The sequence below is a fragment of the Theropithecus gelada genome, chromosome 1, assembly GCF_003255815.1.
Source record: "Theropithecus gelada isolate Dixy chromosome 1, Tgel_1.0, whole genome shotgun sequence".
NCBI classification, from domain to species: Eukaryota; Metazoa; Chordata; class Mammalia; order Primates; family Cercopithecidae; genus Theropithecus; species Theropithecus gelada.
In genome coordinates this window covers 45,472,627-46,049,342 of record NC_037668.1, presented here as the reverse complement: position 1 = coordinate 46,049,342, position 576,716 = coordinate 45,472,627, and the positions used below count along the sequence as shown (strand labels likewise).

Here is a 576,716-nt window from a genome sequence, read left to right as displayed (position 1 = left end):
TTGAGTTTATCTATTTTTTCTTTGGTTGCTTGTGATTTAGGTGTCATATTTAAGAAACCATTTCTTTCTTTCTTTTTTTTTTTGTTTTGAGACAGATTCTCACTCTGTCGCCCAGCCTGGAGTGCATTGGTGTAATCTCCGCTCACTGCAAGCTCTGCCTCCCGGGTTCATGCCATTCTCCTGCCTCAGCCTCCCAAGTAACTGGGACTACAGGTACCCACCATCACGCCTGGCTAATTTTTTGTGCTTTCAGTAGAGACAGGGTTTCACCGTGTTAGCCAGGATGGTTTTACTCTCCTGACCTCGTGATCCGCCCGTCTTGGCCTCCCAAAGTGCTGGGAATATAGGTGTGAGCCACCGTGCCCGGCCAAGAAACCATTTCTTAATCCAAGGTGGGAAAGATTCACGCCTTTGTTTTTGTATGAGAATTTTATAGTTTTAGTCTTACATTTAAGTTTTTGATTCATTTTGTGTGAATGTTTGTGTATAACATGAGGCAGGATTCATTCTTTCGCGTGTGATATTGTCATCTTTTGAAACTTCTCTGTTCAATTTTCACCATCTCCTTAAGATTCCAGTAATGTGTTCAGGGTCCTTAGAGGGTATGAGCCCTTGACTGACCAATTTGCTCCTTAATCCAGTTCTAGGTCCCAAACTGGGAGAAAATTGGTTTCATCCACTCTATTTGGTGGCTCTACTTAGGGCTTGAAAAACAATGGGAGGACTGGCACAGGTGAAACTTGGTGTTTTAGAGGGAGTGTCCATAGATTGATCATGGTAAAGTGCCTAAATTTGTTTGGACTTATAACCTAACAGAAGAGGCTGCAAGGACCTGCGAAATATAGCCCATGGGCCAAATCTGGCCCTCTGCCTGCTTTGTAAATAAAGGTTTATAGAAACACAACACCCGTTCACTTACATATTGTCCATGCTTGCCTAAGTGCTAGAAGGACAGAGTTAAGCAATTGTGAGAGACAGCATATAGCCTTCAAAGCCTAGAATGTTGACTATCTGGCCCTTTAGAGAAAAACTTAGTTGAACCAAATATAAATATTTGTTCTATTCAAACTTAGAGAAAATGGACATGTAGCAGGCGCTGTTGGTGCCACATCCAGATCCCTGGCTTCCTTTTTATGGTAGATTGCCCATCCCCCAGGTCCTGTGCAAATTGCTACCTTCTTAGGAGGAATGTCCTGGAATGATTGAAGCCATCACTTCCGTAGCTGGCTGGAGTCAGGCAGTGTGCGGCAGAACTCTCTGTGGGATCAGGCAGAAGCTAGACTTCATGTTTTTTTTTTGAGATGGAGTCTCGCTCTGTCTCCCAGGCTGGAATGCAGTGATGGGATCTCAGCTCACTGGAAGCTCCACCTCCTGAGTTCATGCCATTCTCCTACCTCAGCCTCCTGAATAGCTGGGAATACAGACACCCGCCACCATGCCCGGCTAATATTTTTGTATTTTTAGTAGAGACAGGGTTTCACCGTGTTAGCCAGGATGGTCTCGCTCTCCTGACCTAGTGATCCGGCCGCCTCAGTCTCTGAAAGTGCTGGGATTACAGGCGTGAGCCACCGCGACCGGCCTAGACGTCATCTTTAACCATGTTCCTATGTGGCTCTTTTTTCCCCTACAGAACAAAGCTATACAGAATCTAGCTTAAAGGGGTGAACGCTGGCCAGATCTGAAACAATTTGAACCTCAACATAAATCATGTTAAAGGAGATTATAATCCTTGAATAAAAGAGAAGTGCATGAGTCTCCATGGATATACATAGATAAATAGATAATGGGGGGAGGAGAAAGGTATTACTGTAGAAGGCCAACTAATAAGTGTAGAAGGAATGATAAAATTAGAAAATCACCATTTGGCAACCATCACATTAATAACTAATTTCTGCCAAGAAATATCAATGGCTACTAAAACCATTGGGTGAAAGTTTGATGAGGCACAGGTTACTTACATAGTCTCAAAATACCTCACCATAAAATACGTATTAATTATATAGGGAAAAAGAGTAACTTTACATGCAGAAAGCTGGCAGATGCTGCCTCAATCAAGTGATCAATGCCACCAGTAATGGGACACATCAAAATTGCATGTCACCTGACAGGATGCAATGAGAAGAACACAGCAGCACTTTTGTGATAAGTCCTGCCAAAATGCAAAACTTGAATCTAATTATGGAGGAACATTAGGCAAACCCAAATGGAGGGATGTTCTACAAAATATCTGGCTGGAAATCATTGAAAGTGTCAAGGTCATGAAAGTCAGTGGAGTTTCTCCAGATTGAAGGAGACTGAAATGACTTCCGGTGATGTGTGCAATGTAGGACCCTGATTGGATTAGTTTGCTACAAAGGACATTATTGAGATAGTTGGGGTTGGCAGGTTGCGTGGTTGTAACATATCAATATTAATTTCCAGATTTTGATGGTTGTATTGTGGTTATGTGGGAGAATGTCCTTATTTGCAGGGAATAAATAAATACTAAAGAATTTGAGAGCGTTGAAGCATCCTGTCACCAATCTGCTCATAGAGAAAAAAGTTCAGAAGAAAAGGTTTTGGGACTATTCTTGCCACTCTCCTGTAAACTTGAAATTACTTCAAAAGAAAAAGAGAAAAGAAAACAGCCATTATCTCATGGCTTATCCCTTCTGCCTCACCCCTGAGAAAAATAATTCCAGTGGAGAGAAACATTAGCAGTTGCACACCACTGAAACTGGCACCTCTCTTCCCTACACTTTCTGCAGGGACCCCACGCTGTGTACAATCCCTCGGTCTTAACACCTTTGACTCCACCTGAGGACTTTCTCTGGGTGCCCATGTGCAGCAGGAAGAAGCATCAGGGAATTCCTGCCTCCTGCCCTCTTGCCCAAGAACGTCTCTCAAACAGTGACTGATGGGAGCCGGTGATTAAATACCCCAATCCCCTCTCTTCTCCAGTGGGATAACTTAGGTATGCTTTACACTGGCTCCCTAACTTCCCCAACAGGATTGAGTCTCATGCACACCCTTTACTGATTTTTTTTCCATGCCTTGTTTTACTTCACACTCCACTCTCCATGTTTCTTGGAATTGAAATGGGAGAGTTCCCTGACCTACCTCGCAGGATGTGCGGCAGGGGTGAGGCTTGTCTGTTCAAGCACATGCACAAACCCCTTATGGGAAGGAGAGCACGCAGACAGGCAGGTGCAGGAACCAGAGCGAGTGCTTTTGGGCTGTGGCCCCAGGTTAGCATCTAGGGATGGATGCCTGTTAATTTTGAAGCCCTAGTGGGTAGTCTACAGGGGTCTTTTAGCTCTGTCATCCACAGGTGGCTTAAGTGTTAACCAGCTCAGTGCCCTCTTGCTACCTGGGTCCTTGTCCAGCGACCAGGAAGAATCAAGTCACATGTGGACTTGAATGATGGTGAATGTGGGGATTTTATTGGGTGATGGAGGTGGCTCTCAGCCAGATGGATGGGGACCTAGAAAGGGTATGAAGTGGGAAGATCTTCCCATGGAGTTTGGCCATCTTATGATCAATTTCCTCTCTGACTGTCCCCAGTCAAACTTCTCTCAATGTTCAGATCCCTTCTCTTTTCTCCTTCTCTTCTGTGTCACTCTTCTGTTCCTTTGCTCTTCTGTTCATCTGCTTGTCTGCTTGTGGAACCTGGGGTTTGGGGATTATATGGGTACAGGGTAGGGGGACATGGCAGGCCAAAAGGCAACATTTGGGCACTAAATTTCTATTCCCATTCAGGGCTGTGGGTTTTCAAGCTTGAGGTTGGGGCCTTTGCCAGGGAACTGCCCTCTTTTACACAGTATTTCCTTGCCTCCTGCCTTCTGCCTCTATCAGAATCACCTCCTTCATGAACTATTTTGCACTCAAATCCTTTTCTCAGAGTCTGTTCTCGGGAACCCCAATTGAAGACTCTATCTATTGTGTCCCTGTTTTATTGTCTTCATAGCATTTCTCACTATCCAAAATGTTCTTCTTCATTTATTTATTTGTTCTGTGCTTGAAACAGGATCTGAAGCTGGCTGGGTGCTCAGTGAGTATTAGTGAAATGAATGAAGGAGAGAAGAGTGTTTTCCCATCTGGATTCCCGGAGGCATTGCTTCAAGGTCCCACCCCCTAGTCAAGGGAGAAACTAAGCTGGGGGACTCTGTCTCTGGGCCAGACCCCCTCAACCCAGTAAAACTCTGGGCTATATATGTTGTAGTCCTACTTGAAATGGAAGGAGATCAGAATATGCCACTCCAAGGCTGGACATGGTGGTTCACGCCTATAGTTCCAGCATTTTGGGAGGCTGAGGACTATAGGAGGATTGCTTGAGGCCAAGAGTTGGAGACCAGCCTGGGCAATATAGCAAGACCCTGTCTCTACAAAACATTAAAATTAGCCAGGCATGGCAGTACATGTCTGTAGTCCCAGCTACTTGGAAGGCTGAGGCAAGAGGATCACTTGAGCCCAGGAATTGGAAGCTGCAGTGAGCCATGATTTCACTGAACCCTGGGCAACAGAGTGAGACCCCATGTCTACCAAAAAAAAAAAAAGGATATGCCACTCCCAAACCTGTCACTTTGGCCTAAGAATTATTTGAGCTGAAGATAACTGAGAATCAACAGATGAAGGAAGAGTTCTCTGGCCTCCCCTCATCTGCCTAAAAGCAGGACATAAATTTCTCTTTGAGTAATGGGTTCCCTCACACCCTGTTGCAGGAGAGAGGAGGACTCTTACCATCAAAGACTGGGAGTTGACACCCAGATGAGTTTGCTGTAAACAGACTTCACTCAAATAGCCTTTATCTTCCGTTAGTTCCCCCATGTATTTTCTAGTTACTTCCCATAACTTCTTATCCCTTGAACCCCAACCTTTTTTCCTCTCTTAAAAGAGTATATAAGTCCCTGAGTCTAACCACTTCTTTGAGTTTCAATTCTCTGTGAACTCCTGGGTACATGAATATTAATAAAAATGGTATCATTCCTCTTGTGAGTCTGTTTTGTTACTTTAATTTGTAGGCTTCCAGTCACTGAACCAAAGAGGGTAGAGGGAAAGTTTTTCCTCTGCAGCAGAATATAAACAAGCAAAGAAAATTTTTTTTAAAAGCTTAAAACCACAAAGCAAATGCACCCAGATTCTTTGTCAGAAGACACTTGAAATTTAGAGGAGTTTGGCTCCCTGTTGCCCAGCTAGTTGGTAGCAGAGCCCAGGTAATATGGTTTAGCTGTGTCCCCACCCAAATCTCAACTTGAATTGTATCTCCCAGAATTCTCACGTGTTGTGGGAGGGACCCAGGGGGAGGCAACTGAATCATGGGGACGTGTCTTTCCTGTGCTATTCTCATGATAGTGAATAACTCTCTTGAGATCTGATGGGTTTATCAGGGGTTTCTGCTTTTCTTTCCTTCTCATTTTCTCTTGCTGCTGCCATGTAAGAAGTGCCTTTCACCTCCCGCTATGAATCTGAGGCCTCCCCAGCCATGTGGAACTGTAAGTCCAATTAAACCTCTTTTTCTTTCCAGTCTTGGGTACGTCTTTATCAGCAGCATGAAAACCGACTAATACATCAGGTTCAAGGCGACGCTCTTCTCATTCCACGAATACAGCATTGGCTAAATCAGTCAGCAGGATGCCTGGTCCTCCCCAGCCGCAGCTAAGCCTAGAGTCTATCTCCTCATTTGATCAAATTTGGGGGAAGGCCATAGTGAATGTAGCTCCCATTTATGGACATAAACTTACTCATTAACTCCTCAGAGTAACCCTATGAGATAGGCATTACCCCTACTTTGTAGATGCCAAAATTAAGGCCTAGTGAGAATTAATGAAAATTACCCAAATATCTGAAGATAGGGGACTGCTTTCGGTGAATTGCCACATTATTCCTTTCAAGAACATGTGGTGATACAAACTAACTGTTGGCAAAGTGTTGCCAAGCACTGGTCCTGCTGGATCCCCGTTAACTGGAGAAATAAGGCTTATCTGCAATTAGCTCATTCATTGTGTGCAAATGGCACTAATTGCTTGAAAACAGTGTGTTCTCTTAAGTAGGTTAAACATTCCCTTCTGAAATATTGTTTATACTATTAATTTGAGCAACAAACTCTACTTTCTTTCTTTTGTTTTTTTGAGACAGAGTCTCACTCTGTCGCCCAGGCGGGAATTCGGCTCACTGCAACCTCCGCCTCCCAGGTTCAAGTGATTCTCCTGCCTCAGGCTTCCCAGTAGCGACTACAGGCACACGCCACCACATCCAGCTAATTTTTTATTTTTAGTAGAGACAGAGTTTCACTATGTTGGCCAGGCTGCTCTCGAACTCCTGACCTCAGGTGATCCACCCACCTCGGCCACCCAAAGTGCTGGGATTACAGGCATGAGCCACCACGCCCAGCCCAAACTCTGTTTTTATGGAGCAAGACAAACTCCAGCCAGGCCAGGCTGGGAGAAGGATTACAAATTGTTACTCATTTGAGATAGGACATGGAGGTGTTGACAAGTGCTTGCCAACCTCACTAATGAGAACCTATAGAACCGAGGGCCAGCCAGATTCAGCATCACCTGAATTATTAAGCATTTGTTGAGAGATGAAAATGGCTTCTTTTCTACCACCCGGAGAAACTCAAAAACTTTTTGCCAACGAAGTCTTGCCAACTGGAGGTCCTGCTGGGCCTACTTTAATGAACAGATAAGACTCCATTTTAATTAGCACACTAATTGTTTCCATGCAAATGAATGTGGGGAAATATCTTACAAACAGTTTATTTCCTTAAGTGGGTTACCATGGTGCCCCCTGTAGCCCTGTGTAGGGGGCTCCGTTGCACAGCCAAATGTTTTGTTCATTGAACAGCACAAATCCAGCTTGTCAAGCATCTCCTGAGCACAGCCCCTGTGCTGGGCTCTGTGCAAGAGTTCGGGATGGTGGAATAAACCACACCCAGACTCTATCTTCTAGGAGCCCAATGTAGAGGTCAAAGGTGAGAGTTGCTAAACTCTGTAGGGTAGAGCTCCTGGTTGTAAGCAACAGAAATAAATTCAGGATCATTGATACAAAACAAATGTATTGGAGGTGTTAGGGGCAGAGGCAGGCCAGGCAGCAGGAGCCATCTGGTAGGTATGCTGCCACTACTCGGACTCAGCTTTGCCTGCCCCTGTGTCCTTGTGGCATCAAGGCCATTGCCTCTTGCCTGGATGACCTCTGTATTCTTCTCGCTAGTATCCCGACTTCCCCTCTGGCCAGCCCCCAATACATTCTCTCCATGGCAGCCAGAGGACACATTTAAAACTGAAACTAGACAATGCCACTGAAGGAAACCAAAATATTTCTCTCCAACATAGGATTTATGGGTCTTTGTTAAAATACTATTTAGGCACAACTCCTAAGCCACTGCCTTAAGAGAGAAATACTTTTGAACTGAAGCCACATGATGGGTACAGGATGCATTAATAAACTTCAGTTTGTTTTTCTTTCGTTAATCTGACTTTTGTTTTCAGCAGAGTATCTCATCTAGGGGCCTAACAAGATAAAGAAAAAAAAAAAATGTGTTTTCTTCCCTAGACCACTAGTGTGTGCCAAAACCTCTGAAGACCCAGTGTCCGGAGTTTGGTTTTCAATATCCTTCTCTAAAACAAACCACTGCTCCCTGGAGAAATGTCTGGTTCTAAGACTGGGTAGGAAATACACAAGATTAGTTTGGAACATCTTGTACTGTCAAGAGTAAGAAAATACTAAAAAGAAATCAGTGAGGGTGTACCAAAAGGACAGAGGTGTCAACTGAAAGAGCTCCTCATGGCCCAAACTGGGATAATCTGATTAAGGAAATAAGGTAGTATTGCACTACAACTCAAAGTATAAAGGAAATATCTATGAGTCTGTACTGATATAAATAGATGATTGAATAAGTAAATAAATAACGAAGAATAGATGAATCTGCCACACAGAAGAGTTACAAATGATTTATGTAAATACTCCCTGCATCAAGGAGGCAGATGACACTCCACCCCGTAAGTTGTGGGTTGTAAACAGTGACTTCCTTCTCTAGGGTAGAGTATGGAAAGGGAAAAAAAAGAATAGCTTTACAGCAGAGAAATGTGACAAACACCACTTCAGCCAGGAGATCAAGGTCCACATCAACAGTAATAAGTTGTGTTAGTAGTAGGCACTCTTAATATCATATGAGGAGAAGGGCACTTTACCTCTGTGGTTTTCCTCCTAAAACCCATAAACCCAGTTAAGAAGCCCACAACTCCATGAGAAAAAATCAGCCAAAACCACATTGAAAAGACAGTCTACAAAACACTTGACCAATAGTCCTGAAACTATCAAGAACACCAAAACCTAGGAAGCTCTGAAAAACTGAGGTAGGAAATGAGATTTAACTCTAGAGGTGGGGCCTGGACACTGGACTAAATTGAGGACTAGCTAAAACAGGTCAGGATGGAAGCAGCTTTCTGTAAGACATGCCCTTCAGTGTGCCTTGTCAGTCTACCATGGTTATGGCAATCCCTGCCCCCATTTCCATGGCAACAACCTAACAACCTGGAAGTTGCCACCCTTTTCTTTGAAATGTCTGCATAAACCACCCCATTTTCTTTTCTTTTTTTTTTTTTTTTTTTTTTTGAGACGGAGTCTTGCTCTGTCGCCCAGGCTGGAGTGCAGTGGCACGATCTCAGCTCACTGCAAGCTCCGCCTCCTGGGTTCACACCATTCTCCTGCCTCAGCCTCCTGAGCAGCTGGGACTACAGGTGCCCGCCACCAGGCCCAGCTAAGTTTTTGTATTTTTTTAGTAGAGATGGGGTTTCACTGCATTAGCCAGGGTGGTCTCGATCTCCTGACCTTGTGATCCACCCACCTTGGCCCTCCAAAGTGCTGGGATTACAGGTGTGAGCCACTGTGCCTGGCCCTGATTTTCTTTTTTGAGGTGGAGTCTTGTTATATCGCCCAGGCTGGAGTGCAATGGCATGATCTTGGCTCACTGTAACCTCTGCCTCCCGGGTTCAAGCTATCCTCCCTTCTCAGCCTCCCAGTAGCTGGGATTACAGGCATGCCCAGCTAATTTTTGCATTTTTAGTAGAGATGGGGTTTTGCCATGTTGTCCAGGCTGGTCTGGAACTCCTGACCTCAAGTAATCCACTCACCTCAGCTGGGATTATAGGCATGAGCCACTGTGCCCTGCCAAACCACCCCATAATTTGCAAATAATTAAAAGTGGGTATAAATATGAGCACAGAACTGCTTCTGAGCTGCTACTGTGAGTGCACTGCCTATGAGGTAGCCCTGCTCTGCAAAGAGCATTCCCTCTGCTGCTTCTGTGCACTGCTGCTTCAATTAAAGTTGCTGTTTATCACTGTCAGTTTGCCCTTGAATTCTTTCCTGGGTGGAGCCAAGAACCCTACCAGGATAAGCCCCAATTTTGGGGTTTGCCTGCCCTGTATCAAAACCATCACTACCAAGAAAAGCCTAAGAAGACATGACAACTAAAAGTAATGCAGTGTCTTGGATGGAACACTGGAGCACAGAGGACATCAGATAAAAGGCAAATCTGAATCAAGTATGGACCTTAGTTAATCGTAATGTGTCAATGCTGGCTTCTTAGCTGTGACAAGTGAACCATGTTAATGTAACATGCTAACAATAGGGCAGTGGTCCCCAACCTTTTTGGCACCAGGGCCCGGTTTCGTGGAGGACAATTTTTTCATGAACTGGGGTGGCAGGGGATGGTTTCAGGATGAAACTGTTTCACCTCAGATCACCAGGCATTAGATTCCCATAAGGAGCATGCAACTCAGATCCCTCCAATGCACAGTTCACGATAGGGTTCACGCTCCTGTGAGAATCCAGTGCTGCTACTGATCTGACAAGAGACAGAGCTCAGGAAGTAATGCTCACTCACCCACTGCTTACCTCTTGCTGTGTGGTCCAGTTCCTAACAGGCCATGAACCAGTACCAGAACTCTAATAGGGGTTGAGGACCCCTGCAACAGGGGAAACTGGGTGTCAGGTATGTGGGATGTATTATCCTTGAAACTTTCCTGTACATTTAAAACTATTGCAAAATATGACATTTATTGTAAAAATTAAGTAAACAAAATGTGTTGAAGGCTTCTCAGTGGACTAGGAATAAAATTCATCCTTCTTATCTTGGCTGACAACACCTGTGTAACCTGGTCTCCTATCCCCTCTCTGGCCACATTGTCCTTCACCTGGGCTAGGACACAGGGCCTTTGCTCTTGGTGTTCCCTCCCCTAGAGTGCTCTTCCTCTTATGCATCTCTCTGTCTCTCATCTTCCCTCCCTCCCTTTACCCCACCCCACACTTCATCCCTCTTGTCCAAGCCCTCCTCACTGTTCACATCCCAGCTGATATGCCACCTGTTTGGGGAAGACACCTTGAGAACTATCTTAAGTGTGCCCCTGCTGTCACTCTCCACCCTAGCATTACATTTGATTCCTGAACTGAATCTGTGCCAATCTCCCATCATTTTCCGTAATTGTTCACCTGTTTATTTTTCAGCATTCCCTAGCACAATGGGCTCAGCCATCCACAACAGTTCCCCTGGCACCTTGCAAGTAGTACCAGTTTAATGAACATCTGATGGATGAAGGGTGGAACCCATGCCAGTTAATTTGACAGGCAGATGTGCTAGCCTTGTCACTCCCTTTGTGGAGCTTGTTGCCTTTGGAAACCTTCCCTGATGCCCACCTTGCATCCAAGCCTTGGTCTTCCAATCCTCCATACTCCCATTCATCCCTGTGGTTAACAGCAACTTGATGCTTCTTAAGTACAGTCCCTGTCCTGGGTGTCAAACAACCTTCAAGCGATTCTTACTCCGTGATCACAGCTACTCAGTTCTAGGTACCCCAAAGTGCCTGTCATTGCATAATTAGGACCCACAATGAAACAAAGTCATCCCCATATTTTTTTTTTTTTGAGACAGAGTCTCGCTCTGTCACCCAGGCTGGAGTGCAGTGGCGCGATCTCGGCTCACTGCAAGCTCCACCTCCCAGGTTTATGCCATGCTCCTGCCTCAGCCTCCCGAGTAGCTGGGACTACAGATACCTGCCACCAAGCCCAGCTAATTTTTTTTTATATTTTTAGTAGAGACAGGGTTTTACCATGTTAGCCAGGATGGTCTCGATCTCCTGACCTCGTGATCCACCCACCTCAACCTCCCAAAGTGCTGGGATTACAGGCATGAGCCACCACGCCCGGCCAGTCATCCCCATATTTTATACCTCTATCATTTTCAATCTATATTTTTGTCACAGCACCAAAAGTAATTCATGTAGCGAGAGGATGGAGGGAGTACCTGGAGAACAGAACAGAAAGGGTGATTTTCCTTTTGTCTTTCCCCATGGCAATGAGGAGGGAGCGCTGGTGACTTAGAGAAGAAAGCTATCCATCATGTCCTCTGGAGAGGGAGGACTTTCTTGCCCTGGAGCATCCCATTGAGCTGGGTGCTGTGTTGTTTGCGGAACTTTCCAGAATGAATGAAAGCAAGTCTGTCTTTGTGCTTAAGGCACATTTCCAGTTTTCTGTGCTGACTGAGCAAAGAACTTCCTCATCCTGGTGAAGGATGCTTTGCAAAGTTAAAGACAACTTTTACTTAAGGAGGGAGCCGGGGACAGAGGGATATCCTTTAATGCGTGCAGAGTTTCAGCCTGGGATGATGAAAAAGGAGATGGATAATGACAATGGTTGCATGACCACGTGGAAGTCCTTCTTGCCACTGAAGTGTACACTTAAAAACGGCAAAATGGTAAATTTTATGTGATGTATAAGATCCCATTTTTTTATTTTTAAAAATATGGGTAATAAACTGGAAATAAAGAAGTCAAAACAATAACAAATTATTTCTGAGAGGAAGTGATTTCTACTGTCTTCTTGGGCTTCTCTAGATTTTTCCAACTGCATATTCTACAATAAATGTTTGTGTATCTTTTATAATCACATATAACACAAATAGATGCACTGTTGTGAATGCACTTAATGCCACTGAACGGCATGCTTTGAAAGTGGTTACAATGGTATGTTTTGTGTTATATATATTATACCACAATAAAAAATATGTTTTTTAAAAAGACAATTTGTACTAAAACATTACTTGCTTGGGATTTTTGAGGTTGATATTGTCCTAATTTGTCACCAGCTTCCACCATCCACCCCACTGCATCAACCAGGGGAGAGACACCAAATTTAGGAACTGAAAGGAAGTGGTCAAAAGGTACCGGATATGGGTTTAAATGTTTCTGGGTACAATTGAAGAAGCTAAACACTTGACCTCAGGGTGTGGGTGGTGCCCGACACTGGCTCCCTCAAATCTGATTCTATAACAGGAGTTTTTGTTTTGTTTTTAAAAGAATTCGCTCAGAATGTATTCTGATTCAAATTGAGGCCAGGTTAAAGCTGACCCTCATTTTATCTACAAAGTGAAGATTGCTGAATGTGATCGTATAAACATGATTGCAGGAGAAAGAACCAAAAGTCTTTAGAGGATAAACTGTTTTCAAGAACACAAAGAAACCACATCACTTTGACACTCATTGCAAATAAGATACATTATATCTGTATGGTGGTTTTAACCTTCTAAAGTATATTCATGGTTTTTATTTATTGTACTACCAAGCAAGTCATGTGGAAGTGGCTTTTCTTTTAAGATAAAAGATGCCAGAGCCCATCTGAATGCTGCTTGGAATCATCCAGGAACTAGTGGACGATTGTTGGTGCCAGTGTAGGGCTGTCTGTGGTGTGAAGCCCTCAAGAAATAGAGCGGGGCAGGTTGGAGGGGAAAGATGGGTGCAGCTCCTCTATGGTCTCATAAAGGGAGGAGGAGTAGGTAGGAGCACCAGCCAGGAAGACTGGAGTGACGTTATTAAAGGGATATTATCAAGGTAGGTACTGCCAGTGGAAACTGAGGCTTAGTCCCACTAGGAAATCTGGGAGAGAGTGCAGAACAGGAACCTAGGAGTTATCTTACCCCAGGGTTGAGGGAGCTGGGGTATTTACACACCAACTCCTGTCAGTAATTGGTTCAGGGATCCTCTAGGTAGCAACAATCCCCAGGTAATGGCAGCAGAGCACCTTTCAGCAGCGGGGAGGCTCTTGGGGGCAGAGTGCAGGTGCTCTGTCCCAAGATAGTTGGCTGATAGAGTGGCTGTGCTCAATAGGTGTCAGTGATTGTTTTTTAAGGAGCTGATCTCTTGATCTTTTTGTAAAGATCCTCCTCTGAGGTGGCTCAGAGCTTTCCCCCTGCAGACACTGGTTCCTGGGTCATGGAGAAGACCTAGCTGAGGGCTAGCACAAAGCCCCATGGCCAGGCAGGCACCCAGAGGGTCCCCAGTGCCCTAGTCTGGCTAGACCAGAGCCAGGGCCTTATGGCTGAATAAGGAAGAACCGAGGATTTGGAGTCAGGCAGACCTGGGTGGTGGGGGGTAGGGTGGGTCTCCCAGCTCTTCTGTCTTATAGGCGTAGGACCCTGCAAATGAGATTTCGCTTTCTTGAACTCTAGTTTCCTCAACTGCAAAGTGATAATATATCACAGGATTGTTGTGTCACTTACCTATTGTGGTGTTGCAAACCATTCCAAAATTGACTGGCTTAAAACCACAGCTATCTATTTCTCTCATGAGCCTGTGGATTGGCAACTGGGGCTGGGTTCAGCCAGGTGGTTCTTCTGCCAGGCTTGGTTGGGTTCTTTCAGGTATCTGTGGTTGGTCAGTTGGTGGTCAGTGGCCTCACTCACTAGTTGGGGATTTGGCTAGCTGTTGACTGGAGTAACTGGGGTAACTGGTCCATGGGTCTCTCATCATCGTACAGCCTAGGCTGGGCTTGTTCACCTGGCTGCAGTCTTGTGATTTCTAAGAGCCATGAGACAGCACATCCAATGCCCTAGCAATTTTCAAGCCTCTGCTTATGTCAAATTTGTTACTGCCCCATGGCGGCCAAAGCAAGTCATGACCAGATTCAAGATGTAGAGAAATTGATGGGAAAGGGAGAAATTGGCCTGAGACGATATAAGTAAAGCTCCTATTAGCCTTGTGAGTGTTTTATAAATGTATTGACAATGATTACATGCCTCTCTTCCAGTTTTTTTAAGCAATAAAAAGGTAGGTGTTTTAATTACTAATAATCATTAAATCAATTGGTATTAATTTTTGTGCAGGGTCCCGTCTCTATTTCCTCCTCTAGTCAGGAAGATAATCGCTCTATCAGACAGTGATGTAGTGAGGGAAGAGTGAGGGAATGACAGTAAAGTATTTGCACAGAGCCTGGTGAGAGGGACTCTGTTTATTATGGTATAAAATTTACGTCTCCTCCCTGCACACAAAAAGGCAACGCAAATTTGATCGCTTTTTCATTTTCAGTTTTTTTGACTCACATCTCACTTTTCAAAAAACTCTAGGCTCAGAGCTGTTTGTGGAGACTTTCCTCCAGGCTATCCTTTCTTCTCGCTCCCTAAAGGTACCTCCTCCCTTTATGTTTCATCCTCCACCTTCTGCCTCAGCCAAGGGGCTGCTCCTGGCTGAAGCCACAGCTTCAGGGGGATCTAAAAGGCACCTTAGGGCCACAAGACCCTTTCCAGTAAGGATTACAAAGATGGGAAGTGCTGGCTGCCTCTCTCTGTGGCCTTTAAGTATTTGCAGTTCAGACACAGCCCAGCATACTCCCAGTTCCCCCAAGTGGTGATTCCTCCCAATCTGTGAAAGAAGGGAGCCCCCTCCATTTTGCACCTTCTCAGGGTTCCCAGGGGCCTCTGAGCAGCTTCTGAAGCTCTGTAGCCCCGACTGACACCCCCTGGAAATTGCTTAATGCTTCCAGCCTGAGGAAACTCAAATCAGCCAGTCAGTCAATCCTGAACTACCCTGGAAGAGCAGAGGAGAGGCTCACAATCTCAAAACCTGGATGGTCTAAAATATGAGTAACTTTTCTGTTAAGCATCCCCTGCCCCAGACCTTCTGAGACACGAAGAGGCTGCTGCAGCTTAATTCTCCACCTTCCTCCTCCAGGGCCAGGACAAAAGAGAGCAGGAGCTGGTGGGGGAGGTAAAAGAAAACCTCCTCTGAGCCGGCTTAGGGCAGCCCCGCTGCAGGAGACGACTGTTCTTCCAAGACCTACTTTAACAAATGTTTAGTTTTATTTTACTTTTATTTTTATGTATTTTTTGAGACAGGGTCTCACTCTGCCACCCAGGCTCGAGTGCAGTGGCATGATCTCAGCTCAAGGCAACCTCTGCTTCCCAGGCTCAAGTGATCCTCCCACTTCAGCCTCCCAAGAAGTTGGGACCACAGACACACACCATCACGCCTGGCTAATTTTTGTATCTTTTGTAGAGATGGGATTTTGCCACATTGCCTGGGCTGGTCTTCAACTCCTGGGCTCAAGCAATCCTCCTACCTGGGCCTCCTAAAGTGCTGGGATTATAGGCATGGACTGCAAGTAGTACAAGATGTACTTTAGAGCAGTTCCTGGGCCGGGAGCTTTCCCTGTATTATTTTGTTAGTTCTCACAATATCCTCTTGCGGCTGGCAGTGGCAAACCCATTTTATAGATGCAGGTATTGAGGATCAGAGAATTTAAGAAAATGTCCTTCAAGTTCAAAGTTCAAAGATGGAGCACAGTTGATTGGTGTGGGTGGAGACAGGGTTGGAGGCAAGCCTGATGCTGGGTCCTGGCCTCCACTGCCTCAGAGGAGTGGAGAGAGTATAGCATGCAAGGCAGTAAGCCTGGATTCAAGCACTCTTTTTTTTTTTTTAGACAGAGTCTCACTTTGTCACCCAAGCTGGAGTGCAGTAGCTCGACCTTGGTTCACAACAACCTCTGCCTCCCGGGTTCAAGTGATTCTCTTGCCTCGGTCTCTTGAGTAGCTGGGATTACAGGTGTGTACCACCACGCCCAACTAATTTTTGTATTTTTAGTAGAGACAGGATTTCACCATATTGGTCAGGCTGGTCTTGAACTCCTGACCCCGAGTGATGCTCCTACCTCAATTCCCAAAGTGTTGGGATTACAGACATAAGCCACTCTGCCTGGCCTTGGATTCAAACACTTTTAACGAAAAGGGAAGGTCTTTGGATTTTGCCATGAAGGCAAATTTCGTTAAACTCTTTGAGCCTCAGCTTTCTCACCCGTAAAATAGGGTTGTTGTGAGGATCAGTGACGAGATGCATATAAAAGCATGCAGAGGAGAGCAGAGGCCCAGTGAACGTGGTGCCGCTGGATGGCCCCTCCAGCCAGCCTTGCCTCTTTCCCCATGCGCTTCCAAGGACAGCTCTGTCCTATAGTCACAGAGGGGACAGACCCCAGCCCTAGGCAAATGCTGTGGCTTCTATGGTTGTTTCAACAACTCTACTATTGCAAATGGGACCTAGACTGGCATTCTCTTGTAAATATTGATGAAGGCCCCAGATAGGGAGGAATAAGAAAACAAAGGACATTTTATTTATGATAGAAAGAGAACCCAACAGAAAACAAAAATCTACAGGCAGGCCCAACAGGAGGGGAGATGTTTAAATAAACCTTGGTGCATTCACTCCATGGAATATTGTGCAACTATTGAAACGATGTTTACCCAGGATTTGTAATAACACGGGAAAATGCTTATTATAAAATGCTAAGTGAAAAAAGGAAGAAACTGAATTGTATATTTAGCATAATCACACCTAGGCAAAAATCAAGCCAAACAAAAACTTGGCACAGAAGAAAAAGACCAGAGGGACACACAGCACAGTAGGGGGTGTCTTTGAGTGGCAAAATTGGGGAGATTTTTAATACCTTTCTCTATTGTTTTTTTTTTTTTTCTGTAATGGGCATGGTTGGTTTAAAGTGGAAAGCGACCCAAATTTAATTTTTTTTTTTTGTTTTTCTGTAGAAGAAAGAATTCCTATTGGAAAAGCAAGAAGCCGAGTGACACAGATGTCACTCTGAGGCTAAGGGCAGGAAGCCAACAGACCCCAGGTTATTAAGTAAAGTCAAGTAGAAATCTGAGACTCTGGCCCCATGAAGTCATCTCAGCTGCACACCTGAGTATAGGGTCTGCAACATTTTGGTAAGGACGCTGGCTTTCGCTCCTATATGTTGTAAATGTAGGTGTAATTGAGATTTTTTCCCTTACACCAAAGGCTAAACCAGAATAGCTGGGCCCCTGTCCTTCTTCCTACCCCAAGATGGTGCTCCTTGGAAGCAGCCGTGCTCTCCCTGGTGGGCACAGCAAAGTCCTTCTGGCAGCAAGGCCACCGTTCTCATTCCCAGAGCCAGTCCTGGTCTATGCATCTCCCAGATTTCCATTCAGATCCCTGTTCAAATGTCATTATAAGGGAGGCCTGATTACATGATTTAAAAGCGCAACCCCTTTCCTCCGGCACTCATCATCCCATGTCCCTGCCTTGGTTTTCTCCTTAGTGTATATGCAGCCTAGGTACTAGGTTCAATGTATTTCTTTTTAAAAGTGTCCATTTTCCTTTGCTAGAATGTGAGCTCCATTAAGGCAGGGATCTGCTGCATCTCCAGCACCTAGAACACTGCCCAGCCCAAATATTCTGTAAATGTTTATTTCAGGAGTGAAAGAACATATCCTGACCATTTTTTTTTTTTTTTGGTGTGTGTACATATTTAGTTTTATTGTAACAAAGCAACTTGTATACTTTTAATGTTTAAAACTGAGCATCATCTTTCCTTTCCAGTGAAACAAAAAGAAAACTTAAAAATAAACAGGAACAAAATTACAATAGAGAATGTCAAGTCCAAATAAGATGCTACAGGTTCTGCTGATGCTCCCATTGAGTGGCAGGACTCAAGCCATCATTAGGAGAATTTATTTTTAAAGTGTCATCTTAAACTGCAAGGACCATTGTGCCCTCAGGGGGTCTTTCCAAGGTCTTGAGCTACCTTGTTCCACCCTGATGGCCCCGACCACATTCTTCCTGAAGCCCAGCTCTACAGCCCCAGGCCAGCACGTCCGCTCTAATCCACAGGTAGTGACAGCCTGGGACACTGTGTTGCAACACTTATGAAGCCATTGTGAGGGCTTGCCAGGAGAAGATATGATGACTGATGAATGATTTTGCCAATGGAACCAAAAGAGAGGTGGATCAGATGGACTGTGTACTGCTCTTCCCAGCCCAGGCCCAAATCTCAGCTCCCCCTCTTATTACGAAGACCACACCCACCATGGGTTGGGGCCTGGAACACATTTGTCCGTCTTATCCCTGGAATTACTCCCCTAGTCTCTAACACAGGTATGCAATGGGCTTCGGAATGTTTTTCCAGAGTGGTCCTTGTTCCTCCTGGGCTTGGAACCTTTCCAGAACTTTACCTAGCTTGGGTGTTGCCTCGTCCTCTGCCTGGCCCTTCACTAGGGGTTGAAGGTTAGATCTGGGTCCACCTTCCCCCAGCTCCTATGTAGGGTTCTCCTCTCAAGCAAGTCCTTCCCCCAGTCCAGCAGCACAATGCTAGTGCCTCCTTTGAGTCTTGTCACTGAAGCCATTCTCCCCCAGCCCACAGGTCCCTTGGAGGTTCATGGCTAGTGTTGACACTGAGCTTGAATGTGACCTTGCCTGTGGACGGGGGTCACTCTCGCCAGAAGGCAGCCATGGCCCCAGCTGACTTTCCCTTCCTGGTCTCTGATTTAGGAATAAACTCAGCTGCTTCATCTTTCAAGGCCCAGGCCAGGGAAGTGGGGCAGGGGCGTGGGCAATGGCACCCTGTGGCCTCTGAGCTGCCATTGGCAGAGCCTGGTGCCCGAGCCCAGACTAGGGATGGTGGCCTTTGGTGGTCCAGTGCAAGCTCTCCTCTTATGTCCATGCCAACCTCTTTTTCATCTTTTGTTCCAGTCCTGCTTCTTCCAACAAGACCCACGGCCTGGACCCCAACAGCATCAGTGGACACAGGCTCTAGTTGGCAACACCTGGGAAACTGGGAGGAGCTTTCTCTTGGGGGCTCTCATTTATCCCCAGGGCAGATAGGGACATGAATTGTCCTCATTTTCAAGACAAGGACACTGAGGTCCAAAGCATCCTTATTTTCTTCCTTGTCAGGCTCTGCTCTGGTGTACCTCCCATCTCCCCTGGCTTCTGGCTGGGACCAAGAGCATCACTGCCTTCCCATCTTTCACTGTCTCCCTCAGAGGTGGAAAAAGGGCTGTGGCAATACACTGGGTCAGGCTCTCTCCCTTCCCTCCTGGAAGGACAGGTGCCTTCCTGAGGCTGGGGGTCTCCTTCATTCAGAGTTTATCAAACCCGATGTGAAAGGAGATCCAGTCTCTGGATGCTTCACTAGAATCTTCTAGTTCCTCGACTTGGTCATGGACCTGAAAATGTGAATGAGGCAAACCAGGTGACCGCACCTGGCACAAGGAGGGCAATTATGCTGTCCCTCTGAAGTGCTGACTGGTGGTGGCTGCCCCAGCTTCCAGACTGGAAGATGGCTACAGATCTGGGAATGAGTGCAATGGTCAGTTAACATGGGCAAGGCCGAGGAGCAGGGTGGCGCTGGGATCACATAGTTTCTTCCCTTTGCTGAGACCTCCGTGTATCCTTAGCAGACCTTCACCAGAAGATAGCTTGGTACAATGGGTGCTTCTCTTTCTTCCAATAAGGAGAAAAGGAAGATGGGCTTTGGTACATTTTCTGGCAAGCAAGAATCTCCTAGGCTGGCCCCAGCTTCAGCTGTTCTACTTTTCAAACCACCACTCCCTCTGGCCAGGCTCCCTGGGGCTCCCTGGGCTCCTTCCTAGTCCTGTCCAAGTCACCTGCCTCCATCTTTCCCACCTGTGTGTCCCCGTGCTTCTGGGAACTGTGGAGGTGGGGCCCAGTGGCTGATGTTTACCAACGGGCACTGATGACTCAGAGAGCCAACCCCTCTCCAGGGCAACCAGGGAGGGGCTGCTGGGGTCAACTGGCTCCTAGAATTGTGATTGCAATAAGGCTATGCCCCCTACGCTTTGGTGGGGTCCTGGTGTATCCCCCCAAGAATTCAGAGTTGAAGCGAGGGCAGTCATCCCTGAAGACATGAATGCCTTCTGCCTTGAAACACAAGCTCCTGGTCTTCTTTTCTGCAGTGAGGCCTCTGCAGCCCAGGAAGGGTAAGACTCATCTGAGATCCCTCTCTCCCCAGCCAGGGGAGGAGAAAGGACTGGAATTCACCTCTTGATGGCCACATTCCTGGGTTGCCTGATTGCCTAGAAATGGCCTACAGAGACGGCTGGCGGTGGAGCCCTGTGGCCCCCAGCTTTGCATGAGGAGCTCAGTTGAGGGACTGCTAGACCCTGGTCTGAGGCAAATCGGGGGTGGGCAAGGTCAGGACAGTGGGGAGGAGGGTGCCCTGCGGGGCCGGGAAGCTCTGTAGCTCCTTGGGCACAAACCTGGGTGAGACAGAGTCTGCTAGGAAGCAGAGGGTGCTCCGGCGTCCCACGCAGTAGATGAGGTTGTCCACCACCGTGCACTGGAAGGCATCCGGGTAAGGTGTCCGGTACGTGGCACACTCGTACCAGAGCCGGGTGCTGGCGCTGCAGCGGTACACGGCGATACCCAAGCTGCGGTTGAGGTCAAAGCGGTAGAGAAAGCCATTGACCGCCACCATCTCGGCCGTGCGGTCCTTGCTGCCCCCGGTGGGGCAGGCCCACCATCGCTGCTCCTGCGCCGAGAAGCGGAGCAGCAGGAAGCGCAGCGAGCCGCCGGTGACGAAGATCTCCTTGGCACACGCCGTGGCCGTGTGCGCCAGGGCGAACGTGTCACTGGGGAGCGGCGGGACAAAGTCCCAGCGGTCCAGGCGGGGGTCATAACGCTCCACCGAGTTCAGACACTCTCCGCCGATGGCGTACAGGTGCCCGTCCAGGGCCACCAACCGGCAGTGCGGCCGGGCCTGGTTCAGCGGGCACACCTCGCTCCAGATCCCCGTAAGCGGGTTGTAGCAGAAGACGCGGCTGGAGGGCTGGTGCCCGGGGCCCTGGCAGCCGGACACCACGAAGAGATAATTGAAAAGATTGCAGATGGCACAGCCCCGGGACACGGCCTCGGGGGGCAGGCGAGCCAGCGGTCGCCAGACATCCTGCTCATCGTCATAGCAACAGAGGCCGCCCGAGTCTTCCTTGGGGCACACGTCAGCCACCACCAGGTACTGGCGGCCCTGGAGCCGGCGCTGCAAGATCAGCTCGCGCTCTGCCCCGCTCAGGCACCCGTAGATGTCCGGGCTGCGCAGCACCTGGAGGTAGTTTTCGCTCATCACCTTGTAGGCCGCCTCCTTCAGGGCCTCCAGGTTGTGCCTCTTGGCCAAGGTCAGCACCTCATAGCAATTGCCCAGATCCAGGCGGACCTGTGGGGCTGAAGCAGGGGTGAGCGGTACATGGAAGAAATTAGTCCCGGCCACCAGGTGCACATGGGGCTCCCGGCTGCTTCTGTCTGAGTCCGGCAGGGCGCCCGGGTCTGGGCAGGGTGGAGCGGGGAGCCGGAAGCCATCTGGCTGCAGCTGCAACTCTGGGTTCTCCGCTATCTGCAGGAGGCTCTCCTTCCGGCTAAAACCTCGGTTGGAGGGCGACGGCCCTGGCTGTGGGGAGGCGGCTCTTCCGGCTGCACCCTTTGTGTCACCGGCTTGGCCTCCCGAGGCTGCCCCTGTTCCCAGGGACCCTGGCGGTGGCCTAGGAGATGGAACCTCAGTCAGGGCTGCTGTCCTGGGAGCCAGCCTGCCCTGGAAGATGGCCTGAGACGTAGATTCCACGTAGTAATCGTACACCTTGCCTTTGAGCCTGGGCTCAACCCCCTCCACCTTCTGTATGAAATTCTCCTCCATTCGCACCCGGGCTATGGACGAGAAGGTATAGGAGGCGTTGGGGGCTCCCTCCTGCTGATGAAGGGTCAGGCCAACATCGGAGGCAGCCTGGAGAGCCCCAGGCTCTTCTCTGCTGACCCCTATCACACGGGTGAAGACCCAGCTCTGGTTCATGTCTCTGCTGCCTTGCAAGGGAGCCACGTGGTGACAGTGGGGAGGTTCCAGTTGCCCCAGCCCTGGAGGCTCAGGGCGTTTGCCGTCCTGCCATGGAGCAGGCTCACCACCGGCACAGGTGCCGTCGGCTGCTGCAATGAGTCCAGCTGGGGTGCTGTGCGGTTCACTGCCCAAGCGGGGGAGATGGGGAGGGTCAGGGTTACCGCCAACAGCTGTTCTGGCTTCCTGGCCGCGGCAGCTAGGAGGCCCCTGCTCAGAGTCCGAGCCCTGCCCGCCCAGCTCCTCACCTGAGCCTTTTCTCTGGGGCTTCCTGTCTGTGGAAGTGGCCCCCGTGACCAGGACACAGGGGCCTCTTGGATTCTCCCAGCTGCAGCCCTGTGGTGCTTCAGACCCCTTGCTGCTCCTCCGGCGTCTTGGCCCCCTCTGCAGAGCCCCGGGAGAAGCCTCCTGTGCAGCAGGCTGCCCTGAGCCCTCTGCTTCCTCCTTGGCTTCCGCCTGGGCATTCCCACCCCGCCTCTGGGCTGGGGCAGGCCTTGACTTGTACAGCCTGTAGGCCACAGTCACCAGGAGTAGGGCAGCAGCCGACAGCACCACCTTGCCCGTCAGCTGCATGTCCAAATGCCAGTCCTGGGCCTCTGCTCCTCTGGGGAACATGCTTCTCCAGCCAACCTGGGGCTGAGGAATGCCAAGAATCTGATTAATAATTGCCCAGTAGGGACCAGTTCCTGGGTCCTGCGGAGCGGAGGGGAGGGAGTTCTGAGCTGGCTTTGGCTGGCCAGCCGAGGAGAGGAGTCAGAGCAAAGGTGACTTTGAGCTGCAGAGGGTGGCTGCTGGGGGCCCAGAGCTGGCAGATGCCAGTGGCTGGCCTCCTTTGATGCTTCCCTGGTGGCGGGGGTGGGGGGCCTGCCCAGGGGCTGAGCTTGTGATCAGCCAGCTGAGCCAGCTCTGTGGCCAGCAGCTAGGGGATGTTAAGAGTATCCAGTGGGCATACAAAGAAGGAGGAAGCTCTTAACCAAACAGTCACCCGATGCCAGGAAATGCGCGGGGTTGGTTATTCTTTACGAGTGTGCTTTATTTTCTCTTTTGCAAATCCACTGGGCTCGCAGGCTTGGGTGTGTTGACTCATGGGCAGGTGGAGCCCCAGTAGGCGTGGATGGGGTCATTCTTGTGAGGTCTGCTGGTCCTCGCAGTGGGGTCAGCTTTATGCTGGCCAAGCAGGGGACAGGAACGTGGCGATGGAGTCTGGAGCCAGGGCATGCAGCCAAGCCACCTGACCCAGCCCTTGAGTGCCTCTGCCCTCCTTCCCTGCCTGACAAGTTTATTAAGAGAAAACAGCCTTTCTGAGAACAGTGGGGAAAGATGTTGCATTAGTGCTCAGATCAGGGTTAGATGTGGACGCATCTTCTCTTTTAAAACCAGACAATCTCCTATGGTGAAAGACTGAGGGAAGACTCACATCTCCCAGAGCCCCCTCACCATCTTCCTTCCCCCATCACCGGTGCTGTGGGTCCTGGACCCAGACTACCTGGCTCTGCTACTTACCAACTATATGACCTTAGGCAAGAGATCTCACCACTCTTTGCTTCATCTGAAAAAGGAGGATGACAGCATATGTACCTCATCAGGTTGTGGTGAGAACTAAATGGGCTACTAGAAATAAACCCTGGGGCAGAGCCCCCCATCATGAAAGCTTACTAAATATGAACTATTCTCCCCTTCTCCCTCCTCTTCCTCTTTCTTATCATTGGCACCAACATCGCTAGTATCAAGTGTCATCAGAGGACCTTCCAAAGCACAGAACTAATTCTACCGTTTTCCTCATCAAGGTCCTCAAAGAGTCCCCAAGGTCCTGTGCAGGGGTCTCAAACTCTTGCTGCCTATGGGGGCTGGGCAGGTAAAGTGAACAAGTGAGGACTCCTGTCCGCCCCACCCCAGCCAATGGTATCAGGCCAGGTGGCACAGCATTGCCTCATCCTCCCACTGTTTCAGGGAAGCTTAGAATCCTGGTAGTGACATCATCACTCTCAATTTTAAAATGTTGGCATCTGATTCAAAAATGAAACTGAAAGCCACTCTGTGGGCCACAGGAAGCACACACATGGAAGGAATTTGGCTTTGAAGGCTGTGACTCTAGGAGACAATCCTGACTCCCTATGCCAATGTTCACAACCCTCGATGTACCAGCTTCGGTTTACTCTTCTAAATTCATCTCCTGATCACTGCCTAGCAAACCGGGCTTAGGGTGACTTCTTGGCAGGGAAGGCTGGTGGACATCCCTCTGTCCCATCAGAGTTGGGTGAAAGGCTGTGTCTCGATCTTCTTTCCTGGTGCCTTCATCCATCCAAGATCACCTTTTCTTCCTTTGGGTTTCATGTTCTCTGATACTCCTCTTTTAGGCTTGGCCACAGCTGCCTTATCATAAAGTGCATTGTGTGCAAGATTTGGTCTCCTGCTGCATTCCAAGTCCTTGAGGACAGGCTGTAGCTGGCTCAGCTGTGGACCCTAAACCTATGTGGGGCTCTGCATGATTTGGGACAGTAGCCAGCAGGGATTGTCTTTACACTGAGTGGATTGGGGTGGACACTCAGGATGAAGCTCATTTCATCTCATCTCATGCTCACAGCTGCTTTGGGGAGAGACATGATTGTTATCCCCATTTGACAGCAGAGGTAACTGGACCTCCAAGATTATGTCAACTGGCTTGTAAATGGGGACTCAAAGCCTTGTTTGCAGAGTCCAGAGTTTTACAGACCTGACTTCATCTAGCAGATGTGACCTCTTAGGAAGTCAGGTGTCCTCAGCCTGTCCCACTGGTGACTGTCAAGAGGGGTCCCCTGAATTCCCTTTCTTTCCATCCTGGTCAAAAGAGTGCCTATCAATGCAATGTGCACAAGGATCAGGAGGGGTGCTTGTTAGAGATGCAGTTTTCCTCCCTCCCTCCCTCCCTCCCTCCCTCCTTCCTTCCTTCCTTCCTTCTTACCTTCCTTCCCTCCTTTTTAACTTACTCTCTCTCTCTCCCTTTCTCCCTTTCTTTCTTTTTCTCTTTCTTTTCAGAGACAGAGTGTCACCCAGACTGGAGTGCAATGGCACCATCTTGGCTTACTGCAACCTCTGCCTCTAGGGTTCAAATGATTCTCCTGCCTCAGCCTCCCGTGTAGGTGGGGATTACAGGCATGCACTACCACTTCCAGCTAATTTTTGTATTTTTAGTAGAGACGGGATTTTACCATGTTCACCAGGCTGTTTTTGTTGTTGTTGTTTGTTTGTTTTGTTTTTTTTTTGTGTGTGTGTTTTTTTTTTTTTTTTTTTTTAGACAAAGTCTCACGCTGTCGCCTAGGCTAGAGTGCAGTGGCACGATCTTGGCTTGTTGTAGCTTCTGCCTCCCAGTTCAAGCAATTTTCCTGTCTCAGCCTCCCGAGTAGCTGGGACTACAGGTGCATACCAACACACCTGGCTAATTTTTGTATTTTCAGCAGAGATGGGGTTTCACCATGTTAGTTAGGCTGGTTTCGAACTCCTGACCTCAGGTTATCCACCCGCCTTGGCGTCCCAAAGTGCTGGGATTACAGACGTCAGCCACCACGCCAAGCCAGGGATGCAAATTTCTAAGCTCTACCTTCTAGATGTCCTGATTCAGTGGGCTGGGTGGGTCCCAGGAAACCTCCATTTTTAACAATCATCTCGGAAGCTTTCAGTGAGTCTAGGAATTAAAAATAAGTTAGCTTTTCTACTTGTCTGCTGAAAATTCCTGTTCATTCTTGGGTGGTGGGTGAGCAATTCCTTTCAAGTTACATAATCAGTTCCTCTTGGTTACATACTCAAGGTGGGTAACAGAATGGGAATGAAGTCCTGGGTGCTTTGTATAAGTAAAATTATTTAATTTTCCCAGTAATCTGGAGAGGTAGTTATTATCATTGCCCCCATTTTACAGATCAGGAAATTGAGGCTAAGAGAGACAATGCCAATGGACTGAGAGTGACAAATCCTGATTTATAATGTTTCTTGCTGCACAGCCCATTGTCTTCATCTAGAACCTAGAGAATGAGGTATGTGGGGCAATACAAATGATTTTTCCAGGGGTGAAAAATGCTTTGTTGAGGCTGATGAGGGGCCAGGCTACCATTCCATTGGTAGGGGTGTGAAGCTCATCCCATCTCATGCTCACAGCCCGTTTGGGGAGAGACATGATTGTTATCCCCATCTGACAGCAAGGGTAACTGGACCTCCAAGATTATGTCAACTGGCTTGTAAATGGGGCCTCAAAACCTTGTTTGCAGAGTCCAGAGTTTTACAGGCCTGACTTCATCTAGCAGATGTGACCTCTTAGGAAGTCAGGTGTCCTCAGCCTGTCCCACTGGTGGCTGTCATATGTCATATGTCTTCACCCTTGGAGAAGGGGAGACATATGAAATGCCCCCTTGGTGAGATGTGACCTCGCATTTTCCTCTCAGATGCCACCAAGTTAGAAGGGTCTCAGCCCCTCTGACTGCTGCTTCCCACCTGATAAATGCTCGGTTGTTTCCCAGAGCCCTCTCTCTGTGGCTTCAGCTTAAACTCTTCAAGTCAAACAATCAGCATTTCCATTTGAAAAGCTCCTAGGCACTGGATGTGCCCGAACCAGCCTTGGGGTGTGGGGAGGTAGGAGGACCACTGGGAGCAGAAGACAGTCCAAGCCGCAGGGGAACTTAGTATGTCCCTGGTCCAGAAGACAGGGCATAAGCCTGAGATACGATCAAGCTACCATACATCACAAAGGAGAGATGAATGAGGTGGTTTATCAGAATAGAGGTCAAGAAAAAGGATTCCAGAAAGAAGTGTTTGGAATTGGGTATTGATAAAGAAAGGAAGAGGCACAGACTGATTGATTTATTGATTCAAAAAACATTTACAAGATGCCTACCATGTACCAGGCCATGTGTTGGGATGTCATAGGTTAAGGAGACCGCCTTGGCTCCTGTGCCCATGAAGACTGTGGTCTAGGAGACACCAGGCAGGGAGATGATGGGGGTGCGGATGCTGGTTTGGGGAAGCTTCCATGGGAGTTTGGAACAGGAGTCCCCGCACCAGGCTAGGATGAGACGGTGTGGAGATGGCATTTGATGTGTTGGGAATGGCGGAAATAGCACGGGGAAATGTGAGAACAACAAAGCCTGGAGACCTCCAGGTTGGAGCTTGGGGCTGGGTGCCGGGTGAGGGGCGGGGCCAGATGTCCCCGATTTGATCCCTGGCTTGGCACTTCCTGCGACCTTCCCTTGTTTGAGGGCAGAAGTAATGCCTGTGAAACAGCTGAGCATAGAAGATGCCTTCATTAAATGAGGCTTCCTGCTGTCTGCCCTGCATTCTAGTTCTCGGTGAACACAGCCATCTGACAGTGTGTAAAAATGTAGGTTGCATTATTATTCAGGTCTGGTGAGGCCCACAGATCAGGAGGTGACTGCCACTGAAAGGTGGTTTTTTTACTCACTGGTCCCAAGAGAAGGGGGCACACGGCACCAGGCAGGACCACGTTGGGAAGCACTGGGTCAATCAAGGCAAGAAGGAGTGAGGCAGAAGCGTGGGTGAGTGAGGCTTTATGATGGTTTTTGCAGGAAGGAGAGACAGAGGCAGGGTAAGCAGGATTCAGATTGGCTAGTTGGAATAATTTCAGCAGGCTCAGGGCTGGCTGTCTTTAGTTGTCTGGTACCTGGGCCTGGGGTGATTAGAGGTGGGGAATACTGGACCAGAGTGTGAAAGACCTTGGGAATCTGATGAAGGAGGTGGTTGGGGGAGATGGGCTCTGGATTGGTTGGTTTGCATGTGAGAGATACACACTCAGGTAAGCCACTTGCTATTTCTAGGAACTAGCTCACCCTGGGAGGGGCAGTCTCTCCTGGTCAGAGAGGCCCTAGATGTGAAACATGAAGGATATAGAAAATAGGAAAATAGGCTGGGTGTGGTGGCTCATGCCTGTAATCCGAGTACTTTGGGATACTGAAGTGGGAGGATCCCTTGAGCCCAGGAATTCAAGACCAGCCTGTGCAACAGAGTGAGACCCCATCTCTATAAAAACATTTAAAAAATTAGCCGAGCACAGTGGCATATGCCTGTAGTCCCAGCTACTTGGGAGGCTGAGGCGGGAGGATCGCTTGAGCCCAGGAGGTCAAGGCTGCAGTAAGCCTTGAATGCACCATCACACTTTTGCCTGGGCAACAGAGCAAGACCTTGTCTCAAAAAAAAAAAAAAAAAGAGAGAGAGAGAGAGAGAGAGAGATGAAAATATAGATAATACAGAGAGACCGAAGAACAGACAAGAACAGGAACTTTGTGACCCCTGACAGGCAGGCGTCTTCCCTGCAGGGCAGCTGGGAGGTGAGCTTTTGTCTCTACCCTGAGGCCTCATTCCATCGGGCAGGTGAACGTGACGCTCCCGCTAGTTGACTTCAAACTCCATAAATTACAGCTTTTTTTTTTTTTTTTTTTTTTAAGTCCCTGTTTGGAAAAAGTGAAATGAACAAATAAAGACAGGAGCGAAATTAAAAGATAATTGGAAGTCTATATTGGGCTTCTGTGAATGTGCGTGCCTGCCGCCAATCTGGTCTCTCTGCGCGGGCAGGATAAATTGAGAACTCCTCAGTTGGCTCAGGGGGTGGATAAAACAGTCAGAGACAAATGCGTGCCATGCAAATAAAGAGGCCCATCTCTGTGTGATTAGCTTTGTGTTCCATCGTGCCAGTCCCCTCGCCAGTCAGCTTGTTCTAAGGGGCTGTGTTTTCCAAGGTGAGGTCAGACTCTAGGTAGGTGTGTCAGGTAAGGCCTTGAGTGGAGGGCAAGAGGCTGAGAGGACATGGGTGTGAGCACCTGCGGAGAGGAGAGGTAGGTCCTGAGGGGTGAAGATGTCAGAGAGAGAGGTGTGTGGCCTTTTACACAGATATACACACATGCACCCATGTACACGTGTACACAAGTACAAGTACCTATCCACACCCACACGTATACCCACATATCTCACCTTTTGAGTCCAGGAGGGTTCAGTGATAACTGAATTCTGGTTTGACCAATGGGGAGACTGAGGCTGAGAGAGAGAGAGACAGAGACAGAGAGAGAGAGAGAGAGACAGAGAGAGAGAGACAGAGAGAGAGAGAGAGAGACAGAGAGAGAGAGAGAGAGAGACAGAGAGAGACACAGAGTCCAGTCTAGCTGTGACTAGAATACAGGGCACCTGGCTGGGTCTGGGTGTTGGAGGAGGAGGTAAAAGATTAATTCCTACTCATCCAAAAGGTGCTCAGTAAGTATGTGGTATAGACCTTGTTTTTTTTTTTTTTTTTTTTGAGACAGAGTCTTGCTCTGTTGCCCAGGATGAAGTGCAGTTGCGTGATCTGTGCTCATTGCAACTTCCACCTCCCGGGTTCAAGTGATTCTCCTGCCTCAGCCTCCCAAGTAGCTGCGATTACAGGCAGGTGCCACCACACTCAGCAATTCTTTGTATTTTTAGTAGAGTTGGGGTTCCATCATGTTGGCCAGGCTGGTCTTGAACTCTTGGCCTCAGGTGATCCACCCGTCTTGGCCTCCCAAAGTGCTGGGATTAGGTGTAGTCTTTATCACTCACACAGGGGGCCTCTCTTGATGAACTCTCCTGGACATGTCTTGGGGTTTGTTCATATCCCAGTGCTACAGCCCCAGCTAGGGTGTGGTGCACCATCCATACTGGTTGTTAAAATGCTGAAAAGTTTCCATTCCAGTTGGTAAATAGGCACTGCCCCAACCCCAGCAGCCTGGCTGGCACTCCCCCAGGACCCCTTCAGACCTCCCCACTACTTATGAACTAGAAGCCAATGCTTGGCATCGCCAGGGTCCTCCAAACCCTGCCTTATTCAGTTAGGTCAGTCCCATGCATTACATGGTGGTGAATGTATTGAATAGCTCTCCGCCTCTGCCTCCCCCAGGCCCCTGTTTTGTTCTGTCTAGGGAGATGCTGGTGCAGGAGTAGCTACTCTGATAATGTTAACTCAGTCGGGATTCTGAGGCTGCAAAGGTGAGGCCAAACAGGTACAGCAGTGGACCGTCCATGAGGAATACCGCCTGCTGAGACTGGATAGCAGCTCATTCCAGGGGATCTCATCACGCCATCCATTCATACAACCTCAACAAATAGCTGTCACGGTTATTAAGGGCACAGCACTTGACCAGACACTTTGATTCTGCCATCCTGTGTGGCTATCATCCCCATCTTACAGAAGAGGACACTGAGGCTTCCTGGAGGCAAGGTGACCTCCTCGCCCAAGCTCGCAGCCTGTGAATGGCATGCTGGGGGTGCTCACACAGTTTTCTCTTTGACCTTGGAACCTACTTCCATCCAGCTTGCCCTGCTGCCTGCTGCCGAAGTTCACCTCCTTGGAACCCAAGGGAGAACCAGTGTTGTTCCCCAGAGAGACACGTTACTCTTGCTCCTTTATGTTCTGGATAAGCAGAAACCAGGGGCAGGTGGTGTCAGGATTTTGGAGGGGGAGAGGCATACTGCAGCTGCCAGGAAGGGCGTCTGGCCTAGAAATGGAGTTTCAAAGATTTGGGAGTGCCAAGGGCATGAAGAAATGTCCTACTTACAATTGCCACCACACAGATCATTAGGAAATGGAATAATAGCATGAGCTTCGTGCCTGTGAATTTGATGGGGAAATTGAATGTGAAACGATTCGTGGGTGCTGTTTGAGATGGCAGAATGCATCCTGATTTTTTTTTCTCCTGGGGTGGAAGGAGTTGCAGAGCAAAGGGAGCATCCTGAGGTTTGAACATGTGGGAATGACCTTCTGTCTCCCTGCATACCGAGACAGACTTTCACAGAGCGCTCAGAGCCAATAGTAATAGTAACATAAATATGAATAATAATAATTACTAATTACTAATATTAGTAAATGCGGGCCAGTATTTACTAATAGCAAATTAGTATTACTAAATTGTTTTAGTATTATTCTTCTCTCTCCTCCTTTGCAATACCCCAATATTAGTATTCACTAATACTAATAGTAACTAATAAATACTGGCCAGTATTTACTAATAATTAACTTGTTATTTAGTAATTAGTGATAGTAAATTAGTACTAGTAATTAGTAATACTAACTTACTATTTGTAAATACGGGCCAGTATTTACTAATTACTAATACTATTTACTACTAATTACTAATTTACTAATTACTAATTTACTACTTACTAATTACTATTTACTAGTTAGTATTTACTAATTTACTAATTACTATTTACTGATATTTACTAATCGTAAATGCTGGCCAGTATTTACTAAGAGCTAAGGCTGCAGACATCATCTCCTTTAATCTTCACAGCAGCCCTGCAAGATTGATAAGATGTACCCATTCTACAGATGAGGAAATTGAGGCTCAGTCTCTTGTTCAGAGTCAAGTGTGTGGACCCCAAATCCATTCTTTGGAAATCCTTGCTACTCAAAAAAGTGTCACTGGCCAGGCATGGTGGCTCACGCCTGTAATCCCAGCACTTTGGGAGGCCGAGGCGGGCAGATCACTTGAGGTCAGGAGTTTGAGACCAGCCTGGCCAACATACTGAAACCTCATCTCTACTAATACAAAAATTAGCTGAACATAGTGGCCTATGCCTGTAATCCCAGCTGCTCAGGAGGCTGTGGCAGGAGAATCGCTTGAACCTGGGAGGCGGAGGTTGCAGTGAGCTGAGATTGTGCCATTGCATTCCAGCCTGGGTGACACAGCGAGACTTTGTCTCAAAAAAAAAAAAGAAAAGAAAAGAAAAAAAAAGAAAAAGAAAAAAGAAGCATCACTTAGGAGCCGGTTAGCATGCAGGGTCTTGATACCCGCCCCAGCCTCAAAAGGTCAGAATCTTTACATGCATCCCATTCCCGGTGATTCTTGGGCATGTTACAGTTTGTGAGATGCTGTCAGTGCCTGGATCAGCACCCCATTCACCCACAGTCCCAAAGATCAATCAATTGTATGACCTTGAACATCATCAAGAGCAGGTTTTCTCTCACCCTGGGTCAGAGAGAGGTCAGACCTTTGTCACTGACCTCTTAACTTTTGAGCTTCTGGATCAAACCTAACAGATGTCACTACTGATTATGAAAAAAAAAACTTCTCTGTGCCTCAGTTTCCTTATCTGTCAAGTAGGCAAAATGCCATCCGTCTCATTGAGTTATGGTCAGCAAACATGCTAGGATGCCCAGGAGGGCACCTGGTGCCTAGCAGGGATTTGGTAAGTGTTTACAGGATGGATTGAGAGGTCATAATAGACCCCACTGTTGTTGAGTGCTGATGAATGTGCCTTGCTGTTAGCTAAGGGCTTCTTCAGGTGCATTTTCTCTCGTTTAAGTGGATGTTCACAACCACCAAGCAGATACAGTTATCCTTGTTTTATAAGGAAGAAACCCAGGCACAGAGGACAGGATAAGTTACTTGCCTGAAGTTGCAGTTAGGAAACAGCTGACCTGGGATTCAAACCAGGAGCCTTCAGATCCAAGGACCTTGCTCCCAGCCGGGCTGTCTTCCCAGGGCATCCTTTGCAATACTCCTGACAGTCGCCAGCCCTGCTTGTGCCCCTAAAGCAGCAGGAATCTCCCTGGATCCAGTTGCCCATGGAGCCCCTTCCTCATAGCACATTACTCCTCTACACTCCTGCTGGCCTTTCCTGCAAACCTGATTCCCAAGCTGCCACTTACTGGCTCTGGGATGGCCACTGGCTCCCCTGGTCTCTCCAATCAAATCTGAATGCCTTGGCCCATTCTCCGAGGTCCCCTCGATGCCCCAGCCTCATTTGTCACTGTTTCCAAACACCCGTTCTGCTCCAGCCAAGCTCATCCATTTACTGTCCCCTCGTCCCTGCTGTAACATGGGCCATTTCACCCACTCTCATGGAGCTCTTCCCTGAATCTCTGCCATTCAGGTCACTTTTGCAAAACCCCAGATCAAAACTGGGCCTTGTCTACAGGGGCTCAAGCTGGGGCAAGGGCTCTTCACTTATGCCGGGTCCCAGGCTCCTCTGAGGATCTACTGGAAATGATGGACCCTGCTGAAAAGATGCACATTCAGGTAATATTTCTCATGCGAACGATGGAAGGCCCCAGGCCTTTGGGGTCCTGGTTCAAAACCCCTGAGCCAAAGGAGGGAACACACTGGGAAGCATGTGTTGGATCTGCTGTGGGTGAGAAATTGGTCACCATGACTGGCATGCTTTGAAGTGGGTGCTTTGGGTTTACTCCATGCAGAAAAAAAAAGTGGGTGGGTTGTCTGGCCAAATGTGTTTAGAAAACATTGCTCTGCAATCTGCAAGCCTCGATTTCTTTATCTGTAAAATGGGCCCAATAAGACTTACTTTGATCTAAGCTGTAGTGATGATGGAATGACTTAAGGTGCAGTGAGGACCACACTGTCCTTTAGGCCCCTGTGTCCTGTGCTCTTTTCAAGAGGCCCCCAACAGGGAGAGAAGCAGAGACCCTCTACTCTCTACCCTCAGTGGGGAGGGGGCCCCAGATGGGCTGAGAGCCTGGCTGAGTGTGGCTGCGGCTCCCAGCTCTCTGCCCAAGCCAGCAGAGAGAGGCTGTGGGAGGGCGTAAGAGTGGGCATTGCTGGGTAAGGAGCCCCGGCAGGCAGCCCTCAGAACTGATCTGACTCTTGCCTCTCCCAGAGACTCCAGGGCTGGTGCTGGCTCCAGAGAGGCAGGGCAGGTTTGTGTTCCACAGCCCTGAGTCTCTAAATGGAGCTAACACAGCACAGCCAGGGGCCTTGCAGACCCATTAGAGCTGCGCTGGCCGATTGCAAATCAATGCTCCGAAAAGAGACAGCCACCCAGGTGCAAAAGGTGGTGAGAGCTGCCCCAGCCAGGGCTGGAGAGAGCTGGAGGAGGGAGGGGAGGCTGCAGGGTGAGATAGCCAGGTAAGCGTGGGCCCAGGACTGGAGGGCAGCACCCAGCATTCACACGACCTCTGTTAGGGGTCAGATTCCTTAGAGCCTGGGCCTGGGGATGAAGAAACACATGGAGAACTAGCAGCTTTGTTGAGCATTTACTATGTGAGGGGCACTCAGTTAGGAACGCCATGTTCCTTGTCATTTCATCTTTATAACAAATCTGTGGTGGAGACAGGCTATGTGTTCACTAAGCCCTGGTTGAGTTTCCTTTTCTTGGGCACCCAATAAAACTATATTATCCAGTCTCCCCTGAAATTGCAAGGGTGGCATGTGGTTAAATTACTGCCTAGGAAGGGCAAGCAGAAGGGCCCAGCAGCTTCTGAATCCAGGAAGTAAAGAACCAGTGTGTTGCCTCCTCCTCTCTCTCCCTGCCATGGTGATCTTGGAGGCCACATGTCCCAGATGGACCAGGGCCACGCAGTTCACCAGCAATTGTGACAATAAACTGGTATTGGGTTAAGCCACTGAGATTTCAGGGTTTGTTGGTTGCAGAAGCTAGTGTTCATTTCCTGGACTAATATACATTCCACTGGGTAGAAGTGATAGTTCCCACTTTGCAGATGGGAACACTGAGGTTCCAAGAGGCTCAAACTCACCCAACTGTCAGGCTGAGCCTCAGATCTGCAGTGGAACCCTCCCCTCTGCCTTATCAGGCCCACTCCCAGCCCTCCAGAAACTCACAGTCTAGCTGGGGGGACAACATCAGAGCAAATCATAATGAGCCATGACGGATGGCGCTGTGGAAACAAGGAGGAAAGAACTAGGGCTTTGGGGGAAGGATCTTAGAGCTGAGTTGAGGAACTTGGCCAGGAGACAAGGTGGGGAAAAGGCAGTGGAAGCAGAGTCCACCGGGTGCAAGGGCACTGGGGCTGGCGACCACAATGCATAGGTCTACAGGCAGGCAGAGCGCCAAGCACTAGAAAGGGAATGAGGTGGTAAAGTGGCCAGAAATTTCCAGTGGGATGGAACAACACGGAGATTCAGTGAATTGTAGGGTTTAAGACAAGAAAGATGGAGATAAGAATCCGGGAAGGACTTCCTTTGATTGGAACATTCCAGATAATGCCAGTTCAGTCACTCCCCTCATCAGCAGTCACCAAGAACCAGGAGGAAGTGACAGAGTGAACAGTTCTGGTTTGGAAAGAGAGGAGCTTAAGCTGTGTGTTTCATTGTCTGTGTCCCCCAGGTGTAACCCCATTATTTTGTCCCTCCATCTTGCAGGAGCGTGATTCTTTTCTGTGGTGTGTATTCCGAGTTCTGATTTCCCCGGTTCCATCATGCAAGATCATGCCCGAGCTCTGCACTCTGGCTCTGGGCACTGTGCTGGAAGGAGGCAGGGCTGTTTTTCACATGGTTTTAGTCACATCTGTCTAGCTGGCAATGGGTGAAGGCTGCTTATTTTATTCTCCACCTTCGGAGGTGCCATGTTTCCATTTCCATCACTGATATGCTTGGATGTTCTGTCCCCTCCAAATCTCATGTTGAAATGTGACCTCCAGTGTTGCAAGGGGGCCTAGTGGGAGGTGTTTGAATCACAGGGGTTGATCGCTCGTGAATGGCTTGGTGTTAATGGGTGAGTTCTTTTTCTATTCGTTCACTAGAGATCTGATTGTGTAAAAAAGAGCCTGGCACCTCCTACCTCTCTCTTTGCTCTGTCTCTCGCCACGTGATACACCTGCACCCATTTCACCTTCTGCCATGATTGGAAGCTTCCTGAGGCCTCACCAGAAGCTGAGCAGATGCTGGTGCCATGCTTGTACACCCTGCAGAACTGTGAACCAAAAAAACCTCTTTTCGTTATGAATTACTCAGCCTCAGGTATTCCTTTGCAGCAACACAAAACGGACTAACACACTACTGCCTGAGACCCTAGAGGAGAGGTGAAGCACAAGTGTTTCAGGGCAGAGCCTGGGCTTCCACTCTTTCTGGGCAGCTGGCTTGCTTTTCCAGTAATCAGAGCTTCTCAGAGCTGAGATAGGCCTTGGAGAGTCCTGGTCCAACTTTCTCACATTAAAGGTGGGACAACAGAGGTGACTTACCCCACAGTCAGCATAAAGGGGACTGAAGGCGGGGCATGGTGGCTCATGTCTGTAATCCCAGCACTTTGGGAGGTGGAGGTGGGTGGATCACCTGAGGTCAGGAGTTCGAGACCAGCCTGACAAATATGGTGAAACCCCAGCTCTACTAAAAATATGAAAATTAGCCAGGCATGGTGGCATGCATCTGTAATCCCAGCTACTCGGGAGGTTGAGGCAGGAGGATTGCTTGAACCTGGGAAGCGGAGGTTGAAGTGAGCTGAGATCATGCCACTGCACTCCAGCTTGGGCAACAGAGCGAGACTCCATCTCTAAATAAATAGGACTGAAAAGTCAGCTTCAGGCTCCTGCTCTCTGCAAACTGTCCTCACTCCCCCATGTGCTTGTAGGCTGGAGCCTCTCCTCGGCTGCGACCCCAAGCCGAAAGTAAACTGATGATTTGGGAGGCCCCAGTGCTGTTTCACAAAGGAGAAACTGAGGCCCAATTGGAAAGTGACCTTGTCCAAGTTCCTCAGCTTGGAGGTGGCAGAGCTGGGATTTGAAGCAGGTCTGTCTGACTCCAGAGCCCACATGCTGTCCACTGAGCCCTGCTGCCACCCAGTAGGGAACTCAAGATGGTTCTGAAACCACAGTCCTCATCTCTGGGTAGCATCTGTGATGATGGGAGAGAACCTTTCTTACCTTGCAAGGTTGTTGGCTGGGAAGACACCCTGAGACAAAGGCAGAGCTCCTGGACCCAGCTGCAGTGAGATTCCTGCATCATTCCCTTCTCAGTGGCTGCCCTCCGCAGAGGAGGGAGGTGACAGGCGTGAGGGCAGGCAGTGTGTGTGACAGGGTCTGGCTTCCACTTGGTGTCCAATAAACATTTGTTGAGTAAATAAATGGATAAATGAGAATAGACTGAGAGACGCTTTAAAAATTGCCTTGTCAACAAGAGCAAATAAATGCAGTACAGAAAGAGATTCCTTCGTTTAATTTCCGAGAGGCTACAAGCTGGTGTCATCAGGGCCAAGATCCATCAGGGAGGGCTGGAAGGTGGAGGGGACAGAGGGGGTGCTGGGGCTACATCTGGAGGGAGGGGACATGGCTTTGCAGAGAGATTCCTGAGGACGGAATCTCTGGATTTCTGGAAGGGAGGACAGCTCCAGCAAAGGCTCTGAGGTAGGAATGAGCAGCTGCATTTGCTGGAAGGTAAGTGATGTGGCTGGAGTAGGGGCTGTCCATTGGAGTGGAGCTGGCTGCAGTCTCTGAGCTGAGCAATCCACTCTTTATTTTAAAAAATATTATTTTTTTAAGTTCTGGGGGACATGTGCAGGATGTGCAGGTTTGCTGCACAGGTAAACGTGTGTCATAGTGGTTTGCTGCACCTATCAACCCATCACCTAGGTATCAAGCCCAGCAGGCATTAGCTCTTTTCCCTGGGACACAGGGAGGGGAACAACATTCTTTCTTAAAGCTGTTCTCAGGGCTACAGGGTCACGTGGGTTGTGTTGAGTTAGATGTCAGATAAGGCTTAGAAATAAAAAGAAAAGAAAAACTGTTCTTAGGATAGCTGAGTGATTTGAAGACTTGAAATCTCCAAAAACAAAGTGAACAATCATTTCCTTCAAAACTCAGGGGACCCAGGGTTTGGGTCCTGGCACTGTCATGAAATCAGTGTTTTTGGATGAGTGAGTCCTGTTCTCTGGGTCTCAGTTTCCCCATCTGTAAAATGGGTAGGGAATTGGAAATTTCTCTCCCGTGATGCAAGATCCTGAACGTGTGTTCCACCAGTGGGAAGCTGCAGAGGACAGTGGGTGGAGACCTAAGATTCTGTCGCCTTGAGGCCCCATCGAGGCCTTCTCTGTGGTGCTGGAGGCCATGTGGGGGTTCTCTAGTCAGTGTCCCATCCCGTGCTTCCCCTCTGGCCTTGGCTTCTGCTCCTACACCATTCCTCTAAGAGGCTGTGCTATTCCTTTCCTAGGCCATCGGTTCCTCTTGATCTTCTGGAGACAGTTCAAGCATCGGCTACTTCATGTCCTGTAACTAATCACTATTAATTCTAACAATGAAAATTGTCATTAACATTTATTTCACCTTCACTATGTGCCATGCACTGTGCTAAGCACCTCATTTAATGCTCAACAACCCTGAGAGGTATTGTTATTATTATTACTATTATTTAGAAACAGGGTCTCACTCTATTACCCATACTGCAGTGGTGGTATGATCATGGCTCACTGCAGACTAGAACTCCTGGGCTCAAACAATCCTCCTGCCTTATCCTCTGAGTAACTGGGACCACAGGTGTGCACTACGATGCCTGGCTTTTTTTCTTTCTTCCCTTCTTTCTTCCCTTCTTTTTTCTTTCTTTTCCTTCCTTCCTTCCTTCCTTCCTTCCTTCCTTCCTTCCTTCCTTCCTTCCTTCCTTCCTTTCTTTCTTTCTTTCTTTCTTTCTTTCTTTCTTTCTTTCTTTCTTTCTTTCTTTCTTTCTTTCTCTCTCTCTCTCTTTCTTTCCTTTCTTTCCTTTCTTTCCTTTTCTTTCTTTCTTTCTTTCTTTCTTTCCTTCTTTCTTTCTTTCTTTCTTTCTTTCTTTCTTTCTCTCTCTCTCCTTCCTTCCTTCTTTCCTTCCTTCCTTCCTTCTTTCCTTCCTTCTTTCTTTCTACTTTTTTTTTTTTTTTTTTGTAAAAATGAGGTCTCACTGTGTTGCTCAGGCTGATCTCGAACTCTTGGCCTCAAGCGATCCTCCCACCTTAGCCTCCCAAAATGCTGGGCTTACAGGCATGAGCCACTGTGCCTGGACAAGTAGATATTACTACTCCTAGGTGGGAAAAATGAGGCTCAGAGGGGCTAAATGACATACAGTAAAAACCAGAAGTACCTAGGGGAGGGCCACCACTCCTCTGCCGTGCAAGGCCTGAACCTCAGGCTCTGCCCAGTAACCCTTCACCCAGCCTGGGCACCCAGCCACTGCCTCTCCCCATGGCAGGGTTAAAGTCAAGGCTGGAAGGTGACCCCAAGTAGCCCCAGAGCAGTCTTCTGGAACTGGCTTTTCTTGCTCCAGATCTGAATCTAAGGCAGCCACTGTGCCAAGTCTGGACAGGGAGGACGTGGAAACTGCTCTTCCAGAACCTTCCAGTCACAAAATCTTCTGCCTCCGTCGGCTGGTGAAGTAAAAGGGAGGCTGGTCTGATATCTGTGATCGGCTGCACAGAACACCTGCGTGGGCAAGGGTGCGGCAGAGCCAGAAGCAGCAGAGGATTGGGATTTGGGAGAACTGGGCTGGGCCCTGACTTTCCTTTTACCTGCTGAGTGGCTTTGGCTTATGCCATTGCCGTACCAGCCTCAGTTTCCCCTGTAAAATGAGTGCACTAGGTAGATCCTAAATAGCTCAGGTGTAGAGAACAGTCAACACAGCTGTTACCAAAGTTAATATTGACACTGCACGCATATGACAGGGAGAAGGGTGTGTGTGTGTGTGTGTGTGTGTGTGTGTGTGTGTGTGTGTGCAGAGCAGCGGGGAGGAGCTGAGGGCAGGGAAAAGTGCTAGATGGACAATTAGGAGACCAGGTCCTGGTCCTGGCTACAGTATTGACTCGCTGTGTGTCCCTAAGAGTGCAGTTTGCCATCTCTGAGCACTTAGATCCTCATCTGTAAAATAAGGGACTTGGGCCAAATGACCTCCAGTGTCCCCACGACTGAGTCTGATTCTGCCAAGAGTTGTTTTGTTGCTGAAGATTAGCAGGTGGCTGGTGAGGTGAGCTCTGTCCTAGTGGCGGAGGCCCTGGGAATGGCCCTAGCTCTGCCTCTTGCTGGCCTGGGCCAGTTACATTGCCTCTTCCCAGGGCCAACATTGACCACAGCGGGCACATGATTGGGGGCTGAGGCACTTTTAGGGGCCAATGAAATGTCTTAATTTCTTTTCCAAATCAGAAACTAAAAAATAATATAATCCAACCTAGATTATATTTGTTTATACCACTGTAAGAAAATAGAATTTCTTTTTATGAATCAAGGCAAAAGTGCTCAGAGATTCTGAGCACTTTTTATTTTTATTTATTTATTTTTGTATTTATGTATGTATTTATTTATTTTTAATGGATCAAGGCAAAAGTGCTCAGAGCCCCTGAAAATCACACATGGTCTGGTGTAATATCCCCGACCTGCCAGGGTGGTTGGGAGGAGGAAGTGAGAAGGCTGTGTGAAGGTCCCTGGGACACAGGAGGTGTCCCTAGAATAGTCACTGGATTTGGGGTGAGGGGTGAGGTAGCAGAGTAACGACCCTGCAAAGATGTTCACGTCTTAATGCCCGGAAACTACACTGTGTCCACCTACACAGAAAAGGGGAATGAAGGCTTCAGGTGGGAAACAGGTTTCTGATTGACCTTAAAACAGGGAGGCTGTCCTGGGTTGTTTGGCGGGGCTCAGTGTGATCACAGGAGTGCTTAAAAGTGGAAGGAGGGGCAGGAGAGTCTGTCCGAGTAATGAGATGTGAGACGGACTCAGCCGGCCATTGCTGGCTCTGAAGACAGAGGATGGGGCCAGGATCCCAGGGATGCCGGCAGCCACAACAAACTGGAAAAAATGGCAGAAAATGGGTTCTCCCTACAAGCCTCTAGAATGGAACCCAGCCCTACTGGCACTTTGATTTTAGCCCAGTGAGAGCCACGTCAGACGTCCGATTTCCAGAACTAACTGTAAGAGAGTGTTGTTTTGAGTCACCAAGCCCACGGTAGTGTGGAGCAGTAGCAATCAGAAGCTCACACGGGGGTGTTGAGCAAAAGTGACTGGGCAGGAACTTGGGCCCAGCTGAGGCCCCAGACTCTGTCACTGCTCCCTTGCGTGGCACCCTATCTGGGGAGGAGCTTGCCTCTGGGCCTGGCACAGGAAAGTGGAAGTGTCCCGTGGAGCCTGAGGGTCAATGGCGGTGCAGAAGAAGCTGCTCGCACTTTGTTTCTCCTAGCTTACTCTACCGCTTTGTCCCAGGCTCACGTTTCTTTTCTTTCTTTTTTTATTTTACTTTAAATTCTGGGATACATGTGCACAACGTGCAGGTTTGTTACACAGGTATACATATGCCATGTTGGTTTGCTGCACCCATCAACTTATCATTTACATTAGGTATTTTTCCTAATGCTATCCCTCCCCCAGCCCCCTACCCCCCAACAGACCCCGGGGTGTGATGTTCTCCACCCTGTGTCCATGTGTTCTCATTGTTCGACTCCCATTTCTGAGTGAGAGCATGAGGTGTTTGGTTTTCTGTTCTTGTGATAGTTTGCTTAGAATGATGGCTTCCAGCTTCATCCATGTACCTGCAAAGGACATGAACTCATCTTTTTTATGGCTGCATAGTATTCCATGGTGTGTATGTGCCACATTTTCTTAATCCAATCTATCATTGATGGACATCTGGGTTGGTTCCAAGTCTTTGCTATTGTGAATAGTGCTGCAATAAACATACGTGTGCATGTGTCTTTATAGCAGCATGATTTATAATCCTTTGGGTGTATACTCAGTAATGGGATTGCTGGGTCAAATGCTGTTTCTAGTTGTAGATCCTTGAGGAATCGCCACACTGTCTTCCACAATGGCTGAACTAATTTACACCCCACCAACAGTGTAAAAGTGTTCCTATTTATCCACATCCTCTCCAGCATCTGTTATTTCCTGACTTTTTAATTATTGCCATTCTGACTGGTGTGAGATGGTATCTCATTGTGGTTTGGATTTGCATTTCTCTAATGACCAGTGATGATGAGCATTTTTTCATGTCTGTTGGCTGCATAAATGTCATCTTTTGAGAAGTGTCTGTTCATATCCTTTGATGGGGTTGTTTGTTTTTTCTTGTAAATTTGTTTGAGTTCTTTGTAGATTCTGGATATTAGCCCTTTGTCAGATGGCTAGATTGCAAAAATTTTCTCCCATTCTGTAGGATGCCAAGCTCATATTTCTAGGAAGCAGAGACTCAACTTGGTGATCCCAATTCCTGAATCCTGTTTCCATAATCGCTCTCCAAGTTCTGGTCCCCTCTCACCCCACATCATTCAGCAGAAAACATAGATTCCCCCGAAGCCGCTTAGACTCTGAAAACCTGGCCTGCAGGGCCTTGTCCCTGAACACCTGGGCCTGTGAATCATCCGGGCATGGATGCTCTGGTGAACTTTCCCGGCCTCGGCACCTCCACAAGGACAGAACGTGAGCTGCTGCTTGGGTGTCCCAGAAGGGCCACGTTCCCTGGGAATCCTTCCCTGCCTTTCGGCCAGCTCCAAATCACCACCCAAGAGCAAGCTGCTCCCGCTGCACACTTCAGGAATTTGCTTATCGCCACAAACAAAGGCAGGCTCTGGTGCCAGCAGCCGGGAGGCCACTGGAGTCTCAACCTGAGAAACATCCGAGACATGTGTTGTTCTGCAGGGCCGCTCCTGGGGTGGGATGCTCCTGGTTGGCAGGGACTCTCCTCGCTGCTCTGAACAGAGCATGACCTGCAGAGAGAGAAGAGGAAGAACAACACTAGTGTCTTCCAGCTCCTCTCAAATCTCTAGGCCATTCAGGATGGCAACACTCAGACCCGCAGCAGCCCCTCAAGTTGGGAGAATTCTTCTCTCATTCATTGATAAATTGCTAGACATTCCTGTGCCTCTGTTTTCTCCTTTGTAGAATGGGACTAAGAACAGTACCTGCCTCCTGAGAATTCTCTGTGTTAATACCTTAAAAGTGTGCCTGATCCTGCGTAGTGCTCAGAAGGGTTAGCCAGTAACATTGTTCATTCATTCATCTCTTGCATCTTACACATGCTCTGAGAACCCGTGGTGCCAGGCCTCCAGGTTGGGGGTGTAGAAATGAATATGACATGACTCCTGCTCTCAGGGGGCCCATGGTTTAGCAGGAAATAAGCTACACTACTGTTTTGTAGGGCGCAACCAGTAATACAAACATGCCATGGGGTGCAAAGGACAGAGCCCAAAATCTGCCCAGGAGGAGAGGATTGAAGAGGACTTGCTTATCCACGGCCTTGAAGGATGTGAAGAGGTTTCCAGCAGATGGAGAAAGCAGAAGGGAATTCTAGGAAGAGTGAACAGAATGAACAAGGTAGAGACATAAACATACCTGGGTACTAGGGAAATGGCCGGTCACACGTATGTGTGAGTGGGCACAGGCTGGTAAATGTGCCAGAAAGACAGGTTAGTTTCCACTCAGTGGGCACATTGATGACTTCCCTTGCAAGACACTTCGTGGAGCACTGGGGACACAGAGATAAAGACAGTCTTTGCTCTTGGAAATCACAAATGTAGCAGAGAGATTCATTCATTCATTCATTCCATAAATATGCATTGCACATCACATGCTGGGCACCAGGGATGCTGTGGCAAAATGGGTTTCAGTCCAGCCTGCATGGAGCTCACAGTCTGGGGTAGACAGACCTTCGTGGGATATTAACACACTTGAGGGAAGTGTCCTGAGGGGGAGTTTTTTGATGTCATGACAGAGAGGAAGGAAGGAAGGAGGCTGTTGGTGCAGTGGATTAGTGTTTTGTCTCTGAGGCCAGATGACCCGAGATCAAATTCTGGCTCTGCCACTTTCTAAGTTTGTGCCACTGGGCACATTGGCCTGATTACTTAAATTTCATGAGGCATCAATTTCCTAGATTGGATTCCTTTAGAAAGCAAAGAGTTTACAGGGAAATGCCTTTTGGATCAAGCTGTCAGGGGAGTGAAGGACGTATAACTGGACAGAAGGAGGCGTTGAACTATGACTCTGCCTTAACAGAAGCCTCAGCCTGCCTCCCAGAGGGCCATGACGGTAGGGTGGCCCTGCAGCCTTATCCCAAACTGAAGCAGTGCTCCTGATCGGACTGGTCATTAGAGATGGGCTTCCTGGAGGAAAGGATGTAGCCTTTAGGGTAGGATCTTTCCAAGCTGAAGAGAAGCCTGGGGAGAGACTCAGCTGTGAGCTAGCAACATTGCTGACAGCTGAAGGGATGGGCGTCTTGGCCCTGAAGGGGGTTATCTAACTTTGACGGGGGAGGGTGGGAGCGTGAAACACCACAGCCTCCACTACAGTCAGCAATAATCGCGTCTATCTCATTAGGATTGTCGTGAGGAATTCACAAGTGAACACATGGAAGATGTATATATTTAGCACCAAACACCAAGTGCAAGTCAGAGCTTAACAAATATCTGTCATTTTTATAAATGAGATATCTTATTCTCAGACAGAGAGCTTCCCACTTAGAGGGATGTGCAAAGGCCCTGCTGTAGGAGTATAACTTCTGCAGAAAGGAGAGCCAGAGTGGCTGGAGAAGAGAAAGAAAGAGTGAGTGTGGAAAAAGCTGAGGACAGAAGGCAAACCAAAGTTTAAGTAGGTCATGAAAAGCCCTGAAGTAGAATGATGAATAAAGGGAGACATGAACACACACGCTGTGTGGTTTGTACAGAGGCAGAGAGGGGTTCTGTCAGGATCAGTCTCAGAAAAAGAGTTCATCAGCATAATAGTACTATCATTCAACACTTAATATATGTGCCAGGCAGCAACCCAAGCACTTAATCACCACTAGAATCTCTTGTGCTGCGTATTCTTAAGATCGTCAGTCTAACAGATGAAGAAATGGAAACGTGTGGAATTAAGATGAAGAAACATGGAATTAAGGTTTTTGCCCAGTGACACAAAGCTGGTAAGGAGTCAGGCTGGGATTTGAACCCAGGCAGTCTTGATCTAGGGCCCTTGCTCTAAACTACCAGGATATGCAATCCCTGAAGCGAAGGAGGACTTCTAGGCAGAAAGGAGACTTTCAGGCAAAGCAGGTATCTGGGGAAGATTCACTGAACTCCGAGCTGCTTTTATTGTACATCTCCAGTGTGCAAGGCACCATGCCATGTAATGTGCCCTAGGAGGGCCCCCCGATCCCCAAGGCCCCATCAGAAAGGTCGGGGAATGCCACAGCCTCCTTCTGCATAGGAATGCTGATAGGACCAAGAGCTGCAGGCTAAACCGACGGCTCGGAGAGAATCTCCCGCTGTGCAAAAAGCAGTTCTGGATGTCTGTGCGCCACTAATGGAAAAGTATACTGTTCCTTTGAAGATGATAGAGTTGTGGCTATTTTAGCCTGACAGGCTGAACCCCCTGCTGGGCTCCTAGTGTGAGAGGAAGAACCAGCAGAGGAAAGAGGCCAGGGTACGTGTGCGAGTGCGTATGCCTGTGTGCACATGTCCAGGCAGGGGCTGGAGAAACATTGCAAGACTTGACCCAGAGTCATCAGCAACACAGTAATTCAATCAATGCCTCAACACCTGCTCAACCTCATGGGGGACATGGGTTGCACTGAGCTTGGCTTTCCCTGCAACACTCCACACTTCCTCCTGACTCAGGAACATTGGAGCCACTGTTTCCTCTGCTGTGGAATGCTCTTCCCCCAGAATCGTGCATGGCTCCCCTCTTCACTTCACTTGGGTTTTTGCTCATCTGTCTACTCTGAGGAATCTTCCCTGACCACCTATAGCAGAGACAGTTGATATCCTTAAATATCTTCTCCCTCTTAGTTCTAGGTGACAGAACCCCTGAGTTTTAGCTGGATGACTGGCTGGGCACCAGAATAAAGAGTATATTTCTCAGTCTCCCTTGCAGTGAGATGTAGTCATGTGACTAAGTGCTGGCCAATAGCATATGAGGGCAAGGCATGTGCGCAACTTCCAGGCACTTCCAGAAGGGAGAGTGTGTGCCTCTCCTCCTGGCTTCCTCCCTCTTGCGTTGTGCGGTGTGGATGAAGTGGCATGGAGGTGGACTGAGCTCTAGGGGAGTCAGAACCACACTCTAGAAGGAACCAGGGTGCCTGAGTAACCTTGAGAAGTGGAGCCGTCAAGCCAGTCCTGGTGATAAGTGAGAAAGAAGAAACTTCTATTTCGTGTAAGCCCTTGTTGTTCTGGACCATTGTTACATTCAGACAAACCTGTATTCTAACTAATATATTCTAACCACCTTATCCAAGGGGGCTCCATGCCACTCCTGGCCACACTCCATCCCCTCATCTTGCTTTATTTTGTACTTATCACTTCCTGATGTAATATCATACATTTACTTTGTTGTTTGTGTATTGTCTTGTTTCCCTTTCTAGGATGTAAGCTCTATGAGGGCAGGGGCTTGACTGTTTGCCTTGTTCCCTCAGTCTACCCAACTCCAGCAGTCATGCCCAGCACAACACGGGGCTCAATACCTACTTGCTGAGTAAATAAAAGATGAGGACCTGCTGTGTGCCTGATGCTTTATTTGCATGATCGCAATCGATGTACACCACGGTCCTTCAAGAGACTGTTATTATCATTACTCTGTAAGCAGAGAAGACAGAAACAGCAGAGATGGCAGAAGTCACAGCCAGGGAGTGAGTAGCCATGCTGTCCCTTTCTTGGCAAGTCCTTAAGGTACTTGTTGGAAACCCCAGACCCTGAAAGTGGCAAAACTAAGATTTATGCTTGGATCTGTTTTCCCACCAAATAAGCTCCTCTTGTCTTCTCCCAAAAGCAATTATGATAATGTGGCTTGAGGAGAAATATGCTCTTATGACTCAACAACACAAAGACAAATAACTCAATTAAAAATGGGCAAAAAGGGATCGGGTGTGGTGGCTTATACCTGTAATCCCAGCACTTTGGGAGGCCGAGGAAAGAGGATCGTTTGAGCCCAGGAGTTTGAGACCAGCCTGGGCAACATGGACAGACCCTGATCTACAAAAAATACAACAATTAGCCGGGCATAGGGATTTACACCCATAGTCCCAGCAACTCGGGAGGCCAAGGTGGGAGGATCACTTGAGTCTGGAAGGTCGAGGCTGCAGTGACCTCTAATCATGCCACTGCCCTCCAGCCTTAGCAACAGAGTGAGACCCTACCTCAAAAAACAAAAATTGGCAAAAAATTATAATAGATATTTCACCACAGAAGATACTCAAATGGTCAATAAACACATGAAAAAATGCTCAACATCATTAGTCATGACAGAAAGTCAAATTAAGACCACAATGAAATACTCTTCACATCCATTAGAATGACTATAATAAAACAAAAAGACCATCCCAAGTATTGGTGAGGACGAGGAGGGGTTGGAACCCTCACACATTGCTGATGGGAATGGACCGTGGTGCAGCCACTTTGGAAATAGTTTGTTTCTTAAAAGTTAAGCATAATTTCATATTACACAGCAATTGTAATCTTCGGGTTCCAGCCATAGGAAATGAAAACTTGACTGGGTGCAGTGGCTCACACCTGTAATCCCAGCACTTTGGGAGGCTGAGGCGGGCGGATCACCTGAGGTCGGGAGTTCGAGACCAGCCTGACCAACATGGAGAAACCCCATCTCTACTAAAAATACAAAATTAGCTGGGCGTGCTGGGCGCCTGTAATCCCAGCTACTCGGGAGGCTGAGGCAGGAGAACCACTTTAACCTGGGAGGTGAAGGGTGCGGTGAGCTGAGATCCCTCCATTGCACTCCAGCCTGGGCAACAAGAACAAAACTCCATCTCAAAGAAAAAGAAAAAAAGAAAGAAATGAAAACTTAAGCTTACTCAAAGATTTGTATGTGACCATTCACAGCAGCATCAATATTTTAATAGCCCCAAAGTGGCAACAACCCAAGTGTCCAATATTTAAGTGAGAAAAAAAACCCAGATACAAAAGGCTCTATGCTATTTCCGTTTTTATATGAAAAGTCAAAAAAAAAAAAAAAAAAACAGGCAAATTTATTGAGCAGAAAGTAGATTAGTGCTTGCCTGGGGCTGGGAGTGGGAACAGACAGTGACTGCTAATAGGCACAAGGTTTCTTTTTAGGTTGATGGAAATCATCTAAAATTAGATTGTAGTGATTGCTAAACCTCTGTAAACTTTACTAAAAAGTCATTGAATTGTACACTTACACAAATTTTATGGTACGCCAGTTATGCCTCAATAAAGTTGTTAAAAAATAGATATACTTTTAGACCATAGCATGTCTTCAAAGGGAAATAATTAAGAAATTTTTGGAGACAGCTTCTAACCCTCTGACAGGGTGGTGACAGAGAAAGTGTGGAAAAGGCCAATCTGACTGGGCATGGTGGCTCACACCTGTAATGTGGCTTCCGGCACTTTGGGAGGTCGAGGTGGGAGGATCACTGAAACCGAGGAGTTTGAGGCCAGCCTGGGCAACATAGTGAGACCCCATCGCTACCCAAAACAAAATTCAGCTGGGCTTGGTGTTGTGCACCTGTAGTCCCAGCTACTCAGGAGACCAAGGGGAAAGGATCACTTGAGACCAAGAGGTTGAGGCGCAGTGAGCTATGATGGCACACTGCAGTCCAGCCTGGGTGACAGAGCCAGGCTGTGTCTCAAAATAAAGAAATAAATGTAAAACAGAAGCCCAATCTTTGGGCCACAGCCAGGGACTGAGTTGCCACTCGGTCACTTGTTTGGTAAGTCAATTAAGTTCTCTTGGCCTCAGTTTCTTCATTTGTAAAATGGCGATAATAACGTCTACCTCCTAGAGTACTTTTGGGAATTAAAAAGGGGTAATAAAAAGGTTTAGCAGGATGCCTAGTACAGAGATTATACGCCTGTGCATGCTACTTCCTTCTAAGGGAGTCACAACTAAGCCTAACCTCATTGATGAGACTTTATCTCTGGGGGCAAGTGGGATTAATTAATTCAGCAAACATCTCTTGAGCAAGTGCCCTGCCTTGGGTGGAATATGAAGATGAACAAGACTCAGTCTGTGCCCTCAAGGAGCCCAGCATCCAGAGGGGTGACAGTCATTTGCAAGGCAGTTACACTACTAAGAAGGATACAGAATAGGGTTGGGGAGAGGGTTCCAGCCAGTCTGGAAGGAGAGTGGTGAGGCTAGGAGGGCTTCTAGAAGAGGAGTTGCTTGTGTGCTTGGAGGGCACACAGGAGGGAGGTAGGCATCCCAGGTTATGGCAACAGCTTGCACCAGCCCAGCTCAGCCCACTTTACCTCTCAGAGCATGTGATGAAGGAGTGGGAAGAGAATCTCAGACCCTTGGGTTGGAAGGAACCTGTCAAGGCCATCTTGCCTAATCACTCTGCTTACCAAGGTCTGGACTTCAAAGGCTTTCAGCAAAGGAAGAAGCTGCTCTTTTACTCAAGGTCCCTTTGAAGAGGAATCTGTCGACAGCAATACTTCGTGACTTGCACAGAGAGTTGCAGACAAGTTTCAGGAGATCCGGAGTCGTGGGGGAATTACTCGGACTGCATGGACCAATCTCAGTTGGGGGGAAGTAGAGACGGATAAGGGATTCTGAGTTTGTAAGTCAGTTCTTTCCCGTTGATCTTGGGCAAGAGGCTTTGGCAGCAGTTCCCAGTGTCCCGACCTGGGTAGTGGTCAGCCACCCACCCCAGAATGCCCACTGGATGTAGAGAAGAAAAAGAATTGGCATCTACTGGGCCCCTGCTATGGGCTTCTACTTTGTGTCAAAGATTTTTGCTAGGGACTTTATATGAATTATCCATGAGGTGAGAATTTTCATCCCCATTTGACCCGGGAGCATCCTGGCGCTCAGAATTGAAGTGACTTGCACAAGGTCACAGAGCTAGAAAGGAGTAGGACAGGACTCAAGTTCAGCTCTGCTCTCCCCAAAGTGCTTGCTGCTTCTCATTCTATGCAACACCCTGCTTGCCCCAATCATACCCAACACCTAACAGCCAGATCTCTGACATACTGGTGCAACTGGTACCTATGGGAATTCCATATTCACATTATTATAAAAAGAGATCTTTCTCATTATAATCTATCATATTTTAAATGATATTAAAATACAAAAAAATTGAAATTGCAACAAAAATAAACATAAAATTAAATGCAATATGTAAAGAAAAGGATAATGCTCATTGGTAGACCCATACTGTATTATGGAGTATATCTTTCTAGACTTTTTCCTAGGCCAGGAACTCTGTTTTTCATAGTTGATACCATTTTGTATACACCATATTGTGTCCTATTTTTTCCTTCTCAAATTGTATCATAAACATTTCCTTTGCTACTTCAAGTTTCTTGTAAACATTTGGCAACACAATCTTCATTAATCTGAATGAGTTGATTTAACTGAGCTCCTGTACTTGAGGATTTAACTCATTTCCTTCCCCCCCCAACCCACCAACAGTATAGCATTTGAAACACCTCCTGGCAGGTGAAGGTGGATGTGGCAGCTCCCTCTGGGTTTGTAGTGGCATATACCAACACATCTGGCCCTCACACCAAATGTCTATTTGTCAGGGGAAGGGAGGGTCCAAAAGAGAGCCAAGCACCTGCCTGGAGATTCTTGTGCACTTTCCGGTTCAGTTCCCTTGACAATCTGGGAGATGGGCACGGTTCTCATTTCACAGTGGGGGAAACCAAAGCTCAGGAGGTCAGTGAGCCAGGTCACAGGCTTAGTGCTGAGCAGAGCCACGGTTCTGATTGAGATGAGCCTGAATCTCGGGTCATGCTCCCCTCTCTGCCCCACACTGCTCCCTCATGGGTGTGACTGGAAGACCACAGGTCTATCCAATGCAATGACTGTTGTTGTCTCCCCTCAAATGGTCACATACAAATTCTGCTGGTTTGCAGGGGGCATTTGACTAGAAAACTCAGCGGCCAAGAGCAGTGGTTCCCAAGCCTTTTGACTGATGAGATGCAAATTCCTGAGGGAAAAATATTTCCACGTGTCTTTGCACCTGTTTTTACACTCTTTCCATTTGTACCCTCACAGAGACTGTTGCTATTCTAGGGCTAACCTTGAACTCACTCTAATGCCTGTGCTTGTTTTTTTTGTTTTTGTTTTTTTTGTTTTTTTTTTTTTTTAAACAAAGCGAATAATTTGCATTTTTTGGTATCCTATCTTTAGTTGATATCCAATAGCTTGGGGAACCCTCCTGGTGTGTCATAGCACCCAGACTGAGAACCACTGGCCAAGAATAGAGGTGAGAACCAGAAATGAATTTATAAAAGATCTTGGGGCTGCCAAAAGTAGCCCTTGAAAATCCCTACACTAAAGCTCCTGCATTTGGATAATAGGAGATGCCCTTAGACTCCATATCTGTTAAATAAGCACAATATCTGCTGCTGAATATTGCTGTGAGTTAAGCATGAGAATAGGCAATATTTGCAGATTAAAAAGCACTGTAATAAAGAAGAATTATGTTCAGCAGATCTGATTCTTCTCTCCTTCCTGTGCATACAGATGACTACATCTCCCAGACCCCTTTGCAGTCATGTAGGGTCATATGACTAGTTCTAGCCAATGGTATGCAAGCAGCTATAATATGTGCCACTTCCAGACCAAGGCATTTAAAAGCATATGTGAGTTCTTCACACTCTTCCTCACCTGTCTATGAAGACTCTAGAAGTTGGGATAACAGCATCACTCAGGGTCCCTCTACCCGTCTGGGACCGTGAGTGGCTCTGGGACAGAGCCACCTGCCAACCTGCAGCAGACATATAACATCAGAGAAAAATAAAACTTTATTGTCTTGAGTCCCTGAGATTTCTGGGTTGATCTGTCCCTAGGCTATTCCTGATCAATACACATTCCTAGCACAGGGCCTGGTCCATGGCAGAGGCTTATGCTTTTTCCTTGTCCCCTCCCTCAGTGGCTCAGAGAAGTGTAAGTCACATGCCAATGTAGAAAGGGTAGGTAATGTGGAGAGAACTTCACTGACCAGGAAAGTTCCTTTTTCTCTAAGAAGGAGCTTTCTGAAAAGGCCAAGGACTGTATATTCTCAAGTTCTTTTTGTTTTACCTTTTTTTTTTTTTTTAATTTATTTTAAATTCTGGGATACATGTGCAGAATGTGCAGGTTTGCTACATAGGTATACCTGTCCCATGGTGGTTTGCTGTACCTATCAACCTGTCATCTAGGTTTTAAGCCTCGAATGCATTAGGTATTTGTCCTAATGCTCTCCCTCCCCTTGCCTCCCACTCCCCGACAGGCTCCAGTGTGTGATGTTCCCCTCCTTGTGTCCATGTGTTCTCATTGTTCAACTCCCACTTATGAATGAGAACATGTGGTGTTCAGTTTTATGTTCCTGTGTGTGTTTGCTGAGAATGATGGCTTCCAGCTTCATCCATGTCCCTGCAAAGGACATGAACTCATTCTTTTTACAGCTGCATAGTATTCCATGGTGTATATGTGCCACATTTTCTTTACCCAGTTTATCATTGATGGGCATTTGGGTTGGTTCCAAGTCTTTGCTATTGTAAATAGTGCTGGAATTAAAATATGTGTGCATTTGTTTTTATGGTAAAATGATTTATAATCCTTTGAGTATGTACCCAGTAATGGGGTTGCTGGGTCAAATGGTATTTCTGGTTCTAGATCCTTGAGGAATTGCCAGACTGTCTTCCACAATGGTTGAACTAATTTACACTCTCACCAACAATGTAAAAGTGTTCCTATTTCTCCACAACCTTGCCAGCATCTGTTGTTTCCTGACTTTTTAATAATCGCCATTCTGACTGGTGTGAGATGGTATCTCATTGCGGTTTCGATTTGCATTTCTCTAATGATCATTGATGATTTTTTTTCACGTTTGTTGGTCGCATAAATGTCTTATTTTGAGAAGTGTCTGTTCATATCCTTCGCCCACTTTTTGATGGGCTTGTTTCTTTTTGTAAATTTGTTTAAGTTCCTTGTAGATTCTGGATATTAGACCTTTGTCAGATGGGTAGCTTGCAAAAATTTTCTCCCATTCTGTAGGTTACCTGTTCACTCTGATGATCGTTTCTTTTGCTGTGCAGAAACTCTATAGTTTAATTAGATCCCATTTGTCCATTTTGGCTTTTGTTGCAATTGCTTTTGATGTTTTAGTCATGAAATCTTTGCCCATGTCTACATCCTGAATGGTATTGCCTAGGTTTTCTTCTAGGGTTTTTATGGTTTTGGATTTTACATTTAAGTCTTTAATCTATCTTGAGTTAATTTTTGTATAAGGTGTAAGGAAGGGGTCCCGTTTCTGTTTTCTGCATATGGCTAGCCAGTTTTCCCAGCACCATCTATTAAATAGGGAATCCTTTCCCCATTGCTTGTTTTTGTCAGGTTTGCATTCCCAAGTTCTGAGTTGAACAAGAAGAAAGTGCTCTTGGTTGATAATAACAGATCATTTTAACAAAGCATCCTGAGAGAGTTCTGGGGAGGTGATTGTCTAAATCGTCCTCTCAGAAATACGCTTTCCTAACTTCTCTTGTTGAGACTCAAGGGGACTCTTTGATGATTCAGCCCACTGCCAGCAGACGGTACTCTCCCCAAGATCTATACAGAATTGAAAACTTCGAGTCCTAGATTGTCAATGCTGAATGTTGGCTTAGAGATTATTCCTACAGATGAGAAAACAAGCCTGTGATGGTTCAATTTTATGTGTCAGCTTGGCCAGGTTACACTGCTCAGTTGTCTGGTCAAACACTAGTCTAGATATTGCTGTGAAGGTGTTTTGTAGATGTGATAAACATCTGCAGCCAGTTGACTTTAAGTACAGATTACCCTCAGTAATGGGGTAATTGTAGGTGGCTCTCATTCAATCAGTTAAAACCATGTGTGAATTCTTCAAACTCTCTCTGACCTGTTCACAAAGACTCTAGAAGTTGAGATAACAGCATCCTTCAGAGTCCCTCTACCCATCTGGGTTCCTGAGTGACTCAGGGACAGAGCCACCTGCCAATCTGCAGCAGACATACAACATCAGAGAGGAATGAAACTTCATTGTCTTGAGTCTTTGAATTTCTGGGTCTTAAGAACCAAAACCAAAGTTTCCTGGGAAAGAAGTAATTTTGGCTGGGCACGGTGGCTCATGCCTATAATCCCAGCACTTTGGAAGGCCAACATGGGCAGATCGCTTGAGGTCGGGAGTTTAAGATCAGCCTGGCCAACATGGTGAAACCCCGTCTCTACTAAAAATACAAAAATTAGCCAGGCATGGTGGCACACATCTGTAATCCCAGCTACTTGGGAGGCTGGCTGAGGCAGAAGAATTGTTTGAACCTGGGAGGCAGAGGTTGCAGTGAGCCAAGATCACATCAATGCACTCCAGCCTGAGCAACAGAACAAGACTCCATCTCAAAAAAAAAAAAAAAAAAAAAAAAAAAAAAAAAAAGAAGAAGAAGAAGAATTCTGCCTCAAGACTCAGACTGTAACGTGGAAATCCTGCCTGAGTTTTCAGCCTGCCCTAAAAATTTCAGACTTGCCAGCCCCTACAACTGCCTGAACCAATTCCTTAAAATCCATCTCTCTCATTTTCTCTATATATGAAATGTTCTGTTTCTCTGGAGAACCCTCAGAGGAAAACGTCAGGAAACAACAGAACCTTGACTGATACAGAGATCCTCTCTCATGCTAATCTAATTAGTAGAGGCTGCCTTGAAGGCTGTGTTCAGAAGGACTCTGAGGCCACATTTAGACTCAATGAATCCGAGTAACATGAATGCAAGTTCTTTTAAAGCAGAGAACTTCTTTATCTTGTAAATTACTGTATTTCCAGTACCTAGGACACCACCTGCTACATAGGCCATACTCTGTGATGATAAAAGTTGCTGGATGAATAAATGACCCTTTAGCGTGCCTGCCCTGGACACAGTCATGGAAGAAGCATGGCATTGCTAACTGATTGCACAGATGAGAAAACTGAGGCCCCGAGAAGACTTTTCACTCAAGGTTATGCAGTTAATTAACTGGCATAATGTTACAACACATCTTTTGACTTTCTTGTCCTGAACTCTCCGTTTTCTTGTTTGACAAGGGATTTGAAGAGGAACAAAGTTATCAGGAAACAAGAATCATCTTCTGGAAAAAGAGGTTTTGACCCTTATTTGTCAAGAATGACTTTGAAGAGAGACTTCTAGGGCTCCTGTGGAGACAGAATTTACTCCTCACGCCTCTGTGCACTAAACCCATACCACCAGGAGGCCCTCCCCAGCTGCTCTCTGCAGCACAGCCTTGTGCCTCAATCTGCTGTCGGCTCCTCATGAGAAGGGCATTGCAGAGGGGCAGCCAGGGCTGCCCCCACGGAAGGACCTGATGCCCACGTCTCTTGAACACCCCTAGCTTAGCTTAGGACTGGAGGCAGGGGTCACGCAAGTCTAACCAACCGTTCAGGGAGTGTTGGTTGCCTCAGTTGGGGCTTTCTAGGTTTCACTGATAGGGAGGGGATAGGTGATTGTCAGGGGAGCCTGATAGTGCCCAGGGCATGGCACACAGTAGGGCTCCAATGAAGGCTTGTCAAAGTACTGAAGGAATGTCCAAGGCAGATGGAGATAGGGATAAAGCAAGGGCTGAGATACCCATGCCTGTCTATAGTTGGATGGTTTCTCCTTCTTGTTAAGGTCTGGGTCATCAGGATTATGGGGGTCATCATTGGGGTCACTGTGTGCATTCTGTCCTTCCCTGGCTGGCCTAAGCAGCCTCTGGCTGTTTTCATTTCCAAAAGACAGGGCTGGATTCCTTAGGAGCAGATGGGTCCTGTCCATCTCTCCATCCCTGCATCCCCACTGCACTGTGGGCCTGTGGATATGGCTGTATCTCACCGTGGTTCAGGACTCGGCACAGGTTTGAATCCTGGCTCTGGAGGACCTGAGGCTGCTCACTAAGTGTTCTAAGTCTTCGTGTCTGCATTCATAGAAAGAGGATAGAATAATAACCCTTGTGTTGTTAAGTTGTTGAAACGTTCAGTGAGCTAATCTACTCAAAACTCTGTGAATGGGGCCTGGTGTTAAGTAAGCGCTCAGCTAACATCATCTGCTATCATGGTGGTAGGTGACTAAGATGGCATCCCCAGGTGACTCCATATTCAATGCCATTGTCTACACTTCCCCACAGGCACCTGATCAGGTAACATGCGAGGCATTAGCATTCATGTTTCAGACAGCACTGAGACTCTGAGAGGTTACATGGTGTGTTCCAGGTGAGCTGCTTGACAGGGGATGAGCTTTTGCCTCCAAACCCACTCCCTCTACCCAGAAAGGGGATGTTCCCAGTGGCTGGGAGGATGACAGGGTGGAGGTGTGTCTGGGAGCTTCCTCTCCTCTCAGGAGTGCAGGGAATTCTGTCATAGATCAGGATTCTGAGAACTTTCCCCAAGTAAATGAGAAGTGATTTTTGACTTCTTTTTTTTCTGAGAAAAACATTAATTTTTCCACCCTGGGAAACGCTGGTGTAGTGTATGTGCATGTGCGTACCTTGCACACACGTGTGTGCATGTGTGTATGTGCATGTGTGTGTGCGTATCTATGCACACATGTGTGTATGTGTGTGTGTGCGTGCATATGTGTATGTGTGTGCATGCACGTGTGTGTGTGTGTGTGCGTGTGTGTGTGTGTGTGCAAGTGTTGGGGGTGGTGAAGAGGGGCTGCCCTTTGTTTCTTTGGAGGCTGGGCTGCTGTGTAACCAGAGGGCCTCCCATGGCAGACAGTGAGGCAGAGGCCTGGCTGACCTGCTGACCACCGTTGGCTTCTTCAGAGTCTGTATCTGGGGTCGCTGCACCCCAGGTCCTTGGATTCCAGCAGGCCTGGCTCCTTGCACTGACCAGCTTCAAATCTCTGATTGCTTTCCTTGCAATCATTAGGTGCATCCTGGGGTCCCCCAACCCCCACCATAAACACACACACACACACACACACACACACAGTGTGTGCATAGGGCAGGCAAACTCATTTCAATATTAGCCGAAGTAAAAGAGGATTAGGAAGTTAAATCTATAGTAGGGGAAAAATAAGTTTAACTGAATGCACTTCAAAGCCAAATAGAAATGACTGCTGGATCCTCGGTTGGTTTTGGATTATCTTTGCCTGGTTTCCCATCTGCCTGTGTGGATTATCTATATCTGTGAATAGTGCACATGGTTTCAGGAGGGACTGGAATGGTGGGGCTATGGAGCCCAGGTTTTGCTTCCATGCCAGGGTAGGGCCTGGCCCTGGTGGGGAGGGTCAGCCCCTATTGGCAGCCAAAATGTGTCTGATGGATTTGGGCAGCGGGAGGGAAATCAGGGTCCTTTGATGAAACACCAGGTGCAGCATCAGAGGGGACTGATTGGGAGGGAGAGGCGTCTCTTCTGAAAGGCAGGCTGGGGAGAAGAGAAAGCACTAATCACGCCTTGAATGCTAAACTCTGGGCTGGTGTTCACCAGGGGGCAGGGAGGGAAAGGAGTTCTCAGGGAAGATGAAAACCCTTGTCATCACTGTTGAGAAACTACTGGTGGCCCAATGACTCAGGTGTACAGAGACTTATTGCTGCTTTGGTTGTTCATTGATTTTCTTACCCATAAGTGTCTATTTATTTGTGACAATGTGGCAGGCAATGTGTTAGGCACCTAGAACATAAGAGTAAACCAGACAGACACTGTCATCTCTGCTTCCAGGGATGAGTAAAGGGTTACTTTGGTGTGACAAGTGATAGCCTCTTGCGCTACACAAGATGTGTGTGAGCACAGAGCAGGGCAAATAACTTTGACTTGGGAAAGACATTCAGAGAGGGCTTCCTGGAGGAAGTGATGTGTAAACTCAGACCTAAAGGATGAGATGGATAATAATCATCATAATAGCAAACTTTTCATAAACACTTGACTATATGTCGAACAGGGTTCTAAGCATGTTACATGCATTTTCTCATTTAATTTTCACAACAATTCTATTATTAATTCTGCTTCTCAGATAAGAAAACTGAAGCAGGGGGAGGTGACTTGCAGGGTCACAAGCTAAGAAGTGAGGGATAATGATGAAGAGGTGAGCACTGGGGAGAGAAAGAAGAGAAGCAGGGATTTAGTGTATCAAGCGGAGGGAATGGCCAGCCCTTGCAAAATCATGGAGGTGAGAGAGAGGGAGCTGGGCTAGAACACTAGGTGCGAGGAGGAGTGTGGTGAGTAGGGAGGCTGTGGTGGATCCCAGTGGGTTCTACCTTGCATGGTGGCAGTCTCAGGGAGGTAGGGAATGTGGAGTTTACTCCCAGAGACGAATCCCACCCTGGGGGGGTTGTGGCTTAGGAATGCAGAGGCGGGAGCACCCTCAAGACTGGGTTGACTGTGGATGTTCCCTGGACCTGGGGACCAAGACCAGAACTTCAGGGCTGGGGAGGACTTAAAAAAACACCTGGGAGGATGAGGTGGAATCTTAATCCCACCCCCACCGGACCCCTTTAGTGATTCAGCATCACTGGGAACCCAGACGCGACCATTCCCCAGTAGGGGCAGGCTGATCCAAGCAGGCTTGGAGAGCTTAGAACCTGGCCACTGAAAGCCCTGGAGTTGGAGAGGTCTGAGTTCAAATCTAGATCTCCTTGCAGAAGAACTCTGAGCTTGGGCACTCTATTAGTTCATTCTCGCACTGCTATAAAGAAATACCTGAGACTGGGTAATCTATAAAAAAAGAGGCTTGGCAGGGCGTGGTGGCTCACGCCTGTAATCCCAGCACTTTGGAAGGCGGAGGCAGGTGGATCACAAGGTCAGAAGATAGAGACCATCCTGGCTAACATGGTGAAACCCCGTCTCTACTGAAAATACAAAATACAAAAAAATTAGCCGGGCACAGTGGTGGGCGCCTGTGGTCCCAGCTACTCGGGAGGCTGAGGCAGGAGAATGGCGTGAACCCAGGAGGGGGGAGCTTGCAGTGAGCCAAGATCGCGCCACTGCACTCTAGCCTGGGAGACAGAGCAAGACTCTGTCTCAAAAAAAAAAAAAAAAAAAAGAGGCTCGGGAAAAATTTCAATCATGGTGGAAGGGGAGGGGAAAGCCAACACGTCTTACATGGCTGGAGCAGAAGGAAGAAAGTTGCAGGGGAGGGGCGGGGGGTGCTCCACACTTTTAAACAACCAGATCTTGTGAGAAGTCTGTCATGGGGGCAGGGAGTGCTCCACACTTTTAAACAACCAGATCTTGTGAGAAGTCTATCATGAGGACAGCACCAAAGGTGGAAATCCACCCCCATGATCCAAGCACCTCCCACCAGGCCCCACCCCCAACGTTGGGGATTACAGTTCCACGTGAGGTTTAAATGGGGACAGAGATCCAAACCATGTCAGGCGTATAATCCAAACTTTCTGGGCAGGGGTTCCCTCATCTGTAAAATGGGGATAATAACGCTGTAGGGCACCTTCCCAACACTCACTCCCCATTCCTTCTTCCTAAGGGGACTCCTGTCTTGTTCAAGCATTCACCCCTCCCTGATGAAGCCATTTACATACATGGGAAGCAGGATCTCTCCCCAGGGCTAAGGTGGGTGATCCTAGTTAGAGTCCTCAAGCGTGGTCATGATTGCCAGTGATTGGCTAGGAGTCCAGACTTAAGCCAATCGGTGTATGGCATTCCAAGTGGTGGCCAATCGTCTTGTCTGGGGCAGGTGGTGGTGGTAGGGTCGTCTTCTCTTCCACTGGATGGGAACAGTGAAGCCTCTTGCTTCAGTTGCTCCTGGTGGCCGACATGTGCTTAAGAGAGCTCCCAGTCTGAGGATAAATCCAACACTTGGAGAAAGGCAGAGCTGAGATAATCACAAAGAAATTGAGCCAGAGCCCTGGTCATACTGCACTCAGAACCCATCTGACCTCTTGGACTCCTGTTATGGGGAATAAAAAAAAGTCCTCATTGCTTAAGCCAGGCTGAGTCCCAGTTTCTGTTACTGCAGGCAAACTGATGCAAATGTATTTTTAGTGGATTGTTGATTTGTGTGTTCATGTATTTAGTCAATAAGTATTTAAGCGATTACTGGCCAGACAACATACCAGGGCACTGGAGAGGCAGGATCAGGTGAGGAAGGGACTGTCACATGGACTTGATTCTCTAGTTGGGGAGACAGGTGGTAAATGAGCGACGAAACAAAACAAAAGCCATCAATGGCAGGGACTACGGAAACTGGGATGATATACACGGGAACGAGAGGGCACCATGGCAGAGGCATACTTGGCATCAGAGGAAATCATCAGACCCGGGTCTCGGAGCAGGCAGCGTTGGAAAGGAGGCTTGAATGGGAAGGAACTGGAAGGATATGGATCATGGAGAGCCTTGTAGCTCACTGTGGGGTGGGGGTTGGATTTTATTCATTTTATTCTGGGGACATGGGAGGCTACTGCAATGTTTTTTTTTATTATTGTTATTATTATTTTATTTTTTTATTTCGAGATAGGATCTTGCTCTGTCACCCAGGCTGGAGTGCAGTGGTGTGATCCTGGCTCACTGAAACCTCCGCCTCCCGGGTTAAGCGATTCTCTTGCCTCAGCCTCCTGAGTAGTTGAGATTACAGACATGCACCGTTGCACCTGGCTCATTTTTGTATTTTTAGTAAAGATGGGGTTTCACCGTGTTGGTCAGGCTCATCTCGAACTCCTGGGCTCAAGGGATCTGCACACCTCAGCCTCCCAAAGTGCTGTGCTGGGATTCCAGGTATGAGCCCACAGCGCCTGGCCTGTTGCAGTTTTAAACAGAGGAATGGCGTGCTCTGGTTTGCATTTGTATGCAATCACCATGGCTGCTGTGTGTACAATGGACTTCACCTGTGGGGAATAGCAAAGGCAGAAACGTTAGGGAAGCTGGAGCCTAGGAGAGCCAGAGTGACACCTTTTTAAAATCAACTCCATCTTAAAACTAGCGAGGCACATTCTTGACCAGTCACAACTCAGAGTCATAAAATGTTTCTAGTTGAGGAAACAGCCTAAAGATACCTACAAAGACACACTCCCTCAACGGCAGAAAGTCCACACATCCTAACAGCCATAACAACATATTCCTTCAAGATAATTGTAGTTATGCTTTGATGTACTCACACAGTGTAATGTCAAGGATAGTTTTCTTTAAATCAATAGATAATACATTTTGTCATGCTGTCTGCTTACCGTCACGTAGGCACAGCTTAGCGTAGTCTTTACATAGACAAGACTCCTATATAAGAAAAGTTTACACCAAAGACATTGTGTTCCTCTGCTGGCTTTTGGAGGATGCTCTACTCTATAACAAAGCAGCTTTCAATAAACTATCTCTTCTCACTGCACTCTGCTACCCACCTAGAATTTTTTTTCAGCACGAGGTGCAAGAACCCTCTCTTGGAATCTGAATCAAGCCCCTTTTTCCGATAACAGAGAGACCAGTGAGGAGGCTGTTGCAGTGACAGAGGCTGCTGGAGTATGACTCTCATAGTAGCAGCAGAGAAGGCAATAGGTGGACACAAAATTAGAGTATATTTGGAGGCACAAGCGCCAGGTGTCCTGATATATCACATGTAGGATGTGAGGAAAGGGATGAATTAAGCTCCTTGGGGTTTTGGCTTGAGCAGCTGGGTGATGACGTTGCCCTGTATGGAAGTGGGTAACCAGCAGTAGGAGATGGGCTGTTGTAAAGACACGAAGAGGGTACCTTTGAGTGACAAGCAGAAATGATTAACCTCTGCTTGTTTTCAATCTGTCGGAGAATTCTGCCTGTACCTGTTAAAGTCTTTTAAAGCTCAATGTAACTTTTTGAGACAGGGTCTTACTCTGTTCCCCAGGGTGGAATGCAGTGGTGTGATCATGGCTCATTGCAACCTTGACCTCCTGGGCTCATGAGATCCTCCCACCTCAGCCCCTGGAGTAGCTGGGACTTCAGGCATGCACCACTACACCAGGCTAATTTTTTAATTTTTACTTTTAGTGGAGGTGAAGTCTTGCCAGGTTCCCCAGACTGGTCTTGAGCTCCTCCTGGCCTGAAGTGATCTTCCTGCCTCAGCCTCCCAAAGTGCTGGGATTAAGCACTGGATTCAGGCATGCATGACCACACCCGGCCTAAACTACCTTTGAGGCAGGCTCTGCAGTGGCCAGACTGATTTCTTGTACTTCTTTGCTGTGGAATGGGAGGGAAAAGGTTCAGCCATTTAGGAGAAGGGGCATTAGGAGGCATGGGGAGAAGAGAGATCCCAGAAGTCTTCAGGAGGTGATGATGGTAAAGAAAAAGGAATAGCTGTTGTGATCTAGGAATCCTGTTGATGGAAATACACATGGGAACTTCAGATATGTTGAAATTTCTTTTTGATTGCTGGACTGTGTTCCTTAGCCATAATGTTGCCTTGAGACCGGAACATGGGGGCTGCCATTGTACTAGGGTTACACACATAAGCCAGCAACAAAGGGTAACTATTATTATTAGGAACTCTTCCCAACAATGAAGTGGGAAAAAGCATGGAGCAAATGCCCTTGGGATTCGCACTTCCATTCTTAGTGGTAGGTAGAGTTCTGGGCTGACAGCTTGGAGGGAGGGTCCCTCTTTTGTTGTAGCTCCCTGACCCCCAACTGCTCCCTGGGCCCTGGAAATATTAGACTGCCTCCCTGCAACAAACACACACACACACACACACAGAGATGCACACACGCACACCAAGCCAACCTTAGCTTTCTTTGTTTAGTAGAAGATTGTTCCCAGGAGGCCCTCTCTTCCTCTGTAGGTTAGTTAAATGAGGTCCCCAGACTTATACCAGGGGTAGGATTGGGAGAGAAAGGTAGCCTTGGCATGAGTGTTTGGTGGGCAGGACAGGGGTTAGGGTGAGGCAGACGAGTCACCTAGGGTCTAAAATTTAAGCACACACATATCTGCTCCCAAGTGCTCAAACCTGCGAATGAGTGGCTTCTGACACTGCACCCCCAGTATTCTGCTTGCTGCATCCTAGTACCAACCCTGCTAACAGGAGAAGAGAGATGCAATAAAATAGCTTATACTATGGCTCCATTTGTTTCTTTCTGCCAGACCTGGGAGAAAACATACATCTCTCAGAACTTTGGTCCTTTTGCCTGCAAAATGAGGGTGCTGATGCTTGCCTCACAGGGTGCTGGTCATAGGTACTAACCAATGTTGGTTCCTTCTTCCCTTCTCAGGGGTCCCAGGCAGCAATGGAGGTTGGAATTATTTTCCTATTTTACACATAGGGAAACTGAGGTACAGAGAGGTTAAACAACTGGCCCAGGGGAGCGCAGCCTGGAAATGGCATAGTGGGGCCTTGAACCCACACTCTCAGCAACCATGGTGCAAAATCTCTCACTGAAGCAAATATAAGAAGAGCAGAGTCTGAGGGGCTGTGCTAGGTAGAAGGGGACTTTGCAGGCCATAGAGAGAGGGGACTCCTAGATAGAGATTTATGATGTCATAGGTGTCCCCCTGACTAGGCCACCCTTCCCCAAGGCAGGCTGGGATGTGTCTCACTATCACTCAGATATGATGAAGCCAACAGACCAGGAGATGCCTGTCATTGAGAAGACAGTTTGTTACTCACAAGTCCCAGGAGAAGGGGGCATGCCACACTGTGCAGGGCCACACAGGAGGCACAGGGTCAGCCAGGAGGCAGAAGGGGTGAGGGAAAAGTAAGGGTGAAAGCCTCTATTGTGGTTTTCCCAGGAAGGAATGGGCAAGGCAGAGTAAACAGGCTAAGCTGGTTTAGGACTGGCTAATTTGAATAATTGCAGCAGGCTCTGAGGTGTATGAACTGCCCTTAGTTGCCTGTTACCTGGGGTGATTAGGGCAGGGGTGACCAATGTGGGCTCTATAAAGGAGATAGTTGGGCTCAGTACATTTATGTTTACTGACTAACAGCTATTGAGTATTTACTTATGTGTCAATTACACGCATTTTTTTAAAGCCATCATTTACTGAGTACTATGTAGAAGGCAGTGTTCTATCCATGGAGGTACCATTACTATCTCTGTTTAAGAGGTGGACTTGTTGCTTTGCATATGAAAGGTACACTCATCTCTAGGAATTAGCTGGCCTTGGGAAGGGTGGTCTTTCCCCAGCTGGGCAAGACCCTTAAGATGTCAAACCATCAAGAATACAGAAAATAAGAACATACGGTAGTTAATACATGTTTCTGCGCTGGGAAGTGCTTACTTGTCTAGAGCGTTTGAGGAAGAAAGATGAAAACATTTGTGCTCTGGGAACACCTGTTAAATAAGCCGCCCTGCAGCTTCACAAGTATTAATTAGATTGAGTGCTACCAGGAGGTGGGGTAAGGGGAGCAATCAGCCTTGCAGAGAAAACTGGGGAAACAGAGGCACAAAGAGGCTCTGAGCCTGGTGTTTCTGATCCGTTGCAGCTTTGCTGACAGAGAGACCCTGGCTGCCAGTTTATGGTTCCTGGACCTCAGATTCAGTACAGCCTAGAGGGCATGATTCTGTAGTCTGGAGTCAGATAACCTGGGTTTGATTTTTATGTCTGCCTCTTATTAGTTTGATAACCTTGAGCAAGTTAATAAACCTCTCTGTGCCTCAGTTTCCTCATCTATAAAATGGGGATGATAGTATGGATCTCATAGGCAGTTGTAATAATCGCCTAAGTTAATTCATCTAAGGCACTTTATGGGTATGTAGGATATAAAGCCCATCATAGACACAGGCATTCTGGTGGTTTTCATTATTAGCTGTGCCAATGGCAGTAAACTGAATAGATATCCACAGTTGTACCACTCGACAAGGGTTCTGGTCAGCATTAGGTTTGGTAATGCATGCTGCAGAGCCTGCAGCCGGGTACAGAATGGGCACGCAATGCCTGTTAGAGTGCCCGTCATGCTTACACTCTACCGTTATTGTTGCTGTTGCCATTATGACAAGAGGCCCTGTCCCTTCCTCAGTTGTCCATAATGCTGGTGATTATGGGGTGCTCGCCGCTTCCCTCTAAAAAACGAGATGGAAGTAGAGCATTAGGTGGATGCTGTATTTCCACCACAGATGATGCCCTTGCCTTTCCCATGGCAGGAATAACAGCAGCAGCAGTGCCCACCACCCCTGGCCCTGCTGCCCTACCCCCTACCCCACCCCAAGGAGGGAGAGAGAAAGGCAGGCAAGAGTTGCGAAGGGTGGGGACAAGAAAGCTTGCCTAGGGCCAGACCTGCATGCACGCCCCTCAGGCTGTGAGACCCCGGCCTCTGCACCTCACCTTTCTCTTCTCTGTTCCCTTTCCTTCTCTTTTCCTTTTAATTTTCTGTCCTTTAATTCATTTTTAGTTTATTTGTTTGCAAAGTTTATATATTTTCAATTTTAAAAAAATCCAAAGATGCAGAAGAGCATGAGAAAGAGAAACTATTCCCTGGAGTCCCATCACCCAGAAACAAGTAACCACCATTCCAGACCTTCACACACACATACAAACACACCTTTGCACATGCGCGTGCACACACACACACACACACATACACACACACTTTTACACAAATTGCATCAAATTAAACTCTGCTTGGCCATTTACTTCTTTTATTCATTGACAGTCGCAGAGAACCTTGGGTATCAATGAATGTAGACACGCGTCACTTTTTGACCACTGTACAGGACTTTTTGGCTGTACCCTCATGTAGTTCATCCAGCATGGGTGGGTGGACAGGAGGCTGTTCCCATTTTTTTTTTTTTCTACTATAAATCATACTCTTTAGTATTTCACACCTACTGCTTTGCCTACTGGTTTGGGATTGATCCTTAGGAGCAGAAGTCTTAGGTCAATTTGGCACATTCATTCATTCAACAAGATGTATTGAATAGTTTACACGACAAGCACGATCCTAGGCACAAGGGTCACAGCCATGAGGAAAGCAGTCCCAAGTGCCAGGAGGTAACAGACAACAAACAGTGCAAATTGCATATAACAGAATTTTGATATAAATGGGCAAATTTGTTCTCTAGAAACATGGTGCCAATTTACATGTCTACCAACAGCGAAAGAGGATGCCACTCCCCTTTGAGCTCTTTCCAAAGCTGTACAATGTTAATTTTCCCATCAATCTGATGGCTAAAAGGTAAGATATTATTGCTAACTTTGTTTACTGACTAACAGCTAATGGAAGATTTACTGATGTGTCAATTACATGCAATTTTTAAAGTCATCCTTTGTTGAGTTTTATGTAGAAGGCAGTGCTCTATCCATGGAAGTACTATTATTATCTCTGTTTAATAGGTGGGGAAACCCGGGTACAAAGGGTTAAACACATGGATCAAGATTGCACAGCCAAATGGTGCTGTGAACAGGGATTTGAGCCCAGGGTTCTCTGTCTCGAAGTTTAAAGACTAAACCACTTCGACTGGGCACAATGGCTCACGTCTGTAATTCTAACACTTTGGGAGGCCGAGGCAGGCAGATCACAAGGTCGGGAGTTTGAGACCAGCCTGGCCCATATGGTGAAACGCTGTCTCTACTAAAAATACAAAAATTAGCCGGGCATCTGTAGTCCCAGCTACTTGGGAGGCTGAGGCAGGAGAATCGCTTGAACCCAGGAGGCAGAGGTTGCAGTGAGCCGAGATCGCACCACTGCACTCCAGTCTGGGTGACAGAGTGAGACTCCATCTCAAAAAAAAAAAAAAAAAAAGAAAAGACTAAACCACTTCATAAAGCACCTTTCGCCACCCTGCACTGACTACACAGGATTTACGCCATTTCATATGTTGATTGGGCATTTCTAGTCCTTCTTTGGCCAATTGCCTATGTATGCCCCTTATTTTCCTATTAACACAGAATCTCCCAGGGAACTCCATGCTCTCCTCAGTAAATGGGGATCAGAATGTCCACCTCACTGGGGAATGGTGGGGATTTCAGGGAGATGATGGGGAAAACACCCTGCCCTGTGCCTGGCATATAGAAGCCTCAACAAATGTTCTTTAAAAAAACAGTATGGGAGTCCAGGCATGATGGCTCATGCCTGTAATCCCAGCACTATGAGAAGCCGAGATGGGAGGCTCACTTGAGTTTGGGAGTTTGGGACCACCCTGGGCAACTAGCAAGATCTCATCTCTACTAAAAATAATAATAATAAAAAGCATTAGCTGGTCATAGTGATGCATACCTGTAGTCCCAGCTACTCAGACGGCTGAGGCAGGAGAATTGCTTGAGTCCAGGAGATGGAAGCTGCATGAGTCATGATTGTGCCACTGCACTCCAGTCTGGGCAACAGAGTGAGACCCTGTCTCAAAAAAAAAAAAAAAAAAAAAAAAAGAACAGTGCACCAAACAGACCTGTAAACAACAGTCTTTGCCAACAGAAGGGATTATCATTAAGCAAGTGGAGAGAAAGGATTGGGAGTTTTTCCTGGGGGGGGTGTGGTGAACTCAGTGGGCTGTAACTGGACTAGGTTGTTGTGGAGGAGGGGGCTCAGGAGGGCTGGAACTGGGGTGGCCAGTCTAGGTATGCGTCAAGCTCCCAAAGAGTAAAGGCAGCTGAAGTGGACTCTGGGGAAAGGTCCCAATGTCCAGGACTCAGGAATCAGGGTGGCATCAAGGCCGTGGCACTTCTGCATCCACAAATGCAGAAGACATGGAAATGGAGATTCCGCTGCTCTAGGGATGGGAACCACAATCTCTCTATGGTGGGCTTGGGATGGGACAAGAGCTGAGTGCAGTCACAGCTTCGTCACGGCAGGCTGTCCTAGTCGCCAGGAAGACAACAATAAACTGACAAGCAGGGTGCTCACCTTCCAGTGGCCTGAAGCAAGACTCAGGGGAGGGGAGACACCAGAGGTTGGGAGACCTGCCAGAGAAGGTAAGGGCCCGGATAATTGGACAGCGAGGATGGAGAGAAGAGGTTGGAAGGAGAGGATTTTAAGGGTGTAGAATCAACCAGAATTGTGATGGAGAAGGAGAGAAAGAGGACACCTGAGTTCCTGGCTTGGGCACCTGTGGAAAGGGAGAGTAGATGCTAGGGACAGAGGGGACAGAGCATTGGGGAAGAATCCGAGGTTCTCCTGTGGGTGGAGAACCCACAGGACCTTGGCTTAGGAAGAGGCCCCTGGCATAACTCTGGGATGCTGCTGTTATTGACTGGGTGGAGGGGTGCCGTTATCCCTGAGATGGGACATGGGAGAGGTTGGTCAGGTACGAGGTAGGAGGAGTTCCAATTTTGGACATTTGAACATTCATGCCTTTGGGAACATTCAGGTAAAGATGTCATCTTTCGAAAGCCACTGCCTTCCTGGAATACTGGGGCCTCTTTAACCCAAAACTGGGAGCTTCTGGGAACTCTTAATTTAAAAAAAAATTTTTTTTTTTGAGACGGGGTCTCACTCTGTCTCTCAGGCTGTAGTGCAGTGGCACCATCTCGGCTCACTGTGGCCTCCACCTCCTGGGTTCAAGCAATTCCCCCACCTCAGCCTCCTGAGTAGCTGGGATTACAGGGGTGTACCACCACACCTGGCTAATTTTTGCATTTTTAGTAGAGACAGGGTTTCATTATATTGGACAGGCTGGTCTTGAACTCCTGACCTCAGGTGATCCACCTGCCTCGGCCTCCCAAAGTGCTGGGATTACAGGCATGAGCCACCATGCCCGGTCGAACTCTTGATATTAATCAGAGCTTCTGAAATTACCAGAAAGGGCAGGGAGCTTCCAGGAATGGGAGAGGGGGACAAAAACGGCCCAAGTGAGAAGTGGGAGCATTGCCAGACTGTCTACACTTCCCCTGTTTGTAGTGGAGAACTCCAGAACTGTCAGGCGATGTGTCCTGGACCCCTTTTTTAAGGCAGAAGAATCCTTTCTACCTGGGAAATAAGGTGTTGAGGGCTGGGTGGAGGAGAAGCTGAGACTGGCACAGCCTGCGGAGGAGGAGGGTTTACGGGGAGTAAATCTGAAAAGCGTGCTGAGAGAGTGGGTTATGAGGGAGGTGGATGGGAGAGGGAAAGGGATGCTAATAAGGTTGGGGACTACATTTTTGAGTCACGTTGAGAGACTTTGGTAAAGAATGTAATTACTTTTAATTATCTCTGGCTGCCGAAGAGGGTTTTTGGAGTCAACATAGGTTCTGCGATTAGGCCACAAAAGTATTATGAATAATGACAGGGCTGTAGTAATTATAACCACTATCATTTATTGAGGGCTTTTAAGCCCATGGATTCTGGGACCAGACCTGGGCTTGATGTCATCTTTATCACTTGTGGTGCAGCAGCTTCCTCAACCAGGAAATGGAGATGACAATAACACTGTTCTGATTATCCACTGCTGTGTAGAAAACCACCCCAAAACTTTGTGGTATAGAACAGCCCCCATTTTATCATGCTAATGATTCTTCAGGATGCAAATTTGGATAGGGCATGGTGGGGATGGCTTGTCTCTGCTCTGTGTAGTCTGCAGTTTCACCTGGGGGACTGTGGACAGAAGCACCTTACGTAGGGCCTCCCCATGTAGCTTGAGCTTCCTCGCAGCATGGTGGCCTCACAGTAGTGAGACTTCTCATGTGGAAACTCAGGGCCCCAAAAGCCAGTGCTCCCATAAACAAGGCAGAAACTGCTTTGCCTTTGCTTGTCCAGCTTTGAAAGTCAAATGACATCACTTTTCACTGTATTCAACTAGTTATAGGCCTGCCCAGACTCAAGGGAAAATTACAGAGACCATATCTCCCAGTGGACTGAAGGACAAAGAACTTGCAGTCATGTTTTATTTATTTATTTAGAGACAGCTTCTTGCTCTGTTGCCCAGACTGGAGTGCAATCATGACTCACTGCAGCCTCAATCTCCTCCTGGGCTCAAGTGATCCCCCTGCCTCAGCCTCCCAAAGTGCTAGGACTGCAGGTTTGAGCCACTGTGCCTGGACTGCAGTCATGTTTTATAACAGCTGCAGGTACTCACTTGTAGAGCTGTTGTGAAAGTTAAATTAGTTAATGTATGGAAAGCACTGAGAGCAGCACCTGGCATCTAATAATTGCTCACTAAAAGCCAGTCATTATTACTATTTCATCGCTGTTGTTATTGTTAGCTAATCTTATTCTACATGAAGGATATCAGTTTGAGGTCAAGTGGCAGGCTGGGAATCTGAGCGTGTGATTCTCTGCTGTCCTGCTTCCCTTAGCATAAAGGTCTCAGTGCCCAATGATTCCTTTTCAGATCTCTCCTCAGTTTGTAGCAAACCTCCACCCTTGGTGTCTTTTCTCCCTCCCTCCTTTTGCCTCCTCTCCCCAGCCCTGAGGCAAAGATGCTCAGGATACCATCTCTGGCTAATGCACTCAGTTCCAGGAGCACCCTTGGACCTGTAATATTGTCACTGCTAATTCACTGAAACTCAGCCATTATTAGGAACTCCTCAAGCAGGTGGATGGCACTACTCCAATTCCAGCAAATGAAACTTACTCCTCACTGGCTGCTCTGGGAGGTGGATCTCAGTCGTTCTCCTCCAGCCTTTTTTGCCTCAGGAAGGATGGAGCAGATGGAGCACTCAGATCTGGGCCTGAGCCTGCTGTTAAGGTCTGGGCAGCATTGGTTCCCACCTTGACCCTCCCAGCCTGAGCATCAGAGTTCCTGACTAGCCAAAATTGGGTACCATACGTGTGCTTGTTACTCAGTTGCATGGGAGACGAGGTGGCCGCCAGGTGATGGTGGCCTGCACTTTAGCCTCTGAGTCTCAGCTCTGCAGCTTATAAGCTGGGTGACCCTGAGTAGGTTCTTTTTTTCTTTTTTTATTTTATTTTTTGACAGAGTTTCACTCTGTTGCCCAGGCTAGAGTGCAGTGGTGCAATCTCGGCTCACTGCAACGTCTGCCTCCTGGATTCAAGCAATTCTCTCATACCTCAGCCTCTGGAGTAGCTGGGATTACAGGTGTCCACCACCACACCTGGCTAATTTTTGTATTTTTAGTAGAGATGGGGTTTCATCATGTTGGCCAGGTTGGTCTCAAACTCCTGACCTCAAGTGATATGCCCATCTCAGCCTTCCAAAGTGCTGGGATTACAGGCATGAGCCACTGTGCCTGTATTCTTAACCCCCCTGTATTAGTCCGTTTTCACTCTGCTGATAAAGACATACCTGAGACTGGGAAGAAAAAGAAGTTTAATTGGACTTATAGTTCCATGTGGCGGGGAAGGCCTTAGAATCATGGTGGGAGGCGAAAGGCACTTCTTACAGGGCAGCGACAAGAGAAAATGAGGAAGAAGCAAAAATGGAAACCCCTGATAAAACCATCAGATCATGTAAGACTTAATCACCACCAAGAGAACAGTATGGGGGAAACCGCCACTATGATTCAATTATCTCCCACTGGGCCCCTCCCACAACACGTGGGAATTATGGGAGTACAATTCAAGATGAGATTTGGGTGGGGACACAGAGCCAAACCATATCACCCACCCCCCAAGACTCAGTTTCCCCAGGGGGCGAACAATGACTGGCCGGGGGTCTTGCTAAAAATGCAGTTTCCTGGTTCCCACCTTGTATAATCTGGATGGAAAAGAATTGGCCTTCTGTTGTCCTGAGGATGGGTCCCAAGAGGATTCAGAAGCTGTCAGTGAGGGAGGGAGGCAAATTCTCAGCACCCTAAGCCTCGGGCCTCATCTGTGTGCCTGGGGTGTCTGTGTAACAACACATGTGAAGGGGTTGTTGTGGAACTCCTGAGAAAAACATCCAGAAGTTCATAGCCCAGTGTCTGGCACAGAGTCACCCGTGAGCTGCTCTACACATATTGGCCACATCCATTGTTCTTGTATGCGGTAACCTGGGTGCTATAACCAGAGGCGAGTTCAAGGAAGGAAAGGAACTTTCTGGTGGGTGAGAGCACAGAGGGAGGAGGAGTAGGAATCTAGAATCTCACCCCCAAAATGATGAGTCTGGGGAAGGACTGGAAACCCAGAGGGCAGGAGTCCATGGGAAGACGGCACATCTTTTGTAAATCTCGGTTCAGTTCATTTGAGAACTTGAATATTCACAGTTGGTTGGCTTTCAAAGTAGGTTCCCTGCTCCCATTTGTGCAGTGCCATGGCTGACCTCAGTGTGTGTTTGATCCTCTTATATCTCAGGTTGGACGAATTCCTCTACAGAATCCCCACGCCTCCAGGCTGGCCCCAAGGCCTGGCCAAGGCTTGTGCTGCCTTCCCCCACTGCAGTGGGGAGGAGTGGTGAAGAGCATGCCGTTGATGGCCTCACTGTGAACCACATCTGTACCACTTCTTAAGCTGTGTGACTCTGGGCAAGTTACCACACTTTTCTGAGTTTCCTGGTGATAAAATGAAGATAATCATTCCTAGCCTGCCCAGCTCCTCAGGCTGCTATAAGCTCCCATCAAACAATGAATGCAAACTTGTTTAGCAAACTGTCCAGACCCTTAGGATGAGGTGGTAAGTGGCAGGGACTCACTGAGCAGATCAGCAAGGCGAGAAGGCTCGTAGCTGCGGTGACTCAGAAAGCTGACAGTGAGCAGAGCAGCCGCTGCCTCTTCCTCCTGCAGTTCCTTTTCCTGCTGGCTTTGTCCTGATAAGCACCAGCCCCATGGAAGCCCTGATAATGGGGTTGGGTTGCCCTAACAGCAGAGCACTTTGCTTAAAAGCAGGGGTCTAGAGCCAGACTCCCTGGGTTAGAGACCTAGCTCTGCTACTTGCTAACTGTGTGACTTGGGGCAAGTTACTGACTTTTTCTGTGCGTCAGTATTTTTATCTGTTAAAAAAGGGGTCATACATCTCATCTCATGGGGTTCCTGAATGTTTGGCTAGGTCGTGCATGTAGAGCACTTTGTACAGGCTCTGGGATCTAGCAGCTGCTATGAAATGCCAGCTCTTATTATTTCTCAAGTCCTCTTTCCCCCATGGGAGATAATGCATGTGTGGGTGAACTTACCTTGCTCAGCACCCGGTGGATGCAGGCCCTGCTAGTGGGCGACCCAGAGGTGAGAATACCCTGGTCCCACGCTCAAGAGGAAGCTGAGAGAGGTGCGTGAATAATGGCCATAGCTGGAAACCAATATATGTCCAAGTTGAAGTAGAAAAACAAAGCCTTGGCTGGATGCAGTGGCTCCCCTCTGTCATCTCAGCACTTTGGGAGGCTGAGGCAGATGAATGGTTTGAGCCCAGGAGTTGGAGACCAGCCTGGGCAACATCGCGAGACATCATCTCTCAAAGAGCAACAAAAAATAATAATACAAAAACTAGCCTGGTGTGGTGGTGTGTGCCTGTAATCTCAGCTACTCAGGAGGCTGAGGTGGGAGGATCACTTGGGCCTGGGAGGAGGAGGTTGCAGTGAGCCATGGTCACACCACTGCATTCCAGCCTGGGTGACAGAGCAAGACTCTATCTCAAAAAACAAAACAAAACAAAACAAAACAGGCTGGGTGCGGTTGCTCACACCTGTAATTCCAGCACTTTGGGAGTCTGAGGTGGGTGGATCATGAGGTCAGGAGTTTGAGACCAGCCTGACCAACATGGTGAAACCCTGTCTCTACTAAAAATACAAAAAGTAGCCAGGCAGACACCTGTAATCCTGTAATCCCAGCTACTCGGGAGGCTGAGGCATGAGAATCCCCTGAACCTGGGAGGCGGAGGTTGTAGTGAGCTGAGATCGCACCACTGCACTCCAGCCTGGGCGAAAGAGCGAGACTCCATCTCAAAACAAACAAACAAACAAACAAACAAACAAAGTCTAGATCACTGAATTGTATACTTAGAACAGATGAAATTTTACGATATGTAGATTATAGCTCAATAGATCTCTTAAAGTAAAGTCAAACCCCTAAAACAAAGACTCTGGTGGCCTTTCAGCATAGTGAGCACTTGTTATGGCCAAGGAAGCGGTTGATCACAGCAGGCTCTTGGGAAGAGGTGGTGTAGGGGTGACAGGAAAACTTCCCCTTCATCCTCTGAAAGTTCACTGAAAATCAACTGACAACAGACAAATTCGTAGAAGTGGCACACACAGTTATTAATGTGCACAGAGGAGAATCACAGGGTGATCCCCACCACTCAATGTGGTACAAAGGGTTACACACTCTTCTTCAAGGGAAAGGAAGATGGAAAAGTGTAGGTGATTTTAGGGAGACAGTAAATGATTTTTAGGGGAATTCAATGGCTTGAAGAACATATGATGGCCTGGGACAAAGTTTGTTGGGCCCACAGAACAGACAATGGTTTACAACAAATGTCTGTCCAGTGGTGTTCACAGGCTTCAGTCTTTCTTTCTGTGATATGAGTTCTGTTCGTGAAACTCAGTGACGGTACCAGAGATAATTGTTTTCTCCTTTGGTGGATCAAACTTTAGGCAGAAAAGGGAACTTCAGAGAAAAAATTTATCCTGTGCTTTGAAGGAGACAGAGAATCAAGAGACAGGAGAGAAGGAAACGTCAGAGAGACCTTGAGGCTGCTTCTCCAGTTCAGCACATCAACGTGCCATATTTTGAGGTTTTGGTTTCTAAGCCCCAACATTCCCCTGTCTGAAACTTCCCTAGAAGTTTTACACACTAAAAGCTGAGTCTGTGGCTGTGGAGAGAAAAATCACGTTAAGAGTTGAGTATGCAAAGGCTCCCATTTCTGGGAACTGGCCAGTCCTGTTTCATTTCAGGAGCTGGTGCTGCAGACAGAATCTCAGAAAGAAAACAGAGGTTAATGTTTGGAACAATCTAAAAGCCAGTTTCCTTAGATCCTGGAGGGCAGTCAGTTGAGGTTTCTCGATGTTAGATTAGGAGCATCTTCAGTTAAAGTGGAAGTAGGCAGTGGCAATCTGATATATATTTTTTATCTGTAGTTTGTATGTCACAAGTTGTTTATATATGAGCTTCAGCTTGCAGGGCCTCAGGAAAAAAGGTAATAGCAATTTCATTGAGTCCGAGTCACGAAATGGAAGACAAATTTGGAAACATCAGTTTGGAGACTTGTAGACAGGAAAAACTTCAGGATTCAGTCCAAATTGTAGGCAAATAATACAAACTCAAAAAAAAAAAAAATAGTCAGGGTTGGAATCTAATAACAGGTGTACTATAGTTTTCTTCTGAAACATAATTTTTCTCTCTTCAGTTTCTATTTCTACCAAAGATAAATTATAGAAGGACCAATTTATTTGCACAATAAGTTTTAGTCTTATTATGTTTGGACTGATTATTTCCATAAAGTGTGGTAAGAATAGTGGTTGGCCATATAGAACCTTAAATAGGCTCTGTTTAAGTTGGGTTTGTTGGAACTTTTGCATAACGAATCTCAGATTAGACTTTTAGAAGTCTCTTGAGAGAAAGCCAAGCCAAAAATTTGCCACCAGACTGTGGCTGTAATACCTGTATGAACTGAGCAAATTCCTCTCTTCTTGAGTTCCCCAAATATCTTGAGGTTCTTGGGTCTGTCAAAAAGTGACATTTTATATTTATCACAAGGACAGGAATCCTGTAAGGGAACTGTGTAGGCAAGATATACGCCGATATTTTTCCAAGCCTACTGGCTTTACAAAGTCAACCTCAATCCCTCAAAGCGGTCTGATCATATTTGAAAATAAGACATTCAGTCAAAACTTTAGTAAGACAACCAGTGTTTCCAACATGTCCTGTTACATAAGACGATAGATTCTTATTGAATTTATGTAGATAACTATATTGCCGTAAAATAAGGATATTTATAATTCCTGAATTCTGGAGAAATCAGGGAGAGAGGAAGGCGAATGTTTCCATTTTGCTCACAAAAGTATATTTTATGCAATTGCTATATGCTATAAATAGCTCAAAAGAAAAAAAGAATTTCTTGACTCTAGGAAACAAACACAAAAGATCAGCAATATTTCAAACCAAAGCCATAAGAATGATTTTAATTCTCTATCAGTTCAGTCCAATGTAATTAATCCTAGTACTGTTTGATCTTGAATTAGGAATCTTCATGAACTCATCAGGTTTTGTTTTTCTTTTTACTACAGTTCTGGAAGTTTTTATCTAGTCCAATAGTACAATCTCCAAAGTTATTGGCAACCTGTATTCAAGAGTACTTGTCAGAGTCCTTTCCATGAATTTCCTTGAAGACACAACACTTTAGGATCTGCCAAGCGCTTTTAGAAAATAAAGCATCAAAATAAAGCAATTTACTGCATATGTTAAGATATATCACAAATGTCATGCAATTTTAGAACACATATTAAACCCATTTATGCCTAGTGTTCCATTATTGGAACACTAAGCACGTGGGTTATTTATATCATACTGCTCAAGGTCATCACCAAGGTCTGATTGCAAAAATTCAAAAAATTGCAACTCAGGCATAAATGGGTTAATAACATATCCATGAAAGTAGAACTCAAAAAAAGTTAAACACCATTTCTTATTTGACAGTGCTTCTGGTGCGATTTTAACATACCAAATAAGCCTAGTATTTTTCTTTTGGACTTCCAGCGACTCTATATAGAATACCCAAATTAGTTTGGGGTCAAAAAGTCTAAATTTTAGGATTTAAGATTTGATTTGGGGAAGCATGTTAAATATCAAGGATTTAACACACTTGATACCAAAATAAGAAAAGCTTAAAACACTTGATCAAAACAGGATCATAGGTCACTGCAGAAAAAAATTCATTTATTTAGCCAAGTGATAATTTGAATATTTCAAAAAGCAAAATATGTTGCTCTTTGATAGAGAGGAGACTCAGTTTTCCAAACAATCAAAACACCTAATAAAGACATTATGACACCAACAGAATCTGTCGCTCTCTCTCTCCCTCTTTGTATTTTTTGCAGTTTATTCAAAGGGTGAACAAAAATCTTTTACCACTTAGTAATACTATATGAAAATCTTGTTCAAAAGAGAAAATCAGGCTGGGCACAGTGGCTCATGCCTGTAATCCCAACACTTTGGGAGGCTGAGGCAGGAGGGTTGCTTGAGGCCAGAAGTTTGAGACCAGCCTGGGCAACACAGTGAGACCTTGTCTCTACAAAAAATTTTAAAAATTAGCCAAGCATGGTGGCTCATGTCTGTAGTTCTAGGTACTTGAGAGGCTGAGGCAGGAGGATTAATTGAGCCCAGGGGGTCAAAACTGCAGTGAGCTCTAATTGTGCCACTATACTCCAGTCTGGATGACAGAGTGAGCTCCTGTTTCTAAAAAGAGAGAGGCAGAGAGAGAATCAAATTCTGCCCTCATATCAATGTATTATTAATACTAAAGCTAATTTAAAAAAAACCTTATTAATACATCTATCCAATCTCAATCAGCATTGACCACCCAAGATTTCTATAAACTTTTAATAAACTCTTAATAAACTCCTACAATTTTTCTCTCTTTTTCTTTTCCAAACATTTCATATCCATTCAGTTTTATCTATCATTTAAAAAATTCCTTCAATTTAAAACAACATGTAAATAACCTCTAAACTAGGCATAATTACTCTCCCTTTAATAAAAACCACATTCTCATGTTTTTATAATCCTTTTTAAAAATGAAAAACACATTCTACTTTTATTATATACTTTACATATAGAATTGCTGCTCTTACAGCAATTAGTTTTAATTATATGTATCAATTACAATGTTAACTCTTAGTAACTCTAATTTTTAGTGAAACACCAAGGGAGTAAGCATTTTGAGTTGTTATATACCAGACACAGAGTCTAGGACAGAGGACAGAGCTGTGAGGACAATGTCTAAGGGATCAGATACTTCAAGGCATGACCAAGAGGCACAGCTAGGGCAGACAGGATGAGGTCCAGGCTGTGAGGACACACATATGTCCCCAGTCCTCACCATGGCCACTTGTGTAGACCCCAGGATCCAACGGGTCAAAATCAAAGCATAAGCTCATAAACAAAGCAAACAAATACAAAAATATCATAGAAGTCACAGTTATATGACCCTAAAACATCCCGTAAAGACAGTATAAATTGGTCTGACCAGTACACCCAGGCAAAAATGTCTTAAATTCTAAAAACATTATATTTTATTTTACCAACAATTTTAAAACTAGTGTTATTCATGCAAGATAGCTAACATCATATGAATTTGAAAAGCATTTGGGCTTACTAATTTATAAGTATTCATTTATTTATAAGTCAATTTGGTACCAGGTAGACAATATACAAATACAGACATGTACAAATAAAATACAGAGAGGCACAAAGTTATGGTAGCATTGATTTTAAATTTTCAGTCGTGAGTCAGGTAAAACTCACTGGCTAGACAGTTGGGTGAAATGGTGACTCTGTAAATGGAATAAGTTAATCCATTTTACATGGTGGAAGCCCTTACTAAGTTTTAGAGAGAACTGGTAGAAAATTTATATCTCAAAGCAGAGAGAGAATTAAAGCTATTTCAAGATAGAAACTGGGTTTGTTATTTAGAGGAAGATTAAAAATGGATGCCAAGGGAACACAAAATCATAAGAATGCCTCATACAATTTTTTTTTTTTTTTTTTTTTTTTTTTGAGAGAGAGGATCTTGCTCTGTCACCCAGGCTGGCATGCAGAGGTGCAATCATGGCCCCCAGCAGCCTTGACCTTTCAGGCTCAAGTGATCCTCCTGCCCCAGCCTCCCAAGTAGCTGGGACTACAGGCATATACTACATGCCAGCCTAAGTTTTTCTTATTTTTCGTACAGACAGGGTCTTATTGTGTTGCCCAGGCTGGTCTTGAACTTCTGGGCTCAAGTGATCCTCCCACCTTGGCCTTCCAAAGTGCTGGGATTACAGATGTGAGCCACCATGCCAGAGCATCATAGGATTTTATAAGAAGACCAATTTCATTTGGATAGGTAGCTTCTCACTTAGTCTCTGTTTTCCAACTGGACCATGGAGCTCAGAGTGGAGCTCATCAACAAATAGAACCAACAAAGCATTTGAGATTTGCAGTTGCTAATATTTAAATATATGAAAAGTAGGTGCAGCTGGAAAGCAGATCATTTAAATCATTAAAAATCAGGGATCTCACTTTTACAATGAGTCTCAGGTCCCCCAGAAAGAGGAATCAGGCTGCTCAATGCTTCCACAGTGCACTTGCTGCAAAGACATTTTCCTGAGGCTGGTGGGTGACCCAATCTGTGTGTTCCTGTAGTCTCTGTGTGTTCAAACTGTGCCCTTCTTATCTAAATGTGCAAAGAATGCAAGTAGCCCTCTGTAGTAATAACCATCCATTGCAACTGCAGTCAGTCACTTCCAAAACTGCATCCCTGACAGGTGACTTTCTGGCCACTGTACACCCAAAGACTGTTTTCTTGTACAGTACAAAGTAATCCCTTTATTTCCCCAAAGCCAAAGAGATCAGATAACTAGCAAATGAGAGTGGAGCTTTAGACTGGAGAGGAAACTGCCCTTAAATCTTGAGACTACGCAAGGACGGCAGAAGACCCCAAGAAGGGGGTGTGGGGTCTTGTCTTCCTTTTTCTGTGTTCCTCAAGGGGTCTCAGGGACACTAGAAATCACCTCTAGCTTTCTTTATGAGCTATTAAAGATGGCAAAGAGGAAGGCGAAGTAGAAGTAAATGAGACAATTCTTAGAGGAGCCAATTTGAAGAGATTTTAAGCTTCCTAAAATGCCAATGAAGTTGACATTTTTCTCAGCAAAAGTTATGCCAGCAAGAAAAGGAGCAAACAGGAGGGACCAAATATATTAAAAAGTGGTTTCAATCAACTAAAAAGCTTCCCAGCAATAGGATCCAGAGAAAAAAAAGTAAGGCCTTAAAAAAAAAAATAGTAGCCTGAATATCAGCTTTTAATTAAGCTGACTTCTGACTATAGGGTTCTTTAAAAGAGTTTTTAAAAATTTATTATCAGATTTCAGCCAGGACACCCAATACTCTTGGCTTTTGAACTTTTTTTTCTTTTTTCTTTTAAAAAAAATGCCTTACCAAGTGACTTACCAAACCAATAAGCCTTAACCAAGGTTAAGACTTGACCAAGGATGCACTGGGCATCTACAAAGAGGTACAAATCAGTCTTCATAAGATCCAGAACCACCCCCAAAGATAGCTCAAAGAAAGGCAAGTTTCACTAGACACAAACGGGCTCCAATCCATGTTTCTGTCCTCCATATTCTCTAGGGCCTCAGTTTCTCAGCTGACCATCTACACACAAAGGTCCAAATGGGCCCATATGCCCTACAGATGGGAGATGGGAAATCAAAAATTGTCCGTGGAAGGAAAAAGGATCAATAACAAATGAGTACCCCCAAAAGTCAAAAGTTATATAAATAATTTCCAATGGTGTACTTATTCCAATAGTGACTCAATTCAATAAACCTCTTCATGGAAATCCCAGGAAGTAATTTTCCAGGTTTAGAATAAGTTTCCACCATATAAGTAAGTGGTGTTCTTGGTGTAAGTCAAAAGGTATCTGAGACAGGTCTTAGTCAATTTAGAAATTTATTTTGTCAAGATTAAGCACATGCCTGTGATGCAGCCTCAGGAGGTCCTGACAACACATGCCCAAGGTGATCAGGCTACATCATGGTTTCATACATTTTAGGGAGACATAAGACATCAGTCAATACATGTAAGATTGGTTTGGTCCAGAAATGTGGGATAACTCCAAGCAGGGGAGTCCGGGTCGTAGGTGGAATCAAAGATTTTCTGATTGGCAATTTGTTGAAAGAGTTTATCTAAAGACCTGGACTCAATAGAAGGAAGGGTTTGGGTTACAATAAGGGGTTGTGGAGACCAAGGCTCTTATTACGCAGATGAAGCCTCTAGGTAGCAGGCGTCAGAGAGAATAGTAAATATTTCTTATCAGGCTTAAAGAGTCTATTTTGTCAGTACTGAGGTCTCTGTTTTAACATGAATGCTAGTCAGCTGTGCCTGACTTCCAAAGTGGGGAATGTATGATGAGGCATTTCTGACCACCCATTCCCATCATGGCCTGAACTAGTGTTTCTGGTTTACTTTATTTATTTATTGTTTTATTTAGAAATGGGATCTCACTCTGTCACCCAGGCTGGAGTGCAACAGCATGATCTCAGCTCACTGCAACCTCCGCCTCCCGGTTCAAGACATTCTCCTGCCTCAGCCTCCCAAGTAACTGGGACTATGGGCATGCACCACAACACTCAGTTAATTTTTGTATTTTTAGTAGAGACAGAGTTTAACCACGTTGGCCAGGCTGGTCTTCAACTCCTGACCTCAAGTAATCCACCTGCTTCGGCCTCCCAAAGTGCTGGGATTACAGGCATGAGCCACTGTGCCTGGCCTCAGGTTTACTTTAGAATGCCCTTGGCCAAGAGGAGGGGTCTATTCAGTTGGTAGGGGAGCTTAGAATCTTATTTTTGGTTTACAGTGGAGAGGGCATAGAAGAGGAAGTCCCCATGATCTCCAAAAATTCACTCCAAGGTTAGGCTAAGATAGCAAAAGACTCTTGCCACAGATGGTTGAGGATGGTGTTTGTGTGTATGGTGTCCCCAGAACCCCACAAATAGGTGGGGTCTACCAGTCACAGACCTGTTAATCTATGACACCAAGCAGGCCCTCCTGGGATTGGGCTTCCCCAGGGCTAACCAGACAACAGAAGCAAAAGACAACAAAAGCCCTTTATGGATGGGACTTTTTAGTAAGACAAACTCCCCTGAGAGCTTGACACCTTTGGAACAAAAAACGTGCTGCTCAACATCATATGTGTCTCAGGTTCCCAGCCATTTTCAGACTGGCCACCAGATGTGACCCGAAAATCATGCCCACTGGAGAGCAGAGACCGAGAGAGAGTGCTCCAGCTTGGTCACAAGTCAAGCTCTCAAGGACATCAAACAAGACAAGAAGGAATCTTATCCTGTTTTATTTTGGGAACCCACAGCAAAATTTGTCTTAACTGCTGGTCTGATCAAAACCATGAAACTGACCAGTCTATATGGCTATTACTGGAAAGGGGTTCGGATCTAGACTTCAAGAGAGGGTTCAAGAAAGAATTTGGGGCAAGTCCATAGAGTAAAATAAAAGCAAGTTTACTAAGAAACTAAAAGAATAAAAGAATGGCTATTCCATAGGCAGAACAGCAGTGTGGACTGCTCAGCTGAGTATGATTTTATGCTAAATGAGGGGAGGATTATTCATGAGTTTCCAGGAATGCGGCAGAGATTTCCTGGAACTGAGGGTCCCTCTCTTTTTTTCAGAATGTGTAAGGTAACTTCCTGGCATTGTCATGGCATTTGTAAACTGTCATGGCGCTGGTGGGAGTGTCAGTGCCATGACAGTACATATTAATGTATTATAATTAACATATCACCCACCAGCGCCATGACAATACATATTAATGTATTATAATTGGAATATCGTGAGCGGTGAGGACAATCAGAGGTCACTTTCATAGCCATCTTGGCTTTAGCCGGCTTCTTTACCGCATCCTGTTTTATCAGCAAAGTCTTTGTGACCGGTATCTTGTGCCGACCTTCTATCTCATCCTGTGTCTAAGAACATCTAAGCTTCTGGGAATGCAGCCCAGTAGGTCTCAGACTTATTTTAACCACCCCCTATTCAAGATGGAGTCACTCTGGTTCAAACACCCCTGATTGGGCCAGCTGGAACAACAGGCCTATAGATGTTTCAGGCCTGTGTTCTACCCTATGGTACCCTCTTTATAACAGAACAACACAGAAAGACAGAGACAGGGAAAAAGACTATTTCTGGGAGGAAAGTTCTCAAACAATGTGAATGTTAATATCAAAAAGTACACCAGAGTCACTATACTCAGGACTCATCACACGAATCCTTTTTTTCCCATTAATCAAGATTTTTGAGAAGAAACAGGAATAAATTGTGATTTTTACCATTTGCTTAAACAGGTTCCACACAGAAAGAGTCTGGAAGCCTGGCTGGTAAGAATTTCTTTCCTTTCTGCTGACTTTTCAGGTCCTGGGTTCCTTCACGGCGGCTTTGAACAGACAGGCTTTGGTGACCCTGCTCACAGCGCCAAAACTGTAGTTTTCCCTCACCCTCTGGAGGTTCACTGAAAATAAACTGGCAAAAGGCAGATACATAGAAGGAAAGGCATATGCATTTTTTTGGTACACATGGGGAAGAATTGCAGAGTGGTTACCCCACCACGCAATGGGGTACAGAGGGTTATATGCTCTTTTTCTTAGGTGAAAGGGTGATGGGAAATTGTGGATGATTTTTAGGGGGATAGTAAATGATTGTGAGGGAATTCGGTAGGCATGGAGAACATACAATGGCCTGGGACAAAGTCTGTGGGACCCGCAGAGCAGACAATGGTTTGTGACACATCTCTCCAGGTGGGTTGGTAGAATTCAGTCTTTCTTCCCCGCAATATGAGTTCTGTTAATGAAAACTCAGGAAAGGGACTAGAGGTTACTGTTTTCTTCTTTGGCAGGTCCAGACTTTCAGCAGAAAAGGGAACTTCAGAGAAAAACTTCCCCCTGTGCTTTGGGAGAGATGGAAGATTGAGAGCCAGGAGGGAAAGGTCAGAGAGACCTTGAGGCTTCTTCAGTTCAGTGCATCAAAGCATCATATTTTGGGGTCAGCTGGTCACAGTGGCTCGCACCTATAATCCCAGCACTTTGGGAGGCTGAGTGGGAGGGGGCGGCGGATCACCTGAGGTCAGGGGTTTGAGACCAGACTGGCCAACATGGTGAAACCCTGTCTCTACTAAAAATACAAAAATTAGTTGTGGTGCATGCCTGTAGTCCCAGTTACTTGGGAGGCTGAGGCAGGAGAATTGCTTGAACCTGGGCAGCAGAGGTTGCAGTGAGCTGAGATCGCACCACTGCACTCCAGCCTAAGCGATAGAGTGAGACTGTGTCTCAAAAAAAAAAAAAAAAAAAAATACAAAATTAGCCAGGTGTGGTGGCACACACCTGTAATACCTGCTACTCAGGAGGCTGAGGCATGAGAATCCCTTGAATTCAGGAGGCAGAGCCTGTAGCGAGCAGAGATCATGCCTTTGCACTCCTGCCTGGGCAACAGAGCAAAACTCCCTCTCAAAAAAAAAGCATCATATTTTGGGGTATCAGTTTCTGAACCCCAACAGTGGCATTTGAACTGGACTGAAAAGAATGGTGAGAATTTGGACGCCAAATATTGAAACTGCCTTTGCAAAGTTGTGGCAGTGACAGAAATCTGACATGGCTGACTCCATTGTGCTTCTATCCTCACTGTCTTTGCTCATTACTGGGCACTGGCCAACCTAACTTTGGGAGAAATTTAGTTTATAGTTTAAATGATAATAGCCTTTCCCCCAAACTAAACCGTTCTTGTAAGACGAATGAAAGACCACCAAATTAAGAGGATGAGAGAGGCTTGGATTCTAAATAATTACTAGTCATTATTCCGGAGGTCATGAGATTTGCAACTTTCCCAAATAATCTTGCAGATAACATCATTATTGTAGGACCTGAAATTGGCCTTTTGAGATGTCTTTCCAGGTTTTTGCATTCCTGATGATGATGGCTCCACCCGGAGCCCCCACCCAGGAACCGACTCAGCAAAAGAGAACAGATTCAATTCTCTGATTTCATCTCCAACCCAATCACTCAGCATGCCCCCTACCCTAGGTCCCTGCTCACCAAACAATCTATGAAAAACTCCTAACTTCTGAGCCTTCAGGGTGACTGAGTTGAGTAATAACTCCATCTCCCATGTGGCGTGGCCAGCCTTGTGTCAATTACACCCTCTCTTTACTGCAATGCCAGGGTCGTGGTGAATGGACTTTGTTTGGGTAGCCGGCAGGAAGAACCTGCTGGGCGGTTACAATATGATGGGGGCTGGGCTTGGACAATGGGCCCCGTGGGAAAATCCAGGATGATATCCATCTCTGCTGCTCTCAAGCAGGGTGACTGTGGCAAGTGGCTTGCATCTCTAAGCCCCAATTCTTCTCACCTGTAAAATAAAAAGAGCCAAGGAATGCGTTCAGAATAGCCCTACGGAACACCTGACGCAAAGCAAAGCTGGTAGCTTTTCAGATGCAGGGTAAGCAGTACCGGGGGCCTATGTGGAAAGTCTTTTATTCAGTCAACAAACTTTCATGGAGCCCTTGGTGTGTGTCCAGGCGCCTCAGCTCATGGAGTTTACACTGTAATGGGCACTCACCTATGGGGTCCAAATGGAGATGTCCAGGCAGCTTGGATTGGCTGGAACTCGGGGACGCATGGATGGAGTAAAGGGGAATAATATGGGACATAAATTGGGGTTTGTAGCAGAGGGGCTTAAAAGCCTCAATAGGTTGTTTTGATTTCTCTCCATATACACTGGGGAAGCAGTGAAGGGTGTAGGCTAGTGGGAGATTTGTCATTAGCTCAAGGTGGACTCCTTTCCCTTATCGCTTTGAGGGAAGTTGCAAAAATGACAACAGTGAGGGCATTATGACATTGAAAGAGATCTGATCTACCCAGCCTCCATCTTGCTTTTAACCTCCAGCTGCCCTTAATCACTCCTGGGCTTACACTTAGCTAACTCTGGGAGACATTTAGTTTATAGTTCAAATGATAATAGCTCTTCCCCCCAAATCAACTGCCTTTGTAAGGTTAATGAAAGGCCGACAGATTAGGAGAATGAGAGGAGCCTGAATTCTGCTAAGGTGTAGACATAAATGATTACCAGCCATGATTCCGGAGGTCACACGATTTGCAGCTCTTCCAATTACTCCTGCAAATAACATCACTGTTGTAGAACCTAAGATTGACCTTTGGAGATGCCTTTTCAGTTTTGTTTTTTTTTTTTTTTTTTAGAAAGACTTCCACTCTGTCACTCAGGCTGGAGTACAGTGGCGTAATTTCGGCTCACTGCAACCTCTGCCTCCCAGGTTTAAGTCATTCTCCTACCTCAGCCTCCCAAGTAGCTGGGACTACAGGTGTGCACCTCCACACCTGGCTAATTTTTGTACTTTTAATAGAGATGGGGTTTCACTGTATTGGCCAAGCTGGTCTTGAACTCCTGACCTCAAGTGATCCACCTGCCTCGGCCTCTCAAAGTGCTGGGATTACAGGTGTGAGCCACCATGCCTGCCCCCAGGGTTTTGCATTTCTGGCAGTGATGGCTCCACCTGGACCACCAGCTGGTCCTGTGGTTCCACCCAGAAGCAGACCATTCCCACACCCCTGTGATCGCCTCCTGAACCAATCAGCAGCACTCAGTCCCTGTCCTGCCAACCAACTCTTGAAAAACCCTAGCGTCTGAATTTTCAGGTAGGCTGATTTGAGTAATAATAAAACTCCATTCTCCTGTTCAGCCAGCTCTGCATGAATTAAAGTATTTCTTTATTGCAATTCCCCTGTTTTGATAAATCAGGTCTATCTGGGCAGCAAGCAAAATGAACCCATTGAATGGTTACACCTTCCTCCCTCACTCCCTTCCTTCCTTTCTTCTTCCATCAACTATTCCTGTGCTGGCTCTAGGGTTACCAAACACAGGCTGTCTTCATGACACTCGCTTAACATGATGGAGGCAGATGCTAATCAAATAATCCCACAAAGAAACGTGAAATATGGGAAATTGCAGTTCCAATTAGCAATAAAAGGAGAGGGGCCTGGTGCAATGGGAATTAATAAGAGAAGGGATCTCACCTCCCTCACTGGCTCAGGGAAAACTTCCAGCAAACACAACAACTGGTTAAGATCTGAAGGATGAGCTGAGGAGCAAAGAAGGCTGGGAAAGGATTGCAGGTGGAGGGCACGGCACGGGCAAAGGTCCTGTGGCTGGGAGGTGCATGGTGAATATGAGGCTCTAGAAGGTGGTGCTGGGGCTCTGGACACACCACCCCAAAATGTGACTGTAGGAGACCAGAATATGCCACCCCCAAATATACCTCTTTGGCATAATAATTATTTTGAACTGGCTATTTTGAAAAACTGCAGACACAGAAGTAACTCAAAAGTTGCCCTTTTATGAGAGAAATTTACATCTGTAAAGAAAATCTCCAGTAGTGATAGTCTCTTCCTGACTGCACCAGGGGGAAAAAGCTGACTTAATCACTAGAAACTCTTAAATGATGAAGAAAGCAACGAATTCCATCTGCATAACAAATCTGGCCTTTGTTTAATGTGTTCTTCCTGGTCATCTCAACAGGGCCTTTTCCCAACAGTCTTTTTTTTCCTTCATTTCAGAAAAATGATGGTATTTAAGCCTGAAGTTTAAGCTCTTTCTTCAACATCTTCTCTAGGGAATGACTCATTTCTCTGAGTTTTCTCCCATGTACAGGGAGGTAATCCATGCTAATAAACTTCTATTTGTTTTTCTCTTGTTAATCTGTCTTTTGTTACAGGGAGTCCCAGTTAACAACTATGAAAGGTAGAGAGAAGCCTTTTTCCTCCTCATAATGGAGTGCATGGTGGGAGGTAAGGTTGGAGGAGTCAGACAATCCATGCTCTTCGAGGCCTCTGTAGGGCAGAAGAGACACCTTTTCCTACCTGCAAACCAAAAATTAAATTCTAAGACCCCCCAGTCATCTAAAGGGACCCACTTCTCGGCCAAGGGCATCCCAAAGTTAACCTGAAAAACTACTTCATGCCGTGATGGAAAGGGGGAGCGAGACATGCTTCGTTATACCACTCTCCCTTTTGAAATTCAGGAAAAGCCAACCAGCATTAACATCAACACAGACCTAAGTCTGAAAAGAAACATTTGCAATTTGTTCTCTTGGAAGCCTGCTACCTGGAGGCTCTGCATGATACAACCTTGGTCTCTACAATCCCTTATTGTAACCCAGACATTCCTTCCTATTGATGATAATTCTTTTAACTGATTGCCAGTCAGAATTTTTGTTTGTTTGTTTTTATTTTTTTGTTTGTTTGTTTGTTTTGAGATGGAGTTTCACTCTTGTCGCCCAGGCTGGAGTACAGTGGCATGTTCTCAGCTCACTGCAACCTCCACCTCTCAGGTTCAAGAGATTCTCCTGCCTCAGCCTCCTGAGTAGCTGGGATTACAGATGCCTGTCCCCATGCCCGGCTAATTTTTTTGTATTTTTAGCAGAGATGGGGTTTCACCATGTTGGCCAGGCAGGTCTCGAACTTCTGACCTCAGGTGATCTGCCCACCTCGGCCTCCCAAAGTGCTGGGATTACAGGCGTGAGCCACCGTGCCTGGCCCAGAAAATTTTTAAATCTGCATGTGACCTGGAGGCCCATACCCACCCTGGTTTTGATGGGTCTCCACCCATCCAGATCAAACCAACGTAAATACTAGGTGTGTTGATTGATGTCTTGTGTCTCCCTAAAATGTATAAAAGCCAACCGTACCCTGACCACCTTGGGCACATGTCATCAGGACTTCCCGCAGCTCTGTCATGGGTACATCCTTAATCTTGGCAAAATTAAATTTGTAACTTGATTGAGACCTGTCTCATATACTTTTGGGTTTACATACCCATCGCTAGGTTCATGGTTGAGGCCTCTATAACTAAAGAGAGATTAACAAGAGAAAAGCATACAAATGTATTTAATATGTTTTACCTGAAATAAAGACCCAAAGAAATGGTAAGCCTATGTATTTAAAAAGTGAATGGTTGTAGAGAAGTATAATTTGATTAAAAAAAAAAAAGTATGATCTAATGGTAATAAACTGGGAGGAACTTAGCAAGGCCTGTTTTTTGTTTTTGTTTTTGTTTTTGTTTTTTTTTTCTTTTGAGACAGAATCTCGCTCTGTCACCAGGCTGGAGTGCAGTGGTGTGATCTCCACTCACTGCAATCTCTGCCTCTCAGGTTCAAGCCATTCTCCTGCCTCAGACTCCCGAGTAGCTGGGATTACAGGCACGCACCACCACATCCAGCTAATTTTTGTATTTTTAGTAGAGAAGGGGTTTTACCTTGTTGGCCAGGATGGTCTCGATTTCCTGACCTTGTGGTCTTCCCACCTTGGCCTCCCAAGGTGTTAGGATTATAGGCATGAGCCACCACGCCCGGGCAAACAAGGCCTGTTTATTCAGATTCTTCTCCCTGTCCCAGTGTCTATGGAGATAAACATGTTCCTTTCCTCTGGACACAGGGAAGCCCCCTCTTGAATGAAGGTCTTTCTATTTGTTTTTTTGAGACAGGGTCTTGCTCTGTCACCCAGGTTGGAGTGCAGCGGTGCTGTTACTGGAAAAGGTTCCTGATCCAGACCCCAAGAGAGGGATTTTGGGTCTTGCCTAAGAAAGAATTCGGGGTGAGTCCACAGAGTAAAGTGAACAGAAGTTTGTTAGGAAAGTAAAGAAACAAAAGAATGGCTACTCCATAGACAGAGCAGCTCTGAGGGCTGCTAACTGGCTATTTGTATGGTTATTTCTTGATCATACGCTAAACAAGAGGTGGATTATTCTTGAGTTTTCCAGGAAAGGGGTGGGCAATTTCCCGGAACTGAGGGTTCCTCTCCTTTTTAGACTATCTGGGGTGACTTCCGGACACTGCCATGGCATTTGTAAACTGTCATGGCACTGGTGGGAGTGTCCTATAGCATGCTAATACATTTTAATTCGTGTACAATGAGCAGTAAGGAGGACCTGAGGTCACTTTTGTCCCCATCTTGGTTTTGATGGACTTTGGCTGGCTTCTTTACTGCATCCTGTCTTATCCGCAGGGTGTTTAATGACCTGTATCTTCTGATAACAGCCCTGCGGACCTCCTGGCTTGTTCTGTGACTTAGAATGCCTAACTTCCTGGGAATGCAGTGCGGCAGGTCTCAGCCTTATTTTACCTATTCAAGATGGGGTCGCTCTGGTTCGAATGTCTCTGACAGTGCAACCTGGACCTCCTGGTCTCAAGCAGTCCTCCTACCTCAACCTCCTGAGTAGCTGGGACTATAGGTGCATCCTACTGTGCCTGGCTAATTAAAAAAAAATTTTTTTTTTGTAGACATGGATCTCACTATGTTGCCTAGCCTGGTTTTGAGCTCCTGGCCTCAAGCAATCCTCCTACCTCAGTCTCCTAAAGTGCTAAAACTACAGGCTTGAGCCACTGCACCTGGCCTTGAATGAAGGTCTTATGAACAGCTTTAGGGGAAGGTCAGAGGGTCCTTCCCAGGTGGTATGGCCCACTTCAGGGAAGAATGACCTTTCTACTTCTGCCATTTTCCCCAGTGTCTAGATGCCATAGTTCGGGGTAGCATGTCCTGAACCCCATCACCATGTTTGGGGTTTTGCTTTTATCTGAGAGCAACAGGAAGTTCTGGAAGGACTGAAGTGGGAGGGTGTCACCATCAGAGGTATGTTTGTGGAGGTCAGTAATGCTGTGGGGCGGCAGAGTGGAGGGGCAAGAGTGAAAGCAGGATGTTTTAGCTCGGGATCATTAAAAAGCTGAAATGAGACAGGGACTTGGGTGCAGGTGGCTCATTTGGGAACAATCTCTGGGAGTAGGATTGAGGAACCATGGATTTCTGGGATGCTGTACCAGGCAACAGGGACTCCATTCTGCTAGGACCTTCTGAGAAGCAACACCCTAATGGGGGGCCAAATGTTATCCATCAGTCCTGCCTTCACTGGTGGAGGATTTCCCCCCGGAGTGTTCATTTGTGGGCTGTGCATGAGCACAGGCCCCCCCACCTCAAACATCGGAGGAATCTTAGGAAGAAAGAGAAGACAAATACGGCACACATGTGAGACCAGACCACATCAGAATGCAGTGAATCAAATCCCACAGGGAGCTGTCCCGTGGGATGCAATCAGAGGAGAAACCAAGAGGGTGAGAGGAGAAGGAGGAAGTGTCTGACACCTGTGAGGCCACTGTAGTCATCCAGGTGAGAGGAAGGTGGTGTGGTCTAGGGCAGTGGCATGGGAAACAGGGGAAGTGGATGGATCCCTGAAATGGTTAAGAGTTAAATTGACAGGTCTTGGTGATGGATTTTGTTAAGGGTGGTGCTCTTCATTAAGAAAGAGAATCTTGAAGGAGAACCAGGCACAAGGGTAGGGAATGTGGGAGGTATTTGGGAGTTCAGGGTCACACTTGATGGTCTGGAGGTGCCTTTGAAACATCCCAGAGAAGGAGTTGAGCAGGAGCTGCATACACTATATGGATGGGGAGCTTCAGGGAGAGGTCCAGGCTGGAGCCATAAAAGTGTGAGTCATCGGAGTCTGGGTGGAAATGAAGCCATAGGTGAACATGAGATCACCTGGAAAGGGAACAGGGTGGGAGGAGCCTCCAAAGAGGGCAGCGCGTCAGGCAGGCCTCCCCGACGGCCACCTGCAGTCCCCTCCTTCCTCAAACCTCCCCTACAAGTGCCCACCTCACGGCAGGGAGTGACATTGTGGCACTAGTGATTCTAATTGAATATAATTGTCTTCTCCAAGTTGCGCTAAAACCTTTTCAAAGTCCCCTGAAATTAGGGAACATTGATAACACCACTCCTTGGGGTTTTAATCTGTGTCCTCCCTGAGAACGGTGATTAATTTTTTACAAGCTAATCATATCTCTTAGGCAGGCTGTCAGCAGAGGGCCCGTCATCTCTCATCAATAATGAAGCGATCCCAGCGCCTGCTTCTCCCCGCAGCCTCCTGCATAATTCACCAGGAGGGCTTCAAACAAAGAAGCTGAGGGGGCCAGGTCCTCTTAATCGGTGTCCTTCGTAATTAACCACAGGGGCTGGGAGGGGTGGGGAGGGGTGGGGAGGGGTGGGAAGGAAAGGCAGGGGATATAAAAACTGATTGATGAGCTCACATCTGGCTCCCCTTTTTAACATGCTCTCACCTGCCTCTGCCATCTGTCAGTCATCTCCACCCAGCCTGCCCCCTTCCTCTGGCTAACTCATTTGTACCCCTCTCCCTCTGCTCCCTGCCCTTCACCGTCCCCTCATCTCTTCCTTTCCGGGACACTACTTCATAGGCTCTTTTGGCCAGATTCTGCCCTCTGGCCATGCACCATGATGTCACAAGGCAGAGGAGGAGCTATGGCCTTCATTTGACAGATGAGTAAACTGAGGCTCAAAGAGGGGAAGTGACTTGCTCAAGGTCACAGAGCCAGTCAGTGACAGTCAGAACTAGACCTACAGTTTCGTGTCTCCCAGACCTGTGCTCCTTCCCCCCACATCTCAGACCAAGTGAGAGACAGGCCACCCCATTCCTGCCCCAATAGTATGCCTACCCTCCGACACTGAAGAGGAAGCTGCTGTTCTCTTCCTTATCAACCTCAGCCCAGGCCTCTTCCTGGGAACCCTGCTGCCCCATGTACAGAGCTGGCCCAGACTTCTGTCACCCCTTGTGAATATGTTTCTGAGGCCAAACATTGGAAACAAACAGTGGCCAGAGGTCATGAGCTGGGAGGAAGTGAAGGGAGACAGAAACAGAAGGCGGCTTCCCTCTCTCCTCTTTAACACCGTTGCACAGGCCTGCTTCCACTTGTTGACTGGGCAGATTCCAGCAACAAGGGAAAGTCCTGGTGCCTGAAATCCCCACCCTGTGAGCATGGTTTCCCTCATCTAACCCTCAAGCAAATGTCCTGGGAGGGTCAGGAGCTAAGATGAAATCCAGAGAAGCGAGACCAGCTGGAAGGAGTACTCTGAGTCTGTTGGAACCGAACTCTCGATTCCCTCCTGGGCAGGGGTCGCCGCGAAGGATCACCGNTGTTGGAACCGAACTCTCGATTCCCTCCTGGGCAGGGGTCGCCGCGAAGGATCACCGACACGAGGTTCACAGCAGAGAGTTATTTATTGCTAGCGCGCTAGGGTCCCAAGCTCTAAGTTGGCCCTGGGACCCCGACTGCTTGTTACAGGCTGTTTATATAGGCAAACACAAGTTCAAACACAGCTTATGGCGCGAAATTCAAACAAAGCTTAAGGCGTAAAATGATTGGGTCTAGCTATAGCCTGAGCAAGGGGTCTTGGTTTAATTGGTTAGAGCAGGACCTTATGAGGTTCTTTCCTGGAGTTGTTGATTCCGGGAACTTTGAGGCAGGGTGAGACCCCTGGAATTGGCAGGGTGGGACCTCATGAGGTTGTTTCCCGGAATTGGCAGGGTGGGACCCTATCAGGGTGGGACCCTATCGAGGCAGGGTGGGACCCTATCGAGGCAGGGTGGGACCCTATCTAGGGCCACCTGGTGCTAACTTTTTAGGTTTTGTGAGGCCTAGTTTCAAGTCCAGTGCTCTTTTCTGCCATCACTGTCCAGGGAAGAAAGACCCCACCCTTGGGAGGAATCCCTCTCTGTATGCATGGCTCAGGCAACTGGGCAGGTCCCAGGAGCTCCCTAGGCCTCTATGGGTGAGTCCCAAATCTGGTTCTCTGGCCTGACCTTGTGCCAATGCAATGGCTGGGTCTGCTCCCTGGGCTCCTAACTCAACCCATCAAAAACGCCACCCATTTCCCTCCCAGCTTCCCACACACTTGTTCCTTTGTCTTATTTCTGAGTCACTGCTAAGGTAAGCTATCATCACATTACAGTGTACCCAGGACAAGGGGGTTTCCAGGGACAGGCACTCTGTTTTAAAATCAGGACTGTTCCAAGCAAGCCAGGATAGTTGGCCACCCTAGTGTCCCCTTTCTTCTGAGCACCCGGACTGAAAATTTCACCATCAGAGAGAGACAGTGCTGGAGGAGGGAGGAGAGGAGCTTCCTCCTGTATCTGCAGCCTGGCTGTACCTCCCCAGGGTTAGGTGACCTTGGGTATGGCCCCTAACACTTCCACTGTTGACTCACCTGAAACATATGTAATAATAATGTTGGAAACAAGTGCTTGGTGTAGCCAAAAGAAATCCACACTTAGAAAATTTCTCAGCAAGGCACCTTTACTTCTGCAGAAGGGTGCTGCTTGCATTGGTTATAATCACAAGAGCACACCGAACAAAGTAGAGAAGCAGTTTTTAACCCTAATGCAGTTTCTGTTTCTGTGTCCTTCCCTGATTGGCTGGGGTTGGACTGCACAATCTAAGTTGATCCTGACTGGCTAAGACTTAAACTTTCCAAATAGGGTAAATGTGCGATTTGCGACGGCAGAAGGGCAAAGGAGAAACGGTTAGGCTTAACTGAAGAAGGGGTAGGATTGTTTATCACTTATGATCAGAAAATTGAGTCTTTGAAGAGGAACTTAGTTGTCCTAACATAATAAAAACCAACTTTGCAAGAGGGTTCTGAGGAGCGAGTAAGATCAGGTGTGAAACTGACTCAGTACAGCACTCTGGCACATGGTAAATGTTCAGTAAAAGGCCATTCTCATGACAGTCGTCCCTGGCACCCTCTTCCTCCTCACTCACTACATTCAGTGCATGGCCAAAATCTGCCAAACCTATTAGGGCTTCCATCACCTGTAAAATATGGTTTCTATTTCCCAGGTTGGAATTTGAGCTGTGGCGGCCCAGGCCTAGCCCTAGCCAAGCCTTGCAGCCTCCCTACCCCTTCGGTAAGGCCCCCAGGCTCAGCCTGGAAGGACAGTTCCCTGACTCTGCTTCCCACTCTTCAGCTGTTCCTCTCCTGACTCTCTTATTCCCATTTTAGGTCCAGAAACAGAAGCTCAGGGAGGTCAAGTCATTCACCAAAGGTCACACAGGAACTTACGGGAAGAGCTTGGAGAGATAGTTAGGAGGATGGATTTGGGAGTCAAATCTTGACTCTGGTACCTTCTCCATAAGTGACCTCTACATCCTATTCATCTTCTCAAGTCTCAATTTTTCCTTTTAAAAACGGGGATCCCAAAACCCGCTTCCTAGGGTCTTGGGAGGATGAAATGGTACTTTCTCTGCCTATGTCTCTGCCTCTGACATAGTAGGTGCTTGATAAAGGACCTGGTTATTATTCTCTTAATTTGAGTAGTAGGTTCTTTTCTGCTTTCTGCTTTGACTATTTCCTGAGCCCCTACCAATTTCAGTCAGTGAATATGTCCAGGCCCTTTGTTTGGAGGTCCCAGGGGCAAGGGTGCGCCACTCAAAACAGAGCCTGGCCTTCCTAGGGCTACAGAGCCAGGCAGAGTGGAGACTGAGTGTCCTGACTCCAGGATTTCCCTGCGGCATGTGTGACCTTGATGAGGATATGCTGACTTGGGCCAGAGGTCAACATCTGCACCCCAGCCCAGGACAGAAAGGGCAACTGCAGATGAAGGAAGGCAGGACTTTGACTCAGCATCCATTGCAGCAGGCCTGGCCCCGTCCTCTCCTGGCTTGGCTCCATCAGGTGCCCGCAGCACCCCTCGGATTAACTGCAAGCCAGAAGTGACCCAACCGGCAGGAGTGAAGGCGGAGGCAAGGGGAGACAGTGCCTTTAATGCTGTTCAGATCCCTGGTTCCGGGCGAAAATGCTGCATTTGCATTTAAATGGAGGTTTGGAAGTCTGTAAATCTCCATTTCCCAACCGCGGAGGCCTAATGGCTGTTTAATTGTGTTTAGATGAACCCCCCGGAGCACTTGGGGTTGGTGCATCTTAAATCCATGCAGCAGAGACAAAGATCAAATGAGGGGCGTTCAGGCAGAGGAGTCACCCCTCCTTGCCAAGCCACATTTTCTGGGGATGCAGGACAGTTTGGTGTTCCCAAGGGCCTGGGTAGCTCCCTGTCCCCTTCCAGGGAGGCTTCTGGGATTGCTCAGAAGTAGTTTTCACCTGAAACTCCCCAAGCCTTCCTATTATACTGCAAAGAAGAGAAATGGTGACCTGTTGTAGCCAGTGGCTGAGATGTGGCTTGAGAGAGACCTGGATTCGAATCCTGACCTGTCCCTGATTAGCTATGTGGCCTTGGGCAGGTCACTCAACTGTTTTGGAGTCCAGATTTTTATCTATAAACTGAGAAGAGTATTTCCAAATCATGTATGTAAAGTACCTGGCACACAGTAGGGGCTTTTTAAGCAGTAGTCAATGTAATTCCCAATTACCCTTAAATGGAGAGGGATGGTCTTTGGGGGGCTGCTCTATAGTTGTGATTCTCAGACTTTCACATCAGTTACTGGGGAGCTTGTTTAAAATGTTGTCTGCATTTGTTCTGATTCAAACCTTAGGCATTTTAGGAAATAGAGCTTTAGGGCTTGATAAGAGGTAATAACATGCATTTGGCCAGGACAGCATCCTTTAAGTACCTGCCTTGCCACGGGTGCATTGTGGCAGCAGGTGCGTTGACTTGTCCTGCTGTTTATACATGAATTCAGGTGGCCCCTTGTCGGGGGCTGCATTCTATGTGCTCCTCCAAATAATACCTGATGTTTCCAGAGACCTTGACTCTGTATAAAGCCCTGCACCATTAATATGACCCTGTCACATCCATTATCTAGTGCGATCCTTACAAGAACCTCATGAAATCTATGCCATTGTCCCCTCTTGTGCAGGAAGAAACAGGATCTGAAGGGAAAGAGGCTTTCTTGAGGTCACCTGCTGGGGAGCAGAGCTCGAACCCCGGCAGGTTTACCCCAGGTCCGGGGCTGTTTCCTGTGCCCTCTGCTGCCTCATGCAAGAGCAAAGTGAGAAGGTGCTCTCAGGATGTCTGGATGTGAAACATGCCCTCTGCTCCAATGCTTTGTGTCCCTTTCTTCCAATTATGAGGAGCAAGCAGAGATTTTCATCTTCTGATCATTTCTACCTTTGCAGGTCATTGCTCCTGGGGCTCCTCTGAAAGCTGGGGCTGCAGGTGGGAGGGGAGGTGGGAGGCGTGGCCTAAGGGTGCTCAGCCTCAGTTCAGTCCCTGAACCTCCTCTAGAGCCTTCCCGGGGCTGTGTCAGCCCTGGACATTCCTGGTCTGTTTACTGTGTGCGTCAGGAGTGAGGTGCATTCCTCTGTCACCTGGCTGAATCCCAGGCCTTAGGACGGGGCACCTGACCTTCCCAAGGTGGCATTTCAAGCCTTTCTTTGTTCCCTGAAATTTTAGGCTGGGCCTACCAGGGACAACCAGGTCAGCCTGGGGCAGCAGAAAGTCTCCAATTTCTTAACAGCTTTTCAAATGCTTCCCAGAGGAAGCAGCAAGGTCTGGGCGCTGGGGCTTGTGAACATCTGGCCACCAGCCCTCCTGCCCCGTCCTGCCCTCGCCTGCCCAGGAGGGGCTGGGGCATGATGCTGGAGATGGGCTGAGGTCTGAGTGAAGCTGAGCTTTCATCAACCCCTCCCTCCGCCCCCATCCCCACACCCCTCAGAAGTCGTTCTCTGTAAACACTCCTAGAATGCTTTGTCCTCAGACCTTTGCCTGGGCCTGGAATGTGCTCCCACTCTGATTTTCTGGTCCAGAACAAGCCCACCTTGTTTGAAGAAGCCTTTCCTGTCAAAACTTATTTCTTGGCCAGGTGTGGTGGTTCACACTTGTGATCCCAACACTTTGGGAGACTGGGGTGGGAGGATTGCTTGAGTCTAGGAGTTTAAGACCAGCCTGGACAACATAGGGAGACTCTGTCTCTACAAAAAAATTTAAAAATTAGCTTTGCATGATAGTGTGCACCTGTAGTCCCAGCTACTCAGAAGGTCGAGGTGGGAGGATACTTGAGCCCGGGATGTTGAGGCTGCAGTGAGCCTTGATCACGCCACTGCACTCCAGCCTGGGTGACAGAGTGAGAACTGTCTCAAAAAAAAAAAAAAATTATTTCCTTTTCCTGTGACTTCATAGTTTTATTTGTACCTGTCTCTGCCACTCTCACCTGTGACATGGTCAGGTCCGATCAGGTGATTGTTTTACGGAGCCTGCGGGAGGGGAGGGAAGGCTAGGCTGGTAGGATCCAGAATGCCCACCCTCACTTCAAGCAGAACAGCTCCACTTCTTTCTGCTCTAAATTTGGGGGTGTGGCCTCAGTTTTTCTTTAAATCTGAGTTTTGGGAACTGTGTGATCTCCCAAGTTCCTTCCACTGGAAGGATCAGAGCTCCCAGAGGCAGTGGGATTCGGGGTAACCGGGGACTGACCAGCCTCCCTGGGCAGCCCCTGGTGTACAGAGGGGATTTGGAAATGTTTGCTGAGTTGAACTGACTAGGTTCTGTTGTGTCAGAAATTATGCAGTCCCCAGGAATGGCAGAACCAACCTGGAGGGGCTGACAGCTGAAGCTTTCCAAAATATGAAAGCGCCGGTCCTCTCCCGCCTCCTCCGGGGTGGGGCTGGGGCTCTGCCCGCAGACAGAGCAGCAGGAAGCCACACACGGGAGGACAGGGCAGCAAGAGGCTTGTGGACCTCGGCGTCTGGCAAACTAGGGTTTGAATCCTGGCTCTTCCACCTACAAATGCAGATAATGTAGGCAAGTTCTTGTTGCCCCGTGCCTCGGCTTCCTGATCTGTAAAAAGGAAATTGTAACGGCGTGAGCAGTCAGGGAGATGAGACATATAGAGGACTTAGCACGGGGTGTGGCTCCTGGTAAGGACTCAGTACATGTCAGCTGTTGTTGGGCTTGTTCTTGCCACCGTGTGGTTGGAGTCCCAGTGACTGAAGTTGCAGGAAGGAGCAGTGAGCCCTCCCCAATCACTGCCATTGCTTTAGTTCTCACATACACACTTCCTGAAGGGTTTGTCCCTGGAATGTGGGCCTCGGGGATTTCTGTGGGCAGAGGAGGTTTCCAAGGTCGGATGGGTCTGGGAAAGGCTGGGCTCGGCAGAGCTAAGCAGGTTTCTTTTTTTTTTTTTTTTTTTTTTTTGAGACGGAGTCTCGCTCTGTCGCCCAGGCTGGAGTGCAGTGGCCGGATCTCAGCTCACTGCAAGCTCCGCCTCCCGGGTTCACGCCATTCTCCTGCCTCAGCCTCCGGAGTAGCTGGGACCACAGGCGCCCGCCACCTCGCCCGGCTAGTTTTTTTTTGTATTTTTTAGTAGAGACGGGGTTTCACCGTGTTAGCCAGGATGGTCTCGATCTCCTGACCTTGTGATCCGCCCGTCTCGGCCTCCCAAAGTGCTGGGATTACAGGCTTGAGCCACCGCGCCCGGCAGCAGGTTTCTTTACTACATGGTTTCTCAGAAACCTGATGCGACTTCCAGAAGAGACACAACTGTGCAGTTCTTCCCAGACACCCCTAGCCACAGAACCTGCTTGTTCCAGAAGCATCTTGTCAAACCAGATGCTGCTTTGAGGAAGGCTGGTGCTGTGGGTTAGGGGAGGTCTCAGGTTGGCGGTGAAGGCCCCTTGTGATGTGTGATGTGGTTCCTGCCGACCTTCTCACCACAGTGGCCATGTCCTTCACGATGTGCCCCCAAACTCCAGCCACCGCAGGCTGTATGGCTGCCCTGGAACGTGCTAGCTGCTGCCTCAGCTGTGGACTTTCTCTGTGCTGCTTTACCATCTCCTTCCCCTCTTGCCTAGTGAAGCCCTATTCATCCTTTACATCTCATCTCAAACCTGGCCTCCTCTGCAAAGTCTGTTTCAACCTCTGTGTGCAGAGTTACATACTGCCTATGTTCCCATCCCACCTTGTTCACCTATTCAAACCCTTACCACTACAATATCTCATGTATGCTCCTCCTTCATCATTAAATAATGAATTTCTCAATGGCAGGGGCCTTATCTCATCTCTAGTCTGGCCTGTAGGCCTGGAGGTTGCCCAGAATAAGTGCCCGATAAACAGGAGTTGTTACTTGGACATGTGTAGTAGTATTCAGGGACATTGTCTAGCTTAGTAGTTAAAGGCATAGTCATTGGCATCAGAAAAACCTGGGTTTGAATCCCAGCCTTATTCCTTATTGATTGCATGAAGCAAATGACACAGAGCAAGGGCTCAGCAAATGGGGGTTTGTTGAATAAATAGTCCCTCAGGCTCTGGGTAGACAAAAGAACACTTTCGCCTGTGTCTTCAGCCAGTTCCCATCTGTAAAATGGAGTGATAATAGTGTCATAAGGTTGTTGTGACCTATTTTTTTTTTTTCTTTTGAGATGGAGTTTCACTCTTGTTGCCCAGGCTGGAGTGCAATGGCACAATCTCGGCTCACCATAACCTCCCCGTCCCGGGTTCAAGCGATTCTCCTGCCTCAGCCTCCCAAGTAGCTGGGATTACAGGCATGTACCACCACACCCGGTTAATTTTTGTATTTTTAGTAGAGACAGAGTTTCTCCATGTTGGTCAGGCTGGCCTTGAACTCCCGACCTCAGGTGATCCGCCTGCCTTGGCCTCCCAAAGTGCTGGGATTACAGGTGTGAGCCACTGCGCTTGGCCGGTTGTTGTGACAATTAAACAATTAATTTGTGTAGAGTGCTTAGCCCAAGGCAGTAAGCTCTCAGTAAATGCTGGATAGTATTATTATCATTGTTATTGAAGATCCAGGTGAGAACTTTGGCACCCAACTGCCCCCTCACTCCGACAACAACCCTGGTGGTATAGAGTGTCCTGCCCTTGACCTGATGGACCAGTGCTTTCCCCCGGACAATACCTCCATGCCCCCAGCACCTCCTTCCTTCACCTGCCTTCTCCTTTTCCCAGGTCAGAGTCTGCTGCTCCCAGCCTGGTGCTCCTCTCTGTCAGCTCAGTTCAGCAGCCCTGACACAGCTGATTGGAAATTTGTTTTATTTCTGAGCCTACCTCCCCTCTCTCCCCTACAAAAAAGCAATTAAACTTGTGTTTACCAGAGTGGGTGGCTGTAATCTGCTGTTTGCCCATCTTATCCTGTCGAGCTGCCCCACGTCCTGCCTGCTTTGCTTAGGCTGGGGTGGGAGATTTGCACAATCAGTAATAATAGAACTCAGAAAAGTGGTGGGGTTGGGGGGAGTTGGTTTTATGCCAGCAAATTGTGAAAACAGCTCTGGGGACCCAGACTGACCTAGGAGAGCTGATGGGCTGTTTGTGGTGGTGGTGGGGGGGGGGGCGACTTCCCTAACTTAGAGGTGCTCCTACAGGGTCTTAGCCTCCTGTTACTATTGGATGTGGCAGGTCTCCAACTCTGACCCAGCCGAATCCATCCCTGGAGGCCTGGCCAGTCTCAGAGAGGCCAGAGGTACCTGCTGATCATGCTCCTTTCTGCATGCAGCCTTCAGTGGCTCCCCAGAGCCCCAGCTGCCACCTTATCCTGTCCTCTCTCCTCTGTTCCTACATGGGGCCAGTATGGCAGAATTGAACACATGCTTGGGATTTCAACTCCTAGCTATGCTAGGGCCCCTGTTTAGGTTTCCCCAAAGTGGATCTTGAGAAAGGACTTGGGTACAGGTAGTTAATCTGGGAGGGGATTCCAGGAAGCACAGTGAGGGAGTAGGAAGAGTGAACCAGGGAAGAGAGAAAAGTTTTTAAAATGTGCTAGTGAGTGGATCACAGCTGTGGGCAACTGGGCTCAAGTCCTTTGTTGTCTCTCTGAGACCCTGAGTGGAACACACCTTAGAGTTGTCCCCCTGAGGGCTGAGGAAGCTGGTGGACTTATGCGCTGGATAGATGGCTCATTAATGGCCTCCCTGTGGTCCATACCCTTGTGGAGGCTTCTCCCACATTTATTCTGGGTGGGGCCGCGTAACTTGCTTTAGCCATTGGAACATCAGCAAACAAGACACCAGCAGAAGATTGATGAACACTTAGAATTAGGGCTGGCCCTCTGGGACTGCTGCTGCTACCACATAAGAAGCCTGGGCTGTTCTGCCAGAGAGGCCATACAGAGGGGACTGAGGCACCCCAGCTCACAGCTGACCCTGCACAATAGAAATGGGAATGAAGTCATATGGGACCATCCAGTCCAGGAAAGGCACCAGATTACACCTGCATTGGTGGCTCCAGGTGAGATGAGCAGGAAAACCTCCCAGCTGGGCACAGTCTAATTGCAGAGTTATCAGCAAATATATGATTGCTGTGCTAAGCCGTGAAGTTTGGTGTTTATTACACAGCAACAGATAACTGATACACTCAACAATTCCTATCCTTTACTGTTGTGGGTTGTTCTGGGGGTGTTAACTCCCAGGTGCTTCTGGCTGGTCCTGCTGCACTTGGATTTGTATGTTCAGAGAAACCCTTCAATCAGGGAGATATCCTATTTTGAGGCAGGACTTCATCTCAGGGTATGAGAACTGTTTATCAGAGCCTTAGGTGACTTCCGGGTGGGCTGAGTTTTTGGGACAGAGCACCAATAGCACCTGCTACAGTCACCTGGCTCTGAGAATAATCAGAGAAGGCTTCACCATGGAAGATACTCCTTCTAACAACTAAGCTTCAGGAATACAGACACCTGGATTGCCACCATCTAGAACAGTGCCTCAGTGTGCCATAAATAATCATTGGATGTAAGAATGGATGAAGTATAAATTGACTTGAAGCTAAAGGATTTGTAGGAATTAACCAGGTGGACAGGGGCAGCCAGAGATCCCTGGGCAGAAAGATCAGCAACAGGCCCCTGTGCCCATGCCCATGTGACTGGAGTCCAGAGGGGAAGGAGAGTGCAGTGGAAGGCGAGACTTGGGACAGGTAGGACCTTAGAGACCCCCAATACGGCTCCCCACAGCAAATGGAGAGCCAAGGAAGGGTTGAGTTAGAGGAGGAGGCTTTGTCTGGTTTGCTTTAGGAAAGACCGCTCTGGCTGCTTTGTAGAGAAAGGTCTGGAGGAGCAGAGGCAGAAGGCAGAAGGCAGGGGAGAAAGGCATCTCACAGTTCACACAAAGCACAGACTTGTGTTGGTGTGGAGATGGACAGACATAGGTGGATCCAAGAGATACTGAGGAGGTGAAGCCAGCAGGCCTTGATCAAGGAGCCCAACAAGGGCTCGCTCTGACCTTCCAACCCCACCTTTGCTCCTGTCTCCTTCCTGATTCATCCGCCGGCAGCATCTTCACTGGGAAGCCTTCCCCCCAGGCCACACTGGGGGTTCCTCCTCTGCATCTCCAGGATGCCTTTTTCTTCAATTATGGCACATCACACAAGGAGGTCAGCTTTTAATAGTGCTGGGCTCATAGTAACCACACCATAAGTATTGTCCTCCCTTCCTTCCTTCCTCCCTTCCCCTCACGTCCTCTCTTTCCTCTCCATTTCCTTCTTTCCTTTTGCATTCACTAAACCTGGTATCAGGTACCCTGAAATATGAAACCACCCTACATAGCAAAGAGGTGGTGTGGAGAAGGAGCAAAGAACGTGGCATTTGGGTTCAAAGGGATCTCAGTTCAAACCCAGCTCAGCCACTTATTAGCGATTATTAGTGTGACTTGCTGTCTTGCTGAACTCCACTTTACTTACCTGTGAAATGGTGCTCATGCCTTACAGGATTGGCATAAGGAAAGGCAGGATTGTAAGTATGCAGCACATGTGTCCTCAGCAAAGGAGGCTGTCTTTGTGCTTAACCCCAGATCCGAGGGCTGAGACCCACTTGATGGGACAGGGAGGAAGGGCGCTTCTGTCTCTCTTTACTCCTCGTAAAATGCACAGCCTGGCTTTCTGAGGTTATTAAATGAGGAGCTGGAGTGATTAGACTGTTCTCCGAGGCCTGGCTTACGTCCCATTTTCATTTGTGAAGCCAGTTAGGAGGAGGCAATCTTTTTATTTTTTTCTTTTAAATTAAATTGGCAAAGTTCTGCGGGAATCTTTGAAATGTTCAGAGTGGTGGCTTTTTAAAATAAAAGGAAAGATAAAGGAAGCCATCCCAGTCCTTGGGTCACACAGGGATTGTGTGGCCCCAAACATTGTTTGAAATGACAACCGTCAGCAGATATCCAGGGACGTGCTTTGTTGTAGAGAGAGAATCCTAGGGTTTGTTATAAGGGGTTTTGCCCCACTGAGCCCTCTCAGGAGAGCACTTCCAAGGAGCTCAGTGCATTTTATAGCCATTAGAGTTTCACTTGTCAAATCAGAGATGTAATAAAACCGGTCTCCGATGCTTCACAGAGAACACGTGTGAGGACGTTTTGATAAAGTTAAAAGTGTTCTACAAATGTAAGGTATTATTAGCAGTGGCCGCCATGCCCTGAGAGGGGAGGTGATTTTCCCAAGGTCACAGAGAAAGTGAGTAGAGGAACCAGAAAAATAAGTGGAACCTCTTCTTTATCCCAAGGGTCGAGACCTTGTCTCGTTTTACTCAAGTTGTCTCCACAGCACCGATAACAGGACCCAGCGAACAGCAAGGACACCATGAATACGGTTCTTCGAACAAATGAATGAATGAGTGAATGATGCTCTAAAAGTCCTGGGAGGCTGAAGGACCCTCAAAACTCATCTGTACAGGGTCTTCTCATCCCATAACGGGCCTGGACTGGCCTTTGTCTTGCTTTTTCAGCTCTCCGGGTATCTGTGCCCTTGGCCGTGTGATTTTGCATTGCCTCCCACTAGTAGGCAGAGAACATTTCTCACCCTCTGACTGTGAACCTGGCCATGTGTCTGGCTTTGGCCAATAAAACAAAGTGAGGCAGTGAGCCTAATTCTGAGCATAGGACTGGAGACGCCTTGCATGGTTCCGCTGGCCCTCTGCCGTAGTTGCTGGAGAATGTGCCCGAGCTAGCCAGCTGAAAGCAGAATGAGAAACAGTGGAGCACAGCTGCCCTGGTCCAGCTGCCCAAGAGGAGTCCAGCCCCGGAGCAGAGCTCCCCAGCCAACCTGCAGATGAGGGAGCTCAATAAATGCTTTCCGAAGGCTGGGCGCGGTAGCTCACACCTGTAATCCCAGCAGTTTGGGAGGTCAAAGCGGGCGGATTGCTTGAGCCCAGGAATTTGAGATCAATTTTGGCAACATGATGAAACCCTGTCTTTACAAAAAATACAAAAATTAGTAGGGCACGCTGGTGCACGCCTGTAGTCCCAACTACTTGGGATGCTGAGGTGAGAGGATCGCTTGAGCCCAGGACGTCAAGGCTGTAGTGAGCCACGTTAGTGCCGTTGCACTGCAGCCCAGGTAACAAAGCAAGGCCCTGTCTCAAAAAACAAAACAAAACAAAACAAAACAAAAATGCTTTTTGTTGTATATCACTGAGGTTTGGGGTAATAGAGGCCATAGTTCACTGTACATCACCCAATCCTCCAAGGCTTCCCTAGCCTGGTTCAGTCTTTACCTCTCCTTGGAAGCTTTCCCTGACTTCTTTAACCTGCTTACATGCATTAATGCATTAGTTCATTCATCCATTCACTAAATGCCTGCTCAATATTGAGCCCAATGTTAGAAGTTACAGAAAATACTGTACTTACAGAGCACATCCCTCTCTGTCACTTTGTTAAGCACATTGCTTCCATGACATCATTAGGCTTACTGCAGTCCCCTGAGGATCTCCAGTTGAGCGAGGGACGTGCATGCCAACCAATGCCGTGGCTGCCATTGTGCTTGTTAATGTTTCTAATCTATTAGCCACCATTTACAGGATATTTACTGCAACAAGCACTTTGTATACATCGCTTCCTGCAAACTTCACAGTCATTCTCAGGGAATATTTTATACTCATGTTACAGCTGAAGACCCTGAAACTCAGAGAAGTTAATTTATGTGGCCAAGGCCAGACAGTAAGACAGTGGAGGAGCAGGGATCCACCCTCAAGTCTGCCAGGTGCCTGAACCTGTGCTTTTGCTTCCAAGAAGGATGTGGTAGTGTGGTATGCCCAGGGGTGGGGTTGTGGGTGTCAGTGCAAGTGTGATGGGCTCTGTCTCACTGGTCCTGAAAGGTGCTTGGTTCAGAGCCTGGCAGGGAAGGGAAGGCCCTGAGGTGGGAACTCTGCAAATGTGAAGTCCTGGAAGTGTGAGATGAAGTGCCTGGCAGGGGCTGGGGACTGGAGCAGGGGGTAGTCCCAGGCACCAATGGGAAGAGCCACCTGCGTCAAAGTTACCTGAGGAGCTTCTTATACAGGCGGGTTTCTGGGCCCTTCGCTAGGGCTGTAGAGTCAGGATCACTTGGGGGCAGACACTAGGTACCTTTATTTATTTTTTTTACTTTTGAGACAAGTTCTTGCTCTGTCGTCCAGGGTGGAGTGCAGTGGTACGATCATGACTCACTGCAGACTCCACCTCCCGGGCTCAAGTGATCCTCCCACTTCAGCCTCCCAAGTAGCTAGAACTACAAGTACAACACCACACCTGGCTATGTTGTTTTTTCTTTTTTTTTGGTAGAGACAGGGTCTTGCTGTGTTTCCCAGCTGGTCTCAAACTCCTGAGCTCAAGCGATCCTCCCACCTCAGCCTCCTGATGTGCTAGGATTACAGGCGTGAGCTACCATGCCTGGCCTCTAGTGCTTACTAAGACTTCTGGGTAAATCTCATGCTCCTTAAAAGCAAATCCTCTCATGAGGCTGGAAGCCTTCCCACCCTCCTGTGTAAGCCCTGCAGCCCCTCCCTCTCCCTCACATCTGCCCTCTCATGGCTCCTGGTCAATGTTCCCAGTGCGGCCCAGTTGCTCACTGATTGTGTCCTTTGAGTATCTTTTCTGTAGTCAGACTGTGGGTCCTTGAGAGCAGCTTGGGAGAGTCGTGCTTTTTTTTTTTTTTTTTTTTTTTTTTTGCAGTCCCATGGTACTTGTACCCAGGGTGAGTGGCCAGCCAGATTTGTCAATTGATTGCAGTACTCATGGAGTTAGAAAAGTCCTGGAAGATCCTGCTGAGAGGCTCAAGAGTCTGCATAAGCACCATCATCATCATAAAATAATACTGTAATGGAGCACATCACTCTCTGTCACTTCGTTAAGCACATTGCATCCATGACATCATCTCATCCTGCCAGCAACACTACGAGGTGAATTTCCCTGTCTATAAAATGGGGATGATGAATGAGGCTCCACGAAGGTGAGTCACCTGTCAAGTCTCAGACAGAGCCAGGAAACCCAAGACCTAGGAGGTGAGATGTTCCGAGAAGCCTTCGAGGCCAGGTGCAAGCAGCCCTGAAATAGCCCTGGCAGGGTCAGTGGATGGCAGAGGGGACCCTTAGGACCAGAGGCCTGGGTTGAGATTCTACCCCTGCCATGAAGCAACCATGGGATCTTGAGAAGCCCTTCCCTGATCCCTGCTTTGGTTCTTGAACTTGGGGTAAGGAAATTGATGATCTTGTCTTCCACGTTAATGGAAACTGCAAGGTCATGCCCTTGCTAAGTGCAGGAGTGATGCTCGCTGTCCCCGGGAGCACCAGCAGCCAGAAAAGAGGGGGTCTACATTCTCAGTCCCTCTGCTGGGCTGAGACAGTACTCTCCCGGTCCTCCCATGTTCCTGGTTTGACCAGCTCCATGCTTGGGGACACTCACTGTCCCTGGAACACCAACAGCCAGAAAAGAGGGGAGTCTATATTTTCAGTCCCTCTGATGGACTGGGGTGGTACTCCCCTGATCCTCCCATGTCCCTGGTTTGACCAGCTCTGTGCTTGGGAAGAAAGTCAGGTGGGACAGCTCCTGCTGTATCCCCTGTGCCACGAGTACCCAGCCAGGGCGTCCATCTGGTGCACCTACCTGGCAGAGTGACTGGCTCAGCACTGGTGGCCACAGTACAGACCCTTATGGAATGTTTGATTGCATGGAGGTACCACAGTGAAAACCATTTGAAAAAGACTGGGAGCTAAGGCTTATGGGGGATGGGCACTCACCTTTGTGATGTCTGTAACCTCTGGGTGGGCCACACAGACCAGATAGGAGTCATCCCGGGCTTTCATTATAAAACTCGAGGCCAGGGCAGGTTGTATCATCGATTAGTTGACATTGTCAACTTCTCTTTTTGCTGAGCTCCTTTGCAAGCATTGACCCAGCTTATCTCTCAGAGTAATCACCTTTGCTTCTGGGCTGCTCCTGGGGAGCCAGGCTGCAGGTTTCCTGCCTTCCCTGGCTTGATCCTCAGGCCAAGGCTGGAATGCAAGATGCCCGGTTCTCCCTCCCGTCATAAGAGGTGGTGGGGGCTTATTACAATGACAGCCTCCCCAGACTCCATAGCCTCCCTTTTGGTTTTATCTTTCCCCTTAGAATGATGTGTTTGCTAATATGTAACATAACTTAGTTGTTTTGTTTATTGCCTACCTCTGTTACTAGAGTGTCAGTTTCATAGACTTGGGGACTTCCGTCTGTTTTGCTCCTGGCCGCATCTCAAGTCCAGGGCAGTGCCTGGCATACAGCAGGTGCTCACGAAATATTCACTGAATTAATCAATGAATCAATGTAGTCCTGAAAAAAAAAGTGTAGGTGCTGGTGCCCGGCAGCCTAAAACATGCTGAGCCAATGACATGGGCTCGCAAAGCCGGAGAACTGGGAGGAAGTTGACTGTGTGTGAGGTCAAACTACTCTCCAGTGTGGATGCAAAGCTGGCAGTGATACAGCTGTCATTTCTATCAGCTGCCATCAGCACCTTGAGAATAATGTCCACTTTGCCGAGGACAACCTTTGTTCTTAAAGCCCATATGAAATCTCACCTTGTCCCCACCTCCAGCCTGTGCACTGCGTGGGGGTCTGCTGCTGCCTGCTGCATTGAGAGGCTTGGAGAGGAAGAGCCAGCTCACACCCTGATTTCCTTCTCATCAGTCCCTGTTTCCTTGGCAGCCAATTAGCCCTCCTTTCCCCAACTCTGTCTGAGCCTCTTCATCTGGCAGCTTCCAGGGTGATTAGGGACTGCCTGATGGAGTGGGACAAGGACACTGAGGCTGCTGCATTAATAGCTTCAGGGCTGGGCTCTGGGCTCTTATCCAAAGAGGAACCAAGTGGAAAGGTGGTGACACAGTGCCGCTGAGACCCTCCAAAGTGCCCATTCCCCTGCTCCACGGTCTTGCACAGATGACACAGGGAAGTTTTCAGAGAAGAAACTTCCCTGGAAACCCATTCCTCATTGAAATGTCCATCGCAGAACCAGCTAGCCATGCTTCTCAAAGAGAGGCCCACAGATGCCTGGTCTCAGGACCACCCAGAGTGTGTGCAAATATGCAGATTCCTGGACTTCCTCACTTGACCTACTGGATCAGAATTCAGAGGGTGGGTATCTTAGTCCATTCTGGCTGTGATAACAAAAATACCATAAACTGGGTGACTTAAAAAGAGCAGAGCTTTATTGCTCACAATTCTGGAGGCTGGAAAGTCCAAGATCAAGATGCTGGTGTCTGGTGAGAGCTTGCTCTTTGGTTCATAGATCATGTCTTTTTGGAGCTTCTTCACATAGTGGGAAGAATGGGCTAACTAGCTCTCTGGGGTCTCTTTTATAAGAATATTAATCCCATTCATCCTGGTCACCTCCCAAAGGCCCTACCTTCTAACACTATCACATTGGGGATTAGGTTTTAATGTATTAATTTCTGGGAGACACAAACACTTTGGCAGTGGAAGCAGAGGACCCAAAATCGGCACTGTAATATCTCCCTGGGTCAGGAGTCCCCCAAACCAACCCCAGGTTTGACAATTAATTAAGAGGACTCACAGGTCTCAGCATAGTTGTACTCACAGGTAATATTTATTACAGAGAAACGATAGAGAGCAAAATCAGCAAAAGGAAAAGGCAACAGGGTGAAGTCCAGAGGAAACCAGGTGCAAGCTTTCAGGGTCCTCTCCCCGTGGAGTCACACAGGACTCACTTAATTCCTCCAGCAATGAGCTATGACAACATGGGTGAGGTGCTGTCTACCAGGGTAATGCATTAGACTCAGTGCCCAGGATGTCTCCTGGGGGCTGGTTATACAGGCACTTTCTGCCTGGCACGTACCCAGATTCCAGACTTTCAGAAGGAAAGAGGAGTTCAGCCTAAGCCACATTGTACACACCATTTACACATTGTGAGCCACTCTTACCAGGGTGCTGAGAGCCCTCCTGAAACCCGAGTTCCCAGGTGCCAGACACGGGCCCACTTTGCAAGCAGGCCTTTGAAGGACAGCAGTCTCAGGCCAGCTCTGCTCACTCTCCTCTGCACCGCTCTGCTCACTCTCCTCTGCACCACCTGCTTCCTTTCAAGGCGATTCTTACGTACTTTATAGTTCGAGACTTACTCACTGGTCTGGTGGATGAAGCTGGCTCAGTCAACTCAACCTCTGGTTACTGTATGACTCATGATAAGTGACTAGATCACTCTGGACCTGACTTCACAATTTGCAGCAGTGAAAGCATGCTCCCCTCCAAGGAGGTTAAGTCAAGTCTCAGGTAGCCTCTTCCTTTACTAATGGAAAAGGAGGAAGCCCCTCTCTGAAGGAGTCCTGCCATGCACAGGGCAGAAGTTGTATTTGGCAGGGATGTCATGAAGGAAAAGGAGGGAAGTAGCCAGGAGAAACAGCTCCTCAGATTTATGAGAACTGGTGCTCTGGACCCCAAATTGCCCCATTAGTGCTTGCTTCTAGGGGTCTCTGCATCAGGGCCCAGACTTCCCTCAGCACAGCTTGTTCACCAGGGGTGGAGTGTTGGGACACTGAGCTGAGCCAGGCCCAGACTCTGCCCTCAAGGGAACGCTGGCCAGAGATGAGGAACCCCACCAGGTAGGAAATCTCTGCTCTGCCATCCATGAAACATGAAACCTGCGACCTTGGGCAAATCATGTCTCCTGGTTGAGGCTCAGTGGCCTCATTTTAAAAATGGGGCTCTATTGCCTAAGGTTTAGAGAAAGATTGGAAAGATGAAAAACGCTAATGAACAATTTTGAAAGAGCTTTGCAAATATTACAGACATGTTATAAAATGATGTATCTCTGTTGGTTCCTCCTTCCAAGAATGGTACAGATTGTGGATATTGCCTCTTTCCCACTATGGAACCCCTGGAAGTCTTCTATGAGCAAATTCCCTCCCACCTGACCTGAGATCTGGGCAGATATCTTAGTCTTTTTGTGTTGCTATACAGGAATACTTGAGGCTGGGTATTTTAAAGAAAAGAGGCTTATTTGGCTCCTGGTTCTGCAGGGTGTACAGAAGCATCTGCTTCTGGTGAGTGTCTCAGGCTGCTTCCACTCCTGGCAGAAGGTGAAGGGGAGTGGCGTGTGCAGAGATCACCTGGCAGGACAGGAAGCAAGAGAGAAGGGAGGGAGGTGCCAGGCTCTTTGTAACAAACAGCTCTCATGGGAAGTAACAGAGTGAGGACTCACTCACCCCTGACCCGGAAGGAGATTCATGAGGGATCTGCCCCCATGACCCAAACACTGCCCATTAGGCCCTACCTCCAACACTGGAAATCACGTTTCACTACGAGGTTTGGAAGGGATAAATATCAAAACCATAGCAGCAGAAGAAAGAAGACATGATGGAGATTTAGGGCCGGCTCTGTCACTAATTCCCCTGCTGACCTGGCAAGTTCCTCTCTCCCTCTGGGTCTCAGTTTTCTCTGTTTATAAAATGGAAACAGCAGTTACTCCTGCCTATCATTTTACCACCACTTCAGATTCTTTATTTTTCCATCTTGTTCCAGAGCCACCACTAAGATACATCTGTGCTGAAGGCCTTGGATCCGCATTTCTCTGAAGAACATTCCAGAAAAGAGTGGAAAGCATTGCTTTAGGTGGGCCCCTCTTGGAGACTCAGGAGACATGCTGGTATAGTAAAGGCTCTGAGAAGTCCTGCCACAAGGAGATTTTCTCACATTTGTTTGCTCATGGATGTCCTTTGGGCAGAACACCCGTCAGCATCCTACAGTCTCTGCTCGGCCATCCATGATGAACGGTCTGCCTACAGAACGGTCTGTGGCTTTCTTTTGGTGGCTGTCGAGCTAGGAGGACCCAGATAAGATGAGTCCCAGTTATATTCACCAAATACAGATCCACGGATGTCCTCAGGTTGATGGCTGCGTCTTTGCCCCAGCCTCAGTCCATTAGAAAGTGATCTTTGCGGCTGGAACGACTGACATTAGCTCCAGTTCCTCCAGCTGTTCTTTCATTCCCGGATGCCTGAAAATCCCTGAAAGTGCTGCTTGAGCCAAAATTCAGGAGACATGATAAACCAGGTTAATTTTAGGGCCCATGACAATAAGCAGGCGTCCTCTCAGTGGGTTGGTTGGATAAATGAGTTAATTTTGTCCAAGCTGCAAACATCTGGGGGACTTTGGTGCTGAGGGTGCGCATATCTGTTTGGGGGTAGGGGAAATAGGTCCTGCATACAACTGCGCCAGGGGGTTTGTGGAGACCCGAGGAAGGACAGCTGCGTACTCAGCACTGCAATTAATGGTGCTAAAATGGTCCGATGGTCGATTCCAGTGAGGGAGCTTGGCAGGTGGGCTTGGTATTCTTTAGAAAACCCCACGTCAGCAGCTTTGCTGGTGGGAGTCGGGGGTGACTGGGGACCTTGGTGCCTTATCCTGAGGCTGGGCAAGGCAGTCTAGGGCGGTGGAGGGTGGGACAGAGGGGAAAGTGTTTTTCAGAGTGATCCCAGCAAGGGCGGGGACAAGAATGGGGCTTTTAGGCAGACCATATAGGTCATTGGGGGGAACCTCGGCTGTGCTCTGAACAGGCTGTGTGATGTTGGGGAGTTCCTTTGGCCTCTCTGAGACTCAGTTTCCTCATCTGCAAATGGAGGCAATAATCTCTCTCTCTCTCTCTCTTTGTGAATAATGAATGGGATAACTTGGGCTAAGTGCCTAGAAATGTCTGGCACATAATATGTGCTCTGTGGATACCAATTCTCCCTCATTTCTTTGGATAAGTTCAGAGACTGGCAGAGAGGTGTTTTTTGTTTTGTTTTGTTTTGTTTTAAACTTTTAATTGAAGTGTAACATACACATAGAAAAGTGCATAAAGCTGTTTTGTTTGTTTTTTAACTTACAATTTATTTCAACTCTTCTGGGGCTGGGAATGTTACAAAACCTTAAGCCAATAAAATGTCCTGTTTTTATTCTTTTTTTTGTGTGTAGCATTTTTTAAAAAGTTATTTTGAAATAATGTAAGACTCACAAGTTGCAAAAATCATAGAGAGTTCCCGTGAACACTTTACCCAGCTTTTCCCAATGGCATCTTAGCCTCAGAACATTGTCAAAACCAGGAAATTGATGCTGGTACTTTAGTATTCACTAAGCAAAAAAGTCTGCGAGTCTTAAGTGAGCTCAGCGGATTTTCACAACCTGAACACAACCCCATAATCAGTCACCAGAATGAGAAGGAACATCGCCAGCACCCCAGGATGCTCTTGTAATCCCTCCAGGCTCCTCTGCTCCCAGGGTGACCATGGTGGGCTCTGTGTGCCTGGAACCATGGCAGCATGAGTTTCTTTCTGACTGGCTTCTTCTGCCCTCCCTCCAGCCAGACCACTGCATCCACATGTGTGTAGTTGCAGCTTATTCAGCTTGTTCATTGACGCTGCTGATGGGCAGAGAGTTTTATAGGGGCACAGGGCACAGCTGCCCTGGTCCCCAGCTGCCCTACTTTTGGGGAGCCAGAGGAACTGGCCTTAGAGTCTCTAAGTCTCAGGGGCATTACTATGGATGGAGTTGTGTCTCTCAAAATACATATGTGGATGTCCTAACTCTATTTTAAAAAAATATTTCTTTAAAATAAACATGGGGTCTCGCTCTATTGCCCAGGTTGGTCTCCAACTTACAGCCTCAAGCAATCCACCCGCTTCAGCCTCCCAAAGTGGAGGGATTGCAGGTGGGAGCCACTGCACCTTGCCTGACATCCTAACTTTCAGGACCTCAGAATGTGACCATATTTGTTTCAGGAAGGTGTGGAGGGGGCAGGGTCAGGAGGATCAAGGGTCATGTTGACCATGTGGCCACTGGCCACAGGGGACATAGGAGAGAAGAATGCAGGAGACAGTGGCTTCCTTTGGGCTGAATGCCTCAGGGCATGGAGAGAAATCCCAGCAAGAGTTCTGGGTGTGGGATTTAAAACTGGGAGTCATTTGCATTTGGAGGTAACTGGAGTCCTGTGGGTAGGTGAGATTGCTCAGGCTGCACCTCCTAACCCCAAATTTGTATGTTGGAATCCTAACCCCCAGGACCTCAGAATGTGACTGTCTGGGGAAAGGGTCTTTACAGAGGTAATTCAGTAAAATGAGGTCACCAGGGTGAGCCTTACACCAACGTGCCTGGTGTTCTCATGAGAGAGGGGATTAAGACTCAGACACTTGCAGAGGGAAGGCCACGGGAGGACACTGGATGAAGACAGCAGCCATAAGCCAAGGACAGGGGCCTCTGAAGGAACACACCCTGCCAAATCCCTGGTCTTGGACTTCCAGCCTCCAGAACTCTGAGAAATTACACACTGTTGTCTACACCCCACAGTGTATGGTACTTTGTTATAGAAGCCCTAGCAAACTAGTATGTGTCTACTTCTTGGTTGCCATCTCTGTATTTGGTAACCCCTAAGTCACCAGGGTGGTACCCACAGATGATGGGGACACAGGGACTGCCTCTCCCGAGAACATCGCCTTCCTTCTGCCCTCAGGCTTTGTACAAACTGAGCGCAGTGAGGTTTTAAGTGGTTGGTTTAGTGGAAGTTTCAGCTCAGCACAGAGGCTGAAGGAGAGGGAGCTGCTCGACGTTCCCTGGTCCCCACTGGGCCGAGCAGAGGAGGGAGGGTCCCCTCGAGTGGGTCTCTGGTTTCCTCCCCTCCCTGTCATGCTCCATCCTTTGTCCTTTCTTTACACCTACTCCCTCCTGGACTGGGCCCTCACTATCAGGCCCCATCATTCTCCTCTGAGCCAAAGTTCTCTAGCACCCAGAAGAAAGATTCATCACTGACTTTCCATGTGGCCCTGCCGGGTAGCCGCACCTCTCTGGGTTTCCCCTTCCTCCTGCAAGATTGGAGCTGGGAGTGGAAATCTGCTGAGCCATGGAAGAGAATATGGAGGGTCTCTGGGGCCATGGGAATGACCATCCGTGAGGTAGCTCTGTGAGTGTGGCATGTGCAGAATGGGACAGAAAAGCTCTGCAGAAGGACTCCCTTGTGTCTCTCACCCCCTGGGCAGCAGCAAGCAGAAGGTGAAGGGGGCCTCAACGGTAGGGTTGAAGCCCAGAGGCTTCAAGGAGGAGGTAACGTGGTAGCACAGTGGGTCCCAGGTCTGCTGAGCTTGCGTGCATGCTTTGTGAGGTATGGAGGGGGTGGTAAGGGGAACCTGAATGGAGGTGGGAGGAAGCCTAGAAGAGACAGACAGCATAGGGGTGGGGAGAGAGGAAATGTGGCTGAAACAGGTCATTTGCTGGGATGTTAATTAGAAATAAGGCTGGTGTTGATAGACAGGAAGGTGGCATGTGTGATCAGGGAGTGGGACTTTGTCCCCTCCTCTGCACATGATCACAATAGCTTGCTTTTCATCTCTTTCACATATGGCATCTCCTGATATACGAATCAGCTGCTGCTGTGTAACAAATCATCTGAAAACTCAGTGTCATTCAACAACAAGCGCTTATATCTCATGCATGGTCCCCTCGGCTTCAGCTGACCCTGGTTGGGCTTGGCTCCATGCTGAAGGTTGGGCCCTGGACTGCTGCCGGTGTCCCTCTTCCTCTTTGGGCTTGGCTCCTGAAGGCATGTTCCCATTGACAGCAGATACACAGGTGAGGAAGCCCAGGCTCCCACTGGGCCCACGCACATTGCATTGGCTACAGCAAATCACATGTCCATGTCCGGCATCACTGGAGTGAGGAAAGGAGGTACACACAATGGTGGAGATAATTACGCTTGGCTTACAGGATGGCGGGGAGAAAGTGAATGTTTCCTGGCCAGTAAACTCATCTATTCACCCAGTGAGCTTTTTCACAAAAGGATTTATTTTCTCTGAAAAAACAAAAATCACCGGTTGGCATGATTGCATTTCACAGTCTCCTTGGAGCATCACCTCAGGACTCCAGCCTATACCTTGAATGTTCGCTAATGACCCTGTAGCTGCCATCCACCAGCAGCCTCGCCATGGTCTCCCTAACTCTCTCACTGTGCCCCCTGCTGGCAGAGAACATTGGCAAGACCTGGTCTCTGGACCTGGACCACAGACCTCGTCCACACCGGCAAATTATCACAAGACAGAGCTTAAAAAAAAGGAAAAAGTCACCTAAGTTCCAATGCTGATTCTGCCACTTCATGACCGGGAGCAAGTTCCTTAACCTCTTTAAGCCTCAGGTTCAATGCGCATAAAATGGGCCTAATCCTAGTACTTTTTCCTTGGAATTTTTGTGAGGTTGAGAATATGAAAATAAAACCCTTAGCCCATTGTAAGAGCTAAGTAACTGTTTGCTGTTATTATGCCAGGCGCTTTTCCAGAGATGAGGATATAGCAGTTATACGCTTGCAGAAGCACCCCCATACCCGTAAGCCCAGGGAAGGATATATTCTGTGATGCTAGCATTCAACCACCAAGCTGACTGGCTCCCAGGGGCTGCCAAAACCACCCTCATCCTCTTAGGCCAGAGCACTGACCCCAGAGCACCTTGGCTGGCTTAGCCACATGTCAAAGAAACCTTTCCATGGATGATGGCCACTCATCCGAAGGCAGAACCTCGAACGTCATGTCCACGCCTGGAGCTGCCCCTTTCTGTGAGCATGGGCCATCTGGTCTCAGCTTAGGAGGAGAAAAGCTGCCCATAGGTTGCCTGGCACCCACCTGGGCACTGTGGGCAACGTGGCCGGCATGCTGAAGTGGGCAGCGAGTCCACATGCCCGGCCCGTCGCAGCTCAAACCTGCTGGCGCACTGCAGTAAAACCGCCTTTGACTTAATATATGCTAATTAGATTTTAATGGGATTCAGATTTCCAACAGTAGTGCAGTGTTAGCCAGGGTAAGTTATAATCATATCTAATTGGTAATTCTAACATAACAAATTTCTTGGATAAATTATTCTTAGTTAATAGTCCCCCAGGAACAACCTCAACACGCGGGCGCCCACACGCATACACACACACACACACACACACACACACAAAATCACACACATATATATTTTAGGGGAAAAGAACAAGGTGGAAGTAGGTTCATAGCAAGGCAAAGTTATTATTTAAAACCTGGGCACTTCGGAAACTAAACCAGAGCCCCAGACTAAAGCCCTTAAAGCTGTTAGAACCCAGAGCAGGGTGCAGAAAGCTGGAGCCTGGTCATGGCCGTGCGTGTGGCACGGTCAGGGCTGTGTCTTGGAGGGTGGGCTGCCTTCTCTGGTAGAAGGTTCCCCTCTCCAGGAGGTGGCAGCAGGAGGGGCCACCAGGCTCAGAACTCAACCCCTACTTGGGACACGGTCCCTCTCCCTGGGGGAGGCCTGCTGTGGTTACTGTAGCCCCTCCCTCCCTGTCTGGGTTGCCCTGGAATTCTTCCCTTTCATACTCCCTTTCCACACTCCAAAAGACACAAAGAGGGACCCACTGGCTACATTACTATTTTCTTTACTGGGCAGACAGCAGAGTGTAATTCCAGAAAAAGGGGTGGGGGTCAGCCAGCCTGGCATCCTGCCCTTGTTTTGCCACTAAGTCTGGGCAACCCTGGGTATAACCCAGGTACAATCCCAGGTAAGATTCTCAGGGCCTCTGTTTTCCCAGCTGTAATGTGGGTTGAGACTCACCAGGCCTTTCTGCTTTAGGTGGAAAGAAGAGGCCTCCTCTCTGGTATTGGGGTGAAGGTGTGGACCCTACATAGTAGACAGATGGTCAGGGAATATACAAGCGGGCCTGCCCTGGGCATCCACGGAGAAGGTTCTCTCCTTTTTCTGTCGAGTCGCTCTCTGTCCTCCTAAAGCTGCCATTGGCCATAGGAGAGTATGGCTCTCTGCCTGCCCTCCTTCCTTGCTGGCAGGAGCTTAAGGCTTGACTCCCCAGAGGGTCGGTGGTGAGGTGGCTGTGTGCAGAGAGCATTATTAGTTGAAGGCAGGAAAGTGGGAGATGTGCTTAAAAAGGATGGGATTCTCACCTGTGCTCCCCACTTACCAGTTGTGTAATTCTAGGCATGTCCTTTATTCCCCTTGGGGTCACTTCTTGTTTCATTTATTGCGTACAGTAATAGCTTCTTACATGGTTGTTGGGTGGACCCAGGGAAACAACCTTGCGAAGAATCTGAGTTAGTACATGTGAGTTTCTCTCTCCTTTGTTCTTTTCCTTTTCCTCCATTCCCTTCCCTTTATAATGGGATGATCTGAGGGCACAGAATGACTTTGGGGGAAGAGCAGCCAGCCCCACGAGGTCCTTTTTGTCTAGTATTAAAGATGGAGATTACTGTTAGCACCTGGTGCCAAGTGCGTAATAATGACGGGGAACAATTGTTGAGCACATAGTATATGCAGACACGTTTCTAAGTATTTTATATGCACTCTCCCATCAGCTCTCATAACAGCCTTAATGGGCATGGTGGGCATGATTGTGAGCCTCATTATTTACATAGATGGGTCACGTGAGCACAGAGAGGTTATGTAAGTGGCCTGAAGTCACAAAGCCAGTCGACTGCTAACCAAGGATTTGAACCCAGGGGGATTTGGCTCTATAGTTCAGCTCTTTAAACACTGCATGATGCTGCCTCTTGAACTGACCAGCTAAAGATCATTAGAATATTTAGAAGAACCATCTGCCTTCAGGGAGTTTCCAGGGAGAAAGGAGGAAAGGGAACCAACATTTACTGAGTCCCTGGCCTACACCTGACCCTGTGCTGGGCTTCTCACCTCTGGAGGCAAAATTACCTGGTGCATTAAGCCTAGGTGCAGATCCCAGCTCCAGGACTTACTTTCTGTGTGATCAGGGGCAAGTTACAAAACCTTTCTGAGCCTCTGTTTCTTTATTTGTAAAATAGAGATAATGCTTCCTCTATTGAAAGGTTATTATAAACATCAAACAAGATGATTCATGCAAAGTGCTTAGCACAGTGCCTGACACATAAAGAATATCTGGTAAATGATGAATTCCTAAATTTATAAACATTGTTACTTATGTAAATTCTTACATGTGTGTAAATATCCCCATTTCGTAGTGGGAAAACTGAGTTCCAAAAGGTTAAGCAACTTGCCCAAGATCCCACAATGGGAATGTGGCAAAGTTGCAGTTTGACCCCCAAAGTCTTTCAAAGTCCTGGGTCTCACTGTTTCTGGGTCGATTTGAGAGCTGTCCTCTGTGGCTCTGCAGCTGCACTGCCACGGAGCTCCAGCAGACGCCTCCTACCCGCCCACCACCTTTCAGCCCTGACTGCCTCTTCATTAAATGAAGACCATTCCCGGATGGGTGAAGTCAGCTGCCTGCACTGGGAGAGGAAGCTCTAAGAGCATCCCCAGGGCTTGGCTTGGGGTCACCTCCAGGGTCAGGAGTGGATCCGTTGGGGCTTTGAGCACTGGGCTTGCTGGATGGTCTCTGTCTTCATTTCTCTTCCTGCACAGCAGTTCTGTTCAGGCTGCTGTAACAAAATACCATAAATTGAGTGACAGCAGAAATCTATTTCTCACGGTTTTGGAGGCTGGAAAGTCCAAAGTCAAGGCAATGGCAGATTGAGTGTCTGGTGAGGGTCCACTTCCTAGAGGTCTTTTCAATGTAACCTCACATGGTAGAAGCGGCAAAGAACCTCTCTGGGACCTCTTTCATAAGAGCACTAATCCCATTCGTGAAAGCTCTGCCTCCATGATCTAACCATCTCCCAAGGGTCCCGCCTCCTAATCCCATCACCTCAAGGATTAGAATTTCAACAGGAATTTCAGACCATGGTGCCAGTCTTTGGGCAGTGCCAGCCGTATCCCTCTACCCCCAGATCTTTCTCTGTCTTACCTTGGGATTTCAAAGGGGGCAATGGGTGCCCTGGAAGACTAAAAGGCTCAGTCTAGCAGATTCTATCCCTGCCCCACCTCCATCCTCAAAGCCCACCAAGGGTCTCCTGCAATTTACCATGCCATGGCTTTCTACTAGGGACTTTCTCTGGTTGTTTGGTTGCAGGTAGTGGATTTAATGCTCCAGCAATTGGCGACAGTGATTCCAGCTTCTTTGCTCCTTAGTGGGGCCAATCTGAGATGCATGCAAATGCAGAATCTCAGGGTCCCTTGGGATAAAGCCCCAGTTGCCCAGGTCAGGCACACCCTGTATGAGCTTTCTTCCTTTCCTTACCCCATTTGCCTGTGTCACTGTGCTTCCTGGATCCCCTCCCAAATGAACCATTTGCATTCAAGTCCCTATCTCAGGGTCTACCTTAGGAGGAACCCTAATTAAGACCCTCAGCCACTTCGAGCACCAGGTCATGTGTGTTTGGTGTGGCGGAAAAGAGTGTGAGTTCTTTGTCCAGGCAGATGGGAGGCTCTGATCGTAGCACTGTGCCTGTAAGCTGTGTGGTCTTAAGCAAATGACTCCCCTTTGGGAGCCCTCACTTGCTCACCTATAGGGTGGGGAGCATCTGTTCTTATAGGCAGTTAGGCGAAGTGCCTGGCCAATGGTTGGTCCTTAATGAATATGAATTCTTGTTCTCAAGGCAGATGATCCTAAATTGTCATACCTCTTGAGCTCCTGGCCTGCTGGACAGTGACATAGAATGTACCTTCTTCCCCTCGAGCTTAGTTTGTCCATAATCCAACTAATCACCACCATCCCCTGTGTTCTCGTTCCTGGTTCTTTTTTTTTTTTTTTTTTTTTTGAGACAGAGTCTGGCTCTGTCACCCAGGCTGGAGTGCAGTGGCACGATCTTGGCTCACTGCAACCTCCACCTCTCTGGTTCAAGCGATTCTCCTGTCTCAGCCTCCTGAGTAGATGGGACTACAGGAGCCCACCACCATGCCTGCATGCCTGCTAATTTTTATATTTTTAGTAGAGACAGGGTTTTACCATGTTGGCCAGGCTGGTCTTGAAATCCTGACCTCAAGTGATCCACCCACCTCGGCCTCCCAAAGTGCTGGGATTACAGGCGTGGGCCACTGGCCTGGTTCTGTTCCTGGTTCTTTATCCCATCACTCCGACTATGCAGGCCCAGGGCCTCGGGCTTCTTGTCACCCCCACTACCACACAACTTCCATTCGCAGAGGGCTGGGAGCTTGCCTCTGAAGCTGCCTTCCTCCAGCCCCATTATCTGGCAGCCCTGCTCTCTGGAATCCATCCTGACACATATGGGCCATCTGTGCCTGGGAGAGTCACTTAGCCTCTCTGAGCTTTACCCCCTCGTTTGAAGAGTGGGGAGCAGGGTCGTTCTGCAGGATAAAGCACCCAGCACAGCGTGTGGCAGACAGGTCAGGGCAGGTGCACCCTAGGGCCCTCCCTGTCCGGCCATGACTGACCTTGATAGCGTCTCTCACCCTAACTACCTAAGTAAGCTTCTAACTGGGCTCCCTGGGCCAGGAGCAGACTTCTCCAACTTGACTGGGCACACAGATGGCCTGGGCCCTTTTGAAAAAGCAGATTATGTTTCAGCAGGTCCAGGGTGGGGCCTAAGATCCTGCATTTCTATCAAGCTCCCAGGGATGCGGCCGCTGCTGGTCCTGGGACTGTGCACGGAGTAGGGAGGATCTGGAACTCTCTTGTTCCACTTTGCTTCCAAGCATCTTCTGTGACTCTGAGGCTTTCACCCGCTGCTCCCTATTGCATGATATCGATGACAATAGCTGACACCTACTGAACACTTACCATGTGCCAGGCACTGTTCTAAGGATGTTCCACATCTTCATGTATTTAATTCTCCGAAGTGAATGCCATGGACCTCGGCATCTCCATTTTACAGAAGAGGAAGTAGAGGCGTGGAGAAGTTAGTAAAGTGCCGAAGTCATGGAAATAGTGAATGACAGAGCTGACAGTGATTTCAGACACAGGCTGGGTCCCCATGCTTGATGGCTCTGCCATGCACTTCTTAAAGCAGAAGCCCAATCCCCTAAGCCTAGGCTTTAAAGGATTTAAGGAAGGGCTTTTCCTGTGGTTAGGAAAGGATGGTCCCTGGAGGAGGTCAGATTTGGGGAGTTGGAGGGGAGAAGCAGTTTAGAGAAAGATTCCTCCGAGGACATTTTGTCTGTAGCTCTGGGAACTCCAGGCCCAATGGAGTAAGAGGCAGGAAGGTATGGGGGCCTGGGTTAGGGACTACAAGGGCCCCTCAAGAGCTGGCAGCTGCTGGGATAGGATGGGAGGAAAGAGGGGGAAGAGCAGGGACGACGCAGAGGAAGCGGCTGTGGAAGCTCGCCCCCAAGGTCAGGTGCAGCTGGCGGCCAGGGTTCTACTGTGCCTGCTGACATTTAGGCCTGCTGCCCCATTTGAAAAAATGCATGCATTTTGCACATCTATTTCCTTCCACCCATCACTCAGGACTGTCATTCCCTGGAGGAGGCCAAGGGCGTAATCACTGACGCAACAGCTTAAATGCTTTTTGGAAAACTTCCCCGCTCTGGCCTGGTCTGCAGCTCCACCTCCCCGGCTGGGCTCCAGGGCCAGTCTCTTTTTCTTTACCGTCTCTCTGTGTCTCAGCTTCCAGGCTTGCTCTGCCAGTCCTCTCTCTCTCTGTCTTTTCCTCTCCTTTTCTCTCTGTTTCTCTCTGCACTCTGTCTTTCTCTGCCTCTGTCTCTGTATGTCTCTCTCTGTGTGTTTCTCTTTCTCTGTCCCTCTCTCCCTGCATGTCCTCTGTACGCTGTCCCCCTCTATCTCTGTGTCTCTGTACTCTGTCTCTCTCTGTCTTTGTATGTCCTCTGTCTCTCTCTGTCACTCTGTCTCTAGGTACCTGTCTCTGTGTGCCTCTCTGTGTGTGTCTCTGTCTCTGTGCCTATCTCTTTATGTCCTCTGTACTCTGTCCCCCTCTGTCTCTTTGTGCCTCTGTCTCTGTGTCTCTGTGTGTCCCTGTTTGTCTCTGTGTGTCTCTGTGTGTGTGTGTGTCTCTGTCTCTGTCCCTCTCTCTTTACGTCCTCTGTCCCCCTCTGTCTCTGTCTATCTCTGCCTCATTTCTGTTCACTTCCTACTTCTCCAATTCTCTCTTTGCCTCATTCATTGCTGATCTTTGCCTCTTTCTGCTCTCTTTCAGCACCCCTCCCCCAAGTGACTCCCTTTCTCTGCCCCTTCCACCCCGTCTCCACATACTTGGAGGAGCCTCCCATCTCCGTGGATCTCTGAGCCTCCCGCTGCTGGCTGCCCACTCTTCTCCTCTCTCCCTCTGCTCCCTGGCCTCTCCCCACCTCCCCTTTCTCAGCTCCCCTCCCACTCCCTTTCCTTGTCTTTCCAGGCTCCTCCTTCCCCTCCTCTCCCTCTGATTTTCCTTCTCCCTGCCTCTTGCTTTCATTTTCACAGGCACTGCAGTGCTTCTGGGGGGAGTCAGCCCCTGACCCTGGCCCACCCTGATCCCTGCCTCTGCCCCAGAAATGTGCAAGTCCACGTTTAGGGGTCTTTCTGGGGCTACTGGCTCCCGTCAGCAGGAGTAGAGCCCAGGGGGCCTTGTTTTTGTTTTCTCAGCTCTGTGTACACTTGTGCATTTAATAAAACCTACAGCTTTTCTGAGGTCAGGACAGTACATCTAAAAACCCTGCGTCACTGTCTTGTGAGGGCAGCCAGTGCCTCTTGGATGGGAGCCACAATTCACTGCCCTGCGTCTCCCTGCAGACAAGGTAACCATGGCCCAAGATGAAGCTGGCTGCTGGGTCACCTGTCAGGGATGGGGCCTCCAGATCCTCTCCTGCTTGGCCAAGAGCCCTGGCAGGGTATAAGCAAGAGGGATAAAGGTCTCCAGTCTGCAGAGGTGACAAGGCCAGTGGAGCATGTGACTTCCCTTGGGTTGGGGGCTGTTGGGCCCCAGAGGCACAGTTCCCCAGTGCTATGGAGAAGACGGCGACCTCAGACTCTGGTTCTCTCACAGGCTCCTGGCCAAACGGACCACCATAGAGTCAGCGCCAGCCCTCCTCCCTGGAAGTGGCAGCAACAGGCTGAGGGGCGTGGCTTCCCCGCCTTCCTGAGTCCAGAGTGATGGGGAGGACCCCAGATGTTCACATTTGAAGAGCCCAGGCCAGAGAAAGGATGGGCCTGTCTTAGAACCACCACACACAAGAATGCTAAGTAGCAGCTGTGGGCACTTCTTGCTGATGAGCCCAACTCTGAGAGTTGATTGCCCAGGAGGTGGGGGCTGATTCCTGGGATAATGTAGTAGGTGTTGGTGACAGTGGCCCCCTTGAGACCCAGCAGGTGTCTCTGCATCTACCTGGCCAGCTAGGAACACCTGCAGCCAGCAGGGATCAGTGGGCACCTTGGGCCATCCCAAGGGTGACCAGCCCAGGGGGCCTCTGCACAGTCAGAGTATCCCTGGGGGAATCTGCAGATGATGGGTGGTGACCAGGACTCATGATTGGGAAGAGCCATGAGCTAAGGTGGAGTTTCCAAGGGATCGGGAACTTGGTGCTCTGGCCAGGCCCAGCAACCATGTGTTTGGCCAGTCTACCTTTTTAAAGATGAGGTCTGCTCAGGTGACAATGCAAACCTAACCAGAACTTGGGGCCCTACTCTGCTGGTGGCAGAGTTGACTTTGATGCTCCTTCTTGTCCTTCAAGGCCTAGCTGCAATGTCAGCACTTCCTGGAAGCCTCCCCTGATGTCCTCGGGCAGAACAGTCTTTCACCCTTTCTGTGCCCATATTGCATCCTCTTCATACTTTTATTCTGATATTTATCACATGGAATTGCAGTGCTTTCTCCCCCAGGTGGGTCATTACTGGTGGATGGGAGCTCTTTAAGGGCAAGGCCTGGCCTGCTTGTCTTTGTGCTTCTCCTGCCTGGCATAGAACCTAACTCGGGTGATGCTAAGGGTTTGTCCAATGACTGAATGAGCATGTAGATGAATAAATGAGCATCCATCTCCCCTTTCGGGCTGGGCTCTGTTTTGCCCATCGCCCTCCCCCTACTTCTCAATTTCAGGTTGAATAAGCCACCATCTCAGCCTGCTCAGGGCTCAAAGTCCTCAAATTCAAAGCCCAAAGCAGGCAGCCGCCCCACCCCTGTAGCCCTAAGCCTCCCAGCTGGCTCTCTTCGGGCGTGTCCCTTGCCACTTTGCGCGGTTCATCCACTTGCTGCTGAGATATTAATGCACCTCAGGGGTCAGTGGAGCCCAGCGCCCATGCTGTGAATGGAGCAAGGCAATTCCAATTTCATGCCTACATGGGCTTCCCTCTGTTAAGACAAAGAGCAGGAACACATCTTTCTTTTTTAAAAAATTTCCTCCAGAAAACAGGCAAAGGTATTGTGCAGCAGAGGCTTATGTAGAATTGCTAGCAGTCAGTGAGGGGGAAGGTGGTTCCCATGAGACAAAGCAGGGCTTTGGGGAAGAAGGAAGTAGAAGGAGGAGGCAGGGGGTACTCTGTGGTTGTTGCCTGCTGATCAGGCCTGGGTGTTTATACACTGATGAGAGCTGAGAGCTTTCAGCAACTGAAATCATCTACTTCTGTCTTGCTATCAGCTTGCAAAATGTAGGCATACAAATATTTATTGAATAAAATCATTTGTTATATTTTTGTTATAATGTGTTTATATATGTGTGGGTATATGTGTGTGTATGTGTATTTTTTTTCTTTTTTTCTTTTTTTTTTTTTTTGAGGCAGGGTCTCACTCTGTTACCCAGGCTGGAGTGCAGTAGTGTGGTCATGATTCACTGTAGCCTCAACTTCCTGGGCTCAAGGAATCCTCCTACCTCAGTCTCCCAAGTAGGTGGGACTACAAGCGCATGCCGCCATGCCTGGCTAATTTTTGTATTCTTTTTGTAGAAACAGGGTCCCACCATGTTGCCCAGGCTGGTCTTGAATTCCTGAGCTCAAGCAATCTGCCTGTCTTGGCCTCCCAAAGTGCTAGGATTACAAGCATGACCCACCGTGCCCTGTCATGTTATTTTTAAAAGAGAAATTGCTGCTAGGAGGCACTTGGGCTTCCTAGCTTAAATAAGAGTACACAATATGGTGCATGGGGAACCAAGATTCCTGAACATCTATTTTAGAATATAGGGTCATTGCAGATTGCAAAAAATGGCTCTAATTCTGCCTCCTTCCTTGTATTTGCACACTACGAATGTATGAACTTTTCAGCTCCTCCCATTAAAATGTGAAATCTATTTCTCTACCCGTGGAATCTGAGCCTACTTTATGATTGCATAAGCCAACAAAAATGTAGCAGAAGTGCCAGTGTGCAGGTTCCCTTAGACCACCAGAGGCCTGTGTGCTTTGGCTCTCTCTCTCTCGCTCCTCTGCTTCACTGGGTTATCTTGCTGGGGGATGAGAGACTCCATGGAGCAAAACTGAGTTGTCCCAGCCAAGGCCACTCTAGGCTGGCTGGCCACCAGCTGACCTCTAGTTGACTGAGGATGCAAGAATGAGCCTAGCTGGATCAGCCAAACCTGGCCCACATCAGCAGCCATCACCTAAAGAGACATAATAAACAGCTGTTATTTTAAGCCACTACATGTTGGGGATGTTTGTTACACAGCATTATTGTGGCAGTAGATAACTGACCCAAGAGTCATAAGACAGTGTTCCTATTTCATCTGCAGCTTTCATCACATTACTTGACTCTCAGTGATGAGTAAATATATGTTGAGTGAATGAATGTGCTTTCGGAATCACTGACCTAACTACTTATCTTTTCCCAACATGTACACTAAATCGTCCTAATGCTAAGCCTTTGCTCATGCTGTTCTCCTGTCTAGAATATTCTCCTCTGTTTTCTGCCTGGTGAATTTCTATGTTTCCTTCAAAGTTCTGTTCTCTCTGGCCTCCTCTGACTCATCCATCTCACACTGATGCTTCAGCATCCTGGGCAGGTCCTGGTGCCAAGCGTACATCACAGTTTGACTTCCATTGTTTAGCTGGGTAAATGCTTTCCCATCCTGGGACTGTGAGCTCCTTCCTTGCGTCTAGCACAGTGCTTGGCTCATAGTAGGTCCTTGGGAGGTACTGATTCATTCATTCATCATTCATTCACTCACTCAATAATTAGTTATTGAGCCACGTGCCAGGTTCTGGTCTAAGTGTGAGGATACAGCAGTGCACAATATAGACATGATCCCTGTGCTCATGGGACTGACGTTCTGGCTCAAGGTAGGGGAAGACGCCAATAAATAAACAAGTAAGTAGAAAAAGCATAGAGTAATAATGCATGCCTTGCAGAGAATTAAATCGAGGGTGGCACCATGGAGAGGGGTGTGGTGGTCAGGTAGGTCTCTCTGAGGCAGTGGGAGTCAAGCTGCCATCCAAATGGCATGGAGAAGCTAGCCCTACAAAGGAGAAGATAATTCCAGGTGGAAGGAACAAGTAGAGGAAAGGTTCTCAAGCAGGAGTGGACTTGAAGAATTCAATGAATGAAAAGATGAGTGTGAATGAAGCAACAGGAGAAAGGGAGTGGGGATGAGATATGTTAGAGGGTCAGGCAGAGCAGGGCACATCCTGGTCAACCTGTAAAGGGCTCAGATTTGTTTTCTGTGCAATGGGAAGCCAGGGTTCTGAGAAGGAGGGCGCTGTGGCATGACAGATTTAAAAGGATTCCGCTGGCTGCTATGGGGGGGACTGGACTGGGGGTGGGGGAGGAAATCTGAAGATGGATTTCTTCAGATTGGAGGCTGATGCAGTTTTCCAGACAAAAGGAAGCTTTGTCTAGGTAGGCAGTGGGGAAAGAGAAAAGGGGGTAAATTCCGGATGAGTTTTGAGAGGAAAGCCAACAATCTATTGGGTTGGATGTGGAAGAATGAGAGAAAGAGATGAATGAAAGATAACAGTAAAATGTTTGACCCAAGCAACCGGGTTGATGGTACTATTTCTAGAGAAGAGGAATGCTAGGGAAGGAGCATGTTTTGGTAGGGAAAAGCAAAAATTGGATTTTGGCCACATGAAGTTGGAAATGCATATTTAATGTCCAATGAGGTAGGGGAACCACATTATGAAGTTGGACATCTGAGTCTGGAATTCCTAGGAAAAGTTAGGGAGTCAGAAATTTGAAAGTCAATGTGGAAATTGATTGAAATGGTCATCCAGGACCTGACTTGACCAGGGCCAGATGGGCTGTGAAGACCACAGGGAGATAGAGCCAATGCTTAGTTCTCAGCTTGGTGTGTCTGGCACCTGGAGTTTTTGTAAGGATGGCCCTGATTCCTTATGACATCTGCACTGTCTGAGAGAGGCACAGATGACTCAGTGATGTCTCTGCTGGTTGGAAAGGGAGGAGAAGCACAGGGCTTCTCCTGTGCTTCATGTGGCAGAAGTGATGAGAGCTATTCCTGGTGATGGAGCCTCCTCCCAGTCCTCCCTCCTCTGGCCACTCTGCCCTAGGCAGAATTCATTCATTTCCATGGGATGAAATAAATGATGAATAATTTCCATTCATTTCATTTCATGGAAATGAATCATTAAATGGGTCCCAGCTTCTCTGTGGCAGATGCAATGCTCTGGGATCACCATTCTATTTCCTTCTCCAGGGTACATAGGAAAACTGCATTTCCCAGCTTCCTTTGCAATCAGATTGGGCCATGTGACTACTCCTGGCCAATGGAGTATGGACAGGGGTGATTTATGTTCTATTAGGCCTGGGTCTTATCACATCCTGTGTGATCATACTAGTTGCCCAACTCCTGCTGTAACAAATTGCCACAAACCTAAGTTTAAAAGAATATGGCAAATTTATTATCTTACAGTTTTGGAGTCAGAAGTCTGAAATGAGTCTCATGGGGCTAAATGTGTTGGCAGGGCCAGTTCCTTCTGGAAACTCAAAGGGTAGAATCTGTTTGCTTGCCCTGTTTGGCTTCTAGAGCCTGCCTGAATTCCTTGGCTTGTGGCCTCTTCCTTGCGTGACTCCTATATCTTGCTTCTGCCATCACATCTCCTTCTACTGCCTTTTACGTTCTTGCCTCTCTCTTATAAGGACGTTGTGATTACATTGAGCCCACCTGGATAATCCAGGCTGATATTTGCATCTCAAGATGCTTAACTTGATCACATCGGCAAAATCCCTTTTGCCATGGAAGGTAACATATTCACAGGTTCTAGGGATTAGGATATGGACATCTTTGGTGAGAGGGCATTATTCTGCCTACCACAGTGACACTCCAGCCTTCTCTTATCCTCCCCTGGGGATTTTGGAGGCTGTATGTTCCAGGTGATGTAGCTACAAGATGCAACAGGGCTGCTCAACCTGCTTGGGCTTCTCATGAGCCCAAAATAAATCTTTATTATTGTGTTAGGCTGTTCTTGCGTTGCTATAAAGAAATTCCTGATACTGGGTAATTTATAAAGAAAAGAGGCTTAATTGTCTCATGGTTCTGCAGTCTGTATAGGAAGCATGGTGCCAGCATCTGCTCAGCTTCTGGGGAGGCCTCAGGGAGGTTTTGCTTGTGGCAAGAAGGAAAACAGGAGCAGTCATGTCACATGACAAAAGCAGGAACAAGAGAGAGAGTCAGTTGGGAGTGGGGAGGTGCTACACACTTTTAAACAACCGGATCTCACGAGCACTCACTCACTCATCACCAAGGGGATGGCACTAAGCCATTCATGAGGGATCTGCCCACATGATCCTAACACTGCCCACCAGACCACACTTCCAACACTGGGGATTGCATTTCACCATGAGATTTGATGGGGACACAGGTCCAAACCACATCAATTGTATTAAGGCAGTAAGACTCTGGGCTCAATATGTTACTGCAGCAGGGCCTATCCTATCCAGACTGCTCACAATCTTCCATGGGCTCTTCTTGGTGAATGCCAAGTCTTGACCATGGCTCAGAGGGGCCAGCCCCACCCCTCTCCAAAGATTCTTGGCCCTTCTCTCTGAGTTAATAGCTGAATGTCCTGACGAGTTTGTAGTGGTTGAGTAGAAAGTTCTGAGAAACCTCTACCACTGACATACATGTGACCTTCACTGATGTCAGCCTTGACCATGTGACTTGCTTTGGCTAAAGGAGTGTTCATGGGCATGACACAGGCAGAGGCCTTAAACGTGCTTGAATGGTTTGAGTTTCTTCTTGAGCTTTGGTGATGTACCATAAGAGGATCAAATGTCAGGTAGTCACTTCCCCTTTAGTGTGGGCCCCAGAAAAACACCCATGACACCAACCAACCCATGGAGGAGGCCTGAACCCAACCCACAGCTTGGAATCCAGCCCAGTTGACCTGCTGTCTGAAGCAGAACTGCCCAGCTGAGCCCAGATTAGATCAGCTGAACCACTTCAACCTGAACATGAACATAGTTACAAATGCTTCTTGTTGCATGCCATTGAGGTTTGGGTTGGTTTGTTATGCAGCATTATTGTGGCAACAGCTGACTATTACACTTAGCCCGGAGGAATTTGGATTTCTCAAGTCTCTGGCCACATTTCACACCTGGATGCTAGGACTTGAGTGAGATAGTGAGCCCCATGTCCCCTGTTCATCTGGGAAGAGCATGCCTTCCATCTCCCTTGCCATCCCCCTCTCCGTGCCTGTCCCAATACTGAATGCCAGGAGGAGGGGCCCGGTTGCTGCTACTGAGCAGATAAAGAATGCAGAGCCACAAACCGAGGTGGGGAAAATTGTTCTGTTTGTTTTAATTAAACCGACTGAAGAAGCCAAGACACAGACGGAGAGAGAGACTAAGAACAAGACTGGAAATAGTTTAGAAAAGAAATGAAAACCGGTCGCGGAGATGTCAGTGCCCAATGGAGTGGCCTGGGTGGGTGCCTTCACGTCAGCTCCAGAATCACTGTCAGGGCGAGCACCAAGGTGAGCCGGGCGCCAGTGGGGCCAATGGAACCTGTGCCGGGAGACAGGAAAAGGGTCAGAGCCTGCAGACCCAACCCTGTTCCAGAACAGCAGAACCTCCAGGTCCCCAGCAAAGATGCTGGATTTCAGCATCAGGACAAACTGGGTTTGAAGACCAGCTCTGCCACCTGGCTACCTAACTGTCCATGATCCCCTCCCCTACCCCTAGGCTTGCTGGGCTGTGGTCAGACTTCCTAGAAGCCATGAAGATGGTGCAGTGAGGACCAACAGTGGGAGTCTCCATTGTGAACTGTGAGATTGGCTCCATGTAGGGAGGGGGTGTGGCAGGCCTGGGAGCAGTGTCTGGGCCCCTTGGGGTGGTGCTAAGGCTAGAGCAGGTTGGGGGGTGGGGGCAGCCCAGGGAGGACAGTATAAAGGGCCTGCACTGAGACATCCGTCGATGCTCCCAACCACCCTATGGAGTGGTTCAGAGTCTCAGAACGCAGCCCCACGGTCGACGTTGGACACACCCTTCTGAGGTCAGAGCAGCCGGGCTCTGAGCTAAGAGAGCTAGAGATGCCATGGACAGTGAGACCGAGCTCTGAGCTAAGAGGGCCAGAGATGCCATGGATGGTGAGATGGGGCACAGTTGGCCCCAGAAATCTCAGCTGGCTGCTTTGGCAGGCTGAGTCCCCCTTTATTGCCTCAATCCCTACCTCTGCCCACTTTGGACTCTGACTCTGCCCTACTAGAGGGCAATGATGTGCCTGAGGGGTCAGAGAGTGGCAAGGGTATGCACATGGGAAGTGTGGGGAACCAGAGCTTTCTGGTGCCTCAAAAGCCACTCTCTTTCAAGCAAAAAATCCTGAGGGTGGAGACTTACCACTGGAGTCCTCCGTTCCTCTTGGGATATTTGGGTTTTCTGTTGGAAAGAAACAGAAAGAGAACCAAAGAGTGGATGGCATTCAGAGCTCAGGGAAGGAGTGGCCCTTTACCCAGCACCTGCTGTGAGGTATCACATGCAGTGTCTCAGTGCAGCCACACAACCTCCAGGGGAGCTGGATAGTATCAGCCCCCTTTTGCAGATGGAGGAAGTGAGAGAGGTTAAGCAGTTTGCCTAAGGTTCTTTCTGAGTCCGAAGCTTATTTATAGTTGTAACCACCGAACGACCCTGCCTCCCAGTGGGGCCCCCTCCCAGGGCAAATTTAGGGGATTTGGGCCCCTGTTGCTTCCTCCTCCTGGGGATACCTCCCAGCCAGGACTCGTCCCTGTGGTTGTTCTCCCAGTCCCCAGCTGAGCGCGCCATACCAAACACGATGAGCCGGGTGTGCGTGTCAGTGGAGCCCAGTGGGTTCTGGGCAGTGCAGCGATACATAGAGCCGTTGAGCTCAGCAGGAACCCGCTCCAGCACCAGCTCCTTCCCGTCGAACTCAGCACTGCCGTCCAGGAGGCGGCTCCCAACCCGCGTCCAGGTGAACATGGGCTCCGGGAAGACTTCGTTCTGTTGGCCAGAGCAGGGGAGAGTTGGGTCACAGGAGGGCCCATTCTGCCAGAGCAGCAAGGGGTCATGGGCATGCCCGGCCAGGGCTGGCACAGCATTCTCATCTGATGGGTTGGGAATGGCTGCCCTGAACTCCAGGAGGAGAGGGAGTCTGAGACTGAAGAGAATGTCTCGTTGAAGAGCTAGGTTTACTCTGAGTTCTAGATGGAGAAGTGAAACGTGTATGTACCTCTTTGCCATTCCCCATGTGAACCGATTCTCCCAATTACACATTGGGAAACTGAAACCCACTGGATGTGGCTGGGGATCGAGGGAAGGGTGTTAGAGAGGACCGCCAGGAATGCTGGTGCTGGATCGATGCCTCTACCTCCCCCCCACCACCCTCCCAGATGCTCAGAGAGAGGCTGACCTGAAACCCATGGACCAGAATCCTCACTGTGTCCCCGACCCGGGCTCTGCTGGGCGTCATCACAATTTTGGGTCCTTTCGGGGCAACTTTAGGGAGAGAAAGGCCAGGTCAGAGAGAGTAAGGAAAGGAGGGACAGGGTACATGGAAGAGAAAGTTCTAGTCTAGCGATCAACATCCTTGGGATCAGCTGCTTCTGTTAGAAGCTCAGTGTGCTCATTCATTCATTCATTCACACCTGCATTCATTCAGACATATTCCCTAAGCCCATGCAATGAATCAGATGCCCTCTAGGACCTAGGGAGTCAATGGTCTATATAGGACACAATTCCTGCCCTTGGGTGGTTCACACATCAGTAGGGGAGAAAGACAAACAACCGAGAAGTACAAGCCAGCACCATGAGGGACAAGATCAGAGAGGCCCAGTGGACGGCGGGGTCAGGGAGGGAAACTTACCTGGGGCAGGTGCTACTAGGCTGCTGATGGGGAGCAGCCTGTGCCAGCAGCCAGACTTGAGGTATCCCCAACTCCCACCCACGCTACCCCCTTGGGAGGTGCATTTCTGGTGTCATCTTGTCCAGTTGAGTTAACTGGGTCTCAGAGAGTCATGAAGTGATTTGAAAAAGGTCACACCTTGATGAGAGCCAAGATCAAGGTGCGGGTCTCCTCCTCCTGATTCAGTGCTGTTTCTAACAGGTTAATCTTCCCAGTGGGATTTTTCTAGAACCTCTGGGTAGGGATGGACACAGTGTGGGAAGACGACCTCCTTCCTTGTGCCCAGCCTCACTGCCTCTCTTCCTCACTTCCTTGTATCACCTCTTATTCAGTCCCTTTATATCGCTGAACTTGAAAGCCAAGATGCCCAAGGGCAGGGCTATCCTCTGAACAATGCCTGAGAATATCAGGGATGGAGGAGATACTTGGAATCATTGGGTCTGTTCCCTTCATTTCAGCTGAGAAACAGAGCTCAATGGATAATGTAGAGGCTTATCCAAGGTCACTCACAGAACCAATTACCCATGTTTCCTGACCTTCTCGCCAGCACTCTTTTCCCCAGATTCATTCATTCACTCACTCACTCAACAATAATTAGGGAGCCAGCCATTTGGAGCAGAGCAGAGGATATGGTGGTGAACAAGACCCAGTGCCTGCTGACACGGAGCTCCCACTTCAGTAGGGGTGAGAGTTCGTAAGCAAACAAGCACATATGCAAAACAGGATGAGAGTGACCGTGCTTCATGCAGATCACTAGACCCAGGGGAGGGGGCTCAGAGTTGGTGGGTAACATCTTCAGATAGTGGTCAGGGTGCCTCTTCCAAGGAGGTGACATTTAAGCTGAGCTGTGAACCCCGTGAGGCATATTCCAGGCACAGGGAACAGCCAGGGCATGGGACAGAGGCAGGTCAGGGAGGGAAGGGTGTTGGGAGACAGATCCCATAGAGTTTCCAGGGCCGGAGGAAGGGGTGAGGGTTTTGTTTGGTACTCTATGCTTTGTGCTACTCTGTGTAAACATCTTCTAAGGGTGGAAAAGGTTTGTCCTGAGGCCCTGGGGCTGCCCTGGGATCACCCCCACCTTTCCTTGCTGGTCCCCAGACCTCCCTTTCTGACTCAAAGCTCTCAGAACAGAAATCAGAGCAGTTGGCAGATGTGGGTGGTCTCCCAGGCACTGCCAACTTCATTCTCTGAGAATGAAATCAAAGGATTATTAATTAAACCATGAGCAAGACATCTGAAATGCCACATGGGTCTAGGGAAGCATCCATGGGAAGAGCAGGGCTTGCACCACGGGATGGGGGAATCGCTGGGAAGGGAAGGGCTGGTTCTGCAGCTGCATCTGTCAGTCAGTCAGGTGGAAGGGCCACTGGCCTGGGAGACCTGCGAGCTGTGTTCTCATCTGTTCTGTGTGCCCTTGGATGAGTGGCTCCCCCTCGCTTTCCCAAGTGCCCCATGGGAACAATGATACCCCTTGCCTAACACGCGGGGCCATTAGGAACATCAGGCGGTGGCAGGTTTGATGGCTAACATTTGTTTAGCGCGTCCTAAGAGCCAGGACCTATGAAGTGCCATATGCATAATCTCATTTAGCCTTCCAGCCTTTGAGATTGTCTCCATAAGGAAATGAAGGCTCAGGGAGCCCAAGTAAGTTTTTGGGTTTTAAAATGAACTCTCAAGTGCTGTAGACGTCGATTTGCAGATGGGAAACCAGGTCTAGGGCAGTCTGACCCTGGGTAATCTTGGCGGCTCTAAGTGCAGCTAGGGTGGCATTGTTGGCTGCAGCCAGGAGAGGGCGCGGAAGGGCATCCCGGTCCTGGAGAAGGCTGGAGCCGTGGAGGACCCGGCAGACACCTTTCCTTTCTAGGTTAGATTTCTCACTGCCCTGCTTTCTAAAGGGCCTGCCTTACTCCTTCAGGCCTGGGCCTGGGCCTGCTGGTTCTAAGGGAAGAGGGAACTAACCTTCTCAGGTGTCAAGCATGCGCTAGACTCCATTTTAGGACGGTCACACCATTCTGGTATTTATGAGGCAAGTTACCCCAAAATCCATTGTGCAGGTCACAGAACCGGCCCTCCAGGGGGGCAGTGACTTATCCAAGGTCACACTATAGGAAGTATCAGTTACAAGACGTGATGGCACATAGGGCTTCAGAGGGAGGCTCAGAGCCCAGGGGCAGAGGTGAGGCAGAGATGGGTGCCTTCTTCCACCCAGGGCACCCTGGCTCCTGGGCTCCTGTGTGCATCTGATCCTGAGGGGCTCAGAGGGTGGGCAGAGGAGGGGTCTGGTCCTCCCTCGTTGCTTTCAAGCTCTATCCTGGCAGCTGCCACCAGACAAGAGCCTTTGCAGCAGATGGTCCCTGACTCCCTCCTTCACTGCTGCGTTAAGATGTTGCTTCCGGAAGCCAAGCCAGCTGCTGTCAGCCTCCCCACTCCTTCCACCCTCAGGCTCCTGACACTCAGAGCCTGGCCCATTAGCAGCTCCAGACAGTCGAAATCTGGCCCCACTTGCCTGCTTCTGACCACAGTGGCTGAGAGTGCCCGAAAGGAATGCTCTTAGTCTCTGGACTTTTCTGCCTGTCAACCCCTGGACATAGAGAAAGAGTAGGAGTCCAGAGACCCAGAATTGATGCCTAGCCCTCTACTTTCTGGCTGCATGACTTGGATGAGTCATTTCAACTTGTTGGGCCTCAGTTTTCTAACCCGCAAATGGGGAGAACAGGCTACCACCTTGCTTGAGGAAACACTCTGAAAATGACAATGGAGGAGGGAGATAAGACTGCAGTGTGAAATGTAAAGTGATGTCTATCTGCTCAGGGAATGAAAAAGATCCTGGACATATAAGTTGCCTTCTTTACCTCTCCTGAGCATCCTGATGCAAGGATAGTACTATGGAATCTCAAGGAAAAGCTCCTCTAGCTTTCCCCCAGGAATTCTGGGTGTTTTCTAAGACAATCACTCACCCATTCACCCAGTCATCCATCCATCCATCCATCCATCCATCCATCCATCCATCCATCCATCCATCCATCCATCCAAATATCCATCCATCCAAACATCCATCTATTCATCCATCCCTCCAAACATCTATCCAAACATCCATTCATCCATCCATCCAAACATTCATCCATCTAAACACTCATCCATCCATCCATCCATCCACCCATCAAACATCCATCCATCCATCCATCCTTCCATCCATCCAAACATCCATCCAAATATCCATCCATCCATCAAAACATCCATCCATCCATCCATCCATCCATCCATCCATCCATCCATCCTTCCATCCATCCAGGCATTCATTTTATTCATTCATCTATTCAAACATCCACCAATCCATCCACACACCTACCTATAAACCTACCAATTTGCTTACCCATCCATTTATTCTTTTGCTCTATCCATCTAATTCTTTACCGTACACCTAATTTGTGGTGGTCACTATCGAGGGTCACTGTTGGGGACACCATGATGAATAATAACAGTAGCTTATATTTCCTGAATATTTGCTCTGCCTGTCACTATAAGCACTTTGTATGCACTGCCTTACTTAATCTTCTCAACAACCTAGAAAAGCATTAATTAATTAATTAATTGTTAAACAGTTGTTTATTAAGAACTATGTTAGGGGTTGTTCTGAGCCCTGTACTCTGTGAACTAGGTAGATAAAGACTCTGCCCATGTGCCATTTAAATTCTAGTGGGTGACGGGAATGCCCAGAGTTTGACTGGGATGGTGGTTACACCGGCATTCACATTTATTTACATTTGTTAAATTGTGCACTGAAGGACCTGAATTTCCCAGTAGGTAAATTTTATTACAGTTAAAACATATATGAAGAATGAATTTTTTAAGCCAGTTCACCTGACTGCCATTACATCTAAAACCAAATCTCAATTCCTAGCTTGTGGGCGATTCAGACAATAAGCAAATATAGAATATACTTGCAGGTGGAAAAGAGTTATGTAAGAAAACAAAGCAAGAGACGGGGTTGAAGGAACCAGGAGGAAGAGGCTGCTTTAGATAGAGTGTTCAAGGAAGGACCCTTTGAGTAGAGGCCTCGAGCAGAGGCCTCCTTCCAGTCAATTTCCATTCTTCATAGGTCAACACTGTTCCCGTTTCTATCAATGGAGATTTATTTTTTTGTTCTAGAATTTCATATAAATGGACTCACACAATGAGTACTCTGTCATCTGACTTCTTTTGATCGACAGTTTTGTTTTTTTTTTTTTTTAGACAGAGTCTCACTCTATTGCCTAGGCTGGAGTGCAGTGGCATGATCTTGGCTCACTGCAACCTCTGCCTCCCAGGTTCAAGGCATTCTCCTGCCTTAGCCTCCCAAGTAGTTGGGCCTACAGGCATGAGCTGCCATATCCAGCTAATTTTTGTATTTTCAGTAGAGCCAAGGTTTCACCATGTTGGCCAGGCTGGTCTCAAACTCCTGGCTTGAAGTGATCCACCTGCCTCAGCCTCCCAAAGTTCTGAGATTGCAGGTGTGAACCACGATGCCCAGGCTGATCAACATGTTTTTGAGCTCCATCCATGCTAATGCAGGTATCATGAGTTCATTTGTATTTATAAAAAGTATTTTGTTATATGAAGATACTACAAGTTTGTGTATTCATTTTTCTAATTATGGACATTTAGATTATTTACAGTTCTGTCGTTGTTGCTGTTGTCATGAATAAAGCTTCTGTGGACATATGTTTTCATTTCTCTCAGGTAAATACCTAGGAGTGAAATTGTTGGGTCATAAGAGCAGAAATATTTTTATCTTTGTAAGAAACTGCCAGGTTTTCAAAGTAGTAGTACCATTTTATACTCCAACCAGCAAAGCATGAGAATTCTGATTGTTCTGCATTCTTGTCAACATCTGGTATTGTCAGTTTTTTAAATTTTAGCCAGTCTAATGGATGTGAAATGGTATCTCATTGAGGTTAGAAACTTCATTTCTTTAGTAACTAATAATGTAGTGTACGTTTTTACATGTTTATTAGCCATTTGTATATTTTCTTTTTTAAAAAATTGGGTTGTCTTACATTATTGATTTGTCATAGTTCTTTATATATTCTGGTTACAAATCTCTGTCAGATATATGTATTGAGAGTATTTTCTCTTATTCTATAGTTTGCCTTTCATTTTTCTCAAGGATGTCTTTGTAAGAGCAGAAGATTTAATTTTTGATTAAATCTAATTTACCAATTTTCAATTTATCATTTAGTTTTTATTTAGTTTTTTTGTGACCACTTTAAGAAATCCTTGCTACACCAATATCACAAAGTCTATGTTTTGTTTTAGAGGCTTCATGATGCTGACTTTTATGGTTAAATCTATGATTCATTTCAAATTAATTTTTGTGTGTGTGCGAGGTAGGGGTCCAGGTTCAATTTTTCCTTATGCCTATTCATTTGTTTCAGGGTCATTTGTTAAGAGAACTTCTCTTTCCTGATTGAATGGCCTTGGGGGTCTTTGGCAAAAATCAATGAACTCTATGTATGTGGGTCTATTTCTGGACTCTATCCTGTTTTATCAAACTGTTTGTCTACCACAGGAAGGTTTTGGGTGGGTGTCATGATCTGATTTATATTTTAAGTAGATCAATCGGAGTGGGAAATAGGATAGTGCAAAAGTAGAAGCAGAACTGCTTGTAGTTTGAAGGCTACTCTAATAACCCAGGCTTGAACTGATGCTGCTTGGGTTGGGTATTCGGAGAGGACACCGTGAGGAGTGGCAGATTTGGGATATATTCTGAAGTCGAGCTGCCAGGGCTTAATGACGGTTTGCATGTGGGATAGAGGAAAGACTGGAAAAGGTGGGTGGCTGCAAGGTGTCTGGTTTGATCAATGGGAAGAACATGGTTGCCATTTAGTGAGATGGGTGCCAGGACGCTCAGGCATCTCTGGTCTAGATCACAATAAAGGTACAAATCTGGTGAGACAAGAACTCAGGAGAGGCACAAACAGCTCGAAGGGTTGGGGGAGGGTCAGAGAAGTCTTCCTGGAGGGGTGGCATTTGAGCTGGGGAGGGCATCCCTGCGAGGGAAGAGCAGGAGTGAAGGTTCTTTGCAGGGAGACACGCCCCACCCTTGTTGGCCTGATCTTCAAAATCCTTGTTGAATGATTGGATTTTGTGCTCTGAGGTCATCTCATCCATCTCACTGTCTCACCCAGAGTGCAGGGTGCCCTGATGGTGCAAGGTGCATACACTCACGGCCCTTTGGCTCATGGCACTCTCTACTGGTCACACCCCCTGGCTCAGTGACACCTCACCACAACCCTGACAGGTGGGCTATAGAGCACAGTGGTTAAGAACGTGGGTTCTGGGGCCAGACAACCTTGACTGGCTGACCTAAGAAAGGTTACTCTAAGCCTGAGTCCCTCACCTCAGGCTTGATGGGAATAATATGATAGCATCTCTCAGCGGGTTCACTGCAGGCTTAAAGGAGACCTGATGAGGAAAGCATCTTGCAGAGAGCCTGGATCTGAGCAGGTGCTCAAAATATTTGTGCAGTTACTATTCTCCCCCTTCATCAGGTCAGAAAACTGAGACTCAGAGACGTTAAGAAGTCTGAGTTCTCACTCAGCAGTCGAGGGAGACTAGGAAGTCAGCCCAGGTGTCTCTTTACTCACCCACCCAATTAGGGCCCTTCATCTTGGTGGCCCTGCTGTGTCCCCCATGCCCCAAATCCCCCGGTGTGCACAGACCTGCCTGTCCAGGCCCACTGCTTATGAGTGAGCCCTTCTTTCCCTTGCTCTGATGATGGCGAGCGGGGGTGCCCACAGAAGCAACTCCAGTTAAGGGAGGGCCTGGGATCCAGGACAGAGCAGGCAAGCGCTTTAATGTGGTTTGGGGTGCTGTCGGTAAGGGTCACACAGGCCAGCAGGGGCACACCGCCTCCCATCACTAGGAGATGTCAGCTACAAGCTCACTTTTCACCAGCTGCCTTGAAGTCTGTATCTGGCCTTTCATCTTTCTCGTCCTTATTCTTGGTGGGGTAGGGCAAGGGTGCCGCCCTGCTGGAAACTGGAGCTTCCACAAGAGGGGCTGGAGGGGTCTTTCATAAAAGAAGCCACCAGGTGAAGGGTGGAGGCTGCTCTGTTGGGGGACGAAGAGGCCATGGAAGGATGGAGGATCCAGAGAGAGGGGTGAAGGGCTGGCAAGGTGGGAGGACCAAGAGAGGGGTTGGAGCAGACCCTGGATTGAGAAGACCTCAGCACCTAGCACAGGACCTGGCCTTAAGTGATGCTTGTAATATCTTCGTTTTTTCTTTTTTTCTTTTTTTTTTTTTTTTTTGAGACGAAGTGATTCTCCTGTCTCAGCCTCCTGAGTAGCTGGGATTATAGGTAAGCACCACCATGCCCGGCTAATTTTCGTATTATTTTTTTTTAGTAGAGATGGGGTTTCACCATGTTAGTCAGTCTAGTCTTGAACTCCTGACCTCGTGATCCATCTGCCTCAGTCTCCCAAAGTGTTAGGATTACAGGCGTGAGCCACTGTGCCTGGCCCAGTGCCTAGGTCAAAAATGGAACTGGCCCCAGTGATATCTTTATGGAATGATGAACAAAGAGTACCCAGGAGGTGGGCACCTGTGACAGAGGGATGCCGTGAGGAGGCAGAGTGAAAGGCTTAGAGCAGCCTCTGGAGCCTTTGAATTCTCCCCCACTCACCTTGGGTATCTTAAACTCCCTGAGCCTCAGCTTCCTCCTCTGTGATATGGGATAATAATAGTGCCTACCTCACTGGGTTAATATAAGAGAAGCCACAGTCTGTGGCATATAGTAGCTGCTCAGTAGATGTTAGCCTTTATTGTTAGTTTCTGTATGGGCAGGTGGCCTGTGAAAATCAAAGGGCTGGTGGGTGTGGTGGCTCACGCCTGTAATCCCAGCACTTCGGGAGGCTGAGGCAGGTGGATTACCTGAGGTTAGGAGTTTGACACCAGCCTGGCCAATATGGTGAAAACCCATCTCTATTAAAAATACAAAAAAAAATTATCTGGATGTGGTGGTGGGCACCTGTAATCCCAGCTACTTGAGAGACCGAGGCGGGAGAATCACTTGAACTTGGGAAGCTGAGGTTGCAGTGAGCCAAGATCACCCACTGCATTCCAGCCTGGGTGCGACAGAGCTAGACTCTGTCAAAAAAAATAAAAATAAAAAAATAAATAAAAATAAAGAGAGAGAGAGAGAGAGAAAATCAAAGGGCCATTATAATGGGTCTTCAGGGAACCAGTCCCATAACCAGCCAAGACAAGCAGTCCTGGAGCTGTTGAGTTCAGTGGTTGGCATGGTAGTGAGTGAAGAAGGCACCAATAAACCTGGCTTGAAATTTCAACGCTGCTATATACAAAGTTAACGACTTGGCAAGGGACTCTACCAACTTGAGCCTCAGTTTTGCTCATCTGCAAAATGGGACTACATGGCCAACTTGTGCTTATGAGGATTGGATGAGAATCCTTGCAGATGTTCCTAGCACATAGTACATACTGTCTGTACAAGAAATCCTTTTCTTTGGTATTTGATACTGAGGAGATGTTGGGTTTTCTGGTGGTCCAGCTAAAACAGAAGCCCTCTGGAACACCTGACACAAGCTGCAGTCCCAGTGCTCGTCAGTCACCATTCTCAGTCCTTGGTGATGAGTGGCCTGGGTTAGTGGCTGTGGACTGAGCCAGGCAGCCTCTGAACACTACAGGAGTTTTGGAGTACAAGCCCAGGCATCTCGGGCTTAGGGAGGAGCTGCTGGGGGCTGCGGATCAAGGTTCAAAGGACATAGGTGAAAGGACAAGTACAGGTCATCGTGCCCATCCCCTGCCCTCACCCACCCAGTCCATACAAACAACCAGAGTCTTGTCTATTTCCAGCAGTGAAGATTCCACATCTCCCCCTTCCCTGCCCTGAGTCAGCGGGGAGGAGAAGTATAAGGGGAAGGGAGTGAGTTCTTTGTGCTTTGGGGATCCCTGGGTTGGTGCTCTGTGGGGAGAGGAGCAGATCATGGACAGGGATTGGGCTCTTGGGCTGAGCTAGCTCTGGGCACCCAGTGTCCTCTTTGCCTGCCTCCCACATACCCACAGATGACAGGGTTTTCATTGTACTTAAAAGTGTAAGCCAGAGCGATACCTTCCATGTCCTATGTGTTCCTGACCCCAACCTGCCAAAGCTTCCTATGATTTTCAGAATTCCAAAACCTGATCCAGCAAGCCTGCAACCTCCCAGGTTCACAACCCTTAGGCAGAAACTGTCCTCTGAGCTCACTGGGCTCATATGCAACCCAGAAAATCTCCCTGTCACCTCCCTTGTTCCCACCTGTGATATAGAAAACTTCCCTGAGCAGGCCGTGACCTCGAGGTTCCTCTCCTTGACCCGACAAATGTCCCCTCATCTCTTGTGCTCCTGAGGCTGACTGGAAAAATCTTGGCCTCCCCTGGTCTTCACACTGACCTTCTATGCTTCTGACTTGACTCAGCAACCCTTCCTGAAGAAACCCGACTCTTGTGTATTCTTTATCTACCCAGCAAACTTCCTGGTTCCATTTTTGACCTAGAAAACCTCCCCTGTTTTTAACACCAATCCAGCAGATTTTTCTGACTTTCCATCTTTTTTATCCAGGCTGTGCAAACTCCCTGACCTCTTATGTTGCTGACCCAGCCCAGCAACTCCCTTGCTCTTCCCCAACTTCTCGTGTTCCTGACCCAACCCAGCAAATCTCCTCAGTCTCTTGTTTCTGATCCTTCCAGAAGACCTCCCAGACTGCTCAAGTTCCTGACCGAATCCTAATTGAAAAGTGCTTTAAATGGTTTGTAATTTATATCAAATTAAACTGGCTTTGAAGCAATTCCTCTGACCTCCCCTGATCTCCTGTGTCCCTGACCCTGTCTAGCAAACTCCTCTAACCTCTCATGTTCTTGGCTCAACCCAGCAAACTACCTTGGCCTGTGGGTACCTCCCCACACATGACCAAGGATCTTCTCCAATCCAGCTCAGCAAACCCCGCTAAGAACCCTAACTCTACCCTTTGCGCTCCAGTTTGCTCCATTTCCAGTTTGCTCCATCGCTTCTCCCTCTCCATAGGTGTCCACAGCCCAGGAACCCTATTCCAAGGCTCTCACCACACCCAGGTCTGCAAGGGCTCTACAGAAGGGCCCCCACCAAGCCTTACCCAGCGTGACCTCTGCCTGCATGGGCATCGACAGTGCTGGGTGCTTGACCTCGCAGCTGAAGAGGGCCTCGTTGTCAATCTGTGGGTTGAGGGTCCAGGTGAGCAGGGCGCGTACTTCCACAGTGCCGTCGCTGCTCGGGGTGCGGCTGTGGCGCAGGAAGTAGGTGGGCTCGGTGCTGTGGACCCAGCGGGGGAACTCACGGCTCACGACCGTCTCTGGTATGTTCTCTGTGGTTGGCTGGAGGAGGATGTTGGGATCTGGGGTCAGGCCATGGGAGGGGCGCTCCGTGTAGGGTCGCCCACCCCGGTTCTCGGCATCCAGGAGGGACAGTGACTTCTGCATCTTGGTGTCATCCAGGTCACGGTGCAGAAGGCTGCGGAAGGGCCTGCTGTCGTGGAGGGGGCCGGAGCTTGCAGCTGATGGCTCTGATAGGGGTACTGCGTCGATTGGTTCCCCATCTCGTTTGAAATAAACCTGCCATTGCAAGGAGGGTGTGGAAAAAGATTTTGTGCTACTAACTTCAACCTCCCAGTGGGCTCTCCGATGAACTGGGCACAGGATGCCAGTTCTTCCAGAGCATAGCAGTCTAGACAGTCACCCACACCCCACTCCTTTCCCTCCAACACCGCCAAGAACTATGAGCCAGTGTGGTATAATAGGAACACATGCAGGCCCTTGGGGCAGAGGCTTAGCCCAATCCCATCATTTACCAACTGGTGAGGTTTTTGAGCCTCAGTTTCCTCACTTGTCAAGAGAAGAATAAGACACCTGCTTCATGGGGCTGTTGGATGTGTCAGTGGAACCACGTGGGAAATGGGGACCTTGGCCTACACCATGGCGGCCACCTGGGGTCCAAGGGCACCACTCGGGGAGGGCATGGGGATGAGGGAAAAATGGAAGGCACCAGAGATTGAGAAGTTGGGAGAGGACGAGGAAAGAAAGAGTCTGTGTGCGTGTGTATTTTGGAGATGGAAGGCAGAAAACAGGTGCATGTGTGGGAGGAAGCTAGGTGTGGGGAGGAGGTGAGAGCAAACATCTCCTCGCTTTCTCTGCTAATGGGAGCTCAAGTTTTGCGAGGCGGCATTTAATTTAATTTGCTGTCTTTTTATTTTGGTACATGTACCCAGAGGCCTGTGGGGATTAGATGTATTTTTAATAAATCAGATAAATATATTGATAGGGGGCCAGGAGAGGGAAAAGTAGGATGCAGCTCTCTGGGACACAGGTAGGGGAGCGAAAGGAAAGTGTGCAGGGGGAGGGGCTGCAGGGGGGTGAAGGAGGTGGGAGGGGATGGGGGGTATGAAATGTGGGATTTTTGTCAGAGTTTGTAACGTCAATGAAGAGTCTCTTACGCACATGATAGCCTGCGTTGGGTTTTTTTTTCCCCCCATTTATTTTCTTCTTTTCCTTTTTCTTTTTGAAAAGTGCTTTAAATGCAGGTTTGTAATTTATATCAAAAGAATTTCTTTAAAGTTCTGATGTCTCAGGCAAACATAAGATGCCTGGGATTTGGGGAGATGAGGTTCTTTTGCATGTTTATATCTGAATATTTTATTGCCATGTCGCAAATGTCAGGGCAGGCAGACAGGATGGGTAGGAGGGGGGTCTTCCTACAGCCCCTGGACTGTGAAAAGCCTTTCTTTGTGCCTTTCAGGAAAGGACTTTCTGTTTGTGAGAAAAAAACAGCTTTCCTGATTTTAGGGAGACTGGACCTCTTTAGGGCCTCCAAAGGAGAAAATCTGGGGTCATGTCCTGCTTTCAGCAACTGGCTTTGAAGCTACCTTTTTTGGTCCACTTCCTAGGGACTGAGGCTTGTCTCTGTTCCCCTGCCCACCACCCCACCTGTGTCTCTACACCCCTGCCCACTGCCCCACCTGTGTCTCTACTCCTCTGCCCACAATCCTACCTGTGTCTCTGCACCCCGGCCCACTGCCCCACCTGTGTCTCTGCACCCCTGCCCACTGCACCACCTGTGTCTCTACTTCTCTGCCCACAATCCTACCTGTGTCTCTGCACCCCTGCCCACTGCCCCACCTGTGTCTCTGCACCCCTGCCCACTGCACCACCTGTGTCTCTGTGCCTCTGCCCACTGTCCCACCTGTGTCTCTGCACCCCTGCCCACTGCACCACCTGTGTCTCTGTGCCCCTGCCAACTGCCCCACCTGTGTCTCTGCGCCCCTGCCCACTGCCCCACCTGTGTCTCTGTGCCCCTGCCCACTGCCCCACCTGTGTCTCTGTGCCCCTGCCCACTGCCCCACCTGTGTCTCTGTGCCCCTGCCCACTGCCCCACCTGTGTCTCTGTGCCCCTGCCCACTGCCCCACCTGTGTCTCTGTGCCCCTGCCCACTGCCCCACCTGTGTCTCTGTGCCCCTGCCCACTGCCCCACCTGTGTCTCTGTGCCCCTGCCCACTGCCCCACCTGTGTCTCTGTGCCCCTGCCCACTGCCCCACCTGTGTCTCTGTGCCCCTGCCCACTGCCCCACCTGTGCCTCTGCACCTCTGCCAACTGCACCACCTGTGTCTCTACTCCCCTGCCCACCACCCCACCTGTGTCCCTGTGCCCCTGCCCACTGCCCCACCTGTGTCTCTGTGCCCCTGCCCACTGCCCCACCTGTGCCTCTGCACCTCTGCCAACTGCACCACCCGTGTCTCTACTCCCCTGCCCACTGCCCCACCTGTGCCTCTGTGCCCCTGCCCACTGCTCCACCTGTGTCTCTACTCCCCTGCCCACCACCCCACCTGTGTCTCTGCATCCCTGTGCCCCTGCCTGCTGCCTCACCTGTGTCTCTGTGCACCTGCTTACTGCCCTGTCCTGGGCCTCTACATACCCATTTACCACCCTGCCCCAGTTCCCAAGGCAGGGCTGGCCTAGATTCCCAAGGCCACACCATTGGACCATGCCTGGGAGACAGTTGGGTCTGGAATGAGGGGAACCATTTGGCTCCCGTCTTGAACTGTAACCCTACATACCCATTGCTCTAGCTCCACACCTTGCTAAATCCTAGTACTGTATGAAACTCATAGGATCAAGACACAAAGTATTACAAAATGTCAAAAACGAAAGGGTACGTAGCTTGAAGGTTCTCCAAACAGGCTTCATGGAACCCTACGGGTTCTAAAGTGGTGCTTCAGGTGTCAATGAGAGTGACTTGGCCTCTCTTCACTTTTAAATGTCATACATATGAGGTTTCCCTGTATACCATTTAGACCAAAAGGGTCCTTGTGCTTCTAAAAAAGCTGAAAAATGAATATTGTCCAGCCCCCTCAACTTCGTTGCAGAAACAGAGGCAGAGGTGGGGAGGGGGGATTTCCTGCTCACCATTGGTTCGGTGAGTACAGCATGGCTGGGACCCCAGCTCTCCAGACGCTGCACCTCCTACCCTAACCCCTTCAAGAGGTCATGAAAAATCTCATGAACTGCACTGACAAATATCTAAGAAACTACGCTGGGTCTAATAAGTTGGTCAAAAAGGAATTTCCTCTCTCTTCCCTCCCTTCCTTCTCTCCTTTCCTTCTCTCCCTTCCATCCTCTCCCTCCTTCTTTCAGATGGGATTCCTGATGATCACATGGGCTTCTGGGAAGGCCAGTGAACCTGGAGCTAGAGACACGGACCTGAGACCCAGCTCTGTCGGGAGTGCCATGGTGACTTGGGACAAGCCCCTTTCCCTCTCGGGGCCCCCTTTCATTTGTCTCCGTTGGACTCAATAACTGAGGTTGACATGCTGGATCCTGGGCTCCCTAGAAGGCCACTCCTGCTGTGAAGTTCTAGGACTCTGCCTCCAGGAGGAGTGGGGGTTCTCAGCATGGGGAGATGGGGAGCAACAGGGGCACATGGATGCCTGGGCCGATCCGATGGGTAAATGGGATCGGACAAAGGCAGATGGGGACAGAGTCAGCCCTGGCCAACCACTCCCTCTCCAGGCACAGTGGAGACACCTACAGCTGGACCAGCCCCGAAGCAGGGTGGTTCGGCAGATGGGAAGGAGCTGGGCACTCCAGAGGTACTCACCATGGGTGCTGGTTTTCCTCCAGACACGATGCAGACTAGCGTGAAGTTCTGGGCTTGGTAGCGGCTGAAGGGGGCTGGTGTGTCAGCGGCCACCACTTCAATGGAGGTGGGAGGAGCTGCCCCAAAAGGAAGCACAGGAAGACAAAGACTCAACTGGGAGATTCAGGAAGAGTTCACTGACCACCTAAGATGGCCCAGGTCCATGTTGGGTGCCGGGGTAGGGGAGGGCAGGTGTTGTCGAACTCCAGGGGGTGCCATTGGCATCCATTACAGTGAGGAAGATGTCCTTGCTGGGAATATAGACAAGAGCCCTGTCCTCCTGGAGCTTGCAGCTTAGTGCAGAAGACAGACAGGAATCAAGAGATGGCACAGATCAAAGTGTGAAGTGCATCTGATCCCCAGAGGAATCACGGTGTGTTGAGGGGACTCTGCCCGAGCCTGGGAGTTCCGGGCAGACGCTGCTGAAGCAGCCACATTGCTGCTGTGATCTGAGGTCACAAGAGTGGGTGGGAGATAGCATGGCAGGTAGAAGGAGCTTTGAGTTTTAACACCTTGAGTTTTAACAAACCCTGAGATTCCCAGCCTCTAAAGTAGCTGGGACCACAGGTGTGTGCCACTATGCCTGGCTTATTTTTGTGCCAGGGCCTGGCAGTAGGTTGGCCAGGAGAGAGCGGGGCAGGCCAGGGGGAATGTGGTGCCCAGCGGGGCTGGGCATATGGGCAGGGCACAGAGCATGTGGCATGCTGTCAGGGGGATTATGACTTGAACTGGCATGCTGAAACAGGTTGTGACATTTTCGGGATTTCTGTGAACCAGCAGTTAACCGTTTGTAACTTGTCACAGTGAGTATTTTCACATCACAAAAAACAGCAACTGCTACACTTTGGGGCTTTTTCCCTCCTTCTTCTGCCCTAGCCCCCAGAGGGCTGATTTATCTTTAAAGCATGGGTTACAGGTTTTTCTTCTTTATTCTGAGAGCAATGGGGAGCCACTGAAAGTTTTCAGTGAGAGCAGTGACATCGTCTGGCTTGCATTTGGAAGAGACTGAAAACAGAGCGGGAATTTCAGCTGGGGAAGATGGTACCATACACTCGGATGGGGGCATCTGGACAGGTATTTGTGGCCAGGAGTCTTTCCTTCCTTCCTTTCTGGAAGTTGGCTTGTTTTTGTTGGCCACCCCTCCCACCCACTGAACCTCTCTTCTCTCCTCACCCACTGCCCCTGGCTGGTTTGTCAAAACCCTTGCTCCAGACACTACGGAGCATCGCAAGGGGTAGGGGCTGGGCCATCAGGCACACTTGGGTCCGAATCCCAGCTCAGTCACTACCACCTCCACGTGCTTAGGCAGGTCACCAAAACTGTGAGCCTCAGTCCTCCAGTTTGCTAAATGGGAATAACATTAATACTTAGCCGACATTTTTGCAGGACAAAACCAGCTAATGCATATGAAAGGCTTAGCATATGGTAGGAATTTGCTATTATTGTGATTTCTGATATTATTTCCCTAACCACTTCATAATCAGCAGGACAGGAGCCAGAATCTTAGAGCCTCGCTTGGGAAAATCCGTCAATTCTGACTTACCCAGCCTTGGGCCATGCACAGGGAGGGAAGCAGAGAAAATAAAGAGGTGTGGGCCTTTCCTTCCTGCAGGGGGTTTTCACTCCAGTTAAGTTTAATTAAATTCGACAAACATTTCCTGACACCTACTAGGTGCCGGGAATGATGCCAGGTGCTGCCAGGAGGTGCCCAATGATGAAACAGGTAAAGCATTGCAAAGTTCACAGTCAGTTGGGGGCAACAGACACACGGGCAACTCTATTTCAAGGCCTAGTGAAATGAAATCAGGTATGAGTCATTCATTCATTCAGGGAGCCAACTCATGCTGTCGGCAAGAGAAGCAGAGCACACAGAAGACAATGGGAGAACAATAGATGGAGAATTGTAATTAAGCGTAACATCGCATAAAACAGATGGTAAGCGGGATAGGAATTCCGAGAAGGGAGAAATACACCAGAACACGTCAATTACCTAGAAATTGCAGATACTGCAGTCTAACTTTTCCAACACTCGACCGAAAACCTGGATCCCACACAAGAACCCACAATGGCTAACACTTAGGAATCGGGACCCGTTCTGAGTTCTTAACGTGTGTGCATTATTTCCGTCTTCACCATCAGTCTACGAGCTGGGTTTATTTATTCCCATTTTACAGATGGGGAAACTTAAGAGGTGAAGCAACTTGCTCAGGCTCACAGTGCCAGTATGAGGAAGAGCCAGGATTTGAACTCAGACCGTCTGACTCCAGAGCCCAGCCTTTGACATGAAGCTGAGCCACCTCAACCTTTGGGAAGAAAAAGTGAGCTTGTATCTATTGGTGCCTTTAGATGTAAGTACACATTTGAACCACCAGGAACATTCACCTACCTTCCATGGATGCCTTATAATCCAATTCCATCAGGAACGGATGCTGTGGGTGGCTCCAGTTACTCAGTTACCCTAAAGATCAGTGACCTCTGCAGTTAGAGCTTAGCATAAAACTCTGGCGTGGCTGGTGATGGCAGGTGAGTAGGTATCAGGATACCCTCCAAGAATCCTAGAGGCTCAGAACCAGGCAGGTGGTTCCTTTAAAATCACTCATTCATTCTTTCTTACCTTCACTGAGCCAACAGAGCTCAGACACCTAGAACCTTCCTGAGAGGAGAGTATTGCTTGCCTGCCTGCCTGCCTGCCTGCCTGCCTTCCTTCCTTCCTTCCTTCCTTCCTTCCTTCCTTCCTTCCTTCCTTTCTTTCTTTCTTTCCTTCTTTCTCTTTCTTTCTTCTCTCTTTCTTTCCTTCTTTCTTCCCTCCTTCCCTCCCTCTCTTTTGTTTCTTTCTTTCTCTTTCTTTCTTTCTCTTTCTTTATTTCTGTCTTTTCTTTCTTTCTCTTTCTTTTCTTTCCCTTTCCTTCCTTCCTTCCTTTCTTTCTTTCTCTTTCTCTTTCCTTCTTTCTTTCTTTCTCTTTCTCTCTTCTTCCCTCCCTCCCTCTCTCTCTCTTTTTTCTTTTTCTCTCCCCTTCCTTCCTTCCTTCCTTCCTTCCTTCCTTCCTTCCTTCCTTCCTTCCTTCCTTCCTTTCTTTCTTTCCTTCTTTCTCTTTCTTTCTTCTCTCTTTCTTTCCTTCTTTCTTCCCTCCTTCCCTCCCTCTCTTTTGTTTCTTTCTTTCTCTTTCTTTCTTTCTCTTTCTTTATTTCTGTCTTTTCTTTCTTTCTCTTTCTTTTCTTTCCCTTTCCTTCCTTCCTTCCTTTCTTTCTTTCTCTTTCTCTTTCCTTCTTTCTTTCTTTCTCTTTCTCTCTTCTTCCCTCCCTCCCTCTCTCTCTCTTTTTTCTTTTTCTCTCCCCTTCCTTCCTTCCTTCCTTCCTTCCTTCCTTCCTTCCTTCCTTCCTTCCTTCCTTCCTTCTTTCTTTCTTCTTGGCAGGGTCTCACCCTGTTACCCAGGCTGGAGTGAAGTGGCACAATCATGGCTCACAGCAGCCTTGACCTCCTGGGCTCAAGTGATCAATTGTCCTGCCTCAGCCTCTCAAGTAGCTGGGACCCCAGGTGTGTGCCACCACTCTTGTTTTTTTGTTTTGTTTGTTTGTTTGTTTTTAGCTTTTTTTTTTTTTTTAATGTTTTGTAGAGCTAGGGTCTTGTTATGTTGTCCAAGCTGGTCTTGAATTCCTGGCCTCAAGTGATCCTCCCAATTTAGCCTCCCAAAGTGTTAGGATTACAGGTGTAAGCCACTGTGCCTGGCTTCTGAGAGGTTTGCTTTGAAGAGTAAATGTGATGGCATGTGTAAGTTACCTGCAAGGCAAGGTAGCAATTTTAATTATTTGTAAGACTACAAATAAGGGAGGTAGTATAGGACAATGGCTAAGGAGGTGGGCTCTAGATCAGACTAGCCAAATTTCAAAGATCAGCTGTACCACTTATTGGCTGTGTGACCTTGGGCAAGTTACTTAACCTCTCTGAGCCTGGTTTCCTGATCTGAAAAACTGAATTATAAGGTATTTGTGAAGATTCAGTAATGTAGTGCCTGCAAAGTGTTTTGAAAGTGCACCCAATTACATATTAGCTGTGCTTATTGTCAATGTGATTTACTAGCATTCTTGTTTGAGCCTCCTTGCTAAGGACTGGAGGAATAAAACATGGTCGTACCTTTGGGGCATTCACAGTTTAGTGAGGAGATCAGAAAATGCCCTAGATTCAGGCTGTCCCATGGAGTAGCCACTCACACATGCAGCAGGGGAGCACCTGAAATGTGGTTTGTTCAGGTTCACATGTGCTATAAGTGTAAAACTGAAGTCTTCGTTTTTAAGAAGAGTGTAAGATATATTGTAAGTGTAACATGTTGACATGATAATATTTTGGATATATTGGGTTTAATAAATATATTACTAGAATTAATTTCACCTTTTCCTTTTTAAACTTATCTTAATGTGGTTATTAGAAAACTTACAGTGACATGTGTAGTTTACATTATGTTTCTCTTGAACAACTCTGGTCTAGACTTTCCATTTTATAAGTAAGCAAACTGAGATCAGAGAGAGACACAGGTTTGGCTACAATCATACCCTAAGTCAGTGGCAGAGCCTGGAATGGCCCCTCGCCTTCCAAATCCTGGCTAGGGTTCTTTGCACAGCATGGTGCTTACACTCCCCACCCCCACAAGCATTCATACACACACACAGGAGATCTGCACCTGAGTCACGCGCACCACCCACACAGACCCTGATTGGAGCTGTGTTCCCATCCCTCGTTATATTTCTGAGCAGGTGTTAGCAATATGTATAGTTAATCAAGCTCGTAAGACAATAACAGATTTCAGTTGTATGGACGATGACATAGCAGAGCTGTTAATATCAGTGTGGACACCTCAGGCTTCCCACACCCTCCCCATCAATATACTCCCCAATCAGTGAGTCCTAGGAAAATGTCACTCTGCATCTCACCTCCTGTCTCTTGGTGGATGGCTCTGAGTGTCGGCAGTCAGGGAGCCATCTCCATCCAGGAGTCCCTGGCTCCTGACAGATGCTTCACCCTGCATGTCACTATTAGCATCTCCCTCTTCTTTTCTCTTTCCCTTCTCTTGACCAAGTACGGCATTCCTACCCACATAGCCCAATAAAAGCCAGTTTCAGAGCCTCAGAGTTTACAGCCTTCCTTCACTTAGGCTTCCCCTATTACACTCCTATTCCCACCCTACTCCCCCTCTTCACCTCCTCCTCCACCTCATCCCCATCCCCATCCCCACCTCATCCCCCATCTCCATTCCCATCCCCACCCCCACCTCATTCCCCATCTCCGTTCCCATCCCCATCACCCTTCCTACCCTCATCCTCATCCCCATCCCTTTCCCCATTTCATCCCCATCCCCATCCCCATCTCCATCTTCATCTCCTTCCTTATCTTTATCCCCATTTCCACCCTCATCCTCACTCCACCTTCATCTCCAACTCCATCTCCTTCCTCATCTTTATCACCATTCCAAACCCGTCTTCATCTCCATTCCCATATCTGTCCCCATCCCCAACCTCATTCCCATCTCCATCTCCTCCCTCATCTTTTTCCCCATCGTCATCTTAATCTCCTGCCCCATCTCAATCTCAATCTCCTTCTCTATTCTTATCTTTACCCTATGCCCATCTCCATCTGTGTCTCTATCTCCATCCCATCCCCATCCACATCCCTTTCCCCATCCTCATCTCCATTCCCATTTCTATCCCCACCTCCACTCCCTCTCCATTCTCATCTCTGTCTCTATCCTCACATTCAGCTCCATTTCCATCCCTCCCCATCCTCAATCGCCATCCCCTATTCTCTCCTCATTTCTGTCTCCATCTCATGACCAACTTCAACTCCATCTTCTCCCCCATCTCTATCCCCACCTCCATTCCTATCACCACTTCTATTCCTGTCCCCACACTTATCTCTACCACATCTCTATCCCCATCTCCAACTCAATTCTCCTTTCTGTTTCCATCCCATCCCCAACCCCAATGCCGTCTCCATCCTCATCGCCATTCCCATCCCTGTTACAGTCTCTGGCCAACCAAGATCAAAAGCCAGCAGCTTTTAATGTGCCCTATGCCTGGGATAGATCCCATGCCCCAGGACGTGTTCAATCAAAGGTGGAAGATCAGCTGTGAACACAGATATCAACTCTACATGACTTCCTGGACAAGAATAATCCCAAGTAGAAAGTCAGGTAACAGAATGAGCAGTGTAAGGTGAGGCCACCTGCCTGTGTTTTACTGTATTCACACGAGATCCAGGCGGCAAAGACTCATCAATGAAGACCCCTGGCTCACCAATCTCCCTCCCACTCTTCTGTTATCACCTTTAGACGGCGATGTCCAGTGCTCCCACCATCAGTGCCTCATTTTTGTGGCCTTTGAGGCTGTGTTTTCTGAAATGCCTGTGACAGTGCAATGCTCTCTGGGGTGTGTGTGGGGGGGTGGGAGAGTAAACACACCCATCACACTCATCAGCATCATTCATCTGAAATGACCCTTCTAAGGCGAAGAGACACCACGCAGGCATATTTTGCTTGGGGAAGAATAAGCAGTAGTCGTAGTTGTAGTAGTAATAGTAAGAATCTAGGCCAGGTGTAGGGGCTCACGCCCATAATCCCAGGACTTTGGGAGGCCAAGGCAAGCGGATCACCTGTGGTCGGGAGTTCAAGACCAGCCTGGCCAATATGGAGAAACCGTGTCTCTACTAAAAATACGCAATTAGCCGAGTATGGTGGTGCATGCTTGTAATCCCAGCTACTCAGGGGGCTGAGGCAGGAGAATCACTTGAACCTGGAAGGCGGAGGTTGCGGTGAGCCGAGATTGCGCCATTGCACTGCAGCCTAGGCAACAAGAGCGAAACTCCATCCACAAAAAAAAAAAATCTTGACATGGGCAGAGCTTCATAATTTACAAACCACTTCCAGACACATTATTCCATTTGTGTAACACCAGACCTGGGCAGTAGGAAAGGCCGACCCTATTCTATAAGTCCACTATGATGATCAACAAAGGGCACCACCATAAAACTCCGTGGAATCCACTGACCCCTGCCCCCACCCCCAACCAAACCAGTTGACTTTCTAGTTTATTTTTTTACTTTGCCTTAAGAGGAGAGAATTGCTGCTAGAAGTTTCCATGAATAATTTTTTCTAGCATCGGGAAAGAGAAAGTGGCTTCCCATCTGACACAGCTGCATGTCACAGCCAACCTCCATCACTCCTGTTCCATGGCCACCAAGGGAGGCAGGAGTTGAAGTTATTTTAGACTCAACAGTTAACATCGACACAGGGAGGTAATGGTCGGATGATCGGTTTTATGAAATTAACTCTGAAATATTGCCTGTCTTTATCTTGAAAGCAGAACTTTATTTCGGTCATCATAACTCACTTTGGAGACAATGTGGCAGCTCCTCTTGGCTCTGTAAATCATCCCGTGGCCTTTGAAATTTGGGAACACAAACCTGATCTGATATAAATCCCAGAATTATTGGAGAGGGAAATCCGCCCCACGCCTGTGTCAAACTGTGAGTACTAGAGTTAAATTCTCTTCCATGAGGTTCACTCCCACTTCTCTCAGGGTGCTGACTCTAATACAGTCAGACCAAGGTTCTAGCCCAGGCTCTGCTCCCAACATCCCGTAGAACTTTGGGCAAATCAGTTGATGCCTCTGGTCGTCAGTCTTCCCATCTATCAAATGAGTTCAATAAGACATACCCTGCCAGCCTCTTAGCTTCCAGGGTTTTTGAGAGGAGAAGCAAATGGAAAAATAACCATAAACCTTCTGTAAGGATAGCAAAGTGCTGAGCAAACAGGAAAGCTTTAATTATATTACCTCTCCAATGGCCCACGCCCCTCTCTTGGCTGAGAACAATGTATAGGGGAATTTCTTTCCCTCCCAGGAGTAACCATTGTCTTGAGGAAGGGAAAATCTCTCCAGCTCCTCGGGTACCACTCTGCGAAGGTGCTTAGCACACTCTGGCTCCCAGTGTCATTCATCACGGGGTGGTAATCAATTAGGTTTGGGGGAGGGATTGGGGAGGGGAGAGACAAGTTCAGAATTATATTGTTTGCAAAAAAATCCATTCTTTCCTCTCAGCATGCCTGCTCTATTGACTGCCTTCCTTTTCAATCAGCTCTTAGTCATTACACCATATTTCACAAAAGAAGAAAATCACCTTCTTAATATAAAAGTGTCCGTGAATATAAATGTTCCCTATTTTAATTTCTTTCTTTTTTTTTCTTTTGGTTCCACACATCTTAGTTTCTTCCCCATCATCTCCACTAGTCTCTTTCTCTGCTCCTTCAAGAATCTGCTCAAAAGAGCACCTCCTCTGGGAAGCCCTCCCTGCTTCAGCAATGCTGAGTTGCCTGTGGTTCCCTCTTCACTTTACTCATCTCCTCTGTGCCCTGCACACACTGGTCCTTCTGCTGCTTAACTCCACCTCATCCTTTAAGGCTGGCCTCAGATGGTGCCTCCTCCAGGCAGCCTTCCTGGGTTTTTCCAGACAGGGTTAGAGCCTGTCCTCTGGGTGCCTGGAGCACCCTGTGCTTGTCATACTCCTTACTGCTTGTTATTCTGTTCTGGGTCAATGTCTGTCTCCCCACTAGAGTGCGTGTTCCCTGGAAGTTGGAGCTTTGTCTTTCTTCCACCTAGCCTCAGAACTAGTGTCGCCCAGCCACGCAATAGGGGTTCAATTTCAATGTCTGTTTGTTTTCTTCATTTCTCCCGGCACAGGAAAGCACATAGACCGTCTGTGGAAGAAAATTCCAGAAGACCCTGCAGTGCTGTGGACCTTGCTCCCTTCTTCAACCTTACACCTTGACCAATACCCTCCCATCGTCATGCTCCAAACACACTGAGATATTTTTCTCTTTGGATCTATGAACACGCTTAGCTCTTTCTAGCCACAGGGACTTTGCATCTGCAGCTTCCCCTGCCTGAAGTCCTTCACTCAGCTTTTTAGCCTGGCTGAGCCCTTTCAGGACTTTCAAGAAGTCTCAGCTCAAATGTCACCCCTCAATCTAAGCTAAGTTCTCTTTTGTTTTGGGCCCCAGCAGTTTGTATATTTTCTTCATAGAGCACCTCACAGTGTATAATTATTTCACATATTGGTTCACACACTTCTCTTTTCCTCCAACACCCTCACTAGAATGTAAGCACCATGAGGGCAGGGAAGTCTTCTTACCTATTGCTGCACCCAAGAGCCTGGCACACCAGGATTTGCTCAATAAATATTTTCCAAGTGACTGAGTGAATAGATTGGGGGGAAGGGCCCAGGCATCCTCCCCTCCAATCCCTGCCCAAGTTGGAAAGGCTGAAATAAATCTCCAGCCCCACCCTAAGCCCTTCTCTCCCAGCAGAGACCCAAAGAGACAGATCCCACTAGTGGGAGGGAGTCCCTGGCAAGAAAAAGAGAGAGGGAAAAAAAGTGCAACTCTGTGGTTTATGGGAAAATTAAATATTGAACTGAGGAGTAACAGCAGCCAAGGAACAACAACAACAACAACAACAAAAAGCCCCTGAATGGAACCGCCATCAGTGACAGGAGAGATAAACGTGGCGTCTGTGCTTATATGGGCTGCAATAGACCCTTTTATGTGGCAGCTGCAGAGCTGAATCTAACCCCACCCCCTAACTTGAAAGCGGCCATGGGAGCTCCTGTGCTTGGCGCAGTGGTGAGGGGTGGAGGGCCCAGGGTCCAGGTCACTGCCAGAATCTGAGATGGGGGCCATTCTGGGTGGAGTGGGTTCATGAAGGATCCCAGTAGCTGCGGGCATCATCCACCCACACCGCCTCCGCTCTGCAGGGAGGTGCCTGGAAGCACCCGCTCACCTGTCTTGCCCCTCCCCTGCCAGCTGTTGTGCTTTCGCAGTAGTAGAAGATAAAATTAACAGCCCCAGCTGGAGGCTCTGGCTGGCTGCTCTGGGTGAACAAGGAGGGTGCTGCAGACGGGGAAGGCAGCCTTCTAGGCAGTGAATCAGTGAAGCTGGGCAGAGCAGACCCAACTGAGGCTATTGCTGGTGGAGAAATAAAATGCCACACACCTGTAAAGAAAGGGGTGTTGGGCAGCCCAGGCCACAGGTTTTGTGTTGGATCTAGATTTGTATTCTAGCACTATTTTCAAGACTAGTCCTTTAACCTGGTGGTTCTCCAAGTGTGTTCCCTGGACCACCAGCATCCGAATCATCTGGGAACTCACTAGAAATGCAAATCCTTGATCCCCATTCCAGACCTGCTCAACCTGGGACGGGGTGAGTTTTAACAAGTTCTGAGATTCTAATGCAAGTTCAAGTATGTGGACCGCTGCTTTAATCTATGCAAGCTTCAGTTAGTGCATCTCTAAGTGAGGGTCATAAATGAGGGTCTAAATGAGGGTCACTGCACTTGATGGTGCAATTATGTGAACTAAGGGCTTGGTTCATAGTAGGTGCTCAGTAAACAGGAGTGAAGATGGTTACTGATAGAAAAAGAAAGGCTTGGGGGAACTGGAGAACCTTAGCCAGGCTACCCCAGGCCTCAGCAGAGGGGCGCAGGGGAGAACCCTCTGGAGCCTCCCTGGCCCTATACACTGATTGGGTCAAAGGACTTCAAATCTCCAAAGCTCCACTCCCCACAACCGGTGCAACTGTCTACTCATGCCTTGATTGGCTGCTTGTCAATGTCTCCAGTTTTCTGATTGGCGCCCTAGGCCTCTAGGCCCATGCAGACCCTCTCTGCACCTGGAGTTTTGCTGGCTGGAAGCAACCTGCCCTGCAGCCTGTGGGTGGCCACTGCCTGTGCCTGCCTCCGCTCGGTAGTTTATGTGGCAATAGAGAGAATGTGTTTAAGCCCCATGACAGGTGCCGTGTCTAGAGAGATGAAATCTATGGGGTGTAACATGAATCTGTTTTAAATAGCAGCAAAGCTAGCCAATTTGGGGAATGTTTTCAATATATCCGAGAGGTGAGTATTACACACATGGGCAATTTCACCATGTACCATACTTGCAACTTTATGAGAGAAGCCTCTGGAAGCCCACGGAAGCTTGGGGAGGTAGGTAGGGAGGCACATTCAAGAACTGGCCAGTGGCAGAGCACCAGCTCCTTATGAGCTGTTGTTCGTCCTCCCCGCAGAGAGCAGTAGGCTGGGCTTGGAGGCTGTGGGTAGACCCCTCTTCATCTTCCCCCAGCGTCCAAAACCTCTGTCCCTTCCAGGAAAACTGTGTCGCTTCAAACACCAGCCTTGGCTTTCTGAGGCTTAGAACAGAGCTTAACCCTGGCCTTGAAGGCCTAAGGCCTGGGAAACCTGGCTCCGAGGTCACAGCCCTTCTGCTTAGAAGCGGTGTGTCCTCGAGTCCATTGATGACTTCCTGCCCACCCTACCCACCACCCCCCGCCCCCATAGAATGAAGATGGCACGGGTGGCTGTCTCATGCGAGGGTGCTTGTGGGGAATGAAGTACTGTCACTTAGCGAGCAGAAGAGCAATTCTAGTTGTTACGGCTTTTTTAGTTTATTATTGTGTCTGGGGAAAAGGTGTCAACCAAGAGTCAGGGGGCTGAAGATTCTGTCTCAGCTTCGCCGTGGACTTTCTCCATGACTTGGCCATCATTTTCCCCTTCCTGGGTCTCGGTTTCCTCATCCAGACAGTTAGAGGTGCAGAGCACGGTGTCGAAGGGCCCACCTGTCCTCTAAATTTGGCAGTGGTAAGAAGGCCTCATGGTTTCCACAGCTCAGTGCTCTGAGCCACTCCCAGCCTCTGGACCACCCGCAGCACCACTGGGCCACTCCTGCCGATCTCCCTGCCCCTACCTCCCACCGCACTCACGGCCTGGCTCCGAGCCTTCCTTCAAGCAGGAGATTTCCCGGGGGGGCAGTGTGGCCGCCGTCTTTCCTGTCCTTTCAGCATTTTAGGATTGATTTTGTGAGTCAGAGAGCAAGTAAATCATTCTTGCCGCTTGCTCCTCAGAAAGCAATTTCCAGGGGAGATGAGGAGTTGTAGAGAAGGGCGATTTTTGGGAGGGGGATGCATTTTTTTCTCTGTGACATTGTACTCTGCAAATTTCCAAACCTACCAAAAAGTTCAAGTAATTGTACAATGAACATTCATGCACCCATCACTCAGGTTCTGCAATAAACATTGAACTCCATTTGCTTGATTGAATATCTCTTGGATTACATCTTTGTAAAGAGCAGGGTGAGGCAGATCGAGCCCTCATTCACAAAGGAACTCAACTTCTGACCAGAGTGGCAGGACTTGAGAGTGACGGTGTCTCAGAGACCCAGCGCCTGAGGCCTCTTCCTCTGGCCTTGCCATGACCCAGGTGTTGGGACCTGGAATGCACTTTTGTTCCCTAGGAAATACTCTCTCCACACTCACTCCTGCTCCCCACACACAGGCTGCTGCAGGGAGCGTCCCCTGGCCCATCTGGCTCTTCAGGCATCCTGGCTACGGGCTCCCCATATCTGGTGGATGGATGGCACTGGATTCAGGGTCTCTCCTTCCCTCTCTGCCTGTAGCCAAGTCAAGTGGACAGTGGGTGAGCAGGGCCCGTGACAGCCTGGAGGAGAGATGGCCCTTTCCTCACCACTTCCTGCTTCCTCAGGACTGGACACAGCAGTAGACCTTCCATGGGCTCAGGGACAGGGCTGACGATTGTATCATGGTTCTGACACCTACCAGCTGGGTGACCTTGGCAAGTCACTTATTCCTGCTGCACCTCAGTTTCCTCATGTGATTTGTTATTTTTTTAATTTAGTTTAGGTTTTTTTTTTTTTTTTTTGGTAGAGATGGGGTCTCCCTATGTTGTCCAAGCTGGTCTTGAACTTCTGGGCTCAAGAGATCATCCCATATCAGCCTTCCAAAGTGCTAGGATTATAGGAATGAGCCACAGTGTGCTTGGCTACAGTTTCCTCATCAGTGAAATGGGGTCATCATAAGATCTACTTTCTAGGGTTCTTGTGAGCACTACATAAAGTATGTAGACCCACACCTGACACCTGCCAAGTGATGAATAAAATGTCAGCTGTGGTTAGTGCTGTTGTGGTGAGGGCAGTTGTGGTGATTGCTATTGTGGTGATTGTTGTGGTGAGTGCTGTTGTATTGAGTGCTGTTGTGATTGTTGTGATTGCTGTTGTGGTGAGTGCTGCTGTGGTGATTGTTGTGGTGAGTGCTGTTGTGATGATTGTTGTGGTGATTGTTTTTGTGGTGATTGTTGTGGTGATTGCTGTTGCAGTGATTGTTGTGGTGATTGCTGTTGTGGTGATTGTTGTGGTGAGTGCTGTTGTATTGAATGCTGTTGTGATTGCTGTTGTGGTGAGTGCTGTTGTGATTGTTGTTGTGGTGAGTGCTGTTGTGGTGAGTGTTGTTGTGGTGAGTGTTGTTGTGGTGATTGCTGTTGTGGTGAGTGCTGTTGTGGTGATTGTTGTTGTGGTGAGTGCTGTTGTGGTGATTGCTGTTGTGGTGATTGCTGCGGTGATTGCTGTTGTGGTGAGTGCTGTTGTGGTGATTGTTGTGGTGATTGCTGCTGTGGTGATTGTTGTTGTGGTGAGTGCTGTTGTGGTGAGTGCTGTTGTGGTGATTGCTGTTGTGATTGTTGTGGTGAGTGCTGTTGTGGTGATTGTTGTGGTGAGTGCTGTTGTGGTGATTGTTGTGGTGAGTGTTGTGGTGAGTGCTATTGTGGTGATTGTTGTGGTGATTGTTTTTGTGGTGAGTGTTGTTGTGGTGATTGTTGTTGTGGTGAGTGTTGTGGTGGTGATTGCTGCTGTGGTGATTGTTGTGAGTGTTGTTGTGATGATTGTTGTGGTGATTGTTGTGAGTGTTGTTGTGGTGATTGTTGTGGTGATTGCTGTTGTGGTGATTGTTGTTGTGGTGAGTTTTGTTGTGGTGAGTGCTATTGTGGTGACTGTTGTGATTGTTTTTGTGGTGAGTGTTGTTGTGGTGATTGTTGTTGTAGTGAGTGCTGTTGTGGTGATTGTTATGATGATTGCTGTTGTGGTGATTGTTGTTGTGGTGAGTGCTGTTGTGGTAATTGCTGTTGTGGTGATTGCTGTTGTGATGCATGCTGTTGTGATGATATGTTACTCCCTGCTCCTTCTCATGCCTTGGGTTCCTGCCATGCAGGGGTCTCCCCTCTTGCCATGCTTTTCTGCCCCTGATTGTTGCCTACAGAGCTCCTTCTGCCTGCAGCACCTCCTGTCCTATCTCTCCACCCGTCTGCTAGACCCAGCTCCATGCCACCTCCTCCATGAAGCCTTCTTGATGCCCTCCTCTGGAGGAGACTCCCTCCTGGGAACGTCCTCATCTCTTAGCTTGCACCTTAGTCCTCCCCCATCATCCCTATTTTTCTTCTGCTGGAATTCTGGAAACCTGTGCCCTTTTCTCTCTCACCCATCATTCATGGACTCCTTGAGGGCCAACTGGACCTTATGTCCCAGAGCAGAGAGGACAAGCTCTGGCTTCAGAGAGAGAGGCTTGGACGCTCCATTTGGCCACTCCCTAAGCCATGCGGTCTTGGGCAAGTTGCTTCTTCTCTCTGAGCCTCGGTTTCCTCTTCTGTAAAATGGGAATAACAAGAATGACCACCTCAGTAGCTGTTGTGAGAATTAAACCAAAGAAAGCTCTTAAAGAACTTAGTAGAATGCCTGGCATTCAGTGAGCACTCAATCAGTGCTAGTTTTTGTTATGAAAATTATTGTGATTATCGCTCCTAGGGAGTGAGTGAAGTCTTCCGCCTCAGAGTTGGTGGTTTTCAAGCCCAGATTGCCTGACTTGGGAGCTTCTCTACAGCACATGAGCTTCTCATATGCAGATGGAGAAACTGAGTCCAGGGATTCACTGCAAGTTGGCAGCAGAGTCAGGGCTGCTGAGTTTCAGGCCAAGCCAAATTGCAGTGTGATCTTGGCCTCAGTCTCCCCTTCTGTACCTGAGGCGGTGGGATCACGTCTCTCTCCCTAAGAGTGCCTGTGGGCAGCATTCCCACAGGGGCAGCTATGGCCTCCTCACGCTATGATCCCTGCTCTCCCAGCTCCTGATACAGCTCTGTTAACACCTGTAACTTCCACTTCCTGCCTGCCCCTTAAATCACTGGGCCCGAGGCACTGCAGTTTCAACAGCCACATATCACTAGTAATTAAGGGGCCTTTTCCAGGGAGGGGAAGTTTACCTTCTGCTGGAGCCACTAAATCCAGCTCCCAGGGGTGGAGAGGAGAAAGCATCCTACTGACCTCACACTTGTCAAGGTTTAATGATGCACCTGCAGGCCTGCTCTGGCGGGGCCTGGGAGGCTGATGCCGATCTGACTCTGGAACAAGAGGGGAGCCCTGGTATGTGCGACACAGAAGATCCAGGGAGTTGGTGAGGGCACCAGGGGGCTTCAGACACCTGCCTAGATAATTCCAGAAGCAGAAGAATCTCTTCAGTTGGCTCAGGAGGGCTCAATGGGCCATCTCATGAGAGGCTATAGAGAAGCTCCCAAGCCAGGCAATCCGGGTTTGAAAACAAATTCTGTCACTGACTCACTGTGTGACCTTGGGCAAGTTACTTAACCTCTCTGGGCCTCAATGTCTTCATTTATTAAAATAAAAATAATAGAAGTATACATCTCCTAAGGATTGTGAGGATTAAATGAATTTATATATTTAAGTGCCTGGAGCAACATTTGGTACCTTTTAACTGAGAACTTCATTGCTATTAGATTGTATCCTTGCTGCCCTATATCAAAATGAATTTATAATTTGTATAGCTACCTGAAGGGAGGTGGGACTCTCTCAGTGTTCCCCCCACGGCAGGTGCATAGTAGGTGCTCACAAATATTGCTTGAATCAAAGGATTTTTAAGTGTGAGAAATGAATGAGCAAGTGGTCTGTTTCTGTCCTAGGCTCCAAGTTCCCTTGGAGAGGGGCTGATGACAAGCTGCTAGCTCTATTCCCCAGGGACAAGATGCACCAAAAACTGCTTGACTGGGTTGTCTGATTCATCCAGTCACAATAATGGGTCAGAGGTTTCAAAGGCCTCGCTTCCCTCCCCAGCTCAGGGCCTCAGGTCCCCACGGAAGAAGAGTGGCAATCAGAGAATATTCAGATTCAAACTCTAGCCTTCCTTTTATTAGCAGACTCAGTTTTCTTCTCTGTAAAATGGGGATACAGATCCCCACCCCACTGACTTCCAAGACTTTTGGGAGGCCCTTGATCCAGAGATCCATATGGCTACCACATTGTCCCACACTCAGAGATGTGGCTGTCTCTCTGTTTTCCTGGCAGCTTCATGGAGTGGGAAAGTCAAGGGCTCTGGTCCCAGAAGACCTGAGCTCTGATCTCAGTGCCACTCACTGCTGTGGGACAGTGGGCATGTCTCCTGACCTCTGTAGGCGCTCATACTGAGGCACCACAGGCTCCGCCCTGCAGGCTGTAGGGGGATTAGAGGGACAGCTGATGGAAAGAGTTGGGCCTGTTCCTCAGTGAGGGTGGGCTATGGTCAAGGGCATTTCTTTGCAGAACTGTGTTCAGAGAGGGAGGGAGGGAGGGTTCTAGAAGCCTGTCCAGGAAGCAGTCAGCAGGCTTGGACCTTTGGGGCTGAGGCTGGGAAATGACCGTCCTTGCTAGATGACCCAGTTAGCTTCAAAATGCTCCTCCGAGCCCCAAACCCATCTGTCTGTCCCCTCTCTAAACTGGCACTCAGCCGGTGACCTCAGCTGGCTGGGAGGCCCGTGGCAGGCAGGCGAGCAGCATGGGTGTCCTTCCTCCAGCTCCCTGACCAGGTCCAGGCACTCAAGACGACAGTGGCCAGTCTCTGAACACTCTCACGTCCAGCTCAAGGGCCCCTGACCACTCCCACCTCAGTCCTGTGGGCCGCATCCCCCACTCCAGCCAGCTTGTGGTAGCTCAGCCCAGCCAGCTGTCTCAGGCCCCCTACTTCTCATTCTGCTGCCCTCCTCAGAAGCTCCGGCTGGCAGGGAGGAATCCTGTAGAGGTCCGCACGCCCTAGCCTCTCCACCCCAGCAGCCCATTTTCTGCAGTTGCTGGCTGCTGAGTGAGATCACATGGTTGCATTGGAACCTTCTCAGAGGACCATCTCCATCCGTTGCCAGGTCCACCGTGTCTCCACATCTGTTCCCATCTTTCCAATTGGTCCCCATGTCCTGTGGCTTCTGCTTGGAAAGGCTACTCCTATGTCCAACCACTGCATTTATCGTCCTGAGTTGGCTCCTATTGTCTCTGTTCTGACTTCCTGCCCTGCCCTAACAATGATGCCAGCATCTCGGCCAAGCACTTTCTGTATGCCTGAAGGTGCCATCTTATTCATTCCTTGAGACAGCCTGTGGGGTAAAAAGCATGATTACCCCCAGTTTCCAAAGAAGGAAACTGAGGCTTGGAAAGAAAAAGTCACAGCAAGATGGTGGAGGAGGTGTGATTGGACTCCGGGCTGCTGGCTGCATCCTCTTTCCTGACCACCTTTGCCAGCATCCAGGGTGGGAGGCCAGAGATGTCACTGCCTGGCTTTGAGAGCTCCCACAGGGCCATTGTCACTTCTCACAGTTCTGACCCTACCCTCAGCCCCACTGACACTTATAGGGTGAGGGCTGGAGCCACACGGGTAGGAAATAAGAACAGCTTTCCTCCCCCAGAACACTCACTGTGAGCTAGTGACACAGCCCCTTACTTGTCTGTTACATTTCATGTCCCAACAGGTGCTACTGTAACCCCTATTCAGCAAAAAGGGACACCGAGGTCTAGGGAGATAAAATAAACTTCCAAAGGCTACATTCCAGTGAGAGGTAGGGGAGCATAGTGGCTGGGTCCCTGGGCGCGGAAGGCAGCCTGCCTGGGTTTGAATTCTAGTTCTGTGTCCTTGGGCACATTTTATAAACCCTTAGTTTTCACACTTGTAAAATGGATAAAGTAATAACAGAATTGACCTTAGAAAACTGTTATAAATGATATAGCAGGTGTTAAGCAGAACGGTGCCTGGTATATAGTAAATGTTCAATAAACATTAACCATAGCCTGGCATGGTGGCTCACGCCTGTAATCCCAGCATCTTGGGAGGCCCAAGTAGGTGGATCGTCTGAGGTCAGGAGTTTAAGATCAGCCTGGCCAACATGGAGAAACACTGTCTCTACTAAAAATACAAAAATTAGCTGGGCGTGGTAGTGCGCGCCTATAATCCTGGCTGCTCCGATGAGGCACAAGGATGACTTGAACTCAGGAGGTGGAGGTTGCAGTGAGCTAAGACTGCACCACTGCACTCCAGCCTGGGTGACAGAGTGAGACTCTGTCTCAAATAAATAAATAAACAAACAAGCAAACATTAACCACTTTTATTACTATCAGTTGCAGAACCTGGTAGAAAAGTCATGTCTGAATCCAAAACACACACCCTTAGCCATTCCTCAACTCTCTAAGGAAGTAAACTACATTTATGGTCAAGCTGATTTACTAGAGAGATCATTCTCAAATGGGGAATTATCTGGCCTCCACCTTGTCTAGTTTGGAGGGGCTGGGCGTCTGCATGTCACTCACCCAGAGTGGTAAGAAGGGGTGCAGGCAGGGGGAGAGGTCTTGGGGATGGGCTTGTCTAGCCTTTTGCCTGGGGGTAAGAGTAGCCCAGGCCTGGTCCTCAGACCCCGCGGGTTTCTGGGGTAAGAGGTGGAAGCTCGTGTTCATACCTTCTCCCCCTCAGTGCTCTGGGAATTCTCTGCAGCTCTGGCCTGGATCCCAGCCAGCCCATGCCTCCCTCCACAGCCTCCTCGCTTCCCCTGTGGAGCAGCAGCCTGGCTCCCTGGAGTCTGTGGCCACAGTAATCGCCTGGGGCCAGTTAATGTAATTAGCCCAAGTCTGGCTGGTGGTTCATCCACTCAGGCTCTAAGACAGAGGAAGGAGCTGATCATTTTCCACCCAGCAGGCATCCTGGGAAAAGAGGTAGCTGAGGCTCTGAATCTTGCCTTTCTGGGGATTTCCCAGGGATCTCAGACTGGCAGCCTCCCTCCACTGACCTACCTGCCCCTTGGACCACCATACACACCATTGTGCGGTGGCTCTGCTTGGAAGAAGCCTCACTTCCCCTACAGCTGTCCTGTGCACAGACAGCCTTCTTGAAAGGGAATTCTGCAAACCAAACTCTCCTTTCCCATTGCTGTCCCCCAGAGAAGCACAGTGGTGTTACTTCTGTTTTGCTCAGGCCTGCAGGAGATCAGCAGGCCTCTGAGAGGGGTGAGGTCTGCGCTCAGCCCTCAGATCTCCCTAGCTCACTTGGAGGTATAGAGGATTCTTCTTCCCAAGTCAAAAGAGGTTCTTCCAGCCTGGCCAGCAGAATGAGACCCTGTGTCTACAAAAATTTTTAAAAATTAGCCAGGTATGATGGCACACACCTATAGTCCCAGCTACTGGGGAGGCTGAGGCAGGAAGATTGCTTGAGCCTGGGAAGCTGAGGCTGCAGTGAGCCATGGTTGCACCACTGCACTCCAGCCTGGGTGACAGAGTGAAAAAAAAAAAAGAGAGAGAGAAGTTCTTGACACTCTGATTATTGGTCCTGGAAATTTGCTGCTTTTTCCAGAGGGGAGTGCCAGGCTGGGATTCCAGAGAATCACGTTCAAGAATCTGGTCTTAGAAAGCAAGAATCCAGCTCTCCAGAAATCCAAGGTTCTGGCCAGGCCTCCTGGAAGTAGATTCAGACTTCATCACCCCCAGGACCTTCTGTACTCTCTTTTCCTCTGGGAACCCTCACTAGTCCCAGGGTAAGTTTCTTTTAAGGGGAAACTTCAAGAAACTAAACAGGAGAATTTCCTGTGAAACTCATTGCCTAAAGTCACATAGCTGGAGAGTAAGAGCCAGGCTGGAGGTGGCAGATGGTTAGAAAAGCACCAGACGTGCACAGAGATAGACATATAGAGCAGTGAAACAGAATGGAGAGTCTAGAAATAAACTTGCACTTTTACAGTCAATTGATTTTCGACAAGGATGCCAAGATAATTCAATGGGGATAGAATAGTGTGTTCAACAAATGGGGCTGGGACAACCAGACATCCACATGCAAATGATGAAGTTGGACCCCTCCCTCACACCATACATAAAAATAAACTTGAAATGCATTATAAACCTAAAAGTAAGAGCTAAAACTATACAAACTCCTAGAAGAAAAATACAGGAGTAAGTTGTGACACTGAGTTAGGCAAAATCTCCTTAAATATGACACAGAAAGCACAAGTGACAAAAGGAAAAATAGATAAACTGGATTTCATTGACATTAAAACATTTTGTCCTTCACAGGACACCATGAAGAAAGTGAAAAGACAATCTACACAATGGGAGAAAAATGTGCAAATGATATACCTGATAAGGGACTTACATGTAGGTCAGATAGAGAACTCTTACAATTCAATCATAAAAAGACAAATAAGGCCATTGAAAATTGCCAAAGGCTCTGAATAGATATTTCTCCAAAGAAGATGTCCAAATGGCCAAGAAGCACAGGAAAGGACGTACAGTGTCATTGGCCCTGAGGGAAATGCCAATCAAAGCCACAAAGAGGTATCACTCCACATCCACTAGGATGGCTATATTTAAAAAGATAGATAGTAACAAGTGTTGACAAAGATGTGGAGATGGGACTCATATGCAGCTGGTGGGAATATAACACAGTGCAGCCACTGTGGAAAGCTGTCTGGAAAGTTCCTCAGAAGTTTAAATGCAGAGTCATTGTTTGACTCAGCAGTTCAACTCTGAGGATACACACCCAAGAGAACTGAAACTATATGTTCACACAAACACTTGTACATGAATGTTTATAGCAGTGTTGTTCATAATAGCCAAAACGGGGAAACAACCCAGATTTCCATCCACTGATGAATGTGTAAACAAAACATGATCTGTCCGTACAATGGAACATTATTCAGCATTGAAAAGGAATGAAGTACTGGTACCTGCTACAATACAGATGAACCTCGAAGACATTATGTAAAGCAAAAGAAACTAGCCACAAAAGACCACATATTGTATAATCTCATCATATTAAATACCCAGAACCAGCAAATCTATAGAGACAGAAAGGGTGTTTGTGGCTGAGGAGAGGATGGACAATGTTGGGTGGTGCGTAATTGCTGATGTGTACAGGGTTTCTTTAGAGAACAATGAAAATGTTTTAAAATTGATTGTGGTGGTAGAGGCATAACTCTATGAATATGCTAAAACCACTGCCTTGTACACTTTAAATGAGTGAATTGTATGTTATATGAATTATATCTCAATAAAACCACTTTTTTAGAAAAAACAAAGGGCCGGGCGTGGTGGCTTATGCCTGTAATCCCAGCACTTTGGGAGACTGAGGCGGGAGGATCACTTGAGGTCAGGAGTTCAAAACCAGCCTGGCCAACATGGAGAAACCTCATCTCGACTAAAACTAGAAAAATTAGCCAGGCATGGTGGTGTATGACTGTAATCCCAGCTACTTGGGAGGCTGAGGCAGGAGAATCTCTTGAGCCCGGGAGTCAGAGGCTGCAATGAGCTGAGATTGTGCCACTGCACTCCAGCCTGGGGGACAGAGCAAGACTCTGTTTCAAAACAAAACAATACAAAACAAAACAAAACAGAACAAACAAACAAAACACAAGGAAAAACACACCAGGCACACTTAATAAAAATCAGTAGAACATACTGAAAAAAGACAAACCAACCAGAAACATCATGTAAAGTTCATTAACATCTGCTCTTTGGGGTGGAAGCTGTGTTTCCTGGCTCCAGACTTGCAAAGCATATAGTGTGGTTTGGTGCCACTCTGGCCTCAGGTTCCAAAAGTCTACTTCATCTGCCAACCTCACTTGGAAGCTTCCAGAAGAGAGACAGGGATCCCGAAGTAGAACATTTTATTAATGTGTATCAATACTTTATGAGTCTGGGCTTCCTATTCATTGGTAAACTCCTAGAGGAGCAGAGAAGTTAACATGCAGGATGGCTATATACCCCTGCCCTGCCACACGCTGGCTGGGTGGTGTAGGGAAGTGACATCACCTCTCAGTTTCTTCACCTGCTAAAGAGAAAGTGATAGTACTCACCTTGCAGAGCTTCTGTGAGTGTTCAGTGAGTTAACACAACAAGAGTTTAGCACAGCACCTGCATATTAGTCAGTGTCCAACGAAGGGTGACCCATTGGGTTGGGAGCAGAGAGTATCAGCTTCAGAGTCAGACAGGGAATCCTGGTGTGCTACATCCCGACTCAGTTACTGCTGTGGGTTGAATTATGCCCCTGAAGATGATGTGTTGAAGTTCTGACCCGCAGTCCATATAAATGTAACCTTATTTGGAAATAGGGTCCTTGCAATTGTGCTAAAGGTAAGATGAGGTCACACTGGATTAGGGTGAGTCCTAATTCAATGACTGATGTCCTTATAAGGAGAAAATCTGTTGAGGTGGGCACAGTGGCTCATTGCCTGGAGCACTTTGGGAAGCCAAGGTGGGTGGATTGCTCGAACTCAGGCATTTGAGGCCACCCTGGGCAACAGAGCAAGACTCTGTCTCACACAAAAAAAAAAGAGAGAGAAGAAGAAGGAGAATGAGGGGGAGGAGAAGAAGGAGGAGGAGGAGGAGAAGAAGAAGAAGGAGGAGGAGGAGGAGAAGGAAAGAAGAAGAAGAAGAAGAAGAAGAAGAAGAAGAAGAAGAAGAAGAAGAAGAAGAAGNAAGAAGAAGAAGAAGAAGAAGAAGAAGAAGAAGAAGAAGAAGAAGAAGAAGAAGAAGAAGAAGAAGAAGAAGAAGAAGAAGAAGAGGAGGAGGAGGAGGAGGAGGAGGAGGAGGAGGAGGAAGAGGAAGAAGAAGAAGAAGAGGAGGAGGAGAATGGAGGGGAGGGGGAGGGGGAGGAGGACGAAAGAAGAAAGAAGGATTAGGAGAAGGAGAAGAAGCAGAAGCAGGAGCAGGCGCAGGAGCAGAAGCAGAAGCAGAAGCAGCAGCAGAAACAAATCTTAACACAGGAACAGGAACACAGAGCCGGAGAAAGAAGGCCATATGATGAGAGAGGCAGAGATCAGCATCGATAAGCCAGGGAACTCCAAGGATCGCCAGCAACACCAGAGGCAAGGGGAGGGACAAGGACGGATTTTTCCCTTGCATGGGGAGCATGGCCCTACTGACACCTTGATTTTAGGCTTCTGGGACTAGCACTGTGAGACAATACATTGCTGTGGTTTTAAGCCACCCAGTTTGCAGTCATTTGCTATGGGCAGCCCCCAAAACTAGTTTTCTCCTCTGTACCACAAGCAAGGACCTTGTCTTGTTGTCAGTGTATCCACATCACCTAGAATTGTGCTTGGCACCTGGGGGATGCTTAGTAAGTCATTGAATCACTGGCATGAATGAATGAATTCCCTATAGTTCACCTCTTTTGAATGTTACCTTCTCAGAGGGGCCACACTGACCTAGAACAGCCCCATCCCTGATGGGTTGTTCCTGACATTGTTTTACCACCCACTGACATCCTATTTGTCTCCCCATCTCTTCACTTGCTCATCTTCTGCCTCCCCTACTGCACTGTCTGTGAGGGCCAGTTTTTTTTTTGTTGTTTTTTTTGTTTTTTGTTTTTTGTTTTTTGCCCTTCTTGTTCATTGCAAACTCCAGTGCACACAACAGTGCCTGCAATGTACTAGGTGCTCAATAAATATATGTTAAATGAATGAACACACAAATGAATAAATGAAAATTAGAATGTCCATGCACGTGGGCATCCAAGTCACCTTATAACATATTTGAACAAAAAAGACGTTCTGATATCCTCTGTTACCAGAAAGGAAATTCAATACTAGACTGTCCATGTCAAAAGTAGACACTAATTGGGATTTGGACCCAGGTCTGCTGGAATCCAACTTCAGTGCTCCTTTCAAAGGGTTTGAGAAGTGGGGGAGGTGCTGGATAGTAGTGGATGAGAGAACCAAAAATGGGGATGGGGACAGGAATGGAGGCAAGGACACAGACATTCTGTCTTCCTCCTAGACTCCTACTATCCCGAAAGGCAAACAGCCCCACCCATCCATCGGAATTCGTTGTTGCTGTTTGGTTTTATTGGTTTGGTTTGGTTTCATTTTTTGAGACAAGGTCTCACTGTTGCCCAGGCTAGAGCGCAGTGGCATGATCTCAGCTCACTGCAGCCTTTACCTCCCAGGCTCAAGTAATCCTCCCACCTCAGCCTCCTGAGTAGCCGAGACTACAAGTACATGCCACCACAGCCCGGCTAATTTTTTGTAGAAATGGGATTTCCCCATGTTGCCCAGGCTGGGCTAGAACTCCTAGGCTCAAGAGATCCACCCACCTCAGCCTCCCTAAGGTACTGGGATTACAGATGTGAGCCGCCATGCTAGGACCATCGGAGTTTTTGAGCAACCTAGTTAGGGCTCAGTCTTAAGGAAGTCCCCACCCTCTGCACTCTGTCCCCACTCCAGTGCTTGTTTGAGGTTTGTGTGACTCATGGTCAAAGGGAGGGAAATTTCCTTTGGGAGTTAAGGCTGCTGTGTAAGTACCTGCTTTGGGCTCAGGGAGACCTGGTGGGATGCCCCACTCCTGCCCATCCTGCTCTGTCACTCACGTAGACGTGCCCCTTAAACTCTCGGAGCCTCTGCTCCATCATCCCTAAAATAGAGATGACCAGGGTCACATCCAAGGGCTTTTGCGAGGGATTAACTCTAGGCTGAACCCTGAGCTCAATGCTGGCATGCAGAGGGTGGTTTTGCTTTTTAGCTTTGGGTTGAAAGGGCCCCACTCGGTGGCAGAGAAACCCTGCCCCTTGGCATTCCAGAGGAGCCAGAAGTGCAGTCTTTTAACTTTGGTGAGGATGGGGGTGGGGTGCCTGGCTCTCACAACATTTAATTGATTGTAACAGCGCACCTTCAACACGCTCCCTCCTCCTAACCTGCACCCCCAGAAGAACCTTCAAAATCCTTCCATGACTGTGTATAATGCGTTCCTGGGGCCCAGCACGCAACTTTCAAATTGGCTTACAATTTATCTGCAGCTCGGATAAAAACATTTTAATGACTGTGTGCAGCATACACCCTTGGTGTCACCCACGGGGCTCCCAAATGTCTTTCCCCACCACATAGTGGGATGTTATAGGCGTGAAATTACAGCTGCACTCACGTTTTCATCTGCACCCGGAGGCCTCTGGAAACGGCCGCGTTAGAATGTGCTGAATGTGGACGTGTGATGGCAGACTGGGATGCTGGGCTGTCTGGCGGAACTACTCTGCTTTGAGGCAGGTGGGCCCTGGGCCATCCCCAGCTCCTCGGCTCTCCTTCTCCCCACTGTCCTGGGAGCTTCCTTCCCATCGACCTCCAAATCAGGGAGGGGCTGTCTTGCCTCAATTTGGCTGCAGCGGCCCTTGGGGTCCCATGTGGCACAAAAGAGACCCCAGCGTTCAGTGACCTCCGCTCACTTGAAGGGAGGGGCTTTGTGTGTGAACACGATACCACAGATGAACCAAAGCAATGAGTCGGTTTTAATTTTTGAAATCTGCCCTGAAACATATTTGAAGGAGGCGTTCACAGAGATTGGTCTAATTGTGCCTGGTTTGTATCTGACCTGACTACTATTTGTTGTAAGGGATACTGTTGCTTGATCATCCAGAATGTGCCAAGCCTCAGGCCCAGAACATTCTGTTCTATAGATTATCTCATTTAACCTTCCAACCTCGGCCAAGTCCCATGCCCCTCTGAGCCAGGTCTGTGCAATGGGCTCACTGTGGTGCCTTCCTCCCAGGCCCACGTGGTCGATGGGTTACAGGAGATGCTGTATGAGAAACACTCAGCCACGCGGCCTCCCCCAGTCCTCCTCTCACCATTCAGGACCTTGGTGAGCTACAGAAGCCACGCTGCTCTGGCACAAAGATCACCCCCACCCTATAAGGCCTGGAGCAAATACCTTCTCTTCCCTGGGCCTCAGTCTCTTCCTCTGTGAGTTAGGGATGATTGTAAACCCCATGCTCCGATCTACAGTGAGGATTGGGTGATGTCCTCAATGTGAAAGCCCTCTGAAAGTGCTCAAATCGGGCAAGTGTGAGGCATTGCTGTCATCATGACAGTTGGGAAATATCCTGACTCCTTCCATAGGTGAGTGGTGCCAGGACACGCAGACCTTTGGGGAAGAAGCCCAGAGAAGGTGAGTAAGCAGAGACCCCTGTCCCTGCCGCTCCCAGAGACACTCCCTGGCTTCCAGGCCACTGCGGTGCATGAAGCTGTGTTCCCAGAACAGTCATTCCTCAGACTAGTGCAGGGCTCTTCGGAGCTGTGAATGGGGGGCTTCTCTCTGCTGGGGCCAAAACCAGGGGCAAGAGGGAGGCAGCCACGGCTGTGCCCAGGAGCGGACAAACCAGAGACAGTGATAATAAAAACAACACATTCCAAGTAACTGAGCTCTTCAATGATATTCTTGATGGGTTAGGTGTTCTGCAAACTTCATCTACTTTAAGCCTCACAGCCACCCTAGGAGGAAAGCATCCCCATCCCTATTTTACAGATGGGGAAATTGAGGCCCACAGAGGAAAATGGGCCTAAGTTCACAGAGCAGAGCTGAGATTGGGACCTAAACTAGTATGTCCTTAACTTGTATGCTAAGAAATCGGGCGGGGGGGATCCTCCTGTGTTTGGGGTGAGGTGAGAAGTGGGAGGAGGGAGGAAAAATACATTTGCATACGGGTAAGACTATAGGCATAGTTGTAGATATGTATAATATCGAATAACCATCAATATATAGATACACACAGAACTAGTATTTTGGGAAATACTTAGAGATTTAGATCAGTGGTCCTCAAAGTGTGGCCCCTGGACCAACAGCAGCAGCATCCCCTGGGAACTTGTGAGAAATGCATATTCTTAGGCCCCACCCCAGCCCAGCTGAGTCAGAAGCTGTGGGGTGGGACCCAGCCATCTGTATTTAACAAGCTCTCCAGCCAGTTCTGCTGCATGCTCAAGTTTAAGAAGTGCTGGTTTAGATCATGAGACTTGGACTTAGAAAGCTGTTAGAACCCAACAAGTCACTTCTCCCCGCTAAGCCTCGGTCTCCTCATAGAACGGGGATCATAAAGTCCTTCAGTTCACAGGGCTGTCATGAGGATTCTAAAAGGTAACACACGTGAAGCCAGAAGCTCACACGCTGTCAGGCACATGCACGTGTCCAAGGAGGGACGGGAGACGTGTCAGCTACCATATCAATTCCCATGAGCATAGCGAGCCAAGGTGGATCTGCTCCACTGGGGGACAGCTGGGCTGGGAAGACCAACGGCAAGCACAGTGAGCTCTGAGCAGTGGCTAGCAGAGGATGGGCTGTGATGGGTGGGTGCGATGCCAGGGAAAAAGCTGCCAGGGAAGCCCTGAATTTCCAGGGGTCACCCTTACCCTGCATCTGAAAGTGCCAGGGTGGAAGGTAGGGGTTGCATCACTAGCTTTGCCCCTGCCCGGCCCCTCCTGGAAGACTCAGCTGCCTGCAGAGTCCATGGAGCCCCATCAGACCGCTCGGTAAGTGGAACTACAGCAGCTGCTCCCTCCTTCCCAGTGCTCTGGTCTCTGGTGACTGCTGCCTCCCACAGGGAGTGTCCCTGATCCCCAGGCAGTGACACAGAAGGAGAGGAAAAGTCTCAGGCACTGAGCCTGCCAGGAGCACACTCCCTTGCTCAGCAGAGACCATCAGGCCAGTTGTGCAACCTGAGTCAGTCCCATGAGATCGCTCTGTGCCTCAGTTTCCTCACTTAGTGGATGGAGTAAGAGACTCACAAGTGTCAGAGCTGGGAGGGAGCATAGGATTATCTGTCAACTCTCTGATGATACATGATATGCTTTGGCTGTGTCCCAACTCAAATCTCGTCTTGTATTGTAGCTCCCACCATTCTCCTGTGTTGTAGGAGGGACCCAGTGGGAGATAACTGAATCATAGGGGTCGGTCTTTCCTGTGCTATTTCTCATGATAGTGAATCAGTCTCACAAGATCTCATGGTTACATAAATTTCCCTGCACAAGCTCTCTTCTCTTGTCTGCTGCCATGTGAGACGTGCCTTTCATCTTCCTCCATGATTGTGAGACCTCCCCAGCCATGTGGAACTGTGAGTTCATTAAACCTCTTTCTTTTGCAAATTGCCCAGTCTTGGATATGTCTTTATCAGCAACGTGAAAATGGACTAATACAGTACAGATGGGAGAAATCAAGGCCACAGAGGGAGAATAACCTGCTCAGAGTTCTTTGGTAAAGTAATGGGAAGTGTGGGCCTCATGGAGGGATGGATTTTGAGGACTCTGGCCTTGCTTGAAGGCACCTTAGAGTGAGGCCTTAGCACAGCATCTTCACTGCCTCCAGCAGTGTGACAGAGCTGGCCCTGGAGTCAAGATGCGTGAGTCCCAGCGCACCACTGAGCTGCCTGATATCATAGGAGGAGTTTGTGAACTTGGCTGTGTGACTTTAGGCAAGTTGCTTGCTTTCTCTGTGATCCATTTCTGCATCTGCAAAATGGAGTTAATGCGAGCATGTACCCTCGGGTTGGTTGTGAGGACTAAACGATGTAACACATGTAAAGCCCTCAGCCCAATAGCTGCAGAGGGGCCTTCCCTGAGTCCCCTCCCTATGCTAGCAGCCACCCACCTGCAGTCACTCTTTATTCCTTTACTCTGCTTTATTTTCTTCCAGCATGTTGCACGCTCTTTTCAATTCATCTATGCGTGTGTTTTATGCTTGTCTCCTGCAAAATCTCTGTAGATAAGTATTTGTCCTATAAAAAGTTTGGGTCCACCTCGTAAGTAGGTGCTTGATACATTGTGATGCATAAATGGTTGATTAAGTACATGTCTCTCATCAGACTGGAAGTTCCTTGATGGTGCAAACTGAGTTATGTCCCTCCTAGGTTCCCTGGTGTGGCCAACCCAGAGCCAGGCACCCAAACGCTGCTAGTTCCTCTATCAGAGGAGCTGACTGGTGCATGAGTAACTGCGAGAGAGGGGCTTTTCCTGGCAACGCCACCTCCTGCCTCGTGGCTCCATTGGGAAGCCAGAACCACCACTGGCGCGCTGCAGGAATCAATGTCCCTCTGGAGGTCTGGCCTTTGGGGGTTTTCAATTTCCCCAGAAGCAGCGGCTTTCAGCGGGGCCTTTATGCTTTCATTGATTGCCTGTGTACCACAGCTTTGTTTCCCTGATAAATATTATTTGATAAGAAAACTGGAGAACACAGAGTCTAGAGTCAAGGCCAAGTCCCCAGCATCCTTGCAATAGAGCCAGAATCCAAAGGTGTGTATCTGACAAGAACATTAGAGCCGGTGGGGGCTTCTGAGAATGCGCAGAGCAGCATTCTTGCTTTACACATGGGGAAATTGAGTCTGGGACTGGGATAGACTTACCCAAGGACCCAGCCAGCTGGAGATAGACACCAGTATTGTTACCTCCATTTTACAGGTGCATAAATGGAGACAAGAGGAGACGGTGAGAACCCAGGAGCTCTGAATCCCAGCCCTGAGCGCTTCCTAATTCGTCTCCAGATCCTATGCCATCTCCATTAAGGCCTCAGGAAGTGCAGGGGGAACTTTTGACTGAGGGGCAGAATGGTTCCCCCTGCAGCAGCTGTGCATCTTGGCTGAGGTGCTGTCCTTCACTCCCTGGGGAGGGTCCTGTTGGGGTACCTGTGCTGCAAGAAGGGGACCTCCTGAGGGGAGGCCCATGGTGGGCAAGACCTCACGGGTCACACCTTGGCTCAGCCTGGTCTGGTTGACCCTCCACGACAAGGGCAGGAGAGGGAAGACACCAGCACAACGGAACTTCTGGTAGATGGCCCCCAGGATGGCTGCTGTGTGCACGCACACACACACTCAAACACACTCATCCTCCTCACTGAGACGCTGGGTCCAGTGGCCTTGCACTCACCCATGACGTTGAGGAAGATGTTGCCCGATGCCAGGACCACCTTCTCCCTGGTGGCACGGTCGTAGATGCCCACATGGCACTCATAGGGACCGTTGTCTGAGATCCGGACCTCGGGCAGCCTAGGGGAGGCAGAAGACAGGGTGAGGGCCCATCATTGTGGGGCAGGGTAAGGCAGTGCTCAAGGAAACTCATCCTGATGCCCACTGGTGCAGCCTCCACTAACAAACACATGCCTGTGTGCTGGGCTGGGAGGAGGGGAGCATTTATGGAACACCGACTGTATGCAGGCCCTGTACTCAGCCTTTCAGACAGTGAAGGTGTGGACTGTGTTCAGCCAAGTCCAATCTGTGCTCAGTGGGTCCTGGAGCAGTTGTTTAGCCTGTCGGCTTCCATGAGCCTGGGATGCTGCCCACTTCCAGGGAGCCGTGAGGATGGCATAGGTCAATAGATGTGGGCATTTAGTGTATCACTGCATGAGTATGGGCTCAAAACTGTCACTGGAGGCATCAGCTCCCTCTTTCCTCATGACGGCCTCCACACAGGGTCCATATTTCCATTTCATAAGCAAGGAAACTGAGGCTCGGGACGGAAGTCAATTGCCCCCAACCCTGTATACAGATAAGAACCAGTATGGAAATCTGAATTTCTCTCTCCACGCCGCCATGCTGCCACTTCATGCCCAGTCCTGAGATCATGGAAGAGAAAGACAATAAAATTCAGGTCCACAGGAGCCCCCATCCCAGCGGATAAGGAGGTAGGGAAGCTGATCTGGGTTCCACACTCACATGGAAAAGCATGAGCTTATCTGAGCTCAGATTGGGGAGCAGCCAATCCCACCCCTGAGGTGATGGGAGGGTGTCTCAGAGGAGGTGATCCTGAGGATGGGAGAGACCCCCTCAAACCTGCTTTCAGACTTTTCTCCTAGAAGTCCAGAGGGTAGACATTCTAGGCTTTGCTGCCCTTTCCATTATCTGTTGCAATTACTCAACTCTGTCCTTGCTGCACAAAAGCAGCTACAGATGGTGTGTAAACAAATTGGTGCAACTGTGCTCCAATAAAACTTTACTTATGATCATTTTAATTTGGATTTCATATAATTTTCATTTGCCATACAATATCCTTCTTCTTTTCTTTTCTGCAACCATTTCAAAGTATGAAAAGCATTCTCAGTTCACAAGTTGTGAAAAAATAGGCAATGGGCTAGATTTGGCCTGCAGGCTGTAGTTGGACAGCTCCTGTTCTAGATCTTTCTATAGCATCTACAGGGTCAGACCATGTGAAAATGAGTTGGTATGTTCTCTCTCCCCATGGAAAACGCCAGCAGGGAGGCTCTTTCCTCCCTTCTGTATTGAAAAGAGCCTTGACATGGAGTCAAAGAGAACCAGGTTCCAATTCTGCTCCTACTGTTTGTAAATCATGGGACTTTGGATAAGTCAGTCCATCTCCCCTCTCCATTTTCTTTCCTAAACAGTGGAGGTGCTACTTCCTGTGACTGCAGTAAAGATTAAATGCAATGATGTCACTGCAGGACTTCTGTAAGCAGGAACGTTGCACCCAAATGGACAGAGAGGCCATTCTGTATTGTTCCTCAGTCCTTCGAAGCTCTGTGAGGAGAGGGAATTCCTGGCAAGTGGAATCTGGACACTTGGATGGGAAGGAGCCTTGGCCTGAAGTTGCAGAGGCTATGTCATTGCTGCATTGGGGAAATATGTCTGTCTTCATGCGAGTTCCAGCCTATTCTGGCTACAACTTAGCGGGACTGGGGTATCTGTTTAAGTCTTAGAAGTTCCCAAGTCATAGCAGGAAACCACGGGAAGGGATCCATACCCACAGCCCTACCCCACTAACCTGCCTGACAAGGACCCCACTGGGGACAGGAAAGAGCAGTAGTTGGTTAGCGCTCAGGCTCTTGGGCGTGTGACCCTGCTCTGCCACCCCTGAGAAGGGAGGTTCTTTCAATCCAGTTCTTCATCCTCCCTTCTGCCTCCTGGACACACTTTTCACTTTGCTCTTCCACCTGTTTCTGCAAAGCAATGTAACCTCAGCTTCACTCTTTTCTTCTGTCCTTTTAGCTACCTGCTTCATCTTTGTCTTCTGGCTCCTTTTCCCCTGTGACTCACTGTCCCCCAACACCTGGGCTGCCAGCCTCTTTTTCCATCACTGTCGTCTTACTGAGCTGAACCAGCCCATCCCTCCCACTACCCAGCACACATTAGCATAAACAAACACCTTCATTTACATAGAACACACAGAGGTTGACATCTGGTCTACCGACTGTCAAGGAAGGACGTAAAGAATGGGGACTTTGTTGAGAAGACGCTGTCTCCCTCCACTCCCTGATCTCAGAAGAAAGAGCACAGTGACATGGGAACAGCAGGGGACCAGTCTCCCCTCCGGGAATGATTTTCTTTGTTTGTAACTCAGCTAGACTGAAAAAATAGCCTCTTTACCGGGCACCATTACTGAGTGACAGTCACCTGGAGTGACATACTTTAGATTAAAAAAAAAAACAAATGGAGACTCAGAGAGAGATGGCATGACTTACCCAAGGCCCCATGGCTTACAAACAGTAGGAGCAGAATTTGCACTTGGTGACACTCATAGGTGTTGGTTATAGAGACAACCTGCTTAAATGACTTTTGTAGGTGACAGAAGTGCAGGTGGCAGGTTCAGGTGACAGCTCTGCAAAGAAACAAGCTCCGGAGACATGTGTAGCTGGCAGCTCCCCAGATGAGGTAATAAGATAATAATAACATGGTTGACACCCAGGCAGATACGTGCAAGTAACCGCCACCTAGGTGATGGCTGCAGAAGATGTGTTTATAGTGTCATGTTTAGGCAACTGCCACCCTGATGACATGCTCAGGTGATAGTAACGTAAGCAATATGCTTGGGTGACACATGTAGGTGACACCTCACAGGTGGTATAGAAGACAGCTCAGGGTACACCTGGATTGCTGCTTTATGAAAAAGGCAGCTTCTCACTGAGGACTATGTGTACAGCACCAGATGCTGCTTCTCCCATCGACTGAAGGAGCAAGCCCAGGTTCCCTAGTTCCTCCAATGTCCAGACCTGTCCTCCACCATTAGCCCAAGGCACATTCTTGGGCACCCTCCTTGACATCTCCCATTTCCACACCCTCCAAATACAGACAGTGACCAAGTCCTGGGTGTTCTACTCTTAATAGATCCTGAACCATTCACTTCCCTCCATCTCCACAGTCAGCATCTCTTCTCACAGGGAATATGGAGGCAGAGGGTTTACTGGGCTTTCTGTCCCTGGTAATCTCCCTCTTGATCCATTCTCCAGATAGAATCCAGATCTTTTCCAATGCAAATGAGATGAATGGTACTCCTCTACCTAAGTCCCATCAAAGGCTCTCCCTGCTTTTATGACAGACATTATACGAAAAAGATACTTGCACACGCATGCTTATAGCAGCACAATTTGCAATTGCAAAAATATGGAACCAGCTCAAATCCCCATTAATCAATGAGTGGATAAAAAAACTGTGGTATATATCTATACTATGGAATACTATTCAGCCATAAAAAGGAACAAAATCATGGCATTCACAGCAACCTGGATGGAATTAGAGACCCCTATTCTAAGGGAAGTACCACAATAATGGAAAACCAAACATTGTATGTTCTCACTCATAAGTGGGAGCTAAGCTAGGAGGATGCAAAGGCATAAGAATGATACAATAAACTTTGGGGATTTGGGGGAAAAGGTGGAAGGTGGGTGAGGGATACGAGACTACAAATTGGGTAAAGGGCGTACTGCTCGGGTGATGAGTGCACCCAGATCTGACAAATCACCAGTAAAGAACTTACTCATGTAAACAAACACCACTTGTTCCCCCAAAACCTATGGAAATAAAATAAAATAAAATGGAGAATAGAAAAAATCTTCTAAATAGAAATAAAACTGTAAATTTAAAAATATGAGACAGCAATATCAATTCAATAAAAACATTTTAAAAGGTAGTAACATTTGCCAAAACCTATCACATGCACAACACCAAAAGTGAACCCTAACGTGAACTATGGATTTGGGGTGATAATGGCATATCCATGTAGGTTTGTTGATGGTAACAAATGTGCCACTGAAATGGAGGAAGTCAGTGGTGGCAGAGGTTGTCCGTGTGTGGGACAGGGGCAGGTGGGAACTTTCTGTACTTTCTGCTCAGTTTTGCTGTGAACCTAAAGCTGCTCTAAAAAATAAAGCTATCAATAAAAATGGCAAAAAGAGAGATAAGAATCGTCATCTTTGCCAATAGGACCCAGCACACTTTGCTCCTTCTACATCTCCAGCCATGCCTCCCACCTTCCCTTATCCACACCCCTGCCCCTTCCTCCAGCCATGTCTCACACTTTCCCTTCTCCCACGCCCCTGCCCCTTCCTCCAGCTACAGTGGTATTCTTTCCATTCCTCCCGTGAGCCAAGTTATTTTCTAAAAAAAAATAAAATTTGTATTTTGGATAAGTTTAGAATTACAGAAGATTTGCAAAGATAACAGAGATCGCTGTATACCCCTCATCTGGTTTCCCCTGTTACCACCTGACATGGCCAGGATCCCCGCCCCCCACCTCCAACCAAGGCAGATTCTAGTTCTCATTGGCAGATCCAACAGCTGCCAGGTCACAGCTTTGATTTGGACCAATCCACCTCTTCTCAGCACCTCATCTAAAATTTTGCCTTTTCTGTTGTCTTTCTAAAGTGGATTAAGTGGCCCAGAGACTCCCTTTCCCCAGAATTGAGTGGCATTGATCTGCATGATGAATAGAAGGCTTTCCACAGATAGCAGGGACCCGAGGGGGGTGAGGGTGAGGAGGCCTGCCCTCATCAGCAATGGGCTGCAATCAATAAACTATTAATAACTGCAAAGGTTTCTGGAGAGATCAGTGTAATGCAGTTTAGTGGCTGGAGTTTACCAACACTGATGGCGTCTCTGAAGGGTGAGTAATTGTGTTTTTGAAAAGTCAGGCACAGAGAGAGCGGATGCTGCATGCCCCCTGGCCTGCATGCCTTCACTAGGTAAGGCCATGCAAGGGCTGGGCACTGCAGCTTCTGCTGAATCTGGGGCCAGGGCTGTAGGCCATCCACATTCAACAGAAGTATGCCATGCCCTAAGCTGAGGCTTGGATTGGGAATGGGTACAGGGATGCTGGAGATTTTGGTCCCTGCCTCCATGCTTTTACCTATAATGTTAAGCTCTATAGGATCTACATTCAGATGCCACCTCCACCAGGCAGGCTACCTTGACTGCCCAGCCCTCTGAAGACATAATTCATCTCCACCACTTCAGGGCTGCATCTGTTTCTGGGAGCACACACCTGTCCATGTCATGCTGTAGTATAACTTGTTTGTTTTCCCTCCCAAGCAAGGAGGGAAGGTCACTTGGTAGGTGCTCAAGGAGTATCGCCTATATGAATGACGTCAGTGGAAACAGGCTGCACCAGGAGTCAAGAGCCGTGGGCTCTAGTCTTGGTTCTGCACCTGACTAGCATGTGATGTTGGATGAGGTCCTTTGGTTTCTTTGAGCTTCGGTTTCTCCATCTGATACATGGGTGCTATGACACCTGCCTTGTGGGATTACAGCCACTGGGGAGGTGCCAATATGTGTAAAGAGTTACGGTAGGAGGCACTGCACTGAGCATTTTACCCTCTCTAACTGAATTTTTGCTACATAGAGTGAGTAGGTGGCATGATTTGAATTCAGGCCAGATGGAGGCTGGAGCCCATGAGTGCTCTCCCCCACTGCCTCCAGATCTTCCTTTATCAGCAAATTGATTTGAGCTTACTGGTCTCCGAATTTGCCTCCATCGCTCTTGAGTGTGTTTCTATTCTGAGGCTTCCCACCTCTCCAGGTAATGAGAGCCATATGTTTCCTCCCTGCTGGGAGAAACAGGATGGCCTTTTATTTTCCTAAATTTCCTGCTCCAAGCTTCTGGCGGGGCCCTTAATGCTGATGACTGAGGTTTGCTGAGCAAGTCCTGTGCACATTCTCCACGCCCTACACGAGTTTACAGCCTCTGCTTAGCCTTCTTTTCCTGGCTTCGTCTTTCCACTGGGAAGAGTCCTAGATTTTCATAGAACGAAGACACTGGAGGGGAGGGTGGAGCTGTGAGGACACAGCAAATGAGTTTGATTTGCTTTTCCTGTGCTATTGAAGAACCAAGTGATCCAATATTTGACTTTTGCTGAGAACTGAAGCCTGAATGAATGAACACATACCAGTGCACTTACAACAGGGCCTGGCATGCTGGGGGTGCTTGTCATATTCTTCTCCTTACACTGTGAATTGATGAAAATTTTAAAACAAATTGTCAAGCACCCACCATGTACTATGCACTGCTTGTGGTGTTGAGTATATACTGGGGAACAAGACAGACAAAACGATACAGGCAGTCCCCGACTCACAATGGTTCAACTTATGATTTTTCGACTTTACGACAGCGTGAAAGCCATACGCACTCAGTAGAAACCAGCCGTACGACCGTTCCACTGTTCAATTTCAGTATGGTATTTAAAACATTCCATGAGATACTCAAGTCTTCATTATAAAATGGGCTTTGTGTTGGATTACTTTGCCCAAGTGTAGGCTAATGAAAGTGTTTTCAACATTTAAGCTAGGTTAGGCACTAAGCCATGATATTCTGTAGATCAGGTGTTTTAAGTGCATTTTTGACCTAAGATATTTTGAACTTATGATGGACTTATTGGGACGTAATCCCATCGTAAGTCCAGGAACGTCTGTACTTTTAAATGACAACACTGTAAAGATGCCTTTTCTCTGGAATCTGCCTCCTGTCTACATCTGTCTCCTTCTTAAAGGGAGGAGGCTGGATGTTAATTAACCTGTCCCAGGATCAAGGTCATTAAAACAAACATCAATCTCATCCTGTCGAGTCTCAGGGGTTTTGCAATGTGTTAGGTGAGTTTACCCTGATGTTAAAGGTCTCCTGGGATCCTTGCCTTTGTTTGTTTCAATTTTATTAATTGCTTTATTGAGGTGTAATTGACAAACCATAAATTGTACCTACTCAACATTTCCACAGTTGATAAGTTTTGACATATTGAAACCATTGCTACAATCAAGATAATGAACATACTCATCTCTCCTAAAAGGCTCCTTGTGCCCTTTTATAATCTATGCCCCTCATCCTCAGGCAGCCATTGATCCTCTTTCTGTCACTATAAATCTTGATTCCTAGGATTTTATATAAATGAATCACAAAGTGTGTACGATGTTTTGCTTGTTTTCTTCCACTCCTCGTCATTATTTTGAGATTCATTCATGTTGTTGCCTTTACCAATTGTTGCTTCCTTTTCCCTACTGGTCAGCATCGCATTTCATGACTATACACCATTTGCTTACCCATCCTTCTGTTGATGGACACCTAGATAGCTCTCTCTTCATTAAAATGGAGCCTCAAAGGCCTGACAGCTACCTGGATCGTCTCTGTTAGCCCAGGGAGAGGTGCTGTGTGTGCAAGTGAGGACATAGCACGGTTGGTCCTACAACTTTATAAGACACTGCCCAACTGTATTCTAAAGTGACTGCATGACGGCTTCTTGGTTTTTCTTGGTTTTTGCCCACACTGCTCAGTGCCTTCTTCTAGAAGCAGCTCACTCCATGTTGTCCCTCGTGCCCCCCTGCCAACCTATTCCTACTTTCTAAGTGTTGCTGTCAATTTGCAGTGAGCTTCAAATAACAAGTCCTGTTGGAACTGTGTGTGGAACATGGATAAAAAGGATTGGAGAAGAAGAATGGGGAGCTACAGGATTTCTCTATGAGAAAAGGGTGCATGACATTTGCCTGGGTGCCCCTGATCCTCTTTTCTTTTAGTCTTCCCCCAAATTAGAGGATGTTGTGGCACAGGTGGCTCATCGATGTTTCCTTGCCTCCACCCCACTGTCTCTGCTTGGCCCAGAACCTCTCCATTTTTGTCTTCATTCTTGCCACCATCTTCCTGCCTGAGGCCCCCACCCTGCTGTCAGAGTGACCTTATGACGGTGAAGATCTGGCCTGTCCTTTCCCAACATAAAACCTTCCTGCGGCTTCCATCGACTGGAGGGGCAAGCCCAAATTCAGTCTGACTGCAAACTCAGATATGGCCCAGACCCAGAAAGGAGGAAGGGAAGGACAGATGGAGGGAGGAACGTGGTGTGTGGCTTTGCATCTCTTGCCAAAATTCAGCAACCGAAGAAGAAGACTCTTCAGGACCAAACTTTCTTAATCTACCCAATTTAAAAAGCATTTTGTAATTCAAACGTCTTCATTTATATACCCAGTATCTCATTCTGGGCTAACAGAAAAGATTCAGGTAGTGATGGGTCCTTTGAGGCTGTGCTTTAATGAAGAGATGAGAGAGGCTTTTCATTTGTATAACCATTGTTTGCATGGAAACCAAGCTTCTAAAGGACTGGGGACAGAGTCGTTCCTGCAAGTAGGTTAAACACACCCCCTGCAATCTTATGAGCCAAGTGCCTGCCTGGGCTCTGCCCTCCCTCATTCCTGCTGGAAAGATCCCAAGTGTGAAGTAATGAAGTTTTACTGTTTCTGTGCCTGCCACGCATCCCTGATGGGCTGCTTCTTTTCTGAGACCCGGGCCTTGTTTCTCACTCCTTCCAACACCTGCTCACTCTCCAAGTTCAGGGTCATGTCCTGTGATACGGGGGCAACATTTGCAGAATGCTTGCTCCACCTGGATAGAGCCGTGAGGCAGAGCTAATAAAACTGGCCATAAAGTGTCTGGCCACTTTGGGTACTAGAGGGATGTTTGCTAATAAGACACATGGAAAGGGTTTGCTACTCCCTGGAAATAAAAGGGGGGTGCGGGCGGGGAAGAGGTCTCTGCCCTTCCCCCCACCTCCTCACACCTGTGTAATCTGCACAACTGGCTGGGAGCTGTGGGTGGCTCAGGTCAGTTAGCTTGGCCCGGTGGCCCAGGTGTGCACCTGCTCAGCCAGCCCTGGCTGCTGCCTATCCCCGGCTGCCCTCACAGCATCTTGCTTTTCCATCACAGTCCCTGGGTGAGGAAACATACCTCCCAGGACTGGGGAATAGATTGGCTACTGGGGGTAGCATTTGTGGTAGCTGGCAGACCTGGGAAGACAGATGGAGACAGGCAGGAAAGGGCCTCCCTAGACCTTATGGTGGGGTGGGATCCCCTACAGAAGACCCCAGGGGGATGCTGGGATGTACAAAAATCCCCTGAGGATCTAGTTCCAATGCAGATTCTGGTGAGCCTACAGTTGGAGTCTCAGTGAATCAAAAATAGCTGGTGCACTTTTCACCAAACAATGCTGGGGAGTTGTGGTCTAATTTTTCCCCCAGCCACATAGGAAAGAGGCATGGTAGAATCGTTCTGGGGCCCTGAGAATTTCTAACCAGCCCCCAGGTGCTGCTCCGCTGGTCAGAGAAGCCCGCTCGAAGACTCAGGGCCTCAGTCCTCCCTCCCCATCAGTCCATCCATCTGTTTACCCTTGCCCTGCCCCGCCACAGACACACTGGGTGTTCTCCTTCCATTGGCTTCACCAAACCCCAAATACCAGAGCCCAGTGCTTGGATGTTTTTGACAGAGTGCAGCTGCCTAATGAATATCGTTGAATGGAAATTACTTGAGGACAGGGGTTCTTTCAAACACCAGGGACTGCCAGAAAGCTGGCCATACACAGACATGGCCCCTGCACTAACCAAATGCTGAGCCTCGCTCTGCTCTCCCAACCCCTGCTCTGTACCTGCTTCCCATCCTCCAGCTTCTGAAAGAGATGACGATGCACTCTCCGTCTTTCCCTGCCTGGTGGAGGTGGGTCTACACTCGAGCTCAGCCCAGAAAGTGGGACCTAGACTCCAGAACTAGCTCAAGAGCACGTTGTCTCATCCTCCCTGGTGTGAACTTGACTAAGGACACCTTAACAATGGCGTCAATATATTCCTGGGGACCTGCCTGTGAAGGTGAAGTTTCAACTCCAAGGATACCGATGACAGAACAATCCGAAATCCAGAAATGACCCCCTCCCCTCCTTTTGGCCAAGCCCTGGGTTTTCTCCTCCATCAGGCCCTTTCCAGGGACACAGTAGGGACACACTTCCTCCGGAAGGTGTGGGGCCACTGGATAGCACCAAGCAGAGAGCAGGGGGACACAGGAGACCTTCACTTGAGCTAAGGGACCTGTCTTGTGAGCACAGAATGTACGTGAAGCTCTGTTCCTTTAATAGCTCTCCCAGAAAAGCCTGGTCTTAACCAGGGTGACCAGCTGGTCCTGGGTTGTCCAGTCAAGAAAACTAAAGACAGTGATTTATGCAAGGCCAGGCAGCAATCAGCAACAGATCTGGGAAGGAGAGGCCAGGCCACCTGGGCCAAGTGATCCGTCAAAGGTTCTGGGAAATGGGGGCTCATGACCGCCCCCTGCAGGCGGTTGGAGCCTTGGCGATCCGGCGATCTTGTTACAAAGCTGATGCATCCAGAGGCTCAGTGATCCACAGCCGTGGCTGCTGTGAGCCAAAAGTCTCAATGAGTCAAAGCATCTCAATGAAACAGAAATACCTGGTGCTCTTTTCACCACACAACGCGGGAGAACTTGGGTCCAACTTCTCCCTCAGCCAAATAGGGAAAAGACGTGGCAGAATCATTCCATGGGGCTGGGAGCCCACTGCCTGGGGTCTCCGGCCTCCTTTCAGCCATTCCTCTGGCTGGGGAGCCAGTCAGGAGCCCAGCCATTCTCAATGTGGTGGGCTTCCCTGAGAACACTCAGCACAGATGGGAGGCCTCCCAGGTTGTATAACCTGGGAGTGGGGAGTGGGGGAGTGGGACCCGGAGGGAGAGGAAGGGATGGGGCAGTACTGGGCAGGGGGACTGGAGCCTCCGGAAAAGCCCCACTATCTAAGAGCTGAGTCCCTCGACACTGAGAATTTTATGACCTTCCTCCTTGTGTGTTTTCGCCCTTTCCAAGGCTGCCTGAACTATTTTTCTTCAGGGCCTTTAAAAAGCCATTGGTATGATTTTCACCTCCCCCCAACCTGAAAACTGTTTCTGTCATACAATTGCTCAGTGGGTACAAAATATCTGTGGCATCTATTGGAATGCAGGGCTGGCTAGGAGGGGTACCAGAGAAAGGAGGCACAGAGGGGAGAATTTCCAGAATACTCCAGCCAATGCCCTTTCCACCCTGCCCCCAGCTCCCTCCCTAAGCCCTCCCCTCACCCTCTCCAGGCAGCCTGGGATCCGCCTCAGGCTCCTTGGCCATTTCCTCCTGCTGACCATGAAGGGTGAGGACGAGGGGACAGCTCTTGGCTCACACTGGGCCACGTTTGAGCCACATCTTTCTCGGTTCTATCTGCACACTGCAAGGGGACCTTTGGGGCTGGACGGGTGGAGCTCACCACACTCCACTCTGCCTCCCAGGACTGTGTGACCTCAAGCAGGTCATCGGCTCTCAGCTTCAGCTCCTGCACCTCAAGTCCTTTGTCCTGAAGCCCTGGGTGGTGAAGCTGGGACAGGACAAGGTCACCATGGAAAGCTCCTTTACTCCTGACCAGAGGAGTGCCCCAGACTTGCCAGTCATGATTTACCAGTGGGCAAACTGGCAGGGACCTATTTCCAATGTGAGAAAGCGCCTCTGAGAAATCAGGTTTTATTTTCCAATGATGAATTCCCCAAGAAAAACCAGAGAGAGCTTAGCTTGGCATCCCAGATCACCCAAGCCCAGGAAGTCAGTGACAGGCCCTTGGGTGGTGACAGATTTGGGGTCACTGGCCCCGACCGCTCTTTCCCGCCCTGGCTAGCCACTGTTGTTCACCTTGGGCCCTGAACCTGCTTCCCTGTTCCCAACCTCCATCTTTCGCTGGCTGACCCCTTCCCTTGACTTCCTGGCCCATTGCTTCCTGCTCCCCTTCACCCATTCCGACACCTCCCGCTCTTCTCCACCGGCTTCCTCTCCAGATCTCTTTTCCAGACGCTGGCTGCTGCCATGGAAACCACTTCCTCCTCCAGGTCCTGATTGATCCACTTAGCCCCTCACCAGTCAGCCTGTTGGACTCAGGCTCTGGGTTCAGGGGTGGGCAGGGGCGGGAGGGCCCAGGGTTCTGAGTGCTTTTCCCAGCTTCACCTGATGCCATCTCAGGACCGGCAGGCAGGGGGCATGGAGCACATGCTCTTCAGAAGAAGACTCCGTGTGGTGGGGAACCAGGAAGCAGGTGGTTGGTCAAAGGGAAATGAGACCAAAGAAGCTGGGCAGTGAGCGAACTTGGAAGGCTGGGCTCGTGGCTGAGCTCACCGCCTCCTTCCTCTCCCTCGTGATTGCTTTATTTAACAGGAATCTCTGTCTCTGCCTCTGCCTCCCTACTTGGCGGTGGGTGAGAGCTGGCATCAGGAAGGCCCCAAGCCTGTTGGAACCAAGCCTGCCTCCAGCAGAAGAGGGAAGACGGGCGTGGACGGTGGCTGCCTCTGGGTTTCCCGGTTTTCCTCAACGTGTTGTTGCTATGATCTTTTTCCGTAAACACGGCTATGCCCCTACTGTGTGCAAGGTCAGGGTCAGGTTCCTTGCCCTTGAGATTCCAGGAGCCGATGCAGGTCTCATTCATCTGTGAACCGGTGAGAGGTTCACTGAGCACCTCCTGTGTGCGAGACCCTGTGCGAGGCACTGAAAACTGATCTCATTCAACTCTCAGGGAAAGCCCTTTGCAATAAGAACAATAATAGCTGATGCCTCTCTAGACTTTCCCATGGGCCAGAACCGCCCAGCTTTAACATGCTGTAGTTGAGTGATCTGGGACAAGTTATTTAATGCCTCAGTTTCCCCATCTGTAAAACTCAATTTTACAACAATCCTATGAAGTAGGTGTTATTATTGTCACCCAGACCTCACAGATGAGGAAACTGAGTCACAGGGATGTTGTTTATAACTTGTTGGCTGAGGTTACTCAATCAGAGAATGTCAAAGCTGGGCCCTGAACCCTGCAGCCAGGCTCCAGAGCTGACACCTGCCAGGGTCTACATGTTTGTGTCCTCCTCAAATTCAGATATTGAAACCTAATTACCAATGGAATTGTATTAGAAGGAGGGGCCTTTGAGAGGTGATTAGGGTGGCATGAGCACCCCCACAAAAGAGGCCCCAGAGAGCTGCCTGGTCTCTTCCACCATGGGAGGACACAGCCACTTTCTGGCTCATGGGGTGAGAAGGCTCCATGTGCCAAGTAGCAGGCCCCCAGCCAACTGGGAATCTGCCTTGACCTTGGGCTTCCCGGTCTCCAGAGCTGTGAGAAATGAATGTTTGTTGTTCATAAACCACCTGGTTTATGGTATTTTGTTATAGCTTTCCAAATGGATGAAGACAGTACCCTTAACTCACATGCTGGTTGCTGTTTGAGGTGCGTGTAGCACACAGAGAGGCCCAGGCTTCTGCAGGGTCACACCATCAGTCAGTGGCAGAACAGAAACAAACTCTTTCAGGCTGGAGAGAGAGTCATAAAGGGCAGGCAGAGTGAGTGGGGGCTCTGGGGTCATCGAGGCATTAGACTGTGGCTCTAGAGCAACATGGGGGCCTGGCTCTGCTTCTGGTGACCAAGGGCAGACCCTTTTGTCTGCAGGGACCATGTTTTCCCTGGAAGAAAACTCCAGCAAGGATGTATCACATGGGTCTCTCCAATATGGGGCCAGAGCCCCCGACGCCAAACTCTTCCACCACAGTTTGACAAAATGATCAGAAAAGAGGTTCAAAGACATGGTCCTTGACCCCTAGAAAAGCAGGTAGCTTGCCAGAACACTGCAATTCAGAGAGAAAGCTCTGAGCTGACTTGGCCTACCCGCGTGGATGTCAATCAGCCCAGTTTCCTGCAGGGAGAGAGGGTCCAGGTGAAATATCCTCAAAGCCTGAGATGGACACAGCAGTCAACCTGCATTGTATCATTTAGTACCTACAACCACCCATTGAGATCAGAATGATGAACCTCGTTGAACAGATTAGGAAACTGAGGCCCAGGGAGGCCAAGCAATTTGTCTGAGGTCACGCAGCTAATTCCTGGAGGAACCGGGCAGGAACTCAAGTCCAGGGGTCCATCAACAAGATAAAATATTTGAGAGTGGCTGGAGATCTCTCTCTCTCTCTGTGTCTTTTGGGATGGCCCAGGGGCAGCTTCAGAGCAGGACTGATGACTCCAGTTGGGCAAAGCAAACCTGAACATTCCCTGCGAAGCTGCAGTTAGGCCTGGGGCCCCCACAGGAGGCCTTTCCCAACCAGGTCAGCTGATGGATGACCCGAGGCCGAACCTGACTCCCGCCGCTTCATCAAAGTGGAGCTAAAAACAGCTTTGCTTTGGCAGTGGAAAATTGAAACTCCGAGCTTCCTCTTAAGGCTCTTAAACAGGTCAGCCCACCAAAAGCCCAATCCTTCAATCTGGGTTCTCTTAAAAAGTAGGGCAGGCCAATTATGTTTGACTGTCCTGCGCTACGTGGTGCTGAAGGCGGGGAAGGTCAGGCCAGGGTGCCCAGGGCTGCCAGCAGATGGGAGACAGAGGAGCCAGCCAGCTTCTCCCATCAGCCTCTTTGTTAAAACAAAATTAAAATGCCTGGACTCCTGCTGGCACCAAGATCCCATCCAAGGTAATAGGTATTTATCTTGGCGTGTTTGGCTCTGGGCTCGGTGCCATGGGGAGATGGAAACTAGAAGATACCTTGATTCCTGTTCTGTCTCTCACACTTAGCACAGTACCCAGCACTGAGAAGGCAATAGCTGTCCGGTCATTCATGCATCCAACATATTGTTACTGAGCACCTACTATGTACCAGGGTCTATCCTAGGTGCTAGGGGTACAGCTGTGAACAATAGAAATGAAAACCATTGTCTTCATAGAACTTGTATTTTAGTTGAGGGACACAGACGGTGAACAAAGTAACATTTGAAAAATATAGCAGGTCGGCGATTACAGGTGTATTTAGAAAAATAGAGATAGGACAGGGATAGGGAGTGCTGGGAGTGGAGGGAGCGCTTATATTTAAAATTTGAAATCGCTGGGAGGTCAGGGAGGCTTCACTGACAAGCAAAGTCCTGACACAGGGGAGCCACGTGACATCTGGGGTAGAATAGATGAAACAAATGCACAATCGCTGAGCTTATATGAAGTACCACAAACTCTCCTAGGCATATTTACGCTCGTCATCTCCTAGTGAATTCCTTGGAACAACTTAATGAGACGAACAACAGTACATAAATTTTTAATGAAGTAGCAGAAGCTCAGTGCCAAAGTCAAAGACAAAGTTTCATCTTCACAGGGTTACAACCTGTGTAAAGAAGTTGAACAATTCAGCAGCTATGCTTCTTTTCATAGTAATAGTTACTATGATAGTTTGCTGGACACATGGTTGCCCAAAATAGAAACTACACTTCCCAGCTACCATTGCAGCAAGTGGCCACGTGACTAAGTTCTGGCCAGTGGGATGTAAGTAGATGTGTTACATGCAAATTCCTAAAGGGTTCTTATGGGTGTGTGTGGGGGGGTGTCCTTCTTCTCTTCCTGCTCCCTCCTGGCTGGAATGTGGATGTAATGGCTGGAGCTGGTGCAACCTTCTTAAACTTTGAGTTGACCTTCAGAGTGGAAACCATGCACAGTGGAGCATCAAGAGGGAAGGAGCTTGAGTCCCTGACACCATGGAGCACCCTCTGTCCTTTAGACAGGCTACCTGGGACTCTTAGGAGAAAGAAAAATAAACTCTTATCTAGTTTAAGACACACTCACTTTGGGTTTTTGTTGCATGGAGCCAAAAGTAGTTCTCACTGATATCATTTCAGACAATAGAAAGTGGTGTGGACGGTCGGGGAAGGAAGGGGTCATTCCCTGGTTTAAATCCAGCCATTATTTAGGGTGGCTGTTTACTACAATTTGGGAATAACTGGTATAAAAACCACATTTTCAGCATTTTAAAGCAAAGCCAAACATATAGATTTGTATGTAAAATCTCCTGGTTTTCAATAATTTGTCATTGATTTAGTTAAAAGCATAGTTTTAATTAAAAATTTTCAATGTTGGTCAAATAGAACATGTTTACAGGCTAGTTCTGGGGTGTGAGTCCCTGGTTTGTAAGCAAGGTCTGGTGAGGAAAGGGCCCCACAGGAGAGAGTGTGCAAGTCAGCGAGTGTTAGAGCTGGGGCTGTCAGGACCTCAGGGTTGATCCTGCCATGGAAGACATGGGGTGGCATCCACCTGAATGGGCAAGTGCCCAGTGGATTCAAATTCATGGAGTGAGCCCCTTGGATTCTCACCAAGGTCTAAGCAGAAACAGTCCCATTTTGCCAAACACACACACACACACACACACACACACACACACACACGCACATGCATGCACTCTATCAGTGGAGACAAGGCCTGCAGAAGTGAGCAGTGGCTTAGCAAGCTGGTACATTTTTATGGACACATCACAATCAACAAAAACCCTCACTATCTGTCTCTTCTGCCAATTGCCAACAACGTAAGGAGAGGTGGGTTTTGGTGGTAGTGAGGGCAAGGTGAGAATAAGAAAAGAAGTAACTGTCCACCCACCTGCGAGTTTGGGAGGGAGGGCCAGGGGTTCTTCCTCATTCCCACAGCTGCATCATTTAGCAGTTACACTGGTTCAGGAAATGCCAATGGTTGGCCCACAATCCTGGTTTGGGAAGAGCCATCTATAGTCAACATGACTACCTGCTGGCTTCTAGGAAGGTCTTTCATTTTGCAGGTAACCTTTCCCATGCATTCTTCAGCCCCCACTGCTAGGGCCTGCATGAATAGCGTAGATGACAAAGACGGTGGGGCAGGGACTCTAGAGCCTAGTTGCCCAGCTTTGAATCCTGACTCGCTGAGTGACCGGGAGTAAGTTACTCTACCACTCTGTGTCTCCATCTCCTCACCTTACAATTTGGGGTAATGAGAGTACTTTTCTCATGGGTTGTTGAGAGGATTAAATGAGATAATATACAGAAGGCAATTAGGACAGTGCCTGCCCCGAATTTAGCATGTGTGTGTTTGTATTGTCATCATGCCATGCATTGGCATTGGTATTCATGCTTTCTTCCAATCACTCAGTTCTCTTCTGCTGTACCCAGGGGTTTCCTGGGTATGAATGTGGATTCATGCTCATAGAGTGAGTGGGAGAAAAGAACAGGACCAGGAGGTCCCAGGAACGTGGAGACATCAGGTGCACCAGAGAGAAGGTGCATAGATGCTCCTCTTGACAAACACTCAAGACCAAGCCTCAAGAATCCACATTTTCAAATGATTCCTGGAAGTGCAAAGTTTTGTCTTGGCTCTCAGGTGTGGCTCCTATGGAGAGGAGTGTGGTTTAGTAGCCAGGAGCACAGGCGGTGGCATCTGACGGACTTGGGGTCAAATCTCAGCTCTGCCACTTGAAAACACCATGACCTTGGGTGGGTTGCTTAACCTTTCTGTGCAATGTCTCCTAATCTGTAAAATTCAGTACTGTGATGCCTGCCTCACAGGGCTGTGGTGAGGAGTGAGGTGATAGTATGGGAAAACATGGAATGTTCTTTTTTAGCCATAGATCTGGAGTAGAGGAACCACCACTGGTCCTGGAAAAATTAACATGAACAACACTAATTACCATTTACTGAGAAGGCTCTGGTTCTAAGTACTTGATCCATGCTATCTCTAGCCCTGCCCAAAGCCTAGAGGGGCAGGCACAGGTCAGTGAGAAACCTGGGGCACAGTAAAATTATGTGGGTCCCCCAAGGTCACACAAACAGGGAGTGTTAGAGAGAGATGTCGATCAATTCTGCAAAATAAAACAAAGGGTGGACTCTGTCCTTGAGGTTAGCTCCATGACCCCCTCTGTCTGCTTGCAGCCCCAGCATTGAGAACATTGCCAGACATGGATTGGTGTTCAATGTTTATTTGTTGAGTAATAATAGATAACACACAGCACTTAGTATGTACCAAGCACTTTACACATATTAGCTCATTATGCCCCTTGCAACCATATGCTGCCTATGAGGTAGTATGACTATATTATGTACTATATTCTCATCTTCATTTTACAGTTGAGGAAACTGAGGCACAGAGAGGTCTAGTAAGATGCCCGAAGTTACACAAAAAGAATGGAGATCTCACTATCAATCCAAGAGGCAAAATCAAATCAGGGTCTTATCCGGGAGGAATTGGCATCCCAGAGACAGACTACGGCTGGGACCTAGGGACACGGGTTGCATTAGGGACTTGCTATGAAATGGAGGGGCAGGGGCTTGCACATAAGACAGTAGGAGAATTGTTCACACCGGAGTTCAAGGTTGGAGAGAGGATGATACAAAGGAGAGTCCATGCAGAGCCCTGAGAAGGCATAGGACCCTCTGAGTCCACAAGCAAGGGTTAGGAAGGGGCAGGGTAGCTGTGGTTTCTGGAAGGCCCTGAGGACCGCTCCCTTAACAGCAGGGAGACTTCCATTCTCCAATAATCAGTTCAGAAACTCATTCCCTCTGGCCTGGGCAGCGGTCAGATTCATGCTGGGAAGGAGGGGACAGGATGACAGCTCTGCTCTGACAAGGCCCAAGGTCTCTGGGGCACCTGACCGCCACCGCTCTGCATCATCGTCTGGCAGAGCCCAGGCCCTGTGAATGGCATGGGCCAAGGACCTCAGTTGGCCTCTATGATGCCTCTGCTTGGGGTTGGCTCTGGGTCTCGGTTTCCCATCAGGGTCTTTGCCTTCCAGAAAGTGAGCTTGAGAGGCAAGCGGGAACACCTGCACTGGAGCATGGCTGGGGCATTGTGTTTCCAACCTAATGAACACCAAATGACTTTTCTATGTCAGGCATATGCTGGAGGCTTCTACACAGCATCTCAATAAACCTTCAGCACCTCTGTCCAACCATCCATCCATCCATCCACTCACTTCTCATCTCTCCAGCTATCCATCCACTCACCCACCATCTACCCATCTAGCCATCTATCCGTCAACACCTATCCACCACCCATCCATCCATTCACTCACTTCTCATCTTTCCAGCTATTTGTTCACCCACTTACCATCTACCCATCTAGCCATCTATCCATCCACACCTATCCACCATCCACCCATCCACCGTCTACCCATCCATCATCTATCCATCCTCCATCCCTCTACCTATCCACCCATCCATCCTACCATCTACCAATCCATCATCCACTTACAATCCGTCCATCCACCATCTACCCATACACCCATTCATCCATCCATCCATTCATCCACCCACCCATCCCACAATTCTACATTGAGTGTCTAGCATGTACCACTCAATGGCACATGGGGTAATTACTAGGAAGATAGCAGTGAACAAGATGAGCATGATTCCTGCCCTCATAGAGCTGACTTTCTAGTGTTACAGGCAGGGATGGAACTAACCACTTAAATATGTGTTTGTTTAATAGTGTGAGGAGTTCCCAGAGGCATCTGGGGTGCTGATAGACCTGAGAACAGAAAGATCTGACTAAGCTGTACCAGAAAGTTAGGAAAAGTTGACCTAGGAAGGGACATGAAAGCAGAGGTCAGGAGGAGGAGCAAAACCATCAGCTTGCTGTTGCATCATCTGCATGTGGCCAAATGAGACCTGCCCTGGAGAGCATGGATGGGCTGTGGAAATGCTCTCCACTGCTGAGATCCTCTCCTATCCCCACCCCATCGCCACACTTTCCTCCCTTCACTTCAGCCACAGATCTCTGGACGCACTGCCTGGCCCTTGCCCCTGCTCTCCCCTCTGCCTGGGATACTGTCCTCTTGTCATCCCCCACTCATGCACCAATCATGATCTCCAATGAACTTCCCAAACCCCTTTCCCTCCTACGCCTCCATCAGCTGGGCCAGGAAGATACCTGTGGCCTCCTGGGGCCCCCAGCAAGTGTCCCCATCATGGTACCTGCTGCTGAGTATGGACATCATCTGCCCATCCAGCTCTTCCCCTCTCCCTCCCTCGAACCTGGCTTGAGCCCCTCCCACCGCTCAAGAAATAAATGTGTCTCATGGCAGCTTGAACTCCCAGCTGGCCACTGGTGCAAGTTCTCTGAGAGCTCGGATAGCACAGTGGTGAAGACGAAGGCTTTGGCACGAGACCTCCCTGGCTGTGTCCCAGCTCCACTGCAAGTCACTCTGTGTGGTCTCAGGCAAGTCGCTTGCCTTCTCTGATCCCTGGCTCCCTCACCTGCAAAGCAAGGATCATGAGAGGGCACTCCTTGCAGGCTTATTATGAGGTTTAAATGAGCTCCTGTAGAGGCCGTAGCAAGGGGCCTGGCCCACAATACCAGTCAAACCCACTCAATTAATGTAGCACCATTATTATTATTAATTAGGCATGAATCATCTTTATCCATAAGAGACCCACTAACCTCAGGGGAGTGAGTCAAATCTCTTAAGCTGGAATCATGGTAAGAAAGGGGTAGCTAGGCTGGGTTGGAGAATGAGTTCTGAGACAGACTAGATATTTTCTTTGTTAAAAAAAAAATCAGTGGGCTGTGCTTATGAGGAAGGCAGATGCATGAGAATAGGTTTATCAAGGTGGTTTCAGTTCCACTGTAATTTAAAATAAATAAGTCAATTTAATGTTTATAGAGTGAGTTATGCCTTATTAGGGACACGGTGAGCTGAGAAACTTGGCCAAGGTGAAATTTGAGAAATTGGCCCCGGTCGTGAGAGTAATTACAGCAATGCTTCAGTGTGCAGCCTTGCCCAATGATATTTTCATTCTGTCTAATTTATTAGTTTATTAGCTTTATGGTGGATATACAAAGTTATATCACAACACGGGCCTAATTTGATCAGAGCCAAATTTTCATGTCTTCCCGAGACGGCAGTAATAAAGGAAAAGACCCCTGCTTCAAAACTGTTTCCAAGTTTTCCAGAAAGATTCAGGGCAGAGTTCCAGGGCTCTGGGTCCCAGCACTGCAAATCTGAAAGGTAAGAGAGCACAGTGGCCGAGAGTGCAGGCCAGTTCTAAATACTGGCTCCTCTGCTTTCTAAGTATGTGGCCTCAGGCAAGCACTTGGCATGTCTAGGCCTCGGTTTTCTCATCTGAAAAATGGGAGCAATATTAATCCTTATCTAGGTGGTGATGGAGAGCCCTGTGTAGCCAGAGGCAGAATTGCTCACTACTGTCTCCCTGGAGCCCAGCACCATGTCTGGCTCAGAGCAGGTATTCAGAAAACATTCACTGAATGAATGTGGCAGAGGCTAAAGTCCACATTGGGTGCTTAGCACATAGTCATCACCAGCCCCCTATCCTGCATACCTGGTGCCAGTTCTAAGAGCTTTATTAACTCATATAAGCCTCACGAGCACTCTGCAAGGTAGCTACAATTATCATCATCTCCATTTTAGAGATGGGGAAACCACCTCTACAGGCACGGAGAGATGAGTGACTTGCCTAGGGTTCCACAGCCAGGAAGTGGCAGAACCGGGATTCAGAGGCTAGGAGCCTGGCTCCAGGTGGCTGACCCATCTCTCTCTTGTCTGAAATGTTCCTTATGTTTTAGCTTTATTATCCATAGCAGAGACCCAGTTCCATGAGTGGTTCCCTGGGAGGGACCCACCTGAGGCGGGGCAAGGGCAAGTTCTCTCATTTGAAGCCCGAGACTTCCCTGAGCTTCTTCCCCTCCCTCATCTTCCACCCAGAGGTCCTCCCTGTCCCTCTGCTGGGGCTCTGTCCTCACCGGTCCTGCATGGTACCTGCGGGTCTGCTCAGTCCAACAAATGTTCGGGGCCAGGATCAGCCCTGGACGGTGGGGGCACAGGGATGAGTAACACGGGGCTCTTGCCCTTCAGGAGCTCAGGCCACATTCCTGCGTGCCAGACCCTGAAGAGGGAACTGGAGACACAGAAAGAAAGAAGAGGGTCCATGCTGCAACAAGGTCGCTGTCCAACAGAGGAGGCAAACTTGGACACGGTGAATGATTGTCACAGTGATAACCACAGCTGTAGTAAGTAATGCACCCTCCTGCCTCAAAGATGCCCACGTTCAAATCCCTGGAACCTGTCGATGTTTCCTTAGTGGCAGAAGGGGCTTTGCAGGTGTGATTAAGGATTTTGAGATGGGGAAGATTATCTTGGATTATCCACGTGGATCTAATATAATTACACATGTCCTTATTGGAGGGAGACAGGAGAGTCGGAGTTGGAGGGGATGTGATGATGGCAGCGGAGGCCAGAGCGATACCATTGCTGAAAGAGGCCACAAGCCAAGGTATGCGGGTGGGCTCCAGAAGCTGCAAAGGTAAGGAAGCAGACTGTCCCTGGAGCCTCCAGAAGGAGCTTAGCCCAATCAACACTTGGATTTTAGCCCAGAGACTCATTTCGAATTTGCGACATCGAGAACTGTAAGATACTAAATTTGTGTTATTTTAAACCACCAAGTTGGTGGCGATTTGCGACAGAAGCAATAAAAAGCTAACACAACAGTTAACACTGACCGAGTTCCTACTGGGATAAAACCTAACTGAGCACAACCTGTCTCAGTGAATCTCCTGACAATTACCGCTGCTCCCGCAAGTAGATGCTATTTTTGTTTTCATTTTGCAGATTCATTTAATTCATTCATTCAACAGATATGTATTGACTGCCTCAGGCAACCTTCCAGGTGCTCAAGATGGAGCTGTGATCAGGAGATAAGAGGAAACTTGATTTCTAGTGCGAGAGGGAGACAAGAGATGGGCAAACAAATGAGGATGCCCTGCCCACCCCTAGGCAGAGATACAAGCTACAGAGAAGCAGAAGGAAGGTGAACCTGGTGATGGGGTGACATTTTGGAGAAGATGGTCAGGGAAGGCCTCTCTGGGGAGGTGACACCTGAGCAGAGACCCAGAGAGACCAGAGGAGGGAGCTAATATTGTTTGGCTGTGTCCTCACACAGATTTCATCTTGAATTGTGGTTCCTGTAATTCCCATGTGTTGTGGGAGGGGACTGGTGGGAGATAATTGAATCATGGAGGCGATTTTTCCCATACTGTTCTCGTGGCAGAGAATAAGTCTCACAAGATTTGATGTTTTTATAAGGGGAAACCTCTTTCACTTGGTTCTCATTCTCTCTTGCCTGCCGCCATGTAAGATGTGCCTTTTGCCTTCCGTCATTATTGTGAGGCCTCCCCAGCCATGTGGAACTGTGAGTCTATTAAATCTCTTTTTCTTTATAAATTACCCAGTCTCGGGGACATCTTTATTAGCAGCGTGAGAACAGACTAATACAGGAGCCAGGTGGTCCCTGGGCTTCCTCCTGGAACAATCCAGGTAAAGAAATGGATGACAGAGAGGTGAAGACACTTGTTCACGTGGATTCAAAGACCAGCTCCGCCACTCCAGAGGCTGCAGTCTTCCCTGACACAGAATGACAGTGGAGTCTGTCCAGAATGACCAAAGTGCAGAGATGAAGCAGAGGGAGGGCCCGCTGAACTTGGCCAGGGCAGATGTGCTGGGGGAGGTTCCTGGGGACAGGGATTAGTCTTATGGATGGGGAGGGGTTTGCCAGGCAGAGGTAGTGGGTGCTGCTCCTGCAAAGTCTGGATGGGGAGAGGCATGGTGAACACTTTCAGAAATAGGGAGTCATCCTTGCAGCTGGGTCAAGAGCGGGGACACACAGGATGTGGGGCACCTGGAGCACTCATATCCTGCTGGCAGGGATGGGAATGTGTACACGTGCTTTGAAACTGGTAGGCGGTGTTGTGGGATGCATTGCACTCCCCCTTCCCGAAAGATCTGTTGAATCCTAACCCCTGAGACCTGTGGATGTAACCTGATTTGGAAATAGGGTCTTTTCAGATGTAATCAAGTTAAGATAAAGTCAGGCTGGGGTTGGGTGGGCCCTAATCCAGTGACTGTGTCTTTCTAAGAAGGAAATCTGGACAGAGAGACAGACACACAGCGGGAGAATGCCGTGTGATCATGGAGGTGGAGTTTGGGGTGATGCGTCTACAAGCCAACGAATGCCAAGGACTGCTGGCAACCACCAGAAGTGAGGAGAGGCAGGCATGACTTTTCCCTGGAGCGTTCAGAGGCAGTGTGGCCATGCCAACACCTTGATTTCAGACTTCTAGCCTTGAGAACTGTGAGAGAATACAGTTCTGTTGTTTTAAGCCTCCCAGTCTGTGGCATTTTGTTACAGCAGCCTTGGCAAACAAGCACAGGCAGCATCTCTGAAAGATGAACATTTGCCTTCCCTGCACCCCACATGTCTTCTCCCAGGGATACATCCAAGAAAAAGGAATGCTTATGTTCAAAGCAGTTTTACTTGTCATGGCTCAAAAACTGGAAGCAACAGCTCCACTGCCCCTCCACAGGAGAATAGTCAAATAAACTAATAAGGTCTGTGCAGTGGAGTACTACATAACAATGAAAAAGAACAAACCACTGCTACGAGCAACCACATAGAGAAATCTCCCCGACATTCTAATAGTCTAAGTTAGACTTAAGGAAAAACTAGTCTAAGTTCCTACAAAAGTCAGAATAGCACCTCCCTCTTGGTGGATCAGGAAACTTCGTGAGGTGCTGAGAATGTTTATCTTGACCTGGGCAGCTGTGTGTGCATGGATACCAACTCCTTTATAAAGCCCTTAACTGTGTGTATGTTATACTTTAACGTAAAATGAAAAGAAATTGGTAGCCATTCCACAGTGGAGAGCCTTGAAGGCCTCACCAAGGCATCTGTTGGTTCTGTCGGCCTTCATGAGGCTGGGGATGGTCGGGTGTTGAGCAGAGGAGGAGGCACATGCAGCCACAGGCAGGACTGGGGACCTTTAGTGGTGTGTAAAGGGAGCTTATGACAAGTCCAGAGCCCCCTTGGCCCATTAGCAGCTAAAGCAGCTGGCAGGGCCTCCATGCACACCCCAGGGCCTCGTCGGCTGGCATCACAGCCTGGGTAGGTGGTGGAGAAACAGAGCGGGAGAGCTAATGGTGTGGAGACTCAGTTCAGACTCTCTCCCTCCCCTGCCAGCCTCTCTTAATCAGTCCACTCTGCCGGTCCTGCTCCGTTTCCAGCAGCTCCAGCCCTCCCAGGGCACCCTGGTATTTCCTCCATCAGACCGCAGCTCCTCCCTGCTGACTGCTGCCTCCCGCACTGGCAGAGGGCAGAGGGCAGAGGCAAAAGGAGGCCGGCCCTCAGCAGCGGCTAGAGGCGGTGGAGAGAAGGGTCACCCAGGCTGCAGAGGACTGAGCTCCCTGTCATGGAAAGTGCGGTGCAGGGGCTCAGAGAGGCCAACTGATCTGCCCGAGGTCCCACACTATGAAAGGGGCAAATGTGGGGATCCTCTGAAATGAACTGACAGGCCAACGGGGAAAGGAGGGGGTGTGGTCTACTGGGGAAGGCTTGGTACCCTAACCTGGCTGCCTGGGTTCAAATCCTGGCTCGGACCCTTGCCAGGTGCCTAACCTGGGGGAAGGCATTGAACGTTTTGGTGCCTCAGGTTTCCCATCTGTGAAACGGGGCTGACAGTGCCATCCCCTCCGTGGCTGAGTTCTCACAGGTAAGTGCACTTGGCTTGGCACACAGTAAGCCCTAGACCCGAGAGTGTGTTATTATTAGCAAACGGTGGCATCATTGCCCCTAGGGTGGCTACAGAGATGAACTACGCCTTTATATTTCATTTCATTTCCCTAAGGGCAATGGCAGTGACATTTCCACTTGGAAGCCCTTCGAGGGCATCAGGCCCACAGACAAACTCCCTGCAGCTACCTCCTCCTCTTTCTCAGTGGCTCTGCTCGGGGGAAGCTGGGGGTGGAGTGTGGGGGTATGCAGTGAGGGGCTCTCACCCAGCTGGTAGAGCTCTGAGGCAGAGCTGCAGTCCCTCCTTGGAGGTAGCAATACAAATATGGGGACCTGGTGCCACCAGGTGCCAAGTGGCCCCCACTTCCCAGCAGCTCCAGGCTGCACCTGTGAGTGCCCTGGCCTGGGCTTGCCAAGCCCTGCTGCCCTGATCTAGCCTGATGCCCACCTTAAAATCCAGGGTCTCTTCTGCAGGCTGCATGGGTCCTGGGCATGGACTCAGGCTCTGCCGGGCCCACAGGTCTCACAGGTCAGCAAGGCCATCTCCCTGCCTTCCCACCGCACTCAGGTCAAGCCAGAAAAGGGGGCTCCTGCTCCATATCTGAGTCTCCTGGGGGAGGTAGGAAGTGGGGAAAGCCCAGGCATGGAACACACATGCCCTTGACTCCCACAGCCCATCCCGGGGCTCTGCACACTGTACTATAACTGTCTCCTTACATGTCTGTCTGGGCATCAGTTTTTTAATCTTTAAAAATGGGACATGGGGCACGAGCTGCCTCAAGGAATGTTGTGGGGCTCAAAGAGAGAATCCATGTAAAATATTTAAACTGTACAGGTGCTCTGCAAGCAGAAATTCTTCTTGTGTGTGTGGAGGGGGTCTGGTTTTTTCTATGACCCAATCATCCCACTGCACTTGGCCTCTGGTGCATCAGAGGTGCTCACCATGTGTTTGCTGAATGAAGAAATGAACAGGATGTCCAGTAATGTCTCCAGCCCAGAAGGTGGATAGGGCAGGGGCTGCACTTAGGAAGGCTGGCCAGGGAGAGGAGCCATGTCCCAAGAAGCAGAGGGAGAGGCCAGATCCCTCGTTAATTCTTCTGTTCCCTCCTCACCTCTTTGTGCTGAGCTCTGTGGGATCTTGGGTGAGCATCTGGCAGTGAGGAGGGAGATGTGGACATGGCCTCTCCCTCTAGGAGCCACAGACTAGTAGGAGGAAGGGAACCTTCGCCAAACCGTGGAAGAGAGAGGCTCATGAGGTCACCCAAGGGAGCAGGGTGTTCCTTTAGGGGCCGTTGAGAGGGTCATCTTTGATGCGACAACCTTCTCTCCTTAAGATCACGATTGCATTCTATAATGTGACATTTGTTCCATTCAGGAGAATAAATGTGTAAGTTCTGAAGCACAGCACGAGCAAGGGCCTGGGGTCGAGCCCTCCTTTACTTCATGTACTGTGCGTGAGATGCTGGCTTAGGCACCCTGAAGATGAGAACTGCTACGGCCCTCACCTCAGCTTGGGGGTCAGAGTTGTGATTCCTTTTACCAATGAAGAAGCTGAAGCTCTGAGTCCTGCCCAGCGTCACCACTGATAGCTCCTGGCAGAGGCTGACCACAGCTGCCTGTCTGCCTGCACGTGGCCAAGGGTGATGGGGATTGTGCATCTCCTTTTCCCAAGCCTGCTGGAGCACTCATAGGGCAGTGGTGGACAGCCTGTGCCCTGTTGCTGAGTTTTCACCCAGAAGGCAGGTTTGAGTCCCGGCTTAGCTGCTTGCCTGCTGTGTGAGCTTGGGCAAGTCACTTAACCTCTCTGAGCTCCATCTTTTCATCTACAAATAGAGATCATAACAGGACCAGCTTTGTTGTAACATTGTGAGGATAGATGAGTCGATGCAAGTGAAGTGCTTAGAGCAGGGCAGGGCACACGTTAAGAACTTGATAAACATTACTGTGAGCACTGTTATTATTAGTCCTCAGATCTCAGGGCTCTTGTTATATCATCACTCTCATGGGGGAAGCAGAGGTCCAGGGAAGTTAAATGAAAGTGTTCGAAAGCCCCTGACAGGGTTGGGGAGGAGGAGGGAGAGTTATGACTGGACTTAGTCCCACGGTCCCCACAAAATACTCAACATGCCCAGGAACATTAACCAAGCAGGGGGAAAAAAACAAGACGTGGCCAAACAAATGCCCTGTCAAGGAAGGAAATATGTCATCAATTAACTGAGCCTCCCCAAACCTCTCCAAATAATAACTGGGAGTGTCAGCACAGCTCACAAAGAAATGCCATTGAGAGGGCAGGCCACTCCCCCGAGAATCCAAATGCCAATACGCAGAACCAATCGGCTGATTGGGTTCCTGGCAGGTTGCAGGTTCCCAGCCCCAGTCCTGGCTGTGCCTGGAGCCCGGTCACCCTGGGGCCTGGTCTATTGCCTGTTTCCCTCAATCGTGCACCAAGGAAGGGGCTGATAAGTGAAGCTGAGGGGGCTTCCCGTCATCCAGCACCCCCTCCCTTTTGTGCATTGGACAAAAAGGAAACTGAAGCTCAGATACATTGTGTGATTGGCCAACTCACCCTATTGCTCTGTCACAGGATCAGGACTATAACTCAGGCCTCTCTGCCCAATGCCGGCTGATGGCCCAACAGCCAGGCCCTCTGACCAGGAATTCGCTTATCGTATAAGAAATCTGCACTGGCCCCTGGCTAGGGAGGGGCTGCCTGGTGCCATTCTGAGGAGGGGCAGGGGGACCAAGTTTTCATCCTCAGGGTGCTTGATATGAGAGGGAAAAAGGAAAATGTATATTCAGATAAATAAATGAATCTTACTGGGTAGCAATCAATGCTTTGAAAAACAAGCAAACAAATTGGATCAATGAGTTAAGAATGATGGGGCATGGGGGTGGAAACTTCTGGGTGGAGGTGAGGCAGTCAGGGAAAGCATCTCTGCAGAGGTGACATTTTATCGGACACGGCAGAGAAGAAGCATGAGTAAATGTCCTGAGGTAAGAACAAGCTTGGCGAGAAGGCCAAGGTGTCCGGAAGCTGATGTTTAGGAAGCTGGAGAGGGAGAGGGTAGGAGATGAGGCTGGCCAGGTGGATGGAGCCAAGCATACAGGGTCTCCTAGGTCTGATGGGAGACTGGGTTCTATCCCAAGTGAGTGGGAAGCCCATGGAGGGCTTCAAGCAGCAGGTGTCATGATCTGATTTCACTTTAGAAAGCTCACTCTGGCTGCTGGGTGGGTGTAGAAAAACCCAGGTGGCAAGAAGCCATGATGCACAGAGAAAGGACCTAAGTTGTGAGCTGGAAAGAAAACGATAGCTGTTAGGTGGACACAAGGAAGGCTGGCCCCTGGCTTAGCTCCATCGCTATTGGAATATGTGACCTCAAGCAAGTAATTCAATGTCTCCGATCCTCTTCTTCCTTTTTGTAAAATGAGGAAGGCTTCCCTGCCCTGCAACTTTGTGCAATGCTGCTTCATTATCTCAGTTGAAGTCTGTTATTTGCAAATAGAGGTGATAGTACCTATTTTGTACAAATGGCCCAATGGCCCACCAACTTTTATCTCTGTCATTTCTATCAATGGCAAGTTTTAGAATACTTCTTTTCCTTGACTAAGATTTAGGTCTGCAACAACCTGATGATTCATCTGAAAGCTCATCCATCCATCCATCATCCATGCATGCGTGCATCCATCCATAATCCATCCATCCATCCATCCATCCCTCCATCCATCCACCCACCCATTCATCATCCATCCATCATCCATCTATCCATCATCCATCCATCCATTTCCCATCCATGCATCCATCCATCCATCTATCCATTCATCCATCCACCCATCCACCATCCATGCATCCATCTATCGTCCATCCATCCATCCATCCATTATCCATCCATCCATCCATCCATCCATCTATCCATCCATCCATCCCTCCATCCATCCATCCCCTTCCCTGTCTCTTATTGAGTGCTTACTGTGACCTCAAGAGTGACCTCAGGCAAGTCTCTTAACCACTCATCTTCTGCCCTCTCTCAGCCTTACTTTCCCAGGAACTTCAGGCTCACCAGACCTTGCCAATCACCCTCAATCCCACCTAACCATCACTCCCTGAAACACGATTATCTTCCAAGGCAAAGATTCTCCCAGAACCGGGAATTTTATTAGACTGCAATAATATATTAAAGAGGGTTTGAAGCACCCGGAGCAAATTCTAATGTGAAGAAATACCACAGCAACAAATACTTTATTCTGAACTGTTTACTAAATTAGGTCTTTCCCGGACATTTTTAGCCTTCAATTTTTTTAAATACCAGCAATAAAGCACTTGCATAATTAGTAATAAAGCTGACAGCCTGGTTACTGATTTTTTACTTAGAAGGAAAAGGATAGTGTGTGTGTGTGTGTGTGTGTGTGTGTGTGTGTGTGTGTGTGTGTGTAGATAATTTCCAACAGCTCTGGTTTCCTGACTGCAGACATAGAAATGATTTGCCATATCAGCAATTCTGCCCAGCAGGCTGCAGGTCAGGAGAAAGCTGCATTGAGCACTATGGAATGGAAACAGTTCTCCTTTAGGAGTCAGAAGTTGACTTTTGATTCTGCGGCTGGCTTGCTGTGTGACCTTACGGAAGTCATCCACAGTCTCTGGGCCTTGGTTTCTCAGGTGGAGAATGAGAGGATTGGCCTGGGTGATGTCTGAAGACTGCCAGCAGATCTGTCCCGAGTCTGGAGGGGATGGTGGCTTTAAGTGGCATCTGTGTGTTGGTGGCTCCCATATTTGTATCTGTGGTCACAACTTCTCCCCCGCCCTGTGTTTCCACCAACCTACTTGCAGTCTGTGCTCAGGCGTCTAACAGATATGTCTAACCTGATCCAAACAGAACTCGTGAGTTCTGTCCTACACCCTCAGCCTGAGCTAGTCTTCATCAGTCTCCTCTTCTCAGGAAGGAGCCCCTCTCCTCCCAAATGCAATGGCTATGGCCCTAGGGGCCACCTTTAACTTCTCTCTCACTTTCTGGTGTCCCCCTTCCAGCCCATCAGCAAGTGCTGCCAGGTCTGCTTCCTAATTCATCCCCATCCCTTCTCTCCGCCTCTGCCTGTCCAGCTCCATCACATCCCACCCCGATCTCCCTGCTTCATCATTTAGCAGCATAAAACTCAAACCGAGGTCAATTTCAGTGACTCTTCATCACTCAGAATACAATTCAGATTCTCTCTAATGACCAAGGATGTTCTATAACAGTGGTCCTCAAACTCACCTGCAGATTGGATGATCTGATACATGGATGCCTGTGTCCCTCACCCTTGCTGAGGTTCTGATTTCAAGGGCTAGGGGTTTGGCCTGGGCACTGGGAGGTTTCTGGCTCCCCTGAGTGGGCCATAGAGCAGCAGCATCAGCCTTATCTAGGAGGACATTGGAAATGCAGACCCTGGGGCCCTGTCCCAGCCCCACTGAGAATCTGCATTTTAATAGTCAAGTTCCACAAGACTGCTCCATGAGGCCTGGCCTCATCTGCATTCTTTGCAGGGCTCACCAACTCCGTCAGACCCTCTGGACATTTTTACGTTCTTTGTTGACATATTGAGCTTGCTCCTGTCTCAGGTCCTTGCTTTCCCTCTGCCAGAATGCTCATTCCCTGGCCTTTGAGTGGCTGCGTCATCTCGCTCGCCATCCAGGAAGTAGAGAAAGAGCCCCCCGCCATATCTGACCTCTTCCTTGCAGAGCCCCACCGCCTCCCCACCTCTCTCTGTGTTGCTAGCATAGCCCTGGGAATGTCAGCTCCATGGGGACAGAGAACTTACCTGTCCTGCACATCTCTGTCTCCCGATGTCTACAGTTAACAAACAAACACTTTTAAAAGGACAAATGAATAACTAAGGCAAGCCCTTACTTGAGGTGCTTGAAACATGTCAAGGTGCATTCGACATCGGAACTAACTCCCCACCACTCCGCCCGGGGTGCTTCCTGGCACTGGGCTGCAATTACTGACGGTTGACTCTGGGTGAAGATGCTGTCTCTGGAAGGCCCCTGATCCAGGCAAGCCATTACCCAGAGGTGGCAGCAGGTGACCCCATTGCCCCCACCCCATTCCATTAGCATAGGACTCAGCCTCCTCAGCTGGGGAGGCTGCCGGGGGAGGATAATTCTGCCTTGAGGGGGAGCTCTCTCAGATCTTGGGCAAGTTGCTTCTCTTCTCTGGGCTGCATCTGAGCCCCCTAAATAGGATCTGAGTTCTACACTGCACAGGATGGTTGCTAGGGTTTAATCAAACAATGGATGGGGAAGAGTTTTGCTGAAGTCATAATTCCATATTTGGATAACCTGTCAGCACATTAATTTAACAAGCCTTCCCGGAGACCCTGTGCTCAGCACTGAGAACCTAGAGATGAAGAAGGGAGGTGTCCCTAGCCTTGAGAGACAAGACCCATCCTTGGTGACTGGGGACCCCAGGCAAGAGCCCCCCAACCCCAACCCCCCGACCCTTAAGTTGCAATACCCTAGTGCATCACCAGAGGGCAGCAGACAGCTTTGCAAGTGCTTCCCTCCCTGGGGAGCTAGGCTGGGGACAGAAGTGTGTGTTCTGGGAGTTCCAGTGGCCTCCTTGTGGGTCTGAGGTCAAACAGAGAGTGGGGGAAGGTGGGTAGAGGACTCAGTGGCAGCTGTGAATGCAACAGGGGTCATCTCAGTTCCCTGCCTCAAATCTCTTCACTAACCCAAGACCCAACCAAGGAGAAATACCCCTGACCCTCCTTCTAAATTGGAAATGGGAGCCTCCTTGAAGCTCCAGGGGCCTCTGGGGCATGAAGATCTGGAGTCTGTGTGCAGGGGAGATTTGGGGACCACAGAGGGACTCCTAGCCAAGAGACGCACGAATGCATGGGAAGAGAGGGAATGAAAGCACCGTGCATGCCTCTGTGCACAGGATGGCAGGAAGAGGGCACCCCAATAGAAAGTGGGCTATTGGAAAGGGGAGAGAGAAAGGAAAGAAGAATATAACTCTAAAAATGAAAATCAAAGACTGAAAGTCAAGGAACAAGAGGAGAAGAGTGTCCACCTTCAGTGACAGGAGGTGGAGAGAGTTAGGGAGGTGGTGCCGGTCCTCTGTGGAGCTTGCACCTGTGCAGGAGGGAGGAGCCATGGACAGGAATCAGCCCAGCCCTGCCCTGCCTGGGCTGCTCATGGCCTTCGTGGGGACAGCAGATGTGCGAGTGGACAGGTGGGAGCCAGCAGGAGAATGCTAAAGTGGAAAGTATGGGGCACTCCCTGGGTGCAGCAGGCAGGATCGATTCTGCCGCTGGGGAGGGGGTCAGGGAGGGCTGCTGCATCAAGCGGAGCATTGGAGCTGAGCCTGGAGCACCACTGGGCTTTGAAAAGGCAGAGAAGGCCAGGCAGCCCCTGGAGAAGGAGAGAAGAAGTGGGAACCTGAGGGGTCAATGCCGGGATGGGGGAGGCAGGGAGAAGGTGGCAGGGGCAGGGGAAGATGGGGAGCAGGGGAGTGTGCCCAGCTTAATGGGGACTGAGGCAGAGCATCCGAAGCACATTAAGTTAAACAGATTTCTCCACTAGTCAATGGAATTGATGCTACCAGCCAAGACAGCAGAGAAGATGCAGGGCACTGATTTCCCAGGTCCCTCTCCCAGAGCCAAGAGTGGGCATCACTTGCTCTCCCTGGCTGTGGCATCCAGGGTCCTGGGACTGCCAGGCTGTGGCTCTTTTTAAGGTGATGACTGATGCTGGCAACTTCCCACTTGGAGAGTCCAAGCATCCCGGGTAGATCCTCTGTACACATACATGTGTGTAGGGGTGGAGAGATAAGGTCATGTGCCAGTCTCCCTTACTAAGTGACCTGGCACGGGGTGGGCATCAATTACTGTTTGTTGGGGCTGGGCACAGTGGCTCATGCCTGTAATCCCAGCGCTTTGGAGGCCAAGGCAGGTGCATCACTTGAGGTCAGGAGTTCAAGATCAGCTTGACCAACATGGTGAAACCCCATCTCTGCTAAAAATACAAAAAATTAGCCAGGGGTGGTGGTGGGTGCCTATAATCCCAGCTACTTGGGAGGCTGAGGCAGGAGAATCTCTTAAACCTGGGAGGGAAAGGTTGCAGTGAGCCAAGATCACGCCAGTGCACTCCAGCCTGGGCGACAGAGCAAGACTCTGACAAAAAAAAAAAAAAAATACTGTTTGTTGGATGACCTGCTCTCCATGCTCCATGGCCCAGGGGCCTAATGAGTGGACCTGGCTCCAGTGGTCCATGGAGTGCCACAGCTTGGGCGTTACCCAGGCTTCCCCCTGCACAAGCTGTGTGACCCTGGACAAGTGACCATACCTCTCTGTTCTTCCATGTCCGCATCTGAATAACAGAATTCAACGAGTCTGAGATCTGTGCTCCACAGATTGAACCAGATGACAGGTTGGGAAAGAGTTTTGCTGACTGTTTGTTGGAAATGATAATTCCACATTGGAATACAACCCATCAGCCCATTGATTCGACAGATCTTTACGGAGGCCCTGGGCATCTATCCCAGGAGCTGGGCTGAGCACGGAGGACCCAGAGATGAAGCAGGGAGGGTCCCAGTCAGAGAGATGAGAACCAGGGAGGAAGGCTGGGAGCAGATTCCTGCAGTCTGGGCAGAGCGTTGCTCTGGGACCTGACAAAGGGGGGGGTGCCTTTCCTAATTAGAGCTCTGGAGGTGGGAGGCCTGGGATTGGGTCCAGTGGAACTTCTAGCTGGAAAGCATGGGCACGCTGTATCTCTGGGGAGAGTGCCATGGCCCGGGAGCTATAGAAAGAGCATCTTGCTCCTGGCCTTCCCTTTGGCCTGCAAGCGAGGCCTCACTTCCTGAGGAGTTTAGCCCAGGGCCTGGCCAATGAGCGCACCGCACATGCCAGCTGTTATTGCTCCGCTAATGACTGGCAGCCCAGGCATGGGGGCAGCCCCAGTTCCGGGGTTGGCTGGTGCCTGTGAGGTCACTCAGGCCTCAGGGAATAGACTCTGAGGTCACTGACTGGCCTGGCTATTTCATCATCTTCAATTAAAAGTGGTCTGGCTGTAGGGGCGTTAGAATAACCACCTGTTGGTGGATGGGGGCCACCAACAATTAGAATTATCTATGCCTTGGTGCCTGCCATTGAATTCTTTGACCCCAGTGTGCACATCGGAGCAGGAGGATGGGATTGTGTGAAGCGAGCTTTCCAAATCGCACTGCCCATATCTTAACCTGGAAGACTTTTTAGCAAATGAATTCCAGATTCCCCAGGTCTTGCTCTGGGCTTGAATCAAATTCTATCTTGGTGGAGCCCAGGAATTGGTATTTTAAAGCAGCTTCCAAGGTGATCCTGATGCAGGTGGTCAGTGAGCTGGCCTGTGGTGTAGACACCACCAGTGGGTGACTTGTTGCTCCGTTGACATGTAATTTTATATGTATTTATTATTTTGGAGAAGAAGTCTCACTATGTTGCCCAGTCTGGTTTTGAACTCCTGAGCTCAAGTGATCCTCCCATCTCAGCCTCCCAAAGTGCTGAGATTACAGGCATGAGCCACTGGCCAGCTGATGTGTAATTTCAGGCTGCTGAAGGCTGCTGAGCACACCCCTAGTGGCTGGGAGGAGACCCGCAACCCTGTCTTCTAAAATCATCCCTGGTTTGGAGATGGGGACCAGGTTCCCACTTGGGGTTGAAAACCAGGGGCTTTCAAGTCTAATACTAAGAAGCATAATCTGTTAAGAACAATAAAATAAACAATGCCAGTCTCTCTCATTCACACTCCTGGATGAACTCTGGGTGGGAGAGAGAGGAATGGGTTTCCAGCAGGCCACTCTTTCTCATTCACACTCCTGGATGAATTCTGGGTGGGAGTGAGAAGAATGGGTTTCCAGCAGGTCAGGAATTGAGGATATTCTTGGAGAGTTAGTTTCATAAGGGCAGGGCCTGTGTTTGTTGTTGCTCAGTGCCTGGCACAAGCCCAGCATGCAGTACGTAGGCAACATGTGTTTGCTGAGTGGTCAAAGGAGTCAATAAATGAATGACCACTTCATGTGGCAAGCAGCACCTGTTAGGTATGTTTTAGAGAGAAAAGACGTTTGGTTCGCGAAAATATACAGAGGGAGAAGGGAGCTGGAGAATTCAGACTTTGAAACCGACAACGGTCGGATGGCACGTTTCTTTGTATCAACTGTAAAAAAAGAGTTTGGTCTCCACGGGAATAGATTGTAGAAGCATCATTTAACTTTTCAAAGGGAAACAAACCCCTCTGCTCTTTGAACCAGACAGTTAATGTGCCTATTTAAAAATCAATCCCTTATTTTTTTTCGTTTGAACGGATTCCAGGTGGCTTCTGCTTAGAAACTGTTGTCTGCCCGTGGAGTGGTCTTGCCACTCCTTGGGCCGTTTCCTCTTGCCGTATCTTTGCACACACGGGACCCTCCAACCAGATAATCAGCACCCAGCTCCTCTTTGTCTAAAACCCACCGACGCCTCTAGAACCACTTCAAATGCCAGCATCACCCTGATTTCCCCAGTCTCTGCATCTCTGATTCATCATTGGGTTATATCTGAATCTTCTCTATGACAGCTATCACTTTATTACTCGAATTGTTCGCTATTTATCTCTGTGTTTTATCTCCCCTTTCTCTCTTTTCATTCCACAAATATTTATTGTTCCTTTCTAAATGCCAAGTAGGTCCTGGGGTTACTGAGATGAAGAAGATGTAGCCGAGCCTTGGAGGAGCTTATAGGCCAACAGGCGTCAACGGAGGGGAACAGGCTTTAAGCTCCAAAGAGGCAGGGGCTGATTTTAGCCACCTTCGTGCACCGTAGCTCTGTGCCTCAAACCAGCGAACGCTCACTGTGCACTGTTGAGTGTGTGTGTGAACCGATGCACCTCAGAGTAATAAAGCAAGTGGCATTTCTTCCAGCGCCCTGCATTCTCAGCCTCTTTGTTCCATTTACTCCAGCTCTCCCGCGTCTCCCTCCTGATAAACATGCATCAAAAGGTGCAGCCCAGCACTGGCTTTCTCTACATGGCCTCCAGCCCCCCGCCCCCCACCCCGCCCGGCTGTTCCCCACCGCCTGTGGCTTTGGGGGATGACGCTTGTTCCTGAAGCCTCAGGATGCTTCAGGAAATGGAAGACACGGCATGTGTGTGGGCGGAGTGGTTGAAGCCTCGTTGTGATTCACCCGGACCTCCACGGAGGTCACAGCTTCACTCTGGGATGGCCATATTCCATGGGGAGGAGGTTCAGGACACACTACCTCAAATATGGCGCCTTGGTATATTGAATATTTTATACCTGGAGGTCAGATTCCAGGCTCCTCTGTGGACAGCTTTGTCTTCCTTCCCTGGCACCTCCAACCAAGCCTCTCTACCCAGGAACTAAGGTGAGCTTGACAAACCACATATCACAGCATGCCACAACCTTCAGTGGCTTCCAGTGCATGGAGAATGAACGTGAGCTGACCTCCCCGTTCCCTGTGCTCTGGCAGCAATGGCCCTCTGGCAGCTTCCAGATCACACCAAGCTCTTTCTCACCCCAGGACCTTTGCACTTGCCATGTCATCTACCTGGAGTGCCCTCCCAAGCCCCAACCTTGCCTGGCTGGCTTCTTATACTACATATCTCTGCTCGGATATCTCTAGATTCCTGGAGATACATTCCAGGTATCGCCTATGAGAAGCTGTGCAATGCCCTCACCCCATTATTGTCACTGCTCTCTATCACATTGCAGTCGGCCTTCCATATCCATGGGTTCAGAATCTGCGGATCCAACCAACCGTGGACCAAAAACATTCAGAGAGAAAAATAATAAGGCAACGATATAAATAATACAAATAAAAATATAGTATAACAGTGATTTACCTAGCATTTACATGATAGTAAGTATTATAAGTAATCTAGAGATGCTTTAAAGGATCTAGGCAGATGTGCGTAGGTGATGTGCAAATACTGTGCCATTTTATATGTGGGACTTGAGAATCCTAGGATTGTGCTATCTGCTTGGGCATGTCCTGGAACCAATCCCCCCACAGATCCCGGGGGACAGTTGTACTTTATTCCCTTCACCACACTCATCACACATTGTAACTATTTTTCCTTGTTATTTTAAAGGCATTTTTGTAGTGTGTCTCTCCTCACCCACTAGATCAGAAACCTTCCGAGAGCAGGTCTGATTACGTCTTGTTCACCACTCTATCTCCATCATCATCCCTAATATACGGCAACTACTCAATTCCTTTGTGATGAATGAATGATGTGAGTGTTAGGGGAAGGAACAGGGGACTGGATGTTCCTTTCCTAAGGTGGCTCGTTCATCTGCCAGCAGCAGCAAGTGTTGCAATGAAAGCACTCCACCACCATGTTCACCACGAACTCATTCACTACCCCGTGGTAGATATTTACAAATCATCTACCACGTGCCCAGGGTTAGGGTGCTGTACTGGGGGTTGGGGAGAGGATGGTGGTGAAAACATCAGACCTAGTCCCTGTCCTCACGGGGCTTCCAGTCTAGTGGGGGGCGGGGGTGGTGCAGACTCTGAAGACACAGCACCAGGCTGTGAGCTTGAGCAGTTAGGGTTGACTTCCTAGAGGAAGCAACATTTAAGCTGAACTTGAAAGGACAAGTAGGACCTTGTTGGCAAAGAGAGTTGGCCAAGGTGTTGGAGGGACCTGCAATGGCAGATCAGGGGCAGGAGTACACTGAGCCCCTCGAGTCTAGATTTCCTGCACCAGTGAATTAAGGCCAGTGAAATCTGTCTGGTGCTCCTCATCGCTTCCTGAGCAGATCAAGTGGGACAAGGGCCTCAGGGTGCTTCCGGAAATGGAAGACACAGTATTTGTGTGGACAGAGTGGTTGAAGCCTCGCTATGATTCACCCGGACCTCCAAGGAGGTCACAGCTGGCCTCTTTGATGGCCGCATTCCATGGGGAGGGGGTTCAGGACACGCCACCTCAAATATGGCACCTTGGTATATTGAATATTTTAAGCAGATGGAATTTGAGAAATGGCAGGCGCAGGAAGGACTCTGACCTTTCCCTGAAGCGGGTCACAAGACCTTCACGTGAGAGGTTCCCTCTCTGTACCTGGAGGAAGGAAGCATCTTCACTTCCGAGGGATCTGAACAAACCACCCTGCTGAGTGTTCCCAGCTTACTGCCCTTAGCTCAGACCCTTCTATCTGAGGTAGGACTCCCCATCCTTCATCCAACGCAGCAAAAAACACTCAGCTCGAACCACTTCTGTGGGTCTTCATTTCCTTATAAAATCTCCCGTGTCGCCTAAAATGTATACGAACTAGACCTGTATCCTTTTGTCTTGTGAATTTGTCTTTTGCTACAGGGGCCCCTGCCAAGAACCTAGAAGGGTGGAATGAAGAGTAGACCTTGAAACAAGGATTTGGGAGCAAGGGGTTTATGTGAGAAGGGGTCCCAGGAAGCTGGTAGAATGAGCTAGAAGGGAAGGAAGCCAACACGGGTGCATTCTCAAGATTATTCTAGGGGGCACTGAGAAACTCCAAGAGATTAGACAGCATTCTTCTCAGAGTGTCTCAATGTCCCTCCTTCTTTTTTTTTTTTTTTTTTTTTTTTGAGACGGAGTCTCGCTGTGCTCCCAGGCTGGAGTGCAGTGGCATGATCTCGGCTCACTGCAAGCTCCGCCTCCCGGGTTCACGCCATTCTCCTGCCTCAGCCTCCCAAGTAGCTGAGACTACAGGCGCCCGCCACCACGCCCGGCTAGTTTTTTGTATTTTTAGTAGAGACGGGGTTTCACCATGTTAGCCAGGATAGTCTCGATCTCCTGACCTCGTGATCCACCCGCCTCGGTCTCCCAAAGTGCTGGGATTACAGGCTTGAGCCACCGCGCCCGGCCAATGTCCCTCCTTCTTATCCCATTTTCTGATTTTACCCATTAGGAAACACCCCCAAGGGGCCAAGGAGCATACCCAGAACTGCCCACTCATATTGCACATTTCATTATGCACCCGCTGTGTGCCAGGCCCTGGGCTGAGAGCTGGGTATGCGAGGTGAAGAAGGAGCAGGTACTTTGTCCTGAGCATGCATCTGAACCGTCCCCCTAGAGGGATGAGGAGGCTGGGTATGCATCCAATAAACAGTCATTGGTCAAGGCTGCTCCCGGGTGGTGTCAACTCCCCAGCACTTCTCACCTGCCTCATGTGCAGGCTGAGTGGGCTCCAGTGACCTGAGAAAGCCCTGGGTAAGCGTCAAGGATGCTGGCACTGCCAGGAAGAACGAGGGGTAAGAGGATGTGGGCATGGTGGAATAACCGTTGGCCGCATCTGCCTCCTCCCTTTCACAGAGGGCTCCTTCCTGCCCTCAGGTCTCCACCCAAGTGCCACCTTCCTCGGAGGCCCTGCCTGACCCCCATCTAAATGGCACCCAGCATCTCATTCCTTCTCGGCACTGCACCCCACCTGCCCCTTCATTGCATGCCCACAGTTTAGAATCACTTCTTTGCAGAATGTGGAATGATGTATTCATCTACATTTTGCCGTGTCTCCCCCACTAGATTGCAAAGCCGTGCTTTTCTCATTCCCCCCTGTATCCCTGGGCACCTTCCACCAAGCCAGGGTCCTAGTAGGTGCTCAACTAAATAGCCTTGGAGGGAATACATTCTTGTCAATTCCAACCTGGGAGTTCTGGGCTCTGGGGCTAAGACCTAGAAAGGCATTTGATAGATGGGCCTCTGGGATGCTCAGAGAGGCAATGATCTGTCCAAGGTCATACAACTGGGGATACACACCTGCACCCCTGGGGGCAGAAGTCCTGATGATCCACCCGGCTTCCATCCCTCCAGGGTCCCCTCAGTGGGACAAAAAGCACCAGGAGCCCCTGGGGCTTCTCTAGGCTACCCGGGAAATTGCTGTCAGCCAATTCTTGGTAATCTTCTCAGCCTCATTCTCTCCCCACTTTCCCCAGCAGAAGAGGAACTGGCTCAGACAGCTGCAGAGCTGGGACTCTCTCTTGTTGAGATGCATTAATTTGTAAATATCTTCATTTGTATGTAAATGCGGAGTCCCGCACCCGCCCCCAGCCCTGACGGGGCTCTGCAGCCTAGAAAGGCAGTGGCCCCCAGCATGGCTGGCTGGGAGGGCCCGACAATCCTCCGTGATCCTCTTAGGCTCCAGAGGGTCTGCTCCTTCCTTCCCTCGCCCTTGGTAATCAACAAACAGGACGGCTCAGCTCCCTGGGGTGCTCTCTGCTTGGGAGATCACCCCTGTCACCAAGGTTCAGGGAGAAGGTGGGGGAGACTGGTGCCCATGTAGGAAAGGAAAGAGCACTGGCTCCTAAGATCAGGCTTAAGTCAGTGCCACTGTGTGACCTCAGGCAAGTCTCATTCCCTCTCTGGGCCTCAGCTTCCACAACTGAAAAACAAGGGATCTGGTCAAGTTCATGTCATTCCAGAGGGAGACTGTTGGGCCTGGCTGAACTTCGACCTCTTCCGTAGTAAGAACAGGGCTAGAGAAAATGATTAATAATAGTAACACCTGTCTGCATTCATGGGGTTGTTTGTGCAGATCAAAACAGAAAGGGTGCATAAAAGGAGGCTTTAAGAGATTTGTAAAAAGGTGAGTTTTTTTATTTGTTTGTTTGTTTTATGATGGGAGAAGGAGAGCTTGTTCTAGGCAATGGCAGCAAACATGTACCACTTAGAGACCGGACTCCAGCACTTCACCTGAATGCACCCGTTAGCTCCTCACAAGCTGCAGCTAGCCTCTTAGTGCTGTCATGTTCCTTTGGAGGTCAGGAAACTCAATTGTGGGGTTACCAGCCCCAGATTTAACTAATGCCAGGAGGTGGAAGAGGCAGGATTTGAACTCAGGCTGTTGGAAGTAAATTTCACTGAAATTCCACAGCAATTGTACAAAGCCAGTCATGTCAAGCCTGCTTCACAGGCAAAGAACCGGAAGCAGAGAGAGAGAGGTTAAGGCTCTCGTCCCCGGTCATTCAGTAGGCAGAGACTGAGCTGGGATTTGCATCTGGGTCTTCTGGTAGCAGGGCTTGCCCTTGAGGCTCCAGGGAGCAGGAGAGGGTGGGGCTCAAGAATATTCTAGATGGTCCCTGGATTTCTTTCTTAGCTAGAAATCAGAACCAAGGAGTCCTAGAGGCCATGCTGGTGGCAGTAGGTGGCCTGGTGAGGAAGGAATTCTCAGAGACACGGTGACCGGCAGGGGTGGGCTGGGTGGCATTAGGTTTCTGGGAATCGTGGAGATTATTTGGGAGTTCACTTACTACAAAACCATCTGTGGTTTCCAGAATAGCTATTTTCTCCAAAATGAGTTTTTATCTCCTTTTTCATCTTGATCGTAACTGGCTTGTTTCAGGTGTGCTTTAATATTTTAAGGAACCATAATTTCTTTTTGGAAGCAGGTTCAGGAGAAGTCACAACTAGATGGTTGAAGGAGTTTGTGCGACTGTTCACACACCTCTTCACACACCTTCACGTCCACATTGTCAGCATGGTCCTGGCACAGAGCTCGGAGAGGAGGAGGACCAGCCAGGCTGCCTGGGGAGCACACTCACCTTCCCATTTTCACAAAAGCAGGCAGAGGAGGATGCCTGGGCCAGGTTCTCGGTGCAGGGCTGGACTCACCCTTTACAATCTTCTCGTCCCATTTTCTAATTTTACCCAATAGAAAATAGGCCTGAAGGGCCGAGGAGTGTAGCCTGAGCTGTCCACTCATTTTGCAAATTTCATTATACACCCACTGTGTGCCAGGCCCTGGGCTGAGAGTTGGGGATGCAAAGTGAAGGAGGAGCATGTCCCTTGTCCTCCTGGAGCTCACGGTCACAGAGAGACCCACAGCCCATGCTGGAGAGTAGGGCCTCCTCTTCCTCCAGGCTCAGAGTCTAAAGACAGCACAGCACCAGGCACCAGCTGGGACATCCACATAGCATGGTGCCACAGTGCACGTCATGTGGGCTTGCTGGCTGCAGTCCCCCTCAGGGTGCCCAATGCAGCACTGTCCCCCTCCAGCTTTGGAGCAGACCACTACTTTCAGGCTGGGCACCTGGCAAAGCATTTGGCGGTGTGGTGTGGAAGAGTGTGTATGTGCGAAGCTGTGCACTCTTCCTGAATGCAGTGAGATTCCCTCTGAGGAGGGGTGGGGACTGGGGCAGTTGCAGCCAACCAGCTTTGGGGGATCGGTTCAGCTGAGGTGAGGGGTCCCATGGGTGGAATTGCTTGAGTGGGGTTCTGAAGGCTGATGAGGAGTTTACCAGATGACCAAAGGGAGAAAGGCCCTTTGAGAAGAGGGACCAGCGTGTGTTAAGTGTCAAAGGAATAAAACAGGACTAGGATCTTGTGGGGAGTTTGTGGGAAGGAGGTGGAGCCACACACATAGGAAATAGCAGGCTGTAGAAGGAGATGAAGTCGGCTTGATTCTGCCGCCCCACCTTCTGGAAAAGAGGGATGGAGTAGGAAAATCAAGCATCTCTGACTTGAGCACTGCTTCCCCCACTCTGCTGCTTTTGACCTGGGAGTCCAGTTGCTTGGGGTCATTCTCTCTTAAGCTTGGGCCCTTATGGCCTTGGAACCCACAAGAAACAGTAGAACATGTTGTATGAGCTTCCAAGCCAGGCAGAACTGCCTCACCGCCCAGCGGTCTCATTGCTGCCTGTGTGACTTTAGGCCCATTGCTCACCCTCTTTGGGCCTCAGTATCTCAACTGGAAATAAATGGAGTTTGGAAAACCACCTTCCAGGACTGTTGGAGGAGCTGGCAGAGGAGCTGGCCTGGCCCTCTCCTGCCTCTTCCCTCCAGGGAATGTCCCTCCAGGGAATGAGTCCCACTTCCACAAGGGGAGCCCCCGGTTCTGCCTTCCAAGCCCAAGAGCACCAAGCGATTGATGTGAAAGGGCTGGAGAACTGCCCTCTGCTCCACTCTGCATCCCTCCTCCCTTCCCCCGCTGTCCCCCCGCCACCACAGGCCCTCACCTCACAGTTGACTGGTACACCAGGTCCTCTCGCTTGCGGTAGTTCTCCATGTGTGAGTAGTTGGTGGAGAACATGGCGTCAAAGGTAAAGATCTTCTGCTTGATGGTGCCGCCATCCGTCACCTGCCACAGAGCACAGAGATAGCCACCTGTGAGTGCTCAGCCAGCCCTGGTCACCCCTTTCCCCAGGACACTGAGAAGATGCAGGCAGGAAGCTCAGAAGAAGGACAGCCCCATCCTGAGAATAAGGTAATCACCGAGGGCTTCCTGGAAGCAGTGATGTTTAAGTTGCCTCCTGAAGGAAGAGTAGGAGCCAGCCTGGCAACAGGTGGGAGTTTTCCAGGCAGAGGAAACAGCAAAGGCCCTGCGGCAGAAAAGAGCAGTGTGTGCTCAGGGGAAGCTTGCTGCCTTCGCAGCACCTGGAGCAGAAAGGAAGTGGGATGAGAAGAGGCTGTGAAGAAAAATGTGGACCAGGTCATGAAGAGTCTCCACCGCAAAGGAGCTCAGCTTCTCCTGAAGGCAGTGGTCCCCGGGGCCAGGCTTAGATTTGATTTACAAGCTCCACTGGCTACAGATTGAGGACGAATCGAAAGGGGCAAGACTAGAGGCAGGGAGCCTGGGAGGAGGTCAGGAATCCAACATCTTGGCATGGGTGATGCAGAAGGGGACAGCGTGGGGCAGTTGCCCTCCTCTTGGGCTGGGCCAGGAGGGAGGACATGAAGTCCCCATTTCACCTAAAAATGCGGAAGTGGGAGAAGGCAGAGAGGTGGTGATGAAGCCAGCGCTGGAAGCCTAAGGCTGCCGGGCTCTCCCGCTGTTCACGGCTGATGGAAAGCGAACCCAAGCGTCCCGTGCCCTCAGCTGCCGCCCGCCCGCCTCCCCACATCTGCGCTGCCTCCAGCTAATGAAAGTGTTACTCCACAAAGCAGCAAGGTATGTGTTGTCACTGTTTCAATTATTTATCTGTTTACTCGGCTGCAGTTTTCCGCTTGTCTCAGCAACTCTATTATAGACTGGGAGCTTGCAGCCTCTCGCAGCTCAGCTGGGCTCCACGCTAACAGCCTGCAATGTGGAGGCCTCATGCCTGGGCCTCGAGAAGTGGAATTAGCTCCCTGCGGCTCTGCGTGGTGGAGGCAGCGGGGAGGGGGGCTGGGAGAGGGGTAGCTAGGGACGGGTGTCTCCAAGGGGCTGGGCTGGGGGGATGCTGAAAGCAGCTTCCCCAGGCAAAAAGATGAGGATTGGAGTGTGAATCTGTCCCCCTGTCCCCTGCCTGGGAGTACTGGCCCTGGACACAGCTGGGCTCCTCTCAGCACATAGGTACCCAAGCTGACTTGGACCACATCTCTCTGGCCTAGGTGGTGTTGCTACTGGTTTAGGAGAGACTCCATGCATCTGGCCAGCATTGGTTGAGCACCAGCTGTGTGCAGACACAGGCTACATCTGTACCAGTCACTTTCCGTAGACTGCAAGCTTTGTAAAGAGTAAGGTGGCCTCTGTGAGGACCGGGGATGGTTAGAACCATGAGAAGGCCTTCTGAGGCTCTGGAACCCTGAGAGGAAGCGGCAGTGAGACTTCCCAGGGCCACGGCTTCTCCTTACCCCTCCATAATCCCACACCCCTCCTGTCTCTGTCGGGACTTAGCGACATGCACAAGTGTCACTTTCTTCCCTTCTGAGGGCGTGGCGCTTTCTGACCATGTGCAGAGGGGAGACAGAGGACCACTTCCTCTCACCTGGCCGCTTCTGCACCACAGGCCCAGCTTCTGAACTGGAACCATGAGAGTGGAGGAAGATGAGGAGGAAGGGGACAGGAGGATTCTCCTCTCCTCTTGGGATCCACGTTTGCACTCACCCCAAGAAAGATGCCCACCCCTAACCAACCACAGCTTGATTCTGCGTCCACTGTCATCACCCAGAAAAATGTCCCTGAGCTGACTGTGTCCGGCTCCGCATGGGGTGGAGAAGAGAGTTGGCTGCACTTGGGATTAGAGCTTCCATCTCCCCACCTCCCGATGTCCCAGCCCGGGGTGGGGGCCAAGACCCTCCAGGGGCTCCTCGTTCTCCATGCACCCCCTTCCCATCCCCACCTCTCCCGTTTGACTTCTATAGAGCCACCAAAGTACCTTTAAGGCAGGGTATTTTCACGTGGGGGGGTGATTTTGCTCACCAGGGGACATATGGCAAGCTCAGGAGACATTTTTGGTTGTCACGACTGGGGAGGAGAGGTGTGGTTTGGTACTCTTGTGTAGCCGGTAGAGGCTAGGAAGCTGCTGATGATCTCACAATATCCAGGACCGCCCCCTGCCCACCTCCCAAGAATTATCTGGCCCCCAAATGTCAAGAGTGCCCAGGTGGAGAAACCCGGCTTTAAGCCCATCGCATTGTGTGGCCGTACCAGGTCCCTGGGAACAGAGCTGAATAGACAAGAATGTTCCCATGTTGCAGGTAAAGAAACTGAGGCTTGGAGAGACAAAATGAGTCAGCTGAGGCCCCACACTAGGTTCCTGACAAGTGTCTGGCTTCCAGACCAGAGTTCACATCCCATCGCACCAGGCTGGAAGAGGCTGAGAGTGAGCTGAATGCCTCTCAACGTTCCTTTCCACCCCTGGTGGCCGGGCTCATTAGGAGAAAGGATGTCAGAATCTCAGTGGAGGTGTGAGGATTTTTCCTCCCAAAGTCATACAGCGGAAGGCATCCTGCCCGTTTAACTGGCAGCCCGTCTTCTGGCCTCGCCTCTCTTCAGGTACTGCTTTTTTATCTCCTCCTAAAATGCGGCAGCCCTTATCGTCCCAATCTCAAATTTCACTCCATTTTTTTTATTACACAAAAGAGAAAAAAAATCTGTCAGTAAAACTGTCTCCTCAAATTTATTCGCCGAGACTGAGGGTTTTATTACTAGGAAAATACACCCGCACCCCACACGTCCACACACACACCCACACACCCCAGATAAAGCGCTGAAGAATTATCCGAGTCGTAAATCGCTGTTTCAGGCCGAGGGACAGGGGAGTTTCAAGGACGAGCCTAGTTTTCCTTTGGTTTTATTTACATCTGTTTCTCTGGGGCTGTGTCTGGCGCCTCACTGTCAGCCGGAGGAGTAAATAACTGCTTCTGTGAAACCTGCTTCAGGCAGCTGGAGACAAGTGCTTATCTCCGCTGCAGCATGAGGGATCTGGAGGGCAGGCCCCACTGTACCCCTCTGTGGTACACACTCCCTCCTCCCTCAGCCTCCCGGAAGGTAAAGGAAATGGGAGACTCAGACACGCTCAGGTCCCGGGCCAGCGGGCGAGCAGCTATTTGCAAGGATGTTATTCTGTGGTTCTTGGTGGTTAGAGGGCCCAAGAAAGAGGCCAGGTGGGAGTGGGGGATTAGTACATGCTGTGGACAGAAGGTGTGGTGGGTGTGCTGGAAGATACCTCGCCTTTAATTCTAGAAACATTTCTCCACACCTGAGACATACAAGGGCAGTTGCAGCCTCACGGCAGAGAAGGAAATACATTTCAGACATGGTCGCAGTCCATTATGACCTTATTCACAAGAGGTACACAGTCCACAATTAGCTGAGGTTCCAGAGTCAGTAAGATAATGGCTGCAGCAGCAACAGGAATTACCAAGTGTTATCCAATGATGTTCTGTTGCTTCTGAAGGAGCTAAGGATCCCCTTGGAGGGAGGGGTGATCATGGAAGGCTTCCTGGAGGAAGTAGGCTCTTTTCAGGGAGTGCTCGGTCCTAGGCTGGCTCTTTCTGCCTATGGGAGGCTTTGGAGCATGACGCAAGGCTGATTTCCTCCATCCCCAGTTGAATGTTTGATTTTGGTTCCTGATTTTGTGCTCTTGAAGAAGTCATTTCACCTCCCCTGCTCTCAGTGTCCTCATCTGTGAAATGGGGATAAGGCAACATTCCTCCCTGTGAGGATTACATGAACCTAGTAGAGTCCCTGGTGGGTGGGAAGTGCTCACTCATGGGGTATTTTCACGAGCACTCACGCTTTTCTGGACCATCTCTTTTTCTGTGTCCCTCCCCACCCTCCAGACCTCTTTCTGTCTGTGGGGCTGGAGAGCAAACTGTCTCTTGCTAAAATTCAGTAAATGAAAGAAGGGAGCCCACACCCAGATAGGGAGGCAGGTGGGAGGTGCCAGAAGGCTGGCTTGTGTCTATAAGGAGTGGGGTGCAGAGAGCAGGGACCAAGAATTTGTTAGTAGTCATCATAGCAGCTTCAAAACAGAGTGCAGGGATGCCCTGAGTGAGTACCTGGAGGCAGGCAGGTCTCATGGGCTCTGAGAGGCTCCCATGGTGCCAGTGGGCAGGGACCACCAGGTCAGGGCAGACCAACAACCGCAGAGCTGACAGGGCAGACAAGGTAGGCCAAGCCCTGAGGATGTGTGGGTTTGCCTGGCCCCAGAGCGAGAGGCACTTCTGAAATGAATCATTTCATTCACTCCATATTCAACAGATTTTGTTGAACAAACAAACAGGTCCTTGAATATGAGCTACTCCTAGAACATAAACTCTATGAGGATGGGTGTTTTTGTTTTTGTTTTTGTTTTGGTTTGAGATGGAGTCTTGCTTTGTCGCCCAGGCTGGAGTATAGTGGCACAATCTTGGCTCACTGCAGGCTCCATCTCCCAGGTTCACGCCATTCTCCTGCCTCAGCCTCCCAAGTAGTTGGGACTACAGGCACCTGCCACCACACCTGGCTAATTTTTTTTGTATTTTTAGTAGGAATGGGGTTTCACCGTGTTAGCCAGGATAGTCATGATCTCCTGACCTCGTGATCCGCCCACCTCGGCCTCCCAAAGTGCTGGTATTATAGGCGTGAGCCACTGTGCCTGGCCGAATATGGGGTCTTTATCTGTCCTGTTCATTGCTTTGTTTCCAGAGTTTAGCAAATGGCACTTGCTCAATAAATATCTGCTGAAGGAATCAATGAGTGAATGAATGAGTTGAGACCTTACCATGTGCCAGGCACTGGGAATACCATGAAGAAAAGGGAAAAGGCCCTTGCTGCTCTGCGATAGACTGGCCCCGGGACAGCCTGCTGTGCCTGGATCCTGATCTGTCTGGGACTCCCTGGTAAGAGTAGTCTGGCCCAGGTGGGACAGTGGCCTCAGACCACCCCCAATGTGAGGCTCCAAAAGGAACCAGCAGGGTTTCTCTTTCTTAAAGCTCCCAGCATTAATTGTATTCTGTGCAGGAAAGCATCCTAACCCTGCAAAGGGTACACCTGGACCAAACAGAAGAAGCTGTGCATGTAGTTATGCAAAAGAATCTGCATCCTAATCAGTGCCTACACAGGCTGAGTGTCCCCCAGCCCTCCCTTCCATTGTTCCTTGGAATCTCAGGACTGTAAGCTCCAGGAGCCATGTGTCCCAGAGCCTAGCACAGTGCCCGGCATATGAAGGGTTGCTGAATAAGTGAACTATACCAAGAGACGTGTGTCATCATCCGCATTTGCAGACAGAGGAACCACAGCCAAGAAAAAGGCAAGTGAACTGCCCAAGGTCACACAGGTGTTATACTTGTAATAGTAAACAGCAGAGCTGACCGGTCAGCATGGATTAGTCCCAAAGAAGAGAGCAGAAGACCTACTGTGAGGCTGGGGATATGGAAAATGTGCAGAGGCTTTTGGGGTCACACTGCTCTGGATTCAGACCCCAGCTATGCCACTCAGTTGATTGCTGGGTGATGTCGGACAGTTCTGTGTGCCTCTGTTTCCTCATCTGCAAAATGGGAAGGATGATGCCTCCCTGTAAGGCACGTGTGTGAGATTTCAGCGCATAAGAGTGAACACACAGAGAGCCCGGGGGATTGCTTGGCATGTGGTAGTAGTAACGTGATGGAAATAATAATAGCTGGCATGCATTTGCGCCTACCCTGTGCCAGATATTGCTTGCAAACATCAACTCATGTCATCGTAACAGAAAAGTACTCCATCATATTAGCTATTATGTATTTTCTCTTAAGTCCAAAGTAGGGAGGTTGGTCAGGGTAGGTGGACTGCAATGATGGCAGCAGACCGTAACATAGGTTCTTAAGAACAGGTGTCTCTGTTCTCACCCATCCTGAGAGCATCTCAGCCAGGAATTCCCCAAATGACCAGCTACACTGTGTAGAAGTTTCTGAGAGGCAGAGAGCTAGGTTCTAAGTCCCAAAGGTTGTCTCTGCATTGTTCCTCTCTCTGGGACTCAGTTTCCCTAAATGTTCCATGAGGAAACTGAGGACTCTTGGCTACCCTGAATGCCCACAGTGTTCTGATTCTAGAAGAGTCAGCCTACAGACCACAGTTTCTCATGCTCCAGAGCTGCCAGACCCCACCTCTGGGCCCCGGCTGCTCCCTGACCCCAACCAGCAAATCTGGCTGCAGCCAAGCCAGGTTGCTTTACAAGTACAGTCATCAAAACGTGGCTGGTGGACTTAGTCCAACCAGCAGTGTGAAAGTCCACCTACCGGCCTGGCTCTTTAATTTGAAAAACAAATAAGTCTCCAACTTCGGCTGCCTCACTCATGTCCCTGGGTGCCGTCATCCGAAAAAGAAAAAAAAAGAAAGGGGGAAAATATCGCCTCCCCCCACCTTCCCAACCTCCTTCTCTATGTGTTCCACAAAACCAATTACAGGTTGGAAATAGCTGTAATAAACTTGATATCCCACTTATGGGCCAATCCCGCCATGGCTGGAAAGTGTAATAGTGGCAGAGAGTGAAAACTGCTGGTGTATTTTGCTGGAGCTGTTTAAATTGCCTGCCTACATTATCCCAACTCCTCTCCAGCCGGGAAGGAATTTGCTCTCCTGGAAATGGAGCAGCTGAGGTCTCCGTGTCCAGGCAGCGTCAGAGTGTTTGCAAGGAGGGTTTTAATGAACTGTTTAGATAGAGAGGAGCGGATGGCGCCTGGGATCTTGTGTCAGCCCAGCACAGCTTCCAATCCCAGCCTGGGCAAGAGGTGCTCCCTCGCTGTAAACAGCCTGAGGCGATACCTACCTTTCATGGTAGTATGGGGAAAAGGGCCTTAAGTTAGATAATGCAAGAGATGGATGAGGGCTAGAAGGAGACTCAGTTCTACTGTGGGTGCTTCCCTCCCTGGCTCTGGGTTCTCAGAAAAGTCACTGATTGTTTCGAAGCCTCAGTTTCCTCATCTGTAAAGTGAAAGATGTTAATCAAACTCACGCCCCAGAGTTGTAAGAAATACTAAAAGAAACAAACATATGTAAAAGCATCTTGTAAAATGCAAAGGCAAGTGGACATTGCTGTTAGTGTGAATGTATTGCTCAGCTTCTAGACTGTGGGAGGTGATGAGCAAATCTAGAAACTTCTGCCATGCAACTATCACGTGGGAGTCCCTTGCTCATCTCACTTGATCCCAGGAGCCTAGCACGGGAGCTGGCACGTAGCACATGCTCAATGTGCATTTGTGGGATGAACCAATGAGTCAGTGAAGGAAGGAACAGACTCCCTGTTCACTTAAGCAGATCTGCCGCCATCCCAGCCACTCAGAAAGTATGCCTAGAAAACTCCCTGCAAGACTGGGCACAAAGATGGCACTAGACCAAGTCAACCTCAGGTTAGAGCTTGAGTCCACTGGTGCCTTTGTGAGTTTGTCTATTGCTTGAGGTCCTTTCAGGAGCTGTGCTTGGTGCTGGGAGTATGGCTGTAAACAAAGCAGATGAGGACAGTGAGAAAACTTACTCATCCCTCTTAAATTTCTGAAACATGTGCTTTCCAACTCCTCCAGGGAAGCCTGAAGCCTAGGATGGGACTTCATTTTGTTCAATGTTGCATCCCCGATTATAGAACAGGGTCTGGTACTTAGAACACCCTTGTTCAACATTTTTTTAATAGAAATGAAATTCTTTTTTTTTTTTATGCAAAACTCATGGCCAGAGAAGGGATGCCCTTTGCGCTGATTCCCAGTTAGGAGGTGGTGAAGTGGAGAGCTTTGAACCTGGGTCTGATTCCAAAGCCCAGACAGGAAGTGGCTCAGGTAGTAGAGTTGGATTTAGTTTTGGGCAGGGGGACAAGAAAGGGAGTAGGTATTCTAGGGAGAGGACAACCAGGGCAGGGGTGTTGAGGGAAGAGGTGAGGAGAATGAAGGCGGAGAGGAAGCCGGGGAGAATGACGCAGCCGCCTGGCCGCCTGCTGTGTAGGGGGAGGGGCACAGGGTTCTTGCCTTTCTTGTTGCCATAACGACCCTGGACCACTCTTCCCCTAAACCTCCCTGCCCACCTGTTCTCCACCCTGAAATGGCTCTTGCAGTTCCTAGGCCTGGGAGCTGGGCCAGAGAAGCAGCCTCGTAGAGGGTAGGGCAGGCTGTGTCCTCCCCAAGGGGGCCTGGGGGAAGAGGATGCCAGACTCCCAAGGACAAGAAGAGGCAGAAAATCCTCAAGTCAGGTGCCACCCACCTCTCTGGGCAGCCCCTGCTCTCCCTTGTGGGCCCCGGTTTCTGGCAGGGCTGGGCTCAAGGTAATTGGCTTCCCCTGGTGTGTGTGGGAGATCCGGTTTTGACAGAGACAGCTGGTGTCATAAATTGCCTGTCTCATCTGGTTACCGTGTGATGGCAGACAGCAGCTCAGAGATGGGCCTGGGGGCTGGGGGAGAGTGGCAGGGAGGAGAGCGGCTGCAGCTTCTTTGTGGGCCCCACACCCCACATGTGGGCAGATGCTCCTGCAAGTGTGAGGCAGTGTGTGCCACTGCTGTGAGCTGGGGCCCCAGCCCCCGTGGGTGAGCCTGCTGTGAACGAGGAAGCCTGTGTTCAATGGGGTATGGGCGTGCAGACGTGCGTCAGTAGAGATGACTGTACAAATAGGTGTGTTTCCAGGCTGCATACGAGGCTGCACGTATGTGTGCAAGGCAAAGTAATAATGAGAATGTTCATGCGTAGTTCTAGATGTCTGCACAGGGAAGACCAGGAGGTCTTACAGGGAGTGTAAGAGAGTGTGTGCAGGCATCTTCAGGGCTGCGTGTCTGTTTGTGGACTCAGGTGTCCTGCGTGCACAATGCCTGCACCCACAGCTGTAAGTGCAGTTATATACCCTGCTCCTTACTCCGGGAAAGGGTGTGTGTTTGTGTGTATGTGTAAGGGGATGAGTTTCTGGCAAATGTCAGGTCGTATCTACCAGGGCGGGGGATGTCATGCCAACTCTGCTCCCTTGCCATGTCCCATGCCCAGACAGGCTCCTACCAGTCGAACACAAAGCCCATAGTCATGACCCAACCACCTGAGCCCCCCAAACTCTATCAGACACACGCATGGAAGCTCTGAGACCTCCTTCTCCACCTCCTGTGCAGCACCCTGCTACCCCTTCATGCTTTAGGGACTAGCAGATAGGAAGCAGGGGAAATAGAAAGGGCCTCAGATAGATGCCAGACACTCAAACTTCAGTGCACAGTGGGATCACCTGGGCCAGAGTCGGGGTAGGATTTGAATATGTCAGTTTCCTCGGAAGCCCATCCTGGAGGTTCAAATTCAGTGAGTCCTGAGTGCAGTCTTATTCTGCATTTTCAGCAAGCTTCATCGGGTCATTTGGATACAGGGGTCAGGAACCACAGCCGGAGACACTGTCCTGAGCCCCTAGGACCACTCCTCACCAGGGCCTCTTTACAGCGTTCCCAGGGGGCCATCAACTGCTGGACCCTTGGTGCCCTAGGAGGTCATTCAGAGTAGAAGCGCCCTTGACTGTCCCATTTAAGGCTCTCACCTTACAGAAGGCAAAGCCAAGGCCCAAAGAGGGGAGGGGCATGCCCAGGCTCACAGAGGGAGGCGGCAGCAGGGCTGGGAGCCAGGCGCTGAGCTCTGAAGCACATCCTCTTCCCACCACACCCCCAAATTCAGATGCTTGGAATCCAGACCCTAAAAGCCCAGGTTCACCACTGAGTGCTGAACAGCTGCAGCACCTGAAACATTCAGGTTCCTCCTTCAGACCAGGTGATCACATCCAGCTCCTTGCTGCCTCCTCCCTGCCTCCCGACAAGTATGCTCTTGGAAAATCCCAGCGTTGGAGACAGGGTTCAGGGTCACACGGCTCACCCCTAAAGAGAGGGGCTCGGGGGCTCTTTCCCAGCTTAACAAATACCCTCCCCTCTTGTATTCTGGAAGGAGTGGGCTGAGGAGGAAGGAGGAGGGACTTATTCAGCCACCTGTGTCTCCATGACAGCCACTCTTTTTTTTTTTTTTAGATGGAGTCTCACTCCGTTGCCGAGGCTGGAGTGCAGTGGCACTGTGTCAGTTCACTGCAACCTCCGTCTCCTGAGTTCAAGGAATTCTCCTGTCTCAGCCTCCCGAGTAGCTGGGATTACAGGTGCCCACCACCACGCCTGGCTAGTTTTTATTTATTTTTTTAGTAGAGACGGGGTTTCACTATGTTGGCCAGGCTGGTTTCGAACTCCTAACCTTAGGAGATCCACCCACCTTAGCCTCCCAAAATGTTGGCGTGAGCCACTGCACCCAGCCGAAAGCCACTCTTCACTATGCACCCTCAGTGTGCATTCCTGTAACCCGAGTGACCTCAGCTTCTCATTCATTCACTCACCTGTTCATTCATTCATTCACTCACCAGTTCATTCATTCATTCATTCATTCATTCATTCACTCACCTGTTCGTTCATTCATTCATTCATTCATTCATTTGTTCATTCATAAACACCTCCTGCGGGCCAGGCCTGTGGACAGAGGGGTCATCAGGGAGTCCACAGAATGGGTGAGGTGGAGGTTGGGGTCGGGAGAGAAACATTAGCAGCAGGTGCTCGGGACATGGAGTGGAAACGGCGCTGGCGTGGGGGCTGAGGAGCTCTGCCAGGGAGGGTCCAGGGCAGGCCCTGCCCAGAAGGGGACCCTGAGCCCTGCTTTGGAGGATGAAGCAGAGTCTTTGGGGCAGACAGGAGGAGAGCATGGGGGCCCCCAGGCATCAACAAGAAGGCAAGGCTTGGCCAGAGAGTGAGGGGAATTCAGGACAAGTTCTGGGGGTGCTGTGTGGAAGGGCCTAGTGTGGGAGGGTCATGGCTCACACGTGTGGAGTCTGGGTTTGGTAGTGGTTAGGCTCCGGAGTCAGACCTCTGAGTTCAAGTCAATTTGAGGTCTCCTATCTCCCTGTCTCAGTCTCCTTACCTGTAAAGTGAGGATAGCAGTAGCACCACCTTCTAGGGTGGAAGATGAATCAGGTTCTTCCCTATAAAGTGCTTAGGAGATGTCTTTCACTTGGGAGGCCAAGGCGGGTGGATCACCTGAGGTCAGGAGTTCGAGACCAGCCTGACCAACATGGCGAAACCCCGTCTCTACTAAAAAAAAAAATACACAAAATTAGCTGGGCATGGTGGTGGGCACCTGTAATACCAGCTACTCGGGAGGCTGAGGCAGGAGAATTGTTTGAACGAACCTGGGAGGTGGAGGTTGCAGTGAGCCGAGATCGTGCCACTGCACTCCAGCCTGGGCGACAGAGGGAGACTCTGTCAAAACAAAAAAAAAGGAGGTGTCATTCACATATTACACACGCTGTAACTGAGTGCTGTTAGCTGTAAAATGCTAATAATAATGCATATTATTATTGCTATTATTTTATTGGAGGGAAATGGGGAACAATTGAAGGCTTCAAACAGGATTGTGACCAGCTCCACTGGTATCAGAGAAATCCCCCTGGCTGCGGTGTGAATAGTAGAACTGGTGGCAACTGGGAAGAGGCATTGGGTTAGAGAGAAGAGACCACTTTTCCAGCCCTTCTTTCAGGGCTGCAAACTTGATTTTTGGATCCCACCAGTCAACAGGGCAGGTGCTAGGGGCGGGAGCTTGGCAGAGTCCTATCTGATCCCAGTATCTGTATACCTGTGTGCGAGGCTCTGGCCCACTTCCCCTGCCTGTGACACCCCTTACAATCTCCCCCCAGTCCCCTGCCTGTGACACCCCCTACAATCTCTCCCCTAGTCATGCTCAGCACTCAGTCCCCGTGTTACCTCCCTGGGCTGCTGGTCAGTGGGCACACCTGTGTAGACAGGTTGTGTTCAGCAAGGGCTCATCACGGGACAGATGCCCAGCTTATACCAGTCTGGCTGACCAATGCAGTCAGAAGGGGCTGCCAGTCCTCGGGGAGGGACCTGACTGTGCCAATCTGCCCGGCCCACCCCACTCAGCAGGCGCCGTGCACAATTGGGCCTGTGTCAGCATGATCGGCCGCCGGCAGACCCGTGGCAGATCAGCGGCCTGCGCCAGCCTGCCCACCTGCTAAACGAGGGGCGGGTGCACCGGCAAACATTGCTAGGTTGGCATATCCTGTCTGCTGTAATTAACACATGGCATCAGGGCAGCCCAGCCCAGTGAAGCCTGTCTGTCCATCTGCCGGCTGTTCCTGGGAATCAGCACTTTACCACGAGCCCCAGCAGCCAGTTGGAGAGGAAGAGCACTGAGCTGGGAGCCAGGAGACCTGGGCCCATCTCTGCTCAGCCACTCACTGGTAGTGGATGCTGGGAAGTTTGCATTCCCTCTCTGGGCCTTGGCTCCCCCATCCGTTAAATGGGATGGGGATGGCTGATCTCTATGTTCTCTTCCTGCTGTTCTATGGGGGTGGCGTTGGCAATAGGCAAATTCTGGGTGGCAGAATTCTGCACTTGAGGGGTTACGCTAGAGTTTAGGTGGGCCCTACTCGTTGCTTCCTTCATTCCACAAAGAGTTACTGTGTCCCTACTATGTGCCAGGGATATTGCCATGAATAAGACAATGTCCCTCTTCTCCTCGAATCCACATTCTACTGTCAGGAGACAGATACCTTAAATTAAGGAAGATGGAAGAGATGTATCAGTTAGAGAGAACTACCATGCAGACACTAACATAGGGTGATGGCTAGAAGAGATGGGTGACCAGAGGAGGGCAGCCTCAGAAGGTCACATGTAAGCTGACATCCTAATGAGGAGGCGGGGCCCTGCTTGCTTAGAAGAATCAAGTTACTTCCTGCCAGTTTCCCATGGGCTCCTCTTTATTCACTGCTTCTTGTTTGATCCCAGGGACCCCTGTCTGGATAGTGCTGTCTGCATTTTATAGATGAGGCTCAGAGATAAGCCCCAGCTTAGTTCTACAGCCTCATGTTTTCTTCCCCCAACATTTGATTATGAACATTTCCCAACATGCAGGAAAGTGTGAAAAACTTTAAGGCAAACACCCGTATACCTATTACCTGGCTTCCACAATTAAAATGTGAACATGGGTTGGGCGCGGTGGCTCATGCCTGTAATCTCAGCACTTTCGGAGGCTGAGGCAGGCAGATTGCTTGAGCGAAGGAGTTTGAGATCAGCCTGACCAACATGGTGAAACCCTGTCTCTGCTAAAAATACAAACATTAGTCAGGTGTGGTGGGGGCGCCTGTAATCCCAGCTACGCAGGAGGCTGAGGCACGAGAATTGCTTGCACCTGGGAGGCAGAGGTTACAGTGAGCTGAGATCGTGCCACTGCACTCCAGCCTGGGCGACAGAGCGAGACTCTGTCTCAAAATAAAATAAATAAATAAATAAATAAATGCAACCATGTTTGCTTTATCATATCTTCCCCTACCCTCCATTCATCCCTCTCGATGCAGACACACAGCCTCATTTATTTGATGACTTCCAAAGTGAGCTGCAGACACCCGTACAGTTTACACCTAAACCCTCTATTTAGAGTTCAATATTTATTTACAATTCCTTTCCTTTTGAGGTCAAATTTACATATAATGAATTGCACACATCTCAAGAGTACCTCTCAGTGTTCTTTTTGAGTGTTGGCAAATGCATGCACCAGTGTAAGCTGAGCCCGTCTCAGGATGCAGAACACTACTGTCACTCCAGAAAAATTCTCTCCGCTCCTTCCCAGCCAAACCTCACCCAAGAGATGATCATTATTCTGATCTGTTTCTCACATTTTATCCTGTTCTAGAATTTCTTATCAACGAATTATACGGTACGTAGTTTCCAATGAAGGCTCTTTTCTCCCAGCGTCATGTTTTTGAGCTCCGCCCCTGCTGTGTGTGTACCATGGTTTATTCCTTTTAATCACTGAGTAGTATGCCATATCAAGGAGACACCACGTTTGTTTAGCTGTTCTCTTGTTAAAAGGCACCTGGACAGTTTCCAGTTGGGCTCTGCTATGCTTCAAGCTGCTAAGAACATTCTTACATAAGTTTCCTTTTTAAAAAAAAAAAATCACATGTTTTCATTTCTCTTGCTACTACTTTGTTTGACAAAGCGTCAGTTCAATCCAACAAGGCTTCCCTGAGCACCTACTATGTGTCAGCCCCTGTGCTAGACACAGAGGTGAGTGAGTCTCAGCTAGGGCGGGGGAGTTTGGCCTCCAAAGGCCCCACGCAGGCACAGAGCATCAGAGTGGACAGGAGGGCCTGCCAGGACCAAGTGCTCTGTGCCTGGCACTGTATTTCATCCTTGCAACAGCCCCACGGGATTCACGTTGTGGCCCCAATCTTCAAAGGAGGCAACCGAGGCCAGAGTGATGGAGTGATCTGCCCAAGACAAGCAGCAGGAGCTGGGCCTCAAATTTGGGGTGACCCCAGCCTTTGTCCTGCATGATGCAGGGGTGACATCTTTTCTTGGTTCTGCACAATGCAGAAGCAACAGCCCAGGGAGGCCAGGCGATCTATTCAAGGCCACCGGGCAGTAGGGTGACAAGAACATGGGTCCCTGGGTCTCTCAGTCCCGGCTCTTTCCCCAACACCGTCTTGGAGACTTCAAAAAAGGTCTACACATTTGTTGAACCAGCATTTATTTACAGAAATCGGACTGGGAGAGCTGAGTTATATGAAAGTCCTGATAATTTGTATGTATGAGTGTCGTTTTGTGTGACCCATCCGACTTGTGCCTTGTACCTGCTAATCCAGGACCACCAAGTGATGGCCCCGGGAGCCAAGTTGTGAGCCCCTGGCAGGCTGTGGGAAGGCTGGGACCAGTGTTGAGACAGGGAGTCTATGCAGGTCCAAGTCATCTAATTAAAAACAGAAACCCCAGTGTAGATCAAATTAACACAATCTGCAGGATAGATTTGGCCCCAGACAATGGCTTGTGCCCCCAGCTCTCAGCAAATGAAGAAGGTGATGATAATGAGAGGAAGGAATGTGTGGATGAAAGATGGCACATATTCTTTGAGATTCCTGCATTGAGAGATGGTGGGTTGGCGGGGGGCTGGGGTGGTCTATGATCTCTCCCTTTGAAACTAGATCTGTTTGGAGACTGTTTTGACCAGTGGAATTGGCGGACATCACAGACGTGTGTCAATTTCCAAGCCCAAGCCTTAGGGGCTGGAAGCTTTCATTCAGGGCTCTGGGAACAAGCACATCTTGAGCTGCTGCTTAAGACATCTGAGTGTGGCGTTAGAGAGATCACCTGGAGAAGGAGGGGGACCTTGCTAAGCCAGCCTTCTAGCCATGCCTGCAGGTGGGTAAAGCTGCCTTGACCCCTGCAGACCTGATCAGCCACCCACTGAATACTATCAAGTAATCCCAGTGGACAACAGGGGAAGCATTAGAATTGCTCAGCCAGAGCAGTGGTCAACTTCTTGCCAAGGAGGAGCCCTGTTCAGCACCCACCTGTGCAACAGGAAGTGTGGATGCAACTTCCATCTGACTGTTGCAAGGCTCTATTTGACTGAAGCCATTTGGGTTGGGGGAAGAATGTTGTGTCAGGTAGGGTCCAGCAGGAAACAGATGTTCCATGAAAAGATCATAAATAAGGAGACCTTAATTCCAAGATGATTTACAAAGATACGGGCAGGGCTGAGGAATTCCAATGAGGCATGAGGCAGCACTGGGGCAGGGACCAGTGGGGACTGAAGTACTCTTAGGAGAAAAGGGAAGGGGGCAAAGGAGTGGGGGGTCTCCCTGAATCCAAGAGAGCAGCAGCTGAAGAAGAATTCCACCCAATAGCTTGGGTGGAGGGACCCAGGGTTCCCACTGGGAGGAGCTGGGGAATATTTGGCCACATTTCTATCTGGCTTCCTGTCTCCTGCAGGTGTCTCCCATTGGCCAAACCCAACTGGAAGTTAGCAGACATGGAAACCACCCATACAGGTCATCCTCGGGCACAGAGAAGGATGGAGAAGGCAGGAGCAGGTCTAGATGGAGGGTCTAGGGAAGATGTGCAATGGAAGGACAGATGACACAGACTTTAGTCCAAGAATCTAAGGGGTTGGGGTTGAGCAGACACCAAGCATGGGAGGTTTCCATGAGCCCTTGTTCTCATTTTGCTGTCCCATAGTTGGGTGAAGTGAGATCCCTTTCCCCACTGCTCCCCCATCAGACAGTTCCAGGTGAGCATGGGAAGAACAGCATTGTCAGAGAGAAGGTCCCATTAAACTGCCATGTGTCTTCTTATGGCTGCCACATGTCTGATCACCAAGACACTCCTGGTGGGAAAGGGAGCTGGGCCCACCTCTGCTTCTCATCACAGCCAGGCTCCATGAATGGGACGGGAGAGTTGAGACGGGAAGGCCAGTTCTCCATCCCCTTGGCTTGGGGAGTAGATCAGAGCTGGTCTTTCTGGAGGTTTGGTTAGGGGATTGGAGACGCCAAGCCCCAGCTTAGATCCCTGGGTCAGGACTGCGTCTCAGATCTACTCCCAGTGTGGTTTCCCAGGGAAGAGCATGAGCGCAGCTTCTAACTCTGCCCAGAGCCTGCAAGAGCTGCACAAAGACCTGTGTCTACAAGCGCAGTTGGTTTAAGACTCTACTGCTGAAATTTGAAATTTGTAATCGGTTTTTAAAAAGAGGCCCCTGTTTTCATTCTGCATTGGGCCACACAATTTGGGTAGGTAGCCACTATTTTTTTTTTTTTTTAAAGACAGAATCTCACTCTATAACCCAGGCTGGAGTGCAGTGGTGCGATTTTGGCTTACTGCAACCTCTGACTCCCAGGCTTAAGCGATTCTCCTGCCTTAGCCTCCCCAGTAGCTGGGATTACAGGTGCATGCCAAGACATCCAGCTAATTTTTATATTTTTAGTAGAGATGGGGTTTCACTGTGTTGGCCAGACTGGTCTTGAACTCCTGACCTCAAGTGATCCACCCACCTCGGCCTACCAAAGTGCTGGGATTACAAGTGTGAGTCACCATGCCCAGTCATTTGGTGGCCAGTTCTAATTCCAAGCAAGGAAGAGATCTCTAGGCCTTTCCTTGGCCTGACTCCTTTGTCTAGATCAGTGGACAGCAAACTTTCTCTTTAAGAGGCCAGATAGTGAATATTTTAGGATTTGCAGACTACACAGCGTCTGTCACAATTAATCAACTCTGCTCTTATAGTATGAAAACAGCCCCAGACAATCCAGAAATGAATGGACATGACTGCATTCCAGTAAAACTTTATTTATAAAAACAGATGGTGGACCAGATTTGGCCAATGGTCCAAATCTGGCAACCCCTGGACTAGATTATAAGCCCCTCTTTTCCTCATCTACCTGTCTGATTCTGGCTCATTCTTTGTGACTCAGGTCAACAACTTTTCCTAATCTCTCCAGGAAGAGTTCAGTTTCTCCTCTTCTGCCCAACCTGACTGAAACCTGCACATATTTACTTATTGAGCCCAAGCTAAGAGACTAGCTTTGTGATAGGCACAAGGGCCAGAGTGTTGAGCAAGAAGGTGTGGTTATAACCTTCATAAGCTTTTGTCGTAGATACCTGATAGTAGCTGGCTATAAACTGCGGAAGGATAGGGGCTGGAACCATTTTGCCCAACACTGTGTATCTCCAGTCCTAGTATAATGGGGTAAAAAAACAAGTTAGCCAGTACCCAAACGCACTGCCATACATTACAATTCTTTCCTTCTAATTGGACCGTGTGAGCCCCTGACTCATCTTTGACTTGGTAGGTGTCTTTACCAGAGAGGCTGGGTGATTTTCCATGAGACATAAAGCAGCAGACTAGTGGCGAAGCTGGAATTCAAACTCCCAGGCCAGGTGCATTTCAGCCACACCCAGGAGTTAGACTTAGGCAGTGGGGTCCTAATAGAGTCTGAGACGTAGCACGGGCAGCTCCTATCTCAGGTCCCAGTGAGAGCTGTGAGCATGTTTTCCCTCCCACCTCATCTGCAGGAGGCCTGGTTTATTTCCTTTGGGAGAGAGGAAGTTTAAGAGTCTAGTGTTGGTTTCCATTATAAGGAAACTGTCCAATAAAAAAATCACCCAGTATATTTTTAAAAAAAAAACTTTGCCTGGCTTTAACCAAACACTTGATGTTATTACAACAACAACAACAAAATCCCATTTGCTTTTCATTAGAGATCTGGTTGTGTTGTGTTTTGTTATCCCCAAACAGCAAGGACTTTATGGGCAGAGTGGTTAAAAAAAAAGTAAAGAAAGACAAAAAGAAAGAAAGAAAAGGAAAGAACAAAAGGAAAGAAAAGAAAAAGGCTGGGTGTGGTGGCTAATGCCTGTAATCCCAGCACTTTGGGAGGCTGAGGTGGGTGGATCACTTGAGGTCAGGAGTTCAAGACCAGCCTGGCCAACATGGTGAAACCCCGTCTCTGCTAAAAATGCAAAAATTAGCCAGGCGTGGTGGCATGTGCCTGTAATCCCAGCTACTGGGGAGGCTGAGGCATGAGAACTGCTTGAACCTGGGAGGTGGAGGTTGCAGTGAGGTGAGATCATGCCACTGCACTACAGCCTGGGCAACAGAGCAAGACTCCATCTCAAAAAAAAAAAAAAGAAAAAAAAAAAGAAGAAGAAGAAAGAAAAAGGCAGGATTTGGAGTCAGACAATCTTGCATCTAAATTTCAGCTCTACCACTGATTCACTGAGTGACTTAACCCATTCATTTAACTTCTGGAGGCCTCAGCCTGCTTGTCAGTAAAATGGGAATATGATGCCTCCTTCCCAAGGTTGTGGCAAGAATGAAGTGATAACGTAGTCAGTAGTTATCACTCTGTGCCATGCCCCTTTATAAGAGACAGGGACCCTGCTCTCAGAGAGTATACATTGTACTAAGAGACCAAATTACAAAATCTAAAGAGAAAGATGGTTTTGGGTGGTGATTATTGCTATGAAGCCAAAAACGCACAGGGGATGAGGGGCAAGAAAAAGATCTGGGGATTATGTTAAGAGCCAGAGAAGGCTTCTCTAAAGCCTGAATGATAAGAATGGGCCAGCCTTGGCCAAGCAGAGGTCAGAGCAACTGCAAAGGCCCTGGGATGGAATAAAGCTTGTTTTGTTGAGGGAAGAGAAAGGTGGTTGGTATGGCAGAAGTGGAGTAAGCAAGGTAGAGAGCCCTGGGCTCTCAGTTAAGAGAGCTATCTGGGATCAGATCATATAAGGTCTTAAAGGCTGGTGCAAGGAGGGTAAATATTCATCTCACTGCAATGGGAAGATATTGCAAGGTCTTGAGCAGGGGAGTAAACTGACCTGATTCATGTGTTTAAAAGATCCATCTGACTTCTAGTGAAGAAGGGATTGGAGGGCCCAGTGGGGGCAAAGAGACCTGGTCAATAATGGAGAAAGACACCAGCTCCCACCTGAGTATAAAGTGAACAGAGGCTGGACCCCTTGTCCATTCCTTTTGTGGTTTTATTGTCTCCTCCCACATGTCTCTGTCATCTGAGAGATCTCAATGCATGTTAAAGGCCAAATGGGGAAAATTCTGGGGGAGGGGCCTTTAAAATTAAGTGCATCTTTGAATTAAAATGCCTCTTTTGTCCGGTGGGAGAGACTGTGAGAGGCTTGAGAAGCCCCCTCTCCACTGCCCCAGGGCAGCCAGGCCCCTGGCAAGAGCTGAGGGGACACACTCAACCTACTAAGAGATCCAGTTTCTTCCAAGCCACTCATTCCAAAGCTGGAAAATGGAAGAAGGGGCTGTCACAGTCACATGGGTGATGGATCTGCAGCATCAACATAATGATGTGGAGAGCAGCGATGGCAACAGTGGAGGTGCGACCGTTTCCTCAGAACTCACCTAAGGCCATGTGGTAAGTGCCATGTGTGCACCTGCTCACTGGATCCTCGCAACTGCCTTAGGAAGTAGAGCTCTTATTCCCACCACATAGATGAAACCAAAGCCTGGAGGGGTGAAGTGCCTGGCCCAAGGTCATGTAACCAGGAGGTGGCAGAGTGGGTGATATGGCCTGGCTGTGTCCCCCCCACCCCCGCCCCACCCCCAATCTCATCTTGAATTGTAGCTCTCATAATTCTCACGTGTTGTGGGAGGGACCTGGTGAGAGGTAATTGAATCATGGGGGCGGTTTCCCCCATACTGTTCTAGTGTTAGTGAGTAAGTCTCACGAGAGATGATGGTTTTATAAGGGGAAACCCCTTTCACTTGGTTCTCATTCTCTCTTGTCTGCTGCCGTGGAAGACGTGCCTTTCACCTTCTGCCATGATTGTAAGGCCATGATTGTGAGGTCTCCCCAACCACGTGGAACTGTGAGTCCATTAAACCTCTTTTTCTTTATAAATTACCCAGTCTCAGGTATGTCTTTATTGGCAGCATGAAAATGAACTAATACAGTGGGCTTGGAACTCAGGCTATGACCATTGCCACACTGCCCTGACTCTCAATGACACCCTGTTTGTCCATCACTAGCCACACCCCATCCCTAGCCTCTCAAGGTGCTGTCCTCTATGCCAGCTACTCACCCATGGTCTTAGGGCTTCCTATACAGAATCTCCTTGACACCCTTCCACAGCCCTGAGGGGTTTGGCTTTGGCTGAGGCCGCACAGCTGAGAAGTGGCACAGGTGGGTTTGAGTCCAAGACTGAGTCTGGCCCATCCACCCTGTTGCCCCTTCTAGAGACAGGACCAGCCACTGATGCTCCTGGTTGATCTTTCCTGCCTCCCTGGGGTGCCCAGGGGAGGGAGGGCAAGAGGAATCATGGAAACAGCCCTTGTACCTTGGGTAGGCTATCAGATGGAGGAGGAAAGATTTTCAGATTTTCAGACATAGATTTTTCTGTGCAGGGTGATCACTAGGCCAAGTTTGCTTGCGATTGAGAGGGTTACCAGGATGCAGGACTTTCAGACTTAAAATCTGGATAGGTTTAGACAAACCACACTGAGTGGAGGCCTGGGATGTGGGGCTTTCTGTGTTAAAACTGGGAAACATCCAGGCAAGTCAAAATGAGCTGATCACCTTAATTCTACATCACCCACGAAGCAGAGACAGCATTAACGGGTTGAAGTTATGGGATGACAGATACCATCAGTGTCAATAGAGTACTTTGTAACTGTCAGAGGCACTCAGAGATGGAATGGTGTATCTACGGTGGGTGGTGAGCTCCCCATCACCAGAGGCATGTAAGCAGCAGTGAGACAATGCTTCATAGAGAACCATGAACACCCATCCTCTGCCCATAGCCCTGTGAGCAGCTGTCTCTCTGTGCTTGCCTGAGCTATTAGGACACCTTCTCATAACATTTTAGCTTCTCTTGGGCCTGCTGTCCAAAGTCAATGCCATCCCTGCTTTCTTCCATGCCTCAGTGGCCCACTAAGTGAAGCCTGAAAATTACTTGCACGGTCAGGTAAATATTACAGCAGTCAAAGGTGCGGCATCAGTGGGGAGAATGATGTGTAATTTGCAGAAATGCTACCAGTGCGTCAAATCACACATTCAGCTGTCTCGTAGGGAGGAGAGTGAGTGACAGCCTCAATGGCACCAGTTTGGGTAGTTTTCTTTTTCTTTTTGAATCTCTGATGGACACTGATGTGAAGGAGGCTGAAGAACCCCCCCTCCACTGGTGGGATCTGCACGAAGGGCAGGAAGCCCATTGTCACGGAGCCCGGTCGTTTTCAAGGCAGCTGACATGGTCACCTCCATGGCCTTGGTCAGAAATCTGGTCTCTAGTTAACGGTGGGCTCTGAGTACACAAGAAGAGTCCCGCTGCAGGTGCTCTGCACAGGGAAGGAAGCCGCATGTATTGGACACCTCTCACCCAGGTGCCAGCTTGGTGCTCATGTGCCCTCTCCCTGAGTTCTGACACCAAGGGCTCCCTCTTGCATGAGGCTGCCCTGGAGAGGCATGAAGCAGGACCAGATGCCGAGTGTTGGCAGAACCTTGCAGGGCATAAGTCATCCAGGTCCGCCCCCATCCGCTGCCCATTCTCCCTCCCCAGAATATCTGGGGCTTGGGAAGGAAACCATTATAAGGGACGGAGCCAAGAGAGTGGGAAGAAAATCTCAGAATTGTTCTCTCCCTTGTGTAAACTGAGGTCTTCAAAGGAGCTGTTTCCCTGCGCTTTGGAGAGTGAGTGGACGGCAGGCAGGGTTGGGGTCTCTTCATTTTGCTTCCCTGCAAGACCGGTAGTTCAACCACAAGAAATGCTGTGAATGCAGAGTGGGGAGTAAAACAGCTAGTGTAAAGTCAGCCAGTGTAAGTGCTAAGATGTCACCTGGCTCTGCCTCGGGGCCTGGGGTCCTTGAGGAAGGGAGATAGCATGAGGGTGAAGGGCGGTGGTTGGTGCAGAGTCCTTAGCAGGTTATCTCCAGGAGGCATATGGCAGGAACTGAGAGAACTGTAAGGTTCCAGTTTCTAACATGCTGGAAAAGCCTCTGAGTTTATGTCTGAGGGACACTGAGGCCCAGAGAGGGAAAGAGACTTGCCTAAGGTCACACAGTAAATTCCATTTCCTAACTCAGTGGCTGCCCTTGCCTTCCTGGAAGACTCTGCTCTTTCTCAGTGGACCCTGCAGGGAAAGAAAGGTCCGAATCACCATTAGAGAGCAAGGAAGGGCTCACCTTGCTGCTGGAGGGAGGAGGGAGATGCGCTTCAGACTGGGGGTATCTAGCACCCACCCGCCAGGAGCCACTGGTCTGGTGCACATGTATACTTATTGCTCTTGAGGAATCATCAGACTGATGGTGGAGACACAGCTCTGACTCTTATTTAGCTCCCAGACAGAGCTCTGCAGCAGGAGGTGCAGACTCTGGACTTTAGGGAGTTTCTGGGCCAAGAAGAGACCTTCTGTTCAGTCCCACTTGTTGGCTGAGGGGAGCCCACAGTAAGCTTTTCCTTGTAAACGTATCATTCATTCAAAGATGTTTGTCCTCCTCCTCCTCCTCCTCCTCCTCCAAGAAGTCCTCCCCAAGCAGTTGCATCCATCACAATGACACAGGATCAAGGCTCTCTGAATCCTTCTGCATCCACTAAGAAAGAACAGTCACCCTAAAGCCTCAGGCAAGTGCCCAAATGGCCCCTCGGGGCATCACACTTGTCCCAGGCCTGCCCCAGTTGGATCACCCCAAGTCTCATAAGCATCAGCAGCCTCCCTCACTTGCAGATGCTGTGGGGTCCTATCAGAGGCTGCAGCCACCCCAATCCCCAGTGAGCCTCTGTCTGCAAAGCTGCTGCAGCCTCACTTCCTCCTTCAACAGCAGCTCCTCTCACGCCCCATGTGACATGGTTGTTTACAGCTCACTTGCTCCTGGACTAAAAGGTTTGGATGAGGAGCTGAGGACATCAAGAACCAGCTCAGGAACAACATTGCTCTGGATTGTTATAGGCACAGGATTTACTATACAACATTCCTGGGAGCTGTCATGAGAGTGAGGTGGGCCTGTCCGATACGTGTTTCAACTTGTAGAATCTGCTGAGGACAGGATGAGGGGATTCCTGCTTTTGGTGTCACATGTGGGACGTAAGACTGCCTTCCATCTGGATAAGCCTGTGGGACAGCTCTCAACCCTTGCCCCAAATCTGGAGCCCTTCAGGAGGGAGACCAACTACGTGTGTGATTCCTTCCACCCTTCCATCTCTTTCTGGATCTGCAGAGGAATGAATTGGCTTTTTGTTTTGCAAGTTCTGACAAATAATTTCCCCCACTCCCAAGGCACATTGGTGATCACCTTAGGGCTGGAGGAGAGACGAGACAAACCACGGCTGCAGGTTCCACCGCGCACCTGAGTTGGGGTTGGGTGTCTTTCCAGACATATCACAGGGAAGCTTGGTGACCTGTCTTTGGGACCCATCTTGGCTTCAGCTTCATTTCCTGGGACCCAGGAGTCCCTGACACCCCCAGCCACAGCCCAAAGGCACTTACAGCAACTGGGAATCTTTTACCAAACACCAAAGGAGAAAACCTCTGAACTGACAGCGCAGGCTACCTTGGGTAAGAAACTGTTGAGGGGGCCGGGCGCGGTGGCTCAAGCCTGTAATCCCAGCACTTTGGGAGGCCGAGACGGGTGGATCACGAGGTCAGAAGATCGAGACCATCCTGGCGAACACGGTGAAACCCTGTCTCTACTAAAAAATACAAAAAACTAGCCGGGTGAGATGGCGGGCGCCTGTAGTCCCAGTTACTTGGGAGGCTGAGGCAGGAGAATGGCGTAAACCCGGGAGGCGGAGCTTGCAGTGAGCTGAGATCCGGCCACTGCACTCCAGCCCGGGCGACAGAGCGAGACTCCGTCTCAAAAAAAAAAAAAAAAAAAAAAAACTGTTGAGGGGCCAGGCGCGGTGGCTCACGCCTGTAATCCCAGCACTTTGGGAGGCCGAGACGGATGGATCACGAGGTCAGGAGATCGAGACCAGCCTGGCTAACCCGGTGAAACCCCGTCTCTACTAAAAAATACAAAAAACTAGCCGGGCGAGGTGGCGGGCACCTGTAGTCCCAGCTACTCGGGAGGCTGAGGCAGGCGAATGGCGTGAACCCGGGAGGCGGAGCTTGCAGTGAGCTGAGATCCGGCCACTGCATCCCAGCCTGGGCGACAGAGTGAGACTCCATCTCAAAAAAAAAAAAAAAAAAAAAAAAAAGAAACTGTTGAGGAGTATTTCAGCATGTCCAGAAAGAGCCCTGCCCTGTGGGTCAGCAGTCCCATGTCCCAGAGCTGGCTCTGCTACTCACTGGCTGGAGGACTAATGCTGCTCATTCTGACTTCCCTAAGTTCTGTTTTCCCATCCGTAAAATGATCAGTTGAGGCCAGGCACGGTGGTTCAAGTCTGTAATCCCAGCACTTTGGGAGGCCGAGACGGGCGGATCACAAGGTCAGGAGATCGAGACCATCCTGGCTAACATGGTGAAACCCCGTCTCTACTAAAAAACATACAAAAAACTAGCCGGGCATGGCAGTTCCAGCTACTCGGGAGGCTGAGGCAGGAGAATGGTGTAAACCCGGGAGGCAGAGCTTGCAGTGAGCTGGGATCTGGCCACTGCACTCCAGGCTGGGCGACAGAGCAAGACTCCATCTCAAAAAAAAAAAAAAAAAAAAAAAAGATCAGTCGAAGTAGATTAAAACAAAGAGGTTGGGTAATATTGCTCCGTGTGGTTGAAAACAGGATTTGTAGAGAGGCCAAGTCATCCATTCCTGCATTCTGCATGCATTGATTAAGCATCTGTTATGTGCCAGGCACAGTTCTGGGCACTGGGGACACAGCAGCAGCAAATAAAACAGACAAAGATCCCTGCCTTAGTGGTGCTCTCATTCTAGATAGAGTAGGGATTGGCAAACATTTTCTGTAAAGAGCCGGACAGTAACTATTTTAAGTTTTACTGGCCAAATGTTCTAGGTTGCCACTTCTCAGCCTGTTATTGTAGACAATACCTGAGCGAATGAGCATGGCTGTGTTCAAACAGAATCTTATTTACGAAACAGGTGGTGGGCCAGAGTTGGCCTGCAGGCTGCAGTTCCATCTCTCCTAGAGGCCCGTTCTGGAAGACAGAGGCTGCAGAATGAGCTCCTCCAACTCTGATGGTGGACCCAGGCGTGGTGCAAGGAATGCAGCCTCCACCTGGGGCCCATGATCTGAGAGCTCAGTGTCTGGGAAAGTCCCAGGTCCAGCCGCAGAGCTACCCTCTCCTCCCCTTTCCTCCATCCTCCCCTTTTTCCAAGCTTCTCAAAGGGGCCTGAGGCCTTTCTCCAAACCTCTTTCCACTCTCCCTCTGAGCCTAGAAATGTCCTTTTCCATAGTGGCTACTGTGGAGAATCTAGAATATTCCTAGAGAGTAGACCTAAGTGGGAGGCCAGGGCAGGGTAGAGAAGAGTCTCCACCAACGGCCAAGGAACTGGAAAATGAGCTCCCCACATCCTGTTTTCCCGAGCACCCTAATCCTCACCTTCTAATCCTCGTCCAGCTGAGAGCTGCTTCTGCTTCCTTAACTGTGGCCAAAACTCACCACCTCCAAAATGCCCACCCAGATTGACTCTCCTGAATAAGTTCTTCCTGTATCTCCCCAAATCAGCTGGTCCTCAGTGCACAATGACATTTATTTTCTGCTTATATCCGTGTCCTGCCTCACCCATTAGACAATCCATTCCCATTAGAGTGAGGTCAGTGCTTACCCTGTCCTACTGGGAGCTCTCTGAGCCTGAGTTACATACATACAGCTTTCCACAGCCAGGGGCCATGGGCTCTCCAAGGGCAGAGACCTAGTCTCCTCCATCATGCTGGCCTCTTCTGGAGGTCAAGTGTCGTCTCCCTTATTAGTCCTGGAAGTTTGTGAAAGCAGAGAGTGTTGACCCCATTAGCTGGGTCTCCCTTTCAGTTTGATTGGGAGCTCACAGCGGTGGAATCCAGGGTCATGAGACTGACAGGTGGTCCCTCTTGTCTCCCAGGAGGACACAGGTGCACACTGTGGCTGTGAAGGCCCCTGTGTCACATAGTGAATTGCAAAATGGTTCCCATTTTCACCCCTTCTTGGGTCCACACTCAGGGTTTCTCACTAAAAAGCAGCATCTGTTTCTCTGCTCCTTGGACCTGGGCTGGCCATGTGATATGCTCTGGCCAACAGGGAGGCCACAGTGCATGAGTGACAATGCATGGCCTCTGGAGGCCCAGCAAATTTCCACTTATGTCCTTGGGCCACTCCCATGAGTACATGCTGGGCCAGCCCACTGGAGGATGGGAGACACATGGGACAGAGTTGGTCACTCCTGCTGTCCCAGCAAGGACAGCCTGGGTCAGCCAATGGTCAGGTACCCTCAGACATAGGAGTGTGCACAGTTACCTGGCTCATCCACCCAAATGTGAGCAAAACAGTGCCTATTGTTGTACACCACTGAGGCTCTATGTCCATGTATTACACAGCATTTGCATGGTAATAGATCACAGATACACATATGGTCAAGAATGTGGGCTCTTGAATCCAACTGCCTGTGATCAGCTCCTGGCTCTGCCATATACTGGCTGTGTGGCCTGGAATAAGTTACCTAGCCTCTCTGACCCTCAGTCTCCTCTCCCATAAAGTGAGAATAATAACAGAAGCCACCTCCTAGGGTGTTGTAAAGATTAAATGAGATAGTTCATGTAAGGTACTCAACGCAGAGCCTGAAGTATAGAAAGTGATCCATCAATATTATTCATAATAATATTGCTATTCCAGAGCCTGCAGGGTAAACTTCTGGGGCATTCCCACTTCATCTGCACAGTCTGATAGAAAAGAACCCCTTGCCCCTGTCTCCTGGCTTCATCATGCCTGCACTAAATCCCTAAAAGCCTCTCCCTCAGTGGGCACCTCCAAGCTCTTAATCTCTATGACTCAGGAGGAAAACCTGCTGGAGAAAATGCCAATGGAAGGCCCAGGTGCTGGGACAGAGCCCATTGGCTGCACTTCGTCCGCTCCTCAGGCTGCGAGCTTAAGGAAAGAGCAGGCTTGCCTGGGAAACGCATGCTTTCTGTTTTGAGATCCCGGCTGTGTGGCTCTGGTGCCAAAAATTGGCATGAAGAGCAGAGAATTCAGCCAGCAGCACCACATGGGGGAAGGCAAGCATGTGGACATCAGGCAGGGAGGACGTTGTCCCTTCTAGTGGCCTGATGGGCGCAGGCCTTGGCCTGGAAACCGGACTGGTGTAGGGGCAGGTGGGCAGTGCGATAGGATGGAGACTGAGCACTCCAAGAAAGGGGCTCCCCAAGGGTGCAGGGATGCTGGTGTGTGTGTGTGTGTGTGTGTGTGTGCGCGCACGCGCGCAGGTGTACCCAGGTGGATGGGTTTGAGATGGATTTATGCACAGGGGTGAATGAAGAGGCAGCTGCATGAACAACAATTTTCCAAGAATGAAAGCTTGCAGGAGGAACGCCCAGAGGACACTCAGAGGTGAGAATCTTTGCCTGACATTAATACTAGTCCAACAACCACCATCCCGTGTCCTTGAAGCCAGATGTGTCCCAGAGCTCAGGCTGAACCCTACCTCTGAAAGGTGATATGGGGCATGTACAATATATCACACAACACAACTGGGGTCCAAAGAATCACTATATAATCACCCACATTAATATTTCTGCAGTGATGCATTTGGATGGTGATACTAAGGGAGAAGAACAAATACCATAAATATCCTCCCATCGAAACTGGGCTGGGTTTTGCCACCAAGTCAGTTCAAGTCAGTTCAGATCAGGTTCAGTTTTCTCATCCAATGAATTGGAAAAAATAAAATAAAATAAATCTTTCATTTATCAGAGTTTTTTGGATTTCTGGGTTGCAGGGAAGGGGTTGCAGGCTTGTGAAAAGAGCCAGAATTGTGACATCATGCTCATAACCACTGTAATAGCTGCCATTTGTGGGGTGGTGCCATGTGGTGGCCCTGAGCCTAAGCTGGTTGGAATATTCACCATGGCCCTGCCAAGCAGGCCCTGTCTTCTTCACTTGGTAGAGAAGGGAAAGGTAGGGTTGTCAAGGTTACGGGAGCCATCTAAGTCACCACACTGATAAGAGGAGACAGAGCATAGAGGAAGTAAATTGTCCTCAGAGAATCATCTGGAACAAAGTGCCTAGAAGGACAGAGGCTTAGGTCAAACTCAATGATTCCTTCAGCTACGTTTGCACCAAGAGGTCTGGGGGCGGACATAGCTCCTGTATGTTCTGTAGGTATGTTAAGGAAATAACAAGGCCTTAAGAACTCTAACCCCTTTGCTTAGGAGCTGTCTGCCCTCATGTCCTCCTGCAATGAGATCCTAGCATAATAATCCCTGCTCTGGGCTCCCTCTGTCCATGTGTTCTCTCCCCATTTCACCACTGGAAAAACTAAGGCTCAGTGTGCTATGACTTGTCTCAAGGCACAGGCTATCTTGGTGAGACCAGAATCATGGTGTTCAAATGTCATTAATAATGAGTAATTATTAAACATGAGTTGGGGACTTACTCTATGCCAGGAGTTGTTCTATATGCCTCTGATGTATTATCTCATTTAATTTAAGGGGTAGGGGCTGGGCAGGAAGCAAGCATGCTAAAAGTGGTTCATAAATGTGTGGTTTCTTGCTGCTGGTCTTAACGGGATTCTTGTGAAATGACAAATGATGAGAGAGGGGAAAATAGGACCATCCCCTCCTACGGAAGGAGGGGACTTCAGGCTCCTGGGAATTTAAGATAATGAGCAAGGAAAACAATCACTTTATTTAAATGAGTTGAAGAACTATTTGGCTTCTCTCTGTAAGAGAAAGCAGTTAAGGGGTTTTATTTTATTTTTGGCCCTAATAATATTACAATCTCCAGGCTGGTTATTATCTGTCACTTTCCAGGGAAGATTGAAAAGAAAATAGTTTTATCCCAGACAATTGTAAACTGTTCCTTTTGATGAGCTGTTGCTTCCACTTAGATATTAAATGCACCAGCATCAGGTGACCTGGCCCGGCTGGGTGGCTTTGTTTAACTGGTTACAGAAGAGAAGGAAGACGAGAAAATTTTCTTGTTTTTAGACAGGAGTTTTCAAAATGCAATATGTGTGAGAGTCACAGGGGATGAGCATGCAGTGAAAGATGAAAATTTCTGGGTTTTGCAGGAAGAGTGTTTGACTCTGCAGGGCCCCAGCGGGACCGGGAATCTGCACTCTTCGCAAGCGCTCTGGGTGATGCTGCCATATCTTCTGAGAAGGTTGCTCTAGGTTCTCCCTAAACCTGCTTGGCTGGAGAAGTGTTTGGTTCTGAGAGACCTCTCCAAAATTAAGATCCGGAAGCTGTCAACAAAAAGGACCCCAGAGATAATCGAATAGATTCACATCGCAAATAAAATCTGGAGTCCCAAGATCCGACAGCGAGTGAGAGGCAGACATGAACCTGAAACTCAGACGTGCATTTGCCCGGTCCAAAACTGGACCCATCACACTGCAATGGTGCTGAGCGGGTGCCTAGTAGAGGTGGGGGTGGGACTGGAAGACCCCCACACTCTTTCTTCTCTTTGCTCAGACTCACCTCACTGTCATTTCACAAACAGTGATGCAAGTAGGTTGAGAAAGCCAAACAGGCAGAAAGAGTCCTTCCCGAAACTGGCTGTGAGTGACATGCTACATCCAAATCCCCAGTGCTATTACAAACTAGAAGAACTCAGTGTGATGTGGTTAACTCTCTGAGCTGTTGTTCTTTTATTTCCCCAAGCGGCCCTCCGTATTTTTCACCGTCGACCTCCTCTTCTCTGCACGACCTTCCACTTCCACCACCCGAAATTCTTGATTTTGTCTTGAAGATGCCAATCGCCCCATCCTGCAGATGTCCTAGAATGCTTCCTTTTATGCCATCCTACAGATACACAAGGGAGGGAGGGAAAAGAAAGGGCTGGGAGCTACCCTGGGAGGGGGAGGGGGAGGTGGTCGATGCATTCCATTCCCACAGCATTCAGTGTGCAGTTGCAGTTGCCGATCACCCCTGGAAATGCAGACTTTCCTCACCAGCCCCTTGGGAAACATGCCAGGTTGCAGGCAGCCCTGTGAGGCCGGGTGTTTAGTAAAGCTTGCCTCTGGATGGCTGCAGATGGAAAGGAATTAGTTCTTAGCACCCGGGAAGAATCTCTCTCAATTTATTATTTACTTATCAAGGCAACGAGGATCCAAGCAGACATGGACTCATGCAGGGCTTGTGCCAGCCTGCAACCTCCAGCTCTCTCCAGGAACCAGATCTCTCTCATCCCAATTCTGGAACAGCGCTGCTACAGATGCAATAAACAATTATGGTGCATCTACTATGTGCTGGGCACTCGCACCAGATTAATCTCATTACATCTCCGTAATGACACCAATGTTGGAATTATTATCCCCATTTTTTCAGTGAGGAAACTGAGGCTTTGAGAGATTATAGACTTTACCTAAATCCCACAAATTATAGATGACAGGGCCAGGATTCAGAGCCGGACCCTCTGAGCTTGCAGCAGATGCCACGGTGTTCATCCCATCCCTCCTCACATGTCTACTTGCTGCCATCCACTGCACCCTCTGCCTCAGGTGCTTTATCTGGCTGCCAGAATCTCCAGAGTTCATACCCCCAGAAGCAGCCCCTCAACAAGGACAGACGGGGAGTGGGTGGATAAATGCTCCAGCTTCCCCATCCCTTTGTGGGCTGGGAGTTAACCCAGAGGTGTAGTCTACACTGCTATTCAAAGTACAGTCCCCGATTTGGCAGCATCAGTAGCACCTGGGAGTTTGTTATATGCAAATTATTAGCCCCGCCCCAGACCTGCTGAATCAGAATCTCTGGAGGTGGGGCTCTGGAAGCTTTTAGAAACCTCTTCAGGTGATTCTTACACACATTGGAGATTTAGCAACTCCATTCTACTCCACCTCCCAGAGCTCCCTGGTGAAGCTGAGCCTCATGCCCCACCTGCCCAATGGTACAACTTCACTGGCTTTCTTCCCTTTGCTGGTTCACGTCCACATGCCCCTGATAATACTTCCTGACATCACCTCCAAAATAAATGATTTGTACTCAAATCCTTGCCTGAGGGGTGCGGGGGGTCGGGGGGGCTTCAGGGGAAACCCTGCCTGGGACAGACCCAAGTCCCTCCACTTCCTCTGCCATCTTCAAGGCTAAGGCGGGGAAACATTCTGGATGCTGACGGTGAGGGTGAGTTCTGAGAGGTACCAGGTCCTTCTGTTCTGGCCCAGAAGGCCAAGACCTAAGACCCCTGACTGGCTTTTCTTCTCTTTCTCCTCTTCCATCTTCTTGCATGACATTTCTGCAAAACATTTTTTAGGCCAGCCAGTGTGTTAAGGGCTTCCCATGCATCCTCTCATTTAGTTGCTGCAAGCATCCTCCTGAAGCAGGTGCAGCCAGAGCTGCTTGGCCTGGCTGAAGTGGGAGGAGGAACAGCGAGCTGTGTTGGCCTGGGGTCCCCAGCTGGGTGCTCCAGCAGTCCCAGGCTCCATTTGAATCAGAATACAAGAGATAGGACCTCAAGGCAAAGCAATGCCCCCGCATCTTTTCACGTAGGCTCCATCTGCTGCTCCCTCACTCTGCATACCTCCCCTTAGGTAGGTGGCCCCCATCACCTCCACGTGGACAAGGCCCCCACTAGCCAAGAACAGGATGGATTCCTATGGCAACTGAACAAAAGTTCCAAATGAAGTAGGAGGTAGGACTTGACTCCAGAGGCAGGGCTTGGATGCTGGACCAAACTGAGGACTAGCTAAAACAGGGACTGGATGGAAGGAACTTTCCGTAAGACATGCCCACCAATGTACCATGTCAGTTTACCATTGCCATGCCAACACTCAGAAGTTACTGCCTCCTTCCACAGCAACGACCTGATAACCCAGAAGTCACTACCCTTTTTCTAGAAATGGCCACATAATTCACACCTTAATTTGCATGTAATGAAAAGTGGGTCTAAATAGGAGTGTGCAACTGCCTCTGAGTTATGACTCTGGGTGCACTGCCTGTGGGGTAGCCCTGCTCTGCAAGGAGCAATCCCTCAGCTGCTGCTGGGCACTGCTGCTTCAATACAAGTCGCTGTCTAACACGATCGGCTTACCTCTGAATTATTCCTGGTGAAGCCAAGAACCCTCCAGGGCTAAGGTCCAATTTTGGGGCTCCCCCACCCTGCAGCACAAGGATAAGGCAAAGCTCTCCTGCCACCATCTCCAGGCCTCTTGCTTCTTGGCTGGCCTTGGCCTCTGGACCGGCCTGCCCCTTCCCTCAACAGACATTGGGCTTTTACTCTTCTCAGACCATGCTCAATGTCCCTCCTGTCTGCCCCTCTCCATATCTTCACTCATCCTCTGTGTGCTTCTCCCACAGTGAGGAGGAAAGGAAGCCAACATTTGTTAAGAATCTTCCAAGTGCCAAGCACCATGCTAGTCTTTACTGAAATCTACCACCTCTCCAAACTGATGAGGTGGTCTTTCTTGTACCCATTCAAGAAGGGAGAAAGCTGAGACTCAGAGAGATGAGGGGACATGACTAATGCCACACATCCAGCAAGTTATAGAGCTGGAGTTTTAACCCAGGTTTGTCTGTCACCACACACACATCTCCAGAACACCATTGTGCCCCTACTGTCCAAGAACTCATGCTCCTTTCTATCATGAGCCCTTCACTTGAGTTCCCAAGCCCACCTTTGCCTACACATGCTGGGGCCTCATTTCTTCATTGACTTTCCATCACTGCACCTACAAGCTCTCTCCACCCACTGGCTCCTTCTCTGCAGCCTACACACGTGTGTACAACTCCTCATCCTATATGTGCACACACACACACTCACACATGCTTTCTCCTTGTGCCTCATCCCTCACACTTTTGTCTCTCTCTTCTTTATATAAAATGTAAGGAGAAAAGTCTCCGTGAAGAGGCAAGAGTGAAGACTAGAATGCAAGAGGTTCTGGGGAGGTAAAGAATGGAAGAAAGGCGTTTATAGGTGGACTTCCTTCCAACAGGAGCTTCATGGGGGCCAAACCCAGTGACCTTTTTCAGACCTCTTCTTTATCCTCTGCAGTTAAAATGAATGACCTTGATTTGTTCCATGATTCTGGGACAGGGTGGAGTACTAGCCTGTACTGAGCACCTACTGTCCACTATGAGTTCATGGTGACTTTCTTTCTAGTCCTGACCATTGTGAGATGGGTATGGATCTCCTCATTTTACAGATGGAAAAATTGAGACTTAGAGTGGCCCCATTCAGCACTAGAAAAATGCCCAAAGGGAGAATCAAGATGCAAACACAAGCTGGCCTGGCCCCAAAGTTCCAGCTAAGATTTCTCTCATAAACTGGCATCAGCCATGTGGCCCAACCTCAAGGGGATGTGGCAGGCACCCAACCTAAGAGTAATCTTTCTCCTTTTACTCTTTTATTTATTTACCTAAAGGCCCAGTGGCCAAATCCACTTACTTTCTTTCAATGCATGTTCGTGTTTTGCCTGCTTTCAAAAGGGCCCCAGCAGAGGCCAAGGGGAGAGGGAGGGAAAAAGGGGCTGCACTTGGCCTCTTGCCTGGTTCTGTCCACCATGAAACTCAGATGAGCACCAAAACCTGGTTACTCTTTCAGATCCAGTTGCAGAAAGCATGTCTGGAAACTGGATTTGGGGGAAGAGGAGAGATGAGCACTTTTGCACACTTACTAGTTGCTAAGCCTTGTATCAGAAACTCAGCTTTGCTGTGCATTCTGTTCTCACAAGATCACATGGAAGGAAGTATCTTCCCATTTTATGGATGAGGAAACTGAGTCTCAATAAAGTGAAGCAAACAGCTCACGGTTACACAGCTGGAAAATGCAAGGACCAGACTTTGAATGCAAGTCTAAGCTCTTCACTGTATCATGCCTCCACCCTATGGAAGAATTCTCTCCTTAAACATTCTTACATAGGGGAAGAGGAAATTTCACACACGAGGAAGCTGAAGCTTAGACATGCCCAAGCTCAAACAGTGTACTTATGACAAAAATAAAGACTAAAACCCAGGTTTCCTGACTCCCAATCCAGTCCTCCTTCTACCATCCTGCCTGGCTTTGCTAAAAGCACCAACTGCCAAGGTCAAGGTTGCTGAAGCCCCAAAGGCTACAGGGTCCACCTTACCATTGGTGGTTACTGAGTCCCTTCTCTTGCCTCTGGGACTTTCTGCTCCTTAATCAGTCTAGACAGAGAAGAGAAGAGAAGTAGGCAGGGTGGTAGAGAGAAGTCCCTTTAATCCCCAAACACCCCCTAGAAGAGATCTTGGAGAGAGCAACAAAACCCAATGCAAAGAAGGGGACCCCTTTCCCTCTCCCATCTCTTCTGTCTTTGCTCGTGTGTCCTTGGTGGTTCACCTTAAGCAGGCAAAAAACTTGGGGAGCGTCAGGGAGCGCGATTGTCCTAAAGGAACTGAAGAAGCCAACAGAGGCTGCTACTTCCTGCCCAGTGGTGCCTGGGTTTACAGAGGCTGCTACCTCCTGCACAGTGGTGCCTGGGTTTCTCAGGAGGGTCTGACAGGATGATTTACAAATGGTATAAATATAACTCAGCAGCCAGCAGCCCTGCCTCAGCTTAACGAAGAGCATCACTCACTTTTAAGCGAGTGGGAGACTGCAGCAGGGGCCCCTCACCCTCACCCACAGGGCCCTCAGAAGACTTCAGCTGAAGGGTTCATGAGGAGGAGGGAGAAGTTTCCCATGTCCTCTACCCTTTGTCCAGTACTGGACAGAGAGAAGAGGCCTTAAGGAAAAGGATGCCTTCGTCTTGACTATTCTTCCAGCCCCCTTTTTGTAGATGTCTGTGCTCTGGGCTCAATCGCTCCAGGTTGTAGTGTCTGAACCTGATGCACAGTAGGCATGCGGTAAAAATTCACTGTACCCAAGCCTTTCTGTGGCTGTAGCTCGGTGCCTCTGCCACACAGTGGGTAGCTGCTAAGTGTTTGTAGGCCAGAATTGAGCTCAGTGCATTAGGCATCCTAGAAACTCTAATCAGCAGCTCCAGTTTCCACTCCAGCCATGACTTGACCTATGGTCTCTCTGAGCCTCTGTAGCCTCCACTGTAACGTGGGGAAAATGCCTATCCAGTAGTCTATAGTTTTGGATGGGGAAAAAATTAGATGACAGGTGGAAATATGTTTTATATATATAAAGCATAATGTATTGCCATTATAAGGGACTTTCATATGCATTCTCTTCACTATTAATATCAAGAAGTCTTTCCATAGGTCTGACTTCCATTCTGCCTGCTGTAGTTTAGTAAAATAAAGATCTGTGTATTCCAGGAGACATAGGCTAGTGCAGTCAACACTGGAATGAAACTCCTGGTCAAAAGGAATGTGGAGATGAAAACAAAGCATGTGTTTTCTTTAAAAAATAATTTCCCTCACTTTCAATGGCTGTTCAGAATAAAGAGTATAATTTGCTTGACTGCCCTGGCCCACCAGCTTATCACGGAGGCCCTAGCAACTCTGAGAGGGAAGGATTATGCAAATAGAAAATCAGCTTTCAAGAAAGTGGGCTAATCCAATATTACCAAGAGGGCTGGGTTTGAGAGGAAAAGAGGAGGAAACTGAGATGGGTGAGCTACGTAGAGAGTCAGACAGTTCCCGGAATGATGTGGAGCAAAGAAGTTGGCTAGAGAGGGTCCGCCTGCCAGCAACTGGGCCAGGGTTTTAGTAAAGGAGTCCTGGTCTCCATGTCCCTGGTACTAAAAGATGGAGGAAGAGGGGATTAGGCTAGTGGATGGAAAAGTCTTTATTAAATTATTTGCGGCTGGAATGTCTCCTCCCCTGTCTCAGAAATATGGCCAGATGCTGAGAGGCAAATGTGGTACCAGGGGGTAACAGCAGCAGCTCAAAGCCTTCCCAGTGAACCTCCACAAACCAGCAGGCTCCGATCCACAGGGCAGGGCAGATCGTGGATTCAGAAGGTCAGACCAAGGCCTTTCCCTCCCCCGTGGGAAACATCCAGGAGAAGCGCACAGGGCACTGCCGGGGTGTTTTCTGAGTGAGGCTGCCCCTTGCTGAAACACGGAAGCTATCAGCACCATGGACAGCTCTCAGAGCTAGCCCTGGGAGCCGGCTCCCTGGGTAACCTGAAACCAAACGTTGGGGAACCAGCTGGACGCTTTCTTTGGGAAACTGGAAGCCTATTGTACCCTAAGCCCTTGTGGCTCCAGCAGTGAAAGTAGACAATTAAACAGGCAGTTAGAATTCCCTTTAATAAATGCTGTAATTTAGGAATCACAGGGAACCATTGCAGTGCAGTGGCGTCTCAGTGCAGAAGCATCTCACCCAGACTTGGCAGTTGAGAAAAGATTTCCAGGCTAAAGCGGAATTAGGAATTACCCTAGTCAGAGGGCAGGGTATGTTCCAGGAAGGGAAACAGCAGGCAAAGGCCCAGAGGTCAGGGAGGGCATGCCTTATTTGATGAATAGAAAGAAGTCCCATTGCATGGCTAGACCATCAGGTGGGAGGGTTGGGGCTGATGAAGGACAGGGTGCAGGGTGGGCAGGGGCCAGATCCTGTAATGCCTTTTAGGACGTGGAACAGAGCTGCACTCCATCCTGAGGCCAATGGCAAGTTGCTGCAGGGCTTTATGCCATGAAATGACACCATCAGATGTGCATCTTGAAAGTTCCCTCTAGCTACAGTGTGGAGAATGGACTGGGACTGCACAAGCCTGCACCCCTGGGCAAGTGGGGAGGTGACAGTCATTCAGACTAAGATCATGGTAGACTGGAACAGCATGCAGGACCTCAGGAGGGAGGGGAGGAGCAGGCATATTGGAGAGAGATTTAGGAAGTGGAATTGACAAGACTTGGAGCAAGATGACCTGGGTATGGGGAAATAGTAGGGAGGGGGGTTGAGGATGACTCTCAATGTGTGTGAGCAGGTGTAAGATGCAGAGAGGAAGAGAGGAACACAGGGTATAATTGAGAGGGAGTTGTAGGGAAAGAAAGAGGGAATGATTTAGAACAGAGATGAACAGAGCCAAATAAATGAGAGTGAGGAATGTGGGAGAAAGGGAGGGTCATGAGAAGTGAGGGAACGAGGAAGTTAGGGGCATGATGGCAGAATCAGGAGAAGGGATTTGAGTCTTTATTTTGTCATCTGTGTGTCCTATGAGGATGTGTCCATGTCTGTCCCAATCACAGCATTGCAACAGGCAGAGGACATATGACTTTTGCACAAGACCATGAGCAATATTGGGTTTCACAAAAACCATCCTGCTTGGATGAGAGAAAGCCCCCACAAGCCCAGCAGGGGCATCAAGGTGGGTGAGTACTGAGCAGGTACCCAGGGGAGTGCAGAGTGGAGTTGGGCTTTAGATTGCCATGCTCTTGAGGCAGGCTTAGACCCTCCTCCAAGCCTCAGTTTCTCACTCTGTAATCCAGGTGCTGGGACACTTCTTCATGCATGTCCCTACAGAGGAAGGGGTTGGAGACTGGAAGACCAGATCTGGGCAGGGCCAACCCTGTCACTTTCGCTGGGGTCAGTGTATTTCACCTTGTGGTTTCAGAGCACCTATCCCTTGACAAAGCCTGAAGGCAGATGGGCTGTGTGAACTAAGTCCTTCATTCTCCAGATAGTCCCAGCCCACAGTGCTGAGGGCCCAGTGTAAGAAGGACAAGGTCACCGATTCAAAATAAGTGCTGGCTGGCTGACTGGCTGGCTGGCTAGCTGGATGGATGGATGAATGGATGGATGGATGGATGGATGGACGGATGGATGAATGGAAGAATGAGCAAACAACTGAATGATCACCACACTCTTATAGGTTCTAGGCATTGACAAAGTTTCTGGAAGATTCCAGAAGTGGGACAGAGCCACCAGACACTTGACTTGGACAGCCTATGTCCAGGAGTGGCACAGGTAACAGCCTATTTAGTGGTTGATGAGAAATTTCAAGTCCATCAGCCACAACCTGAGAAGGCCACCTGACAGATAGATACCCCTTTGGGAGCAATGACTTTCAATGGCACCTACTAGACTAGAAAGGATGAAGACAGTTGATAAAAGGGACTGGGGCGCAGGGACCAGTTCAGGCAGGAGGTCAAGATCCAGTGAATGAGTGGGTAGAACTAAATAAGTTTAGGGTTAGGTTACGGTTAGGACTATGTTTTTGAATCTAACTCTAGGGTTAGGGTTAAAGATGTCTAGATCCAATGAATGTGTGGATGGAGCTAGGTAAGGTTAGGGTTAGGGCTAGGGTTAGGTTTTTGAGCCATTCACTGTATTCAGACAGAGGTCTAGATCCAGTGAATGGCTCAAAAAGCGGGAAATGGGGGCCTCTGGACTTCTAGGAATGGGGGCCTCTGGACAAACTCTCTCCACTTCACACCCGCCTGAGCCCTCCCCACCTCATCTCTCACTTCTCAGCCTGGAGTTAAGAGCGGAAGCACTGGAATCATCTGCCTGGGCCTAGTTCAGGCTCCAGCACTTACTACAAGCAGGAACTGGGTAGAAGCACCTAAGTCTTAGCTTCTACATCTACAAAATGGTGATAATAATAGAGCCCGTGTTCCAGGGCGGTTTGAAAGATTAGAGATCATGTCTAAAATGCTTAGTGCAGTTCCCGAGACAACGAAGGTGTCCAATCGGCACTGAGGATTAGTCCTCCAGCCTCGCCTTTGCTGCTGCAGAATCTCCCGCCTGAGAAGCCCCTGCTTTCTTTCCACGTTCCCCTGACTTGATCCACCTTTCAAAGCCCAGCTTAAAATCTGCTGTTTCAGAAAGGCTTCTTTGAGTAACCTCACTCCATTATCTCATTTCTCTCCTTTGGCTTCTCTTTGGAGCCTTCTAGCAAGCAGGCGCCCAGTGACTGTGCAGGGTTGTCCCTGGCAGAGGAAGCAGAGAAGGGGTGTCCCAGAGGCTTCATTGCCTCCTCTTCCAGATAAAATGCTACCTCCCCCCGTCCCTCTTCTTCCAGATAAAATGCTGGTAATAAAGTCATGTTGAACTGGCCTGGCCCTTTAATTGGTGCTTTGGCAAAGGACAGATTCCCTGCCAAGCATTAAAAGGTTTTAAAATTCTCTTTATTGAGCTACTTCTGAAAGCCATGCTGTATCCCAGGGACTGGCAGGATCCAACCTGGGGGTTCCCTGGGCAGGACCAAGGAGCAACGAAGGGGTCCATGCAGCTTCTGCGAGGCTGACAGGCTGTGGCCAGAATCCTGGGACCTGGCCCAGTCCTCATTGGTGTGCATTGGTTCCCCTGCTCCCAGTGAAACAACAGAAGCTCATTTAAGGACATTAGGGTGCCAGGAAACAGTGCAGCCCATCAGATGACTCAGGAAAGTTTGGGTTTACTGAGGACCTCCTGGCCCTCTGGGCAAGGTGCCAAGGATGCATAGTGTATCTTACAGCAGAGAAACACGAGGCTGGGTAGACCCTGCACATTGGATGGAGATGCTGGGAAAGGCAGCCTGCTTTTCCCAGCAGGCTGAAGGGACACATTCATTCATTATGGTAGAGTGAGTTCCTAAGCTTGTCCCAATTCCAGAAGAGCTTTCACAAGGTGACACAGGGACAGCACCCAGGGTGCTGCTTGTGAGGAGGAAGGCGAGGAGAGGAGGCTCAGCATTTCTTCCAATTAATTACTTTCAGGGTTGAGGATCTTCTCGGTCTCAAGCTGTAAGTTAAAGGTTTGTTACCTACACTGTCTCATTCAGCCCTCATAACAACCTGGCGAGGCTGGCATCATTAGCTTTCTTTTCTAAAAGGGAAATCTAAAGTTCAGAGAGGTTAAGTAGCTAACTCAAGATGTAACAGTGAGGAGATAGCAGAGGTGGAATTGAACCCATGATCTTTGTACCCCCAGCCCCTGTATATTGTTTCTCGGGAACAAGGAGAAGGAAAAAGAGCAGCAGACAGATTTGGGTGGGCAAGACCAAGTCCTCTCTGATTCCCTTCCTCCTCCTCCACTCAAATCTTAACCTATGTGACCGGGAGAGAAACTCTACCCCAGGCTTCCCCAGCTGTTTGTACTCTTGGACTTGCTGGGGGAGAAAAAATCCAGAAATCACTTGACTTCATAGAGAGGCATATAGACCTGGGCCCTGGCCCTGGCCCCTGCTTAGATGTCAACCGCCTTTGTGACTGGAGCAAGGCCACAGCCACCTCTGAGGCACTCATTCTTTCTGCCTGGTAAAATGCAGAAGGAAAACTTGAGCATCTCTAAAAGCCATTACTACATTCCAAGGTTTTATGACCATGTCTTTAAAAAAGCCTTGGTCAGGCCAGTCGCGGTGGCTCATGCCTGTAATCCCAGCACTTTGGGAGGCCGAGGTGGGCAGATCATGAGATCAGGAGATCGAGACCATCCTGGATAACACAGTGAAACTCTGTCTGTACTAAAAATACAAAAAATTAGCCAGGCATGGTGGCGGGCGCCTGTAGTCCCAGCTACTTGGGAGGCTGAGGCAGGAGAATGGCCTGAACCCAGAAAGTGGAGCTTGCAGTAAGCCGAGATTGTGCCACTGCACTCCAGCCTGGGTGACAGAGCAAGACTCCATCTCAGAAAAAAAAAAAAAAAANAAAAAAAAAAAAAAAAAAAAAAAAAAAAAAAAAAAAAAAAGCCTTGGTTAGCAAGTGTTCCAGCCTATTGACCTTATGAAATCAGAGAAAAACCATTTGGCAAATATGACTTCATCCTGTAAAGAAAGATTAAGGTGTTTTAATTATAAGGAATATTAAAATAAGAACTATTGTGTAGCAGGGGCCTACTGCTTAGGCATAGTACCAAGTGTTGTATGAATGTTACATGTGTCCATTTCTCTGCATCCTCATTGCCACTTCTCACACACAGGCCACCATAATCTCTCAACAGGAAGACTAGGAGAGCCTCTTAGCCCTTCATCAGGAAGATTGGGAGAGCCTCCATATACACACTTCTGTCCTTAGCAGAAACAGTGCTGTATGATCCCCAAATCTTGTTTCATTATCCTCTTCCTGAGCATCCAGTAAAACTACACTTTCTCAGCCTCCCTCACAGTTGCATCCATATGGTTGGATGCAATGAGTGGAAATGACCTAAGCCACCTCCAGACTGGCCCATAAGAGCAATCCACATGACTCTCTTGGTTTTGTGCCCCCTTTGGATGGTAACTGTGCATATTGAGAGGGTGGATCTACAAGACAAAATGAGCCTGGATCCCTGAGTCACTTCATGGAAGAGCGTAGCTCTGGAGACTTGCCAGACTCACATCCAACTTTCTGTGAACAAGAAATAAACCTTTGTTGCATCAAACCATTGAGAATAAAGATTATTTTGTTAGTGGGGCACAATGTAGGCTCTCCTGACTAGCACACTCCCCTACAGTCCAGTCTCTGCACGACAGCTAGAGAATTTTTTTTGAAACCTAAGTTAGATCATGTCATTCTCCACCTAAGACTCTCTGCTAAGTCCTATTATGCTAAGAATAAAATCTACAAAGCCCAGTGTGAGATAGCCCTGTCACCTCCCTGACTTACGTTTCCCTTTCCCTTGGCTCTGTATGTTCCAAGCACACAGCCTAATCCCTTGACAGTGTGATCACGCTCATCCCATCCACAGATACCCTCTCTGCCTGGCATGCTCTTCCCTCAGATCTTTGCTTGGCTTACTCCTTGTCATATAGAGCTCAGCTTCAATGTCACTTCCCCAGAGGCTTCTTTTCTGGCCTGCTGATCTAAGAACTCCCAGTTACTCTCTATCACATCACCTGAAATTATCTACACCACACTTATCACTGTCTGATGTTTTCTTGCTAATTAATTAATTAATGGTCTGTATCCTTATGTCACTAAAGCAGAGATCTTGTTTGTCTTATTCACCATTATATCCTGGTGCCTAGAATAGTTCCTGGCACGTAGGCACTTTATAAATGCTTGTAGACTGGGAACATTAACTTTATGGCTCTTTGAGGTTGGAGTTACTATCCCCATTGAGCACAAGAGGAAACTGAGGTCCAGAGAGGTTCAAACCAGTAAATGGCAGAGCTGAGATTTCAAACTGGCTTTAACTACATGGCAATCCTCTTTCTAGTTTATAATTTTCGCCATATAATATCTGAAGGTATTTTAATTACATGTCTCTTTATGAGACAGCACAAAGAAGAGAGGGAGAGACAGCAATGGGCGATGGGTGGGTGGCCAGGTGCGTGTTAGACACACCGCACAGTGAACAGATGGCTGAGTGAAAACATGGAGGCTGCTTCACCAGATGCAGAAGGTGAGGGAGAGGGAAAGGTGGTGTGGGCAGGGGCAGCGGTATGTGCAAAAGCACGTACTCTGTTTTTAGTAATTTCTCTTTATTCAGCCCTTGGCTTCAGGGGTTCCCAGTCTGATGAGGGAGATGCAGTCATTTGCTCCTGAAGGAACTCCCAAACTGATGCTGAAGACACAGCCCTGACATCTGAGAGCATCATAAGAACATTTACAAAGCAATACACATGCGAATTCCCTGGGGTCTCTGCAAAGCCTGTACAAATTGAGCTAAGAGAGAGCAGCAGAGGGAGGGAGGGAGGGAGGGTAGTGGGGAGGGAGGAGGGAGGGGAGGAGAAAGAGAGAGACAGAGACACAGAGACCATGTTGGGCACTGGGGCCCCATCTGCCTCCTCCGTGTCCACACCTCTCTCCCCAGGGAAAGGAGGGGAGCAGCCTGCCTCATAGCAGAGCCAGCAGCAGAGTCAGATCCTGCCAATGCCTCCCCTGGCAACAGGAAATGAGGCTGAGGACACACAAAGGGAAGGTGGTCCGGAGCCAGGGCCTAGGGTGCAGTTTCTGACTGTTGCCAGCACCCGCGCCAGTGGGTTTCCCATCCACAACTGTGGGTCAGTAGGGGAAAGGGAGGCAAAACCTAGCATCTAGAATCAGAGCAACTGTTGGCAGGTGTTATTTGAAAAACTGAAACTTCTCTTGCTACATGGCTCTGGGCCATTCCTCTGGCCCCAGCCAGAGAGATTTATAGGCACAGCGGGGTGAGAGACACCACGGGGGCAAAACTGGGTTTGGGCTTCATTCAGGGCGGCCATCTAACTGTGCCGGCTGAGCTCTCCAAGCCCAGAGAGGACGCCCCCAATGCCCACACTGCTTTTACACGTACAGCTGCCCTGCCCACACCACCTTTCCCTCTCCCTCACCTTCTGCATCTGGTGAAGCAGCCTCCATGTTCTCACTCAACCATCTGTTCACTGTGCGGTGTGTCTAGCAGGCACCAGGCCACCCACCCATTGCCCATGATCCACCCCCAACTGCCTATCCCCTAACTTGGGCTGCCATTGCTGTCACCTGGATGGCTGCAGCTGCCCTCAACCTGGAGCCCCTGCCCTGTCCTTACACCTCCCACCCTCCCCTAATCCTAGTTCAAGGACCTCACAGCTAGCGAGCAGATGAGACCATGCTGCTCCTCTGCTTAAGAAGGGTGGCCCCCCTTGTTCTCCGGGTAAGGTTCAAGCATCTCACCAAGGTGAATACCTGATCTGGGTCCTGCCTGCCTCTCTGGCTGCTATCCATTCCTTTCCTCCTCCCTGTCTGGCCTCCAACTGCATGATCCAGTTTAATGTGGGTGAGTGTGTCACTCTTTCTCTCATTTTAGAAGGCCTGCACAGGCTCCCAGCGAGGTTCTGCTCATTCTTCAAACCTTAGCGTATACTTTTCTTCCCCTGCCAAACTAACCTTGACCACTCGAGTCTGGCTTGGGGGGGGGTCCATTCTATGTACCCCTCCATCACTTATCAAACAGTTCAGGCCTACTCCCTCTGCATCCCCACAGGATGTAAGCTCCTTGGGTGCAGAGAGAACTTGCCTAACTCGTTCAACACTATATTTAGTCTTAGCACTAAATACTGTATTTAGCAGTTAGCACAGGGCCTGACACCCCTGTAGGGGCCTGGTAACTATTTGCTAAGTAAAGGAATGGCATGGGAATGTTGGAGGAATGAAGGATTTTCACCCAGAGTACCTTGCACTGGAGAACTCGCCGTGTGGAATTGTCAGATATTATCTTATCAATATCTGCCTCCTAAGCACCACGGCAGGCACGAAATGAACACATTGAATGAATCTCTCAAGGCCCCAAGAAGGAGACTGTCTGTCTGCTTGGGTAGCATTTTCCCAGCTCCTACCCTCTGACCTTCTAGAAAGCCACAACAGCAAGCCGCCCTGTTCTAATGGAAAATCCCAGCATTCTTTTTCTGCAAAGGCAATCTATCAATCACGCCACAGAATTTCACCAGCTCACAGAAATCAACCTCCAACAGGTTGCCCAAAGCCCCCGCTATGCTGTGCAAAGTTTTGAGATGTACAGAGGGGTTAATTCTGGCAGCTCGAAATGAGTTGCAGTGTCTCCCTTCAGAGTCCAGTTAGCTAGCATTGGCCAGGCTTCCGCTATGTACACAGCCTCTTGTGGGGAGTGCTGAAGAAACAAAAGGGAAGGAGAGGCAGAGGCTCAGCTTAGGGGAACATTTATAATCCCCAAAACCTGATTGCATCTCCTTTGGTGGTGTTAAGTGCACATTTCTCTCCAGCACTAGAGGAAAAATCCTCATTGCAGTGTAGACGCTTCTATCCTTGCCAGTGTAGATTCTTTAATCCCTGGGCTTTTTTACTGGATTGTTCACACCTATAGCTAATGGCTTTATTTGCCTGGGCAGACTGTGTGTCGGGGGGGCTGGAGTTTGGAGGAGGAATTAACATTTTGAAGAAGGTACTAAATGAGAGTGTAGACGAAGAAGTCAAATCACCAGAGTTTGAATCCCACTTCAAATCCTGTGGGATCTTGAGCAAACGATTGCCTTTCTGTGCCTCTGTCTCCTCGTCTATAAAATGGGGACAATGACAGTACCTACCCATAGGGTTGCCATGGGGATTAAAGAAGCCGATACATGTGAAGTGCTTAGACAGCGTTTGGTCTGTAGTCAGTGCTCAATAAACAGTAGCTTGTTATTGGCATTGATATGATCTGCCAGCCCTTGCCAAAATGATGTCATTTTCTCCCCGCAATATCCCATCCAGAAGTGTTACTTCCCTCGTTTTGCAGATAAGGGAATAGAGGCTTTGACAGGCCAGCGACCTGCCACCTCTGAGGATGGGCTGCTTCCTGGCCCGTGGTTCCTGCTGGGCACTCCCCTGCCACGTTCATCTCTGATGCTTTGAGTGTAAGAGCCCCAGAAGCTCACACTCAAAGGATGGCGCCCTCATTCCCTGCCATCACCCAGGGCAACAAAGACAGGTGGTGGATGAGGCTGGCGGCAGGTCCCAGGGCAATGAGGGAGTTGATGTCCCATGGGAGGAAGGGGATGTACCTGCTCCTTCAGCCCCAGCACTGGTCAGACACCCAGTTTTACCTCCAGAAGCCTGACAGAGCTGGCCCCATCCTGCGGTCATCAAGGCTGGCAGCCTCTGTGAAGTGGAAGAATCGCATCCCCTGACCATCTCAAGGGAAGAAGAAAATGGGTAGACCAACACTCTGGAGTTAGAAGGACTGGGTTCAAATTCCAGCTCTGCTGAGATCGTGCCACTGCACTCCAGCCTGGGTGACAGAACAAGACTCCGTCTCAAAAAAAAAAAAAAAAAAAATTCCAGCTCTGCAACTTTTGGGAATTCACATCACGTCTCTGTGCCTCAGTTTTCTTGTCTATACAATGGAGCTACTCGTAGTTCCTCCTTCCAGTGATACATGGAGAGCTCTTAGCTTAGTGCCTGGCTCGGCATGAATAATCAAGAAAGATTTGCTCTCTTCTCCCTGAGTCCGAAGCAGCTTCCAAACTCAGACATGTTGAGCTTCACAGAATCTGCCAAGAGCTTGGGGCAGGGTGCAGAGCCTGAAGACTTCCCGGGATCCTGGGAGGCTCCCAAGCCTGTCATTGGTGTGGACAGGGCAACTCTTTGGTGCCACCAGGGTATGCTAGACAGGTTGCCACAAACCACACTGCAATTGTGTGAATTAATAAAAGACGTCTCAAGCATGGAGTTTGGAGATTACAGCACATACTGAGCTAGTTCCCTCTGCCTTCTCAGTCAGGCACCCTGTGTAGGGTGTAACTCCAGGGACTCCACAGCAAGACACCAGCTGCCATCTTTGCAGGAAGCCAGAGGGGACACGACCACAGAAATAATTGCAGAGTACGAGCCTGGAGGCTGGAGTCCTAAGTTCCACACGGATAATTAAGCTGACTTGCGTTAGGTGAAGGGAGATTACAAGATACACGCTCATAGGGGTGTCAGATGCTGGGAAGAGTCAGTGCAGTGATGAGACGGAGTAATTAGCTCAAAAACCAAGAGCAAATCTATAGGCAGGAGAATGTGGGACCTAAGGCAGCAAGAGGCATGCCAGGCAGTGAGGGGGGCCTGCTGGGCACTGAGATGCCATCAGCATCTTAGTGACGTTCACCCAGGAAGCAGGAGGGCCTCATTCACAGACTCGGGGAGAGCCTGGGAGGGCAGCATGCTGCTGTGTCATCTCATGCCCCCCAGAGCCGGGATGCTGCTCAACAGAAACAAACTATAACTGGGACTTTCACTCCTGTTTAATACCAGCAAGTCCCAGATGCAGGAACAAAAAGAAGGGCAGAGAGCTGGACCGTTCAAGGTCAGGTTGCAGGGTAACGGCATCTATCTTCACCTCCAGGCCAGAAATGACTGCTGCATTCCCAAGTTTTGGTTTCCCCTTCCGGGTCAAGGTTAATTACCCCTGCCCCTTGAAGGGGAGAGTCATCAGTCAGGAGGCAGCCCGACCTGAGGGTTAATGTGTTTGAATTCTGATCTGTGTAAGTGGTTTGGGACCTCCTGGGATTCATTCCCTCACAAGGCCCCTGCTGTCAATATTCCAGCTGAGGAGGGTACTCCAACCACCCCACCCCGCCAAGCAGCAGCAACAGCAGCAGAGGAAGCAGATCCTAGCTCAGTGCCTGGCACATAGTAGGCACTCCACACATGCTTGCTCGTTGCTTAATGCAATAGATCTGAAAATACAGGGAAGAAGGAAACAAAAATATCAGCTGGGGAGACTGGATGCCTAGACAATTCAGAGAAAGCACCACATGCTTATTAAAGAGAAAAAAAATGAATTCATCTAATTTGTAGGATGCGAGATAAAGCCACAAAAAATCAATTGCATTCTTACATCCCAGAGACCCACAGAAAATCCAATGAAAAAGATCCCATTTATAATAATAAAAAATAAATACTTGAGAGTTATTTTAATTTGGTACACAAGCTATTTGTTTAAAGAAATTATAAAAACCCAATGGAGGCTCAATATTAGGAAAAACATCAACATAATTCATTACATTAGTAAATTAAAGGAGAAAAACCATATGATTATTTCAATAGATTTTTAAGAAGCATTTAATTAATTTTTCTTTATAAAAATTCTAGGTGAAATTGGAATAGAAGCAACCTTTCTATTCATAACACAACAGAATATTTATCAGAAACCAGCAGGAAGTATCATATGCAATGTTAAAATTATAAATCCATTCCTATGAAAACTAGGAATAAGACAGGGAAACCTTTTTTTACAAGCATTCTGGAAATTTTAGACAATGGAATAAGGCAATAAATTATAATAAGTTCAATAAGTATAACCCCACCAATATTTATAAAGCATCAGGCACTGTCCTAAGCTCATTACATGAGATGAGGAAACTGGAGCACAGAGAGGTTAAGTAACTTGATCAAAGTCACACAGCTTCTAAGTGGCAATGCTGGAATTTGAATCCAAGTGATCTGGTTCCAGGATATACATTTTTATACCTTAAAAATGCTGTCTCTCAGGCATTGAAAGAGAAGAGAAATATTATTATTATTTGCAGATAATATTTTCACATAAAAATGCAAAAGATCAAAATAAAAAAATCTATTAGCACTGATAAGTGCCATTAAGATGTCTGCATAGAAGATCAATGTACAATTACCAGTTTCCTTTATTCCACTAGGGCAGTGGCCTCTGTGGCAGCATCCAGCATCAGGCCTGAGACACGGTGGGCTCTCAATAACTGTTTGCTGAAAGATGAAGCAACAGGCTCTACGTGCGGCACAGTTTGGAAAGGCCACATAGGTCGGCAATGCAGCTGGACTTCTTCAAGGGATCCATTGTTCTGGTATTGAGTCCACTCCTGGGTGACTGGGTTGCCTTTCCTTCACGTGCTTTTGGACACAGAGAAAGGACCATCCAGCATCACCTGCAACAGCTCCTTAAACTGTGATTCCTGTCCTGCCCATCTCAGCCTAACAGCTGGGTAGGATCAAGGCCCATGGTCCATGGTGGAAAGGGAGAAGGAGGTGAATTCCAAAGTCAGCCCTCTTTTCATCTGGCAGACTAGGGCTCCGTCCCTCTTTCCTACCACAGCCCAGAGTGGTAGCTTAAGTAACTTCCCGACTGGGGGCAATGCATGGAGCGCTGCCCTTGAATCTGTCCTGTAGTCTGTGTGCACAGAGAACTAGAGCACCATCCTGAGAACTGACGTTTGCAAAGCGCTTCCAGAATGCTGCTTTGGCAAGTGTCATTTATTGTCCAAATCAGGCACTTTTGAAGCTGAACAAGGGTTGCTCTTAACAGTCACCCTCAGATAACTAGTGCCATCTGGACTGTTCCAGGCACACTTCGCTGCATGGTTGCTGTCACGGCCCTCCCACGAGGTCAGTGCTGTTATCGCCATCCCATTTTACAGACACAGTTATGGAGAGTGGGAGAGGTGACAGAGGAAGAGGTGGAGGCAGGAGATGGTCTTGGATCTTTCTGTCTCTAGAGGCACCTTGGCAAAGCAGCGTCTTCACTGCTGGTCCATATGCTCACTCCTCAGGGTTCATGCTGCTCATCTTTGAAATCCCAGCAGCACCCAACACAGGGGCTGCACATCGGGGATCTGGAGGTGTGGGCTGACTCCTGTTTACAGAACCCAAATGAGATGGTGTGGTGGGAGGTAGTGGAGTGGGCGAGGCCAGAAAGGGGCAGCGCCAGACCGGGTGGTGCCTCCTGGGTTTCATTGTTGAGTATCAGGCAAAGCTGAGGAACGATAAGACTGTTCTGATTTCAAAAGGTTACTCTGGCTGCTTGGTGAACACTGGATTTGGCGGCTGAGGGGACAAGAGTGGAAGCAGGGAGTGTGATCAGGAGGGTGCTGACTTGGATAGAGGGTTCAGCTGGTGTGGAGGCCCAGGAATGGGGAAAAGGTAGTGGGTTCAGGGCTTGTCTTTTAGAATGGATCCGATGGAAGAGGTGCCGGGAGTGGGCAGGGGCAAGGAACGGGAGGTGGCAGGAGAGACTCCCTAGATTTTTCACGTCGGAAATTGGTGGATGGTGATGCCATTTGCTGAGGTGGAGAAGACTAAGGGAGGGGTAGGTTTAGGGGAGAAATGCAGAGCTTTGCTTTGGCCATGTTAACTCTGAGATGCTCATCAGACACCTCTAGGGAGGGGTCCAGAGCTTCCTAAAATCGTTTGATGATGCTTTCACGTTTAAAATTTCTTGACTGTTTCCCTTGGATATAGCTCAAGCTCCATTGCAGGGCACCCCAGACTTGGCATAGATCCCTGATTGCTCTCAGCCTCCTCCTCCTGCCTCCCCTCTTCCTGCCCCTTCACTGAGTGCCTGATGGGAGTCAGATGGGCACCCCTCAGGCCTTTGCACCTGCTCTCGCCTCTACTTGCCATGCCCGCTGTCCTCTCCTCACTCCTGAATAGCTCCAGACCAGGGTGCAGGTCACATGACACCTGTCCCCTCCAGCAGAGTGTGAGCCAGGGATGGCATGTCTATGCTGCAGCCAAGGCCTTGCCAAGGTTTTCTGAAAGGTGCTAGTTCTCCACCTGGAAGGATGAAGGGATGAATAAATAAACTGGAGACTTCTCTGAATTAGAACCTGCGATTTCAGACAGGCTTCACTTCTCTGTCTCCAAAGAACGGGCCTTGCATGACTTGATATTCATAGAATAAACAGGGTTGAAGGGGAATGTTTAAAGCATGTAAGGAAATAAACAGCCTTCTTACACCCTCAATTATTTTAGAAGCACCTGCTCCCATATAATTAATGTGCCAATTGAAATGACTATTATAGCCATTACAGCAGGTCCCCCAAGAACCAGTACTTGACAATACTTGTTTAGACTCATTTGAGTTACTCCACCACTTTGCAAAAATAATAAAATAATAATAATACAACTTCGTTTCTTGAAGAATGGTATCCAATTCAGAAGCCATCCCTCTTATTAATGGGATTCCTGAGGTCTGTGTGCCATGCCTGGAAGCAGCCTTGGCCATGGACAGTTTTGCTGCACATTTTCCACCATTCACCAAAAGAGAGTCCAGCTTGGGAGGGGCACACAGGGAGGCAGCGTGGGAGAGAAGGGTCCCTTCCTTACACCTGTCTGCTCCGCTGTGCTGAGAATAGGTGAACCGTGCTGCCTGTGTCATCTTGGAGTAGGTGAACCGTGCTGCCTGTGTCATCTCTGCGGGGTGGAAACTGTTTTCCCTCAAGTCCTCATTTGGTGTTGACAGCCTCTGTCTGTGTGGATCTGTGCCGCTGCACTTCTGCAGACAGGTGGCTCCGGCAGGGTGATGATGAGGACAGCCAGAAGCAACCAGGTCCAGAGGCTCCTCTGCCCCACAGGCCATCTCCATCTCTCCCCCACAGAGGAGGCCACAGAGCTTCCCAAAGGGGGATCCAGGCCACCCCATCAGCTTGGAGTGAGAAGGTTGGGCTGCTTTAAGGGGAGTCAGACAAACCCCTTGCACCTTACCATCTGCAAGACTTGGGGCCAGTTAGTTAACTTCTCTGAGCCTCAACGTCCCCAACCCTAAGCTGGACAATTGTACCAGCATCTTGTGATTCCTGTGTGGATTCAGTGAGGTGATTTCTGTAACGTACCTAGCGCAGCGCCTGACCTGTGCTACGGTGGTGGCATTCATGATGATATGAGGAAGAGATGGGAGGAAGACTTGTCTTACCTGCCACAGGCTCCCCAAGCCAGAGGGATACAGTGCATTCGAGGGTCCAGTCCTCATGCTGCCCATCACTCGGGGGAAAATCCCTCCCACCCCTAACAGGGTATTTACGGCCTTCAATGGGACCTAACAGGAAGAGCTGAGCTTTGGAGTCAGAGAGTTGGGGTTTGAAGTTTGACTCAACCACTGTCTAGCAGCATGACTTTGAGCAAGTTGCTTAACCTCACCTAACCTCAGTCTCCCTGACTCTAATCCTTCCACTTCCTTCTCTCAAGGCTCTCTGAGGTCTCTGATATCCCCAGAATCTTCACTTAGGGTGCACACTGGTAGAGGAGCCTCCAGGGGCAGGCAGAGTCCAGACAATGCAGGGTCCTCTATGGCAACACTACGGATATTGGTCCGTATCCTAAGAACCATGGAGAGGCTTCACTGATGTGTTTAAAGCGGGGTAGCACGGACAGAGATGCTTTGTATAAGGCCATAAGTTGTGGAGTGGACTTCTGGAAGTTACAAAATTCCTTTGCATCCTCCCCCTCCTCTCAGCTCCCAGGTGTCCCCTGGCCTCACCTTTGAATGTTCACTCAAGGGTGGGGCGCTTTCTCTGGACATTTACAGCCACATGTGTCTGCTTCCCAGAACACTCACATAACCCCACTCCTGGGGAATCTGGAACTTTCTGATGCCTGGTTTCCGCAGAATTCCCAAACTCAATCCTAACTATGCAGGTTGGCTGGATGCTCTGCTCCTACCCCTTGTCATGATGTCATGGCTGCGCAGCTGAGCTTGAGGCAGAACAGAATTCAGAGCTGAACCAAATAGGGTCAATAGTTCTGGGTGCACTGGGCCCAGGATTACTTCCTATTGCAGTTTTGACAGGTGGCCATGCCATTTGCTTAGGCATCTCCAGGGTTAGGAAGTCCACCAGTCCTTAAGACAGCCCATCCATGGTTGAAAAGCTCCAGTTGTGGGAAAAGTATTTACCTCATGAACTACAAGTTTACCTCTGTGACCCTCAAGGCCACATAAGATATCCATCCACCCACCCATCCATCCACCCACCCCATCCATCCATCCATCCATCCATCCATCCATCCATCCATCCATCCATCCATCCATCCATCCATCCATTCATCCACCCACTCACCCATCAATTCATCCATCCATCCATTCATCCATCCATCTATCCATGCATCCATCCACCCATCCATCTATCCATCCATCCATCCATCCATCCATCCATCCATCCATTCATTCACCCACTCACCCATCAATTCATCCATCCATCCATCCACCCATCCATCCATCCATCCATCTATCCATCTATCCATCCACCCATCCATCTATCCATCCATCCATCCATCCATCCATCCATCCATCCATCCATCCATCCTCTAAGCTATGTGCTCAGCATCATGCTAGATACTCAGGAGAGAAAGACAAACAGACACCTGGTCCCTGCCAGCAAAGGGTTTGCATTCTGGGAGAGAGACATGCAACTATTACAGTTCATCTCCCATTATGAGCTCTCAGCTAGCAGACACCTGTCTTTCTCTGTCAGGGCAGTGACCACAATTTGAAAGAGGCATTCATTTGACTATCTTTCATGTAATACCTGTTTTCCTCCCACCTAACTACAAGCTCCATAAAAAACAGGGCTACATTGTTTTACTTATTTGTTTTGGGTTCCTTTGTTTTTGTTTTTGAGACAGAGACAGGATCTCATTCTGTCCTCCAGGCTGGAGTGCAGCGGTGCAATCACAGTTCACGGCAGCTTTGACCTCCTGAGCTCAATCTATCTCCCACCTCAGCCTCTTGAGTAGCTGGGACTACCGGTGTGAGCACCACCATACCTGGCTAATTTTTTTGTGTTTTTATAGAGATGGGGTTTTGTCATGTTGCCCAGGGCGTTCTTGAACTTCTGGGGTCAAGCGATCTATCCTTCTCAGCCTCCCAAAGTGCTGGGATTACAGGCATGAGCCACAGCCTGTGTGTGCCCAGCCCATTGTTCTTATTCTGTGCTCTATTCCCAAGGCTTGGCACTAGTTGGTACTCAAGAAATATCTGCTGCAAAAATGAACACGAGTCCAGTGTGTTGAGTCATATGGTCACGTGCTTAGTATTTTGAGAGTGTTATGAGAAGCTAACTCAGTCTGGGTCATGGCAGTTGAATGCGGAAGACTGAAAGGGGAAAAAAGGATGGGGAAAGGCCTCTGGTGGCAGGAAGCGGGGCGGGGGGCAACATTGAAGCTGGGTCTTGGAGGGCAAATGGGAGTTGACCAGATGGAGGGGAGAAGGGCATTGCAGGCAGAGGCAGCACATATGCACCAGCTCGGAGGTGGGAAAGAGCGTTGGCACATTCTGAGAACTGCAAATCAGCCATATGATTCGAGTGGTGGGCCCATTTGGGAACATGGTAGGAAGCAAGGCTGAAGAAATCAGTCAACAGAGATTGAATCAAGAAGGACTTTGTATCCTGGGCCAATGACCTTGAACTTGGTCCTTCAGGTGATGAGAAGCTCTTGTGAAATGTGGGGCAGGGAGGGGCGGTCATGGTAAGATCAGATATGTGTTTTAGAAAAGCACACGACTGTGCCTGTCTGCAACGGGAAGACTGCCTGCCCTGTGGGAGCTCACACCCAACAACGAAAAGGTGGGGAGAGGAGGGAGAGAAAGGATTTAGGAGGGAGGGTGAGCCTGAGCTGGTTTTCTGGGAAACATCCCTCATTTCAGTCATGTTCTTTTTTTTCACTGGTGTGCTGGAGCGGAAGTTCACCTTTAATCCTTTTCTGACAAGTTAAGTCAGCCCCTTGTCATTTAAACCCAACAGGGCATAGGAAAGCCAGGAGAATCTGCTGGAAATTACACTTTGGGCTTAATATAGCTTCTGGATTCCATGTGCTCGGAGGCCCCGAAGTAGCTCAGGCCAGGACTCTCACCCCCTGAGAAAGCATTGTCCAAGCCTCACCTGGGGGGTGCCCTGACCTGGGAGGCACCCACCTCTTCCATTAGCCCAGAGTCTTATGGGGAAAGGATAGCGGAGTGAGGAGGTGACTGCAAGGTGGGAGAGAGGCTGCACATTCCTTAGAGACCATCTCACTGCACGCTTTTATTTTACCTGTGAAGATCCTGGAGCTCAGAGAGGGGTTGTGGTTTCTTCAAGGTCACACAGCAGGATGCTGTGCCCCAGGCCCTTGCTCTTTTCTCTTCTTGGTAAGTGAGGACACACTCTCCAGAGTAAGCTGAGCCACCAGTGTGTTATTCTTAGATATGCTATGTCTTTCTCAGCCATCCAATGTGGGAGCCCATCACTGGTGGACTCTGCATGTGGTCCAATGAAACATGTTATTTGGTTGTCCACTTCAACTGTTGGCACCTCCTCTCAACAGTTGGGAAGCCAAGAGCTCTTATCAACCCCACGTGGAGCAGTGAAGTGGTCTCAGTGCCATTATCAGAAACCTGATCTTAATCCCCAAGAGAAGATGGATTTGTTTGGTCAAAAACCCCTCCCCCACCAAGCCAGGGAGAGCAGTGATGCGTGGCCAAAGCCAGCTTTCCCCCACCACCCTGCTTCTTATCTCCTCTTCCCGTCCAAGGGCATCTGTGCACAAATCCAGGATGACTGAGCTGTGGTGTCTGGACAGATCTCAATCACCCGGCAGCTCTTCTTGCCTGAGGTTGACTACAGCACCTCTCACCCCCCATCTCCCACTGTAGTCCTTGGAAGCTCATGGATCACTCATGGGCCATCTGACACAACCTCGTAGCTACAGGGTCTGGTAGAGCCATCCTAAATATGGACCTTGATGACCCAAGAGTGGAGATAATGAGATGCCCTACACATTTCACACTCAACGAACACCTGCACACCTGCTGTTGCAGTACCTGGGTTTTTCAGTTGAGGCATGGGGGTGTCACAGAGTCCTTTGAAAATATTCATCCCCTTTCTCCTACAAAAACACACACAACATATTAAGCATACTTTCTGGGATTTTAAGCACCCTCAGAAGCCCATCCACATATTTCCTAGGGATCCTGAGGCCCCCACATTGAATCCCTGGCCCAGAGATCATTCATAAATGAATGGCTAGAACAGGGTCTTTCTTTCAAATACCAAACACATTGTTTAATTACACTGGAGTCCCCTAAACTCTCTGGGAAGCCACTTTCACATTTTCGAGGAGGAGCGCAAGGCTGCTACCAGTTCCAGATTGAAAGGCTAAAGACAAGGGACTTGTAATTTTATGAATGACACATCAGAGAAGCAGAAAAATGAAACTCTGCAAGAGATGCAAAGATGGATAACTAAGCTACCAGGTGTTGTCTCTCTAATCGAAATATGTACAAAATGCTGAGAGAACACAGCAGGTGATGTCTTAATTCTGCTTTGGTGAGAGGGGTCAGAAGGCTTCACAGAGGAGAGAATGAGTAAGATTTGTCCAGGCAGAAAAGACAGGATGAAGTAATATATGTGAAGCCTATTTCCCCTGCGCCACGGGGGATGGAAGCAGCTCGTCTGTGGGGCTTTTCATCTGTTTTGCACAAATCTTAGTGAGATCCTTAGGGAAAGTGCCATCAAGCCCACTGGCCAGATGATGAAACAGAACTTAACAACTTAATGATAGGCAACTGGACGGGAAGCGCTCCCCTCGAGGGAAGTAGGGCCACCTGTCCTTTATACCTTCAGCCCTGTGTACCATGCCTAGGAAGTTGTGGGAATAGTTGTCGTCCAAGGCCACTGAGTTAATTAAATGGTAGAGCAGGATCTTTCTTTCAAATACCAAATGCTTTGTTTAATTACACTAGAATCCCCTGAACTCTCTGGGCAGCCACTTTCACATTCTCAAGGAGGAGAGCAAGGCTGCCACCAGTTCCAGATTGAAAGGCTAAGGATGGTAGGAAAAGACAATGGGCTTGTAATTTTATGAATGACCTGCGAATAGGAGTGGATTCAATAGGAGGAACTGTGTCTTTATGTTACTTGCAAAGGTTTGTTCAGAAGTTCAAGGTCAAATCTCTTTACTAGACAAAATCTCAAGGTCGTGTTACTGCTGATCTCAAAGCACCCCTCAACCCACTCTAGCTAGGCTTTAGCCCCCAGTACCTCCAAAGAACTGCCCTTGCCCATGCCCCCATTGGGCTCCATATGCTACCAAGTTCATGGTCATTTCTCTGCTCTCAAATCACTCATTGGAGTGTGAGACACAGCTAGCTGACAGCTGACTATTCTATTTCTTAAGCCACTTTCTTCTCTTGGAATCCAGGACACCCCACTCTCCTCACTGTCTTCACATCTTGCTGGCTGTTCCTCCTCCTTCTCAGCCTCTCTGTTGGTCTCCTTTTCTGTCTCTAAATATTGGAGTGCCCAAGGATCTAGCACTGGGCACCATCTATTCTCTGACAGTGCCAAGTATAAGTCTCCAGGCTTCATCTCTCCCCAAAATTCCAGGTTTGTGGCCTCAACAGCAGCTGCAGCAGCTCCATCTCGATGTCTTGGAGGCACTCCCAGCTTAACATGGCCAACAGAGAGTGCCTGACGCCTGTCCCTGTGTATTAGTCTGTTCTTACACTGCTAATAAAGACAAACCTGGGACTGAGTAATTTATAAAGGAGAGTTTAATGAACTCATAGTTCCACATGGCTGAGGAGGCCTCACAGTCATGGTGGAAGGCGAATGAGGATCAAAGTCACATCTTACATGGTGGCAGGCAAGAGGAACTTGTGCAGGGGAACCCCTATTTATAAAACCATCAGATCTCATGAGGCTTATTCACTACCAGGAGAACAGTATGGGGGAAGCTGCCCCCATGATTCAATTATCTCCACCTGGCCACACCCTTGATGCATGGGAATTATTACAATTCAAGGTGAGATTTGGGTGGGGACATAGCCAAACCATATCACCCTGCAACCTGCTTCTCCTGTCCTGTCCTCCCTGTCCCATTAAATAGCACTGCTCCTGCAAAACCAGCTGAAACCCCAAAGCAGGGAGTCATCCTGAATCCCCCCTTCTCTCATCCCTTCCACATGTTAGCAAGCCCTTTAGCTTCTACCTGCAAATCATAAGCAGAACACTTTTCCCTCCCATCATCTCCACTACCACCATCCTGGTACTCAATCAAACCACTGTTGCCTCTTGCCTGAACTGTTCTAACCTCCAAGTGATCCCTCTGCTGCCAGTCTCTCACCTCCTCTGCAATCCATTCTCCACCCAGAAGTGACCTTTTTAATGAAGTAAACCAGATCCTGTAACTTCTTTGCTTAAAATCCTCAATGCTTCCTGGTGCCCTTAGAATAACTCCAGATTCAGCTCCTTAGAACACAGGGCCCGGTATGAACGGTCCCAGGCCATTTTTCCAACATCACCCTCTATTCACTTTGTTCCAGTCACATGCACTTTCTGTTATTTGAACATACAAAGCTTTTTCCCACAGAACTGTCTTGCATTTGTTTCCCCCCTGCCTGGATTGTTCTGCCTTCTTCCCTTGGCATGGTAGGTCTCCTGTTGCCTTTGCGATCTCAGCTTAAATGCCTTTTCCTAACTACACAATCCCTTTCTATCCCACCACTCGATTTTAATTATATGCACTGCGCTTATCATTAGCTGGTATCTTTCTTATTTGTTTATCTTTTTAACTCCTCCCCCATGGTAAACTGTGTGAGCACAGGATCTTGTCTTCTTCCTTGGCGAAATCCCAGTGCCTAGAACCATCCTGGTTTCATAAATATGTGTTGAATTAATGTTGAATGAGTGCATGGAACAGCTCCCTCTATCAGAGTTTCACAAACACCATGACATGCTCCCTGGCTGGGTTGAGTGCATCACTGTCATCTGGGGAGCTCGTTAAAAGTACAAATGCCCTGAGGCTCCAGTCCTGGAAATTCGGATTCAATAACTGTAGAATGAGTCTCAGGCAACAGTATATTTTTAGTGGCCTCTGAAAAGTCTAATGAGCTGTCAGAGTGAGGGACCCCTGCCGGTTTCCAATAGAACTTGCAATAAATACCAAGAATCAGGGCAGCAATGATTGTGATTCACACTCTGGCCTCTAGAGGGAGCTGAAGGTTTCTCCCATCACCCCATCCCCAGGAGGAAGAGCACAATATGATGAGTCTGGATGGTTACAACTTAACAGCTGTGGTTAGGGGTGGAGTTTTCCTTGGGGATGCATTAAAGGATTGTGATAAGGTTTGGCTGTGCCCCTACCCAAATCTCATCTTGAATTGTGGTTCCCATAATCCCCATGTGTCGAGAAAGGGACTCGGTGGGAGGCGATTGGATCATGGCGATGGTTTTCCCCATGCTATTCTCATGATAGTGAGTTCTCACGAGATATGATGGTTTTATAAACACCTGGCATTTCCCCTGCTGGCACTTCTCCTCCCTGCCACCATGTGAAGAAGGACGGCTTTGCTTCCCCTTCCACCATGATTGTAAGTTGCCTGAGGCCTCCCTGGCCCTGCAGAATTGTGAGTTAATTAAACCTCTTTCCTTTGTAAATTACCCAGTATTAGGCAGTTCTTTATAGCAGCATGAGAATGGATGAATACAGATTACAATGGAATTAGATGTGGGAACTTTTTCTTATTTCCTCTTTATGTGTTATTGCATTTGTTCTAAAATCAGCTGTCCTTTGGTAGGCCCTCTCTGGCTGACTTATCTTCCTTCCTATGTGACTGGTATAAGATTGAGCACTGCATACACCTCATCAGGGAGAACCTGGCTCTTTGGAAGGCCGGGGGTTGGGGAAGGAAGGCCTAGACAAGACAGGTTGGGTTGGTTCAACCCTGGCTTTTGTCTTCCTCACTCACATCCTCTTCCAGATCTTATATCTGTAAGATGTGAATTCAAGATCAGAATGTGGGGTCAGAGAAGTAACAAGGAGCAGCCAGGTTGAGTGGCTGCCAAGCAAGAAGGTCCAAAGGGGTTGTCTAGTCCCATCCTCTGGGACCTTGGTGCTGGTCTCTCTTGGTCACCCGAGAGTGTACCTACCTTCTTGCCCTTATGATATGGTTGGACTGTATTGTCTCCTTAGGATCATCATTTTCAGTTTTGCTTCAAATAATGAAACATTGTCAAGGGTTGGGACTGAGAGAGAGCCAATGATAGTAAAGCCATTCTGAAATAACTCCCTGCTTCAGGGAGAGCTAAAATCCATTGAAATGGCTGAACTGTGTTAAGCCACTGGGTTTCCAAGAATTGAAACCCAGTGAGTTCAATAGCATAACCATTTAAAATGTTGTCTCTGCCCATATCCCTTGGGAATGCAGGTGGTAGGATGGAATTCAAGGAATTTAACCCTGGTGATCCTCCCCAAAATTACCTTCCCCTCTTATTCTATAATTTCCTTTTCTAGATCCTGTAAGCTATCAAGAGACATGAAATGACAATAGCTATCATTGAATAGGTGCCACAGTGAGCTAAACACCAGGCTCTTTTGGTTGCAGACATTATCTCATTTAAGCTTACAAAATACATGTTTTCATGCCCAATTTCAGGTGAAGTTTCTAAAAGGCTGAAAGGTTAGGTCACCACCCAAGGTCAAACACTAGAACTCACACACAGGTATTCTGATGCCCAAGTCCTCTCTTCCTACCTCAGCCTTCCCAGCCTCTAGTCTCAATTCTTTTTCAAATGGTCCCAAGCGACCACAAGTCCTCATTGTAGAGGCATCCAGCAGAACCCAGAGGGGACGATCACCCTGGCCAGGTTGCATCATCTGCACCACAAAACACACACCCAGGTACACATCTTCCCACATGGTGAAAATGGTGAGATAAGGGGGTACTGAAAGCAGGGATGTTATCATTGTTTGTAGATCTCCTTCTCTCTCTATCTGGCTCTCTTTTCTGTGGCCTTGTAACCTGGGCCCAGAGCAACTCCCGGGAACAAATTGTAAAAGAAGGAGAGAAAACAAAGGAGGGATGATAAAAACTGCTGTAAAAGGTTAAACTCCCATGGCTCTCTGTGGCTGTTTAATGGAGTTCCATGATATAAACAGACCTTCGGCTTTGCCTGCTGGGCAGGTGGCCTCCAACTAAATGAGTTTAGACAGTGTTTCCTAATAAGAAATGTTCCTTTTTCCTTCATACTTAACAAAGCCCCCTGAGTATCCAAAGACCCACACTCCTCACCCCCTGACCAACAGATACTATCAACATTACACAAATGCCCACATGAGACAGAAGTGGGCTACATAGCATGGTCTGTCAACAGGTGCACATTATAGCTCTAAGATTTGTTAATCTAGCAAATGTTCACTGAGGTGACTCTGCTCTAGGTGCCAAGAATACAGCAGGAAAAAAGACATAGTCTTCGCTCTTCAGACGATCACGGTCCAGGGGCAGGTATTTTGACATGATGAGGTAAGCACTAAAGATCCACAAAGAGGATTCATGGAGGAGGGTGTGCCTACAGCTTTCTGGAGAGGTCAGGGAAGGCAACATGACCTGAGACACAGTCTCTTCGAATGGCCTCAGTTTCTTCATCTGGAAAATAGAATTAATCATAGTACCTACCTTGCAGTGAAAACATGAAAATGAAATGTCATCATGTATGTAAAGCACTTGATCTAGTGCTCACACATTGTAAAGGCTCAATGTCCGCCACTCAAATTAGTATAAGCAGCATTAATAAATGAGTCCCCAGTTAGAGATGTAAATAGGAATTATTAAGTAAAGAACGTTATTTGTCATTCATTTTCTCGAACCAAGAGCTGACTTAAGTGCTAGGGTAGATTAGTTATTAGGTGACAGCCTCCTACTGGTGAAGTATGGAATTGCACCCCTACTCTATTAACAAAAAAAGAAAAAAAAAAGCTCTCTGGAGCTTATCTACATGAGCTGTGAAGATGAAGCCTGGACACTCAAATCTGGGAGATGAACCCATGTAACAGTGGAGAAAGCAGAGGGAGATGGAGAAAAGCATCCTCAAGTTGAACAGGGCTTTAATAGACAACTACGATACCCAGCACCTCAGAGGACTGATGACTCTCTTGACATCTGTATGTTTTCAAAGAAGTGATTTGAGCATGATGACCATCTCCCTCTTTTCACCCTCCCTCACCACACACGCGTGCACACACACACACACGCACAATCTAATGATGTCGGGTTACCAAATGAGATTCATCTTACTAAAAATCATTTCAGGGCAAGTTTGCCTGGAAAACTGATTCAATGAGCATTCACTGCTATTCTCTTGTCAGGTGAGCACAGTGTATTCCAGAAGCTGCAGAAGAAAATCTCAGAGCTCTAGAGTAGGCTGTCCAGTGGAACTTCCTGCAGTGATAGAAATGTGCTATACTTCATTTGTCCAATATGGAGACCACCAGTTATAGGTGGCTAGTGAGCACTTGAAATGTGGCTAGTCTGACTGAGGAAATGAATTTTAAAATTAATTTGATTTAATTTAAAGGTTAACATCCACGTGTGACTGGTGGCTACCATATTGGACAATCCAGACCCAGGGGCTATGATTACACATACTTTCTTGAGTTTATTCTCATAGTTTTGGCATCTTGTTCTACAAATGGTCTGAGCTCCTCCCCACTTGGCCAGACCATGGGGGTAAAGTGCCCAAGGGTCAGGCTCTTGCCACTTCCTCCCAATTTCCTTCCCCTCCCTTGAGGGGTCCACAAGCAAGACCATCCCAAATACCCAGCCAGAGGTCTTGTTAGCTCCAAGGTTAGGTGATCCCTATGGCTTCAGACAATTTCATCAGCTGCCCTGATTTACCCAAAGAATCCAATGCATTCATGATGTTTCCTAACAGCTCAGGATGATCCCTTTGCTAAGATAATGTATTTAGGACCAGAGGGGAGGCTGCTGGGCTTGACACTTGTTTTGGGCCATTTTGTGCCTACTGTGCTAAGCAGGCAGTGGCGGCCTCATCACAATGCCCTGCTTCTTCCTTCTAACGGGGTAGGAGACACAGTCCTGACTGGGCCTGTGTAATCTATTCATTTCCTTCCAAGCCGGGCTCTGTAAGCTCATTCACGGAGGATGGAGAAAGGAAGCTGGGACGGGAAGCAAACACACGTACAGAAAACAAACAGCACTGGGCAGCTCCCTGCTTGGAGGAGGGGAGCAGACTGTGGGGAGAGGGAGATGGGGAAGGAAGCCGCAGTGGGGAGTTCATCTGGCAGGCGAGGAAGGGGTCAGAGGAGGGTCTGGCTGGAGAAGGAGACTGAAGCTCCTGTTGCTCCTCCTCCCATTCCCTCTGGAAGCCCTGCCCTGACCTTGACTCCTGGAGCTCCCATCTTGGTAGGCTCTTATGTCTCTCCCTTCAGCTGCCTCTTTGGGAAGAGAGACAATCACTAGGGAAAGCTGGAGTAGCAGCAGGCAAAAACTGGCCACACAGAGTCCTCCCCTGGAATTTCCTTCCGTCCTCTGCCCCCATCCTTCCCATCATAGGCAGGGCACGTGGGCTCCCCGGGACCTGAGGACAGTAACCAGTCAGCTGAGCCACCACCTCCGTCCAGCTACAGAATTACAAGGGCCCAGGCATTTGGCTCTAGTGGGTGATTTGCATGTGATTTGCATACATCTGCATACCCATCCTCCAGAGGCCCTCAGTCAAAGGATGTGAAATGAAATAAAATAAATTAATTAGTGCAGCCTACCATGGCCCGATATGCAGGGCCTGACACTGGTAAGAGATGCCACTGATTCTTAAAACAATCAGTGGCATCAAGGTTAGGCAGTAAGAGTTGGGGAGAGAGGAGAGTCTCCCTACTAGGGGATGGAGAAGAAAATGAAGAGTCTGTCCAGCCCAGGACACGGATCCTCCTGCCCCAGTCCTGCTCACCATCTTCAAGAGCATCAAGTCAAGCCACGGGGAAACCTGCTTCTGGCTTCTACACCTGAGCCCAGCCTGGCACTAGCATTGCCCATAACTCCAGCAGGAGTCTCTTCGGGGAGATTTTCGCCACTGTGACTATGGTAACATTCGATTTCAAACCGGAGGGAGGGCAGTTGCTTCAAGAGCTTGGAAGGCAATGAGGTGCCCACTGCTATTTTCCCATCTCCAAGCTTCCTTCCATTTCGCTCCATTAACTGTTTCCACTGGGTCTCCATATTTCTATCTGTCTTTCACCACCCCTCCCTCTGATCCCATCTATTGGATGGCTGAGGGAGAGATGTGGTCCCATCGTCAGCAGTGAGCTGGAGTTAATTTATCCCTGTCCTTCTGCCAGGTGCTAATGAGATGCTCGCAGCCTGTGTCAGCCAAGCAGTTCCCATATCCTGTAAATACGTCTCTTAGTGATTCAGTTCATGGCACTATTTAACATATGCCTTGACTTTCTCTAGGCCCACTGATCTATCTAGGATGGTGCCCTTCCCTAAGGCTGGGACCTTTTAGGGTGCTGGATGTCAGATTCACACCTGTGAGGCCCAGGCTACCTGGAGAGCTTGGGTGGAGGGCACTAGAATTAACTCTAAGCAGGAGAGACTGCAATGCTGAAATAGAGAACCATGATTTTTGATTAGAAGGAGTGCAGATCACAGCCAACAAAATAGCCACAACAAGCAAACCATGAATCAGAGACCAAAAATGCAAAGCAGAGCAGCCAAGACAGGCTGGTTCAAAGCTCACCTGGACCAGGAGCAAGGAGACTGAAGAGAGCTGTTCTGAGTCAAGACCATGAACAGCACGCATGCCCCAGGGATTCCTCTAACACCGAGTTTCCATGCTTTGTGTGTAGATGTGGTGACAGCTCCAAGGAGCAGAGGAGCCAGCTCTAGATCTCGAATCACAGTTTGGTGCCCACCCCCTACCTTCCTTGCCCTCTCTTCCACGCTCCATCACTCCCTCTAGAACTGTGCTACCCATTAGTTTCATTTGAAGAAAGGACAACAAAGATTAGGAAAGCATGGCTTCTGATCAGGGGTTTGCAAACTGTAGCCCATGAACCAAGTCACCCTATATTTAGCCTGTTTTGTACAGCCGGCGAGCTAAGAACCATTTTTACCTTTTATAATCATTGAAAAAAATAATAAAAAGAAGAAGAAATTATGACACATGAACCTTATACAAAATTCAGACTTTGGTGCCCATGAGTAAAGTTTCATTGACACACAGCCGTGCCCTTTCATTTACACACTGTCTGTGGCTGTTTGGTGCCAAACCAACAGAGTTGAGTAACTGTGACCAAGACTGAATGTCTGGCAGACAGGAGAATATTTACAATCTCAGTCTTCACCAAAATATGTTACCAACCCCGTTTAGATGATGGAAGAGGAGTTCTTCCCCAGGATGGTGGTGCTTCTATCTGTGCACACTCGAGCATGGCATTGCAAGAAAAGCATCAGTGCCCACTGGATCTTCTCAGCCCAGCCCCAATTCCTTTGTGGCAAAGGGATAGAAGACTGGGATGCCCCATCCAGACACAAGAAGAGTTCACTCAGTGGTTGAAAAGGTCACCTGTGCTCAAGACTGCAAGCTATTCTTCCTGGTGCCAACATCTGGACCCTGGGCAGGTGGGTACCTGCTCATCTGTAATCAATTCCCTTCTCAGATGGTGCCAGACACCAGGATTAGTCCTATATGCAGTCAGATTAGGTGGCAGACTATCTCAGTGATTTGATTTTGCAAAAGGCAAGAAGCCTTCCTGTTTTTCTCTCTCCCTTGCCAAAAACATTATCCAAAGCCTCATGCTCAAAATCCCACCATCAGACATCACTTCGTGATTACACTGCGCCCAGGGCCCAGGGTGTTCTCAGTAACTTCTGCTTTGCCTAATGGAGTTTCCCGAGAGTAGGGGCATAATAGGAGCACAAAGGAGGTGGAAACCAGATCAATCCTGAGGGTAGAAGGGAGGGCTAGTCCCCGTGGAGGGTGTCAGCAGAGGACAGGGACCCAGCAGAGGCCCAGGACAGCTCAGGACTGGGTCGGGGTGAGGACATAGCCACGCCAATGAGGGTGTCCAGAGGGCTCTGAGGACCCTCCCATCAGTCCTGGCTATGGGCATGGAGGGGGCAGTGGTGGTGACTTACCCGGTACCACACGATCTCCCGCATGCGCCCATCTGTCTTGAAGTTACACTTCAAGGTCACGGCATCTCCAGCCACCACAGGCGGGAGAGGCTCAATGTTGACTGTCAGGTAGCCTACAGAAGAGAGGAGAAAGGGATGGTAAGGGCACGAGCTGATCGGGGGGCTGGGCTGATGAGGGCAGGGCCAGGGAGAGAGCAGACAGAAGAGGGAACCTTGGGGTCTATAGTTGCACAACTTTGAGGGATGCTGTTCACACTGTGGTCTCTGTGAATGGTGACTGCAGGGCTGAATGGAGCTGATCACCCTCTTCTTCCCTCTCTTTAACATCTCCCGTTAGGCTGCCTCCCTGGCTCCAGTGGATCCCTCCAAACCAAAAACACTTCTGCTTGGGACACATTTTCCCCTGAAGGTAGGACCTGCTGGTACCTCCAAGAAAAGCCTCAATGTATTTCTATAAGACACCCCAGGGAAGGCTTCTGTGCTCCAACATTGCCCCTCTGCCCCTTTTTAGAGTCATGGCATTCATGATTCATCTCTTCGGTCCTCCAGGAAATGAATGCTGAAATGTATTTACTTGGCATTTCCAAACCTATTTGAATACAGTTCGCTTAGCCGCCCTTTAAGCCCCATCACCATCCTACGCAGCCAGGATCTGGGAAATACACACTGGGACATGGTGTTCTAAGTGCCCATACTCCTCCATTTCCAACCTCATAAACAAATGACTCCTGGTAAAAAGAGAGCCCTGGGAAACAACCATTGGCTTCCTTAACACCCATCATTGGCTTTCCCATCACACATACTTTGCCACCCAAAGGGAGGGGAGGGTCTAAGCGTTGGCCATGGCAGTAGTGATATGTTGGAGAAGTCCCTAATAGGCCCACCATCTGGGGAAGAGTCTCAACTCACTGCAGACACCAAGTGATGTTTCCCCGACTATCACCAGGGAATGCCTGACGCAGACGCTGGGACACTTGCCTTGGTAGCCACACCTTGGGGACACTGCTCTCTCCACACCAAAGTCCAGTCTGGTGAGGCCTCTAACCCACTCCTCTGCCTCCACCAGCCCCATCCCAGAGGCCTGGACCCTCACTGCTGCTCCAAGGGGAACCTCATTCCTGGGCTGATCATCCAGGCTCATTTGATCGGCTTCCTGCTGGCTGATGTCCAGTCATCGATCTAATGGATCAATCCAGTCCAATAGTCTTAATGAGAAAACTAGCCAGGATGGGTTTGAAGATTTCAATTGTGCAGGCAAGCTGAGCAGATGGAGCCCACGGGCCTGACCCCTGCCTAGAACGCAATGGTTACAACACTCCAGGAAAAGACAAAACAAAACAAAACAAGAATCGACCTGGAGAGGATCAATTTGGAAGTTGGAGTCAGAGCGGATCTGCATGGTCCGAGGCTTCAGGACCCAGCCTCCAGGGTGAGGGGCAAGGCACAGGGCTCACTCCAGGGTGGCCTCTAACTTAGGCCAGAGGTCAAGCTCCTGGATAGCCCTGGAGCCCACTTGGTCCGAGAAAGTCACGACCAGAGCCAACCGGTCCAACCTCCAAGACCAGAAGGACCAACGGGGATCCTTCTTTCCTCTTTTATTCAACCCCAGTTCACTCCCACCTACCCTGTGCAGGCCCAGGGCCAGGATCCAGGAAGCAGAGACCCAGGCATTGCCCGGCCCTCCAGGAACAAGTGGTAAGGGTGAGACAGAGATGCCCAACACAGTCACCACTCAGGTGACCAGTCAGCCTCTAGGTAGGCAGACGGGGGGCTGTGGGTGGGCACAGAGGGAACCTGATCCAGCCCGGATGATCCCAGCCATGGGGCATGACAAACAAGGAGGCCACCTTCAGGAGGACAACTTTCCCCACGGAAAGGGAGACCTCAGGGCAAGCCAAGCCCATGTGTAGCATTGTGACAATGGCTCAGATGTCCACACCTGCTTCATTCCAGGCACTGGGCTAAGCACTTGATATGATATACATCTACTCTCTTAATCACCACGACACTCCTAGGAGAGAGGAACTATTATGATTCCCACTTTCTGCGAGCAAACCAAGAGGTGAAGTCCCCTGCCAGATCACACAGCTGCAAGTTACAGAGCTGGAATTCAAACCCAAATCTTCGGGCTCCATGACAACCACCACGCTATTACAGCCTCTCGGAAGAGGTGAGAGAAAGTGGCAAACACTGTACATCTGCAGCCTGCATACTTTTTTTCTTCCAGCCCTAAAGATGGAGGATGGGCATTGTGGCAGGAACTGTGATAAGAGTTGAGGACCTCACCCCATGGCCACAATTCTGAGCCACGTGGCTCAATCTTCCAGTGAGACCTCCCTGCCCTGGGCTCTCTCTCACCTTTTCTGATATAGTTATGAGTTGAGCATCATCAGTCCAGATGGCTGATGAGATCAAGGCTCAAGAAGGTCCTCCTCCCACTGGAAAGAGGAGGGAAGGACATATTCTCAGATGCATAAATCTTTGAGCAGCCTGAGGTGGGTGCAGATGGTGTGTGCCTGTGAGGCAGGCAGGGTGAGATGGAGGGTCACCCTTTGTTGGCAAGCCATGAGGGAATTACAAGTGTAAGTGTGGCAGTGGTGGGGAGGGCAAGTAGGGGAGCGGTTGCAGCTCTGGTGATTGTGTGGTAGTGTTAGGAGCCCTGGCAGATGCAGCAGATGTCTGGGGCAGTAGGATTCACAGGGGCATGCCAGGGTGAGATCAGAGGCACAGGCACTCAGTCTTAGAGGTGAATCAGGTGTGTGCAGGAGTGGGGTGGCTCTGACAGGTTAAGACAAGACAGCTTTTCCCAGAATGTGCAGAGAATAGGGAGTTTCTCACCAGTGTTTCAAGAAACATGATTTCTCTCTCTCTCTCTCTCTCTCTGTGTGTGTGTGTGTGTGTGTGTGTGTGTGTGTGTGTGTGAGTGTGATACAGAGTCTCACTCTGTCATGCAGACTGGAGTTAAGTGGTGTGATCTCGGCTCACTGCAGCCTCCACCTACTGGGTTTAGGCAATTCTCCTGCCTCAGCCTCCTGAGTAGCTGGGATTACAGGTGCTTGCCACCATACCCAGCTAATTTTTGTATTTTTAGTAGAGATGGGGTTTCACCATGTTGGCCAGGGTGATCTCAAACTCCTGACATCAAATGATCCACCCGTCTCAGCCTCCCGAAGTGTTAGAATTACAGGCATGAGCCACCATGTCTGGCAGGAAAACATGATTTCCATCATCCATGAATTTTGAGAGGTCTTGGGTTAACTATAATTAAACCCCTTCTTCCCTTCAGGACTTCTCTGAACTTTCTCTCCTTCCCCCTGTCTTTCCTTTATGCATGAAAAATATATTAATTGAGAATCTGTTCCATACCAGGCACTGTTGTAGGCACTGGGGACATATCAGTAACAATAGACACGTCCCTTCCCTCATGGAGCTGCCAGTTTAGCAGCAAATAAATGATGGAAAATATGTTCAGTGGTGATAAACATAATGAGGAAAAACGAAGCAGAGTGAAGTGATGGAGGGTAATGGGGGAGGGGCTTCTTCAGCCAGAGGGGCCCTGGGAGGCCCTTCTGAGGAGGCTGGAATAAAGGAAGGTGTGAGCCATGGGGGTATTGAGGAGAGAGCATTCTAGACAGAAGATATGTCAAGCACAAAGGCTCTGAAGCTGGATTGTGTGCTCACAGTGCCTTGTAACCCTCCAAGTTTGGGCCAGAGTGGGAAATTTTTCTTAATATTTTACACCCTGGAGCCCATCTTTTTCAGAGCATCTTGTGGAACCTGAGCCAGGAATGGGAGGGAAGAGAGTGAGGCAAGCAAGGGGCCTGCAGTGCAAAATTAAAGGACACACTCTCATTGCACCATCCTGAGAGTGAGTGGGTGGCCCTTTGAATGTTACCCCTTGTGCACCTGGCTAGCCTCACCCTAGTCTCAGCCCTGCTGGTGTCCTTGAAAACAAACATCGGGAAACACCGCTGTAAACCGAGGCAGGAGTGACTGTGCCTTCCATTCCAGGGATGCCCCTACTTGGAGTCATGGTAGCAGCTGGCGGGGAGAAATGCTCGTAGCTGGGCACTCCCCTTCTCAGACCCGCAGGAAGCTGAGGGAGTGGGGTTTCCAGGCTGCAGAGACAGGTTTCGCTCTAAGGATTAAAAACGTGTCACTTCTAGTTTTCCCAGCACTTTCACTCCCATTTTTTTCAGCAGCTCAGACAGCAGCCAGTGCCTTGTACGATGCTGCGACCACGAGTATGTCACACTGGAGTGCAATTGTCTGTTTGCACATCTGCCTCTCCTTCTGGAATGTGAATTCCATTAATATCAGTAGAGTATTAAAATACGAATACAGTAAGTGATGCGTTTTGAGCGTTCATGGGCGCAGGCAGTTTGGATCCTCATACCCTCCTGTAAATATGCCTCTGTCACAGACAGGAATGAGCTACTGTTCAGAGCTGTGGAGCACCTCGTTCCATGCCACATGGACAGAGCAGCCAAGCTGGGATCTGAACCCAGAGCCATCTGGCTCCAAAGCCAGTTTCTTTCTACCACTTCTTGCTACTGCCTGGAGCAGAATCATACTACTTGATTGGGTCTCTTGGGAATTCTGGGGGGTGTCCCCCAATTTGCAGCTCCATCGGTTGCCACTGAGTCTCCACCAGCTGCCTGGCTCTCAGACAGGGCAGGGAAGTCAGTGCAGGAGCTGGGCCAGGTGAGTGGGGAAAGGACTGACTCAGAATTACACACTGAATGATAGGAACCATAAACAGAGAGACCTAGGGTTGGGTCCAGGCTCACGTGACAGATGGTGGGCAGAGGGGAGACCCTACTGCCTCAGGGCTTGAGGTCACAACCTGACAATGAGCTGTGGCCTGCTCATTATCCAAGGCCACGACAAACATCAGGCGATGCGTGGAGTCTAAGTCTCAGGTCTGGAGGTAGGCTCTCTGGCTGGGATGAGGAGGAAGAAGGCGGAAAGCAAGGTGATTTTCCAACAGATGTGCCAGGCAAGGCCATGACAGCACTAATCAACACCTGGATCACAGGTGAGAAAACACCTCTGAGACACAGACACACACAGGAGAGGAGATGGCAAGGGTTCATAGAGCAAGGGAGCTGTTTCCAAGAGAAAACCACAGGAAAAGTTCTCCTCTAGGTCCAATGAATATTCCCCCAGCCCTGATTTCACAAAATTCCATCATCTTCCAAATACCCTGCACTGGTTCTTTTCCTGAAAATCTCCTCCCCATCCTTCCTGGCTCTTCCCCACCCACGTACCTCCCCAGAATTTGAAGTCAGTTGATAACGTTCAAGTTTCTCACTCTAGCATTCAGTAGCGACCTGGGCAAGTTATGGGACCGCCATGGGACTCAGTTTCCCCACATGTAATGTGGTTGCAGGAATAATCACGGGGTCCAAAGCGGTAAAGCATGGTTGAGGACTTCATTCGACACAAGCTCTGCCCAAACAGGACACCCTGGATCCGAGTGAGGTGGCATCACACTTCCCGCCAACCCCCTTCCCTGGCCTGCCTCACTCCAGCATTCCACTGTCCAGTCTAGGAAAGACAGCTCCAAGGTAGAGGCTGAAAGAGCAGAGACTGGCATCTGGAAGCTGACTGGAGAGAAGAGAAGATTCAGAGATGACCTGCTCAGCCAGACATTTCATCCAGGCTGGGGTCAAAGTCAGGAGACCGACAAAGTGAGAGCTTCCCCCAAGGCAGAGGACATAAAACTAGAAAGCAGGCTCAAGAAGGCCGCTGCTGGGGACTCTCCAGGAGGGGCCTCTGAATGGAAGCACTTCGGGGTTCATCCCTCCTATGGAGCCCCTGGGAATGAGGAGGCACAGCTGAGCAGGCATGGGTGGGGGAAGCTAGGAGCACAGCAGTGAAGAGCAGGGGAGTGGTGAGTTCTGGTCTCAGCTACACTGCCACCCAGCGCTGGGACCTCAGGCAAGTTTTCCATCTTTCTGGGCCTCAGTTTCCTCATCTGTAAAATGAGAAAGGAGCTTGATTTTGGGGGCCTTCCTGCTCCAACTAACCCCATATCAGATGCTAACTGAGCCTGAACCTGGGAGGCCAGAAGCAGAGGCCACCCTGCCACCTTCCTTTTGGGTACCACTCAACACCATTCCTTGGAGAAGCAAACCCACCAATTACTCAGCCACCAACTGCAGATGGAGCTGTGTCTTTCAGGGCATTAAATTTGCCACCAATCAGCCTCGATGCGTGAGCCCCCCTAAGCGCGGTATCGAGAAGTGGATCAGGAGTGGAGACAGATCCATCTTAACTAAGCAGTTCATTATCCTGAATGGCGCCATCACTCTCTCCTCTATCTCTGACAGTGTTTACACCACTCCTGTTAAGATACATTTAGCAAAATCACAGACAATATTTAGGAACCTGGCACCCTTCTAACGAGGTGATGACAAATAGCTCCTCCACCCAGGAACTCGCCTGGCAACATCCCAGCGTCGCTCCCCGCCCTTTCCCAGCTCCAAGGGAATGTGTCCAGAGGGATGGCTCAGGTCTGGCCCCAGGGGTGGACAGGGTCAGCAGGGGCTTCCATGAAAGGGATGTAGGTCTGTCTCTGAAAAGAGACGTAAATTATGTTAGAGTCACCACATGTCCCGATCTGCCCAGGACCGAGGGGGTCTCCTGGGACGAGAGACTTTCAGCACCTAAAACTGACAATGTTTCTGTCAAATTGAGATGAATTTTCACCCTTGTTATAACTTCACCATGGCCCATGGATGGCCCTGGCTGATTCACTTAAACCTCCGTGCCTACTTGGATAATAGGGCTAACTGTGCCTCCCTTGACTTGGTGTAAGGCTGAGTGAGAGTGAATGGTAACCCCCTCCTCAGAGCATGGCTGCTCTTGGGTTCTCAGAAGATGATGGTGGTGACAAAGTATGCCACATGGGCTTCCTGCACCCATTCATGTTCCCTGATCATTTCTCTAAAATGCATGCCCCTGGCCTTCTTTAGGATCTCCAGGAGCTTCCCATTACTCCATAGGAAAAGATGCACATCTCCCCAGCAGGGAGATCTGGCCATGCCTAGCTGTCAGGTTCCTCCAGCCCGTCTCGCTCATCATCCTGGCTCTGCTGCCTCTGCTCTCCTGTACACACAGCCTCCTCTAACCCTGGGCCTGAACGCCGTCTGTCCCTCTGCCCTAAGCCTTCTCCCTCACTTGGATAACTTGGATATCTCCTGGTCATCCTTCAAGGATTCACAAAAAATGTTACCTCCTCAAGAAAACAACTCCTCAAACTTCCATAGTCCTCAAAGCACTCCTGCCTCTCCCACTCCTACTGCTTGGGACACTGAAAATTACTTGTAATAATGACATATTCAGGGTATGCTCACCTTAACACAGGTTATGAACTGTTTCTCTTTGCTATGGTCCCCAGGTACCTAGAACAGTGCCTGGATCAAAGATAGTGTGAAGAAAGAAACAAATGGATTCTACTCATTTCCTTGACTGTTTTATAATTCCCAGGAGGGCCCTCACAGAAGCATCTCTTTCTAATGGGCTTTTCCCTAAGCAGCCTGGGCCGAAGATTCCCCTGACCTCAGGTGTGTTCTGAACCTGCCTCTCTGACCACATCTGCTTGGACTGGTGTTGCTGCCAGCTTGGAGTATCCAATGGCCTCCCATGAAGCCAAGTGTCAGAACTGCATCCAACAGAGGAAATCAGCACTGGGTGGTGAGTGGCCACCCCTTCGGGTTCTCTCGCTCAGGATGGTAGGATATGAGACATTAACCATGAGTCAGCAGACAGCACTGTGGTAGGGGAGAGACTGTACAGCAGACAAATCCACAGGTAGTGGCACTTAACGGAACCACCATAATAACAGGGCCCTCGAGCAAGAAACTTGGTGCCCACCTCAGCGGGTGAGTGTCAGAACCAGCAAACTCAGGGCTGCAAGAGGAGCTGTTGTAGCATCCTGAACAACATTCTGCTTCTCCTGGTGACAGTGAGCTGAGCTGGTGTCCTATCTTCCTGGCTTCTCCCATTTCCTTACCACCAAGGGAGCTAACAAAGGAGCTTGCAGCAGATGAGGGTGTGGTTCTTCATGCTATCTCACAAACCCAGATGCATGGACTCAGATTAACCAGGAAACTTCACATATAGAAATGCAAACATCCTCCATGCCCATGCCCATGCCCAAGTCCTGGGTAGGCAACCCTGCTGTAAGGCAGTCCATCACTGCCTGATGTACCTCTTGGTTGTCTCCAGGCACCTCAAGGAAACAGGCCCTACACTGATGTGATGTTTTCCCCTATTTCCCAATCAGGGAGTGCAGAGCACACCAGTCTACTTCTTGGAACCTCTTTTTCTCATGCTCACATCAAAGCAGCCAGCAAGGCCTGTAAGCTCTATAAAATATATGCAAACTCCAACTAGCTCACCCCTCTGCTGCTACCTCCTTGCACCTGGCCATCATTTGTTGTGTCACCTACTGCTCCATCTCCTCACTGGCCCACCTATTCTGCCTTCACCTGGCCCTGTGTCCTCCCTACCTCTCTGATTTCAGCTCCCCTCACTCTGAACTCATTCAGTTTCTCTACTCACAATGAATGCTGCTGGCCCCTGAACTTCCTAAGAATATCCTCACCTCAGGGCCTTTGCACTTGCTGCTCCCACCTTCCAGAACAATCTTTCCCTAGATACCCACATGACTCAACCTCTCAATCTTTCTCTGCTCAAATGTCAAAACCTTTTTGGAGAAGACTCTTGCAACTATCCCATGTAAATAGCACCCCTGTCACTCTCTGACTTATTACCCTGCTTTACTCCTTCTTAGACGTTTATCACTACCTACATATACTTACTTGTTTATTGTCTGCTGACATCCCTGACCTCCAACTAGACTATACACCTCATGAGACTGTGTGTGTGTTTCAATATTTTTTTCTCTGTTATTCAGAGTGGATAATTTCTATTAATCTACTTCCAAGTTCGCTGATTCTTTCCTCTGTCATCTCTATTCTGCTACTGAGTCTAGTCAGGGAGTTTTTTATTTTGGTTATTGTATTTTTCAGCTCTAGTTTTTCAATTGGTGCTTCTTTATATCTTCTATGTCTTTGCTGAGGCCTTCTATTTTATTATTTGTTTCAAGACTGTTTTTGATAACTTGTTCAAGTATTTTCCTAACAGCTGCCTCAAAATCTCTGTCAGATACTTCAACCATCTGTGCCATCTCATCATTGTAGTCTACTAATTGTCTTTCTCCATGTGAGTTGAGATTTTCATGGGTGTTTTTTGTGTGTGTGTATCAAGGCATTTTCATTTGTATTTTGCACACTTTAAGTATTACCTAGTAAGACTGTAGGTTTTATTTATCTTCATTCTTTATGTGGCATTTTGATTCTGGTGTTTTTCCCCAATCCATCTGCTAGTATTTATTTTTCAGATTTTTCAAATAGATGTCCATATATTCTACCTAGGTTTCATATTTGAATTAGTGAAAGATGAAGTGAAGCTTGTCTTTACTTCATCTCACCAGAGCTGGAAGTTCTTGATTTCATGTTGTTTAATTACCACTTGGATATGATTTGGCTCTGTGGTCCCCACCCAAATCTCATGTCGAATCGTAATACCCAGTGTTGGAAGAGGGGCCTGGTGGGAGGTGACTGGACAATGGAGGCAGTGAGTTCTCAAGAGCTCTGTTTGTTTAAAAGTGTGTAGCAGCTCCCCCACTTTCTCCTGCTCCAGCCATGTAAGATGTACTTGCTTCTCCTTCACCTTCTGCTATGATTGTAAGCTTCCCAAGGCCTCCCCAGCTATGCTTCCTGTACAGCCTGCAGAACTTTGAGTCAATTAAACCTCTTTTCTTTATAAATTACCCAGTTTCAGGTAGTTATTTATAGCAATGCAAGAATGGACTAATACCACTATATCCCTAGAATCTAGAACAGTGCCTGGCACTTAGTAGGAGCCCAATAAATAATTGTTGAAGGAATGAAAAAATGAGCATGTGACCAGTGCTTGGCAGTTTTCAAAGGATTTCTGTAATTACTATCTCGTTGATTACCATTGCAGCCCTGTAGGATAGTGTACCCATTCTACAAGGGAGGAGACAGAGGCTCAGAGATGCAGAGTGACGTCCTCACCATCACAGAGAACCAGACTTGGCAGGCAGGCCCTTTGACTCTGAGTCCAGTACTCTTCCCACCATCTCATGGCAACCCACTCCCCCTTGCTTCTAAATGAAGAAGCTGAAAACAGGAGTGGGTAGTGGGTAGTGGGACTAGGGGCTAGGAAGTACACAAGAAGTCTTGCTGGGGTGTAGCAGGGTCAAGTACCCTGCTATAGTAACAGGACACAATGCATCCACAAGGGGGCAGCAGGAAGACTGATGGTTGAGGCTATTTTCAAGTTCAAAGCCAGCAAAGGCTGCTAGGAGGGCCAGGAAGATGTGTTTGACTGGGAACATTTCTGGAACTCTAAGAGACTTGTGGCTGGGCTGGCCAATTTGTTCCACCACATCTCTGACACGCAGTCCTCTGAACCCACCTCTGGAATAGTTTTTTGGCCCAGAAGTGTCTGCCGTGTGTCACCCAAACCATTACTTATTGAGAGCAAGTAACTAGTGAAGACTGAAAAGCAACATGGGTCCTCCATCCTTTTCTCAGGGGGCAGCGGGTGTGTCTGCCACTGGACTAGGAGCTCCTGAGAGCAGGGACAGGTTCTCAGCCCACTCTGCATCTGATCTGGAAGTGCAGCAGTGGTGACAAGAATTCAAGGACCCTTATCTCCTAAGAGAACCATTGTGGACCACACCACGACTCGATCTGGGGCAGACAGGTGGTCAGGTGGTTGGCAGCAGCTCCACCAGCTGGAATTTAGGTCTTGCTGGGATGGACCATGACGGTCAGGGCCACATAAATTCCTCGCACCACTCTCCCCCTGCTGTGGGTCTGGAATTTATCTCCATGTGATAACAGGAGCTCCACGCACTACCACTCATGAAGAAAAGAGGTCACCCCTATCTTATGAAGACAAATACCCTATCTTGACACTAAGGACATCCTCCCTGGGTTCCAGTGCTGCGTAATTACTATTGTAATAAATATTATTACAACAAACCAATTACTGCAACCATATCTTCTAGGCAGGTACAGAGAGTTCTGTGAAATACACTCTTCTATGCTGGACTAATGGGCACTCCCAACCATCTACCTCCTAGTTGGCAGAAACAAGGGTGAGAGGTGGGGCCGGGGGTGGGCAGTGCCTCTTAAGAAAAGAAAGCCACTCCATAAAGAGGGGAAAAGCTAACAGGTCATCAGTCTCTAAGACGGATCAATTCTGCTTCTCCAGTAACTCTCACAACTGTCTTTTCCACTCTATTCTGCACCAATCTGGCCTTAGTTTGGCCCCTCCACATCTCCCGGTGGAGCGCTGCAATAGCCAGCTTACTGATCTCTAGCCCCCAAACTTGTTCCTCTAAGGTACCCAGCCCTCTAAAGTCTCAATGATATTTCTAAAATGCAAATATGATTATGCCACCTGTCTGGTTAATGCCATTCAATTTCCCTGCCCCATTGCCTTCCAATTCAGGATAAAGTTCAGACTCTGTCATGGCCAACTGAGTCCCTTATGAGCTTGCCTCTCTCGGCCCCTCCAACTCAATCAGTCTCACATTGTGCCTTTGTCCACCTTGCAGCACCTCCCGTCAGCCCTTCCAAACCCCTCCAATTCTTTTTCCCTGTGCTGTTTCCTCTTCCTGGAATACCCTTCTCCTCTGAGTTCACGTAGGGAAATTTGTATCCTTCCAGGTTCAATGTGACAGTCACCCCCTCCTTGATTGATATGAGTCTGATACACCCTCTCCTGAGCTCATAGACCTTTGTAAACATCTCGGTCACAGTCCAAACACATTCCATCGTAATATAACATGTGGTTCTTCGTGTGTCTGTCTCAGACATCAGACTAGTGCTCCTTAAGCCCAGGGACCTGGTATGCACCTCCGTATAATGCTTGGCACATGATGAGTGCTCAGTGAGTGTGCTGCACAAATGAAGTAACAAATGAACCAAGACATGAACACTATACCTTCTGGGGCTTTGTGAGCTATGGAGCCCTGGAACAATGTGGATTTTGCTGCAGCCCAGGGTGCTTATGTCCTGGTCTGCATCTAAATTCTTCTTTGTCTCCCTGTTGCCTCTGAGATGAAGTCCAAACCCCTGACCCCTACATAAGACCGCTCATGAGCCTTCCTCCTTCTCTGCTCATCTCTTGCCCTTCTATCTTTTGCACCCTGAGCCACAGCCATCCTGAGTTACTTAGAGCTCCCAAGTATGTCAGGCTGCATTGGGCCACTGGGTCTTTGTACCTGCCATTCCTTCAGCCTGGAAGACCGTCACTTTGCCCCCATCACTTCGCTATGTCCTTCAGGTCTTAGCTTAGATGTCATTTACCCCAAAGACCACTCCTGATGTACACTCCAGTTTCACCTACCCCATGCCCAGCATTCTCAAATCTGGGTTAGGTGGCCCTCTCACAACATCTACCATAGCCCTAACTCATTGCATGAGGACACTTCTTTTTGCCAGTCTGTTTCCCACAGTAGACTGGGAGCCTCTGACGGGCCAAATGCATGTCTCTGTTACTACATTCTTGGTGCGTTGCATGCCACTGGCCACACTACTGGCATTGAAGACGCATTGAATGAATGAATGAATGAATGAATGAATCCAGGAATGAATCCATGAATCCATGAATGAACTAATAAGTTCTACACGTGATATGGTTTGGCTTTGTGTCACCACCCAAATCTCATCCTGAATTGTAATCCCCACATGTCAGGGGAGGGATCTGGTGGGAGGTGTTTGGATCATGGGGCATGCTGTTCTTGTGAGTGAGTGAGTTCTCACGAGATCTGATGGTTTAAAAGTGTGGTACTGGCTGGGCACAGTGGCTCACGCCTGTAATATTAGCACTTTGGGAGGCTGAGGTGGGCGGATCACGAGGTCAAGAGATCAAGACCATCCTGGCCAACATAATGAAACCCCATTTCTACTAAAAATACAAAAATTAGCTTGGTGTGGTGGTGGGCTCCTGTAGTCCCAGCTACTTGGGAGGCTGAGGCAGGAGAATTGCTTGAACCCGGGGGGCGGAGGTTGCAGTGAGCCAAGATCACGCCACTGCACTCCAGCCTGGCCTGCCTGCTGACAGAGTGAGACTCCATCTCAAAAAAAAAAAAAAGTGTGATACTTTCTCCCTCACTTTCTCTCTCTCCTGCCTCCATGTAAGACATACCTTACTTCCCCTTCACCTTCCTCTATGACTATAAATTTCCCAAGACCTCCCCAACCATGCAGAACTGTGAGTCAATTAAGCCTCTTTTCTTTATAAATTACCCAGTTTCATGTAGTTCTTTAAAGCGGTGTGAAAACGGACTAATACAATAGGTATATTCAACTGGCCTAGCCTGGACCATGGACTCTAATTTTGTTGTGGCTGGATACTTTTTGCCTTATTGAGCTAGGGATTTCCCATCCTAAATTTGGGCCAAGAAAGTACATCAGAGGGGGAGCATCCCACTCAAGATTCCTGGTTCTCACCTCCCCTAACAGGTCAGCTCAACTCTGGGCCACCAGGGACTTCAAATGATTTGCAGCCTTTGCAGGGAACAATCCCCAGTGCTTTCTGGCATCCATCACCTGCCCCGACCTCCCGGGCTCTTTTGAAATATTCCCCCTCTCTAATCTCCAGCAAACTAATCAAATTCCCCTCTGTCAGAGGCAATAGATGTTCAAAAACTTGTAGGATTAATGTATTATTCATGATGTATGCATTATTTATCATTCGTTTGTTTATTTATTATTAATTTGTGTTTCATTATTGATAATGATATGCTTATACTATTAATAAGACTTGGGAAGGCTGTTCTACGACCCTTTGTAGACACCTGATGCTCCTCTAATTCCCTGCAAAGCTAATGTTGTCATTTTTCTTCCCATTTTATGGATGGGTGACAATGAGGCCAGAGAAGGGCAGGACTTGCTCAGTCAGTCCTCATGCCTCTGAAGTGTTGGGCAGGGAAGGTGATGAGACTAGGGAAATGCTTCCTTAGGCAGCAGATCCTGGGTTGATGACAGGGATTCCTGTGGGATGCAATGCTGGGCTTGCCAATTCCGCGTCCACCTGGGACCTCACATTCTTGTGTTTGTCCCAGACTCCTTCACCCGAGTTCACATTGGGGTCTGAAGCTTCTGTCTTGTACATGGTCCTTGCTCTGTGCTGTGTGTGTGCTCCCCAGACCCAGGCAGACGGCCGTGTGCTCCCCACACTCCATTTCCTTTCCCTCCTGGCTACTCAGTCGGTACTTGCAGTTTGGCAGGGCCATGTGACTGTATCCTGGCCAGGGGAATATGACCTTCCTGCTTGGCCCCTAGAAACCTGCCATGCTGCCTGCACACCCTCTCTCTCCACTCATCACCAGGGTGGGGAGGGCTCTGAGGACTTGGCAGAGGGTGAATCATAAGATGAAAGGGTGAAAGAAACCTGGGTACTTGAATGACTGTGTGGAGCCAAGTCCTCCTATGGTCCCCAGTGGACCTGATATGAATAACAAATAAAATACCACTGTGTTAAGCCACTGAAATTTGGTTTGTTACAGCAATTAGTCTACTATTACATTCCCGCTAATGCATTGCACACAGTGGGAATTCAATAATGTTCTTGGTGGAAAAATAGTGAATGAATGAATAAGATGAATGAAAAAGCAACAAAATCAATCAGTGGGTCTGGCCATACCATTGCTGAATTGGAGTCCCATAGCAGGTTTCCCATGGCAGAACATTAGAGGGAGGGGACTTAAGGATATGGAATTGAAACCCTTTTGTTACACAGATGGATAAATCAAGGCCCAGGGAAAAGAAAGGCCCAGGCGAAGGCCACAGAGCCAATTAACAGGCAACTCAAGACCAGGACCCCTGTCTCCTAAAGCACAGTCCTGTGACCTTTCTACCACACCAGTGTCTTTTCTCTGACCATCTTTCATCTGACAGCCTGCGGTCACCCTCTGGAACTTTCTCCATGTCCTTTGTGGTAGGTGAGGGGAATTACCATTTTCTTAACCCTGGGGCAATCCTGTATCCAAGAACAGCTAAAACTGCTGAGAGGGAGGAGGGCTGAGACCGATGTGACACAGGATGCTTGTGAGGTGCTCTGACAGCCCATGGCTGTCTTTGCAGTGCCCCCTCCAGGGCCAGGGGCATGTTGAGCAGAGGGGCCAGGACCCCCTTGGTTGGGCTGGTGGTGCAGTCAGCAATGGGGAAACCATAGGCTGGGGAAGGAAGAAAAGAAAGCAACCCGAACCTTGAAGCAGAAGACCCCGGGCTAGCCCTCATTCTGCTATGGACACAAAGGGCAAGTCCCTACTCCTCTCTGGGCCTCAGTCATCTCATCTGAAAAATGGGCTCGTGGCCCTTACTTCTCAGGACAATGGTGATGCCAAGATGAGAACAGCAGGGAAGGTGTTCTGAAATGTTCTATTGGAGAAGTTGGTCTCCTTGCTTGTAGGAGAATTGTCAGGACCACTAGTGCTGAGAGATTATGACCTTGGGCTTGGGAATCAGACAGACCTGGGGACAGCTTCTGACTCTATCACAAGCCAGCCTTGCAACCCTGCGTAAGTCACGCCGTTGTTCTGAGCTTCAGTTTCCACTTCCGCAAAATGGGATAATTCTCGTTACTTCTTAAGGCTGGCAAGGGGAGATGCAGAGAGATGCCCAGGCAAGGAGCGTAGCACTGTGCCCGGCACCCGGGGGCTGTGCTGCCACAGATGACCTGGGTTTCACTGCCCTGCCATGCTCCGGCTCCCTGCAACTATCCCACTTCTCTGTGCCCCACATCGGCTGCTCCCAGCAAGTCTGCCTTGTGGAACATTGCTGGGAAGCTGTGGGGCAGATGGCCCAACCTGTTGGCTGCTCCAGGTGGGCCTCAGGAGCGTGGAGGCTGGGCAGTCACCAGTGGCTGCTGTTTTGCTTTCTGCGCTGAGACTTAAAGCAAAGCTGGCAGAGGATCTGGCAGCCCTGCATCCTCCAACATCACTCAGAAACATGAGGAGAGACGCGTGAGCAACAGGGAGGCATCTCTGACTCAGAATAAAATTTAAAATATGGATGATGGGTTATTAAGGAATATTTTAAAAGAAAAATAGTTATTACTCAAGGAATACAGTCTATGCTAGGTTATAAAACTGGTCTTAATAAGTAAAAAGAGGCAACTTAATGAAAAAAATTACAATTTAAAATAGGCCTACATTAAATAATAATGCCTCATAAACACAGAAGTCCTTTAGCACATAAGAATTAATTGCTGGGCTCAGAAGCTAAAAGCAGAATAAAGGAATCCTTAAATATTTTGTCTTTTATTTTTCTCTCCCAAAAAGGCAACTCGTGTTAAACTGGATTACCTCGCTTTGGCACGGAAGGGCCTGGAAATTTGCAAAGGGAATTCGCTCAGTAACAAAGCTGTTTCCTTGAACCTATTGTCTTAAGACATGTTCTGAATGCAGTGTGGCTTTGCTCTCTGGATTTGCATCAGTTTTAAATGAACTCAGGTGACAGGGTTTTCCCACTGAAGAACAAGGGAATGGGCTCTTCTTGCAGGATCAAAGCTCTTGAGTTCAGACTCTTCAAGCTGGACAGCTTAGTTATCAGGGCAACAGCCCGACTGGCCCAGGGAGATTTCACATCTCCACTCTAGCAGCCGTTAGAAATGGTCCAAGGAAGGCCAGGCACAGTGGCTCATGCCTACAATCCCAGCACTTTGGGAGGCCAAGGAGGGCGGATCACTTGAGGTCAGGAGTTCGAGACCAGCCTGGCCAATGTGGTGAAACCCCATCTCTACTGAAAACACAAAAATTAGCTGGGTGTGGTGGTGCACACTTGTAAACCTAGCTAGCTAGTTGGGAGGCTGAGGTGGGAGGATCACTTGAACATAGGAGGCGCAGGCTGCAGTGAGCTGAGATCACGCCACTGCACTCCAGCCTGAGTGACAGAGCGAGACTCTGTCTACAAAAGAAAAAATAATATAAAATAAAGAGACGGTTCAAGAAAGCAGAGTGGTTCTCAACCAGGGGTGATTTTTGACCCCCAGGGGACAGTTGGCAATGTCCGAAGACATTTTTTGCTGTCACAACTGGAGGGGGGCTGTGCCACTGGCATCTGGTGTGCAGGAACCAGGGATGCTGCTAAACACCCTGCAGTGCAGGGACAGCACCACAACCAAAAGTCATCTGGCTCCAAGCACCAAAAGTGCTGAGGCTGAGACATCCTGCAATAAAGGGAGGAAAACAAACTTCAGGGGGATATGCACGTGGGCTCAGGAGTTCCCTAGCACAGCAGAGATAGTCTCCAACATCAGGACCGGCCGTCAAAAGCTGGAAGTATAGATCACTGAAAAAATTCTCCCCAAACGTTACCCCGCACTAGCTATGCCTAACACCTGACATTCAGCCAAACTTCTTTGCCACTAAAATAGATCCACTCACTCCACAGGAACATCTTTCCTGCTCTCTGGAACATATTTTGGTTTTGCAATGCAAAAATCCTATGAGAAAGTCCCTTTACAGTCACCCTGTTAGGATGCATTTATTCTGCAAAGCAAAGGAGTCCTGGCTTGCAAAGGAGAATGTCTGGAGGGATCCCCCTTCCCAGGGGAGCACCCAACTTCTCTCTCCTCTCTAATCTCATTCTGCCGCTTGACAGGAGAAGCAATCTGGTCTTCATATTAATACTTTATTAAATGCATACATCCTACATCCAGCAAGATAAACATCAGCCTATTACAGTTGCATGGTTATAGAGTGCCTGGATGTCACCCGAAGGCTATTTGGACCCGATTTGCACACCATCTAACTACTTCCTGCTGAAGGCCCAGGTGCAGACTGTAGACGTCTTATTGAATGGAGGGGTTGGGTGAGGTGCAAGTGGGCCGGGGTGAGGTGAACAGGAGATCATTTATTCCCATTCTTCAGGGCTGCAGGCTGCCAGATTCCACATGAAGACAGAAATGCCTGGGGCCTCAAGACAAGGGATGCATGGACAGTGTCTGGGGCAGGTTTGTCTCCAGGGACAAGAAATGGCAGGACCAGGGCAGGGCACATTCCACCAACTGTCCAGTGCCATTTAGAAAGGAAGGTGGGCCTGGCCGGGTGCGGTGGCTCATGCCTGTAATCTCAGCACTTTGGGAGGCCAAGGCGGACAAATCACAAGGTTAGGAGTTCAAGACCAGTCTGCCCAACATAGCGAAACTCTGCCCCTACTAAAAAAAAAAAAAAAAAAAAATTAGCCAGGCATGGTGGCGGGCTCCTGTATTCCCAGCTAGTCAGGAAGCTGAGGCAGGAGAATCATGTGAACTTGGCAGGCGGAGGTTGCAGTGAGCTGAGATCCCCCCATCGTACTCCAGCCTGGGTGACAGAGTGAGACTCAGTCAAAAAAAAAAGAAAGAAAAAAGAAAAGAAAAGAGAAAAGAAAGACAAAGAAAAGAAAAGAAAAGAAAAGAAGGCTGGCCCACTGTATGCAGGTACTGGGTAGGCCTTGGGCCCAGGTCACCTGATAGGAAAGAATGGCATTGAGACAGGCCAAGAAAGCAGCCAGTAATCTTGTTCTGCTACTTCCTAACTATGCTCTTGGACACAGGAAGCTTCGGTCTTTTTATCTATTAAGCAGGAATCATAATGCCTATCTCCCAAGGTTGGAGATAATAGTTGTATAGTGCTAATCTAGCACTCAAAATGTGGTTGATGCTACCACTATTGTAATGATTTTATTCCTTTTTGTAGGTATAATTTACAGTTAAATGCACAAATGCTCAAGCGAACAACTCGATGCATTTTTACTTATGTGCACACTCATGTAGACACCACTCAACCATTCCCAGAACCCCGAAAGTTCCCACCTTCTCCTTCCTCTCCAGTCACTACCTTCACCCCCACGATACCTTCTATCCTGGCTTCTCCATATAGATTAGCTTTGCTTTTTCTTGAGCCCACATACCTGGAATCCTGCAGTATGTGCCCCTTTGCATCTGGCTACAGGTTCTCAACATGATGTTTTTGACATTCCTCTATGTTTTGCATTTATCAGGAGTTTGTGCTTTAGAAAATGTGTCCTGGTTAGTATCTCATTGTGTGAAATATTGCAGTCCACTTATTCCTTCCACCTACTATTGAAGGCCATTCAGTTTGGGCCTATTATGAGAAAAGTCTGTTATTGGTATTAAGATATTTTTACTAGACTGAAGGAGAACTGCCCAAAACCCACAACCTCGGGGCAGCATTTTCCTTCCCAGGGGAACTGAACTCTGCTCTTGGCCAGCTCTGGGCAAGAAGACCCTCCAGTGGGTTATGAAGAAGGTGAAGGGTGCTTTCAGCATGCCCACCAGGCCTCTGGGCCCCTTCACTTCATCCCAGGGGCCCCTCTTTGCTATTGCTTCCCCCAATCCAAACTTTTTCCAATAAATCTTCCCTTAGGAAAACTCCCCTGTTGGCCAATTATTTGCATTTGATGTGGTTGTTAAATTCCTATCTCTCTCCGAGGGGCATGTCAAAGCAAATCCCTGCCACTCCCAAAAACAATGACGCTGACTTTTGAACCTGTTTTTTTTTTTTTTTAACCCCCCAAGTATATATGCTCTTCTGTATCTGATCTTCCCACAAACATGTGGGGAGGACAATACCCCTATTTACTGGTAGGAAAACTGAAGCACATTGATTCATGCACTGGCTGGACAAATATTTATGAAACACCTGCTAGTTTCTGAGCCAGGCACCAGACAAGAACATGGACTGGTCTGGGGGGAGAGGTGTCAATAGGGAATGCCAGCCCCTGCCAGATTCTTCCTGCCTTTGCATCCTTTAGCACTGAGCTCCCTCGCATTTTACCAAACCCAGTACTTGCTTTCTGCATCATTAGTTTCAGCTCCCCAGTGTGTCTGTTGTTGTTTTAAATCCTTCATCATGCAAAACACCCTTAGGAATGCAAAAGTGCTTAATAAATGCTCTTTGAAGGAGTGCAACAGAGACTGGTATTGTAGTCCTGACTTTGCAACCCTGGATTTCATGGTCCATATTAGAGAGTCTTCCACATACCCAGATGCCTTTCCTGCAAGGAGAGCTAAACCATGCCTCACACGCGTGTGGGCAGAATTCTAAAAACGCTCCCCTTCCCTGAGGTTCTGCATCCTAATCACCAGAACCTATGAATATGATGGGTTATCACTCCATGATCATGTAATATTACATGACACGCTTGACCTTAAGATAAGGAGACTATCCCAGTGGGCCTCATCTCATCACATGAGCCCTTAAAAGTGGGAAGTTTTCTCCCTCTTGCGAGGAGAGGAGGTCAAAGAGATTCAAAGTCCAAGATGGATTCAACATGCCCTCATGGTCTTTGAAGAAAAATGCAAGCAGTCTATAGGAGAAGAGAGTGACAGCCAACAAGGAAGCAGAGACCTCAGTCCTACACCCACAAGGAATTGAATTCTGCAACAACCTAAATGGGTTTGGAAGTAGATTCTTGTTCCTAAGCCTCCAGATAAGAGCCCAGTCAGCTAATGCCTTGATTTTGACCTTGTGAGCCCCAGAGTAGAGACCTAAGTGTAGCCCACTCAGATTTCTAAACTACAGAACTGTGAGAAAATAGACAGGTGGTGTTGTAAACTGCGAAGTTTGTAGTAATTTGTTACTACAGCAATAGCAGACCAATACAACATGTTTATCTGAGACAGTAACAATCCTCTGAAGCATCAAGCAGATCATGCTGCTCCTCTGTGCCAAATCCTCAGGTAGCTCCCATCATACCGAACAGCCACAGCCAAAGTCCTCTCCATGGCCCAAAGGCCAGTGCGATAAGGCACCCAGCTCTCACTCCAACCTCACTTCTACCACTTTCTTGGGCCCACTCTCCTCCAGCTACATTGGCCTCTTTGCTCATTACTAAACACCCCAAGCTCACTCTCACCCCAAGGTCTTTACACTTACTGTTCCATCTTCCTAGAACATCATTCTTTTTTTTTTTTTTTTTTTTTTTTAGAGACAGGGTCTTGCTCTTTAACCCAGGCCAGAGTGCAGTGATGTGCAGGCATGAGCCACAGCACCCAGCCCCTAGAACACATTTGAGCCAGCTGTGCACATGGCTTGCTCATTCACTTTGCTCTGGTCTCTGTTCAATGTCATAACCCACAGAAGGCTTGACCACCCAGTCTCAAATGCTCTAAAATTCCTAGCTGATCTCTCTTTCTGTCCTGAAAATTGATTTATTTGTTACAGTGCTATATCTTTGCACGACACCATATTTAAAATTTATCTACCCCTTGACTAGAATGTCAGCCCCATGAGGGGATGGATTTTGTCTGTTTTGTTCACCGTAGTGTGTCCAGCAGAAGAAACAGTATCCAGGAAATGCTGATATTTTATAAGGCCTATGATGAGATAGGCATAGTGTTAAGTGCTTTCTACTGCTTCTTGAAAATGATACATCAATCCGACCATTCTGTAACATAGCATTAAAACAGATCATCATACAGGGCGAGTGTTTAAAAGAACCCTGTGGGTAGAATTTTGAACCTTTCTCACGAATCCCTGACAGTTATTATTCACGATTTCTCCTAAGTTTGATTTCAATCTACATTTTGATTAGAATTCCTCATATAGATCACCTTGAGTCCCACCTTGAGTCAGTCCTCCCCTCAGTTCAAGACAGACTCTAGGGTTTCAGCTGAGCTTAAAATCAAATGCTTGGGCAGTGTCTCTTGGCTACAAGACATGGCATTTTATTTGATTTCCAAAGCTGATTTTGCGATTACCCTCCCTCACAATGGGTTGTTTGAGTCACGCTCCGTGGGCCTCACTCGATCACAGTCCCTTTTCCATCCTTCTCCTTGTCAGCAAGATAAGAGGGAGTCAAGGAAACACCAGATGACAAACGTGTCCTGTAAAACGGGATGATTTTTCCCGCTGGAAAGGCAGCTTCCTACTCCCACCTGGCTCTGGAAGAAGAGGCACAGACTCGCTCTTATCTACATTTTAATCTTTAATGACATCTCTCTCTGGTGATTTCAAGAATCATATATGTTTATTGTAGAAAATAAAAAATAACCCAGGTAATTATAAAAAAAAAATCCTCTCCCATAAACCACTACACAGAAAAAGCCATGGTTAATATTGCAGAATTCTCTCTCTCCTCTCCCTCTCTCTTTCTTTTTCTCTCTCTCTTTCCCCCTCTTTTTCTCTTTCTTCCCTCCCCCATTCCTCTCTCTGCCCATCAACTTTTTAGCAGGACTCCATGGCCCTCGCATCTTTTGACATGTAAATGGAATCCCTCTCTGTCCTACACAATAATGATCTAAAACTTTTCCAGGAGTTTTTGGAAATCCTCTCAGAGGCTGTGAGTCCAACCTGTTTGTTTTAAACAAAAAATGAAAAGGGAGTTTTGAACCCCCGAACTGTAAGGAAGATATTTGTACCTATGGAGTAGTTTTTCTCTGCGGGTCATAAACTCCCAAGCCCAACGGGAAGGCAGGATGTAGCCCTGAAAGGTCAACTCAGTCATCCCCCTGCCTCTGGGCTAAAACTGGGTCACGAATTGAATGTGATCCATTCTCAGGATTTTTCTGTAGTTCCTGCTCCTGCCCAACTTAAATCTCTCTTTCCAGGACTGAGAGAAGCCAGTTCTCATGCTCCAAGGGAGATCAGACATGCACTGCTTTGTGTGTTTGTAAACTGGATGGCCCTCCTACTTGACCCAGCCTTTCCTAGGCCCTCTCCCCTTCCTCTCCCCTCCACTTCTGAGCACACATTCAGAGATATCAAACCAACAGATCCAAGCCATAGTAACCCAAGAGGTGAATTGGTGGCCAAATAAAACCAAGCAATGAACGCCACACTCAAAGAAGTAAGATTTTTGTATCATCTATTTTCTGGCAGTGTTCCTGTCCTGGCTCACTTTAGATTCCTTTGGATTCCTGAGAATGATAATTAACAGCAGCAACAATGACTATTGCAGCTGCTGATCACTGAAGTTGAGAGCACAGGCTCTGAAACCTGAGTCCCTGGGTTCAAATCCCAGCTCTGCCATTTAACCAGCATGTGACTTTGGGCAAATGACTGCACCATTCTAAGGCTCAGTTTCTTTATCTGTAAAATGGAGACAGAACAGTACCTATTTTATGGGGTCAGAGGAGCTTATGAGTTCATATTCTCAGAGGAGTGCCTGGGACCCGGTAAGCCCTCCATGCCATAGGGCTTTTAGGATTGTGGTGTACCATCGTGTGTGGAATACCCACCACAACGCTCAGAAACAGAGGTTGGTCACACCTTACAGATAAAGGAAACGAGGCTTAGAACAGCTCTCGGCAAGCGATGGCCCCGGATCAAATCTTGGCCAGCCTGTTTCTGTAGGCCCCACCGGCTAAGAATGATTTGTATATTTATAAATAGTTACATTTTAAATGATATACAAATACCCACCTAACAGCTTCGATTTTGCCCTGTGGCCTACAAAGCCTAAAATGTTTACCATCTAGCTCTTTACAGGAAAAATTTGCTGACCCCAGGCTTAGAAAGAACTAATACTGGAGGCAGGATTCTGACCACCCTTGCCCCTCCTCGACCTGTTCCTCTTCACAGCAGACTCTGCTGCTCCCATCCTGGTGAATGAAGCTTCTTCAGATTCAAGGATACACAAACACTCATTCATTCATTCACTCAGTCATTCATTAACAATTAGTTCAGGCATGGTGGCTCACGCCTGTAATTCCAGCACTTTGGGAAGCCAAGATGGGCAGATTACTTGAGGTCAAGAGTTCAAGGCCAGCCTGGCCAACATGGTGAAACTCCATCTCTACTAAAAATACAAAAACTAGCCACGTGTGGCGGCATGCTCCTGTAGTCTCAGCTACTCAGGAGGCTGAGGCACAAGAATTGCTTGAACCTGGATGGCCGTTGTTACAGAAAGCCAAGATCACACTGCTGCATTCCAGCCTGGGTGACAGAGGGAGACTTGGTCTCAAACAAACAAACAAACAAAAAAACAAAAAAAAACAATTAATTATCAAGGACCAGAGGTGGAGCCAGCTATGTTCATAGACTTGAGGAGGCAAAAGCCTGCTTGTTGCAGCATCCCTGGAGCTTTTCCCCACCTAGCCTTGCAATAAGTGGGCTCAGCAGGAAGGTCCATGAGGTTTCAGTAAAAGTAGATTGATAAGAAAACATCTCAGTTACTGAGTTCTCATGTCCTCTAGAGAAGGCCCACTCGACCACCCAGAGGCTCAGGGGTTTGCAAATCCCACTGTTACCCAGCTAGCCTGATGCAGCCTGGCCACTCCCAACTTCCTTAGAAGTCTGTGGAGTGTCATGAATGGTGTCCCTCACCCAGAGCCAAGACTGGAGTGGGTCTAATGGACCAGGCCCATGTCACCTTTCCCTGGGATAACAGGTTTAGGGGATACATAGTCTGTGCCTTCTCTGGGTGCCATTTTTGGTGTTTGTCCATTCCCACAGCTTAAGAGTAGTCTAGCAGGCTCTGACCAAAAAATAGATATATTGATTGATATGGTTTGGCTTTGTGTCCCCAACCAAATCTCATCTCAACCTGTAATCCCCAAGGGAAGGACCTGGTGGGAGGTGATGGGATTATGGGGATGGTTTCCCGCATACTGTTCTCGTGATAGTGAGTGACTTCTCATGAGATCTGATGGTTTCATAAAGGGCTCTTTCCCCTTGGCTCTCTCTCTCTCTTTCTCCTGCCACCCTGTGAAGAAGATGCTTGCTTCTCCTTGGCCTTCTGCCATGATTATAAGTTTTTTGAGGCCTCCCCAGCCATGAGGAACTGTGAGTCAATTAAACTTCTTCCCTTTATAAGTTACGTAGTCTCAAGTATTTGTTTATAGCAGAGTGAAAATGAAGCAACACACTGATTTAGGCATAAAAGAAGGGCCCCCAAAAGTAATGAAGGTGGTAACCCAAAGAAAGACAAAGAAGACGCCTAGGAATTTGGCTCCCAGAGTTTGCCTTGTGTTGTCTTGCCGTGCCAGTCCCAGCCAGCCCTGGGAATGTGAGATTGTGTTGCTCATCGACTTTGAATACATGGAGGACTGTAACAGGCTTATGAAAATATGGGTGTTTACAGCCTTATTCTCATCAGGGGAAAATTGACATTAGGAAAGTACATGATAAAAATCTTATGTACTTTCCAGAATGTAAATAGAGTTAAAAGTGAGACTGTCAGGAGGCAGTAGGGTGCGTGGAAGCAGAAATGAGCTGGGAAGGCTGGGAATGGAATTTTCCAAGTGCTTGGTGCTCTCCTGAACAAAATTGGCCACGCTTGGGGCAACTAGAGGGAGAAGAGGGTGAGGAACGGAGGGAGGACTGAAGTCATAGATTTGATATCTAGCTTATTTTCAGGTGGGTTTAATCAAGATTAGAGGACAGAAATAAATGATTCCACTTATAGGGCACAAGAAGGAATGCCTGGGCCTGTGGAACCTTCTCAGTGTTGATTTTGTGGATGTTCTATCAGTACAGCTCAGACTTGGCTGTAAAGGTTAAAATCTTGGGCATGGGATGGGAGAGGGATGCCAGTAAAGGACAGGCCCCCCGACATACAACCCGATGAGAAAGCAAAGGAAGCAAAGTCCAGAGATACCTGTTCCTTGCTATTTCCCTGAGAAGGGAGAACAGCTGGGTCCCAGCTCCCGGATATCCCGGGGCCACGCCTGCTGTCCCTCACTAGCGTGAAGGAGGAATCAGGACCAGGAGGCTGAGTCGACATGGGTGCTGTCCACCCAGCCAGGCTGAAGGTTCCTCTGGGGAATTTCTGGGCGATAGAAATTCCAACCATCATTGTGTCCCTTTGTGGCGAGGCTTTCCTTCAGCAAAAACTTTGAAATGTGTTTGCTGCTGAATTAGCCCTTGGAGCCACAGTTCTTCTCCTGCCATTTCTCAGCTCCACAATCTTCACTGACTCCCCAGTGCTGGCACAATCAAGTCTGCACTTCTTAGCCTGGCCATTCTGAGTGTCAGCCTGGCTGCCCTTAAAGCGTGACCACCAGGGAGCACCATCCTTCCCTGAGCACACGCTCAGTCCCTGACTTAGTCTCCCAGGGCTGCTCACCCATGCTGAGACAGCTCAGGGGTGCTCCTTCCTCCAGTTCCCAGCTCAAGCTCCTTCCTCTTCCCAGAATGCCTTCTTTATCCTTCCAGGATCAGCTCAGTGGGCCTCTCGAGAGCCTCCCTAATTTCACTTCCCCTTGGTGAGAAAGGGACACTATCTTTGCTTCCGTAAATGCTTATCTCCCTAGTGTGGCCCCTGTCTCATGTAAACACCATTATCTGTTTACACCCGTCCCTAGCACAGAACAGGATAGGGCAGCAGAAGAGCAAATGTGGACCCCTCCTCATTACCCCTCCTCATGGGGCTGGGATAAAGTCAATGAGATAAATCACGTGAAAGTCAAAGCAGGGTCCGCTCAGTGACAGAGGCTGATCCAAGGACAATGAGGATCCTGGCCACTCACGTTAGGAAGGCTTAGCCAAAAGGTAGCATTGTAGAGTAAACTATATCCCTCTAAAAGGTATATTGAAATCCTAAGCCCTACACCTGTAACTGCGACCTCATTTGGAATAGGGTCTTTGCAGACATAATCAAGTTAAGATGAAGAAGGGCCCGAATCAAATATAATGTTCTTATAAGAAGGGGGGAATTTGGACACAGAAGCAGACACAGAGGGAGAAGGCCACATGATGGCAGAGGCAGAGACCGGAGGGATGCAGGCACAAGCCCAGGAACACCAAACGCCGTGTTGCAGCAGCCACCAGCAGCTAGGAAGATGCCAGGATGGATTCTCCCTTGTAGGAATCAGAGGGAGTGTGGCCCACCCACACCTCGATCTTGGACTTCTAGCCTCCAGAAGTGTGAAACAATAACTTCTGCTGTTTTAAGCCACTTTGTTACAGCAGTCCTAGAAAACTAATTCAGGTAGGAAGCAAAGGGGGGCGTTGTCTACCTACTAAGCCGCAGGCATTTCCCTAGATAATTTCACGTACATAACCTTCCTTAACCTCTCTTTGCGGGAGGCAGATAGGCTTGTTTCTTATTTTATAACCGAGGTGACCAAGACGCAGAGAACGGAAGTGACAATCATGCAGTTGGGAAGAGGCAAGAGGCCGGATGCGAACCAAGAACCAAGGCAAGCCTTCCCACTGTCTCTCAAGGGTCTTCTAGCCAGCAGGAGAAGCAGCAGAACCCGTGAGTTGAGAAGCAGCAGGGGCTTGGGGTCTTTGTCTGGATCCCCAGAGCCCCCTAGGACCCACTCCTACCCATCCCTCCTGTTATCCCGCTCACACAATGCAATTGCCTAGGGATGGATTCCCAGGGGGGCGGGAGTAGCTTCCCTAGTGTGAGCCCCCAGGCGAGAGCACCTTATCTGACAAAGCAGGGAGGGGCTCTGGGCTCCCGATAAAACTTTGCCCATTTGTTAACATGTGTTCCCAGCTGAGATTACCAGGCGTGGAGCAGACAATGGAAGCGATTAAATAAAGTCGGAGCTTTGCAGCCGAGGTGAGAGATAGGGAGGGAGGGAGACCTGGGAAGGGGGAGGAGCTGCCACCCGCTCCCTCTGGGATCTATTACCGCAGCCACTGAGGAGAGGCACAGGCACAATCTCCCGGCACGCACATGCAGATGGCCAAAGAGGAGGCAGCGGAGTCACCAGGGCTGGGATGCTGAGAACTGTAGAGTCTCAGATGCCTGGATTAACAGGGCCTCTGCGAGGGCATTTCAAGAGTTGGTCGGTGCCCAGGATCCGAGGGGCGCCTGGGTGTCCACGTATCCAAGAGCAGTCGAATAACTGTCACACATGTTGTAATGGGGACATCTGTGGAGTTTACTCTCAGCCAGACACATCTTTTGTCTTACTGAATCTCCACCATGAGAGGTGGGTTCTAGCACTATCCTCATTTTACAGATGATGCGATAGAGGCTTGAAGAGGTCGAATCACTGAAACACATCCCCTGGGTGGTGAGTGGCAGGGACAGTGTTTGAACTCAGGGGACTTCACTGATGGGTGCAGGGGCCCCAACCCACTCTTTATTCACCAGAGCCACCCTCCCTTCTGTTTAATGTACTGGGGGACCTTGAAAATTGAATATTTTTTTAAAGTTTGCTTTATAAGGACGTGGGTCTAATTCATTCACCCCATTTACGGGCACTAAAGCACCCCAGCCTCAGTCCAAGGCCCACTGGGGAAGAGGGACCAGTGAAATGGACAGGGCAGAAAGACAGAGAGTCCCAGCCAGCCACCCTCATCTGTCTCATGGAACCTGCCACCATCAAGAAGTCCTGCTTTTGGGGGCATCTGGGCAGAGGGGGCAAGGGAGAGGAATTCCCTTGTCCTTTGATTTGAATTATTTGTAAATAACAAAGCCTATTGGTCCCCTGATCTTATTCGATCCTCAAAACACCCCAGCAGTAAAGTGGGGCCAGGGGGGCAGTGACAGAAGTGGTGTCACCCTGCCATCAAGTGACCCCACCCAGTTCCACCTGGGGCCCAGTGTGGGGCACTCGCTGCAATACTCTGCTCTCTCTCTCTTTCTCTCTCCCTCTCTCTCCCCCATACATTTTATACTGCCGGCCTCCTCCTTAATTTTAGAATTTTTCCCCAGCCAGTTTTGTTACAGCATGAAGAAAGCGCCTGGCAGGCCTTGCCTAACATCACAGACTCATCTGGAGACCGTCTGTATTTTTTAAGGTCTGGCTATGTAGTTTCTCTACGTTTTATAGTGAGGAAAATAAAAACGGGGGAGATGAATGACGACGATCCCTTGGCATCCTGGGAGCCTGGCTCCTGGGCTCAATCAGTTCTTACAATGAGAGCTGCTCCCCTCTCTGCATGGGCAGGGGCCACCCTACGGGCCCATGTGGGTCTCAGCAGCTATAAATGGCATCTCAGGAAGAGAGGCAGGCAGGACCCAGAGCTGCCACTTACGACTGGGCCTCGTCCTACTCGCTGGAGCTGGCTCTGGGCACTCTCCCCCAAGTTCTGATCTCCAGTGGGCTCTTACTCTGGTGTGGCCACTCAGAAAATGGCATAGTTCAGTCAACCCGGTGTTCACTTCGAGACAGATTCTATCGCGTACATCTTTGTTATAAATTTTCAAAGGATTGCAAAATATCAGATACACTTGAAAACTGAAATTTTATTTAAAATATCTTTCTGCAAAGAGCCAGAGAAATGTCTACAAGTGATTAAGAAACTGCTGTGTGCCAAGCATTTTAAGAATGTTAAAATTTTAAATCGCCATCCCCTCTACACAGATGAAGAAAACAAGCCTTGGAGAGGTTATGACACCTTTCCAAGAATCCACTGGATTCTTATAGAAGGCAGTGGCCACATCGGTACAGCTAAGACGCAGTCACTGTGACAGGAGCTGACACTGGCTGAAGACATACTCTTGTTCCAGGCATTGTTCTAAGCCCTTGGCTTTCTCCATAGCCCCAATATGAGGGAGTCTTGGTTATTTCCCCAGTTGATAGATGAGGAAACTTAGGCTCAGATGGATAAAGTCACATATCCAAGGTCACCCAGCTGTTGAGTGGCAGAGCCAAGGTTTGAACCCACAGGCTGCCTCCAGAGCCTGGATTCAAGTCCCTCTCTGGAGTGTTCCAAGGTCTGCCTTTGTCCTTCACACCCAGTGGCCTCTCTGTAGGTACCAGGCACGTTTCTGTTGCCTGGGAATCACTGAGGATTTGTCAGCACCAGGCAAACGCAGTTATTAGAACATCCAGCAGGGTGAACAGCTTAGTTGAAAACAGCATTTGTGGGATGATAATTATGGACTGAGATTTCCAAGGACCAGAAAAGTTAAGTAACTTATCCAAGGTCACACAGCTTACTGTGGGCTGATGGAGACCTGGAATCCGAGGTCAGCCTCCCTCTTGGACTCTTGTACCTTGTGTATCCAAGGGACCCCTCCTGGATCCAGACATCCCACAGGCTTGCCATCTGGGGGCCACAGCACCTCTCTGCACCAGGCCTCTCTGCTCTCCAGGCACTGACAAGGCTGGGTTGCCTGCCCATGACCTTGGGAAGGGACAGGAGTGGTTTTAGCAATCCAAACACACTCCTTCCTCGCATCGAGACACCCGAGCACTGAGTGATTTGTATGCTCTGAGCACGTCACCTCCTTTCAGGAGACAGAGAGGCTGCCTGAAAAGTCATTTTTCAGCATTTGACACAAAGTCTCTTTCGCTCTCTAGCGAAGCCAGATAACCATCAGCAGCCGGGCCGATTAGAAAAAATATATACTTGGTACCGGGAAGCCGGGAAAAGAGAGGAAGCCAGCTCGTCCGTCTTCCTTCGCTCATCTGGACAGGGGCGCGGGGCAGCTCCCCCACTTGTCTCTGTGGCTTGTGTAGAAGGATGTCTTCCTGGAGATATCAGCTTCCGGGGAAAACAGCATCTTCTGGAGGTGGCAGCAGAGGCCTGGGCTTGAGAGGCTTAAGATCATGTGTTCAAGTCCCAGCTCTGCCACTGCCTAGGGGTGTGACCTTGGGCAAGTCACTTCCCTGCTTGGAGGCTCAGTTTCTTCATCTATCAAACAGATATAATAAGAGTACCACCTCATGGGGCCATTATGTGGCTCCGATGAGATAAAACAGACCACTTCCAACGAGATCTGGCAACCAGACAGCCCTCAATAAAGGTTAGCCTTGACATGGATCATTTTCAGGGGGTATGTTCCGGACCCTATGGAGCCCCCTGCTAAGCTTTGGCAGTGAGGACAGACCCTGGACTCTCTTGCTGACATCTAAGTATGCTGGTTGTTAAGCTCTTGGCTGCACACTGCACATTTGGATTCTGCAGACACTCCCTGTAGGGACTTAGGAAGTATCCAAGGCATGGCCTTTCCTCCCTGCCATGAGGTCAGATGGAGTCCAGCGGGTCAATACAGAATCCAGCTCAGTGAGCATTTAGTAATAACCCAAATTACTCCTCCCTTCCCCGTAACCCCAAATCCATTCACCCTGCTAGCATCTTTCTAGGGGATTATAAGGTGGCATCCTCCCTGGCCTCCCTGCCTCCAGCCTCTGGATATCTGACAGAGATCTGACCTGTTTAAACCCTTCAAATCCTCCTCCACCCTCGTGTCAATCTCAAGAAAAGGGATACCCAAGGATGAAGCCCCAGCCTCTTCATGTGGACCTCTCTATCAACATTTTCCCTTACCATGTCTCTCTGGACTCACCCCCAAGCATCATCAAGATGCTTGCAGTTCCAGAAGGCTGAGCTCTCAGTCTTGCCCGAGGGCTCTGCACCTGCCATTTGTGCTGGCTGCCACCTCTTCCAGAAAGCCTTCTCTGCCTCTCTCCCATACCACATTCTGGGCCAGGCTTCTCTCTGGGCTCCACTACTGCCATGCACTACCCTGGGGACCAATGTCTGTTAATGAATCTGGGTCCCCACCAGACTGTCTTTCATTTCATTCTCGTCTGTGTTTCCTGCTTTGAACACGTAATTGGGTTCAAAAACTCTTGTGGAATGAGTGAACCCACAGTGCAGCTGTTGTGTGCCGCTCCCTGTGTTAGGTGCAGGGAATGCAGGAGAAAAGAGCACAGTCCAGGCCTTGAGGAGGTCCAAAGAGAATGTCAGGTGCATAGAGAATGGAATTCATTCCAGAGAGACACAAACAACAGGGCTGGGCAGCTCAGAGCAAGGGAACACATTCACACAGAGACGGGGAATCTGGGAAGGTGTTAGAGGAAGGTGGTCCCTGTGCTAGGCTCAGAAGGTTCCAGAAAGTGGAGAAGAAGAAAGAGGAAGAAGGGGTTCCTCTGCCCCTCCAAGCCTGTTCTGATCCTCATTCCAACTTCATTTCAACTGACCTCCCTCCATGCCTGCTCCAGCCATTATAATCCATCCATGGTGCCCAGAACACCCCAAGTTCCCTGTGCTGTTCTGAGGTTGGCATGACATTCCATCCCCTGGAGACCGCCGGGCTGTGTAGAGTGAGTGAAGACTGTCATCAAAGATGCTCTTGGGTGCAAATCCAGCTTTGCTGCTTTCTAACTCTGTGGCCTTAAGTAAGTTTCTTAGCTTTCTGGATGCTCTGTGAAGTGGGGGTGTGATATGGTTTGGCTGTGTCCCTACCCAAATTTCACCTTGAATTGTAATAATCCCCATGTGTCAAGGGCAGAGCTAGGTGGAGATAATTGAATCCTGGGGGCCATTCCCCTCATACTGTTCTTGTGGTAGTGAATAAGTCTCAAGAGATCTGATGGTTTTATAGATGGGACTTCCCCTGCATAAGGCCTTTTGCCTGCCGCCATGTAAGACATGACTTTGGTACTCACTCATCTTCCACCATGATTGTGAGGCCTGCTCAGCCATGTGAAACTATGAACTCGTTAAACCTCCTTTCTTTATAAATTGCCTAGTATTGGGTGTGTCTTTATTAGAAGTGTGAGAACAGAGGGTGACATTATCACTCCCTCAAAAGAGTGGGTCTCCTGGGTTGACTAGTGTCCCCCACAACATCCCTGTCCTCCTGGAACATCAGAATGTGAATTTATTTGGAAATAGGTCTTTGCAGATGTAATTAGTTAAGAGGCAGTCATACTGGACGAGGGTGAGCCCTAAAGCCAATATGACTGGGGTCTTAATAAGAAGAGAAGGGACAGAGACACACAGGAAGATGATGGCTGTGTGACCACAGAGGCAGAGCTTGGAGCAAGGCATCTACAAACCAAACAGCACCAAGATTTCTGGCAACCACCAGAAGCTGGAAGAGGCAGAAAGGATCCTCCTCTGGAGCCTTCAGAGGGAGTATGGCCCTGCCGACACCGTGATCTCAGATTTCCAGTCCCCAAACTTCAAGGGAATAAATTTCTGTTGTTCTAAGCTACCCAGTCTATGATCATTTGTCACAGTACCCTAGGAAGCTAAGATAATAAGGGTCAAAAGTACAGTGTTTGTGAAATGGTCAGCACGGAGCCTGCACACGGTACATGCATGAAACATGTTCGTTCTCCTCCCTTTTTAACTCAATAGGAGCTGCTCCTTTCTCTTCCCTTCACCAAAAGCAGAGACCTGTTGTCTTGCAGAAGTGGGAATTCCAGTGGCTTCCCCTGCTGACCTGTTTGCTCCAGCATCTCTCACATCCAGTCACATCCTAAATTCCTATTATCCTAAATTCACTCATTCACTCTCTGGAGACTTAGGAAACAGCCCACATGATGGTTTCTTCATAAAACCACAGAATCTCCAGGTCAAAGGGCATACTGGGGCTGACTAGTCCAACCCTTTTCTGATTCCTGAATGTCCTCAACTGTGGCACCATCCAGCACACACACAGACACACACTCAGGGGGAAACTCCCCTTCAGTTTGTTCCATTGTAGGCTAAACCATATTTGTATGTTACCTTAGCACATAATAGACAAACACCCACCCCATCCAGCCCTGCCCCATCCAAAGCCTCTGTGATGGTCAATACTGAGTGTCAACTTGATTGGATTGAAGGATGCAGAGTATTAATCCTGGGTGTGTCTGTGAGGGTGTTGCCAAAGGAGATTCACATTTGAGTCAGGGGGCTGGGGAAGGCAGACCCACCCTGAATCTGGATGGGCACCATCTAATCAGCTGCCAGCAAATATAAAGCAGGCAGAAAAATGTGAAAAGGTTAGACTGGCCTAGCCGCCCATCTACATCTTTCTCCCATGCTGGATCCTTCCTGCCCTCGAGCATAGGACTCCAAGTTCTTCAGTTTTGGTACTCGGACTGGCACTCCTGGATCTTCAGCCTGCAGATGGCCAATTGTGGGACCTTGTGACCATGAGTGTTAATGCTTAATAAATCCCTATATATATATGGAATATATATATACACACCTTGTATATATATATATTCAATTTATATATATATATATTTTCCATTAATTCTGTCCCTCTAGAGAACCCTGGCTAATACAGACTCCCATGGTTCTCATCTCCCTTGGACTAGATTCCAGATTCTGAATTTGGCCCGCAGGGCCCTGTAAGCACGGGCCCCTGACCACAGCTCCAGCCACACTGGCTCTCCCACTGCTGCTTTTCTCCATGGGGGCCTCTATGCTGCTCTTCCCTCTGTCCTACTGCCCCTGGCCCCCCAAGTCTGGGCTTGTTCTTCCTTCTCTCAGCTCTCGGTGTCCAATGCCCTTCCCCAAAAGCCCCTGGACACAGCCCTCACCCCTTCCCTGCGGGCCATTTCTCTTTCCCCTTGTCTCAGCCCCATGAACTTGGCGTGCTTCTCTCTCTGCTTGGGGGGTGCTACCTGCTGCCCGTTTGGAGTGGAGGCCTGTGAGGACCAGGATTCCAGGGTAGCCTTATTCAACCCAGATCCTCAGCGCCAGGGCTATGCTTCCCATTTAGTAGATATTCAGTTAATATGTGTCGAATAAATGAATTGAATCAGCCCACTGCATTTTACGTTTTTCAAAGGATATTCATGTTTATTTTCTTGCTTAATTCTCATAGAGACTTCAGGAGGCAGATTATCCCAATTTTCTGGCAGAAGGAAACCAAAATTTAAACTCAGAGTATGGAAGCAACTGGCTATTGTCCACTCAGATAATTCATGCAGGGGAACGATGCCAATCCAGGCCTTCTGATCACCCCTCTGCACTGCTCTCCAGCCCTCAGCACACAGACTCAAATCCTAGCTCAGCCATAGGGTCCCAGTGCAGATGCTGAACCCTGTGGTCCTCAGTGTGCCCAGCTGCATACCTGGCAATGGCCTTGCCCGCTCTGGATCCCAGGGAAGTCACAGAACACCACCAGTAGGGATGACAATGTGAGCACCCACGTGGCGCTAACTGTGCCTTAGGCACCTTCGAAGTACATTGCAGATGTATAAATTCATCGAGTACTTCCATTAATTCTATGAAGCAGGTCTTGTTCCCAACTTGCAGATGAGAAAACTGAGGCACAGAGAGAGATTCACTAATGTGCCTTAAAAGAACCAGGATGCAGACTCCAGAGACCCGGCCCAGAGCTGTGTTCATGCCCCGGTCTACTGACCACAGGCGGAAGGTGCTAGACAAGACTGATCTTGTTGCATCCCTATGGTACTACAAAGTGGGAGCATGATCCCCATTTCACAGAGGCAGGAAACAGAGGCTTCTAGAGGTTTAGCTCAGGATGCTTATGTGGTAAATGCAGAGCCAAGAGTCCACCCAGGCTTTCGTGGCTCCAAAGCCAGTGCCGGGGAAGGCTGGGCTCTTCTGCCATCTGAAGCCTGGTGGGCGAGACAGGTGTGCATGACAGAGTGTGGCAGCCCTCCCCAGCCCAGGAGGGCTGGAGGAAGAAAGGTGCTCACCAGGCTCTCAGGAGGGCAGATGTCACATGTTTGGGTCAGGCAGGGCCAGCGCCTTCCACAAAGATCTGCCCTCGCCCCACCCATTCTGGACCCCGGCTCTGAGACCTGCTGAGGCAGCCGGAACCACCTACTTCCCTAAGAGCAATGCCCAGGTTGCAAACAGATCTGAGCCTCAGAATGCAGGGGGCAGGGACCGGATGAAGCCCCAAACAGATGCCAGGTTCAAAAGAAAATCGCAGGGAAACAGTGACAAACGGGGAATTCAGCACAAAAGCATCCAAAATGACAGCAGAAAAACAGAGCCAGATGGGCCCGGCTTCCCCAACCCGCAAGCCTGCCACAGATCCACACAGCTCAAGCTGTGTGCTTCCGCGCCAGGGGATACACACCCCGTGTATCCCCTGCCCAGCAGCCCGTATGGATCCCATTCCCTTTGCCTGGAATGCCCTGTCTGTTTCAACCCTGCCTTCCTCCAGAGTCTTCAGCAAACCCTCGCATGATCTCCTGCCCCAGGAGTCCTTCTCTGGTCCCCCTGAGATGTCCCTCATCCCTCTAAAGCCATTCCTTTAGATGTGTAATTCACATGCAGGCTTATCCTTTGATCTCATCCTTATGGGCACAGGACTTCACAGATTGTAAGGCAATTCTTTCCTATCCACTGCCTCAGGGGATCCCCATAGTAACCTGGTGAGATGGGCACTATTATTCCCATTGGACACTTGAGGCTCAGAGAGGGCAAGTGACTGGCCTGAGGTCACACAGCAAAGTCCAGCACTTTGGATAGCCTATCAGAGGGCCTGGCACCGAGTGGGTGCTTTACGAGGAATGGGTGAGGGGGCCACTGACATTGATGCAGTTCTTAATGTTTTTTCTGGAGTTGTCCCTTCTGGGTCCCTGGAGCCTCTCAGGGTCCCCCTACACTCTACCATCTCCCTGTAGGGAAGAGAAGAAGGAAGAGTGGGGCATAGAGTCTGCCATGGTCCGTTCCAGTGATGTGTCAGCTCCTGTGCCTGGCCCTGATGCCTCCCAGCTCCTCCACCCGACTCCGGCCTTTTCCAGAAGATTTGGCTGCTGCCTTCCTAGGGTAACCCACCTCTCCCCTCAATCAGAGGCCAAGATCACCCAGTGATTAGGCCCAGCCGAGAAACCACTGTGCCCTGGGAAGATGGCATGATAGCTGGCCATGTTTTACAAGCTCACAAATCCCTGATAACAGCTGGCCAGTGGCTGGCTCCTGTGAGATAAGGAAGTGGCCGGCCTCCTGCCCGGGGGGCTTTCACTGAGCACCCTGCAGGCAAAGAAAGAGGGACCAGAGATGACGTCTGAGGAGGAACCACTCACCCCCACCGTCCCCAGCACTGCCCAGCAGAGTTTACAAAGACCCACAAGACAGGCTTATCAGTCCCACGCTGCAGATGAATAGAGGTGAAGCATCCCTTCTCTGTGACTTTCTCAGCTCCAGATGACCCGGCGGGGATTTTGGCAAATATTTGTGAACACTTAGTGTGTGCCAGGAATCTTGTGCACACATCACACACACATTGGCATGCTTGCCTCCAGACTACCTCGGGCTAGGTGTTCCGTTCCCATTCCACAGATGGAATCGGAGGAGCGGAGGGACAGATATGGTTGGGAAACAGACCACGAGATAGACAGCTGTGTGCAGGAGACTGGGGTACTCTTAAGACAGCTTCTGCAGAAAAGTGGGGACGAGGTAAAGAGGGAGCTGGTTGTGGATCCACTGGGAGCTCTGAAGCTGAGACCAGCTTTCCTTGAATTGAGGCAAGAGGCAGGCCTTTGTGTCCTCACCCAGCAGGCACAGATGGGGGCCGCCTCTGGAGAGCGTCACCTTGGGTCTGGTGGTGGCCTTCAAGGGCAATTCCCAGACATGGATCAGCTGTGAGCAGGGCCTCTGTCCAGGAAGGGGACTGAGGGTGGCCCACCACGGTAGGAGTCCCCAGCCCCAGGCCATGGACTGGTACTGGCCCCCACTTCTCACCCCTGCAGCAGCAGAGGGTCTGCCATATACTTCCCTAGCACCACAAGCCTGGAGTGGCATCGGTTGGGCCAACCAAAGGGCTAAGGGTAAAGGTTCCAGGGCAGAGGAGCCAAGTTCAAATCTGGTACCAGTCCATGGCCTGTTAGGAACCGGGCCACACATCAGGAAGAGAGTGGCAGGCAAGCTTCATCTATGTTTACAGCCACTCCCCAATGCTCACATGACCACTGAACTCCACCTCCTGTCAGATCCGCAGTGGCATTCTATTCTCATAGGAGCTCCGACCTATGGTGAGCTACGCATGTGACAGATCTAGGTTGTGAGCTCCTTCTGAGAATCTAATGCCTGATGATCTGTCACTGTCTCCCATCAACTCCAGAGGGGGCCATCTAGTTGCAGGAAATCAAGCTCAGGGCTCCCACTGATTCTCCATCATGGTGAGTTGTATAATTATTTCATTATATATTACAATGTAATAATAATAGAAATAAAGTGCACAAGAAATGCAATGTACTTTAATTATCCTGAAACCATCACTCTTGTCCTGGTCTGTGGAAAACTTCATCTTCCACGAAACTGGTTCCTGGTGCCAAAAAGGTTGGAGATGGCTGCACCATGGTGCCCAGCACAGTGTCCAGCTCACATGATTAGTAATTGAGCTGGGAGGTGATGACACTAAGCCATCTCTCTGAATAAACTCATGATCCCAGTTTAGTTTTCTGCTCCTTTCAGCGAGCAAGAGAGAGATCTACACAGCAAAGAGGGGACGTTTGCTCCAAAGTCGGGTGACATTGGCTTCTAGGTCTGGATCTGCTGGCACACCACTATGAGGCCTTAGGCCTGCTGCCACTGTCCATCTCTGGGCCCTGAGCTTCCTAAGTCTGGGGAAGGGCCTCCCTGGCCTTTCTCTGGGCTCTGACTCTGGGATTATCTGTTCTGTTCCTCACCCAGGGTGAGCCCAAGGGCAGTGCCAGCTCATCTCTGACTCTCGCAGGGATCCACACTCCTCACCCCTGCAGCAGCAGAGGGTTTGCGGGGGCCACACTTTCCTAACACCACAAGTCAGGAGTGGCATCGGTTGGGCCAACCAAAGGGCAGTGGCTAAGGGTAAAAGCTCAAGGGGCAGAGGAGCCAAGTTCAAATCCAGCTCTGACACTTCTGGCTATGGGTCCTTGATCAACTGACTTTGCTTCTCTGTGCCTCAATTTCCATGTGTATATGGGGACCATAATAATGTCACCTTCCTCTTGAGAGCTAGAGGAGCTAACACACGTAAAGGGCTCTGCACAGTTCTGGGTACACAGGGAGCCTCATACACCAGCTGTCACCAGCACCAGGTTACCCAGTGAAGGAGTCTACACGCCTGGGTCTGTCCCCATCCCTTCCCTCTCACTGACAACCTTCAAGAAAGTCCGAGTTCCAAAATCTCACCGTTATTAATTTACCTCCTCTTCTTTCTCTTCCTCTCCATATATTTAGATTTTACTTTGTGAGGATGTGGTGAGAGTTCCCAGACTCAGCTAGCACCTCAGCTTTCCCTGCGGTGATCTAATCAAAGGCCATATTTTACTGGCATGCACTAACCCAAAGGCCATATTTCATGGGGGCGATCTAATCAGCAAACTGTATTTCCAAGGAGGAGATCTAAATTCATGGTTATATTTCATGGCTTGAGATCTAATCACGGGGCAATACTTCACAGCGGGGGATCTAATCCCAGGGGGATATTTCATGGCTGGGAGATCAGAGCAGTTCAACGTGACTTTTCCTCTTCTTCTTTTTCGAAAATTTATTTTTGTTTCAGAAAAAGTGAAAATATCCTAGCAAGCCACAACTTTGCTACCAGTTAGGTCACTGCTAAGAAAAGGTAGAGTCTTTGCTGAATAGTGGCTTATCCAGCCTCCCCTGTCATCACGAAGACCTCTTGAGGCATACGTGGATTCACAGGGTTCCTCCAAAATCTAGGGGGGACCTCCAGATTCAATGTTCAAGCAGGGCTATAATTTTTTTCATGTATTAACTTGTTCATTCATTCATTCATTCACTCATCCATTTGTTCATTCATTTTACAAACATTCTGAGTGTCTGCTTAGTGCCAAGAACTGTGCTCAGAATCAGTGGTCCAGAGAGGAACATAACTGCCTGTTACAGACTCAATGTTTATGTCTCCCCTGCCCCCCCAAAAAAATATTCATATGTTGAAGCCCTAATCCCTAATGTGACAGTATTTGGAGGCAGGGGTTTTGGAGGTAATTAGGTTTAGATGGGTCTTGTGGGTGGCGCCTGATATGGTTTTGCTGTGTCCCCACCCAAATCTCATCTTGAATTGTAGCTCCCATAATTCCCATGTGTTCTGGAGGGGGACCCAGGGGGAGGTAATTGGATCACAGGAGTGGTTTCCCCCATACTGCTCTCGTGGTAGTGATTAAGTCTCATGAGATCTGATGGTTTTATAAGGGGAACCCCTTTTGCTTGACTCTCTGATTCTCTCTTGCTGCTGCCATGTAAGAAGTACCTTTCGGCCGGGCGCGGTGGCTCACGCCTGTAATCCCAGCACTTTGGGAGGCCGAGGCGGGTGGATCACAAGGTCAGGAGATCGAGACCACAGTGAAACCCCGTCTCTACTAAAAATACAAAAAATTAGCCGGGCGCGGTGGTGGGCGCCTGTAGTCCCAGCTACTCAGGAGGCTGAGGCAGGAGAATGGCGTGAACCCGGGAGGCGGAGCTTGCAGTGAGCCGAGATCGCGCCACTGCACTCCAGCCTGGGCGACAGCGCGAGACTCCGTCTCAAAAAAAAAAAAAAAAAAAAAAAAAGAAGTACCTTTCACCTTCCACCATGGTTATGAGGCCTCCCCAGCCACATAGAACTGCAAAACTATTACACCTCTTTTACTTTATAAATTACCCAGTCTTGGGTATGTCTTCATCAGCAGTGTGAAAATGGACTAATACAGGCCCTTATGATGGGATTAGTGTCTTTGTAACAAGAGGAAAAGAGAGAGACCAGAGTGCGCTTGCTCTCTCTCGCTGTCTCTCTCTCTCTCTCTCCCCTCCTACCATATTCAGACACAGTGAGTAGGCAGCCATCTGCAAGCCAAGAAGAGAGCCCTCCCCAATAACCAAATTTTCTGCCATCTGATCTTGGACTTCCTCGTCCTCAGAACTGTGAGAAAAAAAAAACTATAGTTGAAGCCATGTAGTTTACAGTATTTTGTTATAGCAGCCCGAGCTTGCCTTTATGGTACCACTCTCCTAGGAGAGGTTAAAACAATGGTCACAGGAGGGATGATGGTTACAAAAATACATGTGTTGAAGAAAGACAGAGGATGCTATGAGAGCATAGATCCCAGACACAGCCAGGAAGGCCTCCATCAGTGAGCAAGGAAATGGGAACCTGAACAATGAGCAGGAGTTACCCCAGGGAAGTTAAGAGTGGGCAGGGAGATCATGAGAGGAGGGAAGAGAATTCCAGGGGGCAGGAAAGGCATATGCAAAGCTACTGAAGTTGGACTGAACCTCCTCTGCAAAATAAGATAACAACAGCTCCTTCTTTACAGGATTTTGAACACTTTTCTTAAAAAAGGGAAGCCAACAAAGAATTGGGGGAAGATCAGATGAGTGTTTTTTAAACACTCTGCTAGCTGCTACTCGGAGAGTGGATTCTAAAGGACAAGAAAGGAGGTAAACGATGCAGACAGATGCCACTGTAGACATTCAGGGGAGAGACACTGGGCACTCCAGCCAGGGAGACAGACTGCGTCACTCCAAGTGATATTCTGGAGGGATCCTTCTAAGCCTTGGTGACTGACTAGACATGGAGGGTGAGGGAGAAGGAGGTATGAGGAGTGACTTCCAGGTGCCTGGCTTTGAGACAGATGGTATCCATCTTATTCTTCAATTGCTTTAGAGGAGGGAGGAAGAGCAGGAGACGGAGAGTTTGAGATTCAACAATCCATTTCCCAATCATCTAGCTGTTGGGGGCAAGATTTACAATTTCCCTCTCCCTTTGTGCTCAGCCCCCTAAGAGCTTTGCCCTCCCCAAGCCAATTTTGAGCAAATCAGTCTCCCAGGTGGAAAGCAGAAAACTACGAGATGTTCCAACACAGTGAGTGTTTGGGGACAGGGAATACAGGCTTCTGGGGAGCTTCGAAGTTCTCATTTAAATAGCCCAGCTCATCACTCACCTCACTGCCACTCACACTTTTGCTGCCATCCCCCTAATAATCCTTCAAAATGCATAATGCTTTGGCATTTTGCTAGTCACTTTCCACCACTTTATTTCACCAGATTCTCACCCAGCCCCTGGGAGACAAGTACCAGGGCACCTATTTTATAGAAACTGAGGCTCAGAGAGGGGCAACGACTTGCGCAGCTGCAGAGATACAGCGAAATGGCAACAACAGTGGCAACAAACGCATGACCAGCGCTCCTTCTGTGCTGAGTACTCTCAGAGGCACTGTCAACATTTTGATTTATTCATCCTCACAGCAACCCTATGATACAGGTGCTATTATTATCATCCCTGTTTTTCCAAGATGGGGAAACTGAGGCATGGAGAGGTTAAGTGGCTTCCCTAAGGTCAGACAGTAAGAGGCAGAGCTGCGATTCTGAGCCAGGAGGTCTCACTCCAAAATCTATCTTTAACACCAGGCCCTCACAATTAGGAAGGAGAAATTCAACTCAGATCTGCCCAGGGTCCGTGTAACAATACTCCAGCTGTCTATAGGCTGCACAACCTGCAGCTTAAATGCCCAAACAATGCCTGAGTGACACCATTAAGAATTACAAATTCATGTGGATCCTGCTGCCTGGCGGAACTCTGGGAGGGAATATGTTTTGTCCCAACTGTTTCTCCTCAACCATTGACTTTAATACTTGGAAACCACTTTGAAGATCAGTCAGAAGGATATTTCCTAGAAGGTAATAGAAACAAGCAGCCAGCTTCCAAACCCACATCCCAGAGACTGAGAGAAGGACAGGCTGTTCATGTATCTGACATTCCATTAGTCGCTAGATGGGTCTGTGGATCCCACTCATTGTCCCACTATGCAGGGATCCCTTGCACCATTTCTGCCAGGCTGAGCCAGAGTGTTGGACCTACATTAAGAGAGGAGTTCTAATTCCATCTCTACAACTTGGGCAGCTCACCTCACCTCTCTGAATGACTCTCTTTGTCTGCCACGCATGAATAATTATGACTGACAACAACCAACATCCATCAAGACCAAATACTATTGTGCCAAATACTACTCAAAGCTGTCCCTTGTATTAAGTTATCAGATTCTTCCAACAACTCTATGATACAGGTACTCCTATGACCCCATTTTCCAGGGGAGAAAACAGTTAAGTTATAGATGCCCAAGGTCACACAGCTCAGAAGTGTCTGGACTGGGATTTGAACTCACAGTCTTACTATTGTCTCATCTCACCTTTCAGAGAGATGGTGAGGATTTGACATGCCAAGTACAAAGACAGGGCACACATTCCATATAAGGGATAACTGGTGGTCAATGAGTCACAAGAGGAGCTGGTGGAGGGAGGGTGCACATTATCAACCACCCATTCCTACTTCAGGAAACACACAGGTAAAGAGGCAGGACACCCACAAAAGCTTGGGCTGTTTTGTTGGTATAGGTTCCTGATATCCGCAATCTTCTTATCCCTGGGGCAGCTTGGTGTGCCCTCCCCAAAGGGCAAGAAACCTGTCGGCATGACAGGCTGTCACCAGGCTGCAGCCTGTGTGTGGTGGGAGTCCAGACAAGAGTCTCATTTGAATCTCATTTGAGGAAAATGATTAAAGGTTCAGAGGGATTAATTTACGAGGAAAGATTAAAGGAACTAAATCTGTGTAGCTTGGCTTAACCATGACCGAGATTGGGGACCTCAGGGACGTTTCCAAATATTTGAAGAGAGTGGAGGCCCTGGGGAGGGGGAGAAGGGAGGGTGGTTGGCCCAGCAAAAAGAAAGGAGGATGCGGGGAACCAGAAAGGATGACAAAGAGGAAATTGGAATCTTTCATCATCTTTGAAATCGTGGTGAACGTAAGTGCTCACTCTGTGAGAAGCCCAAAACTAGAAGGCTTGATGGAGATTACGTCATTGAATGGGCTATGTTTGATATCTGCCTTTTCGATGGGAAACTGAGGCACAGAGAGGGGAAGTTACTTGCCTGAAGTCACATGGCTGATGAATATCAAAATGTGAACCCAGACTCCAGAACTTATTATCTTGACATTATCCTGAGCTACCTTGTGAATGCTTGAACTGATGTTCAGCAAATACCCACTCCCTTCTCCCCTTCTCTGTGGGCAGAACATGCTTCTTCATCCCATCAGTGTGGGGTTTGATCATGTGACTTGCTTTAGCCAATGGGATGTTAAGTTGAGCAATAGCTTGGAATAGGCTTGCCCAGTGGGACCCTCCCTTTTGCCTTTCTGCCCCCTTCACAAGAAGAGCTTCCCCACCCCCGCACCACCTGAGGGAGCTGCATGCTTCCTCAGCTGGGACCTCAGAATGAACACACAGTTCAACCCACCATCTGGAGCCAAGCCCAGCTGGACCAGCAGCTTAAATGGCCCAGCTGAGCCCAACTCATGCAAGCTGACCTCCACCCACCATAAATCTATGGTAGGAGATTAAATGGTTACATTTAAGCCACCGAGTTTGGGGCTGGCTGTTACACAGCAATGGCTGTTATGTATCTCACGACATTAAATGCTGCTCAACGCTGTCCATGACCTGGGCTTGTGCCAGCTTTCCACGCTCACCTCTGACCTCCTCCTTATTGGTACCAGATGCACAAGGTTCTCATTGTTCCTAGAATATTCTTTCAGCTGCCATATATCCTATCTACTTGCATTCATTGTTACCAGCTACCCTGAGGTTTAATTTACATAAAATAAAATTCACCCATTCACAGACATGGTCCTGTTCTCATGCAGTTTACAACTTAATGGAAAGGAAGAGCCCCCAAATCTCAGAGCTAGATGGTGCCTCAAAATTCGTGGAATGAACCTGTTTTATTTTATTATATTCTATAAAACTGACATTCTTCAGCCAACCAGCAGGTTCAGAGATGCAGGGCAAGGTAAGATCGTGCCTCTGCCAGGGGAATTACCTGGCTGCCTGTCTCAGGGGCTTCCGAGGCTGCTTTTAAAACAGCACACGGGGTTCAGGTCACTCTATTAGAAAAAGGATATTACAGAGGCGAGGGCAGCCAGGCCCAGGAGGGGGCGGGGTGGCTTCCTGTAATGCCTGGGCAGCCAGTTTGCAGCGGGTGAAGGAAGGTGATGTCGTGTCTGCTGGATAAGGAGAGTAATGATGCTGTGTCACCAGGCCTCATGTGATTCATCAGGGGAACAAGAGATGAGGGCAGTGGGGCCTGGAGCATGGGTCAAGTGGACAGACACAGACGTGGAATCTACAGGCAATTTCACCAGGTGGAGAGGCCTCAGACCCCATTAGGCACCTTGGCTCTCTTCCCATCCCTGTACAGATGACCCCCCTCAAGGGGTGGGAAGGGCTCAGAGGGCAGCTTGCTAGAGCAGTGAAAGGACAGAACGCAGGAGTTTCATGTTTCATTCATGCATTCATTCATCCATGCATGCATTCATTCATTCAACAGTGGTGACAGAGACAGAATCTCTGCTCTCACAATGAGTCACTTAATGACAGCTCCGGTCACTGCCAGGAGGGAGAAGACCAGTGCTGGGACAGCCGGTAAAAGGGGCTATGACATATGCCACAGGTTCAGGAAAAGAAGAAACAAATTACCCTCAAAAGACACTTTCTGGGGGCTGGGTGTGGTGGCTCATGCCTGTAATCCCAGCACTTTGGAAGGCTGAGGTGGGCAGATCACCAGAGGTTAGGAGTTCAAGACCAGCCTGACCAACATGGCAAAATCCTGTCTCTACTGAAAATACAAAAAAATTAACTGTACCTGGTGGCATGCATCTGTAATCCCAGCTACTGGGGAGGCTGATGCGGAAGCATCGCTTTAACCCGGGAGGTGGAGGTTGTAGTGAGCCGAGATCATGCCACTGCACTCCAGCCTGAGCAACAGAGTGAGAACTTCTTAAAAAAAACAAAAACAAAAACAAAAACAAAAACAAAAAAAACCACGACACTTTCTGGAAATGGTCGCAAGACTTTCCACTTCGTGGCGGAGGGAAAGGAAGGAAAGCTTGGTCTGCCGGATACTCAGGCATTGTCCCGATAAATAAAGGTTTCAGATCCCATTTAAAGGCTAACAAACGGGGGTGCCTGGCATAGGGCAGACACCCAGAGATCTGAATCTGAGTCCAGCTCTGCAAATGCTTAGCTGGACAACTCCAGGCAAGTTGCTTAACTTCTCTGAACTACTTTCTTCATTTATAGCAGAGCTCACCAGTCACAAAATGAACACAGCCCGCCGTCCTTCTCGGTGTCTTATCTAATGATGGCAGTGGTGTCAAGATGGGAACATGTGCTTACTAAAGACCCTCACACTGACCCAAATGCTGCCTGGGCCGAGGGACCCTGGCTTTGAGTGGCCCAAAGATGCTGCCAAGCCAGATGTGCTTCTGGGAGTTGGGAGAAGAGTCACTATCTTCAGAAGGCCTCCCCTGTTCCCATCTCCTGCAAATCCTTGGAGGACGAATTCAAGAAAGACAGAGCTGACATTTTGCCCAGCCAAGATATGATGGGCACCTTTCCAAGGCATGGCTAGGCAGAGTGGGCATCCATGTCAGGAGCAGGAAGGGGAAGGAGGAGTTGGGACCTGACCACAGGTCACTGGCTGGTGCCCTGCTCCCTGCCAGATGCATGCATTATCTCATTTAATCCCCAGCACAATCTAAAGGTCCTTATTATTATCATCACACACAGGGTTTGGGCTGCTGAAGCTGGAAAATTCTGAGCCAAAACAGCGTTTGGGTCAGCGCGCATGGTCCTCTAACTAAATGCACCCTGTCACATCAATGTCGCAGACAAGAAGCTGAGCAGGGCAGTGGCTTTTTTTTTTTTTTTTTTTTTTTTTGAGACGGAGTCTCGCTCTGCCGCCCAGGCTGGAGTGCAGTGGCCAGATCTCAGCTCACTGCAAGCTCCGCCTCCCGGGTTCACGCCATTCTCCTGCCTCAGCCTCCCAAGTAGTCGGGACCACAGGCGCCCGCCACTGCGCCCGGCTAGTTTTTTTGTATTTTTTAGTAGAGACGGGGTTTCACCGTGTTAGCCAGGATGGTCTCGATCTCCTGACCTCGTGATCCGCCCGTCTCGGCCTCCCAAAGTGCTGGGATTACAGGCTTGAGCCACCGCGCCCGGCCTCGGGCAGTGGCTTATGTCTATTTGGAGTTCGCAGAGCGATGCGCTCACATCTACGTGTAGGATGGGGCTTTGGAGATATGAGGCAGGTGTTAAGTGATGCCAGAACACATCCGTTGCACCACCGAGGATCCACCACCACCTGCAGGCGTCAGGCCCTGAGCTGGGGACTAGGAGGAGGGGAGCAGTGAGGAGGAGGGCTCACTTCCTTCCCTGGTGGGAAGCCTGGATGCAGAAGAAGGGAGCGCTCAGCCCTGCCTGACGCAGGGATCTCAGACGGTGGCCCAGTTCCCTCCTGTACAGAGGAGAAGACTGAGGCCCAGGGGGAAATAGATCTGCTTAGGTTCCACAGGGCAGGCACTTAAACCAGTGTCCCCAACTCCAATGTCTTTCTTCCTGAGTTCAAATCCCTGATCCGCCTCTTAGCATAATACCATGTGATATCAAACGAGTTATCTAACTTCATGTTGCCTCAGTTTCTGCATCTGTGAAGCGGGAATAATACTGCAGAACTCATTAGGGTTGTGTATGTCTTAAATGAGTTAATATATGTAAAACACATAGAATAGTGCCAGGTGCATATTAAATTCTGTATAAGCAAGTATTAGCTACAGTGTGACATCCACAGCTTCCAACAAAGAGCCTAGAAGGCTCTGGTGCAGACAGAAACTGAAATGCTGAACCCGCAGTAGGAAGGGAAATCATCAGCCCCCTTATTCTCTCTTCCTTCCATATCTGCGCCTTCCAAACCACCTTTTTGCTCAAACCTTGGACCTGTCTACACTTTATTTTATCCAGGGAAGCTATTGATCTACCTTAGCTGTATGACTGTGGGGCATGCTTGCCTGTATGTCCAGGCCTCAGTCTCTGCAATGGTAGAAGAACGGCAATACCTCTTCATTGGGGGCTGAGGGCTCAGCAACCCAAAGTGGTAGGCACAAAGATGGTTATAGCTGCCATGTATGTACCAGACACGTCTCATTCATTCATTCAGGATTTATTGAGCACCCTGCGTGCTGGGCACTGTTCTAGCTGCTAAGGACACAAAGAAGAATGAGACAAAGTCCCTACAACCGCGTATACATCTACACCTGGCTACATGCAGCATATATTCTATTATACCCTACGTTTACATGAGTCATGCAGTGGAATATAAGGAAGCGGGAAGTGCTATAGAGAAAATTAAGGAGGGGTGAAGAACAGTGGATAAAGGGAGTAGAGGGACTATTTCAATCCAAAGCCAGGAAGAACCTCACTAGGATGGTGACATTAGAGGGAGACCCAAGGAGAAGGGAGAGCGAGTCACTCACATACCAGGAAAGAGGATGCCGAGCCAGGGGGGCCGAAGCGAAGGCCCTGAGCCTGGAATGCACTTGGCAGTTTCTTTTCCTTTTGCTTGGAGGGTTTCGAAGAAAGCCAAGGTGGTCAGGACGGTCAAAGCGAAGGGCACTACTCATTCATACACATTATTATTACTTTTGTTATTCATAGACATTGCTTATTATTACTTAATTTCAATCTGTGATCGGGGCCTAAAGGATGGGATCTGAGTTTCCATAGCCCTTGGGTGTAGTCTCTGCCATCTCCCAGAGACCCTCACCCCCAAGCCGACCCCTTTTCACCAGTTCCTGCTTCCCTAGCTCAAGCCTCTGCCACCCTGACCCCAGCCAGAGGGCTGCCCCCTCCATCAGGCCCAGTAGGTACCATGCCCAGGGCCCAAAAACTGTTTTCATTTTGATTCCTTTTAAAATCAGGGGGAAAAAATGAGTAAAATAGTAATGAATATAGAATTGCGAATCCAGCCTGGATTGGATTCATCTTTATTCCAATGTGGTCATAAAATAAACATGTTACCATTTTTATATGGAGGCAGGGGCCCACGGAGGTAACAGTGCTGGGCCCATGAAAGCCACAATGGGGTCAGGCTGGGCCGGGACAGTGGCGCCTCTCTGCGGGATGGGGGTGGGAGTCTGCTCCATGCTTTGGGCAGCTCTCAGGCGGAGTCTCCGTCCCTCCAGGACTGCAGCCTGGGAAGGCTGGAGCTCAAACGAGCACCTGTTGAGTTGCCATGAGCTGCTTGGATGTTGCCTCTGCCACCTGCCAGCCTCCCTGATGGACAGAGTCCCCACTCGGCTTGGACAGGAACTGGGTGACCAATGGTTGGTGGCTCCGTAGTCCTGCCCCACAGCTGGCTTCTCTGAGCCCTGCACAGTGGCATCTCCAGGACACCTGCTGCCTCCATCTCTTGGTGAGTCCCCCACCCTTCCTCTTAAATCTAGGGAAGTGGTGATTTAATATTAATATTTATTCATGTACTCAATTCTTTCCCTGTTAAATAATTTCTCAGCTGTCGGAGGCTTCTGAAGGCTAATTTAAAACAGGTGTCACGGTTATCTAACTTATACCCTTAGATTCTCAAAGAGAGGAAGGGCGGAGAATAAGCATCCCTGTGCTTGCTCCCTGAGCTGCTGCCTGCTTGGGGGTCTGGAAAACAGGCACAGACCATCCTCCAGAAGGCCAGACCCTGAGGTGGGGTAGGGGGAAGGAAAAGGGGAAGGGGGGATGACATCACTTGCTGGCTGGAGAAGCCGACACCAGGGCTTAACTCTTAAAAGGAAGGAGTAGCTGGCAGGAAGGGGCATTGGGGAGAAAGAGGGAGGGACAAGATTTGTAACTGAACAATCTATGCTCATAGAATAATAACAATAGAATAATAGCTAATACTCATTTATATAGAATTTAATATGCGCCTGGAACTGTTCTATACATTTTACATATATTAACTCATTTAAGGCTTACACAACCCTAATGAGTTCTGCAGTATTACCCCCACTTCACAGATGCAGAAACTGAGGCAACATGAAGTTAGATAACTCGTTTGATATCACATGGTATTATGCTAAGAGGCGGATCAGGGATTTGAACTCAGGAAGAAAGACATTTGGCTGAAACCCGAGTCTCCCTTTTGGTGGCCAAGGGACCTCTCTATGGCTTCACTTCCTCTTCTGTAAATGGAGAACATACAGCTTAATTGTAAAGAATAATTAAGGGGATAATGAGAAGATCTGATTGGGCAAGACCTGGCTGTATGCATTTTGGGGCTGGCCTGGGGCAGGTCAACAGGACACAATGGAGGGAATGACCCTGTTATCACAGTGTCTGACACTCCCTTTCTCTCTTTTCCAGCCTGCTCCCTCTTTCTGTTTCTCTCTCCCCGCTTCCCCGCCTTCCTTTCTTCTTTTTCCTGACAACCTCACACTTCAAGGTTATATCTGTTACAGCTGATTGAAATCTATGTGATGGCTTAAGCACTGGCCAATGAGAGCTGGAAAAAAAGAAAGAAACTTGCCCCATTGTGCCCAGTTTTGCATCCCACCCCTGCCCCTTCAGATAAACTCACCAATCTCAGCGCCTCTTCATCCACCCCCTAGGAGATCCAAATTCATGGTCTTCTCCACCCACTGAGAAGCTTGTTTGCTATAGGATATATTTGGAAGACAATGGGCAACCGAATATGACTTTTTAACATACACGTGCCACCTCCTCGATCCAGTCACCCAAACACACCCACTCCTCCTTGCACAGGGTCGTTGCTCTAAATGGGGAATTCCTTGCTCAAGTGGAGAGAGAGGATAAGACATTTGCTCATTCCCCAGGCACTATGCAAACCCATGCAAATTAATGAAGTGCAGACCACATCAGTAAGTGTGTTTGTGAATAAGCGATGAGGAGACAGGACAAGGCAATAATCAACTGCAGAAAAAAAAAAATCATCAGAGAGAATCTGAGACTGGATAACGGCCTGTGTTTATGTTTTATGTGCACATGAATATAGATAGGTTTATGTATATGTTCCAAGAACCGTGTACACACACACACACACACACACACACCTCACTGATCCCATCCCCACACATGACCACGGTCCTTGCCAGCCATCTCTGGGCACATGCTCAGGGCTCTGTGTGGACTTTTCTGGGCAAAGGAAAAACCTTGGACCCTGGACCACGTGCCCTGTTGTCTGAGCCCTTCAGAAAGTGCCCATTATTGGATTATTACTGACTCTGGATTCTCCAGGCCACCAGAGTCTTTGCAATCTTTAGTGTATGGAAGGATCTGTCCCTAAAGTTCACTTCTAAGTCAACTTCTTGGATCAAGCAATATATCTTCCCAGATAAACAGTGTCAGTGGATGCAATAAAGAAAGTCATGGTTAAAAGCACAGACTGGGAGGAAGGCAAACTTCAGCCTGGAATCAAACCACCCTGTTGTGTCCTTGTCTCTTAAAGTGGGGAATAAAAATATCCACCAACCTCAAATACATCCAGGAAAATTATAGGAAGTGCTGTATGTCAAGTGCCCAGCAAACAGGAACTCAGTAAACAGTGGGCGTGGCTACTGATAGCATTGCTAAAGTTCACAGCTGGCCTGTTGTCCTTGAAGTCCCAGGGTAGCCCCTAAACCCTCTTAATCCCCAAGGAAGCTGACAATGTTTTATTTGTATCTGTGGTTACCAATGACTTGTAACATTGTTTCCTTGGGGGATTGCTTTGTATTCTAAATTCTCTGTGGACACCCTGGCACTCCTCCCACCTCACCAAGGAAGAGGAAGAAAGTCCTCCATGGTGGGAAGCAGAAGGTCATAGGGGCAGGGGCGCAGATGCTGTTAAATACCAGTTATGTGAAAACTGCACATCAGTGTGAAAAGGCTTACTCCTTGGAAAACTGGTCCCAAGAATTATCTGCTATGTGCCAAGAGATACCCTACTTATTAGATTTTATCCTTAAATCTTGACAACAGTTCTGGGCTTGACTGACTCCTTTTGCAGATGGAACCTCTAAGGTTCAAGGAGGAAAAGTCTTGCTCTCAAGATCATTTGGCTAGAGGCTGGGGGAGACCAGACTGGAATTCAAGTCTGTTTGGCCCCAGAATCTGTTCTGTTCCCTTAACTTTGCCACAATGCCTTCAGATGTCTGAAAAATGAAGCCAGGTGTCTGGACATTTGCAAATCAGATATCTTTAAGCTAGGATGCCCCTCAGTGTCCCCTCCTGCAGTTATCTGCCTAAAAGCAGCTCACCCATGTGACATTGCCTTGAAAATCCTTCTTGTTTTCACCCTATAGGCACAGCCCATAGCCCAGGGAGCAGGAGGCCTGTTTCCTAACCAGGCTCATTGCGTGTGTCCGTAATTAAGGCCCTTGACATCTCTGAACCTCACTCTGCAGGTTCAGACATCCAGGCCAGGCACCGGGCCTTCCCTTCTTCACTAGGGAGGGGGCACAAAGAGCTCACACTCAGCGGCGTGCCCAGGGACTGGCAGAGAGCCAGCATCCTACAAATCCACAGGTCTGCTGGGCATGATCTAGTGCCAGGAGCAGGGAACAGGCACTGCCCTCTCCTCCAAGAGGGCTGGAAGAATTAATATTAGTACAATCATTTTAATCAGTGCGTGATTAACAGGCGCATGCATAATTCACCCGGCTTTTCCCTCTGCCTTGCTCTGGGCTTTTGGAGGTGGAGAGAGCATGGCTCTGGCTCATTAGCTCTCCCTCCACCCTGTCCTGCCACCCCTGTGCTAGGGGAGGTGACCTCCTGGTGAGAGAGTCCTCATAGGAAGGAGGGTTTGGAACAGCCTCTGCCCGAGGGACCCCTTCTAAGGGACCGGACAGAGGAAGGGAGCCCCCGCTACCCCAGATTCTTCCCAGGTCACTTCCCGCCAGGAGCAAGGGACAAGGAGGTTCCAGACTGACCCCTCCTGCCTTTAACCTTGGATGTCTGCACTCCTCTCCCCGCAACATCCCTCAAGGAGCTGCCCTTGTTATTCCATGGCAACTTCCTCTGAGTCCTTCAAATGACTCTTTCTCGTTCCCTCCCTGCTGTCTGCAGGTGCTAACTGCAGTTCACTCCCTGCTGGATAAGATAGGGTGGCCTAGTATTTGTCCTAAAATCACCTCCTTCCACCTTAGCTTCTACCAAATGTCAGAGCTAGAGGGGCCTGTTTACATCACACAATCCAGTCCCTCCAGATTATAATGGGGAAATAGAGCCCAGAAAGGGGAAGTGACTTGTCCAAGGCAACACAGCACATCTGTGACAGAGGCAGAAACAGAGTTCTGATTTTTGGACTCCCAAGCCCAAGAATTTTACTCAAACTCCAGATAAGGGTCACACGGGCATTTGAATATGTTTGTTTCAGGGTGTAGGTGGGTGGGGAAGGGCTGGGGGGTCTGAAACCTGGCTTGGCCACCTACTAAGTGCTCGACTTCAGGCAAGTTACCCGTCATCTGCAAGACGGCAGTGAACCCTCCCACCTCAGGGACTATAGTGATGAAATCAGTCCATAAAGCAGCCAGCCCAGGGCCCCAGAGACCGCCAGTGCTCACCACTACCATTTGGCTCAGAATGGGCTTCCCAGAAGCAGATCCGAGGCAAGGATTGTGGTGCAGGTAGTTTATTTGCAGACAACATCAAGAACCACTGTCAGGGCACAGGAGAAGGCAGGTAGAGTGTGTCATCAGGAGCTACCCTGGTGGGCGATGGGGCTCAAGCCCTGGGAAAACCCTGGGAGCCAGTTTCGAACAGACGTGAACCTCAGTGTTATCCTTCCCTCGGGGGAGAAGGTGATGGGAATCAGGTGGGCAAAACAGGCCCTGCCAATCAAAGAGAACCCTAGGCAAAGAAATTAGAGAGCTGGCAGGGGGAAGTCGGGTGGTACGCTTGAAGTGACAAGAGCGAGCGAGGGGATATGGGTGGGTTCCGACAACATCTGCTCCTGGAATAGGCAGCTTTTTGTCTAACCAGGGACATGGGAGAGACTCCTGGGCCTTCCCGTCATCCTCTTCCTTGAGCCTTCAGATCCATGCAGTTCCCTCACTTCAAAGCCTCATTTCATCAGCAACGGGAAGAATGGTAATGAAGCATGAAGGCTTGAGACTAGATAAAAGAAGAACTGCCCATCTGCGAAGACGCTTAAACACGGGCTGCTCGGATTCAGGGAACACATGGAATTGCTTCCTGCAATGTCTCGGGGGTGGGGTGCAAGCTCTCTGGAGACAGGAGGAAACTAGAGCTGTTTAGATGCAAGATCCCAGCATGGCTGTTGGAAAGCAGTACAGGCCCCTGGCAGGCCCAGCCATCTGGGTGTTTCTGACTGCGGTGTGATTCCCTGCAAGCAGCAGAACACATGAGGCTGAGCTTCCCTGAACATTCCTGTATGGAAAGCACGATTTTAAAATTCAAATAGGCCAGGCGCTGTGGTTCATGCCTGTGATCCCAGCACTTTGGGAGGCCGAGGAGGGCAGATCACCCGAGGTCAGGAGTTCAAGACCAACCTGGCCAACATGGCGAAACTCTTTCTCTACTAAAAATACAAAAATTATCTGGGTGTGGTGGCGCGCACCTGTAGTCCCAGCTACTCAGGAGACTGAGGCAGGAGAATCGCTTGAACCTGGGAGACAGAAGTTGCAGTGAGCCAAGATTGCACCACTGTACTCCAGCCTGGGTGATAGAGTGAGACGCTGTTTCCAAATAAATAAATAAATACATACATACATAAACACATAAAACAAAATAAAATAAAATTCAAATAAACCCACATCTGATATTTCCTTATAACAGGATACTACATAGAAACAAGAGGGATGAACAAGTGGTCCATGTAACCACACAGCTAAATCTCCAAAGCATCATGCCAGGTGAACGAAGCCAGACCCAAAAGACACAAACTATATGCTTCCACTCGTAGGAAATTCTAGAAAAGGCCAAACAGCAGGGACAGGAAGGAGGTAGGTGGTTGCCTGGGCCTAAGGGCAGGATGAAGGAGATTCCAAAATGTCTGTGATGAGACTTTTAGGAGTGATTGGCTTGTTCTGTATCCTGACTGTGGTGGTGTTTACACAACTGCATACATTTGTCAAAATGCAACTAATCGGACAGTTCTAATTGGACTTTTTTGTTGGTAAATTATACCTCAATTAAAGCTGATTTTTGTTGTTATCGTTGTTGTTGTTGTTGTTGTTTGAGACGGAGTCTCAGTCCGTCGCCCAGGCTGGAGTGCATTGGCGTGATCTCAGCTCACTGCAAGCTCCACCTGCCGGGTTCACACCATTCTCCTGCCTCAGCCTCCCGAGTAGCTGGGACTACATGTGCCCGCCACCACGCCCAGCTAATTTTTTGTATTTTTAGTAGAGATGGGGTTTCACCGTGTTCGCCAGAATGGTCTTGATCTCCTGACCTAGTGACCCACCCGCCTCGGCCTCCCAAAGTGCTGGGATTACAGGTGTGAGCCACCGTACCTGGCCTAAAGCTGTTTTGTAAAATGTGAAAAATTGTGTATTAATAATCTTTCCCAAAGTAGGATAGTAAGATGACTTATGGATTGAGTCACACACACACACACCAGAGGGGATGCTTGACTAGTGCAGGGAGCACACACGTTAGAATTCAGACTTCTGTTCAAAGCCCAGCTGTGTCCCATTGCAGGTGATGTGGTTTGGGCAAGTCACTTCACATCCGTGAGCCTAATTTTTATTGAGGATGCAGTTGTGTTATGGACTGAATTGTGTCTTCCCAAGTTCATATGTTCAAGCCCTAACCCCTAATGTGACTGCATTTGCAGATAGGGGTTTTAGAAAGTAATTAAGGTTAAATGAGGTCGTAAGGGTGGGGTACTAATCTGATAGGATTGGAGGGCTTTATAAGATGAAGATAAGATTCTCTCTCTCTCTCTCTCTCTCTCTCTTTCACTCTCACTCTCTGTGCAAGTGCAACAAGGAAAGGCCATGTGAAGACCCAGTGAAAAGGCGACCATCTACAAGTCAGGAGGAGAGCCCTCCCCAGAACCCGACCCTGCTGGCAGCCTGATCTGACTTCCAGCCTCCAGAACTGTGAGACAATCAAATTCTGTTGTTTAAGCCACACAGTCTATGATATGTGTTACGGCAGCCAGAGCAGACTAAGACTTTGTTATGGCAGCCAGAGCGGACTAAGACAAATAGGGATATTAATTCTGTTCTATTAGTGTGAGGGTAACAAGAAGTGATATGTACATAAGTGCCTTGCTCCAGGAATAACAGACGCTTACCAAACTTTAATTAATAGAGTATTAGGTAGATGCTTCCAGCTCAGGTAATAGGAAACATCAACAGGAAACTCAATTTAGTTTAAATAATGTTGAAAATTATTCTCTCACATAAGAAGTCCTGAGCTAGGGGGATTCTAGGGCTGATTAATTCATCAGCCCAGGCCCTCATCAAGGTCCCAAGTCTATCTTTCTTCCCTGCCCTCCTCAGCCTGTGAGCATAGTTCCCCTCATGGCTGCAAGGTGGCTGCTGTGGTTCCAGCCCTCAACTGCAGACACAATCCTGTCCAGGGAAGAAGAAAAGGAACTATTTCTTCCCAGGTACCTCTTCAACCTTTCCCAGAAGCTCCTTTATAGATTTCCTCTAATTGGCCAGAACTGTATCAGCTGCTCATGGCTTAACCAATCACTATTAGAGGGAACAGGTCAACCAAGATTGGCTGAGCCTTAGACCAATCGTCACTCACTTCTTGGCTCTAGAGTTGGTGCCACCCCCCTGAAGCCCATATCCACATGGCAGAAAGGGAATTATTCAACAAAATTAAAGTCTTGCTAGAAAAGAATGGTTGCTAGGTAGTTGGCCAAGGGAGTTTGTGCCAGAAATAAGAATGAAGGCTTTTGTTTATTGAGTGCTTGTGATAAACATTGTGCATTATCTCACTGATTCTGCATGACAGCTCCAGCAAGATTCTTAATTTACAGCAGAGGAAACTGAGGCTTGGAGAGGAAAAGTCACTTGACAAGTCTCATGGCTAGTGAGCAGCAGAGCCGGAATGAAAACGTTCTGATGCTGGGGACTGAGTTTTGAGCTGCTCTGCTACACCTCTTCCTCAGCATGACTATTTCCTTACCTATTATTATTTAGCCCTTGCCAGGAATCGTGGACCATCACATGCTTCCTTAACCTCTCTGTGCTTTACTTCCTCCATCTGTAAGATGGGGAAAATAACAGTATCTATTGCCATAGGATTCTTGTGAGGATTATATTAGTTAAACAAGCAAAATATATAGCATACAATCAAGCAAGTAGAAGATGTTTAATACATATTAGCCATTCTTACCTATTGAATCAGACTCTCTGGAAGTGGGACCCGGCACTCTGTATATTAATGTATTATCCAAATGGAGTCTTTGGGGTCTGTAGCCAGCCAGCATGGGTTCAGAGTTGGCCATTTGGGAGCCACCGATCTATCTACCACTCTGGATTCTAGAATCCCTACTCAGAAATGGTCACTGGCTTCATAAGACCCCATTCCTCAGCTAGATGTCTGGTCCCCAAGGATCTCTCTTTCTGACCTCACTTCCTCCCCTGTCCCTGCCATTGCATCCTTTAATCCTGGTGCAGAATCCCCCAAATGTAGCATCCCCCAAATGTAGCATCCAGGTTCAGTGACGCCTTTGCCCACGCGGCTCCCTGTAACTGGGATGCCCTCCCTACCTTCTCCACAATGATGGCACTCACAGCTACCACTTCCCGGGTGCCTGCTGTGGGCTGGGGCTTGTGACAGATCCTGGGCTTGAACGCAGAGGCACTCAGTCCCGAGGTCTGTGGCCTTCATGGCCACCTGCCGTACCTTGCTGGTACCACTGCTCTGTTGAACTTCTCCCGGTTCCATCTCCTGCAGAGTAAGAGATCCCCTCCCCCACCAAAAAACCCTGCTCCACTCCTCTCTTATGGTCCACACATTTTCCAGCTTCTCTGCCACCCCCACCAACAGGCAGCTCATCTCTGTGGGCCAAGCACCACAATGTGGACCAGGAGCCCCACGGACAGTCCTTCCCTGCATCTCCAGGACTCCATGATTTGAAAACCCTGCTCTCCCTACCAAAAAGTGGCTCACATTCAGCAGCAATTAGCTCATCTTTCATTTCTGTTAATCAGGCACATCTGAGTGCCAGTGAGCACTCCCTACCCTGGGCTGGGTGCGGGGGGTCCAGCCGTGAGCAAAGACACTTGCTAACTCAACCACCTGTGTCGCCATCCTCATGTGGGGCAGAAGCAGCCGGGGTATGTGATTCCCTTGGGGTCTTATGAGAAAGTGGAATTAGCTCTGGAACCCTTGGACTGCCCTTGTGAATTGGGAAGAGCAGAGGACCCCAGCACCACGGCTGGCATCCCAGTCGGCGTGGGCAAGAGAGGGGTTAGAGGAAAGGTGGAAGGAAGAAATACTGCCTGGGCTTCATCTTCAACCACTCCCAGGCATGAGTGGAATTCCCCAAACATAGGGGCCCTACTTCCCAGTTCCCTGCTATTCCTCCACCCTCAGGACCTGACACTGGACCCCACTCGCCGAAGCTGCTTCGCAGATGGGCCTCCATGGCGGATCCAAATGGTGGTGATCTGATCTGGGGAGTCTCTGCCTGAGCCATCAGGGCCGATGTGAGTTCTGAGCCTTCCTCTAAGGGAGGATGGTGAGAATTGCTGAGTAAACAGCAATTCCCCCAAAGTCACCATCACTCATTAAATATTAACACTGTCCATTTGCCAACTGGGTGCTCCTAGGTGAGCATAGCCATGCAGGTGAGCAGCCGCAGGTGAGTGCCGTGCCCTTGCCTGTAAACCCAGACACACTCTCTGAGCCCCCCACTCCCAGTTTCAAAGCCTCTACACACAGGGTTCTCCGGGGCCCCTCAGGGTTGTCCGCCTGCACCAGCACCTGCCCCCCTCCAGCCCCAGAATCCCATGTTTCCTGCAAATGACATATATGCAAGGGCCATAGGCAGGGTTCAAATCCCAGCTTTGTCACTTACAAGCTGGGTGAACTTGGACAAGCTACTGAGTCTCCCCAGCTATAAATGAGCAATAACATCTTTACCACTGTGTAAAATCGAGCATTTCATGAGATATTATGTGTAAGGTGCCTGGCATGCAGCAAGTTAATTCTGATAGGGAGCGATTCCTTTCCTCTTCCCCTCCTGACCCTCGCAACATGAGGCGTAATTAAGGAGAAGGCTGAGTGAAAGGAGAGAGGGACAGGAGACAAAGTGACATGGTCTCCTGGTGCATCTAGCAGTGGTAACATCATGGGATTCAGTGGTCCAGCTCTGGGGCAATGCCCCTGTCCTCAGGTCCCCTCGTCTAAGTGACGATGACCCAGGGTGCAAGGTGTTGGTTCTGTGCTGCTGAGAAACTCAGGCATGGAGCTGAGTGATGCTTTGATATTACAGTGATTCTTATTTATGCAACAATGTGCGTGTTCAGTGTGCTGCTAAGTCCTTAAGCTGCCCAGTACCAGCCATAAAAGCCTCCATATATCACCCTGAATTCCCTTCCTGGGTAGTTTAAAAGAATGAGAGGTGACTTAATGGCAGCGTTTAAGGGTTATTATATATAAGTTAGCGGCCAGATGCTCTTCCTTGGTGAGCGGAGTGACGCGGAGGGGGCTCTGGCAGCAAGAGAGGCCCTCCTTGCGGTTCAGAGGGTTTAACATGTCTTCACCGCACCCCCATCCCAAAGGCAGCAGGGTGGCCCTGCTGGACTCCCAAGGTCCTGTCCAGCCCCTGGGGGACATTTTGGACCATGATGCTAAGCTGGTTGTTCTCGTTCCATGAATGTGATCGTTTCAAGGACAGCAGGTGTTCCTGCGGTAGATGTGATCAAGGTGTTTGTGGTCCACGCGGAGCAGGGAGAAGAATGATGAATATGCAGAAGAAGATGGCCCTGGGATCCGTGGAGAGGAGCCAGACAGTTCGGAGTGGCACCCAGGGCGCCGGGAACCTGAGAGTGCCCTGGCCACACAACCGCACTTGCTTTGGGGAATAGAGAGTGTTCAGTGGGGACCCTTCTGTCCTCTGTCCGGCAGGAGTGAGGACGGAGGTGAGGCCCCACATAGGCTCCCTCACCCCAGCAGATCACGAGGGTGGAGGTATGAAATGAGATTCCAGCAGCAGAAGGAAAAGGTGGAAGTGGGCTCTCTGGAGTGGGCTCACCATAAACCCCATGCCTTCTCAGCCTAATCCACTCACCCTGGGAAAGGAGGGAACTTGGCAAGACAGGTGGGTGGTGGAGGGCACTGAGCCTTTCCACAGGGATCACTTTCACTGGGGTCACCACCATCCAAGACCCTTTTCTAACCAGCACGGGGGTGCATGCAGAGAATTGAGGCTCGCCAGGTTCTAAGCTCAGCTCCTCCACCTAGTCCCTAATTTGACTTTGGGCAAACAATTTCACCTTTTCAATTCTCGGTTTCCTTCTCTCTACAATGAGGTCATCATATCCACTTTGCAGATTTGTAGTTAGCGTTAGATGAGGTAAAGGGCCAGGCACTGAGCCACCTCCATCCAACATGGGCCCTTTGACCAATCCCCACTTCTTGGGGATGTCTCTGATCATCCAACACTCTTGCTTCAGATATACCCTCCTCAAGTCCTCTGCGATCTGTGCCAGCAGAGCCCTTGCTCCCTGCAAGCTCAGCCTCAGCCAGTGATGTGTAGTGTGAACATCATCTGCTCACCCCTGTGTCCATTCCCTCTGCAAGCACTTCCAGCCTCACAGTCAAACTCCAACGAACATTGTGTGTTCTGCCTATTTCAGGTAAGGACAGTTCCTGTTTCCACAACACAGTCTCCACGCTGCCTCCCGCTTTCAAACCAGAAACGCTTGAGTGGACAGAGATGCCTTGTGATCCAATGAAAGTGATCTCTCCTTTCCTGCCTCCCTGCTCTGGGACATCCTGGGCCCTCCCCCTGCAATGCCCTCCCCTTCGCCCCTACTTCCCACCTGCAAAAATCCTCTTCCACTTACAAGGCTCAGATATGAGTCTCCCGTCCCCATTTAGGCTTTGAAGGACAGCAGGGGCATGGCCCATGCATTCCAGCTTGTGGTCCTGACGGTGAGTCCCTGAGAGCAGATGCCTAGACAGACCCCACTCTGCATCCCCCTTCCCCTCAGGCCCTCGGTGCCATGGATGCTTGATAAACATGACCTCTTATTCATAAAGAAAATCGCAATGGTTGCAGCGTACTGAACCCTGGTGACAGGCCAGACATGGAGCTACACGTTCTAGAGACATCATCTCACTTCGTCCTCATAGCAGCTCTGCCAGCTAGCTATTATTGGTGTCATTTATAGAAGCGAGACTCTGCGTCTCAGATAGAGTGACTTGCCCAAGGTCACCCTGCAGCTGTGCAGATTGCCAGGACTTCAGGCCAGGTCAAAGTGACTCCAAAGTCCATCACACCCTTTCCTCTGGACCAAACTGTCTCTGAAGACCAATTAGGGGAAACCAGGCAAAGATAAACACTCGGTTTTCTGGAGCAAAGCTGATTTCAGATATTCAAATTTGGAGACTTGAGGACACTATACTGCATAGGGTAAAGAGAAAATATAGAAGGTAAAGTATTTTTTTAAAGCAAGCTCAGAAAAAAAAAATTTGTGGGACTCTTGTTATTGGCTTGTTAGGAATGCTTGTTCGCTGGTGCTGTAAAGAAATAGCACTTGAACACACATTTAATTTCTTCAGCAAGGCCATTTTTACTTTCTGCAGAAAGGGTACACTTGCTAGCAGTTTTGCCACGAGAGTATACTGAACAAAGGAGACAGGTCATTTATAAACTGACTGCTGTGTCCGGTTTCTATTGGCTGGAACGGGACCTCACATTTTGTATTTGTCCTGATTGTCTAGCCACTTAGAACTTTTTAAAAGAGGCAAAGGAGGCCGGGCGCGGTGGCTCAAGCCTGTAATCCCAGCACTTTGGGAGGCCGAGACGGGCGGATCACGAGGTCAGGAGATCGAGACCATCCTGGCTAACATGGTGAAACCCCGTCTCTACTAAAAAATACAAAAAACTAGCCGGGCGAGGTGGCGGGCGCCTGTAGTCTCAGCTACTCGGGAGGCTGAGGCAGGAGAATGGTGTAAACCCGGAAGGTGGAGCTTGCAGTGAGCTGAGATCCGGCCACTGCACTCCAGCCTGGGCGACAGAGCGAGACTCAAAAAAATAAAAAAAGAAAAAAAAAAAAAGAGGCAAAGGCAGAAGAGAACAAAGGAAGGAGGAAGTAACTTGTGGGATGTTGAGAAAGATAAAAACATTTTTAAATAAGGAAGAGGAACAGGCTATGACCTGATGCTTGCTTGGACCAGTATAAGCATGCCAGGGCAAATATTTAGGCTAAATTGTGGGAGCTAAGAACATAAAGTGCATTGATTTCTTTATTACAGCTAGCAGATATTTAAGAATGTTAGCACAGGTCTTTGAACAAATTTGCCTTCTAAGAGAAGTTACTATTTATTCTTAATTAGATGGGGAGGAAAGTCTTTGAAGAAGAACCTCTACTTTACTTTTTACAGGCTGAGAAGTGTTCCCTCAAAATTCTTATTTGAAGCCCTAATCCCTAGGACCTCAGAATGTGACTGTGTTTGGATATAGGGCCTTTAAAGAAGTAATTGGCCTAAAATGAGGCTGTTAGGGTGGACCCTAATCCACTCTGACTAGTGTCCTTATAAGAAGAAATAATTTGGAGGCACAAAAGAGACACCAGAAATTCCTATGCACAGAGGAAAGACCATGTGAGGATGCCACAAAAAGGTGACCATCTGCAAGTCCAGGAGAGAGGCCACAGAAGAAACCAACCCTGCCAGCACCTTGATCTTGGAGTTCCAGCCTCCAGAACTGTGGGAAAATCTGTTTCTGTTGTTTAAGCCACCCAGTTTGTGGTATTTTGTTATGGCAGCCCTAGCAAACAAATACAGATTCCTATTATGAAATTATCCTCAATATATCAAAAGTTCCTAGAAACTGATAAGAAAAAATACCAACAAAGGAACAAATATGGGCAAAAATTATGAAAGATAATCGCAAGGAAAGCAATACAAATGGCTCATCAATATATGAAAAGATGCTCAACCTCCTTTGCAATCAGTTAAAATTGCACTGAGATACCATCTTTCGCTGATCAGATGGGCAACATTTCCTAAGGCACGTGTTTGTTGACACCATGTTTGGCAAATCTGTGGGAGAATAGGGAGAGGCTCTCCAACATTGCTGGAGGGAACGTAAATTGTACATCCTCCATGGAGGGCAATTTATCAATATCCAGTTGAAAGAAAGGAGAGAAAAGGATAAAAGGAAAGATGGATGGAGGGAGGGAAAGACAGGAAAAGGAAGCACAGCAAAGGAGGTAGGGAGAAGAATGAAAGGAAGGAAAGAAGGGGGTCAGAAGAAAGGAAGAGAGGGAGGGAGGAAAGAAGGAAAGGAGAGAGGGAAGGAGCAAGGGAGGGAAAAACTTGTGCCCTGGAGTCAGTCAAACCCAGGCTCAAATCTCAACTCTGCTACTTATTAATCCTAAACCCTTGGGCAAGTTACTTATCTTGCCTATGCCTCAGTTTCCTCATCTGTACAAGGGAGCAGTCATAATACATGCCATGTAGAGTGCTATACAGATGGAGCTAGTATGTTGTTCTATCATTATTGTCTTCATTATCCTCCATCTGTCAGCCACTGGGCAGTCTCCCATTGGTGAATTTTCTACTTCTTTTCACGTTCATTGCAGTCCAGTGATACACCAAATCAGCAACTAAATTGCATTTCATATAAATGATAGCTATCACGTTATTTCCCTTTTCATATACATCCTTTTTCAGGAATTGGAAAACACCAGTTATTGTTAAATCCTGAGCTCTGACTTTTGGTTTGGAAGTTATGAGCACTTAACTAAATCCAGCCAATGCCCCTAGGTTGTCAAGACATTGTGAAGTCAAAGAAGACATCGGTGGGCACTTCCGTTCCTTCCCTTTTCCCACCCTAAAGAGGCGCTGGGCAGGAGCTTGGGGGACCTTTTCCTACCCACCAATGCTGGCTGCTCCAAAGGGTTTGCAGGGAAGCTGGAAAAATGCAGGTCTCCAACACAAACAGAGTGGATGAAAAGGACTGTATAGGTTTGTCTCAGGAGGCTTGTCTCCTGCTGGGGAAACCGAGACTGATGTACCTGAAATGTATCATGCAGGCTTGTCCAGAGCCTTGGAGATCTGCTCCAACCCTGTGCAAATGTGTCATGGTTTGCGTAAAGAAACCGTCTCCCCGCAAGTGCCAAGGAAATTGGGATTTAGATGCAGATCCACTCATCCTCCCATCCTGCACTAACTCCTCCCTCCACCCTCTCACCTCTTTCTCTTTTATTCCTTCTGCAACTCATCCTCTGTCCACCACCGCATCTGCCATACCTCCTCCTATGACATTAACCCCCCCACCAATAACAACTACTATTCTGAGTAGTCGCCACGGGCCTGGCACTTTGCTTTTTTTTTTTTTCGTTTTTTGTCCGACAACTCTAGAAGGTAAATATCATGAGCCTCCCTTTATAGTTTAGGAAACAGGCTCACAGAAGTGAAGCAGACTTGTCCAGGGTCTTAACCCTAGAACGTGACACCCAGCCTCTGCCACTGTGCCCCCAAGCCCCGTGGAAACCTCCTCCTTTCAGAAGAATCACCCTAGAATGACTGGGGATTAATTTAACCTCCCCATGTCCAAATCCTGCATGGCCAACTCCAACTCACCTTCCATCTAGCACCCCCAGGGTGACACCATCACAGTTCACAGAACATGATCCCGGTCCCCCAAGTCCAAAGACTCCTCTGGGTTTCAACCCTCCTGCCTTCTGGACCTCACTTACCATCATTGTCCCCAGGAGAGCGGCTCTTTCCTTTTGGCCAGCTTTAGAGGGCGAATACGACCTCATATCTCAGCTTGCTAAATCCTCTAATGAAGGGAATGAAACTAACATTTACTGAGTACCTATGTCCCTAATATGCAGACGCTCCTCAGCTTACAGTGGGGTTACATCCCAACTAACCAATCTTAAGTTGAAAATATACTAAGTCAAAAATGTATTTAGTACACCTAACCTACAGAGCATCAAAGCTTAGCCTAGCTGACCTGAAACGTGCTCCGTACACTTACATTGGCCTATATTGCGCAAAACCATTTTGCAGCACAGTGAGCTGCAGGGTATCAGTGTATCAGCATCCTGATGGCGCGGCTGACCGGGAGCTGCAGCTCCCTGATGCTGTCCAGCACTGCTAGGGAGTTTCCTACAGCATCAAAATTCGAAATTCAAAGGATGGTTTGAACCATCAAAGGATGGTTTCTACCAAATGGCTATTGCTTTCACACCATTAATGTAAAGTAGAAAAATGGCAAATTGGGCCAGGCACGGTGGCTCACACCTGTAATCCCAGACTTGGAGAGGCAGAGGCAGGCAGATCTCTGGAGCTCAGGAGCTTGAGACCAGCCTGGGCAACATGGCAAGACCTTGTCTCTACAAAAAAAAAAAAAAATACAAAAATACAGGCACACGTGGTGGCATGTGCCTGTAGTCCCAGCTACTCAGGAGGCTGAGGTGGGAGGATCGCCCTAGGCTGGGAAGTTGAGGCTGCAGTAAGTTGTAATCATGCCACTGCACTCCAGCCTGGGGATAGAGTGACACCCTGTCTCAAAAAAAAGATGAAAAAAGAAAGAAAGAAAAACAGGAAATCAAATCACTGTAAATTGGGGACCACCTGTAAATTAAGAAGCTTGCTCTATAGCAAGGGTACGATTTGTCCTAATTGGCAAATGTCCTCATTTGCAGATGAGAAAACAGACTCAGAGAGGTTAAGTGCCCTGCCCAAGGTCACACAGCCCTCCAAGGGGATCTGGAATTCCAGCCGAGGTCGGCTTCATCTGCTTAATTTCAAGCCTCTGTGCCTTTGCTCCACCGCTCTGCCTCTTGCGGTAAATGCTTCATCAATATTTGGCCTCCTCCCACCGCCACGCGAGACTGTATCAGTGTAAGTTGGGAGCGCATCTGTCTGGCATCTGTTTTCCTTTCAAACAAGTGTTCGTTTAACCCCGTTTCGCAGCTTTTCTTGCCGTTGAAAACTCTGGCAGGCCTCTCAGCCAGGGGATTCCTGAGGGTTCAGGCTCCTTTTTTCTCCTGTCACTGGCGGGGCACTTGGAACGGGAGCTTGCAGTGTGAGCAGCTGCTTCGGCCTCTGCCTGATAAGCCCAGGAAAGTGGGCTGGGGGGAAGGTAAATAAAGCTCTTGGTGGCCTGGGTAGAGTTCTGGGACTCAAGCTGGCATCTGCAGGCTTGGAATAGAGGGCACGATGTTGGAATCAGGCAGGCATGGGCTGGTGACCTATCTCCAATGGTCATTCACTGCACAATCCCCGCGAGCCACCTCTGCTTGCTCGTCTGTGGCATGGGGATGGTAATAGTGCCTAGAGAAGCACCTGCTCTATACAGCAGGCATTGTATAAATGCTGGTTTTCCCTTCTCGTTCATGCCAGTGGAGGTTGGGAGGGCCCCGTAGGCACTCTGGAGAAAGAAGGCTGGCCGTACTGAAACAGGAGAGGGCCGAGTCACAGGGTTTTCTTGCCTTACCTGGACCCCTGAGATTCAGGAGCTTGCTGATCTCAAGTGCAGGCCAAGGAGGCCAAACTCTGGCCCAAGAGAGTCTCTGGCCAGGTCCCAGCAGGAACAGAGGCCTAAAGCTCTACAGTTGGTCCCCTGCACCCATAATGACTTTCCAGTGTCTTCCAGGATGCAGGGGGTACATGGATCACAGTCACCTCCCATCTCGAGCAGGTCAAGTCAGCTTCTAGGAACAGCCACCACCACCCCCCTCCATACCCTCTGTGGTCCTAACCATCAGAGCCCACATTGGTCCAGTGCTCTACAGTTCAGGAAGGCTGGTCAGCAATAGGATCTGCTAACTCTGCAATGATTCTGGGTGGCTGCGGGTGCAGGGACTGTGATTCCTGGATAGAACAGGGAAGCTGAAGTTCAGAACGGGGAAGCCGCTGGTTTAGTTCTCCCATCAGTGGGCTATAATGACTATGACAGGAGCAGCCATCGCCACACCGAATGAGCACACTCTGAGTGCCCAGTCCTTCCCCAGACCCTGTGAGGAGGGACTATACGATCCTCATATTACCAGAAAAGAAAGTATGACTTAAACAGGAAATCACACAAGTTCACCCAGCTGGAAAGTGCAGAGCCAGCTGTGCCTTAAGTCAGACACCTGGGCTTGTCACCAGGAAGCCACGCCCAGGAGAGCTCACTGCCTGCCATTGTAGGAAATCGAATTATAATAACATCTGCCTTTTGTTGAACACCTACTGCATGTGAGCATAATGCTGAGCGCTTGAAGTGCTTTACGTCACGTATTCTCTGAGCACATCTGATAAGGTAGGTGTAACCCATTTTATGGATAAGTATAGTAAGGCTCAGAAGGACCCCGAGGCTGGTTAAGTCCCAAAGCTAGGCTCTAACTCCAGCAGAGTGAGACTAGTGAGGCTTCTCTATCTGGTTATAACTCTTCTTAAAACTTGTTCGGTGAGAAGTGACTGTTTTTCCTTCCTTCTCTCCCCCTAGCCTGGCCCTGCCCAAATGTCACCACTCTGCCCATCCTAGGGGATCCAGAAATGCTTCTGAATTTGTCCTCTGAGGACCTGGACCACATCAAGATTTGGATGTTTGGTGGGATGGTGTATTAGTCTGTTCTCATGCTGCTAATAAAGACATACCCAAGGCCGGGTGTGGTGGCTCACGCCTGTAATCCTAACACTTTGGGAGGCCAAAGTGGATGGATCACAAGGTCAGGAGTTCAAGACCAGCCTGGCCAACATGACGAAATTCCGTCTCTACTAAAAATACAAAAAATTAGTCTGGCATGGTGCTGGGCACCTGTAATCCCAGCTACTCAGGAGGCTGAGGCAGAGAATCGCTTAAATCTGGGAGGCGGAGGTTGCAGTGAGCCGAGATCGCACCACTGCATTCCAGCCTGGGTGACAGAGCGAGACTCCGTCTCAAAAAAAAAAAAAACAAAAAAACAAAAGACACACCCCAGACTAGGTGATTTATAAAGAAAAAGAGGTTTAATGGGTTCACAGTTCCACACGGCTGGGGAGGCCTCACAACCATGGCAAAAGGCACATCTTACATGGCAGCAGGCAAGAGAGAGAATGAGAACCAAGCAAAAGAGATTTCTCCTTATAAAACCATCAGATCTCATGAGACTTACTCACTACCATGAGAACAGTATGGGGGAACCTCCAGTCCCTTCCACAACACGTGGGAATTATGGGAGCTACAATTCAACATGAGATTTGGGTGGGGACACAGTCAAACCACATCGGGAGGTGAATCCGAGAGAAGGCAGAGGGAGCCGTGAAGGTGCCATTGATTCTAACATTTCTTCAGCTCTCTGTTCGGAGTCCTCCATGGCACCCTATTGCCTACTTTCTCTAGAATCCAAACTGCACCCTGACTTGGAGCATCTTCAGCAGACAAGTCCTTTGAGTACATCTGTCTCAGGTCTCGGACCTGTGCTGGACACCAGGCTGAGCCCTGAAGGATGAGGGGGAGGGAATTGTCCTCAGCACCTCCTACCTCTGGGGGTAACGCCCACCTCCAGACTCTCCCACATACCCTACATTCTTTTCTCCTCCAGATTCTCTGCCTGGGTAGGCCTCCCTTCACCTCAAGATGCTATGTGTCTTTCAGGACCCTCTCATCCTTCTCTGGAAAACCTTTCCTAACTGCATAAACTTCCTGATTTATCAATGCCCATCACCCATATTCCAGAACTTAGCCTGAAGAACATGGCTCAGAGAGGGGAAGTGACCTGTCCAGCGTCACACAGTTAAGTGGCAGAATGGGGATTCGAACACAAGCCCGGGGCCCTCCGAAGGCAGAGAGATTGAGAGAGAGAGAAGAGAAGAGACTGAAAGCCACAGGAGCTCCAAAGTCAAGGGCAGAGGGTTGCCAGGAATGACCCCTGGGCAAGGACAGCAAGGATGGCTCCTGGAGGCACTGTTCCCTGACGCTGCCCTGGTGGGGAGTGGGCAGCAGACACCTGGGCCTGGGTGAGTGGGCAGCGGCGACTCAGATGTCCTGTCAGGAGGATATTAACAAGCCGTCCATCCAATTAGGAGCCAGTAATTAAAATTCCTCTTCGTTCCTACCGCACAGTATTAAACCACAAACACTTCATTATATGCCTCTTACCTCGCTGATTTGCATAAATGGGAAGAAACACTTAACAGCAGCAACACTAATTAATGCCGAGGGTGCACTGTGGTTTAGTGGTCTGTTGGCAGCTTCTGCTCCGGCTGAGGGTGAGTCCTGTGCAGGAAGTGAACACCATCAGGGGTGCCATGGCAGGGGGTCCTAAGGCCAGGGACAGGATGACAGGGCAGGCATGTGAGATGCTGAAGGACTTCAGACTCAGTCCCTGCCCTCAGGGAGCTCCCAGTCTGATGGGGGCAGGGGGGCCACTGAGCTTGCCCTTAGGGAAAGATCCCAGTTTGATGGGGGGGAGATATGACCTTCATAGTGTCCCCTGGGACCCTGTACTAGGATATTCCTAGTGTAATGGAGGAGATGCAGGTTCTAACTGCAGGTTCTAACGAGGGTCTGGCTGACGGGAGGTGTGTAGCCTCTGCCCTCGGGAAGCTGTCAGTCTAGTGGCAGAGACAGAGTTCCTGCTCTGAGCAAATGCTTACTCTGATGGAGAAGACCCTATGGGAGCCCTGAGTCAGATGGAGGAAACAGCCCTCCCCTCCAAGACTCGTCCAGCACAGAGGCAATCTGATGGAGTGGAAACATCATGGTGTTGGAATGGCGAACCAAATATGTGACCCTGGGAAAGTTACTTAACCTCTCTTAATTGCAATTTCCTCATCTGCAAAATAGGCACTTAGCATCCCATTAGTGGCTGCAGCCGGGAGGAAGATGGGCTGGACTTGCAGGTTGCAGTCTTGCTTAACGTGTGTACCAGACCGGGCTGGGAGGCAGGAAGTCACAGCAGACACGTTGGGAACAGGACGATGGTGACCACAGACATGAATGAATCCCCTGCCTGGGGAGTCCCCAGGTTGTGGGCTGCAGCGTGGAGGCAGGGGAGAAAACCACTCACTTATGGACAGGCACACGCACAGGGCCATGGTGCGGCTATGACCGAGACCTTGAGCGGATGAGGGGGAGCAGTAAACCTGAGCTCCTGGAGCTGCCCCCAGAGCGGCTCACAGGGTGAATGAGGTCCTGGGGTGCCCACCAGGCAGGTGAGTTACCAAGGCCAGGAGACAGACAGCAAGGCAGAGTCAGCCCTCCAAAGAATGGGCTAGAAGCCCCACTGCCCCCCGAAATTCTGCGAGGCACCAGGGAGTCTGAGGCTCTGGACTGAGCAGCACAGCAGCAGTGAGGGGTGCAGAAAGTTATTTTGAGTCTGAATGTCTTTCTTTCTTTATTTTATTTTATTTTTTCTGAGGTGGAGTCTCACTCTGTTGCCCAGGCTGGAATGCAGTGGTGCAATCTCGGCTCACTGCAAACTCCGCCTTCCGGGTTCAGGCAATTCTCCTGCCTCAGCCTCCCAAGCAGCTGGAACTACAGGAGACTACCACCATGCCTGGCTAATGTTTGCATTTTTAGAAGAGACAGGATTTCACCACATTGGCCAGGCTGGCCCGGAACCCCTGAACTCAGGTGACCCACCCACCTCAGCCTCCCAAAGCACTGGGAGAGTCTGCGTGTCTTTTTGATGGGACCTGCTGAGTCCGGATTTCAGTCCCACTGTCCACTCTCACTCCTAGCCTCACACCCGCACCCTGCCCGGTCACCTGCGGTGGATGCCAGGCTTCCTGGGCTACAAACACTCAGAGACGAAAACCTCAGAACTGGCTGTTAGGGGCAGCTCAACTTGTTTGGAATCTTCCCTAAACTTTCTCTGGTTTCTCAACATTTGAGCTACATTAAGGGGAGAGATCCAGAAGGCCGCAGACCTCCCTCCGTATCCTCAGTACAGGGGATCAATGGGAATCCTCTAGGGGCTCAGCAAGAGTGACCTTGGTTGGGGCTAGGGATGGGGGCAGTGGCCTTGTGGTTGCCTTCTGGGAGAATCAGCACTCAGGCTTAGAGCCAGGTGACTGCATTTGAATCCCAGCCCTGTTACCCACTTGCTGTGCTTCCTTAAGCCTCTCTGATTTTCTCCATCTGCAGAGAGGAGAGGAGGAGGAGACACAGAGTGGGCATGAGGTGTGAAGCTGTGGGCTCAGGGCTTGGCCAGTGGGGAGTGCCCGGTGGGCACAGAGCTTAGCCAATGAGGAGAGGCCAGTCCAGCCTGGTTTCCTTCCTTCCCTGATGACCACCTCCTTAATAGTGGACAATTCCACGCCAGCCCAAACACTCCAACCCCTGGAAGTGCCAGCCCCAGCCCTGGATGCCCACCCACTCAATCAGATTGATCCTCTAGGGCTAGACAAGGCCAGGTGAAGCCCAGGCCCTCTCCGCAGGGCAGAAGCCGGCCTGTCGCGTGTGAGAGGTGCCCCGGCCCACTTACCGGGATTAGCTCCCAGCTGGGTAACTATTTACACAGGCTGCCAGGCTGGTGGCACATCATAATTATATATTATACGTATTAATACTTCACCTTTCGCCAGCACTACATCTGGGCCCGTCAAAACATGTACAACATTAACCAATTAGGCTCTCAGCCTCCTGACCGACCACATTTCTTAGCTTCCCGTTCTTGATCCGGCGGGGACGGGAGCATGGCGCACCCCAGGTCAGCGCCCAGGCCTCCTGGGAGGCCCAGCCTGTGTCTGGTCTTCAGCAGAGAGGGGTGCTGGCTTGCCCTCTTCCAGCCCTTCCCGGCTCCCCTCAACACTGCACCAGGGGTTCATCACCAGTCCCCAAGCCTGGCTCCGTCTTTCTTGATTTCAGGCTTGCCAAGATGGTCTCTATGTCCCATGACTTGGTTGGGGGACTGAGTCCCTCTGTTGGGCACCCCAGCTTTTTGGGCACCCTGGGCCCTGCGTGCCGTGTGTTCTTCCCCTTCGCAAGCTCAGCGGAATTAGCCCTGGGAGGAGCCTGGGTGGGGCCCCTTTTTCTGTCTGTTCTCAAGCCAGTTGGTTGACTGCCTCAGAGGTGCCGAGCTCATGGTAGGCAGGGGCTGGATGGTTATTCCTATAGCAACCCTACAAAGTAGGTATCCTTATCCCCATTTTACAGATGCAGGAGCAAAGGCTCAGCAAGGAAGTCACATGGCACCGGCAGAGCCAGGGCCAAAACTCAGAGGACTCATAGGACAGCTTCCATGCAGGGGCAAGGCTCTCTCTATGTCCCATCCCATGCCAGGTGCCAGGTGTAACAGGACAGCCTTGCCTTCAAGGGGTCACGGCTGGGGAGGTGGGTGCAAATGACAAAGGCAAGTGACAAAATCCAAGTGCATGCACAGTGCCCTGGGACCCAGGAAGCAGAGGCTCCCTGGAGACCCTTGTAACTGGCTAGAATCTACAAGAATCCTGGAAGGCTGCCTGGAGGAAGTGTGAATGTAGTAGCCCTAGTCTCTTGACTATATCAGCCTCAGCTGGGACCTGCAGGAGGCATGAGTGAGCCCCCCATCTGCCCAGCCCCTGCACCCCTCCTGCACCTCACAGTCTGTCCTCCCTGGATTCATGCTTCCTCCAGACAGTCCTCCAGGATTTTTCCATATTCCAGCCAGTCACAAGGGTCTCCAAGGAACCCCTCCTCTAGGGAAGCGAAAGGAAAGTGAAGGGAGGAAGAGAAAGGAAGGGAGGGAAAGAGGGAAAGGGAGGGGAGGAGAAAGGAGAGGACAAATTTGGTTACACAAAGCAACTCCATTTTCTCTGAGCCTAAATAGCTTAGCTCCTGTGTTTCCTGCCTGGAATGCACCCCACCCCCATCCCTCCCCACATCCTTCAAGTGAGTTCTAACCCAGAAGCCACTGCTCTCCCAGGGCAGGGCCTCCTCCCCCAGCCCTGCCCTAGGCCTCCTTGCCTGGAATGAGGATCATTCTCAGCATCAGATCCATTACAGCTGGGGACATGCGGGCTTCTCTCAGGGCAGGGCCCAGCACAGGGTCAGGGGTGACAGAGGTGACCCCTGCCTCCATGAGCCGAGAAGACTGAGTGGCTGCCCATTGATGTCTCCTTTCCTTTACTGAGTCTGAAGACCTGAGGAGGCGAAGCTTTGAATGGGGAAGTTTTGATATAGGAAAGAGGGCTGAAAAAAAGGTGTAAAATGGGAGATGGAACTCGTAGGCCTTGAAAGAGATGACAAAAGAGAGAAAAGCACCCAAATCAAATCCCATCCAAGTTCCCTATAAGGAGAGCCCAGGAGGAGAGGCGAATGCAGACAGTATCAGGCCGGCAAAGCAAATGAGCGAATCAGCCCAGGTGAAGGCGATAGGGAAGGGTGGGGACTGGGGTGAAGTGAGGAATGCATGCTCTACCTAAAGGTAAGAAAATTAAAACACACAGACAGTGGGCCCACCATGGCTCCTGGGATGCCAGTCAGTGGCCTGTGGATCACACGGATGCAGATAAGGTGGCGAGACCTGGGAATGAATCGGATCCTACAATTAAATCACTGTGTGATGCGGGCAAGGCCCTTCCCTGCTCCAGGCCTCAGTGTCTCCATCTTTTAAAGGAACACTTGGGCTCAGGGCTGCACGAGGGGTTCCGGTTCACAGCAGCTGATGAAGTGAGATGTAGCCGGACAGTTCTGAGTCAGTGGTGACGGATTCGCAGACGCTGCGTGGGGAATTGGGGAATTGGGGACAGCATGCATTTGGGACTCAGACCAACGGAACTCAAGTCTTGGTCCTTCCGTGTTCCCAGTCCCCCACCCCACCACCTCTGCCATCCCTAGCTGGACCACCATGGAAGATCGCTTAACTCTCCTGACCCTCAGTTGCCTCATTTGTGAAGTAGAGATCATCACACTGACTCCATAGGATGGTGAGGATGAAAGGAGAAAATTCACACTCGGCACCTGGTTCCCAGTCAGTCATCCACCCCGTGGCTTTTACAAGCAGTGACTGTGCCTTGCTTTTCCTGCCTTGTTATTGAACCAAGTCACTGGGGCTTGGCTGCACTTAGGGTCCAGCCCTAGACCTGGGGCCTTTTGAGTTTCCTGGGGCTACATTGTGGATGTCTGAGCAGCTCTGAGCCCCACTCCATTCCTCTGGCTGGGGCCTCCTCTGTGGAGTGAAGACAAGGTTGTTGGCGTTGGCCTTCCAAAGCCCATTAGGGCCGTGTGCGGATGCTAATGGGATAGACATCTCCAAGAGAACAAATCCATCTATAACTCTTCCACAGTTTACAATGAAGCTGAAGCGACGCCCGGGAATGTCTCCCTCACTCTCTTGGCCTCCCTACCACCCACTGCCTGTTCTAAGTCAGCTGAGCTGCTGGGAGCAAACCTTCTCCTTTCGGCACCCTGGTGGCTACTGCTGGGCAGAACCTGAGTGCCCTTGGGGGCTCAAACACCGAACCCCCAAACCTGGGGCTGTCACCATTGCTGGCCGGCACACTGCAAGCAATCAACATCAGCCCTCATGCTCTTCTATCATAGCTGTGGGCAGAAGCTGTAGGAGGCTTGTTACCTGCATTATCTCTTCTATTCTTACCTGTACCCTCTAAGATAGCCTTGGATATTCCTATTCCAAGGAAACAGAGGTTCAGAGAGGCTAAGCTGTGCAGACTCTCACAGCTATTAATTGGCAGAGCTAAGGCCAGAGCATGGAACTCCACGTGAAGAAGTAGCATCTTGTTATTTAGGGCTCTGGGCACCAGGAATTGGGGAGCTATCCTTGACTGGCTTTACAGCAATGCATGATGAGGAGGGCGGAACTTCATGACCCCTCCATGACCAGAGGCCAAGCTCCATCGTGATGGAGCTTCAAGTCTAAAATCCAAATAAGAGAAATCATGATTATGATAATCAACACCAGTTGCTGGGTCCCAGCCAACCTGCAAAGGTTCGGATGCCTGGTCTCACTTTGCAGATGAGGGAGTTAAGGTTCAGAGAGGTCAAGTGACTCGCCTGGGCTTACACAGCATCCAAAGGCCAAACCAAATTGTGAGCTCAAGACTGTTTGGAACTGAGTCTATGGTCTCTGTTTTCTAAAGATCTGTGGCTCAAATGTCACCTTCTCAAGGGATCTGCTCTGACCTCACATGTGTAGCTAACATCGAATCCTGGGACAAGTATCTCCAGGGCAGGGCACGATGACTGCACACAGTGGAACTCAGTTAAAACCTTTAAACCACCTCCAGACTCAGGCATGAGCTTCTGGAGTCCCTGGATGTCACCCTTTCTCATTTGACATCTGCTTAGCTCCAGGAGGGCAGGAGCACTGTGGATGAATGTGCAGTCAGTCCTCGAAAGGAATCTGTGAGATGGTTGGGTCCATTCATTCATCTACCAGGCAGATAATGGGCACCTCTAATGTGCTAGGCCCAGTTCTAGCCACTGAGGATATAGTAACAGAGGAAGAAAGGTCCCTGTCCTCACGGAGTCCACTCCTAGGCAGTAATTAAGTGTGAAAAAGAACAATAAAGCAGGCTAAGAGGATGCAGAGTGATGAGTAGGGTGACCACATGCTCCAAATCCCTGGGGCAGCCTGCTTGAAACCCGGTGTTCAGAGGATAATCGTTAGTGACACCTTTCACCTTAAAATTGTCCCATTTGGAAGCTGAATTATAAGGTCACCCACATGATGAGAAGCACTACTAGGCTCTCTTTAATTACTAGGTGGTGGGGCAGAAACTTGTTAGTTTTCACCAACATCCATGAACTTCTCTGTATTTCCAAGACCCACCCCCCACCACCTCCTTCAGTTAAGGAAGACGTGTGAGTCAGTTGTGTCCATGGAAGCAGGGAATAAGTGTCACCCAAGCCTGGCCCCAGATATCCTGTGAAATCCTCTACCATGGTGTGAATTATTCACCCCTCTCCCTCACCTGTTACATGTGGCATACACTGTCCATCCCCATCAGTGTTGGGTTTGGCCACGTGACCTGCTCTGGCCACTAGAATGTGGATGTCAGTGGTATGTGCCACTCTGGACCTGGTCCCTGAAACTCATCAGATCCTCCATGTGATCTTTCTCTTCACTCTTCAACCAACTGAATACAGAGGATCCAGTGGGGAACGGAGGGATGGCAGAGGCACAAAATGAAAGAGGCTGGGCCCGCAGAACCATTGCCTGGATGTGGGTGCTCAGGGGAACCTCTAACCAGGTATAAATGCATTCGATTTTGCATAAGCAAAAAATATACTTTTACTGTGCTGTGTCAAGAAGAGGTTGGAATTGTTTGTTACAGCAGCTGGTGTTAATTACCCTGACTGTGACAAGTGGCTCATGAAGGACTCTCTGACAAGGGAAGATTTGAACAGAGACCTAAACGAAGTGATGAAAGATCCCTACACACAGAGGACACAGCCTGGGTGGAGGCCCTGGGGCACTCAGGTATTCAGTGATTCATCACATACCCTGTCTGAGCCTTTGTTGTCTCTGGTGCCAACTGGGAAAGGCACTACCCCTGCTTTTTTTCCTGATGGCACTAAGGTGAGAGGCTGATGTGGTAATGGACATGAGAGGGATTTGGGGCTAGGGCTGTCCCATCAGTGCAGAGGCCATCTTGCCCCGGCCAGCAGAATGATCCAGAGTGCACTGGCATTTGTGAACCCACTCAGCAAGACCCATTGCCCCAGAGAAAGTGCTGGTGTCCCTGATGGGGTATCTTGATGGCAGGAGTGACGGAGGACCCTACACTGACTTCAGGGCTCTTGGCTCCCTGGGAGGTGCTGAGAAAGTGATTGAGTCCCCTCTGGAATTCAAGGACGAGGAAGGGGTTAAATGTATGTGGACTAGCTGGCCCTGATCTAGGTACTGAGGTACTGGTCTCGCCTAGCCCCTCAAGCACATCTCCAAGGAGGCCAGCATTCCTGTCTCTGGCCATACTGACTCAAACACCTAGAGCGAGCCCAGAATCTGGGACAAGTATCTCCAGGGCAGGGTACAATGACTGCAAGCAGCAGGAACTCAGTTAAAACCTAGAAACTGGGCCAGGCGCAGTGGCTCACGCCTGTAATCCCAGCACTTTGGGAGGCCAAAGGCAGGCAGATCATGAGGTCAAGGGATCAAGACTATCCTGGCTCAGGATAGTTGAAACCCCGTCTCAACTAAAAATACAAAAAATTACCCAGGCGTGGTGGCAGGCGCCTGTAGTCCCAGCTACTCGGGAGGCTGAGGCAGGAGAATGGCGTGAACCCAGGAGGTGGAGCTTGCAGTGAGCCGAGATCCGGCCACTGCACTCCAGTCTGGGCGACAGAGCAAGATTCCGTCTCAAAAAAAAAGAAAAAAAAAACCCTAGAAACCACCTTAAGTATCCTGAGACACTCCGCCAGGCCAAGCACCATGTTCCGTGTTAGAAGTGGACTGTCTTCAATCCTCCCAGCCTCCGTAAGGCAGGAGTTAGCCTCATTTTCCAGAGGCCCAGGCCTTAGAGCAGGTGGCAGCAGAGGATTCCACCCCAGCTCAACCTGGTTCCAAAACCTAAATTCTCTTTCGCTCTGTCACCCAGACTGGAGTGCAGTGGCATGATCATAGCTCACTGCAGCCTTGAGTTCCTGGGCTGAAGCAATCCTCCCACCTCAGCCTTCTGAGTAGCTGGGATTACAGGCATGAGCCACTGCACCTGGCTAATTTTTTGTTTTGCAGAGACAGGGCCTCCCTCTGTTACCCAGGATGGCCTCAAACTCCTAGGCTCAAGCAATCCTCCTGCCTCGGCCTCCCAAAGTGCTGGGATTATAGGCATAAGCCACCACTCCCCGGCCCCAAAGCCTACATTCTTGCTACTGAATAAACGAAAATGGAATTATTATTATATATAATTAGCATACGGTGAAACGCTTGGTATTCTGCTCAGAGTTCCACATCATCCCAGAGGCTCCCCGGAACCACCTTTTATAGTAGACATTAATGATTCCCATTTTACAGATGCAGAAATGATGGCAGAGGAAATGACTCCCCAAGGTCACAAAGCTGAAAAAGGATGGAGCCAGGGTCTGGAGATGGATCAGGGAAGCCAGGCTGATCCTGCCCCGAAGGAAGCCTCAGAAAGACACTGAGGATTTCCACAATCTGTCCATGTTACGAAGACCTATTGGGCCAAGCTGTTAGGCTGGCCTGCCACCGAGAGCTCATGCATGAGCGGCTTAGCCATTTAGCTGAGCGGTACTGGGGAGGCAGGTCTTGCTGGCTGGGCACCCAGCCAGGACTGAGGAGTCAGGATATATCACCCCTTATTATTAGCACCATTAGTTCTGTGATTCGCCAGCATTCACGGTATTGACACTAATGATTAGCACAGCCATGAGTCTGAGCCTCTGAACCGTGCCGGGATGGCCATCCCCTCCTCCCTCTGTGTGTGTCATCCCCACTGTGCATGGTTCACTTAAATCTGTCCCTTGCCCTGAAGCCTTGGAGACTGTCCCTGCCCCCATGGTCTCCCCTGCACACCGAGCGCTCCTCTTGTCTCTCCACGTATCATTACCCACCATGGCCACACGCACCCTCTGCAGGCTGCTGGCCCATGTCCCAGCACTGGCCAGCAAGGGCTGTGCCAGGCTGGACAGAGGGGCTCAGGCACACATGTCAGTGACACGCCAGCCCTGGCTGTTGTCCAGGCAAGGTGGGCCGCAGGCGTACTACGGAGCACGCAGACCTCTGAACCCTGCTGTATGCACTTAGCCTGGCAGAGTCTCCAGGATGCCGCCAGACACACTCTGGTGGGCACGCCTTGCTGACACCGTAAGAACTCATGCACACTTAGCTCAAGCACTGGGTTTATGCTCTGGCTTTTTTAATGAGTATGAGACACTAACTTGTTTGTGCAGGGGCAGGCGGGCTACTCTGTACTTGACTACAAACAATCTCACTCATTCAGTGATAAAATGTTTATTCTTTGAATTATACAGGCTTGTTTTTTCCACTTCTTATTTTTATTTCCCTGTGTCTTCTGAGCAATGAAATAAGCGATGATATGAGATCTCTGAGGGCAAGTTCTATGCTTACTCACTGCGGTATACATCCTGTCACTCCACAAACATCTACTGTGCATCTCCCTGGTGCCAGGCCTTGCACTAGGCACTGGGGATGCAGCAGGAAACAAAAGAAACCTGGCTGCTGCCTTGATGCAATTTACAGCCTAGTGTTGTGGTCCAGAGTCTGGACGCTGAAGCTGGACTGCCTGAGTTCAAATCCCAGCTTTACCACTAGCCAGCTGTGTGGCCTTGGGCAAATTACTTAGCTTCCCTGGGCTTCATTGTTGTATTAGTCAGTTTTCACGCTGCTAATAAAGACATACTTGAGACTGGGTAATTTATAAAGGAAAGTGATTTAATGGACTCACAGTTCCACATGGCTGGGAGGCCTCACAATCATGGCAAAAGATGAAGGAAGAGCAAAAAGGTGTCTTATATGGCAGCAGGCAAGACAGAACTTCTGCAGGAAAACACCCCCTTACAAAGCCATCAGATCTCATGAGACTTACTCATTATCACGAGAACAGCACGGGAAAGACCCGCCCCCCAATTCAATTACCTCCCACCAGGTCCCTCCCACGACACATGGGAATTGTGGGAGCTACAAGTAAAGATGAGATTTGGGTGGGGACAGAGCCAAACCATATCAAGTGTCCTTGGTAAAAATGAAGATAATAATAGTACCTTTCACAAAGTTGTTGCAAATCTAGATAAGTTATGCGTATGCAAACCTAGAACCATCCTGGTAAGTAGGAGGTACACCATGTTTCATCATCATAGTCACAACAAAAATTATATTCTAGTGGGGAAACAGATGATGGGCAAAAAAACCAACAAAATTATTAATGCTAGCAAGCAGTGCCCTGACAGATGGCTCAGATGTATTCATATAAAGGGAAAATAGGGGAAGGAGGTGACGTTTCAATGGGGGTGGTGTCAGGGAAGGTATTTCTTTGTATTTAAATTCAGCTCTGCAGGACAGGAAGGTTGTAGCCTTAGGAACATCCGAGCAAGGGTGATCTAGGAGGAAGCTCCAAGTTCAAAGGCCCATAGGCTGGACAAGCACACCTGGGAGAAAGCATGCGGACCAGAGTGGCGGGAGTGGCATGAGCACAGCAGAGAATCAAACAGGGTGAGGTGGGGGAGGAGGCACCGCCAGAGGAAGCAGAGTAAGGCGTGGAATTTGACTTCAAGCATGATGGCCGACCTTGGAGGGGTTCAAGCCCAGAAGCGATTGCATCTGATTTACGTTTTAATAATATATCTCTGGACACCCCGAGAGCTGGAGGATGAGGGTGGCAGCCGCAAGACCAGCAGGGAGGCTGTGGCAGGCGTGGACGCGTGGTGGCCTAGGCTGGGGTGGCAGTGGTGTCAGAGGGAAGCATCATCCAGATGGAGGATGTGTTGGGGGAAGAGCCGCCAGAACTCGTTCCTGGACCAGGCGTAGAGAGCAAGGGCAGAGGAGGAATCAGGCTGACTTCATGTTTTTACTTTTGGTGTTTGCTACAAGGCACGTATTTTATTTCTTACCCTACCGTTAACCAGCTGTGTGACCTCGAATACGTCCCTTAACCCTTCTGAGCCTTGCTTTCCTCATCTACATATCAGGGGTGCTATGAGGATCAATTAAGATAAGACAGGAAGACAGAGATGGGAGAGTATCATGAAGAGAGAAATGTGGAAGAAAGGCTGGGGACAGGGGCACGTCAGACCTGATTCTGGTCTCACCTGGGACCCTCAGTGGCTCCACAACCTTGGCCAGAAACCAATTCCAGTTTGCTCACATATCAAACAAGGCTGAATGCTCAGTTCCTCTCCTACTACCCTGACCAAAAGGAGACACTTCTCCCCTAAGGGAATGGAGATGTGGGTGGCATGTGGTTGGGCTGGTGTGGGGAGCAGCCTGACTCTTCACTGTCCCAATCCCTCTCTGCATTGGAGCAGTGTTCCCGGGAGGACCCAGGAGAAGGGGCACTGGCTCAGCTCCAGCCTCTCCTGAGAGTGGAATGACTCAGTCAAGGTAGCCTGCTGAGCCAACGATATGGCCCAGAGTAGACTCACGTTGCCCCACCTCCATACCGCACTCCTCCTATCCCCTTCTTGGTCCAAAGCAGAGGAAAGGACCATCCCCAAACTGATGGACGCTCACCCCCACTAGGCCCAGTGCTTTGGACTCGGTGTTCTGGCACAAATATAGCAAGAGATCTGTCCTTTGCAGTTTGCAAGAAATTCGGAAACCGATGGAGAGTGGGGAGAACCTGGCATTGATTACATATTCCCTCTCTGTCTGTTTCCCTACAGTATGGCACGCAATCCTCATAATACCCTCCTTTTTCTCTCCTTTAGATGGATATGTAAACAGGATCAGAGAGGGTGAGGGATTTGCCCAAAGGTCACACAGCAGAGCCAGGGTCAGTGCCAAGCCCACTCTTCGTTCACTGCCCCAGCAGAAGCCACGTATTTCTCCCCTAAAAGCTGGGCTCCTGTCCCTTTCTGCCCGGGAGGGTTTGAGCTGGAGCCCGGAAACACTTCTTGGAAGGCGGAATAAAGGAGCAACAAAGTGCCTCCTGGTTCTGGGCTCCATCCCCTGGCAGAGCGTCGACCTCTGCAGGGGAGCCCAAGGGCATCATTTGGACTTCCCTAACCTCCATGCTCAGCCGGCAGGTGCCCTGCGCATTCCTTATGAACCTGCCACATTTGCGGTCCCGAGAAGCCGACATGAGGGATGGCATTTTATTAGTCCCTCCCCACCCTTCTGTTTGGACTTCAAAACATCTACATAAATTACGGTCCCCGTATTTATTGTGTCTGTGTTGTGGCAAGAGGATGTGTGTGCTTCGTGTCCTCGGCAGAAAGAAGGTCACCCCCAGGACTCTCTGCCTGCCCGTCCCTCTGTCCCAGGGCCCAGTGCCAGTTGGGGCGGCGGGGATCAGGCTGCCTCACGGGAACCAGGAGGGGCTGGGGGCGCCCGGGCACTGGGGAGAGAGTGAGGTGGATTTTACTGCAGAGTTTTCACATGGCTGGTTTTGCCATTAACTTTGAATGCCTTTGTGGGCCTATAAAGTTCCCCATGGTGGTTTATAGGGAGTGTGAATTGAGGAAATTGGTGGCAAGAATAGGGTAATGGGCGGCTTTCAGATACCCACACAAGGGTCAGGGAACAAAGGCGGGGAGGAGCCATCTCGCCACAAAAATGACTCCGAGGATAACTTTTCTAAAAAATATCCCATAACTTCCTCTCTGTTTCCCTCCACTCTTCCATGTTCCCATGCACAGAAAAGGCTGACAGGGTCAGCACCATGCCACGAGCAGCAGTCATCTCTGAGTCATGCTAGTTTCTTTTTTGTGCCTTTCTAAACGCTCCAAATTATCTCCAGCTTTCGGGTATTACTTTGGGAATAATAATTTTAAAAAGTTATCTTTTAGAGTCAGATAATTCAAAACAGCGGGGAGGAAGGCTTTTTGAGGCACCCGGGACTCACCCATCATAATCACTCATCAGGGAAGCTCCTCTTCTGCTCTCTCATTTTGTTCTCACCACAGTCGTCAACTTGTGACAAATGGGGAAACTGAGGCACGGAGAAGTTAAACGTCTTACTCAAGGTCAAGAACAAGGGCCCCAACAGGAATCCCACTCTGCCCTTCTGGTCTGGCTCTCACCCCTGTCTGTCCGAGTGGCCCTGCTGACCCAAGGGGGAGGTCCTGGCTGACCGTTCTCAGACTGGCGACGTGCTCTGGCTTTGAAGATGTCCTGGGCAGCTTTTCTTGGTGGTCTAAGTGGCTCTATTTACTGGCGGCTTCTCTGGTTAGGCCAGGTCACCTAGTACTACCTAGTGGTATCTTCAGGGGACTGGGGGACTGGACCTAGAACCTTCTAGGTGCTTCCAGAAGGTTCCAGACCTAGGCTAAGCTAGGTCAGAATTGGGTAGAGGAATAAATGGAAGGAAAGGTGGGCCAGATTTCTTCAGGGTCTGGGGCAGAGCCCAATCAGCTGCTTCAGTCACAGGCAGCTTGGGCAGGGAGGTGACTGGGGGCAGCCCCACCTCTGGGCGGGACCTGGGGAACCGAGTGCCAGGGGAACATGGGGCTCTTGGCTCCTAGTCCGGGGCAGCAGGGCATGGAGGTCTGTGAGCTGCCTGTGGACCCAGTCCTTCCCACTCGACTCAGGCTTACCAAGGGGCTGCTCTGTCCTGGGAAGGGGCTGTGGGCCAGGCCTAGGGAGGGAGAAGATGGGAGGAGCAGAGGCTCCTGCTGGCCTGTCCTCCTTCCTCTGCATGCCTCCTCCCCGAGAGGACCATGTGGAAACATCAAGGAACAGAAAACAAACAGAGTAGACACTGACATTCCCCTAAGATGGAAATGTGACAAGGTCTAGGGACACGGACCTCAGGGGGCTCCCATTCTGATCCAGGGACACAGTCTTCTGCCATCATGAAGCCTTAATCTGACAGGGGAGACACAGCCCCAGCCCTGGGGAGGTCCCAAATCTGATGAAAGAGCCATAGCTCCAGCCCCGGTGAGGTCCCAGTCTGATGGGGGAATCACAGCTCCTGCCCTGAGGAGAGAATCCAAGTCTCATGGGCACCACCTACCCCCCTACCACCTAACAGCTCCCACCTACACAGAAAGACAAGACCTCACCCAGAGAAGGGACTTTAGAACCCTTCAGAGAGACATAGAAGGGAAGGCACAGGCCTACCAGGTCACCTGTGTGCAGATGACTTTCTCAAAGACACGAAATCCAGGGGTTGCACAAACAGCGTTCAGGAAGCCTCCCAGGGAAGGTGATTCCTCTGGCCTTTGAAAGTCCAGCCATGCTCTGCCAGGCTCTGAGGACACATTTGCCAGCAAGACTTCATCCACCCGCACCAGGTATCCGTGGTGTGGGGAGCTGGACACTGACAAGGAAAGTGGGGATTGGAAACCCATGCCATGGGCGTGGGCCGGTGCAGGAGTTTGCACTTTATGACCGGGCACTGGGGAGCCATGGAGAGTTCTAGGCAGGAGGGAGAGTGTTCAGATTTGTGATTTTAGCAGCTCAGCGGGACTGTCTAGAGGAAGAGTGGAGGCAGGAGAGCAGCAGTCAGGCTGTTGTGTCATCCAGCCTAGAGATGAGGGACGTGGCCTGAAAGGGGACAGTCGAGCAGATGGGGGATGGCACACAGAAGTCCTGAAGCATCACATCCTGAGCCCAGGCCTGACAGAAGGGCCCAGTGAGATTAAATCACGGCTGCACTCCAAGCAGCTGCCTGGCTGAGCTCAAGGACGCAGGCCTGGGGTCCTCCTCTACAGATGCCCACTCATCTGCGGGAGCCTTGAAAGCTGAACCGCAGACATCTGCTGTTACTAGGCCTGTGTGGGGCCAAGGTCAGGCTCGTGAGTCCTGTCCCTGAGAGAAGAAGGCCCGGGGCAGGCCCTGGGCATCCTGGGGTCCCCCAGATTGCAGAGGCCAGACCCTTTGGGTAGGGACTTGGGGACCATGTGACCACAGCCTCTGGTTGCCCCATCCAAACACTCAGGTCATGATTGGACCCTTCAGCTGCCAGGCAATAGCCACCAAAGGCTGCCCAGGCCACAGGCCGCCTCTGCCTGCTGCGTCTCCCATCTGGATGGGCATTTGTCCCACTCGCTAGTGCTTTAAACCAGGCAGTACAGGGGTCAGGCAGAGGCCTGAACTGACCCATCTGGGGGAAGCGCTAAGCAGCCCCCCAATTTGCATATATGCAAACAAGGCTCCACTGTGGACAGAGCAATTAGCATTGCCTAATGCTTGGCCGGGCCACCAGGATTGGCTGTGGGGCTCGGGATTTTATCTGTTGGGCTCAGAGCCCGGCTCCTTCTCAGCTGAGGCCTGGTTGGGTGGACGCTGAAGTCCCAGATTGAGCCCAGGCCATCTGGGAAGGGGCAGGGAGGGCCCGAGGGCCTAGGAAGACTTCCTGGGTCTTGTTTCCTAATCTTTGTTTGGGGCAGAGGGAGAAGAACCATCAGGTGATCAGATAAGCGTGGAACATCTGACCATCCCAGCTCCAGTAATGTAGCAAAGGAGGAAAAAACCAGGGCTTTCAGTCAGAGAGGCCTGAGTTCTAATCCCAGTTGGACCAGTTAATTGACTACTCTGGGCCTCAGTCTTCTCATCTGAAAAATGGAGATGAGCCTCCTACATAGGCTGTTGTGAGGATTAAGGCCTTTATAGGTAAAGTGCTAGTCATAGAGTAGTTATTCATTAAATGGAGTCTCCTTGTCCTGACAAGGCTTGCAAGAGAAAGAGAAGCGCATACTTGGTTCTTACCTTCTCTCCTCACCCTGTTGGTTTTGTTTTTGCTTATTTTTCATCCGAACTGTGCGCTATATATATATATATATATATATATATATATATATAATTTTTTTTGAGACAATATCGCTCTGTTGCCCAGGCTAGAATGCAGTGGCACAATCTTGGCTCACTTCAGCTTAGGCCTCCGGGGCTCAAGTAATCCTCCCACCTCAGCTTCCCAAGTAGCTGGAATCACAGGCGTGCACCACCAAGCCCAGCTGATTTTTGTATTTTTTGTAGAAATGGGGGTCTTGCTATGGTGCCCAGGCTAGTCTCAAAGTCTTGGCCTCAAGCAGTCTGCTCGCCTTGGCCTCCCAAAGTGCTGGGATTATAGGTGGGACCCACCATGCCCAGCCATGAACTGTGCTTTAAATTGTATAAAGTGCATGTCCATCTAATAACTTGTGAAACAGCTGGAGAAGTTGTCCAGGAATGTATTATGGTCCCCGTTTTTACAAATAAGGAAATGGAGGCCCAGAGAGGTGAAGTGACATGCCTAAAGGCATCCAGCAAGTTGAGAGTAGAGCAGGGAGTTAGCTCTTCAGGCCCCTCACCCTCAGTCACATGCTTCTTCCTGCCCCAGCAGCTGCTGGTGATCCACAGCATCCTCCCTGTCCTCTCCCTGAGCCCCCTGCCCTATATCCCCGTGTTCCAGCAAGTTCTCTGCCTGCTGAGAACGTGATGACAGCCAACCCTGCTCAACCAGAAAGTGGGAAGTTCCTTCTTGTGTCTGACTGCAGTTTCTCTTGCTTTAAAGTCACCTGTCTCTTTTTCATCATTGACCAGTGGGGAAAACTTTGGTTCACCATTCACCTCATTAAATAATAATGATAATAGTCATTATAATAAATAGAAACAAGACAGAGCAAGGTCCCAGAGCTTTAAACTCTCTCTCTCCTCCTTCCCGTCTTCCTTCTGACTAGATGAGACCTTGAGCTTAAGATTCTTCCTTCTCAAAGCCAGTTCCCATCAGCCTGGATGCCCAACCTTCAGTTCCACTTGTCCCAGCGTCCTCTCCTGCTGGGTGACCCCCGAGGCGGTCCTTCACTCTGGTTGCAATGTCCCCAGGTGGACGCTAAGCCCTCATTGTGCCACGTTTGCTGGGTTCCTGTGTGCAGACACAGGTCAAAGGCCATGGGGAGCAGAGGGCTAAGGGGTGTACAAGATTCACACCTGTGCTACCTCCTCCCTCAGAGAGCTGGGCAGCAAAAAGACGTGGTCCCAGGCCTCAAGTAATAAGTAGGAAGAAGGGGCAGCCTGCAGAGGATGGTCATCCTGGGTGTAAATGCCACGACAGAGGAGGGAGTCCCCTGCAAGCCAAGCACCGGGCATAGTCAGGGAAGACTTCCGAGAAGAGGTGACCGCTGAGCTGAGTCCAGAAGGATGTCTTGGCATGAGCCAGGTGAAGGGGAAGAGGAAGGCAACCAGGCAGAGGGCGTGGCAGGAGCAGACACGTGACTGTGAAGCATGGTCTGGCTGGGGAACTAGAGCCACGATGTGGGAGTGCCCGCTTCCACGGAGCATGCCTGTGCGGCCGGTTCTGATGCTTTCCAGACCCTCACCCATATGATCCCCACAGCTGCCCCCACACTAGGCACATTGAGGCTTGGCTTGGGCTCCCTGAGATGCAGACTCTGATAAAATAATTCAAGTGCAGGTAGTTTATTCGGGAGGTGACCCAGGAAACATCAGTGAGGGAGCAGGAAGGCAGGGCAGGATGCTGGGTGCATTAAGCCAGCTTTCCTGCAGGCAACTGGAGCTCCACCCTGCTGGGGAACTAGGAGAGACAGGGTAGAAGCCACACCTCCAAGTATCAACACCAATAGCACGGAAGTTGCGTGATTCCAGCACTCTGGGGTGCCGAGTAGGGAGAATCGCTTGAGTCCATGAGTTTGAGACCAGCCTGGGCAACATAATGGGACCTCTGCCTCTACAAAAAAAATTGAAAATTAGCCAGGCACAGTGGTGCACACCTGTAGGCTCAGCTACTCAGGAGACTGAGGCAAGAGGATTGTTTGAGCTGGGGAGATTGAAGCTGCAGTGAGCCGTGATCGTACCGCTGCACTTCAGCCTGAGCGACACAGCGAGACCTTGTCTAAATAAAAAAAAATTTTTTTAAAAAAAAAGGAAGTTGGGATATTCATTATCAAACTCGCTGTCCGTCCTCGGTTGAGATCTGCTTCCAGGAGCCCTAGCTCTCTGCACTTCCGGCCTGCCCTGTGCACTAGCCAGGGATGCTGCCTCAGGCAATGACTTTCATTCATAGTAAGCAGACTTTGGTGGGTGGAGAGAAATACAGAGAGAGTATGGCCAGGCACTGACAGTGTCTGCCACAGTATTAACCCCATCTCACAGATGAGGAAATTGAAGCCTAGGGCATCCAGATAACGAGGCCCAGGTCATACATCCAACACATTGTGGGGCTGGCTTTCAAACCCGAAGACCTGTTCCAGAGCCTTTGACCATAACCATTGAACCACACTGCCTGACCGTGGTCCATTCCTGACCCAAGGACAGCACTTCAGGGGGTGGTGAAAAATGCAGACAGAGGGGAAGGCCCTGGGCTCTGGAATGGGGGCAAGAAGCTCCGGGAGGCTGAAGACACTGGGAGGAGGCAGGGTGAGATGGATCTCCCAGGGAGCCTCCACGATGTTCTAGCAGGGGGAGGTGCTCAGGAACCTGACTAGCCCCATCATCGTGCGACCCGGACAGTGCCTCCCAGAACCCTGAGCTCTGAGTCAGATGCCCTGGCTCCCGTTCCTCTGGTTCAGTGGCCACATTTTCCCAGCCCAAACGAGAATTTCTCATTAGACACAGCACTCCCAGTGGGAAGTGAAGAGTGAATTTATTCATGCAAAAAGTGTTACCAAGATTTAAACATTAGAGTGCATTTGGTTATATATACCACAAATTATCTTTATTGAAAAGAATAAAAAGTAGTCACCATTGGGACCATCCTAGAGAATCCAGAAAATATGGACTCTGCACCCAAGAGGGACCAGAGCTCCTGCACCAGCAGCACTGAATTCAGTGGGTAAGCATGTGGGTTTTAAAGTCAAAGCCAGGACAAAGCACACTGGCTGGCACTCAGCAGGTGCTTACTAAGTGCTTAAAGGCAAAATAAAAGGTCTGAATCCCAACTCTCCCACAGACTCTCTTTGCGGCTCTCTCTGGGCCTCAGTTTCCTCATCTGTAAAAAGAGGACAATAATGTCCATTGACAAGACATTTTGCTAATTCAGGGAAGAGCCTTAGGGGGCATCCTGGCTCATAGTAAGTGCTCAGTTAATGGTGGTGGTGAGGGAACAGATGCCAAGCTGGCATCTTGCACTTCTTCACCTAAAAGGAGCCTCTGCTGTGAGAGCACTTGGCCCATGTGTGGGGCAGGTCACTGAGGGGTGGGGGCTGGAGGATCAGTACCCCAGCTTCCTCGCCCCTTGCCTGGTAATTCAGAGTATGTCCCACACTGCCTCTCGGCGGCTCCCCCACTGAGACAGCCAAAGTGAAAACTGCATCAGGTGCCTCTCTTTTCCCAGCCTGCATCCCCTCCTCCCCTGCTTCTACCTCCTGGGGTCATTCCCAAAATAAACCCCTGCATCCAAATCCATCTCTCTGGCTCTGCTTTGAAGGGAACCCCAAAAGCGAGCAATAACAGTAGCAGTAGTAGGAATACGGGCTCCCCCGTGCTAGACCCCTAAGGAGCGAGTGACCAAGCAACACCCCGCTGATCCCTGCTTACTTCTCAGGCCGTCGTAAGGATGGATTGAGATAAACAGCTGGACAAAGCTGTGGGAATGAAAAAAGTGAGGCCACATGTCCTGCGAGGGATTATTATATTTCCTCAGTGAGATAAGGATCTTAAAGCTCACTGGCTCTGTAGCCCGTGCGTAAGGCTCCAGAACAGACCGTCTCTGGCTCTGTTAATCCCAGCTCAGTCTGCCTGTCACTTACAAACCCATCATCTTCAGCCCAATCCTGGGGCAGCTGCATGTGTCACGTGCCCCCGGTGCTGGAGACATGGTGGGCCAAAAGCAGGGAGAGAAAGGAGGTGGCCCTGGCTTCTATCTCCAGGTCACACCTGCTGGAAACGGAATCCCAGCTCTGCCACTCCCTCGCTGTGTGGCCTTGAGTCAGCTACGTAACCTCTCTGTGCCTCAGTTTTCTCCATTTATAAAATGGAGAAAATAAGAGAATCTAACTCATGGAGTTTTTAATGCAGATTAAACATATTAATATTTATAAAGCTCTTAGAAGACTGCTCAGCGTACAATAAGCACTACATAAATATTTGTTAAATAAATACCTATCTTGCTTACCTCAAAAGGTTGTAGTAGGATCACCAGATGATAAACACATGAAAATCCTTCATACGTGGTAGAAATCCATGCAAATATATTAGAGTTAAGAACTTTCTCTATGTCTCCATCACCACAAAGTGGCTTTCCTCAGTGGGCTTTGTCATGTAGTATACAAAGAAGGGACTCTGGAGTTTCCCACACCCAGCTACGAAATATGGCACTGCCTCTCACCACCCATGGGATCTTGGGCAAGTGACTGCATGTCTCAGAGCCTCAGTTTCCCCATCTGTGAAAAAAGAATAACAATGGCTCTTATCTCTTAGAGTGGGGTGAGCATTAGAGAAGACAGGTGATACAGGGGGATCAGGTGGATCAGGTGGATGTGTGTCCCCGCCTAAATCTCCTATTGAAATGCAATCCCCAGTGTTGGAGGTGGGGTCTGGTGGAAGGTGACTGGATCATGGGAGCAGATTTCTCATGAAAGATTTAGCACCATCCCCAGTTGGTACTGTCTTTGCATAGCGAGGGAGTTCGTGTGTGATCTGGTCATTGAAAAGTGTGCAGCACCTCCCCGTCTTGCTCTCTTGCTCCTGCTCTGGCCATGCAATACACCTGCTCCCCCTTCACTTTCCGCCATGATTAGAAGCTTCTAGAGGCCTCCCTAGAAGCAGATGCCAGTGCTATGCTTCCTGTACAGCCTGCAGAACCATGAGCCAATTAAACCTCTTTTCTTATAAATTTCCCAGTCTCAGGTGTTTCTTTACAGCAACGTAAGAGCTGTCTAATACAACAGGTCCGTGAAGCATTTTGGACAGAGCCTGCCCCAGGAAGCACCCAGTCAAGGTAACTTTCTCTCCCCAGCCTCCTGAAGGAAGCTATTTCACTTTTGGGGTTTGGAGTCCTCATCTGTAGCAGGAGCTCAATACCCTAGCTCACTAAGCTGGCAGGAGGACGGCGTGGGCTGGTGTGTGTGGAAGCTCGAAGCTCAGGGCCTGGAGCGAGCATACGCTCAGTAGCAGCCCTTTTCCTCCAGAAAAATCTGTTGCTCAATCTAAATCACAGAGAATCCTCTAATCTCCCAGGCATGGCTGTGGAACCCTATGTAGGATTTCTCTGCCTCACTATAACTGACTGAGGCCCAGGTCTGAGCAGGTTGAGTGGGGGAGGAGCCAGCCACAGTGGAATCTCACTGCCCATGGACTCTGGGGCAGAGGACCTGGGCTTGGGTGCCTGGGATTTTTCAGGACCTGTGAGGTCGACCCTGAAGGCGTGGGCTGGACAGGTCTTTGTGGTGGGTGCGGTGGGGAGCAGTGGGGGGGCACTGAGGAGGCCAGGCCAAGGCCCATGTGCATCCACAGCCCAGGAAAAGCCCAGAGATGTTTGTCCAAAGGCTCTGCCCTGCTTTGGCCTAATGTGTTTGCCTAAACGCTTATGTCTTAGATAAGAGGCCTGGGAGATGAGCGGATAGTGCCTGCGAGTAATTAGCCCTCCCCCGGGGAGATAAGCTGGCATCAAAGCTGGACCCAGAGAAGAACCAGAGGAGGAAAGGGCTGGTTATAGGATTTCTGCTTCAGAAGCTTCTGAGGCTATGTCCACAAGGAATCAGAACATCTCGGGCAATTCAAATAGGGTTTGAGATGACAGGCTCTCTGCACCCCTTACAGATGGGGAAAGTTCAGAGAGGGTGAGAGCAGAATCAGACCTGTAAACAGCACAGATGCCAGCTCCCCAGGTAATGGGAAGGCCACAGAGGAGGCTTAAGAGGGGTCACAGCAGATGGTTTTCCTTTTATTCATTCATTCATTCACTCACTCACTCACGATTCTACTAAGGGTAACTGGTGAGCCACTCTCCTAGGTGCTAAAACACACATTACCTTCCTCTAGTTTGTAGCTACCCGAAGGTATAGAACCTCCCCATGCTGCTCGCTGCTGTCTCCAAAGCCTGGCTTTATCAAAACTTGATAAAGATCTCTTAAATAAGGGATTTAGCTGCAAAGTAAATATTCTTATGATTCTCATTTTATGCTTAGAAGGCTGAGGAGTGAAGTGACTGACCCATGTGGTCATCATGAATGTATTCATCCACAAGTAAATATTCACAAGCCCCTACGATGTGCCTGCAGTGATCAAGCCAACAAAACCCCCCACCGGAGGCTTCCAGCCCCATAACGGGGATCTGCTGTGGTCCAATAGTGAAGGATTTGACCTGAAGACTCATCATTACAAACCGAGGCAGAGGTCACGGAGGGAAAGGTGGTTATTTTGTATTCTGAGCTCTGTGCCGTGGGGCAGCCAGTTGGTAGGGGAAGATCTGGAGGTGGTGGTGGTGCAAGGGGGCTGACAGTGTAGTCAGGTGGAGGAGGCTGTAGATTACCTTTAAGCGGCAGCATGGAGCACCTGTCCATTTACAAAGCACATGTGCTCAGATGATCCCACTGGACAATGCCATGAAGGGTAAATTATAGCCCCATTTGTCAGACAGAGAAGCAGGGGTGCTCAGAGAGGTGAAACAACTTGTCCAGGGCCACACAGCAGCTGTGTAGTGAAGCCGGAGTGCAGACCCAGTCACTCTGCAAACCCACTATCTTCGCCAAATTGGAATCAGGGAAGCCGTGACACGGGGGTTAGACCAGAAAGGCTGTGCTGCTCAGCAGAGGCGAGACGGAACCAGAGCCCTGGCTCCCATGCTCTGGGGACCTCAGGAAGGTTGGGGCTGGGGCCAGAGGCCTGGCTTCACCCCCAGCCTCAGTGCATGGGTGTCTTGAAGCCAAATTCAGCTTTCCCTCCCCCTCCCACTTCCTTTATGGAGATGCTAATTTTAGCCAGCCACAAAGTCAGCCTGAGCTTTTAAAACCGGACTGATTTATGCTTTTCCTTAATTGCTCCAAAAAAGTGCTTTGCATCTAGAGGGAGAGAGAATGAATATAACTCTATTTAGGTTAAAAATTTAAAGCCAAATTCTCACTGGTCTGGCAAGAAGAAAGGAACACACTCAACCCTGTCTCTGTCCCCTCCCTCCCCCACTGCCTCCACCTGCTCAGAGCCTCTGTTTCTGCCCCACAGGCCAGACCCCGCCCAGTGGAAGAAAACAGGGAGATGCTAGGAGGCTTGCCAGACGCGTAAGAGATGGCAGGACACCTTTTAAGGGCATCTTGGGGAAGTTTGCAGACCTTGTTGAACCCAGCAGCAGTCCCCCACCCCCTTGCCCACCAACGGACCCATGAGCACAGGATGGATTGCGTGGGGCTCCTGGAAGTGAGGGTATCAATTCCCAGTCTTTGCCGGGGCTTCCCTCCCTCCCTCCTTCCCTGACAGCCCAAGAGGTGGCCAGGACCCAGAATGCAATCATGGGGCAAATCTCTGCAGTCATTTTGCAGTGTGGGAATTGGCTCATACCTCAGTCATCTTGGCTATCCCTCTGCCTCCAGGCTGGGGTTGCCGAGGCTCAGCCCAGATTCCAATACTGACCTTTCCAAAGGTCTTCTGTAAGGCTTCTATTCAACAAACACTGAAAAGCTGCCTTTTGCCATGCACCATGCTCAGTGATGGGAATCTGACAGTCAATGAGTCAGGCAGGGCCCTATGCCCACAGGGCTGACCATAAATCCAGAGGAAATCTATGGGTCATAGATATGACCTCGTCATAGGTCGGTGTGGTTTGGTTTACTATCATTCCATCCATCCATCCATCCATCCATCCATCCATTCGTCCAAATATTGGATAAACATATTCTGTGTCCAGCACAGTGTTAGGTGCTGGGGTTACAGAAATTAATAAGCCAGGATCAATAAGACAGACAGAAACACTGTCTTCATGGATTTCACACAGAGGGTAAAGCAGGCAAGTAAATGAGGTATTTATTGAAGTAGAGACAGCAGCTGGCTACCAAAAATTCATGTCTCTCCTACTCAGCATTATACGGAGTTGTCTCTGGAAGGCAAACCACCCCTCAACCCCCACCCCTACCACCTTGATACATTTCCCAGTCTCTTCCGCATGCAAGTGTTGCCAGTGACATTTGTACATGAACCACAAGGAGAAGGCATGTGCCACTTCCAGCCTGATAAGAAGTAGAAGACAGTCCTTAACCTTTCCTCTTCCACTGTCTGGAAAGGACTATGTGCCCCAGAAGATGGCAGAGCCACAAGGCAGAAGGGGGTGTGGATCCCTGAGTCACCACATGGAGGAAAACCACCCACCTACAGAGATACCTTCAGTAAACGGTGATGTGAGCTAAAAATAAACTTCTATCGAACTTGTGCCAGTGAAATGTGGGGGTTTGTTACAGAAACAAGTTCTACCATGGCTAATATAATTAGATTTTATAACGCACCTTTCTGTAAGTGAACAAAGAGATAAAACAATGTCATTTGATTCTTAATAACAATTCCACATGGCAAGTAATTGTCACAAACATCAGAGATGTGAAGTAACTTGCCCAGCATCACACAGCTTGTAGGCAATGTGGGAGGATTTGAACCCGACTCCCACATCCTTCATCCATTCACTTTATATGACAATGTGCTCCTAGCTGGGGGTATAGATGAGAAAATCAGTCTGGGATGGAAGTGTGATGTCTTCATCAACCTCTGGGTTCAGAAGCTAGGGTTGGGAGTTTATCTCTGAGCTACCAGTGTGATTTCTGCTTCTGAGACACATGAAGAAAAAAACAAAAATCTGTCTCGGGTCTCCCCCTCCCCAAGCAGGGACAGGAAGCCCCAGGCTGGGCCCCTTTCCTCTAGCAGTGGCCATCTTTCTGGAGGGGTTTTTCTCAATCCACAGGGAGCTCCATTCTCTCCTCCCCGGATAGAGGAAATGAGGATGTCGAGACACTAGGCTGCCTCAGGCCTGGCTCTGTCCTCAGCAGCCTAGGCAGACCTCGAAGACATCTCCATTAGCCAGTCCAAGGTTGCCAGAGCTGAGGGGCACTCAGGCCCCCCATCCAGGCTGTGAGAGTCATATTCTCCAGGGCTGGCTCAGCCATCAGACCGGGGGGCCAACAGGGACAGCCGGACATGGACAGATCCTGAGGTGGGTGAGTGGCAGGAGGGCCCACTGCACACCTGCAGGACGACTGCTGCTCTCCATGAGTGGTCTGGAGTCATCTTTTTTCTCAGGTAACTTTTTTTTCCCTCCACAAATGTCCTGATATTCACACAGGGAGGTGTACTGTGTAATGAAGAGTTCTGAGCTCCTGAGAGCCAGCTGATCTGGATTTGAATCCAGGCTCTGACACTCACTAGCTGTGTAACCTTGGGTGAGTTACTAACCCTTTTTGAGTTCCTCAGTTTACCTATCCTGAAAACGGGGCTAATAATGTTTATGTCACAGGGGCTACTGAGACTCAGATTACATGATATAGTGGGCAACTGATGGTTTAAGAAGTAAGAGACACAGAATCAGAGAGTGTTCTAGCTAGAAGAGCCCTCAGAGGTCTGGTAAGGAAAACGAGGCCCAGAGAGCCAGCCCCTTGCCCTGGGTGGAACAGAGCAGGTGCTCATGGTTCATCCCGACTGCTCCGTTTCTGTCTTTTCTCTGCCTCCCAGTCTTCTTCCCATAGGAACTTCTTATCCTGGTGTGAAGAAGTGAACTAAAGCAAGGGAGAAAGAGAAAAAAAGGGTGTCTCACTTCTAAGCCCCCTGTCACACTCAAAGGCCAGATCTCATAGGGTTTCCCACGGCTTTTGTGGGGTGGGGTTGGGGGGTGGTGTCCAGTGCTTAGAGCAGAAAGGACACTGGGTTTTTGCCGCTCAGAGGTAGGGCCAAGTCCTGGTGCTGCCTGTACTCAGCAAGTCTTTTTACCTCCTGCACCTCTTCCCCTCTGTCTTAGCCTGTTTTGTGCTGCTTTAACAAAATTATCACAACATAGGTAATTTATAATGAACAGAAATGTATTGGCCCTTGGTTCTGGAGGCTGGAAAGATGGAGAGGCCGGCATCTGACGAGGGCCCTCTTGCTGTGTCATCCCATGTTGGAAGGCGGAAGGGCAAGAGGGACCAGACTTACCCAGTGATAACAGCACCAATCTGACCCATGAGTGTGGAGCCCTCATGACCTAATCACCTCTTAACCATCCCACCTTTCAATACTGCTACAATGGCAATTAAATTTCAACATGAGTTTTGGAGGGGACAGACATTCAAATCACAACATCCTTTGTGCATGGGGACAAGACACCTACTGTGAGGGGTCACTGGGTCAATACGAGACTGCACCTGCTGAGGCTGCTTTCCACGATGGCTCCCTCCTCACCAGCCCTGGGGTGCTGGCCTGTACGCCTCCACCCACCATCCGCCTTCTCAGCTTCTGAGTTATTGGTGGTATAGCCAGGCCAGTAACCCCAGATGGGCCAGTGCCAGAGTCAGAGACTCATCGAGGTGGGGTGGTTGAACCAATGTCCAACTCAGAGCCCTTATTCACGGGGAGGAGCTAGAGGGGGCGCACGGGAGGACTGCATCCATGACAGACACCCTTCAGAAGACTGGATTGGTCCCCCTCTGCTGACCCAGCACTCCTTTCCCGCCCCTCACTTCCTCTCCCGCCTCTCATTTCCCTGCCCCCTGCCTTTTCCCAACCTGAATAAAATTTGCCATCCTGGTGCCTTCCCAGATGGTCCAAGCCCCGGTTAGTCTCTCTCCCCTTTTCCTGACCCAGGAACCTTGAGTGAGGAATTCTCCTGCCTCTCTCCCTGTAACGCTATACTGCTAATAAGATTAAAACATATCTCCCTCTTACAGCATCGATTCATAGCACTGATTTACTGTTGCTTCTCGGCTGCTACAAAACGGATGCGCGGACCGCCACCTTAATCTCTATCCATCTCCCCACTGCCGGGGAATAACTGCTAATTAATACCTTTCTACCTCCCAAAGCCTGCCAGCTTTGAGAGCCATCAATACTCTGTGGGCTCCAGGCCACCCAGCCCATTCACCCAAGCACTGGAGGCTCCAACCCTGTCCAGAGGCATCCTGGGGTTCAAGCTGAAATAAAAGGAGGTGAGGGGTGGGCTTTTTCCCTCCATCATCCTCCCATGTGACACAGAGACACACACAGTGAACGAGCAGGAGGCAGTGGCTAATTCAGCAGTGATGGAGTCAGACAGACCTTAGTTCAAATCCCAGCTCCTCCACAAACCAACTATGGGAGTTTCATCTCTTGTCTCAGTCTCCTCATCTGCAAAATGGAGAGTGCAGTGGGACTCGCCATGTGGAGTTCTGCAAGAATTAAATAAGAACAGGTCTAGAATTGCTTCTTGGGGTCTGGAATGCTCTTTCCTCGGGTCTCCCCAGGGCCAAAGGGGACACTGTCATGGGCCAGCTGAGCTTGCATCACTGGTGTCAGGGAATTGCCAGTGACAGATTCCCAGTAATGGGGTCAGAGTCCAGAGAAGGCCCTTGCCGGGGAAGGAATCAGCTACAAACCTACACCATGGCCAGAAGATGCCAACACCAGGGCTGAGCCAGACTTTTCTTGCTATTTTCTTCCCTATTCATCTCGTAAGGCACCTCCTCCCAGAAGCCTTCCTTGATCACCCAATCTACAGAAGCTGCTCTGCTCCTGAGTCCCTCACTATCCCACAGCTCTGCTTTACTCCCCTCACAGAGGTTCACAGCCAGAGGTAGGTTATTAATCCATATGTTTATTCTTGTCTCATCCACCAGAATGTCAGCCCACGCGGCCAAAGCTCTTGCCTCCTGTTCAAAACCACCTCCCAGGCACACAGTAGGAGATCAATAAATATTTGATAAAGCAGTAGTAAGTTATCCATTAGTATTAGCTAACAAAAACAATAATAATAATATCCAAGAGTATCACTAATCTCTTCCCTTGAATGAAGACCTGATTAAATACCCTCTCTCCTTTAGTGAGGGAGCTCACAGTGAATTAAATAGCTATAGATGTCAGATGCTTTGGGCAAAGATGTATATCTTCACTCTCATTTGTTTTTAAGAGACAGAGTCTCACTCTGTCACTCAGGCTGGAGTGCAGTGGCATGATTATGGCTCACTGCAACCTCGACTTCCCTGGTTCAAGTGATCCTCCCACTTCAGCCTCCTGAGTAGCTGGGACTACACGAGTGTGCCACCATGCCCGGCTAATTCTATTCTTTGTTTGTTTGGTAGAGACAAGATTTCACCATGTTTCCCGGGCTGGTCTTGAACTCCTGGGTTCAAGTAATCTGCCCACCTCAGCCCCCCAAAGTGCTGGGATTATGGGCAAGAGCCACAGTGCCCAACCAACCCCTATTTTGCAGATGAAAAACTGAGACTCTGAGCGGTCATGTGCCCTGTCCAAGATGACCCATCTAGCTGGTGGCTCAACTCCCATTCAGACCTAAGTAGGCCCCACCCTAAGTTCTGCACTTGGCCTCTGATACCATTACAGCACCGTCTGGGCAGGGGAAGGGGAGGGCTGTTTCTCCACCAGAAATATCTAGATGCCAGGACTCTTTCCTCATGACTTCCACATTGAAACTGACAGCTTATAGGGCACCTCCTCCAAGAAGCCCTCCTTGACCACCCAATCTAGAGAAGCTTCTCTGCCCCCAGGGTCCCTCACTATCCCACAGCCCTGCTGTACTCCCCTCACATAGGTCCACAGCCAGAGGTAGGTTATGTATCTGTATGTTTATTTCTGTCTCATCCACCAGAATGTCAGCCCGTGAGGCCAAAACTCTTGCCTGGCCTTGCCAACTCCTCTTTTGCAGATAAGAAACTGAGGCTCAGAGTGGTCACGTGTCCTGTTCAAGACGGCCCATCTAGCCAGTGGCTTGGCTGAGAGCAAGGCATTCCATGTGGTCGCTGGTAGACGGAACATGAGCAGCCTGGGAAGGGACAACAGCCTGGGCTTGTATCTGCATGGGGTACAAGGGGAGGGTCAGAAATGCAGGGTGAGGGGCATCTAATGGGACGTGTGAACACCAGGCGGGATTATCGTTCCAAATTCCCCAGTCTGTCCCCACCTGCAGGATTCCCCTTCATCTCATCAACACCTGACACCCTGGCTGTTTCTGGAGGGAGGGGTGGGGGATGGGTGGCAGCTGTCAGCTCCGGAGGGGATGGGGGGAGGAAGCCTCAGGCCTGGGCCCGGCAGCTGTGCCAGCGGAAGCCAGCACCAGCTCTTTTAATAAAACATAACGAAGCGTGGGATCATAAAATATTTCGTTTAATTCAGGGGTCCCATGAGGGTGGGGCAGGCCAATTGGGCTGGCAGAGGCGAGAGGTTTAGAGGGGGTGTCCTGCAGCTGGGCTTGGGGTGGGGAAGCCACAAGTAGGGGGGCACTGCCGCAGTCAGGATCCCCAACAGCAGCTGCCAGCCTCGGGTCCAGGGTCAGAGTCAAGGTGGGCTTTCTCACGGGGTTCCCTCCCAGCTTGGAAAGAGGCAGAAGTCGGAGGCATTTATCCCAGATCTGGCCCCCTCAAGCTGATGACCTGGGACAACCCAAAGGCCTCTCTGAGCCTCAGTTTCCCCACACATGGAGGAAAGGAGGGTGCAACCAAGCAGAAAATCTCCAGAACATCCCCCAGCCCAGATGGCCTGCACTTCCTCCTCATCATCCAGCCCACTCATTTTCAAATTCCTTTCTTGGCTATTTTATTTTCATTCAAAGTGAAGCTGGAGCTGAAGCCCCATCTGTGGAAGCGCCAAAGCAAAGCTCTCAGCTTGATTGGGGCACGAGAACCCCCTCAATCATCATCTTGAGCCACATTCTCGCCTCCCAAAGTGGTCCCCTGGGCCACCTCTATAGGAAGCTGGGGTTCCAAGGAGCACAGTTTGAAAACCAAAAGCCAACTGCTAAGTCCTGCCTATGGCCTCCCATCCTTCAAGGCCCTGCTCTGCTCTTAGGACCTCACTGAAGTCCTCCCTGATAGCAAGCCTTCCTCGGTCCTACCAACTGGGTTATCCTGGCTTTCTCCTTTCTCCTGAACATTTCCTGGAGTTGGTGATTACTGTTTTTGACTTGTTTGCAGCCCCAAGGCTTGCACAGGGTCTGGAACATAGATGTTCAATCAATAGCGCCCCTCCCCAATCCTGAACCCCCACACTTCACCATTACTCTTCCAGGTCTTATTCTTCTTCATAGCAGTTACTACTTCCTCACGTTATCTGTTCGTGTATGTGTTAGCTGGCTGGTCGTATACGCTAGAAGGTAAGCTCCTAGAGGGCAGGTTTTATCTTTGGCTTATTCACCACTGTATCGCCAGTGCCCAGCACACTATCTGGAACATAGCAGGAGTCCAATAAACATGAGTTGAATGAATAAATGAATGAATCAATAGATGCGCTAAAGGAGAAAGGACGTGAACTCTCCCTTCCTTCCCTGAGCAGGTATGGCTCTGCCAGCCTTAATCAGCTCGTTCAGAGTTCTTGATGCTTCTGGTGTGAATTCCAACGAGGTAACCATATCCTTTCTCCAGACCCCAGAGCATCCTCACAGGCCTTCATCAATTACTTAAACACATACTGATGCCTGCTCTGCACCAGGACCTGTGCCAGGCGCAGGGGACATGAAAAGGAGTCACAACTGGTCTCTGTACCCCATGGTGTTGTGAACCTAGTAGGTACACAGAAAATATGTGTTGAATGAAGTGATGTCCCAGATGAGACCTGAATCATGAAGAAGATATAGTCCAAAGAAGAAGGTGGGTTCCTGCAGAGTCCGAACCACATGTGCAAAGGCCCCGGGACAGCTAGGAGTGCTGAGAGCCTGTGTGCAGGGGGACAGGGCCTCCTGTCCAGTTTTATGTTCTCTCTAGCAAGTCCCTCAGATGGCAACCATCCTCCTCTTCTTCCCAGAGCACTGTACAATAGGTTCTATCTGAGGCCACACTTTCTGGGGAAGGAGAGGGAGGGGACGCTGGCGCAACTCTTCCCCTCAAGTGCCCTTGCCCTGGCCCCATCGCCATGGATGACATCTCCCTGGTCACTTGCACGCCCACCAAGCACCACACTCATCTGCTCAGACCCACATGCCGCACTAAATATAACCATCGCATATGCCTCTTCTGTCTCCTTTCTGAGGGAAATAGCATTGTTTAAGTAAAGCCCTTTAAATTTTAAAGAGTTGGGTTGTGTGCTCTCTGTGGGAAGCTTTTAGCAGCATGCTGGAAAGAAATAATAATAATAACGAGGCCAGAGACAACACAGCAGAGCCAAGCTGCCACCCAGTGACTGCCGAGGCAGGGAAGGACAACCCTGTGACCTTCCACAGTGGCCCAGCCACAGGGTCCGGGGCCACCTCCAGCTGTGGCTGGAGCCCCTGAGACACGAAGAGCCACATAGGGTCAGAATGGGAAGTCCAAGCAGCCTCAGAATCACAGAAGGTCAAATTGGAAGGGAATTCTGCAGAGAAGCAAGAAGGCAGAGAGCACAGGAAGCAGGCCAAATGGGTTCAAAACTCAGCATGGCCACTCACAAGCTGTGCAACCCCAGAGCCGGTGGCTTAACCTCTCTGCACTACAGTTCTTTCTCCTGTAAAATGCGGATACTAGCGGCATGCACCTCCTGGGGGGTTGAGAAGATTTCAGGAGTGAGGCAATACAAGCAGGAGCTTGTCACAGTGCTTGGTGCGCAGCAAAAGTTCAATAAGCATTTGCTACTGTTATCACTTTGCAGGTGAGGACGAGGAGGCCCAGGAAGAAGAGAGCCTGGACCTGGCCACACCCCTATTTTGACTTCACTCTTTCTCTGGATCCACATGACTGAGAGGGGCTGCTTTATAACCAGTGTGGCTGTCGCAGATGCAGGGCCTGGGTTAGAAGGAGGCAGCATCTTGTCAAAAGACCAGCCTCTGCTTCTTGCTCTGAAGCCCTGTCCCCTGCAGTGCTTTTCCTGTCTGCGTGAGGCAAACAGCACCAGTGGCATTTTCAGTGGGAAAGAGGAGCTTCGTGCTTCCCGGCGGGGAAGGGGGGGCAGCAGAGTCCAGGCCTCTGTGAGTGCCAGTGGGCCAGGGAGCCCACAGCTAGGGAATCTGTCTAATTGGGGGACTGATTTACCTCTAGCAAATGCACTTCATCTGTCCCCTGTGTCCCCTCCAGCCTCACTTCTTACCTGCAATACACATCCTTCACCCCTGCCTCCCAAGTCCCCCATGTGCCCCAGGCCTCTTCCAGACCATAAGCCTTTATCTTTGCTGCTGCTTCCTGCTCAGATCCCTCCACTCCCTTCTTCACTTGGCAAACTCCTATGCATCCTTCAAGACCCAATCATGCATCGCCCCTTCTAGTGATCTGTGACTCTCCTCAACACCTCAAGCAGATTAAGCATTCCCTTTTCTGCACTCCCCCTATGATTTGGTAGCTATTTCAACCTTAGATTTTCCAATATTATGCCGTGATTTATTTGTTCGCCTGCCTATCAGCCCCAAGAGACTAGGAATTCCTTGAGGACAGGTACTGGGTCTTATTTGTCTCTGCAGCCCCAGCCCTAGTAGAAGGCCCGAGAAAGAGCAGATGCTTGGTGCAGGGCTGCTGACTGGAGCCGGAATAAGGCTTTGTCCTATGCTTCCAGGAAATGGAGCATCCCTTGTCACTGGCACAGCTATTCTTTGCCAGGGTTCTCTAGAGGCAGATGCTTCATCCCAGAGGCAGGAAGCTGGAGAGGCATCAAAATAGTCTTCAAAAAATATTTTGAGCATAAGTGGGGTGCTCCCTCTAAATCCTATTGTCCATTGAAGAATCTTAGAATGGGATCATGCAGACTCACCCTTTCATTTTACGGACCCAGGAGAGTAGGATGAGCCACACAGCAAGTTAATGGAGAAGTTAAAATCAGATCCTAGGGTCCAGAACTGCGAGGCTAGTGTCCTTCCTACCAAACTGGTATTTTCCAAAGCAGCTGACAGGCTGATGCTAAGGTGGTATGAAAGAAGCTTCTTAAAATTTCAAATACTCACTATTTTAATATGAATTAATGAAAAATCTGGCTGGGTATGGTGGCTCACGCCGGTAATCCTAGCACTTTGGGGGCTGAGGCAGGAAGATTGCCTGAGCTCAGGAGTTCGAAACCAGCCTAGGCAACATGGTGAAACCCCATCTCTACTAAAAATACAGAAAAAATTAGCTGGACATGGTGGCGTGCACCTGTAGTCCCAGCTACTTGGAAGGCTGAGTTAGGAGAATTGCTTGAACCCGGGAGGTGGAAGTTGCAGTGAGCCAAGATGCCATAGCACTCCAGACTAGGTGACGGAGCAAGACTCCATCTCCAAAAAAAAAAAAAAAAAAAAAAAAAAATCTAAGGTCAATACTACAAACCCATACATTGTTCCCTGGAACCAGATAAGCCAAAAAAGGAGTCCATTGAACTTTGATTTTAAGAAAATGATGGTGTAAAAATTAGTACAGATGGGGTGGCTGGGCGTGTTGGCTCACGCCTATAATCCCAGCACTCTGAGAGGCCGAGGCAGGTGGGTCACTTGAGGTCAGGAGTTTGAGACCAGCCTGGCCAATATGGCAAAACCCCATCTCTGTAAAAAATACAAAAATTAGCCGAGTGTGGTGGCATGCACTTGTAATCCCAGCTACTCGTGAGGCTGAGGCATGAGAATCGCTTGAACCCTGGTGGCAGAGGTTGCAGTGAGCCGAGATTGTGCCATTGCACTCCAGCCTAGATGACAGAGTGAGGCTCTGTCTCAAAAAAATAAAATTTTTTTTTTAAAAAAGCACAGATGAGACAGACATGACAAAAGTTGTGAAGCGAGTGACTGAGGTTTCTTTGGCAATCTCTGCAGTGTGTCCAGGCTCAGACCAGGGACTGGTTCGGAGCTCACCAGCCACAAGGCTGGTCACTCGTGGGTGACCAAAGCTATCCTGGTGACCCGGGACCTGGCTCAAGGAGACAGAAGTGGTGCACCTGCCTGTGATGGAGGACTGGCCTACAGAACGCGTCCCCATATTCAACTGGAAAATGAGTCCTCATCAAAGTCAATTTGGACCGTCAGGTACATGGAACAGGGGCTGGGTAAAGGAATATCACCTCAGTCAACTTGGACATTGAGACCCAGTGGGGGTGTGGGTGAAATTTTCCCCCTGAGGCATATTTGTCTCCCTTAGGCAACTCATCCCCTCCTAAAGGATCACACACCACCGAGCACATAGGAAGGGCTGAGATGGATCTGCATCGGGGCAGGGCCAACAGCAGGGCTGGTGGAGGATGGCAGAGCCGACAGATGGCATGTCAGCGAGGGCAGGGGCACTCTGTCTTGCCCAGAGCACTTTAGAGAATGAGCCAGGGAAGAAATTGCCACTGGTATTTGTCACGGCAATTTCAGCAAAGCACGAAATGGGTGTCTCATGAATTTCAACGGACAAAATTAGTCTTCATCAAAGTCAATTTCAACAGTCAGGTAGATGAGAAAAGGGACTGGACGAAGGAAAATAGAGGATCGTGAGAAAAGCCACCTCAGGCAACTTGGAAGCTGGGAGCTAAGAGGACTGCCGGTGGAAGTTTTCCTGAGGAATATTTATCTCCACGTAGAAGCCAGCTACTCCCTGAGCTCCAGCTACTCCTTTAGATCCCTCTAAAAGTGGCAATGGCACTTCCAGCTTTCAGGTGAAGGATAAAGATCCAGTGGTCCAAAGTGCTAAGTTACTTAAGAGTATCCTCCTTTCCCCCTCCCACAAGGGTGAGAGCAGCCTCTGGCAGGAGTAGCGGAGGCTTGGAGAGTGCCTGCCTTCCATTTGGAAGAAGACAGCTTTCAGCCTCTTCATAACTGACGTGGACCAGGCTGCACATGATGGGAACCAGTGGGGATGGTGGAAAGATGACCTAAATGGATCTAAGGAGAAAGAATGTCTCCATGGGAAATAGGGTGGAAAATAGACTGGGGAATGACGAATCGGAGAGCCCTGGGGTGAAGTAATCAATCAGCAAGATGGACTAGGGCACAGGGGAGATGTGGAAATGTCGAAGAGACCAGAGTAGGAAGGACACACTGCAAAGGTCAATACCAGCCGGTGGAGAGCGCTAGTGCTTCTGCTTTGCAAGCTGCAATGTGCCTCCAAAGTTGTCTGCCCCTTCAAATCCACGTGCCGCTGAAAAGCCAAATTCCACCGTGGACCCTAAAACCCCATTCTCATACGCTACTTCCTAGCTCAGGAAAAATCTACCATGGAACCTGGGACTGGACACAAGAGTAAGCACCATATTGCTGCTATTGTTGTAAATGTAAATAGCTACCGATCATTAGTTATATATATGTTGTCTCATTGCATCATCGCCACAACCCCGTCAGGTACAATGAGCATCATAGAGCGTTTTATAAATGGGGAAACTGAGACTTAGTGGGATTGTGCTGGATCTCTGCTGCTTGGACCCCAGCTTGTTCTCTTCCCTTTCTACCAGCTCTGCACATTGGAGGCTGGTCTGTATGGGCTTCCAATAGGGTTGATCAATGGATGGCACCATCAAGGGACCCAAAGGCAGGAAGAGGGTAAAGTTAGGGTATTTCTCCCTCCAGCTTCCTGCCAGGCCCCCAAGAGTTGGCTGTAATCCTCTACACAGAGCCACCTGACTGTCTGGCAGTCCTCTTGGCACAGCCCAGCCTGCTTTCTGGTTACATCTCTCCTCCAGGCAACAGGTAGAAAGTGCCTGATTCTTCTAGCTCCAAGGTGCTGCACCATCCCCTGCAGTTTTCCAGAAATCCTATGCAAATAGTCCCTTGAACAAGCCCTCCTCAGACGTTCCGGGCTGAGCCTGCCATTTCCTGCCAGAACCTGATTGATAAGGAGTGAAGTAACTTGTTCCCCGGATCACAGAACATAGAAATGATGGTGCCTCCAGAAGCCCGTGTGGTTCCGTCTGAACCAAGGTTTCTAACTGCAGACATTCACGTCGGCCACCTTCACAGACTGGCCGTATCTGCAGCCACCTGCTTCACTATGTACTTAACATTTTTAACTTGACTCATTTTTTACTTAAATAAAGCCATTTTTTTTAAAAGAGGGAGAATTTAAATCACTGTCCCAAATGGCAAATTGGTATCAGTTGCCTTAAACAGAGAGTGACTGAAAAATAATTACAATGAAAACAAAACACTGTTATTAAAAGCCTTGCCCCCTCTGGCTTGCTGGAGGCTGGTTGCCCCAGACCCATTATCTTTTGGTTGGAAAGAAATCAGCCTGTGACAGAGGGGAGTTAAAGCATGAGAGCATCAGACAATCTGAGAAAAGCAAAGGGAAAGCCACCCCCTAGCTACGATTCCTTGTGACTTTCTTCCTGTCAGTGGGCATGCCACACCCAAAGAGGAACATTGTCCTAGACCAGCACTGTCCAGTAGAGCTTCTGGAAGGTGCACAACCCCAATACTGTCATCACTAGCCACCAATCACTGTTGAGCACTTAAAATGTGACTCATGTGATTGAGGAACTGAATTTTGTTGAATTCAGCTAAATGGAAGCTGAGAAAACTTGCTTAGTTTTAATTTAAATGTCCGTAGTCACACATGGCCACGTATTGAAACAGTGTAGCCCTAGACTGTAAGCCCCAGTGGGGCAAGAACTTGCCTATTCACCCTCCTCTGGATTTCTAGAACCCAACACAGTGCCTGACTCCCAGGAAACATCCAATGAATATCTGCTGCACGAATGAACAAGAGCCAGAGAAGGAACGAAGGAGGGAAGGGAAGACGGGAGGAAGAGAGGAAGGAAAGAAGGGAATAGGTAAGTTCTTGCCCTCTTAGGGCTTACAGTCTAGAGCTGCACTGTTCCAATCAATACATAGCCATGTGTGACTACTGACATTTAAATGAAAACTGAGCAGTGTCTTGGCTTCTATTCACTGAATTCAACAAAGTTCAGTTCCTCAATCACACAAAGAAAGAAGGAAGGAAGAAAGAAAGGAAGGAAGAAAGAAAGGAAGGAAGGGAGAAAGGAAGGGAGGGAAAGAAGGAAGGAAGGAAGGGAGGGAGGGAAGGAAGGAAGGAAGGAAGGAAGGAAGGAAGGAAGGAAGGAAGGAAGGGAGGAAGGAAGGAAGGGAGGGAGGGAGGGAGGGAGGGAGGGAGGGAGGGAGGAGTGAGGAAAGGAAGAGAGAGACTATACTGCTTCCTGAAACAAGAAGTTCCTTTCTGCAAGCCAGACTGGCCTGGGAATGGCTAACTCTTCCCCATGAGGTAACCCCTATGCTTTCCGTGGGGTAACTTGTCCTTCTTCCCCCCACCTTCCCAAAAGCTCCCCAGCCAGGCAACAGGCCCTAGGAATTGGCCTTCTGATGCCTCTTCCCTTCCAAGCCGAGATCAGATCCACTTCTCTGCTGCAGACAGGAACAAAGAAGTCTTTGTGAGGTGACTGCCTTTGCCGCCCCCCACCTCACGCCTTCCACCCCTGCCTGGGACATTAGGTGCTGGGCGACAATGAGCAACTCATCACCTGCTTCTATGGAACCAGACACCTGGCCTTCCTTCAGCTCTTGGCTGTTGTATGGCCTGAACACCCACTGGACAAAACCAGAGCACTCGGGCGGTGAGCTCCAGCTCAGGATGCCACAGCTACCCACCCTCTGGCCGCCCCAGCCTCTGCCAGTGTATCGGAGGCTTGTGCTGCCCCTCCCCCAGCCCAGCCCAGCCCAGAATGATGCCAGGGCAGCCAGTGATGGACGCCTTCCTCTGGGGCGGTGTTAGGGATAAAAGGAGGAAGAGATGGTGCTGGGGAGATAAAGGAAGCACCAATGACTGCTGACAAACAAGCCCATCAGAGGAGCGCTGAGCGCCTCTGCAGAAAGAGAAACAAAAGGGCAAAGGGAACAGCTTGGCAAAGGAACAAAAAAAAAAAAAACCCAAAGGCTCAGCTGCTTCTCTCCCTGGCGACTCCCAAGCTGTCCTGTGATGTAGGAGGCTGGGGGTTGCTCCCTACTGAAGCGCTGCCAAGGTCCCCACCCAATTTCAGGGGACCCAGAGGCTTCCCCGTGCCAGGCTGTTCAGGTGGTGGGTCCACCTGGCCAAGCCCTGGGACAGATCCCTGACATTGAAGGAGAAGACCTGCCCCCTACATCATGCTCAGTGCATGCAACAAAGGAGGACTCATTCCTCTCTCTGGCCTCAGTTTTCTCATCTCTAAAATGGGGAGAGAGGAGATAGTGCAGATAATTTCCCAGCGCCCTTCTGGCTCAGATGCTCTGTAATTCCAAACCCAAAGATTCTTCCAGTGATCCACGTGGGGAAACCTGCCACGCATCCTCTCCTCCTGGGCATCGAGGGTTATAAACACTTCTTCCCCTTAAAACTTGGAGGGTGCTCCTACCATGTGGTCGGGAGCCAAACATCATCAAGGAAGCAACCACTTTTCAAACACCTACTGTGTGCTAGCCACTGTGCCTGTGGTCTCCTGGTATTATCCATTCACGCTTCCCAGCAGCCCCCACCCCATGAGGACACCGTGAAGAGTTACAAGTACAGTTGAAGAAACCAAGGATAAAAGCAATGAAGAGGTTACTTGAGTCCACATATTGAACAAGTGGTGGAGGTGGAATCTGAAGGCCGGTTAGACCACAAAGCCCATGCCCACTGGAGGTCTAGAAGCTTCTCCCCAGGACCACACTCCTCCTCCCTTGGGCCTCTTGGATCAGGCCCAAGTTACACACTTGGGCTGGGGCAGCCCCATTCCAGGCTGCGCAATCTTGGTAGGGCCTGGGCAGGGCCCTGGCTTTCGCTTCTTGCCGAGTCAGGATGTGCTGGGAGAAGTGGGCCATCTCCAAATGATGGCATTCTTTCTGGAGTCCATTGTCTCTTTGGGCAGCTCAGAGCAACCATTTATAACCCAGTGGAGGTTCGAAAGAGCTTCCAGCTTCAGGTGGCCCAGAAAAGCCAAATTAATCTTCCTAGAGCCGTGCTCTGGGAATGCCACTCCACTCTTTTCAACCGTTCCCCTCAGCCCATGGGCTCAAATCCAGACCGCTTCCCTAGCAGGCAGGTCTCTGCCAGCTCCTCCAACCTCCTCCCCAGCTTCTCAGCCAGGACCTGCGCTGAAGCAAGGCCACGTGCCTCATGGCGCCAACCCTCACCTGCCCAGATGGCATTCCCCCTTCTCCCCCCAGCCTTTTGCATGTGCTGTTTCTTCTGCCTGGAACCCTCTCCTGACCTGTCAAGATTATTTCAATCCTTCAGAGCCTTCCTGCGCCACTGCCTTTAATCCCCAAAGACATAAGCTTGGTTCAAGCCCTGTATTGGCCATTTGATTACACGTGATTTTTTATCGTTCCCAGTGAACGTGGGATTGCCCACAACCTGAAACTTCCCGAGATGTCTCTGTCAGTCCAGAATCAGGCCTGGGGCAGCTGCTTAATTAATGGAAGTAACTGGATCATGGACTTCTCGGCCAAAGCAGCTCCAGCAGAGGGAGAAGAAACAGTGACCCCACTCTCATCTCGGAGTCTCCACGGCCTGCTGGTCCCATCAGGAGGAAGGGAAAGGCCGGTTTCATGCCAAAAGCTTTCATGTGCTATTACTCTCTCTCACTTACCCTCTATTTTTAAAAGACAGGGAAACTATGACTCAGACAGCGAGTGTCTTGCCCAAGGATACTTTGTTAGGAAGTGGTCGACAACATGAGCCCAGTGCAGACGGAAACCAAAGCACATTAACCCCAGGTGGCTCCCCCACAGAGACAGGGATTAGGAAGGATGGGCATACCTAGGGGTGTGCTGGCAAATGTGTAACAACCAATTCTGGGGTGAGGGAAGCCCCAGTGTATAGTTTGCTGATTTTCATTGTGTGAATACTCCAGTAATGGTCCATTTCAAGCTACCAATGGGAAAAATTCAGAGTTGGGAAGAGATGTGCAAATCAGTGCCTGGGTGTGAATCTGGCTCTGCCCCTCACTCAGGCAAGTCACACAATCTTTCCAAGCCTCTTTACCTCATCTGTAAAGGTGGAGAATATTATCTTCCAAATGGGCATTTCTGGGATAGTTGAGTATGATGTTATGTGTGAACATGTCTGGCACAGGGTTTGGCACATAGTAGCTGCTCAGTGAAAGCTCGCTCCTCCCTCCCTCCTTCCCTCCCTCCCTTCCTTCTTTCCTTCTTTCCTTCCTCTCTTCCCCCTCCCTCCCTCCCTTCCTTCTCATCTTTCTTCCTTCCTTCCCTCCCTCCTTCCTTCTTTCTTTACCTTCCCAAATCCCCCTACCATTGGCCATCTACGACAGTCCCCTCTCCAGGGAGAACATAGAAGGGACACGAAGCCCCCTTGGTCTTCCCACCACCTTGCAATGTTGGCCCCTCCTCCAGATGCCAGCTGTGATGCCACAGTGGTCCATGGAATGGAGAAGGACAATGGACACATTCTCACACCAGAAAGTACTTCCAGAGGCAACTGAGTAGGGCCAAGAAACAAGCCTGGGTCTGGTGTTTGAACCAAACCTCAGGCTCAGGGGAGACAGCATTCATTCATTCAACAAACACATCTTCAGGATCTATGTGCTCAGAGCCAGGCTGGGTGCCAGGGCCGGGGGTGCAGGGATGCTCACCCTCAAGAGTTCTGTTCAGGAGGGAGACTACCCTCAACCATCTCTAGCCCCAGAGGAGGGCTGCTTTCAAAGTGTTGCCCAAAGTGCTGCTGCCAACATGCTTAGGGCACACCTGAGTCTGTGTGTGTGTGTGGTGGGGGGGGTTGTGAAGGGAGGATGTGGGTGAGCAGAGACTTGGAGAAAGCCTTATAGGGAGCCAGGGGCTGTGCTAGCTGAGGGCAGATGTCTGCTCTCTGAGCCAAAAAAGGGCGGAAGTGGAGGAGGAGGCAAAGGATGGAGAAGCTAAGGCCAGAAATCTCTGAGCAGGACAAGACTGTAGGGACAGGGGAGACAGTGAGTTCTGGTCTCAAACTGTGTGACCATGGGCATGTCAGTGTTCTCACCTGTGGACTGGGGATATAACACCCACTTGGACAGTAGTGGAGGATGGAGGAAGTCACATCTGCAAAGTGGCTACAGCAGCACGCAGCTCACAGTGCACACTTCAGGTCAAAGCTTACTGGCCTGTAAGCACATGGGAAACTGACCTGTCTCATGCCACACCCCTGCGGACTGAATGAAGCCAAGCAATGGGTTGAGGATGGGAGGAAGGCTGAGCTTGCAGCCACAGAATCTGGGTTCCAGTCCAACCACTGCCTACTGCCATCCTTTCATCTTCCTGGGCCTCATTTTCCCTCATCTGTTCAACGGGTACAAGACTAGCTGTCTCCATGTCTGATGTGAGATCTAAATGGAATAATGGGTGTGGAAGTGTTTTGTCCATTTTCAAGTACTGCCAGCAGGTAGAGGGTTAAGATGTCTAGTCTGGGCCTCTGCTACTTTGATTATCTGAGAAACTTCAGAAAGAAAGAATGTAGTTCCAGGATCAGAACATCTTTGCTGCCAGGAAGTCCACCTGCAAGTCCAGCCTCAATTCCACATGCTATAAGCCTTTTCACACAATTTTCCATAGAAATAAAAAGCCACATGCTCAGCCCTCTTCAAAACCAGGATGCACATGTCTTTTTTTTTTTTTTTTTTTTTGTTTTTTTGTTTTTTTGTTTTTTTTTTGAGACGGAGTCTCGCTCTGTAGCCCAGGCTGGAGTGCAGTGGCCGGATCTCAGCTCACTGCAAGCTCCGCCTCCCGGGTTCACGCCATTCTCCGGCCTCAGCCTCCCGAGTAGCTGGGACTACAGGCGCCCGCCACCTCGCCCGGCTATTTTTTGTATTTCTTAGTAGAGACGGGGTTTCACCGTGTTAGCCAGGATGGTCTCGATCTCCTGACCTCGTGATCCGCCCATCTCGGCCTCCCAAAGTGCTGGGATTACAGGCTTGAGCCACCGCGCCCGGCCGATGCACATGTCTTAAGGCCAGAGGTAGCCTAATCATCCAAACAAACAACCTGACTGATCACCTGCTATGTGTTTTGTGGAGAAGACTCAACAGTGAGCAGAACCAGATGGGGTCCCTGCCTGTGTGGAGCAGGGTCTAGTGGGTCAGGGGATTGGAAGTTCACAATAAGACTGGCTCCATCTGTACATTTTACTAGCAGGGAACAGCTTGTGTCTCAGACTGCACTCAATGGGCCTCAAGACTCCAGGGAAAGACAGAGGACAGGCGGTGGGATTGGTCATCCCCAGCCAGAGGGCCATGAACCATCCTCTGTGTATTACCAAGAGTGCACAGACTGGCAACTCCAAGGCTGGCACCGGTCATCACACCTAGGGAGGTTATCACATGCGATCCTTTCCTTGCAAGCAGCAGAAATTGACACTGGACACTCAAGCCAAAAAAAAAGTAACCAATGAGAACACTGTGGAAAAGTCGAGGACCACAAGGACTGGGGCTGCTTCAGCGGGTACTCATCGCTACCATGGTTAACAATAGTAACAAGCATCAGAGACCACGGGACTAACCAAGAGCTCTGCTTGTAATGCCTGATTCCACCCTCTCAGCACCCTGGGAGGTAGGTCCCATCATTATCAGTCTCAGGAAACCAACAAACGATGGTTTCCAGGGGGTCCCAATGGCAAGGGGGACATTCTAGTGATTCTCAGTCTTTGTGACAGTCTGCTCAATATTCAGATTCCAGGGCCTACCTTGGGGATGCCTTACCCAGTAGTCTCACTCACCAAGATGTCATGCAATTTGTGTGTTTGAGGGGTGGGGGTGGGTGGGGGTGATTTCCCAAAGCAAATCTAGTACGTGGCCAGGAGATGTAACAAAGACTGGTGGACAAGACAAACACCAAGTTCCTTTCCTGGGAGGGGACTGAAATCTCAGTCTCAGAAAGGCCTCACCCCCAATCCACCCCCTGCCCACGACCTGTCTCTCCTGCTGTTCTGGGCTGCAGAGGTGGCTGAACAGGGCCTACACCTCCAGCCTCATACACACTACCTTTATTTGCTCTGTCCATGGAATCTTGGCCAGGGGTCTTAGTGAACATGGGCCCCCTCCACTCTTGGAGCTCACTGAAAGCATAAAGGTGGGTTCCAGGATCTCACCACCCCAATCTTCCTTGGAATTTCATCCTAAAGAAGGACACCTCCTAGGAAGTGATGTCATGTGTTTTACCACCACTGACATTTATCATTCGAAATGAACAGCTTTGCACCCTCCTACAAGTAGTAAGGGCTGCTGTACTCCCTTTCTAGTGATGAAAAAGCAGCTGTCTCTGGATTGCTTCAGACCTGGTTTTGAAACTCCCAGTTCCTCCACATACAAAAGATCCTGAACCTCCTTTTATTTAAAAAAGAAAAAAGAAGAAGAAAAGAAAAAAGAGGGGAAGGGAACAGGAGTGGATGGGGGAGGAAAGGAGGTGGAGAGGGAGGATGGACAAAACAGATTGTCATTCATCTCTTCGGAAACATGCCCAGCCTCTCGCTGCCCTGGGATGAGGATCACACTCATAGGCCTTGCTCTTTTCAGATGTGCCCTGCCCACAGCAGATGCCTATTCGTTCTCTTGGTGATGGCAATAGCTTTCAGGAACACTCCCTCTCCCATCTGTGCAGATGAACACCCTGGATGATTCTATTTCAGTGTGGGTTTGGGAAGGAGTCAGGCATCCAGACAGGAGACTGGACACATCCATGTGGCGGGGGCTCAGGAAATTATCACCAGGAGATAGCAGAGCATGGAGGGAGGAAGCACAGGTCAGGGAGTCAGACAACCCTGTATCTGAATTCCTGTTTGCCATTTAACGACTCGGTAGCCTTGGCAAAGTTACCTAGCCTCTCTGAGCCTCAGTTTCCTCATCTACAAAATGGGCCTTATTTTACTTCTCAGGGTGCTTGTAAGGATTCTATGAGACAAGAATGATAAACCACATGGCATGATGCCTGGCTTGGTTAGGGCCAGAGAGAGATAATAGCCCCTTCCTCCCTCTAAATGAAGCATCAATTTACCACTGACCTTAAACACCATAGAGGCAGGGGACTCCTCTACCAAGCTCAGAGCCTTTCCCAATGCTCAGCACCGTGTCTGGCACATGGTGTACAATAAGCATTTGTTGGATGCATGAATACATGAATTCCTGGTGGCCTGGGACTGTAGCAGAGGTAGGCAAGGTGGTAAGCCAGGCTGTCAACTGCCCAGGTTAAATACCTCTGCAGATCCCAGGAAACCCAGTTAATAGAACTAACCAGCCTCCTTTTTGTTGGTCTCTGCCTTTGAAGTCACACACTGCTATAAACCAGGCACCTAAGCAAGTCCGCTAAACTCCTCCACCTCCTTCCCCTACTCCCTTCTCTGCCCATCTTGGGAGAGTGTAGTGAAGTTCAAGTACGTGTGTGACTGATGTTCTGAAATATCAGAGTAGCCAGGCAAATCTGAGGCATCACTCAGATGACCTGGATCCTTCTCTGCTCACATGCCCTGCCCAAGGGAGTCTTTGTGGCCAGAGAGAGGGGAGATGTGGAGGACAGAGGAGCCCGGGGCAGAACTAGGAGGGAGAGGGAAGGAGCCTGCACTTCTGTCGTTAACAAGTCTGAAACCTCTGAACCTCAGTTTCCTAGTCTGTGAAAAGAAGGTCTTAAATCCATCTTGCAGCATGAATGAGGACTGCGAAGCAGCAGCCAGCATCCTGCTTGACACATCGCAGCTGATCCATATAATCGGGGCTACTGAAAAAACAAAACCCCAGCTACGATATTAGCTGCGGAGGAAGGGAGCAGTCTAAGGCTGTGAAAGACTTGTGTGGAAGAAGCGCTCGATGTGGGCCTCATCCTAGCATCCACTAGGGCAGCTCTGCTTTCGGACCTATCATCTTGCTCAAGGTATGGGGAATTTAGGAGGGTGATAATGTTTCCTCCAAACGGGTTCTCCTACTTTAAAGAAAAAGAAAAATACAGAAGTTTCAACACCACCGAAGTGAGTGATCTCCGAGGTCGCTCCAGCTCCAATATTCTCTGCACTTAAAACACGAAAACGAAAAACTCCCATTTGCAGGGTGGTTGGGGGGTGGAAGAGGGGTGGAGTTTATGACTAGGGGCGGGGCCCCACTGGAGGGGCATGGGCGGGGCAGCCTGCAAGGGATTAGGAGCCTTAATTCCCCCGGTTGGGGCTGGAGAAGAAACCCTACCGCGCCAGAGTCCCCGCCTGGTGGGAAGGGGGCGTGTGAAGGGAGGATAAATATATAAAGTCGTCACACCCGCTCGCGCGCGCACAGCCCCCGCAGTCTCGGCGCTGCGGCTGCGGCGGCCCAGCGGAGACAGCCCTTCCATCCCACCCACCTGCTGACACGCGGCTGCGGAGACAGAGAACCAGAGAACCGGCCGGGCCGCCCACCTCCGCCCGCGCAATCCCGGAGACCCCCGGCTGGGGCCGTGGGCTACCCCTAACTGGGGCCGCCCCCACCCTGCTGTCAGCGGAGCGTTTCCCAGGGCTGAACAGCGGCTGAGGACCACTCCTCCACCCCCAGCCCGGCGCCACTACACAGGCTCCAGTGCAGGACTTCCCAGAAGTGCCCAGGCACAGTTCACGGGGGCTGGAGGAGCTGAAAACGCCCCATAACACTCCCGGGAGCCCCGAGAAATGTGGGATTCTCCTCTGGAGGGTCTGATTCTGGGAAGTGGGGAGCCAGGGCAAGGACTTCCGGCCCAGCCAGTGCGAGGGGCAGCGGCCTCCTTCCTCCTGCCAGACCCGACTCTCCAGCGTCGGGCACCCTTGCTCTGCCATGCGAATGGGGCAGAACCGGCAAGGGCGCTCTGGCCGTTTCCCTCCCCGAGCAGTGACCGCCAGTACGTTCGTAAAGGCCGGCTCGGGTTGCTCCTCTCCCCGCCCTCCGAGGCAGGTGGCCCTGCAAAGCCGCTGCCAGGTGCACCTCTCTCGGCCACCTCCAGGAAGGGCGCCCTCCTCCGGCACGGCCCGCCTCTTGCGTCTCTCACGGACTCTTCTCGCACCCCGCCCCCCATTCTGGGCACAGACTTGGAAGGAGGAAGGAGGGACCTCACCCTCCTGTGCTCTCCTCTGCGGAGAAGAGAGGGCTCCCGGCGGCCTCGGACCTCCCTCTGCACCCCAGAGGCGCAAAGTTTCCCATTCGCGATCCGGGTCTGCGCTCTTTCTTCATCCTGTGCAGCTGAGCTCGGAGGCCTCGCTGGCTCCCCCGGCCCAGATGCGCTCACCCTCAGCCACGCCAACCCCCGCCTCCCGCAGCCCGCAGAGGCGGGCAAAGGGATCGGAGACGCCAGGATGCCGGGTCAGCTCTCCGCAGCCCGGCAGCCAGAAGAACGCTGCTCCCGGGTTCCAGGGAGAGCTCGCAGGGTGGGGTCCTGACGGAGCCAGGGTTTCCCACCAAGCCCTTCCCATCAGTCCTCTCCACCACCCTGCCTCGTCTCTCTGTTATGCGCATTCCCAGGGAAAGGGGTGCTTACCTTCGGTCCCCAACCTTCAACCCCCGCTCCCTGCAATGTCCAGGTGAGGGCTCCAGTGCCTTTCAACAAACCCAGTGCCCTCTCGGCGGCGCTGGAACCGGGACCTCCCCCATATAACCTTTCCCTCTAGAGGCATCCGAAGCCAGGAACCCTCAACCCAAAGTTGAGGGGGTAGATTTTGATCCACTTTGGAAAGTCTCTTGTTCCAAGGATAGGGGAACAAAGTACAGGGTTTGCATTCCTTCTGGGTTACACCAACCCCTCCCCCCTCGCTGTCAGGACTACCTTCCAGGCTCAAATTCTGCAGCTTCTCCTGTCAGCAGACCAAGCACTCCCCAAGGACTTCGGGGTAGAAGGAGTTGGGGTAATTTTTAAGGGGGCACCCCTTCCTGGCAGGCACTCTCGGAGCCTAGGCAGGCACCTCCTGCTGGGACAAGGCTATGGCATAGGGCAGAGGTGATGCCCACCTCTATCACCCAGTGGGGCTCAGGGTCGAGACCTTATTGATCATAAAGACGACTTTTTGGCACCTCGCGTCCCCCTCCCCCTCCGAGGCGGAGCCAGGCTCTGACTCCAGCCAAGCTGAGGTTGGCACCAGGCTCGGAGGAGGATCCCAACGCGGACCCTCTAGTCTCGGTGCCCGCGGCTCTTCGCTGGTCCCGCCTCCCTCCCGCCTGGCTTTTAGCCTCGCGTTGGCTCTCCGCTCACTGCGCGAAAAGGTTTCGGCTCTGTCACCATTTAAGACCCACTACGCGGCTGCGCTGGGCGGGAGGCCGGCCGCGAACCGCGGACCCTGGGGCTGCGGAGCCACCTCTCGCTGGCTCCGGAGAACCCGCTCAGCTTCAACCTCCTTCCAGCTGGCTTAGCCTAACCCGGGAGCAAGTCCACACGGGACACACACACACACACACACACACTCTGAGCTGCTCACAACTCCCCAGTCCCGGACGCGTACATACCTCCCTGCACACAAGAACCACACGCTCCATGGCACGCATACACACACTCCCAGGCCCACAAAGCACACGACCCCCAGGCACCTCCACCCCCACCCATCCCAGATAAGCACACTCCTGCCCAAGTCCCGTCTCCTGTGCACACAGAAATAGTAATCCGCTGTCGTACACCCCTAGAGACCTGCACACTCGGGAGACGCGTGAAACGCCAAACCTCACATACCCACCCCCTAACACCTCACACCCACAATGGCACAAGCTCACACACTTCACACCCTCACCGGGAAGCTGGCACATGTTCACACCCCCCCAACATTCTCTCACACTCTCACACATACACCTTCTCCATGTAACTGACACAGACACTCTAACACCCCTCCAGACACTCGCTCACTCACACACAGACCCCACACCGTCACACACACAGGCGCACACACACTTGCATCTCTAAATACACTCCCGCACCTTCTCCCCACATAGCTCCTTCCCGGACACCCTCACCCAGAGACACAACAAAGACACACGATTGTATACACACACACACACCCTGGCACAAACCCATGAGCGCTCTCCCCAGAGGTGTCCTCCCTCCCTCATCAAGCCAACCAGCTCCACAGACCCCAGGCAGGACCGGTGCTCGTAGCCCAAGCCTCTCGGAGCGACCCCAGCCCGCGCTCTCCCCTGGTGCCCCATCCCCGCGCGCGTTCCCCGCCCGGCACCCGCCAGGCGCCCGCGCACTCACCGCAAGCCAGGTCCAGGATCGCGGCGAGCAGCAGGCAGACGCAGCGGCGGAGGCTCGGGACGGCTCGCATGGTGCCCGGGAGCTGGCTGCGGTGGCGGGGCGGCGGCGGTGGCGGCGGCGGCGGCGGGTCCCCTCGCCATGGGCTCAGACGCGCTCCTGCCTCCGGCCGCTGGCCGAGGCTGTGGCGGGCAGAGCGGAGCGCCGCGGGGGCGCCCCCATGCCGCCGCGGCCGGGCCGCCCAGGCGCCCGGCTCGACTCAGCTCCGGCTCTGCGAGGCGTAGCAACCCTCGAGCTCTGGGCGTCTTCGGGGCGCGCCGCGGTTCTCGGCTCCCCGGCTGCGCGCGGTGCCCACCGCGGCCCAGAGTCGGATCGGCTGCAGCGCCGGAGTTTGGAGCCGAATCGCGCTCTCTCTGCCTAGCGCTCGCCTCTCCCGGCGGCGAGAGCACCCAGCTCCCCGCGCCCTCCCTCCGTCCCTCCCCCTCTCCCCGCCCCCCGCCCTCCTCGCCCTCCCCTCGCCGCGCTCTCCGCGTATTATACAGACTTTTCTTTAATCCTTTCTGGGCTGTTCGGCTCTCGTCCGCTAAGCCGATTTATTGCAGGGAGAAGGAGAGTTCACCCCTTCCTAACCTCCCCTCTCCCCTCACTCAAAACTGGCTTGCTGCCTCCAGCTTCTTAACCCTTACCCAGGTGACCCAGCACCCCGCCCTGCCGTCGGATCCCCCTTCCCCTAGCACCCCCGCATCCCCGGGATTACCATCGCCCTCCCCACTACCCAGTCTGATGAAAGGAGGCAGCCTCCCTCCCGAGAGGGAAAGATGCCATCCTGGGAGCAGGGCAGGCAGGGTGTGGCTCTGGAGTTCTGGCCTTGCCAACGATGAATGCCCTCGTTGGGCAAGATTAAGGGGTTTCCGTGTTCTGAAACTTCCCCAATTACGGCTGCTCCTTCCCCCAGGGACCCACGGAAATGCGTGTGTTCTGTCTTTTTTCCACATGCTGGGATCCAGCCAGGAATGGGTGAGGAACTGGTTGTTTCCTCCTGGCACAGACCAAGTTTCCACCTTTTTGCCAGACCTGACACCGGTTTTCCCCAGGTCTGAGAAGAATGGGTTTGGGACTTGTATGTTACCATTACTCTCCCACCAACACACACACACACACACACACACACACACACACACGCACACACCATTGAGCCTCAGCCCTGGCGGTGGACCTTGAGGCCTCCTGTGAGGATGAAGGGGAGGGGTACTCTAGCCCTTGGGGTGGGCTGGGGATGTGGTTAGATGAGGAAGTTCAGGAGATAGAATTTCACCATTGGTAGGGACCCAAGAGATTGGCAAGGACCAGAAAAGCCAGGGGCAAAACTGGCTCAGAACTCAGGAAGGGCCCTTTACCCAGGCCTTCTATGGAGAATCTCCAGCTTCCCTAGCTCTGGCAGGTTTCCGAGTCAGGCTGTTGCATTGTTTACCTACATGGGCAATGGATACATAGCCAGTTCCATCTCCAGCAGCCCTCTGAGAGGAGTGTGGGGAGTAGGGTGGGCAATGGGTGGTTGCTGGGCTGCCTCTCGGTGAGCTTTGTGCAGAGATGTCCATGAAACCAAACTGCTCCCTCTGCCTGCCCTCTGGAACCTCACCCCATGGCCTCCCAAGGCAGCCCTGTGGCTCAGCTTGCTCACCCACCCCAGAAGCAGCGATTTGCATTTATGAAGATCTGAAAGCATACGTTCACCTGACAGGCTTTAGAATGATCCTCTCAGTAAAATAATAACAATGATCATAATAAACCCTTATAAATAGGTGTTTGATTACAGTTTGTCCCTACGTGGGATTTTTTTTTTTTTTTTTTTTTTTTTTTTTTGTGAATCAGACTAATTGGTTGCCAGGTTGATTGGACTGCATATGGCTTGAACACTTGGAGCCTTAGGTCCTTTCTTCTCCCTTGGGCTGCTGTTCTTTGCTCCCTCTCACTCGCATCCACCCAGGACTCCCCTTCTCCAGGCTGCTGAGGGTCAGCTTGAGGTCACCTCTCCCCCTCGCCTTCTTCTCAGGCTGCAGGGCACAGTCCCTAACTGCCTCCTCCCCAGCCCTCCCCTCCCCACTCTGACCCAAGAAAAAGTCAACAAACCCAAAAGTCTATCCCACGTTCTAAGCCCTCTGTGGAAGGCGCTCCCTGGCTGGGGAACAGCATCAAGCTGGGGGGTCCCTTGTGCTGGTCTGAGTTGTGCAGGGAAATGCCAAGCATCACTGTGTGGGCATTCCTACTCCCCGGCCCCAGCTGCAAATCAGCGTGCAGCCAAGCAGGTGGACAACATCAGCTCCTCAGGTGAACCCTGAATGGGTGAGGCTTCCTGGCTGCACTCCTTGCAGTCCAGCCCTTGGAAATGAGGGCCAGGGAGCAGGTGGGATTCCCGGGCCCCTTAGTGATGTTTCTTCCCAGCCATGGTTCACACCAGCTAGAAAAGAGAGCCAACAGAAGGAGCTAGAGAATGGCATCTGAGGATACGCTAGTGAAGAGGAAAGCAGGCCTAACAGCCAAGGGAGGGCTGCTTCCTAGGACCAAGGATTGGGGATGGTGTGTTGGAGATCTCCTTCAGCCCCAGGACTTCTGAATCACCCCAACTCTCTTTAACATCACCCTGTATTATAATTATTATTATGCCTAGCCAGTGCCTCGCACATGGTGGATCCTCAACAAATACCAGTTGGATGGATGCATGAATGAATGAATGAATGAGGGTAGGTCATTCCGTCTTATCCACTCTGTTCCTCAGCTCCTTGCACAAGCCTGGGACTTGGTAGGCGTCCTGTGGCAGTGAACCTCCTCGGAGCGCCAGGATCACGTGTTCTGACTGGGCCCATCAGAGAGGAGGTGTCTGCCCAGGCGCACGGTTGGTTTTGCCCAAAGGGGCCTGGCTGTGGTGTGCTTGTCTATGGCCATATGGTAACAAGAGTAGCAATACGGCTGCCTTCACAAGCCTCTCCGGGGAAGCCCACTCCTCCAGCTCCCGTGTCATGAGATACAGCTTTGAAGCCTTTCTTTTGTCCCAGAGAAAGACATCTCTGGAGCACTGAGAAGCACAGTTAGCAGAGGGCACAGGGTGGGGTGACTTAGCCAAAGGAAAAGGTCACCCGGGACAGCCCTGGGGCTTTTAATTTGCTTAATGTCCCTTGGCTCCTGTCTCCTAATAGATTGGCAGGGCCTCCACTTTGCAGTCCTGGCACTCAGACCCAAGAGTCACGGCAGGACAGGCCTCTTCCTCGGACACTGGCTGAGCCTGAGTCCTTGCCTGTTTGCCCCCAGCCTCCCTCTGTCCATAGTGCTGAGCTAGGCTCTCCCAACAGAGGGCGCTACAGCACAAAGCAAATTTCTCCTCTGCGGACCCCAGGGAATAGTCCCAGAGGTCAAAGGACCCCTCTGTGACCTCTAGTCCCGGCCCTCCCTGCCGGGAAAGCGAAGGGATGCAGCACATGACTGCCTCCCCAAACCTGGCTCCCAAGGGCATGGGCTCTGATGGTTTGCAGCAGGACACCCAGTGAGGTTCAATAATAAGAGTCTTAAGTACTTATGAAAGTGACTCTTTGTGCAGTGTGCTATGAAAGTATTTAATGTATGTAAATTCATTGACACTGCGCAATAATGCATGAGGTAGGTCCCATCATTAGTCCTGTCTTACAGATAGCAAAGCTGAGGCTCAGAGAAGTTAAGCAACTTTCTCAATACAATACAGCTAAGGAATAGGACCAGATTCGAACCCAGAAAGAACTCCAGAACCAGAGTTCTCAAACACCTTACCTAGACACAGTACACCACACACACACAGGCACACACACACAAGTGTACACACACACAGAGAAACACACACAAATGTACACAGACACACACGAGTGTACACACATACAGGCACACACATGATAAGTGTCCACACACAAACACAGACACACACAAGTGTACACACACAAACACAGACACACACAAGCATACACACATACACACAGGCACACACACATACCCACAAATGCCCACACACAGGCACACACACACAAATGTCCATGCACACAGGCACACGTGTGTACACACACACACGTGTCCACACACACATACAGGAACACATACAAATGCCCACACACACACACAGGCGCGCGCACACACACACGTCCACACACACACACAAATGTCCACACATACCCAGGCACACACACAGACATATGTCCACACCCAAGTGTGCACACACACGTGTCCACACACATACAGGAACACACACACGCGGGTACACACACACATAGAGGAATACACACACATACAGAAACACACACACACGTGTCCACACACACATACACAGGCACACATCTTGGAAGCCAGTATTTGGATATAAAAACTCATGAATCCAGTGTGTTCCACTTCTCTTATCTCATTTAATCCTCCTAGAAGTCCTCTGTGCCAACTTCGTTTATGTCTGGTTTACAGATAAGGAAACTGAGTCTCAGAGAAGTGAAAAGAATTACCCAAGGTGGCCAGGGTAGAGGATACTGTATTCTGGGGACAAGGATCTAGTGTGGGCTTCCCCAGACAGGCCCTGCCCAGAGATCCACATTTCTCTCCCTCTCTATCCTCCTCTCTCCCTCTCTCATCAACCCACTGAGTCCTGCAGGCCTCCGGCTTTCCTATCCTGCACTCTGCCTCGCTGTGCTGGAATTAAACCTCCACCACCTTCCATCGCAGTCAGGACAGAGCTTTTTATTGTTTGTTTAAATTAAATGCAACTGAAAGTGACACCTTAACACCAGTGACCCAAATTGATATGGAGTCAGCCACTTGGAATGAAGTCCAATGCTCCGTCCTTAATGAAGCTCAGCCCCACCTGGGCTCTCAAGTTCCATCACATATTCTCGGTGGAAGATGTCAGCAGGTGTGCGTGGGAACCTCGAGCTGTGGGCTGGAGAAGGGGCCTCAGCATTATGGGACCAGAGAAAAGGACTAGACCCGGGAGGACCATTGTTCCCCAAAATGGGTCCCACTGGCCATTTGTTTTGCACGTTTGTAATAAACATTTCTTGCAAGAGGGTTTCATGGCTAAATATATTCGAGAAATGCTACAAACTCATCTGTTCTCCACTCAGAAGTTTATAGTTCACATGAGCCTATGAAAGGTTAGGAGAAGTCCTGCAGTTTTTTTGTGTTTGGGTTGTCCGTGTTCGTTTTCCAGTTTTATTTGGTTGAAGTCCACACTTGTTTGGCCTCAGAACCCTCTTTCCATTAATACCTATTAACATCGTGTGAGCAAGAGCTCTGTGAATCACAGGGTGGAAAATGCCACTCTGGCCCTGAACAAGCCTCCCGATCTCTTCCTCAATGTCATAGCAGTAGAAATAGTAATAATAATAATAACAACCATTGCCAATTGATGCCATTTATTGAGTGCTTACTATGTGCCAAGTGCTATACGTTGCTTGTACTATTCGTTGAATTCTTTCCAGAATCTTGTGGGTAGTTTCTGTGTTTAGACTATGGAATAAACAAGAATACTGAGACACATAGAAATGCAAGCCCTGGCCTAAGGGCATAGAGTCAATAAGAGGTGAAGCTGTCATTTGAATCCAGATGATCTCTTCTAACTGTTCCCTGCTGCCAGACCCAGCCTCCCCAGTTCATCCTCCTTGCTACCGTTGGAGAGACCTTTCTCCTACACGGTTCTGACCATGTCTGTACCTCAACTCCTCTGCTCTCTATTTTCACAGCACTCTGTATTGTCGAAGGCCCAAGCTCTTTAGTATGCCCCCTTGGCTGCATCCTAAGCCCCCTCTGGTTTTGTCCCTCCTTCCCCTGCTCTCCCTCACCTCATGCTCTGGATCATTCTCTGTCCCTCCAACACTATGGGGCTTTTGTTGCCTCTCTACCTTTGCTGGTCCTGTTCTACCTGCCTGATAGCCATCTCCCCTTCTCCAACCAACAATTCCCACTCATCCATTAAGGCCAAGGTTGATAGTCACGTCTGTTGAGAAGCCTTTCTTTCCCCTCCCTCAGGGTCAGGCGTAACTCGCCTTTCTGATCACAGGACCAGCACCTGTAACATTGTTTTATGGATGTCCGGGAATGTGACCAACATAAGCGTAGGAACCACAGCTGATTCATCTCTGTGTTGACTGTGTCTGACAGGTGGTAGGTGCTCAAGAAAGTGACTGTTGGATAAATGCAAGGAAGGAAGTTGGTTATGAGAATTACTGGGTCGGTGGATGAATGGATGGGTGGATGGATGTGACAATGATTGTATGGATGGATATGGGAATCCTTGGATGAATGGATGGATGGATGGGTGAGTGGGCAGATGAGTAATGGTAGGTGGGTGGGTGGGTTGACAGATGGATTAGAGAAAGGATTGTTGGGTGGATAAGGACATGGATGGAAGCATGGGGATAGATGAACCAAGGTTAGAAAGCATCAGCAAGATTTTTACTTTTTCCTGTATCACTGCATTTGCTAAGCGTGAGAGACCTAGACCAACAGATATTAGTCATAGTTAGAAGGTGCCAACAGATGTAGTCAAGTGCACCGGCTTAAAGCATGGGCTCCAGAGTTGGACTGCCTAGGCTCAAATCCCAGCTTCAGCACTCAAAAAAAAATGATGGTTGGAAGAGAGGAAGGAAGGAAGGAAGGAAGGAAGGAAGGAAGGAAGGAAGGAAGGAAGGAAGGAAGGAAGGAAGGAAAGAAAGGAAGTAGGGAGGGAGGGAGTTAGGAAGGAGGGAAGGAAGAAAGGAAGAAGGAAGGGAGGAAGAGGGGGAAGAGGGAGGAAGGGAAGAGAGGGAGAAGAAGGAGGGAGGGAGGAAGGAAAAAACGAAGGAAGGAAAGAAGGAAGGGAGGAAGGAGGGAAGGAAAGAAGGAAGGAAGGGAGGAAGAGAAGGAAGAGGGAGGGAGGGAAGAGAGGGAGAAGAAGGAGGGAGGGAGGAAGGAAAAAACGAAGGAAGGAAAGAAGGAAGGGAGGAAGGAGGGAAGGAAAGAAAGAAGGAAGGGAGGGAGAGAGGGGAGGAGGAGGGAGGGAAAAGAGGGAGAAGAAGGAGGGAGGAAGGAAGGAAGGATGGAAGGAGGGAGGGAAGGAAGGGAGGGAGGGAGGGAGGAAGGAAGGAGGGAGGGAGGGAAGGGAGGAAGGAAGGGAGGAAGGGAGGGAGGGAGGAAGGAAGGAACAGAAGGAGGGAACTTCTGTAAGAACTTGTGAAAATTATTTAACCTTCCTGTGTTTCCATTTCCCCATCTGTAAAATGGGAATGCGGCTAAGAGTACCAACCTATCAAGCTGTGCTGATTTATTAAGACAATGCTTCAAATGGCATAAGCACCCAATAAACATTAGCTGTAACAACTTTTACCGAAAGCTGAGGCAGCCATATGATGCTGTAATCATCCCACACTGTGGCTCCTTCTTTTTGTCCTTAGCTTCCTACATTCTTAAGTGGAGAGGGGTGGATAAAGACTCCCAGGGTCAAGATCTCAAGAGAGTCAGATGTTGGCCATGACTCCAAATCAAAGGAAAAAGCCAATGAGAACAGAACCTGTGATTCGTTTTTCCTCTGTGGCATTTTCCAGCGTCAGTCAGTCTATTCCTGGCTCTGGACTCTCGTCTCCACATTGTCCAGCCGCCACTGGGATCTTCTGAGGTCACCCTTGGAGCCGCCCCTTTCCTCCTTTCCTTGACAAGCTGCAATATCACACATTGACAACAGGTGGCACCATCGAATACATGATTTGTTCCATTTTCACAACCTTTCAAGTTCAAGGGCCTATCTATATTCTGTAAAACGAACCAGCTTCCTGTTTTATGAATTCTTTAGGCTTTATTATATTTGCAGTGACTAAGGCTATTACAAAACACAAATACTTAAGCTCCCTAATTAGCCACAATTGTGCAATGGGTCCATAATACTATAGATGAGACCCAAAGCAAGACTGTCGGCTCCCTGCACTCTTGGAGGGGCATTTTGTCCCTCCTGCATAACGCAGCAATGCTCTCTTCAGCCAGTTCACCCATGTGTCTTGCCTCCCCAGGTAGTAGTCCATGCTTTGGGAAGTCTGGGCCCATTTCACTTTGTTCCTTATTTTATTATCTTCCACACCACCCCTCTCGAGCCTGGGTCACGTGGTTCTGGAGGAACTTGGAGCAAAGAAAGAAGGTCCAGCTAACCAGGCTCGTCACTCAGTTGGGGAATGAAGAGGCATTTGTTACAAAAGTCCTCTGATTAATTACAAACGCCATCCAGTGAAGCCTGACAATTTCCTTAGCCTATTTTCCCTCTTGAGTTTCTAGGCCCTGAAACATTGGAGAAAATCCCCATTTGATTTATAGGACAGGGAAGTGATTTCATTTCTCTGGGCTTCACAGTTTTCATTTGTAAGAGGCAAAGGCTGGGCTGGCTTTCCGAGGCCCCTAACAACCTATGGCTTTTCAGGGCACAAGTCCACCTCCGCTTTCCTTCTCTTCATCTCTTCCTTCCTCTGCCACTATGGAAGCGATTACTCTGCACCTGGCACTGAGCTAGGACTTGGGAGACTGGCTTTCTGCAGGAGGTGAGACCTAAAGCTCTGAAGGATGCCCAAGTTAGCCAGGGAAAGAAAAGCTTTGGGGGCAGAGCTGCATGTGCGATGCCTTACAAAAGCATGCAGCAGACATTGCCTTCCGGGAGACAGCAAGTAGTCCAAGGAACCAGTGGGTGTAGGGGGAGGAGGCTGTGAGGTTAGGCAGGGTTATTGTAGACCACACAGGGCGGTGAATGCTGAAGAATCGCAAAGGAGCAATGAAAACTGCATTGAACAAATGAACGAGATGCACATGCCAGTTTGAGATTTGGTGACTCTCGACATTAGTTCTTCCTGTATTGACCAGTTCCTTCTCAGTCCCAGAAGATGCTTCATCATCCTTGGAGCCCTCACATCTCCACCAAGGTGCTCTTTTTCTTCCTCCTTTCTCTCTCCACTACTGATTGAAGACGGAAGCAATCCCATACCCCAGCCGGTCACCTAACGCTATCTCCCCTCCCTGGCTTCCTTGTGTTGACTTCCACCCACGCTCAGCCTCCTGTCCTGCTCTCCATTGTCCCTGGCAAGAGGATGATCTTCCAAAGCGGCAGTTGGTGAATCAGATTGGAATACTTCCCTGGAATGAAAGGCTATTGGGAGGCACACAGGGAGCATCACTAACCTTTCAAAGCTATCTTTTCCTGAAAGGAGTGCTAATGGACTGCTAGCCCTGGGAACACAGAGGCATTGTTTACACTTTTAATGTCTTCAAGGGAAGGTGCCTCGGTACTGGGGGCATGGCAGCTGAGAGCCATGGGCTCAGGGGCCCCCAGTCCTTAACAGCATTACACCAGGTTCCCTAAACAAGTGGTTCTAATGGATCACTGCTGCCGCTGAGGGCTTTGAAGAACACACGTGTTTATTGGACTGCTCCTCTGGCCCAGGCACTGAGCTGGGTACCAGGGACACAGAAGCAAAAGGACATGGTTTGTGCCCTGAGGAGCACACAGTTGGCAAGTGTTGGTACAGAATCAAGACCACCTGAGCGCCAACATCTCAGGGCAGACAGCCTGTCTCTGCTCACCAGATCTCGTTGCCAGCAGAGCTGTACCCACTGCCTGGTCCACTTACTTTCTCTTTCCCAGCTGCCTCTCTCAGGCTCCTGCCCTCCTGCTGTGTCCCCAGTCATCACCTCACTCAGGCCTCCACATAAAGGAAGGACAGTTGGGCCTCCCCAGATCTGACATCTGCTCCATTCCTTAGACCTCATCTTCTGTAGAAAGCACCACCCTCAACTATCCACATCCAGGTCACCCGGGTACACCCAGGGTTACAAGCTGATCAGGACACCTCCCTTAAAGTCCTTCACTGGCTCCCCAGGGCCTGCACACTAAAGCCAGCATTCCTGGAATGGTTTACGAGGGTCTTCAGCTCCATCCTGGGCTCCCTTCTGCAGCTTTGTTCACATGTTCAGTTCTCAGAGTTCATGAAGCTCTCTCTCCTGATTGCAGACCTTTCTACATGCTACCCCCTCTGCCTGAGATAGCCAGCCAAGCTCCCCTCTCTCTCCCATCTCCCCTACCCTGTCCCATGCACCCCACACACATCCTTTACGCTGGCTAAATTCTGCTCCTGCTCCAGAGCTCAACTTTCTTTGTCACTAGTTCAGGAAGCCTACATTGGTACATTGGATGCCTTCTCTTGGCTTTTTCAGCCTCTGTGCTTGCACCAGGGGATTAAGACTATAGTGGTCAGATGGGCAAAGTACAGGGCAGGTGTATTAGTCCATTTTGTGTTGCTATAAGGGAACACCTGAGACTGGTAATTTATAAAGAAAGGTTTATTTGGCTCGTGGTTCTGCGGACTGTACAAGCATGGCACTGGCATATGCTCAGCTTCTGATGAGGCCTCAGGAAGCTTTTACTCATGGTGGAAGGTAGAGGGGAGCAGGAGTGTGACATGGCAAGAGAGGGAGCAAGGGAAAGAGGAGGAGGTGTCAGGCTCTTCTTAACAATCAGATCTCACAGTAACCTAGAGAGGTAGACCTCACTCACCACTGAAGTATCAGGGAGGGCACCAAACATCTCCCATTAGGCCCCATTTCCAACCCTGAAGATCAATTCCAACATGAGATTTGGAAGTGAAAAATATCCAAAATACATCAGGGAGGAAGAAAGGAGAAGAGAGGAAGGGAGAGAGGAAAGGAAGAAAGCAAGCAAGAAAGCAAGCAAACAAGAAGGGAGGGAGGAAGGAAAGAAAGAGAGGAAGGAAAGAAAGAAGAAAGGAAGGAAAGAAAGAGGGAGACAAGGAGGGAGGAAGGAAGAAAGGAAGGGGGGAAGGAAGGGAGGAAAGAACGGAGGAAGGAAGGAAGGAAGAAGAAAAGGAAGGAAGGATGGATGGAGGGAGGGAGAGAAGGAAGAAAGGAAGAAAGAAAGAAGGGAGGGAGGAAAGAAAGAAGAGAGGAAGGAAAGAAAGAAGAAAGGAAGGAAAGAAAGAGGGAGAGAAGGAGGGAGGGAGGAAGGGAGGGAGGCAGGAAGAGAGGAAAGAAGGGAGGGAGGAAGGAAGGAGGGAAGGAAAAGAAAGAAAGAAAGAAGAAAGGAAAGAAAGAAAGAAGAAAGGAAGGAAAGAAAGAAGAAAAGAAGGAAAGAAAGAGGGAGAGGAGGAAGGAAGGAAGAAAGGAAGGAAGGTAGAAAGGAAAGAGAGAAGGAGGGAGGAAGAAAGAAAGGAAATAAAGAGGGAAGAAAGGAAGGAAAGAAAGAGGGAGAGAAGGAGAGAGGGAGGGAGGGAGGGAGGGAAAAGAGGGCAGGCAGGAGCAGAAGTCTCAATGTACAGCAAGGTTCAGCACCAGAAATCAGAACAAAGTCAAAGAACCATTGAAAGGTTGCCATGGCCAGAAAAGAAGCTCAGCTTCTTCTGAGAATGGCACCTTTCTTACCTACAACTGCCTTGACTGGACAGCAGCAAAGTTGCTGGTCCTCACTCCACGAGGTCTTAACTAACCAACGCCTCCTGGGGCCTTCCTTTAAAGGAAGAAATAGTGCTTGGTGGCACATTGGGTTTTGGAGGGCAGAAGGCTGGAGCCCACATACCTGCAGGCAGCTCCCAGGGAGTGGGGTTCAGGGGTCTGTAAACAGATGGAAGCTGAGGGGCCCATGCACTCCTCTAGCTGGTACCATTCTCCCTGGCAGGACAAGCTCTCCATCCCAGGGAGGCCAAGGGAGTCCCAGGTGCCCAGGGACCCACAGTCTTCCTGGCTTCTACTTCCACGTCCAGCGCTTACTCACCCACATAATTAAATTCCACCTCCCTCCAGCTGCCCCCTTGCAATGTCAGGAGGGACACACGCCTCTCCTTCAGAGCCGCTCCTCGCCGCTGTTCCATAAGCCCCGTATTTCACACCCCGAGTGGCTGCATTTCAGCGGTGGGTGAAGTGGTTTTATTTTTATCGTGCACGCAGGCATATAAATATGTACGAGCAGCTCAGAAGCACTTTAGGGTCTCTCTGGAAGAAAGGCTCGGTATGAGTGTGAGGGAGCATGGTAATTAGTTCATCCGGGGCGTGGGCTCTGCTGGGTACGAAAGCACCTCTCCTGGCCTGACAGCTTCCCTGGCCCCATCTCCTGAGAATGATGTCTACCCTGATACACTCCTGAGAACAGGGTGAGGCCTTGGCAAACTTTCCATAACAAAGCTTAAAAACAAAACGAAAGCCAACAAAAGCACCCTGATCTGGGTTCCCATCTTAACTCAGCCACTTCCTGGCTCTGTGACCTTGAATGAGGTCCTTGAATGAGGTCCTTGAATGAGGTCGTTGCCCTCGCTGGACCTTGGTAATTCTGTCTACAAAGTGGAGTTAATTGTGCCTTCCCTGGAAGACTCCCAGGTGTTTTTTTTTTTTTTTTTCCCCTTAAGGAACAAGTATGACGAAGAATTTGTATATTACTCTGAGAACAGTAATATACAACTGCAAGAGGCCTATCGTTATTCCTCCCCAGTCATTCATTTGGAGCAGGTGAGAGACAGAACAAGGCGGCATCTAGTAATGCAAACAATGGCTGTTCCAGGCATTGCAGGTTTCCTCACCTGTTTTAGAAAGGAGGACAGGAAATAGCATTCATTGACCTCCAGCTCCAGGGCTGGGGGCTTTACATAGATAATCGCATTTGAACATGACAGTAAGGCAGTGTGAGGAGGCATGTTATTCCTGTTTACTGATGAGGAAAACTGAATTTCAGGAAGGGTAAGGACTTAGTGCCAGGTCACAAGGCTATGGAGTGGTCCAGCCCAGGTTTGACCACAGGTGAGGGTGACGCTCTTCTCTAGGTGGCCTGTAGAGTTGCTGTCTCAGCTGCCTGCTTTGCACGAGGGATGGTCTGTGAATTCCAGTCAGGGGTTGCGCCGTCCTGTGCTGAGTCCCCCAAAGCAGCCCCACAGTGACGCTGGCTGAAGAGCAAACATATGGTCTGGAAGCAAGCTCATTACGCCGACACCCCCTCTGAAAGCTGCATCCCAGCAACCCAGGTCCAGCTTTCATCAGGATTGGGCTGGAACAGAGAAAGGATGGCTTTCATCTGCCAGGTCCCCAGAGTCAGAGAGAGATAGAGAGAGGGTGGGGCGGGGGGAGGGGAGAGGAACCAAGGGCTTTGGCAGGGATGTGCCTGGGAAGAAGATGGATTTTAGAGCAATTACAGCTCTCTGATGGCCAAGGATGGGGGTTAGAGGATGCTGAGCTCCAGTCTCTCAGTTCTTTAACCCACACCCCAGGCTGTGGAAGATCAATCAGGGATCCTCCTGCAAGGCTTAGTTATCCCAGGAGGCCAGCTGGATGGCCCAGAGCCGAGCCCCAGGACTCAGAACTGGCAGACTTTCTATCCACAAAGGGCTGTCCCAGCCCCCAGGCCCTGTGTCAGGAGGCCCCAACTATATCTTGAAGGTCCAGTGGAGGTGCAGCCCGTAAGAGCAGGTGCCAAGTTGAAGGGCCGGTGACCAGGATGGACTGGACAAGGAGATTGCCTGGGGCTTGCTGACATCAGCATGCCAGAAGTGAGAACCCCAAATAACATGGCTGATATGGGTTGGCTGTGTCCCCACTCAAGTCTCATCTTGAATTGTAGCTCCCACAGTTTCCACATGTCATGAGAGGGACCTGGTGGGAGGTAATTGAATCATGGGAACAGATCTTTTCCATGCTGTTTTCATGACAGTGAATAAGTCTCATGAGATCTGATGGTTTTATAAAGGGGAGTTTCCCCGCACACGCTCTCTCTTTGCCTGCTGCCACGTAAGATGTGCCTTTTGCCTTCTGCCATGATTGTAAGGCCTCCTCAGCCACATGGAACTGTGAGTCCATTAGATCTCTTTTTCTTGATAAATTACCCAGTCTTCATCAGCAGCATGAGAACAGACTAATACAATTGCAAAGGCAAAGGCAGAGGCAGAGCCTGTGATGCTGGTGGTGGTCTGCGGCTCTGGCAGTGGGGACGTAAGGAAACTCCATACCAACCAGGCATAGCTTCCCTATACGAAAAGCATCTTTGTTTCTAAATGACGAATTAAATGAGGCCATCAGAGGGTAGCCCCTCTGGGACAGAGCAGGGCTCGGAATCCACAGAAACAAGTTGGCCGTTGTTGGATGGTGGAAACATGGTTTTCCAATTTGGTTGTTCTCTGTTTATTTCCTTTCTACTTTATTTCTTTTTTAGAAAAGCTGGACATAGCAGCTGAAGTCAGCTGTGATCAGCGTTGTAAGAGGAAAGAAGGTGCATCCACACTCAGGCCACTGATAAACAGGGAGGGTTGCTGAGTCTGGCAGGAGAAGAAGTAAAAGCTGAGGGCCCTTAGGGAGGAGGTAGGGCTCAGAGGCCAAGGTCAGATCCCTTAAGGCCATTCCTACCTGATGAGGTGCTCTTACCCAGAAGGCCTTCTCTGTACCTCTCTCTCTCTTTTTCTCTTACATGTTTCATTGTGGTAAAATACACAAACCACAAAATTCACTGTCTTAACAATGTTTAAGAGGACAGCTCAGTAGTGTTAAGTAGATTCCATTGTTGGGAAACAGCTCTCCAGAACCATATTATCTTGCAAAACGGAAACTCCATGCACATTAAATAACTCCCGACTCCCGCTCTCCCGCCCCCTGGCAACCATCTTTCCACTTCCTGTTTTAGATACCTCATGCAAGTAGTACGACATAGTATTTGTCTTTATGTGACTGCCTTATTCACTTTGCATAATGTCCTCAAGTTTCATCCACGTTGTCACATGCGTGGGAATTTCCTTCTTTTTGAAGGCTGAATAATATTCTGTTGTATGGATAGACTACATTTTGCTTATCCACTCCTCAGCAGATGGACCCTTGCGTTGCTTGCGTTGCTTGGTTTTTGTGTATAATCTTGCTCTACACATGGGGGTACAAACATCCCTTTGAAATCCTGTTTTCTGTTGGAATATATCCCCAGACATGAAACTGCTGGATCAGACAGTTGCTCCTCTTTAAGGAGGGAGACCTGCCCTGCACCCCTGGCTGCTTCTGAAGCCGTCTCTGAGCCTGGTCAGAGAGACTGAAGTGCACACAGGAGCCCGAGAGGCAGAGAATTCCAGACTCCCCTCCCTGGCCACAGCGGATCGGGGAGGATCTCACAGCTGTCTGCCTTCAAGGGCCCTGCATCTGGCAGGCCTCACTATAGACACAGAGCAGGGCCACAGCTATCCAGTGCGGAAGAACAATGTCTAGAAGCTTGGAGAATGGTCCTTAAGCACAGATTGAACTATAGGAAAGAGGGACTCAAGTGCCCTGGGCAATAGCTAATGACTGCCACCAGGGAGCTAGAGACATTACTGGGGTAACTGAACACTCACAACCGTGGTAGACAGATGTTTGTTGACCGAATGAACGATGGCAGTTCCAACATCCTAAAATGAAAATTCCACCAGGCTCTTGTTCACATGATAGAAGCTCGGTAAAAGAATGCATGAATTAGCATAAAATTGTACTGAGTTGCTTTTCTCTGTAAAGAAAGAATATCCAGAGAAGAGGAAAGGTCAAGGACATTCAGCAGACTCTCCCTAGACCCGACTTGGCATAAAGAAAATATCTTAGCAGGCAGGGTAAGGGAAGGGAGAGGCAGAAGGTATGGTCCTGCCCAGAAGGGGCAGTGGGGACAGAGGAGAACAGGTTCACCCCAAGTGCATTATAAGAAGACGAAGTGTGAAGGAGTATCACAAGTTACCAGTAAACCTGGAAAGGGCCTCACGTCTACTTGAGGCCCATCTCCTCTGGGCCAGAGGCTTTCTTTCTTTTTTTTTTTTTTAATTTTATTATTATACTTTAAGTTCTAGGGTACATGAGCATAACGTGCAGGTTTGTTACATATGTATACCTATGCCATGTTGGTGTGCTGCACCCATCAACTCGTCAGCACCCATCAACTCGTCATTTACATCAGGTATAACTCCCAATGCAATCCCTCCCCCCTCCCTCCTCCCCATGATAGGCCCCGGTGTGTGATGTTCCCCTTCCCGAGTCCAAGTGATCTCATTGTTCAGTTCCCACCTGTAAGTGAGAACATGCGGTGTTTGGTTTTCTGTTCTTGTGATAGTTTGCTGAGAATGATGGTTTCCAGCGGCATCCATGTCCCTACAAAGGACACAAACTCATCCTTTTTTATGGCTGCATAGTATTCCATGGTGTATGAGGCTTTCTTATAAGGTGTTTCATTCAATGACTCTGAGAGTCAGAATTGTTCCCACTGAACAGATTCAGACACAGGGATTCATATACTCATTTTCTCTGCAAATGGTAGAGCAGAGATATGGACCCAGGCCTGACACCAACTTCCAAGTTCTTCCCTCTTCACCAAAGAGGCAGCCAGAGAGGCTTCCTGGAGGAGGAGACGAATTGAAATGAGGATGCATTTTTTGCCTTGCAGAGGAGAGAAAGGCTTTCCAGGTGGAGGGAAAACATCCCTGCCAAAGCCCTGAGATACAAAAGAGCAAGGAGTGCTCAGGAATGTAGCAAATATTCCAGTTTGACCAGAGCATGGGGTGGATGGAAGGGAATGTTAAGAAATGGTTGGCTGGCTGCAGTCTGGAAGCTGAGCCCAAGCGTCCCTGATGCTTCTGAGTAGTGGGAAGCCACTGAGGGCTTCCAGGGCGGGAGGGACACGTTCAGGGCTATGCTTTCCCTGGCAGCTATGTCCTGAGTGGGTTGGAGGAGGTGAGTCATGGGCAGGGCAGGCAGTGGAGAGGCTACTGAAATCCCTGCAGGAAAGGGGAAATTCATTTGTCCTACCGTGTGCTGAACCTAAGGGATATAGCTGTGACCTGTTAGGCACCTCCATCCTCATAGAACTAATTAAACCAAAATGACTACAAGTTGTAATCTGGACCAGGAAATAGGTAAACAAGATGATGAGAATGGTAATAATGGAAGCATAGTGCAGTCAGGGAAGGCTTCTCTGAAGAGGTGACAACTAAGCTAGATAAGAAGGATAAGGAGCCAGCACTGCAAAGAGCCAGGGGAAGAGCCCAGGCAGACAGAACAGAGCAAAGCCTTGTGGGGAGGAAGAGCTTCCATGTTTCAGGAACTGGCAGACCACGCCTGTGGCAAGGGAGGGCCTAGGACCTTTTTTAGGAGATGAGCTGGGAGAGGTGGCAGGGCCAAAGCCTGCAGGGTGGGAGTTGGGATTTTACTCCAGAACAATAGGAAGCTAGGAGAAGGCTTTAAGGAGAAGAATTATGTGATCCGATTTGTGTTTTTGAAGGCCTCTCTGACTGCGTGAAAAATGGGAAGGAGGGGGACTGGGTGGAGATGAGGATACCAGTCAAGGGACCACAGCAAGGGACAAGGAGAGAGAGGAACGTGGCCTGGGCCGGGCAGCAGCCAGAGAGATGGCCCAGAGGAAGCCAGTGGAAGCTCATGGGCTCTGATTCCAGAAAGGAGGGGCCACGAGTGAGAGGCATCATTTGGAGAAACATTCTGTGTTTCAAAGGCAGGTGACAGCCGGGATAAAACACAGCAAAGTTTGACCCGGCAGCAAATCCAATTTTCACACATCTCCTTCTGAATGGAATTTGCCTTCCCTCAGAGGGGGAGGTCAGGAGCAAAACACTGCAATGCCACCAGAGGCTTTTCTGAGTAGGCAAGGTTCTCCTCAGGGGGATTATTCGGGGCTCAGGGCTGCAGTATTCTGTCTGGGTGCTCAGAGGGGGATAGAGGGGAGAGGAAACTCCTCTTTATCCAGCCCCTGCCCCAAGGGACCCTCATTCTGATACACTGGACAAACATTTGTGGAGCTCCTGTGTCATGCCAGGCATTTTTCTAGGTGCTGGAGACACAGCAGTGAAGGAAAAGACAAAGCCCGTTCTCCTCATCCCTTCTCACAGGCAGCCCCCAGTCTAGGTCTGAAACGCAACTTCCGATGTGGCCCTGATGAGGCTTCCTGCTATTCACGGGTCTATGCAATCCCCTCTGCTTGAGTGCAGGCTGGACAGACTGACTCCCTTCTAATGAATAGAACAGGGAAAGTGATGGGAGGTCCCTTCTGGGATTAGGTTACAAAAGACTGTGGCTTTGGCCTGCCTGCGCTCTCTCCAGGCCCCTCCCCTGTTGGCTCTGATAGCACAAGCCGCCATGTTGTGCGCTGCCCTGTGCAGAGGCCCATGTGGCAAGGAAAGGAGGGAAGACAACAGCTTCCCAGGCCAAGGCCCAGCAACATGTGGGGAACTGATCTTGCCAACCGTGGGTGGAGGGAGCTTGGTGGCAGATCTGTTCTCAGTCAAACCCTGACGTGAGCACAGCCTGGGCTGATATTTCAATCAGACTGCAGGACATCCCTGGCCAGAGGACCCAGCTAAGCCACAGCTGGATTCCTGACCCTCAATTCTTTAGCAATGTTGTTTTACGTGACTGCATTTTGGGGTATGTGTTATGCAGTAGTTGATGACTAGTACACAAGTCAATAGTTATTAAACACTTAATATCAGCTGGGTGTGGGGAAGGATGCATGTAGTCCCAACTACTCAAGAGGCTGAGGTGGGAGGCTCTCTTGAACCCAGGAGTTTGCAGGTGTAGTGCACTATGATTGCTCCTTTGAGTAGCCACTGCATGCTAGCCTGGGCAACATAGTGAGACCCCATTTTATAAAAGATAAATAAAGAAAAATTTTTAAAATCACCTAATGTGGGCTTTGCATGCATGTATTTTATGACGTAAGAACCACTAATATCCCCATTTCATAGATATGGAAACTGAGGCTCAAAGGGGCCACGTAACTTACACAAGGTCACACAGCTAAGAAGTGGCAGAGAAAGGATTCGAACAGAAGCAGTTATCTGCAGTCTGTGCTGTCAAACACTATACTGACGAGGGAGGCACAACCTCTTCCCAGAAGAAGGCCTGATCTGATGCAGGAAGCACACTCCCCACGTTGAGAGCATTGTTGTTTAGTTGGGAAGATGGCTGTCTCAAGTTTGCAACCATTTTTAAGTTAGCCAATGCATCCCCAGACCCTCTAGCAGAATCCAACCAAAGGACTTTCCTGGACGGTCTTACCTCATTCTGTCTTGAGCTGGGCTTCCCAGTCTTTCATTGCATTTCCTTCTTGAAGCCTGAGCTTTTAAACTGTTCCCTGATAGAGACACATTTACTCCTTGGACCAAACCCTGGACCCTACCCCCACCTCCCCAACAAGTCCTGGGCACCCACCATGTGTCAGGCTTTTATTGTACCCTTTATTTATGTCATCCCATTTTACAGATGGGGAAGGTGAGGCCCAGAGACATGAACTGCCTAAAGTCTCATGGCCTGTGGCCAAGATCTGTCTGACCTACTAGGCTGTGCTGCCTTCCTGGTCCTGACCCCACTCTGCTTTGCAATTGCCTGGGATGTTACAACCCTCAAACTGCAGATCTCTTCCCAGGCCCCCATCCCTTGTGGGACCTTGTGACTAGCATGCCCTCCATCGTGTGCCCCTGAGGGATGCATGGGGGTCTCTCTAATGCTGTCCCCTAAGGACCTCTCTGTTAATTCCTTAAGCACATCCCAAGGTGCCATATTCAAGGTGCTATATTCGCATAATAGGCACCTAATATATCTTTGTTGAATGAAAGAAGGACACTTCTTTAAGGGGGAGGCAGAGCAGCCCTTTTTACCTTGTCTGTCTGGCACCTATTCCCACTTCCTAACATGGCTCTGATTTCCTTTGGAAGGATTAACCCTTCCATAAGGTGTCAGTGCAGTGGTGACACCCTCCCGTTACCGAGGGGCTGGCAGGTGATCCAGACCCCCTCCCTGGAATTTTAGCAGAAGAACTGACAAAGATTCTTTGCTTGTTCAAACTTTAGTCAGGTTCCAGAACTTCCTCTGAGGTCCATTCATGCACTTCCTTGTGGAATCCAGTTTTAGCAAGAATCCTGCTAAGTCGATTTAACCAGAATCCCCCATCCTCCATATCTGATAGGGTGCCCCATCCTCCACATCCCCCAGGTGTTGTTTCTCATCCCTTGGTATTGTCTGGGAAACTAGTTCTAGGACCAAAAATTGAGAATGCTCAAGTCTCATATAAAATGATGTGGTATATTCATATAACCTATGTATATCTTCCTGTTTACTTCAAATCATTTCTAGATTATTTATAATACCCAATATAAGTGCTATGTAAATAGTTGTTATACTGTGTTGTTTTTATTATTAATTTTTTGTTGTTGTTGTATTGTTAGTTTTTATGTATTTATTCTTTGCAAATATTTTTGACCATAGCTGGTTGAACCTGCAGATGAGGAACTGGCAGACACAAAGGGCAGACTATACCCCAACCTGCTCCTTGGCTAAAAATTCACACTTTCCCAGGGCGTATTCAGAAATGAGCCTGGTTCTACGCTGGTCTGTTTTCCTCTATTACAACAGTCCTGAATCAAATCTGTTTTTACAGCCTCAACTACTGTCCAGCTCTGAGGTTTTTTTTCTTTTTTTTTTCTTTTTGGCAGAACAAAGAGCTTGGAGAAGGCAGATGCCACAGCAGTAACCGCCTCTGCTCTAGTTCAGCTGTTGACGGGAGGGCTTTGGTTTCCTGGTCTCCAGACTGGCCTGGACAATGCTTCCCAACCCTGCCTGCAGCCAAACAGTCCTCCTGCCCTCAGGAACTGCCTATCCCATCTCAGCCTCTTTCTTAATTAGGACATTGAATCCGATTCACAAGCCAGAGGCTCTTGTGGCCTAGATCCAGTGAGCTGAGGTTGTGTGCAGACACTGGCTCAAGGTAGGGATGCCTGAAACCTTCTCTGCCCTGGCCTGACTTCCTGGGACGAGTCCAGCAGGATGGAGAAGCTGGGAGTTCAACGCCTTTCCTCCTTTTCTGGACCTCACCACCATGCCCAGTCCCCTTGAAAATCACAACTTTCTGCCAATATCTTTCCTGACCTTTTCCCCCCCAAAGAAGCCTGTGTACTAATTAGCTAAGTAATAACATGGCAAGACTATGATTCCTCATTAGCACGGGAGAGATTCCCTGCTACATGACTGATATGCATCTGCAAGAAAATGAACTCCAGTGCAAGGACTCCCTAATCAAGATTAATGAAGAGGTAGGGAGGGGGAACATGGGACCCAGAGCTCGAAGGTCTCCAGGGGCCAAGGGGTCTGTACCAGGAAGGGGTGTTGGGGAATGGAGGTGGGGAGATGAAACATAGCAGGGATATTCTCAGAGGTCAAGACTCTGTTCTATCCTCCTTAGACAAAATGGTTCCCTAAGTAAATACAGTATATATACCTATTGTGTGCCAAGAGAAAGGATACTGAAATGATTAAATCACAGTCTTGTCTAACTAGGTATATAAGTACAGTAGAAGGTGATGAGTGAATGAGTGCAGGGAATAGCAAGTATCTATTGAGCACCTACTATAAGCTTGGCATAATCCTAAGTGCTTAATATGCATTAATGTCTTTAATCCTTACAACACAACTATTAGTGGCCCCAATTTATAGATAAGGAAACTGAGGTATAAAGAAGTCCAGCATGAGGCCAAGGTCACAAATTGTATTAGTCCATTTTCACACTGCTAAGAAATACCCAAGACTGGGTAATTTATAAAGGAAAGTGGTTTAATTGACTCACAGTTCTGCATGGCTGGGGAAGCCTCAGGAAACTTACAATCATGGCAGAAGGGGAAGCAAACATGTCCTTCTTCTCATGGCAGCAGGAGAGAGAAGTGAAAGCAGGGGAAATACCCGACACTTATAAAACCATCAGATCTTTGAGACTCACTCACTATCATGAGAACAGCCTGGGGGAACAGCCTCCATGATCTAATCACGTCCCACGAGGTCCCTCCCACAACACGTGGGGATAACAATTCAGATTACAATTCAAGATGAGGTTTGGGTGGGGACACAGAGCCAGACCATATTACAGAGCCAATAAGATATGGAATAAGGATGCAAATCCCAGCACTACAACTCTGGAACCCCAGCTCCTACGCACCATCCCACAGCACCTCAGTGAGCACACTATGGTGGTGGTGGTAGTCGGTGGGGAGTCGGTATGGAGTTTGATGGAAACCCAAGAGGTGGCCCTCAGTGCTACCCAGGCAGTAGGCAAGGTTTCAGGGAGAAAGAACCTTTGAGCTGTGTCTTGATAGATAAATGGAATCTCACCCAGGAGAGAGTTTATTGATTGGTTCATTGATTGATTCATTCATTCATCCCACATATAAGTACCAGATCCCACAGGAGACACGGGAAACATGAAGCTGGACAAAAACAGACATGGAATGCCCAGAGTAGGTGGAGAGGCTAACATTGAACAAACAACCACACAACCAATTTATCTACACCAGGGCCAGGACTAGGGTCCTGCTGTGCTTCTGAGAATGAAGGTCTCCTTAAAATTGTGTACCCTTTATGTCTCACTCTCATCTCCACTATGGCCTACCCAGGCCCTGCCATCTGGGACTGTAGAGTGGTAAGGCCTCATTCACACAGCCAAAATCTGCAGCTGGAGTTCAAATGAAATCTTTGCATTTGTCAAACAAGGGCATTTTACTGTCTACACTCCAAGTCCCCAGGTCCTTCCTGCCACTGGTCAAGGCAAGACCGTTGAAACACGCCTAGTTTTTTTTCCTTCCACATATTGCAAAGCTTCTAACTTATCCTTAACTCACCTCAACAACAAAAAAGAGTCATTCCTTCAGAACGGAGAGGATTCTCCATGAACCTTCTTAAAGAAGCTTTGCCTTTTTGTTTTTCTCTTCCTGAAGGTGTTAATATCTACTGAGCTCAACAGAACAGATTAAATGCAATGCTTTGCTCCAGTGGTCTTGCCACCCTCCAGTGCTCTGACAACATGGAAGTAGAGGACTGAGGCCAGGAGGCCTCCTGGAGCACAAGAAAGACTGATCTGATGTGCCTCAGACACTGCCTTTTCTCCTGAGTTGCATTAGTAGGATGCAGCACCCATGGGGTAATTGGCTGAAGCAACTCCCATTACTGTAATAGGGCTACATCTGTTGTCAATTTCCCCTCTCTGCATTTTCCCAGTGCACCAACCCCCCCCCCCCAGGGGTTTGCTTAGCGACCTACCTCACACTCTCCCAATCACCACTTCCCACTTCTCAGCCCCTTTTTAATGGAGCAGCTTGTAAAAGTCTAAGCGGGAGAGCCACGGTCTCAGATGACCCAATGAGGCCAAGAACAATGAGGAGGGAAGTCTGGTGGGCTGCTTTTACAATGGTTCCCAATGATCCCCATCTCCTGCATGTGTGTTATCTCTTCCTGCTGACTGTGGGCTGGACCTAGTGACTCGCTTTTAATGAATAGAACAGGGAAAAAGTGATGGGATGTCACTTCTGAGATAAGGTTACAAAAGGCTGTGACTTCAGCTTCACTAGCACTCTCTGTGGCCCCATCCCTTGCTAGCTTTGATGAAGCAAGTCGCCATGTTGTGAACTGCCCTGTGGAAAAGCCCATGTAGCAAGGATCCAAGGAAGCCTCTCCTGACCCCAGACAACAGCTCATAAGGAACTGAGGCCATCAGCCCAAAAGGCCATGAGCAACTGAATCTGGCCAGTGATAATGGAATGAGCTTAGAAAGAGACCCATCCCCAGCTGAGCCTTCAGATGACTGCAGCCCTGGGGAGAAACCCAGAGCCAGAAGACCTAGCCAAGTGGCACCTGGATTCCTGACCCACAGAAACTGTAAGATAATAAACTTGTTGTGTTTTAAACATCTAAGTTGTGGGATCATTTGTTATGCAGCAGTAGATAACTAATACAGGAAGGGAGCAGGAAACAGAAGATATTCCATAGGCACACAGACCTAAAAGAAACTTGGGCACCTATTGTATACATGGGCACATTCCAGAATAAGATCAATCTCTGACATAGCTGATTCGTGGTTGAGGTGGGTCTAGAACTAAGGCCTTCTGGCTGCCTGTCCAGGACTCTTTCTTCTAGAACATAATTTGTCAAAAGTTGCCATTTTATTTCTTTTAGATTCTAAGTATGGATTTACAAAATGCTTGCATCTCTCAACGAGAATGTGTTTAATGTATTTATGTGTGTTTTGTTTGTATCAGGACCTGTACTATGGTGGATGGCCCTAGGGCACAAGGCTGGTAGTGACAGAGATGAGATATTTCTCTACTACAGAAACTTTCAAAATACTTTCATAGATCATGGGTGGTGGAGGCAGGGCATTGTTGGACCATGAATTAATTCATATTTGGAACTTTTCTTCCATTCTTCCAGGTAAATTGCTTGTTTTCATGAGCTTTTGTTTTGACATCAAAGACCTATTGATTACTAACTTACTCAGTGAATTATTACCAGTGACCAAAATGTGGTATTCATAAAGTCAGGGATCTATCTTTCTTTTAAGAGGTCTGGCTGCCTCACACGTGTGACAATATCACAGAGCTCCTATTGTGCAGTGCTCACGCAGAGAGTGTCAAGTCCCCCAATTCATGGTGGGGAGGGGACGTCCTGTTATCAGCAAATAAGCAGGGTGGTCACGAGTAAGCTGTGGTTTTCAGCTGCGGTTCCTCTAGCTCTGTAATTAGCAATGCCTGATAGTTTGACGTCACTATCAATTTAGTTCAATTTAGTAGGTTGGGATGGTTTGGTTAATTTTACAGTGTTCAGGTAACCCTATTAGATTTTAAAATGTGTATGTGTTGAAGTTAACAATGAATCATCCATGCATCCTTGGCTAAAGCAAATGTGTGCAATTGCATGGATGTTAATGTTTTGCTGTTATCACCAATTTTATTTTTTCAAGTGTAAAGTGGGCACACGTTGGACCCTTTTGTCCCACTGATGTAATCCGTGTAGAGAAACATCTGAGAGTGTCTGTTACAGCCTCGCCATCCTGCTTAGGGCCTCATCCTTTCCTTCAGATGTGGTCTGGCTATATCCCTTCCATGTACAGAGCCAGCAGGATTTCCCTGCCTTCCCCTCTATCTTCAGCTGCCACTCATTCCCTGAACCCCCTTGTCACGGGCTGAATTGTCCCCTCAGCCCCCGCATTTATGTCTTGAAGTCCTAACCCCCAGTATCTAGGAATGTGACAGCATTTGGAGATAGGATCTTTAAAGGGGTAATAAAGTTAAAATGAGATCATTCAAGTGGGCCCTTATCTAGTATGATTGGTCTTCTTATAAGATGAGGAAATTTGGACACAAACACACAACAGCAAAGATGATGTGAAGATTCAGAGAGAAGACGGCTATCTGCAAGCCAAGGAGAGAGGCCTCCGAAGAAGCCAACCCTGTCAACATCTTGATCTTGAACTTCTGATCTCCAGAATCATGAGAAAATAAATTTCTGTTGTTTAAGGCCCCCCGGTCTGTGGTCCTTTGTCACGGCAGCCCTGGCCAGCTCAAGCACTCCTGCTCATGGATTGTGGATGCAGTGTACTGCTCAGCATCAGGAGAATGGAAGAGGGCCACACTGGAGCACAGAGACTCAGATGTAGGCTTTGGAGCTAGGATCCTTCTGTTTGAATCCCAGCTCTGCCACTTTCTAGTTTATTCAAGTTACTTGACCTTGAGCAAGTTATTTGGTCTCTCCATGTCTCTATTTCCCATCTATCAAATGAAGGTATTACTAACGTCTGCCTCGTAGGATTGTCAAATAGATTAAACTAATAAGCAATGTGCAAGTTCTAACTTTATTATTCACTCAGTAAATGTCTATTGAATGCCTACTATTGCCAGGCATTGTGCAAAGTCCTAGAGTATTATGGTGAACAACACATAGATTATAGACCATGCTTTTGATTTCTTTTTTGTTTCTTTTTTTGCTTTTTGTCTTTTTCTTCTCTCTAAAAGGAATCTCTTATTTATGTTTCTCTGCCATCACTCTCTCTAGCTTATTTGCCCTTTGGGACTTGATCGGAGATTGTCTTCTCCAGGCTGAGATAGATGTCTGTTCACTAGCTCCCACAGCATCCTGCTTCTACTTCTGACTTAGCCTTACCGCCTTGAAGGTGCCCAAAATGTCTGTCTCCCACTCATCCATGGCAAGGGCTTTGCTGTCCTCACCATGGGGCCCCCAGGCCTGGTCCAGTCCTGGGGGAATAGCAAGGTTCAATAAATCATTTTTCCATTGTCTTGGAAGAATTGTTTCCTATCCCTGTCTTTCCTTTTCAGCTCATCCAGACCCATGGTCTGTTCTGTCCATCTGTCCTCATCATCATTATCTGAGGTTTTTGAAGAAGCCCTGGTGAAGATACAACTGCATTTCAGAGCCTCAGCTGGTGGTCCCAGTTCTCAGGTTGATCCAACCTGAGTCATTTGAATTAGACATTGACATTCAAAGGCTACTTTTTTTCCCCATCTAGCTAAGAGGGAAGAATAGAACTATTCTGATTGCATGAAGTTGTACAGATAGAATGGGATTTCAGGAGCCATCCAGTTTTACCTCGCTGCCCATGGGAGAAGTCTTCCAAAGCATTCCTACCAAGTAGTCAACCGGCCTCTGCCCACTGATTGCCCACTCCTCATGACCCCCGATGCATTGTTGATGGCTCCCAATGTTCACTCCTTGCTCCTCGTCCTGTTCTCCAAAAATGTAGTGGAGAATTCCAGGAGGCAGTGTCAGGGGGCCTAGCTTGAACCTAATTCTCCACCCATATTAGTAGATATCATTCACTTAATGTCTGTGCTATATCAGGTACATTTAATCTTTGCAGTATCTGTAGAGTGTCTTATTATCCCCATTTTACAGATGGGAAAACTGAGTCCCAAAATAGACCCAGTATGGTGAAATTACTTGCCCAAATCACATCACTAATATGAGATAAAACTAGGGTTAACCCATGTCTGGTTGATTCCCAAGTGTGGACTCCAAGTGGTCTCCCATTTTTGTCCCTCAACCTCCAGAGATGGATGTGGGAGGTTGATTCTACATATGGCTGGTGGCTGGAGGGATATGCACTTTCCATGCCATGGGCTGGCAGCAGAGCAAGAAATCAGGCACCTGCTCCAACTTGGGATCCTCCACTTTATGGTGCTTATGGGACAGACCCTTGTTCCTGCTGGCCTCAAACTCCCAGGACAAGACCCCATCCTCTCTCCACCCCCTACCCCAACAAGTCCCCTGGGCTAGTATCTTAGTGTGTTGCCATGGACAGCTGCTGAGCTCAAAAACCATACTCACTGTTCCTGGCAGGGTCTAGGGGTGGGGTCACCCTATCTGAGGCCTGCTCAGACAAATTCACTGTGATCATTCCACTTCCACTGGGGAGAAATTTCGGAGCCTCTGGGAAAAGAGGTGCCAGGGCAAGTGACAGTAAGTCCAGGGACACTTGGAGGTAACTGGGCCAGTCGGGGATGGGGACAGATGACGGGCAGAGAGGATATCCTCCAAGGGGGAAGGGGAAGCCAGATGGCAAGGGGGAGCCGCAAGGCTTCCCAGGCCCCCCATAACTGGAGAAAGCAGAACAGTGTGAAATCTGAAGTCAGGAAGCCTGGGTTTTGACCCAAACTCAGCCTCTGACCCTGTGTGATCGTGGGCAAGCCATTTCATGTCTCTGAGACTCAGTTTCCCCACCTGTAAAAGAAAGGTCCTAATGCATACCTTTTAGGGTCACGTGTAGACCAAATACAATTGTTTATGCAAACCTCTGAACCCCATGCTTGGCTCAACACAGGAGTTATTGTCTCCGTAGTCCTGATCATGTGCATCCAAAATCCTTCCCTCGTAGTAGTAACTCAAACAGCCCATATTCATGCAGCCCCTTTTGCAATTTACAAAGCATGTTCCTGGCCATTGTTTCATTTCCTTTGTCTGAGACCTGCTGGGCTGGCAGAGCTTGGTTGGAGCTGCGTGTCAGGACTGTGGGCAATAATGGAGAATCCTGAAGCTGCACCCAAGACACATCCATTACTATCACTGGCTTTAGTGCACAGAGAGGTATGGTGGGGGTGCTGGTTGGATCCAGGAAACAGTGCAGAGATGAAGAGCTGGGAAAGTAGGACAGTGTGTAAGCCAGAGGGGCTGATGTGGCTGCACCTGACTTCAGAGGTGACCACTACAGTGCTACCTGCCCTGGACCACCCCGTGCCCCTGCCCCTGGGGTCCTCCCCATCCCCAAGCACCACAGCCCTTATTATTCAAATCACTTCCCTGAGTCTCCATCGACCCAAAACCCAGCCCCTGACAGTCTCTCCTCCTTTTATAGTTCAAGGCTAAGTTAGGCCTGGCAGGCAGGAGCCTCTGACCTTTATGAGGGCCCAGTGTGTGTGAGGCCAACTCTGAAGGGGCCCAGGAAAGCAGCGAGCCGGGAGGAGGCCAGGGTGCAGGAGGTGCGGGATCCAGCGCCTTTGTCTGGACCTGGGCTGCCTGGTGCCACGCTGACTGCAGCTATTAAAACGTCGATCGCTCCCCAACTGCCCACCGCCTCCTTCCAGCCCCCGGAGAAGGCAGGGGGACTCATGGTTTTGTCTTTCCCGGGCGTATCGATGTCTCCTTTGGGGAGCCCGTTCAATGACAGTTACAGAAAGCCACATGGAGCAGAGAGGCCAGAATTAAAATGGCCACACGGAGGGACCCCCGCAGACCCCCAATTTCCAGAGGCTTTCAGATCCGAAGGCAGAAAACGCTGCATCTGTTCTTCGGCAAACGTCGATGATTTTATTCCTCATCCTCCCGCCCCCTGGCACTCCTGCCCTTCTCCTCCTCTTTATTCCTACTCAGCGCGACTCTGCAAAGAGCTCCTCTCATCTGCTCTGCACAGAAGCCTGGGGATGAGAAGGCTGACAGGTGTCTCGTTACCACTCGCCCGGCACGGGGTTGTTCTAAGGAAGATGCTGACCCGTTGTTCTGCGGCTGCCTCTGCTGACAAAGGAGCGGGAGGAGAGCTGGGGATCTGAGTGGTGGGAAGAAGCTCCACTACGCCACATTGCAAGTCGGCCCCAAACCAGCAGACCTAGGTGGGGCGCCTTCTCCTCCGTGTCACCAAGGGCATGCAACACAACTTCCCCGTCCTTCACTGAGAAATAAGGCCACCAATTCCTCCCTCCCAGGGTGGGCAGGAAGGTACTTGTGGCCTGTCCTCCTGGCTCAACGTCACCCTTGTCCCCCAGGCCCAAGCATATGTCTTTTCCCCTCTTCCTGGTCCTTTTTCTTTTCATTCTGAATCCTCAACCCTACCTCTCACTTCCTCTTCTGCCCTCTCTGATTCTAGAAGAGAATGTTTGCACAGCGGGGTCAAGGCTCTGGACTTGGGATGCCAGAGTCCCCATCCCTTCCAGGAGGGGTGACCTTAGGCCAATGACTTACCTTCTTCAAGTACCAGTTCCTTGACTGTAAGACCAGAGAATCATGGAGTCACTACACAGAGGCAGATGAGCGAATACCCACGCAGCACTTAGAAGAGAGCCAGGTGCACTCTGGATACTCTGTGAGTGTCTGCGATTGCTGTTATTTTACCCCACTATGTGTATGTGCGTGTGCATGTGTGTGTGTGTGTCAGATTCAAGATGAATCCAGAAACAGACCCTGAGGAGTGGAGGGGCATCCCGGAAAGAAGAGGCAGAATTGCCGTCTCCAACCACTCCCCTCCTGCCCTGCCCTCCTCTTCCTTCCCCCTCTCCTCCATCAGGGAGTTCCTTGCTACTCTACAGCCTTCCTGTTTCTGAAAATTCCCTTTGCTGGCAGATTTTGGGGCCTCGCTCTCCTCTCTGGCCATACCCAACTTGGGTCTGCTGCACCCACCTTCTCCTGTTTGACACACACAGGGTGAAGGGGGCTCCATGAACCCCTGCCCCAGTCCTGCTGCCTGAAGAGCACCTGGAGAGTACTCATGTGGGCCTGTGGGAGACAATTCTCATATGCCTTTCCCCTCCATGACATCAATTGGAAAACCGTGTGTGTGTGTGTGTGTGTGCGCGCGCGCGCGTGTGCGCATGCGCGTGTGTGTGTGTGAAATGTGCATATGTGTGTGCAGCTCACATGATCCCCAGGCTCACATGTTTGCATGTGTGTGACTTGTCCACATGTGTGACAGCATGCATGTGTCAAAGTATGTGCTCCCGTGTGCACAGGTATCCCTTGCCTATGTGGGTAAAGCTGCATGTGTGCCTGTCTGGCGTGTTTGCGTGTGTGTGATTCCACCTGCATGGGTACACATGGGTATGTGAGGGCGGTTGTGCCCACAGCTGCTTCTGTGGCTTGTGAGTAACGAGACAGGCCCCTTGTTACCGTGTAGTCTTATTAAACATGCGGCATGTTAATAGCACCAATGAAATCAGTTATAAAAAGCTCTGTATTAAAAATAATAAGAAATGGCCCTCTTGTTCCACAACTTCTTAGCTGCGTTTGGCCGCGCAAACTGGCAGGTTATTAAAGTGGTATCAAGCAAGCATTTTTAATACGCCTTCTGTGGCAGCTGTTTGGTGGATGTGCCATTATCAGCCCGCTGGTCCCCGCTGCCTCGGTCTCCCCAGCTCACTTGCTCCCTCTGAGACAGGGGAGAGGGGAGTGGGAGGAAGTTTATGGGAAACATGCCTGGCGGGGGCAGAGGCTTTGTCCCACTGGCCTGACCTCTGAAGATGGCTTTGCTGTAGTAGCACACCATCTGTTGTCTCTGCAGGCCACCTGGACCCAGGGCTGGAGGAGGAGCGGGGCAGGCTGCCACCCCAGAAGGCACATCTGGATCCCAGAGCAGGGCCCCCTTTGGGAGCATCTCCAAATTCTTCTGTGGTCTGGGGTAGCCACTGCTCTTCTATCCTTCACTGTCTTCTTGGCCCGGGAGAGGGCAGCCCACGGCAACCCTGGGCTGGAATAATGAGAACAACATTCAGTGCCCTGTACCAGCGCTTCTTAAATGACCACACACATGAATCACTTGGGGATCTTGTCAACGTGCAGGTGCTGATTCAGGAGGCCTGGAGTGGGCCTGCGAGTCTGCATTTCTAACAAGGTCTCTGGGGATGTTGGTGCTGCTGGGACATGTGCTGCTCTCTGAGGAGCAGGACCCCATGTCCCTCTCCAGGAAGAACAAACAAATGACACCTGTGGTGGCCAAAGCTTTTAAGCTCACCAAGGGCAGGGCCCAGCACGCCGCTTGGACTGGGAGCTCCCTGGGAGTAGAGACTCACACCTGCTGTTTCCCACGGACAACCCATGGTGCCCAAGCCAAGGCTCTGCACCCAGGGCTGCCTCAATTTTGAAAAGGGCAGGAGAGAAAGCTGACAGTTATTGAGCCCCTGCTCTGTGTCAGGCACTATGCTATGACCTTCAATACTGGAGTCTCAAAGCAACTCCCATCCCCATTCTAAGCGATGAAGAAACAGAGGCTCCGTGAGCATGACTGTTTGCCCAAGGACATGGGCTGTTACTAGATATCAGAGGCAGCCTTGACCCCATGCCTGTCGGTTCCCTAAACCCTGCCTTTCCCACCAAAGCAGAGCAAGAAGCAGCCCCCTCCCCACAGTGTCCTCTCACCACTCCCCTCGCACTGCCTCCCTGGGGCTGGCTGGGACCGAAGACGCTGATGCAGGGAAAGGTGTGTTTATTTCATTACATTTCTGGAGCATCCTCTCCTGGTTGACCCAAACCCTTTGCCAACATTAATTGCAACAACAAACATGTCTCTCCACCTCTCCAAGATGCCCGGAGCACATGACACTGAAGCTTCATTTGGAAATGAAGCTTCAAGGCATTTCAAGGCACAAGTTGCCTGAGAGAGCTCTGTTTAAAGGCCAGCCAGGCAACTGGAGTCCAGGAAGGAGACATCCATCCCCAGCATCCTCCTTGCTCCAGATATCAATGGAAAGAAATGAACAACAGTAGTAGCAGCAGCACTTGTCGCTAATATTTGCTGAGTGCTTGCTAACAGTGAGACACAATAGATGCATTATCTCTTCTATAATTCTCAAAATAACTCTCACAAACTCTTTTTATTCCTACCTTCAGATAAAAGGCCGGGGGATCAGAGAGGTTAGGTGGTTTGCTTGAGGATGCACAGCTAATATGACCCTGAGCTGGACTTTGAGCCCCAGCATACTGGCTTCAGGGCCCACACATTTCAGTATTCTATCATGCTGCATGGAAATATTAATACCTGCGGGTGACAGAGGCCTATGGAAAATCCTTGCTTATATTGAGAGCCACAGGATCACAGAATAGTGGGGCTAGAAAGGGGTTCTGCAGCACCTGGTCCCATTCTCTCATTTTAGAGGGGAAGTCTGAGGCCCAGGAAGGAGAGGCACTTGACCAAGGTCACAGAGCAAGTTTTGGGAGAGCTGGGACTCAAACCCAGGTGCTCTCTCATCTAGTCTGACTGCAACCTTGAGAGGTCTTGCCACAATCCTCCAGGTGTGGCTACCTGCTTTGCTTTCACCCAGGAAAGCCCAGCAGCAGCATGCTGCTTGCTGAACACACCTGAGCATTCAGTGACCTCGAGCCGTGACATTACTGTGGTTCAGACTATGTCTGCACCACTCTGGGTTTGGGCGGGCGCCTATGCCAATGCCAGATCCAGGCCCCAATCTTCCCTAAGAAGCTCGTTCAAGGTGGCTAGTACACTGCTGAAGCGTGAGAAGTCAGCTTTTAAAAGGAGGATTGCAAGCCCTCCCCTGTATTCCTGTAATATCCTCGGGTGTGTACTTCAAAAGATACTCTTGCTGGCTTCTCATCCATTAATGGTGAGAGTGTAAATCGATGCTACTTCTTTGGAGGGCGATTTGACAATAATATCAAAATTTGAAATGCACAACCCCTTTAACCCATCTATTCCGTAGCTAGGAACATACCCTATAGACTCATTCTTGTATTTACATGCAAGATACACTCACACACACAAATATTCGGCATTATTTACAGTAGCAAAAGAGCAAAAACAATCTTGGTGGCCATGAGCAAGAGACTGGTTCCATTGAGTACAGTTTATTCATATAATAAAAAGCCCCCTGGTTTAAGTGGCAAACTATGAGCACAGTTCTGGAGCCCAAAGGTCTGGGTTTGAATCCTTGCTCTACCACTACCAGCTACATGCTCCTGGGCAAGTCACTAATCTCTGTGGACTTGTTTCTCTCCCTGTAAAATGAGGATGATGCCAGGATCTGCTTCAGAGGTTGCTGGGAAGGTTTAATGAGTTATCACGTTGATCATTTGGAAATAAGAATAGAATACGGGCTCAAACATGGAGATCCTTTGTTTGTTTGTTTGTTTGTTGTTGTTGTTGTTGTTAATATGGAGTCTTGTTCTTCTTGCCCAGGCTAGAGTGCAATGGCACGATTTCAGCTCACTGCAACTTCCGCCTCCTGGGTTCAAGCGATTCTCCTGCCTCAGCTTCTTGAGTAGCTGGGATTATAGGAACCCGTTACCATGCCCAGCTAATTTTTGTATTTTTTTTTTTAGCAGAGACGAGGTTTCACCGTGTTGGCCAGGCTGGTCTCAAACTCCTGACCTCAGGTGATCCACCCGCCCTGGCCTCCCAAAGTGCTGGGATTACAGGCATGAGCCACTGTGCTGGGCCGGAAACTCTTACTAGGAATGTGAAACTGTTGAAAAGAATGAGGTAGCTGGATAATGCTGACTTAGAAAGGTCTCTAATATATTTTAAGCGAACAAGGTAAGATCCAGAATGGTGTAAGATTCTTTCTGTATAAATTTTAAAAGTTGATATAAGTTATGTTTCTCTATAATTCTAAGTATTCTGACCATGTGTGTATATCAGGGTTTTTAAAAATATGTAAATGTCAAAAGAGTGCCATGGCTATGAGAATTAAGGGCCTCTTTTTTGCTTTCTTCTTTATATTTTTGTGTATTAAAACATTTAACACATGTATAACATTCACTGTTTTTTGGCATATGGGGTCTCATTCTGTCATCCAGGCTGGAGTGCCGTGGCATGATCATGGCTCACTGAAACCTCAAACTCCTGAGCTCAAGCGATCCTCCTGCTTCAGCCTTCTGAGTAGCTGGGACTGCAGGCACACACCACCACACCTGGCTAACAGTGTAAACTTTTATTATTATTATTATTATTATTTGAGATGGAGTCTCATTCTGTCACCCAGGCTGGAGTGCAATGGCGTGATCTCAGCTCACTGCAACCTCCACCTCCCAGGTTCAAGTCATTCTCCTGTCTCAGTCTGCCGAGTAGCTGGGATTACAGGCACATGTCACCATGCCTGACTAATTTTTTTGTATTTTTAGTAGAGACAGGGTTTCACCATGTTAGCCGGGCTGGTCTCGAACTCCTGACCTCAGGTGATCCACCCACCTCGGCCTCCCAAAGTGCTGGGATTACAGGCGTGAGCCACCGCGCCTGACCTTAAACTTATTTTAAATTGTGGCACAAAGTATATTACATAAAATATAGCATCTTAACCATTTCTGAGTGTATATTTCAGTAGTGTTAAGTATATTCGCATAGTTGTACAATCTCCAGAACTTTTTCATCTTGCAAAACTCAAACTCCGTACCCAATAAACAACTCCCCATTCCCTCCTCCCTGCAGCCCCTGGTAACCACCTTTCTACTTTCTGTCTCTGTGAATCTGACTTCTCTAGGTACCTCATATAAGTGGAATCATGTGATGTTTGTCTTTTTGGAGATTGGTTTATTTTACTTGGCATACTGTCCTCAAGCCTCATCCATGCTGCAGCATCCTTGTCAGAATTCCTTTCCTCTTGAAGGTTGGATGTTCCATTGGATGGATGTCCCACATTTTGTTCATCCATGCATACGTTACTGAATGTCTGGGTGCTTCTTCCTCTTGGCTATTGTGTATGATGTTGCTACAAACATGAGTATGCACACACCTCTTCAAGATCCTGCTTTTGATTTTTTAAAAATGTATCTCCAGAAGTGGAATTGCTCTCACAGAGTATACGCTTTTTGAATGCCTGTTTTATAGCTTGTCTGAGGGTGATGGAGCCCACCCCGTTCCCTACAGGGAAACAGACACCAGCTCCAGCCTTGGCATGGGAAATGATTTTCTCTGGGGCCTCCCTGGAGCAGACAGCTCTTCTCACATTCCCTCAGAGCAGAGTAGTTGTCCAAGACATTTTAAAACGTTCAGGAACATTTGAAAGACGCTTCTCTTTGGTTTTTGGTTGTGCTTTGGGGCTAACATCGGCCTGGAAGGTTGTCTAATGTTTGGAACTTCTGATGTTTTGGCTGACTCACGGCCAATGAAATAAAGCTATATTGGTGATTTCAAGGCAGCAGCTGCCTCCTCCGTCTCCACTCACCATGATGCTTGGGGTGAACAGAGTTTTCCAGCCCAGGTTCACACTAGTGTAAACACTCAGCCTCTGTGAAATTGACTTGTCCACTGCTCTCTCTCTCTCTCTTTCAAAGAAGGAAAGAAAGAAAGACGTTGAATTACTTGTTGATTCCTAAAAATGTCTTCTCTTCCCTTTTCTCCTGGACTTTCCATGAACAGGTAGTGCCCACCTGAATGCCACCTGAGCAGAGGTGTCAACTAAGATGCGATACAGTCAGGCCAGAAATAGACTTTCTCGTCGTGTCTACTCAGCAGGAAGGAGAAGCGTTTACTGTAAAATCCTGAGAGTAGCAAGAATCCATGAGGGATCTTCACCAGGAAGGCTGGGAGGTCTTTAAACCGGGGTAGGCAGACTTCAGGTGTGGAGATGCAGCCAGGCCCTGGGATTTGGGGAGTAGTGTAATAGCTCAGCCTCCGCCCACCTTTCACATCGCCTGGGGCTGTTTAAGAGCCGCCTCCTACTCCTGCAGAGGATTTTGCCCTTGGGTTCTCAAAGATACTGTTCTGTCTCAGACAGGAGTCTGGGAGGAAGGGAGGGGAGACAGAGTGCGGCTGTGCTGAAAAGCGTCTGCTGGTCTCTGGGTTTAACAGAGTGCAATGGCAGAGAAGGTGACAGTCAAAGTTGGCTTCTTTCTAATGGGCAGCTATCACTCTGAGAAGACCGAACGCGTGGCAACATTTTTCCCTAGGACTTAGTTTGCTCCTTTCGGTGGCTTCTGTATCAGTTATCGATTGCTGCTATAAGGCTGCCTAACAAATATCCACAAAACCTCAGCAGCGCACAACGATAAGCATTTATTCAGCTTGTGAGCCTGTGAGGTTCAGCTCATCTGGGAAAGGCCTGCTTGTGTGTCTGTTCTCGTCTGCAGGTCAGCCGAGTGGCTCTACTGATCACAGTCTGGGGGTTGGCTGGGTGCCGACTACTGTCTCGGATGGTCTCAGCAGCTCAGCTCTGCTCCACACATCTCACTCTCTCCAGGCACGTTCCCACAGTGAAGACCAAGAAGCCAAAGACAAAGCAGAAACACACAAGGCCTCTCGAGGCGTAGACTCCAGACTGGTCTCTGTTACTTCCGTCACATTCTATGGGTGACAGTCAGCCCAGACTCAAGGGGTGGGAAACAGACTGGGCCTCTTTAGAGAGGAGAACTGCAAAGCAACAGGCATGGGATTTAGACACAGGGAAGGGTGACGCATGAATGCAATCCATGCAATTCATACCGCAGCTTCTAAGAGGACAGCAAACACCAGGAGTTGGCCAGAGCAAATGATGATAGTGACGACTTGACGATGACGATCACAGCAGCATCCATCAACTGTTTACTTTGTGCCAGGCAACAACATGTTTGCAGACTGGACCAGAGATCATCATAATGTGGTGTGTGCATGACAGGTGCTGGAGTGGGGGATGCAAAGGGTGGGCTGTGGGGCACAGAGCCAGGGATCTGGCCTAGAATCAGACTCCCCCTGAGCTGGCAACATCTCGGCTGCGGCTGCAAGGATGAGTAGGAGGGAGACAGAGGAAGACAGAGGAAGACAGAGGAAGACAGAAGGGGGGTAGAGTGGATTAGGCAAAAGAATCTGCATGGTGACAGCCTGGGGAGAGAGGATGAGAAGGAGACAGAGACTGAGACAGAGAGACTATGTCAAGGCAGGAGGCTGGAAAGTCTAAGACCAGGTCGAGAACACTGTTCATGCACGTTTGGGAATTTAAATTTCATCCTGAGAGCACTGAGGAGTCACTGGAGGTTTTAAGCATTGGAGGGGCACGATCCCATCATTGCATTTGTGTTTTTAAAAGATCGTCCAGGCCGCTGCTGTTGCTGTGTTGAGAATAGATTGGAAGCAGAAGGGAAGCGGGAGCAGAGAGGCCGATAAGGAAGCAGGTGTAGTTGTCCTGCAGAGACTGTGTGCTGCAGGTGGCCATTGAGGTGGAGATGGAGAGAAGAGGATGGAATTGATGTTTAGGAGACAGAAGTGGTGAGGGACTGGTGAGCTTGGTGATGGACTGGATATGAGGAAGGAAGGAGAGGGAGATGTCAGGATGATTACAGTGAGCACTGATTGAGCACACACTGTGGGCCAAGTGCTGTTCTAAGCATTTTACATATCGCATCTCACCGACTCCTAACCACAACCCCGGGACACAGAAGTAATTCATCCCATCTCCTAGGTTGGGAAACTGAGGCTCAGAGAGAGGAAGTGACTTGCTCATGGTCACACAGCCATTGGTGGTGGAACCAAGCTGTCAACCCAGGAGGCTGACTGCACAGCCCAGGACCTGAGTCCTTAATCAGTTGTACCTTCCCTTTCTGGCTTTTGGAAGGATGGAGGTGCCATTTATTGAGACAGAAAACCCCAGAAGAGGGAGTAGATTAGGGCCAAAGGTGAGTTTTTGGAGGGTATGTTGGTTTTGAAGCATCTTCTAAGAGTCAAATGTTCAGGTATGGGAAAAGCCTAGAAAAGACGTTTGCCTTTGACTAATGAACCCAGGAAGGCATCATGCAGAAAGAGGTGATACCAAAATCCCTGGCCATGAAACATAATAAGGAAGGAGATGGGACAAGCAGACAGCATTCCATATGGACACAGCCTCCAGGGCAGATTTTTTTTTGTTTTTTTTTTGGTTTTTTTTTGTTTTTTTGAGACGGAGTCTCACTCTGTCGCCCAGGCTGGATTGCAGTGGCTGGATCTCAGCTCACTGCAAGCTCCACCTCCCGGGTTCCCCAGGGCAGATATTTTTAACAGGAGTGCAAATTGGAATCACTTGGGGATGGAGGAAGGCTTAAAACAAGTACAGCTCTGGGCCAGGTGCGGTGGCTTAAGCCTGTAATCCCAGCACTTTGGTAGGCTGATGTAGGCAGATTGCTTGAGCTCAGGAGTAAGACCAGCCTGGGAAACATGGTGACACCCCATCTCTGCCAAAAATACAAAAAATTAGCCAAGCACAGTGGTGTGTGCCTGTGGTCCCAGCTACTCGGAAGAGTGAGGTGAGAGGATTGTTTGAGCCTGGGAGGCAGAGGTTGCAGTAAGCTGAAATTATGCCACTGCACTCTAGCCTGGGTAACAGAGCTAGACCCCATCTCAAAAAAAAAAAAAAAAAAATGTACAGTTTTGACCTTCAAATCAGAGGCTAGGAGTGGAGCCCAGCCTTCTGTACTCTTAAAAGTTCTCCTAAGCTTTGAAGGCCTCCTCAAGACCCTCCACCCTGACCAGTCTTCTGCAAAACCAACCTCTTATTTAGCCTAGTCTATCTGCCCCTCTCCCAGTTGTCTTTCAGCCATGAGATCAAATTCCAGAGACTGAAAATCCTGGAGTCTGTCCTATAATGGAGGCTGTGTACCCTAAAGCCTGTCCCCAAAGAAATACACAAGCCAACCCCTCCCTGCAAGGGGAGGGCACATGGCGATGTGATTCTGGAGAGCAAGCAGCCAGCCTTTGAAAGTAACTGAAGGCTTTGATGGCCCCACAGTGACACTTGTCTCTGGAAGGTGTCATGCACTTCAAAAGCAGCACATCTCTCCTGCTCTCTGAAAAGAAACTTGTTCTAGAAAATGTCTGGATATTCACAGCTAGTCAGGGGAGAGACAAAGGGGTGGCTTGAGAGCTTGAGTTCTATGGTCAGATGGACCTGGGTTTGAATTCTCAATCTGTCACCATGACTTGTGTGAGCTCTGGTAAGTTATGATTTGATTTCCCCATCTGTAAAATGGCTACAATAATGAACTTCCCTCATTCGCATGGAAAGACTGAATTTGATGCTGCAGGTTAAGTGCTTAGGCTAGTGCCTGGCCCGTAGAGAAAGCTTAATAGCAATATTATTACTATTACTTCTTTTTCTTTTTTTTTTTCTTTTATTGAGACAGGATCTCACTCTGTTTCCCAGGCTGGAGTGCAGTGGCGCAATCACAGCTCACTGCAGCCTTGACCTCCTGGGCTCAAGAGATTCTCCCGTCCCAGCATCCTGAGTAGCTGGGACTATAGGCAGATGTCGCCACACCTGACTAATTTTTGTATTTTTTTTTTTTTTTTTTTTTTTTGTAGAAACAGGATTTCGCCATGTTGCCCAGGCTGTTCTCAAACTCCTGGGCTCAAGCAATCTTCCCACCTCAGCCTCTCAAAATGTCGGGATTATAGGCATGAGCCACCACACCCAGTCTATGACTGTTACTTCTAATAATCATTATTTTTTTTAATCTACAGTGTGGGAGTTAAGGGCATGAAATCTAGAATTGGAATCTCCTGGACTTTTACGCTAGTTGTACCTGTCCTAGCCTGGCTTCTCTAGAAAGCAGGGCCTGCAGCTACAATCTGCTCCTTGCCTAACACTGGCCATATTTCTGTCTTCTGAACCCTGACTTGGAAACATCTCAGGGTCTTTTTCCTTGCTCTTCCCTCTGCCACGTATGCTCCTCCCATCCCTGAAAGAGTTTGGCAGAGGTTGAATCATGCAGGGCCTTAGAGGTTGGAGAAGGAGTTTAGAGTCTCTCTGAGTTTCAACAGGAAGCTGTGTTCATCAGCTATCTCCACATAATGCTGCCTAGCAAGCCACTCAATGGCTTAAAGTGACAATCACTTGTCCTCCCTCATCTTCAGCTTGGATCGGGGTTGTCTACTTTTGCTGGAGCTTGGCTGGGAGTGGCTTGAACTCTAGATGAGGTCCAGGTATACACCACATGTACCCATCCTCTTCCTGGGGCCAGCGAACTGCCCCAGGAATGTCCTTCTTGAGGGAATGGCAGAAGCAGAAGATGGTAATAGGTGATGACTCTTAAGGCCCATCAGAACTGACCCACTGTCCCTTCCATTCCCATGCCACTGGCTAAAGTAAGTCGATGGCTAAACCCAGTATCACTGGGATGAGGAAACAGACTCTGCCTCTACTGGAAGCGGGTACAGAGGCATATAGCTCTGGGTGTGGAAGGATTAAGAGCAACAGTGCAGCCCACTGGAGAAGTCGTTGCAGGGCTTTCAGCAATTCAGCAGAGGTTCTCAACAGGGGGCAATTTGGCAATATCTGGAGAGATGTTTGGCTGTTAAGACTGGGGGCAGGTGTTGCTGGAATCAAGTGTGTAGAGGCCAGGGACGCTGCTAAACATCTTACAATGCACAGAACAGCCCTCCACACAAAGCATTATCTGATCGAAAATGCCAGAGAAACCAATAGAGAGATCTTTAAACATATGCATCATAGTTGTGTTTCTGGCTGCTGTGCTGAAAGTGGCCCATAAGGGGGTGGAAGGAAGAGAGAAGCAGGCCATTATTTCTTTACCTCCTCCTCGTGCCCCTTCCTCCTCCTCCTTCTCAACTTCCTTCCTCCTCTGATGATGATGATCACCCCTAAAGTAGTGTGATACCCACAGCTCTTTAGGATGGGCCCTGTCTGGGGATCCCAGGATAGAGACAATGTGATCAACCCTCCCAGTACAAACACAAGATAAAAACTAATAGGATAAGACAAGCTTCTTTCCCTTCCCAGTTCCCACATGATGCCTTAAGTACAGGGTCTGTCTGCACCGCTGTTCTGCAGTGATATGCAGTTGGGGTTGCTGATGGGCTCACCATTTGAAATAGAACAAACCTGTTGGGTGAGTTGAAAGCAAATTTTGGGGGAAAGGGCCAGAAACACTTGGGGAAGAGCCACTCACGAAGCCAAATCCAGAGGTCCAGGGCCATTGTAAGAGATGCAGCTGTGATCTGAACCAAGAGGAAGCTGGAGCAGGAGCTGGCCAGGGGCTCATGGGAAGGCCAGAGGGGATTGCCCTAGGCAGGGGCTGGGTGCCTGCTAGAGACAGGGTGGGCCTGGGAGGTTGGGGAGAGGGACAGGCTCTGTCAGGTCCCTGAGGTGCTGTTTTGGACCATAAGAACTCACTCCTGGTTAAGTCACTAAAACCTAGGGTTAGGATGAGGACCAGGGGCCACCACAGAAGCCTCCGCTTTCCAGTTGGGAAGTTGCTTCTTCTCCAGAGACCCAAGAACACAATCGTTTTTGTTTCTTCCCTGTCATTCAACTTAGGGGACGCAAGTCCTCAAGGGGCTGTTCTGTAAGCACAATGATCACAAATGTGGACAGTATGCAGTGGTCAAATTCCAACCCATTGTCCATGTGACCTTAGACAAGTCACATAACCTCCCTGGACCTCATTATCCTCAACAGAATAATGGAAATTCTGATACTGAACTCGAAGGATTCCAGGGAGGAACAAATGAGCCTGGTGCCTGGAGAGCCCTCCATGAATAGTGGGTGCTCAACTCATTGCCTTTTCTTCTTCTCTGCTCTGGCTTTGCCCTCTCTCTCTTTGTCCTCATCCTGCTTTTCCTATTCCCCCCTCTCTCTATTCTCCAAGTCTGTTGGAGCCTTGTGGACATTGCTTGTCTGAAACCCATGCAAACTGGTGGCTCCCAAACCTACCCCTTAAAAATGCAAATGTCAAGCCCCATCCCAGACCACTGAGCGGGAATCTGTTGCAGTGGGTCTCCGGAGTGTGCTCTGTAGACAAGCTCCCCAGGTGATTCTGCTATATCTAGTTCAGGCATCGGCATTAGAGAACCACCAGGGGAGACCCCAGAATCATCCATGCTGGCGACACCTCATCCCTGTCTTCCCCAGCATCTCCCCTGAGGCAGTTCCAGCACCCATCTTCAACATCACTTGCCATCTCCCACTCCTCCCATCAGTCTTTCTGGGACAGGCAAGGAGCCTCCGGGAGAGCTGGCAGCCCTGCCTAGGAAAAAGACAAAGGAAAAGGAAACTGCCACCTACTGCTTCAAGCAGCCTGAGTCACTGCTGGGGGTGGCTCATCTGTCTCACTTGGGAGTAGGAGCCCCTCCCTTATCAGAGTAGATCCTGAGATCGAGCCCATGCTTCTGTCCAAAGAAGAACATTATTTGAAGGAAGAGAAACTTCCCACTGTCACCGTCCCTTAGTCCATCTCCCTGGGTGGTTTTTGCTCACAGATGCTGTTGTAGGTTGCCCCAGACTTTCAGGCCTAGGGCTAATCCTACTCCTAGCCAGGGGCATTGTAAGGGGCCCTGGACCAGCTCGGATGTCTCTTCACCAAGGAAGGCTTGCCCTGATCTTCGACCCAGGTAAGGGATCTACTACCTCACCCTGTTATCAAGCCGTTGTCCAGTTCTCCATATTGACAATTGGTTCTGCCAAGTCCTCACTCCTAATCACCTGCACAACATTTAGGTTCCCCAGAACTTGCTCTTGCCTTTCCTCCCTCTCTATGCATCAAGTGGCCAACTCTCAGCCAGTGCAAAGGCATCTGTTGACTAAACAAACTCCATGAAGTAAGCTCTGCTTGATGAGCTTGTGGTGACCCACAAGACTGGGACCACAAAGGGTTTGACCACCACCTACATGGACATCAGAAATCTGTGTGAAGTTCCACATTCCCACTTCTCTGAGCTGGTAATGCCAAGTAGGCACATGTAAAACGTTCTCTAGCCTGGTTTCCTCCTTCCAAGAAGATGGATGGGGTTCCATGTATGACCTGAGGGACTCTGGGAGACATCTGAGAAGCTGGCTCTGGCATCATCAGCACCATGGTCTTCCTAGATATATTACTTTCCATCTTGATCCTTTTAAAATTATCACAAACTCACTGGCTAAATCAACACAAATTGCTTTTCCTGCAGTTCTAGAAGCCAAACGTTTGACGTGGGGCTTACGTGCTAACACCACAGTGTTCACAGGGCTGGTTTTTGCTGGAGGCTCCAGAGCAGAGCCTGTTTCCTGACTTTCCTATCTCCTAGAATCCACTTGTATTCTTTGATTCAGGACCCCATTTCCATTTTCGAAGCCATCAGCATGGCATCTTCTCTCCCTGCCTCTGCCCCTCTTGTTGCATGGCCTTCTTCTCACACTGAATTCTCTATTATCTTGTGTTCTCTTCCAGGGCCCATTGTGACTACACAGAGCCCACTGGAATAATCCAGGATAATGTCCCCATCCCAAGATCCTTCATGATTCTGCAGAGTCCCCTTTGCCATAAAAGTGACATTTGCAGGTTCCGGGAGTTAGGACAAGGACATTGGGGGGGCCATATTCAGCCTACCACAGCAAGTGCCATTTATTAAGCAGAAACCATATGCCAGCCCTGGTGTGAAGTACTCCTATCCACATTAACTCCTTGCATTTCTCCTAAATAACCCTATAAAGAAGGCCATATTCTTTCCTCCAGTTTACACAGAGAGGTTAGGTAACTAATGGAAGGAAGTGGTGAAGCTGGGATTTGAACCCGGCTGGCTCTTGGTGATACCAAAACTGTGCTCTTAAAACTAAATGAATCTACATCTCTTTAGTGCTCCTCTCCTTCCAAGCTGCAGACTTGCAGATTTGGGCATTTCAGGTTGTCTCCTAACTACCCTGCTTGCTTTCCAGAGTGGCAGGATATGGAGCTACCCTTCCACTCACCAGGAAAGAAGTCACCAAAGGAGACCCAGCAATTTTCTCACCCAGATCCTGCTCCTCTTGAGGAGCCCACTTGGCTCTCCAAGCCATGCCTCTGCTCCCAGGTCAGCCTTCTCTCATGTGGAGACAAGGCAAACCCTGGGGGAGGTTTCTCAAAGGGGTAGTTGGGAGAGGAAATGTCAAGAGAAGAGACCAGAGCTCTAGAGCACCGAGCCCCAGGGTGGAGAGACTGACCTCAACTGAGTCTGTCTTATCTCGGGCTGTGCTCACCTCACTCTCCCTTGCATCCTGGGCTTGCGAGCTATTTCCGTCTCTGGATCAGATACGAGACCATGATTTATTGATTGTAATAAACATTGCTTAACACCGGCTTTGGCCACACAGCTCACTCACCATTTAAATAAATCCCAGCCCTGGGGGCTAATGGAGCCCTCTGTAATACGGAGTGCCAGGTTAGAAGGAAGCCAGATGCTGGGAAGTGGGAGGAGGGGAAACGAGCCACGTGGGTGAATAGATGAGCTCATTTGCAGCCAGAGAATTAAAGATGATCTGTTCCCCCCAACCCATGCTCCCTTATTGCCCTGTCAGTTACTCTTTAAGAGGATCTTGGCCGGGCGCGGTGGCTCACGCCTGTAATCCCAGCACTTTGGGAGGCCGAGGCGGGCGGATCACAAGGTCAGGAGATCGAGACCACGGTGAAACCCCGTCTCTACTAAAAATACAAAAAAAAATTAGCCGGGCGCGGTGGCGGGCGCCTGTAGTCCCAGCTACTCAGGAGGCTGAGGCAGGAGAATGGCGTGAACCCGGGAGGCGGAGCTTGCAGTGAGCCGAGATCGCGCCACTGCACTCCAGCCTGGGCGACAGAGCAAGACTCCGTCTCAAAAAAAAAAAAAAGAGGATCTTGCTGAGATGCTTCTTGTGGGCAGAGGCAGCCAGAGCCCAGCACAAGCCACAGTGTTCTCCTGAGTCCCTTTCTGGCATCTCATGGGCACTTTTTTTCATTTGGGAGAACCACAGTCTTTGTGTTATTTCATTTCCTGCTCTGGGGAAATGCAGCTGTCTCTGGGATGAAGCATCAGCTCCTTTTTACACTAAAAGAAAATTTCCAAGCAGGCGAGACAGCCCTCCTCCACCCATTGGGCTTTGGGGGGCTACACTCTGAGGGAAAACTGGAGGCATGTCTCTGTAAGGAGGGATTTCCCTCTGTGCTGATGATAAGATAGGAAGCAGAACATGGGCTGCAAGGATGGGGTAACTTTTTTATGTGCTCAGCTCCAAGCGAAGTGCTCAGGAAACAATGGTTGATGATATTAGAGTGACGGTAACAGTGCTGGCAGCCAAGGTCATGGAGGGAGTGGTGAGGATGATAAATGGGATGAATGGAAGACTCCGAGAGCCGACACTTGATTTTGTTCACTGCTGTGTCCCCAGTGGCTAGAAGAGTACCTGGCACATAATAGAGGCTCCATACATATTTGCCAGATGAAGGAAGAAATGAAAGATGGTGCTGATGCAGGTGATATGAGTGGTATGGAGAAGACATCTATGAAATGATGTCACAAGGTCAGGGGGATGGAGGTACCCAATGTTGGGATGATGTCAGGGAAGAGTGCAGTGTGATGGTGATATTGGGAGTAGCCACATGGCTGGCTACTCAGATAGCAGAGAATATATGCTCTGGGGTTCCTCAGGGGATGGGAAACCATCCCAGCTACTGCCGGGCCAGGCCTCATGGAGAATGGGAGCTTTGCTCAGTGTTGGTGTCTGGCACTCACTGGGTGCCCAGTGAGAGATCAAAAGGTCACAGTCATGGGGCAAGGCTTGGATCATCCCCCCAGGCACCATCCCCATAGCTCAGGTCTTTCCTTTCTGCTGCTCCTCTTTTCTCAGCTCTTGGTCTCTGCTCTTAAGACATCTATTCACCTCTGGCTTCAGTTTCCAGCCTTCTCACCACACGTTTTGGCCACATCTGCCCTTCCCCATTCCCTAAGTCTCTCTCTCTCTCTCTTTCATGCACACACACACACACACACACACCACACACATTTGTGGGCAGGGGCACTAAGAACTTCATGGTTCAAGAAGGAGGATTGGAGAGCTTTAGTTATTTACCACCCCAAAGGAGAAGACAGGGAGGCATTCCTAGTGCCTGCTCTGGAGTCAGACAGATCTGATTCAAATCCTAACATCAGGCAAGTTGTGTAACCTCCCCAAGTCTGTTTTCGCATCTATGAAATGAGGTATGATAATAACAGCACCAGCCTTAAAGGACAGCTGTGAGTTAGGGAGGTTGTGTGGTGGAGTGCTCAGTGCCGTGCCTGGTGTGCAGAATGTGCTCAATACCAATGATTTATTGTTGCTAGGTTGGGGTTAAGCCTCCACCCCAGGCCAACTCACAGGCTTCCCATTAGCCTACAGGCAGATGCTTTTGGTTTAGGCCTTGATCCCAGATCCAGTCAGCCATGACCAAGCGTGGGATCACTTCCTGAGCTATAAATAATGAATAGAGTTGGATAGAACAGGAATCCAAGGTGCTAGGAAGTGCTAGAGCAAAATTAGAGCCAAGAATGGGTAACGCACCCGTGGGGGCCACTGAGAGAGCAATGAGAGATCTGATCATGCTCGGAAAGTAGAGTGGGCTTGGCGCTGTCCATGGTTCTGAGAAACAGCAGTGAACAAGAGTGACAGAGACCCCCATTCACAACATTGATCATCTAAATGAGGTGGGGACAGTCTATGTGAAGAAAGACCATGTGCAAATCAACAAATAATGGAATCCCCAAGGTGAACTGGGTGAAGGGAGTTTTGGAACAAACCGAAGTAGGGTAAGTAGCCAAAGAGGGACAGGACCCTGTCTATCTCTGTGGGTCATCTCATGCCTCTGTTGGGGCAGGTACTGTCATTACTGCCCCTACTTTACACATGAAGAAACTGAGGCTCAGAAAGGCTAAATAATTTCTCGCTGACTCTTGAAACAGATTTCAAAGACAGGTGGGTGTACCCCAGAGTTCAGACCATTAATGCTCACCATCCTATGTGGCCTTAGGTTGGGCTTTTCCAAAAGGACACCCTAAGACAAGGATTTGAGTGCATAGAGTTTATTTTGAAGTGACTTCCAGACACGCCTGTAGGAGAATGAGGGAGTGAGACAGGGAAGAGAAGAGAAGGAAGCCAACTAAGAGTGCTATGGAGCAGGTTTCTGCAGGGGGCAACCAGGGTTCCAGCCTGCTGGGAAGCAGTAGGTGAGAGCACAGAACAGGCCTGTGAGTTATTCGATGAATGAATGACTGGGGTGTGTATGTACCATTTCCCTACTTTGGTGGTTCGGGGCTGCTTTGTTTGGAAGCTGCTCCCACCTCCAGCCTGCCCTTTGGCATGTGAACTGGAAACTGACCACCAGAGAAAGCCCTCCAGTATGCTGGCTGATGGAAGCCGTAGAGTCACCATACACAGGAAAGATGAGTGCCAGGAAGAGACTTAAAAGGGCACCAACAGCATCAACCATCCCAACTGAATTATATGATGTCCAGGTACGTGAGAGTAACAATTCCAGAGAAAGGAAGATCAATAAGGATCAGAATGCCAAGGACCTCAGGTGCCAACCCAGGGAATCTTTTTTTTTCTTTTTTTTTTTGAAGTGGAGTCTCACTCTGTCACCCAGGTTGGAGTGCAGTGGTGCGATCTTGGCTCACTGCAACCTCTGCCTTCCGGATTCAAGTGATTCTCCTGCCTCAGCCTCCTGAGTAGCTGGGACTACAGGCACGCCCCACCACACCCGGCTATTTTTTGTATTTCATCATATTGGCCAGGCTGGTCTCAAACTCATGACTTCGTGATCCACCTGCCTCGGCCTCCCAAAGTGCTCAGATTAAAGGCATAAGCCACTCCGCCCGGCCGGGAATTTCCATTTCATCTTATGCATCACTTGGCACAGACATAAACAGATAAAGAGGAGAGAGTGCCACTAACATATAAATGCCTACAATGAACAAAAAGCTTTAAATTCATTAAATCAATCAAAGCTTGCATGTTCTCTGTAAGAAAAAAAGGCCTCTTTTTAGCTGAACAAACTGAGGCTCAGCTTTGGACTTTTTCCAGCATCCACAGCTCACCATTATAGGGCCTGGGTTAGAACCTTTGACTAGCTGAGCTCCTGCACTTTCTACCACGCAAGGCCTTAATTTGAAGGAAACTGAGTCTCGGGGGGTCTGGGAGTGGAGCCAGTGCCTCGCTGACTTCGCTCCCACATTCTCTTTCCAGTGTGAATGTCAGCTACCTAAATAACTTCAGTTATTTGGCTAAATTAATCCTCCGAGGAACTGCATAAATAGAACTGGGAAGGCATACACACACATACACAGAGACGTATATATATTTAACACGTACGAGTGATGCGTCGCCGCGTGCCGATAAACAGCCTGATGACAGGCAAAGGAAAGACACAAATACAAAAAATTATAACCCAGGGCTGGGTGCTGGGGTGCAATCCAATGGCTTCCAGCACCCAGTGCCAACAACATGGGAGTGTGAGTTCCCATGGGGATTGTTGTAAGGACTGAATAGACAATGTGTATAGGTTGGTTAGCCCAAGGCTAGCTATAGTGGGGTTGGTAATCATAACTACTGTGAATTCCTTCCAGGGATGGGATGCAAAGGGGGTCAGGGAGCTCTGGCTCAAAGGATCTGTGGAGCCCATGTGGACAGAAAAGGCCAGAAAAGTCCAAGCTGCCCCAGGCACATACCCCTGCAGTCGAGTGTACATCCATGCAGCCAAACCGGTGAGCCCAGCCCCCACCATTCCTTGTGCCGTAGAACTAAGAGCAGGCCATGCCACCTCCCAAAGCCCCAATTTCCTCATCTGTTAATTGGCAATAATAATATTAATATTAGGTTGGTGCAAAACTAATGGCAGTTTTGGCCATGATTTTTATGGCAACACTGTGATTTCTTTTGCACCAACCTAATACTTTTGTAACGATTAAATGATATAAAATGCACACAGCACTTGTCAAATAGATTGATGGAGTTGGTGAATGAATGGCGAAAGTGTAGCCCTATTGGGGTTGCTAGGAGGCAGGTCATACAACAACAAACCCTAAGAGGCCTGAGAGTTCGCTTTCCACCCTTCCTTTCACTTCGTCCATTGAGAGTAAATGCGTCAATGGTCATGGTCCCCTCCCTCAAGCAGAAATTCACAGCAGTTATGATTACCAGCCCCACTACAGCTAGCTTTGGGCTAACCAACCTATACACATTGTCTCATTCAGTCCTTACAATCCCCTGAGGATGTGGCAATTTTTACCCCCACTTTCAAGGCGACCCTTTCTTAGGACCCAACAGGTGAAGTGACTTGCCCAGGGCCACACCTTGTGTTATAGATTCGATCCCATCCCCTTAAAATTCACGTGTTCAAGTCCTAACCCCCCAGTGCCTCAGAAATGTGAACTTATTTGGAAATAGGGTCTTTACGGAGATAATCAAGTTAAAAGGAGGTCATCAAAGTAAAGCCTAATCAGACATGACCCTCATAAAATGGAGAAACGTAAACATGGAGAAGACACACACTCAGGGCAAACACCACATAAAGAAAATGAGAGCTGGAAAGGACCTCAGAATGCACCCCTCTGCCTGTTGTGCGATGGGGCTGTGGTCATTGCATCCCTGGACAAGTTGTCTGTGCTTTACTTTCCTCATCTGTGCAGCAGGATCTGGCCTATGTGGTGTTCGTCTGTGACTTGACCCCAGAGCTGGGGCTAGATCCCAGCTCCAGCCTGCTCCTTGGCTTCTTGGATCATCACCATTTGCAGAAAGTAGAGTTGGTCAGGATTGGTCTGACGCCAGTTCTGCCTGTTCCCCATAATCTTCCAGTTTGCCTGGGCACGTACAGTGCAGCCCCGGCTTGGCCCGTGTGGAATGTCTAGTGCTTTGTTTCCACCATGTCTTTATCCTCTTCCATCTGACTAATATGGCTGATGGAGGGTAGCAGCCTTCGGAGGCAAGGAGGCTCTACCGTCCGGTAAACTTTTTGGTTTACTCCAAAATGTGGAAGGGGCTTGACGACTACCAGGTACCTGTCTCCTAAAGCCTGGCTGGAAGCTCAAATAAATGTCCCTTTCCTTGCCTCAAAGTACAGACTCGCTGAGTCCCAGAGGCAGCCTGGTGGGTGGAAAGAAAGAGCAGGGACTCTGGAGACAGAGAGATCAGATTCAAATTCTGGCTTCTTCTCGTAACAGATGTCTGACCTGACTCAGAACTTTCCCCTTCCCTTGGTCTCAGTTTCCTCATCTGCAGAAGAGAGAGAGAAAAAAAAATCCCATCCCAAAGGGCTATTGTGGGGTTTTTTTAAACAAGGGAAGCTAAGGATGGTGTTTGGCTTTGTGTCCAGCACACGCTCAACTCTCGGTAAACCCTGGCTTTCCCCATCCTAGCCCCCGGCACGTGCACCCTTGTCTTCACTAAATCCCCTCAGACCTCAGCCCCCTCTGGCTCATACTAGGAAGATCACGGTTACCATGGCAACCCACAGGCAGCGGGGGCTCCTTGTCCCTGCTCACCCAGCCCCATCCCTCTCTGCCCCTGCGCCTAGCTCAACCCAGCCCAGCCCAGCCCTGGCAGCTGCCAAGGCGGTCAATTTTGTCAGACACAGCCGGTTCTTCCTCCTGGAGCTGATCCCTAACCACTTGGAGGTTTAAAGAGGTTCAGGACTCAGTGGGCATAAGGGTCTTTTCTCAGCTGGCTCATGTCCTCCTGCATGAGTGGAAGCTCGGTCCTGCTGCACCCCTGACTCTGGCTCCTGCCTGGATCTGCTTTGCTCTCTAATTAGAAAGGCTGGTGGGGGTCGCGGTGGTATTCGGTTCGCCATCCTTCCACGCCCCGCCTCCTCCAAGCATTTGCTGAGCACATCCTCACTCCACCTCCCTTTGGCTGGGCCTCAGTGAAAGGTTGGGTATGAGTGAAAGGACATCTCAGCACACCGAACTGAAATCAGAGCATCCAGCTCTGTGTAATCCTGGCTCTGCACTTAGCAGCTGTCTTACCGGCCAAAGCTGCTGTAACAGGGTCCTACAGATGGGAAGCTTAAGCAGTCAGAAATGTATTGACTCAGTGCTGGAGGCTTGAAGTCTGAGATTGAGATGTCTGCAGGGTTGGGTCTTTCTGAGTGCTACAGGAAGAATCTGTTCTACGTCTCTCACTGGGTGATTTGCCAGCACTCTTTGGCATGGCTTGACTCATAAAGGCACCATCCTGCCTGCCTTTGCCTTTATGTGGTGTTTGCCCTGAGTGTGTGTCTTCTCCATGTTTACCCACCTCTTCTCAGCATTTAAATTTGCCTGTTGTCTTTGCAGATGATGCTGCTAAATCTGCCTCCAACCCACCCCTGCCCTCTTTCCTCTTCTTTGTTTTGGTCCTGCATCTAGAAGGTCATACTGAGATAGGCAAGCAAGTGATGTGGATAGGAAGGATTCCACTTACTCTCAAGCCTCCAACAGCTGAACTGCGATGTCTGAGCTGAAGATACAGGGTTGCCGTCTTGAGACTCCATCAAAGGAAAACTGGCGCTGCTCAAGAATGGACTTGCTCTGCGGGTAGTGAGTTCCCTGTCTTCAGAGGCATCTCAGTAAGGCTGGAAGAGGTGTGCCCTGCTAGTCCTTTCCATGTCTGTGCCCAACCAATAGGATGACTTGCCATTCTCTGATGATCATGATTTTTCTTTCCAAATATAATCAGGTCTGCGGTCAGAGGCAGGGAGAAACAACAGAGCAGTGGAGTCCCCACCAGTGATGATTTGCAGTTCTTACCCTAACCCCTCGTGCCTCCTATACCCAGTCTGATGGGAGGAGGTGGCCCGTGTTCCCACTCACAGAAGCCCCAGACTACCTTGTGTTGACCATCAGTTGCAAGTCCTAGAAAGGTCAATAATGGACCTGTTAATGGGGCCAACTTGGAGCAAAGACCTTCGCACAAAAATCACATCTTTTATTATGAAACAATCTAATAATTCACACTTGAGTTGCTTTTGTTCTAATAACACTTCTGTTCACACTACAGGAAGACCATACACGTATAAGGGTTTTTAAAAGTGAGTATGAGGAATTTTATGCCCCAAAGAGGAAGGTCACGTCGAGGGTGATGCTCATCCTGGAGACCTGAGGATAAGGATGAGCGTCAGAGGAGGCACGTTCCAGGGTGAGTGCAGGGCCCAGCAGGGTCTGAGCTGGTCAGGAAATTTCTAGGGGAGCTGATTCCAGAGCGGAGTCCTGACTGATGTGTAGGGTGCGCTCTGGTCAGCAGCACGGAGATGCTGATGATGACAAGAGTTCAGTTGGACCAGTTTCTTGGATCCTCCTTTCCCATATCTCAAATGCAAGGATTTTCATCTCCTTGTGGCCCTCCCTCCTAATCCTGGCCTAGGGAATGCTCCCTCCTCTTTTGTGCCCACCCACTATGGTTTGCTCACAGGTTCACAAGGCTGTGCTGAAAGTGAATTAACTCTTGTTAATAGCCCTGTACTCTAGGAGACTGTAACTCCTCTAGGGCGGATACCTCTACCCTGTGGGAATTCCTGACTGTGAGGCCTGCCCTGCCCTGGCAAAGCTAATTACTAAACTGATGCTTGGGATGGTGGCAATGCAGGGTCTCGGGAGGTGATGGGTGAGAAGGCACACCTTGGGGCTGACTCCAGAATCTCACCTCTGCCCCTGCTGGCTTCGTTCTCTTAGGCAAAGTTACGAATGCTCTGAGCCATACTTTCCTCACCTGTAAAATGGGATAATAAATAGTACTTACCATGTGTGGTTACGAATACTATTTACAGAGAGCTTTTAATAAGTACTGTGCACAAATTATATGATTTTTCTTTTATTCCTCGTGCTAAGATAAAGATGGGTATTAGTATCACCCCCATTTTGTCCTTGAAGTAACGAGGTGTAGTGAGCGTTACTACCTGAGCAAGGTCACAGAGCTGGGTGGGAGGGGCTGGGGTTCACACTCAGGCACTTGGAGTCTGTGTTCCTAAGCCCCTTGACCCTGGCATCTGTGGGGTCAAGAAGATAACACAAGATCACACACTGGGATCAATTGCCAGAGTGCCTGGTCTTAGCGCTCTTTCTCTTCCCCTTTGTCTTCATCTTTGACTTCTCAGAATTCTTTTCCTCCAGATTATTAGTAGTATCATTATAATTAAAAAAGATGCCCTCTGATCTGATGGGGAAGGAGATAACGTCCACCCCTTTCATCCACGGCTGAATTATCTCAGGATCCAAACATCTGCTACAGTGACAGTACTCAGTAAATGCTAGTCCATTTGTATTGAATGAATGAATGAATGAACGAACTAATGAATGAGGGAATGACTTAATGGTCCTCACAGTAGAGTCTAGGAAAAGTTTGCAGTGGGAAAGGGAGCCCAGGGCACCCTCAGAGCCTCCTGCCCTCTTGCTTGGGCCTGGAGGAGCAAGCCCCTTAGAGATGCCCAAGCTCTCTCTAAGTCCCACTTTCCCCACTCCGAAAATGGGATCACAGTTAGCACCCACCTCATATGGTTACCATAATAGTATTTACTGAGTGTCTTCCATACATATTGTGCACAAGAGTGACCTCTTTATTAGTGGACAAAATAGAAACACCAGGATTTCCCTGCAGGAATCTTCTCACTGGGCAACCCCCAAAATCCAAGGCCTCTGGGTGGGGCATCACTGCCAACTGGCTCGGAGGCAGAAACACCACTCTCAGGTCTAAATGTTCTCGTCCTCAAAGAGCGGAACAAATCCCACAGGGGTATTGATTGAAACCATTACGGATTCGCGGAGACAACACGCCGGCCGGGAATAGGAGCCAGCTGCTGCCGTCTATTTCCATAAGGTAATAATAAGACGCGCCTTTGCTTTATGAAGTAGAATTTGTTACGGTCGATGAGCCGTAAAAATTGCCGGGTGGGGAAAAAAAAAGAATGAAAAAAAAAAACTATAAATAAATTTGTAATTTTAACAGGGATTACCATGTAATTGAGAGGGGAAGACAACTAATGGCAGAGGCAAAGGCCAACTCAGCCCCCAGGTCTTGGCTCCAAGGCAGGACTGAGACGCTGAAGCGGAATGGGTCATGGAAGCTCTGGAAGGAAAACTTAGCAGGCACCAAGCCTTGAGAACAGACCCAAGGAGAATGGGGAGAAAAATCTTTTGGCAATGATTTACTGAATGCCTATTACATAGGCCTGACGTGAGTGGGGAAACACAATGCCGATGCCCCGACTGGCCATGAATGGGCGCCATGATGGGTTCTAAACAAGAGCATGACATGTTCTGCTTTCTGCTTGATAAAAGCCCCGCTCTGGCTGTCATATGCAAAATGGGCTGAAAGGGGCAAGAGTGGGGCCTAGAAGATGAGTCAGGCGGCTACAGCCATGAGACTCAGGTCTGAACGAGTGTTGGTCTGAACTAACACAGAAAAAGAGGACACACAGAGAGAAGGGAGGTGTGAAGGATGCAGAGGATGCAGGACCTAGCATGAATCAATCAATGGATGGGAGAACAAAGAGGAGGAGTATGATGGCTGGGGTCTCTGGCTTTAGTGACCTGGGTGGGTGACAGTACTCTCACTGAGAGGGTGGAATGTTTTGTTCAATAGTTGCCATATTACATTTCAGAGGCCTACAAGACATCCCAACAGAGATGTCCAGTAGGCAGTTAGGCAGGAGAGAGATCTGAGCTGTGGTGAATGTTGCAAAGTTGCCAAGAGAAAAATGGTCCTTGTAACTGGTAGGAGATGGGGGAGAGCTGAGGAAGAGTGGAAAGAGAACAAAGACAGGGGGCCCAAGACCAAATGTAGAGAATAGTGATGTTTAAGGAGTGGGCAGAGAAAAGGCTGACAGCGAGGAAGAGAGAGTAGAAAAGACAAACAGTGTGAGTACCAACAGAGCTAAGCTCACTCCAAGGACCGGGTGTGGTGGCTCCCGCCTGTAATCTTAGCACTTTGGGAAGCTGAGGTGGGCAGACCACTTGGGACCAAGAGTTTGAGACCAGCCTGGCCAACACGATAAAACCCAACCCTGTCTTTACTAACAATACAAAAATTAGCTGGGTGTGGTGGCAGGCACCTGTAATTCCAGCTACTTGGGAGGCTGAGACACAAGAATTGCTTGAACCTAGGAGGCGGAGGTTGCAGTGGGCACTTCAGCCTGGGCAATAGAGCGATACTCTGTCTAAAAAAAAAAAAAACTAACTAACTAAGCTCACTCCAGCTTGGGTCTCTTACGACCAGAGGTGAACATTGCAGGACACTTGCCATGGTTGCCATCAGTGCACAGCCATGGGACTATCCATCTTGATTGGAAAAATAATTGATATTTTGAAAACCTGACCTCCAACCCTAAACCCTAGCCCCATCACCTTTAGGAAATGTCAGAGGGAGTGGGATTTGAAGATTTTAATCAAGGCTCTTTCACTTAGTGGCTCAAGATCTTCTAAAGGGATGGGTAACTCACCATTTGTGTGCCTCATTTGGTCTTCTATAAAATGGGGGAATAAAACACTGCCCTTCAAGACTGTTGCCGTGACTAAATGAGATGGATTAAAGGAACTTGCCTGGTGTGTTGCAGATGCTTAATTGATTTCAGTTTGGTTTCCTCCAACACATCAAGGTACCTGACCCAGAATAATCTCATCTTTAAAAGCAGCCCAGAGATAAATCATCATTAACATGGGCAGAGGGTAGATGGTACCAGGGAGAAAGTGGGATACTTGGATGTAGCTCTGAGTAGTCATGGAAACTTCCTAGAAGAGATGAGCTTCTAGCAGTTTCCACAAATGATGACAAGTGGCTCAAACGGCTCAGAGGAGGTGTAAGTTCCAAGGTGAGCCTGAGGTCTCCAGGAGGCAGATGAAGGAGTCGAGAGGAGGATACTGGGCCAGCCCAGGGGGATGCTCGGAGCACATGATGCTGAGCTGAAAGACAGCCACATCCCCAAGTGGCTTGGGCAGCTGTGCACAGCATCCACCACACAAGATCTCAAGTTTGTCTGGGAGTGACATGGAGAATTCCTGTCTCCAGGGAACCCACTCTGGTGGGGAGTTGCATTTTCCTTCCTTGTTTACACTTTGGAGTTATAAAATTTCACTTTTTCCCTCTCTCCTAAACCCCATGATGCTTATAAACAAACATCCCTGATATACAAACATAAATGGAAATCATAAGTTCCCGAGCCTCGGAGTCCAAACAAAGAAGAGGAAAGAGAGCGGGGGTGGGGAGGAGGCAGATTCGATGAAATCTAGACCATGCCAGCTCCGTACTCTGGTCATGATCAATATGTTCTCCAAAGTGCCTTTTAAATTACTGTCGGAGGCAATGTGCCATATTTATGTATATACATGCTTAGAGGTGACACAAGGGAGAAATGCAATTTCTATTATGAAATCATAATGTGCATTTATCTTCAGGAATAACACATTGAAATGTTGGAGTGAGAAAAGTTGAAAAGCAATCTGTCTATAAATAAAGACCGCAGACATCCTGACATTTTACGATGCGGGGAATTTCAGTGAGAACTTCTTTGGACATATCACCCAAGGGATCGTGTTTAAACTCCAAGTTCTTGGAAGACAGCATTTGGAAGTCCACAAGCCTACATGCTGGAATCTAAAGCAAAGGAAATAGATTTGGCTTCCTTGACAGAGAGGAGTATGGAGTTGGGCTGGGGTTAGGGGGTATATGTCAATTCGGGATAAATTTGGTTTTTACTTTGGTGGTAGTATTTTGGGGGGTTTCTCAGAATAAGGATAATGTCGATTTCTGCAGCCGGGTTGCTGTAGGTACACATGTTCTTCCCTTTTACAGTGAACAAACAAGTGGTATGAAAATCCAGGCAAATTCGGAGGAACTCTTTGGTCTCTCAGTGATCACCATCCCTTGACATCTTGAGTCACACTGGCCCGTGGGCAGGTAGATTGCATCCTTAGCCAGGGGCTGGAGTCCAGAGGTCACTGTTGTCTTGACCTTCTAGATGCAAGACCAAAACAAAGAAGAGGAAAGAGGGCGTGGGTGGGTTGGAGGTAGATTTGGCAGCATCATCTGCAAAGACAACAGGCAAATTTAAATGCTGAGAAGAGGTGGGTTATGGTGGTTGATGGGGACGTTAGGGAAAGGAGTAGGGATGGGAGAGGGATCTTGTCATCCATGTCTGTGACCCAGAATAAGGCAGGATAGGAGGGCACCTTGCACTGGTTCTCCCATCACTCATTCATTTGTTGATTCATTCATTTGCTTATTAGCTCATTCACTCTGCAGCCATTTCAGAGTACCTTCTAAGTGCAGCACAGTGCTGGGGACATGAGACAAGTATGACACTCTCCCTGCCCTCAGGGACCTCACAGTACTCTAGACAGACGTGTAATTGGCAATTACCAGGAAGAGAGAGATGTTAAAGGTGCTACGGGGCCAGCAAAGGAAGGGGGGCATGTCTAACTCAGCCTAGGGAATCAGGCGAGGCTTCCTGGAGAACTGTCTGAGAGAATGAGCAGAAAACAACCAGGTGGGAAAATAGCAGAGATTCTAGGCAGAGGAAATGGAGATTCCAGGCATGCAGGCAGGAAGGCTCTGAAATACAAATGGGTTTATGGCTAAATGTGAGGGATCTCCAGGCTTGGAGAAATTAGTCAATGTTTACCCTCATGGGGGATGGGTGGGGGCAATACACCAACCTCTTAATCAACCAAATAACCACATACTATATCCATGCACCCACACGAGCTTCATCCCCGCATGTCAGGTAAGTCCTCGCATGTATACAGGCACCCTGTCATTTACAGGGCATCAGGATTTGAGCCCAGGCCTGTCCAACTCCAGTTCACAGAGTGACCCCCGCTGAAATGTGCCCAGATCTGTGCCAAGCTTGAGAGGGACACAGAATCATCAGAGAATCAGTCAGAACAGGTCCTGTATGAGTTCGTCCAGTGTCTTAAAAAGAGTATGGACTGGAGTCAGACCCAGGTGCGAAACCAGCCCTGCCACCCACAGCCGGGTGAGCTGGGGCAAATCTTGGAGCCTGCGTTTCCCGCCTTTACAGGGAGGCTGGTGAAATGATTCCCTCTCCAGGGCGCTGTCATGGGGGTGAATGAGATCATATTTGTAAGACATCAAGCAGGTGTCTGGCACAGAGAAAGGGCTCAATCAGGGTAGCTATTATTACCATAATGATTAGGGGTAGTATGATTTTTATTACTACTATTACTAGAGCTGCTGAGAGGGTGGGGGGGGCTGGCAGGACTGGGCTGGAAGTCAGAGGCCCCGCTCTGCTCTTGACCTCAGTTGCTCCATCTGCAGAGTCTGGGGCTGCATTTGCTGGGCTCTGAGCCCCTGGTTCTGTCATCGATCTGCCTCTGCCCTCCTCAGACCCCTTGAGGAGCTCAGGGACCCAGCTGGTGGCAATGCCACCCAGGTCTCAGGAGCTTTCTGGTCAGCCTCGCTAACCCCTTGTTCTCTCCACAATGGAGCGACACTGAAGCCGATTATCTCTGCACCTCCAAGTGCTGGGATGGATGTACATTCTACATCTGTGCACCCACATGAGCATCCCTGCATATCACGTAGGTCCTCGCATGAATACAGGCCCCTGTGAGGAGAGGACCCAGCCCCTTAGGCCAGTCCATGAAGCCCTCAGGGCTTCTGCACCTAACCCTCTCCAGGCAGGTCACACTTGAGCCCTCAACCTCACCCCAGTCATCAAAGCTTAACTGGAGCATGGCCTTTGTCATATCCCAGGACCTGCAGGCACCGGCACTTCATCTTACAGATGAGGAAACTGAGGCCCATAAAGGGAAAGTGATTTGCCCAACACTACCCGATGACTCGAGGCAGCAGAATCCTCCCGTGAGTTCAGACAGAACATGCTGTTCAGCCAGAGCCCTGCTCCTCTGTGGGCTCAGGAAAGTCGCTGCGCCTCTCTGGGTCTGTCTTTACCTGGGAATGGGAGGGGATGGTGGTGGCTCCTGGTTGGATGACATGAGACCATTTGAGAGGGACACTGGTGCAGCATCAGGCATGCAGTAACCACTCAATAAACAGCACCTACTCACACTATGGTTACTCATGTTGTTATTTTTATCCCAGTTCCTTAAAGAAATCAGCCCACTGTGAAAATTCTGCATTTGTGGAAGATCCTGCATTTTCAGGGTTGGAGAGAAGAAGTTAAGATTGGAAGTGAAGCTGGGGACAGAAAGAAGGCTGGAATAATACCACCAATAACACCACCACCACCACCACCAATAATGCCACCACCATTGCCACCAATTACACCACTACCACCAACAATAACATCACCACCGCCACCAATAACACCATCACCACTACCAATAACACCATCACCACCACGAATAACACCATCACCACTACCAATAACACCACCACCATCGCCACCAATTACACCACTACCACCAACAATAACACCATCACCACTACCAGTAAGACCACCACCACCAATAACACCATCACCACCACCAATAACACCACTACCACTTTCCCAATAACACCACTACCACCACAACCACCAATAACATAACCACCACCACCAATAACACCACTACCACTGCCCCCATAACACCACCACCACCAATAACATGACCACCGCCACCAATAACACCACTACCACTACCAATAACACCACCACCATCACCACCAGTAACACCACCAACAACACTACTACCAATAACACCACTACCACCACCACCAATAACACCATCACCACTACCAATAACACCACCACCANTAACATCACCACCACTACCAATAACACCATCACCACCACCAATAACACCACTACCACTAACACCACTACCACCATCACCACCAATAACATCACCACCACTACCAATAACACCACCACCACCACCAATAACACCACTACCACTACTATCAATAACACCACCACCAATAACACCTGCCACCACTACCAATAATACCACCACCACCAATAACAGCTGCCATCACCGCCAGTAACACCACCACCACCACCAGTAACAACTGCCACCACTGCCAGTAACACCACCACCACCACCAGTAACACCACCACCACTACCAGAAAAGACAGTAGCAAACACTTGTATTACACTCTTATGCTTATTTACAATGTGCCAAGAACTGCTGCAAATGCTTTATATTTATGAACTCATTTGGGCCTCCCAGCAGCCCTGTGAGTAAGTTCTATGATTCCATGTTACACGTGATAAAACAAAAGCAGAGCTGGCACGGTCTCCACCTCGGAAACCCCTGTGTCAGGGGCTCATTTCCTGGAGAGGCTCATGCATGCAAACATGCCTTCCTAAGTGCCTGTACTGGGTAGAGAAGAAGATAGCAAGGTGTGGTCCCTTGGCCCTGTCCTGCTGGAGCGGGGACAGATGTGTAAAAAGCTCGGTGGATGTGCTGCAGCAGGGATGGTTCCATGCTGAACCCTCCCTGGAGATGGGGTAGGGCTCTATGAAGGGGTGTGTGGGAGGCAGGAGTCCCTCTTCACTTAAAGGGAGCCTCCTAGGGCTTTGGGCTGGAGACCAAAGGAAGGCTTCCCCAAGCAGCTAAGGATGGGGCAGAGTCCAAGTCCTCCACAGGGCCCCAGAGAGAGCAAGGAGAGGCAGGGGCAGTGTTGTCTTAAATGGGGGAAAGGCAGAGACAGCCTCTGAGAGCAGGAGGGACAATAGTCTCCCATACCTGGGGAGAGAGAGCAAAGGAGATTGTTAGCACTGAGGAAAGATGGAGAAGCCAGAGCCTGGGAGACAAAAGCCGAGGGGGCGGCAGAGGGAGAAGGAGAGGCACTGAGGGAAGAGATAAGCCTGGGAATGGAAAGATTGAAGAAGGGAAGGAAGGCGGTGAGTTGTCAGGGTTGGGAGACTCGCTGCTGAGCAAGGCTGCCTTGCTCAAGGGCTGAAGATTGCAAAGGTGGTTTATGCCAGCGCTAAGTTGGCGACATCTGTCCCCACCCAAAAACATTCTCCTGTCCCCTGGGCCTGGGAGCCTCACTGCATCCTGATTCTAAGTGTCCCACCCTGGGTTTCCATAGGTCCCATTTACAGACCCCCTAGCTCACACCAGACCCTCAGGCCCCGTCCATCTCTTAGCTCATTTCCTCCTCCCCAGGTGAGGTAAGAGTGAACATCCCCAATGTACAGATGACAAACAGAGACTCTAGGATGTGCAGGCCCCCACCTAAGATCCCATAGCCATGCCTACCTCCCAAGCCTTGGCAATTCCTTAGCATGGGGGCCTGGCTGCCCCTATCTCTCCTCAGGCTCACAAGAGCAGCAATGTGGGGTCACAGAGCAGGCAGCAGGCCTGAACTCCGGATGAGAGTTCCTGCTGTCCTTGACCTCAGTTTCTACATCTATACAATAGGATTCCTAACCTGGAAACCTGGAGACTGTTAAGAGGTGCCTTCAAGGGGGTGGGCATGAATGTAGGTCTCACAGAAGCTACTTTAGTGCTGTCATCACCATCACCATCACCACCAGCACTATCACCATCACCATCACCATTACCATCACCATCATCTTCACTATCACCAGCATCACCACCAGCAGCACCATCACCATCACCACCAGTACTAGCAGAAGCACCATCACCACCACCATCATCAGTATCACCAGCAACACCATCACCAGTACATGCACCAGCAGCATCACCATCAACGCCACAGCATCACCATTACCATCATCATCACCATTACCATCATCATCACCATTACCATCACCACCACCGTCACTATCACTAGCATCACCACCACAAGCACCATCATCATCACCACCAGTATCAGCAGCAGTGCCATCACCACCACCATCGTCACTATCACCAGCATCACCATCACCAGCATCACCATCACCAGCACATGCACCAGTAGTATCACCATCAACACCACGCCATCACCACCAGTACCATCACCATCACCAGCATCACCATCACCATCATCAGTATCACCATTACCATCACCACCACCATCAGTACCATCACCACCACCAGCACCATCACCATCACCACCCAGCACCATCACCATCACTATCACCACCAGTACCATCACCATCACCATCACCAGCATCACCATCACCAGCACCATCACCATCACCACTAGCACCATCACCATCATCATTATCACCACCACCATCACCACCACCAGCAGCAGCACAATAACCACCAGCAACAGAACCATCACCACCATCACCATCACCACCAGCACCATCACCAGCGTCACCACCACCAGCACCATCACCATCACCAGCAGCACCAGCAGCACCACTAGCACCATCACCAGTATCACCACCACCAGCACCATCACCATCACTATCACCAACTTCCCCACCACCAGCATCATCACCACCACCACCAGCACCATCACTATCACCAACATCACCACCACACCACCAGCACCATCATCACCAGCATCATCACCACCATCACCATTACCACCAGCACCAGCATCACCACTAGCACCATCACCAGCACCAGCATCACTACCACCAGCAGCATCACCACCACCAGCACCATCACCATCACCAGCATCATCACCATCATTGTCACCAGCATCACCACCACCAGCACCATCACCCTCACTATCACCAGCATCACTATCACCAGCACCAGCACCATCACCACTAGCACCATCACCATCACCAGCATCACTATCACCATCACTATCACCATCAGCACCATCACCAACATCACCACCACCACCAGCACCATCACCATCACTATCACCAGCATCACCACCATCACCACCACCACACCACCAGCACCATCACCATCACCAGCATTATCACCACCATCACCAGCATCACCACCACCACCACCATCACCACCACCACACTACCAGCACCATCACCATCACCAGCATCATCACCACCATCACCAGCATCACCACCAGCACCATCACCAGCATCATCATCACCAGCACCATCACTATCACTAGCATCACCATCACCAGCACCATCACCATCGCCACCAGCCCAGCAGCATCGCAATTACCATCACCATCACCACCACCATCACTATCACCAGCATCAACATCATTATCAGCAGCACCAGGATCACCATTACCATCACCATCACCATCTCCAACACCACCAGCAGCAGCAGCAGCTGCAGCTCCCATCCACTCCCAGCCATTTTCCACTCCCATCCACCCCCAGCCATTGTCCTGGCTTGGGCCACCAGGCTCCCTGAGCTTGGTGCCTTTCAGTTGGTGCCTGCTGGATCTGAAGCCCCTGCTTCCCTTTGCAGTCATAGGAACTTGGGCTCCTTTTCCTTGTTTCCTAGAGGCCATTACTGTGTTTATCACATAGATTTTTCTTCTTTTCTCTCCTTGTTTTATGAGGATTACTTTACAACTAGAGCGTTTGCTTTTTGCAGCACCAGACATGGCACCAGCCGGGCCTGGTGCTTATGAGGGCTTTCGGGAAGGTTTATGAGGCTGCAGTTTGGGCCCTTCCTTCTGGATCCCACCAGTCCAGGACTCGGGGAGGTGGGGGCAGATGAAACTGGAAAAGCTGTTTGTTTGTGGGTTTCCTCTTCCTCTCCTTGAGATCTTAGGCTGTTCCTGGGGTGGGGGAATCCCTCATAACCTGTCTGGGAAGAGATCAAGAGAGATGTGGGTTCCCAACTCATGTGGTCTCATGCATTTCCCTTCTCCCCCTGGGACTCAGTTTCTGCATGTGTAAAATAGGGAGTGTTTGAAGTAATTAGTGTGCAGGGTTGTTGTGAGGAGACATGCTCAGCACAGTCAGCAGACAGAGTAGGTAGGAACCCCTCCACTCTTTCTCTCACCCTAGGAAAGGCAGGTGGGCCACGAACCTCACTTTGCACTTAGAACTTTCTGGGATTCTGTAGCAATAATAACCAACATCTTCTCAATGTCTACATCAGAACCAGGTACTATGCTAAGCCGGAAAGCCCTTCATTGTACTTACTCTGCATAATAACCTCAGGAAGTGGGTGCTGTCATCATCTCCATTTTACAGTTGATAAAACTGAGGCTGAAAGGTTCTATCGCTTATCTAAGGCCACCCAGTTAGTAAGAGGTGGGGAAGAGATTAGCATCTGGATAGTTTGACTCCAGAAACTACATTATTGGATTTGAACCCTGATCTAGGAACTGTGACAGGAGACAGGAAGAAGAGTCAGGGAGCCCAGTTGAAGAGGGCAGGTTCATCCCAGTTTAGAGCAGGGAGCTCCTGGTTCCCAGAAAGACAGCCAGTTTCTACCCTCAAGAGCACCCTTCCAGACAGAAGAGGGACTGATGCCCAAGGCCCTGGAAATTTAGATCTAGGGCCAGACCTTATAGGATAACTGCCTTGGGGAGGACACCCCGGCCATGCTTATGAATGTCTGTTCTGTCTTTTGACCGAAGACAGCCTATCAGAATGGGGCTTGTGCAAAGGCAGGCACACTTCTGTTCAGACACTAGGAAGAATTTCCAAATAAGCCAAGCAGCAGAAGAAACACAAAATAAAGATGCTTCAAAATGTCCTCCTCTTGGAATTTTCTAAGGGAAGGGCTGATTTCCAGGGTGCCCACGTGGAGGCAGGGGTCTGAAACAGATGCCCCCAGAGCGCTTTCTGCCTGGGTCATGGACAGAAGCCCCCACTGTTAAGCAAGTGTGAGACAGCCACATGCCAGGCCTCTAGGCCCTCTTTTGCTGCGTGGCCTCTGCCTTCCCCACCCTCCCCATGGCCCCTGGCTCCCTCCTAGCTTCCTGGGCCCTGGAACAGCTATTTAACCGGCTGTGATGCAGCGCTGATCGCACACGGTCTTGTCTGTCAGCAGGACGGCTCCGGGAGCGGGATGTAGCAATGCGGCTTGTGGATCCTGCTAAGAGATATTTAATAAATATGCAAATCGCTGCCTCTACCTCCTCAGGCAGGTAAGGAGCGGGGAGAGGCTGGAGTTAAGTATTGAATCTCTGCACAATGTGGAGTGCTCAGCACACAGGCAGGGACTGGAGTTGAACTTCCTGGGAAGCTTCCATCTGGCATCCCAGAACTCCTGCTCTAGGATGGAAGAGAGTGGGAGAGGAAGGAGGACTTAAAAGTAGGATCTGGAAAAAAAGGAGTACAAAGGAGCTGTTTTACTTAGAAGTCTGAGCATAACATTGGAAGGTGAAAAGACACTTTGTGTCTTTATGCAACCATTACCCCATCAGCCAGCCACTCTATCACACCACGTGGATCTACCCATCCAGATCTTCACCACCCACCCGTATATACTTAACTCAACATCCAACCCATCGACCTACCCACTCAACCTTGCACCCACCCATCCGCTCATCTTTGGCCTGCTCACTCTTCATATCCAAACACGCAGCCATCAAACCCTTGTTCCATCCATTCATCTCTCTATCTTCCAACTCATCTATAAATCCATCTATCTGTCTGTCCACTTAACTACTAAATCACCACTCAACCAAATGCCTATCCAATCATCTGTCTGCCTTCTTACTTTTCATCAACTGTTTATCCATCCATCCTTCCATCTATCCATCCATCCATCCATCCATCCATCCATCCATGTTCTATTTCCTCTATGCAAAACCCTGTTCTAGACACTGAAAATGCAAAAACAATTGGGCTAGACCCCTTCCTTTGAGGAGTCTTCAGCATATTCAAGGGGATCAAGTGTACAAGGTGGAAAGTGCTCCTGTTACCCATAGCTTAAGGGAAGATCTCACCTAAGATGTTCTTCCTCCTGGGAAAATCAAGAAACTATTCCTGGACAAGATAGCATTTCAATTGGAATGACATAGATTGGTTAATCTCCTGTTCCCAGTCCCAAATTAGCTCAGTTTATAGCACATATATTTCTGGAGCTCTGGGATAGAGAGATAGATGAGCCAGTCATGATCTCTGCCCCCAAGATGTTATGGGCTAGTAGGGGAGAGAGATGTAGAAAGAGTAAGTAATGCAATCACAGAGGACTGCAAGGCCCTGGGGCAGCCAGTGGAGGGTGTGGTTAACCTTGGTGTCTGCAGATGGTGACCAGGAAGGTGCCAGTTAAGCCTTAGCCCATGTGGCACAGACACACCTCACCTGGCATTTAGGGCATGGCTTGCAGATGTCTACCTTTACATTCTGGAACCCAGGCCTGGCCAAATCTCAGGCTGAGCAGAAACTGCTGAGCTGCAAAGGAGCGGTCTTCTGCCCCTCTCGGCATGACCTGCCATGCTTTTGCCTGTGCATTAACTTTGTAAGTCAGCAAATGGCCCGCTGAGGGTCTTAGAGGAAGGAGCACTGGTTTTAGAGTCTGGCAGACTTTCCTTCCAATTCAGGCTCTGTTCTTTACTAAGAGTGAGACTTGCGAATCTCCATCTCCTCCTCTTCCAAGTGTGGGGAATGATGGCTTCATCAAGAGAGGTGAGGCTGTGTGATGAAATGGCCCACGTGGGGAAGGCACTTAGTGAGTACTCTCGGGCATGCGGCAGGCTCCCGGCAGGCCAGTGCTAGCGGGTGGCTGGGTTCCTGGAGGCCTGGGACTGGGCTGTGTGCAGTTCTGTACACAGGTCTGCACCATCCTTCCCTCTCCTCTGCCTGCCTCCACTTGGGCCAGTAGGCCACTCCTGGGGGAGTCTCAGGGGACCTCGTGCATTCACTCTTGGAGTCATTAATTCACATGCGAATTGCCAGAACAGTTCTCTCTGCCAGTGACCAGCAGGGCATCTACTTCCAACCTCTCTCACCAATTATATAAAGCACTGAAATTTTCTTAAAGTACTCTCCCTCCCTGAAGTCTTCATCTCCTTCCTCCCCCCTACTTTGCAAGCTGAAATGGAATTATATATATTTTTTGCCATCATCTGCTGTAGACTGTGGCTCCCACAGAATTATGGGTAATTTCAGATGCAAATGTCCTATGCAAATCCAGCTGCTGGTTAAAATTAGTAGGAAGCCCAAGGCAGACGCAGTTGCAGGCTGTAACTGGAATCTCCACCGAGCCTTGATTTAAACATGCAAGTGACGCTGCAGGCTTTCAACATGGAGATACAAGCCTAGTCCCAGGTCCCAAGGTTCTGTTGCTCTGTGCATGGGGTTTTGTAAAGCAAGTGTGGGTCACTTAACTGGCAGGCTTGGAGTGGTTTTTCAGGCTTTTATTCCAACCCAGTGGTTCTCAACCAGGGGTGATTTTGTCCCCCAGGGGACATTTGGCGATATCTGAAGACATTTTGGGTGTCAGAATTTGGTGGGTGCAACTCGCATCTGGTAGGTGGAGACCAGGGAAACTGCTAAACATCCTACAATATACAGGACAGCCCCCACCACAAAGACTTAGTGGGCCCAAAATGTAGATAGTGCAGAGGCCGAGAAACCTTCAAACCTATGCTAACCCACGCCCTGGAAGCTTGCTGGGATCCACGAGAGGAAGGGAAGGTGGAATCTTCGTTCGTTAATCAATCATTATATTCACCTTGAAAAGAGAGTTGGATTAGTCCAAGTCCAACACAACATTCAACTCACCATCCATTAACATCCTGGTCTCACACAGCCTCACTCTTGTTTTGCTTTGTTCGATTTTTCTCCTTCTCCGTGATGCTATTGTCTGGCCCCTCCTGACTGCCCCCTCCGCAGCTCCACTCTAAAATCTCTAATATATGTCCTCAGATATGGATGGTTCCTATAAAATATATGGTGTTGTTCATCGTGCGAATGTGTTTTAATTTACATAAATTGTATTGGGCTATAGATCTCATTCTGTTGCTTAATTTTTTCACTTAACACCAGGTTTTTAAGATCTACCTGAGTTGCTGTGCATAAAGCTCATTCGATGCTTCTGACTGCTGCAGAATTTCCTGAGAGATGTCCGCTGTTCCAGGGGTGGACACTAGATTGCCTCCAATGTCCCACCGTGTGAGTGACCCACTGGGACCACGTGAGGGCTTCCTTGGAGTCCCCCCAGGGGTGGGATGGTGGGGTCAGAAGGCGTGCAGTGCTTCATTGCCCTTAATACTGACGGGTTTCTTCCAGGACAGTGGTACTCAGCACATGGTGTTATCCAAATTTCTCTTTTTTTTCCAGCCTGATTGGTATGACATTGTTGTTTCAATTTGGGAAAGGAAGATGGAATTTTAAAAAGCATTTTCTAGGACCTAAGAATGAGAAGTCATCTTAAGGGTGAGCTAGTCCTGGGGACCTAAGGCTCTACTTACTTACAGGTGAAGCAGCTGAAGGCCAGAGAGCTCTAGGTGCACAAACTTAGGAAGCCATTCATTTTTCAAATGGTAAATATTTACCCGGGGTCTTCTCTGAGTCAGGGCCCCTGCATTCAGGACAGGGTGGTAAACAATAGAGATAGATTTCCATCCCTGGAGGAGCTTGTGCATGAGGGGGAGAGGTCAAACCATTGCAGAAACAATTCATTCAATTCCACTGTGATTAGTGCTACAGAGATGCACAAGATGCTGTGCTGGAGTGGGGAGGATGGGGTGTGGTGGGGGATGTCTGAGAGAATTTCCCCAAGGAAGGGACATTTAGGCTGTGACCTAAGGGATGACAAGAATTCCCCGGGTGACAGGGGAGCAAGTTGTCAGGCTTCTCAGCGCCTTGGTCTCCTATGTATTGATGAGATAACATACATGGGCCGTGTAGCTAATAAATGTGAGATAAACACAGTGGCTGGGTACTGTGTTGGGAGCTGAGAGATGAAGCTGATGAGCTCAGGAGCCCAGCCCTGGACAAGTGATGAGCTCACAAACAGGGGTTCCATTGCTGGAAGCCACGTGCAAAGGTGAGGACCGCTAGGGAGCTGAGAAGCTGCAGGGATGGGTGGTGCAGATGGGTGGGGTAGAATTGGGGAGGGGGTGATGGGGATAAATGGGACAGTGCAGGTTAAGTGGAAGTGAAGCGAGGCCAGATGCCTCTTTCTGAGGGACCCAAGGCAGCCAGAGAATTCAGACTAGATGCAGGGACCAAGCCTTGAAAGCAACACAGTAAGCACTGAAAGTAGGGAAGGCTCCTCTGCGAGGCCCCTTGGCACAAGTCCGCGGGTGGGCCATAGGTGCCAGGTTTGGTGGCTGCAGAGTTGACAGTGAGGAGGACTTCTGCGTCTGAGCTTCCTGTGCTTACGTGGGTCCTCCTTCCCCTACTTCACCGGGGACTTCCCTGTGAAACAAGGGCTGGAGCTTCCTCCCCAGCCTGGGAGCTCTCAGTACCTAGGAGGTCAGGGGCTCTGTCCTCCACCACCCCATCAGGCCAGGAGGTCCTAATGTTTGGGTTCTCCCTGCAGCCCTGTGCTCATCAACCTGGGAGTTCCCTTTAGGTGGCACCTTCCTCGCCTGGGTTTGCAAAGAGCTGGGCGTCTGCTGCTGTGCCAGGAGGGTATCTCCACCCCAGTGATTCTGCTGAGTATCTGGTGGGTGGCGTCCTTATCCAGGCAGCTTTGTAGCAGCTCTGAAGGGGCTGACAGAGGTTACCATTCCGTACCCTCCTCTTTACCCTGCCTGCCCCATCTTACAAACGTGCCTGTGTTCTAGAACTACATTGAACACAGAACCTCAACAATTCACCATCTCAATCTTTTTCCTGGACACGAAGATGCCCTCTGAGGCCTTGGGGTGCGTGAAACATCCTTTTCCGCCCCCTGTTTTGAGAGGGAATCCCTGATGAGCCAGGCGCGGTGGCTCACGCCTGTAATCCCAGCGCTTTGGGAGGCTGAGGCAGGTGGATCATGAGGTCAGGAGATTGAGACCATCCTGGCTAACACAGTGAAACCCCGTTTCTAATGAAAATACAAAAAAAAAAAAAATTAGCAGGGCGTGGTGGCAGGCACCTGTAGTCCCAGCTACTCAGGAGGCTGAGGCAGGAGAATGGCGTGAACCCGGTAGGCGGAGGTTGCAGTGAGCTGAGATTGCACCACTGCACTCCAGCCCGGGTGATAGAGCAAGACTCTGTCTAAAAAAAAAAAAAAAAAAGAGGGAACCCCTGACGGACCAGCCTCTGAGACAGCAGACCTTTTGGAGAGCCCAGGAACAGCAGCCCTGAGGGGCTTCATCCCCACTTCCCTGACCTGATCCGATTTTCTCTTTCAGGCTTAGATGAACAGGGTGGGACTCCCTGCCTCTGGGACCCATAGGCGTCTCCATCCCCTCCCACCCCCGCGGGGGCCCCTGCCTCGGCCTGCACAGGGTACTATCTTCCCAACTCTGGTCTGCACTCTATCTGCATACTTATCAGTCCAGGAGCCTGAGGCCATTAGACTTCAAAGACTGTATAAAATGTGTTTAGGGATTGTGTGTGTGTTTTTTTAATATCGGCAAACTGTATTTTCAGGGAGAGAGGGCCAGAGCCACAGAAAGAAAAACAAAGAAGAAGAAAGAAAGCAAGAAAAAAGACACCCAGGAAAAAGATTGCAGTTGTGAGTGAGGGGGGACTTACTGCTGAGAGTGGGAGCCAGGGGGCTGGTTTTGAAGCAAGCCTGGGTACATTCAGTGCACCAGAGGGTGGAGGTGTCCGGGCCCCTCTCTATTCCCCAGATGAAAGGGCAGGGAAGGATGGAAATTCCAAGCTTGCAGCAGAGACTGCCCTTGGAGCCAAAATTCACCTCCAATTTCTTAAGGGCCCTGGGTTAAGATCACAGGCCATGAAGTCCAACAGCCAAGAGCCCTGGTGGCTAGCTGTTTAAAATGTGACTAGTAATGGTGCCCAACCTCAGGTTGTTGGGGGAATTCACTGGGATGACAGCTGGGAAGAGTTTGGTGAGTGATTGGCTATTTTTGGAGAATGCAAGCTGAGCAAGGGTTTCCTGGTGTCACCTTGATTCCCCAGGATAGGGAGGGATAGCCTAATCAGAGGCATGAGGCCCTGACTTATCTCCAAGATGGGCTCGTAGTGAGGGGTTCAGACACCGGGCTTGGGGTCTTTGGCTCGGCTCAGCTCAGCCCCGGAAGACCATTCAACTCAATACCAACTTGACTAGAGCCAACCCTAGGAGGCTAGATGCCCCGCTGCAGGCTATGCACTAGGAAAAGGAAGTGAAACTTTACGAGGACAGACGGTACAGGGGGAGGCTTACCATGTCCCATCTCACTGCACCCTCATCATTATCCCGAGAGGCAGGCAGGCCTTGTGGTCCCTGTTTTTCTAGATGAGGTGACCCAGGCTCAAGAGATGGTTCCCAAGATACAATGGGAGCTCCAACCACCTGCCCCTCCATCTTTCCTACCAGCCCCCTTCTCTGCCTTCTCCAAGTCCTGCCCCTCCTTCAAGTGTATTCTAGCCTCGAGTTGTTCAAACCTCCAAAGGCAGCAGGGCGGGTGTTCAGGCTGAGGAATGTGGGAATGCTGAAAGAGCCCAACAAAAACCAGGTAGGGCTCCACCATCACCCGAAGCTGGGGCCTGCAGTGTCTGTGAGTGATGGTTGAAGACCCGCTGCAGAGGCTTTATCTCTGATAAGGCTCTTTCTGAGCTCCTCTATGACCAGGGAAAAGGGAATTACCTTTTTGGTGTCCTGAAAAGGTAAAGAAAAATCTGCTTGGCCTCTCTCTTTTAGGTGTGAGGTTTGATTCTGTGTAAAAGACAGCAGGAGCTCCATGGCCAACTGACACTTACCTTTTTGTGGGGGATGAAGGTAATGTGAACTATAAGCCAAACGTGATCCAAAGCTACCTGCCCCTGCCCACAGCTGTTTACAGGTATTTACAGGACCAGGCCAGGCACGAGTGGAGGGGACACTGCACCAATCAGTGGCCAGGCTTCCACGTGGACTGGAGCTGGAGAGAGGGGACCTGTGGCTCAGAGACCAGAGGCCTGGTTAAAGGAATGTTATGAATCCCATAGACAATGAACAACCATCAAAGGTCTTTGCACACTTATGGGGCGTTTTTAAAAAGTAGAATGTAGGAACTTTTACTAGAATGACTGGATAAGGTTGCCAGATTGAGCAAATAAAAGTTCAGGATGAATAATTTTTTAGTACATGTTCTGTAGCATGTGATATTTGTGCATGCAATATTTGCAACATGCTTATAAAATTATTTACCGTTTAATCTGAAATTCAAATCTAATTGGGCATCCTGTTTGTTTGTTTATCTGACAATTCTAACTAGAAAGGAAAAAAGAAGACAGAGAATGGGGAATTAGAAAGTTTATGTTTTTTGGCTGGGCAAGGGGGCTGACGCCTATAATCCCAGCACTTTGGGAGGCCAAGGTGGACGGATCTCTTGAGACCAGTAGTTCGAGACCAGCCTGGCCAACATGGCGAAACCCCGTCTCTATTAAAAATACAAAACTTAGCTGGCCATGGTGGTGCACGCCTATAATCCCAGCTACTTGGGTGGCTGAAGCATGAGAATCGCTTGAACCCTGGAGCCAGAGGTTGCAGTGAGCCAAGATCATGCCACTGCACTCCAGCTTGGGAACAAGACTGTCTCAAAAAAAGGCAGAGCAAAACTCTGTCTCAAAAAAAAAGTATATAAAAACAAAACAAAAAAGTTTTGTTTTGGGTTTTTTTTTTGTTTGGTATTTTATTCAGTATTTTATTAATTTCATTTACTTTTTTGGAATTTACATTAAACATGATATTGCCTCTTGAATTATTGTTATAACTATATCCAGCCATCCCATCCCTCCATCTTTCCTAGCAGCCCCCTTCTCTGCTTTCTCCAAGTCCTGCTCCTCCTTCAAGTGTATTCTAGTCCAGGGATGTCCAAACCTCCCAAGGCAGCAGGGGTGGCCTTCAGGCTAAGGAACACACATATGCTCTCTCTCTCCCTATTTCTCTCTCTTTCTGTCTCTCTTAGTCTCTCTCTCTCTCACACACACACATATAAATCATGGATTCTTATATCTGGTCATTCAACAAATATGTGTCAAGTATCTATTATGTACCAAGAACTGGAAATAGTCTAGAAATGACTTCAAGAGAATATCTGGAAAAAGCCTTGTCTTTGTCTGTATTTCTGTTGTGCAGCTCCATCTCTCTCTATTTACCTTTGCAAAATATGCACTTATTTATGCATTTATTATATGTGCGTGTATACTTGCATAGGTATCCAAATATGTACATGATGCATCATGGAGCTCGTTAGGGATGGGTGGCATGGGGTGCCCAGTTCCAAATGGCTGGCCCTGGTGTTCTAAACCAGCCATTGCACCAGCACTTCTCTGTTACCTGCAGATCATCACATGCATTCACATATATGACCTCACTCAATTTTCAGAGACCCTGAACTAAACAGTGAGACAGACTCAAAGGAGCTGTGTCACTTGCTTAAGGTCACACTTCTAGGAGATAGAAGAGCCTGAATATGAACCAGGTTCTGGGTCCGGAACATAATGGGCACCCAACAAATGCCTGGCAACTGACCAGCATATCAGGACTCACAGACGCCTGAGGTCATTGTCTTTCTGCTGTGTTGCATAAACCCAGGTGGCTGTCTCTGTCTTTCTTCCTTGATGTCCTCCCTTGACTGCCTCCATCACCATGTTTTATCAAGATATAGTTTGAATTTTTAAAACGAGCAGAACTTCTCCTTGGATGATGCTGACTGGCATTGCTCCTTCATCTAGGGCTGTAGTTTTGCTACAGTGGGTGTCTGAAGTAGGATTTGGATGTGCAGCTGCTAACAGAGGCTGGATCTGCTATGCGAAGCCTAATGCTTCTGGGGCCCAGAGCAAGATAAATAAATCCAGGGAAGTGGATCATCCAGGCGAGGGGCTTCTAGTTCCCAGTTCTGGGGAAAGACAGAGAGGGATGATCCATTTGAAGAGGAGAGTGGAAGACATCCCTGAACAGCCAATTAAACCACTTTTAATGGTTTCGAAGAATATATGTTCAAGTTCCAAACCAATCTCAAGACTTAGTGAAGCAGAGATAACTGGGGCTTTGGCCGTGCAAGATAAACTAGCAAAATCTGAAATGCAGGCAATCCTGTTTTACATTAAGGCAAGTGAAAATCAACATGAATTCAGGTCCTTCTCTCATTGCTGTTTGATGCATGGTTACCCACGAGAAAATGCTCCAGCATTCAGGAGACAGCCTGGTGCAGAGAAGATACCGAATGAACGAATGAATGAATGAGTGAATGAATGAACGGTTTGCTCTGAGGCTCTGATCATTACAACCGGAGGACCGAGCATAAGCTGCTTAGGGGGTCCAATAAGGAAAGTGGATATTCAGGATTAAAGAGGGACATGTGGACAGTCCTTCGATTTATTCATCGATTTGTAAAATGCAATATTAAGCAATTAATTTCACAAGTGCTTATTTAACTTGTGTAAACTGGGATTATGCCAGAAGGGAAAGTTTTTGCATATCAGGAAGATATCTGTCCCAAGGTACAGGTTACCAGGCACAGAAAAGTGTCACTTTTACTTCAGAAACAGCCAAGCATGGGACCCATCTGTGGGTGGAGTCACTTCCCTCAGGAGGACCTGGTGGTCAAGGCAGGTGCACCTGCCACACCTTTTTCCTGTGTCTGCAGCTCTAATGATTTCCTGTCTTCCCTATGTTCATTCTGTGTGGTTTCATGGCTCAGCCCCAGGTGTCAAGAGTTCAGCTGCCTTGGTTCAAATTCTGACTCTACCACTTCCTTGGACAGACTATTTAACCTTTCTGAGCATTTGCCTTCTCATCTACAACATGGACACAAGCATAGTAACCACTTCCTAGGGTTAATGGAAGAATTAAACAAGGCAAGGCATATAAAGTGATACTCGCCACCTTGGCTGTATATTAGAGTTACCTGGAGAGCATGAAAAAACAAAAATGCCAGGGTCCCGTTTTCACCCTAAACCAATTAAAACAAAACATTTGGGTAACAGGACTCAGGCGTCAGGATCTTTTCGATCTCCTGATGCAGCTGCATTTGCAGCTGAGGTTGTGTACCACCCTTGTAAAGTTCTTAGCAGAGTGTCTGGCATCTAGTAAGCACTTAATAAGCATGAGTTATTGTTATCATTCAGTACCTGTTTATTGAAACCCCTACTACGCACTAGGTCCTGGGCCTGGGAGATTTCACACTATAAAAGACAAACATGGGTTCTGCCTTTCTAGAATTTACAGCCCCAATCAAATGATGCCTAATTGAACCAGTGCATGGACTGCCGGGTACGACCACAAACACTCCGGTTCTCTCCCCGGTGAGAGGTAATCCTCCCCTACCCCAGTCACATTTGGCCACATTCCATTAAGACAATTCAGTGCCCCCAAAGTTAACTGGTCTTGTCTCAGAGTTGTTACCCCAGCTTCTCCTGGATTCCCTTAGAGTGTCATTAAGAATTTGGAAAAGCTTGCTGTTAATTCCCAGAGGCAATGGCCACCTTGGTTATGGATAAATGTGACCACCTCTCACAAGGCTCTGGCATGAAAGAACCTGGCCAATTAGTGACTGTTGCAAAAGATGGGTCAATTGAGGTGGCATCAAGCTTCTTAGCCTAGGCATTGGGCAGCTGGTACCAGCGATAGGTGCCAATAGAGGAGTCCAGTTTCCTCCTCCACCCTGCTTTCTGGCTCTGTAATTGCAGTCAAATTACTTGCTATTTCTGAGCCCGGTGTTACTAATACAAGAAGGACAATACCTACAGCTCTGAGTAACTGTGAGGATTCAGTGATGCAGAGACAGCAGCTCAGAACTTGGTACACAAAGGGGCTCCATGAACACCCCATCCTGCCAATCCCAGGGCCCAGCTTCCTTTCCCCACTGCCTGTGTGAGCCCATACTACAATTCCACATTGCTTTGGGTGGCTGGTTTGGTACCCAGGGAGGTGCTAATTGGAAGGTCTTTGATGTGTTCACGAAGGAGGGTTCAGCAGGGCCTCTCCTTGGCAGCATTTGTAGGTGGCTGGTTTGAGCCACTCTCAGATCTCCCAGGTATAGCCCGGCTGCTTCTCTCTTGGGACACTCAGAGTCACCACCAGTTAGCACTGGACTTACCGAAGTTGGGCTGTATTTGTGGGGCCTGTGCTCCTACTTAGGAGTAGTCAGTGCATTTGTTAGGGGCCCAGGCTGTAGAGCTGGACAGACCTATTTTCCTGTATTGTTGTTACCACTATCAGTGGCGAAGTCCAAGGCAAATCTGCATACTTCTCTGGGCTTCCTTTTCTGTGTCCTTGAGATGTTCCCACTCCGTGGGAACTCGCCGTGACTGGAGAGTTTTGAAGAGGGCTATGCTACTCTCCAGTCACGGCAACTTTCTTTCCTTTCTCCAACCACATCAAGCTACTTTCTACTTCGGGCCCTTTGCACTAGTGGTTCCCTTGCCTGGAACTCCCTTTCCTGGAACTCCCTTTCCTGGGTTCCCTTTCATATTTCAAATTTTAGCTGCAAAGCCATCTCCTCAGATAGCCCCCGACCACCTGGCTAAAAGAGTCTCCCCTCTCTAGTTGCCCCGAATCCCACCAGCCTGTTCACTTTCTTCCCAGCCCTATGGCAATCCGAGTTTATCTTGTTGATTAATTTTTTATTACCTTATTATCTGTGTCCCCAGTGGAGGATCCTTGAAGGCAGAAACTGTCTTTTTAAGTTCACCACTGTACTCCCACGGCGCCTATCACATAATTAGAGCAGAGTAAATATTTCGTGAAAGAATGAGAGAATGAATCATGATATTGACAATAGTAAAAATAACAATAGTAACAATGGTAACAACAGTAACAATAGTAAAAATAACAATATTGATTGAGCTCTTATGGCAGACACTGTTCTAGGCACTTTACATGAATAAACTTATTTATTTCTCTTACTACCCTGTTTTACAGAAGAGACTGGGACAAAGGAGGGTGAAGTTGTATGTCCAGGGTTACACAGTCAGCCACACGAGGTGAAGCCAGGATTCAAACTTAGGCTGTTTGGCTCCAGAGCCAGCAAGGCTAAATGAGTGAATGAATGAGTGAGTTAGAGATAAGGCACTTCACACGATGGCCAGCACGCCATAAGTGTTTGGTATATGATGGTGATGGTTAGCATTTCAATATCACACTTCTTCCTCCTACCTGCAAAACTATTTTGCATGTCCCCAAGGGTTCCAGCACCCCTCCACGCCCTTCCACCCCTGTCATCCTGTCTATGGTGTCCGTGTCTCTGTGATCAAACTGCAAAATATACATACATATATTCAAAAGTACAGTTCTACATCTTAAGTAGCTGGAGACCTAAATATTTAAAGGAGCCGTGTGAATTATTGACTCTGCTCTGCAGTGGGGTCTTCTCTTTGGTCACTCCCTGGCCTCACAGTGGTTATCCGGCTCCAGCTCCCCATTTTCCCCGAGTCCAGGCATCTGCCTCCCTCGCCTTCCCTTTGGAGAGGCTGGGCCCTTGCAATGGGACATCTGGGAAAGAGATGGGGATGCAGGGGGGCCGGGCTCCCTCCTCACGATTGCATTTGTGTAGCCAAGGCTTTCCTCTACCCAGAGCTGGGAGGGGCTGTTGGAGGTCTGAGATCTGTCTGTCTTCCTTGGGGGAGTTAATTCAGTTAATTTCAACTATAGAAACATTTAATGATCACTGACTGCACGCAACCACCGCCCCCCCCAATATCATCACGTCATCATCATTATCAGAAACTACCATTTATTAAGGACTTGCTATGTACATGAATTAAATACCAGAACTTCCACTTGGTTGACTCCTTGACTAATCCTCTCTGTGCCTCACTTTTCTCATTTGTAAATTGGGTATAATACTAGCACTCCTTTATAAGATTGTTGTAAAGGATGCAATGAGTGAATATAAAAAGGTTATCCTCATCACCCTTTTAAGAATTGCAGTCCTGGGCTTTCATCTTCCTTACCCTGCCCTCCTTTGGTTTCTTTTCTCATAGCACTCATTACCTTCTCACAAACTATAAACTTTACTCATGCTTTTTAGATAGACAGAGGGATGGATAGATAGATAGATAGATAGATAGATAGATAGATAGATAGATAGGGAGATAAATAGATAGACAGACAGATAGATAGATAGATAGATAGATAGATAGATAGATAGATAGATAGATAGATAATAGATAGATGGATAGATGAGATAGATAGATAATAGATGGATAGATAGACAAGAGATAGTCCATCTTTCTCCTGCTGGAATATAAGCTCCATGAGGCTAGAGATCTGCCTTTTATTCATAGGTATATCCCAGGTACCTAGGAAAGTACCTGGCCTGTAGTAGGTACTCATTCAACATTTATTTAATAAATGAATGCATGAAAGAAAATAATACGTCCTCAATAGTTCAGTAGACACTGAATGCCTGTTAGCCACCATTATTAACCCCCAACCCCCTCCTCGTGCTTGTAAGGCAGGCCCTGTCATTACCTCCATCTCAAGGCTCAGGGAGATGCAGACAGTTCCTGTCCTCAAGCAGCTTATGACCAAGAGGATAAACAATAGGTCTCTGCTCACCCTTGGGAGGGATGCCCTGGGGAGGGGACAGCCTTGGGAACCAGATTTCCTAAGGGCCACCTGGATGGCAGACCCACCAATGCAGGGTTGTATTTCAGCCCCAGGCCTGCTCAGTCACCTGTGTGTGAGAATTCTCCATTTTACAGATGGACACACTGAGGCTCAGAGGCTTTTCAGTGGCTCCCTATCCAGTCTAAAGGATTTGGTCTGAACCTCTTGACATTTCTGGCTTTGCTGCTCACTTACTTACCTCTTTTCCTGCCCTCTGACCCCACACCCTTCACTCTTAAGCTCCAACCCCACAGATTATCTTTAGGTCTGTGAGAGGGGCTCACCTGCACTTCCCTCTGCCCAGATGCCTGGTTAACTCCACCCATCCTTCCTCTCTAAGATGTCCCCCAAGGCCTCCAGCCCCATGGGTAATGTTCCCTTTCTGGCCCTGCCCCAGGCTCCTTAACATCCCAGCTCCCTGGCCCCTGCACCCCACACACTTTACCACGTTGGCTCAATGTTCTCTTGTCCCCAGAATCCCTTAGGCTCCATGCAGGCAGAGAGGCTGCTCTCTGGCTCATTGTCCCATCCCCAGAGCCTGCTTCAGTGCCCTGTGCATAGTGGACACTTTCCAAGGTGCGGGTAAATGAACGGGTTCAGACCCCAGGCCTCTCAGCTTAGGACATTATGCTAGAATTTAGACTTCGGCTGACTCTGAAGCAAACACTTCTGAGTTCAGCTTTTACAGAAGGCTTCATGGCTGAGGAATATTCTAGGCAGGACCTGAGGAGTGCATGTAACATTGACAGGCTGAGCCAATGAGGAAAAGCATAGTGAGTGGGAGGAACAGAATGAGCGAAGGCTAAGAGGTTTACGAAAAGGTAGGGTTGGATTAGGGAATGTGAGTAGCTCAGTGTGACGGAGCACGGAGGCTTTCTGGGAAAAACTGTAGATGTATCCATCGGGGGACTGGAGAGGTAGGTTGGGATCAGAATGGAGAAGATTCTGAAAGCCGACTAAGGAACTTGCTTGTCATCTTGTAGGAAATGAGGAAGACTTGCTGTTTAATCAGAACAGTGCTTTAGAAGTGTCACTCCAGCCAGAGTGGGAGAGAGATAAGGAAAGTGGTTGGATATTCTTATGCTCTGCTGACACAGGGTATGCTGACCTTGGGCAGTGGCAGCAAACATAAGGCAGAGAGGTCAGATGCAAAGGGGGTGTTGGGGATTGGATTTGGCGGCTGACTGCTGATGGGGTGGAAAAGGCAAAAGACAGACCTCCTTGCTGCCCTCTGGAGCCCGGCGCCCAGGCTCCCGGAGTAAGGATTACAGAAGGGACGGTCGTCTCGGAAATCACAGAGGTCACCTCCAGCCCGACCTCAACACAGGCTGCAGCCAGGTGATGATTCATCACAAATAAAAAAGGGAGGAAGGAGACACCAGCAGCGAGGACCCCGACAAGGGAAAGAGTTCCAAATAAATGGGTCCTTTGATCATTGGACCGATTTCCACAAAGGCTTGTTAGCTCCAAGAAGATCAAATGGGGAAGATAATGAGCAATTTTCAGGTAGTAGGTGCAGCATGCGAGGTGACAACCCAATTTAGGCAGATTCTTAATCAAGTCAGAATCCCTGACTTGACGCTATTTGCGGAGTCTATTACTCCATTATGCTGAGTGCTTTGCTGTCTACGGTCCCCAGATTTCCAGTCGTTAGAGGTATTTATCTCCATGCGATTTAATTAAAGTCTAGTGTTTAATGACACAATGTGCGCTAATTATTTCTTGTTGGTTGTTGAGGGTGTTTTTCCCCCCCCTCCTCGCTTTTGCAGCAAAGCAAAAATCTCATTATGTCATCTGGAAAAGGCAAGGGGGAAGACAGGGCTGTGTTGGGCCGGGTGGACCTGGTGACAGATCGGATGTCCAGGCTTCTGGGCAAAGCGAGGAGACCCTCTGTCTCCTGGATCCTTGATGCCGGGCAATAGAGGATGCCCCTCTCTGTAACCCTACGGTATGAAAAGGGCTTGGCATAGTGCTGGGCACCCAAGAAATGCTCATTAGATGTTGGTCTGCATTTTGATGACTATGATTGTTACGCTTCACATGGCTATCAGCTGGTCTACCCACATACGAGAAGGGTGGAGCCACGCCAAAGCACAGCACTTCACGAGCAAAATCCTGGCTCTATTGCTGGAGTCCTTGGTGGTTTTACTCTGAGTTCTTGTCAATGCAGGGCACATACTAAGAAAAAAACGCCAGATTGGAGTGCAGTTGAGTCCCACTCTGGAGCACCAAGCCTAGGACAAATATGACCTTTGAGGGGGTGGTCCATCCACTCACAGTGTCCAGGGAATAAGGGGAGCCTGGGCTTTGAGGTCAGAGAGCCCAGAATGTCAGCCTTGCCACCTTGAGGGTGTCATTCCCTCACTCTAAGCCTCAGTTTTCTCATCTGTACAGTGAGATCCAGTGAGGATTAGAAGCAATAAGACCATGAAGCCACCAAGCTTATGCCTGGCACATATTCCTGCCTCCACGAAAAGCAGCTTGTGTTATGATCGCGTCTCTGCTCTCAGAAGTACTTGGTGGAGGGCAGGGCCCAGCAGTTTGTGGCAGTCGGTGTCTGGGAGTCAAGGGGGCTGTCTAGGGTATGGGCAAGAGTCACTGCGGAGGGAGGTGGTGTATCAGACCCCAGCCCATTCGGCGGGGGGTGGGCATAGTTCAGGACCCACAGAAGGAACAAAAACACCTCCAAAGGACAGCTAAGGCCAAAGCTCACCCAGGGGCCAGTGAGCCTTAGGCAGATTGTGTTCAGACTTGACCACGTCCTTTCCATGTCCTTGAGATGTCCCTGAGTGGTCCCAGGTCTCCTGGGCAGCAAAGAACTATGGAATGGCTGGCAATTCCTGCTGCTGACAGTGGGGCTCATCTCTGGACACCACCAGGCAGATGAAGTGGGGCAGCCCCCTCAGATGACCCAGAGACAAGAGGCAGCTTTCAGGGAGCTGGGGCAGGCAGAGGCAGGGACTGGGGAGTGGTGAGTCTGGGAACCAGGGCTGCTGGGACATGCCATGTGGGCAGTGTAAGACAGAGATCAAGAGCACATGCTTTGGAGTCTACCTGGGCTCGAGGCCTGGTCCTTCTATGTCCTGAAGCAGGTCACTTCGCCAACCCAACTCCCATTTGCACACCTATGAAATAGGACAAGACTAAGACCTAACTTCATCAGGTTGCAAGGAGGATTCAATGGAATCATGCATGCCCATACACATGGCATGCTTACATACACATGGCAAGCTTAACACACCATAGTTATTTTTATTGCTTGGGGATCAGGGCACTCTGGATACTAAGACTTCATCCATGGAAACCCTGAACTGGGACTCCAAGAAAAGAATTCTATGGGTCCCCTGCAGGTTCTGGAATGCCACGGGGACTCCACATTTCTTTCACTCAACATCCTTCCTGCTGCCTTTCTCAGTTCCCTTGGTGAGGCCAGATGCTTTCCCATCTCAAAGTGAGGCCCCCTTCCGACAGCCTTCCTTCCACTCTGAAAGGAGTGTGCTGCATGAGAGGGGACCAGGAGTCTCCAGGGGCCTGCGCTCCTACTGTCCCCTGTCCCCTTGGAGGAAACACATCCCTAGGTGTATCCTTCTTTTTTTTTTTTTTCTTTTTTTGAGATGGAGTTTCACTCTTGTTGTCCAAGCTGTAGTGCAATGGTGTGATCTCGGCTCACTGCAACCTCTGCCTCCCGGGTTCAAGTGATTCTCCTGCCTCAGACTCCCGAGTAGCTGGGATTACAGGCACCCACTACCACGCCTGGCTAATATTTGTATTTCTAGAAGAGACAGTGTTTCACCATGTTGGCCAGGCTGGTCTCGAACTCCTGACCTTGTGATCTGCCCACCTTGGCCTCCCAAAGTGCTGGGATTACAGGCGTGAGGCACCGCACCCAGCCCCTGGGTGTATCCTTCTACAGATTGGCTTTGGCCTGTGTCGTGACCCTGCTATCCTCAGCACACCAGGCAAGCCACGTCTGTAAGGGAAGCCTACGACCTCTAAGGAGACCTGGGGGGACCGTGATGCTTTGTTCCAGATGGAGGCAAACAGGATCCTCAGATTCTCTCTTTCATGTGGTCTAGATGCTGAGGGTCACACAGAAGGTGGGTCGGGTCATCCTAGGTATTTCTGGACTACCGCTGAGCATTTGTTTCTGTTTTTCATGAACCTAGTACATTCTGGAACCTAGCATGTTTGTATGGCTATACTAGCTCTCTGTCCTTTCCATCCTCCCAGTGACTCTCCTTCCCCTCACCAAAGGCAACATGGACAGATTCATCCTTGAAGATGAATCTTAGAAAGCCAGATTGATACAGCCCCTGTGGAGCACCAGCCACTAAGACCAGCTCCTGAACACCAAGAAACTCCTGCCTAGCAGGAGACGGACGTGAGAGTAGGTCACATGGTATCATGCGGCAGGTGCTAAAATCAAAGCAGGCACAGAGGAGAGAGACAGGGGACTGGCGGTCCCTGGGCAGTCAAGGAAGGTTCCATGGGAAGGTGATGTTGGAGCTGGGTCCATGAGAGAAAGGGAGCATCCCAGAAGGGCAGTCCTGTGTGTAAAGGCACTGAGAGGTGAGAGAGAGAGAGATAGGTCCCAGGGCTGCAAAGAACGTGGGGATTGAGGGACACAGAAACCAGAAGGGAAGATGAGGGTGGATGAAAACATCTTTGCTGAGAAGCAGGCACCTCAGCCCACAGGCAGACATGCTGGTGTTGCCTTCTCTTGAGCCACACAAAGCCTGGGTGCTAGAAACTTCACGAACACCCAGTCGGATCTTGGGAAACCTGAACCCCTGGGCTGACCACAGGTGAATGCCTTCTGCTGACCCTGCCTGATGCAAATTCACTCTCCTCCCTGCCCCAGCACTGGGGCCTGGCCTTCAGGTCAACCATGAGGAAAGCAAACTGATGGAGACAAGGTACTTGCCAAGTGTGCCCAGGGATTCTAGAAGCAGGGCTCACCTTTCCTGCGGCAGGAGAGAGACTTGGAAAATCACCAAGCAACAGCTAGAGAAAGTGGAAAACAGAGAGGTCTTTGGATCCAAGGGGCTCTGGGACTCAAAAGCAGCGGCTTGAAAGGTTTTATGGGAGTTTCTTCAAGGAAACAGATATCTTCACTGACACTTGCCAAGGCATTTTCTCCGGTAACAAGCTTCTTTATTCAGCCAAACAAAGAAACCCTCGCATACAGAGGAGTGAGGAGAGCTGTCAGATGCCGTTCTGGGGAGAAATGAAAGAGCTTTCACAGAAGCGAAAGCACATAAAAGCTGAAGGTCAAGGCAGAGGCCTCCTTCCTGCTGTTCTGCAGCGCGTGGGACATTCACGATGGCCTCCCCACCCTATGTTCCCGCTCTCGGGGCCGCAGCATACTCTGGCCCTCAGAAGAGGAATTTGACTAGGCTCTCCTGGAGCCTCAGAGTCTACTCAGCCATCCTCGTGGTCTCTGCAATTCAGGCTTCTCTCTCTGAGTGGTGAGATGGGAACATTCCTCTCCCAAATGCAAGTCTTCCCAGGCTGGGGTGGGAAGGCAAGGAAACAACACGAGCTCCTGCGAGAACCCATCATGGGCTCAGCCAACCTGAAGGGTGGTCCCAAGACCCGAGAGACCTTGATCCTTCTTACTGCTATTCACATCCCAGGTTCTCACGCTCTGCCTCCTTCCTGCCCATCCTCTTGGTACAGGATCAGCCGGGAGATCTGTGCTGCTGGTTTGGAGCCGTTTGCATCTTTGCTTGGCTGCAAGAGGGACCCACGCTGTCATCATAACAAGAAAAGTGACAACCACCAACGTCTGTGGAGGGTTTCATTATTTACAAACTCTTTGCATCCCTCGTTCCCTCTGTTCCTAACAGCAAACTGGGGACTAGCATGGAGGGGTTTTCTCCCTCCATTTTACAGATGAGGGAGCCTTGGGTGATTCAATGACACGTCCGTGGTAAGAGGTCCAGCCACAGCTCCAACCCAGCTTTGACCTGTTCCGAATCTCTGATGGTTTCTAGCCCCATGAACACAAGACAGTGGTTTCATTGTCAGATTCTAACACCAGGGAGAAAATCCACTGGCCAGCCTGAGCTGACCACACAGGAGTGAGCACACTAAAAGGCCCCACCCTTTGGCTGTTCCCCTGTTGTGAGTGTGACATCTGTGTCCTCTGATGTTTTTCATCACAGCTTTAACAAATACCGATCGAACACAGTGATTTTAAAACGTGCTTTAAAAGGCTCCCCCCACCACTCCCCAAGCTGGGCATGAGCTCTTGAGTCAGAGAGACCTAAGTATAAACTATGATCACTCCTCTTGCTAATTGTGTGGACTTGGGAGAGTCTCTTCACCTCTCCGAGCCTCAGATTCCCACTGCAAAATGGAGATAATAAAGCTGGCTACTACAGAGAGATGGTGAAATGCTACATACGTGGTAGCTATTGTTAAGAGAGTGATGGTGATGATGACAATGATGAGGGTTTTGGTTAACTATGGCTTCATATCAGACAACTGCAGAATCTCCATGGCCTACAATGACAGCATTTTTCATGGTGGCTGTGGATTGCTGACCGAGGCTGGGCTCGGCCAAGGTTGTGCTGCTCCATGTGAGCCCCCATTCTTTTCCCAGGTTTGACAGAAGGAGAGAGCACAGGCTGAAAGGCACAAGTGCATCTCAAGACGGCTTGAGCCACATCTGCTGGTTTCCAGTTGGCCAAAGCAAGACACATGACTGAACCCCAGCTCAAGAGATGGAGATGTGCAGTCACGCCACGGTGGGAGGGCATTGCAAAGAAGCATGCCCAAGAGTGTGGAGGTATAATCCTATCATACATGCCAGGAAGTCAAGAGGCAGACCCGTAATCCAGTCTTCCACAATGAGCAACTCAGGTTGACTCACTTTTATGTTTTACCCACTCATATAAGTGCACAATTAGGATGGTGATGAAGTGGAACCAGCTTCTTCTTTGTCACAGTGATTTCTCCTGGTAGATTGTGTGTCTTCTAAAACCTAGTCAAATGGGATTTCTTATCTGTCCATATAACTCGCGTATTGTTAGGCAAGTATGTATGTGTGGGCATCTGTGCACACCTTGTGAATATGAATGCATTGTGTATGCATGTGTGGAGGCTATCTGAAGATCACATAGCCAGGATAAGAAGGCCACTTGGGGCCGGGTGTGGTGGCTCATGCCTGTAATCCCAGCACTTTGGGAGGACGGGGCGGGTGGACCACCTGAGGTCAGGAGTTCAAGACCAGGCTGGCCAACATGGTGAAACCCCATCTCTACTAAAAATAGACACACACAAAAATTAGCCAGGTGTGGTGGTGGGCACCTGTAATCCCAGCTACTTGGGAAGTTGAGGCAGGAGAATCGCTTGAACCAGGGGGAAGGAGGTTGCAGTGAGCCGAGATTGCACCATTGCACTCCAGCCTAGGCAACAAGAGCAAAACTCCATCAAAAAAAAAAAAAAAAAAAAAAACCAGAAAGAAAGAAAAGAAAAGAAAAAAGAAGGCCACTTGGAACTAAGCCATGTTATGCTAGAAGAGGAATGGAAATTCACAAAATCTGCTGGTGGGTGTATGAACTAGTTTCCATCACTTTAGAAAGCAGCTTGGAATTATCTAATAAAGATGTCCATATCCCGTGATTCAAAAGAAACTGTTAGACATATGATCTAAGTACCTGTATCAGAACATTCATAGCACCACTGGGTATCAAAACACAAATTTTGACACATCCTGACTGTCCATCAACAATAGGATGGACATGCAAATTGTAATATATTCATACAGTGGAAGGAATACCATACAACTAGAAAAATAAATGAAATATAACTACGAGCTACAATATGAGCCTTATCATGTAAATTTAAAGAAGCAAGGCACGAAAGAGTACTACAGTATGATTCCATTTACATAAGGCTCACAGACAGGCAGAACTAAACTATAATATTTAGGTGTGGATAAACAAGTAAAAAATCTATAAAGAAAAGCCAGGAAATTATTGTCATACATGTCAACACAGTGGTCACAGCGGGTTGAGGGGCACAAATAACAACAAAGAAAGGACACACGGGGTCTTTGGAAGGTGACAAAATTCCATCTCCTGGCCTGGAAGGACTTACATGGGACTCACTTTAGAGTTGTTTATGAAACTGTGCTTTTGTATTTTATGCATTTTTCTGCATGCTGTATTTCACAATAAAAATGTGCTTTCTTGAGGACAGCTAGAGGAAGTAGGGGTGTTTAGTCCAGAGAAGGGAAAACATGGGGTGAATGTAAAACCTTTCTTACAATATTTGAAAAGCTGGGATATGGAAAAGACATCACCATTTTTCTACATAGTCCCAGGCAGGGGAAAAATTCAGAACCAAAGAACAGATGTTTCAGAGTGAAAGATTTTGGTTCAATACAAGGAAGAATTTCCAATAACCAGAAATGTTCAAAGATGAAGTGCCCTTTGTGGGGGAGGAGATAAGCTCCTTTTTATTTAATGAAAGGACTCAAAAGCGCACTGATGGAAACCTTGGCAAGGATCTTGGAGGATGAGTCAATGTCAGAGAGGCCTGGAGCAGGGAAGGTTGAGGTGGGCCAACCCCAAGAAGTGAGGTCAGCGTGGATGAGTGGGGCTTTTGGAGCCAGCTAGACCTGAGTTTGACATTCTGATTCTACCACTAATTAGTTAAGTGACCTTGGGCAAGCTACCTGACCCTTCTGAGTTTCCATTTACCCAACAGAAAATGATGCTGCATTTAAATGATCTAGTACAGAGCCTGGCACTTAATAAGCCATCGATCAATGATGGTCATTACTATTAATAAAAAGTTGGTTCTTCCAAACTTGAGATTCTAAGATTCTCTGTGTCCATAAGTGTATGTGTCAAACTAGTCAGGTTTTGTTGCAATAAAGCTGCATATCAACTCCAAATCACAATGGCTAACAACCACGCACCTACTCTGTGCTCATGGGTCTGTGGACCAGCTGCAACTTGGCACGATGGGGCTCCAGGCTCCAGTCTCCAGCTGTGGGTTAGGTTTAGGTCTATTCCACATTTCTCTCATCCCAGAACCAGGAAATCTGAGGCATGCCCTGTTCATGACTGAAGACAGAAATTTTGCAAAGGACAAGTAGAAACACACACTGCATACTGCAAGTCACCCAAGCAAGTCACAGCACCACACTGATAGAGTTTGGATATTTGTCCCTGCCCAAATGTCATGTTGAATTGCAATCCCCACTACTGAAGGTGGGGCCTGGAGGGAGGTGTTTCAGTCATGGGGTGGATCCTTCATGACTTGGTGCTGTTTTCATGATGGTGAGTTCTCGTGAGATCTGGTCATTTAAAAGTGTATGGCACCTCCACCCCAGCTCCCTCTCACTTGCTTCTGCTTTTGCCGTGTGACATGCCTGTTCCCTCTTTACCTTCTGCCATGATTGGAAGCTTCCTGAAGTCTCCCTAGAAACAGATGCTGCTATGCTTCCTGTACAGCCTGCAGAACCATAAGCCAATTAAATCTTTTTTCTTAGAAATTACCCAGTCTCAAGTATTTCTTTACAGCAGTGCAAGAACAACCTAATACACACTCCCAAAGTCAATGGTGCAGAAAGCTGTGCAGCGCCTTCTCTACTGCACATTATATGGCAAAGGGGAATGCAGGTCAGTGAAAACTTGTGAACGATAATGCTATCTATTGTATGCTGTCTGCAGAATGTTTAAAAGGGACTTTTCCCAATCTGAAAGAGCATATTAAAAAAATATTGAGGAACCATGAGGCTATAAAATATAAGGTTCAAAAAACTCAGCCTAACAGTTAACAGTGAAAATGTAATTTTCCCATTTTATTGGCTTATATAATAAAAATCATTGCATAGCTGATTAGTTTTAATGTTCCATGGTATGTCATTGAGGAGGTAAATTCAGAGCTCTGGGGGTTTTCTTCTTAATTCTACTTCTCACCTGTTTTCCAAAAGACCCTTGAGACTTACCCATCCCCTAGTTGGAACCTGTTTTTGCCTCAGACCCCCACCCCATTTTATTTTATTTTATTTTTTATTTCAATAGGTTTTTGGGGAACAGGTGGTGTTTCATTACATGAATAAGTTCTGTAGTGGTGATTTCGGAAATGTTGGTGCCTCCATCACTCAAGCAGTGTACACTATACCCAAAGTATAGTCTTTTATCCCTCACCTGCCTCCCACCTTATCCCCCAAGTTCCTAAAGTCCATTGTATCATCCTTTTTGTTTTCTCTGTCACCAAGGCTGGAGTGCAGTGGTGAGATCTCGGCTCATGTCAACCTCCGCCTCCTGGGTTCAAGCCTCAGCCTCCTGAGTAGCTGGGATTACAGGCATGCGCCACCACACCTGACTAATTTTTGTATTTTTAGTAGAGACGGGGTTTCACCATGTTGGCCAAGCTGGTCTGGAACTCCTGACCTTGTGATCCACCCGCCTCAGCCTCCCAAAGTGCTGGGATTGTAGGTGTGAGCCACCACGCTCAGCCCACTGTAGCATTCTTATGCCTTTGTGTCCAAATAGCTTAACTCCCAATTTTATTTTATTTTATTTTTCCACTCTAGGATTCCTTGGTAAGTAGGAATTTCTGTCTCAGGACCAGTATTGCCTAATCGGCAAGCAGAGGTGTTTAAGGGGAAGGCTACAGGAGTCTTGGCTTAGGTAGGGCAAGAAACCAGGTGCAACCAAGCAGAGTACAGCCCTAGTCTCTTGTGAAGAATTTTTAGCGGCTATACCAGGTCCTGGCCTGGTGGTAATCCCCTCCCTCTTGTTAGCAAGTCCTCCATGACTGGCAGCTCCAGCACTGAGGATCGTGGTTGGGGATGCATCTCTCTTGCTGTTCTGTGCCATTTCTGAATTACTTCCAGATGTGCCTGGAGAAAAGCAGATTGCTTAGTATGGTTCCCTGGAAGGAGGAGCGAGGAGCGGGCCATTTCTTCCACTGGGGGCTGGGTCTTTGGGGATAAGGAGGAAGCCCTGGAGGTGGAGCAGGGAAGAGAGAAGACAGAGCCATGCAGCCTGGCACAGATCAAAGGATGCCCCACGGGGGGGATGTGGGGCCTGTGGAATGGAACTGATGGGGAGTGGATCTGTTCCTGAGTCTGCCACTAACTTTCTGTGGGAGTGAAAGAAAGTCATTTTGTCTTTCTGTGCTTTATCCCCAAATAGAATTGAATTTGAGAACCCGCTGGTTCCTTCCAGAAAGGCACGTAGTGTAGCAGGGAAGGAGGGAGACTCAAGGCACAGTACGCAGGCTTTACGTACTGTCTCTGATGCTGATCCCTGTGTGACTCTGGGCAAGTTGCTTAACTGCTCTGAGCCTCAATTTCCTGAACAGAAAAATTATCACACCAGCCCTTGGGGTTGTCACGTGGAGGAAATAAGTCGACGTGTCTGGAGCATTTTCAGCAGCCCTTGGCACAGAGCAAACTCTGCCTCGGCATTCGCTACTGTTATTATTATTCCAGCTTAAGATGCTCAAGCACTTTGCTTCTTTTTTCAGCGTGATTTATGTTTTTAGGCGGTGAGGGCTATTAAGGTGACTACATAAGTGTATAATATATGGACCAGGGGAAGCAGTGAAGGCACAGTCTATGCAGAGCTGCCGAGCGATGTGGCACCTGGAAGGGGTCCAGAGATGAGCTGAGGGCATGATTCAAGGCCTGAAGTGTAACACCTCCCAGGAAGAAAGGCCAGGAGTGGATTATTTATGAGAGCAGAGGTGGAGAGGTAACAGAAAAGAATTCCCAGATGCCAGCTCACCCCAAACAGCGAGAAACTTTAGGGGTGAGATTCCAGCTGAGCTTCCAGATGATGAAGAGAGAGGCAGAGAGCCAGCCAGATCTTTACCCGCCTGGCAGGAGGGTATGCAGCGTGATCCAGCCCCTGAGACTCAAGCCCCAGGTATGAGTTTTTATCTCACAAAGTTCACTTCACCCTTTGTACCACCCTAAATAAGATATGAAGGTAATCCTCAGGTTCTTGGAGACCTCAGAGCTGGGGAAAATGGAGAGAGGCCTTAGGGAGGTTCCAGGGACATTCAGAACACCATAATGTGTCTGTATGACCTTGAAAACATGAGCCTCAGTTTCCCACCTCATCGTAAGGGGCTGAGATGAGACCATAGTTAATGACAATTGCCACTTTTTGGACCAATCTGAATAATGTTCCAGGCTCTGTCTCCCAAAATCACAGTGCTCTGATATCTGATGACCTAAAAAGTAATTGAAAAAGTCAAGTTCAGCTGACAGATCACCTTCTGTCTCCATGATCCTGGACATTCTGTCTGACTTTTATTTCCTGAGCTGAGCAGTGACTTGTAACCCCTGGAGCAACGTCATGGCCAGCAAAACAAAGCAATGCCAGGACCAGTCCAGCAGATGGTTCAAGGCTGAGGGATCCCTCTTCCACCTTGGAGGTTTGGGGAGTTTCCATCTGACCAGGAAATCTGTGTTTAGGAGCTGTGGTTCTGAACAACTGTGCAAGTCCTTGACCTGGGGCTCACCTTCTTAGAGCTGGCCCCAAAGCGGGGACCCGTGTTAGTCAGGGTGGGATGAGTCATGTTGCAGTGACAATGATCCCCGACTTCAGTGGCTTACATCAACAAACATTTCTTTCTCCAGCCGTGGCTTACATCAACAAACATTTCTTTCTCCGGCTGTGCGGCCATCACAATACGGGTCTCAGCTGCCTCATCATCTTGCAGGACCCAGGCTGATGGACCTGTGAAGTCTACATGTACTTCCACAGTCACTGCAGCAAAGAGCAGGGAATTCTACAGGATCTTGCACCAGCCATGAAGAGCTGCAGCCCAAAGGTGACATGCATCACTTCCCCCCAAAACTCGACGGTCCAGCAACTATAAGGGGGCCAGGAAATGCAAACCCACCTGATGTCCCTAAGGTGAGAGCCGGAATGTTTGATGAGCTGCAATGTTGACCACCATGCTCCCCTTCTGAGCCCCACAGGACTGTGTCTTCGACATCTACCAGCACAGGCTTGGGCTTTGCTCTCTGCCAGGGCTTCATCCTCCCTCTCCCTACCTTGAGCAACATCCAGTATGTGTGTGTGTGTGTGTGTGTATCAGAGAGAGAGACACACACAGAGAGAGAGGGAGATGGAGAGAGAGAGGGAGGGAGAGGGAGACAGAGAAGGAAGAAGAGAGAGAGAGATGGAGAGAGAGAAAAAGAGGGAGGAAGAGAGGGAGTGAGAGAAAGAGAGGGGGGAGAGGGAGATAGAGGGAGAAGGAGTGACAGAGGGAGAGGGAGAAAGAAAGGGAGAGGGAAAAGGACAAAGACAGGGATGGAGAGGGAGAGAGAGAGGGAGAGGGATAAACAGAGGGAGAGGGGGGAGAGAGAGAGGGAGGGAAAGAGAGAGAGGAAAAAGAGGGGGAGAGGGAGAGAGAAAGAGAGAGAGAGAATGCAATCCTCAGCTCCTCCGTCAAGAAACAGATGAGCCCCTGACATCCTCAAGCTATTACCAAGGTAATTCAGTCTCTGTAGTCCTTCTCATTACACGCAAACTCCTGTTATTATTATTGTTTATCATTTGTATGACATGGCAAGTCTGTGCCGTTCTCACTCGTGCTGCAGAGTGGCCCTGCTTAGCTCTAGGTGGCCTCACTCACTTCTTTCATTCTTACCTCCTGCCCTCGGGCCTCCTTCCTGCTGCCCCACATCTGCGTCACTCCCACCAGTGGGTCTCCCTGCCTGCCCTCTGCACCCAACGTCAGGGTAGCTCCTTGGGCCACCTCTTCTCTCTGTAACACTCTGCACATCAGCAGCCCAGATAGGAAAGAGGAAGCAGCAACTCAGGTGTGAGCGCCTGCTGTTTGCATGGCCCCGTGTCGGATTATGTACCCATGTGGTCACCCTCCTGTGAAGCAGGCAAGTGGAAACTTTCATGCACACAGCACGGTGAGGAAACTGAGGGAGGAGAGTGATTTACACAACTTCCCATGGAGTGCACGGATGGAAGTGAAAGCCCGGAAATAAAGCAGCCCCTCTGTGGGCATAGCTGATCTGTGTCTAGGACCTGAGTGCTGAGTGGGGCTCCTGGAACAAGCCCTGAGCTTGAAGACAGGCTCTGAGTTTGTGGAGGGACACTGCCCAGCTCCATTCGTGTGAACCCGAGAGGGACTTTGCCTTCTCGAGCCTCTGCTTCCTTTGCTGCATGAACTAGGTAATGGGGCTTGCTATTTCTGTCTGCCAGGATAAATGAGATAGTAAAGCTAATATTGAAAGTAACCACGAATACCTCAAGGGAAGCAATAGGGGTGGTACCTCTTTGCAACTTCACTAGTTCAACATACTTTTGTCTCAATGGGTCCAGCTGTCCCTAAAAACCCAGCAACTCAATCTGTGGAAGGTCATGAGCAAATAGATGGATGCCCTCCTCCCCAGGCTGCCCCAGGACCCACAGAAGGGCACCGTCTACATGCCCATTCATTCGGCCAGCGAGTCGCATGCCCACTCTCTCTGCACTAGTGCTGCTTTGAACACTGGGGACGTGGCTGCCCTCCTGGAGCTTGTGGCCTAGTTAGGGGAGATGGACAATCAGCAAGAGTGCAAATAATCACAACAATTTCAAGTACCTATGCGGGCAATGAACAGCAACAGGCGGCTGCAGTGGTGCGTGGCTGCCTGCTTCACTGACCTGTACCACCGTGCGCTCATTACCAGGCGCTCTGCTAAGCCCACACTGAAACCCTGGTGGACCACCATCAGGGTTTCACCAGAAACTTACCTCCCCAAGAAAGGACCCTCTGATCCTGCCTGCCAAAAGTGACCTGCCTGCCTTGAATTTCACCTCTCTTCCAGATTTTGAAGTTGCTTTTTGTTTGTTTGTTTGTTCTTTGTTTTTTGAGACAGGGTTGCACTCTGTCATCCAGGCTGGAGTGCAGTGGCGTGATCTCGGCTCACTGCAACCTCCGCTTCTGGGGTTCAAGCGATTCTCCTGCCTCAGCCTCCCAGGTGGCTGGGATTACAGTTACATGCCAACACACTCAGCTAATTTTTTTGTATTTTTAGTAGAGATGGGGTTTCACCATATTGGCCAGGTTGGTCTCGAACTCCTGACCTCAAGTGATCTGCCCATCTCAGCCTCCCAAAGTGCTGGGATTACAGGCATGAGCCACCGTGCCTGGCCTTGGAGTTGCCTTTTAAGAATGCTCTTAATAGCTCTAGTAAGCAGGCATCATCTCCATTTTACATATGAGGAAGCTGAGACTCGGAGAGGTGAGATGCACACCTGATCTGGACCACACCAGTCTCCCTCCAAAGCCTGTGCTCTTTCCACTGTGCCACGTGTCCCTGGTCCCTCTCTTCCTCGTGCTTCAGCTATTTGTGGGTACGCCCTATCTCCCTCTCATTCGGGAAGATTCTGGGACTTCCATTCTCATTCGGGAAGATTTTCTCTGCATGTCTACTAGACTGTGCGTTCTACAGGGTGGGGTCAGTGGCCGTCTTAGCCACCACTGCATCTCCCTCACTGAGAACAGTGCCTGGCATACAGTGAGTGCTCAGTAAATATTGATGGGTGGGTGAGTGAGTGCCTGGTGTTGCCCCAGGGTCCTGGCATATAGAAAGCCCACAGTAACTGTATGTGGAAGGAAGTGAGGGGAAGAAGAAAAATCCCCCACTCAAGAAGCCCAAGGCCGATCCCAGCAAGAAGGCAGCAGGTAATAATCCAACTTACTTTCCCTAAATTCCTCCAGGGAAGCAGTTCTTCCCCGAGGCATCCCAGAGGATGGCTCTTGCTGGGAGCTGTCCCTGTGGTCACCTTCTCTCTGCCTGCCTGGAAACTGAAGCTCCCTCCCCAGGCTCTGAACTGTCCCTGGTCATTAATTAAGACAGTTTGGAACTTCTTAAGGGCCCAGAAAGTTCATGCCAGTGAGAAGATCAGTTGACAGGTAGCCCAGGACAAGACGGAGAGTCCCAGGGATGTCCTCACCTAGGTTCTCTGCATCATCCTGCATTAGCCTCAGTTTCTCCAGCTGGGTACCAGGCCTGGGTTTGTCTAATCCTGCCCTTTTGGAAGAGCTGCTGTATGACTCTCCAGAGATACAATCAGTTTTGTGGACTGAATGTGTGTGTCCCCACTCCTGAATTCTTATGTTGAAGTCCTAACCCACATATGATGGCATTTGAAGGTGGGGCCTTTTCGGAGGTAATTAGGGTGAGATGAGTTCATGAGGAATCCCCAGAATGGGACCAGTGGCCTTATAAGAAGAGGTCAAAGAATGTGCTCTCCTCTGTCTTTTTATCTGCCACGTGAGGACACAGTGAGAAGACAGCCTTATGAAGGCCAAGAAAGGGGCCCTCACCAGGAACGGAATCAGTTGGCAATTTGGTCTTGGACTTCCAGCCTCCAGAACTGTGAGAAATAAATGTCTATTGCGTGAGACACCCAACCTACGATATTTTGTTATAGCAGCCGAACTGACCCAGACCAGGAGGAGATGGACAGAGGGAGAGCCCACTGTGTCAATGCCTGCCATCATTTATCAGCTGCCTGGTGTGTACCAGACCCCAGGTTCTACCAACAAGCAGACCTGGTCCCTGCCTTTAAAGAAGGCACAGTCTATGCAGAAAACAGACACGTGATCAATTATTATAAAACTTTGTCCACGTAATCATGGACTAAGAAGGTGCTAGGGGAGTACTCAGGAGGCCAGCAGGGCCCTCCTCAGGCCAGGGAAAATCAGGGAGGTCTTCTTTGAGGAGGTGACTTTCGAGCTGGAACTTGATGGTTGAGTTGCTTGGAGAGCCTGTCCTGATCTTTAATATTAACCACTACTCCCTAAGCTGGACTGTCTCCCAATGTGCAAAACCACCCCTTCTTCCACTGATGGACATTGTTTTCTCTGTGAATAATCCTTCCAGGATAATCCCCCTTCTTGGGACCCTCCCCAGATGGCCAGGTCATGTCTATGCCTCTAGAAGGCCACTGTGAAGTCTTTGGGGGCATTGGAAATTCTCCTCTGCCTGGATGTCAGGCACTGGCTAAAGACCAGTGGAGACAATTGGTTGTGTACTATGGATCGAAAAACATGTCTTCCCTGAAAAAAGCTCTACTGTTAGCTAGCCTGCTACAAAGAGATTTTAGCAAGTCTTGCCTGAGGACGGAGACAAGTGATGTCTGCAGCTGTCTGCGCTTCCAGTTCTGAAGGATGGGCCTGTGCAAGATGAGTCTGGATATCATCCCAATCTTCAGCACCATCAACGTCACCACTGTCACCATTGTCATCACAAACTCTCTCCTCCCATCATCACCTGCTGCATCACCACTACCACTGCCTGCATCACCATCACCTTTCTTCTACGGCCACAATCACCACTGTTATCACGATTCTGCATCGCTGCCAGCACCTTCCTTATTTCTTTGAGTATCATGACCACAGCCACTGTGACAACTGATTCCATCATCACCATCACCAAAACTTCTGCACCACAACTCATTACCAGCCTCCCATCACCACTCTATACCCCTAAATTAACAATCTATGCCAACCTTACAGAAAACCTTCCAGGCCTCTTTATTTTTACTGTCTGCCTGGTCTCTGGGGCCAGGGAACCCTGGATGACATCTGTGCAGATCCTCTGTCTTACCTGGGACATGCAGATCCAACCATGGGCCTGGGAGGAGCAGGACTTGGCAAGGTGGGGATGACCATGGAGCATTAGTAGTAGGTACTAATACCAGGTAACAGGTGCTTCGCCACCCAGGATGCCACCCACAATCTTCAGGCACTTCTCAATAAATGGAGGGGTGGGTTTCTAGGGCTTGTCAGCCTCAGGCGGTCCTTCCTTTGTCCCTCATCACTCCTGCACTGATTCCTTTGTCTGTTTTCTATGTCCTCTGTCCTCTCTCCAGACCACCAGCCTCTCAAGGCAGGTCTGTGGATTTTTCATCTGCTCGCTCAGCTGAAAGCTCAGAGCCTCGGACTTAGCAGTCATTGGGGAATGGCTGTTGACCTGGGATGTTAAAACAGGAAAGAACGTTGCTCCTCAGACCCCTGCAGGTCTGGCTGGACCTCAGCGCTTCCTTTCAGGAGAAACATCTTGCTGGGCAGAAGCTCCCGCTTGGCGAGGTCCGTGCAGTGGCTTGCTCTGCCACGCCTGGCAGCAGGTGGGCCTGTATCAGCAACAGAAATGAGGTCGCTTACCAGCCTGCCTGCCACCCGCATGATCCTTGCACGCATTCCTTGTTCAATGAGATGTTGTTTTCAAATGCTTCCCAGGGAATTGGTGTGGGTTTCTTTCTTTCTCTCTTTATTTTCCTCCTCTCTGTCTGGCTTGGGGGCAGAGATGCAGCTGCTACGACAGCAGGCTGGAGATTGAGATCAGGGATTATGGGCAGCCCAGCCACTGAGCTCCCTGCTCCCTGGGCTCACTCAGCTCAGCCGATGATATGGCCAAGTGTTAACGGCCACTATCCTGTCACCGGAGGCCAGGAGAGCAGGGCTAGACCCTCTCCTCTGAGAACCCAGGGAGCACTGCTGCTGTATACAGTGATTCCCTCAAACTCCAAGATCCCCTTGCTCTCAGCCCTCCTCTGCATCTGCCAAGACTGTGCCCCAGCCATTCTCAACCCTGGAGGCAGCATCCCACCAGGAAGCCTCCCCAGGATTAGCTCTTTTTTCTACCACCTGCCAATACAACCTATGACCTCCTAAGCTCTGCAGGGGGCAATTGATATGTCTCGTGCGTGGTTATTTCAATCAACACTTCCTGAGCACCTACTGAGTGTCAGAGCCTAGAGATGTGACAGAAAACAAGAGAGGCTTGCTTTGTCACTGACGTGGTTTGGCTGTGTCCCCACCCAAATCTCATCTTGAATTGTAGCTCCCATAATTCCTGCGCGTTGTGGGAGGGACCTGGTGGGAGGTAATTGAATCATGGGGGTGGGTTTTCTCTGTGCCGTTCTAGTGATCATGAATAAGTCTCATGAGATCTGATGGTTTGATAAAGGACAATTCCCCTGCTCATGCTGTCTTGCCTGTTGCCATGTAAGACGTGCCTTTCTTCACCTCCATCACGTTTGCGAGGCCTCCCCAGCCTTGTGGAACTGTGAGTCTGTTAGACATCTTTCCTTTATAAACTACCCAGTCTTGGGTATGTCTTTAATAGTAGCATGAGAACAGACTAATACAGTCACTGTCCTCAAGTAACTTCTAACTGGAGAGAAAGAGGTGAAAGAAGTACACAAAGAATAAAGAACTGCAAAGGATGCTCATTGTTATAAAGAAAACAAAAAAGGATGGGAAGAGAGAGACTAATGAGGGGAGGGAAGGAACCTCTATTCTAGGGATGGATCAAGGAGGATGTCTTTAAGGCAGTGCCACTGGATCTGAAACCTGAAGGATAAAGAGAAGCCCATCATGGAAACAATGGGGGTAGAGGATCATTTGAGGCAATGGCCCGAGGCTCATGGTGGAGTGTGAGGAGGATGAGGAGTCCTGGGGGATGAGGCTGCAGGGGGTGGCAGGGTCTGATGGTGCTCAGGGAGGACTGTGGGTTTTGCTTCTGTACAATAAATGACTTGCAAGTGCCTTAGGCAGACGTCTAAAACAACGTCGCTTTATCCCTAGTGTGCACACCTGGTGCCCTCAGAGAATATCTGTCAAATAAATGAGGTGAGGTTCTGCTGGTTATGTATACCTTTCCCTTTACTTCATGTTGGATTTTCTATCCCATTAGCATGTGGATTTTGATGCTCAGCTAGGTGCCAGGCCTGTCCCTTCATTGGCACCCCAGTGAAATCTGGTCCCTCTAAGTACCTGGAGTGTGCATTGTTCTGTGCAGTATGGGGCCCTCGGCCAGTCACTCTCTTCTTGCCCTCTGTTTCTGCACTCTGAAAATCAATAATGGTCCCTTCTACTTTTCCCGGTCCTGGAGGCTGACAGCTCACATCTGCAAAATCAGGCAGGCACAGAAACTCTTCCATACAAATTGCGGTTATGGTCACCATTGCACATAAAATCTGATTGAAATAAGAATGGGCAGCACATACGGGGCTCTAGAAAGAGGAATGCCTGCCTTCAAATCCCACTATACTTCCTAGCTGTGTGGTGACCGTCAAGCCACTCCACCTCTCTGAGCCTGTTTTATTTCCTGTGAAATAGATGGTTTGAGTGCCTTCACAGAGTTTCTTGCTTTGGCAAATGCTCTATTCATAACAACCGTCATTCTAATTGCTCCTGTTCCCATGTAATCCTCATGGCAATATTGCAAGGAAGATATTGTGATCTCCACTTCACAGATGTGGAAACTGACGCCAGAAGATAAAGTCACCTGCCCCAGGTAACTCAGAGACTGAGACAGGATCACTGGTCTAGGTTTCCTGACTCTGGGTCTAGCACCGTTCCCCGTGCAGCCCTGGCTCCCTCCACCGTGGGAGACCGTTCTCTCTGGGGGGACCCTTGCTGCAGCTTCCCAAATGCCACTTATACTGGAGAGTTCCTTGAGGGGATCTACTTTGTCTGGATTCTCAGTGGGGGGCATCTTTTCTTTGATTGTTTACCAGCTGAGTTCCAAATACAATAAAGAGAGCAGGCAGGGCCCAGGCAAGGGCTGGAGAAGCTGTCTGCTGACAATACCAACGCATTTTTACCAAATTACCAACTCCCAGCATCTCCCATTAACGAGCAATTCCTTGCAAGGCAGACACGCTAACAAGACGCTTCTGAACTCCCATCTGCATTTTCTGCTGCCAATGAGGAAGGCATGAAAGGGAATGTTTGGGGGAGCCACATTCTTAATTATTGAGTGGGGGAGGAGGAAAGCTGGAAAAGGCTTCTTCATCCTTTGTGGATCTTTAATGAACCTTTTAACATACTTAAAAAAATAAACGAAGAGAAAAATTTTTTAAAAGCTCTTCTTAAAAGTTTTGGCAGGTTTGATTAGTGGTTTTGAAAGCCCTAAGCAGCCACTTAATTGGTGAACCCCCTTGACAGCTGGCAAGTGGAGGCAGGAATGCAGTTGGCCATGCTGGCCTTTTTCTCTTCTGCGTACCTTTTCCAAGATGGCTCACAGGCCCCAGACTCGCTGACCCCCCCATCTGCTGTCCATGGTGCCCTACAGATGCAGCTGTGCCAAGCAGGCAGATGGATGCAAAGAACTTTACAAGTATGATAGGGTCCTGCCATATGCTGGAAGCAAGATCCAGAAGGAGGGTCAGAGCGGGTGCAATGGGATGAGTTTGGGCAGGGCTAGGGTGACAAGGAGAACTTACATGCACAATGAAATCCTCTCTGGATTGGGGTGGTTGCCTCACCTTCGATTCACACCCTGGTTCCCGGGAGGAACCCATGGTGTTGCTACAAAAATGTGGGCTTGGGGACCAGGCAAGTCTGGATTTGAATCCTGAATGTGCCTCCTTTCAGTTGTGTGACATTTACAAGTGAAGAACTTCTCTGAGCCTCAGCTTCCACATCCACAAATTGGGGACAATTGTACCTACCTCATAGGATTGTAAGAAGCAAATAGTTAGGCCGGGTATGGTGGCTCACACCTGTAATCCCAGCACTTTGGGAGGCCGAGGCAGGCGGATCACCTGAGGTCAGGAGTTTGAAACCAGCCTGACCAACATGGAGAAACCCCGTCTCTACTAAAAATACAAAACTTAGCCAGGCATGGTGGCACATGCCTGTAATCCCAGCTACTCGGGAGGTTGAGGCAGGAGAATCACTTGAACCCGGAAGGTGGAGGCTGCGGTGAGCCAAGATCGCAACATTGCACTCCAGCCTGGGCAACAAGAGTGAAAATCCATCTCAAAAAAAGAAGAAGAAAAGAAGAAGAAGAAGAAGAAGAAGAAGAAGAAGAAGAAGAAGAAGAAGAAGAAGAAGAAGAAGAAGAAGAAGAAGAAGAAGCAGCAAATAGTTGTAAGAAGTAAATGTGTGCCTGGCACGTAGGAAGCACCCCCCCCCAAAAAAAAAAGAATTAATTTCCTCCATCCTCAGCTTCTACACTATGACCCTATTCTTCTTGGGTATCAGGAACTACATAAAAAGTCAACCATATAAGTAAGGAATGGGAAAGCCATAGTTAGGATATGTGAAAAACACAAGGGTTTTAGAAAATAGAAAGTATATTGTGGGTCTTTAATGAAATATGGGGATCCAAACAACAACGGGATGCTTTTGGTCATATTAATAGAGGCAGAGTAGGTAGCATGTGGGAGGTGATCATTTTGCTGTACTACAGAATTCCCACCCCTGGAAAACTGGCATCACATTTTGGACAATATATTGACCAACAGGATTGGGTCTAGAGTGAGCATTCAGAAAGGGGAGAGGGACTCCAAACCATACCATATGGAGAGCAGCTGAATAAACTAGTCCTGTGTAATCTAGGGAGGGACTAGATGGGTAGAGGTGAGAGATTTCTGGTAGTCTTCAAATGCCTGACATGTGGTCCCCTGGAAAACATAAAGTGTTTCTGAGAAGATGGAAACCCCCAGAAGTTTAATTTTGATTAAATATACATATAAGGAGAATTTTTTTATTATGCTTTAAGTTCTAGGGTACATGTGCACAACGTGGACGTTTGTTACATAGGTATACATGTGCCATGTTGGTTTGCTGCACCCATTAACTCGTCATTTACATTAGGTATTTCTCCTAATGCTATCCCTCCCCCAGTTCCCCTACCCCAAGACAGGCCCCGGTGTGTGATATTCCCTGCCCTGTGTCCAAATGTTCTCATTGTTCAATTGCCACCTATGAGTGAGAACATGCGGTGTTTGGTTTTCTGTCCTTGCGATAGTTTGCTTAGAATAATTGTTTCCAGTTTCATCCATGTCCCTGCAAAGGACATGAACTCAACATAAGGAGAATATTTTTAAAAGTCAAAGCCAATTGTGAAAATTCATGCAACAATGCATACTGGGCACTGTCCTTAGTCCTGAAAATTTAAAAAAAGGTGAAGGAAAAAAGTCCTTGCCCTCAAGGAACCCACCTTCTAGTGGACAAAGCTGCCTGGGAGGAGCGAGTCCCCAGAAGTACTGCCAGCCTTTCAGGGAGGCTGTGGTGGCAAGATTGGACTGAGTGACTTAACATCTGTGATTCCCTGAATTTCAGTTGACTGTTGCCAAGATCTTGTGCTGGAGTCAACTGTCTGGCTGACAAATGCTTTGCCTTGGTCTGGGGTTGACTGAAACATTGGCCAGCTCTGAATTTTGGAGCTGTCAATGGAGTAGTGGTCAAGGGTGGGAGTGTAGTGGTGCCATCTAAAGCATAAATATACGTAAATATCCATCTAGATATTGCCTGCCCAGAATGCATCCCCTTTAGTTCCCATAAGATCACCCTGGCTTCCTGGGATGGCTAAGCCCCTCCCTCTCAGCCCAGGGGTCTTTAGTGGGATCTTCCCATTTATTGCTCCAGGAATGGGCATGTGTTCCAGCCCTGTCCAATCAGAACCACTCCTTCTTCTGGCCACTTCGATTGGTTCAGAGATGAGCATGTGACTCGAGCTGGGCCAATGGGAGCCCAAAGGAGTCAGTGCTGGTCTTCAGTGGGGATTGCTGGACAACAGTAAGACTCTTTCCCACTTAGAGGATGGGATGACAGCCTGGAGGTGCTGGCAGCCATCTTGCCACCCTGAAGGAAGAGCCTGGGAATAGAGAACACAGAGGAACACAGAGCCAAGCAATGGAGAGAGAAAGATCAGTATTTTTATATTGAGGACTGATTATATTTTATATAAATAAAATATGTATATTTTTATCTGGACAATATTTTTAGAGTGACCTGGATCCAGCCAGACCTGAAGCACCACCCAAACTTACACATTCTCGGTGGTAATTTGAGGTAGTTTGAATTAATTTTTTTTTTTGTCACTTGCTCCCAAAAGGGTTTTCTCTGATGGAGGGGGCTCTGTTAAGTGTAAGATTGCTCCCTCTCCTGTGAAATCTCAAATCTCAGGTGATCCAGTGGAAGGAAACCATTTTAAAAGGAACAAGAGGGCATCCATTAACATCTCAAGGAGTTCCCCAAAGAGGATTGTGTGAAACTCGTGAAGATATTCCTGCTCCTTAAGACATTTGAAACTGGGCAGGGAATTCCCCAACCATGCTGCCATGACTCTAGAAGAAGGTGGCAGATTAGCATGTCTGTTATCACCCCGGTTTGTGGTGATTTTAGGGAGTGATTTTTGCACCCCACCCCCAACCTCAGGCTTTCCCACCAGGCAGCATGAGTCAGGTTGCAAAGGCCCTGTGGGAGGGAACGCCTCTGTGTCCTCTGATTATCATCATCATTATTATTACTACGTTAAAAAAAACACCTTTGGAGATTATTAAAATCTCTCAAGCAAGGACATGTGGGTCTACAGACCAGGCGCCTGATGGTACCCTTGTGTAAGCCCCTGACAGGGCAGTGGAGTTGAATAATAATGCTAATTTGTCACTAATGAGCTTCCCTCTTCAGCGGGCAGGTGAGAAAGGGGATGGTGCCAGGGGGACTCCTGAGGCTCGAAGGCTGCCATGCTGGTTCCCAGAGCCGAGAAGGTGACCCAGCCCCTGCCCCAGACGCTGCAGAGATGAGGCACAGCTCAGGTTCTGACTTGGCTAGGTGAGGTGGTGAAAAAACCAGGGAGCCTCAACCAGGACGGAAATTGTCCTGACCCCACCTCTGGCATCTAACCACTGCAGACCCTGTTGGCTGAAGGCAGTGGGCAGGGGTGGAGGTGGGGCAGGGGGGGCTTGTCTGAAAGGGGATGGGGCCAAGCCCAGCCTACACAGCCACGCTGTGAGTGCCCTAGCACCCCTGGACAGCAACAGCAGCCTCTGGGAAGCTACCTGGCCATCAGAGGCAGGGGAGGCCGGGTCTGACTGAAGTGGAGCCATGGGGCTGATTCATAGGAGGGAGGGGGAGGGGACCTGCTCCTGTGGCACTGGGGAGTGTGGGGTGGGGGTCCTCAGGAGGGAAGGAGGATGAGGCAGTAGGGGTTCCATCTCATTGAGCTGTGGCCTGCCTGTGAGCTGGGGGATCTCCAAGTGGGTTTAACCAGAACTCTTCTTTTCTTTTCTTTTCTTTTCTCTTTTCTTTTCTCTTCTCTTCTCTTTTTCTTTCTTTCTTTCTTTCTTTTCTTTCTTTCTTTCTTCCTTTCTTTCTTTCTTTCTTTCTTCTTTCTTTCTTTCTTTTTCTTTCTTTTTCTTTCTTCTTTCACTTTCTCTCTCTCTCTCTTTTTTTTTTTTTTTTTTGAGACAGGGTCTCACTTTGTTGCCCAGGCTGGAGTGCAGTGGTGCAATCTTGGCTCACTCCAGCCTTGATCTTCCCAGGTTCAGGCAATCCTCCCTCCTCAGCCTCCTGGGCTGGGCATGGTAGTGCATGCCAGTAGCCTTGGGAGTACTACAGATGCGCCACTATGCTCAGCTAATTTTTCTATTTTTTTGTAGAGATGGGGTTTCACCATGTTGCCCAGGCTGGTCTCGAACTTCTGGGCTCAAGTGATCCACCTGCCTTGGCCTCCCAAAGTGCTGGAATTACAGGCCTGAGCCACTGTGCCTAGCCAACCAGTGACAAACTGTGCACTGAGAAGCCGGGGACCTCTGTGGGTGATCGTGGAGGTGAGAGAGGAGGTGAGTGGGGCCCGCTCTTACCTGGTGTAATATCAGAGACCCATGTAAGGTTTTATCCAAAGGAAAGAGTCCACAGGCTTCCTGTCTTCCGTGGTTTTTAAAAAATGGTTTGAAAATGCCTGACATGGTCCATGTTCCCCTGCTGCAGTTATTTAACTGAGGCTCAGAGAAAAGAGCAACATTTTTGAGCCAGTATATTTTCAGCTTCCAACAGGACATAGGAGCATCTGTCACAGCTTGGCATCTTGCAGGGCCTGAGGCTGGGAAAAGCCTTTGCGGGAAGAAGCTGGAGTCCATGGGAATGGGGAAATGGGAGGCCCTGGGGACCCGCAGGGAGACAGCTGAGCCCTGAGGGCCCCCTAGAGATCCAAATGAAAGTGGGAAGATTAGATCCATTTCCGTGGGTTCTGGCCAATGGCAAGTCCCAGGCAGAGAGTCCTACGGCAGAACCCCACATCCCTGGGGTTGTGGGTTGCAGGAAAGCATGCTGGCTCAGGAATCTCAGTCTGGAAACTCTGGTGGAACTCAACATGCTGACAGGGGAGCGGGGCGGCCTCCCGGGGGTAATTAGTGGGACTGTTGTGTTACCGATGCACCTACAGACGGCCAGGTCCTGCTCTCCAGAGCCTGTCATCACTCTCTGGCAGGTTCGACCTGTCCTGGCTCTGTGCTCACTGCATGGCTGAGGTCCACCCATCAGACAGCTGCCAGCACATCTGGGACAGTTGCAATGGGCCAAGGATGGCACCTCCACTGTGCAGTTATTCCACCCTCCCTATGAGCCTGGGTGCTGAGAAAGGACACTGTGGTTTAGAGAGGATAGAGGACTCTCCATGGAGGACAGGAAGCCCGTGACAGAGCCAGGTTTATAAGCAGATTTCCCAGCTCCCCCTCTGAGTGTTCAAATCCTCTCCCAATGCTGCCCTTCTCATCACGGCCCGTGAGCATGTCTCACATGAGACATCTTCCCGCGGTGCCCCTTGATTCTGGGAGAGCACCCTGGAATGTTTGTGCTGCCACCCTGCTGTCCTGGGCACTCACTGCCGACCAGCCTTTCCCAGAGATGTTCCGCTGGATATTCATGGGAAGGATGGCTTGCTAGTCTATAAGTCCAGGAAACCTTGAAGTAAAACAAAGTAAACATGTTTTTCTTTTTTCTTTTTTCTTTTTTCCTTTCTTTCTCTTTTCTTCCTTCTTTCCTTCTCTCTCTCTCCTTCCTTCTCTTTCTTTTCTTTCCCTCTTTCTTTCTCTCTTTCTTTCTCTTTCCTTCCTTTTTTCTCCCTCTTTTTTTCCTTCCTTGTCTTTCTTTTCTCTCTTTCCTTCCTTTCTTCGTTCTTTTCTCTCAGATCCTTCACTATGATCGTGTCTTGTGAACCCCCAAGAAACAGATAGGGGTTGCAGCATTTCCCATTCTCAGTGAGTCATTTTATCTGTGAGGCTGGACTCAGCTATGCTGCAGTAACAATAATCTCCAAAATGTTCCTGGCTTATAACAACCAAGGTGTGTTTCTTGCTTACACCCTGTGTCCACTACAGGGTGACAGGGGAGTTTGCTCCTCATAGCCACTCACAACCCCTTCCCAACAGGTGCTTCCCAGCAGGGGAAAAGGGATTCCCGAAAGTCTCCCACGAGACGCCCTGGTCAGAAAGTGATGCACGAGACTGTCATCTTGCAGACATTGGCCAGAGCTGGTCACGTGGCTTTGCTTGGGGACAAAGGGGTCAGCCAGAGCACTGCTACCATGCACCCTGGAAGCACACAGCTAGGAAATGTGGGGGAGCACCATGCCCAGGGGCTTGCTGGTCTGCAGAGCAGGCACTGACATTCCCCAGGCCCTGTGGCTCTGCGGAGCCCAACCGGGGAAGGAGGCTCCAGGCCGCGGCAGTGGGAGACCGCTTGGATTTCTGGAGTTCTTTCCCCCACTCCTTCTGCCAGCATCCCAAGAGTAGCAGTTGCCCATGTCCTTCTTTCCTCTGTTCCCCCCTCAGCCTCCCTTGCCCTTGTCACTTCCCATTAGACCTGGCTAAGCCCACTCAAGGGCCCCCTTCTGAGAAGGAATCTCACCACAAGAGTCTCAGTGATTGCCTGACAACCAAGGAGACTGTAATTACCAGGAACACATGATGGGATCCGAACCTCTCACTCGCCTACAATGAACAGTCCCCACACACTCCTGCCTGAGGGGTCAATTTAGCCCACCCAAGTCAGAGGGGAGATGCAGAGAGGCTCAGAGTTAGAAGATGAAGCCCATGGTCAATGTCACCCTCTGCCTACAGTTCAGTTCAGCCCAGCCCCACTGAAGCCCATGCTTAGTGGAGCCCACAGAGACCAGGCTGGTGAGGGGAAGTGGTGCCCACTGGTGAGGGTCATGGGCACTGGATCCAACAAACTAGCATGTGGCCTTCCTTGAGCATAATGGGGAGCCTCTCTGATCCCCAGTCTCTTCATCTAAACACAGAGATTTTAGCAAGATTGAATCAGGTAGTACTGGACACATAGATCATGACTGGATCATACTGAATGTTGCTGTGGAATGGTTGCTGTTGTCATCACCAGAAGGAAAGAAGGACAGGTGTATAATGGGGACCTCAAAGGCCTGGGTCCAGTCCTGGCTCTGCCTCTAACCTACCATGTGCCACTGGCACTCCGCCTCTCTTGGCCTTGGCTTAACCCAGTGTAAAGCGAGAACATTTCCAATATCTTTAAGAGGGTCTACAAGGCCCTGCCAAAATCTGCACTTGCGAGTTTTTCAGCCTCACCTTGCACCCTCTCCCTGGCCTTCTCTCGATTCCAATCAGGACAGAATTTTTCTTCCAATAGCTCGGATCTTACATCAGTCAGCTACAGTCCCCGTCCCCCGCCCAAGTGCTTTGTAACAAGTCTTCTCAAAGTCAGTGGCTGACAAGGACAAGTATTTGTCCTCATGCTCATGTGTCTGCAGGTTGACTGAGGTTTGTTTGATATAGGCTACAGAATGGTCTCACTTCTACTTCATGTTTTTTCCCCTGGAGTCTAACGAGGTTCTGCTCGTGGCAGATGACCAGAATGCAATAAACCAAGCCAAACCAAGCCCTGTTAATTTCCTGTCTGACCAAAGCAAGTCACGTGGCTAAGCCCAACATCAGTGGGGCAGGGACGTACATACCACCCACGTGGAACAGAGAGGGATATGAACACTGGCTGAACAATAATCCACACTGCCATAGGGCACAGGCGTCTATACTTCCCTCCACCCCAGTCTCAGGGCCTTCGCACACGCTGTTCCCCCAGCCTGGAGCATTCCATCTGCACCATTCCGATGGCAGCTTGGACAGCACCCTCCCCAGGGAAGCTGCCTCTGCCCAGACAGTCTGGAGTCACCTCCTCCTCATCCTCCTGCAGCATTTTGTGGGCCTTTGTTCTCGAAGCACTCAGGGCTGCCCTGGATGGGTGTCCATCAGTGCAAGCTTCCATGCCCAGCCCCTTCTCTGTTTCCTCCTGTATCTCATGGTCTGGAAGGCTGAAATCCCTGTCCCTCAGATTTCTCTGCGGCTTGGATTCAGGATAAAACCAAGTTTCCACCAATCCGATCTACTTCCACGGTACTGGGGAGGCAAACATGAGGTGGACTTCTGACCCTCTCTGCTGGTTAGAATAGCTGTGATTTTCCTGCAGCCAATTTCCAGGTTTATTCCCCAGCATCCTGGGTGTCATAAAGGAGTGATGGTGGGGACAGCTTCTTGAGCCTTAATCACTAAATCACAGCGTTAGGGTCCCTCCATCACCTCCTCCTATATGGGGGCTGTGGATCAGGATAGCGGCTCAAATCCAGATAGCAGAGCATTGGCGTAATCTCAGCGGTCCCAGCTGCTTCATGGTCCAGGCCTGACTTGTTCTGACGTCCATTCCTGGAAGCTTAGCCTTGAACCCTGCCTTTTCAGACCTTCTTGTGGTTTAACAAACACATAATCCCCTTCCTCCTGAAAATACAGCACTGTGCCCCCACAGATACCACGTTTTAATTACTTGTTCAAATGCCATATTCCTGACAAGACTGCAAACGTCTGCCGGCAGGGACCAAATGAGTTGTGTTCACCGCTGTGGCGTCTGTCACAGTTCCCAGCACACAGCCAGGGCACGGTAAGCATGACTTTGAATGATCAAATGCATGAGTCCACATACTGCCTCCTGCAGATTCTCACCACGATCACCAAATGATAGACAGATATTGAAATGGTAACCCAAGGAGAAGCCCCAGCCTGTTCTGCATCCCCAAAATGCCCAAAAGAAAGACCTCACAAACATTGTCCCCCAATGCTGTCATCCAGGAAGGTGTCATGAGGTTGTGTCTCTTTCAGTAGACAGGAAACAGATCCTATAGTTGGGAAGTCAGGGGGGCGTAACATTCGAGGAACAGGTTGTAACATCAGGCAGACTTAGATTGAATTCTCGTTCTGCTGCTTACGAGCCGTGCAGCTTCGAGCAAGTGAATTAACCTCTCTGAGACTCAGTTTTTTTCATCTGCACAATGGGGAAAATAATATCTATCTTGCAGGTAATTGAGTATTATATATACATTGGGGGCTTAATAATTGGTTGCTTTTCTTTCCAAAGCCTGAAGCCTGAGAGGGAGCAATTGCTTGCCTAGGGCTTCCCATTTTGACTTATCAGAGGCCTTGGGATTCTCCAGGGGCTTCCTAGGTTAAGGCATCTCATTGCCCCCACACATGAGCCTTTCATGGAACCAGCCACAAACCATCCCTTGCTGGGAATACTCTGGTGGGCCCCTTGGACTTCATGCTGTTTCCAGACACACCTATAACTTAGCAGATAACAAGAGCTGTTTAAATCCAGGTGGCAGAGTCATTGTAACATATATGCTCTTGCAACAGGGACAAGTTATGTTCACAAGTGAGGATTCCCTACCACCCTCAACTTCCCCTAATGGAAGTGTTGTGTTTGCCAGCTAGGAGACCCTCCCACCCCTCCACCTCCGTAACAGCCAGCCCGGTGTGCACAGCCCACGTAGGAGACTGGATTAAGAGACAAGGAGCAAATGGAGAAAGATAGGGCCAGGATGACTTACACATTGTTCTACGTCAGAAAGAGCTGGGGCGCAGTGGAGGAAGGAGAAAGAGTTTCGATGCTTGGGTTTAGAGAGAGAGCGTTAGCCGTGGGTAATAGAGTCAGAGATGATGGAAAACTGGCAACTGCCCTGCCCCCTGCCCCCTGCCCCAACCTTTCCAGCTCAGAATGTTTCCTCCACCAACCCAGGCAGATGCTGGACTTGAGAGCTTCTGTGATTTCTTGGGTTTAACAACACAAAGGTCACGGTAAACAAGGGTGTATTAAGTCATCATGACCCAGGAGGCTGAGGGGAAGGACAGAAAGACCTGGGTAAGTATTTTGATGAAGGGAGAAGCTCAGGGAAGATTTGGAATGCAGGCCTCACAGGAGAACAGGCAGTTCTGGGTGAAGTATGGGGACCCCCGGGAAGGCTGGCACTGCTGTAGATAAGCTTCTTAGGAGCCTTGAATCTGCTAGCAGCGAGCCCCACTCCTCCCCGCATCCTTGGCAGAAAGGAGAAAGTTGGGTTTTTTTGTTTTTTTTGTTTTTTTGAGATGGAGTCTCACTCTGTCACCCAGACTGGAGTGCAGTGTTGGAATCTCTGCTCACTGCAAGCTCTGCCTACTGGGTTCAAGCGAATCTCCTGCCTCAGCCTCCTGACTACAGGGACTACAGGCGTGCTGGGACTACAGGCGTGCTGGGACTACAGGCGTACTGGGACTACAGGCGTGCGCCGCCATGCCTGACTAAATTTTGTATTGTTAGTAGAGATGGGGTTTCACTGTTTCCCAGGCTGGTCTCAAACTCCTGACCTCAAGAGATCCACCCGCCTTGGCCTCCCAAAGTGCTGGGATTACAGGCATGAGCCACCTTGACTGGCTGAATAAAGTTCCTTATATACTTTTGAGGGCCTCTCAGCAGCCCCTACTGAGGTTTGGAATTTCCCCCGCCCTGCCCCTTAGCAGAGGCGAAGGGCACTTCAGGATGCTAAAATGGAGCAATGATAGAGCAGGACACTTGGAGTCAAGAGACCTGGGTTCAAGTCCTGATTCTGCCACTTCCAGCTGCGAGTGTTGGGCAGATTCTCTAGCCTCCCCTGGGCTCGGTTTCTTCAACTGTGAAATGGGCACAGCAGTACTTACATCGTGGGGTTGCTCTAGATACAAAACCATTGGGCATTTGAAAAGGCTCAGCACAAGGGCTCAAACATGGGAAGTGTTCAGTCCTTGATGCTTACTATTTTCAGTGCCATCAATACCCTTTCTGTCCTGTCCAGTGTCCCCAAGCCATGCCCGCTTAATAACCCTGTTCCCCACCCCCCTTCCAGGCTGCAAACCCTTCTTCTGACACTTGCTGTTTCCATGACATCCCTGGTTTGGGGAGCTAATTTGAATGAAGAGGATTGATTAATACCAAATTATTACTTTTCTTTTGTGTCCCTTTTGTCATTTAGAAATGGAAACAAAAGATATTCTCAAGCTCAAGTCAAACATTTACCAAATTAATTCTCCTAAGAAATTGTTTGAGATTTCAAGGGTTGGTGGTTCCCCCCCTCCCTAACTCTACTACATCATAAAGTAATTGCCTGATTAAGGGATGCGCAGCTTGGAGAGTGACACATTTTTTAAAATTAGAACATGCCTGCCAACGGACACAGTTATGCAACTGGTTTTCTCTTTTCCAAACAACTTGATTCTCAAGGAGAAACGACAGAAGGGACAAGGGCACGGGAAAGAACCGAGGCACAGGAAGCAGGCAAGTGCGCCGGGTAGAGCGTTTCTTTGGCGGCCCAGTTCTACTCCTTTTCCCCGGAACCCCTCACCTGACACCTCTCTGGGGTCTGCAGCCACCTCCCACCGACCTTCATTGATGTAAACCCACTGTCAGGAAGATCAACAATTGTTGTTGTTGTTGTTGTTGTTGTTGTTGAGACAGAGTCTCGCTCTGTCACCCAGGCTGGAGTGCAGTGGCACGATCTCGGCTCACTGCAACTTCCGCCTCCCGGGTTCGAGAGAGTCTTTTGCCTCAGGCTCCCCAGTAGCTGGGATTACAGGGGCCCACCGCCACATCCGGTTAATTTTTGTATTTTTAGTAGAGATGGGGTTTTGCCATGTTGGCCAGGCTGGTCTTGAACTCCTGACCTCAAGTGATCTGCCCACCTCATATTCCCAAATTGCTAGGATTACAGGCATCAGACACCGTGCCTGGCCCAATGGTGGGGATCCTTGTGAAGGCATCAATTCAAACACAGACTAGACCCCTGGTGGGCACCATGCCCCATGCTAGGCAGCAGGCACTAAGAGGTCCCTATGATTTGGGCCCAGCCCTCCAGGCTGGCAGAGGAGATAACACCCTAAGCAAAACACTGCAACACTATGTATAAATGGACTTGGGATACTGGAGGGGACAGAAAACCTTACCTCCCGCCACTGTGCCCAGACTGACACCCCAGCCACACTGGCCTGTTTTGCAACCACCCCATGCCACTCCAAATTCAGCCCCTAAACTCAGCTCCTACTTCTTAATGCTTTTCCCCAAGACCTTGGCACAGCTTCCTTCTTCACACCAAATACCCTCTTTTCCAAGAGCCTTCTCTGACCCCCGCAAGCTGAAGTAGTAGCTTCCCCAGGCCAGTCACTCTCCCCAGCTTCCCTCTGTTGCTCTGTGTACAGCACTAGTTGCAACCTGACAGCTCCTTTTGTGTGTGTCTGTTTCTATGTAAGCGTCACAGGCCAGGCCTCTCTGTCTTGTTCTCCTCCATCTTTCCATTGCCTCAAACAGAGCCTGCCATGTTACTGCTTGCAGGTGAAGGAATGGATGAAGGAAGGAAGGACGGGAGGTAGGGAGGTAGGGAGGAAGGAAGGAAGGAAGGAAGGAAGGAAGGAAGGAAGGGAGGGAGGGAGGGAGGGAGGGAGGGAGGAGGAAGGAAGGGAAGGAGGGAGGGAGGGAGGGAGGGAGGGAGGGAGGGAGGAAGGAAGGAAGGAAACTGTTTAACTACTGTTCCACCAAAGGAACTCATTCTCTTCTCAGGATCATATCTTTAAACAGCTCCTGACCCGGGTTGGCTGGGGGAAGGGAGGAAGAGAAAGTCAGACTGGATATCTGGAGACTCAAGTTCTAATCCTGAGCCTGAGGGTGCTCAAGTGACTGCCCCTCTTTGGGCTTCACTTTCACATCTGAAACATGAAGGATATGGTTCAGTGATCTAAGGGAGCCTCCCCCATCTCGGTCCATGTGGGAGTCTATGCAATAAATCCGAAGAAGCCAGTCACAACCACATAGTATATGATTCCGTTTATGTGAAATGTCTAGAATAGGCGATTCTATGGAGACAGAAAGTAGATTAGTGGTTGCCAGGGCCTGGGGGGGTGGAGGGATCGCGGAGAGGGAGTGATAGCTAAATGGCATTCTTTTTGGAGTGATAAAATGTTCTAAAATTGATTGTGGTAATGGTTTCACAACTTTGTGGATATATTAAAAACCATTGAGTTGTAAAAAAATTAAAAATAAAAAAATCAATTAAAAACTAAGTATGATTTAAGGAACTGAAAAATGGGTGGTTAGGGCTGTGATCCTGGAAACTACACTACAGGAAGCCACCCATGTCATCTATGTGAGCCCCTTCAGGTCCCTTGGAGGCAAGAGGGGAGTCAGGGTCACGGGTGAGGCTCCTGGACATGCTGCTTCCACAGAATTTGGCACGGGACCAGGCAGAAGTATCTGTCCGACTCCTGACTTTCTTGAGAAAGCCACCATCTCTCCCTGGTGCTTCATTTTTAAGACTAATTTGCAATTCCCTTTGGTGGAGAATGTGCCTCCTGTCTTGGCCAAGTGGCTTCTCACCCAGCTTCTCAGCAGCAGGGAAAGGCCTGTTTCAGCACCACCTGGCTTGCAGCATCCACAAGCTGATGACGACTGTCCCCTACACAGCACTCTCCACAGGACAAGCTCTGTCCTGGGTGCTTGGCAGGTACTTCACCCACCCTATAACCATGGGACGTAAAACTTCATTTTACAGATGAGCCACAGCAAATGTAATTTGCCCCAGTTCACATGGTGAGGAAGTGGCAGAGCCAGGATTAGAACCCTCAGTCTGGGCCCAGGGCTGTGCTCTTAACCTGACACCTTGAGGCCCCTGTAAGCCTGGGAATAAATGACAGCCAATGAGCTGGAGGGGCAGACCCTCCACCAGACCACCACCACACAGCTGGAGTACAAGTGAGGAGTAGGGGGCTATGGATTCTTCCTCAGTCTTTGAACCATGGGGTAACAGCAACAGCTCCAGGGCAGGAGACCAGAACCCTGGGTCCTGCCATGGAGCAGCTCCATGGTCTCCCTTGGAATGACCATGACCATTGCCACAGCAGACATGGCTCTTACCAGGCACTAACAATGAGGCAGGAGCTGAGCTAGGCACACACGTCATCCCACGTGATTCTTCCAGCCATCTGAGAGGGAAACTCTATCATTTCCACATTACAGGTGAAAATCCTGAGGTTTGGAGCCGGGGAGCACACACTCTCAGATTCAAATCCTGGCCCATCTCACACCCAAACCCATTCTCCCTACACTGTGCTCACCAGCAGCACCACCTGCTCACTCACGGGCAGGGGGCACTTAGCAGGTAACTTATGTGTGTGAACTTGTCTTCTTGGCTTTAAAATGAAGACGATAATGCCTTCCCAGCAGGGCCATTATGAAGGTTAAACAGAAATAATACACCATGATATAATATAACATGATAAAACAAGATAAATTTCATATAATATGATATAAATTTTATATAACATAACATAAATAATACAACTACCTCCACTACAGCATAATAGAATAAAACAGAATATACTACCCATGCCAGCATGCAAACTTCATGAAACCAGAGCCATGCCAACAACACTAAAGCAGCAACTAGCAAATGGGAGGCATCCAAACAAGATTTATTGAATGGATCGCAGCATAAGCCTGCAGAAAGGAGAGGGCACAGGGCGGGTGCTAAGACATGGCCAGCATTGCTATTGTTACTGTTTTTGCTCACTGTTGTTAAAAGTAAACCTGCCAGCCTGGGCAACATGACAAAACCCTGTCTCTACAAAAAATTAGCTGGGCGTGGTGGCATGTGCCTGAAGTCCCAGTTATTCAGGAGGCTGAGGTGGGAGGATCGCCTGAGCCTAGGGGATTGAGGCTGCAGTGTGCCATAATCATGCTACTGCACTCCAGCCTGGGCAACAGTGAGACCCTGTCTCAAAAAAAAAAAAAAAAAAGGAAACCTACCCTTAACAACAACAGCAAGTTCAGTGTCCACAGCCTAGACTTGGGAGAAGGCAGGTAAGAGTAGGTACAGGTAACAAAATTCTTGACATTGGCATAATTCTGACACAAAGACATAACTATAGGCATAGGTGACAGATATCTGTCAGCTCCATCAGGAATCTCATTGGAGTCCCTGAAAACCTTTCACCACGTACTCAGAGCTCAGTCAATTCAGTTTAGTCATTCTGACAGTGAGATACTCAGCCCAGTGTGTAAAGTTCAATAGACAATTTACCCAAGATCACCTGGCTGGTGACATCACTGAGGGTGGAGAACCAGTCAGTGAGAGCCATCTATTTTTATTTTTATTTTTATTTTTTATTTTATTTTATTTTTGAGATGGAGTCTCGCTCTGTCACCTTGGCTGGAGCGCAGGGGTGAGATCTCGGCTCACTGCAACCTCCACCTCCAGGGTTCAAGTGATTCTTCTGCTTCAACCTCCTGAGTAGCTGGGACTACAGGCATGCACCACCATACCTGGATAATTTTTGTATTTTTTGATAGAGATGGAATTTCCCCCATGTTGACCTAGCTGGTCTCAAACTCGTGGCCTCAAGTGACCCACCTGCCTTGGCCTCCCAAAATTCTGGGATTACAGGCATGAGCCACCATGCCCAGTTGATTTAGAGCCACTTAAATCAACAAGTGTATTTTGATGTCCCGAATGTGCCTGGTTTCATGCCAGACATATGGGATGGGGTCCACTAGGAACAGGTGGATGCAGCTCCTGCCGTTGGAGCTCACCCTCTGTGGAAAATGCCTGGATCAACTTACTTTGCAGAGGAGACAAGTCTTCCCACAGCAGCTGGGAACCCCCCTGAGAAGAGAGATTCCAACTTCTCCTCTCTCTGTATTCCCCACTCTAGGGTCTCTTACCCGAAGGATACCGACATGCTAGCTCTGTAGGAGGGCAAAGATGAGCTCTCTAGTCACCGAATTGCCACGAAATTCAGTGTATCAAGTGTATCAGTATAATTCAGTGTATCAGAGTATCAAACGAAGCATGGCCCTGCCTCTGGCCCCAGCATCCCAGGTTTAACCAGTTTGGCCAGAAGACTCATCAGAGTTGAGCATCCAGTTTTCCACCTTCAGGACTGAACACCCAACCTGCATATGTTGAGACACACAGGTGCATACATCCCTGCTCATTGTCCATGGGATACAGAGAAGAATATGCAAATCCTGGAAGCCCAAGCAGATATTGTGCATCCCCGGAATGTGGCTGAAGCTGTCCAGCTGGGATCTGAGGCAGTCACCATGTCTTTGGAGTTTGGATATGATTTGGATGTGTCCTCATCCAAATCTCTTCTTGAATTGTAGTTCCCATAATCCCGTGTCATGGGAGGGACCTGGTGGGAGGTAATTTAATCACTGGGGCAGTTACCCTCATGCTGTTCTCATGATAGCGAGTGAGTTTTCACAAGATCTGATGGTTTTATAAGGGGCTTTTCTCCCTTCTGCTTGGCACTTCTCTTCCTGCCGCCATATGAAGAAGTATGTGTTTCCTTCCCCTTCCACCATGATTGCAAGTTTCCTGAGGCCTCCCTAGCCATGCTGAACTGAGTCAATTAAACCTCTTTCTTTTATAAATTACCCAGTCTCAGGTATGTCTTCATTAGCAGCATGAGAACCGACTAAAACAGGGGACCTGCTGGCATGAGAGCAGGCAACCTACACAGCTGAGACCACCAGCAGCCTGGTGGGAAGGGGGAGCAAAGGCTTGTTTATCAGGGGAGGGAGTGTGGGAAGTGGAGGACGGGAGCAGAAGTGGGCTTAGCTTGGCTGGAAAACTCGATTTTGTGGAAATCTGGGTCTGAAATGAAATGAGCCTTTGGGGATGGAATTTAATATTGTCTCGAAGCTTTTGTCTTCATTTAGGGCGATGGGACTGCATTTATCGTGGCTTCTCCCTTCGTCCCGGTTACATTTATTTTGGATTTATTCACTTACGAGTCTTGCAACAAGAAGTTGAAATGAGTAAATGTACTTTTTTTCCTGAGCTACATTAATTGTGGAGTGAGATTTATTCTGTTCGCTGCTCCTCTTATGGTTACTGATGAGCTGCAGAGCTCTGCTAGGGGCTGAACCAGGTAGGTAAGGCTTGGGCTCATAGAGACAGAGGTGAGGTGGGGCTTCCCAGTGAGCCTGAGATGCAGGAGTGTTTCAACTGAGCTGGGTCCTCAGCCCCTTACCAGCATTTTTCCAATAGGATCATGGTGGGGTGAAGGAATGAAGTGTTTCATTTGAAGGAGTGTAGTAGGACGGAAGAGTGAAGCTGTCTATTCAACAGGTATTTTCCTCCAATGCCTATCAGCTGACCTGGCACATAGAAGGTGTTGTGAATTGAACTGTGTTCCCCCCAAAAAGGTGTGTTGAAGTCATAACCCCTAGTACCTGTGAAAGTGACCTTCATTGGAAACGGGGTCTTTGCGAACATAATGAAGTTTAAAATGAGGTCACTAGGGTAGACTCTAATCCAATATGACTGGAATCCTTATAAGAAGAGGGATATCTGGACAGACACACATAGGGAGAGGGCTGTATGATGACAGAGGCAGAGATTGGAGCCAAGGGACACCAAGGAACTCCAGGGACTGGTGGTCACCACTAGAAGGTAGGAAGAGGCAAGGAAGGACTCTACCTAGAGTTTCAGATCTAACACAGCCTTGGACACTTTGATCTTGGACTCTGGCCTCCAGAACTGTGAGAAAATACTCTCTGTTGTTTTAAGCCACCCAGGTCGTGGCACTTTCTTATGGCAGCCCCAGGAAAATAGTAAGTATATGTATTCTTTGAATAAATAAATGAATGAATGGATGTCTTCATTGCCAAACTACGCTAGGTGCTTGATATGGAGAAGGTATTGTTCTTCTTTCCCAAACTTCATCTTATGGGTACTAGGACCCCGTTTCCCATAGATGTGGCCCTTTAAGGTCCTGGGGGCAACCTAAAATAAATCAAAGATATATCTGGTTTGCAGTATTCTCATGAGACCCATGAACCACAGAGACAGGCAATGAGACTGCCCAAACTTCTCTCAAAGCATGTTTCTGACCAAGATGTTTGCAATTTCTAAGAAGCCCTTCTCAGTTTATGTTTACCAATCTTCTCTTTGTCAGATGCTATAAAGGACTTCTCAAGGCCAGACGTGGTGGCTCACGCCTGTAATCTCAGCATTTTGGGAGGCCGAGACAGGCAGGTTACTTGAGGTCAGGAGTTCAAGACGAGCCTAGCCAACATGGTGAAACCCCATCTCTGTCAAAAATTAGTTGGGTGTGGTGGTGTGCACCTGTAGTCCCAGTGACTCAGGAGGCTGAGGTGGGAGAACCTGGGAGGCTGAGGTTGCAGTGAGCTGAGATCGTGTCACTGCACTCCAGCGTGGGAGACAGAGTGAGACCCTGTCTCAACGACGACAACAACAACAAAAGAACTGCTCGAGACCACATAATTTATAAAAGAAAGAGGTTTAGTTGACTCACAATTCTGTAGGACTGGGGAGGCCTCAGGAGACTTACAGTCATGGTGGAAGCGGAAGCAGTAATGTCTTACATGGCAGGCGAGAGAGAGTGCATGAAGGAGGAACTGTCAAACACTTATAAAACCATTAGATCTTGTGAGAACTCCCTTGTTATCATGAAAACAGCATGAGGGAAACCGCCCTCCCTGGACATGTGGGGATTACGGGTCCCTCCCTCAACACATAGGGATTACAGTTCAAAATGAGATCTGAGTAGGGACACAGAGCCAGACCATATGATCAGACTTCACCCTCCTCCCTGCACCACCTATTTGTTCTCTGTCCCCATAAAGTCCAGCATACTCTCTAGGGGAAGGAGACTAGTATTCAAATATCAAGAAATAGTGGAACAGAGGACGATGATATAGTCTGGAGCAGCTACAACTCCAGACCACTGATGCTTAGGGGTCCAGAGCCCAGAATCTTCCCCAACATTGCTTAAAGTTTTCCTGCACTTGACTCAGTTGATGCACCTCCCCCAGCCTGCACGTCCGCCTGCCCCTAGTCCTGGGTCTCTTGCCCAGCTTCCTGCTGGAGCAGCCCCCGGGTTGGCTCATGTCATTTCCATGGTTGTAAAGCCCTGGGCATCCAGCCCAGGCAGCTCACAGTGACCTTGCCCCCACGGCTGCTCCTGCCACCTGCACCTCGGTCACCAGGCCCAGTGCCCAGGTGACGCAAGAGTGTTTGTGAATGTACAATGAGGATGCATGAGGGAAAAAGTGAATGACTGAAATGCGGGATTCATGAACAAATGAGTGAGTGAGGATGTCAGCCGGTGAGTGAGTGAGTGAATGAACTGGGGAGTGGGGTGGTGGTTGGGTCAAGAGGTGGTCTCTCCCTGAAACAGCAGTGGCAGCCTTGTCCAGATTGATCAATGTCATCTCAGGCCATCCAGGAAGTTGGGGAGCTGGGGGATTTGAATGGACGCCTGACTTAATAGCCAATCTGCCAGATAATTGCCCATTTCCTTCACAGCTAGGCTGGGTGGGGGTGTAAGACACAGGGTGGGAGCGGGTGCTGGCCTCACCAGGCCCACTTATTCCCATTGTTGCAGGAGCTTCAATAAGTTAACACTAGTCTTTCCCACATGACAACAAGCAAAAGTAAATGTGACATTGTCTGATGCCATTTTCTCTCTTTTCTCCTGGAGGCTGGGCTCCTGAGGTCCCTCTGTGCTCAGGGAGCCCTGCTTAGATGCTGACATAATGGCACATCCTAACATGCACTCTAGTGCCCAATGGGCACCTGCTTTGGCAAAACAGCCCCACTGGATTTTTTTTCCCTAATGAAATTGACCAGTAACATAAATGAACTGAGCAAACTGAATTGAGGATGTTACTTCTGGGTTAAGTAGCTGCAAATTCTTCTTCTGAAAAAAGGACAGGGCATTTCTGTTTATAGCAACAAGCTAGGGTTTTACAATCTGATGCCAATCCAGACTCTCCACTGTCCTCCTGCCTCCTCCCTTAAAGGCTTCCTGCTACCAGGTGGTAGTGCGGAGTGCCACCCCTGCTATTCCCCACCCTGGCACTATTGCCCACACTGGCCCCACCACCTGGAATACCTTCATTTCGTCCACAGACCTGGACCCTACACACCCACCCACTTTGTGAATGTGTAATGGTTAGCATGCTTTCTTTCCTCCACCTGCAGTGTTCCTGTCGTCATTAAATTAATAATAACAGGCCGGGCGCGGTGGCTCAAGCCTATAATCCCAGCACTTTGGGAGGCCGAGACGGGTGGATCACGAGGTCAGGAGATCGAGACCATCCTGGCTAACACGGTGAAACCCCATCTCTACTAAAAAAAAAATACAAAAAATTAGCCGGGCGAGGTGGCAGGCGCCTGTAGTCCCAGCTACTCGGGAGGCTGAGGCAGGAGAATGGCATAAACCCGGGAGGCGGAGCTTGCAGTGAGCTGAGATCCGACCACTGCACTCCAGCCTGGGCGACAGAGCGAGACTCCGTCTCAAAAAAAAAAAAAAAAAAAAAAATTAATAATAATAAAAGACTGAGTTAATTTACTGAACAGTAACTCTACGCTTGTCACTGTTCTAGCCTAGTGTGATACACTAGCCACATTACATGTGATACACTTACGTCATCACATTTAATTCTCTCAACAAACCCATGAGGTAGATGTCCATTTTACAGATGAGGAAACTGAGGCTCCAAAATGGTAAGTCGTTTGCTCAATGTTACAGAGCTAGCAAAAAGTCAAACCAGAATTTAAAGCATGCAACAATGCAGGACCCAAGCAACTCATCACAGTGGTCCTGCATGACGTTGCCTTAAATGTCACTGCCCCAGGGAACCTGCTTCATTTTCCTTCCCTGTGCTCTGGGAAGGGTGGCCTGTCCCTTCCCCTGATTTCCCAGGTACCTTGCATATACATCTGTAATGTGCCCCAGACCATGGAAATTAATGGAACCTATGGCAGTTAATGGCTAACTAGGCTGTGCACCCCTCAAGGGCAAGGATTGTGTCCAATTTATTGCTGTACCCCAAGGTCTGACACTGGGGCTCAGGCTTCATGGCGGAGGTGAATTCCCTCACAGTCCCTGGCCCTGGGCTGGTACACAGCAGACAAGGAAATCTCAGCTGGAGCTGGAGTCATAGCCAGTCCTTGTCAGAGCTCATCGGCTTGCTTGTCACAGAAAAGCCAACTCAACCAGCTTAGGAAACACAGGCCAAGTTCATAGGCTCAAATAACGGAGCCGTCCAGCATAGCTGGACTCGGGGCTCAAACAGTATCTCTCGGGTCTCCTTCCTTCCTTTGTACAGGTGACAGATAGGCAGGCTCTTGCCAAGAAAGCTCAGGGCTTGCCTCCTCCTGGTTTCAAATCCATGAAAAGAACAGTTTCCATCAAAATCCCAGGCCTGCCTCTCATGGGCTCAGGCTGGGTCCATGTGCCTGAAACTGAACCAACATGAGAGACAGGGGAGAGAGTGCGCATGGATTGGTTCAATCTAGATCACAAGTCTACCGGGGGCAAGGTCAGCCCCACCCAGACCACAGGGCCTCAGAGGGAGGAGAAATGGCTCCCCTGGATGCTGGGCAGGGAAGAAGGTGGCTTTGCTGATGTTGAACTTGAGTCTTCATCTCAAGCCTGGACTGTCCTTTTGTGCCCTCCATCCTGTGACGTCATCTCTCAAAGGGAACACACAGGGCACCCTCCAGAGTAGAGCTCCGAGTTACAGCGTCTCAAAGGCCGTGGCTCTGCCCTGCAGGTGTCCAGGACAGGTGGGCTGGACCTACCCAGGTTGTGTGAAAATCAAGTTTAAGTTTTGATCTGCCCTCACCTGCTTGCAGTCTGCAGCATCAGCAGAACTTCTACAGAGACAGGCCTGGACCAAAGCAGGGAGGCCTGCCCAGGAAATGCACCCTTCACATCTCAGCTGTCTCCTGCCACTCCCAGGAAGCTTCCCCCAAGAACTACGTATAAGAGCATAAATATTAATAGAACATGCACGTGTTCAGGCCCTTCGGAACAGTATAATGTAATGACTCGGGACACAAACTTCAAAACTGGCTTCAAATCCCAGCTCAGCCACTTACAAGTTTGCTTAACTTCTCTGCTTCCATTTCCTCTGTAAAATGGGAGTAAGATAACACTTACCCCAGGATGTTGTAAGGATCAAATCAGTAAAAATATGTAATATGTTTAGAATGATGTTGGGCATCCAGTAAGAGCTATGTACATGTTAGCTAATATTGTTACTATTATTATTCTGCATGTAGTAGCACTGGGCTTGGCCTAGAGGTACAGCTCCTTTTCACATGTTCATTGATTAGACTGAAGGGACGAACCAGGGAGAAAGTGTCAGGTAATACACTGGCTTACAGGTTGAACTGCACAGCTATAAGGGAGGGGCCATCTGGCCTGGCTCAGTTCATGTAAAAATTATCTCACATTTTCTCACATGAGCTAATGGTATAAGGTGATCATTTTAAAAGCTAATAAAATCCTAGGCTATGTTAATAAAAGGAAAATGTCAAGACCAAAGTATAATACTTTTTCTCTATTGCATTCTAATAGGATCATACATTGGATATTTTTTCAAACTTGGATTTTACATTTTAAGGAAGATGAAGGCAAAGGGAAAAATAAGGGAAAGCAGGACTCTAAAGTACCCCACATCACATGTCAAGGACTGGAGATATTTCCCTTGATGAAGAGAGGACATGACCTTTACTATCACGTTATAGTTGAAGGACTTTCTAAAAGTTAAAGATGTCTGATCTCTGAGTCCCCAGCAGGTACAATTTAATGTAATGGATAATGCTGACTGGACAGTGGGTTTGTTGTCACATGCCAGAAAGTTCCAGGCACCGCAGCTGGACAGTAATGAAACAGATTACCTTAGGAGATGGTGAAGGCTTGGTTAAGGGAGGTGTGAGTGTGAGGCCAGATGGTCATCTGACCAGAACACCAAAGAATAGGAACACAATGGGCTTCATCTCATGTGCCAATCTGGTAAATTGATGGTGGGCATGTTGAGTATTAAAGAAAGGTTGGATTTTGTGATCAAGAGTTCCATCACTGATTAGTAATGCCTGCAGTGGGCACAGAAGGGGTATTGAGTGAAAGGTGAGGTGCCTCTTAGATTTCTTAATCCTGCTGTGGAAGTGGCATTGGGTAGAAGGTTAGACCCTATATTCTACAAGGTCTCAGAAATCCTGTGGTTTTGTGATTGCATTTTATTGCACCACTTAAAAGCAAGTCGAGTCCAAATTAACATTTTTGGTAGCAGATCAGACAACTGAAACTCAGAGAAGTTACCTTTGCTCCAGGATCTTAGAGGGCCAAGCCAGCAAGACTGAATGAGAGTCCCCTGCCTAGCCAATCCCAGATCCTAGATGCATTCCAGACTCTGAAACTTCAAGCACCAAGTGGAACTTGACACCATCCCAAAATTTTGAGGGTGCCTAGTCTGTAGCACCCAGCTTTAGAGCTGGCAGGCCCAAGTGTATCTCCTGATGGTACGATTTTTTGTTGTGTGACACTGGAGAAGACACTTCACCACTCTGAGCTCTGTTTCCTCAATGGAGAAATAGGAAGTAGTATGAGTAAAATAATGTCTACCTTAAAAGTTTACTGGGACTTCAGGCTGAGATGGAGTAACAGGAATCAGATTTACCCTCCTGGATGAAACAACAAAAAACAGACAAAATATTTAAAACAATAGTTTTCAAGACACTGGGCATCAGAGAGTGAAGGAGCTTGATCCCTAAGAGACAAGAAATACATGACGTAGGCCCCTCAGCTTCCCTAGCTTACTACCTTGAGAGAGTTTCCAGACTTTGAGTTAGGCAAAAATTTCTTGCATATATCATCAATAACATGATCCATTAAAGAATGAGTTGATAAATTGCACTTCATCAAAATGAAAATCTCCTGATCTTTGAAATCATGTTCAGATAACGAAATGATAAGACAAAGACTAAGAAAAAATATCCACACATCAAGTACCTGCTAAAGGACCTGGGATATATGTAGAACTCTCAAGACTCAGGAAAACAAACAACTGAATTTTAAATGGATAAAAGACTTGAACAGACATTTCACCAAAGAAGATACACAGATGGCAAATCAGCAGAGAGAAAGACACTCAACATGATTAGTCATCAGGGAAATGTCAATTAAAACCATCAAGAGATGCTAACATACTTATTATGTTGCTAAAAGTAAAAGACTGATCACGCCAAGCCTTGGAGAAGACGCGGAGCAACTGGAAATCTCATACGTTGCTGGTGGAAATGCAAAATGGTACCAGCACTTCAGAAGGACAGTTTGGTGGTTTCCTCTCTCTCTCTCTTTTTTTTTTTTTTTAGAGACGGAATCTTGTTCTGTCACCCAGGCTATAGTGGCGTGGTGCAATCATAGCTCACTGTAACCTTGAGCTCCTGGGCTCAACTGATCCTCCTGCCTCAGCCTCCTGAGTAGGCAGAACTACAGGTGTGCACCACCACACCACCATGCCCAGCTACTTTTTAAAATTTTTTGTAGAGATAGGATCTTACTATATGGCCCAGGCTGGTCTTGACTTCTCAAAGTACTGTGATTACAGGCATGAGCCACCACTCCTGGCATTTCCTTAAATTAAACATGTGCCTACTATACGATCCAGCCATTCCTAGGTATTTACTCAAAAGAAAAGAAAGCGTGTATCCACAAAAAGTCTTTTACACAAACGTTCATAGCAGCTTTATTCATACTCATCAAAAACTGGAAAAGATCCAATGTCTATCAATGGATAAATGGATATACAAACTGCAGCACAGTCACAAGCTGGAATATTAGCCATCAATAAAAAGAAGGAACCACTGATACACAACACAACATGTGGAATCTCAAAATAATTATGATGGGAGAAATAAGCTGTGCAAAAACAGTCAATACTGAATGATTCCATTTATACAGAACTCTAAAAAATGCAAACAAATCTATAGTGACAGCAAGCAGATCGGTGACTGCCTGGGAATGGGATGGATGGTGGGGAGGGGAAAAAGAGAAGGTTACAAAAAGGCACAAGAAAACTTTTGGGGAGTGGTGTATATATTCTCTATCTTGATTGTGATGGTTTTACAGGTGTGTGTGTGTGTGTGTGTGTATGTATATATTTATATCAAAATATATCAAACCTATTACTTTAAAAATGTGCAGTTTCCAATGTGCAAATTATGCTTCAGGGATGCTACTACAAAAAAAAGGGAGAAAATTCAAAGTTTAATGAGGTGATTAAATGATGTGATACACAGTGGCTGACACTTTCATCTCCATGGTGTTTGTGGGATTTCACTACAAAGGGTGGGAAAGGGGTAGAGATTCTCCTGCCTTTGATTGGCTTCATCCAAACCATCAAACACTGACCAGAGCTGTCCCATCTGGGAGACCCTGAAATTTGCCGGCAAAAGTTCAGAGAAAGGCAGGAAGGAGGAGCTCTTTAGAGCAGCAGTGATCGAAAGTACGGGCTTAGCCAAACCTGACTCTAGGAGCAAAGTCCCCAGGATAATGCCACCTGCTCTCCTTCCCCAGCAGGGAGCTGCTGGTCCTGGGGTCTCCCTCTGCTCGATGTCCCCTGAGTCACTTGAAAGAGTCACTTGCCTGGAAAGGCTGCGGGCGACTCCTGTGTCCTTTCTCCTGCATCCAGAGGGGTGCCCCACTGACTGCCAGTTGCAGGCTGGTCCAAGGGGCATCTCCAGGTGCTCCACAGAATGTGTGGGCATCTCTGAGCCCAGCGAGGTTTGAGGAGAAAGTTGAAGGATGAGAGCAAGAGTTTCAGAGCTGGAGAGCAAATCTTGACCCCAGCACTGATTCTCCTAGGAGAATCACACAACCTCTCTGAGTCTCAGTGCCTTGTGGGTGAAACAAGGTAAGATGAACTCTTCAGAGGGTTCTTTTGAGGATTTACATAGTATGTCTGGGAGAGCAGGATAGGTCTGCATTCAAGAAGGGGTGCAGGGGGAAGGCCCAAAAATGTCCCTCCCCCAAAAGATATCCATGTCAAATCCCAGAAACCTGTGGCTATGACCTTATTTGGAAAAAGTGTCTTGCAGATAAGATTCAAGTTAAGGGATCTTGAGATGAGGAAATAATTTGGGAGTCTCCAGGTGCGCCCTAAATCCAATGACAAGGGGTCTTAGAAGACAGAGAGAGATTTGAGACGGGCACAAGAGGAGAAGGTGACATGAAGATGGAGGCAGAGATTGGACTAATGCTGCCTGATATGGTTTGGCTGTGTCCCCACCCAAATCTCATCTTGAACTGTAGCTCCCATAATTCCCATGTGTGGTAGGAGAGACCCAGTGGAAGATAATCGAATCATGAGGGTGGTTTCCATCATACTGTTCTCATCATAGTGAGTAAGTCTCATGAAATCTGGTGGTTTTATACAGGGAAATCCCTTTCTCTTGGCTCACATTCTGTCTTGCCTGCCACCGTGTAAGATGTGCCTTTTGCCTTCTGCCATGATTGTGAGGCCTCCCCAGCCACGTGGAACTGTGAGTCTGTTAAATCTCTTTTTCTTTATAAATTACCCAGTCTCAGGTATGTCTTTATCAGCAGCCTGAGAACGGACTAATACACAGCCTCATGCCAGGAAACACCAGCAACCACCGGGAAGTGGAAGACCCCAGGCACAGGATGTCTGCTGGAGTCTCCAGGGGAGCACAGCTCAGCCAACACCGTGATTTCAGGTTTCCAGCCTCCAGAATTGTGAGCAAACACGCTTCTGCTGCTGTCACCACCCAGTTTGTGGCAGTTTGTTACGGCAGCCACAGGAAACCAACACAGGTGCTTTGGGACAAAACAAATCTAACTTTAATTTCCTGCCAGGCCATGATAGCCAGGCTCCCCTGATAGTCAGCCCAGAGTTTCCCGACCGCGGCACTGTTTACATTTTGGGCCAGATCATTCTTTGTGGAGGGATTTCCTTGTAGGATGTACAGCTGCTTTCCTGAACACTACCCGCTGGATGCCAGTAGCACCCCCTCCCCAAGTCGCGACAACCAAAAATGCCTCTAAACATTGCCAAATGTCCTCTGAGGAGACCAAATTGCCCCCAGTTGAGATGTTAGAACCATGGCTTAGGCCAGCCCATCTGCCTCCGTTTCATCAGCTGCAGAAAGACAGCAGGGGACGGACAGTGGCGGAAGTAATGCTAGCATCCACCTTGCAGGACTTCCATCTCAACAACAATTTATTGAGCATTGATGTGCCAGGCATGTACTAGGCCCTGGGGCCACAGCAGTGAACTAAACAGATGTGATGTCTGCTTCATGGAGTTTACAGTCTACTGGGTTGGTCATGCTGAGGGTAAATTGAAACAATACATTTAAATAACCAGATACAGGCCTGACCCATCCTATGTATTCAACAACGCCTGTTTTTCAAGTTATTATTCATTTCAGTATCATTTTTAGCATAACCCTAATTAACATCATAAGCATTTAACACAATGCCTGGCACAGAGTAGGGTCCAAATAAGATAGACATGGTAGTGATACAATAGCATGATGTGTGGATGGTGTTTAGCCCAGTGCTGGGCCCACAGCAGATGATCCACACATGGTAGCTTCTTTCCTCTCCTCTGGAGGTACAGAGGAAGTTAGCAGTTTTTGGACTACAGCCCAGGTCTCCTGCCTTGTAATCTGGAATAATCAGTTCTGTTATATCATTATTTGAGCTCCCACCCAACCCTCTGTGCCAGCCAGACCTTCGCAGCGATAATGATGCAAACAAATAGCACAAAATCTCGGTGGCTTACAACCATGAGCATTTATTCTCATGCTCATGGGGCTGCAGGCTGGCTGTGGTTTGGCTGATCTAGGCTGGACCTGGTTGGGCTGCTCCACTGTAGGCTGTAGATTGGGTTCCAGTCTGATCCCTGTGTGTTAATTCTTGAGTCTAGTCTGATGAGGCAGTGGCCACCTTGGGTATCTTCTTCTCCTGTTAGGTCACAAGACCACAAGAAATCAAGCCAACTGACACATGCCTATTTAAGCCCTCTGCTTGGGTTATGTTCACTGACTTTCCATTGTCCAGAGCAAGCCACATGGCTAAGCTCCCCATCCATGGAAAGGAGTGATACGTACCACGCTGAGAGGAGAAGGGAAGCATGTCTGCTGACTGGTAATCTCAATGTCCCTGCTCCCTCCAGGCAAGACCCGCATCCAAACACCTGAGGCTTAGGGGAAATAAAACTGTAGGCTGGAAAGGAGGGGCCGGCTCCAACAGGCATGGCCAGGGCTGTGGATCCCAAAGGAAAAGAGAGAGGGAAGGGGTGAGGACAGAAACTGATGGGAGACGCCTTGGAAGCATTTCCTTTTTCATAGGGAGGGAGTCATAAAGACAAAGGAACTGGAAGTGGCACTCAGTTCCCAAGTCCTGGACTCCACAGGTAACCTCCCCAGGGGCTGGCTGTTCCCTTTCTCTGCTGCAGCTCCAGCCTGAGACCACAGAGACTCATTCCACCAGCATCTATTATCAATATCTAATTAAATCTAATTGGGGGGATGGGAAGGGAGAGAGAAAGAACATGCAGTCAACATAACAAATAGGGTCTAGCTATGATTGATCACCCCATGACCACAAGCTGGGCATGACTCCCAGGCCAGGAGCTAAAACCCAGGGAATCGTTCCTTTGCCGGAATTAACCCGTACGGGTCTTGGGAATCACTGGAGCAGGCTCTGCATCATCACTGTGTAGTGTGACACAAGAGCCATAGACCTCCCTTCCCCTTAAATATCACAGCACCCGACTCTGCTGAAAGGACACAGTCACTGGAGCCCTCCCTTGGGCTCAGCGTCGCCCTCTGTAGGTAGACTGTGGAATTGCAACAACACATACCACCCTATCCTTTCTTTTGAAGAACTCCTTATAATTTGCAGTTTTTCATATCTACTACCCCAGATTCCTCACCAGTCAAACTCACCAGGTATGTATTGCATGCATATTATGTACCAGACACCTTGATGAGCATTGAGATACCACAGTGAACCCAAAAGACCCAGACCCTGCCTACCCTATGAGATCCCACTGTCTACTGGGGGATACAGACATTTAAAAAGCCAATGATTACAGTCTGCGATCAGTGCTATGTCAGGGTGCACAGCTACCACAGGAACACAAAGACAGACCATCGGTTATTAGAGAGGGCTTCCTGGACGAGGTGACATCTAATGACACCTCAGTAATGACTGGGTGTCAGCCAGATGAAGTAATTGGAGGAAGGATCAGAAGAGGAAAGGGAGTCCATAGGTATGGCAGGCAGAGAGTATGATTGCAGAGTCATCGAGACCTCATATTTCAAGTGCCCAGCCCAGGGTGCAACACGCCATAGGAATTGAGGTGTCAGCTGTCTTTACCCTTATGTTTATACCTGACTCATCCAAACTCCCAGCTGCCCTTTGAGTTGGATGGGGCCAGGACTTGTACCCTCATTCATCCATGTGGGGAAATGACAGATCAGAGGAAGTGGGACCTGCCCAGAGCCATAGAGTGAGCTAGTGAGGGTCTGGCCTCACCCAGGGAGGCTGTGCCAGGTGCAAGCAGGAATATTGATCACAAAGGTCAGAAGGCTTGGGTAATCATGATGGCTCATCCATTAAACATCTGCCTCTCCTTGACAGGCTGCTTCCTGTCTCTGGCCCTGGAGTCTCCAATTAGAACATGGATGGAAGCAGAACTGAAGGAGCAGGGTCCCTTCCAGCCCTGACGCCCCGAGATGCCAAGACGCCTTGTGAATGAGGATGATTCTGAGGCTGCTGTGAAGAACCGAGCCTGACCCTGACACTCTCCCACCCACCCTGGTTGGGTGGTGGGGATTTCCTCCACCTCTCTCCACTTCCTCTGATGCAGCAGGAAAGAGGGGCAGATCAAGGTCTCTGAAAGGCAGAGTCACGCCATCTTGGCCAGGTCATCAGCCTGGCATATTGGAAGTTCAACAAACCATGGTGCCCATTCTAGTATTGCCCACTATTACTGGGTGGCCCAACACAATCTCTGAACCTTTCCAAGCCTCAGTTTCCCCATCTTATATGAGGAAAGTCACTGCCACCTTTCTCCCTCCCAAGGTTCTTTTGAAGACTGGCAAATGTATGAGATGGCTGAAGGGCCAGCACCTCCCTAACCAACCTGGGATAATCTAGCCTGCCTGGGCTAAGTCTGCCCTCTTCCTTCTGCCACCGCAGGCCTGGGTTCTGTCCCTTTGACTGCTCAGGGGACACCTCTGCCAGTGACTTCATGAACAGAAAAGTCAAGACAGAGCCCTCAGCTCCAGGGGGCTGGGGGTCGCGGCAATGGAAAGTAGAGAGAGGGCATCTCACTCAAAGTCTACACTAGAAAGAGGTGGAGACAACAGCTACCCTTGGTTTGGAGAGGCCATGGAGAATCTGATGGACTGTTCCTCTGCTGTTCCCCATGACCAGGGTCCTTGAGTGTCCCTGGGTCACCCTAACATCTGGTTGAAAAGATTCAGCTTGCCTTCCAGATGTGACCATCGGCCGCTGGACAGCTGGCTATCTGAACACTCCTGGCAGCATGGAGGGATAAAACAGTTCATTTTCCCTAGCACTTTTTCATCCAGATGTGTGGCAGTCTATACAGAGCACACATCTGGAGAACCAGAAACAGCCTCTCCTGTTGAAGCCAATGAATAAACATGCAGAACCTGAACTGTGCGGAACAGAAGCAGCCATCTGCCTTACACTGATAAACCATGAACCACTCACCGTCTCCCCTCTCCCAGCCCCTCGCCCGTTCTTCGCTGTCTCATCCCTGTCTCTGCCAACTCCTCTGTGCCAGGGGAAAAATAAAAGCTGAGGGTTTTTTGATGCCTGCTAACGTAACTTCATGTGTTATACCTTCTTTTCATTCGTGGACTCAGTCTATGAGTTGAATCGTTTTTACAAGAGTTTACATTTTTTAGTTAGCCAAGGGGCAGACACTGCGTTACGCTCTCTACATGCTTTATCTCATTTAATCTGCAAGGCTGCATGATTAAGTTGGGACTATTAAGAGAGCTCTTTACAGGGGAGGAAATTGAGGCACAGAGAGGTTAAGCTATTTGCCCAAGGTCACACAGCTAGGGAGGCCTGGACAAAAAAGGTCTTCTAAGACAAGATTGACTTCAGGGTCTGTGTGCTATTGCCCCACAGCACGGAATTCCTGCCAAATGGGCCAGGGGGGTGGTTATTTATTCAAGCAAGTGGTTTCAGTGATCTCATAATAGCATGCTAGACCACCACTCCATCCTAAAAGCAAGTCCCACAGGGCCAAGATTAAAGTAAGGCCAATGAGGTGGGGTCATGTAAGATCAGATCTTGTCTTTATTTAAAATTTTAATATTTTGTTCATCATGGATTTTTTTCACACTAAATCAATATTTTTAAATATTGCATTAAAATATTATTTACCTTAATTACTGAGCTTTGGAAGCCTCCCTCAAGTTTTGCCCCTGAGGAGACTCCCCTTGCTCTATCCCTGACCCTGAGTTAAAGAGCCTCTATTTGGTGTTCAACTTGGATCAAGGTCAAGGTGGGTAATGAGGAGTGTAAGTACCCAGCCCCTGTCTTTAGGGAATTCACAAAGTCTTAGGGAAATAAAACCTCTGTAAACTCAGTACCTAGGGGAGTAGAAAAGCAAGCACTGGCTTGCGGGAAGCACACGTAGTAGCTTTAAGAGCAGACGTGCTCATGTCAGAGTGCCTGGGCCTGAATCCTGCCCCTACAACTTACTAGCTGAGGAAGCTTGGGTAAGTTACCTAACTTCCCTGGGCCTCAGTTTCCTCATCTTTAAAATGGTACTAACAACAGTTTCTAGTTCCCAGACTGGGCATGCCATGATCCAGGCAAAACACTTACAACTTGCCCCAGGACACCTCCACCAAGTGTTAGCAACTGTTATTAACAAGGTCATGATTATTATATAAAAACCATAAGCACCTGGAGTATTTGGAGACAGGAGACCTGGAGAGGGCTGGGGCAGTCTGCTGGTGCTGCACCAGGAGGCAAGACTTAAGGTATGGCCTAACTGGAGCAGGTGGGAAGAGAGGGAGTGGAATTCTGTGCAGGGAATATTGTAGCCTCTTTGTGAAACTGATACTTTAAAAATGTTTTTCTAATTGTGGCAAAGTATCGATAGCAAAAAATTTACCACTCTAAGCCCTTTTTAGTTCAGGGGCATTAAGTACATTCCCATGGTTCTGCTGCTATCACCACCATCCATCTCCAAAATGTTTGCATCTTGCCAAACTGAAATCTATCCCCATTAAACAAAAACTGCCCATTCTCCTCTCCCTTCAGCCCCTGGCAGCCACCACTCTACTTTCTGTCTCTAAGAATTTGACTGTCATATAAGTGAAATCATACAGTATTTTTCTTTTTATGACTGGCTCATTTCACTTAGCATAATGTCTTCAAATGTCATCCATGTTGTAGCATGTGTTAGGATAAAGTCTGATAATTGTTTAAGTCTTGAGAACTACCTTAAAATGGAGAGATGAATGGATGGATGGATGGTTGGATGAATGGATAATGGGTGGGTGGATGGATGGATGGATGGATGGATGAATGAATGGATGGTTGGATGAATGGATAATGGGTGGATGGATGGATGGATGGATGAATGGATGGATGGATGAATGAATGGATGGTTGGATGAATGGATAGTGGGTGGATGGATGGATGGATGGATGAATGGATGGATGGATAAAAGGATGGAGGGATGGATGGATGGTTGGATGAATGGATGGACGGGGGGTGGGTGGGTGGAGAGACATACAAATAAATGGTTAAACAGGTGGAGTGATGAATGTCCATGCCAGTATTCCAGTGAGTTGATTGAAAAATGAGATAGTAAGTTAGGATACAGTCAAACCCTGCAGTGGCTCACAGCCTAGGTAAGGCACCATGAGGACAAACACTCCCTAGACACTATCCTAGAGTCCACACTAGACACAAATGCAAATTCCCATGGGGCACCTGGGAAAGGCATGACAATGCCAGCTGAAGATATCACAGAGCCTCCCCTCAGGCCCCGCCTTCCCTGCAACATTGCAGCCAGGTGGTGACAGCCACTCTGGAGTTTCCCAGGTGGAGGAGAGAAGACTCAGGCACCAGGACAGAGGATACAGCATGTGCAGAGGCCCCTGAGGCAGAAAAGACTGGGACAGAGAGGCAAATCTTGTTTAAACAAGTGCCTCTGGGCCTCTGGAATAGGGAGGACCTGCATTCCATTCCAGGAATTTCTACTTATTAACTGTGTCATGCCAGGCAAGTGGCTTCACCTCTCTGAGCCTCTGTTTCCTGAACTGTGAAATGGGGGTAATGACAGCATCTACCTCCAAGAGCTATTCTGAGGATCCAATAGGACCGTGGAGGTCAAGCATGAAGTCTGGAATCAGCTCTCAAGAAATATGCCAACTCTTAACTTCCTCCCATCCCTGAGCCCCTTCCCTCCCAGGGTGCTCAGGCCAGGCTGGGGCCAGCCTGGGAGGGGCCTCATTGCATCACAGAGAGAACCAGATCCCCTGGCAGCTGTGCATGTGGCTCCAGAGTACCTGCTTTCACCTCCCTCTGGAGCCCCACCTCCACTGCTGATTGGCTGAGGTTTCTCCTCCCCCTCCTCCCTTATTATTCTCTAATGTGCACCTGCCATCACTTTATTCATGAAGATTTGCATTGATTTTGCCATAAACCGTTATGAATTTAGCTTGTGGAAAAAATAACATTGATTCTGCTGCCCTGTAATTTCTCTCTGAGCTGCAGGGCCCAGCACTAATGGTTTTCCAAAAGATTTACATTGGGAAGCAGAGGACGTGGCTCCAGCCACCCACTCCGTGCCACCACCTTTGCTCTCAGGATTTTCTTTGGCCATTTTGTCCCTTTAGTTGGACATGGGCAGGTTTGGTGGCTGCAGACCAGAGGCCGTGCAAGCTGTCACCTGGCTCACTGCAGGGGAAAGAAGGGGAGAAGACGGAAGGGGTGGGAAGGAGGGAAGTTGGAGGCGAGAGGAAGAGGAGGCTTGTTGGGGAAAGAAAGGAAGGAAAGAAACATTCACCAAGCATCTTCCAAGCACCAGGCACCTTGAACTTACCTTTCCTCATGTGAACCTCACAATAATAACACTGGTGTCATCAGCTCTATTTACAAGAAAACGGAAGCTCAGAAGGTTGAACATGTCAAGCTCCACACAGTATACAAGGAGCAGAGTCAGTGCTACAGCCCAGCTGTCGCAGGAGCCTTGGTGGCCACAATGCTGTTCTCCCCCCGGGGCACGTGGTGAATGAATCTCTTGTAGTTTAGTGGTGCCTTTGACAACTTCTGGCCACTGGGATGTGGGCAGAGGTGATGTGTGTCACTTCCAGGCCTGGCCCTTAGAAACATCTTCCATCCCTCTCTTCCCTGCTTGAAGACTTGAGTGGTGTTAATTAACTAGCTAGAAGATAAAGAGCCACTGTCATGTCAGGTTGATATGAGTGAGGAATAAACAACTGCATGAAGCCACTTAGTGTTAGAGTTCGCAGCTCACATTAATCACCCTAACACAATACCTGACATTCATTGAGCATTTACTACATGCCAGACACCATACTAGGCATTTTGTATTATTTCCTTGTCTAAGCCTTACAACAACCCTATGAGATAGGTGCTACTATCACAGGTTGGGGCCTGTGGAAGTCAATTACCTGCTCAAGGTCACATGGGTAGTAGGTGACACGATCAGGACTCATACCCAGGCAGTGGTGCTCACGCCTGGGTGCTCCTTTCTCTTCGCCAGAACATCCTTCATGGCCCTGGAAGGAAGCAGAGTGAGTAGGGGTCAGGAAAGGGGTGGCAATTCTGCAGATACCACTACTAGCTTGGTTCATAGTCCCTCACTTTTGCATACTTTTTTTTTTTTGAGAGTTTTGCTTTTGTTGCCCAGGCTGGAAGACTGGAGTGCAATGGTGTGATCTCAGCTCACAGCAATCTCCATCTCCCAGGTTCAAACAATTCTCCTGCCTCAATCTCCCAAGTAGCTGGGATTACATGCATATGCCACCATGCCTGACTAATTTTGTGTTTTTCATAAGATAGTTTCACTATGTTGGTTAGGCTGGTCTCAAACTTCTGACCTCAGGTGATCCACCCACCTCGGCCTCCCAAAGTGCTGGGATTACAGGCGTGAGCCACTGTGCCCAGCCCATACTCTTTATTTTCACAAGCATCATTTCTTTCCATCACATGTGGTCCTGGAAGTTATGCAAAAAGGAATGGATGACAGGTAGAAACCTGTGGTGACCCTGTAATGGGGGCCATTGCTACCTAACGCAACCACTGTAAAGCTATGTGTTCTGTAGCTGGCCACTGTCTCTCTCCCTCCATTTCCCTATATGCAAAATGAGAGAGGGCAGTGAGCCAGAGGAACTCTGAGGCCCAGCTCTAGCCTGCCAGGGCAGGAATGTGCATTTCCGAGAGTGAGTGGGCTTGACTAGAGGTGCCTGGATACATTGTCAGCCTCATGTCAGAAAGCAGCAGGCTTTTGTCTAGGGCAGTCACCTTCTCCCAGAGAAATGCACAATTTCTTTGGCAATATAATTCCCTCAAGAATTGTGTAGAGTTTCATTCAGTTTACTTCTTCTCAGTTCCATATACAAATAACAACAACCAAGATATCTTCCAGATACAGTTTTTATGTTTGAAAACGTTTGTTGGCCGGGCGCGGTGGCTCAAGCCTGTAATCCCAGCACTTTGGGAGGCTGAGACGGGTGGATCACGAGGTCAGGAGATCGAGACCATCCTGGCTAACCCGGTGAAACCCCGTCTCTACTAAAAAATACAAAAAACTAGCCGGGCGAGGTGGCGGGCGCCTGTAGTCCCAGCTACTCAGGAGGCTGAGGCAGGAGAATGGCATAAACCTGGGAGGCGGAGCTTGCAGTGAGCTGAGATCTGGCCACTGCACTCCAGCCTGGGCGACAGAGCGAGACTCCATCTCAAAAAAAAAAAAAAAAGAAAATGTTTGTCTTTAATTTCCTAGTATCTCCGTCCTGCCTAGCCCCCAACCTGAAGGCGGCCTCCTGGGGCCATGTGGGACAGTGGGCTCGGGTGGGAAGAGATCACCCTAATGGGACCTTTGCAGCCATATTTTATCCGATGGTCTGGCTTGAGGTGCCCAAGAAAAGCCTGAGCTTCAGTCTTCTTCTCTCCTGCCCCTGTTCAGGCTTCCTCTTCCGAATCCCTTTCTAATGAGCCTGACATCATCCCTCCTGTGGGACTTTGCTAAGCACGAAAGAATAAGTCAATACATACTTCATTCTGGGATTTCCAACAGACACCTGAGAGGGACCCACACTATTGGTACAAGATCTGCTTCCGAGGTTTCGCAGGCAACACCAGATGTTTTTGCCTGATCATAACAAGGGCCATCTTCCTATCCTGCGATATCTCCATCTTCACCACCTGCTCCTTGATCACTGAACCACAGCCTTATGGTTTAAGTCTCATTATGGCTGCACCCACTCTGGAATGAGTGAGTTTGAGTCAAAATACAGACAGTTGCTGTAACAAAATCCCAAACAGGGGTGCTTTAAATAAGACACAAGTTTCTCCCTTGTCTAACAACCGATCTAGGGCTGATAAGGTAGTTTCCAATGTCAGGGACAAGGTCTCCAAATGTATTCCCTGCTGTTGAAAACATATGGCTTCCATCTCACGGTCCAGCATTCTCACCAGCAGGCAGAGGAGCGAGGGGAAGTGGAGGATATTCCGTTTTATTTTAAGGGCATGGCCTGGAAGTTGCTCCTGAAACTTCCTCTGAAATCATATTGGTCAGCACATAATCACACGGCCATATCTGGCAACACAGGAGTATGGGAAATGTAGTCTTTACCAGGGGACCATGTGCCCAGCTGAAATCCAGCATTTCTATTACTAAAAGAAAAAGAAAGAAAGAAATATGAGAGACAATCTTCTACACCAAAGTCAGCATTCCACAGGTAGGAGAGTGGAAGCGCAGAGAAGTTAAATAAGTCACCAAAGTTAGCAAAAGTGACAGAACCAGACCCCAAACCTAGCAGTCTGAGTTCAGAGTCCATGCACACAGCTATAACAACGGGCTGCCTCCTCGACACAGGTGATGTTCCTAAAATCATGCTCAAAGATTTAAAAAAAAATAGACTGTAGCTACCACTGCCCAAACAGGTAAGTTTCAAAAAGACAGTGTTGCTGGTAGTGATTTCAGGAACATGGTGGGAGGGTTTAGCAAGTAACATCCTGGGTCTTTGGGTCTTTTGAGAAAATAGTATCCAGCTGTTCCACAGCATCCATTTGACTTAATTAGGGCTATGGGGAGCCCAGGAATCTGCCCTGATTTGGGTGAAGTTTGGCAAGCAAATGTTTGGAATTTTTGCAAGGTGCCTGGAACATGGTCACCTGCAGCCAAGTGGTAACCAGGTGAGGTAAATACAATGTTTGACTTCTGAGCCAGATCAACCTGGATTCAAATTCAAGCTCCCAGCCTTGTGAGTTCGGGCAAATCACTGCACTTTTAGGATCCTCAGCTTTCTCATCTGTAAAATTTAGTTGAAACACCTGCCTCACAGGATTGTTCATTCATTCAGCAAATATATATTAAGCACCTGCAATGTACTGAGGATGAATAAAGCAATAAACAGAGCAAGTCCAACTCCCACTCTCATGGAGCTTATGTTATAGTGAGGAGACAGGAAGCAGACAAGAAAGACAAGTAAAATGCATCATATGTTAGGCGGTGGGAAGTGTTATGGAGAAAAAATGAAGCAAGGGAAAGAGATCAAAACTGTGGTGGGATGCGATTTTAGATCAGGCAGAGAGGGGTAGAGCTCATGTGATCAAACATATCACAGCTTCCATGGGGGTCCCACGATGTATCTTTCTGCTTTGGTTTCTTGTAGCCCTGACTCACTACAGGCATGCCCCCCTAATGCCAGGAAGGGAAGAGGGACAGGGAGAGGACCACTGGCTGTGTACATGCTTAGCACCTGTGTGGTGCTTTCAGTGTGGTGCATGTTGGTTTGTGTACTTGTATGAAGTGGGTGGGTGGACAAGACCTTTCCTCTTCCATTTCCTGGTTCACCTGGCTCTATATGTCTAGTTGCACATAGATGTCTAGTTATTGCCACTTGTATGCTTAGGTGCATATGCATATACATGCACATATCTACATGTGGGTCACTGAGTGCATACATGTCTGGGTGTACATCTATATTCAGGGGCATATATGCACATGGTGCCTCTAAGGCGTGCCTTTGTGTGTGTGCTCATGTTTGTGTTGCTGTGTGTGCATCTATGCCTCTGACTCCATAGGAATGCAAGAATGTGCATATGTGTACACACTTTCAGGTGTTTAGCCCTTCCCTCCTGGAATGCAGGACCCTTGCCAGCTCATTGGTGACACAAAAGGCCCTCTGTCCCCTTTGGGAGGCAGGAGGCTGAGTGGACAACTGAAGCAGATGGATCTTCTAGAGGCCAGGTGCAGTGGCTCACGCCTGCAATCCCAGCAATTTTGGAGGCCAAAGCAGGTGGATCACTTGAGCCCAGGAGTTTGAGACCACCCTAGGCAATATGGCGCAACCCTGTCTCTACTAAAAATACAAAAAAAAAAAAATAGCCTGGCGTGGTGGCACACGCCTGTAATCTCAGTTACTTGGAAGGCTGAGGCACCAGAATCACTTGAACCCAGGAGGCAGAGATTTCAGTGAGCCAAGACTGTGCCACTGCACTCCAGCCTGGTGACAGAGTGAGACCCTGTCTCAAAGGTAAACAATAAATAAATAAATAAATTTTAAAAATGGAAATTCTGGGAGATTTGATTTTTTTCCTACATGGTGAAGCATCTTCAAAGACTGGGGTCATGGCTGGCTCACAGAGCAGTGTCTCCATGCTGAGGAGGAGGTGAGGAGGATGGAGAAGACAGGAGATAGTACACATGCAGGGAGAAAGAGAGGATGGAGAGAAGGATGAGAAACAGGTAGAAAGAAAAGTAACCAATTGAATAAAAATGGGCTGAGGAACACGGAACACATCCCTGAACAGATTAGTTGAAAGATTGAAAAATTCCACAAAATTAGGTAACAGGTGCTGCACAGAACATCCAACGCTCATTCATTCATTTTTCAACGAGAAAATGTTCATATCTCTGCCTGACATCGCCCAGTCCAGCAGTTTTCATTCCGCCTCCTTTGCAATGTTGGTGACTTGCCCACAAAATGCTAGGAGACCCCCAGGGACGAGCTGGTTGGTGATGCTTTCACCTTCCTCTTATGGCTCAGTATAAGACAAGGACCCCTGGCCTTTAATATAAAAATGTAATTGATTCAAGCCTCTTATCAGACATTCTGTGGCAAGCCTGATGCCCTCCTCCTCAAGTTTTCTGAGCTCTCTTAGGGGAGCAGGTGCATGTGGTCACCTCCGGCACCGAGTTCTTCTCCCCATCAGACTCTGTCATCCTCTGCTGCTGCACTGGTCCAGCTACAGAACCCTGTCCCATTTTCCTGATTTTCTCCAAAACCATTACAGGAGGCATTGCACGTAGCAGGCTCAACTCCACACGTGGAGTGCTGGTGGGAAGGTTACCGCCCCCAAGGCGAGGTTACCGTGAAGCATTCAGCATTGTTCATATTAAAACTTCTTCACAGTCACTGTTCCCATGGGCCACGCTGTCCACTCCACTATCTTTCTCTTGCTTCCCCTTGTCTGGAAGGTGAGTGGACTGGATGGCTTCTGTGGACTTTCGATGGGGCTCGAATTTCAGAGCTCAGAAAGTCCACAAAAGCCATGCAGGTAGAAAGAAAAGATTGAATTTAAATGGGCAGAGGAACACCTTCCCAAACTGATTAGCTGGCCGGGCGCGGTGGCTCAAGCCTGTAATCCCAGCACTTTGGGAGGCTGAGACGGGCGGATCACAAGGTCAGATCAAGACCATCCTGGCTAACACGGTGAAACCCTGTCTCTACTAAAAAATACAAAAAACTAGCCGGGCGAGGTGGCGGGCGCCTGTAGTCCCAGCTACTCGGGAGGCTGAGGCAGGAGAATGGCGTGAACCCGGGAGGCGGAGCTTGCAGTGAGCCGAGATCTGGCCACTGCACTCCAGCCTGGGCGACAGAGCGAGACTCCGTCTCAAAAAAAAAAAAAAGAAAAAAGAAAACAAAAAATTCCACCAGGGCTGACAGAGCTTCTGCACCCCAGGAAGGAACGGCTAAGCACCCGAAAGTGATCTGCCACCTGTGGCTCCAAGAAAGAGCCCTGCCCAGAGACTGACACCAGCTAATTATGGTTTTGTCACACCCCATCCTTATTCAACTACGTGTTCCCCCCTTATCCTCAATTTCCACTCCCTTCAGTAGGCAACCCGTCTGATGTGTTTTATGTGTTCTCTTTGCACGTCCTTTTATGAAATGCACATTGCTGTTTTGTCTGTGCATTTTCAGGATACTAAATGGCATTTCTGTTCTGGCACTGGATTTTTGCAGTTGATCCACATGGCTGTGGGTGCATCTGGTGTGGTGCTGCTGACTGCTCTCAGCCTCGTGACGGACACGCTCTCCCTCTATTATCCAGATACTCCGTGGAAAGTAACATTTTCAACATCTGCCTTGTGGCAGACACTGCCCAACAAAGGCTCAATTTTGAATTATCAGACTTAATCCTTACAGCAACCCCTGCCATAGGCTCGCTTATTATCCTCATTTGATGGAGGAGGCAACTAAGGCAAAGAGAGATTAAGCAACTTTCACAAATAACTGAGCTAGGAAGGGGCAGAGCAGGGATTCAAATCTAGACCTGTTTGATCCCAGTGTCCTCTCTTTTAATCACTCTGGGAAACAGCCCCCTCTGGGCCCCTTCCAAATCCAAAATTCTGGAGCTAGTTGTACTTAGGAATAAGAATCACGATGATAATAACAGCTATTACCTGTTACATACCTACTGTATGCTGGGGTCTTTACATCATACACAGCTGCCATGCACTGCTGCACAGGTAGCACACTGCACAACTTCAGGGAGTATCATCTACTTAGAGTACAAAGTAAATAACATCCCTTGGAGATGGAGGGTAAGGTGACCACAATCCAATAAGGCTGGAATTGTTATGACTACTTTACAGATAAAAAAAAAAAAAAAAAAAAAAATGAGTTTCGGCCCGGCACAGTGATCAAACTTGTAATCCTAGTACTTTGGGAGGTTGAGGTGGGAGGATCACTTGAGCCCAGGAGTTCCAGGCTACCCTGGGCAACATAGCGAGACCCTGTCTCTACAAAATAATAATAATAATAATAATAAAATTAGCAGGGGGTAGTGGCACACATCTGCAGGCCCAGCTAGTGGAGAGAATGAGGCAGAGGATCACTTGAACCCAGGAGGTGGAGGCTGCAGTGAGCGATGATGGACCAACTGCACTCCAGCCGGGGCAGCAGAGTGAGACTCCATCTCAAAAAAAAAAAAAAAAAAGTGAGTCTGAGAAGTTATGAGATCTGACCCAGAGCACAGTCCGTGAACAGCAGAGTGCAGCTCTGACACCGGCTGGCTGCAGAGTCGGTAATTCCCTGAGACCTTTAGACTCTTCCCCCGCCTCCTGCTGGGTAGTGGGCTGTCCATGCCACAAGGTCACTTCAGAGGAGTCCAGCTCTCAAGCTGAATCGACCTCCGGTGTTCCTGAGGGCTGCTGCCTAAGGGCAGATGTTGACAGATAAGGTGTGTCTCCAGGGTGTGGGCACTGAGCATGGCATACCTGCCACCCAGACACTCCAGACACTGTTGGTTCTGGGAGTGCCTTCTCACACTCACCCATCCTCTCCACCACTACCAGCCTGTGCCCGGCAGCTCATGCTCCCTCAACCCCGCTGCTCATGGGCTCGGTCCCTATCCACCCGCCAGGTGGTTGCCAAACTTATCATGGCAGAAGGCCGTGAGAGGGGCAGTAATTCAAGAGAAGGAGCCCTTGAGAGATCTCTAGGTTTTGTTCACAGCATTAAGACAGCTTCAGAGAAAAGCCTTTATTGCAGACAGAAGAATATTATTTCAGAGCTATTCCCCCAGCCCATTACAGCAAAATAATAGAGCTTTAGTTTCTATATATTTGTCATGCTTAGCGCACATGTATTTCAAGTGTATTTGACAGCATATAAAATTGAGGTGAAATATTGCAAAATTGGCCAATTCTTGTACATTTTAAATGTATTTCCTTTATTTGTTACACTTATTTTACATATCTACACAATCCATCTTTGGAACTAGAGAGGTAATAAGTGATGAATCGATACTGAGGTTTTCCATGGCAAAAAGGCTCACGTTGGATGTGAAATTTCCTTCTTGCCTGGCATGTCCCGGCTCTAGCTACAGAGAGAAATGGCTGCTTTCCTTGGTCTTCCTGGCCAGTTGCATCTCCCAGGAGCAGGAAGCCAGCAGTTGAAAATTACAGACAAAAGCCTTTTCCTTCCCACCTTGGGTGCCAGCTTTCTCTTTCTCTAATGGTACGAGAAAGTTTTATTGGTCTGAGTTGGAACTCTAATTAGTTGAACTAATCTTCTTAGGTTGGAGTTCTTATCCTGAGGTTCAAAGTGGACTTTAGGGGTTTTTCTAAAATTATTTGCATAATTTTGAGGTCAAAGACATTTTTCTGTGGCTGCAAAAGAAGGTAACCACATCTATTTAGGAGTCTGGGTGGGGCTCTGTCTTACTGAAGTAAAGGGTCTCCTTCACTTCCTGGCCCCCACCTCCACCCACTCTTGTAGGGAGAGTTTTGTGGTGGATGGAGCCCAGGGCTATCACTCCACCTATACAACTTCTTACCTGAACTTGGCTACTCAGTAGCCCTTCCCACAGGTGGCCACAAAGCAAGGGGCTTGAGATGTTTATTCACACCTGATCGAGTGCAGCAGGGGCAGGAGGGAGTGGCCATTCCTTGGGGCCCAGGCCACAGGGTGGTGACAGAAGCTTAGTACCAAGGGTCCCAGAGGTACACATCCCATCACCATGGTGTTCGTCCATGAAGACCCTCATGGTTCAGCATCTTAAATGCAGGTCTGTGATGGGCAAGGTTCTGATCCTCATATTCCATCCTGAGGTGACCCTTCATCCTTTACATGTTGGAAGGCAGTGTGGGACCCATCAATAGGACAGCAGTTCGAGCCTGCAGAAAGCTAGTCACATCTATCTCTAGGTTTCAGCCTGGGTATAGTTCCCTCTCAGACCTGGGGCAGAATTTACTCTGCCTGGTTCCTTTCTCCATGCTTGGCTGCACCCAACACCCAGAATGGTGCATTGACTGATTACTTGTGTGTCCCCCCCTCTACAGTTCTAGGACTATGTTTTACTCATCTCTATACTGTCTGTAGCTGGATTAACACATACAAGGCCTTAAGAAGACTGATGGGCTGGGCGTCGTGGCTCACGCTTTGGGAGGCCAAGGCGGGCAGATCACAAGGTCAGGAGATTGAGACCATCCTGGTTAACACAGTGAAACCCTGTCTCTACTAAAAATACAAAAAATTAGCCGGGCATGGTGGTAGGCACCTGTAGTCCCAGCTACTCAGGAGGCTGAGGCAGGAGAATGGCGTGAACCTGGGAGGCAGAGCTGGCAGTGAGCTGAGATCGCACCACTGCACTCCAGCCTGGGCAACAGAGCGAGACTCCATCTCAAAAAAAAAAAAAAAAAAATTAAGACTGACGAATGGAGGCTTGGATGGATGGATGGATGGATGGATGGATGGGTGCTTGGATGCCTGGATAGATGGATGGATGATTTTGGATGGATGCATGGGTGGATGGATGGATGCATGCATGCATGAAATAAATCCCTTATATGCAGTTTCATACAGGCTTCAGCATGTAGAAACTGGGTCTGTAAGATAGTTCTCTCTTTTACGTCACCCTCCCCTTCAAGGTGGCATCCATAAAAACCTCATTAATGTCTCAAACAATGAGGAGACCAAATCAACCACATCCCCTCCTCCATTTAGAATGAATGCCCCTCAGGGGCATAAGAGGGACTAATGCATCTCTCCCCATGACTCTACCACAGCTGCTGACCATCAGGAAGCCCATTAAGAAACAAGGAGAGTTATTGATTTCAGATGAAAGATGCCCAGGATCCCAGAGCAGGCACTTGCTGGGCCCAGCAGAGAAGAGGTGGAGGCAAGAGCCTCCTCCTCACTGTGGCCAGCTAGAATCCAGATGGGCCCTGGAAGCCTGGGTTGAAGTGGATCCACAGGTCATCTGAGCTAGGAGGATCATCCTATGCAACCTCTTTGTTTTACAGATGACAAAACAGGGCCAGACAGAGCGAGCGACTTACCCAAAGCTCTGCTGTTGTATATGAACTGCAAAAATGGCCCCAGTTCTCCATCTATCCTTGCATCCACACCCATTGCAATGAGACTTTGCAGCTCTACCCATCAAGAGTAGGAACCTACAACCTTAGCGCTTGAATCTGGGCTTGGCCATGAAGCTTGTTTGATCAATAGTCATGCCTATATGCTAGTTTCCAACCTGTATCTCAAGAGTTATAGGGGTTTTGTCCTCTGCTTTGCCTTTCTACCTCTGATGAGAACATTCCTGGTGAGGAACTGATGAGAGTTCAATCAGTTCAGTCATCCTAGTCATGTTCCATACCTGAGAGAACCTAGCCAAGATTACCAAAGCTACTTCGTTGACCTGCAGCCAATGGACATAAGTGTGGGCCCTGCCTGATACCGGCCCTTCCCACCTCCAGCCTTCTCTCCTTCCTGAACCCAGCTTCAATCAGAAAGGCCTCAACTGGTGGTTCCTTGCCTTCAGATTTCCCATCTTTCCATTTCCTTTCTTTTTTTTTTTCTTTTTGTACATACAGTGTACTAAAAATTTAAAACAGAGTTTGTCCCAACATTTAAATATTGGATGATCACATAGAATCTTCCTTTTGAAAAATCAGATCTTGGCCAGGCACAGGGGCTCATGCCTGTAATCCCAGCACTTTGGAAGGCTGAGGCAGGTGGATCGCTTGAACCCAAGAGTTCAAGACCAGCCTGGCCAACATGGTGAAACTGTCTCTACGAAAAATACAAAAGTTAGCCAGGTATGGTGGTTTGTGCCTGTAGTCCCAGCTGTTGGGAAGGCTGGGTGGGAGGATCGCTCGAACCTGGGAGGTCAAGGCTACAGTGAGCTGAGATCATGCCACAGAACTCAAGCCTGGGTGACAGAGTTTAATCCTGTCTCAAAAAATAAAATAAAATAAAATAAAATAAAATAAAACAAAAATAAAAATGAGAAATCAGATCTTGTCCCCCACCTTCCTGCACATCTGGGCCTGGGGAGCAGTTGCCCCACTAGACTAAGATATGCACCATCCCCACATTCTGACCCTGTCCTCGTCACTAACTCCCGTTCCCCATGAGAAGTCCGAGCACAGTCACCATGGATCTTCTGCTCTTGGCTTTGTGGTTTTAGAGAAAGCTCCTTGTATGTGTCTCTGTCAAAAGTTGGCAAACAAAAGATAGACCTTGAGGGCCTATGAATTCAAAGAAAATAAAGACAGCATGTTTCTTTATGGAAGTGATGGATATTTCCACGCATTTAAAATGCAGACAACAGTTGATTCCTCCCATTAATACCGGCCTCTGGAGGCATCTGGGCTTTTCACCCTGGCTCTAGGCCAAACTCCTTCAGACCGTGGTCCTGCCCATCATCCTGGCTTCTCTTTACCCCATGTCCATGTGCTCCAAATCCCACGCCCAGGTGACCACTCACTTTGCTTCCTTGCCCTCGCACCCCTGCCCAAGTGGTGCCTCCCTAATCAGTGGTTGGCATTCGCTTCAGACTTGTATCTTCCTCTCAAACCCTGCCTCTTCCCAGAAATCCCGCCTCACCCCAATCATGACTGCTTTTATTTTCCTTTGCACCCCACACTGCTCAGCCCCATAATGACCCCCCATATCAGCAGCTATCACAGACTGCCTCAGAGTACAACCCCCAGCACAGCTCTGCCTTCCCCTCAAAGGCGGGACATGTAATGCACCCTCCCTGCCAATTACCAGCCCTGCCACAGACTTATTACCAAAAGTAGCTTTGGACTGAAATCGAATGTTCATGATTTGCATAGTTTTGCATGCCATTTGCATAGCACTTATTCCCTGTCCAAAAATACTGACATTCACCCACAGTTTTGCTCCTGACTCTCTAGAGCTCCCAACATTGTCCTCTGCAGCCCTGTCATCTCACCTGCCCACCTCATCTGGGGCTGACCACACCAGGAGAAACACCTGGCTGACCCAGGTCTGGTGGGGATGGGCCCCTCTCCCTCTCTTCCTCCCACAATGCTGCTGGGATCTTGCCCTTGGAAATCCCAACTTGGATTCTAGGATTGATGTTGGCTGTGCCCAATGCCCAGCACATTGTCTGGGCAGGCCAGGAGTTTAGGAAGAGCCTGAATGAAAGAATGAAAGAAAGAGTGAATAAATACACGCATGCCTGAGTAAATGGGTGATTGAGTTAGTGATAGCCAGTGAGTGGGTGGGAGAGAAATGACAGCATGGCAAAAGGAGAGAGAGGGAGCCTGGAAGGAAGAGCATGCTCAGGGAAGCGGGGTCTGCAGATGCAGTTTGCACAGCAGTTAGAGCTCAATGTTAGGAGTGAGACAGGTCTGGGTCTGAATCCTAAATACCTCAAACCAGGTGTGTGACCTCGAGCAAGCCCTTTCATCACTGTGTGTCTCAGTTTCTCAAAGGAAGCCATGGACCCCACCACATCCCAGCACCCAGTGCAGTGCCTGATTCACAGAAGGTGCTCACGAAATATGTTAGATAGGTGAATGAATGAATGAATCGGTGAATGACAACCTCATGGAATTGCTGAACAGATTAGCAAGATGTTGCATATGTGTCCCCAGCCTTTCACTGACCACAACTAGAAACACAAATATGTGTCATTCAACAGTTTACCAGGAGCCAGTTTTGTGCCCGGCCCTGAGCCAGATGCTGGAGAACCAGAGCTGAGACTCAAAAGTCCTGCCCAGGGGTGCTTAATGGTCAGGCTGGGAGAACAAGGCTGACTCTCGCAAGAAATAAGAGACATGCAGGGGGGGCTGGAGCCCGCCGGGTGCAACGCCAGGGAGTCAGGTTTCTTGAAGGAACTGAGCTCGCCATGGCCCTGGGTCTGTGAGGTTATTTGAAGGGGAAGGATGACAAGGAGAGGGGAGGAGAGCAAGGACAAAGGAGTGAAGGTGGAAATACACATAAAGGTTGGACAGAAAGCAGAGGAAAGCAGGGCTGGGGAAGAAAGATGCCAGTAACAGGTGCACATTGCCGTGGGCCACCTCCACAACCTCTGGCTCCAAACTGTGCCACCACGAGAGCTGTTCGCTGAACAGAGGCCCATTTCCCCAGCATCAGGGCAGATCTGCATGTACTGAGGGTGCCAGAGTCTCCAGTGGTATCTCTGAATGGTCCCGTCAGCGTTGCACAGAGGAAACCACCACCTAGCTCAACAGCAACCAATGGGAGCCCAGACAGGGGATGCCCACACTAGATGGGGCAGGAACCAAGTCAGCAAGGCTCCCCTGAGGAAGGTGAGCTGTGCTGAATTTGGAAAGATGATTCCAGCTAGCTGGGGAGAAACGGTGTTTCAGGCAGAGCGAGAACCACCTGCAGGGGCTCAGAGGCAAGATGGACTGCAGCAGGCTTGGAGGCAAGGGGCCTGGGAGCTGGAAGGGACCTGAGACCCCTTTTGAAGCCACAAGCATAAATTAGACTGAACTCCAGAGAGGGTAAGTGACTTTTTCAATGTCACACAGCGTTTCAACAGCAGAACGTTGGTCTCTGGTTCCTGATTAATGGCCCAGAGCACTGGAAGCAGAGAGTATCAAAGAAACCAATGAGGGTGGGATAACAGAATACAGACCACAGGTTCCTCTCAGACCTAAGCCCATCTTATTTTTAAACATATGACCAAAAGTGACCCCAAGAAGAAATTGCTGGGGAAAAAATCACTATTTGAATTATTCCCTTTTAATTTTAACCTCTTTGGAGAAATATGCATTTGTTTGCCAGGGAGCCTAGAGGCAGTGAAATCTCATGATGAAAAACCCAACTCCAGACTGGCCTAGGCCAGGGAGATTTTTTTTTGCTCAATCAACTCCTAAGTCTAGGACAGGATGGACTTCAGGCACAGCCTGATCCAGGGGCTCGGACTGTGTCTGCAAAGCTGGATTTCTCTCTCTTCCCTCTTTAGCTGGATTTATCTTCTGTTGGCTTCCTTCTTGGAAAGGTAATCTCATCTCCCTCACATTTGAGCTTGGATCCCACAAGCTCTGGGAAAGTCTCAGAAGGCAGAGGCCTTCACACTCAGGGGCTTCACCACTCAGAGCCTTAGTTTTGTAATCTGCTGCCTCACTGCTATCCCTGCCCGGTCCTTCTATCTTGAAGACCCATGACATGTATCATGATGTCATTTTAGTTTCTTATTTTAAGTTTAGTTTTTTTTTTTTTTTTTTTTTTTTTGAGACAGAGTCTTCTCTGTTGCCCAGGCTGGAGGCCAGTGGTGCGATCTTGGCTCACTGCAACCTCCGCCTACTGGGTTCAAGTGATTCTTGTGCCTCTGCCTCCTGAGCAGCTGGAATTACAGGCACTCGCGACCACACCCAGCAAATTTTTGTACTTTTAGTAGAGATGGGTTTTTGCCATGTTGGCCAGTCTGGTCTCAAACTCCTGGTCTAAGTGATCCACCCACCTCAGCCTCCCAAAACGCTGGAATTACAGGCATGAGCCACCACGCCCAGCCTCATGAAATCATTTTCGAAGGGGCTTGGGAAAGCTTGTAATCTTGGCTCCACCAGGACCACACTAAACAGCTGTGGTCTTTGCCAAGTCACTGCCTTTCCCTAGGCCTCTGTTTCCTCACTTGTACAATGAGGAAGTTAGAGTAGATTGGTGGTTTTCAAACTTTTGTTGTTGTTGTTAGAGTCTCGCTCTGTCACCCAGGCTGGAGTGGTGCAGTGGCGCGATCTTGGCTCACTGCAACCTCCACCTGCCAGGTTCAAGCAATTCTCAGCCTCAGCTTCCCGGGTAGCTGGGATTACAGGTGTCCGCCACCATGCCCAGCTAATTTTTGGTATTTTTAGTAGAGACGGGGTTTCACCATCTTGGCCAGGCTGGTCTTGAACTCCTAACCTTGTGATCTATTTGCCTTGGCCTCCTAAAGTGCTGGGATTACAGGCGTGAGCCACCACACCCGGCTGTGGTTTTCAAACATTTTTAAGCAGCAGAGCACATCCTCTCAGTGAAGTATTACAGAGAAGGCCAGTGCAAGGCAGAGCAAAGCAGAGTAACTCTGGTTGCTGTGGGGGTGATGGGGGCAGAGTTCAGGAGCTCAGTTCTTCTCCTCCACACCCTCACCAGTCTGCAAAACACTGGAACTGGTCCCCTAGAATGCCCTCAGAGCTGAGGACACATGGCATTAAGGAAAGAAAATGGGCCTTAGAGACAGATGGAGCCAGGGGCCAGGGTTTGAATTCCAATCCCATCAATCTATTGGTCAGCTCTTGCTGCCTCAAAACTCAGCGACTTCCAACAGCAATTACTTCTTCCCACTCATGCCCCTGCAGGTCTGTAGGGGGTGGCTGATCCTAGCTGATCTCCATGGGCAACTGTGTTCCACCTGTCTCTCACCCTCCCCTTGGGGACCTGAAGGCAAAACTGGGCACGTTCTCATAGCTAAGGTTGCAGCACAAGAAACCCCATGGAAACACACACAAGGGTGGAAGGCCAAAGCCTCAGAACTGCACCCATTGGCACCTTCACCAATGTGCCAGCCACTGAAACACGTTTCATGGCCAAACTCACTGTCAGGAGTGGAGAAGAACATTCCACTCACAGTGAGGCCAAGGCTAGGGTGGGGTGAGGAGTCGAGGTCCACACATCAATTTACTGCAGCCACCTTTTCAGTGGGAAGCTTTAGACAAGAGAACTAAACTGTGCCTTGGTGTCCTCATCCAGGAAGTGGGAGTAATCATAGCCACCTGCTGAGGTGGTCATGAGAATGAAATGGCATTCAGAGATGATATCTCCTGCTTCTCTACCAACTTCACCTATTAGATGCTGCCCAGATAACCCCCAACTCAGACGTAGCATCTGAGCAGCTGGTTGAACACATACCTACATTCCCATGACAGGGGAAGCCTGGGGTCTGAGTGTGCATGTGTGTGCATGTGTGCAAGGGCAGATGTGGGAAGCACTCTCTTTGACAGGCAGATGCCACACATACTGCCTTAGGCTGCCTCTAGGAGGCTGAAGTCTCTTTCAGGGCTCAGCTCCCAGATTCTGCCCGCTGCAAAAATCGTGTTATAATTACAAGTTAATTAAAGCAGAGGAGATCAAAGCCACTTTAGACAGATTAATGATACAGCGAGTGCCAGAAATTTCACCATTTTATATATTAACCACATTGTCGTTTTTATTCTACGTTTTTTCCCCTCTTTTGTGTCAACCGAAAAGCTTTTCATATCTTTTCTCTGCCCCCATCAATGCATGAGGAATTTGAAGTCCTAACAGCTGTGAGGAGCTGTCTGTGGAGAAGGAGCCCATTCAAAGGATATCAGAAAAACCAATGAGCCTTTTAGCTTCTGATTAGAATGAAGCTGCCACCGCCTAACCCTCCCCTACCTTAAAAAAAAATCAGTCATTAAAATCAGGCCAAAGCAATGGGAGGAATTGAAAGCTGGATTTCCCACCTTTCTACAAGGAATTTTTGCATTCAGGTTCGCCACCTGGCTGGGCATGAGAGCCGAGCCATCAAAGCTTAGCCTGGAGGTAAAGTGTGATTCAGAAAACCCAGGCAGGAAAGTAAATAAAGAGAGCATGCCCTCACCAGGTGTTTACTGAACGTCCACTCTGTGCCAGGCTTTGGGTTAGTGCATCGGTACGATGGAGAACAAGGCAGAGGCTGTCTCTGCCACCATGGTGCTTACAGTCTAGCTGGTGACAAGATAATTAAACTGTGTCTCATGTCCTGGCTGGCTGAGGGACATTGCTAAGGCATTCCCTTTGTCTGGGTACTAGAGTTCTTACTGTTATTGTTCGACACATACTGATCAAGCCGGGGATGTTTCCCAATTCCAAGCTAGGGGTTGAGGTCGAGGCACACAAGGGTCTTCTTGATTGGGAGCTTAAGGACACATTGAGGAGACAGAGGAAAACAGCAAAAGAATGCCCTGGAGTACGTGATTAATTGGCAGTGAACAAGTGTATTGTTAAGGTGATGTGTAGTAGAACCACCACCACCCTCCAATCTCAGTGGCTTAAAGTAAAAGTCTGTTTCTCTCCTGCCTAAAAGTCCATCTGTGCATGAGGAAGGAATTTTTCTGGGACGCAGGCTGATGGAAGCACCTTCATCTTCACTGTACGGTTCCCAAAGTCACATCCAACTGATAGACAGAGGAAAACAGGAAGTATGGAAGCCGCATAGGACGTGCTTGTATGCCAGGACCGGAAGTGGTGCACATCACCTTTGCTCACAATCCATTGGCTAGAACTCAGGACCTGCCAAGCTGCAAAGGGGGCTGGAAAAGGTAGCCTCTGGCTGGGTGGCCACTTTGCAACAACTACACTACCTAGGAAGGGAAGCAGAGTCTTGGTTGAATAGTCAACCTTTCTGCCAATATAAGTAATCACAACAACGCATGATGGATGCTTAAGAGGAGAAGCTCAGGGTCCTGTGGGTGCACACAGCAGGGGACCTGTTTTGAGGATGTGCTCTTGTGTAAGAAACCACCCTCGCAACTTAGTGGATTAAAATATAAATTTACGATGATCTCCCACAGCTCTACAGGTTAACTGGGCTCAGCTGGGCAGTATTCACTGTGGGAGTCCCACGACTGCTGAGAGTTCAAGATGTTTCTTCACTCGCATGTGTAACACCGCAGCTGGGCTGGCCAGATCAGCTGATGATAGCCAGGTGTCTCTCTCTCTGTTTCTCCCAACCTGGCCAAATTGACCTTCCTAGCATGGCGGACTTGGGGCAGTGAGACTTGGTACATGGCAGCTGGCTTCCCCTGAGTAAGCGTTCTCAGAAACCCAGGCGGAAGTTGTAAAGCTTCTTATGACCTGGCCATGGAGGTCCCAGAGCATCACTGCCACAGCATTCCATTGGTTGAGCAAGTGACTAGGGCCAGCCCATATTCAAAGGGTGAGGAATCGGCTCCACCTCTAAATGGGAGAAGCAGCTAAATGGGAGAAGCAGTGTGAGAGCAGCTCTCTGTGGGGGCTAGAGAGCACAGGGCCAACCTCATCTTGGTGATCATGGACGGCTTCCTGGAGGGAGTGGCATGAAGCCATCTGTGTAAGGTGGGGAAGATCATGGTCAAGCTCCTCAAAGATGTGGGTGAGCTCAATGGGAAAGAGAAGCATGGAGAAATCCATTTGTGGGTGGTGCCTGAGAGCAGAGGGCACTGAGGGAGAACTGAGACTGAAGAGACTGGCAGGGAGCCTGTGGAGGCTTTGCAAACCACAGCAAGGAGACTAGATCTCACCTGAAGGCAGTGGAAAGAATGGAAGAGTTTGAGGCTAGGAGCTGATCTGGACACATCGGCACCATAGAAAGGTCCCTTTAGCTCCTGAGCAGGGAACTGATGGGAAAGAAGCCAGTCTGGAGGCAAGAACAGTTTTAGAGCAGTTGCAGGAGTTGCATCCTTCAGGGTGTCTGCTGCTTCCTTATCTCATTAGCTTCTCTTAGGAGGGAATACGTAGGACCGAAGAGATCAGCCATTCACATTTTACAGATGAGGAGGCTGAGATCTGGAAAGGGAAGGAGATTCACCTGGTGTCACCCTGAGCCAGTTCTACAGAAGCAGCCACCAAATATTTCCTTATACAGGCAACCGCATCTATGATCCTCATGATAGGTATCCTTTTCTATAAGGCCAACATCAGAACTCTGCCCTCTTGACTCCCAGGCAAGGGACTCTCCCCTTGAAGTTACCTGTAAGATGACAAAACCCAGCCTGGAGTGAGACTGAGGCGGCAACAATGGTAAACAGGCAAGGAAGCAAGCTTGGGGCCAGCATGGTTCAGTCTGGCAGGAAGGGTGCAGACTGTGGGTCCAGAAAACAGGTATTAGAGTTAAGCGCTGCTTCTGGCTGGCTGAGGGACATTCTGTAAGGCATCCCCTTTGTCTGGGTACCAGAGTCCTTACTGTTATTGTTCCACAGATACTGATCAAACCTGGGATGTTTCTCAGTTCCAAGCTGGGGGTGAAGTCAAGGTACACAAGTGTCTTATTGGCTGGGAGCTTATGGACACATTGGGGAGACAGAGGAAAACAATAAAAGAATGCCCCAGAGTAGGTGATTAATTGTCAAATGAGTATGGACAAGATATAGGAATTTAGAAGGAGAGACTTCCGGGGATGAGGGTAGTCATGGAGAGCTTCCAGGAAGAGGTGAGATTTGACTGAGGCCTAGAAGGATGGGTAGTATCTGAACAGAAAAGGAAGGAGGAGAGGGCACAAATGGGGAGGATGGAGTGAGCATTCATTCCCCAGATGCTTATTGTGAGCTCACATATTAGCAGCATTGCGCTGACCTGTGTGTACAGAAAGAATGTGGGTCACACAGGACTCAAGAATGTTTAAGGCATGGGCATAGGGTGATGAGGAAAGAGGTCTGGCTAGATCAGAGATTTCTGATCCAGTGTGAAGTGATGAAACCTGAGGACCACATTCCCAAGCCCTTGAGTTGCCACACCAAGGAGTCTCATTCTTGTTCAGCAGTCAGTGGAAGCCATGGTAGAACACTGAGGAAGGAGTGGCATCTGGAAAAAGTATTGCCGATAATGTCACTTATTCTACAGGTAATGTTAGACAAACCACCACCAGCAGGCCCAACGCCTCACAGGAACATAACCTCTGCCTATTTAACATAATTGTGAGAAGTTGGTAACATCACAAGCCTTCCTTTGTAAATATCTGTGCCAGACTCTGCTCCAGGCACCAGGGAAATAAAGGCACTAGAGAGCAATTCAAAAATTGGAAAATTGCTGTGCCCGATACAAAAGAAAGACACGTGTTTAGGATTACTGGGTCTTGGTCTCATCTCTGACCCTCACTGGATCTTGGGCCATGGACAAATGGCTTAGCCGCCCTGAGCCTCAATTCTTTGATCTATCAAATGAAAGAGGGAAACTCTGTGTTCTCAAAAGCCTCTTCTAGCTCTTTGTGTTCTGTGAATCTTCCTCAGACAATAGGAAGATTTCTATTGTGTTGGTGCAAAAGTAATTGCATTTTTGCCATTAAAAATAATTGTGCAATTATTTCTTTGCACAATTATTATTTCTTTGCACAAGAATAAATGATGCGATTATTTCTGTGCACTAACCTAATAGAAAACGAATCTGACTGCAGTATCCAGCCTATGCTGAAAGAATGACATGTAACAACAGACAAGGAGACCAGACAGAAGATCATCTCATGGTTGTCTTTTTGTGCATTTTGCAGTTTTCCACTCACATCATCCCCCATCCTCCATCACCTGAGAAATGGGGGCCGGAGGAGTCGATGCCCTTGGTTTGATCTGTCACCTTAATTCATTCACCTCTCTAGGACTATTCCTACAAGCTGAGTCTGAAAGAGCTTTTCACACTTGGGGAAATGTTTGTGACGAGAGAAGTCAGAGGATCTACACAAGAGTGTGAAGACATTTGTGAAGTACAATTTCCTTCCTCTTGAATGAGAGTGGCTAGAACAAGTCAGCACCCTGGTTAGCACCTGATCCATTCCTTACTGTGGGCTTAGCCAGTTTGGTACTCCCGGGATCATCAGCTGAATGATGGGAAAAGGAGCTCCTTCTCTCAGGGAGCTCCCAGTCTGAAAGGAAAACTCAGATCCTGCTTTGAGGGGTGTATTAGTCCATTCTTACACTGCCACAAAGAACTACCTGAGACTGGGTAATTTACAAAGAAAAGAGGTTTAATTGACTCACAATTCCTCAGATTGTATACGAAGCATGGTTGGGGAGGCCTCAGGAAACTTACAGTCATGACAGAAGGGTGAAGGGCAAGCCAGTACCCTCTTCAGACGGCAAAGCAGGAGAGAGAGAGAGCGAAGGGGGAAGTGCTCCACGCTTTCAAACAACCAGATTTCATGAGAACTCTATCACAAGAACAGCAAGAGGGAAGTCAGCCCTCCTGATTCAATCATCTCCCAGCATGCCCCTCCCCGAACACTGGGGGGGATTACAATTGAATATGAGATTTGGGTGGGGACACAGAGCCAAAGCACATCAGGGTGTTGTTAGAAGAGAAGAGAGTACACTAAGAGTCTGTCTGATCCTGTGAGTAGAAAACATGCTTGCAAAAGTCACGACACATATAGAGTTGAGGGTGAAGGCAGGGGTGGAGAGTGTAGAAAAAAGAAACTAACAGTTATGTAACCCATGCCAGACGCCAAATAGATAACAGACAGGCCCCTCCCAGTCACTGTAGGAGGTCGATCCTAATATGCCTGTTTTATAAGTAAGGGCATGGAAGATTGGAGTAGGGAGGCAGCTCCCCTAAATCTTACACTTTGTTAAGTGCAAGAGTCAGGACTTGAACCCAGGTCCAGCTGAATCCAGGCTACAGGCTTCTTCTGACCATTCCACAAACTCCAGAGAGTCCAGGCACCATCCCAGAGTAGGACTACAGGAGGGTCTCAGTAAATATTTCCCAAATTATTGAAGGAAAGAATAGAAGAATGGGGAGTGAACTAGGTCAGTGCTTAAGCAACTGGGAGGCGATGCATCTTGAGCTATATTCAGATGCTGAACTACAGAGGAAGATCAGGTCATCCTGACTCCTCTCTTCCCCAAGGGAGCTGACCACCTCACCAGGGTCATGGAGTTGGCTGAGGGGTTTGCGTTGTAGCAGGTGAGCTTAGGTGCTCCTCCCATCTTGCCGGACTTGAGGGAATGGAGTGGCTCAAATTGGGGTGAAGGAAGGAGCACACTCTCTCCCCTTCTGGCTCAACTTGCTCAGCAACAGCATAATGAAGCCATCAATGGCATCTCTGACAGGCCTGGACACGCCCCAGCACACGATGGCAAATTCAGGCCTGGAATCATGTTCTGAGTTTTGTCTGGCATTAAGAAAATGACAGAAAGGATCCTTGAAGAAGAAAGATAGAATGGGAGTGGGAGCTCTTACGTTAGACCTAAGGGGATCTTCTCTACAAAAGGAATTGTCCAGCCCCAGGATAGGTGGGAAAACCTCACTTGGGAGCAGATTCCTGTGAAAAGGGCAGGGAATTCTCAAGGGGTCTTTCTCATGCAAACCCATTAGGCAATAGAGGAACGGTCCAAAGGAGCTCACCCAACACTCCAATGTCAGAGCTGGAAGGGCCTTGAGACAGAAAATCTCTTAGATCAACATCCCCCTTTACAGATCCTGAGGTCCAGGGAAGGGTGGGAAGACAGCAAGTTTACACATCGAGGAGGGACTGAGCAGTCACCGGAGCTCCCTGTCTCGCCTCCTGTCCCAGGCCAGTCGCCAGACAAAAGTTTCCTCTGTGGCTCCTTGCTCTGATCTTTTTCCTTTTAGCTGTAGGATTTTTCCCACAGATGAATATCATTTTCCTCTATCATATTCATGGAACCACTTTGAATCTGTCTACTTTTGGCCCTGGGACCCTCCAATGAAGACACAGTAAAGAAGATTTTCATAAAGGAATTCCGCGGCACGCAAAAGCAATTAGATTGTAAGTGGGTAACGACTTGAAGGCAATGGACTTTGGTTCCTGGGAAGCTGTCTCTTCCTAAGCTGTCAGACACTTTGAATATGGAGCCCTCTGGTCTGGGTTCAAATCCTGACTCTGCCATTTTCTAGTACGACGACTTTGGGCAAGTTATTCTCTGTGACTCAGTTTCCCCATTGTGAAATGGAGATAATATCACTTCATCCTAAGAAGTGAAATAAAGTAAGTGAATAGTTACAGACCATTTCGAACAGAGACTGCCACATAGCGAGTGCTCAATACATATTAGTTACTGTTTTTGGCAAGGTGGGGCAGGGGCATGGGAGGGTGGCTTGGCAGAGATCTGATGCTGGCTAGGACTGGAAAGCTCTCCAGAGACAGGCTGGTCTATGACTCTGGAAATGCGAGCTCTAAGTCCAGTTCAGTCATGTAGGTTTTGCTGTGTGGTCTTGAGTAAGTAACCCATCTTCAATCTCCAAGTCTCAGCTTCCCCATCTGGAAAATGAAGTAATAGTACCAAGAAATAGCCACCTTGTACTCCCAACGCTAAGATTATAAGAGTCAAAGGTTGTCACTCCCGGCACAGCGAGGGGAAACTGGCTCAACACGCCTACTTTATCATCCTCACCCTAACAAGATAGCATTTGTAAATTCCATCCTTCCCATCTAGCCTGTTCTCATCTGACCCATTCTGGGAGATTTTCTCATGGATCTTGGAGCCAGGATAGCCAGGCTGGGCCATTAGAGCCAGCTGTCAGGACAGAAAGCTTGTCTGTGGGCACCTGGGCTGGCCACTACCTGTCACCCTCCCCACAGGTTCCATCAGCCATCCTCAGGTACCAGTCTCCCTGGCTCGTGAGCCAAGAGACAGCGGGCAGCCTGTCAGAGAAGCTGGACAGATGCTCCCCTAGTGAGGGTATGGGAAGCCCCATGCTGGCTGCTTGCTTCCCTGAGCTGGAGTGCATCTGACAGTCTGAGAGGCAAGGAGAAGGGGCTGCTCCCCTTCTCGGCTGGCCTGGCATGAGACCAAGGGACAGGCTGTCTGTGTGAGACTGGGATGTGCCACAGCACTGCCTCAGTTAAGGGACTTGGGGGAGCAAGGAGGACCTCTTGGGAGACCTTCAGAAAAACCCTCAATTGTTCCTTCCCTCTGTGCTTAGCCACACCCAGCTGCAGGTGCAGGCAGCAGGCACTGGTCAGGGCCGGGTGTGGCCCTACTGGGCTCCTCCTCAGCTTCCCGGCTTTGAGTGAGTCATGCCCCTCCTGGGCCTCACTTTCCTCATCTGTAAAATAAGGATCCTACTAAGACACACCTGTAGGGTTTGGGGAACGTCTAAAAGAAGAAACAGGAGAATAGCAAACACGGACCTAGCATCTCAGCTTCACAGGCTCTGATCCAAACGCTTTACTCGTGTGCTTTATTCACTGTTCATCACAATCTTTTCGAGTAGACACAGAGAGGTTAAGTGACTTGCCCAAGGAAACACAGCCGGTCAGAGGCAGAGTCAGTTCAACCCTGAGCATCTGGCTCCAGACTCTACTCTTAACGCCTGCTAGTTGGAGAGCGTTTCCAGCACAGGCTAGATAGCTTGATCAGTGTTAATTTCCCTGCTCTTCCCCTCACTGAGGCCAAGGCTGGGCAACTCTGGGAGAGGCTATGGTCTCCGCTGCTCCAAGAGAGAGAAGCAGAGATGCTTCTGGGCAGCTGCCTCACACACTGGGCTTCACTGGTACCAAAAAAAATGCCAGCAGCAGCCGGGCACGGTGGCTCACACCTATAATCCCAGCACTTTGGGAGGCTGAAGTGGGTGGATCACGATGTCAGGAGTTCGAGAACAGCAGGGCCAATATGGTGAAACCCCGTCTCTACTACAAATACAAAAATTGGCCGGGCATGGTGGTGTGCACCTGTAGACCCAGCTACTCAAGAGGCTGAGGCAGAAGAATTGTCTGAACCCAGGAGGCAGAGGTTGCAGTGAGCCGAGATCATGTCACTGCACTCCAGCCTGGGCGACCGGGCAAGACTCCGTCTCAAAAAAGAAAAAAAAAGAAGAAGAAGAAGAAAAAAGAAAAAAAAAATGCTGGCAGCAACCCGAAGGTCCCCCTGCTGCCCAGGTCTTTTCTGGACTTACCTGCATGGATTCCCACCACCTCTCTCTCTTCCCAAAAGTCCTTAAACAGAGTTTGAAGCCCCATAACCTGGGGGAAACATTTCTTCAAGCACATCAGGATGCAGAAACTTCATTCCCTGATCACTCCGTATCACCCGGGGGCACAGGGGTCGGGGGGGCGTCTTCTACACCTGGACCCTCCTCAGCCACATCACCAGCCAGGAGCTGGCTTAGGACACCCAGGCCTGCACTCTGAACCCAGCATCCTGAAGGCTCACCTCTGAGTCTGGCCCACAGGTTTCATTCAGTCCAGGTAGAGTGGCAGGAGGTCCAGCCACCAGCTAGCAATAGGATGCTTAGAAGACAAAAGCCTTATCCTCAGTGCAACCCTGGCTCCCAGGGTTGCCAGAGGAAATGGCAAGATGGGGCAGGAATGCTTGCAATTAATTACATTAAAACCCAAAAGCAGGAATTTTCTTTTAACTGTCTGGCACGTGTCACCATGAGGGAGGGGACAAATGCCTCTGTGGAGGGAAATTGGGTTTGCAGCCACACAAGGCTCTGGCTTGGTGACTGGGCCCTTCCTGTAGGGACAAAAAGGCTTTGTGCGGGGCCCCAGTCCCATGGCTCTAAGGAAACCCAAGGCCAATCAGCGCAGGTGACATCCCTGGCTGATGGCCCTTTTCTTTCCTAAATGTCAATCTCCATTGCCCCGGGTCAGATTTTCTTGTTCCTGTCTCTACCTTCTAACTTCCCCTCCTCCTCCAGCCCATTTTATTCATTTATTTATTTGTTTGTTTGTTTATTTATTTATTCTTTTATTTGGAGACAGAGTCTCGCTCTGTTGCCCAGGCCGGAGTGAAGTGGCACGATCTCAACTCACTGCAACCTCTGACTCTCAGGTTCAAGCAATTCTCCTGCCTCAGCCCTTCTAGTAGCTGGGATTGCAGGCACATGCCACCACGCCCAGCTAATTTTTGTATTTTTAGTAGGGACAGGGTTTCAAAATGTTGGCCAGGCTGGTCTCCAACTTCTGACCTCAGGTGATCCACCCGCCTTGGCCTCCCAAAGTGCTGGGATTACAGGCGTGAGCCACCACGTCCGCCCCAACCCATCTTTCTATGAGTCTGCTGTTCTTTCTTTCTCCTCTTCTCCGTGCAGGGCTTTCTCTGTTTGCCCTTCCCTGCCCCTGCCTGACCCCTGCCCTGCCCTTCTGTGCCTGCCTCTGTGCACCAAGAGGCAGACCTCTCAGGTGCATCTCCAGGGCTCCCTGACCCCAGCTTCAGTTGACCCAGAGGGTACTGGTGGGTTGGAGGCCGGAGAAGAAAGTATCACCAGACCTGACCCCCTCTCCTTCCCTTGGGGCCCCTCAGGCACTGGCGAATCCCTTCTCCTCGAAGCTGCAGCTCCTATCCAGTGACCCTGCCATCACCCGCTGGGTTCTGGAAGCGGCTCCCTCACCTTGGGCTTTGGGTTTGCTGGGGAAGGGGCCTTGGCTCCTCACAGTCACATCTCCCTGGCTGGCTTCCCCTCACCCTGCCCACATCTCTATAAAAGACCCCTTCGGCCGGGCACGGTGGCTCAAGCCTGTAATCCCAGCACGTTGGGAGGCCGAGACGGGTGGATCACGAGGTCAGGAGATCAAGACTATCCTGGCTAACACGGTGAAACCCCGTCTCTACTAAAAAATACAAAAATCTAGCCGGGCGAGGTGGTGGGCGCCTGTAGTCCCAGCTACTCGGGAGGCTGAGGCAGGAGAATGGCGTAAACCCGGGAGGCGGAGCTTGCAGTGAGCTGAGATCCGGCCACTGCACTCCAGCCTGGGCGACAGAGCGAGACTCCGCCTCAAAAAAAAAAAAAAAAAAAAACACCCCTTCATTAACTCTCTTCAGTTATACCTGACCGCGTGCCCAGTGTTTCCCCGGAGACCCTAACCGATGCCCCCCGCATCTCCGTCTCCTCGGTATGCCTGCCCCACCGGCACCTGCTTCTCGACCCCATCTCCACCCCCTCTGTCTTTCTGCCTCATTCTTTCCTGCTCCATCTTCCTAATTCCATCCCCCTCCATTTTGGTCTCATTTGTTTGTCTCATTTTCTGGGTTCCCTCTTCTCTTGTTTCTTCTCTTTCTCTTCCCATCCCGACTACATAAAATCCCTCATTTCAGAGACGGGATCCACCATTCTCCCAAGAAAGCACAGAGGAGCGCTGGCCGAGAGGATCTGAGGGCCCCTGAAGAAAGTGCCCACCCGAACTAGTCCCTCAACCTCCCATGCCTGCTACCTGAATTCCACCTTTAAGTCTCTCCATGAGAGTCAGAGCATTGTCAGGGAGGAGAATAAACACCCAGGGTTAGGAAGTGAGTCTGCCCTGCCCCTAAACCCCAAGCTTTGTCATCAGCACCCCCATCCATGCCTCACAAACGTCTCAGACTCCACAAGCCCCAAACAGGATCTTATCTTCCCCTCCCTCTCCTCCTCTCTGCCAGCCCCCATTCCTCCGTAGGAGCTACACCTGATCCTTCTTCCTGCAGCTCCCATCTCAAAACTGGTGGCGTGGCTTGGGAATTCAGTGTCTAAAGTAAATCTCCAATACGCATATTCGTCTCCAGCTCCCACCCCCGAGTCCAAGCCCCTCTCCCCTACAACCTGGATAATGCGACAAACCTTCTAACTGGCCTGTCAGCTGCACTCCTGGCTCCTTACCCCACATTCTCCAACCAATCATCAGAGTGATCTTTTTAAAGCGTAAATCAAATCACGTCATGTTCCTGCCTAGAACTCTGCACAAACCTTCTACCACTTACACTAAAAGCCAAACCCGGGCCCCCGTCCACAGTCCCCAAGGAGCCATCTGCTCGCCTCTCCCTCTGTCAACCTGGTCCACACAGTGTCCCCACCCACAGGGTCAGATCTGCCCAGACCTGTGGGCTCCTAGATGCAAAGAGTGGTGCTCTAGACCCTTCTGATGCCCCCACTCAGTGCCTGCTGCTGACGGCAACATGCTGTCCCTGAGAAGGGGAAAGGCTGCACGGCAAGACATGGCTGCCAGCCCCACATTGCCTGTGGAAGCAGCAGCTCCTCCAGGAATCCTCCTTGATCTGCCCAGTTCTCAGTGCTTCCTATCTAAGCTCCTACCCAAGGCTGGTCTATCCACCATGTCAACATAAGCAATACCTGCCCAAGTTTGTTCTTTGTTGTTTTTTAAAATCTAAATCTGTGCTCATCTATGAGCTAAGTACGTGTCTAAGGCTCATACATAAGGTTGGACCAAAGTCTCCTGAGTGCAGAGGTAAGGTCTTGGATATAGGTGAGCCTCTGAGTACTGCAGACCTGCCCTGCTTCCCGCTGTCCCTCCTCCACTTACCCCTCCCACTGCGGGCACCTCTGATTAGCCTTTGCCTGTCCCTGAGCCTCCTCTCTGTAGCCCCCACCTTCAGATACAGGTGAGATCAGGGAAAATGAGCATCAGCGGCTCCTTGACAAGGAAAGAATAGAAAGGTACCAGGAACTGGCTCCCCATGACCCAAGGGTAGATGGGGGCTCATAGCCAGTGTCAGCGGGCCACAGATTTTCTCTTAAAGGGACAGCCATGAGCTCTTGTATGGAAAAAACAAACTTCTGCCCATTTCTGGGCCCCAGAGCCTGGGAAAGGCTAACTTTGGAATCTATCCTGGAGGGAGACATTTGGATTTGCACAGTTCTGTTTCCATCTTCAGACCCTGTCACCTGCTGGCTCTGTAACTTGGTCAGCGGGATAATGACAATCACTGATATTTCTTGTGTACCTGGGGTGGGCACAGTGCCCAGTGCTGAAGGTATATTCACTCATTTAATTGACACAAAAAGCATAGGAGGCAGGTGCTATCATAACCCCATTTTACAGATGAGGAAACGGAGGCACAGAGATTAAGTGATCCATCCAATTTCACAGACTTAGTAAGTGGGAGAACCGAGGGGAGTACAACTCATAGCCCCGTCCTCACCCTCATCTCACTAGTCAAGGAACCGTGTGGCCCAAGGCAGGGTGGGCTTTGCGGGGTGCAGCCTGTGTAGGCACAAGGGGCTTGGTTTACTCTTCTGCCGTTGCCATCCTGAAATTCTCAATAATTTTTTAACAAGAGACCCCACGTGTTTATTATGGCCAGGGTTCTGCTAATTACACAGCCAGTCGTGCCTCCAGATGTCAAAGTGACTTTGCAGGGTGATGGTGAGTGCAGGGGCCAGCAAAGTGTGCCCTGCTTCCAGCAGTGTGGCTGGGCCCATCATAGCTGTGACTCAAGGGAACTGAGATCCCACACGCACAGCTCCCGCATGAGGCAGACAGTCTGCCTGACTGTGACGCCAATCACCCAGCATCACAGTAAAGCTCCGACCCAGGCAGGCCGACAGACCCACACATGGGTGAGCATACACCCACAGCGTTCACATCATCACTGAACGCTTTGCATTTTGTCACTCAACTCCCCTAGCCCAATGTCAGATGAGTGTCTGTAATCACCACCCCTGGCAGTGGCGTGGCACCTCTCCTCATGACCTGCCCAGCAGCTCAAAGGATAGGAGATGAAACTGAGGCCCAGAAAAGCATAAACTTGCTCAAGGTCACACAATCAGAAAAAAAAAAAAAAAAAAAAATGGGTAGCTGGCCAGGCTCGGTGGCTCACGCCTGTAATGCTAACATTTTGAGAGGCTGAGGGGAGAGGATTGCTTGAGCCCAGGAGATCAAGGCTGCAGTGAGGCCTGGGTGACAGAGCAAGACTCTGTCTCATAAAAAAAGAAAAGAAAAGAGAGAGAAGAGGAGAAGAGAGGAGGAAAAGAAAAGAAGAGAAAAAAAGAAAAGAAAAGAGTGGATAAGCTGAGTCTTGGCCAGGCGTGGTGGCTCATGCCTGTAATCCCAGCACTTTGGGAGGCCGAGGCAGGGGATCATGAGGCCAAGAGATCGAGACCATCCCGGCCAAAATAGTGAAACCCCGTCTCCACTGAAAATACAAAAATTAGCTGAGCATGGTGGCACACGCCTGTAGTCCAAGCTACTCAGGAGGCTGAGGCAGGAGAATTGCTTGAATCCAGGAGGCTGAGGTTGCAGTGAGCTGAGATTGCTCCACTGCACTCCAGCCTGGTGACAGAGCGAGATTCTATCTTAAAAAAAAAAATGAGTGGATAAGCTGAGTCTCAAATCCACAGCTCCTGCCTCCAGTCACACCTCTTTCCATCCCACACCCCTACCAGTCTGCCTCTTTTGGTCCAAACTCACCCTTTGATCTGCATCTTTAGTTCCTGCTCATAAAGGCAGACGCAGGCGATGTGGCCCGGCTGCCCTCAGAATTTCCACCAAGTCTTCAGCCCCCTAAGGTGCTGAGTCAACGCCGGGCTCTTTTTCTGTCTTATTATGAGTGTGCGACAGCGGAGGGGCGAGCGAGAGAGGAGGAGGTGCTGAGCAGAGGACACCAGCCATCACTTACCTATCTATTTATCTGCCTGCCTGGCAACCTGCCTGTCTACCTTTGCTTCCGTCTTCTATTTATTTATCTGTCAATCTTTCTTTCTTTCTTTTCATCCATCACTTGTCTCTATGTGTCAGAGCGGCCCATGCCTTCACTCTGTCGCCAACCTTGCAGTGGGAATCCAAAGGCATTCACCCTCAGCAACCTCGTCCTCCAACACCCCAGCTCTTTTCTTCCTGCTCCCGGCTAGGAAAACCCCACCAGTGTCTGGAAACTCATGCCTACTCCTGCAGGCTGGCCAAAGGAAGGCTTCCAAGAATTGACCTCAGAGTAAAATTGTTACTATCATCAATAGCAAATAAATAAAACAGCTAATAAGAAAATTAATATCAATAGCAACGATAATTGGGCACCACACCCATGCAGGCTCCGCACTCCTCCCCTTTACTCACTCGGCACTTATTTTCTGAGCGCCTGTCACATGCTAAGCTCTGTGTTGGACCCTTGATGTCAGGAAGTCAAAAGGCCACCGTGGTCCCTGAGGAAATGTTTCCACTCTGGGCCGCACATACAAATGGGATCATCTCCCATCCTCGAAACGATCCCTCGGAGAAGCCAGGTGACTCCCCCGGAGTCACACAGACAGTGAGGGGGCACAGCTGCGTCAGATGCCAGCCGGGTGCTTCCCAAGCTGGTCTGTCTCCTTCCCGCATCACTGATGAATGCCTTGGCCTGGAGAGGCCCCTGCAGCGCCTGGGAGCATGACAGGGAGGGAGGGACAGGGGTGGGGTGCACGCCCGAGCTACTGGCGGATCAGCATCCGACTCTCCAGGGCCACCCGCTCCATCAGCTATTAATCCCTCCACTCAGCCGTGTAATTCTATAGTGTCATGTCGCCCAAGCGCTGTGATGGGCATGTGATTACCACAAACAACATGCTCAGGAGAGAGAGAGGGAGGAGGGGACAGGGGGACGCGCACCTCCAGGCATCTCTCCTCGAGCCAGCATCACACTGAGCTCTGGGCCTGGGTGGGACAGTTTCAGGGTGAGGGCAGGGAGACAGGAACATTGTCCACTGAACCCTCACCCCATCCTGGTGCAGGATTGGGCCAACCCCCCCAAAAAAAGCATGGGAAATCTGTGTTGAAACATGCTCTGAAAAGGAGTCAATTTGGTGTAGAGCACGGATGGGCAAACTTTTGGTAAAGAGCTAGGCAGGAAATACTTTGGGCTTTGCAGCTCTTCTACTCGGCCACTGTAGCCACAGACAATATGTTAACAAATGAGCATAGCCCTGGCCCAATGATCCTTTACAAAAACACGCCCTGCAGGATGCAGTCCGCTGACTCTGGGGCTAGATTCTACGCCAACACCACCACCACCAATAATAATAATAATTAATAATAATAATGAGAGCTAATGTTTACTGAGTCCTTACTACATACCAGGTCAGTCTTCATAATAACCTCATGAAGCTCAGACTACTTTTCTCCCACATTTACATTTGGGGAAACTGAGGCACAGAGCTGTTAAGTAACTAAGTGGTCCAAGGTATCTTAGTCAGTAAGTGGCAGAGCCAGTCAGGAAGTTCTACTTGGTATCCATCCATTCAGTTGTTCAGACTGAAAAGCTTAGCATCATCTTTGACCCTGTTCTTCTCACCCCTCTACTTCTAACCCATCAGCAAATTCTATTGGATCCACCTTCAAAATACATCCACAAATCTGATGGCTACTCACCTGCTCCCCCACAGTCATCTTGGTCTATGCCCTCATCATCTCTCACCTGGTTACTGCAACACCCTCCTCTCTTGACTCCCCGAAGTGGGTTCTCCACGCAGCAGCCTGAGGCACCTTTTACAAAGGTAGGTCGGATCCTGTCAATCCTTGGCTCAACACTCTGCAGCACTTCCCCATCTCACTGAGAGCAAAAGCTGAGTCCAGCCTGGGTCACATGGCAAAACCCCATCTCTACAGAAAAATACAAAAATTAGCCTGGCTCTGTGGTGCATGCCTGTAGTCCCAGCTATTCAGGTCAAGACAGGAGGATCCACTGAGCCTAGGAGGTCCAGGCTGTAGTGAACTGTGATCATGACACTGCACTCCAGCCTGGGTGACAGAGCAAGACCCTGCCTCAAAAAAAAAAAAACAAAGGACCAGGCACAGTGACTCATGCCTGTAACCCTAGCACTTCAGGACGCCGAGGTGGGAAGATTGCTTGAGGTCAGGCATTCGAGACTAGCCTGGGCAACATGGCAAAATCCCGTCTTTACTAAAAATACAAACATTAGCCTGGTGCAGTGGTGCATGCCTGTAGCCCCAGCTACTCAGAAGGCTGAGATGGGCAGAATGACTGAGCCTAGGAGGTTCAGGCTTCATTGAGCCATGACTGGGCCACTGTTGTCTAGCCTGGGTAACAGATCAAGGCCCTGTTTCCAAAAAAAAAAAAAAGAAAGAAAGAAAAGAGTAAAGAAAAAACTGAGTCCTTCCCATGGTTGAATTAGAAGTAGCATCTGCCCCCATCCCTCCCACCTCTCTGACCTCCTTTCCTATGTCTCCCCCTCCTTCCCTCCACTCCAACCACTATGGCCTCCTTGCTGTTCCTGGAACACACCAGCACTTCCCTGCCCCAGGGCCTTTGTATCCTCTCCTTGACATGCTCCTCCCCAGACACCCACATGGCCACCTCCCTCACCACCCTCTTTCATTCTGCAACTTGTCCCCCTTCCCTCATCCCTGCTCCCCCTTACCCTGCTGTATATTTCTTTTATATCACATATTACCTCTACCACAGCATATAATACAGCTATTTATTTTGCTTTTGCTTAGTTGCCCATCTTTCCCCACTAGAATGTATCCTCGCAAGGGCAAGGCATCTCCTGCTCTATCATTCATACCTCTCTGCCGGCAGTGCTGGTCCACGCACTAAAGGAGCTCAAGGGTGTTTACTGAATGAATGCGTGAATCCCACCCAAGCCTTATTCAGCCAGTGCCTGCTGTTTCCTAGAGCACTAAGTAGAGATAGAGACCTGAAAGGCCCACATGTCCAGGCCATGATGCATTTGCAGAGAATGTCCCCCACTAAACTATAGATGCCAGCACTGGAATAGGAGTGTCCACATCAGCTGGATCTAGATAAGCTTGAAATAAGAGCAACTTGCTTGTGTCTTTTTATTTGAGTACACAGTCAGGCCAGTCCTCAAGAAATGGGCCATCGGCCTCCATGGGACCCCTCACTCTTCTCCTAGAACAAACAAATCAAGAAGAGACTCCTAGCTCCCTTGGAACCAAATGAGGCCAAGGAAATCCAAGTGACATATGGGGACTGGCCCAAAGGGACTCTCTTTAAGGCTGTCTGGCCAATGAGGAGGGCAGGTGGTGAAGGTTGGTTAGAGCCAAGCTGGCCAGCTGTACCTGCCTGCTGGGACCAGATGGTAAGTCGGGAAAAAGAATGTGATTCCCTGAACAGGCACAATGTTGGTCTAAGGATGATGTGAATCCCAGCATCAGGCACTTTTGGAACTGCAAGCTCATTCCCCCACTTCATTCTCATCCCCTAGACACAGCTCTGGCCATCACCCTCTGATCCAGGTGCTGTTAATGTCCCATTGGCTTGCCTTGGACAAACCACCTCAATTTCAACTTCTTTAATCTTCCCAACTCTAAAGTGTTATTGAGGGCCCCATCCAGCAAGGACAATCTGTGGTTCTGGGATTCCATATCTAATCCCTCTCCAACAACCTGGAGTGGATTTTAACTCAAGCTGGAAAAAAAGGGGGAGGGGGGAGAAAGTTCCCTATAACCTGCCCTGGCAATAGAGGCAGGGAACTGATTTTGAACTGCAGTTCTATCCCTTGTTAATTGCACAAGTTTGCCCTCTTGGCTTCAGTTTCCACATCTGCAAAACGGGGATAATAATTCCCTCATCATAAAGTTGTCAGAATTAAGTGGCAGGGTATGTGTCAATTGCTGAGAGCAACTTGTAGGTGGGGAGCTATTATCAATACAGAGATAGTGGGACTCTGATGATGATGATGATGATGATTATTATTATTATTATTATTATTGTTATTTTACCACGCTGGTCTCAAACTCCTGGCCTCAAGCAATCCTCCCATCTTGGCCTCCCAAAGCACTGGGATTACAGGTGTGAGCCACCATGCCACGCAATAGAGGGACTCCCAATACAAGATGTCAGTGACTCTGAGGCCTAAAAGGAAGTGGCCGTGACCTTTGGTTTTAATCTGGGGAAAGCATGACATTGCACTTACCCTCGTAGTTCTAAAAAGAGACCCATTCCACTGCAAGGGAAAACAAGATGTAATTTCATCTGGAAGCTGAAAAAGACAGCCAGGTAGAGGAAGGCAATGTGTCAGCAATGCTTTGGACTGTGGCATCCTAGTCAGCTGGAACTACATTTCCCAGAATTCCCTTCTCTGTGTAGTTCCAGAAATGGCCCCTGAGGGTGTTGGGTCAGGCCAAATTCATTGCCACGAATGCATTAAACAGAGATTCTGGATCCAGTGTGTTGGCTCAAGCAGCTGAGACTGGCCCTAACTATTTGCTTGGTTGATTGACTAAAACCTGGATGCAGAGGTGGCTTACACTAAGTGAAGTTCTAATGCCAGCATCTCCTTGATAGGTTGTAAACGAAGGTATCCAAAGGCTTGGGGGTGTTGGAATGCTGAAGTGGATTTATCATGCAAGACCTGTGCGCCCATTCCCCGACAGGTGCACGTTGCCATGCAAGCTGTTCTGCCACATGGGCTGTACGACCAGCAGACAAAGTCTGTCGCTGAGAGGGATGCTGTATGGAGACTTTGGCAGGCCCCTAATGGGTGACTCACAGCACAGGCCCTTATTATTTGGGGGGAAAGTATGACAGTCTCTGAAAATAATTATTCTCCTTCTGAGAAACAGCTTCTGGATGGCTACTGGGCATTAATAGAGATTGAAAGCTTGACTATGAGCCACAAGTTGTGATATCTTCTGAACTGCCTGTCACGCACTGGATTTTGCCTAACCAACCAAACTATAAAATCAGGCACACATGACAGCAATTTTATCATAAAATAGAAGTGGTATATACAATATCAGTTCGAACAGGCCATGAAGACGCAAGTTGGTTGTATGAGCAAACACTCCATATGCCCTGTCTACTCTTCAGACTGCATCCTTCCTCTCCCTCAACCCACACCAATAACCCATGTGGAATGCCGTGAGATAAGTGGACTGTGAAAGGTCACAGCTGATTCTGGCTGACACATATTTCTGCACAACGTGCTGGTGCTACCCAGAAGGGCAACTGCAACAGGACAGCCTGCACTTTGGGACAGTGGTGACGGACAATCCTCCAGGGGCATAACTGAGCAGTGAACCTGATTGTTTATTTAGCCTGTGGGGAGAGACGGCCACAGCCTGTGGATTCATAGGCTGTGGCTCGTGGTCTGGCTGAATAGTCAGGCCCTTGGGCCATAATTGGAAATAATAATGATTACAAAATAATTACAAAATAATAATTATTACAAAATAATTTTCTATAATTGGAAAATTGGTGAAAAAGGTCTTGAGAAGTATACAGCTAGAACTTTCTGAATTGGTAGACAGGGTGACAGTATGTGTGTCCCATGTAAATATTCACAGAAGAGTGACCTCAGTATAGGAGGATCTTAGTAATTGAGTGGACAAGATGATCCATTTAGTTCCCAAGACCCAGCCCTCATCATTACCCAAAGGACTCATGATCAAAATGGCCACAAAGAAGGGGATGGAAACTATGCAGGCACTCAGCAACTTGGACTTTCACTCTTTCAGGCTGACCAGGCTACAGTCACTGCCAATGCCCAAGTACCAACAGCAGAGCCCAACACTGAACTCCCAATGTGGCTCTAGAGTACAGCCCCATGCTTCATTCTCATTCACTTACCTAGATCCTTGCCCAGACATGGATCTACCTTCCCTGACCACAGGGCCTCTGCCAAAACCAGCATCTGGGGCCTTGCAGAATGCCTCGTTCACCACCAGCATGCCACACAGCTTTGCTTCTGACTCAGGAAATCTTCAGAGCAAAGGATGGGCACCAGGGGGCCCACGTTCAGGTCATCCACTAGTCTTACCATGTTCCTCATCATTCTGAAGCAGCTGGCCTGGTAGAATCATGGAACGGCCCTTTGAAGACTCAATTAAGGTACCAGCCTTGTGGCAACACCTTGCAGTGCTGTGGAAATACCCTCCAAGATGCAGTCTATGCTCTTAAACCAGCAACCAAGGTATGGTGCTATTCATCCCACAACCAAAATCGCCAGGTCTGGGACTTGAGGGGTGGAAATGGGAGTGTCTCTTCTCACCATTATCCTATGTAATCCACTAGTTAAATGTTTGCTTCCTGTCCCCATGTTAGTCCAGAGGTCTCAGTTCCCAAAGGAGGAATGCCTTCACCAGGGGACATAACACTGCTCCCATTAAACTGGAGTTAGGAGTGCTATCTGAAAACTTTGGGATCCCCATGCCAGAGAATCAATGGATATAGAAAGGGGTCTCTATACCAGCTAGAGTAATTAATCCTGAATATCAAGGAGAAATACAGATTATTACTATACAATGGGAATTAGTAAGAAGATGCCCTGAATGGAAGATATCCCAATGGTCACCTGTTAGTATATGCATGCCCTGTGATAACATCAATGAAAACTATAACCACTCATAAGACGCAGGACAGCTAACAGCCTAGATTCTTAAATAGGGAAGGTTTGAGTCACCCTATCATGCAAGAACCCATAATAGGCCAAGGTTATTGCTGAGAGCAAATGGGATAAGAAATGGGCAGCAGAAGAAGGAAATTATAAATGCCAACTACAACCACATGACCAGTTGAAGAAGAGGGCAGTAATAGACAGTGAGTATTTCTTCCTTATTCTGATATGACAATTTTGTGCATATGTTAATTACTTCTTCTCCTTTCTCATTCCCCTATCATCTAACATAGAATTTGTTAACAGTAGCTAACCTTATCATTCAGAATTTAAATAAGAGGTCTAAAAAGGAATTTGACTCAGCTAGGAAAGGAATGAACCTCACCCAAAGAGGAGGGACAAAAGGGACTTTGTGTCATCTTTAAAAAGAAAGTAAGTGTGGCGTGTTTTCAGTTTTACAAGGGACAGTTGCATTATGTTAGGAGGAAGCATGCTTTTGCATGCTTAATTTGGAAGTTAAATCTGGTTAAAAGAAGCGTGTGGGTGTGCCAGGTTGACGGGGGGTAGCTTACGGTGGTTTTGTACAGGGTCAGCTTAACTAAGCTGGAAATACATGTCTTAGAATACCTTTAAATTTATGCTTCTGAGTTAGGTTGGCAGCAGAGAAATTTGCTTGGAATTTGGAAGGCAAAGTGAAGTGAAGCAGCAGCCATGTTTGCATTCAGAAGTCAGGGGAGGATCAGACACGGTTGTAATTCTCGCACATGGTTGCCGATCTCCTGGCTCACCTTGTCGGGGTGGGGCAGCAGCTGGGCCCACAGCAACCCCAGTTCCTGCCACATCTCAGCCAGCATCTCTGGGTCCTGGGCTGGGTGCCATGCAGCTCCATGGTGAAGCATGCTGGCTTCTTCTGCAGGTCACCTGCACCATGGGAGTTGCAAGCTGGCGGGTGGTGAGAGACACACACAAGTTCCAGCTCATCACTGTAAGTTCTAGCTTGTTCTTTGCAGGAGTCATTGTTTTCCCCACTTCACAAGCATCCTTTTCTTTTTCCCAGCTGCCTGCTGGCTGATTTCAGGATCAACACCAGATGCACAAGCAACAACCTTACACACACTGTTTCACTCGTTCCCATGGCTGCAGGAGGCCAAATCCCTGAAACAAATTCTTTATTCTTTATCATTCCCATTAGTTCTGCTTTCAGGACCAAACCTACTTGATATGGTGTCTTAGGTCAGCTTTTCTACAAGAAGAGCCTGAGATGGGAATTCCCATGTAAGCGACCGATTGAAGCAGCACTCTCAGGAAACTTAGGACTGAGTCAAATACGATGGGGGCAGGGGAAGAAGCAAAATAAAGAGGTGGGGCCTCTGAGGTCTAGCTTCATCCTAATCCCACAGGAGCTCTGCAGCATGGCGTCAAAGACTTGTCCCACCTTGAGTGAAGGGCATCAGCAGCGTAAACCCTGGATCAATCAGCTACTACTTCCTGGGGCTACCCTGTAAGGGTGGTGTACTCTTCCAAATATTTCCTGGTGAAATGACTTCTGGGGGCCGAGGGCAATTCTCAGGAGAAGGGGACACCTGTGAGCTGTTAGCTGCCAACATGCCCAGCAGCTGGGGGATGGGTGCATTGGCCTGGTAAAGGGGATCTGGAAGCATCATCAATAGCATCTACTACACAGTCATGTTAGAAGACCTGGGTTCTGATCCCAGCTCCACCACGTAACGGCTCAAGCAAGTTTCCCGAATTCCCTAAACTTCAGGTATCTCATCTGTAACATCAGAGCTACAACAGTGCATAACGTATGTAAATGGTCTTGGAACAGGGCTGAGCACATTGCAAACATTTGATGAATTAAAAGTATTCGAATTCATCTAATTCATGACTATTAATTAAATTATTAAGAGTAAATATTAATAATAACAATAGCTTTAAAAGTGCGAGTCAGAGATCTGGGTTCTGGTCCTGGATTTACAACTTACTGGCTGAAGTTTCCTCAGCTATAAAATGGAAATAACTGGGTGATAATGCTTGTGTTCTCTACCCTGGAAGGAATGTCAGGGTCTTTGATTGGCAGAACAATGGCCTCCCAAAGACATCCACATTCTACTTCCTAGAGCCTGTAACTATGTTACCTAGCATGGTAAAAGGGACTTTGCAGACCTTGAAATGAGGAGTGCCTTGGATTTTCTGATTGGGCCCAATGTAATTACTAGAGGCCTTATAAGAAGGAGGCAGGAGGCTCCGAGTCAGTAGTAGATGATGTGATGATGAAAGTGGTAGACTGGAGTGATGAGAGGAAGGGGTTAAAAGCTAAAGACTGCAGATGCTTCTGGGAGTTGGAAATGGCAAGGAAACAAATTCTCCCTCAGAGCCTTCAGAAGGAACCAGCCCTGCCAACACCTTGACTTTAGTTCAGTGAAACTGCTCTCAGACCTCTGACCTCCAGATCGTAGGAGAGTGAACGTGTGTTGTTTTAAGCAGCAGTAGGAACCGAATACAAGGTTTGGTGAGATGGTGTCTGTGAGTGGTGAACACTGGGACCCGTTCACCACTGTAGCCATGGCCCCAGGGCCCCAGGGCCCCAGGGTCAGGTCCTGAGAACTAAGACAACAGGCTGGCAAGATCTCAGGAGATTTTATTGGCATGTGCTATCTCAAGGGAGTTGGGTAATGCCCAAACTAAGCCTGAATCAGAAAGAGAGATTTTCATAAAGATTGTCTAAGCTCCAAAATTATAGAAATTTTCTAAGTTCCTTCCCCACCATTACCATCTCCCTCTCAGCATACTACTGAAACCACCCACACCCGTGTAACAGATTCGGCAGGCAGAAAGAGGGGACACATCAACCTTTTTCCCGAGATATCTCCCTACATTACTTAATATTTCAAATCATCGAAAACAGACTCTTCCATGCCCTGGATCAAACCATGGAGGTCCTGGTTCTATATTAAATATTCCCAAGTGATGGAGGGGACAGGGCAAATGGCAAGGAAATGGGTTTTGCCCACTCAAGCCTTTTCTTCTACAAGGCTGTGCCTGAGTACTTCCTTTGGAGGCATGCTTAATTATCAGAGGAAATGTAGCTTCATTGGCTCTAATAGAACCAAGAACAATCATGTTAGGCCAGGTGTAGTGGTTCACACCTGTAATCCCAGCACTTTGGAAGGTCGAGGCGGGTGGATCACTTAAGGTCAGGAGTTCAAGACTAGCCTGGCCAACATAGTAAGACCCTGTCTCTACTAAAAATACAAAAATTAGGCAGGCGTGGTGGCACACGCCTGTAATCCCAACTACTCGGGAGGCTGAGGCACAAGAATCGCTTGAACCCGTGATGTGGAGGCTGCAGCAAGCTGAGATCGTACCATGGCACTCTAGCCTAGGCAACAGAGCAAGACTCCACCTCAAAAAAGAAAGAAAAAAAAAAGAGTCATTCTATTGTCTTGTCAGGTCATACCTAAGATGTTGCCTAGCAAGGACTGGGAGAGGAAGAAAAGTCTGAATGTTACCTGTTTGCTTAAGGGTTACTGCTAATGTTAGATCTCATTCTGATTAAACAAGGATGCTGCACTCACACTGGTCTAGTGCTTAGTCTACATATTGTTCAGGTTTCCTCTATACTAAGGATACGTAACAAACAGTCCCAAGGTCTCAATGGCTCATACCACAAAATATGCATTTCATACTCACAGGTTTCTAGGTCAAATACAGTTCAGCTGATTTTGGCTGGATTAAATTGGGCCAGGCTGAACTCTAAGCCTTCAAAGGGACCAGGTGTGCTCCATGTGTCTTGATTCTAGGAAGCCTCAAGGCTCAGGCTCTCCTGTGGGGAATGGAGCATCAAGAATGCTGGTGGGAATTGCCATGGCTCTGAAGAGCTTGTCTTGGAACTAGCACACAATTACTTCCACCCACATTACGTTGGCCAAAGCAAGTCCCATGGCCAAGTCCAAAGTCAGTGGGAAAGTACATACTATGCATGGCAAGAAGCCATGGCAAGGGAGACATGGAAAGAACTGAGGGAAAATAATATAATCTAACACAGTCCAGGGTCTCTGACGTATTCAATCTATCACCCATTCCCCTGTTCATCCTTCTAGACCAAAACTGTCCTAGAAATAAAAACTTGTTGGTACTGTCCTCCCCAGCACTGTAGGGTCCCAACCACATTTCTACAAGCAGGAGGCTGCTAACTGTGGAGACATCATCCCTGGATAGAAGAGAATCCAAAGGGAGTTCTCATTAAAAGAATTCTTAAACATTACCTCACCCTAACAATTCATTGTACAGACGGGAAAACTGAGACCCAGACATGTGGAAAGAGTAGTCCAATATCACAAAGACATTCAGCTTAAAGGCTGTAAAGCCAGCTTACCAAGGTTCTGTTTCTGGCGCCATCATTTATTCACTGTATAACCTTGGATAAATGACCACAATCTCTCTGTGTCTGTTTTCTCATTTATAAAAATGAGATAATCACAGTTCCTATATTACAGAGTTACTATGAGTATTGATGTTAAAGTGCTTAGAATAGTCACTGATACATAGTAGGTAACCACCAACGTTATAATAATTCCACAAATAGTTATTATTGAAATGGTTCTGGCTGGGCATGGTGGCTCACACCTGTAATCCCAGCACTTTGGGAGGCCGAGGCAGGCGGATCACGAGGTCAGGAGATCGAGACCATCCTGGCTAACACGGTGAAACCCCATCTCCACTAAAAACACAAAAAATTAGCCAGGCATGGTGGCGGGCACCTGTACTCCCAGCTACTAGGGA

The 576,716-nt window shown here is 49.0% G+C and overlaps 2 protein-coding genes across 3 annotated transcripts; both read right to left on the bottom strand.

Annotated features, from left to right (window-relative positions):
* Window positions 1-17,506: 17,506 nt before the first annotated feature.
* KLHDC7A (kelch domain containing 7A) lies at window positions 17,507-22,693 on the bottom strand. 2 transcript variants are annotated; one of them, XM_025353745.1, is made up of 2 exons: window positions 20,333-22,693; window positions 17,507-19,552 (listed from the first exon to the last, which is right to left on the bottom strand). In XM_025353745.1, exons 1-2 carry the CDS (start codon window positions 22,561-22,563, stop codon window positions 19,507-19,509), a joined length of 2,277 nt encoding a protein of 758 aa, XP_025209530.1. In that variant the 5' UTR covers window positions 22,564-22,693; the 3' UTR covers window positions 17,507-19,506. The 2 variants fall into 2 exon arrangements, with proteins under 2 accessions (XP_025209530.1, XP_025209521.1); XM_025353736.1 differs by having other exon boundaries at window positions 17,596-22,693.
* A 106,629-nt stretch (window positions 22,694-129,322) lies between these two features.
* Window positions 129,323-402,438, bottom strand: IGSF21 (immunoglobin superfamily member 21). Its single transcript, XM_025389584.1, has 10 exons — window positions 401,976-402,438; window positions 284,781-284,893; window positions 219,364-219,485; window positions 175,936-176,054; window positions 146,062-146,177; window positions 142,052-142,526; window positions 131,411-131,496; window positions 130,809-131,001; window positions 130,384-130,422; window positions 129,323-129,552 (listed from the first exon to the last, which is right to left on the bottom strand). The coding sequence occupies exons 1-10, from the start codon at window positions 402,043-402,045 to the stop codon at window positions 129,482-129,484; spliced, it is 1,404 nt and encodes a 467-aa protein (XP_025245369.1). The 5' UTR covers window positions 402,046-402,438; the 3' UTR covers window positions 129,323-129,481.
* Window positions 402,439-576,716: the final 174,278 nt, after the last annotated feature.

Coding starts and splice junctions, on each gene's coding strand:
- KLHDC7A (XM_025353736.1), bottom strand. CDS start 22,563: ATGTTCCCCAGAGGAGCAGAGGCCCAGGACTGGCATTTGGACATGCAG.
- IGSF21 (XM_025389584.1), bottom strand. CDS start 402,045: ATGCGAGCCGTCCCGAGCCTCCGCCGCTGCGTCTGCCTGCTGCTCGCC. Junction 219,486..284,780: donor GGGAGATCGTGTGGTACCGG/GTAAGTCACCAC, acceptor GCTCTGTGGCAG/GTGACGGATGGCGGCACCAT. Junction 142,527..146,061: donor GAGGAAAACCAGCACCCATG/GTGAGTACCTCT, acceptor TTGCAATGGCAG/GTTTATTTCAAACGAGATGG.